General features: G+C 33.3%; 24 protein-coding genes, 4 long non-coding RNA genes and 1 other non-coding gene across 47 annotated transcripts; 16 read left to right on the top strand and 13 right to left on the bottom strand.

Moving 5' to 3' along the window:
* Positions 1-891: 891 nt before the first annotated feature.
* Positions 892-5,040, bottom strand: LOC123704269 (uncharacterized protein K02A2.6-like). Its single transcript, XM_045652579.1, has 3 exons — positions 4,933-5,040; positions 3,058-3,834; positions 892-2,796 (listed from the first exon to the last, which is right to left on the bottom strand). Exons 1-3 carry the CDS (start codon positions 5,038-5,040, stop codon positions 892-894), a joined length of 2,790 nt encoding a protein of 929 aa, XP_045508535.1.
* A 19,333-nt stretch (positions 5,041-24,373) lies between these two features.
* On the top strand, positions 24,374-27,784 carry LOC123704433. The gene is made up of 2 exons (XR_006753127.1): positions 24,374-24,998; positions 27,631-27,784. It is a non-coding gene; the product is annotated as an uncharacterized LOC123704433 (long non-coding RNA).
* Positions 27,785-39,747: 11,963 nt separating this feature from the next.
* Positions 39,748-41,094, bottom strand: LOC123704268 (catalase-like). Its single transcript, XM_045652577.1, has one exon. The coding sequence runs from the start codon at positions 41,092-41,094 to the stop codon at positions 39,748-39,750; it is 1,347 nt and encodes a 448-aa protein (XP_045508533.1).
* An 8,630-nt stretch (positions 41,095-49,724) lies between these two features.
* On the top strand, positions 49,725-52,486 carry LOC123704266 (catalase-A-like). The gene is made up of 2 exons (XM_045652576.1): positions 49,725-49,835; positions 51,023-52,486. Exons 1-2 carry the CDS (start codon positions 49,725-49,727, stop codon positions 52,484-52,486), a joined length of 1,575 nt encoding a protein of 524 aa, XP_045508532.1.
* Positions 52,487-86,530: 34,044 nt separating this feature from the next.
* Positions 86,531-96,851, top strand: LOC123704419 (CUE domain-containing protein 2). Of its 2 annotated transcripts, none has more exons than XM_045652810.1 (8): positions 86,531-86,583; positions 86,899-87,070; positions 89,197-89,328; positions 91,141-91,222; positions 93,133-93,253; positions 93,788-93,951; positions 94,334-94,463; positions 94,884-96,851. In XM_045652810.1, the coding sequence occupies exons 2-8, from the start codon at positions 86,905-86,907 to the stop codon at positions 94,944-94,946; spliced, it is 858 nt and encodes a 285-aa protein (XP_045508766.1). In that variant the 5' UTR covers positions 86,531-86,583; positions 86,899-86,904; the 3' UTR covers positions 94,947-96,851. The 2 variants fall into 2 exon arrangements, with proteins under 2 accessions (XP_045508766.1, XP_045508765.1); XM_045652809.1 differs by lacking the exon at positions 86,531-86,583 and adding an exon at positions 86,611-86,751.
* Positions 96,852-103,793: 6,942 nt separating this feature from the next.
* LOC123704432 lies at positions 103,794-104,431 on the bottom strand. Its single transcript, XR_006753126.1, has 2 exons — positions 104,390-104,431; positions 103,794-103,953 (listed from the first exon to the last, which is right to left on the bottom strand). It is a non-coding gene; the product is annotated as an uncharacterized LOC123704432 (long non-coding RNA).
* A 1,551-nt stretch (positions 104,432-105,982) lies between these two features.
* Positions 105,983-121,322, bottom strand: LOC123704412 (isocitrate dehydrogenase [NAD] subunit gamma, mitochondrial-like). Of its 2 annotated transcripts, none has more exons than XM_045652799.1 (7): positions 120,997-121,322; positions 119,949-120,063; positions 118,859-119,010; positions 118,279-118,423; positions 117,374-117,516; positions 107,743-107,894; positions 105,983-107,381 (listed from the first exon to the last, which is right to left on the bottom strand). In XM_045652799.1, the coding sequence occupies exons 1-7, from the start codon at positions 121,233-121,235 to the stop codon at positions 107,161-107,163; spliced, it is 1,167 nt and encodes a 388-aa protein (XP_045508755.1). In that variant the 5' UTR covers positions 121,236-121,322; the 3' UTR covers positions 105,983-107,160. The 2 variants fall into 2 exon arrangements, with proteins under 2 accessions (XP_045508755.1, XP_045508754.1); XM_045652798.1 differs by lacking the exons at positions 105,983-107,381; positions 107,743-107,894 and adding exons at positions 116,018-116,271; positions 116,807-116,958 and having other exon boundaries at positions 120,997-121,318.
* A 534-nt stretch (positions 121,323-121,856) lies between these two features.
* Positions 121,857-132,023, top strand: LOC123704411 (transcriptional repressor protein YY1-like). 5 transcript variants are annotated; one of them, XM_045652797.1, is made up of 12 exons: positions 121,857-122,120; positions 124,799-124,901; positions 125,277-125,376; positions 126,477-126,585; positions 126,810-126,868; positions 127,293-127,427; positions 128,187-128,273; positions 128,680-128,781; positions 129,144-129,245; positions 129,875-129,995; positions 130,390-130,509; positions 131,100-132,023. In XM_045652797.1, the coding sequence occupies exons 2-12, from the start codon at positions 124,812-124,814 to the stop codon at positions 131,227-131,229; spliced, it is 1,155 nt and encodes a 384-aa protein (XP_045508753.1). In that variant the 5' UTR covers positions 121,857-122,120; positions 124,799-124,811; the 3' UTR covers positions 131,230-132,023. The 5 variants fall into 5 exon arrangements, with proteins under 5 accessions (XP_045508753.1, XP_045508751.1, XP_045508750.1 ...); XM_045652795.1 differs by having other exon boundaries at positions 126,807-126,868; XM_045652794.1 differs by having other exon boundaries at positions 126,462-126,585.
* A 3,553-nt stretch (positions 132,024-135,576) lies between these two features.
* LOC123704406 (coatomer subunit gamma) lies at positions 135,577-139,010 on the top strand. The gene is made up of 2 exons (XM_045652781.1): positions 135,577-136,200; positions 136,904-139,010. The coding sequence occupies exons 1-2, from the start codon at positions 135,655-135,657 to the stop codon at positions 138,947-138,949; spliced, it is 2,592 nt and encodes an 863-aa protein (XP_045508737.1). The 5' UTR covers positions 135,577-135,654; the 3' UTR covers positions 138,950-139,010.
* A 2,361-nt stretch (positions 139,011-141,371) lies between these two features.
* Positions 141,372-177,346, bottom strand: LOC123704408 (lysosome membrane protein 2-like). The gene is made up of 12 exons (XM_045652783.1): positions 177,193-177,346; positions 166,227-166,457; positions 161,474-161,587; positions 160,781-160,925; positions 159,330-159,471; positions 156,114-156,314; positions 155,264-155,383; positions 153,586-153,709; positions 152,374-152,517; positions 143,416-143,531; positions 142,587-142,718; positions 141,372-142,067 (listed from the first exon to the last, which is right to left on the bottom strand). Exons 1-12 carry the CDS (start codon positions 177,194-177,196, stop codon positions 141,837-141,839), a joined length of 1,704 nt encoding a protein of 567 aa, XP_045508739.1. The 5' UTR covers positions 177,197-177,346; the 3' UTR covers positions 141,372-141,836.
* A 12,824-nt stretch (positions 177,347-190,170) lies between these two features.
* On the bottom strand, positions 190,171-190,309 carry LOC123704486. The gene has a single exon (XR_006753140.1). It is a non-coding gene; the product is annotated as a U4 spliceosomal RNA (small nuclear RNA).
* Positions 190,310-204,015: 13,706 nt separating this feature from the next.
* Positions 204,016-210,590, top strand: LOC123704415 (mitochondrial potassium channel-like). Its single transcript, XM_045652801.1, has 6 exons — positions 204,016-204,368; positions 204,885-205,034; positions 207,272-207,434; positions 208,231-208,409; positions 209,198-209,273; positions 209,845-210,590. Exons 1-6 carry the CDS (start codon positions 204,114-204,116, stop codon positions 210,105-210,107), a joined length of 1,086 nt encoding a protein of 361 aa, XP_045508757.1. The 5' UTR covers positions 204,016-204,113; the 3' UTR covers positions 210,108-210,590.
* A 756-nt stretch (positions 210,591-211,346) lies between these two features.
* LOC123704417 (HMG box-containing protein 4) lies at positions 211,347-216,647 on the top strand. Of its 3 annotated transcripts, XM_045652806.1 has the most exons (9): positions 211,347-211,485; positions 211,563-211,815; positions 212,186-212,334; positions 213,158-213,279; positions 213,756-213,858; positions 214,320-214,411; positions 215,158-215,295; positions 215,688-215,810; positions 215,879-216,647. In XM_045652806.1, the coding sequence occupies exons 1-9, from the start codon at positions 211,476-211,478 to the stop codon at positions 215,918-215,920; spliced, it is 1,032 nt and encodes a 343-aa protein (XP_045508762.1). In that variant the 5' UTR covers positions 211,347-211,475; the 3' UTR covers positions 215,921-216,647. The 3 variants fall into 3 exon arrangements, with proteins under 3 accessions (XP_045508762.1, XP_045508763.1, XP_045508760.1); XM_045652807.1 differs by having other exon boundaries at positions 211,572-211,815; positions 215,688-216,647; XM_045652804.1 differs by having other exon boundaries at positions 215,688-216,647.
* Positions 216,648-219,479: 2,832 nt separating this feature from the next.
* Positions 219,480-253,732, bottom strand: LOC123704426 (histone-lysine N-methyltransferase eggless). Its single transcript, XM_045652818.1, has 35 exons — positions 251,343-253,732; positions 250,529-250,680; positions 249,990-250,052; positions 249,433-249,520; positions 248,735-248,812; positions 247,903-248,069; positions 247,445-247,480; positions 246,974-247,046; positions 245,881-246,080; positions 244,468-244,622; positions 243,514-243,629; positions 243,184-243,323; positions 242,397-242,432; positions 241,554-241,664; positions 240,587-240,619; positions 239,721-239,891; positions 239,192-239,324; positions 236,834-236,951; positions 236,050-236,249; positions 235,236-235,426; positions 234,722-234,808; positions 233,713-233,817; positions 232,585-232,733; positions 230,891-231,086; positions 228,347-228,514; positions 227,435-227,571; positions 226,870-226,933; positions 226,317-226,430; positions 225,189-225,305; positions 224,351-224,481; positions 223,823-223,944; positions 223,034-223,100; positions 222,192-222,276; positions 221,135-221,341; positions 219,480-220,199 (listed from the first exon to the last, which is right to left on the bottom strand). The coding sequence occupies exons 1-34, from the start codon at positions 253,549-253,551 to the stop codon at positions 221,135-221,137; spliced, it is 6,219 nt and encodes a 2,072-aa protein (XP_045508774.1). The 5' UTR covers positions 253,552-253,732; the 3' UTR covers positions 219,480-220,199.
* Positions 253,733-254,177: 445 nt separating this feature from the next.
* On the top strand, positions 254,178-264,485 carry LOC123704424. 3 transcript variants are annotated; one of them, XM_045652815.1, is made up of 6 exons: positions 254,178-254,574; positions 257,355-257,436; positions 258,986-259,015; positions 260,629-260,732; positions 262,761-262,876; positions 264,354-264,485. In XM_045652815.1, exons 1-6 carry the CDS (start codon positions 254,457-254,459, stop codon positions 264,402-264,404), a joined length of 501 nt encoding a protein of 166 aa, XP_045508771.1. In that variant the 5' UTR covers positions 254,178-254,456; the 3' UTR covers positions 264,405-264,485. The 3 variants fall into 3 exon arrangements, with proteins under 3 accessions (XP_045508771.1, XP_045508770.1, XP_045508772.1); XM_045652814.1 differs by having other exon boundaries at positions 258,983-259,015; positions 264,354-264,483; XM_045652816.1 differs by lacking the exon at positions 258,986-259,015 and having other exon boundaries at positions 264,354-264,483.
* A 13,186-nt stretch (positions 264,486-277,671) lies between these two features.
* LOC123704265 lies at positions 277,672-289,469 on the bottom strand. The gene is made up of 18 exons (XM_045652575.1): positions 289,374-289,469; positions 288,492-288,641; positions 287,994-288,130; positions 287,373-287,691; positions 284,644-284,829; positions 284,441-284,525; positions 283,926-284,147; positions 283,233-283,405; positions 282,683-282,814; positions 282,484-282,571; positions 282,182-282,255; positions 281,842-281,916; positions 281,414-281,505; positions 280,699-281,183; positions 280,179-280,326; positions 279,802-279,806; positions 278,258-278,701; positions 277,672-277,885 (listed from the first exon to the last, which is right to left on the bottom strand). The coding sequence occupies exons 1-18, from the start codon at positions 289,467-289,469 to the stop codon at positions 277,737-277,739; spliced, it is 3,060 nt and encodes a 1,019-aa protein (XP_045508531.1). The 3' UTR covers positions 277,672-277,736.
* Positions 289,470-293,054: 3,585 nt separating this feature from the next.
* LOC123704387 (sorting nexin-32) lies at positions 293,055-307,005 on the bottom strand. Of its 2 annotated transcripts, XM_045652746.1 has the most exons (12): positions 306,814-307,005; positions 306,258-306,383; positions 305,463-305,633; positions 304,928-305,049; positions 303,937-304,105; positions 299,357-299,516; positions 298,332-298,447; positions 296,871-296,980; positions 296,527-296,599; positions 295,831-295,848; positions 295,369-295,478; positions 293,055-293,244 (listed from the first exon to the last, which is right to left on the bottom strand). In XM_045652746.1, exons 1-12 carry the CDS (start codon positions 306,817-306,819, stop codon positions 293,151-293,153), a joined length of 1,275 nt encoding a protein of 424 aa, XP_045508702.1. In that variant the 5' UTR covers positions 306,820-307,005; the 3' UTR covers positions 293,055-293,150. The 2 variants fall into 2 exon arrangements, with proteins under 2 accessions (XP_045508702.1, XP_045508704.1); XM_045652748.1 differs by lacking the exon at positions 295,831-295,848.
* A 519-nt stretch (positions 307,006-307,524) lies between these two features.
* On the top strand, positions 307,525-371,916 carry LOC123704291 (neurofibromin). Its single transcript, XM_045652605.1, has 67 exons — positions 307,525-307,653; positions 308,688-308,831; positions 310,485-310,671; positions 311,106-311,227; positions 311,604-311,703; positions 313,588-313,688; positions 314,252-314,401; positions 314,793-314,892; positions 315,621-315,763; positions 316,281-316,474; positions 316,821-316,929; positions 317,901-318,044; positions 318,355-318,548; positions 319,007-319,190; positions 319,755-319,941; positions 320,166-320,207; positions 320,810-320,909; positions 321,657-321,783; positions 322,837-322,936; positions 323,235-323,298; positions 323,693-323,864; positions 324,648-324,799; positions 325,285-325,393; positions 326,494-326,600; positions 327,799-327,933; positions 328,456-328,610; positions 328,954-329,111; positions 329,454-329,597; positions 331,873-332,039; positions 333,324-333,459; positions 334,245-334,335; positions 335,052-335,226; positions 335,668-335,851; positions 336,325-336,377; positions 336,686-336,886; positions 337,525-337,647; positions 338,293-338,431; positions 338,826-338,990; positions 339,495-339,596; positions 340,330-340,467; positions 340,822-341,005; positions 341,347-341,453; positions 342,231-342,307; positions 342,590-342,783; positions 346,227-346,330; positions 348,325-348,411; positions 349,015-349,186; positions 349,805-349,943; positions 350,400-350,582; positions 351,323-351,402; positions 352,409-352,542; positions 353,286-353,426; positions 354,065-354,144; positions 354,412-354,587; positions 355,153-355,265; positions 356,136-356,232; positions 356,600-356,670; positions 357,536-357,610; positions 358,830-358,910; positions 359,477-359,572; positions 360,624-360,747; positions 361,270-361,345; positions 361,445-361,532; positions 367,771-367,869; positions 368,774-368,903; positions 370,100-370,158; positions 370,971-371,916. Exons 1-66 carry the CDS (start codon positions 307,594-307,596, stop codon positions 370,144-370,146), a joined length of 8,313 nt encoding a protein of 2,770 aa, XP_045508561.1. The 5' UTR covers positions 307,525-307,593; the 3' UTR covers positions 370,147-370,158; positions 370,971-371,916.
* A 3,997-nt stretch (positions 371,917-375,913) lies between these two features.
* Positions 375,914-381,921, bottom strand: LOC123704377 (protein SGT1 homolog). Its single transcript, XM_045652735.1, has 6 exons — positions 381,719-381,921; positions 380,668-380,784; positions 380,058-380,259; positions 379,487-379,572; positions 378,263-378,367; positions 375,914-376,823 (listed from the first exon to the last, which is right to left on the bottom strand). Exons 1-6 carry the CDS (start codon positions 381,749-381,751, stop codon positions 376,716-376,718), a joined length of 651 nt encoding a protein of 216 aa, XP_045508691.1. The 5' UTR covers positions 381,752-381,921; the 3' UTR covers positions 375,914-376,715.
* A 1,191-nt stretch (positions 381,922-383,112) lies between these two features.
* On the top strand, positions 383,113-390,520 carry LOC123704376 (nitrilase and fragile histidine triad fusion protein NitFhit). Its single transcript, XM_045652734.1, has 11 exons — positions 383,113-383,260; positions 383,632-383,799; positions 384,628-384,786; positions 385,196-385,391; positions 385,709-385,841; positions 386,080-386,292; positions 388,154-388,351; positions 389,041-389,155; positions 389,474-389,551; positions 389,900-389,985; positions 390,374-390,520. Exons 1-11 carry the CDS (start codon positions 383,255-383,257, stop codon positions 390,480-390,482), a joined length of 1,461 nt encoding a protein of 486 aa, XP_045508690.1. The 5' UTR covers positions 383,113-383,254; the 3' UTR covers positions 390,483-390,520.
* A 1,266-nt stretch (positions 390,521-391,786) lies between these two features.
* On the bottom strand, positions 391,787-392,544 carry LOC123704386. Its single transcript, XR_006753121.1, has 2 exons — positions 392,344-392,544; positions 391,787-392,056 (listed from the first exon to the last, which is right to left on the bottom strand). It is a non-coding gene; the product is annotated as an uncharacterized LOC123704386 (long non-coding RNA).
* Positions 392,545-395,465: 2,921 nt separating this feature from the next.
* Positions 395,466-409,038, top strand: LOC123704441 (carcinine transporter-like). Its single transcript, XM_045652830.1, has 13 exons — positions 395,466-395,587; positions 400,121-400,277; positions 400,945-401,149; positions 402,476-402,659; positions 403,301-403,430; positions 403,908-404,036; positions 405,379-405,571; positions 405,955-406,060; positions 406,492-406,739; positions 407,165-407,244; positions 407,602-407,777; positions 408,567-408,739; positions 408,965-409,038. The coding sequence occupies exons 2-13, from the start codon at positions 400,202-400,204 to the stop codon at positions 408,999-409,001; spliced, it is 1,737 nt and encodes a 578-aa protein (XP_045508786.1). The 5' UTR covers positions 395,466-395,587; positions 400,121-400,201; the 3' UTR covers positions 409,002-409,038.
* Positions 398,041-399,483, bottom strand: LOC123704442. The gene is made up of 2 exons (XR_006753131.1): positions 399,209-399,483; positions 398,041-398,453 (listed from the first exon to the last, which is right to left on the bottom strand). It is a non-coding gene; the product is annotated as an uncharacterized LOC123704442 (long non-coding RNA).
* Positions 409,039-410,463: 1,425 nt separating the features above from the next.
* Positions 410,464-414,873, top strand: LOC123704463 (GRIP and coiled-coil domain-containing protein-like). 2 transcript variants are annotated; one of them, XM_045652858.1, is made up of 8 exons: positions 410,464-410,800; positions 411,164-412,834; positions 412,962-413,042; positions 413,266-413,361; positions 413,486-413,521; positions 413,792-413,872; positions 414,376-414,487; positions 414,647-414,873. In XM_045652858.1, exons 1-8 carry the CDS (start codon positions 410,509-410,511, stop codon positions 414,687-414,689), a joined length of 2,412 nt encoding a protein of 803 aa, XP_045508814.1. In that variant the 5' UTR covers positions 410,464-410,508; the 3' UTR covers positions 414,690-414,873. The 2 variants fall into 2 exon arrangements, with proteins under 2 accessions (XP_045508814.1, XP_045508813.1); XM_045652857.1 differs by having other exon boundaries at positions 412,926-413,042.
* Positions 414,874-415,475: 602 nt separating this feature from the next.
* Positions 415,476-417,949, top strand: LOC123704404 (vacuolar protein sorting-associated protein 37A-like). 3 transcript variants are annotated; one of them, XM_045652769.1, is made up of 5 exons: positions 415,639-415,756; positions 415,911-416,021; positions 416,148-416,395; positions 416,697-417,003; positions 417,382-417,949. In XM_045652769.1, exons 2-5 carry the CDS (start codon positions 415,922-415,924, stop codon positions 417,504-417,506), a joined length of 780 nt encoding a protein of 259 aa, XP_045508725.1. In that variant the 5' UTR covers positions 415,639-415,756; positions 415,911-415,921; the 3' UTR covers positions 417,507-417,949. The 3 variants fall into 3 exon arrangements, with proteins under 3 accessions (XP_045508723.1, XP_045508725.1, XP_045508724.1); XM_045652767.1 differs by lacking the exon at positions 415,639-415,756 and adding an exon at positions 415,476-415,575 and having other exon boundaries at positions 415,911-416,395; XM_045652768.1 differs by having other exon boundaries at positions 415,640-415,756; positions 415,911-416,395.
* A 13,565-nt stretch (positions 417,950-431,514) lies between these two features.
* LOC123704283 (fatty acyl-CoA reductase wat-like) lies at positions 431,515-474,745 on the top strand. 3 transcript variants are annotated; one of them, XR_006753108.1, is made up of 15 exons: positions 431,515-431,825; positions 451,366-451,616; positions 452,239-452,369; positions 460,163-460,285; positions 462,116-462,241; positions 462,843-462,988; positions 463,683-463,792; positions 464,600-464,677; positions 465,304-465,427; positions 466,441-466,566; positions 467,284-467,403; positions 468,603-468,732; positions 469,498-469,625; positions 470,260-470,439; positions 474,728-474,745. XR_006753108.1 is itself a non-coding variant. In XM_045652592.1 (14 exons), the coding sequence occupies exons 2-14, from the start codon at positions 451,400-451,402 to the stop codon at positions 470,345-470,347; spliced, it is 1,647 nt and encodes a 548-aa protein (XP_045508548.1). In that variant the 5' UTR covers positions 431,516-431,825; positions 451,366-451,399; the 3' UTR covers positions 470,348-470,691. The 3 variants fall into 3 exon arrangements, 2 of the variants coding, with proteins under 2 accessions (XP_045508548.1, XP_045508549.1); XM_045652592.1 differs by lacking the exon at positions 474,728-474,745 and having other exon boundaries at positions 431,516-431,825; positions 470,260-470,691; XM_045652593.1 differs by lacking the exons at positions 431,515-431,825; positions 474,728-474,745 and adding an exon at positions 447,103-447,209 and having other exon boundaries at positions 470,260-470,691.
* Positions 474,746-474,832: 87 nt separating this feature from the next.
* On the bottom strand, positions 474,833-506,602 carry LOC123704323 (juvenile hormone esterase-like). Of its 3 annotated transcripts, XM_045652652.1 has the most exons (5): positions 506,485-506,602; positions 490,612-490,666; positions 484,245-484,392; positions 477,322-478,571; positions 474,833-476,897 (listed from the first exon to the last, which is right to left on the bottom strand). In XM_045652652.1, exons 2-5 carry the CDS (start codon positions 490,653-490,655, stop codon positions 476,117-476,119), a joined length of 2,223 nt encoding a protein of 740 aa, XP_045508608.1. In that variant the 5' UTR covers positions 490,656-490,666; positions 506,485-506,602; the 3' UTR covers positions 474,833-476,116. The 3 variants fall into 3 exon arrangements, with proteins under 3 accessions (XP_045508608.1, XP_045508609.1, XP_045508610.1); XM_045652653.1 differs by lacking the exon at positions 490,612-490,666 and having other exon boundaries at positions 506,485-506,586; XM_045652654.1 differs by lacking the exons at positions 490,612-490,666; positions 506,485-506,602 and adding an exon at positions 486,802-486,823.
* Positions 506,603-507,740: 1,138 nt separating this feature from the next.
* On the top strand, positions 507,741-516,922 carry LOC123704440. Its single transcript, XM_045652829.1, has 7 exons — positions 507,741-507,836; positions 508,519-508,600; positions 512,874-514,130; positions 514,517-514,687; positions 515,345-515,502; positions 516,527-516,706; positions 516,887-516,922. The coding sequence occupies exons 2-6, from the start codon at positions 508,529-508,531 to the stop codon at positions 516,696-516,698; spliced, it is 1,830 nt and encodes a 609-aa protein (XP_045508785.1). The 5' UTR covers positions 507,741-507,836; positions 508,519-508,528; the 3' UTR covers positions 516,699-516,706; positions 516,887-516,922.
* A 3,712-nt stretch (positions 516,923-520,634) lies between these two features.
* On the top strand, positions 520,635-573,947 carry LOC123704367 (probable multidrug resistance-associated protein lethal(2)03659). The gene is made up of 33 exons (XM_045652720.1): positions 520,635-520,788; positions 534,430-534,649; positions 542,238-542,300; positions 542,551-542,627; positions 543,601-543,703; positions 544,690-544,794; positions 549,946-550,048; positions 550,791-551,022; positions 551,782-551,938; positions 552,886-553,242; positions 553,829-553,979; positions 554,822-554,983; positions 555,766-555,895; positions 556,644-556,753; positions 557,086-557,211; positions 557,804-557,938; positions 559,086-559,182; positions 559,584-559,734; positions 559,996-560,066; positions 560,419-560,587; positions 561,381-561,507; positions 562,066-562,216; positions 566,158-566,394; positions 566,778-566,887; positions 567,114-567,228; positions 567,951-568,146; positions 568,684-568,870; positions 571,194-571,366; positions 571,743-571,859; positions 572,373-572,472; positions 572,641-572,759; positions 573,302-573,398; positions 573,904-573,947. Exons 2-33 carry the CDS (start codon positions 534,570-534,572, stop codon positions 573,940-573,942), a joined length of 4,347 nt encoding a protein of 1,448 aa, XP_045508676.1. The 5' UTR covers positions 520,635-520,788; positions 534,430-534,569; the 3' UTR covers positions 573,943-573,947.
* Positions 573,948-576,716: the final 2,769 nt, after the last annotated feature.

Here is a 576,716-nt window from a genome sequence, read left to right as displayed (position 1 = left end):
AATCACGCCTAAACTACTGAACCAATTTGCATGAAATTTGTTATGGAGATATTTTGATACCCGAGAAAGGACATAGGCTACCTTTTATTGCGAAATATGTACTTACCACGGGCGAAGCTCGGGCGGACCTCTAGTTTTCTATAAAACCTGTGTTGTTTCGCGCAGTTTCAAATATTTATATTGATCATTTGTTGCTTTGACATCTATATTACATGCTGTAAAGTTTCATACAAATCCGTACAGCAGGTTTTTACGTGAAAGAGTGAAAGAGTACAGTGAGTGTTATCAGTAATACCTACCGTGAAATAATTCGTTCGTAGTTGTTAGTCTGTCTCTTTTTTCTCTCTCGAGATCAAGCTCGTAATACATTTTAAAATTAAATATTTCACTTCAAGAAATTCCTACAGAGACGACAGAAGAGAAAGATTTTGTTTAACATGCCCTCGCAAATACCTTCAATAAAATAAAATTGTAATATGTTCGCTATTTTGATAGCATTCTTGCTACGGTTTTGTGGGAAACAGGAATATTTTTCTAGCTTTTTTTTATTAAAGAAAGATTATCCTTATTTTAATACTAGCTGTGCCCTGCGGTTTTACCTCCACCCTGTTGGACTTATCGTGATGATATTATAGCCTTCCTCGACGGGCTATCTAACTGTTATGTATGTCGGGTTGTATAATAGAAAGCAATTAATCTCAATGTATATTTTATTTCATGTAACAATTGTAAATAGTAATAAACAGAAAAGGATTGTATAGAATGCCGTGTATATGACCAATGTAAAATCAAAGATGTCTTCCCGAAATATAGTGTTGCCAGATGACGCTGTGTGTACCACAGATTATCAATATCCAATTTATGGTGCCAACACTCTCCCTCGTTATAAATTCAAAGGTTCAATCTGTTTGGAGGTCTTCTCATCCTAGTACTACGACGGATTTCAATTCTGGACGGTGTAGGTTCATGTGTATCTGGAATTGTTTCTGGTACAAGGTTTTCTGGTTGGTACTTTCCTGGACTTTCTACTGGCTGTGTAGATGATCTTCTTCGAGTAGGACTTGTATGTAATATTACTGTAGGGCTAGGTTGTATGCATTCTTTTTCAGGTGAAGCTGGTGTAGGTGAATTCTCTTGCAGGTACGTTGGTCGGTAAGTATCTGGTGTATTGAAGTTCTCACTCAAACAAGATGTCTTTATTATCTGATCAATATGTCTGTGATGTATCTTTCCATCTACTTCCACCTCGTAATGTAATTTTCCTTTCCTCTCTAATATTCTTCCAAATTTCCATTTGTTACTATCATACATCCTTATTTGTACTCTATCCCCTGGTTTAAACTCTTTGTTTACCTTTAATTCTTCATTGTTGCAATCTCTAACTTCTTGTTTTCTTTTCACTAAATCTATTCTTGTTCTATATATTCTTTTAAACATCATTTCTCCTGGACTCTGCCCTGTAGAGCTATTAGGTGTTTTTCTATACATCATTAAAAATCTTTGTAACTTATCTTGTACAGATCCTTCTTCGTTCATCATTGCTTTAAGTTTATTTTTAACCGTTTGTACATATCTTTCTGCTTGACCATTTGTAGATGGGTGAAATGGTGCTGTAAACTTTGCTTGAATTCCATTTTCCTTTAAAAATCTTAACATTTCCTCTGATCTAAATTGTCTTCCATTATCAGATACTTGGGTAACTGGTAAGCCAAACGTAGTATAGATTTTCTTTAAAATATTAATAGTAGCTGTAGCTGTGATAGAAGTAGTAGGTATTACCTCTAACCATTTTGTGTAGGCATCTACCACAATAAGAAAATATTGATTCATGAATGGTCCTGCGTAATCAATATGAATTCTACTCCATGGTTCTTTCGGATATTCCCAGATGTGTATAGGTACTTTAGTAGGGTTGTTCTTCATTAAACAGCATGTTTTACATTGCTTTACCATGTTCTCTATATCCATGTCTATATTCTTCCACCAGACGTAGCTTCTGGCTAACGCCTTCATCTTCACAATACCGGTGTGAGCTGTATGTAGTTCTTTTAATATTTGAGGTTGTAATTTTTTAGGTATTACAATTCTTATGCCATAAAATATGCAATTGTTTTGTAACGAATATTCGTATAGTCTTCCTGTATCTTCTCTTCCTGACTGTATCTCTATGTATAATTTTTGTAACTCAGGGTCAGTGGCTGTAGCTTCTCTTATTTCCTTTAATGAAACTGGCATTTCTGCAATTTGATTTAGGTAAAACGCTTCATCGTCTGTCATTGTCTCATTCCTATCAGTTGTATCTGTATATTGTATTCTTGAAAAATAGTCGGCATTCGCATGTTCTGTAGTCTTCCTTAATCGTATCTCATAGTCAAATCCTGCTAAAAAGTTTGCATAGTGTACTAGTCGTATGGCTGTTGTAGCTGGTGTAACTTTCTCTGGGTGTAAAATTCTAGCTAATGGTTGATTATCTACAATGAGTAATATCTTCCTGCCGTAACAATATTGAAAAAATTTCTTTAATCCCCATACTAGAGCTGCTGCTTCTTTATCCAACTGACTGTAACCTTTTTCTGCTTTAGTTAAAGATCTTGATGCAAATGCTATAGGTCGTTCAGTTTTATCCGGCATAATGTGTGATAAAACAGCTCCATATCCTGTAGGAGATGCGTCTGTAGCTAATGTGACAGGTAAGTTCTCATGGAATGGTATAAGTACTCTTTCTCCACATAGTTCATTTTTCAACTCTTGAAATGCTTGTTCACATTCTTTATTCCATATAAATTTTGTATCTTTCTGTAATAGCTTGTATAAAGGATTTAGTTTAGATGCCAAATTAGATATAAATTGTTGATAATAATTTATCATTCCTAAGAAAGTACGTAGAGATGTAACATCTGTGGGACGTGGGCTATTCTTTATATCATTTATCTTTTCTTCTGTAGGGTGTAATCCTTTTTCATTTATTTTATGTCCCAAATATGTAACTGATTTTTGAAAAAATTGACACTTCTTCCTGTTTAGATGTAATCCACATTCTTTAAGTTTATTAAATACCTTTCGGATTCTTTGTAGTAATTGTATGTATGAATGTCCTTGTAAAGCGATATCATCGAAAAAACAAGCTGTACCGTCTAATCCTTGTAGTGTCTGATCCATGTATCTTTGCCAAACATTTGGTGCTATTTTCACACCGAACATCAGTCTTCTTACTTTGTATGTGCCCTTACATGTACTTATGGCTTGCATCTCTGCTGTATCATCACTTGTCTTCATATGTAAATACGCTTGGTTAATGTCCAATGTACAAAAATATTTACCACCGCTGAGCTTTGAAAATATCTCTTCAACTCGGGGAATTGGATAATTGTCATTCTCTAGGTTTTTATTTAATGTAGCTCTGTAGTCGGCACATAGTCGTACCTTTCCATTATGTTTCAACACGGGGACAATTGGTGTACCCCACTGTGAGTATGTAACCTTTTCTAATATGCCTTCTTTTTCTAATCTGTCAATTTCTGCCTCTACTTGATTTTTCAATGCAAATGGTACTGGGCGTGGCTTTAAGTAAACTGGAACTGAACCTTCTTTCAATTTAAATGCTGCTTGATAATCTTTAATTTCACCTATTTCTTCTGTAAATAACTCTTTATATTCTTCTAATAATGTTTGTAATTTATATTTGAATTCTTTCTCTGTTATGTCTTGTTCTTCTTTGTATATTGTATTTAATTCAAAATTTAAGTTCAATTTCCTAAGCCATTCTCTTCCAACTACGGTGTCTACTTCGCGGTCAATTACAAAGATTCTTCCTTCAATAACTGTGTTCTTATACTGAATATTTAAATTACAAGTTCCTAATGGGTGTATTATTTCTCCTGTGTAAGTTCTTAACTTTACTGATGTATTTTTAAGTTTCAGATTACTAAAATATTTCTCATAAAAATTTGTTGAGCATGTAGTAACTGCAGCGCCTGTATCCAGTTCCAAAGTATGTATTTTTCCATTTAATAATAAGGTTATGTTAAATTTATCACTGTGTATGTTATTGTTAAATATCTTATGTATTTCATATATTTCATCTTCCTCGGTGAATTGATCCTGTACTAAGTCAAGTTGTTTTTGATCTTTGAAACATACCGATTGTATATGTCCCTTTATCTTACATTTCTTGCAAAATAGTTTATCTTTCAAACGGCATTGTCTTGCTGTATGGTTTTCTTTGCCACAGCGAAAACATTTTATTTCTCTCTTCTTCTTGTGATATGAATTGTATGATTTATTTATATTTTTTCTTTTGTATGTATTTATTTTTGTAGGTTGCTGTATGTTTGTTTTAATTTTGAAATGATTTGATTTTGTTGAAATTTTGTTAATGTTTACTTGGCCAGAACACATTTCTTTTGTTTCAGCTTTTGATGTCTCAATCGCCATTGCAATCTTAATTAAATCATCAACCTTTGTAGATGAGCTTTCTTGTAGTAATCTTTCTTTTATTTCTGTACTCCGGAGACCTCGTATGAATTGTACTCGCAGATGAGTTTCAAATGTGCTGTGTTGACAGCTCGCACATTTAAAGTTACATTTTCCCCCTAGTTCTTTTAAACCAGCAACATAATTCGAAATACTTTCACATTCGTATTGTTGTCTTAAACAAAATTTGTGCTGTTGGGCTACTTCACCGGGTTCAGGTGCGATATGGTTTTTCAATAATTGTATCAGGTCATAATATGATTTAGTTTTCGGAGAATCAGGTGCTGTAATATTTTGTAAAACTTGGTAGTATTTAGGACCAATGCAGTTCAGAAAAATCTGTGATTTTGTTTTATCATTTGTGACTCCTTTTAAATTAATGTAATTTTCTAACCTTTGTAAATACGATGCGAAACTTTCATTGTTTTCGTCGTATGGTTGTAATGTAATTCCACTCACCGATTTATCCGTATTTTGTAATTGTTGTTGTAATTGCGCTTGTTGTACTTGAATTCCTCGAATAGTTTCTAACATTTGAGATAATACTTGCCCCAATTGCTGTTCCATTTTGCGTACTTGTAATGTATTGTATATTATTGTAAAGGAAAAAGGAGGTTGTGAAGCGGGTTATCATCACGGGATGTGGAACCCTTGGAACAAAGGAAAAGGTGTTAGGAGCACATGGGTCGACGTACGCACGATGTTCTTCACTTGATTATTAGTATTGAATTTCCACTTCCTCCGTCCTCGTCGCCAATCTGTTATGTATGTCGGGTTGTATAATAGAAAGCAATTAATCTCAATGTATATTTTATTTCATGTAACAATTGTAAATAGTAATTAACAGAAAAGGATTGTATAGAATGCCGTGTATATGACCAATGTAAAATCAAAGATGTCTTCCCGAAATATAGTGTTGCCAGATGACGCTGTGTGTACCACAGATTATCAATATCCAATTTATGGTGCCAACACTAACAATGAAAGAATTTTTCAAATCGGATCAGTAGTTCCTGAGATTAGCGCGTTTAAACAAACAAACTCTTCAGCTTTATAATATTAGTATAGATGACACAGATAGATGAAATTAGTATTGTTATTCACTTGATATTATTGATTATAAATTATTATGCTTTTTAGTCATTGTGATAATTTTTTAGTTTCCATTCAGTTGATTGTTAAGGTGTAGCTTGTTTTAATACTTATGGATAACGTATACTTAATAATTTGTAAATAACTCAATTAATTGAGTTAAGTATTGAAATAAAAACAGATAGCATTGTATTTTAGTTCATTTTATTTATGTACCTATTTCCCAAATTCCCAGAAGGCCATTCGTAATGGAAATCCCAGAAGGCCATTCTCTTGTAGAAAGGTCTTGATTCAACGAATACATAGTACATCTATATTCATGAAATTCAATGAATCTTGACGTAGCTTCCGGCCGTGTGAAAGGAAGGAGTTCTGTCACTTCCGGTGTCGGATTTCTAAAATAAAGATTATTATTTTAAAAATTATTTATATTTTTGTAGCTGACTGTACCGATGATACAGTCAGCGAAGTTATAGTAGAGCCATTTTAATAGGCAACATTTGACAGTTCAACAAAATTCAACAACGTAACCTAGTAACGACGACATAGAATAACATGATATTTCGTTTTGTTAGAACTGCACATTTGCTTAACTTTTTTCAATTATGATTACATATTTATAATAATAAAGACCGATACAAGTAATTTTAAGATTTCATTTTACTGATAAACCATACTAAACATAATAAACAATTTCTGAATTGAAGAACTGACGTCGCTACAATTTTGTGCCAATAAACCTTTTTTCTTTTTAAATACCAGAGACGTTACTCTAAAAATCGAAATCTGACATCTAGAATCGAATGCATTGATTACTTGTGAATAAAAATCATCATAAATTAATAAATTCGATTGACAAATATTTCAAATCCGTATCGATTAATTCAGTTTAATCGATGTTTTTAAGCAGGTTAATACCTCTCTTTGAAGATAAAATTGATAGACGTCAAATGTTGCCTATTAAATTGGCTCGACTATAGTTTTTTTTTTTTTTTTTTTTAACTAAAATAATGAACCTAAGGTATCATTATTGAAAATTACGATCTAGCCTTTTACTATAGGCTAATGAGTAATATAAATCTAACTTAATTTGCTAGGTATAGTATGTCTAAGAATGTGTCCATTAACACTTTTCTTAATGTCTCTATTTAAGGCGAAGACACTTTGTTCATGTGTTCTTTATGAATAGCACTCACTATATTACACTGACACTTCACTAAACTAACTCAAAAGGTTTTGTCCTTTTCAGTCTTCTCACTATGTCCGTGTTGTCAAGGAGCTGGATAGCCTCGACGTTCACATGATGGTGAAGTCTGCGTTCGTGAGCTTCGGCGTTCTTTTTAATTATGTCCGTGACGAGATCTACTTTAAGGTCCCGATGTAGGTCGTCATTTCTAATGTACCAAGGAGCATTCACGATCTCTCTCAGTACTTTATTTTGGAATCGTTGTATGATAGTGATATTGCTTTGTTTGGTACAGCCCCAAAGCTGACTACCATAAGTCCACAAAGGCATAAGGACTTGTTTATACAAGAGTAACTTGTTTTGCTTTGAGAGTGAAGAATGCTTGCCAATTAGCCAGTACATAGCTTTATAGCGAAGCTCTAGCTCCTCGCGTTTCTTTTTGACATGAGCCTTCCAGCGAAGCTTTGCGTCTAGAGTCATACCCAGATATTTAGCTGTATTTTGATAAGGTATTACATGATTATTTATGTATACCGGATGATAATTTGGCTTTTTGTTTGTGAAGTCTATGTGAATAGATTTAGACTCATTGAGTTTTACTCTCCATTTTTTCGTCCATTCAAAGATCGTATTAACAGCTGTCTGAACTTTTTCTACTGCTTCTTCTTGAGTGTCACCTGTAGCCATTATAGCTGTGTCATCCGCAAATGTTGCAATGGTGTTGTTTTCTAACTCAGGAATATCGCAAGTGTACAACAAGTACAAAATAGGACCCAGGACACTTCCTTGCGGTACTCCAGCTTTTATAGGCTTAAGCTCTGAATATGCATCATCTTGCCTTACTCTAAACATACGTTGTGATAAGTAAGACTCTAAGATGTCAGCAAACTGTTTTGGGAGCATATTTCTTAGTTTGTATATAAGCCCTTCGTGCCATACTTTATCAAATGCTTGCGCCACATCCAAAAATACCGTGGAGCAAACTTTTCTTTCTTCTAGAGCCTTTTCAATTATATTGGTTATCCTATGTACTTGGTCTATTGTAGAATGGCGTTCTCTGAATCCAAATTGGTACTCAGGAATTAAGTTTCTTTCCTCGATTATGGGTTTTAACCGTTTCAAGAATAGTTTTTCAAATAATTTTGACATGATCGGCAGCAGAGAGATCGGCCGGTATGAAGTAGTCTCATGTGGCGGTTTACCAGGTTTTGGTATCATTATTACTTCGGCTATTTTCCACACATCAGGCACACACTTAAGCCTAAAGGTAGCATTAATGATTGTAGTTAGTTTTACAATAGCCTTCCGCGGAAGGTTTCTAAGGATTTCTCCAGTAATGAGATCATAGCCAGGTGTTTTCTTTCGGCTAAGTCGTTTAATTTCACTGGATACTTCTCTTGGAGTGACTAGTCTTATTTCTAGCTCATCATTTACTGTTTCTTCTACTAAAGCGAAGTGTTCATTCTCTTCATTGGGTTTGAAAATTTGCTCCAAATGTTGTGCAAATCTTGCTGCTTTTTGTTCGTTGCTGATTGCCCACTTCCCATTCACATCTTTGATTGGTGGGATATGCGTCATTGGTTTTTTTGAACTTTTTGTGGTTTTCCAAAGGGAGTAATCTGTTGTACGATCACTAGTTAGATGACTAAGGAAGATATCCATTGATTCATCTTGAAACTTTTGAATTGTTCTTTTCAGTCTTTTAGTAAGATTATTAAGGACTGTTTTATCATGTGGAAATCTCGTATGATGCCATATCTGTCTTTGTTGTCTTTTTTTGGCTATAAGATTTGTTATTTCTGGCGGATAATTATTGGATCTTTTGCTTTTTCTAACAGTAGGTGTATTATTCCAAGCGCTTTTCTGTATATCAACAATAAATTTTCTGATTTCATGCTCCAGATCTTCATGGCATTTTAAAGGAATTTGTAATTCTATCACAGATTCCAAGTCCTTTTTGAAGCTTTCCCAATTAGTATATTTATTTACTAAAGTAGGATGGCTTTCCCTCATTATTATGCTCTCACTTATAGTTAGTATGATAGGCGAGTGGTCTGAGCTCATGTCATAACCTTCCTCAATGTGAAGAAAATTTTGTGATATATTTTTATAAATAAAAAAGTCAATTAAGTCTGGTTTTTTCTGTCGGTCGGTTGGCCAATAGGTTGGTTTACCCGTCGATAAAGTTTTACACTGTGTATCTCTAATAGCACATAGTAACTCTCTTCCTTTGGTTGTGGTCAGTCTTGAACCCCAGTATACATTTTTAGCATTAAAATCACCTCCTAATATAAATCTGTTTCCAAGATCGTGTAGAAGGCTTTTGTAATGATCTGCTTTCAAGGAATACCTTGGTGGACAGTATATGGATGAAATGGTTATAGGACAATGCTTAGTTTTTACACTGACCGCCACTGCTTGTATTTCTTCTTTTTCGTATTTATTTACTTGATAATGGCAGATGTTCTCCTTTATAATGACAGCACTTCCTCCTCTTGATGTATTATGGGGATGTAGCGCGTGATAAACTTTGTAGCCTTTGATTTCTACGTGGGATTCTTTGTTGAAGTGTGTCTCTGAGATGAGACATACATCAATGTTTTCTATGTCTAGGACTGCTGTTAGTTCGTTCTGATGTTTTAGCAGTCCATTTGCATTCCATGCCATAATTTTTAATGTGTTCGACATTTTTATTGTTTATATTTGGAAGCTCCCTTATTGCTTTCCTCAAGTTTTTTAAGCCTCTCATCAAACGAGGTTAAAAGCTTTAAGATGGTATTCATTTTTTCATCCATAAGTTGGTTTAGTGGCTTATTGTGTGACTGTGAGGATGTTTGTGGCTGCGCTCCTCGTGTCACGGATGCATACGAAAGTTCTTTTGTTGTTGTAAGTTTACTGACTTTAGTTACTTTTTCTTTGTTTGGAATTTGAAGATTTGGCTGCGCATTCCTTTTTATGCTTTTGTTTTTAATAATTTGAAGTTCTTTAGCCACTGTGCATCCCCTATAGTTAGCCGGATGAGGCTCTCCACAGTGAACACATTTTGGCTTCATTGTAGTTGGTTTATTGCAATCCTTTGTTAAATGCTTGCCTGTACACTTAACACATCTGGGTTCTTTTGAACAGTATTTTTGTGTGTGGCCATACGCTTGACACCTTTTGCATTGTGGTATCAGCTTAGATGTTTTCAGGGGCTGTATGTCCACCTTACAGCCTAATATAGAGTTAATTCCATATATTTTTTTTATGTCCTCATCCTTATCGAAAGAGAGCATAAACATGTTTAAGGGTTCCTTGTTCTTCCAGCTCAGTTTGTTGACCGCGTCCTGGATTTTGTATCCCTTAGATGTCAGGTCTTCAAGTATTCTAGCTGGCACATATGAGGAGTGCAGGTTTTTTGCCATTACCCTAATCGGCCTTTCTTGTTTATTTTCATAAGAATACCAAAGGCAGTTGTTCTGTAACAAATGCTTGGTAATAGCGCGATATGAGTCACCGTCGTTAGAATTTATTTTAACTTTTTCTCCATTCATCATTTTCATGATGAACGAATCTTTCATTAGATTTTCCGAAAGAAGATCATAAAACTGTTGATAGTTTTTTACGTTTTCGACAATTATGGGTGGTGGTGAAGGTTGTTTCTTAGGTTTCACATTTTCTTTGTTTGCAGTAGTTTCGTCTGCTTGATGAGATGGTGGGGACAGTGATGTGTTCAATTTCCTTTTTTTTCTACTCTTCTGTCGTACCCATTCTGTTTCCTTTGCAAGCTCTTCTTCATCCGTCTCGTACTGGACCTGCATTGGCTTCCCATTATTATCTTTTTTGTCTGGGTCTGTAACTAAATAACTCTTATACGGACAAAGGTCTGTGGTCTGCGGTCTGTTTGTCTGTCTGTAAATCCCCTTGTGTGTATTATATCCAAAGTTATAGAATAGGTCGTATTGCTATGTTGTGACGTCATAGCTGTTAATACCAATTTAATTACTAACAAATTAATAAGTTAAGTAAAAATATTTGTAAAATTCCAATCACTACATAGTATAAAACAAAGTCGCTTTCTCTGTCCCTATGTCCCTTTGTATGCTTAAATCTTTAAAACAACGCAACGGATTTTGATGCGTTTTTTTAATAGATAGAGTGATTCAAGAGGAAGGTTTTAGTATAATTATAATTTATTAGGTTTTAGACAAAGCGGGCGAAGCCGCGGGTGGAAACCTAGTTTTAAGTAAAAGTCAGCCAAAACAAAATAAACCGTTTTTGATATGCGAAAAGTATTTCTATTTTAACACACTTTTATTATTACATTTATCATGGACGAATAAGATATTTATTGGGTCCATGCATTTATGTACTTTTGTATATAAACTATTCATAGGCTCGAATTTGACCTACTTTAAACGGAGAGATTTAATTCAAACTTAGTACACTTATCAAGCAATAAAATAATTTCGAGAGTTGAAGCGTGTTTTATAAGCTTTTTGGCGGTATAAGTATTAAGTATTATTTCTATAGTAGTCCACATTAAACTACATATTTCCCACAAACACATTTATATATTATGATACCCAATTAAAAAATTGATTACTAAATATTTCGCTTTTTTGCCGCTTGGTTGCCTGTAGTACGGGAGCTAGCAACGTTTAAAAAAAAGTCATTTTAGTATAGTTGGGTTTTTGATATACTGTTTCTCTTGCTATTTCGGTTAGAGTCCGGGCTGTCTGGCTGGCCGCAGTGGTTGCGTTTATTATTGCGCATCTTATCTGCACAGGAAAATATTATACTTAATTTAAAGTCATTTTTTAACGCGTAATTTTTAATCTTTTGCCTTTAGATAGATCCATCAGATATAATTTTTTTATTGCAAGACGTTTTTTTCGTTGTAAAATAGGTGCCATACGCAATTTTTCTTTCAAAATAACTAAAATGTCATCGAAATAAGTGAAATTACATCAACATGAGTCTGCTTAAAAGGTAAGTAATAACTTTATTATTTATATTATATTATCCTTTTTTAATACTTATATTGAATAATTAGTAAACTAATATTTTTAATAGATGGTTTCATATTTATTACACTTTTGGGTATAAATATGAATTTGATGATATTTGTATTTTCTAGTGTTTGATTTTACGCGAGTATTATACATTTTGAAATTAAAGACTTGGGAAAATAATACAATGAATAAATCGCGTTTAAAATCCGTTAAAAAGTCTTTAATTTCTTGATGATATTTGGTTTTTATCAAGTTTACATTAACGTCCTATTTGAGGTTCGTTGGGAAAAGGAGGCGATATGGTAGATTGTTGCAAAAAAACTGTAAATAGTAAAATGAATATTATATATAGTATAAGTAACACAGTGATTACTTATCCTTCACTGGGACTCATGTTGATGGAATTTCACTTACTTCGATGACATTTGAATTATTTTGAAATAAAAATTGCGTCTGGCACCTATTTAACAACGAAAAAAACGTCTTGCAATAAAAAATGTATGTCTAATGGATCTAGCTAAAGGCAAAAAATTAAAAATTACGCGTTAAAAAATGACTTTAAATTAAGGATATTTTCCTGTGCAGATAAGATGCGCACTAATAAACGCAACCACTGCGACCAGCCAGACAGCCCGGACTCTAACCGAAATAGCAAGAGGAACAGCATATCAAAGAACCAACTATACTAAAATGCTCACTTGTCAACGTTGCTACCTCCTATACGACTGCCAGAGATCACTGCTTAGTGATAAGGCCGCCAATTGCACTACATCTTTCTAGTACCATATAATTTCTTTTTATTGTTTCTTGTTATTTAATTAATGGTTGTATTACAATAAAGTGTAATAAATAATAAATAAATATGATCAAGAAAAACCCAATACATTACTGAAGCAATATCTATTAAGTAAGAATACGAATTGTAATAAGACTTGCTAATAACAACCTACTTATAAAGCTATACGCGTTTTGTATCGACACTATTTACATAATAAGGAGATATTTCAATATAGGACTCATAAATATCGTTATTAAAATGTATTATTTACTATGTTCTGCCCCGCGGACTTAGCCACAAATACTTTCATCCGTTATTAAGCCTTTGAACCCCTATTTTTTGAAAAAAATACTTTGTTTTAATCTGGTTCTTAACTATTAATTTATTATCATTTTAATAGAAATCGATGCAAACAGAAGGATATAGACCTATTTGTAATAGTATGAATAAGCTCTGGCAAATTTAATAGTTTATTCTATTAAGTTGAGCTTATGAAAATACACTTTAAAATTGTCCTGCAAATGTTGTAAATGTAAAAAAATTGTCTAGATTAGCTTTTAGTAAGTTCATTGTACGATATTCCCTTTCAAAAGGTTTGTGGGTTTCACAATGGGCAGCGTTGGGCGAGTAGTGGCAATCACGATAGTGTAGAAGGCCTAAATGTATATGATCGGATCGTAGATGTGTATTCATAATCGCCGTCGGCGGCAAACATCAACGATCATTTGTTGGGCCAACACTGCCTATTTGTGAAAAGGGAACATTATGAAATATGACACAGGTCTTTCATAAAGGTATAGACTTCAGGCTTTTACATTGTTACTAACAATTTATATACCTTTTGTTACTATTAATAATGGACGAGAAATACTTTCCATAAATTGTATACAATAATTTATGACATTTTCATTCAATAAAGAATAAAGAAAAATTATTTTATAGCATGCTTTATATACTCGATTGAAATTCATGTAATTTTTTATGAATTGACAGCGCTCCCTTGAAGTATATTAAAGGAACGACAAAGCAGACTGAAGGAAAAGCAAAAAGATATAGGAATTTTATTGTTAACTTAATAATGAATGAGCGATTTTTAGAATAATAAAAGTATTCCATAATAGATTTTATTTATAAATAAATTTTAATAGATGTGTTTAAAGATATTATAATATTTATAATGTTAATAAATATAGTTATGCATGTCGCCTTATGTAATAAATATTTATTATCAGTACAGTGAGCACATATTTTATAATCGCACTACATAGTATAAAACAAAGTCGTTTTTTTCTGTCCCTATATGTCCCTTTGTATGCTTAAGGGCCGATTTTTCAATGCTTGGATAAAACTTATCCGTCTAATAAAGTATTACACGATAATATTAAAATGTCACGTAAACTGTCAAATACGGGCAATTAGAATACGTTTTTAATATGGTAGTTTTATACATTATTCGACGAATAAGTTTTATCCAAGCATTGAAAAATCCGCCCTTAATCTTTAAAAGGACCCAACGGATTTTGATGCGGTTTTTTTAAATAGATAGATTAATTCAGGAGAATTAGTACAATAATTTGTATTACACAATAATGCGGAAAGGCACCAAGCAAATTAAAAAGTATCAGACAATAGAACACATTTTTGTAATAGGTACGTTATTGAAAGCATTTTAACTGAGGTTTTAGAGCATTGAAAAATGGCTCTTAAATAGAATTTTTTTCCTCTTTAAGTGAATATTCAGAGCAAACTTATGACTATTAATTCCAATCACGAAGCAAGTCTATTTATACCGTCTTTGACTTCAAATTCAAATTGCTAACTTCATTTGCAACTGTCTTTCCTTTCTCATCTTAATATATTTTACAGACTCGTTTGGATAAGAAATAATTGTTAATAAGATTTTACTAACCTTTACCGATTTTCCGACCGTGGCTTCGCCCACTTTGTCTAAAACTTAATAAATTATACACTAAAACATTCCTATTGAATCACTCTATGTATTAAAAAAAACCGCATCAAAATCCGTTACGTAGTTATAAAGATTTAAGCATACATATGGACGCACAGACAGCGATAGCAACTTTATTTTATTCTATGTAGTTATAATATACTGTATCTAAACTGCCGAAGATTGGTCGTACCAACTCAGAAAACTTTGTTGGTACACATCAATAGCTGAAGATCATCACATGATCTAAGTAGTGTACGAATGTATAGAAAACATACAAACTAACATTTAGGTATTTTTATTCAAAAGATAGTAATCGTATTTTTCTTGTATTACGCTTCAGACTGTCCTTTGCTTTATCACAAACGAGCTAAATAATAGATTATTAATCATTATTTTGATAAAAAAAGAGTGTGTGTACTTATGTACACGCGTTAGAAGTTATACTTCTTTGGCGTATGGAAAAAAAATACTAGAATATACAACTTGAACATAGGTATCAATTTTCATACCACCTAGAACTAACTTCAAGGTGTTAAATTTAGGTGTCGGTGTGCGCGCGCAACGTAAAAATTCACTCTCATCATTTTTCTCCATCGCGCCAAAAGAAGTATAACTTCAAAAATAATTTCAATATCCAAACAATATTACAAACCAAGAGAGGAATTAAACAAGTAATTCTAATGAATTCTGCAAAGCTAGACTGTTGAAGAAATTGTTTTGAAACAAGAAATGACAAATATTAACGAGAACAATTTAGCAAGGAAAATAGCTTTTTCAATTGAAGTCAGGTCACAATAATATCGTAATATTTTAGAGTAATTAGAATATTTTAATTATCAAAATCAAACTCAAATATTTATTTATTCAATTAGACTTCATCTCGAAGCACTTTTGAATCGTCATAACATATTTGAACATTTACCATCGATTCGGAAAGCAGTATCTGTGGAGAAGAACCGGCAAGAAACTCCATAGTTGTTTTTTTTTTATTTCATTTTAGAAAATATCGTTTCTACATGGCAGTTAGACATTTTTTTTAATCTGATATAAATCCATACTAATATTATAAATGCGAAAGTAACTCTGTCTGTCTGTCTGTTACTCAATCACGCCTCAACTACTGAATGGACCAATTTTCATGAAATTTGGTATGGAGATATTTTGATACCCGAGAAAGGCTACTTTTTATCCCGGGAAAATGACGCAATCTACGGGAACGGGAACTATGCGGGTTTTTCTTTGACTGCGCGGGCGAAGCCGCGGGTGGAAACCTAGTCTGATATAAATAAAAAATAACAACTGAAACTTAAATTTAAGCTCTTGCTAGAGCATGATTATCAACAATTCCAATTTATTATTATACTAGCTAAGTAAAAAGTAACCTACAAGTCAAGTTTCATACAAATTCGATAAACTGTTCTTGCATGAAAGAATAACAAACATAAAAAAATTTACAAACTTTCGTGTTTAAATTATTAAATAAGATTTATCAATATTCGATCAATAGCAATACTATATTACTGTGAAGTAGTTACCCATATTATTAATAATTGACGTAGCTTAGTATAAATGAGATAATAACGAACAAAAGCAGTTTACTCAAAAAAAACACAAATAATACTAAACTTGTGAAAACCCAAAAAATACAAATATTAATGATATTAATAAAACCCAAAACTGAATACTAATTACTCACAGAGTGTTACGTTAATTTATTAAAATAATTTGACTAATTAATTTTAAAAACTACGTAACAGTAGGAAAAATATAATGCAATAGAAAATTCTTAATCGAGCTTTTCCACTATTACATTGTATAATTTATTTTATACTTCTTACCTACCTCCTCCTTCATACTACTCCACACAATAGGTTGCCTAGAAGAGATTACTCTTAAGTGATAAGCCCGCCTTCTGTGCTGGACTAGTTTTTTATTTGTATGCCAGCACAAAAAAGTGTAAATAAATTATATTTATTTTATTTAAAAATTTTAGGAACCCTCTCACAAAAATTACCCTCTTTAATGCCCTAGTCAGAAGCAAATTAGAATATTGCAGCGTAATATGGAATCCAAAATACAAGATTCATATTAACAATATTGAACGCATTCAAAAAAGATTTTTGTGGCATCTAGCGTATAGTTGCAACGTAGCCAAAAAAATTCGTAGTTACTCAGAACGTCTTGATTATTTTAAAATACGAACACTTTATCAGAGGAGGAAGGTTTTGGATCAGGTCTTTTTACATAAATTGGTGAATGGGTCAATCGATTGTGCGTCATTGGTATCTCAGCTTAACTTTAAAGTTCCAGTCAGATTGCCTAGAAATTCTAATAATATGCCGTTCCATACAAAATTCCACAATAGTAATCTAGGCCATTATTCAGGCATTTCTCGCCTTACCAAAGAATATAATAATATAGTTTCTGGCAATAATAAGACTATTGACATTTTCTCAAATACTGTACATAAATTTAAAAAGGAATTGCTCTCGATTGAACCTTTGCCAAAACCCAGTTGATCAAATGTAGTTTTCTTTTAACATTAATTTGATTATTTTGCCGTCAAAATTGGATTTATGTTTTATGTATTATGTATATGTGTATTTTTTACCTAATCTGCAGTTAGCTGCAGACTGTGTGTCTTAGATTTGGATTTAATGTTGTATTTGTTAGTGGTGGTTGCCTATAATTGTGACAGCACTATGTCTACGATTGTAATTACTTTAATGCTTTTATCTCTGTATCAGTGTATGTCATGTTGGTGATCCTTAATGAAATAAATAAATAAATAAATAAATAATCTATATCTGTGATATTAAGTGTAATACAATCTGTTTTTATACCTTACTAGCGGTCCGCCCCGGCTTCGCCCGTGGTACATATTCACGTTTTCTCTACATAAGAACCATCCTCGTACTTCAAGGAATATAATAAAAAAAGAATTATCGAAATCGGTTCAGCCGTTCTCGAGTTATGGAATTACAACGAAAAGTGGCATTGATTTTTATATATTAGATTTATTTATTATTTTTAACTGTTAAAAGCAAGGAAATATCTTAACGCAGGTTTTTGTTTCTGCTCTACCAGAGTATTTGCTATTTCGTCACTAAGTTTCATTTCTTTTGAGACAGCTTTTTGTTTAAAATTTTAAAAAAATCTGTCTAATTCGGTTAATATTCTATACCTATATAACCGGTCTACATCATGTAAACTCAAACTCAAACATTCATTTATTCAATTAGACTACTTTTTTAGTAGCACTTTCGAATCGTCATTACATAAGTATTTTTAAGATTTACCTACCACCGATTCGGAAAGCAGTATCTATGGAGAAGAACTGGCAAGAAACTCCATAGTTCCTCTTTTAAAATCATGTCAATATTACATAATCAGTAACTTATAATATCTATTAACTACCTACATATTATTATATCATAATATGCCAAAGAACTTTCCTAAATAAATAAACTAAAATAGTACCTAATACTAGATATAAAAAAAACCAAGTATCCACAATCCGGAATAAATTCTGACTGAGAAAGAATAAAACTAGACAATGGAATTTTGCATAATGTAGAATAAAGGTAGAATAGTAAGTATTTTCATGTGCACATTTTCACGCGTCAGTTTTTCGTGTGAACATTTCTAGCTTAAAAACGTAAGAGAATTCTTCATACAAATTAGAGAAAAAATTAAATTACTGTCCCGTCTGAATTTACGTAAAAAATAGCTGACCCGGCAAACGTTCTGCCAGGACATCATTATTTTCTCGTGAAAAACAGTTTACGACCTATTCACAGACCTACGAATATACACAAAAAAACAATGATAGTTTAAGTAAAAAGGTAGATAGGCTACCAACACAACATACGATCATCAAAAACGGCACACTAACGCAAACACGATTAGTCGTCAAAGTGAGATGGCATTATTCAATTATCGTGAGTGAGAAAGACACAAATTCTAGCTCACTTACAATATCTACATATCCACAGTACATATCATTGCTAAGGCCGGTTGCAGAGCTTCAACGACATAAAACCGTTCATAGCAGACAAGAGCTAGACCGACCATACGCACGCGTATTTCCATACATATATGACAATTGACAAGCGCGACTGACGTACGCGCTGATGGTCGGTGAAGCTCTGCAACCGGCCTTAGAGTTATTAAAAATAGCTGACGACCTACCAAATATACACAAAAAATACATTTAAAAAACGGTCAAGTAGTTCCGTGGAAATTTCGATCATGACAAGAGAATTTTATATTTATTTTAGAAGATGCGGGCTGAAAATATATTTGCAAGATCACAATGTTAATAAAGTCCCGTCTACTAGATAACTTATCTTGAGAGAATAAAGGCGGTTATTTTTTATCTTTTTTGTTTATATTAGCTTTCTAACCGGCCAGCAACTTTCGATACAGTATTTTTATTCGATCTTTTTGGTCGAACATTTAATAATTTTTAAATCTCGTTTGGAAAAATGTTAGGTTTTGGTTTCATAATAATCTGTGGTAGGTATTTGATGTAGAAAAATAAATAATATCTATTTTGACATGATACCGTGTTAATTATGTATTTTTTTTTTTATTTATTTAACAAAATACAATATAATATGAGATAATATTAAGATTATAATAAGCGAGATTAAAAAGTGGCTTTTCCTTTTGATAACTCAAATGTCAAATATGTATAAGTACTTTTAAAGGGCATATAGAGCTAATTAACTCCATATTGTTTATTTTATTAATTAATTAGGTATATATTCTCTTCAATACCACTATACTTTAGGTGAAAATAATATAATCTGCAACAAATTACAAAATAAATAATAACTTCAACAAGTTATAACGATCACCATATTATCACATATTATATTAAGATAATACATTTAAATAATCCAATGCAATAAACCAGATAAAGTATTATACGAGGTTAAGACGTTCGGTCACACAAATAAAGGAAATATCACACAATAATTAATAAAGTAAATACTCTGAAGATAATTCTCTCTAGATATGATATTTTGTTAATCGCCTTTTCTCTCCGATGTTTGGCTTTGCGCGCGGAAATTACCGCGAATAGAAATTACTATTGGAATAAGTTGTCGCGGCAAAAAAAATTGCCTATAAAGTGGGCGAAAAGTACTACCCTACATATTATCTCTATGATATCATTACGATTCTTACTCGCTACAGATACAAAAATTACAACATAAAATCACTGTGTTAAATCTATTCCTTTGAAACAAATATATTTTCGCATTTATAGAATACTAACTTTCCGCCCGCGGCTTCGCCCACTTTGACTAAAACCTAATAAATTATATACCTACTAAAACCTTCCTCTTGAATCACTCTATCTATTAAAAAAAACCGCATCAAAATCCGTTGCGTAGTTTGAAAGAATTTAGCATACAAATGGATATAGGGACAGAGAAAGTGACCTTTATTTTATTTATTTTTTATTTTTTATTAACTTTATTTTAATTGACTTTGTTTTATACTATGTATAAGCTTTCCGCCCGGGCTTCGTCCGCGTGGACAAAGAAAAACCCGTATAGTTTCCCGTAGTATTTTCGAGATAAAATACTATCCTTTCTTTTCTCAGATCACAAACTACCTACGTATTTAATTTCATGCAAATCGGTTCAGTGGTTTAAGCGTGAAGAAGAGACAGATAGAGTTACTTTCGCGTTTATAATGTTAGCAGTAAAGAGCAACTATGGAGTTTTTGCCGGTTCTTCTCCATACTGCTACGAATCAGTGGTAAATGGATTAACATATAGGATAGTTTTTATCCCGGAAATCGCATCGGAGCAGAATCTATGCGGGTTTCTCTTTGAAAACTCGGGCGAAGCCGCGGGAAGCTATAGTCCATTATAAATACATTTCTTAAAGGATAGAAAACATTAATACAACATAATGTAACTGTTGTGTTTTAACTCTTTATTATAATGATCAAAATGACATTACATTTTTATAAAGTATCTCTAATTCTCTAAGTACCCACATTATAATTAATAATCAATATTACCTACATACAACAGTAACAATTGTGAAATAATTGCTCCACAAGGGACATGAAACTTATAAAATTTTACGGTCTACTAAAATATTCAAACCATGGCACACATGAAAATATTATCCAAGGTTACATACATAATTCAACAGTGAACCATTCATTATATTATACAAAAATCGATGAAACGTTATCATTTCGTCGCATTTCTAATTTCCACTTAACAAATTGCGGCACGTTACCCTCTGGTAAATAATTTATTATTTTCACGTAAAATAAATGTTAAAATGAAACTTAATGGTAAATGTAAAGCACGGTAATGTTATAAAAATAAGCAGAAAAAGGAGCGTGTGTGCCGAGCACAAGTGTCAGAAGTGAAACTTCTTTGGCAAGGTAAGATTCCAGATACAGAGAAAAAATCGATGTTCATCAGACAAATATTTGCCCTGGGTGGGAATCGAACCCACGACCTATGGCTTGGAAAAATTAAGTGCTCTAAATATGTATGAAATTATAAAAGAACAATGTAGACGCCATTTTGAATTTAGTGTGACGTTATTGATAAAAGTTGAACTGAAAGCGGCGTCGAATTTTCAAGAGGAAGTAGGATTTTAAAAGTTTTTAAGTAAAAGGGGATTTGTCCGTTGAAAAGCAGAAATACTAAACGTGTTTAAGTTAGTATCTAGTTTAAGTATTTTTTTAATAAATGAATTTCAGTTTAGATTTAGATGATGTTAAAGTAAATAATATTAACTAATTGTGTTATCTATACTAATATTATAAAGAGGAAAGGTTTGTAATTATGTAAGTATGTATGTTTGTATGTATGGTTTCCACGCATAAACTACCAACCGATTTCAAAAATTCTTTCACCATTAGAAAGCTGCATCTTCACTGAGCAGCTAGGTTTTATCCCGGATTTTTCTTTGAAAACGCGGGCGAGGCCGCTGGCAGAAAGCTAGTATTTAATATACTTACTTCCCGGGTTGTCTGGCAGAAATTGCTTATAGCGATAAGACCGTCCTCTGCACATGTAATATGTATTGTATTTAATGTTAAATAAAGAATTTTTCATTCGTCAGCTTTGTAATATTAGTATAATCATGAACGAATACCATGGTATAATCCCATATTATAAGCCAAGGTTTAAACTTACATAGCTAGAAACATATTCAACACGACTTGTAAGTAATTTACATATTACCTTCTTACATTTGTATGCGTATCACGATTTATATTAAACATACGTATGTGTGTGTACTGAAATATGCAAGTTTTTGAAAAATTGCAAAACGTGTTGTTTAAGAAAATTACCTATGTTGTATTGGTGTTTATTGTTTGGATTAATTGTATATTTTGAAACACTGATTCTAATCACTACATAGTATAAAACAAAGTCGCTTTCTCTGTCCCTATGTCCCTTTGTATGCTTAAATCTTACGCAACGGATTTTGATGCGGTTTTTTTAGGAAGGTTTTAGTATATAATTTAATAGGTTTTAGACCAAGCGGGCGAAGCCGCGGGCGGTAAGCTTATAGTAGATAATATTACCAGTCTGTTTTCGTTTTTGTAGTTGATTTAATAAATTGATCGGAAATTTAAATGTTTATGTATTACGAAGTTTATTATTTTTTAGGAAGACCGATAGGTAATGGTTATTTTAAGTTCAGAAGAAAAAAATTAATATTGATTTCGTAATTGTATGATGAATGAATGTTTTGTCTTTATTATTTTAGAGAAAAAACAATCATACATGCTTCTAAAGTTGTAGCAGTTTGTGTGGCAAAAAAGCTGACACATCATTTTGTTTAGAATATCCAGTAAGCTGCCGCCTGCCGCTTCAGTCTTTTTCATAATACTGAAATATAAAGTCGCATAGAAATTAGAAACCGTACTATTAAAAATGGAATAACTGTTTGTATGTCTGTCTTTCACTGAAAATCGCAGCAATGATTTCGATGAAATTTTCAATGAAAATGCTTACATGGTCCAACAATAATTTTTTTCAATCAACCGCTTTAAACGGGGATTTGAATTTTTTCCATAGTTTCCTTCACTACAGCTAGTAGTAAATAACAACCGGTAGGTACTGAAGTAAATAATGGAACCCTAATCCGTCTTCCATCGTTTCCCCTCTCACAAACGTTCATTAAAATGAACGAAGTATCAAATTCAGTTAAAGCATATAATATTCACTCATTATTTTATTATGGCAAAGATTTGCTTACATAATTATTAAAAAAATAACCGAAAATTAATTATTTTTGACAAAAAACTAAATTTAACCACAACCATTAGGACCACGGCTATATAAAAAAAAGAAATGTCATATTCGGTTAAACCAGTCGAAAGTTCTGAGGTTAATAAAAAATAGAGTCCATTTGTGAACCTTGTTTTTTGAAGCCTTTTTGGTGTTCAATATATATCTAATAGGAAAGCATTCTAAGTAAAGCTCTGAAGTGAACAAGCAGGTAGAATCATGTATAAAAGGAATCTAAAGGGGTTTGGGTACTTCTGTATGGGCTAATGGCGTCGTGATGATATTTCGCGGCCAATTTATTGCGTATAATATAAGCGTTCGTATACATCGTTTTGATTAGAATTATTTAATAAATAAAAGAGAAACCTAAAAACCTCAAAAATCTTATAATAAATCATGTAGATTCTATAAATAATCTAGGTAAATGAATGATACAAAACCAAATATCTCTGTTCCTAATACGTTTCGAGATTTATGTCCTTAATAACTTTTTCTCAAAATATATTGCTCTTTTAAAATATACATCTTTACTTCTTTCATCACTGGCCGCGAAAGTTTATCACGACGCCAACTTTACCCAAAACCCTTTATTTTGTAACAATATCAATAAAACATAACCACATCATAACACTGTAGTCACAATCGATAGCCATAAAACATTACGTTTTCAATCGACATAACAGATAATACATACACATATGTATGACATTATTACAATAGATTGAACACGTGGAAATAATGGGCTTTTGTACTAGTTCTTTTGTTTCTAGAAGTTTCTAACATTCGCTTGTCATCTGTTTATAGTTTTGTGATGGGCCTTCACAATGGGCAACGAAGGGCGAGTAGAGGCAATCACGATAGTGTAGAGCCAATGTATGTTAATTTTGTACGACTCATTATGTGACTTGTATAAGTTAGTGCTTTACGATCGAAAAATTAGTTTTGTCTTGTTTTTTATTTCAAAGTCTGATTTTTTTATGAAAATTGGAAAATGTAAGAAATCGATCATTTAATGGATTTATTTACAGGATAAGAGCGGATGATGATAAAATATTTTATTTATAAGGCGTTTATTTTTTAAAAGTTAAAACTGATATTGAATTGCAATGGATTTTTCATTTTTATCACTCACTCTCACTCTAGCTAATCTAACATATTTTGTAGATTAGCTTTCCGCGCGCGACTTCGCCCGCGTTTTCAAAGAAAAACCCATAGGTATATCCCGTTCCCCTGGGATTTCCGGCATAAACCTATCCTATGTGTTAATCCAAGTTACCCTCTATATGTGTGATAATTTTCATTTTTATCGTAGTATTTGCGTGAAAGAGTTTCAAACATACATACCTACATACACCTACACACTTATACATCCATATTCATAAACTTTCTCATTCTAGGATTAGCTTTCAAACAGATATCACTAATCAGTTACAGCCTTACTTATAAACGTCTCTCAAATTTAAGAGCCCCTCTTAGCTGTTGATCAACGTTTTTTTCACTTATAAACCCAATTCAGTGTTGAGAGGTGTTTATGTAACAGTTAAATAATGTCAAAATTTAAGAAACGTCCGACCCTGTTTTAAATCTATTTGAGAGACATCATGGCGGATATACAGCCTTACTTATAAACGTCTCTCAAATTTAAGAGCCCCTCTTAGCTGTTGATCAACGTTTTTTTCACTTATAAACCCAATTCAGTGTTGAGAGGTGTTTAAGTAACAGTTAAATAATGTCAAAATTTAAGAAACGTCCGACCCTGTTTTAAATCTATTTGAGAGACATCATGGCGGATATATTGTCAAACATTTGACGTTTTGTAGTTGCCAAGAGTATATTATTTGTGTTTTTATTCACTTCGCAGTAAAATAACTGTGGTAAAATGGATATTGATAGTTTGAGCAAGGATTTTACGAATGATGTGCAGGTGCTTCGTGATTTTAGAATTCGTAAGCGTCAAAAAAAAGTTTATAAGTAAACAGAGCGTGAATCCTCTGGACCTGAAAGAAGAAGAATTCCTGTCGTAGTTTTGGGAAGCATATACGATCTGAGTCACATGCGAACGAGGAATAATAACTATAAGTTACTACTGTCGAGCGTTGCTTCGGGGTGTGGAAACAAAGATTCCGCATTCTTAATGATACGATGTGAGGATTCCTCCACGTGATCAAGATCACGATTATAACTGGTGCAGTTTTGCACAATTTAACAATACTAATTAATGAGCCTATTTTAAATCAAGGTAATTACGCAAACTACTTTCTTATGCAAACAAAGTACTTATATTTAATAATGCCAATACATAAATGCTAGGTATCCATGTTTTAATTCTTTTTTTTTAAAGTGAAACTTTTATTACATCGCCTCAAACTTTTTGGTCTGTGTAGCGCATGTCGCGTGTATCGCGGCAACCGAGTAGGTATTACCTACTCGGCACGCGACATGCGCTACACAAAGCAGTGTTCCGAACCGTTCGAACAATTTCATTTTACCGGGGTTTCATAAAACCACACCCTTGGATATGTCGCCATGACCTCACCTTCACCGAGTAGGCCAAGTAGGTAGACCACACCAATTTCCGAGTAGACTACATCAATTTCCGAGTAGACCAAGTAGACCGCACATTCGAGTAGACCAAACCTATTACCGAGTAGGCCAAGTAGACCGCACATTCGAGTAGACCAAACCTATTACTGAGTAGACCAATAAGACCGCTCCTTCGAGTAGACCAAACCTATTACCGAGTAGACCAAGTAGACCGCACTTTCGAGTAGACCAAACCTATTACCGAGTAGACCAATTAGACCGCTCCTTCGAGTAGACCATACCTATTACCGAGTAGACCAAGTAGACCGCACCTTCGAGTAGACCAAACCTATTACCGAGTAGACCAAGTAGACCGCACCTTCACCGATTAGTCCAAGTAGACCATACCTATTACCGAGTCGACCAAGTAGACCACACCTTCGAGTAGACCAAACCTATTACCGAGTAGACCAAGTAGACCGCACCGATTAGTCCAAGTAGACCAATCCTATTATCGAATAGACCAAGTAGACCACATCAATTTCCGAGTAGACCAAGTAGACCGCACCTTCGAGTAGACCAAACTTATTACCGAGTAGACCAAGTAGACCGCACCGATTAGTCCAAGTAGACCAATCCTATTATCGAACAGACCAAGTAGACCACATCAATTTCCGAGTAGACCAAGTAGACCGCACCTTCACCGAGTAGACCAAGTATACCACACCAAATTCCGAGTAGACCAAGTATACCACACCAAATTCCGAGTAGAACAAGTAGACCGCACTTTCATAGAGAAGACCAAGTAGACCGCACCTTCACCGAGTAGACCAAGTAGACCACACCAATTTCCGAGTAGACTACATCAATTTCCGAGTAGAACAAGTAAACCGCACTTTCACAGAGAAGACCAAGTAGACCGCACCTTCACCGAGTAGACCAAGTAGACCATACCTTCACCGAGTAGACCAAGTAGACCGAACCAATTTCCGAGTAGACTACATCAATTTCCGAGTAGACCAAGTAGACCACACATTCGAGTAGACCAAACCTATTACCGACACCGAGTAGACCAAGTAGACCGTACATTCGAGGAGACCATACCTATTACCGAGTAGACCAAGTAGACCGTACATTCGAGGTGACCAAACCTATTACCGAGTAGACCAATTAGACCGCTCCTTCGAGTAGACCATACCTATTACCGAGTAGACCAAGTAGACCGCACCGATTAGTCCAAGTAGACCAATCCTATTATCGAATAGACCAAGTAGACCACATCAATTTCCGAGTAGACCAAGTAGACCGCACCTTCGAGTAGACCAAACCTATTACCGAGTAGACCAAGTAGACCGCACCGATTAGTCCAAGTAGACCAATCCTATTATCGAATAGACCAAGTAGACCACATCAATTTCCGAGTAGACCAAGTAGACCGCACCTTCACCGAGTAGACCAAGTATACCACACCAAATTCCGAGTAGACCAAGTATACCACACCAAATTCCGAGTAGAACAAGTAGACCGCACTTTCATAGAGAAGACCAAGTAGACCGCACCTTCACCGAGTAGACCAAGAAGACCGTACCTTCACCGAGTAGACCAAGTAGACCACACCAATTTCCGAGTAGACTACATCAATTTCCGAGTAGAACAAGTAGACCGCACTTTCACAAAGAAGACCAAGTAGACCGCACCTTCACCGAGTAGACCAAGTAGACCATACCTTCACCGAGTAGACCAAGTAGACCACACCAATTTCCGAGTAGACTACATCAATTTCCGAGTAGACCAAGTAGACCGCACATTCGAGTAGACCAAACCTATTACCGAGTAGACCAAATAGACCGTACATTCGAGGTGACCAAACCTATTACCGAGTAGACCAATTAGACCAATCCTTCGAGTAGACCATACCTATTACCGAGTAGACCAAGTAGACCGCACCTAGATTACCAAGTAGACCAAGTAGACCGCACCTTCGAGTAGACCAAACCTATTACCGAGTAGAACAAGTAGATCGCACATTCGAGTAGACCAAACCTATTACCGAGTAGACCAAGTAGACAGCACCTTCGAGTAGACCAAACCTATTACCGAGTAGAACAAGTAGATCGCACATTCGAGTAGACCAAACCTATTACCGAGTAGACCAATTAGACCGCTCCTTCGAGTAGACCATACCTATTACCGAGTAGACCAAGTAGACCGCTCCTTCGAGTAGACCAAAATGCATCGGTCGAACCGTACGATAATAATTATCGTACAAATACGATAATTTTGTGCCTAAGTTTCACTTTTACCGTGGTTTCATAAAACCACACAACATTTTTTTTGTTTCTTTCTAGATCCTACAGGCATTGAAAATCAATTAACAAATCCAACTGTCCCTAATAATGTAGAAGAATAAGAAGATGAATGCGAAAATTAAGGGAAAATATAAACACAGTCATATTGAAACTTATTTTTATAATTAAATGAATATATTCAGATTTTTGTAAATTTATTATTGTTTTCTTATAATATTCCTCTTCCAAGGTAAGTATTTAGAGCCTTTTTTCATGAGTCTCCCTTTCCTGTTGGATTCTAATTTCATGCAACTCTTGTTGTTGCTTCATAAGTTCTTCCCTGCTTTTTTGCAAGGAGGAATAATAAATAATTGATGCTCATTTTCACAGTTATTTGATTTTTCTCTGTACAAATATGACATAATCTAATATATAAAAATCAATGCCACTTTTCGTTGTAATTCCATAACTCGAGAACGGCTGAACCGATTTCGATAATTCTTTTTTTATTATATTCCTTGAAGTACGAGGATGGTTCTTATGTAGAGAAAACGTTAATATGTACCACGGGCGAAGCCGGGGCGGACCGCTAGTCTTACATAAATCACAGCTGTACAATAATTGATATTCCTATATTAAATAACAAAGAAGTAACATATATATTTGAAAGTTTATTGGCAGTTTAATGTCATACAAATTAAAGTCTACCATTCATATTTGCCAAAAAGTACATTTTTAGTCAAGTTTTACGTGAATAGCGGGTTTTATTTCGATAATGTTACTAGAAAAAAATATATTGACGTTACTTAGTTGAGAGACTGCTGAGAGAGGTTTATAAGTATGATTATTTTAATCATTGTTTAAGTAGTTGAGAGTTATTTAACTGAGAGGTGTTTAAGCAACAGATCAGTCAGTTTTTATAAGTAAGGCTGTTAGTCACTACATAGTATAAAACAAAGTCGCTTTGTCTGTCCCTATTTCCCTATGTCCCTTTGTATGCTCAAATCTTGAAAACTACGCAACGGATTTTGATGCGGTTTTTTTAATACATAGAGTGATTCAAGAGGAAGGTTTTAGTATATAATTTGTTAGTTTTTAGACAAAGCGGGCGAAGCCGCGGGCGGTAAGCTAGTAAACTAATAAACAACAACAAATGTACAGATTATCGACCTTGTAGCTTAACCAGGCAACCTTGGGAAAAATCTCTCAAACATATTATTTAGTTTTAACGTCGGAATATTATGGAATAAAATTGTTTTTAATTAGTGTTTTTACCCTAAATTTTATCAATTATTAATTCAAGGTATGCAATTATCTGGTAAGTATAGTTAAAAGCTTTTAAATTGTATATTTTCTGAATTAAATTATAATAATCTTTAAAATACATAATTAAAATACAGGGTTTGTATACTTTTTCTTATTTTTAAACAACAAAATTTTCACATCCTTTGCCTGTGTAAGATTGAACTTTTTTGTTTTAAGTAGGTACTTCCTCTTCCTCCTTACAGATTGCTTAGAAAATACTTATAAAGGGAAAAAATATTTATTTTTATTTATTATTTATTCACACAATGTGTGAATATCAAATACCATTCCTAATGCGGTACTGACTTAAATATATAGATGTTATACATACATATTTTCTTTCTTATATTAAACTAATACTAGGTACTAATACTTATATAAAACGATGTTTAAAATCTATTATAAGTTTTTTTTTTGCGTGATATCAAATACATGAAATAACACAAGCTACTTCTAAATAGGGTTTTCTAAACTACGATATTATGGCCTTAATATTTCACTTAGGTACTAGTTTTAATTTATTTGATCATATATAAATATAAAAATGAATCGTCAAATGTATTGCTATGCGCAAAACTCAAGAACAGCTGAACATATTAACTTAAATGTTTTTGTAATAATATATTATTCCTGGATGGTCCTTATGGAGAGAAAACGTAAACATGAAACATGGTTCGGGTAAATACGAACAGGGCAGACCGCAAATCTATATAATATAAAAATGAATCCCGTTTCGCGTTGTCACGGCATCACGTGGGGCTGAACCGATTTCGATAATTCATTTTTTATTATATTCCTTGAAGTACGAGATTGGTTCTTATGTAGAGAAAACGTAAATATGTACCACAGGCGAAGCGGGGGCGGACCGCTAATTTTAAATAATCATGAACTACGTAGGAATTATGGAAAAGAACTAAAGTACTAACATTAAAAATTTCCAAAATACTACTTAACATTATTAACAAAAATATATTTCATAACACCCTGTATACACATTAACTCCTCAAGCACTCTATATAAGCGATGCTAAAATAAATATAATCTTTATTTAACTGAAAATCATAACACAATGTTTATAATGTTAAAATTTCAACTTTTGCATATATTGATAAAACTGTTAGTAACAGTAGGGGGTGAGGCTCTTGATCCAATAACGGACCAAATTGTTTTATATAAGAAGAGAAATAATGTAAGTTACCTTTTAATATATTTCTCATCAAAAAAAATCGAAACACATGTATTTTATATATATTTATTATGTATTCAAACTTAATATGAATTTAGAACATTGACATTAGAATTTAAAAACATAATATTCGCAATTAAATGGCATTTAACATTTATTCCTAAACTAACGGTCCACCCCAGCTTCACCCGTCGTACATATTTATTGTTTACGTTTTCTCTACATAAGAACCATCCTCGTACTTCAAAAAATATAATAAAAAAATAATTATCGAAATCGGTCCACCCGCCACGCGTGATCCGTGACCAAGGAAAATTCATTTTTTATATGTTACCGGAAATGTATGACTGGTTTGGGGTGTAATGGCCGTATACCACCTAACGGCCAAAGCCAACCTCACCTGCTCGTGGTGCACCCTGCCGATCAACGGACGAGGCTCTGGCGAAATTTTTTCTAGAGTGGTAGGACTACAGCTACATATAATAGTCCTCTTTTGTATGTAGCACGAATGGGCTGTAGTCCGTCCGGCGCGATACCACTATCTCACAGAAAACCGGCGTAAAGCGTCTAGCGTTTCGCATTGGTGAGTGAGACATACCGGAAGCCCACTTCCCCCCATCCCCTTTCCTAATATGGCAGCGGAATTACAAATATTATTACCCCAGGAGGGTACCAACACTTTTAGTGCTGGAGAATCCCTCCCTGAGCACTCACGTTCAGGCTGCCCTGCGTATTCTGGGGAGGGCAAAATCCCGCTCGTTACTCATACCCGGGGCAACAAGAGAAAAAAGACCGCTGCACCCCTTTCCACGCACTGCGTGAATTTCTGTAATATAAGGGGCTTACACTCTAACATCAACGCCGTCCATTACCATCTTGAGACGGCGAAGCCGGCCTTGCTCTTTTTAACCGAAACGCAGATATCTTCCCCTTCTAATACATCATATCTCAATTACCCAGGATACAATCTGGAGCACAACTTTATACCCCGCGCTGGTGTATGCGCATTCATCCGGAACGATATCTGCTTTCGACGCCTCGGTTATCTTGAAGGTAGGGATCTATCCATCCTTTGGTTACGCGTAGATTGCGATGACCACCCCCGCGTCTATGCGTGCCTCTACAGATCCCACAGCGGTAATGATGAAACCGACCGACTCTTTGAACATATACAATCCGCTGCTGATACCATGCTCCTACAGATTCCTTCCGCCGAAATTGTGGTCCTTGGTGATTTCAACGCTCATCATGTTGAATGGCTCCAGTCTCGTACCACTGATCATGCGGGTAAATCTGTCCATGACTTTGCTCTTGCATATGGTCTCACTCAACTGGTAGCATCGCCCACGCGAATTCCAGATGTAGAGGATCATACGCCTTCACTGTTGGACCTTCTGCTGACTTCTCATCCGGATGGCTATCAGGTCAATGTTGATGCACCTTTAGGTTCATCCGACCACTGCCTAATACGGAGTGTGGTGCCAATCCTGCGATATCCACGACCTCATTGTAATGGCCGCCGTCGCGTTTGGCACTACAAGTCAGCAGACTGGGATGGGATGCGTACATTCTTTTCATCCTATCCCTGGGGCCGTGTTTGCTTCTCGGCAGACGATCCTAGCACTTGTGCCGACTCTGTTGCTGATGTGCTACTTCAGGGGATGGAGCTTTTTATTCCAAACTCTGTTGTGCCCGTCGGTGGCAAGTCCCAGCCTTGGTTTGGTAGCTCTTGTAAATCGGCGTCGCGCCGAAAACAAGACTGTTACCAAGCCTGGGCCAATGCGCTCGTGTCTAGTGATCCAAACGCCTGTACACTCAAGAGAGAACTAAACTCGGCCTCCAGGTCTTTCAAAAGAGCAATAGCGAAAGCAAAGTCAGAGCATATTGCTAAGCTTGGTGAGAAACTTGCCCGACTTCCTTCGGGAACACGAGCCTTTTGGGCACTCGCCAAAGCTGTGCAAGGGAACTTCTGTCAGCCGTCCCTACCATCTCTGCGCATGGAGAATGACCAGTTGGCCCACACGGCAAAAGAGAAAGCTGATCTCCTTAGCTCCCTCTTTGCCGCAAACTCGACTTTAGATGACATGGGGAACTCACCACCTATCATCCCACGGCTTGAGGGCTCTATGCCGGACATCCGATTTACCCAGAGTGCTGTGCGTAAGGCACTGTTCGCTCTAGATGTCCACAAGTCGAGTGGCCCCGACGGTATTCCTCCAATTGTGCTGAAGATGTGTGCACCAGAGTTGGCACCGGTCCTCGTGCGCCTTTTCCGGCACTCCTACTCCACATGCGTTTTCCCGAATTCATGGAAGAAAGCATTAGTGCACCCCATCCCGAAAAAGGGCGATCGCTCGGATCCGTCCAATTATCGACCCATAGCCATCACCTCCTTGCTCTCCAAGATAATGGAAACCGTTATCAATCGCCAGCTGTTGAATTATCTGGAGGAACACCAGCTGATCAGTGACCGACAGTACGGTTTCCGTCGTGGTCGCTCAGCTGGTGATCTTCTTGTATATTTAACTCATCGATGGGCAACGGCGATCGAGAGCAAGGGTGAAGGCTTAGCAGTCAGCTTGGACATAGCGAAAGCCTTTGACCGGGTTTGGCACAAAGCGCTTCTTGCAAAACTTCCTTCCTATGGGCTTCCTGAGAAACTTTGCCAGTGGGTCACCAGTTTCCTCACAGAGCGTAGCATGAGTGTCGTAGTCGACGGTTCCTGCTCTGATCCTAAGCTTGTGAATGCTGGTGTCCCACAAGGCTGTGTCTTGTCTCCCACTCTGTTCCTTCTGCATATCAATGATATGCTGCTCAACGGCAGCATTCATTGCTATGCAGATGACAGTACTGGTGATGCAGTATATACCGGCCGCAGCAATATTTCTCAGGAGCGCGTCATTGAGTGCCGGAACAACCTTGTGTCTGAGATTGAAACTTCTTTACAAGAGGTTTCAGAATGGGGCCGACTAAACCTAGTCCAATTTAACCCCAAAAAGACACAGGTATGCGCCTTTACCGCTAAAAAGCTCCCCTTCGTCATAGCTCCTACTTTTCAGGGTACTCCTCTCTCAGCCGCAGCCAGTATCGGAATCCTTGGTCTCGAAATCTCGAGTAACGTACAGTTTTCTTGTCACTTGGAAGGAAAAGCCAAGTTGGCTTCACAAAAACTTGGTGTGCTCTGTAGAGCGGGGCAGTATTTCACGTCGCACCATCGCCTCAAGCTATATAAGGCGCAAGTTAGGCCGCACATGGAATACTGCTCCCACATCTGGGCCGGGGCACCCCAACAATACCTCCTTCCATTTGACCGCATTCAAAGGAGAGCTGTACGACTTGTTAACGAGCCAAGTCTCACCGATCGGCTCGATACTTTGGCGTTGCGAAGAGATGTCGCTTCTTTATGCGTTCTCTATCGCATTTACTATGGCGAGTGCTCTGAAGAGTTGTTTGGAACATTACCCGCCGCCGAGTTCCACCACCGTACAGCACGACATCGTCAACAATACCACCCTCACCACCTTGACTGTTGGCAATCTACAACTGTGCGCTTTAAAAGGTCTTTCTTCCCGCGCACTACAGACATCTGGAACAAACTCCCTCATGCGGCTTTTCCAAACGGCTATGAACTGGGGACCTTCAAGAAAAGAGCATATTCCTACCTGAAAGGCCGGCAACATACTCACAGTGTCTCTGGCACTGTGGGTGCATATGGGCGACGTGGAGCACTTACCACCAGGTGACGCGTCTGCTCTGTTGCCTCCTATTGCATAAAAAAAAAAAAAAAAAAAAAAAAATGACATCAAGGAATTTATACAAATTCTAGGAAATGTGTACAATTCCAATACCGTTTAGGCCGAAATGTATAAAATAATGTTAAAATATAAAAATATTGTGTCCTTAGTATATTTTATGTCTTTATATACACCAGTTTTCTATATCATATTTAAAATTGTTGTTTCAGGTATCACGAACGTATATGACAACCAGTAATGGGGCAAGAGTAGAATATAATGATCTCGTTACATTAAACAGTAGAATAATTTACAACAACTATTTCATGGATTCTATAACTCATGTTGATCGACAAATAATTCCAGAGCGAGTAGTACATGGGAAAGGTTCTGGAGCATTCGGATATTTTGAAGTAACGGATGACGTCAGCAAATATACCAAGGCAGATTTCCTTAACGAAGTTGGTAAGAAAACTCCGGTTGCTGTTAGATTTTCGCTAGCTGGTGGAGAGCGAGGTAGCAGTGATGGCACCCCAGGTGGTCTACGAGGATTCGCTGTAAAATTCTACACGAAAGAAGGGAATTTCGATATACTTGCCTTAAACACGCCCATGTTTGCTCTTAAAGATCCTGTACTATTTCCCAATTTAATTCATGCTCTAGGAAGAAATCCAGCAACTAATGTTCCTGATCCAAATATGATTTGGGACTTTTTCACACGCTATCCCACGACTTTGAACATGTTTTTACGGTTGTTCAGTAATGCTGGTACGCCAAGAGGCTATCGCTATATGCCGGGGCATGCTATACATACGTATCAAGTGCAAAATAAAAATGGTGATATATATTTTGTTAGATTTCACTTCATGCCTGAAGATGGTAAAGAAAGTATAACTAATGAAGAGGCTTCGCAATTAGATCCTGACTCATTTACCAGAGATTTGTATGAAGCGATTGCTTGTGGAAAACGTGTTGCTTGGAACTTCGGTATTCAAGTCTTAACAAAAGAACAAGCATTTAATGCAAAGATTGACGTCTTCGACACAACTTTAGAGCTCCCATTTAAAGAATACCCCATAACGCCTGTAGGCAAATTAGTTCTCAATAGGAATCCACTAAATTTCTTCGCTGAAGTAGAACAACTAGCTTTCTGTCCATGTAACTTAGTACCTGGAATAGATGGAGCACCAGATAAATTATTCGAAGGTCGTATGTTTTCTTACAGAGACACTCAGAACTATCGTTTAGGAATAAACTATAATAATATTAAAGTGAATTGTCCGTTCGAAACTGTAGCACGTACTTACAATAGAGATGGTGTGGCCCCAGTTGATTATAATGGAAAAGATTCACCTAATTATTATGAAAACTCTTTCAATGGTCCAGTTGCGTACAACGATGTTAAGAGATCAAAATTAGTAAAAATAAAGCAAGAAAAAGCTAATAACTTTGAACAAATAGCTAAATCATATTTAGATATGGATGAAGATGAAAAAGATGTTGTAGTCACCAATATAGTTAATAGTTTAGGTCCTGCTATAGATTTCTTGCGTGATAAAGCTGTCAAAATATTTACAGAAATTGAGAAAGATCTTGGAAACAGAATTATGAAAGGTTTAGAAGGATTCAGTAGAGAAGCAGTTTGTAATATGACCTTGGATAGTTGTTCATGATAATTCCAATCTGTGTTTTAAATATCATTTAATAATTAACTTATGCATGTGGACAATAATTGTATTAATTATTTGATAAGATTAAATAATTCGTGTTTTCTCGCGAGAGCATTTTAAAATGTTTTTATATGTTTTAGAAGATATTGTACACATATTAAATGTAATTTTTTAAATATTATTTAATAAAATTACAACCCTACTCATCCCAATAATACCTAAAATGCATAAATTTGTAAGAAAATATAAATGTATGGGTGTTTGTCACTTTCGAAAACGAAACGAAGTAAAGTAAAATGTATATTTCATTTAAACATTTCAAAGTTTTAAATTTTTGATTATGTTATTCTTTTAGAATACTTTTAATTTTAATTGTAAAACAACACGTGCAGTAAGGTTATTCACTTCAAAGAACCTTTTAGTATTACATAATATTATGGATATAGTTCGAAAAACGGGTTATTTTTTATTGTCTTTAATTTATAGGTATACAATTATCATTAACATAATATTAATTTGACTCTGGAATTTTCCCGCTATATGCAATTATCCTAAAGCACCTTACCCTGGTAATAAAACTATCTTATCACAAATTATTAAAAAGGGAAAAGCCATTTAGCATGGCATTCTTAAGAATCTTGCATTTTATCTAACTCATAATTTGATTGCCTCGGGCATGTAAAAAGTTGATTTTATATAGGTAGCCTAACCTTACTTAACAAATTCAATTTGAAACAGTACTTCCTGAGATAAAAACGTTTTTTAAACAAACAGACTCTACAGCTTTGCGATATTAATTGTATAAATGGAATCTGGGGTGCCATGTAGAATAAAGATAGGTATCTATAATACAATCAGCTCATGAAAAGCGCCCCACGCTTTTTTCACAAAAATACTATGTAAGTATTGGTTATTGCTTGATTCCTAGATTAAGAATTATTTTCTACTTTTTAGTTGTAAGTATCTATCTTGAAAGCGTGTTTTTTAGTTTTTCAAACTATATTTATTTTATATTAGACGAACGTAAAATATTGAAATTTTTGATGTTAATTTCAAATACAGTTTCTATACTTATAATAAATCTGTAGAAGGGTCAATTCTGTACATTGAAAATATTGAAAAAATAAATAGCAGGGGGTGTTACTGGATCGATACCAAGCCCAAATATGTGATTAAAAAATTTTTTGTCTGTCTGTCTGTCTGTCTGTCTGTCTGTCTGTATGTTCAGGCATCACGTGAAAACTAACGGTTCGATTTCGATGAAACTTGGTATAATTATACCTTATTATCCTGGGCGTAAAATAGGATACTTTTTATCCCGGAAAAATACGTAGAACAAAAATAAATCTTAATTTTTCTTAATTTTTCCGCGCGGACGGAGTCGCAGGCGGAAGCTAGTATTTAATAAGAATGTAGCACTGCTAGCTGTAGTTAATAATATAGGTAAGTTATATCTTTCATATTTATACAATTATTAATATCACGAAGTTGTAGAGTCTCATTAACTACTGTTTCAAATTTATTTATTGAGTAAGGTTAGGCTACCTATATAAAATACCTATTTAAGACATTATATAAAATCACATATATTTTACCGCCTCCTGGGTACAGTGGTTGACGCGTGAGCGTAGCACAGAGGGGTCCTGGGTTCGATTCCCGGTGGAGACGAAGAAAAAAAAAGTCTTGGTCTGGCAGGACACAGAAGGCTGATCACCTACTTGTCCCTAAAGAAAATCGATCAGTGAAACAGATGTATAATGCATCTGCCCCTTACAGGCCGATTAAGAAGAGCTGGAACGTCAACACATTTACACATTGCACATGTGTAGTATCTGTGAAGACGCGCGCGCCGTGACGTCATACTGCATACGCATCGTGAAAAGTCTGCCCGTCTCTCTCGCGCGCAGACTAGCTTATGAGAGTGAAGGGGACAATCATTGTTTTTATTTTGCAATTGTTTATAAAAACAGGGTGATGTAATTTTAATAAAGACGTTAGGTATACTACTAACTATATTTGACGACATACTTCGCGGCATGTAGATTTGAACATTTTTTTTCTTTACCTAGGTTAAGCTATGTAATAATTTAAATAAGTTTTGTAAACAAAATACAACGCCGTAAGTTAAAATTTTCATACATAGCTGAACAATACAGCTTTTATAGTAATGTAGCCTTATGTCTTACGTGCTAGGGTTTCGCTCGTATTGTTTCTTAGGAGTGAACGCACGTGTTACTTGTATTGTTTTTATCGTTATTTTATATTTTGAATATGACATAAAATTTAATTATTATATTTTGATAATTGAATGATTATCAATACTATATTACAATTGATTATAAGAATAAGTAATTAAGTTCATCGATTGAGTTACTTTTAAATTGTTATTTTACATATTAATTATGAGAGCTTTCATATTATCTACAACGCACACATTTTACAATTCAAGTCTACACTTAAACTAGAGTCGCATTTATTTTTGAACATACTGTATAGTAAAATTGCATAATTAGTGTGAGTACTGTGAAGATGCCAGCTTTCCTTGATCGGCCTGTACCCCACCTGGGGACAGCCCGAGGCATTCAAATTATGAGTTAGATAAAATGCAGGATTCTTATGAATGTCATGATATATAAATGGCTTTTCCTTTTTTATAATAATTTGTGATAAGGTAGTGTTATTACCAGGATAAGGTACTTTAGGATGATTGCATATAGCGGGAAAATTCCATTAGAGTCAAATTTATATCTATAAATTAATGACTATAAAAACAAACCGTTTTTTATACTATATCCATACTAGCTTACCGCCCGCGGCTTCGCCCGCTTTCTCTAAAACGATTTGAGATTTAAACTATCCTATCTCTCAAGTTGGATCGAACTGCACATGGTGTGCGAATTTTATTATAATCGGTTAAGTGGTTTAGGAGTCCATTGAGGACAAACATTGTGACACGAGATTTATATATATTAATAATAAGATAAGATAAGATAAGATAAGATAAGATGTAATAATAAAAGTTTATTTGAAGTGAATAACCTTACTGCACGTGTTCTGAACTTTTATCAATTAAAATTAAACGTATTGTAAAATAATAATATAATCAACAATTTAAAAATTTGAAAATTTTAAATTAAATATACATTTTAAAGTTATTTCGATTTACTCGTTTCATTTCTAAAAGTAACAAATACCCATTCATATTTACTTACTTTTTGTTTTTGTAATATTAGTACGAACGGATTGTAGTTTTATTAAGGCGTTAATAGGGGCTAGCGACCTTGGCGACGATTTACAAGGCGGGATTGGGGGACCGGCGCGATCTACCGTAGTAAAAGTACGTATAAAAATTATTTAAAAAGATATTTGGATATTGATTCAAAATTTAAAACAACCATGCCCTGTGTTTCAATTTCATAAACACACTGTAAAAACACTACAATAATTGACGTTATATTGACTTAGCGTTTTGGTTTAAAGTCCAAAAATCGACCTCAGTTCATGATTTTTTTCCAAAAAACCTGATTGTAAAATAAACAAATTAAAACAACCATGCCCTTTATCATATTCGAAACTTTAATATACATTTTTTTTAGGTATGTACATTAAGAATCTAAGAAGAAAAACTGTTATAACTAGAGTTAATTTTCGGTATTAAAAGGGAACCCTACCCGATTCAGGCCTTAAATAATATTTCAAAAATTACATTTAATATATTATTGTGTACAATATCTTCTTAGGGCCGATTTTTCAATCCTTGGTTAAAATTTATCCGTCCAATAAAGTATTACACGAACATTTTAAAATGTCACCCGTAAACAGTCATATACGGACAATTAGAATACATTTTTAACCGACTTCAAAAAAAGGAGGAGGTTATCAATTCGGCCGGTATGTTTTTTTTTATGTATGTGCACCGATTACTCCGAGGTTTCTGAACCGATTTACGTGATTCTTTTTTGTCCCATAAAAATTTTATTCGGATAGGCCCAGTAGTTTTTATTTTATGAGCATTTTTGTCTGTATTTGTAAATGTTGCAAGTGCAAATTTGAAGTCGGTTGTTTTTAACGCAATTATATAGACTTGTTGAAATAATAGTTTTTTCGTTATTCGATGAATAAGTTTTAACCAAGGATTGAAAAATCAACCCTAAACATATAAAAACATTTTAAAACGAACTCTCGAAAAAACATAATTATTTAATCTTATCAAATAATTAATACAGGTGTCCACATGCATAAGTTAATTATTAAATGATATTTAAAACTCAGACTGGAATTATCATGACGAACTATCCAATGTCATATTACAAACTGCTTCTCTACTGAATCCTTCTAAACCTTTCTTAATTCTGTTTCCAAGGTCTTTCTCAATTTCTGTAAATATTTTGACAGCTTTATCGCGCAAGGAATCTATAGCAGGGCCTAAACTATTAACTATATTGGTGATTACAACATCTTTTTCATCTTCATCCATATCTAAATATGATTTAGCTATTTGTTCAAAATTATTAGCTTTTCCTTGTTTTATTTTTACTAATTTTGATCTCTTAACATCGTTGTACGCAACTGGACCATTGAAAGAGTTTTCATAGTAATTAGGCGAATCTTTTCCATTATAATCAACTGGTGGGACACCATCTCTATTGTAGGTACGTGCTACAGTTTCAAACGGACAATTCACTTTAATATTATTATAGTTTATTCCTAAACGATAGTTCTGAGTGTCTCTGTAAGAAAACATACGTCCTTCGAATAATTTATCTGGTGCTCCTTCTATTCCAGGTACTAAGTTACATGGACAGAAAGCTAGTTGTTCTACTTCAGCGAAGAAATTTAGAGGATTCCTATTGAGAACTAATTTGCCTACAGGCGTTATGGGGTATTCTTTAAATGGGAGCTCTAAAGTTGTGTCAAAGACGTCGATCTTCGCATTTAAAGCTCGTTCTTTTGTTAAGACTTGTATACCAAAGTTCCAAGCAACACGTTTTCCACAAGCAATCGCTTCATATAAATCTCTGGTAAATGAGTCAGGATCTAATTGCGAAGCCTCCTCAGGAGTTATACTTTCTTTACCATCTTCTGGCATGAAGTGAAATCTAACAAAGTATATATCGCCATTCTTATTTTGCACTTGATACGTATGTATAGCATATCCAGGCATATAGCGATAGCCTCTTGGCGTACCAGCATTACCAAACAACCGTAAAAACATGTTCAAAGTCGTGGGATAGCGTGTTAAAAAGTCCCAAAGCATATTTGGATCAGGAACATTAGTTGCTGGATTTCTTCCAAGAGCATGAATAAAATTGGGAAATAGTATAGGATCTTTAAGAGCAAACATTGGCGTGTTTAAGCCAAGTATATCGAAATTTCCTTCTTTCGTGTAGAATTTTACAGCGAATCCTCGTAGACCACCTGGGGTGCCATCACTGCTACCTCGCTCACCACCAGCAAGCGAAAATCTAACAGCAACCGGAGTTTTCTTACCAACTTCGTTAAGGAAATCTGCTTTGGTATATTTGCTGACGTCATTCGTTACTTCAAAATATCCGAATGCTCCAGAACCTTTCCCATGTACTACTCGCTCTGGAATTATTTGTCTATCGAAGTGAGTTATGGAATCCATGAAATAATTGTTGTAAATAATTCTGCTGTTTAATGTAACGAGATCATTATATTCTATTCTTGCCCCATTGCTGGTTGTCATATAAGTTCGTGATCCCTGAAACAACAATTTTAAATCTAATATATAAAAATCAATGCCACTTTTCGTTGTAATTCCATAACTCGAGAACGGCTGAACCGATTTCGATAATTCTTTTTTTATTATATTCCTTGAAGTACGAGGATGGTTCTTATGTAGAGAAAACGTTAATATGTACCACGGGCGAAGCCGGGGCGGACCGCTAGTATGATATAGAAAACTGGTGTAAAGAATAGTAGAGTAATGTAATTTTACAATAGAACATGAAACCTTAATAGAATAAATTATAGATTAACATAAATGAATACAATATGATAAGTGACTTCTACTGGGTTTTGAATAAACACCCTTATTATTCTTTTACCAAAGCGTATCAAACCAATTTGTTTAAAATTTAGTTTATTTTATATCTTTATTTTATTAAAACGTGTACATTGTAACTATGCCAAAAATATGATTCTAATAAATACATATGTATAACATAATTATTCATATGTGTGTTTGTTTGTTCTTTGGATCCACCGTCGAAAAACAGATAAAGTAAAGACAGACTAATTTCGAAAAGACGATCGATTTTAGCGATCAATAAATAGTTTGTACGATACATTTTACTTGTTAGGTACTTATTAATATGTTTTTAATTTCTTTGGTACAGTCATTAACACTTGTTTTACAAATGAATATACACTTCATATCAAAAAAATCGAAGCACCTCAAAGTTACCTAGACTTGACTTTATTGGATTAGCAGAATAATGTGTATATTTAGGAATAAATGTTAAATGTCATTTAATTGCGAATATGATGTTTTTAAATCCGAATGTTAATGTTCTGAATTCATATTGTTTGAAAACATAATAAATATAAAAGGTAACTTACATTATTTCTCTGCTTATATAAAACAATTTGGTCCGTTATTGGATCAAGAGCCTCACCCCGTACAGTTACTAACAGTTTTATCAATATATGCAAAAGTTGAAATTTTAACATTATAAACATTGTGTTCTCATTTTCAGTGAAATAAAGATTATATTAATTTATTTTAGCATCGTTTATATAGAATGTTGATGTGTATACAGGGTGTCTTAAATAATATTTTTATGAATCTCTATGTTAAGTAATATCTTAGAAATTTTTAAGGTAAGGGGCAGATGCATTATGCATACATCTGTTTCACTGATCGATTTTCTTTAGGGACAAGTAGGTGATCAGCCTTCTGTATCCTACCAGACCGAGACATTTTTTTTCTTTGTCTCCACCGGGAATCGAACCCAGGACCCTCGGTTCTACGCTACGCGTCAACCACTGTACCAAGGAGGCGGTCAGAATTTTTAATGTTAGTAACTATGTACTAATGTTATTAAAATTAGCGGTCTGCCCCGTTTTCGTATATACCCGTACTTCATGTCTACGTTTTATGTCCAGAAGAGCCATCCTCGTACTTCAAGGAATAATATAATATTACAAAAACATTTAACGAAATATGTTCAGCTGTTCTTGAGTTTTGCGCATCAATACATTTGACGATTCATTCTTATATTTATACTTATAGATTATAATAAATTAAAACTAGAGTGAAATATTATAGCCGGTTGCAGAGCTTCACCGACCATCAGTGCGTACGTCAGTCGCGCTTGTCATATGTATGGAAATTCATAAAACCGTTCATAGCTAGATCGACCATTCGCACGCGCATTTCTGTACATAATATCGCACCTTCGGTAGAACAAGGGCATAATTGTCATAAATTGCCAAAATGACTTAAATATGCAGAAATGCTTTAAAAAGGCCCTTTCAACTGGAGGGACAAAGACATTCGTTTAATTCCTACAAAAAACAGCCAGATTGAAATAGTGGCGTTGTCATTTTGGCGCTATTTTGTTTCTCTCTTGGCGAGACAAAGTCTCATTGGTTAGTTGTGCCATCGGCGGGGACTGAGCTAGCTGTCACTTGGAGCGCTAACGTCGTTTATGTAAATATGCCCTATAATGTTTTTGATTTCTGGAACGACAAGGCCATATCTGTCACACTTATGCCTAGTTTACGATTTAAAAATTGGGAGGACAAAGTCGTTCAGACAATTGTGCCCTTGTCTGTCCAAGATTTGTTATACTCCATGGTCTTAAAAGTAACATTTTATTCCGATAATTGCTGTAGAGAGCAAAAAAACAAGTTAGTTTTTTAGAAATTTAAACGATAGGACTGCCAATCAAAATACAACAAACATACCCTCACACCCACAAATCTATCCTCAAAAACTTTCGAGTTTACATAATAAATAATAATATTAGTAAGATATTTATTCGTAAATAATTATTTTTCTTTTTCAAATTTGTTTTTGGAATGTATTATTTTGCTGTGAACACATTGCCTATAAAATCGATCATACATAAATTAGGGGACCCAGCATAAAGCCGATGCCGTCCATTCTGGAATGTAAAACGTGCAAAAAAAACTGGCCCAATATCAATATGCACTCCGGCAGAATACATAAGCCTTATAAAAAATGCCACGAAAAAGGAGGAATTATTTAATGTCAAGGAATTGAATTATGATTCTTTCTTGTTCTGTTATCTTAATATAATATTATTCCAATTTTTATAGCGATTCCAAAGAATTTTGCTAGGAAACATAATAGTTTCAGATTGTTGAAGATGTGTAATGGCTGATTAGTAAGTTTTGATCTCTATTTTTGTGATAAACTACTGCGGCTTTCTAAAGTGTTTAAGAAAATAAAATATTTATACAAAAAAACACGTTATTATCATTCCAAAATTATTAACTTAAAGCTTTAGATATGGCCATATTTACAAATTAATTTTCTTGTTGGTGGAACAAGGGCACAAATGTACACCTACTTAAGAAAAAAATATTATTAAAAAAAACTAGCAGTTTTTAATATTTGTAAACGATACACCTAAAAGAATATAGTATATAATTTATGTCATACAAAGCAGAACAACCATAAAAAAATTATTATCATAGCTAGACTACATTAAGTACTACAAATATCTTAATATGGCTCTCCTGTAAAATTGCAAAAACTGTAATTGTGCCCTTGTTCTACCGAAGGTGCGATATGACAAGGCCATAATATCGTAGTTTAGAAAACCCAATTTAGAAGTAGCTACTTATGTTTTTTTTTAATGTACTATAGGGGAGCGCTTGGCCACAATCTCGCCTGATGGTAAGCTGAGATGTGGCCTAAGATGGAGCGCGCTTCCCTAGAGTGCACCTGTTCACTCTCCTCTTGAAGACCTCCAAATTGTAGTCATCGGGGATTCAGGAAGCATGTTCCAGTCCCTAGCGGTTCGAATAAAGAATGACGATCCGAACCGCTTTGTCCGGGTACTTACATGGAACGTCAACCATGTGGCGATGCCTAGAATCTGTGCGCCTCGACGAACGATGGTAAAAAGGGGATGGCGGAATTAGGTCTTGCAATTCTGCAGCGCACATTATGTTATTTCATGTTATTGATATCACGCAAAATAAATATTTACAACTCATTTTAAACAATGCATTAATATTTTAACCCTTTATAAGTATTTTCTAAGCAATCTGTAAGGAGGAAGAGGAAGTACCTACTTAAAACAAAAAAGTTCAATCTTACATAGGCAAAGGATGTAAAAATTTTATTTTTTAAAAATAAGAAAAAGTATACAAACCCTGTATTTTAATTATGCATTTTAAATATACATAATTTATTGCAGAAAATATACAATTTAAAAGCTTTTAACTTTACTTACCAGATAATTGCATTCCTTGAATTAATAATTGATAAATTTTAGGGTAAAAAAACTAATTAAAAACAATTCTATTCCATATTATTCCGTCTGTCGTCTGTTACATAAATGATAAAATACAAATAATAATGTTCGAGAGGTTTTTCCCAAGGTTGCTTGGAAGAAATTGCTTCTGAGCTACGAGGTCGATAATCTGTATATTTTTTGTATATGTTTATTAGTTTACACCTGTTAATTCATTTCACAACTATAGTATAGAAAGCTGTCATTGTCTGTCTTTATTTATGCTTAAATCTTAAATTTTTAAAACTGCGCAACAAATTTTGATGAGTTTTTTTGTAATAGATATATTAGTATAGATATATTTATAGTAGTGTGGTTGAGGAAATTGAAAGAAAGTACCTATATAATTTGATAAGGTTTCTACAAAGCGGGCGAATCCGCGCGCGGTAAGCTAATCTAAAAACGTCAATAAAAAGAAAATTCCGTTACAATCCAATATCCATCAGTTTTAATTTAAAAATACAAGGCTTATAAATAAAATATTTTATCATCGCCCGCTCTTATCCTGTAGCGTGTTTTATTTATTAATTACTTTTTTTAATTGCTAACTGTAACCTGCACTTATCTAATTATTATTAGTCTGTGATGTGCCAAATTTAAATTGTTTTTGTAAACAATTTAAATGTTGGCCTTAACATCTTAATATTTTGTTTTTACTTTCTCTTTTATCTACACACTAGCTTTCCACCCGCAGCTTTGCCCGCGCAGTCAAAGGAAAACCCGCATAGTTCACGTTCCCGTGGGATTTCCGGGATAAAACCTATCCTATTTCCCGGGATAAAAAGAAGCCTATGTCCTTTCTTGGGTATCAAAATATCTCTATACTAAATTTCATGCAAATTGGTTCAGTAGTTAAGGCGTGATTGAGTAACAGACAGACAGACAGAGTTACTTTCGCATTTATAATATTATAAATAATAAGTTTAAGTATAATAAGTAAATAAGTATGGATAGATTCATTATTTATTTTTAATCTGTTTTCCGTTTTGACAGCTGTCAATGTCAATTGCAAAAGCGCGGCAATTTTGTTGATATAGCTTTTAAGTACCACGCTTTTACCTACAAATATTATAAATGCGAAAGTAATGTACATCTGTCAGTATCTTCTTTACGCCAAAGCCACTGAACCGATTTGAATGAAATTTGGTACAAAGATAGATACAGACTTGAGAAAGTATAAATAGGTTTTTCTCTCGTATGATATTTTAATTATTTTGAAATAAAAAATTGCGTCTGGCACCTATTTAACAACGAAAAAAACGTCTTGCAATAAAAAATGTATGTCTGATGGATCAATCTAAAGCCAAAGGATTAAAAATTACGCGTTAAAAATAAACAATAACAATAAACAAAAAACTTTATTTCCAAAATACGACTTGAAATTGAGGATATTATCCTGTGCAGATAAGATGCGCACTAATTAACGCATCCACTGCGGCCAGCCAGACTGCCCGGACTCTAACCGAAATAGCAAGAGGAACAGCATATCAAAGAACCAACTAAACTAAAATTCTCTCTTGTCAACGTTGCTACCTCCTATACGATTATCAAATTTTAGCACCTATTGTCTACCTACCAATTACCATGCACATAAAATTTAATAAAAACGGTCCATCTGTTGTGAAGGAAATTATTGTGCACACGACTCGGTAATAATTTTGACACGTTTGTAAATGACTACTAGTACCTGATAAAATATAAATGCGAAACTTTGTGGGGATGGATGGATATTTGATACTCTTTCATGCCAATACTATTGTAGGAGAGCCCGTGGGAGATCGTCTTTCACCGATCTGATAACCATATGAGACGTATTTTTTATTAAATTTTTTTATTAACAAATATGCCTGTAATTGCTTGCCTATCGAAAAGTGGTCATGGCTATTTTTAATCAAATTACCTTTTATCGATTTTATTTTAATCACCTTCATACTTTCGATAACCCAATTAAATTTATTTTACTGATAGTTTTTGATACACAGTATATGCCTAGGTACGCTTGCCTAATAACTACCTGGCAAACAGGTGTAAACAGGTAAGTCAAAATAGGTGACTCCATCGATTGAGTGATGAGATAACTTATCGAAAGTTATCTCAAATTTTAGAGTATTTTATTTCAAAATCAGTCATATGTGTACGAAAAATCGTACTTAAAGTACTGTAAAAAATAGCCATGACCACTTTTCGATAGGCAAGCAATTATAGGCATATTTGTTTATAAAAAATATTAAATAAAAAATACGTCTCACCTGGTTATCAGATCGGTGAAGGACGATCTCCCACGGGCTCTTAGACCACTACTGAACCGATTACAATTAAATTTTATTTGTAGGTAGCTGAAGACCCAGAATACGAAATAAGCTACTTTTTATCCCGGAAATCCCACAGGAACGGGAACTATGCGGGTTTTTCTTTGAAAACGCGAAGCCGCGGGCAGCAATCTAGTTGTAATATATTCTAGTTCCTAAAGAAAAAATTAGATTCAAATCCTACTAGGTATTCTTGGTCTGAAGTAACTAACATCAAATCGTCTATTCCAAATCTAACGGTGCATTTACATCAAACGAACATAGAGCTAGAGCATTCTGTCGTGATCTTTTAGGCTGGTTGCCTGGTTGCAGAGCTTGACCGACCATCAGTGCGTACCGTCGGTCCTGACGATATGCATCAACAATTGTATAACTATGACACTAATGCGCATGACAATACGCGTGCGTATGGTCGGTCTAGCTATGAACGGTTTTATGAATTTCCATACATAGGACAAGCGCGACTGACGTACGCACTGATGGTCGGTCAAGCTCTGCAACCAGCCTTAGTGTCAACGAAAACTCGTATTCAGTGTTGTTCAGTATTAGAACATTGCATAGAATCTTTTCGAATGCACTAAGAACAACGAAATAATGCTCTACGTCTGTTTACACCAAGTTTACACTAAAAGAATTTGACATAGTGGAGTTTTGAGCATTCGCTCGTTTCATCTTAATGCATCGTCACACAAAAACAACACAACATAATATATTTTGAAGTGAATTAAATCACAATCCATACTTACTTATATTATAAATGCGAAAGTAACTCTGTCTGTGTGCCTGTTACTCAATCACGCCTAAACTACTGAACCAATTTTCATGAAATTTGGTATGGAAATATTTTGATACCCGAGAAAGGACATAGGCTACTTTTTATCCCGGGAAAATGACAAAATCCCGGAAATCCCACGGGAACGGGAACTATGCGGATTTTTCTTAGACTTCGCGGGCGAAGCCGCGGGCGGAAACCTAGTTAAACATAAAAAGTAATGAATTGTGACGTTAAAAAACGGAATATCAATTGACTAAATACGAACTACGATTTTTTATGTTTTAATCTATTCATTTACATGCTAATCATTTTTCATTGGTAAAAGTATTAGTTCAGGATACATCGCCCATTTTTGTAAGTGACTACTATCAAGCTAATTTTCCGTTTGTAGCTTTATTTTGATGAGACGCCCAATAATTTCGTGTACGAAAGTCTCGATTGTGGTAGCTAACAGAGATAACGAGGATAAAAAATTTTGATTTGATGGTTCTCAAATATTTATTACTAACTGAATTTTTTTTTGTTCAATCTCAAGATAATTACCTAAATTATTCGAAAAAATATTTGTCCTACAAAATCTATGGTTGGTTCAAAGAGTCCCCCTTTCCAAAGTGTATCGATAACGAGGTCAACATAAATGATATTTTTGTTTTCACTTAGTTAATGTTTATATAATTCAACAAACATATTGTCCTACAAATTGCGTAATAAATATTTGAGAACCATCAAATCAAAAATTGTTATCCTTGTTATCTCTGTTAGCTACCACAATCGAGAGTTTCGTACACGAAATTATTCGGTGTCTCATCAAAATAAAGCTACAAACGGAAAATCAGCTTGATAGTAGTCACTTGCTAAAATGGGCGATGTATCCTGAACTATATGTATCCTATTAAACGTTGTACCTATAGTTATTTAAATCTATAGATGGATTTAAATTTTAAAATTAAATTCATATTTGACTAGCTAAAGTCCGTACGATAGTACGGTAGTAGAGAAGATATTCTCTAAGATGCTTTTTTCATGCGAGTTCAACTATCCTTATAAAATTTTCGTTGTATCAATATTAAAAGTCTACATTTCCGCCCCCGTTTTTAAAGAATAACCCGCATAGTGCCCGTTCCTGTGGACTTTCCGGGATAAAAAGCCTATGTCTTACTCTGGGTCTTCAGCTAAGTTTAATTATAATCAGTTCAGTAGTATTTTCGTGTAAAAATAACAAACATCCATACATTTATAATATACTAGCGGTTCGCCCCGGCTTCGCCCGTGGTACATTATCTACATAAGATCCATCCTCGTACTTCAAGAAATATAATAAAAAAAGAATTATCGAAATCGGTTCAGCCGTTCTCGAGTTATGCGCTTACCAACACATTTTGCGATTCATTTTTATATATAAGATTAGTACATTATCGTAAGCCTAAGAATATATATACTAAAAAGTAATAAAGCATTTGTTTGTTCATTTGTTTGAACGCGCTTATCTCAAAAAACACTGATTTGAAATTAAATACTATACGATTAATAGAAGGTAACTACAAATGAGATCATCAAAAAAATTATTAAGAAATTACTGATATAGTTACCACCCTGTATAGATAATAGATCGTTTCCGATGTTATTTAAGAAACTGATAAGAATTATAAATTAAATAACTATGGCAGTTACAATACGAGTAGTAGTGCTTTTAACGATAGCTATACAAGTATGGGCAGAGGAATTAGACCCTGTAAGGGACCAAATCGCTTGGTTTTTGAAGAAAACTCAGGTTAGTTATGTTGTCCTAGTATCTAGTTAGTAGTCCTAATCTCAAATTCTATCTTAAACTCAAATATTTATTTATTCAATTAGATTTTTGAATAGTCATAACATTGTTTTTTTAGTGAAACTTCTTTATCGGGGTTGGAAAAAAATTTAGTTTAACATTGTTTCGTTACGCGTCACATTTTTCCCGTTACGCGCCATATTTTTCTTATCCCTACCACGCGTGATTCGACGTATTTCTGTAAAGTTGCATATAGTAAATTATTTTTGAAAAATAAGGTCATAAAGAAGTTTCACTTCTTACGTGTGTACACTAGTACACGCACACATATTTTTTCTTCTTCTTCTTCAGTTGCTGCAGAGAAGAGCTGAAATAAACTCTGAAGCCGTGTCTTTTAAAATCGTATTATTCAACAAAATAATATAATTAAAATAATAATGATGCCAGAGAACTTCCTATGTAGTTCTTACTTCTTAAGCTTGGATAATATTCCAATGATTTTGTTCTTCCATATATTAAAAGACTAGCTTTCCGCCTGCGGCTTCGCCCGCGTTTTCAAAGAAAAACCCGCATAGTCCCCGTTCCCGTGGGATTTCCGGGATAAAACCTAGCCTATGTTACTCGTGGATAATGTAGCTTTCGAATGGTGAAAGAATTTTTAAAATCGGTCCAGTAGTTTATGAGCCTATTCGAGGAATTTCATTGTCAAAGTGTAGCTTGATCCATGAATGACTTTTTCCTTAGAAAACTGGAAAATAGGTAATTTATTTTATGTGACGTAGAACGGGTAAAAAGTAGCCTATGTTTTAAACCAGACAATAATAATAAATCTCCGTTGCATCTGACATATACCTAGCTAGCTTATTCACGTAAATGTTTTGCAGAAATATCAAATAAAATCTTTATTGAAGACAAAAAAAAAACAGTAGTAAATAGCAGGAAATTAAACTTAATAATAATAATCTATTAGGATATATTATTATTATCATAATGGCTTAAATGCTTAATTTGCATATAGATTACTACAATATTTCAGTTTTTTAATTAGTTACGTCTTTCCTTCAAAAAAATAATTAACCATCGTTAAATACTCTCGGATACATAACATTCTTTTAAACAATGAAACGAAATGACTTTAAAAAAATAATATCGGTAGGTACAAATTGTAACCATGTTTTTTAATGTTACAGGGTGTAAAAACAACACTAACTACAGCCAATGGGGAACCAGTTGAACGTCGAAAAACTAGAACATTAAATCAAAAATTGTTGTACAATAATTTCTTCACCGAATCCATCGCTCACGCAAACCGGGAACGAATTCCTGAACGCATAGTTCACGGCAAAGGTGTTGGTGCATTTGGTTACTTCGAAGTGACGCACAATGTAACAGAATATATAAAAGCAGATTTTCTAAGCGAAATCGGTAAAAAGACACCAGTAGCGGCTAGATTTTCACCAGCCATTGGAGAGCGAGGACTCAGCGATACTTCTAGAAGCATGAAAGGCTTCGCAGTAAAGTTTTACACGAATGAAGGTAACTTCGACATAGTTGGGCTAAGCACTCCCATGTTCGCATTCAAGGATCCCACATTATTCTTCACGTTTCTGCATGTTGAAAGCAGAAACCCCACAACTAACATAGTCGATGAAAATATGCACTGGGACTTCTTAACGCGAAATCCGGAATCGCTAAATATGTTCACAACAGTATATACAGATGGCGGTATACCAAGAGGCTATCGAAAGATGCCTGGACACAGTATCCACACATATCAGGTACAAAATAAAAACGGCGACATTTACTTCGTTAGATTTCATTTTATCCCAGAAGACGGTGAAGATAGTTTAACAGCAGAAGAAGCGAACGAATTAGATGGGAATGATCCTGACTCCTTTACAAGAGATATGTATGAAGCGATTGCATGTGGAAAACGAGTCGCTTGGGATTTTGGTATACAACTCCTAACACCAGAACAGGCTTTAAATGCAAATATCGACGTCTTTGATCCAACGTTAGAGCTCCCCTATGAGGATTATCCTCTAACACCCGTTGGTAAATTAGTTCTGAATAGGAACCCAGTCAATTACTTCGCTGAAATCGAACAACTAGCTTACTGTCCATGTAATTTAGTACCTGGAATAGATGGAGCACCAGACAAGCTATTCGAATCACGCCTCTGGGCCTATAAAGATGCTCAATTCTATCGTTTAGGAATAAACTTTCATAATATTAAAGTAAACTGTCCACTTGCATCTGTAACACGTCATTATTATTATAAAGACGGCGCCGCACCAGTGAATGACAACGGAGAAGATACACCTAATTATTATGATAACTCTTTCAATGGGCCGATGCCGTATGATGATTATGATCGAAGTAAAATAATAGAAATAGAAGAAGGAGAATCAGATAATCTTTGGCAGATCGCAGAAATGTATTCAAAATTGTCAAAGGGAGAGAGGAGTAGATTGATAAGCAATATAGTGAACAGCTTGGGTAATACTGTTAAATTTATACGTGAAAGAGCTGTAAAAATATATACAGAAATTGAACCAGATCTGGGCAATAGAATTAAAAATGGTTTAAAAGAATTTGAAAAAGAACCAGCTTGCAGAATACCATTTGATGAAATGCCTAAGAACCGTGATTGATATTTTTATAAAAATTTCTATGCAGATAGAATGTCTTAAATTAAGATTGTTTACAATACCTGTGATGTGATGAATATATGGTTTTTAATATTGGACTTGCTTTGTGTTGTGTTTATCATTTATACCTTTTATCATTACAGAACATCACCATAAATATAAAACTTCTATATCTCACTCCGTTTAAATGCAATTTCCCAGGTCGTACGTTTTTACATTTCTTCAGTTACTTATATACATTATATATCAAAGCGTAGTTCTCTTGAATATATTGCATGTACTCTGCCGAATTCTATGAAACTCCAACGAATTGCGGGCACAAAGTTTCCTCTCTCGGGAGTTTTAATAAATAATGTTTCGCGATTTCGTCTCGGCTCGACAAAAGATATTATTTGAGTCGCAGCCGTATTACGATCTAAACTTTCTTAAATATGCCTTGGGAATGTTGCTTTTGCTAAAATCTTTGTGAAATGAGACTGCTAATTGCTCTTATCATCATTATTTCTAAACAAAGGGTGTTGAAGTCGAACTCAAATTATTATTCAACTAGACTTTCAGAAGCACTGTGGAAAGGTCAAAATACCTACATAATCTATACTAATATTATAAAGCTGAAGAGTTTGTTTGTTTGTTTGTTTGAACGCGCTAATCTCGGGAAGTACTGGTCCGATTTGAAAAATTTTTTCAGTGTTAGATAGCTAATTTATCGAGGAAGGCTATAGGCTATATATCATCACGCTATGACCAACAGGAGTGGAGCCACGGGGGTAAAACCGCGCGGAGCAGCTAATTAAATATATGCCACCGGTTCGGAAAGCAGTTTCTAGAGAAGGCAAGGAAGTCTGTACTCTGTAGTAGTTGTTTTTTAAGGCTTTAATTCCGTAATAAATAACGATAAAAACAAGGTTATTCTACTTTGTGAAAGAAAAAAAAGAGAAAAATGATAAATATTTTATGTATCTTGATGGTATAAACCCTTTGTGTCTGCAAACTCTAAACTAAAATATATCCTTTTATCAAAAAATCTTTAATTACTTCGACTTCTTTAACATCAAACATTTCAATTTGTTACGTTCGTGTAATATAAAATAAGAGAGATCTTTTATTCAATGTCTACTTTCAAAGGCAATATACGAAATCTCACAAACCCTCACTTTTTTCGTACTCATGTAAAGTCTAATGAATCAATTCCTTTACATTTGCTATTGAGATGAATCACGCCTTTCCAAATTCAACTGTTATAAAAACATACATCCATAAATTCTTATGTATCTTTATTTGTATTAAACTTAGTACCTACAGAGAGAGATTATAGTCTGGATGAGCACATTGTTTTATCTGGGAACCACGCGAATTAAGCTGCGCAATCAAGCTAGCATTTATACTAATTTTATAAAGTTTGATAGCGCTAATCTCAGGAACTGCGAGTTCGATTTGAAAAATTATTTCAGTGTTAGATAGCCCTTTTATACAGGAAACCTATAGGCTATAATATTATCATCACGCAAAAACCAATAGGTAAGGAGCAATACGGATAATAATATATAGAGTATGATATTGTATATAAAAGTATAACTTCTTTGTATCTAGGCAACTACACCCTGCAACAAACCTGTCTTCCAAGCCAGAAGTCGTGGGTTCGATTCCCACCCAGGGCAAATATTTGTGTGATGAACGAAATGATTATGTTTGCTCTGAGTCTGGGTGTTAATTATCTATATAATATTTATTTATATAAAATTATATATGTATGTTTATCAGCCATCTGGTTGCCATAACACAAGCGAAAGCTTAGTATAGGATCAGATCGTGCTGTGTGTGAAAATTGTTCTGAAATATTGAATGAATGAAATGAATGAATGAATGAAAAATACTTTATTGTACACTTGATTGTACACCTTATAGAATACATTTTATAAACTTAAAAATATAATATAACAATGTACAGTAGGCGGCCTTATCGCTGGCAGCGATCTCTACCAGGCAACCCAGAAAAGACGAGGAAAATAAATGAGTCAATAACATGGTGGTGCAAAATAAATAAAAGTGCCAGAATAATAAGTTTATTATGTAATAAAAATGAAATATTTATTTATTTAAAAGTATAACGGGAGTCCTTGATAGAAAATATTAAAAATGGTTGCCTAAATATACTGTAGGAATAATATAATAAAGTACTACAACTTACATCCCTTACAGCATGTAGTATTGTAATTCTGTCGCTACATTCTCAAATATTTAGCTTTCCACTAAATTATGTGCTCACAAGGTTCAAAGTTTATACACTCGGGAGCTATAAAGTCTTGAAACTACAGGCTAGGTTGACAAAAGATTTCCTTACATAGAATATGTAATGAAATTCTTATTGTTTAATTCCTGTTCGTGGAACTTGTAGTTATTTTGGGCAATGAATGACTATATTGTACTTACACTAGATTTTCGCCCACGGATTCCCCCGCGTAAAGTAAAACTCAAATAGTTACAGTTCCCGTAGAATTCTGGGATATAAACTATCCTATGTCATTTCTCTCGTCTGAAACTATCTCTATACAAAATTTCATCCGAATCCGTTCAGTGGTTTAGGTTTGAAGACGAGATAGACAAACAGACAAATAGAGTTGCTTTCACATCTTTACTAATATTATATAGCTGAAGAGTTTATTTGTTTGGTTGAATTCGTTATTCTCAGGAACGATGGGTCCGATTTGAACAATAATTTCCATATTAGATAGCCCATTTGTCGAGGAAGGCTATAATTACCTATGGAAGGTTTACCTGGCGTTATAATATACCTATTATCATCACGCTAAAACAATAAGAGCACAGCAATATGAGTAAAACTGTGGATTGCTAGTAATAAATAATTCGACATCTGTCCAGACGTTACTAGGAACTCAAAATTAAACTCTCTTATATTTAATACAAACCCACTGCTTCGTTCTGTAATTCCATTCGTAGAATGCAATTTTCTCGGACGGCATGTCGATACATGTCATATTAAAATCTATTTAATATCTTCTAATAATACCGCTGCAATGTGGCCGCCATCTTGTCTAGCTATACATAGGTATTTAGGTCAAGCTAATAATTAGAAAGAAAAGAAAGAAGGTAGAAATGTTTATTGTATTAATATAGTAACACTGAAAAGTTATAAAAACCTTTATACAACAGAAGACAAATTTTAATATTAAAAAATCTATTAAATAGTATTTCTACTATATAAGTTAATAGTAGGTAGTAAGGAGTATATAAGTTAGTTTCTATACAATATACATAATATAGTTTTAAGGGTGTTTATAGTATCTAATAAAAATAATCACTTTGAAAGTGTATTGGTTTTTATTTATTTCATCTCACAGCCTGCAGATTGATACAAATAATAGTTTGTGTAGGTAGGAGTCTAAAAAGTGATAAGTTAAAACCTCTCTACTCGCTCTTTAGTCGTTCCCTCATTACTGAGGATAGAGACTCCTACCACCAGGGTTGTTAATTAACTGACGCCATCGATTCCGGTCTGTGGCCAGATGTAGCGCCGTATTCATCGGTAGGTTCGTGTGTTCCAAAATCTGGTCAGACCACCGCTTGGAACTCCTTCCTCGTAACCTCTTGCCTTGAACCATGCCAAAAAAAGCCTTACCTACCTACCTTTAAAATAGTAGAAATTAAGTTACTTAATAAAGTTGGCATAAACCCCTCTACCACTGCTCTCTGATACTGGCACTTTAATACAAATCTCTAAATATTCTTTAAAATTGAATTATCTTAATCAACTCCTCTACCAGTAAGACAAATATTTGTGAAGAGCAATTAAGATATCTATACAGACTCACAGCTTTTGTTTCTAGAAGATAAGGCTCGAAATAACAAAGTTTATGCAAATTACCCTGACGGAAAAATTAAGAAAGTTTTCATGAGACGGTGCTGAGATTTCTTTCCAGGTTTCAAACATATTTAGTGTAAGAAGAACCATTTTGCGGTTCGCTTTTGTTTTTGTATTTATAAACATAGGATAGGATTTATTTCTTCGGGCTGATTTTTCAATCCTTGGTTAAAACTTATTCGTCGAATAATGTATATAACTACCATTTTATAAACGTATTCTAATTGCCCGTATTTAACAGTTTACGTGACATTTTAATATTATCGTGTAATACTTTATTGGACGGATAAGTTTTATACAAGCATTGAAAAATCGGCCCTTAGAAAAATTATGTTTATACTCATTATTTCATAAATAATAATCTACCTATCTGATAATGAAGCAAGATTTTAATACAGTATATAATTTACTCGTAAACTTCGTAAATCTAAGTGTGCTTATCCACCAATAATGTGCGAGGATGTGAAGCGAGGAATATGTTTGTAAATAACCAATCATATCCCTTTATTTACTTTGAAGTTTGAAGCGTTTAGCGTTTGAAAATATACTAATTATTATTTATAAACACATTCCTTGCTACACATTGGTGGAAAAGCAGCCTAGATCTGCATTTTGTTGGATCCACTACATAGAATACAGAAGATCAGGTATACTTAAACAAGATAATTAATAATGACGTAGATTCTTCCTTTCTTTTGAGCAATTTACTTTTACGATGTCCCCGTTTATGCTCTCGTGACAAAGCCCTATTTGCATTAGGTACCTAAATTTAAATCTAAATTTGCTAGAAATACATATTTATACCGTGTTTGTCATAATTAAATAATAATTTTAGTGACCTTGATTTATTTTACGAAAAATTCAAATCGTACAAAACCAAAGTTCGAAATAAATGCAATAGTTATAACTGTGATATTTAAATTGTATTCATGCTTGTTATTTCTATATTTATTTGTATCTTCAAGTAGACTGTTTGTGACTGAATGTGTATTTTTTTAAAGAACTTAAATTTTTAGTAGAAACTTTGCTGATATGTGTATAGTTTGTTATCTCTCATGTATAAGATATATTGTATTGTTTGTTTCCCAAAGATAAATAAATAAATAAATAAATAAATAGAAAATCTATTAAAATCATACAGTCAAATAACTGTAGGTACGACGTAAAAATATAAATTTTGTTAGTTAGTTAGTTAATATAATATCAATTTATAAGGTTCACATTCGTCATTCTAAAATAGTAAATATCAAGCCAAACAAATAAACAGCTAAAGCTTGAGCGAAACTGATATCAATAATTAATTCTGCCGTATCACTACATAGTATAAAACAAAGTCGCTTTCTCTGTCCCTATGTCCCTTAGTATGCTTAAATCTTTAAAACTACGCAACGGATTATGATGCGGTTTTTGATAGATAGAGTGATTCAAGAGGAAGGTCTTAGTATATCATTTATTAGGTTTTAGACAAAGAGCGAAGCCGCGGGCGGTAAGCTAGTAGAAATATATAATTTTCGCGACTGAAGGCCATCAGTCGACCTTATATTTGACATTACAATATACACAGTGTGTCTACCAACCCCACCCTAGTAATACGTACAAAGTACACATAACTGAGTATAAACAAAATATCAAACGCGTTGTTATTTTGATGATTTATTAAACCACTAGCTTTCCGCCTGCGGCTTTGCCCGCTTTGTCTAAAACCTAATAAATTATATACTACAATCTTCCTCTTGAATTACTCTATCTAATAAAAAACCGCATCATAATCGGTTGCGTAGTTTTAAAGATTTAAGCCAACATTGGGATTTTAATAATAATAACGTAAGTAAGTAAAGCGACTTTGTTTTATACTATGCAGTGATTTAGTCTGTAATCCATTATGATACTGTATTTGCAAATTAATGTAAAATAATATACATTTCAATAAGCTTTCAGAAGGGCTATTACAAGTTTATTAAGTGTGCATTTTGTTTCACAACTTATGGATATATCCTTAAGCACTTACAAGCAGCAGTTAAAACAACAAAGGAAGTAATATCTAAGGCTGCCAGTATCAGAAAGTAAGATTCTTAAACGAAAGAACTTTGTAACGTTGTTTTTTTTACGAAGTTCAATATTTTACACTCAGTTAGATAATAATTTTTCCGCTTGTTCGGTGAAGGTCAAAGGAATTTATTTATAAAAAGGTACCTTACAGCTTATAATACAATAAATAGTAGATTAATAATTAAGTACCTACGCCAATAAACAAGGTAGGTACACCATTATTAGTTCAACATAAGTGACAAATCTTGGTTTTGAGAGTAAATTTTGGAAATTTAAATATATTATATCTGTTACAGTCAAAACCCTGAACCAGTCAATATCCTTATTGACCGGTTATTAAGGTTATTGACTAAGGGCGTCAGTTAATATCCTTATTGACTGGTTTTATCTGATAAAATCAGTTAGTTATCAAACATTCAGTCAATATAGGTTTGAATAGATTTTAACACTTAAATCTTCCTGTAAGGTTTCTGTAAAAAACTAAGCTAACTATAGAACAACCTAATTATAATATGACCATACAACATTTGTCGGATAAGCACTTACACTTATATGTATTTAAATATGTATGGATCAGCTAGTAGCATAAGTATTTATATAAATTCATTTGTTTACATCTTTACAGTATATAACTTAGATACTTACTATAAATATAAAAACGGCCATCTCTTGAGATCAACAGCTGTATAGGTAATCCTCATTCAATTGAATTCAGAGTATCAATCCATCTGAACATAAAGTGTAATTGAGAAAGAAAAACATTCGACTAGGTATATAAGCATATTTTATGTATGCCTTGGTGCAGGTTAATATCTTGCTGAAAGGTTCCATCAAAAGGTTATACACAATGGTCATAAGAAATTCTTTTGATGTTGAATTGAAGATAATTTACTTTAATATTTATAAAGGAGCTGTGTTTAACAAACCAGAGTAAAGGATGACAATAGAACGGTATTTATGATTCAAAGAAAGCTAAAAGAAAAACTGACCATTTGGTTAACACTATTTGTCTTAGAGAATAAAGCTTGTGTTGGAGGCCCCTTGTGGGGGATTTTTAAACATTTGAGAATATGGGTCGTTTTATATGTTACTAGGTATCCTTACTAACATGGTAAATGCAAAAGTGTTTATTTGTTTGTATTTCCTTCAAGTCGGAACACAGCGATTTTATGATATGCATTTAAGCTATTGCATAGCTTTTCTCAGACTTTGAGCGCGGCGACCGAATGTTAAGATACCGTAACGAAAAAACCTAACACCCCCCACTCCAACCGGCACAGCGATGTTAGGCTATGGAATAGCTTTACCGCGGCAGTCCTCGAGTGCCACACGTATTTATCTATCTGGGGTTAGTTAGGCTAGAGCTACATAGGCTACTTTTTACAGCAGAAATCATGTCATATCTATGGAAAGATGGATGTTCATTTGATTTTCTATGAAATTAATAAATTCCGATAAAATATAACATGTATGATAATGATAGCACAGACTAATAATAATATACTACGTATACAAATGATAGTATCCTCTTGTGTTTGATTTTACGCGAGTATCCATTGAGAAATTAAAGACTTTAAAATACCGATTTATTCATTATATTATTAACCCTTGTTAATTCTTTAATTTCGAAATGTATGAAAACTACTGCTAATTTTTTTTGACGCCTTTGACGTCACGGGCGGGAAGCTTATTCTCTACACGAGAACTGAAGGCTAGCAAGTCGATTCAGCAAAAACAGCTGAACCAAATAATCAATACAGTGTGTTATCAGAGATAAGATAATGTTTCATTAGTTAAGTGGTTCGTTCGCGTGTTCTGAACGCATTTTTATACTGATGTTTGGCAAATTCCATATGAAAGAGGGTTGAGGAAATAAAATTTGTATATAAATTAGTTTAACCGAATTCAAAACGAGTTTTGCTTTAATTTATTTCAATTGCAACAAATTTTCTATACTCTGATTCCAATTATTGAATATTTGTGATCATACAATAATTATTTTTTAAATAAAAAAGACGTGTGGCACTCGGGGACTGCCGCGGTAAAGCTATTGCATGCTATGCCTTCAAGCCACACCTCCGCCCGTCGGAGTGGGGAGCGTGAGGTTTTTTCGTTACGGAATTTCTAGATTCGGTCCCCGCGCTCAAGACTCGCGTAAGAAGCTATGCAATAGCTTTAAAACTAAATTATTCAAAACTAGTCAAAATTAAAGTGAGACTAAATAAATGATAATCAAAGTTCTAAGGTAGGTACCCAAACAAATACAGTTGAATTGATTATCTCTATTTACCATTTTTTAAGTCGGTTGAAATCTGAAGTACCTACATAAATACATATATCCATACCTACAACAATTATAATGTTGTATATGTAAGATAAATGAAAAACATTACCCTCCGCTTTCCGCCGCCATTACGCTTCAGAAAGCATTGGAGTTCACATTCGCTAAGATATTTTTAACCTATAATAACCTCAGAGAAACCGTAAAAATCGATATTTATTACTCAAAAGAATATACGGGTCACTTGTGTATTTTTAACACTAAAATACAATACTTGAAAAGTTATTTGTATTCTCTTTTAAATCCTACTAATATTACCTACTTATAAACGCTAAGTTTGTGAGGATGTGTATGTATTTGTTACTCTTTCACGCAAATACTACAGAACCGATTACAATGAAATTTAGCACACATGTAGAGGGTAACTTGGATTAACACATAGGATAGGTTTTATCCCGGAAATCCCATGGAAACGGGAATGCGGGTTTTTCTTTGAAAACGCGGGCGAAGCCGCGGGCGAAAAGCTAGTATTCTATAGATACGTATAAGAAAATCGCTTATAACTCAAGTTTAAGCGGATTTTTATGATTTTTGGTTCGTTGTATTTATCTCCACTTGAAATTGTAAAAAAAATCGAACAAATAAATATTTACCCAGGCGGATTCGGGACATGCACCTAGTATTTACTAATAATAATATTATTATAGAGATGAAGATTTCAATTTTTTTTCATCGTTGTACCACGGACGAAGCCGGGGCGTACGCTAGAGTAGGTATAATAATATATCAATACTAGTTTTAAACTAAACTGAAACTTAACTTTATATTAAGCCTTCCTCGAAAACTCTTCTATATCTATTAAAAAACAAAATACCTATCTTGCGTAGTATTAAAGAGTTAAGCATACATAGAGACGGACAGACAGCGACAGCGACTTCGTTTTATACCTTTTTATACTATGTATAAGTACTATGTATTGGTGATAATCATAGAAATCTAAATATGTGTCTTGTTATTTAGATTTCTATGATAAACTAACTTAATTAATCCTTTACCAATTATGCAAATACTTTGGGCCCCGACTTTGTTTAGAATTTAGATATCCGTATTAAAAGTAAACTATATATGTTATTCCATTAAGGGCTGATTTTTCAATCCTTGGTTAAAACTTATTCATCGAATAACGTATTAAACTACCATTTCAAAAATGTATTATAATTGTCCGTATTTGACAGTTTACAGGTGACATTTTGAGCTAGTAAAGAAAGTGCGCGCACGTAGCGACGCAACTCCTCGCTAGCTCTTATACTTTATTGGGCGGATAAATTTTAACCAAGGATTGAAAAATCGGCTCTAAGCCAGAATTATTAATCTGCGTACAAAATTGTATTAGTAATTTTTGTCCGAAAGACCGAAATCACAATTATTTAGAAATTATACATATTTTATTTACAAGAAGTGGGTTTCTTATTATTATTTATGCATTTATTTTTATACTTTTGGTTTATAATATTCTTGTAAATAGTTAAATAAACTTTACTGATTTTCTTTAAAATAATTTAACACGTACTGTGTTTTAACAAAGTTGCTATTTACAAAATTAAATAATAAATTAAAATAGTTTCACTACATACCTATTCACTTCAATTCTAGTGAAATAAAAACCTTGTTATTTAACTTATTCTCAAACCGTAAAACCACTCATTAAAAAGCGTATTTTCAGCCCGTTTGATATTCTATGCAAAGTTATTCCTAACTATCGTGTTACCCTACTTAAAAATTCCACTTTAACCCTGTTAACTTGTAGCTACAATTTTCTAGAAAAGCTGTTATTTTTCAGGGTTCCGTACCCATAGGGTAAAACGGGACCTTAATAAGCCTCCGCTGTCTGTCTGTCTGTATCTGTAGGCAGGCTGTATCTGATAAACCGTGATAGCTAGAAAGCTAGAAACCGTGAAATTTTCACAAATGATGTATTTCTGTTGCCGCTATAACAAAAAATATTAAAGGGACACAATAAATGATTTTCTATTATAGATGATAGTACGGAACCATTCGTACGCGATTCCGGCTCGCACTTGGCTGGTTTTCCCATATTTATGCAGAAGGCGCGCGATGATTTGTAAACATTCTCTCGACAAAATACTCAGTGTTGCCTGTAATAAAATCGTAAGAAATATACGAACCCTTTGTTCGGTTTTTGTTTTTATAGATAAAGTAAAGGGAGTTTCGTGTGATTTTATTATATCAAGTGCTGTGTACATATTATTCAGGCGTTCAATAAGGTTAAAGATTTTATGATATATTCTTGGGAGGTTCTATTTGACGTGAAACGTATACTGTATAGTTTAAACAAAAGTGAAGTCCCATGTTCCCTAATGGGGTAAGGTGCAGATGCATTATGCATACATCTGTTTCACTAATCGATTTTCTTAAGGGAAAATTAGGTGATCAGCCTTCTGTCTCCTGCCAGACCGAGGAGTTTTTTTCTTCGTCTCTACCGGGAATTGAACAAGATCCCCGGTTCTACGGTCACTCGTTAACTGTGAGAAGGCAGATAGTTTAATAAGTACATAACATGCTTATTTTTACCAGCCTTGTACTTACCTTAAAATATAAATACCAGCCTACTTTAAAATGATGAAGAGACATCCTAAAATTTTCATAACTAAAAAAACGAAGTGTGGCTCTCGGGGACTGCCGCGGTAAATCTATTGCATGCTATGCCTTCAAGCCACACCTCCGCCCGTCGGAGTGGGAAGCGTGAGGTTTTTTCGTTACGGAATTTCTCGATTCGGTCCCCGCGCTCAAGGCCCGCGATAGAAGCTATGCAATAGCTTAAAACTCTAGTATTAAAAGTACTTGATAGTTGGGTACCTATATACTTAGCTATAAGTAGGTATACATATTATAATACGTATGGAATAATACAAAAACAAGAACGAACCTTGAAATGAATATATTAAAATGTTTCTTTTCAGAGATTAATGGAGTAGAAAAATTAATGAACTAGGTAAATGACTTCTTTTGACGTAAAAGAACATCTATTTAATGCTAAACACGATAATGACTCACTGTTTTGATAAAAAGTCGATTATTTTTTTAATCCTTGGTATTATAAATGCGAAAGTTTGTGAGCATGGATGTATGTGTTTGTTAATCTTTCACGCAAATACTACAGAACCGATTACAATGAAATTTAGCACATATATAGAGGGAAACTTGAATTAACACATAGGATAGGTTTTATCCCGGAAATCTCACGGGAACGGGAACTATGCGGGTTTATAATACCTATAGATAGTATTATATTATTTGTGGTATTGTACTTTTAGTCTGTAAGATACATATTCTATGGGTCTGTAATTTACTGTCTGGTTTTTATTGTGAATTGTCACTTGATCCGATTGGAAAAAAATTCAACATAAAAACAAATATATTTTATATTCTCTAAAGATTTTTAATTATAACTTACTAGCTTTCCGCCCGCGGCTTCGCCCGCGTTTTCAAAGCAAACCCGTTCCCGTAGGATTTCCGGGATAAAACCTATCCTATGTCCTTTCTCGGGTATCAAAATATCTCTATACCAAATTTCATGCAAATTGGTTCAGTAGTTTAGGCGTGATTGAGTAACAGACAGACAGACAGACAGAGTTACTTTCGCATTTATAATATTAGTATGGATGTAAGTTGTAACTCATTTGATATATGAAAACTAGCTGACTCGACAAACGTTATTTTGCCTTTACACCCTAGTCCCTAACCCTAGCAGTATGAAATATGTTTTACGACGTAGGTATTCCCAGAAACACAGAGTATGTATAAATCTACAAAAAAACATAAAAATTCGTCAAGCCAATTCGCAGAAGTTTGATTGCAAATACCTTAGGCAAATACATGAGAATTTGTACTTAACTAGCCTCTTGCACCGGCTTTTCCTCGAATAAAAAAGCCTCTTTGCAAAAAGCTTGCAAAAGTTTAAAAAGCGGTTAAATCGTTAATATTTAATCGTAATAAATAATCAAACAAAAATCTTAGTAGAGACTTACTAGACTATTTTAGACTACCCCTATTACACTACCTACTACTGGTACTTATTTAGACTACCCCTACTACACTACTACTACATACTACTACTGGTATAGTAATATCATAAAGCTGAAGAATTTGTTTGTTTGTTTGAAAGCGCTAATCCCAGGAACTACTGGCCCGATTTCAATTATTTCGGTCTTACATAGCCCATTTATCGAGGAAGGCAATAGGCTATATATTATCATCACGCTAACATCAACGGGTAAACCGCGGGGCACAGCTAGTTTAATTTAAGTAATAACATCAAAACAAGAAAAAATGTTTCACAATCAAAATCGTTTTCTTTGCTAATGATTGAAAATGGCGGCAAATGCTTAGCGGGAAAAATGAAAAAAAAACAAGATGGCGTCGGTAATTACGGCATTGTTACGAAACACAGATTAATAAGGAATATTCAGTCTTTTTACGGAATTCGGAGAAATACAATTGGTAGGTATTATGAGGGATTATTTCTTGTTTACTGAAAAAATATACGGTATTACATGGTATTACGATGTTATGGCTATTCTAATTTATATAATCTGTAAATTGAGTATCCATGATGAAGATACTTTTATATGAAAGAGAATATAATTTTTTATAATAAGCAACCACTGCTCAGTGGTCGGACCTCGGACTTCAAATCGATAAGTCGGGGTTCGAGACCAGGCGAGCGTGCAAAAAATAAATTGATTTTTCAATTTATCTGTACATGTTTATACCTAACATCGAACGGTGAAGGAAAACATCGTGAGGAAACCGACATGTCGAAGGATTTGCGAAGGATCAAAAGTTCGACGACATGTGACATCTGTCAAGTTGTCAACCCGCACTTGGCCAGCGTGGTGGCCTGATAAGGGAGGCCTGTGTCCCAGCAGTGGGAACATAATAGGCTGAAGATGATGATGATGATGATGATGTTGATGATGATGATGATGATGATCCATCCACACATGATCCACACTTTTCTAATTTCAAATCATTTTCAATTTTCTCTAAATTAGCAGCAGATGTAACACGAAAATTTTAATAGAAATTATGTTTTTATTTTTATTTATTCTCTTTTTATTCGGATTATGATACACCCTTGAATGTTTGTAATATTTAAAATGGAACCGTTATTTACAGTTAAAGCTGTGTTTGTGTGTGTTCTGAAAAACCTTTTTATTCGCGAATGTAAAAACAGATTTTCATTCTAATTTCTATAGAGATTAAAATTTTTATACCTTTTTTAAAGGTTTAGAAATATTTCATTAGAATAACAAGCTATTGACAACGATACTTTTTATACATTTCTATTTTTTGAAGTATTATCTATAGTGCAGAGATCTTCATTGCATTTTATTTTATTTAAATAACTAAATTGGTTACAAAAACAAAATGTACAGTATGGATAAATATTTTTTACATTTTGTATATTTCAACGCGAAATCTCAAATGGCATTGGTTTTCTGATGAATCTTTTCAATTTATCTTCATAATAAACTTTTGAAACTCTGTCAATATTTATAGAAAGTGAACATTTTTTTTCGATACATTTACTTTAAAAATTAAATAATGTTTACCTACTTACCTATATTATTGAGACATAAATATTAAATATGCTCGTCTGTTTGTTGTTTTTTCGCACCAACTATGTAATTTTGAAAAAAAGTCATTTATTAAATTTCAATTTTATATACAAGCAAAGCGAAGCTGGAGAGTTTGTTTGAACGCGCTAATCTCAGGAACCTGGTCCGATTTGAAAAATTCTTTCCGTGGTAGATAGCCCATTTATCGAGCAAGGCTATAGGATATATATTATCATCACGCTTAGTCCAACAGAAGCGGAGTCACGCGGGTGAAACCGCGGAGCACAGCTAGTCAGTTTATATAAGTAAAAACGTAATTCGATTATTTTAGAAACTTAAATTTATAACAACAGATAATATTTACGAGCCACTTTACAAGTGCGTCCGTTTATTCTGTTTATCGAATCCTGTCGGACAATACATAATGTAAATAAACCTCAATCATTTTTGGTCAACATAGTTACGTGAATTGATAAAATGGAATGTTTTTACTGAATAACAACTTATCTATGAGCACAGATAATATAATAATACTATACTTTATCTATAGTAATATTGTAAATAATAAAAAATGTATATGTAACGATACTGGGGCCGTATTATGACCTCTTATTTCCAGTCAGTTCACGCCGTGAATATAACTGACTGGAAAATTCATATAAGAGCTAGCGCGCAAGAGCAACTTTTATCTCCGCAACTATTTTGTCTCTCCCATCAACTCTATGTGCTAGTAAGAAAGTGCGCGCACTTAATGACGCAACTCCCCATAGAGTTAGCTAGCTCTTATATGTACCATAATTTAACAATGGCTGGTTATTAAGATCATAATATGAATTTGTCAGTCAGTTCAATACACGGAGTAAACTGTCTGGTAATAAGAGATCATAATACGACCCCTGAACCGATTTCAAAAATTCATTTAATAGTAGACAACTGTCAACTACATTATTTCTGAGTTGTTTCTGAGTGTAGAGGCCATTTTTACACGCTTTTTATTAGCTTCACCTGTATGTTTGTATGTTTGTAACCGACTTCTTTGGGCGCGATTTTGACCCACTTTAAACGGCCAGATTTCGTTCAAACTTTGTAGATTTATTGAGGACCGATGACAATACACTAATTTGATAAAATTTTCTATTTTTTAGTTCGGTTTTCTATAAAAAGCGTGTTTTTTAGTTTTTTTAAACTATTATTATTTTATCCCGGATCACAGGCGGAGCCAGAACGAACGGCTAGTATTAACATAAATATTAAATTACTCTTACGGTTGAAAAGTTTCGTATCGATTGTGCCCCAATTTTAACTCGTTTTAGTTTATATCTATTTTTTACACGCTTTTGTTTCACTTGTATTTTTTCATATAACCGACTCCTAGAGTCGATTTTGACCTACTGTAAACGGACAGATTTAACTCAAACTTTGTACACTTATCAAAAATCGATGACAATACAATATATTCATGATTTTATCAATAAGAGCACGCTATAATAAAAATAAAAAAAAAATCATTTATTGAACAGAAAAAACATTACCTACACAAAACTGGACTGACTCCTAATATACATAGCTTTCGTTGTGTTTCAGGAGCCTCATAATAACTTAAAGTTTACGATTTTTGTTCATATTCATAGTATTAGGTCTTATTTCTGTTCCATGCAAGCGTAACACATTTGTCAAATTATCTGTACCAAAACATCACACCGCAGCTTTTAGAGGCAGTTTTCGTTACAGCGCAACGTAATGTTGGAACAATTTGCCACCTCCTCTGCGGGAAACAAAAACAGTCACTACTTTCCGTTTAAAATATAAGCAATTTGTTTTGAAACAACAAGTTCCACAGCTTTCGATGCGTCTGTAACGAATTAACTAGTAGTAGTATCCATTTTAATTATAAATTAATTCATATTATATATTCATATCTATATGTATATTAATTCATATCTTTTATTACATATTATATTTTCTTCATGTTAGTTTATTTATTAAAATATTAGCGTATTCATTCAAGTATAATGTATCTTATTTGTGTACTCCACGAATTATATTTTATTTATTACTTTGTCCTTATTTATTATTATTATCCAGTAAAGCAGCTGACAATCTGAATGTCGTAAGGACTGAAAATCAGTGCTGAGGTAAGTATTATGCCTCAGGTATCCTGAGTGGCTTCCTTTTTTAGCGCACGCAACCACACATATATTTATGTTTTCTATTACCTATCATTTATAATTTACAATACTATTTTATATGTGTGTTGTGTGTGTTGGAATAAATGGTTTCTTTCTTTCTTTCTTTCTTTCTTCTTTCTAAATTGCAATAGTAAAACCACAGTGTAGTAGTATACTATCTATACTATGTAAAACGTAGCAGGGTTATGTATATTTAAAGAAATAAGAATACAAAGCAAAGATACCTACTTTAATAGTCATGTTGCAAACAATAAATAACAACAAAGGCTTTCATTAAACATCGTTCAAAACTATTCTGTCACCTATTAGGTAATAATAGGTATAACTATATTTTTCTTAGCATTTTTATGTTTAAATTATTTGCTGATAGAGCTCCGATAGGCGATTCGATTCCGTATCGGATCTTAAATATCTTTATACAAAATATTCTAAAATTAATATGAAAATCCTGCATTTTCTTTTCGGTAGAATACAGACAGAAGAAATAATAGGTAAAAAATCGCGTTTTGAATTAGTGAAAAAGTTTTTTTCCAAATATCAATACTTCCGTAGATTCAAACAATACCTCCTACATAGATAATACTCAAAGTTATTGAGCCACAAGATATTAGAACCAACGCAAACAAACAACACAAATATTGACGTAACCTGAAAGTTACAGTGATAAAGTGGACTTTCATTATAAAAATTAATCCCAAAGCAATTACAATATTAGGGCCATTTCATTTTAATTTTAGTATAACGTAGTTTTAATGATAACTTTGTACATTAACCTATATTCTTGAACTTGATTTCCGCCCGCGGCTTCGCCCGCGTTTTCAAAGGAAAACCCGCATAGTTCCCGTACCCGTGGGATTTCCGGGATAAAACCTATCCTATGTGTTAATCCAAGTTACTCTCTATATATCTGCTAAATTTCATTGTAATCGGTTCAGTATAATTTGCGTCAAAGAGTAACAAACACACGCACACATCCTCACAAACTTTCGCATTTATATATTAGTAAGATGGTTTTAGGGTGTGTGTGTGACAATTTTTACAAGAGTGTTACTAAAATGAAGTGTAACAAAATATTATTTATCTTAAGTTTTACAGTGATCAAGGTCAGGTTAAATAATATCATAAAAAAGTGTTAGGTAATTCCTCAAAACACTCGTTATTATATCACCAAAAGAAATAACAATAAATGCATGTAATAGATGCGATTAAAACGTAATAACAACTACATTATCTTGTAATCCATTTACTAGTCGAATAACATGAATAAATAAACAATTCAAATATGAGGTCTGAAGCGAATAGACAGAACAATTAAATAAAAAGCAGTCCCTAGACAGTAATGCAAGCATGACATGCGTACCCGAATTGTCATGCTGCATGAGTGACCAAAAATATCAAATCATGCATTATTATGTACAGTTCGCATCCTGCCTGCCTGCGAGCCTGAGTATGGTATTATGCAACACTAAGCTTTTATCGCACTTTTGCATGACAGCAACCGATCTTAACTGTGCTATGTAAATGCTATAATATGTCAAACTTGCAGGATAGAAAATAAAAAGCTGCCAACACGCAGTTTTCATGTCATTACAATCATGTAAACGATCATCCATGCATGATACCACGTAACGCATGTCATGCCGTTACGTGGTATCATGCATGGATCGTTACCGTCTAGGGACTACATTATTTAATTAATACTTTATTACACTCGCATAAGAAATAGAGATACAGAAAGACGGCCTTATCACGAGGTAGCGATCTCTTCCAGGCTACCGTATGTTTAGCGTACATTTACAAATTTAAACATGATTCTTACCCCGGAAACCGACTGAAAATTTATTTTTATCTATCAGAAAACTGAGAAATCTAAACAGAGTCTATGTAAAACTGTGTTAATTGTGTGTTAATACTGTGGTGTCAAATAAATCTTTCTTTCTTTCTAAAACCAAAAGAGAAGTATCATTAACTGACTCAAATGCGAAGTCCTCTCAATTGATCATAACTTTGTCTTACAATAGGCAGAGCTTCCGTTCTTCAAAGGGACAGTATTATCCGTAAAGTATTATCTTTCGGATATTCTTTATGAAGATGGCTTGATAAGCAATTATCGATGGTATCATACTCAATCTATGCAAAAAATGATAAGTTTATTTATTTATTTATTTATAACACTTCATTGTACAAAACAATGTAGGAAATGTGGTACAAATTCATGAGGTACAAAAATTTTGCACAATAGGCGGCCTTATTGCTACACAGCAACCTGGTAGGAAAGGAAATGTGAGAAAAATAAGGATAGCGCAAAAAAGTTCATTTGTACGCTAAAAAGCTCAATCTATATTGTATCTATTTATTTATTAGTCAAACCAATAGTAAATACCTACATAAAAAAATCAGGCAAACTTAAATCTGTATACATTTAAATTTTAAGGATGAATCTATGAATCGCAGGTAAGGAAAATTCTTATTATATCTTCAATTAATGCTAGAAGTGTTAAACTATTAAAACGTTTTCTATTCCCTTTTCCCATAAACGCAACCTTAAATATGCCATATGGAAACATGACAGAACCTTAACCAATCCTATATTTATAGAACAGTGTACCTACCTACGGTACATTTTGGTAGTATATCTCGATCATTCTTGAATATTTTATTAAGTCATTTGTGACTCATAAAACAATTATTTAAACCACGAATGTAGAGCACTACGGCACCCCTGAAAATCATCATTAAAGGTACAGTATTTTAGGCATAGCAGTATTGACTTGCTGTAACTACGCACATCTTCAACCGCATCCGTATATTACATACATAATATTATAATACATAATGAATATTAAACCATTTAGTTATTAATAAACCAAGTAAAATTAAGTCGTTTATACCGTTAAAAATACTACTTCCATCGAATTACAATATAAAACCCGGTAAAGGACCATTTTATAGACCCTAAAACTTTACCATTTATAAACCACATCGCAACCGAGAATAAAAAGGAAATTCATAAACCATAATATCTATTTACGATATAAAAATAACAACAAACCAAAAAAAAAATTCACCAACCCTTAAAAATATTCCTACCTTTTAATGAATTCCCATTTCAAAGGACAACACTAATACACTGCACTGAAACTTTACGTAATTCGACCGTTATCGAGCAAGAAATACGTGCTATCCTGACGAAGGCTTCCGCGGTACTAAATGGAGCTTTCAGGACAATTAAGCTGCGTACACACTAAATCAATTTCTGACGCGTTGCCCGCATGGCTTTTGTTCGTGTGGCTTATGCTTTATTCTTCTTATTTTTAATAGTTTACGAAATATTTATTTAAATTAGTCGCTCTCCCGACTCTGATTAGGTAGAGATTTTGTAGCTTTTTAAATTAATAAAAGTTGTTATGTACCTATCCTAATCTAAGTGGACACACATACAGTATACTCACACACACAGCAAACATCGTTAAAATCCAAATATAATAAACCAAAAAATGAAGAATATCTAAAGAATTTGTCATGTTGACTTTCTTTGTACAAAATATCTCTAATACTAAAACTAATTTCAGAAGGTAAAGTTTCAAACTTTGCGTGTTTGTAGGTGTTTATCTACAAAAGTACTGATACGATTATGAAAATTCTTTCACGAACAGAAAATTGCACAACAGCATATCCTACTAATATTATAAATGCGAAAGTTTGTATGGATGTATGGATGTTTGTTACTCTTTCACGTAAAAACTACTGAACCGATTACAATGAAATTTAGCACACATATAGAGGGTAACTTGTATTAACACATAGGATAGTTTTTATCCCGGAAATCCCACGGGAACGGGAACTATGCGGGTTTTCCTTTGCAAACGCGGGCGAAGCCGCGGGCGGAAATCTAGTACAAACTAAAAAGCTATGAAGAAGTCACAAGCTATTTATTACTGGATCAACACGGGTAAAGCCGGGGCAAGCTAGTATAATAAACAATTAAAGCTTTATTTCAGAATGTTGTCAAAAGAATTAATTTGTAACAACGTTCGGTAAAGGTATTATTATCATATGACTTCCGTCCGCCTTCACTTGGCTTTATAAAATATAAATTAAAGACCGAATTAACTATAATGAAGGTATGAAGAACCTACAGTAGTAGGTATTGTAGTTTTACAATAATTACAGGCAACATTTAGTATACAGGTATTTCTTTTTGTAATGTTATGTTTAAGTAACTGCAGTTTAGACTACCAGATTTCAAAAAGACGTACGAACTTCACATTTATTATTGAAGTTATACTTCTTTTAGCGCGATGGAGAAAAATGATGAGAGTGAATTATTACGATGCGTGCGCACACCGTCACCTAAATTTAACAGCATGAAGTTAGTTCTAGGTGGCATGAAAATTGATAACTATGTTCAAGTTGTATATTCTAGTATTTTTTCCATACGCCAAAGAAGTATAACTTCTAACGCGTGTACATAAGTACACACACTCTTTTTTTTTTTAATTAACACTTTAAAATAACGTTTGGTTTCGTATCATCATCAGCTAATATCATTAGGCAAGATAAGGTTCAGAAACTATAGATTACATCTAATACTATTATAATGTGTTAGGATCTCCGATTTGTACACCATTATATTATGCTGATATGTTCCTGATAGCCTAATTAGCACTGCGACGTATATTTCCATACATTATTTGTTATTTTAACTGATGGATATGCTAAACAGAAGTTGTGAAACCGGCCATTAATCTATTATCCCAAAAGTTTGAGGATGAACTCATGCATATTTGTTAGAAAATCTACTGAGTGGAATTGTGATATTATCTGGGTCAGAACTCAGAGTTTAAATTCCAGTTATAACACGAAAAATAAGCTTTTAAAAGCTAAGTATATGATATCTAATTATTATTATTCTTGAAAATTTAGTTATAAATAAGTTTATTCTATCCTTTTCTCATATTTAACACATACATAAATCACGTATAATATTTAGTTTTCTTTAAAGCGTGATTTATTCATAAAAATAAAATTAATCGCGTCTTTTATTCCTAAATCTGTCTGATGATTGAACTAATGTAGGTATGAAAGATGACGTAGTTTTGTCCACTAGGCAATAAATTGCGTAAAACACAAGATAACGCTATACAGGTGACAAATACATTTAAAACTTTATTATATTTATTTATTAAACATACATTACATATATTTTAAATATTCCATTACATTACAACACATTTTATTCATCGTTTTCCCGAAGAATTTGGCCAATTAAAAAAAAAGTTAAAATGTAATCATCGAGGTATTATTACTGTAGGTACGTACCTACTACATAGTAACTCAATGAATGTAATTTATTTCATTAATCGTAAACATTTCTGAAACTAATAAGTTTCGGCTCCGTAATGCTTGTTTTTTGACGTGACAACGTCTTATAATTCGATAGAGCCGATTGCACGCACGAAAAAACATGATTCATGCGGCGTTACCTCGCTCTGAGGCGTTCCGTGTAGGCTTGAAGTGGAAGCGAGAGCGCAGAACGAGCGACATAGAAGCACAATCGGCCTTAAGACGTTGTCACGTTCAACTATCGTCAGTAAACCGACTTTACAGACAACCATTTTTTTACTCGAAATGAGCTATGCCTTTGAAACTATTAAACCTATAACAAGTCATCCTGTATATAGGTAATGTTTTATACTCGACAATCGTAAGTCATGGCCGTAAGGCGTAAACACGTTAAACAAACCGTACCACGGAGTACCCATTTCACATAACTGATCTAGTTCAAAGCAATTCACAAAATCTCATTAGGCCGCGTAATTGAATGACGGACAAACAGATTTATCCCTTTACTGCGAAATACGCGGCAAATTGAGTTACGGTTCATACTGAATGTGTAATTCTTTATCTGTATTCTTATATATGTTTATTATTTTCATATTTATAGCGTGTATTGTTCTATTTATTAATAACTTCTATCAATTATTACACACACAAAGTGATAGCGCGCAAGAGCAACTTTTGTTTCTGCAACTATTTTGTCTCTCCCATCAACTCTATCGGAAGTTGCGTCGCTACGTGCGCGCACTTTCTTACTAGCCAATAGAGTTGGTGGGAGAGACACAATAGTTGCGGAGACAAAAGTTGCTCTTGCGCGCTAGCTCTTGGTGTAGATAGGTTACCAACATAACATTCGATCTTCAAAAACACAAACGCACTCACGATTGGACGTCAAAGTAAGATGGCATGATTCAACTATCGCGAGCGAAAAAAGTAAAGTGTGGCCAGTTAGCTACATTTCATGTCAAACCTGAGCGCTAATAACCTATCTACAACTTTTTCCTTAAAATATCATTGACTCCAATCAATATATTATGATTTTGAACTTGTCTTTAGACGTTAAATCATTTCAAGTTAAATTCTTATTTCTTCTTTTTTGTCGAAGGCATCCTCTGAAGCGATTATTTGTTATGTCAGGAATATATCGTCAAAGTTTCTTTGTTTGTTTATTCAAAATATACGAGTCACAAAATATCATTTTCAGTTATAAACATTTGAATTTATTTTAATAATGCTAAGTTACGTTTAAAACTTTGGAATACACACAGAAAAATATTCAAAACCATCAAGAAGGAAATACAAAGGCAATTGAACGCTACAAGGTACCTACATACCCAAGAACATACCGTAATATATTACATATGTCAAATTGACATATGGGCTGTAATAGAAACACGATGAAAGGGAAAAAATTAACTTTCCCTACGAGCCCAGTAAATATAAGTACAGTGCTCCAAAATTAATAATGCGCATGCAAAACTTCGCTATTTGTCGTATTTCCAAAATGTATTTCATTTGACTAAACAAATTTTACTAAAATATGCATGAAGAAAATGCATAATTAACCACTCTAGGTATATACATATCGTCTTCGGACGCTCCGGGAATATAACAGTTGCCGAACTGTGACGAAGATTTCTATGCGCATTATCACTTTTGGAGTACTGTCACAGTTGACAGATATATACTACGTACTGTACAGCTACTATTACTCATTTACTATAGTTCCAGTTATCATATTTATTTTGAAAACAATGCAATATTTCCTACTAATATTATAAATGCGAAAGTTTGTACGTTTGTTATTTCTTCACGCAATAAGTGTTGTTGTGTTCAGCCGATTTTCATGAATTTGGCTTACACATAGAGGGTAGGTCACGAACTTTTAACAAAATATAAACCTGTGACATTGTACCTATTACTGTATTTTATCATTTTTTTTTTCCACATGACCAGAGTCTAAAAGGGACCAAATACACAACTATAAACAAAAAAGAGCGTGTGCTGAGCATACGCGTCAGAAGTGAAACTTCTTTGGCGACATTCAAAGATACCAAAATCATCGCCTTACTCCATGATGTGTCGGTATTGCCATGAAGCGGCATTTAAATTTTACTCTCTCGCGCCAAGTTCCACTTCAAAAATAGTCACGTCAATCGTTTGAAAATCCACGGAAAAGTGCAGTCGAATTGAGAATCTCCTGCGTTTTTAAGTCGAACGAACTTCGTCAGTTGAAAAATTGTCTTCAAACAAAATTTAGTCTCGTTTATTCTTCCACTGACCGCCTCCTTGGTACAGTGGTTGACGCGTGAGCGTAGAACCGAGGGGTCCTGGGTTCGATTCCCGGTGGAGACGAAGAATAAAAAATGTCTCGGTCTGGTAGGACACAGAAGGCTGATCACCTACTTGTCCCTAAAGAAAATCGATCAGTGAAACAGATGTATATATAATGCATCTGCCCCTTACCCCACTACGGGGACACGGGGCTTCACTTATTCTTCCACCAACATCGTCAATGTTTAATGTTTATATATTTCACGTAAAATTTCATTTCATTAATAGAACATAATTATTCCTAAGACGGAATGTTATTACGCTCTTGGCGTTATTAAAATAGATGTTCAGTCATGTTTATACAGGGAATGAGAGATAACACGAAATTCAGGTAGGTATCAATAGATAATACAGGCATAAATTAATAATTTATTCACGGAGAGTACTTTTGTACATTTTTCTTTGGCTGGATCAATCCGACCCTTATCATACTTATTTATAGTTAATTGAAATCATAACTGAAGATATTTTATTGACGTGTAACTTCTTGAGAGTAAATTTTCAAGGTCCCGTCATGGCAATACCGTCACGTCATGGAGTAAGGCGACGATTTTGGTATCTTTGAAGCTTGCCAAAGAAGTTTCACTCTTGACTCGTGGGCTCGAGAAATAAATAATAAATTATTTCGATTATATTTCTAACTAACTAAGTAACTACATAGTTAGGTACTTCTTAAGTAGAGCTTTTGAAACATCATAATAGCAACGAGCCACTGGTTCTAAAAATGTTACACTAATTAAAATAAATACACTAATTATCATTTATATATTTTAACTAGCCCGCGGCTTCGCCCGCGTTTTCAAAGAAAAACCCGTTCCCCTAGGATTTCCGGGATAAAACCTATCCTATGTCCTTTCTCGGGTATCAAAATATCTCCATACCAAATTTCATGAAAATTGGTTCAGTAGTTTAGGCGTGATTGAGTAACAGACAGACAGACAGAGTTACTTTCGCATTTATAATATTAAGTATGGATTTCCTATCTAAAATAAACCGTAGACGATAATGCGAGCATGACATGTGTTTACATGAACTGTCATGAGTGCAAACTGACTGCAAAAGCTTAAAATCACATTTTTATACAGTTCGCGTAAAGCCGATTTTGGATACTATTATTGCATGAAACAGTTTATTAGGCTTAATTACAAAATAATTCGTCATTTGACTTGCACTCCGATAACTATAATACATTTCCCAATCACTGTAAAAGTCACGATCAAACGAGCGAATGCTCATTATGACCCCACTACATCAAATTATTTTAGTGTTAACAAGCGTAGAGCATTCTTTTGTTGTTCTTAGTGCGTTCGAAAAGATTATATGCAATGTTATAATACTGAACAACACTGAATACGACGAAAGAATGCTCTAGCTCTAGCTCTTTCGTTTAGTCTAAATGCACCTTAACGTGACTGCTGACATTCTACACGTTAAGGGACGTCTACATAACAGTGCCACAAACTTACTGACCCGGTGACGGTGTCACTGATGTCGATTTTAGTGCCGCTAAATAGCATTTCCCCGGACGCAAGGGTAAAAATAATGTCATTGCCAATGGTGTAAATTAACATTAATAAGTAACTTTTATTTCTACAAAATATTCCGTATGAAAAGTCTGTGAAAATGTGACATTTCAAAAAGGCGGCGGCGGCGGGTCAGTTAAGTTTGTGGCACTGTAGAAATATTATATTATTGTGTCATGTGACACTTCAAAAATTACACCGAATGTCTCCCAGTAGAATATGGTACCCTAATAGCCTAATTAAGTATATATTTTAGAATACTTTTAATATCGAATTCAACTCCTTATATACATGATCATTAAGAAACTTCTATAGTGCCTTTTAAAAACGCATTTTCCTATAGTAACGCTATCTGGGGATACCACAACTAAGTTTGAAACATCTGAAGTTAATTAAATTATATTTTCTTGTAGGGATTCGATTTCGGAAACAACACAAAGCACACAAAGCTTATTTATTCTCAATCCGACCGCCAGATGTCTCTATAACAAGTAAATAATATTATGTAGTTTAAAAAAAAGACTTAAAAAAACGTTTAAACTAATGAAATGATTGTATTTTCAATGATCATAAATAAGTGACCAAAGTTAGAATTAAAATGGTTCAAAATCGAGTCCAAGGGAGTCGGTTACATACAAACATACAGGTGAAGCTTAGCATAGGGCGGGAATTACTTGTGATACTTTTTCTAGTACAAAAAAATGTGTGCGTGTACACACGTCTTCTTTATGACCTTATTTTTCAAAAAATAATTTACTATATGAAACTTTACAGAAATTCGTCGAATCACGCGTGGTAGTGATAAGAAAAATATGGCGCGTAACGGAAAAATGTCACGCGAAACGAAAAAATGTTACACTAAATTTTTTTTCAACCCCGATAAAGAAGTTTCACTTCAATGGTACATTGAGTTACAAATTCATACCAATTTTGTAATATTATGATGCAAGTACTCATATAGTACAAGATCCCAGTGCCGCCAGACTTCAGCTATTTTCTGACGGATGAAATGTGGACGATTGGGCACATACTAATGCTACCATCGACTATGCCTACCCGCTAGCTTGGTCAATGGGACAGTTTCCAGATATCAGGTGATGAAGGTTCATAAAAACAGTGTGCCTAGTGCGAGTTTTCATCGAGTACGAAACGTTACTATCGCGTTTGCGTCATAGCCGAATTAGTATGGGAAATCGAACAGCGCCCCTAGCGGACGTATGGGGAAGCTTTGATTCCCCATACAAATTTCGCTGTGACGCAGACGCGATAGTAACGTTTCGTACTCGATGAAAACTCGCACTAGGCACACAGTACTTACGTGGCTGATTTTCACTTAGTTATTATGTTTTTAGAATATACAATTAAAAATAAGATGTATTCCCAGACAAAATAAACTTTCGCAGGATTTTAAACGAAAGTTACATACGTATTATTTTACGCCCATTTTTTCGCAAATTTATCAATTTTCTACATCTATTTCTAAATTTATATAATAACGTGCCAAGTCTAAATTTATATGAGCAGTGGTGGCTCAGTGGTGAGACCTCGGACTTCGAATCGATAAGTCCGTGGTTCGAGACCAGGCGAGCGCGCAGGAAATAAATTGATTTTTCAATTTATCTGCGCATGTTGTAACATCACCACTGCTCGAACGGTGAAGGAAAACATCGTGAGGAAACCGACATGTCGAAGAATTAAAAAGTTCGACGACATGTGTCATCCGCCAACCCGCACTTGGCCAGCGTGGTGGATTATGGCCTGTACCCTCATAGGAGGCCCGTGTCCCAGCAGTGGGAACGTATATGGGCTGATGATGATGATGTGTGAAAATTGTCCTGAAATATTTATTAGCTTCAGTTTGTATGTAACTGACTCCTTTAGTCACGATTGTCACCCACTACAGACAGATTTAATTCAATTTGTACACTTTTCAAGAATCGGTGATACAATAATTTCATGAGTTTTTAGAGTTCCGTACCGAAACGGTAAAACGGGACCCTATTACTGAGAATTCGTTGTCCGTCTGTCTGTTTCCAGGCTGTATCTCATAAACCGTGATAGCTGGAAAGCTGAAATTTTCACAAATGATGTATCCGTTGCCGCTATAACAACAAATACAAAAAAATATATATTACGGGGGGTCCCCATAGTATGGAACCCTTTGTACGCGAATCCGACTCGAACTTAATTAATTTTTTAATTTAGTTATAGGAGTGTGTCATGACGCCATGTGACACTCTTCAAAAATAATATCTAAAAACAAGATACATAAAGATTTAAGCATTTATTTTGAATGTGTATGAAATATAGATTAAGGACTTAATAGGTACATATTTGATAAAAAACTTCAATAGTGCCTTTTAGAAACGCATTTTCGATACTAACACTCTCCTGTGGATTCAACAACAAAATAAACTTCTGAAATTCATCAGTCTCTCATAACTTGTATGTGCGATATGAATTTCAGTAGACTGTAGGTACGCGTTTCTGAAAGCTTACAAGTTCTCAAAACGACCACCAGGTGTCTCTCTTACAAAATTAAGTAAAATTGAGTGCAAATAAAGTTAAAATTATTTTGAAAATGAAGTTAGAAATAAATATTAGTACAATTTCCAATTAAAAGAGCCTGTGTGCCGAGCACTCGTGTCAGAAGTGAAACTTCTTTGGCAAGATTCAAAGATACTAAAATCGTCGCCTCTGCATGACATGAATTTAATCTCGACGCTCCTAAAGTGTCACTTCAAAGACCAAGATCAGCAGCAATATATAAGCTTCTTGGCAGCAATTAAAACATTTGAAGTGTTTGAAAAAAAAACAAATGAATGGTTAAAATTTAAAGCATCACACAATAAATAAACATATAAACATTTTATATGTTAAAATAACCAATTGGGATGGTTTCCAATTGGTTATTATATTAAATACCTTGTTAAATACCTTGTTGTTAATTTAAAATGCATAATATATTATCTTAATTTAGATTTTAGACCAAATTTAAGATATAATATCTGTGGCCCTAGTGAAAAGGGGTACAAGTCCGATTTTGTCGAAAATTAGTTAAATATACCAAATTGATCAGAAGGAAATGCTCTATTATTTGGTGTAAACGGATCTAAGCTATGTCTAAAAACAAAGAAGTTATTTTGGTGCATATGGGTTTAACTTATACCATCAAAAGTACATAATTCGGATTCAAGTACTTTCGTATCGTTTTAAACTGAAAAATAAAAAATAAAATTGTGTTTTTTAATCTAAATTAACATAAACTACCTACGTTTTTATCAAATTGGTGTTAACTAATACAACAACAGATGGTCCTTATTAAATGGCTTAGTGAGTAATGATATTACTAGATATCAATTTGTTTTCACCAAAATAAATGTCAAAAATCAAGTATAACTCTTTTGAGATCAGTATTCACATTACGCTATTGTGAAATTAATAAATGTAATATAATACAATTTTAGTTGTATCCTACGAACAGCTTTAATTTTACGTGATAAACGATATAACTCGTCGTTCGGGGGAGTGGTGCGGGTGAGTAGGGAGCGCATAGCGCCCGCGTCCCGTCAGTCGCTCGCGCATGCTACTGAGCAGAACCTGTATCGATGTGTTGCAGTAACGTGAGTAAATTAGATCGTTTTTCACATATTTTTTGTAATTTATGTCGCAGTGAATGTATACTTTAACAGGTTTAAGTCTTACTGTACCTTTTTACACCTAAAAATTACGTTACAAGAACCTATTATGGAACGTAACTATTTGGAAATCTCTACATAGTAGGTATAAATCTTTAAAAATACGCAACGGATTTTGATGTATTTTTAATAGATAGAGTGATTCATTAAGTAGGTTAAATACATAGTTTTTGTACATTTAAATTTTATTTAAGTTAGTTATTTTCTTTTTTAGGATGGCTGGTAGAGGTAGAATTAACCGAATGATAGATCTTGTTCATCGAGAACTGGAAATGGTTAATGACGTGGATTGCTTAATTGAAGAACCTGTACCTTCTTGTTTACTGTTTACCGAGAATCAATCTCCAAAGCCAGGATTTTCGAAGAATAACTCTCCAAAGCCAGGATGTTCTACTGATTATGCCCCAATATTTGAATGTTTAAAAAACGTTTCACCAATCAGCTCAAAAGTATGTTCTCCTATGCCTGGATGTTCCCAAAATTTTACCCCAAGGCCAAACCCCGACAAAGATGACAATATATTTACTGATTCCGACGAAACATATCTCATATGTCTTGATATTGTTTCTCTATTAGTTGACAAGCTGCCATGCCCTGATATCGATTATTCTGGTGAAAGTAGTGATGACTACATACCAAATACACCCGATACAAGTGATTCGGATTGTTCAATACGGAATAGGCGTGCAAAAGGAAGACGCAATGTTATTATTCCTCAGTCAGACTCAGATGAGAGCAATAATACGTCATTTTGGGATAGAGAAGGTGTTATACAGGGTCGAAAACGTAAACCTAGGAAAAGTACAAAAGAAAGACGAGAAGATAGAGAAAATAGAAAAAAGAAAAGAAATCTTGGAAAAAGTTACCAGACAAAAAACGGAAAACCAGTTAAAGAAAGGATCATGAAAAGTTTGGAAACTTGTAGGATGAAATGTGCTGAGAGAATTCCTGAAGCGTTAAGAAAAAAAATTTTTGATCGTTATTGGAGTTTAGGTGACTATGATAGGCGTGTACTGTTCATTAGTAACCTTATAACGTTAAAAGAAAAAGCAACACAAAAAATGGCGCCTACAATCAAAAATAGGAATTATTCCAACGAGTTTTTCCTGAAGTTGGATTTAGAGTGTCATCGCATTTGTAAGGGTTGTTTTTTAAACACATTCGATGAAACGCCCAAGTTTGTCCAAACTGTGACAGATAAATTAAAATTAAGCGGTGGTTTGATTATAAATAAATCATCAAGAGGGAAAAAACCCAGTGTCTTTAAAATTGATGACGAAAGGCTAGAAGATGTTAAAGCTCAAATTTTGTCATTCCCTCTTTACGAAAGTCATTATGGGCGATCGAAGACAAACAAAAAGTTTTTGCCACCTCATTTAACTATTAAGGACATGTACAAGGCTTACTGTGAGATGCAGGAAAATCCAGTATCAATCACCATCTACTCATGGGTTTTCAGAGCCCAAAATCTATCTTTTAAGGCGCCTTATGTTGATACGTGTGTGAAATGCGATACTTTAGGTACGAAAATAAAATATAGTGAAGGTGCGGAGAGAGAAGAAAATGAAAAGCTTTTGATAGAGCACCAACGTAGAGCAGAAACTATTTATGATCAAAAATCTAAAGATCGGGCGCTTTCAATTACAAAAAATGATACAGTAGTCTTGTCATTTGACTTACAGCAATGCTTGCCAACACCGTACCTCAAATCTGGTGCTGCATTTTACAAACGTCCATTATGGACTTATAATTTGACTTTGAGGGACTGTACCTCTAATAAGGTATATTGTTTTATGTGGCATGAAGGAATTGGTGGTAGAGGGGCAAATCAAGTAGCTTCTTGTTTGTTTTATTACATAATGAACTGCATACCTGAAAACATAAAGCATCTTGTATTTTATTCTGACTCCTGTTCTGGCCAAAATAAAAATATTCACGTTGTTTGCATGTTCCTGTTAGCTATGCGTAATAATACAAATTTGGAAACCATAACGCATAATTTTTTAGTACCAGGCCATACTCATATGGATTGTGACGTGGATCATGCGTTAATTGAAAAAGCCAAGAAAAAAACTCAAATGGACATTCATCATCCGCGGGATTGGTATCAACTTGTCCGAACATGTAGTAAAAAGAAACCATTTACTGTTGTAGAAATGCATTCTGAATTATTTCTAGATTTTGCGAGTTATCTTAAAGGGCCACTGCAACAAAAGAAAATTGATGAAAATAAAAAGAAGTTCAACTTGTCTGAGTGTGCAGCTTTTAGGTATAAAAAAGGAGAATTTCCTCAATTTAATTACAAAATGCATGGCGAAGATGAATGGAACGTAGTGAATTTGCAAAGAAAACGAGGAAAGTCACCGCTCCCAAGTGTTTTTGAAACCGAATGTATACCAAAATTATACGATGGGCCGATTGCAATTTCTAATGAGAAAAAACAAGACTTGCTCAGCCTTCTCCCACTTATAAACCCCAGTGTCAGATCTTTTTATACTAATTTAATATCTAATGATATCAAAGATCAGCATCCTTTTCTAAATGATGACAGCGAAGATGAGATTTTCTAATTCTTTCTGTTTCTTAGGTTGTTTTTTAACTGTTCCTATAATTTCAAACATTGTAAAATATCCTTTGATTAGCGCAAGAAATTAAAAAAAATATATATATAATTATGAATTCCGCTTGTTTTATTTCTATTAAAATAATAATTAAGGGTTTAAGTAGCACAAAATACTTCATATAAGTCTACATGTACCACACGCCACGTATAAAATCTTTGTGAAAAAGACGCCAAGATATTTTTTTTTCATATTTTCTTTTTTTTTTAAGTTGACTTCAAGTACACATCTAAACACTATTTTCTTATAAAATAAGCTATTAAATATTTTATTTAATTACTTGGTTATCATAAAATTCATTCAAATGCGTATTCCTTTTCACATAAGCGAATTCTCAATTTACTTATGTGTAAAGGGGTATAAGTTATTTTATATCCTCGAGTAATTTATTTTGTGGAAGGTATAAGTCAGTATCTTAAAAACTATTAATTTTACATAAAAAATAACTGAATAATAATAAAAAACATACTCTGTTTACCTATAAAAAACATCACATCTATTACTTTTGCTGGCGGTTTGAATGTCACACGAGGACAAACGCAATTTTTGAGCGCTCCGTGTGTTTTTTGCCTCTCCTGTAAAGTTGTAGTTTTAGACTTAAATCCCTTTTCACTAGGGCCACAGATATTATGTAGGTATAACTTCCTCTTAAGATAGGTACCTATTCATAAATAAACCGATTCTAGTAATGTGAAATGTTGGGTTTTTAACTTTAAGTTTAAATATTGTTATATTGCTACATATTATGTATTTAAAAAAATATTAGCAACATAAATAGTTGAAAACGAAATACATTCCCCACAGCCGGAAGCCCCAAAAGAATACCAGATTTACTTTATAAATACATTTAATTAGTGATCCCGCCAATTAGTGATCTTTTTGCTTGTTTACCTTTTAGCGTGGTTGCCTGGAAGAGATCACTATTAAGTGATAAGGCCGCCAAAATAGTTGTACTCTGTTCTATGTGTAAGTAGTTCTAAGGCTTCTGTACAACTGTTCTGTACAACTATTAAAGAGTTAAATAAATAAATAAATAAATAAATAATAACTTATGTGAGACTTTTACACCCATGTCTGCACGATGCAGACTGGAGTTAAAGAATGAATATTATATACATTTTAATAATTATATAAAGACGTAAGCTTGGATGCTAACTCAGGGAAATCGCATCCACATTCTATTCCCGTGCGAACGGCGTATTCAGCAGTTTTGTATGAAGGCAGGGCCGTAATTAACGCAACAGAACATCTATTTGTCGATTAACAATGCCAGGAACAATATTATTATTTAGAATTTTTTACTTTAAAGAAAGTTATAGTGTGGAATGTGGAGCCATCTCCTGCAAAACCTTCAATTCTCTATAAAAATAGACTATGCAGGTATGCATGCATCTGTTTGTACTTATAGTAATTATCACAGATAAGGAAAGGGATAGGTGGAATTGAGTATCATGATTCTACTACATTATTTTATAATTTCATGAATTTGCTGCATTATTTGATATTTAGAAGCATCACTACTCATAATTTGACTGTATTATTCATATTTTTTAAGCTGCCTTTTCTTGATTCTGAATATTTATATTAACTATCATTTTTAGTTTCTTGAGTACTTAACTGTTGAGATAACTTGCCTGCTAGAGGGCTGGTTCGTATATCTGACTCCTCTGCCAAAGGATCGGGAGGTTCATTCATATATTTCCCGCCCCAAAACTTCTACGAGATTTCTTGAATAATAATAATATATAAGAAAACTTACCAATACACATAGCCATATTAATTTACAAGTATAATATATATAATTACTAGCTTTCCACCCGCAGCTTCGCCCGCGCAGTCAGAGAAAATCCCGCATAGTTCCCGTTCCCGTGGGATTTCCCGGATAAAACCTATCCTATTTTCCGGGGTAAAAGTAGCCTATGTCCTATCTCGGGTATCAAACTATCTCTATACCAAATTTCATGCAAATTGGTTAAATAGTTAAGGCGTGATTGAGTAACAAACAGACAGACATAGCTTTATTTTCGCATTTAAAATATTAGTATGGCTTAGCTTTCTTGCCCGCGGCATTGCCCGCGCAGTCAAAGAAAAACCCGCATAGTTCACGTTCCCGTGGGATTTCCGGGATAAAACCTATCCTATGTCCTTTCTCGGGTATCAAAATATCTCCATACCAAATTCATGCAAATTGGTTCAGTACCTAGTTAAGGCGTGATTAACTAACAGACAGACAGACAGAGTTACTTTCGCATTTATAATATTAGTATGGATTTGCAGTCAACTTCTCTAGTTTCGAACAGAGAGCAAGAAGTACCTACCTAATGTAAGTTTCGAAGTTTTCACTTTTCCGCGCTTTTTGAATATTCAGTGTTAAATGTCATGATGACAGTTGCTGTTTGACATATCCTTAGTACAGAATTTATTACAGATAACAATCATTATTTAATAACGTCCAAACAAAAGTTTATTGTTATTAAATAGACAGGAAAAAACAAGTATTTTTTAATAAATCCAATTATTTATTTACCTTTTCAAGTGTTTTTGTAAGTGTCATTTTGTTCCAGATATCAATACCATGTCCCAGACGTCATTGTTTATTAAAAACATAATCGCTTGTATTGATTTTTCGCTTTTCGAAGTAATTCGCACAGTTCACAGCTTCTCTCGTCTAAAATTAACTAGTTTCGTTTTAAAACACTACAATTGCAATTGTAAGTGCTTGTATTGTGTCTTAGGCAGATTTTCCTTTTCATTTAAACGTAAATAAGTTAATATTCTCTTTGTGTATCGACCCGTAACGCATTCTATAGTCCCTTGGTTTATTTCTAACATTTACAATAGAAATTACATTGTTTTAGATAAAAATGAGTGCGATAGCGCAGCAGGAAAGTTTCATTAAGGCGAGTTTATTTCATTTTATTGAGAAAAACGTACCATCAGCCAATCTAACTGTTATTGACGAGATAGTCTTGTCCTATGTTACTTCGATTTTAGAACTAGCGTCGCAGGACTCCTGTTTTGATGTGGAAGGTAAGATGCTTCGCATTTATGTATTACTGAATAATTTCTCCAATTTTTACCTTTTTTAATGTACAAATTTTATTTTTATACACCACTCAGTGCACCGGCAGATGTTGTTTCGCCCTATTGCCCCATTTTCGTGTTTTCTCCCAATAAGAATCTTCCTTAACTATGCTTTATCAAAAACGTTTTAAAATAAATTATCATAATTGGTTGAGCCATTTTTGAGTTTTACGCTTGGCAACACATTTGGCGATTCATTTTTTATTTTATAGACTAGCTGTCCCAGCAAACATTGTTCTGCCTGACTCTTATCACCACTTAGGAGTATGAAAAATATATGTCTGATTCTCACACCTACCCAATATGCAAAATTTCATGAGAATCGGTCAAGCCATTCCGGATATAAACTTCAAACACCGCAGCAAACAATTTTATATATTCAATATTTGTTATATTATATTTATTATTTATTTGCATACAGTTTAAAACCAGTCTTCATACAGCAGCAGATAGATTCTTAATCTGTTTCACTCATGCATTTTCTACAAAGACTATAAGTAATTATACTTAACTAGCTGTGCCCTGCGGTTTTACCTGCATTGCTTCTTTCTTATTGGTCTTAGCGTAATATACAGCCTAGTATCTGCCGCAATAAATGGGGCTTGATAACACTGAAAGAATTTTTCAAATAGGATAGCCTTCCTAATTCCGATAAATAGGCTATCAAACAACAAAAGAATTTTTCAAATCGGACCAGTAGTTCCTCAGATGAGCACATTCAAACAAACAAACTCTTCAGCTTTATAATATTATATAGATTTAAAATTTTAATATTGTATAGGTAGTTCAGAAGCAAAGCGATTTGTTTTTCAAACAGAATTTAGTCAGATTTATATAAGATTTAAATAACATCTGTTACGCAAGAAGATTCTGGTCTATAGAACTATATTGGCTTCTTTTGCCAAAGCTAATATGGATCTATTTAATGAAATTTGTCTAGACTTAATAATAATTATTATTTGAAACAAAAATATATTAATCTCAAACCACAAATGTGCACTGAAACAAAAAATTATATAAGAAACTTATAAAAAAAAGTTGAGCTATGTCAAGAGACATCCGGATGGAACGAAGTGTTAAGTTAGAGAGAGACAGAGAGAGCCACGCGCACTTTGCACGGCTTACAACTCTAGCAAAAAGTGTCGTGACACCTTTTCGTAAGAATTTTTTTCTTCTAGCCCCCTTTCACAACGCGTGATAAGCAACTTCGTTCCAATAATAACAACCCATCAATTTACCAATAAACAAGAACCAACTTTTTAAATTAGTTCACAATTACCAATGGACCTGTTTCTTTTTACATTTTTATCAGCTTCACTTGTCTGTTTGTATCTAACCAATTCCTTAAGATTTGTTTACAAACATAACAAAAAACTAGAAGGCACGATACTGCCAACATCCAGAAAATACTCCACACTACTACCAACTACGGAGAAATAGGTGAATAATAGCAAAATTTGAATTATTATTTTTTCACAAAGCAAACAACTAATGACCTTATGATCGTCAAGACGTATAACATTAAGTCTGCCTGTGACCACGCTCGCTGGATAATAATATAATGAATAAATCACGTTTTAAATCCGCTATAAGCTTTAATTTATAAATGTATATAGATAATACTCGCGTAAAATTAAACACAAGAAAGTACTAATTAGCCTCATTGTTTCTACCTACCCACATTTTCATCTTCACCTACTTATACTATCATTCTATGATATATAAAAGAGCTAGATACGTTACCCGCTCTCTATTTTGGCAAGAAAAAACTCAGGTAAGTGCCCGAGTTTCACTTAGTCACGCACCATTCAGCGTCGTGGCTGGACGTTCTTTTTGTATTTTAATCGGCAGTTGTTATTACGAAGTACATGAGTGAGACATGTATTATGTCTCGTGCGTGAGAGTGAAAGAGAGAACAACTGTATTGGTGATAATGCGTTAGTAAGTAGGTATGTATTAATTACGCTGTTTTTTAGTGCAATGATGTTGGCGTATGCCGCGTCTACTAGTATAATAGGTCATTGCTATCATTAGCTTACGTAAACAAATCTTAACATAAAAAAAATTGTCAGGTTTCATGGAGTTCATGGCGGGCTACATTCCCGGCTTCGAGAACATCAACACGGAGATGGTGTACGAGTGGTTGGTCCAGGTGGAGGCGGACATATCTAGACGCGATGAGAGTGATTCCAACTCTAATCAAGGTATGTCTGAATCGCGCTATCGAAGTATTTATATCGAGCTATATTTATTTTATAATATTATTTCACTAGCTTTCCGCCGGCGGCTTCGCCCGCGTTTTCAAAGAAAAACCCGCATAGTTCCCGTTCCCGTGGGATTTTCGGGATAACACCTATCCTATGTTTTAATCCAAGTTACCCTCTATATGTGTGCTAAATTTCATTGTAATCGGTTCAGTAGTATTTGCGTGAAAGAGTAACAAACACACACACACACACACACACAACCTCACAAACTTTCGAATTTTCATATTAGTAGGATGCTTTTCCTATAACTATGCTCAGGATTCACTGAAAATCGGTGCTGCGACGTTTTCACGTTTTAGGTGTTTTTCAAGTGATATCCCCTTTTAAAAGCACTTTGCTTCATAGACCACTTACTACATACTACATGGGTATAATTGTATATAATTTATACAAGTATTTTTTATTAAGCTATTGCGTAGCTTCTATCGCGGGCCTTGAGCGCGGGGACCGAATCGAGAAATTCCGTAACGAAAAATCCTCACGCTCCCCACTCCGACGGGCGGAGGTGTGGCTTGAAGGCATAGCATGATGCAATAGCTTTACCGCGGCAGTCCCCGAGTGACACACGTCTTTTATTTTTTTAATTATTTATTCATTTATTTCAGGCAACAAATGTAGTCCTAGTCTGTCTGTATGTCTTTTTTCTTTTCTTGATATATGTTGTGAAGTATATTTAATATATTTTATGCTGATTACTTAAAAAATGCATAAGCAACTGTTATAATAATATTATTATACTTATTTTAACAAACACTGATGTGACTAGTATTTATGATTCTTGAATAAACTACCTAACTGAAGTTACACAAGTGATAACTGCGTTAAAAACAACCGACTTCAAACTTGCACTTGCAAAAATGCCCATAAAATAAAAACTACTGGGCCTATCCGAATAAAATTTTTATGGGACCAATTACCAATTCGACACCATCCCGCATCGAACAAAAAAAGAATCACGTAAATCGGTTCAGAAACCTCGGAGTAATCGGTGTACATACATAAAAAAAAAACATACCGGCCGAATTGATAACCTCTTCCTTTTTTTGAAGTCGGTTAAAAATATTAGTCACTTACAACTCTATTATTTTTATTAGCATTTTTGTACAAAAAAGCATTATTAACAAAGAAATCTTAGACATGAGAATGCGCGGGTTGATAAGGTGGGCGCGTTGCTAGCGTGTAGGTAGCTCTCAGTTTAGAAATCGAAAATCGATATACCTTGGGCGCCTCTTTCAACAATAAAATGGCTAAATTATTTTATTTGTTAGTACAAACATAAACTCGAAAAACAACCCTTATGCAGTCTGGTAAAAATGGTTATTAATTTTTGTGCTTTCCGTTCGCAACTCCGCCCGCTTTGTCTTTAACCTTATGAATTAGGTATATACTATAAACCTTCTTCGAGATTTCGAGAATCTATACTAATATTATAAAGCTGAAGAGTTTGTTTGTTTGAACGCGCTAATCTCAAGAATTACTGGTCCGATTTCAAAAATTCTTTCGGTGTTAGATAGCCCATTTAAATAGAAATTTGTGTGATGAATGTAGATGTTTGCTCTGTGTCATAATTATCTATATAAGTATTTATTTAAAATTATAATATATGTGTGTTTATCAGCCATCTGGTTTCCATAACACAAGCGAAAGCATAGTATGAGATCAGATCGTGCCGTGTGTGAAAGTCCTATCCTGAAATATTTATTATTATTACCATTATGATGTTTTGATGTATTTTAATATAATTTACAGACGATTCAGCCGGCAGTGGCAAGATCAGCCTGAATCTACTGAATCTGAACGGTATGCTACCAACAAGCACTAAGAACAATCGGTAAGTCATAAGTTATCTTTTGAACAAAAGTTTTTTTTTATATATTTATGAACAATATGAGCTTTTGTATATTTATTCTTAACTAGCTTTCCGTCCGCTGCTTCGCCCGCTTTGTCTAAAACCTAATAAAATATATTATACCTACTAACACTTTATGAAGGTTTTTCCTCGAGAATCACCATAAGCATCAAAATCCGTTACGTAGTTAATACTATATATATATATTAGTACATGTTACTTAGTATAAGTGCTGATTTACACAGGGTCAGTAACTGACTACAAATTCGAGGCAAATCAGTGGTAACCCGAAAAAAAACCCTGTGTAAACAGATTTGAAGTCAGTCAGTCAGGCCGAAATTCGGCGCCGCGACTGACTCGTCTACTGACCCTGTGTAAATCAGCACTTAGTCCATTGAAATGTTACATTTTTTAGACCTAACTTGCGTTTTTTAGAGGACGCAATTTTATTTTTTTGGTGGGTAGGGGGGGTCAGTGTGAAGCTAAAACCAAGTTTGTGGGGTCGCCACCCTTGTCCCACGGCCGCCATCTTGAAAAAAGCGGTTGAAATGGTTTTTACGATATACACACACCGGCACAATTAGCGGAATAGAAACCTATACGCGAGAACATCGTCTGGGATTTGAACGAATGGCAGCAGGTTCTCTTTACTGATGAGTGCAGAGTTCTTTTAAAACAGATCGATTGGAGACAGCGAATATGGAGACACAGAATAGAACGCCAAATATAGTCTAATTTTGAACACACAGTGGCTTATGGTGGCGGCTCGATTATGGTTTGGGGAGGGATATGTTTGAGAGCTCGCACGGAGTTAGTGATAGTCACAGGAGGGACCATGACAGCAGATAAATACATCAGAGACATTTAAGAAGAACATGTTGTACCATTTGCCCCATTTATTGGTGACGACTTTATTCTAATGCAAGATAATGCTCGTGCTCATAGTGCACAATCGGTATAGGCATATCTGAGCCACGTAAGTATACCGGTGATGCAGTGGCCAGCAAATTCCCCCGATATGAATCCGATAAAACATGTCTGGGACTTGCTAAAAAGAAGGGTTAAATCCAGAATGCCACCCCCCAACAATCTGAATGAACTTGGAAACGCATTACTTGAGGAGTGAGAGCGGTTGCCTCAAGAAATCATCGATAACATAATCTGTAGCAAGCCCAGACGAATGGAAACCGTAATCAGAGCAAGAGGGCGAAACACTCGTTATTAATTTTAATTTAATTTTATTGTCAAATCATTTAATGCTTACTTTTTTATTTTTTTTGTGATGGTTCATAATCATGTAAAAATTTCACTTATTTCAAATTTCTTTATTTTTCAATAAAAATAAGTCGTTGTTAAAAGACGTTAATCAATTTGTTATTTTGTGTCTAATTACATTTTCGTCAAATATATGCGTTATTATCTCATAGTCTCACTTTTTTTTCTGTTCCGCTAATTTTCTTTTAAACTATTTATCTGATAAAAAAAATGCAATGCATTCAATAATGCAATCCCAAATGTAACTTTTCAATGGACTATATTATAGAATAAAGATTTAAGAATAGACAGTGACAGCAGCTTTGTTTTATACTATGTAGAGATAAAGTGTTATTTATATTGAGGGTGATTTTATTAGTCTTTATAGAATTAAAATACATATTATTTGATTCTAGTTTTTGCTCTATTTGGTATTACAACATTATTCTCAAAACTAAACTGGCCATTAGTTTTACGTGCTTAAAAATTCGCAAAAAAAAAGGAAGCGCCATTTTAAGCCATTGACCACCGAGCGGCTCAATGAGACCGCGACACAATAGATTTTCTATTATGTCTGTTATTCCGGGGGCTGATTTAATAAATGCTGGCTGGGTTAATAAATATTTTTCTTTCATCAGCTCTCATTCCAACTCCGAAAGCTCTGAATGCGCGGAGCGTCGTCCTATCATAGACACTGAAGAATATGCGGAGCAGTGCAGGGCCTTAACTGAGATGTTCCCGAACACTTGCGCTATGGAGGTAATGAATGAACGAACAATGTGAATGAAATACATGATTGAACGAATGACATGAATGATTGAACGAAATGATTGGTTAGAATCGAATTACATAAATAAATGAATGAATCAATAAAATTATAATATGGTAGAGAAAAGTGGTGAAGGTAGTTTGGATTTAAAGATATGATAGCATACACATAAAATATTATTTGAAATTTTTAACAGATTAAAGTATTCTCTATCCATACTATCCATATCTACTAATATTATAAATGCGAAAGTAACTCTGTCTGTCTGTCTGTTACTCAATCACGCCTTAACTACTGAACCAATTTGCATGAAATTTGGTATAGAGATATTTTGATACCCGAGAAAGGACATAGGCTACTTTCATCCGGATGTCTTTATGTCCCTTTATGTCCCGGACATAGGATAGATTTTATCCCGGAAACCCCACGGGAACGGGAACTATGTGGGTTTTTCCTTGACTGCGCAGGCGATGCCGCGGGTGGAAAGCTAGTTTTTCTATATATCTTTTTTTTACCATTAACAGATAAAACACTGCGTGTCCATCGCTTGCGGTGACCCCGAGCGTGCTGCAGCGACTCTATTACACCGTCGCGAGCAAGGACAATCACTATCCGCGGCCGCAATACACACCGTGGCGAAGCAACCGCTGTGTGACGATCACGAGATCAAGAACAGGATCATTGCTCGGTGAGGCTGCTTTTACACCGTTGCGTAACATGGGGCTTTTGATATTAGGTTTGGCAATTTTGTCTGTTGTGTGGGGCCGCATTTACACCGTTTTGTGAACAGCTGGAATCAGTTATGGAATAATTATTGTTGGTAAGATTTACACATTTGCGAGCAAGGATAGTCACTATCGTAATTAATCATTAGCTTATCATAATAATTATTTTATTACATTTCATTAAATTTTAATAGATAATTTAAATTTTACATAAATTTTGAGTTCGTTTAACTGTGTTTATATAACTTTGTATGTACGACATTTTTAACTTTTTTACGTCAAATGCTTTAAAAAAACAACAAATTATTATTATTTATTCCTAAAATATCTTTAATAAAATTTCAGTTACTCCTATGTGGACAAGGACGCAGAGACAAAAGAGCATAAGCCGTTAGCTCCTAAAATCGAGCCGAAGAAAATGGTCCGCTACAGGGACAATAAGATTGTCTCGCTTAAGGGGGAGCGGTACACTGAGGTATGTGATATTTTTGTAGAAATAATGCGAATTAAAAAAATCGAATATATTATGTTAGTATTTTTTTTTACCTAAAAAATATTCGTCGAATTTAAGATGTTATTTTTATAGCATTAAATGCAATTTTTGTTAGTTTTTTCAAATGGTAACATTTAAATTATGCACTGCAATTTTAAATACATAATATTATGAAACATCTATTTTTTTTATTTTGATAGTTGAAATAATTGAATACTTATAGTTATGCCGCGCGGTTTTATTCTGTAGTAATATGTTATTACCACAAGAACACAACCTAACATTTTCCCGGGTTTTCGTCAGGTGAAACTGCGCGGTATAGCTACTTATTTTTATACCTTTCTAAATTTTTATATATAAAGCAAAAATACTTAAGCGGCCGTTTATCGCTCCCTCCCATAGGTGCCAAAGTCCGGTATCGACGAGGAGCATTTAAAGAAACCCAAAAAACAGCATTGCCCTTAACCTTTAAAACCACGTCAGTACGGTGAAAAAGCGGATGCTTGCCGCATTACCGCGATACCCCTGTCCTATTGTCTATTATACCCCTCTCCCCGCCCCAAACGCGTAAATGTGACGCAAACGCATAACGCGCGTAATACGCAACGTTTAACGCACGAAAACGCGAAAAGACCGCTCGCGAAACGCACAAATGTGACAAAATTACGTACAAAAGTTTACTTCTGCGTCATTTTGACGCAGCTGTGCGTTTTTGCGCTCAAATGGCATGATAAAACTTGCGTATCGCGTTTTAACAGTTTTGGTATTGATTCAGCAAGTGATGAAAAAGTTTTGGTTGTTAACAGTTTGGTGCGTTTGTTGCGCGTCACGCGTCGCGTCACGTTTACGCGTATTCCGTACCTTTACGCGGGGCGTATATGTCGTGTTAGTGTTGTAGTTACCGCGCGTGAGTCGCACTTTTTTTACGCGGCGTTTATTTTATCCGCTTTTTCATGTACTGATTACTTTTCGTCACGTTACGTTCGACGTCGGTATACGCGACGCAGCTCGTGCGTTGCGTTATTTTGTTTAATTCGCGTGTTTAATTTTAAGCTCTCTATAAGGCAGCGTGTATTCAGTATTATTTACACTAGCAATACTATGGCATCCGCTTTTGATATGCGTACATGTGTTCAAGTCGATAGGGGGAATGTGGTTAACGAATTTTTGGGATGTCTGTGTAAGAGTGATGCCATAGATAATGAAAAATATTACTTATCTGCGGTCGGGGGTGCGCTAAAATGCCGCAAGAGTACATGCGCATATTACGCATCGTCTCAGCGGCATTTTAGCGCCGCTCCCGCCAAATTTGTATTCCTCTTAGTTTTAAGCATAGAGATCTGTCTCAAACCTGTGATTTTTAAATATTATTATTTAATTATAAATGTGATTTTTATGATAGTTTTATCGTTTTTACACTCATCTGTGATTCTGATGCCATTGTATATTATAGTCGACCCTTTAAGTGGTTATGTTTTAATTCGTACACGTTATGTCGAATTTGGCAATTTTAGTGCGCCGATTTGGCGCAATTTATGATTGAAATACTATTTAGCTTTAAAATATGTGTTAGTGATTTTTAAATTTCGAATCAATAACCGTTCCATATTCAAATGCGTCGACTGTTTGTTGCCATCGTTAAAAATGAGATGCGTTTCGCTTGATGGTTATAAAAAGATAGTAAAATTTATGATTTCGTATTTATAAACAAAAATCTTAAGAATATTTGGTGTGAAATGAATTTTTGTAGTATTTAAGGGCAGTTAGCATCAAGGGGAACGCAGACAAAATTTTAAATAGACTTTTAACACAGGGTTGTAATAATGCGGTCCAAATTAATCCTGTACGACATAGATAGATAAATAATTCTGGTTTTAGATAGGTTTCAATTGATTTCTATATTAAATGTATAGAAAAATACTTTTTTTCCACTAAATCACTAACACATATCGTAACAAATTTGACGATGGATAGACTGACGTCGCTTACTCATCCAATGAGTAAAATTTGTTTGTTTTTATTCTTCAATTGTATTTTTAATTGTTTTTTGTTTGTTAACACAAGATATTTAAGAAAAAAGACAAAAAAAATATACCGGCCGAATTGAGAATTCCTCGGCGGGCTCCTTTTTTTTTTGAAGTCGCTAAATAATTGGATTTTTCGTATAAAAATTTCTCCAGTTTTTAGAGTTCATCCTATTTTTTAAACTGGTAACAAAAATAGATGACAGTTGTTATTATTAAAAAAAATTGACAATTAAAAATGACGTTAAAATTAAGTAGTATTTCCTTACAAAAGTATATTATTTGCTTGATAACATACTTAGAGCTAGCGCGCAAGAGCAACTTTTGTCTCCTTCACTATTTAGTCTCTCCCATCAACTCCATGGGGAGTTGCGTCGCTACGTGCTTGCACTTTCTTACTAGCCCATAGAGTTGATGGGAGAGACTAAATAGTTGCGGAGACAAAAGTTGCTTTTGCGCGCTAGCTCTTGTATTATTTGTTTTAATTATAAGTAAAAGCAAATTAAAAATACGATTGAAGCTATTTATCGCTCAGCCTAGCTGAGTGCCTTTTTATTGTTTATTTTGAACTCTTTTAAAATACCTCTGTCTATCTATTTTTAATTTTTATATCAATTTTAATACAATAAATCTTTATTTTTATTGTCAATTTTTATATTTACCAGTGTATCTCTGCAGTAAAACAGGAGACAAAATACTTTTTTTATGTTGTTTATTTTTTTTTATTTGATGATACAATAGCATAGATACGAATGGAAATGTTATAGTTAATTAATAAATGAACTTTTATTTGTTTCAAAAAGAAAAAATTGAATATGTTTTTTTTCCAATTTGCCGCCCTTTTTGTGCAAAGATATAATGGTCAAACTCTATGACTATAGATTTTCATAGCGAATAGACAGAGGTCCGTATGATTTGAACTCGAATTATTATTATTAATTTATTGGAATGTAATTTAGCCAAAATTGGTGCTAAATAAATGTTTGGAAATTGCCAAAATGTCGTATTATAGGTAAAATTAAAAAAAATCGATTGTTCTAATCGATAAGATGCATTTATTTCTTGCCAAGTATTTTGTGTTTTATTTATTGATAATTATTTATTTAGAGATTTTATTTTTCATTTATGTTATTGGTATTTTTGTGAAGGAGTTTAAGGAATATAACGTACGTTATATCATGCCCTCGATGATTGAAAAACGATGGTAATTAAAACCATAAAGACATTTTAAATTGTTTTAATTTTGATCTGGTTTTGTGCCTCGTCTGTCATCGAATATTCATTTTACAATTTGTCAAGAATGCATTAAATTATAATATACAAAATAAACCCAAAATATTTTGGGGAAGTTAGCAAACATGCAATCAATCATTTTTGTATTTTATTGGCAAATTGTAATGCTGGCAACACTGATTTACTATCTCATTTAAAAGAGCATTTATTTAAAAAAGAAACATTATTTAAACGATTACATATTATTTATAAGAGAAGAATTCCATCACAATTCTTTTTTTATTTATTGACACAAGTTTTTAGCCTCTATCTAGTTATAAGTTCTAAAAACTTTTATATATTTATGTTTTAAACGGAGTATGAGTCTACATGGCAAATAGTTGAGACGAACGATTCTTGAATCTGATAAAACAATCAAATGCTAGTCATTATCAATTTAACAGTTATTTATAAGTATAAATATGAATTCGCATCTATTTTTTAAGTCATAAAAAGTGACAGCAGATTTTTTTTATTCTTATCTGTCAATGTCATTTAAACGTCAGTGTTGCCAGCAATGGCGTCAAAATCACAGATGAAATTGAAAACGTTGTAATCGCCGCATTTAATTTGTATCGTTTTGTATTAAATTATTATTATTATTTGTATTTAATTGTATGTAAGTAGTGTAGTTTGCGATGAGCGCGCACTTGATGTCATATCTCCCTTGAGGAAATACAATGTATGAATATATCTTAAACCCTTTGGTGTGTTTTATTTATTTCCTCGTTCCGATTCCTTTGATCCTTTATTAAATAAAAGAATTATCGATGAATCTTATTTCGTTTAATGATAATAGATGTAGGGTTATTTGGTATGTGCTTTACTATTATGTAATAAGAAGTTCAGAAAATATATGCAATGTCCACTTAAGAAAGGGATTCTAGAAAAAATACCAGCGATTCGCATAATCGCTCTAGCCGTAAGTATCTGTACTGTTAAAAGATTGAGCAGGTTTTCTTTTCTTTCTTTCCTCAAAAAGCGACTTACTTTATATAAACAATGTTTTTAACCAAAATTATTTGAAGTGTGACAAAACCAATTCTTACGTTGTTATAACACAAAATATGATTGAATATTTATTGCACTACACATTAAAAGACTCTCCGTCGACAACAGAATTTTAATTAAAAATAATCGATTTCCAAAAGAAAAAACATCAAAAAAAAACTATATTTTTCCAATGAAGGGTACTATGTGATGCGGGAAGGGGTCCACCCTCGTAAGGTAAATCCGGTCACTCACATTCGCACGAACTCAATACTTCAAGCATCGTCCTCACATTTGTAATGTTTTCCATACACGAGCATACACGGAGCATAAATATTCGTACATTTAACGAACGTTTGCAAGTGAGTGCTAGGTTCACACGAACTCTAATCATAGAGACTAGTATAGGAAATTTGCAAATTTATTTCCATACACAAACATTCGTATTATATTCGCAAGTGAGTGACCCGAAACTAAAACCCCGCATCCATACATAGTACCTGGAGGGAACGGGGGTGAGGCCATGGAGCCGCCAAAGACCCAGAGCTGCGTATTGCCTCAACACGACCCGACCCAGCGTGCTGAGGGATGTCTAACCGTGCTCCGAACGGATGACTTAGAGCAAGGAGAACATGATACTCATGTTGGTCAAACAAATACTCGAATTAAAAAAATAATAGCTGATGACGATGGTTTAACCGAACAAATAAATACTTCACAAGCCGACAATGTTGGTCAAAAGAATACTTTAGAAGCTGCGAAAATAATGGCAGATGACGACACTAAACAAGAGCATGACGCTTGTCAAGCCAAGAAGCCTCTAGTAGCAAATTACAACAATGCAACTGAAACAAATAAAAATCGTCACGCCAAGAAAACACCTATTCTAGTAGATAACGAATTGGCTTCAACTGAAGACACTAATAACAAATCTCGACCCAAGAAAACTATAATTGATGACGACGCTTCAACGGAACAAGCACATGATACACGTCGAGCCAAGAAAACAATAACAGTTAACGACACTTCAACTGAACAAAGAAATACCTTTCTAGCTAAGAAAACTTTACCAGCAACTAACGATGCTCCAAGCGAAGAAAGAAATACTTCGCAAGCTGTGAAAACAATAGCACGTAACGAAGTATCAACAGAACAAGAACATAAGGCTTGTCAAGCCAAGAAAAATTTACTAGGACATAAAGAATTCGATTCAACTGAAAAAATAGATAGCACTTCTCAAGCTAAGAAAACTTTATTAGCAAATAAAAATAATTCAATTGAACAAACAAATAAAACCTGCAAAGCTAAGAAAACAAGAAATATTTCTCGTGACAAGAAAACACATTTAATAACAGAAAACGAATTAGCTTCAATCGAACAGACCAATAGTAATCAAACTAAAAAAAAATCATTAACAAATGACCAATCGGGTACAACCAAACAAAGAAACATTTCTCAAGGTAAGAAAACTTTAGTAACAGAAATCGAATTGGATAAAGCTTTACCAGTAGATAACGATACTACAATCGAACATAGAAATACTGAAGACAAAAGCACTTTACAAGTAGATAAAGACGCTTCAAGCGTTGAAACAAATACTTCACCAGCTAATCAAACCTTACTAACAAACGAATTGGCTTCAACCGAACAAATAAACATTTGTCAAGTTAAGAAAACAAGAAATACTTCTCAAGTCAAGAAAGCTTTACATGATGAAAAAGGATTGGCTTCAAATACTCATCAAGCTAATTTACTAGTTGAAAATGAAAAGGCATCAAATGAACAGACAAATACCACTTCTAAAGTTAAGAAAACTACAAATGCCGATTCTTCAAATGCGTTAACCAGACTAGATGCTTTTAACCTTTTGGTAGCGGAAAGCAAGAAAATCAACGGACGATCGGCAAAACCGTCGGATCTCAATAACGAGGAAAGACTTTCGGTGATTAAGTCAGCACTTGGTGATACATTACAACCACAATTTACTGAAAATCAACAAAAAGAAATGGATAATGCTATTGGTAATTTTATTTCTAAAATTGAGAAGAAATATAAAGATTGTCGCAGTTTCATGCCAAACTTCACAAGGAAGAATAGAAATTGGCTGAACAAAATGTTTATTTCTGATGTGCCACAAGATTTAATAAAGTGTGATGTTGAGAACGTAGATATCGCAACAGAATTAAAAGATCTACAACCTACCTGTAGTAATGAATCTCATCACGAAGATTTCAGTAGTTGTCAGCAATCTCTCTCTAATAATCTAAAATAATTGAAAGAAACTTACGTTTTTTCAGAGACTTATCATCATTTACTAAAAGGACAATGACCTTATGGATTCTTAACTTAAATGAAAATAAAATAGTAATTCATAAATATAATTTATGCTTTTATTATATACTGTACATTATCTGTATGACAATATTAATAAATAACATTTTGTAATAGTGATTATACCTGTATATTGTAAGTATTGAATATAATTGTAATTAAGAAAATAAATAACTTATAACTACAAAATAATTTATTTTACACAACCTCTAATTTAATGAACTTTCTCTACAAAACATTTTACACAAGACTAAAGTTTTGAACATAGTCAATTTATAATTTTTAAATATTGATTTATCTTCAGACGACAACAACAGGTTCTGTCAAGGCCATTTTTCCTACATTGTCTGTAAAAAAAACACAAGAAAACTTATTACTTAATACAAAATAAAAAAACCATTGCAAATATTTCAACATGTCCAATGTGACCATTTAAAAAGAATGCTAGTTTTTATAAAAACTCTTTTATTTAAGTTCTCTATTCTGATTCTTACTGAATTTATTCAAAATGTTTAACTTTTAAGACGTATTTTTAATATAAATTGAAGATAAGGCTATTATAAGTCAAGGAGATTGTTATTTTAATAACTCAGGCCCCGGAACCACAGACAATAGAAAATCTATTGTGTCTGGGACCGATTGGAAATGGTTTAAAATTTTCATAATAATCATGTTAAGTATTAATTTCGTAAGAACATAACCACATTTTTCTATTTATATACTCTTTATTGCACACACAAAGTTTGACAAAATCAGGATATTATACTAAGCAATTGGCGGCTTTATTGCTTAACAGCAATTTCTTCCAAGCAACCAAAAAATAAAAGCAGAAAGTTAATACAATTACAAAATTGGGAAGATAGTGTACACAGAAACAAAAAAAAGAAGACAACATATCAGCGTAATAGGTTAAAAGGAAAAAAGATAACAATAATTACAAAAAAAAAACACACATAAATTGAGGCAAAGATAATAAAAACAAAACACACACACACACACACAATTATAAAGGTGAGTGCATTTAAAAGAAAAATAAAAGCAGATAAAAACAAAAACAAAACAAAGAAAAAAAAATAATAATAATAACAGTGAAGATTAGCAGCTTTGCAAATAATGATCCTTTACCAATTTTTTAAAAGACTCCAGCGTTTGTGCTTTCCGAATACTAGTGGGTAAAGCATTCCAAAGTTTAAAAATTTTTCTAAACTAGTACATATAAACAATGTAGGAAATAAGAGCTTAACCTCCTACCTTCCTTAACTTTTATAGAATATTTATTTTATCTAATAAATTTATGCTAAGTTCTATAAAATAACCATAAGGTGAACAACATTACTTTATAAGCAATATCTACAATAACTATACCCGCAGGATGACAAATACAAATTATACAATGGATAGATATTTTTTCAAGCAAATCAGTGTTCGATGCAAAATAGCACAGGTACTTACCATCTATACTGAAATAGGACAGATTCAGACTCATTTTTGTTTACTTAACTACGCTTTAAGAAGCGCTTTTCATCATCATACAAATATGTTTATAACAAACAGATCTGAAAGCAGATTTTACAGAGAAAATCTGGCAAGCTCATATCAGCACAATTTTCATGTACATATTATTATAATTATTATTTCAGACAAGTGTACTACTATAGTAGAGCCATTTTAATAGGCAACATTTGACAGTTCAACAAAATTCAACAACGTAACCTAGTAACGACGACATAGAATAACATGATATTTCGTTTTGTTAGAACTGCACATTTGCTTAACTTTTTTCAATTACGATTACATATTTATAATAATAAGGACCGATACAAGTAATTTTAAGATTTCATTTTACTTATAAACCATCCTAATCATAATAAACAATTTCTGAATTGAAGAACTGACGTCGCTACAATTTTGTGTCAATAAACCTTTTTTCTTTTTAAATACTAGAGACGTTACTCTAAAAATCGAAATCTGACATCTAGAATCGAATGCATTGATTACTTGTGAATAAAAATCATCATAAATTAATAAATTCGATTGACAAATGTTTCAAATCCGTATCGATTAATACACTTTAATCGATGTTTTTAAGCAGGTTACTTCTCTACGAAGATAAAATTGATAGACGTCAAATGTTGCCTATTAAACAATGAATAAGGAATCACATGGAAGTGACATACCTACAAAAAAAGTGTGGCCGGCGCCATATTGCTTGTAACAAAACATGGCGGTGTTTAGTGCCGAGACTATATCGATAAACATTATTATGTTTATCGATATAAAAATAATATTAATATATTTTTTTTGAAGTTATACTTCTTTTGGCGCGTAACTTGTAACGCGTGTACATAAACACACACTCTTTTTTATTTATTTTAACTTTATTGTACAAAACATAGAAGTAAAATTACAAATGGAAAAAATGACAATGCCAATTAATAAAATTAAGTATGACGATGGCTGCTCGTGACGGTAACACCTATACAGGGTTACTTGTAAAACACCAGCAACCTCGCCGGACAAGATAGCTAACCCTGTATAATTTGATAAATCCAGTTCAATTTTGACTTCGATATAAGGATTACGGTAGACTTACAATTTGGTAATTTCAGTTTTGAGGAATGTAATATAATGAAACAACATAATATATACTAATATAGGTATATAATAGTATTTTATTACGATGAACAACACAATATACAGTAATTGTATTTATTTATTTATAAATAATAGACAAAAAAAACAATAATATATAATAATAGAGAAAATTATAGAGCTAAACTATTTTGTGTAGCCTGGAATGCACTCAGATACACTCTGTTCATTTTTGAGTTCGGGATTTGAGGCTCAACTGGTACCTGGAAATGAAATGTCACAGTTTACATTAACTAGCATTGTTCACTTTACATTTAAACTAAAATGCAATACATTTTAATTAAAAGGGCAATGCTGATGGTTTGAAATTAATATCAACATTAGGGCTTACAATAGCGGAACTTGAATTTATATTTTTGGTTTTATGGCATTGAAATGCTTTATAAATATAAATTTATAAAGAATAGAAAAATAACTTAAAACACCCCATGTATTTAAAGTAAATTGCACTTTCCCTCAGTCAATAATATTTCAACAACCAAATATCACCCAAGTTTGTACTCAAAAAATCATATAAAATCATCTCAGGCCTCCTTCAAAATAGGAGAAACGTTAGATTATAAATGACAGCCCTAAATCTAAATAAAAAGACCAAAAGTAAATTGGAAGACATCACGTGTCTACAGATAAAAACCTCACCCTGTGTGAATGCAGCGGCAGACATACTGGTATAACTTCTTGGTAACCTTCAAAAAATGAATTTTTAGGTTATTATAATTTTAGTCCTGACCTGACTTATTTATAAATACATTTTTAAAGTACCTACTATAAAAGCGATTAATCTTACTTAAGTTAAAATTCATATTAGGTAAATTTAAGTGTTTTATTTTTCCTTCTGCTGCTCTTGGCAAAATTAATTTGTTATTTTGGAAGTGTATTCACCAAAGCAACTATTCTTAAGATTAATGACACAGCCTTGGGAGACGCACGTCTTCATCGAACATTTTGCTGATGTCGATATTATAAGTCATCACTAGCACCCAAATTCATTATTTTACTAGAACGAAAATATACAAAATAAAGCTATATTTGGTAACAATTTTACACTGAACATAGTCTGTGAATACTCCTCAATTCAATATACATGAAAATAAGTAAATCAGCAAAGTAATAACTAATATTTCAGTCAAAACGTATACATACCGGTGCAAAGACAAACTTTTCTAGTTTTCATTCTTTCCGGAGCCACATCCCACAATACTGCGCTTTGGTATTATGCCACTATTTGTCCTTGACCACTCTATATGTTTTAGACACAAATGTTTGTCACAATCACAAAAATATTCAATATTTTTCAATGTTTACTACGGAGCAATGACAGAGCATGTACATCATAATAACGAGAACATAAAATGGCGCCCGGCCACAGTAGGTATTTGAGCTAACTTCAAATGTCAAACGGTATAGAATTAGCACTGACTGACGTATAGTCATATTTTTTCACTTAGCAGAATATTCATTAGTTAGAAAGAGACAGTATTCGTTTTATTATTTCGGTATCGAAATGCATGATATTTGTATAATCAGTTGTTTGTATAGAACATTATGCCCTGTCCATAGGATTCCTTAGTCATTGCTATTAAATTGGCTCGACTATACTATAAAGTACTCTGTGATGCCAGAGTACTGTCAAAGTTTTTTTAACAATGGCTATAAATTTATTGTAAGGGTTTTGATAACTTTATATTAAAAAAATCTACTAAGGCCCATTAGTTCTTAATCTATACTAATATTATAAAGCTGAAGAGTTTGTTTGTTTGTTTGAACGCGCTAATCTCGGGAACTACTGGTCCGATTTGTGTAATTCTTTCCGTGTTAGATAGCCCATTTATCGAGGTAGGCTATAGGCTATATTATATCATCACGCTTAGACCAACAGGAACGGAGCAATGCGGGTGAAACCGCGGGGAACAGCTATAATAAATATTTTGTAGAGTAAAACCTTGTTTGTTTGGATTGGAATGTTTTATAATTTTTGTAAGTTTTATTCCTGGGCATGGTAAGTGAATTTTCAAAAATCTTGAAATGCATTTCTCTTTCTTTTTATTAATAAAGAAATATTTCCTTTCAGCATTCAAAAGAGCTATTTCATATTTCAAGTTCTTCCCCTCCAGGGCAAATTAAAATTTTCCACTCTTTGTATAAAATACTCGTGTCTTAAAATATTCTCCTTAATCTAGAGACAACAATACAGGTAACAATTAAAAACAGATAAAATAAAACTACATTATCTACGCATTAGCTATTTATTCACATTTTTTACAAACTAAAATAAATACATTACACAGGTAGGTAATACTTACGGGGTAACTTTATTACAGCCTAATTTATTACAGATTATCTAAACATGAATGCAAGTAAAATTCAAATTTACATAGCTTATCTATGCAAATGTCAATGTCAAATTCTGGCGGGAAATTCTACAAATATGGCGCGAAAAAAAAACGATACATATAAATTCAACAAATACTTTTGAAGACCCAGTCGTCGTCATAGTAAATATTAATTCATATTTGTTGAAAATATAAAAGTAAATGAAAATGGCAAGCGGACTTTAAAATTGCTAAAATAATAACATAAAATTCATAGCTATTCGATTTATGGGTTTATAAAAAAAATGATTTGGGTACACAGACATACATAAAGGTTGTTACACACGCTAAATTATATTTTAATTTGCATTTAATGTGATTTTATTTACATTTTAAATAGAACATTAATAAATATACCGTATATAGCAATTATTCTATGTTTAGATAAATTTTCAAGACTATTTATTACTATAAAAATTGGAAAAACGAGAAGTTTTAAAATCTGTTTCAAAAAATGTATCATTTGACATTTATAAAGTATCAAGTGTCAGAATGACAAAAAAACCGCCATTTTATTGTCAAATTTTGATCCATTGAATAATGAGATTACAAAGAAAATATTTTGAAACTACCCTTTTTTGGGTATTTACTTTTTTCTAATATATCGAAAATACACTCGAAAATAACTAAGCCACGTCTTAGAAGTATTGACCTATAGATGTTTTATTTATTTATTTATAGATAAGATACACGCTCTAGAATGAAAATAGAAAATACAAATCAGGTAATTGCCCGACTCGTGAGCGAGTGAGATAGTTAGATAAGATTTATTAAAATTTAAAATACAATATCATTGATGAATCTAAAGAACAATTTTAATACAATATTGGTTACCTGACTCCTTTCAATACGTTATTTATTTGAACTATTATTAATTATTTTTAAATTTCAATTTATTATTAACCTTTACATTTGTAAGACCTTTTTTAATACATAATGTATATCTATCGCTTTTAATCGTCATTATTTTGAATTATTATTAAGTATTTTTATTTATTTTTTTACTTCAATATTAACGTGTGCAACCCCCCCATACACTTAGCACCTGCCGATGTTACCTATAATCGAATCCACGACCTCCGACGATGAGTTGTTCCCACCTACGTCGGGTGTGAGAATTCTATCGACGTTTATCGTCTTGTTCACAGCCCTACGCAACAGATCGCCGTGGAAGTGATGTCCCAAGTGTTCCAGCATATCGATAGATGCGTTTATCATGGCTATGGGGTTGGCGACGTTCTTACCGGCGATTGCCGTTCCTGGAATAATAAAATACACATTTATAGAACAATATAATTTATCTGTGTACAATGTACATTGTTCATGCTTAAAAATTAAAAAAACGCCGTGTGTCACTCGGGGACTGGGGCGGTTGCGCTATTGCATGCTATGCCTTCAAGCCACACCTCCGCCCGTCGGAGTGGGGAGCGTGAGGTTTTTTCGTTACGGAATTATAATTGCGAAAGTTTGTATTTCCGTTATTCTAATGTGAAAATCACTGAACGGATTTATGTGAAACTTTACAGTAATATTGATTATAACATAAGAGTTATAAGAACAACACCTCTTAAATTGCTAAACAATTTTCAATAAAACTTAAAAACAAAAACAAAAACCCACCAGTATTCCTGGTACCAGGCTCGAACACAGCATAGTGATCTCCGTAATTCCTTCCAAAGAGTAGACCAGCTCCACCGAGTAGACCACACACAACGTTAGAGACAATAGACCCGTAGAGATTGGTCATTAACATCACGTCAAATTGGTGCGGTCTGGAAGGTAAAAATAAATTGTGTAGATTTAAGAAGTGTTTTACTGATTTGAAAAGTGAATTTAAACTAATACTGTATGCAGTTTAGTTTTTTTTTAAGAAACACAATTCACTTGTTCCCCATTTACTTCTATTTTACATTTTTAACATAAAAACTATGTCCAAAACGTTCCAAATAAAATCTAAACTATGAATAAATCTACTATGCAGTTCCATCCAGAGGTAACAATACTTAGTATAAATAATTATAATACTAGTTTAGTTGTTTAGTTTGTACCCTCTTTTGATCATTTTGCTGTTACTTTTTTGTCATTTTTTTAAAAGAGCAGTTTCTTGCATAGTGTACACATATAAATTTATACATGCTATTGATAACTTTAAATACAACCACTTAAAGTCATAGTTACATAATCAACCAAAATATCCTACTATATAATATTATAAATGCGAAAGTTTGTGAGGATGTGTGTGTGTGTGTATTTGTTACTCTTTCACGCAAAAACTACTGAATCGATTACATTTAAATTTAGCACACATATATATAGCAGGTAACTTGGATTAACACATAGGAGAGTTTTATCCCGTAAATCCCACGGGAACGGGAACTGTGCGGGTTTTTCTTTGAAATCGCGGGCGAAGCCGCGGGCGGAAAGCTAGTAATATTATAAATGCGAATGTTTGTGAGGATGTGTGTGTGTGTGTGTGTATTTGTTACTCTTTCACGCAAATACTTCTAAACTGATACAATGAAATTTAGCACATGATATATAGAAGGTAACTTGGATTAACACATAGGAGAGTTTTTATCCCGGAAATCCCACGGGAACGGGAACTGTGCGGGTTTTTCTTTGAAATCGCAGGCGAAGCCGCGGACGTTAAGCTAGTATAAATATTTTACCTGGCAACCAGTTGCATACAGCAGTTATCAATGATCATATCGTTATGCTCAATATCTGGGTACTCTTTGGCCATACGTCTCGACGTTTCGAGGAATAACCCGTCGGATATCTTCATTATGTTCGCTTTGTGGACTGTTGTCACCTGGAATTGAAATAAAATATGTCTTACTAAATTAATCTACACTAATATTATAAAGCTGAAGAGTTTGTGTGTTTGAACGCGCTTATCTCGGGAACTACTGGTCCGATTTGAAAAATTCTTTCGGTGTTAGATAGCCCATTTATCGAGGAAGGCTATAGGCTATATATCATCACGGTTAGACCGACAGGAGCGGAGCCACGCAGGTGAATACGCGCGGCACAGCTAGTTTAATATATTTGGAAACTTGTTATGTTAGAATTTATTTATTTATAAACACACACTAACATTACAGTTTCCCAATACGATAGTGGTTTTACATTTAATTGGTTACATCGAAATTAGAAATATTTAACATACAAACTAAATACATACATTACTTTTTATAACATAATACAAATAAAGCTACTCGCGTGAATTCATCCCAAGTGCAACAAAATATATCCGTTTTGATTGCTATTTCATTGAGTGAACGAAGTGCACGCGTCATAGGTGCCTGACCTAGCAAGTTGGTGCGAGCGGACGGCACCAGCAGCAGCGGAGGCCGACGCCGGCGCTCCGCGTATCCATCTGGTACATACAAATACATCTTACCCAAAATATCCGCAATATGTATCCTACCTCTAAAAATCCTGAACAGGTACGAGATTAACGCCAGGTCCCTTCTAACCCTCAGCTCGTTATATCCCACCATGCCCAAAACCAATAAAGTCGGATACATAAGCGGATAGAAAGGATAAACCCCGTATAATCTCATGTAAAGGTAACGAGTGAATTTATTTTGTATGCGCTCCAGCATGACATGAATGGCATGAATGGCAGATGACGATATCTACTAAACAAGAGCATGACGCTTGTGAAGCCAAGAAGCATTTAATAGCAAATCACAATGCAACTGAAGAGACAAATAAAAATCGTCACACAAAGAAAACACCTATACTAGAAAAGGAATTGGATTCAACTAAAGGCACTAATAACACATCTCGACCTGAGAAAGCAATAATCGATGACGACGCTTCAACGGAACAAGCACATGATACACGTCTAGCCAAGAAAACGATAACAGCTAACGACACTTCAACTGAACAAAGAAATACTTTTATAGCTAAAAAATCTTTACCAGCAACTAACAATGCTCCTAGCGAAGAAAGAAATATTTCGCAAGCTGTAAAAACAATAGCACGTAACGAAGTATCAACAGAACAAGAACATAAGGCTTGTCAAGCCAAGAAAAACTTACTAACACGTAAAGAATTCGATTCAACTGAAAAAATAGATACAACTTCACAAGCTAAGAAAACTTTATTAGCAAATAAAAATAATTCAATTGAACAAACAAATAAAACCCGCAAAGCTAAGAAAGTAAGAAATATTTCTCATGACAAGAAAACACATTTAATAACAGAAAACGAATTAGCTTCAATCGAACAGACCAATAGTAATCAAACTAAAAAAAAATCATTAACAAATGACCAATCGGGTACAACCAAACAAAGAAACATTTCTCAAGGTAAGAAAACTTTAGTAACAGAAATCGAATTGGATAAAGCTTTACCAGTAGATAACGATACTACAATCGAACATAGAAATACTGAAGACAAAAGCACTTTACAAGTAGATAAAGACGCTTCAAGCGTTGAAACAAATACTTCACCAGCTAATCAAACCTTACTAACAAACGAATTGGCTTCAACCGAACAAATAAACATTTGTCAAGTTAAGAAAACAAGAAATACTTCTCAAGTCAAGAAAGTTTTACAAGAAGAAAAAGGATTGGCTTCAAATACTCATCAAGCTAATTTACTAGTTGAAAATGAAAAGGCATCAAATGAACAGACAAATACCACTTCTAAAGTTAAGAAAACTACAAATGCCGATTCTTCAAATGCGTTAACCAGACTAGGTGCTTTTAACCTTTTGGTAGCAGAAAGCAGGAAAATCAACGGACGATCAGCAAAACCGTCGGATCTCAATAACGAGGAAAGACTTTCGGTGATTAAGTCAGCACTTGGTGATACATTACAACCACAATTTACTGAAAATCAACAAAAAGAAATGGATAATGCTATTGGTAATTTTATTTCTAAAATTGAGAAGAAATATAAAGATTGTCGCAGTTTCATGCCAAACTTCACGAGGAAGAATAGAAATTGGCTGAACAAAATGTTTATTTCTGATGTGCCACAAGATTTAATAAAGTGTGATGTTGAGAACGTAGATATCGCAACAGAATTAAAAGATCTACAACCTACCTGTAGTAATGAATCTCATCACGAAGATTTCAGTAGTTGTCAGCAATCTCTCTCTAATAATATCTAAAATAATAATTGAAAGAAACTTACGTTTTTTCAGAGACTTATGACGAAGGACAATGACCTTATGGATTCTTAACTTAAATGAAAATAAAATAGTAATTCATAAATATAATTTATGCTTTTATTATATACTGTACATTCTCCGTATGACAATATTAATAAATAACATTTAGTAATAGTGATTATAGATGTATATTGTATTGATTATAATTGTAATTAAGAAAATAAATAACTATAATATAACTACAAAATAATTTATTTTACACAACCTCTAATTTAATGAACTTTCTCTACAAAACATTTTACACAAGACTAAAGTTTTAAACATAGTCAATTTATAATTTTTAAATATTGATTTATCTTCAGACGACAACAACAGGTTCTGTCAAGGCCATTTTTCCTACATTATCTGTAAAAAAAAACACAAGAAAACTTATTACATAATACAAAATAAAAAAACCATTGCAAATATTTCAACATGTCCAATGTGACCATTTAAAAAGAATGCTAGTTTTTATAAAAACTCTTTTATTTAAGTTCTCTATTCTGATTCTTACTGAATTTATTCAAAAGGTTTAACTTTTAAGACTTATTTTTTATAATAAATGAAGAATAGGCTATTATAAGTCAAGGAGATTCTTATTTTAATAACTCAGGCCCCGGAACCACAGACAATAGAAAATCTATTGTGTCTGGGACCGATTGGGAATGGTTTAAAATTTTCATAATAATCATGTTAAGTATTAATTTCGTAAGAACATAACCACATTTTTCTATTTATATACTCTTTATTGCACACACAAAGTTTGACAAAATCAGGATATTATACTAAGCAATTGGCGGCTTTATTGCTTAACAGCAATTTCTTCCAAGCAACCAAAAAATAAAAGCAGAAAGTTAATACAATTACAAAATTGGGAAGATAGTGTACACAGAAACAAAAAAAAAGAAGACAACATATCAGCGTAATAGGTTAAAAGGAAAAAAGATAACAATAATTACAAAAAAAAACACACATAAATTGAGGCAAAGATAATAAAAACAAAACACACACACACACAATTATAAAGGTGAGTGCATTTAAAAGAAAAATAAAAGCAGATAAAAACAAAAACAAAACAAAGAAAAAAAAATAATAATAATAACAGTGAAGACACAGTTGACAGATATATACTACGTACATACAGTTAGGAAACTAAGCCCCTGCGATGAAATTATGACGTATAGCTATAGGGCTGTTACCTTTTTGATATTTAACCGACTTCAAAAATGGAGGAGGTTATCAATTCGGCCTGTATATTTCTGTTTGATTTTTTTCACAGTTGACTTTGTGGTAATTTTGAGATTAAAACCCGTTAAAATTAAAAATTGGTGTAGCCTAAATATGAATTTACAAGAAGAAACAATCTCAATAAAATATATACCTTGTAAAAGTAAATAGGTACGTTTTTTTCAGTGCTATATTTCGAAATCTTGTCTTTTTTGGACGCCGAAGGCTATTTTAATGTAGGTACCTACCTAAATTATTTATAATGCTTGATATTTGTATGATACATATAAGTATTCAATAATTATTTTAAACCAGAATTAAGAATACTTGTATGTAGGTATACCTACTAAATTATTTTTAAAACGATAAATTAAATTAAATTAAAAAAACACAAAATATGCAAAAATAAATTAAAATTATTATTATACGAACATAGAATCTCCTTTTATATAACCTTTTTGTTTTAGGATGAAAAAGAAAATAGTTTGACAGGCTTAGTGCTTGACAAAGTGGTAAAGTCACGTATCGATAAAAATACAATAATTATTATAATATCTATCTTTTTCTTCCCTAATATTTACGTAATTATGCACATAAATTTAAACAAGATTTTTTAAGGTTTCCATTTTTTAGATTTTCGTGCTCTTCTAGATTGCGTAAAAAATAGATGCGGTCTTTAAACAGACTGGACTCCTAATAGGTACTATTTGTAGCTATCATTTTGGTAGAAAATATGTCAACATAATTTAAAACTCATACTGCCATATCTATAGAAATTAAAAAATAGTCTCTTTTTAACTTGTAGTCAGATACGATACAGATATATATTTATTGAAAGGGCTACAAACTGAAACAATCGTTATTTATTTAATGTGAAATGACATCACTTTAAACTTTTTTCCATACTATATTCAAAATCTGTGGATGTGTCACCCGCTACTATCGATCCCCCTCAATACCCTCGAAAACACGCTTTATGGGGGGGGGGAGCCATTTCGAACATTTTGTATGAAGTTTTCTTACTGTATGTATCTGTATATTGTGGTGAAGATTAGCAGCTTTGCAAATAATGATCCTTTACCAATTTTTTAAAAGACTCCAGCGTTTGTGCTTTCCGAATACTAGTGGGTAAAGCATTCCAAAGTTTAAAAATTTTTCTAAACTAGTACATATAAACAATGTAGGAAATAAGAGCTTTACCTCCTACCTGCCTTAACTTTTATAGAATATTTATTTTATCTAATTAATTTATGCTAAGTTCTATAAAATAACCATAAGGTGAACAACATTACTTTATAAGCAATATCTACAATAACTATACCCGCAGGATGACAAATACAAATTATACAATGGATAGATATTTTTTCAAGCAAACCATAGTGTTTTATATAGATACAAAATAGCATAGGTACTTACCATCTATACTGAAATAGGACCGACTCAAACTCATTTTTGTTTACTTAACTACGCTATAAGAAGCGCTTTTCATCATACCAATATATTTTACCAACAGCTCTGAAAGCAGATTTTACAGAGAAAATCTGGCAAGCTCATATCAGTACAATTTTCATGTACATAATATAATAATTATTATTTCAGACAAGTGTACTACTATAGTAGAGCCATTTTAATAGGCAACATTTGACAGTTCAACAAAATTCAACAACGTAACCTAGTAACGACGACATAGAATAACATGATATTTCGTTTTGTTAGAAGATAAAATTGATAGACGTCAAATGTTGCCTATTAAATTGGCTCGACTACTCTGTGATGCCAGAGGACTGTCAAAGTTTTTTGAACAATGGCTACAAATTTATTGCAAGGGTTTTTATAACTTTATATTAAAAAAATCTACTAAGGCCCATTAGTTCTTAATCTATACTAATATTATAAAGCTGAAGAGTTTGTTTGTTTGAACGCGCTAATCCCGGGAACTACTGGTCCGATTTGTGTAATTATTTCCGTGTTAGATAGCCCATTTATCGAGGTAGGCTATAGGCTATATATCATCACGCTTAGACCAACAGGAGCGAAGCAATGCGGGTGAAACCGCGGGGAACAGCTATAATAAATATTTTGTAGAGTAAAACCTATTTTGAACATTGTTTGTATGGATTGGAATGTTTTAAAATTTTTGTAAGTTTTATTCCTGGGCATGGTAAATGAATTTTCAAAAATCTTGAAATGCATTTCTCTTTCTTTTTATTAATAAAGAAATGTTTCCTTTCAGCATTCAAAATGGCTATTTCCAATATTTCAAGTTCTTCCCCTCCAGGGCAAATTAAAATTTTCCACTCTTATAAAATACTCGTGTCTTAAAATATTCTCCTTAATCTAGAGACAACAATACAGGTAACAATTAAAAACAGATAAAATAAAACTACATTATCTACGCATTAGCTATTTATTCACATTTTTTACAAACTAAAATAAATACATTACACAGGTAGGTAATACTTACGGGGTAACTTTATTACAGCCTAATTTATTACAGATTATCTAAACCTGAATGCAAGTAAAATTCAAATTTACATAGCTTTTCTATGCAAATGTCAATGTCAAATTCTGGCGGGAAATTCTACAAATATGGCGCGAAAAAAAAACGATACATATAAATTCAACAAATACTTTTTCAAAGTAAATATTAATTCATATTTGTTGAAAATATAAAAGTAAATGAAAATGGCAAGCAGACTTTAAAATTGCTAAAATAATAACATAAAATTCATAGCTATTCGATTTATGGGTTTATAAAAAAAATGATTTGGGTACACAGACATACATAAAGGTTGTTACACACGCTAAATTATATTTTAATTTGCATTTAATGTGATTTTATTTACATTTTATATCGAAAATATTTATGAATATACATAGCTATTATTATATGTTTAGATAAATTTTCAATACTATTTATTACTATAAAAATTGGAAAAACGAGAAGTTTTAAAATCTGTTTTAAAAAATGTATCATTTGACATTTAAAAAGTATCAAGTGTCAGAATGACAAAAAAACCGCCATTTTATTGTCAAATTTTGATCCATTGAATAATGAGATTACAAAGAAAATATTTTGAAACTACCCTTTTTTGGGTATTTACTTTTTTCTAATATATCGCAAATCACTAAGCCACGTCTTAGAAGTATTGACCTATAGATGTTTTATTTATCTATTTATAGATAAGATACACGCTCTAGAATGAAAATAGAAAATACAAATCAGGTAATTGCCCGACTCGTGAGCGAGTGAGATAGTTAGATAAGATTTATTAAAATTTAAAATACAATATCATTGATGAATCTAAAGAACAATTTTAATACAATATTGGTTACATGACTCCTTTCAATACGTTATTTATTTGAACTGTTATTATTTATTTTTAAATTTCAATTTATTATTAACCTTTGCATTTGTAAGACCTTTTTAAATATTGTTTATCTGTCGCCTTTAATCGTCATTATTTTAAATTATTGTTTAATATTTTATTTATAATTTAATTCAAAATTAACGTGTGCAACCCCCCCATACACTTAGCACCTGCCGATGTTACCTATAATCGAATCCACGACCTCCGACGAAGAGCTGTTCCCACCTACGTCGGGTGTGAGAATTCTATCGACGTTTATTGTCTTGTTCACAGCCCTACGCAATAGATCGCCGTGGAAGTGATGTCCCAAGTGTTCTAGCATATCGATAGATGCGTTTATCATGGCTATGGGGTTGGCGACGTTCTTACCGGCTATGGCTGTACCTGGAATATTGAAAAACACACTTATAGAACAATACTAGCAAACCGGGCGAACTCCGTTTCGCCACCAGACACCTTTTCTTTGCTATAAACCTCACGGAGCCCGAGACCTTTCCAACGAATGCAAAACCGTGGAAATCGGTTCGTGCATTCTGGAGTTATAGATAGCGTCAGGAAGGAAACCCCGACTTATTTTTATATAGTAGATAATTTAACTGTGCATGTTTAAAAATTAAATACTTAATATAAAAAAGGCGAAAGACGCGGTTCCGAATCCCGGCTGGTGATCGAATTTTTAACATTCTTTAAAATTTCTCATTTACAAAGCATTTGCATGCTATAAATGTAAATATAAAATACTATAAGGAATACTACAAATATTATAATTGCGAAAGTTTGTATTTTCGTTATTCTAATGTGAGAATCACTGAACGGATTTGTGTGAAACTTTATATTGATTATAACATAAGAGTTATAGGAACCTCTTAAATGGCTAAACAATTTTCAATAAAACTTAAAAACAAAAACAAAAACCCACCAGTATTCCTGGTACCAGGCTCGAACACAGCATAGTGATCTCCATAGTTCCTTCCAGAGAGTAGACCAGCTCCACCGAGTAGACCACAGACAACGTTAGAGACGATAGACCCGTAGAGATTGGTCATTAACATCACATCAAATTGGTGCGGTCTGGAAGGTAAAAATAAATTGTGTAAAGAAGCGTTTTGCTGATTTGAAAAGTGAATATAAACTAATCTATACTAATATTATAAAGCTGAAGAGTTTGATGGTTGTTTGTTTGAACGCTCTAATCTCGGGAACTACTGGTCCGATTTGAAAAATTCTTTCTGTGTTAGATAGCCCATTTATCGAGGAAGGTTATAGGCTATATTTCATCACGCTACGACCTACAGGAGTGGAGCCACGGGGATGAAACCGCGCGGAGCAGCTAGTACTGTATACGTGATGTATCCCGTATCCCACGGGAACGGGAACTATGCGGGTTTTTCTTTGAAATCGCGGGCGAAGCCGCGGGCAAAAAGCAAGTAAATATATGTAAGCGAAGATACAACCAATCAAAGCCACTTTACTTAAATAAACTTACCTAGCAACAAGTTGCATACAGCAGTTATCTATGATCATATCGTTATGCTCAATATCTGGGTATTCTTTGGCCATACGTCTCGACGTTTCAAGGAATAACCCGTCGGATATCTTCATTATGTTCGCTTTGTGGACTGTTGTCACCTGGAATTGAAATTAAATATGTCTTATTAAATTAATCTACACTAATATTATAAAGCTGAAGAGTTTGTTTGTTTGTTTGAACGAGCTAATCTCGGAAACTACTGGTCCGATTTGAAAAATTATTTCGGTGTTAGATAGCCCATTTATCGAGGAAGGCTTATAGGCATCATCACGCTTTTTTTCATCATCATTCATCCACAAAAATAACATCAAACAATATTATGTACAAAGACATTAGACAATGTGATTCTTGAAACACGTTTGTGAATATTATTTAAGAGACAGGCATTTATAATTTAAAACTGCTTACATGTAAATTGGTACCTAATAAAAAGCACATAAGCTTTTTATTTTAATAACCTAAATCAAAATGCAATTCCATCAGGTAACAATACAAAGTTTTAATAATAACTAGCGGTCCGCCCCGGCTTCGCCCGTGGTACATATTTACGTTTTCTCTACATAAGAACCATCCTCGTACTTCAAGGAATATAATAAAAAAAGAATTACCGAAATCGGTTCAGCCGTTCACACGTGATGCCGTGACAACGCGATACGGGTTCCATTTTTATATATATAGACTAGCTTACCGCCCGCGGCTTCGCCCGCTTTCTCTAAAACGATTTGAGATTTAAACTATCCTATCTCTCAAGTTGGATCGAACTGCACATGGTGTGCGAATTTTATTATAATCGGTTAAGTGGTTTAGGAGTCCATTGAAGACAAACATTGTGACACGAGATTTATATATATTAAGATTACCTTCTTCCTGCCATTCCTCTTGGCGAATTCAAACGCGAACCTGGCAACCCTTTCCGAGTTGCTAGCGGTCACAACTTTCATTGATTCGATCACACCGCGCACGGATTCGTGCTCCAACATCGCATATTCGCCTTCTGTGTTTTGTCTGAAAATAATTATTTCAATTAATTTAATTTTTTGCAGGCATTTAATTTATGCCTGCAAAATTTATGGCTTTTACAGGCATAAATTATGCACTCAAATCTGAATATATTTCTCGTAATTTTAATACTCTTTCAACTTTAATATTGTTTCTTAAAAGATACTTTCGTTAACTATGTTTACATTTAGTACAAACAACCATCCTTTAAACAACACAATATTTATTGTATTGCACAAAATATTCATTCAAATTTACACTTAATTCCATGGTAGTAATGTTCAAAGTCTATTGTATCGCTCATTAGAAAACTCTGCCCATACACACATGAGCAGAGTTTTACTTCAGACAAATTAGGAGTGAGATTATGATTCTATTTCCTAATTCAATGTCAATTATTATGTATATTGTATGTATATTTACTTTAAACTAAAATCTCACCTAATAATAACAATATCGATGTCCTTATGTCTCGTGGGCACTCCGGCGAATGATTTGCAGTTCAACACATAAGCATACATGTCCAATTCGTTGCGCAACGCTACGTTGCGTGATGTTACGTACGCCGCTTCGCTCTTCGTTTCTATGTTACCCTGTTAGTGAGATATTAATGGGAAAAAAAAACATTGATTGACTATGAAAACTATGATGAATATGAGATTCTTCTCCATATCTAATTGAATAAATAAATGTTTTAGTTCGTTTGGGTTTGAATGTTAATAAGTGAAATAAATCTGTATACATGAAGCAATGTTTTTTATTGTAATCACAAGTCACAACTAATATTATTAAGGAGAAAGATTAAAGATTTACTATGTTTATTTGTTTCGCCTCCTCGGGGTCCTGGGTTCGATTCCCAGGGAGACGAAGAAAAAAAATGTCTTGGTCTGGTAGGACACAGAAGGCTGATCACCTACTTGTCCCTAAAGAAAATCGATCAGTGAATCAGATGTATAATGCATCTGCCCCTTACCCATGCGACATGGGACTTCACTTTATGTTTATTTGTTAGGTATTCTTTAGAATTCTATTACATTGGCTCAATCAAGTAAGTAACATCACACGGTATATTTCATATTTTTTAACATCATTTTCACTTAGTGATCTTCCTAAGTATCACTTTTACATAATATTTTAAAAGTCAAAGCAGTACTATAAGAATACATAAGGAACTGTGGGAATCCTAACGCTCCAGTTCTGTATAAAAAATAACATTGAAAGAAAACTAATTTTTAATGTCCATATTTCAAACTCAAACTAAAACATTTATGTATTCAATTAGACTTCTATTAGAAGCACTTTCGAATCGTCATTACATATTTTTAACATTTACCAATTACACTTACACTTTTTATAAAGCTATTGCATAGCTTCTATCGCGGGCCTTGAGCGCGGGGACCAAATCGAGAAATTTCGTAACGAAAAAACCTCACGGTCTCCACTCCAATGGGCACGGAGGTGTGGCCTGAACGCATGCTATGCAATAGCTTTGCCACACGTCTTTTTTTAACATTTAATTGTATTAACATACCTTCAATCCAACACCGTTCCTCTTAATCGTAGTAATAGCGTATTGCACATCATCATCATTGTCTACTGTAGGATCAATATCAACGACTTCAAAGTCTACCGGTGCACCAATGTACCTGTAGACAGAAATAATTACATAAAATTTGGTTATTTTCCAATAAAGAAGTCAAACTGAAAAATAATAATAGAGATGCCTACACATTGAGACTCAAAACAAACAAACAAAAGTGTTGTCGGATATCACAATTTTCCCAAACAGAAATTATTAGAGTTGAAAGTTTTAGAATTCATTTCGGTCAGTATAACCGGACAATTCATTAAAAATTGATCACAATAAACAATATGTCTAATATAAACAAAGTCATTTTATCGGAATTTTATCTGAATTTTATTCAGAATTTTATATGAAACTTTGCTGTGTAATAAGTCATAATAAGCGGTTGGTCAATATAACCAAAGTCATAATAAAAGGATTCTACTGTGTATTAAATTACACATTACAGTCCACACTATAAAATGTCTCGGCTTATGGCAAAAGCAAATTTTTTGTTGAAGGAAAGCTAAAAATTATGTGTTAATTATCAAATTATTGCAAGTCAATTTAATTGTGATTGACAGAAAAATGTGCGTTTAAACACAAAAGTGGACCAAATAAGTTATTTTCACATCTTAAGTGCTACTTGATGTTAACCCACATGGAAACTATTTTATTTAAAAGGTCTAAACACTTCAACCTATATATAATGTTAAGTTTGTTGGTATTCCAGCTTTATGTTATACTTATAACATAGTTTTTAAGTTTGTTTTCATATTACATTTAAATCTTTGCAGGTAACACTAACCAGCTGTTATATTATGCATGTATACATTTATGTATATAGTTATAACTATTATACCCATCTAATCGGTCTATACAAGTAAAATATAAGTACAGCTATGTCGCTATCAACAATTGTGTGTTATAAAATTGTAATTCGATATCATTATTCTTATATTTCTCACGTGATGCGAAATTGCGACGGACACGAATTTACGCGCCGTAAACTTACTTGAAAATATCTCTGACGTAACCCATACACTCGGGGCCGATTCCTCCTCCTGGAAGCATGGTAACGGCATGACGACCTCCGTATTGAGCCTTGGGGATCAGTTTCTGTTTTCTGATCACTGGAGTCTTATGCTGCATATCAAAATCCGAGAGTTCAGCTGGCGCAGCTGCGGAGCTGGCGAAGGCAGCATTTCGCAGCTCTGGGATCACTTTAACTTTAGACAGTAAACGTAGCGCCATTCTGTTTTAAATAAATAAAATATTCAGCGAAATCCCAGACTAGGTACTTAGGTAGGTACTTGTTAAATAATCGCAGGAAGAGGAAGGCGAAATGTCATTTTTGTAGGGCTAAGGGCATGTACACATGATATTTCTGACATTTATTATAAATTCTAAATCTGGATCTAGTTAGTAACAAAAAGAAGAAAAAGTACGATTTAACAAGTAATTTAAATAAAATTGACAATATAATGTGTACAACCATTTTTTCAAAATATATATGCAATTATTACGTACTGTTTTTAATAAAATTAATATTTTATGAAATAAGATGGAGTATAGTGTGCATTACGTTTTATGAAGAAAACAATAATTTTACTTCAGGCAATGTTATTATATCTTATGTCATGTTGACAAGTTAGGTAAGTATAAATTTTATAAAAACTCTTGTAATTTTCATCAATTTATTTTCACTTTAGCTTACCTAACGTGTTTCAGTAAGAAAGCTTTAAACCAAAATAATTGTATAAACCTAAGTTTTCCTGAAAAAAATCCTCCCAAAAATTTGAATATTTTATGGCAACACTGTCAATTAATTATTTTTTTCTTTGATTTCCCAGTGTGGCTGTTTTTCTTCTCATTGGCAGCGGTACGAGCGGGCGTCCATTTTGTTTCGCCATATTGAATTTGGTCGGACATCTTTGGACGCCATGTTTAGTCGGACATATTTTATAAACATTTTCGCGTAAATTTCAAATATTTTTAAGGGCTAAATATTGAACTTTTTTTCACTGAAGTGTATAACGTAGATTGCAGTGAAAATTACCCGAAAAAATTCCGTGCCTACGCAGCAGTCCATATTGGTGTCCAGGGGGCCGTTCAGCTTTTGTTATATGCTAAATAAAGGTAAACTACTTCTACCGAAAACAATCTTACTTTTTGACATATCATAACAAGTGTTTCATATTTTCTATGTAATTACGTGTTGAGATGGGATGTAGAGGTGACAAAATGAAGGTCATAGAACGGGAGCTATGTCTCACGAAGTATTGGCGTGGTCGTTTTATATAATTAATCAGGAAAATCATTCATTGACCCGGCCGGTCGCGAGCGGAGGCACACCTGCCCGGAACAATTGCTGTTTTTACGAATAAATGTTGTGTTTTATACAATATAATGTGCTTATAATTATGTAGAAACAATCAATGAATATACGGCATCAATAAATTACGCATGAATGTGAATTTGTAATGCGATATCTACAAGTTAAAATCGTAAAGTGCGACGCCCATAGTTCTTATCTACAAAAACAAACTGTAGGTATAAGCTAAGCTCTATAAATAAAAATAAGGTATGCTTATAGCAGTTAACAACAATAATAATTAATATATCGTAAGAACGAATTTCCTGATGTATTTATTATAAGGTAATTTGAAAAATATTTACTTACGAAAGTTTGAAACTTTGCCGTCCTTTTTCTTACTTACGATAAATAAACATTTTTACTATAATAAAACAACAAAATATCGCGACACTAAATTTAACGGTAGTCAATTTACAATCGTAAAATACAAAAAATTGAAACAAATGTATATTAAAGAAACAGGAAAACTACTTTAACAAATGTAACAATAATTAATTAACTATGTACGAGGCAATTAAAATAACATTTCTAAGTGTTTTCCATTACAAATAACTAACTAAAATTATAATAAAAACAAACTTTTTTTCATTTGTGTAAAAAAAAACTAAGAAAAATATTTTTAAAATTATGTACTTTGTCTAGGTATATATCCAGTTACAGTTTATCCTTCATGATTTTACAATGTGTAGTTTAATATTATTGTGTAAGGTATACCTAAAATTTATTTCCTACATAGAAAATACAACATAGTTTCATAATATAGGTACCTACATCAAGCAAAGTTATTAATTTTACTTTATCACAACTTCACAATTGTAATATTTTATGAACTTAAATCTTCAAGAAGGATAATAACTTCAACTTGAAAATGTATGCAAATAAATTAACAGTTCAAAATTAAAATTTATGATATGTTTCTGTATGATGAGAATTTTAAAAAATTAGTTAAAAAATGATTTCAATTTAATTGCATATTCAAGTAAAAGATAAAATATAAATTTATCTAATAATTTCAGTTTGCGTCTTCCACATAGAACAGATTGACATACATATGTGTGAACTTAGTTTGTTGACCATACCATTAGGCACAGACTATACATACAAAAAAATATGACTTCTCATTGAATTACTTTGAGTGTTGAATTTTGCAAATAGTGAAATGTAAAAGAAAGTGTAATTTATTGTAGAAGAGCCTTTATCAATGATGCAACACATTTAATACCTTCTTTCATGCATCTTTTGAATTTTTTATTACAGATATATCCAAAAATTTCCTAAAATACATAATCATCATAACTAACTGTATTATTTTAAACAGTTTTATATATAAATTATTTCATTTATTATAGCTACATTCTAAACCTGTTTATGTTATTCAAGCAATAATATATTAACAGATATCATTCTTAACATGATTTTATTAGCTCGCATGTATGTTTGCATGTGTGTAATTGTAACACATAAATGGACAAATAAATTTATTCTATAATAAACTAGCTGTTCCCCGCGGTATCAAATGTATTGCTCTGCTCCTGTTGGTCTTAGCGTGATGATATATAGCCGTCCTCGATAAATGGGCTATCTAACACCAAAAGAATTTTTCAAAACGGACCTGTTCCTGTTCCTGAGATTAGCATGTTCAAACAAACAAACTATTCAGCTTTATAATATTAGTATAGATAAAACAGACTCCATAAGACTCAATTTTGAACCATTTTAAATGGACAGATTTAATTCAAACTTTTATACTTAACAATACAATAATAACCCAAGCTTATCTTATTTTGGCATATTTTATAGTTGATTTAAACCAAATTTAAACTATATATTATTTAAATGTAATAGCAAACCAATTCATACAATTAAAAAGGCAATTGCCACAATTTACTCCATCTAGATTCTAGAAGTATCTTCTGTTCATATTTTTATTTAACTTTAATATTTTTCATGTTTTTTTTTGTATTCCAAATTATCATAATTAAAATTGAGTGTAGTCGTAAACGAAAATAATTTTCCGACCTTGATATTTATTTAAATGTAGAATAAAAACAAACAATTCGTGTAATATTATCATCATCAACACACAATTCAAGCAATGTTTTCATTCCTATTTGGTAATTAACAGTTTCTTTTACCTTTACTAAATTTTACAGTTTTGTTGACAAACAGAAAATGAACCCTTCACATTTTTCCAAGATATTAATCTTGGTAATATCAATCTAAGATCCTATTGTTGGATATTACATAGTTTTCTGATTCAGAACCTAGTTCATTCTTTTTGAAGTCTTATGATGCATTTACATCAAACAAACTTAAAGATAGAGATAGAGCATTCTTTCGTGATATTTTAGTGTAAACGAAAACTTATATTGAGTGTTGTTTAGTATTAGAACATTGCATAGAATCTTTTCGAATGCACTAATATAGATTTTCATTCCAGATAGCCAGCCAAGATGATGAACCAAGAGATAATGTGCGAGGTTGAAATCAACACGCACGGCTCAATGGTGGAGATAGATAATGATGATCAGGTTGGCGTTAAGGTAAGTTGAAACATATGCTAGAAATTGAGTACCTCCCAGCTTCAATTATAATAAAGATATATAGGTTTCCAGAGTTTTTGAGAATGTCAGTGAATTATTAAAATGGATAGAAATTAGAAAAGTTGTTTAAGAGATTTTTTTGAATTAAGTCATTTGCGTGGTAGCTTTCTTTCGTGTACAGACTTATGTAAGGATAGTTGGTATTTTATATTCCTAAATAGCAAAATAATCTTAAACAACTTATTACCTACCATAACTGGTTTAGGCCACGGTTTATTTTATCATCTATTATTTGTCTTATTTAAAATGTATTCAATCTAATTTTAATAAAAAAAGAACGAGAACTTACACTTAAAACCATTGTATTTTTTTCAGTATGAAGAAATAGAAACTGGACAATATGAGGAATACATAACAGATGATCAATATGAAGAGGTGGAGGAACAGGTTATTGGCATGCAGCATTTGGAAGAGGGTTAGTATAATATTTTATCTTCATCAGCTCATCATATATTTTGTGAGCGCTGGCGCTGTAGAGATACAATAATATAGTAACATACATTTCATATTTATAAAATTAAATAATCATACATTTACTTTGTAATTACATATTATGTTATCTACTTAGATTACCGCCCGCGGCTTCGCTTTGTCTAAAATATAATAAATTATATACTAAAACCTTCCTATTGAATCACTCTATCTATTAAAAAAAAACCGCATCAAAATCCGTTGCGTAGTTTTAAAGATTTAAGCATACAAAGGGACATAGGGACAGAGAAAGCGACTTTGTTTTATACTATGTGGTGATTTTTCGTTTCATTTTATCATCCATGCAGTTATTGTCAATGTTGATACACATCATAATCATGCATAAAACTCGTCCATACATTTGTCGGCATCGCTGACAGACTATAAAATATGCCTAGTAGAATATAAGTACGCATTTGACCATCAATGTTCTATAATAATGTATTTTACTTATTGTGTCTTTTTCATATAAGTCTCATATTTTCATCCATCAAAAAACAAACATACATTTGTCGGCGTCGCTGACAGACTACAAAACGTCACTTATTAGTATATAAGTAAGATTTTTCTCAATCATTATTTTATAATCATGTATTTTGCTTTCTCATGTGTCTGTTACATAAATAAGTCATTATTATCAAACTCATCCATTCATTTGTCAGCATCGCTGACAGACCATAAAATTTCTATCTATTAATATATTCCTAACATACCATCATAACTAGTAAAATCATCCAAATTAAGTGTAATCTTTAGTTAATTTTTCTGTAGAAATATGTTTAAATCATAAACATGTCATGTTAACACCATCACCATCACCATCAAAACTCATACATTTGTCGGCATCGCTGACAGTCGATAAAATTTCTGTTGATATGTTCTTAACATACCATTATAACTTTTAAAATCTTCCATGATATAGTGTAATTTTTAGTTAATTTTTCTGTATGTGTAACATAAGTGTCTTTTACATACACATAACTCATCATCATCAATCAAAACTCATACATTTGTCGGCATCGCTGACAGACTATAAAATTTCAGTGGGCAGCGAGGAGGTGATACTACCAGGCATGCCCGGGGAGGAGGTATTGCATAATACGAGCGAAGTTAGCTACGATTCTGTGTATACGCCAGCGTCCACTAGCAATAGGTGAGATTTTTTAAAGTATGGTGTTAGGTTTCTGTGTAAATGCTGGATTTTTTTTTTTGTAAACTTGTAAAAAAATTGTAGGTGAGCTTAATGTTATTATTGTGCGTTAGGTTTTAATTTAAATGCTATTTTTTTTTTTTTTTTGTAAACATAAATTTTTTTGAGATTCTGTGAGACCATTATTCAAATGTATTTTTTTTAATTGAAATGTTTTTTCACAGCAGAGGTCGCGGCAGACCTAGAGTTAATACAAATAGCAATATTCAACATTTGATGCCGATTGGTAAGTTTATAATATATTTTATTTCATCTTTAATATAAAAATGAATCCCAAAATGTGTTGGTAAGCGCATAACTTGAGAACGGCTGAACCGATTTCGTTAATTCTTTTTTTATTATATTCCTTGAAGTATGAGGATGGTTCTTATGTAGAGAAAACGTAAACATGTACCACGGGCGAAGCCGGGGCGGACCGCTAGTTTACTATATAAATATTAAAATTAAAAACATAAAATGTTACTTCAATCGGTGAAACAAGAAATTTACAAAATATATGTATTTAAAAAAAAACCCGCATCAAAATCCGTTGCGTAGTTTTAAAGATTTAAGCATACAAAGGGACAGAGAAAGCAACTTTGTTTTATACTATGTAGTGATAATATAATATATATTTTTCTTACTTTTTAACCTTTTTATTTAATTTGCAGGCGAAGTGTCAATGGGTTTGATGGAAAACAACACGAATCGCGGTACGGCGAGACGGTGGGAACAAAAGCAGGTGCAAATAAAGACTATGGAAGGGGAGTTTTCTGTCACTATGTGGGCTACGGGAGAGGATGATGGTAAGAAAGATGTAATATACACATTTTAATATAATATATAAATCTCGTGTCACAATGTTTGTCCTCAATGGACTCCTAAACCACTTAATCGATTATAATAAAATTCGCATACCATGTGCAGTTCGATCCAACTTGAGAGATAGGATTAAGTTTAAATTTCAAATCGTTTTAGAGAAAGCAGGCGAAGCCGCGGGCGGTAAGCTAGTAGTATATATAAATCTCGTGTCACAATGTTTGTCCTCAATGGACTCCTAAACCACTTAACCGATTATAATAAAATTCGCACACCATGTGCAGTTCGATCCAACTTGAGTTGATATTGAAGAAAAAAAAATTAGTATAAGTATTTAGAATTTTTGTCTGTTTGTAACTTTGTACGGGCTAAACTCAAAAACTCAATATCAAAAGTGCATGGATTTACTTCAAATTTCGCATGAATATTACTAACAGTTTGGGTCAACATTTAGGTTATATTAAAGATCAATAGAAGTGGAGCAATACGGGTAAATCCGCGGGTCATAGCTAGTAGATATAAAAAAGGAATGATTAAAAAAAATAAAAGTTATAACGCGCGATAAAAAATAGTTTGAACGCACATAACTTCGGAACGACTGCACCAAATTCGATTCAGTTTCTTGTGTTGTGAATGTGTTATGTGTTGGCGTGAAATATAATATAAAGTTTTTATTGTTAGGTAAATAAATTGTTAATTTGTATATTTTCTACATTTTAATTAAGGGTCTTATTATTTATTTTCAGATGACGGATCGAACCCTGAACCAGACCCCGATTATACGGAATACATGACAGGCAAAAAGACGGTACTCGGCAATGACACAATGCCAGGTAAGTAGGGTATCTGTTGCCATGCTTGCCCATACAACTTTGTAATACGTTATTAACTTGCCCATACAACTTTGATAACAAAATGATTTATTTTTTCTAGTCTTTCCATTCTTTTCCTTGGCGCTCCTATGTGTTGTAGCGTGATGTTATACCCTATAGTCTTTATAAATGGACTATGCAACAAAAAAAAAAATAGAGCGTGTATGCCGAGCACACGTTTCAGAAGTGAAACTTGTTTGGCAGATTTAACGATGCCAAAATCGTCGTCTTACTTCATGAATCGACTATGAAATTTCACTCTCAACGCGCCTTAAGAAGTTTCACTTCAAAAATTTACATATTATATGACATAATATGCGAATCAGGTCATACAAAAATATCTTTACAATGCTATTATTTATTTCAGGCTTAGATCTATCGGACCCAAAGCAACTGGCGGAGTTCGCGAGGCCAGGACACAAGATTAGATTGAAGAAACCGTCGCCGGAATCTTCTGATCGGACTATAGGTGAAAAATATTGATTACTAGCTTTCCGCCCGCGGCTTCGGCCGCGTTTTCAAAGGAAAACCCGCATAGTTCCCGTTCCTGTGGGATTTCCCGGATGAAACCTATACTATGTGTTAATCCAAGTTACCCTCTATATGTGTGCTTAATTTCATTGTAATCAATTGAATAGTATTCGCGTCATACAACACATACACAATACACATCCATCACACTCTTTTTTAATATAGTTTGCACTTTTTCCTAGCAATTAATTTGATTAAAAATATTGTATCTTTTTTGTCATAGTATAATTTTGTTTAAATGTAAAAAAATAGAATTATAATTAAAATTATTTATTATTAATAATACATTTATATTTGCAGCCTGTCCGCACAAGGGATGTGCTAAAATGTTCAGAGACAACTCGGCGATGAGGAAACACTTACACACACATGGCCCGAGAGTGCATGTGTGCGCGGAGTGTGGTATGTTTATAATTTATATTTAATATCTATACTAATATTATAAAGCTGAAGAGTTTGTTTGTTTGAACACACTAATCTCAAGAACTACTGGTCGGATTTGAAAAATTCTTTCGGTGTTAGAATAGCCCATTTATCGAGGAAGGCTATAGGCTATATTATATAAACATGCTAAGACCAACAGGAGCGGAGCACTGCGGGTAAAACCGTTGGGCACAGCTGGTTTATCATATAATTATTATTATGCTAAAGCTTAAAGTTGAATCCAAATTGTTGTTGAAGAATTGACAATGCATGTTGAAATGTTAGGAGGAGCGATAACATTTTAACAAGTCATTAATATTTGTTCTTCAATTATGATTTGTGAATAACATGACTTTATATAAATTTATAAAGAATAGAAAAAATTCTATCACTCAGCGGGACTCGAACCCGCATCCTTTCGCGCCATTCCGGGGCGGATGCCTGACCAACTCGGCCACTAATGAACATGTCTTTGTTACTACATTATAATTAGTTTAAAAAATAGATCGCACTTTTAGCAAGTAGTGTTAAAAGTTATATATGTAGTTATATATGTATTATCTACACTTCTAATATCTAAGTATTTCATTGTTTTATTCAATTTTCAGGGAAAGCGTTTGTAGAAAGTTCAAAGTTAAAACGGCATCAACTAGTGCACACGGGCGAGAAACCTTTTCAGTGCACGTTTGAAGGCTGCGGGAAGAGGTTTTCGTTAGATTTTAATTTAAGGTATGTACTTATTATAATTACATGTAGTAGTAATGTTAAATTTGTGCAATATATTTTCAGTGTTTTTGATGAAAAAAATCGAGCTGAAATACAGAGGTAAAAATAAAGATTTAAAATGGACAAGCCTTTTGAAAGTCTAAAAAAAACAGACATATGTGCAGAATCCGAAATAGATTTTATTGCTTGTGTGTTTCATATTTTTTTAGTTCATACAGAATATTATAATTATTATTCTAGTCTCTATTTCCATTTCTGTTAATTACTAAGAATTTATAGTTTTTTTCTTCTGTTTTCTTCTATTTCCAATCTGTTACAAAATCTACATTTTTATTGTCATTTTTACAGCTATTTTTTTTATAATATTTATATTAATCAAGTAAAATACCCCTTTCAGAACTCACGTACGCATACACACGGGCGACCGGCCGTACGTCTGTCCGTTCGACGGTTGCAACAAGAAATTTGCACAGAGCACCAATTTGAAATCGCACATACTAACACATGCGAAGGCGAAGTAAGTTTATTTTTTTTGTTAAATGTTTATTTAATACTAGTGGTCCGCCCTGGCTTCACCCGTGGTACATATTTCGTAATAAAAAGTAACCTATGTCCTTTCTCGGTTATCAAAATATCTCCATACCAAATTTCATGCAAATTGGTTCAGTAGTTTAGGCGTGATTGAGTAACAGACAGACAGACAGACAGAGTTACTACTTTCGCATATATAGTACTAGTATGGGTGGCTTTGTATATATCTTTAAATTAGTCTTATAGACTTAGTGGTATTTGTTTCGTTTTAATAAAAAGTTTTTTTTTTGTATTTTATACTACAATTACCTTTATTTTACACACGCAAAACAAAGAAGAAAGAAGAGAGAAACATTAATCATGTTAAATAAGTGCACTATGGCCATATTACATAAAAGCAATCTTTGCCAGGCAACTTTTGTATACCTTTGTCTTATAATTAAGTATATTTTTTTAACTAGTAGAACATACACATTGTTTCAATTTTACTGAACCCTGAAAAATAACTCTGTAAAGCAGCAAGCTTGAAGAATATACTTTAAAAATAAAAATAACTATAAACATAACTTTTCCCAGATCAAGAAACTCGCTATCACGCAACGGCGGCGCAAATTACGAGTCAGCGCGAACAACACCTCAATATGTTCAACTAGAGATGTCCCCGGACGATTCTAACCCGCAGCTGATCTTCTACACGCACGAATGAGCCACGGCCTCGTGTGTGTATGTGTAGTGACACACGGACTGTGTGAAGTGTTAAGTGAAGTGACAATAAAGTGGAAAGTGAAGTGACTAAAAATAGTGTAAAGTGACTGCAAAGTAAATTAAAGTAGTAGGAAAGTTGGGTTGAAGTGACCAGAAGTTGCTGTAAAGTGACTAGAAGTCAGCAAAGTTGGAAAGTCACTTTAAAGTGATGGTCAAGTGAAAGTAAAGTTGTTGTAAGGAGTTTACAAAGTTGGTACACCAACTTAGTAACGGTAAAGTGACTGCAAGTGGTGTAACATTACAGCAAACTTGAAAATGACAAAAGGAAAGTGTAAAGTGATGGAAAAGTTGGTGTAAAGTGATGGTAAAGTTGGTAATAACTGTAAAGTACAGCCAAAAGTGGTGTAAAGTAACAGAACTTAGTGTAAACTAAATATGGAAGGACTGATACAGTAGTGTGTGTACAAAATGTGGACTTTAAACTATTAGTAATTGAAAACATTTTGCAATAACTATCATAGTTTGTGATGCAGGATTTTAACTTTTTACCTGGGTGCGTAGGGGCCAGAATTGATTGTATGGCGTTTTTACTGAATTGTGTTTAGCATTATTTAATTTGCATGTGACTTTTTGTAAACAAGGTTTAGTAACTTTGTTCAATCCTTGGTATTAGATATTCTATAACAGGGAAAAGAACTAAATTGTTAGAAAATTCCTTATGATCACACAGCTAATACACATTTTTAATTGAATAAGTTTGAAATGAAGTGTCTGACTTTTCAAATATAATAAGTTTGTATCTGTTTATAAGTGACACTCTTACAAGCAAATACTAATTGGATAATTTGTTTTCATACACTTCTAAGTTTTATTTCAGTTCTTGAAGTCATATAGTTAACGATTTAATTCAATATTTTCCTTTATTTTTTACAAGTTTTATTGTATGTTCTAACGAGTCCCAAAAATTTAAACCTGAAACATTATGGACATTAGTACAGGGATGTAACATGCAAATTGAATAATAGATTTTTAATATAACTGTGGTATCAAATGATATGTGTCAATAAAGAATAAAATTAAAAATACTACAATTTATAATTACATACATTATTGACACACATTATCATGTGATAGTTATGAATACAGGATGTACTTGTAAAAAGTAATTTGTACATAACAATGGTAAATTGAAAATATTATATTGTAATGTATGATTTGTTTTATTATAAAAGACCACAGTTTCATAGATCATTAAAGATTTTATCATTTGACTCTTTCGTGGTTCATATTTATTATATTTGCAAACTTTTTGGCTGTTAAAAATAGCAAATTTATAGAAAAATTAAAAAACACTATCTTGGCCTAGTACAGAATAGCAAAATTATCAAATGCCTTGGTTTTAGCACAGGTTACAAAATTAACTAAAGGTTTACAGCATTTTTTACAATTTTAACAACCAAATTTATTATAACTAAAGTTATTATTTTCACTCAAAAATCATAATTTAAATTTCTCTAAAAAATAATGTCATTTTGGTTGTGTATTTTATGTAGTCTGTGGCTAATGTCTTGGTAATAAAATACATTTTATAGATAAAAGATCCTACAAGAAAATATTTTATTTCTAAAGAGATCTTATTATAAGTTATGATAATGATGCAACATCACAATTTTGTCACATATTCTCTTAAAAAACTGTTTTATTATGTACATTGTGTATAATACCATGATAATACATAAATATGCCAAAAATAAGTTTGTTTAATATTATATTATGTACCTATTAGTAATATATTTTAAGCACAGAAATTTATCAACTCAGTCATTGAATATGCGGCCAAAAGTAAATAAATAGATATTGTGTGTAAAAATCAAGGTTTTAAGCATTTAATTATTTTGATAATATAATGTAATACCTACGTTTTATTTTTCATTATTTTAAAGTAAATAGAAATATCTTTTTGTTAGTAAGGAACTGCTATGAATGGAAATGTATTAAAAAATGAACTTGTCAATTTTGTACCATTTATATTATAATATATTTTATATGGAGAGTTAAAAATATGAGGAGGCCAAATTTCAATGTTTGAACTATAATTATTAAGTTACCCATTTTGTCTGAGTTTTTGTACTAAGTTACTTACCCAAAACCGTTAAAAATTATGTTTTATTTCTAAATGTATTAAGAAATAGGATTCTTAATAACAGCAAAAGGTCTGTACTTTTTACAAAATTAAGTATGCATACATTAACTTTAAGAGATAACATGGAAAATAATGAAACATTTTCATATTATTTTATTGTTTGATTTTACGCGAGTTTACATTTAGAAATTAAAGATTTTAACGGATTTTGAACGCGATTTATCCATTATATTATTATCCCGACTTTGGAGAGTCTACAATGTTATATGTCTTGACGGTCATGATTACCACCACCTATTTCTCTGTAGTTTCATGTGCTGTTATTAATAATTCTTTTTTTAATCATGTATATTTCATCCAAGTGCATTGATTTTAACATTTTGATTGAAATCAAAAAAATAAACTTAAGGTTTGATTTTTCAATGTCTCAACTTATTTCTAAGATCAAAATGTGTAAAGAGAAATAGATTATTTGTTAGACATAATTTATATAATTAAGAGCTTATGAATTAATGATTAAGTTTTATACCAAACAATCCTAAATTATCAAAACGTAAATTACCAGTTTTTTTTTTTCATGCTTCTGTCCTAATTTGTAATGCTTAACTTTCATTAACTTACTGAATACAATATGCATAATGATGTAATAATAATATTAACAAATATTTATGTATTTTGTCCCTAGATTTTTATAACAAATCAATGCACTAGTGTGAACTATGCACAAAATAACAATTTTCTAATTAAATCTTATTATGTAAAATATGCAACACAAGGTAACTGTAAAATTTTGAAATAGTCATTATATACGTGAATACTTATGTATTGAAAAGTTATTTTTAAGTCTTAATTTTTAAAGCCATGTCTTTCACGAATATTATTTTTATCGACTGATGTAAATATCCTTATATTTGGCAGTGTTGCAATGTTTAAAAATTGTTTTGGTAAAGATTATGGTTTTGTTTTGTTTCGTTTTTACATGTTGCAGCACTAGCCGAGTGATTGTGAAAACAATCGGAAAATATAAATAAAGTGTAAATATTTATATATATTTGTGGTTTTATTTTCCTTTTTGCATTCACTCGAATAATAACAGAATTCGTTACCTACCAAATATAGGTTTATAATGGAATATTTGCTCCATAGCATAGATAGTCAGGTAGGCCATAGATAGCCTGACTCAATATATTTTGCACAAAATAATGATAAAAATGGTACATGTGCAATAAAATGCAAATGATGGTAAGTACCTATAATAATTAATTCATGGTCAAGGTACATGTCTTATTTACACGATGGATTTAGAGAAATAGTAATAAAAAAAGGTAGCGAAACCACATTGAAAATTAGTTTTGTTACCTTATATTTTACTATTGAACCATCAAACAGATGTATGGTTACTCTTTTACACGAAAAACACGGAATGAATTTTGTTGATACATGGCAGTGATGTAGTTCAATGTATCACAATTGGAAATACATAAAAATAAGCTTTTCGCTTATGACCATGTAGTAACTACCGTATAGTACATATTATATTGGCTTATGACCAACTCGAGTGTTGAAATACTCGCTTTTGCCCACCGCTTCGTTCACGGATGAAACTGCACGGCATAGCTAGTACATTAAAAATACAAACTATTTCATTTGTATATTTCCATAAATTTCAGTTAGGCCGCGTTTCCACCTGCAAGAAAACTTCCGCGAGAAGTGTCCGACAGTCTGTCTGACAGCAACTTGCAAGTCTACTTGCAGGTGGAAACGCTGAGTTTACACATGCAAGCTGCTGTCAGACAGACTGTCGGACAGTTCTTGCAGAAGTTTACTTGCAGGTGGAAACGGGGCCTTATAATGCAAGTAATGTTTAGTTTGTCTGTGTTTGTCTGATTATGTTATCTGTAATTCTTTGACACTGCAATTTACAACATAGCAATACAGAATTGCCAATTTTTTAGGATTTTACCATATTTAGGGAGAAATTATTACAATTAATACTATTTCGTATCAATACAATACTTTAACTCATATTACTTATATTCTGATATGGTCTATAAAGAATTTTTGTGAATACAGATTAGATTTATTTATATTATTCAAAGAAATAAAAAATTATACATACACAAAATGACATATTCCTCGAATGAATTATGGCGAAATAAATAGCTATTTTGTGGAAATTACAAATATAAACTAGCAGCACTTATTCTGACAGAAGTGACGTGTATTAAGCTGTATTCGTCGGCACCAAATAATTTCGTGTTAAAATCAAAGAAAAAGCTCAAAATGAGCTCTTTTAAGCGTGACAAAAAGGAGGAGGAGGATACAGGTGGAAATCCTTACCAGAACCTCGATAAAACAATCGTTTTACAGGAAGCTAGATACTTCAACGAGACGCCCGTGAACCCGAGAAAATGTTCTCATATTTTGTCGAAGATCTTGTATTTACTGAATCAAGGGGAGAAGTTAACAACCCAAGAGGCTACAGATGCGTTCTTCGCGACTACAAAGCTGTTTCAGTCCAAAGATGTGATGTTACGTAGGATGGTGTATTTGTGTATCAAGGAATTGAGTAAGTTGGCTCAAGATGTCATCATTGTGACTTCATCATTGACGAAGGACATGACTGGGAAGGAGGACCTATACCGCGCTGCAGCGATTAGAGCGTTATGTAGTATTACAGACAGTACAATGTTGCAAGCGATTGAAAGATACATGAAGCAGGCTATAGTTGACAAGAACCCAGCTGTCAGCTCTGCAGCGCTGGTTTCCGCGTTGCATTTGTCGTCTACAGCACCGGACCTGGTTAAACGATGGGCTAATGAAGCTCAGGTAAATAGTTTTATAGCTTTATACAAGATTTGTAATCATTAACAAAATGATTCTGAGTGTAAAATGTTTTGTATGATCATGGAGGTAGATGTTATAAAAAAACACATACCTTTTTTCTTAATATATACTCTTTGTTAAAAGTTATTTTTTAATCTATAGGAAATAGATGTTATAACTAAAAATATCTAATTGGAACATAACTAGTAAAAGTTATGAGAATAAGCTATTTACTATCTAATGTTAACTTCGCGGCATATGATACCAATCTGACAAATATTTTTTTATTTTTATGAATGTAGGTATGGATGTATGTTTTTATAGGTTTTGATGATACTAAGAAGTAATGTCGCTTATGGAATAACACATACAATGTAGAATTTACTTTCTTATGCCTGTGGTTATCTGCAGGATAATATGTGCAGTACTGCTAGAGCGATGAAAGTTACAAATTATTTCAAAATGTTGATTGCATGTGTTTCTATTCGCAGTCATAACTCATAAACCCTAATCAAACCTTTGTGGATTTTATTAAAAACAATCAACTATCTAAAACAAAACAGCAGTAGTGGCAAAAATGAAATGTTTGTTAAAATAATTTTAATAATACAAACTTGTCAGTTATTTAATTTGTATAGTATAAATAATATAAATAATATAATAAAATATCCCAACAAGTAATTTATTTATTTTATTTTCATTACAGGAAGGAATCAACTCTGACAATGCGATGGTCTCCTACCACGCGCTCGGCCTCGTCGCGGCCACACGAAAGAACGACAAGCTATCTACCGTCAAACTTGTGACACGTCTAGCAAAGTCACCCATAAAATCCCCATATGCGTTATGCCTACTTATCCGTTTGGCTGCACAATTAGTGGAAGAAGACGATTCAGAGGCTTCCCAACCTTACATCGAGTTTATCGAATGCTGCTTACGTCACAAATCAGAAATGGTCATATATGAAGCGGCCCACGCTATTGTTAATCTACGAAAAACGGCCAGAGATCTTGCACCAGCAGTTTCTGTATTGCAATTGTTCTGTGGATCATCAAAAGCGTCTCTCCGATTGGCTGGAGCTCGGACTTTAGCAAGATTGACAGCAAAACATCCTACTGCAGTCGCCGCGTGTGCTGTTGACTTGGAAAATCTAATTTCTGACCCCAATCGCTCTGTTGCTACATTGGCTGTGACTACACTCTTAGCCACCGGCGCAGAGAGCTCCATAGACAGACTGATGAAACAAATATCATCGTTTGTGTCGGAAATTTCGGATGAATTCAAAATTGTCGTTGTTAAAGCTATACGTCGCCTCTGTACTAAGTTCCCGCGTAAACATCAGTCGTTGGCCTTGTTTTTGGCTGGTATGTTGAGGGATGAAGGTGGTCTGGAGTATAAAGCGGCGATCGCTGATGCAATTATTGCTTTGGTAGAAGAGAATCCAGATGCAAAGGAAACTGGATTGGCTCATCTGTGCGAATTTATCGAAGATTGTGAGCACACGACTCTAGCTGTTCGAATCTTGCATTTGCTAGGACGTGAAGGACCAAAATCGCGTCAACCGTCTCGCTATATTCGATTCATTTATAATAGAGTCATTCTGGAATCTGGGCCAGTTAGAGCTGCAGCTGTATCTGCTGTGGCTCAATTCGGAGCGCAAAGACCAGAACTTTTGCCAAATATAAAGGTCTTGCTGTCCAGATGCGAATTGGATGACGAAGACGAAGTTCGCGATAGAGCTATCTTCTACAATGCAATATTGGAAACTGGAGATGCCCAATTGATAAACGATTATATTGTGAACGTTCAAAAACCTAACCCAGTGATGCTAGAGCGCGCTCTACGTGATCACATCGAAGCGCGTCCTGAAGAAGAATTCGATATAATGGCAATACCGACGGAAGACGAGAAAGTTGCAAAGGAAGATATCGTGGAAGTCGAAGTTCGTAAGCCGGTACAAGTCTCTATTGAAGAGATTTATTCTGAGCAACTCGCGAAGATACCTGGTATTGAGAGGCTTGGACCACTATTTAAAACGGTGCCGCATATTGAGTTAACAGAAGCCGAAACTGAATACAGAGTGCGTTTATTGAAGCATATTTACGCTCGCCACGTGGTTTTGCAATTCGAGTGCATTAACACTCTGAGTGATCAGATTCTGGAGCAAGTGCATGTCCGTTTGGAACCACCGCAGGATTACGACTTGAAAACCGTCATACCTTGTCAGAGGCTCGTTTATGACAAACCAGACAGTGTTTTCATAGTATTGGAGTATCCTTCCGCGTATTTTGACAGTCTGGGAACATTTGGTGCAACTTTAGAATTCGTCGTTCGCGATTGCGATCCAAATACCGGTGTTCCGGACCCTGGAGAGGGTTATGCTGATTCTTACCCATTGGAAGAGTTCGATATGGGTTGTTCAGACCAACTCCGTGCGAAAGCCGGTACAGATGACTGGGAACAAGCCTGGGAACGCGCAGAAAGAGCTCCCGAAGCAACAGATACCTTTGTTTTACCACAAAACGATATTAATGATGCTGCTAAAGCAGTGTGTGAACATTTGGGATTGCCCAAGAATGCAATAAGCGGAGATGCTGTGAAGGAAATTCGTGGGGGTGGTATTTTCAGAGGTGGTGCTCCAGTTTTGGTTAGAGCCAGGATAGCGTCTAGCAGCTCTGGAGTCACTATGAAATTAGTGGCCAGGTCACCTAGAGAAGATTTGGCGCAGTTATTATTGGCCGCTGTTGGTTAAATTATATTTTTATGTAACATTATATCTTTATTTTATCGTAATAAGAATAATAATATAGTTACATTCCTGTATTTGGACATTTTGTTATTTGTATCATGCCATAATTTCAATAAAAATTCTATTAAGTATATTTTTGTTCGAAAATTTGATACTGGAAAAATATTATTGCCTGTAATATCTAAATAATATTGTATTAGTTGTATTTAACAATAAACGTAATAGACAAATTTGTGTTTTATTTTCTATCCATTTAAAATCCCGTATAACTTCTTTACCTTCTTTATAAATAAAAAATACGTGACACTTCGTCGGCGATGGAGTCCAAAACTATTGTACCGATTTTAAATTTGGTTTGCACCCCGTGTGCATTTTGATCTAACTTGAAAGATAGGATAGATTACATATAAGTTTATCGCAAAATTATTTTATTACATATATTGGACAGTCACAATTTTCTGTTAGCTCTAGAGTAAGATCCCAAGGCCGCCAGACCTCGCATAATATTTTCTGACGGATGATGTGTAAAAACTATGTGCTACCATCATCGTACGCCTACCCGCTACCTTGATCTGAGTTTTTAGTTATTATTTTTGAAGTAGCTTACTTATACTAAGTACTTGCTCTGTGGAGGAGCTGTCTTAAATTTACTTCACCTAATTTTTAATAGGAGAACGCGCACAGATCTACTACCACAGATCTGTGAGAACGCGACTAAGAGACTGACAGACTATGATACAATTTTGGGTATTTTTGTGTATGAAATTAAAAAGATCTCAAAAAGATAGATTTAAGTCGTATTTTGTCTTTGGTTTTGTCCGTTAGCTTCATAGGAAATTAATAAATTTATTATTTTCAAACTATGTACCTACCTCTCGGAGCAATTAACTAGACCTACCTACTCATATCTTGATAACCACCAGTCGCGGGCAACCGCTAGTTATAATATGTAGATAATAATATAGATTATAGGCTATTTAGCCAATAATCTATCGTTAGCAAGGATTTAAAGAATTATTAGGTAGGTAGGTACATTTTTTTAATTAAACACACATTCAATATAAAATATCATTTATTTTAATAATAAAATTGTTTTACAAGTAAAAAATGAGCAATTTCGTTATAATAATATCAGGAACAATCACAGCTAAAATTAATCTTAAAACTAGTTTCATTTCGCGCCATTTAAAATCCATAAACTAAAAGCCGCTGTAGGCATTATAAAAAAAATAAGTTTAAAACGACATGATCGTATCAGATATACTTATTTATGTATTTTAATTGCGTACATATTTTAAATGGCGCGAATTTCATAATAAACCCTTATAATAATTATTGTACAAAAAATATTTTATTAACTTTAATATAATGTAATATTTAAACTATTTCCTTCAGCCCACTAGTCATAAATTTGTACACGTAGGTCATGTCTAATTCTTAAATTAATATAAAACATAACAATCTAAATTAAAAAAATCTTTACTAACTTTATTTATATTTAACTTGACGTAAAAGGGGTTTGGGTACAGTTTAGTTGGTGTCGTGATGAACTTTCGCGGCCAGTGATGATACTTGGATATTTTAAAAGAGAAATATTATATTGTGAGCAATTATAGTTATTATAGACAAAAATCTCGAAACGTATGAGGAAGAGAGATATTTGGTTTTGTATTGTTCATTTACCTAGAATCTTGATGATTTATTAGAAGATTTTTCTGAGTTTTTTAGGTTTCTCCTTTATTTCTTTAAGGATTCTAATCAAAACGATGTTTATGAACGCTTATGTATATATGCAATAAATTGCTCTTTTAGAATATCCAAGTTTCATATCTGGCCGCGAAATGTCTTCACGACGCCACTAGCTCATAGCCCAAACCCCTTTTACAAAAGATAATATGGGCATTGGGCATCATACCTTTATACTATAATATGATTAATATCACATACACCTTACAATAAGGCTATTGAGGTATAAAATCTAAGAAGTTTCATTCGTTCAATAATAAATCATAAAACTAGGGCAAGACTGTTTTTTAAATTATTACGGTTATAGTGCATCTCACATAACAAAGTAAAAAATTATGTTCCACTAATAAAAAATGTTTAAAACGTACATTTTGTTTGTGAACTAAGTAGGTAACTACTTACTTATAATCATGGACCCAATAAATATCTTATAATATAATTATATGAATTAAAAAAGTCTTTAAAACTACAACGGTAGAATAGGTTATATTTTCAAGTGAGATAACGTTTTTAATTATTATTTATTAGCGGAAGCGCAAGCACGAAAACTATCATCAAAGAGAAAATTTGAAAAGCGCCCCTGCCGGGCGCAAAAGGAACTAAATTAAAAATTAATTCCTATAGAATTCTGTTCAATTTATTGAACCTAATCATTAAACTTTATTTTATATATTATGTAACGTATACATAGCATAGCATAAAAATTAAAAATTATTTAGCTAAATACGAAACAATATACAAAATGAACCCAAAAACTTAAAAAAATGCACATAACATTGTACCCTTATGATCAACATTCTTCAGTCTTATTTAAATAAATCCCCATTATTATCCATTAACAAAGCAGTTCTCTACGAACAAAAATTGAGTCATTTTTTGACAGTTATTAATTATTACTTTTTGGTAGCTGTCAAATAATTCGATTCTGGGGTCGTAGACTTCTTATTTCCAGACAGTTTACGCCGTGAATTGAACTGACTGGCAAATTCACAGAATAATATGGAATAATATAGAATTTGCCAGTCAGTTCAATTCACGGCGTAAACTGTCTGGAAATGAGAGGTAATACGGCCACAGAGCGCTAATATTATCCGACCAAATTAAGTTCGTACAAAATATTTATTTACGGTTATTTTCAAAAATGTTAACTAGGCACTTTAATAAATGTTTCTGTTTCAAATGAAAGCACTTTATTATTTGTCAATCTGTCGATTTTACGGTTAAATAAATCTCTTTTAGCACGATAAATTTGTTTTATTATTAAACAAAATCCTACTAATAGTGTAGTACAAATAAAAGCAGTTGATAATGGTGGTAGAATTACCACCATGAAGTAAATCGTGTTCTTTATGATTGGTGGCAGACCTTCTTGACTCTGAAAAAAATTATTTGATTATTTTTTATTTAATTAATTTATTTTTGTAATAAATATATTAACTATTTTACTGCTATTTGTTAAAATGATAATGTTTTTCAAATATTGTATCCTTCTGAGTATATTTTTTAGTAAAATAAGACCACAAGCATTTTCAAAAGCAACAATGAAAATTTGATATTACAGTCGAGTTTCAGTTTTTATTAACAATTTTTTTAGAAAAGGAGGTTCTGTACTTCTGTGTTCGTCTGTATGTATGATTGTTAGACTTTATTTTCGGCAATTATGAAATGATTTAATTGAAAAAACACTTTTTCTTAGATTTCATTTTTAGCTTACCGCCCGCGGCTTCGCCCGCTTCCTCTAAAACGATTTGAGATTTAAACTATCCTATCTCTCAAGTTGGATCGAACTGCACATGGTGTGCGAATTTTATTATAATCGGTTAAGTGGTTTAGGAGTCCATTGAGGACAAACATTGTGACACGAGATTTATATATATTAAGATTTTCTACTTACATATTCAATCCATCCAACGGGTATTACAAGGTTTGAGAAGCGATCATACGGTTTTATATTGAAGTCGGATAAATTTGACACTTTCATGTTACACTGCATTCGAGCGACAGCCCTGAACGGTGTACCACTTAACTGAAAGGGTTAGTATAATAAAATTATTAAAGAATTTTTAATTTTAATTTCTTGACCTCTATTCTAATTTCTAAAATCTAATAATGGTATTCATAAACCTTTTATAAACCTTTCTTAAAGAACATAAAGTAAGCCTGTCCTAAAAGGATAAAGTAGGTAAGTAGTCTATATCTTTTCAAATTTAATCAAAATCGGTTTACTTGTTCAGGTGTGAAAGATGGACATACAAATCAAATTTTATTTGTATCTTTAGTATTACTAGATGTTTGCGCAATATTTTTAGTGAGTTCCCCAATTCATATAACCGTAATCTAAGTGGTCTAGTATAACAAACGGGTTTTACAATAGGGTGTAACTAACACTATTTTCCTTTTAAATATAACAATAGATTTATTCTTAAACTAGCTTCCGCCCGCGACTCCGTCCGCGCGGAAAAATTTAGAATTTTTTCTACGTATTTTTTTGGGATAAAAAGTATCCTAATTTATGCCCAGGATTATAAGGAATAATTATACCAAGTGTTCATCGAAATCGAACGTTAGTTTTCACGTGATCACATAAACACAAACAAATTTTTTTTAATCACATATTTGGGTTTGGTATCGATCCAGTAATGCTATTTATTTTTTCAATATTTTCAATGTACAGAATTGACCCTTCTACAGATTTATTATATGTATAGACTATAGATACATACCGGTTCAACAACAACAAATGAATTGTGTTTCTCTCTACTTGGCTCCAAGCCGGTCACATACTCTTCTGGTTTAGTGCTCGTGTAGAAATGTGGATATGACGCTACTAACGGTAAACCTGAAAACATTATTATTTTCTATTGTTTGATTTTACGCGAGTATTATACATTTAAACGCGATTTATTCATTACTGAATTTTATTTTATGTAATTTTATGTGATGTAGTTATTTATTTATTGATTTAACTGTATTTTATGTAATTTTATGTATTTAAAAAAATATTTTACTTGATCTGTGAATTGTGCTAAATAATGTAATTTTTAATAAAAAATTTTAACCTCAATTATTGTGCTGTGTACATACAATTAGGCTGGCATTTTACCGCAACATGATTGTCTAATTATGTTACAATATGTCAAGTTACGACAATTAGTTTCATAAGTTACCAATAGATGGCGACACTTTACTTTTGCATCGCACTAGCGAATTGTTTTGTTGAATACGTATAAGAAAGGAGAATGGCAAACTCCCATAGGACTCTGGGCCTGATCGTTACACTGATGATTTATGGGTGATTAAATAGATAAAAATATACAGACTCTATGAATATAATAATTATAGATCTTTTCTATGGGATAGCAGAGATATTGGGATATTGATTAAGATCAATTTTGAATATAACGTTACTAAGGCCCTTCTGCCATTAGGTACGATACTTCTAGAATACGATACTCGCGTAGAATACTACTTAGATATTTGCTGGCTACCCGATGCTCGCATATTATGCGACTAAATTCATCATTATTGTGCCTCGTTTTTGTGGACCGACGTTATAATAATAATAATTCATTTATTTATTGCAACAACAGTTACGTCGTTATGTCGAGCAATCAGCAATTCCAGTGACGAAGAATCTCTTGCAGTTTTTCTTTTTTATAGAAATAGAAGACGCCAACGTAAGAGTAAGAAGTACTGGATTCATCCATATATTGAAAGAAACATAAATTGTAGAGTTTTTGTAGCCGAACGAGAACTACAACATGATGATTAGATATTTTTATCTTTCTAACGAAAAGATACGCGCGAGAGTCGAGCCGCGATGCAAAAGCGACCGACACGGTGAGTAGTGCTATACTAGTCGCGGACGTGTAGGATACCAGTAGCGTAGTGTGCGAGCCTACATAAAAATGTATGTGAGATACTCCGCGGCGACTAGTCTCCGAGACTTGCAGGATACTTGAATCGCCTATGCGTATCGTAATGGGAGAAGGGCCTAAAACTTCACTCAAATGTCAAACAACAAACATAAACAAATCACTCATACCTGACACAATTATGATTAATAATTTGACATTTTATTAATGGCCAGCTACCTAAATAAAAATGTTATAATTATTATTGATTAAGTAAAACATGTTTATATTTTATAGAATGATCTAAATAAATTAAGATATGTGTTAAAAATAAGTTAAGTTTTGCTTCTGATTTATAAAGCATTTGAATTCAATAAAATTAAAAATAAAATATAGACATTCATTCGTATTAATCGATATATTCGACTTTTTTCACAGACTTTTTTACTCCTGACAACACTGACAATCTCTGCTTGATAAGACCGGTAGTCATAGAAATCTAAATAACAATGCCGGTAGTGAACACATTATCTTTTTTTTCAAAGATTTGTTTTCCCATAGAATCAGGAGTAAATATTTTACCAAGAATTACTAAAAATAATATAATGAATTTTAAATATTTTATGATTTCTGTAACAGTTAGGCCCAGTTTCGCCATTCTCCTTTCATGTCAATTATCTGCCTTGTGTATCTTGTGTAACTTGTGTAACTTGTGTAACTTGTGTAATATTGTGTAATATTGTGTAATATTGTGTAATATTGTGTAATATTGTGTTAAAGTAAAAATAAAGTAATTTAAAGTGTTGAGTGTTTAAGTGAATCCCGCGAAAACGTCAAATTATACATGGTGCCGAAACCTAAGATGGACTTTGGACTTTGAAAGACTTAGAAAAATTTCCGATAAGTAGAACTTGTAAAAATTTCATATTTTATTATATGGACTTAGAAAATATTTGAAGATATTTTATTCTAAGGACTAGTAAAAATTTCATAATTTATTATATGGACTTAGAAAATATTGGAGATTTTATTCTAAGGACTTGGAAAAATCTGATAGTTTATTATATGGACTTAGAAAATATTGGAGATTTTATTCTAAGGACTTGGAAAAATCTGATAGTTTATTATATGGACTTAGAAAATATTTGAGATTTTATTGTAAGGACTTGGAAAAATCTGAGAATTTTTTATATGGACTTTGAAGAAATTTCTGGATTATTCTATAGACTTGGAAGATTATTGAAACTTTGAAAATTTTAGAAGAAAAATTTAATATTTAATTAAAAATGGCTTCAAAAGTAATTAAAAATCAAGCGGATTTGTTGTCAAGATTAGAAAAGGCACAAATAAACTTTAAGAAGAGTCCGAAAGGTAGAATCACTAAGCAGTATTTGGAAACTAGAATAAAAAATTTGGAAGATTTTTATTTAGAATTCAAACGAAACCATACAGAGCTAATACAAATAGTAACATCGGAACAACTAGAATCTTTACCATATTTTATAGAAGACGACTATAATAAGTTTGAGGAGATATACATAGACCATGTGACGGAACTAAAAGAGAAGCTTGAAGAAGTGTTCAATAACCCGATACCAACATCGAATACGATGACTAGTGACGACGTAAAGCTACCGAGAATTCATTTACCAACATTTTCAGGAAAATATGAGGAGTGGCAAACATTCTACGATATGTTTTTGTCGCTTATACACAATAATGAAAAATTATCACCCGTGCAAAAAATGCATTATTTAAAGAGTAGTATCTCGGGAGAACCAGAGAATTTGTTACGAAATTTTCCTACTGTTGATAAAAACTACCAAGAGGCTTGGAACCAATTAACAAAACGATACAATAATAAAAGATATAATTTAAATGCTGTTCTAAAAAAGTTATTTGGACAAAAACAAATTAATAGTGAATCTGCACAAGCGATTAAGCAACTTCTGGATACAACTACATCAGTATTACAAGCGCTAAATAATATGGGAATACCAACAGCAACTTGCATATCGCATAAACTATGGGAGAATCAGATAAGCACGTCATGTGCCGATGAATTGCCAACTTGGTCTCAGTTGGTGGATTTTTTGGAAGCGAGATTTCGTAGTTTGGAGATGATAGATTCGGGAAAACAACCTATAAGACATGAGACGTCACAAAAGAAGCAATTGGTTAAAAGTACTTTTCACGGAGCTATCCTACAGAATAAGAAGACCGATAATATATGTTCAGTTTGTGGTGAAAATCATTATATAAATGCATGCACACAGTTTAAGAAGCAATCAGTAGAAGAACGAAGGAATCACGTACAGAATAAGGGGTTATGCTTTAATTGTTTGCAACCTACACATATTGTAAGTAAATGTCGACAATCAATTTGTTGCAAGAAATGCGGACGTAGACATAATACTATGTTGCATTTAGAGAAGAGAGGATTCATTGAAAACACTCAAAGGACACAAGAAGAAAATGATGGGATTGAGAATAAAACTTCGTCTACGCTAGTAGAATCAGAGATTGTGGCAAATTTTGCCAAAAGAGAGCATAAAAGCTATCATGTTCTGCTACCTACGACACTACTTAAGGCTCAGTCAAATAATGGTAACTTATTTATGGTACGAGCATTGTTAGATCAAGGCTCGCAAGCGTCATTTGTAACTGAAGCAACTGTTCAGTTACTCGGTCTTAAACGTACATATGTTAATGGTTTGGTATCAGGTCTGGGAGATGGTCAAATGCATATTAAACATGTAGTAACATTATGTTTAAAATCGCGTCATAACTCAGAATTTTCTATTAATGTTAAGGCTTATGTATTAACTTCACTTACGTCTATGCTTCCATGTGTGAAATTAGATGCTCCGAATTGTCTCGAACTCGAGAATGTAGAATTAGCGGACCCAGGTTATGCAACACCAGGTAAGATTGATGTTTTATTAGGGGCAGAAGTTTATGCTGAGATTTTATTAACAGGTATGATGAAACAACCCAAGGGAAATTTAATAGCGCAGAATACGGCCTTTGGTTGGGTTTTATCGGGTAAGGTATCTGATTCACTTTCAGATAAATACAAGGCTAAAAGTTTTCATTTACAGGTTAGAACTGACGATGATTTTTTGAAGCGTTTTTGGGAACTAGAAGCTGAGCCAGATATGATTGTTAAGAAATTTACAAGAGAGGAACAATTGTGTGAAGAGCTGTATGAAAAATCAACTGTACGAAATCGAGATGGAAGGTATGTTGTTACATTGCCATTTAAAAATAAGGATCCTGAGTGCCAGTATGGAGAATCTATAGATATAGCTAAGAATAGATTAGTCGCTTTAGAAAGAAGGCTTAAGAATAATCCTAAATTATATGAGGAATATAGACGAGTAGTAGAAGAGTACTTAGTTCTTAATCATATGTCTTTAGTCGAAGAAGACGATTTAGATAATCCAACGGCTGTCTATCTTCCGCATCATGCTGTTGTACGGGAGGATAAAGATACGACAAAGGTTCGTGTAGTTTTTAATGCTTCTAGTAAGGGAACAAAATATAATGTGTCATTAAATGATGATCTTATGATTGGACCAAAAATCCAACAAGATCTCAGACATATATTAATGAGGTGGAGAACCCATCCCATTTGTATAGTGGCTGATCTTGTCAAAATGTACCGTCAAGTACTTATTAATCCAAGACAGACAAATTTTCAGAGAATTTTATGGAGAACTTTACCGGATCAACCAATTAAACATTTTAAATTGCTCACTCTAACATTTGGAACCGCGTGTGCACCATATCTTGCTGTTAAAACTTTACAACGTTTGGCAGAAGATAAGAAACTTAAATTTCCAGTAGCATCAGAAATTACTAAAAATGATTATTATATTGATGATCTAATGACAGGTTGTGATACATTACAAGAAGCTAAAATTATTTACAATGAAATGAATAAATTAATGAAATCTGGAGGATTTACACTTCAAAAATGGAGCTCTAATTGTAAGGAATTATTAAAGTATATTGGAGAAGATAATAAAGAAAAAGAAGAATCTATGCTAATTAAGGTTGATAATATGGTAAAAGTTTTAGGAATTTCATGGAATCGTAGTTCAGATAGATTTGTTTATTCAATCAATTTACCGGAGATAAAATTTCCTATCACGAAAAGACAAGTTTTATCTAATATTGCTCAAATGTTTGATCCAATGGGTTGGATTGCACCAGTAATCATTGTTGCTAAATTATTTATTCAAAAAATATGGAAGGCGCATTTAGATTGGGATGATGCATTACCTGAAGATTTGAACGAAATGTGGCTTAACATACGACAGCAATGCAAGGAAATTCAACGAGTAGAAATACCAAGGTGGATTTGTTGCACTAGTCAAAGTCATGTTGAACTACATGTCTTCTCAGACGCATCAAGATCTGCTTATGCTGCTGCAGTTTTTATGAGAGTCATCAATCACGATGAATCTATACATGTCAGGTTAGTATCAGCTAAAACAAAGGTAGCACCTATAGAGAAGGAAGTTTCTATACCTCGTTTAGAGTTATGTGGGGCTGAGCTTGCTGCGAAACTTGTGAACGAAGTATCTCAAGTGATGAAGGTATGCAAAGATAACATTTACGGATGGACTGATTCTACAATCGTTTTAGCATGGCTGAAGGGCGGTGCAAGCAAATGGACAACATTCGTAAGCAATCGGGTATCAGAGATTTTAACTATTATGGATTATGATCAATGGGGTCATGTTTCAACCGAAGCCAATCCTTCTGATTGTGCATCTAGAGGTTTGACTCCAACAGAATTACTTTCACATTCACTATGGTGGTACGGACCGGAATGGTTGAAGAACAGAAATATTGAAATGAAAAATCCAGAGATAGTAGATACAGATGAAGAAAGAAGACAAGTATCATTAATAGTAAAACAAGATAAATGTGAAGATTTTGAATGGTTAAAATTTTCTAATTTGACTAAAATGCTAAAGGTTATTTCTTATTGTCGAAGAATATTACTGAAGAAGGAAGAAAGGAAAATTTTGCCGAAGTTTGTAACAGTAAATGAAATGAATGAAACATTAGAAAAATGTATTAAACAGGTTCAAGGGATTACGTTTGAAGAAGAGATCAAGGTTTTAGAGAATAAAAAGGATATACCGAAGAGAAGTCCCCTTCGTACTCTTTGTCCCATTTTAGATCGAAATGGAATATTAAGAGTCGGTGGTCGGATTGATAAGGCTCACGCAAACCATAACACGAAGCACCCGATAATTATGCCAGCTAAGTCTCATCTTACCCAGTTGTTAATATCGGATGCTCACGAAAAAAACTTTGCACGGTGGACCGCAAATCATGATAAATTACATTCGGACAAAATATTGGATAGTACGCTGTAGGGATCTAGTAAAACAACATTATAGGAAGTGCCTCACGTGCTTACGATATTCGAAAGCATCGAGAGTGCAGTTAATGGGACAGCTTCCAGATACTAGACTGAAGCCTTGCAAGCCATTTACGGCAACCGGTGTTGATTATGCAGGCCCAGTCAATATTAAGTTTTCTCCAGGTCAAGGGGCAAAGTCTTATAAAGGCTACATTTGTCTTTTCGTCTGTATGGTCACAAGGGCTATACACATTGAGGCTGTAACAGATTTAACCGCTAAGGGATTTATCGCCGCTTTTAGACGCTTCACGTCTAGACGTGGAAGTTGCCAGGATTTGTTCAGTGATAATGGCACAAACTTTGTTGGTGCGGACAAACATTTACGAGAAATGTTTGACTCTGCTAAATCCAGTTTACCTGATGAAATTGCGGAACTTCTTACATTGGAATTTACGACGTGGCATTTTATACCGCCGCAATCACCTAATTTTGGAGGGATATGGGAGGCCGGAGTGCGTTGTGCTAAGAACCATTTGAAACGGGTCATAGGTGACAGTATTTTAACGTATGAGGAATTAGCTACAGTACTATCACAGATCGAAGCATGTCTTAATTCTAGGCCAATTTCTGTTATTAGTAGTGAAGCAGATGACCCTCTCCCACTGACCCCAGGTCATTTTTTAATAGGTTATAAATATAAGTGATCGTAATTATGATGATTGTAATGTAAATAAATTAGAAAGATGGAATGTTATTCAAAAAATGGTTAATAATTTTTGGCGTAGATGGTCTAAAGAATATTTGGTTACTTTAAATCAGAGGTATAAATGGAATTCGAAATTAGACGAACCTAATATTAATGATATTTGTATAATTAGAGATGATAACGTTCCACCTTCTAAATGGATTTTAGGAAAAATTGTAAACAAACATATTGGATCAGATAATATAACTCGTGTTGTAACAATTAAGTGTAAGAATGGATATTTAAAACGACCGTTAAGTAAAATTAGTATTTTGCCTAAATAAAAGGATTAGTTAATAGAAGATTATCTTATAAAGTTGTTTAATTTAAGGAAGGTCAGTTGATTGAAGTGTGCTAATATGTATTTGTTTGTGTATGAGTTTAACGCCACTACGTTGATGTATCACGGTGGGCGGTAACGTTTTGTTTAGTTATTTTTTGTTTTGTTTAGAGGTATATTTTAGTTGTTTTTTGTTCCGGACTAGTCCTTGGTGGGCGGAATGTCTAATTATGTTACAATATGTCAAGTTACGACAATTAGTTTCATAAGTTACCAATAGATGGCGACACTTTACTTTTGCATCGCACTAGCGAATTGTTTTGTTGAATACGTATAAGAAATTTCATGTCAATTATCTGCCTTGTGTATCTTGTGTATCTTGTGTAACTTGTGTAACTTGTGTAACTTGTGTAATATTGTGTAATATTGTGTAATATTGTGTTAAAGTAAAAATAAAGTAATTTAAAGTGTTGAGTGTTTAAGTGAATCCCGCGAAAACGTCAAATTATACAATGATTGTGATTAAATTTGTGTATGATAAGTCAAAATTGTCAGCTGTGGTGTGTATATACATATTTAAATAAATAAATAAATAAATAAATTACTAGTTTACCGCCCGCGGTATTATTATTTTATACTATGTAGCTTAGCTATGTATAGTGATATTTTATGAATAAATCGCGTTTAAAATCCGTTAAAAAGTCTTTAATTTTTAAATCATCATTATTATTATACTTATTACTATCATTAACATTAAGAGTAGCATAAATATTATTAAATATAAAGCACTATTTTTTATTAATTATTATTTATCATCATCATCATCATCATTCATCGTCATCAACAACATTTTTAAACGTCGATAACTCTATTTTTTGATATTTAGTGTTTTGTGGCATTCAATTAAAATATCTATACATAATATTATAAAGCTGTAGAGTTTTTTTGTTTGAACGCACTAATCTCAGGAACTACTGGTCCGATTTGAAAAATTATTTCGGTGTTAGATTTATCGAGGAAGGCTTATAATATATCATTCATTCATTATAAAAAAAATAAAGCGCCTTCAAATTATCAGAAACTAGTTACGCTTCGCGATTTCACCCGCATTGCTCCACTCCTGTTGGTCTTAGCGTGATGATATACATATTATAACCTTTATAACCTTCCTCGATGGCTATCTAACACTGAAAGAATTTTTCAAATCGGACCAGTAGTTCCAAAGATTAGCGTCTTCAAACAAACAAACAAAGTATAGATTAAACAAATCTATATGAGAGACGTGAGTGCCTCACGTCAGTTTTCGAATATAAAAAAACATCAAGATCGGTTCATCCTATCGAAAGTTCTGAGGAAACAAATCTAGAAAAAGAAATCGAATTAAGAAACCGGTTGAAGAATTAAATAAAATATATTTACCATCATAACATTTAGAAGTGTCACTCAGTCCGTCTGGTAGCGAAGGCTCCATATCATAACAGTCCGTATCGTTTTTGATGCGATCGAATGCTTTTTCAGATAAATTATATCGATATGCTGGTACATCGTCTATTGTTATTTCCTCTGTAAGTAAAAATAATACTTGTTAAAATAATTTTGAAAATCTATATAGCAACCAAGCAGCTTATAACTAATACACTGGAGATTGCACTATGAACATTAACTTGTCACAAGAAAATATGACCTTGAATGACGCCTGTGTTTTTTATCCCTTTCACACCAACTTGCCAAGTTAGGTGTGAAAGGGATAAAAAATATACAGGCGTCATTCAAGGTCATATTTTCTTGTGACAAGTTAATGTTCATAGTGCAATCTCCAGTGTATTAGATATAAGCTTCTTGGTAGCAACACATAATAGAAAGAAAAACTTTTAATTAAAAACTAATTGACCGATGTCCAAAAATTATTATTTCAACAAAAGAAAGTTTTCTGTAAAAAAATTCGTTTGATTTTATGGGTAGGTATGTTGTTATATTTTTACTGCTTATTCGTGGTTTTAATATAATGTATAAGGTAAGTTAATATTAAAATTATATCAGGATAAAATCTCTATAGTGAATATAAATTAATTTTAATTTGAAAATTTTGTCCATTTGTTATTTTTCTGATGAACTAAAATAAACTTTTCTTACAAATTTTAAACACAAAAATTTTAATTTTAATCACAAAACAATTTAAAATTTTAAACACAGTCTAACTTAAAATCAGGGATCTGTCACTTTAATAGTTGTCTATGTGAAATACGACAAAACCAGATTAAAGAGAACCCGCGCATAACAACGGGACTAAAAGTAAAACTGCGCAACCCCCCATTTTATTTTTTTATTAGAGTTAAACCCTGTCTAAAGTTTTATTTAGTAAGACAGATATTCTTTTAGTATTATTTACTTTATATCCCTTATTATGTGAACTCCATGATGAAAATAAAATGTCCCGTATTCTCGACTAAAAACTACGCTATTCGCATTCATATATTTGAAAAATAAAAAATAATTTAATTATTATAGTTAATATTGAAACTTTTTTTTATGTGATTTATTTAATTAAAAATTGAATATAATTATTTTGTCCATATAATATAACTTTAGTAGGCAGGTACTTTATATAATCCCATATTTAACAATACTTACGATCAAAATACAAAGGCATAGTTCGACAAATGGTTTTTCTCAAATAATATAGAACATCATCTTTTTTCAAATGTTGGTGATAAAGGACGCCCTCTGTTGATCCGGTCAGGCGTTCATTACAAGTCTACAAAATATATAAAATACTAATATTATAAAGCTGAAGAGTTTGTTTGTTTGTTTGAACGCGCTAATCTCGGGAACTACTGGCCCGATTTGAAAAAATATATTTCGGTGTTCGATAGCCTATTCATCGAGGAAGGCTATTTCATCTCGCTAAGACCAACAGGAGCGGAGCACTGCGGGTAAAACCGCGGAGCACAGCTAGTAAATAAATAAAAAATTGGCAGTAAACAAACGTGTCCAAAGTGAAATTTCTTCAAGATTCAAAGATACCAAAATCATCGCCTTACTCCATGACGTGACGGTATTGCCATGATACCTTGAAATTTTCACAATGAACGCGCCTAAAGTTTCGCATCAACAGTAGAAAATTGACGTAAGTAGTACCTATAAAAACTACTCACAATCGTCTCTTAAAATACCAAAAAAGAACACAAAAAAATAAAACCTTTCATATTAAATGTACATGGTATTTTAATATCTATACATATAATAAATCTGTAGAAGGGTCAATTCTGTACATCGAATAAATAGCAAAAAAATAAATAGCAGGGGGTGTTACTGGATCGATACCAAGCCCAAAATAAAATTATTAATTAATGATTAAAAAAATGTTTGTCTGTCTGTCTGTCTGTCTGTATGTTCAGGCATCACGTGAAAACTAACGGTTCGATTTCGATGAAACTTGGTATAATTATATACCTTATTATCCTGGGCATAAAATAGGATACTTTTTATCCCGGAAAAATACGTAGAAAAAAAATAAATCTTAATTTTTCTTAATTTTTCCGCGCGGACGGAGTCGCGGGCGGAAGCTAGTTTCATACTAAATGTATCGGAGTGTTTCAAGTGCCTGTGCACACTACGATTACACCCTGTATACACGGACAGATTTCATCTTAACATTGCACACTTATCAAGGACTATAGATTTCCGCCCGCGGCTTCGCCCGCGTTTGCAAAGGAAAACCCGCATAGTTCCCGTTCCCGTGGGATCCGGGATAAAAACTATCCTATGTGTTAATCCAAGTTGCCCTCTATATGTGTGCTAAATTTCATTGTAATCGGTTCAGTAGTTTTTACGTGAAAGAGTAACAAACATCCATACATCCATACAAACTTTCGCCTTTATAATATATATTAGACTAGTGGTCCGCCCCGGCTTCGCCCGTGGTACATATTTCGCAATAAAAGGTAACCTATGTCCTTTCTCGGGTATCAAAATATCTCCATACCAAATTTCATGCAAATTGGTTCAGTAGTTTAGGCGTGATTGAGTAACAGACAGACAGACAGAGTTACTTTCGCATTTATAATATTAGTATGGATTAGATATTAGATTAAGGATGGCGATATATTTAAAATGTGACATGTGTTATTCATGATTGTTCACAATTATTATACACAATTACTGAACATGGTCCGAAAGAATTTATATTTTTGGTTCTATGGCATTCAAATGCTTTATAAATATAAATTTATAAATAATAGAAAAAAAATCGATTCTTTATAAAATTATATGGTCCGAAAGAGTTTATTATAATTCAAGAACAACATACCTCTAAATCGTAGCCTTTCAACTGTTCCCTTCCTCCATATTTATCTATTTTAAAGAAGTTTTCGTGTCCCCATTCAGGGCCTATTTTAACTGTCACGTTATCCACGAAGTCTTTGTATATCTGTTGAAATAAAATAATTATTAATAACGTAAATTGGTAAACTTATAATAATTAAAAAAAAAATACCAGCATAATTGAGAACATTCTCCTTTTTTGAAGTTGGTTGATAAAATTATATCTGATAAAATGAGGCAGGAAAACAATAACCACATTCTGATTCCAATTTCAATACCAATTAATGTTTATTATTTGACTTCCATTCAATAAAAATTAATGAATATATTGTTATATAATATATAACTTCTCAATTAATCGATTCCAAAATTAGATTGCAATCGAATATTAGATAGTTAAGAAAAGATTTTAAGGAACAATTATTTTGATACATTTTTAACCGACTTCAAAAAAAGGAGGAGGTTATCAATTCGGCCGGTATGTTTTTTTTATGTATGTACACCGATTACTCCGAGGTTTCTGAACCGATTTACGTGATTCTTTTTTTGTTCGATGCGGGATGGTGTCGAATTGGTCCCATAAAAATTTTATTGGGATAGGCCCAGTAGTTTTTATTTTATGAGCATTTTTGTCTGTAGGTATTTGTAAATTTTGCAAGTGCAAGTTTGAAGTCGGTTGTTTTTAACGCAGTTATCACTTGTTTGCACATAATTTTTTTATTGGAATCAAGTTAATATCAACAAACAATAAATAGTTATTCGGTTTGTGTTTGAGTTAAAGCTTTTACAAAAACAAAAAATGCGAATTTGAATAAAAAAATCTACAAAAAACTCACACTATGCAACATGCCCATATTAGTAGTAGGCACCATTTGAGGCGCTATATTCTTCGTAGTCTCCAAAATACCTTCTCTATAGTCCCATAAGTACTGATATACACTTCTTTTGACGAACCACTGTGAATTATGTGAATTTACTAATATGTTGAAACCCGTACGCACGAAATAGTTTGCGTCGTGGAGGCGGGATGCTATACCCTGAAAATAAATAAATAATTAAATAAAAAAAAGCATTTGTGCCGATCAAACGCGTCAGAAGTGAAACTTCTTTGGCAAGATTCAGAGATACCAAAATCGTCACCTTACTCCATGTCGTGACGGTATTGCCCTAACCTTGAAATTTTACTCTCAACGCGCCTAAAGAAGTTTCACTTCAAAAACATTACATATTACATTCTACTCTATACATAGTAAAACAAAAGTAGAGTTCAAGTCAGAATTTAAAATTTCGAAAGAGAAAGATATATTTTCTCTTTTTGTGTTGATTCCATGTTTTTTACTCTTTTACGAAGAAAAAACTACTGGACGGATTTGGATGAAACTTTGCAGTTACAACATATGGGTTATAACCTCTTTTAATTCTTGGACATGCCTTAGATCCGATATTGTAAAACCCATCTACTCAGAGATATGAGAATTTAGGCACATTGAAAAAACTACGATACAATACACAAGAATACGTTATAACTAATAGATACTATTGCATTTTATTGATATTATGATTATGATAACACGGCTAGACGTAATAAACACAGATAAGTATTTTTGTTTACAAAATAAACATATATAATATAGGAAACTTTACAACTAGATTAATAATAGTCATCATTAAAAACAAAGACACAATCAGTCATGTTACCATAAAGAAAAAAATAAAATACGTAATAATCTATTAGGTAAATTAATAGGTATAAAAATTATAATGTTGAATTTCAGACAACCGCATAAGATTAATTTTTAAGACAATATTTATATTGAAGTAGACCCATAAGTTCTATTAACTATTCTGTGCCCTAATTCAGACAAACACACAACAACTACTTATTTAGGTAGTTAATTGCTGAACAACATTATAATTTATAATAAATACATACATACATATACATCTACAGGCCCTAGACTATTCATGAAATGTCTGATTTAGCTAGTTGAATATGTTCAAGTTTATAGTAGGTATTAATTATTATAAAATTACTGTTTAATCTATGACAAGTGAATGGTCAAAGCACTGCGGTCTATAAATTTACTAGCTGCTCCGCGCGGTTTCACCCCCGTGGCTCCACCCCAGTTGGTCGTAGCGTTATGACACATAGCCTATAACCTTCCTCGATAAATGGGCTATATAACAGCGAAAAAATTTTTCAAATCGTACCCATAGTTCCCGAGATTACCGCGTTCAAACAAACAAATAAACAAACAAACAAACAAACAAACAAACAAACAAACAAACTCTTCAGCTTTATAATAATAAGTAATAATAAATAAATAATAATAAACACATTTAATACTCGTAAGCAATTACCAAATCACAACACATTAGGAAGGTTAAGGTTTCCGTTAAATAAATAAGGATCCACAAATTATTATAATTCTTATTTCTTACTGCAGTAATTTAGCTAAGTAACAATAATATAAAAATATGCCAAGTGCGAGTCGGACGCATGTTACTCAGGGTTCCGTAGATATAAGCTAAAGCGTAACTGCAACAAATCGGTCACCCATCCAATTTATGACCGTACTAACCGTTGCTTAACCGTTTTTTTATAACAAAAATACAATATATCATTTCTAAAAATTTCAATTTATTATCTAAGCTTGATGTGATACAGACGTACAGACAGACAGACAAACAGATAGTAAAAGGTCACTAAAGGGTCCCGTTTTGCCCTTGTATACGGAACCCTAAAAATGTTTAAAAATTACGTAAAAACACAATCTTTCACCTTGACATCGTAATTTTGACAGATTATTAAAATAATTCTTGCATAGAATTCAATATTCATGAGGTTGTGTTGTGAAAGGACGTGAACTTGAAAGTTGTAACTAGTATTATTTTTATGGGAAAGTGATAAAATATTTTAATTTATTATAAGTATATACCTAATAATTGTTAAACTTCAAGTTCCGTAAATGTTTGAATGAGATATAAATATCCTACTAATATACATATTTATTTATTTATTTTTATTTATAACACTTTATTGCACAAACAAAAATTAGGACAAAAATAACATTACAATACAAAAGAAAGGCATAGTTTGTACAAGAGGCGGCCTTATTGCTAAGCAGCAATCTCTACCAGGCAACCTGATGGGAAAGGAAATGTGTGAAATGTGTGTAATATATGAGGATGGATGGATGGATGTTTATTATTCTGTCACGCAAATACTACTGAACCGATAACGATAGCAAGTAGCTGAAGACCAATAATAAGACATAGGAACTTTTTATCCCGAAAATCCCACAGCAGCGGTAACTACGCGGGTTTTTCTTTGAAAACGCGGGCGAAAAGTCTTAGGGCGAAAAGTCTTAGGGCGAAAAGCCTTAGGGCGAAGCCGAGGGCGGAAATTTAGAAGGTAATTAATACCCACTATTATTCTTTTTACAAAAACAGACTTGACGTACTTATTAAGTTTATGAAAACACGTAACGTGACGTAACCATTTACAAACAAATTTACTTCTTTCATATAGGTAGTGGTAATTTTTTCATGTACAATTTTTGCGTATAACGTGCTTCATTAAAGAAACGAATCTTCAATGGCGGCGCTTATCATTCCCTCTCGCTTACACACGGCCGTACGGCATGCAAAAAAATAGGGAAAAGTAAAATCACTAAAATGTAGGTATTTTCCCTATAATAGTTTTTATCATAAATTTATGTATGTCTGTTTGTGTATTTCTGCACATACCTATACCTAACATCACTCAACGTTTTCACTGATTAATAGAGGTTTAAATTATAAGAATTAAGATTAAGAAGAATAAAATAAATTTATATTAGGTATGTCGCAGAGAAATGAGGATATCAGAGATTTCAAGAAATGCCTAGAAATCACGGAAGATGTCGAATAGTCATGTTTATTACATATATTTTTATTAAAAATATTAATTTTATTATCATACATAATATTATGATAATATTACTTATTATCTATGTACCTATATTTTAACCTATTACGCATTATCAATAATAATAGAAATAAATACATACCAACAAAGCCAAATTAGGAACAATAATTGTTGTGTTCATATTGATGGTGTTTTCGTCTGGAAGATAGATCAAAAACCTCCTCGCTTCGTATGTCATGGTTCCGTTTTCGTTAAAACGTATTTTGGAATGTAATAATTTTTCTCTGAAATAACAAAAAAAATTACTTAAGCACAGATAATATAATATTTTTATGTACTAGTAACATTTAGGTAATACAGGCGCAGTAATCCTACCTACACACGAATCAAAAAACATTAATATATAGCAATAAATTTATTTTTTTATTTATATTTTATGATACAATAATAATTAATAACACACACATATACGAGAAGGCGGCCTTATATGTAGCTCAAAAGCAATATCTTTCAGGCAACTCTACATTATAGCTAGCTGCACCCCGCGGTTTTACACGCATTGCTCCGGTCTTATTGGTCTTAAATGTGATGTTAATTTACCTATAGCCTTCCTCGAATTCGGACCAGTAGTAAGATGGATTACTTAATTATTGAAACGAGAAAATTTTTGGAAATTGTTTCGAAAACTCACAATTTAAATAACGTATAATAAAACCATTAATTAAATCAGAACACTGATAAGAAAGTTTTAAATAAAGATATTTGGAAATGCAGTAACATGGTCATAAAATGTATCGTTAAGTACCTATGTCGCAATTAAAAATGATTACGCAATATTCAAATACGCATTAAAATTGGGACACCATTAGATTTATATTAGACATATAGATATGTAAATATATCTTTTAAAATAAGTTAGAGGAAAACAATGTATTTTACATTATAATAAATTACAATAAAGAAAACAACAACAAACTGCATGCACTCATATTGTATAACACAACCTTGAAAAGATGAATATGCAATAAAATATCGGTCGTAAATCAGCTATACAGGGTGTCCCACCGTTGGTATACTAAGCTCAAAGGAGGTTATAGTTTTGCATAATTACGCTCAGTACGTAAAAAATACTTATAAAATTCCAGACGCATTTTTTTTCAAATAGATGAATTCTTAAAACTTTATGTAACCATATTATGCAACCCGCCCAACTTTGCCACCCGCACGTGAGCTTTCGTTTAAGATTATGATTTCATAGACAAAATCCTCACATTAGCGAATTATGCCTGCTGCGCGAAGCTAGAGAAGAAAATATGTATAAATTAGCAAAACATTTTTGAAGTGATTTTGTTATTTCAGTATTTTTTACGTGATCAGTGTACCTATGCAAATCTAAGAGTCCCTTCTTAGCACCGACGACCTCCGCGCTTAACATACCGACAATTGGTCATTCTGTATAATTAAATAGTGTGTAGCTTTTTTTTCTTAATTTCGAAAAACCTTATAAAAAATGAAATATTTTCTTTCAGTAAACATAAAAATGTAAACAGAACAAATAATTTTAACAGAACAGTTTTATAATATAATACTCACAAATACGTAATTGGTCCTATTTCTTTTACGTTGATTTTTTCATCCAGACCCGCCAGAAATCGATCATGGTTCGTTATATTGAAAACGTACACCCTCATACGCACTTGGTCTGGTGGATCAGACCACCACTCGTACGGCGGGAGACCTGTCAGAATATAAACAGATTAAAAAGTGTGTATAAGAAAATACAGATTATCATGTTAAATTTTTAAGAAAACATAACCGGTCAGGAAAGAGAAAAGAGTCAAATAATTTTTTAACATTATTTTTATTAAAATAAGATCTCAAAAGACTCAAGACCACAGTATTACAATATTATTATTGTAATACTGTGCTCAAGACAAAAATGATCAAGTCGATTTTACAACTGCTAAAATCTGGATAATTTTTAATTTGAAACACATGAGAAGCTCGTTTTTTAAGAACAGCTATGAAGTAGGTAGACATACATATTGTATACTAAGAGCTAAGACCACAGCTATGATGCTTAAAAAATACGTACAGTCGAATTGAAAATTCAAACTCAAACTCAAAACTCAAAATCTCCTACAATTTTGAAGTGGGTAGAAATACGTGTGAATTTAATAAAAAAAAACAGGACACATATCACAGTGTGAATCGAATATTAATAATTAAAATTTCCATTGACCACAAATTATATAGAATAAAAAAATATAAAAAAAAGATAGTTACCAGGTCGCATATTCAGTTTTTCCCATAACATGATGTCGGTGGGATTAAAATAAATAAAACCACTAATTGACATTATCATTAGAATTACGCCCCATACTGATTGGCCCATGGAACCTGGAAATAAAAGAAAATTATATTAATATGCTAAAAATACATTTATTAGTACATGATAAAGAATAGCATAAAGAATAGACTTGATTTCTAAACTATCAACTGTGCCCCGCGGTTTTACCCGCATGGCTCCAGTTCTGTTGGTCTTAGCGTGATGATATAATAGCCTTCCTTTCTTTTAGCCTTCCTCGATAAATGGTCACCGAAAGAATTCTTTAAATGGGCTATCAAACACCGAAATAAATTTTCAAATCGAACTAGTAGTTCCTGAGATTAGCGCGTTCAAACAATCAAACAAACTAACAAACCCAACGGTATCTAAATTATGAACATTGTATGTAATTTCATCCAACTTGAAAGATAGGGGAAGAGATTTGCCAGTCAGTTCAATTCACGGCCTAAACCGTCTCGAAATAAGAGGTCATAATACGGCCCAAGTACATTGAGATATACATATGGAGACGACACCGCCTACATCACATATGTTCCGCTCAACATAAGCCATATGACTTAACTGCACTCTCATTTTTTATTTGTTTTAAAGTGAAACGTATCAAATACGCCTTAGTGTGTAGTTACGATATTGCACAAATAATACAAATAATACGGAAAAGTGCAAAGGAATAACTTTCATCGGTAAGTACCTAGGTACCTAACTTACTTACTGCTTACTGGAGTGGCGCAGGGACCCAAAGTGAGTCTTGGCCTCCGACAATAAGAGCCTCCATTTTACTCTATCCTGCGCCATCTCTTGCCAGTTAAGTTAATGTGGGAGGTACCTAACTAGATAATAATTTTTAAATCTTATTCTATTTATTATTCTCAAAAAAATGGCGCATAGATTTTGTTCGTGGTGTCTTCTCCATACGTAGTAATATTATCTAATATAATTAATATATCTCAATGCCCAAGTAACGTTATTTTAACTTATAATTTAAAAGATAATGTTATCTATACGTCACATTTCCCATGAAAATAAAGTCACAGATAAAAAGATTATTATTATAATAGTGAGAAAAACATTCTTGTTATTATAATAAGAGTTATCTTGTTTTCAAATATTAATTATAGTTTCCGTTTCACAAAGAAACTTAATGAAAAATATATTAGGTATATAAGAAACCTTTTATTAAAAATATACAAATACTTAGAAGATATAAATTAGTTTAATTGTTGACAGGTATTTATGAATATTTATACATAAGTGTATGATAATTATAATTTAATGCGAAAATCTTTTTTATCGAAAACTCTAACATAAATATAATATATATTAACCTTTTAGGCTTGTAAGTTGTATGTAAGTTATAAACAACTTTTTTTCAGTTTTTCTCTGTAGATATAAAAGTAGATAATATATTTTTTATCCCACGATTCCCAAAGAATTACAATTACAGAGTCTTATTATAGGATCGTCTCTAAAAATTGAAGATGAACAAAACCGATAGTAAATCGGGGTAAATCAACAAAAAGTTTGAATATCAATCACTAAATTTAAATACCTATACCAGTATACCTACCTACTAATATTATAAATGCGAAAGTTTGTGAGGATGGATGTATGTGTATGTATGTAAGTTTGTTACTCTTTTACACAAATACTACTGAACCGATTACATTGAAATGAACACATAGGATAAGTTTTATCCCGAAAATCCCACAGGAACGGAAACTATGCGGGGTTTCTTTGAAAACGCGGGCGAAGCCGCGGGAGGATAGCTTGTATTTAAATATTTCTTTTCTCACGATCGATGTATAAATATGGTCAGTCATTATTACAATACAATTGGTTTTATTACTGATATTATGACAACAGTCACACGTTCATAGGCATCGTGATGTTAGGTAATTAGGTCGAATAAAGAGATAGTTTTTAGAGGTAATAGATCAAACTAATAATATTATCAAAGCAAAAAAGTATGGATGGATGAACGTATGGATGTTTGACGCTTTAAAAAAAACCTACCAAACCGATCTGGATGAAATTTGGTACAGAGATAGTCTAGTTATACATAGAGATAGCTTGAGACCTGAACGCAGGATAGGTTTTACCCCGTAAATCCCACAGGAACGGGAACTATGCGGGTTTATTCTTGGAAAACGCGGGCGGAAAGCAAGCACATTTTATAAATGCAAAAAAAAATTGTAAGTATGGATGGAAGTTTATTACTCTTTCATGTAAAAACTACTGGACGTCTTTTAATGAAACTTTACAGGTATATAGATTATATAATAGAATATCTAACACATGAGCTATCGAAATACTCGACTTTACACTCAGTTCGTCCGTGGGTAAAACCTCGCGGCACAACTAGTAAGTAATAACAGTAAACAAACTTAAAAAATAATGTAGTATTTTACTGTTAAAAAGGATTAAAAATAGTTGAAGTAGTTATGTAAGAAGTAGTATGCCTCTATAATATATGTATATCTGTCAATCGTCAAGTTTAGTAGTTAGTAGTAGGCTAGTAGGTATTCACAGAACATAATATAATTATTTGTTCTGTGATAGTATGAATTGAACTAACTAGAAAATACCCTACATAATTATAATACCATAATTAACTATGGCTTAACGATGGCTGGATATTGCGTTCAAAATAAGAATTTGCCAGTCAGTTCAATTCACGGCGTAATCTGACTGGAAATAAGAGGTCATAATACGGCCCCTGGGGTAGTAGTTCTAAATTCTAATTCTAGTACTTTGGTAGGTATGTTGATAAATTAGTTAGTCACTAAGTCCATTAGTATATTTAGATGACATGTCCCATCAGGTGTTTACCATACCTAATTAAAAACTAGGTTAGTGCATACAATCGATAGCCTTACTATCATGACGTCATAAATACGTCATTTTGTTATATTTGGTTCGACTCTGATGTTAATCTAAGCGCATGTATTAATAACAACTTTCATGCTAATATACCTAAAATGAATCACTATGTCTGTTAGTGCGTGAATACTTTAATTTATACTATAATATTATAAAGCTGAAGAGTTTGTTTGTTTGTTTGAACGCGCTAATCTCGGGAACTACTGGTCCGATTTGAAATATTCTTTCGGTGTTAGAAAGTTCATTTATCGAGGAAGGCTATAGAGAGAAAGAAAACATTTTTAATAATGATATAAGTAATTACTTAATTTGGCCAAAATGAATGTCTGTCCGTGAGTTATCATTTTATCAAAATGCATCAAAGTCGGTTCAACTAACATGAATGAGTCAAATTTCGTCTATCCTTATTAGGAACTGCCCCAGAAGAGGTCGTTCTGTACTTTTGCCCCTTTTTCATGTGTTCTCTCCTTAGGAACCATCCTTGCGCTTTAAGCATTAGCAATTATACACCTAAGTATTCTGTGACGTAAACGTATAAAAACTATCTGAATTGGTCGAGCCGTTCTCGGGTTTTACGTTTAGCAACACATTTGGCGATTCATTTTTATTTTATAAAAATCATTGTGTGCTATAGAGAGAAAAAAAGTCATGTATAATATTTTGATCATCGGATAAATCATATAATTTATACATATTTACATATTTATGCTATAATTAGGAAATTGGCTAATATTTCACACATTTGAAATTTTAACATTTGACGTCCTTCAGAAAACAAAGCCTTGTCTCTTATTTGAATAACAAATTAATTAATAAGAAAATAACGGTGAAGTGTGAGTCGGAAGCACGCGTGAAGAGTTCCGTAGAGTTATGTTATTATTTTAATTAGTCTATGTAAAGGAAACTAAAAAATTCTAAAATGGGCTATCTAACAGTGAAAAAATTTTTCATATCGGACCAGTACTTCCTGATATTAGCGCGTTCAAACAAACAAACTCTTCTACTTTTGCAAAAAGGTATCCTTTAATAATGTAATGTCTTAATAAGCCATGCTGTACAATAAAATACGAATTTGAATTTACAACCACACAAGTCTTGCAAACACAAACAAACGTTATTTTCAATGGAGTTACGAAAGCTAGTGCAATAAAATTTAAATGTTTTACTGTTTCTTTATGAACAGTGATGCCATTGAAATTATGAATTAATTGCTTACAAGATTTGAATAATAATTATATCTAATATTAACACGTGCTTAAATAGTGTCATTGAACGATAAAAAATAATGTATAAAAAAATTTGCTGAAGAGTTTGTTTGTTTGAACGCGCTAATCTCAGGAATTACTGGTCCGATTTGAAAAATTCTTTCGATGTTAGATAGATCATTTATCGAGGAAGGCTATAAAATTATAAATCATCCCGCTAAGACTAACAGGAGCGGAGCACTGTGGGTGAAACCGCGGGGCATATTTAGTCCGAAAGTTAAAAAGCTGTGGAAATGTTAAATTTAAACCAGACAATTACAGATAAACATACTCAGTTATTTTGTTGCGTGCAGACAATATTTTAAATATTATTTATTGATGTTGCTTATCAAAGGCTCTTATCTCATATTCATACAAATAATAGCAACTTTAGCACATCCGTTGGCTGATTGGCTCCTAATATTGTATCAGGATAAAAATAAATTTTTAATTTTATTTCATAAATCCATCAGATCCCCAAATTTCAGCAAAATCGCCATTTAAGCAATATTTTTTTTAAGAAGTTAATATTCAACTTATAACAAAATTAAGAAAAAAAACTTACTGCAACAAAACGCATTCCGCGCCTTCGAATCATTTGAATTATCCGTACATATCATAGAGCACTGCTTCCCTAGATCGCAGTCGTCTATGCAGTTCTCATTCTTGTCTTTGGTCTTATGTAACAGACTATTTAGCGAGTCTCTATTGCTGTCTGGTGGCGAGTCTGTCTTGGCTGATGATGTGTCATCCAAGTTGACAGTTGGTATGTCATCTGCCATGTTGGATTTGTTTTCTGAAAGAGAAGAAAATTGTTAAAAATTTCCACTTTCTACTGGAACGGAACCCTTAATCACTTTATTGTCCGTCCGTAAAGACATTTTTTTCAGGAACGCGTGGTGGTATCAATCTGAAATTTATACTAAATACTCAAGTCTACGGTCCCTTGAAACTATAAAAAAATCAAACTTATAAGCCAACGCAATCAAAGGATACTGTTTTTGCAGCAAATTTTCGCAAATTTAACATTTACAAGGGAATCAAAATCCTACAGGGTACTTCCCGTGAACATAGAGCTTTAGGAATTTGGTAAAAACAACATCTTATAACACAGATAAAAGAAACATTGTGATAAGTATTACCTAATTTACAGTTGCACCATATAAAAAAGAGGTATAAGAACCCTCGGCGCGCGGCTCTAACTCGCACTTGGCCGGTTTTTATTCGTCATAATTTTCATGTCAGAAAGAACAACTTTTATAAAACCAATAACGCTAAAATCTATAGTTTCATTCTCTATGCCTATTAGAACTAAGTTATTTCCACTTCGCTATAATTAGGTATATTTAATATTTATTATTATACAGTTATAGTTGTATACGTAGTATATTATTATTAGTCTGTGGTTATAGATAAAAAAAATTGATAAACATGCGGCGTAATTTTATTTCATTGACACACAAACATAACCGCAACCTTGTGTATTTAAAGAAAAACATTACTTTGCAGTGATAATAAACTCATATTAACGTAATATACAGCTTTTTCAAGGATTTCTATTTCCTAAACTTGGATTGTATTGATGAATTCACAAATCAATTTTTGATAAAACTGTAGGTATTTAAAAGTTGGTCTTGATTGATAAAAATTATTACAATATTTCACGAATTTAGAGCAATTATAAGGCTTTGTTATTGAGTTAATCACATAATTATCCGTTAATAATAATTTGATTACTTTAATAAAGTTTTTAGTGAAAACTTTTTTCCTTTATCAACAACTAGTGGTCCGCCCCGGCTTCGCCCGTGGTACGTATTTATTATCCTATATCCTTCTCCTGGCTCTAAACTACCTCCCTGCCAATTTTCAGCTAAATCGGTTCAGCCGTTCTTGAGTTATAAGTGGAGTAACTAACACGACTTTCTTTTATATATATAGACTAGTGGTCCGCCCCGGCTTCGCCCGTGGTACGTATTTAGTATCCTATATCCTTCTCCTGGCTCTAAACTACCTCCCTGCCAATTTTCAGCTAAATCGGTTCAGCCGTTCTTGAGTTATAAGTGGAGTAACTAACACGACTTTCTTTTATATATATAGATTTACGAAAGAAGAAAGTAGTTAAGTACTACCAAGAAGCTTATGACTACTGAAAAACGTACTACTGAAAAAAAAATTATTCAGTAGTACTCTTGAGTACTACTGAAAAAAAAATTATTCAGTAGTACTCTTGAGTACTACTGAATAATTTTTTTTTCAGTAGGTAGTACGTAGGTAAGCGATGAAGCTATGATCTTGTAATTCCGTAATTTTTATTTATATACTTAGGTTGTTAAAGTTATTGGAATGGCTTGTTTCATATTAATGTAGAGGTAAATACTGGAACAAAAAGGAATTGTAGCGAGGAATGTGTTTGTAAATAACCAATAAAGAACCAATCATATCGCTTCATTTAGTTTGAAGTTTGAAACGTTTGAAGCGATGCTATTGGTTATTTACAAACACATTCCTCGCTACATATCCTGGCACATTATTGGTGGAAACCTTGGTGGAAACATCAAACAAGTCAAACAACGCCCTCGATATGTCATCAAATGACGTTTTACAAGATGACATTAGTTTCGAATTTCACCACGTGCCCAAGATATCCTTGTAAGTTGTAGCGCTATTCCCAAACCAATTAGTCATAATAGATGTGATAATAGCTTCCTTTTTTGGAGGTTACTTCAATATTTATACAGCCATAAGTCTCGGATTAAGCGTGACATCGTCAATGTCACGGCAACAATTATGTAGCCTTGATAGACTCATCTTAACCGTGTGAATACTTAATAATAATTGTCCCTTTGTAGGAGACAGAAGTGGGTCATATTTTTTAGCTACGCTCGAAAGGACGTCGGAAGTTGTCGAGTTTTTTAGGGTTCCGCGCCTTAAAAGGTGATACGGGACTTATCTATGCTACTAGTAGAGTATTTTTTTTATCAGTGCTAATAAGTACTATGTCTTCGATATCCGTAGGTCTGTCTGTCTCTTCATGCGCCTTTTAACGTTGAATCTCATGAAACGTAATATAGATTTTTTTTTTTAATTTTTATGAAGCTAAAACAACAAATATTTAAAAAAATAAGATAGGCAACACGAATTAATTTATTCACGAATTAGATGGATAACCAAGTTTTTACAGATGCTTTTAGATTATTTGTACGGAACCCGGAGTTTCGATTTTAAAGTAAATAATTAATTCTATGAGCAATAAAGTGTAAAGTAAATAAAAAATTGTATTTTAAAATTGTATTGAAGGTCAAATAAATCTTTGAGGAACAATCGAAATAAGAGCGGCCGTACACGGGCGGCTCGAGCAGCAGTTAACGGCTGAGCGACGTACACGGACTGTCACTGCTCGAGCTGTCGCTACAAACCGCGCAGTTGACGGCTTGCAAGTGCAACGGTCGCGACGCGTCGCGACGGCTCGAGCAGTCCATGTACGGCAGTGAATGAATGTCTATAGTTCACCGCGCGGTCGCGGCTTCGAGCCGTCGGTCTCAACTGCTTGAAGCGGTCCGTGTACCGCCGCCCTAATGTTAACTTTGACTTTAAATGAAGATTTAGCAATTTGTGTGGCATAATGCTTCAGAAATAATTTATAATGAGATATGAAAAATAATTGCATCATTAATTCATTAGTATACTGTAATTTTCAAAATGTCTATTTATTGCAATGTATTGCACATAATCTATACAAATGAGTTAGTTTATGTATTACCAGTAATACAATTTATTTATGCTTGAAAGTTCAATATGTATATGGCTCTTAGATTGTATATGTATATTGTGCTCTTTTGCTCAAACAGATCTGATATTTACTGATATTTAAGATCTAAGCTGAGATAATAAATTAGGTATGTATTTTAATACCTACAAAAAACATATGCACATAGTCCTAGTAGCACAGATTACCAATACCTAGTTTATTTTTTATACCTAGATTTATATTTTTCATAACTACTGTCTTATTTATAACTATGCTATTTTTATTTTTTTATTTCAGGATAATGAGATGAACTCATGAGTCCTTGATAAGTGTGTAGTTTGAATTAAATCTGTCCGTTTATAGTAGGTCACAATCGAGTGTAAAGTCGGTTACATACTTACAAGAGGAGAGGACGAAGCAACGTCATAGCACAGATAAAAAAAAAAATATATTGCAGCACAGTATTGCAGTTACAACATATAAAAAACAAGTTTATACGGAACTCGATGAGCGAGTCAGACTCGCACTTGGCCGGTTTTTTTTGAAATAATAAAGTTCAATAACAGTTCAATAGTTCTTTAATTTTATCTACTTTAAAAATAACCTTCAATAAAGATAATAATCTATATAATTAGCGTGTCTCTTCTTTAATGTAAAGAATGAAGTCACGACTAGTGCATTATGAATGTGATGAAATTTATAATACCTACAAGTTGTGTACATCATCACTACATAGTAGGTATAAAAGAAAGTCACATTCTCTGTCCCTATGTCCCTTTGTATGCTTCAATCTTTAAAACTATGCAACGGATTTTGATGAGGTTTTTTTAATAGATAGAGTGATTCAAGAGGAAGGTTTTAGCATATAATTTATTAGGTTTTACAAAAAGTGGGCGAAGACGCAGGCGGTAAGCTAGTTACTTCTTAAATTACATAAGAATCTTGAAAGATTGTATACAAAACTTAATGCTTTAATTAAATTAATATTATAAGACTGAAAATAAGCTATATCTATGACTAGCTGTTGCCCGCAGCTTCGCCTGCGTGGAAACGATAAGCTTTCATCCTCTATTTTACCCCTTTAGGGGATGAATTTTCTAAAATCCTTTCTTAGGGGGACGCCTACGTTACGACATCTACCTGCATGCCAAATTTCAGCCCGATACGTCCAGTGGTTTGGGCTGTGCGTTGATACTTTGATAGATCACTATATCAGTCACCTTTGAGTTTTATATATACTAGCGGTTCGCCCCGGCTTCGCCCGTGGGACCTACATGTTTACGTTTTTTTTTTCATAAAAACTATCCTATCTCTCAAGTTGGATCGAACTGAACATGGTGTGCGAATTTTATTATAATCGGTTAAGTGGTTTAGGAGTCCATTGAGGACAAACATTGTGACACGAGATTTATATATATTAAGATATATATAGATGTAAGTAAGCAATTTCGTTTGCTATCAAAAAGGGTACACAAGGCAAGAGTATTTTTCCTGCTTTTGCAAATTGCAACATCTTTCATTGCTGCTCCCAGCTCTCGCTCCTATTGGTCGTAGCGTGATTTTATACAATATAGTTTTAAAAGCCTTTTAACTTTTTCATAAAAATAGCGAAAATTTCATTTCACTAATATAAAATAATTGAAGACGGAAGTCACCAACATCATTTTAGTCTGTTAAGCCGAATTTAAAAACAATGTTTTTTTAACAAAATAGATTGCCATACTGTTCTATCAAAGTCACATCTGGCAATATTTATGACAGTGAATAAATCGAAAGATGTTTCGGATTTGCGCAATTTTACACTTGGCCTCTGATTGACCTTGTGATCGCATTATGCATTAGTGCTTTTCGACATTGTTGCATGTGTGTAAAATCGTAAAATATGAAAAATGGTCAATGATTTTCTTCCCTCATTTAGTACCTACTTTTGGTATAAAAAGTGTGTACACGCGTTAGAAGTTATACCTACTTTTTTGGCGTATGGTACAAATACTAGAATATACAACTTGAATATAGTTATCAATTTTCATACCAACAAGAGGCTAGAACTAACTTCATGCTGTTAAATTTAGCTCCGCTCGTATTGGTCTTACGTGACGATATAATTTATAGCCTATACCTATAGCCTTCCTCGATAAACGGGCTATCTAACACCGAAAGAATTTTTCAAATCGGACCAGTTGTTCCTGAGATTAGCGCATTCAAACAAACAAACTCTTCAGCTTTATAATATCAAGTAGGTATAGATCTAAGGTATAGATTTTTTGTTTATTTGTTACGATTTCACTCAAGAACTACGATCGATGGTATTATAATAGATATTTTTTATATAACGAGTTGCAAAAGCTTTTTGATATCGCATAGGTACCCATAATAACATACGACTTACTTTTTGGAATCGGTTAAAAATAAATTGTTATCAATACATATTTTGTAAATATAACTACACAGAACATGTAAACAATGTATGTATGTTGTGCAAATAGCCGACACTTGCTTTGCAAACAATGATAAATTTATTATTATTTAATATTTATTGGTAGTTATCGTAAGTAAATTTTACTAATTAATGACTTGAACTTAGAATGCAAATTTTGTCTGTTTGTTTGTTATGATTTTACGTCTTACGACTATCACGAATTAGGATGAAATTATCACTAAAATAAGTTGAAAATCTAGTCTCTAAAAATTTACTTTTATGATTTATCCATGACTAGCTTACTGCCCGCGGCTTGGCCCGCGCTTTCAAATAAAAACCCGCGAAGTGTCTGCTCCCGTGGGATTTCCGGGATAGTTTGTGTTAATTCAAGTTACCCTCTATATGTGTGCTAACTTAATTTCATTGTTATCGGTTCAGTAGTACCTATTTGCGTTAAAGAGTTAAAACAAACATACACACACATCCATCCTCACAAACTTTCGCATTTATAATATTAGTAGGATACTGGATAGGACAGGTAGGATAGGATTTGGTTTGTCATTTTTTTAATACATAGAGATTATTTAAGTTATTTACCACCGGAAAGCTGTTTCTACAAGGAAGAGCCGGCAAAACACTTTGGAGCCCTTATTAATTAATAATGTCTATCATAAATATACTTATAGTCCGTTCGCGTTAAGAAAATAGTGAGTCATCAGTGCAACTACAGGATGAGGGTGTATTCACAGTGGAGAAAAAGTACAAACATTTTTTTAAACATTAAATTATTATTAATGGAAAAAAAATGTCTTAAAATTACTTAAATCACTATTCAGTATCGCTAGATTCTTCAGTTTTCAGCCGGCGGACTACTATGACTCACTATTTTCTTAACGCGAACGGACTATAGAAAATATACGCAAAAGCATAACCCCCTTTCTAGCACAGTTGGTTAAGTAAATATTTTTGTAATTAATTTAAATTTAGGCCAACAATGTTCATTGCTTGACTTACGTTGGGGTCAATGATCTCTGATCTCTCAAAATATAATTATTAGATATATATTAGATGTAGGTATTATATTCATGTAGGCGGTCGTGAGAAAAAAATTAAACAAAACTTACTTTGTTTATTTTAAGTACTTAACACTTAATTACATAGAGGTGTAGTATGTACCTACCACGATAGACAGATATACAACCAGGAGTATCCTTACGATTCACGTAAACACGCTTGCTTGTGTGCGTGAGCCATTTCGATGTTGTATGAAGTTGTGTCCACGTGTTCGTGTTGTATGAAGTTTCCCTACTGTTTGTATCTGTATATTGTGTAGTTGTGTACCTAGTTATGTAATTATTTGTTTAAAATAGTTTTAAATGCCTTTTATTTACTGAAAATGTCATGAAAAGCGAAACAAAAAATTTTACTCACAAGTTTAACAGAAATCTGTGTATTTTAAAATGTATGTGTGAGTTATTTTTTACAATTTACTTATTAATGTTATGTAGACAATTATCGCAACTTTGAACTTCATGAATTCATTTAATATAATTACTAGCTTTTCGCCGGCGGCTCCGCCCGCGGTTTCATAGAAAAACTCGCATAGTTCCCGATCCCGTTGAATTTCCGGGATAAAACCTATCTTATATTACTCGTGGATAATGTATCTTTCGAATGTTGAAAGAATTTTTTAAAATCGGTCCATTAGTTTAAGAGCCTATTCATTACAATCAAACAAACAATCAAAGTTTTCCTCTTTATAATATTAGTGTAGATTTATGATTGTTTATTGTTTTTTTGTTTTTATTTTATGCAAATATACTATCTACCTACTACTAAAATATATAATGATTAAACCTATCTAGCTACCTTTTTACTTATATCTGTGGTGTAAATATATAACCTACATTTGTTCGGCTTGCATTCTGTTGCAGTAGTGTGGAAATATAAGTTTTAATAAAAAGTAAATATCATCTAGGCACGTGCGTATTTCTCAGTACAATTAGGAAATCTTATAATTATGTCTAAATGCTGCATTCAACGAACACTCCCTTTTGGTATAAATTGAGTAACCCGGCCCTTACTTAGTTCTTTATCGTTTTATGTTTTCGAGTATAAATTAATGTGATATACATTGCTGGCTTTGAAAGGAATGTTGATTTAAAGCCTCCTATATGGTGAGCAATGTACTACGTTTTATGAGTTTTCATGGCTTGAAATATAAACATAGTGTGGAGGAGTAGGGTTACCTACTATATTATTTAATTACACTTTAGTTAATAAATGTTTTTTTTTTATTAAAAAATGGCGCGATATGTTAAAATATAAAAAAGATCGATCATTTTGTCATTGGATAGCAATTTAAAATGACTGAAATGTATTTTTAATTCATACTTTTTAATTATTAGCATAATTAAACAATTCCATTTCATTAAAATATTGAACACCTTTATGCCTACTAATACGCAATACCTACTGCATAAACAAACAATAATATTGCACAATAGAACAAAATAGAATACTCATATAATATAATTATAATCATATTACCTATCTGTTTGAACGCGCTAATCTCGGGAACTACAGCTGGCCCGATTTGAAAAATTATTTCGGTGTTAGATAGCCCATTTATCGAGGAAAGCTAGGCTGTATATCATCACGCTAAGACCAACCGGAGCGGAGCAATGCGGGTGAAACTGCGGGGCACAGCTAGTAATTACCTAATAAAATAAAGATGCAATAAACATACATAATACATGTGAAAATAGTCGTTAGCAATTTATATAAACGATTATTTATTTAGTCAGTATTTTCCCCCCGTCTGCCCAAATAACTTCAAGGTCCCAAAAAAAAATTTTTCTTTTTTAATTTCACTGCGTTCGAAAATGCGCGGGAAATCCGTAAACATGGCAACCCTCTATAGGTCTCGCGCGCAGTGAATGTATCACTAAGTTCAGGGGAACGTTTGCACAGACTGACGAAACTTGTTTTGATTAATATTTATAATGGTATATAACTTGATGGATTAAGATACTAGTTTTTGGACGTATGGCGGGAACCGGTTAACCTAACCTAACAAAATTGTCAACAAAATATATTTGACTTTACCACTTTTTAACACGCTTTTATTAGCTTCACCCAAGGCTTCACCTGTAGGTACTTTTGTATGTGCAGGGTCCTTTAGACTCGATTTTGACCCACTTTAAATGGACAGATTTAATTCAAACTTTGTGAACTTACCAAGAATCTTACAATAATTTCATTAGTTTACCTAATCATGTTTCTTAGTTTTTTTTAACTATGTTATTTATATAAAAGGCGGATACAAAATATTTTACAATTTACTTTCAGGTGCTTTTGTGTCAATAACGCATGGCGGGTAATTCTAATAATTTAAAATACTATCGTTCCTGTGAGATTTCCGGGATAAAAAGTAGCCTGTGTCTTATTCTGGGATTTCATATACAAAATTTTATTGTGATCGGTTCAGTAGTATTTACGTGAAAGAATAACAAACGGGAACTACCTATGCGGCCCGTATTTCTATGAAACTGCAAGCGAAGCAGGGGGCGGAAATCTAGTATTACTTTTATTTCTAAAACTTTTAAATGCCTTAAACTTAAGTAATAAAGTTTTTATGAGCGGAAAAATTATTACGCACGAGTAGAACCACGAGATAAATACTAGTTATTTAAATTCAACTTAAGTACCTATAATAATTGGAGATACAAACATACATTGCAAAGGTCAATAAATATAATCAATATTTACATTGTCACTTATCGTAAGGTCACTAAATAAAAATTTAGCTGTTGCTTTTAAGGAAAAATAATGTATGTATGTAGTTAGTTACCCCTTGTTTAATTATATTAAATACATGCTAATTTACTCCGGTTCCATCTGGATTGAGGGTTTTGCTTAATTTTTACATATTCAATTATATAAATACGTAATTAACTTTGACTGTCTGTCTCTTCTTCTCGCCTAAATCACAGAAACGATTTAGATGAAATTTTTGATTTAGATGAAGTATGATTTACCTTTGACAACGCGGACGGTGCCGCGGTTAAAAAGCTAGTAAGTATGGCTCTTAGTAGGCTAATATGCAGTATACTAGAAAAATAGGCAAAGTATTACATTATCTACAAGCTTACAGTCTATATCTTTCCGCCCGCGGCTTCGCCCACGTTGGCTAAAATTTAACAAATTATAATCACTATTCACTACCTATTCTAAAAACCGCATAAAGGTCCGTTACGTAGTTTTCAAGATATACGTAGGGACATAGAGACGGAGAAAGCGACTTTGTTTTATACTATGTAGTGATACTAAAAATACCACAAACTAGGTAAGTATGTAGGTAGTAAGTACATGTAGTAATATATAATATTATATATATATTTGGCTACTTAAATAATACGCTATAAGTACTTACACGTTACATGTGGTTAATTTCTTGAAATAAACAGCGATTATAATGTACACACCTGACACCACACAGACTTGAGTAAGGAAAATTACTTTCATGAAAAATATGTTAAAAACGTATCCGACATTTTGTTTATAAAACAAAAACTTTAATTCTTAATTTAAAGTGCCCTGTGCGAGTTCGAAATTCGAAAGTTCTAATTACTAAACAAATCCAGCAGTATTTGCAAACAGACAGGTACAACAAAGTATATTACTTATGTTATTATATTATTAATAATTAAAAAAAATTAAATACTATAAAACAATCACAGATAATACAATATGTAAAGGTATAGTATTATATAAATATATTTAGGTACCTATAAATATATTTATATTGCATGAAGTCATACAATATTTATCCAATACATATCTGTCAAACATTTTTTTTTCGAAATACTTTGTCAAATGCTCAATACAAAACGCATATCTACCTATAAAAATTTCAACAATGTTTAGAGCCTAACCGCAAGACTGTGGACTAAATATTATGCAGGAACATTGAACCTAGTCACTGCATTTTGTTGCTGTCCCTGTAATAACTTTAACTAAGCGTAGTTTTTAGTAAGACTTGTTTTGTAAAATAATTTAAAATTGCGTTAAAAATTATGAAAATGTACGAAAATTTTTATCTTTAAAAATAATAATTAAATTTTCTCTATTTTATTTTTTGTTAATATTATGCAAGAGATTTCAAGAATAATATTTCACAGCTGTTATTTTAAATACGAATAGGTGTATAAAACCGTTATGTTTTTAAATAAAATTTCTTAAATTATTTTTAAACCTGCCTCGATAAAAATATAGTACTTAAGTACTATAAATAATGTTAAATCGAAAATAAATCTCAATACTAATTTTAACTCGTGTAAATATTTTTAAAAAGTAACTTACCCATTTATTAAAACTGCCAGCACTTAAAAAAAAAACAAAACACTCACAAACAAACACTACGTTTTTCCAGAATCATGGCACGCGCAATTAAAAAAAAAGTATTTAAAAAATATAAACGTCAATTTGCGCGCCTTTTCACGCGCGCGCTCGTCGCCGCTTGCGAAACGTTATAAAATAACCTTTAGCTCGAAGAACCATTCATCTATCTTCCAGGGCCAAAACCGCCGGTTTTAATTGAAGTATCGTCTTTCATCTCACAATCAATATTAAAATGTATAGGAAGTGGGTGCACAGATAACGCAAAAAACAGTGCTTTGACAATTTTGTCATACATATTTCCAGTAAGTTCTATAATATTTGTTTTGTTACTTTATATTATATTTCCTTTTCTGTTTAAAGGGAACCGGTATTATAAAACGACCATTTAAATGATAAGGACTTCTATTTTTCAATATTTTTTTAAGTTGTAAGTAGCTAAGAATAAATAATTTTATCTTGCGCAAGAATTTGTAAGAATCTCAAAGCAGTAAGCACACTAGGTGTAAATTGCTTCGTCGCGTCGACAAAATGTTTTTCCGTAGACTCGCCGGGACTAAAATTCACCGCTGCGATGTAGTAAATATAGGAGCTATGGGCCTCAAATTTGAAAAATTATTTTAATTTAATTATTTAATTACGTCATTAATTATGATAAAAGCTTTTTTATCTAGATATACAACGCGAACGTTACGTTCAAAAACCGAAAACGGTCTTTGAGCTAGATTTTCTTAGATTTCCTTTTTTACATGGGGCCTACTATATAGATAGGTATATATTATAACTATACTAATACTATAAAGCTGAAGAGATTGTTTGTTTGAACGCGCTAATCTCGGGAACTACTGGTCCGATTTGAAAAATTATTTCGGTGTTAGATAGCCCATTTATCGAGGAAGGCAGCTATAGGTAGCTAGCTAATAGTTATAGTTACTATTCTGTGCTATATATTATCATCTCGCTAAGACCAACAGGAGTGGAACAATGTGGGTAAAACCGCGGGGTACAACTAGTAGAGAATAAAAGTATATTTTTACCCTTGAGCTCCAAATTGGGACTGACCACAAAGAATAGACACTGGATTCTGTTTTGTTAGACCAAGGTTTTGAGTTTTGACCCCTACTGAAGTGAATGAAGGATTATTAGAGAGAGGCAAACGAACATCTGATTGCGAAATATTTAGGTTCAGATATAGTGCATTAGATCATGTCTAGATGGTCTGAAAAGTGAATGTACTAACATGTCCTACATGTTCTATGTCCCAAAGATATAAAGCTGAAAACTATGTTTTTGAAGTGAAACTTCTTTATCGGGGTTGGAAAAAAATTTAGTGCAATATTTTTTCGTTACGCGTGAAATTTTCCGTTACGCGCCCTCTTTTTCTTATCCCTACCACGCGTGATTCGACGTATTTCTGTAAAGTTGCATACAATATAGTAAATTATTTTTTTGAAAAATAACGTCATAAAGAAGTTTCACTTCTTACGTGTGTACAGTAGTACACGCACACATTTTTTTATTTTAATGCGCTTTAGGGTGCTTTTACATCACCGGTGTGCGAGGATACGTAGCGAGGGATGTGTTTAATAAGTATATAGCTTCAAACAGTAAATGAAGAAGAATTTAAAATTAAATTAATAAATTATTATATTTCTCAAAATGTAATAAACTCGCATCGATCCTCATTTTTTGGTACTTTTGACCACGAGGTGAGATTTTATTTCTCGAAATGTAGCAAAATTTTGTATTCCTAAACTTGTGTATAAGCCTGCAGTCGAATACGAAGGAAAATCTGTGAAACCACAGATGTGAAACAAACTACGCAGATTAAACTATTGAACATCATGCAGATACATTGTTTTTTCACCAAAGAGGTTATCAAAAGTCACGAACCTGACCGTCAAAGATAGAATTATCTACACAAGACTCTAGGTCACCACGAGGTCATTTAGTGTTTTTTTTCTCAATCCAGATCAAAATCTAGAATAAATCGCGTTTAAAATCCGTTGAAGCCTTCAATTTCTAAATTAATACTGGCGTAAAACCAAACAAAGGAAAATAGATAGATAGATAGATAATTCTTTATTGCACACACAATATTTACATAAAACACAGAAAAAGACAAACGGAGACAAGTATGTACAAATGGCGGCCTTATCGCTAGGCTGCGATCTCTTCCAGACTACCAGTAATTTGAACAGGGAAACACATTTAAAAGAGGTGGGTGAGCAAAAATCATTGCGTAGGGAAAAATAAATTTTTAACCGACTTCAAAAAAAAGGAGGAGGTTATCAATTCGGCCGGTATATTTTTTTTTTTTTTTTTTTTTTTTTATGTATGTACACCGATTACTCCGAGGTTTCTGAACCGATTTACGTGATTCTTTTTTTGTTCGATGCGGGATGGTGTCGAATTGGTCCCATAAAAATTTTATTCGGCTAGGCCTAGTAGTTTTTATTTTATGAGCATTTTTGTCTGTACTCGATGACTTAATTTCAATGTAGCAAGTAACTTTGATTCACTTCCCGGTAACCGATTGAGCTGAAATTTTGTATACGAATGTAAATTGGATAGCGATGAAACATTATCATGACATGGAGCTGATCTGATGATGGAATCGGAAGGTGGCCATAGGAACTCAGTAATATATTGACTCAACTTTATCGAGTTTGGGCTCGTTTGATTCGTGTTGAAAAATACACTAAAAAGTATTAAATAAAAATAACTGCGTTAAAAACAACCGACTTCAAAAACGGAAAAGTAAGAAATAAAAAAGATTTGATATTATTAATTACTACATATTATTTTTATGTGCTATTTATTAAATAGGTTTGAAGTCGGTGCCAAACACTAAGCACTTAGTATTAAGCCCATGCACCGACATCAAACCTTTTTAGTAAATAGCACATAAAAATAATATGTAGTAATTAATAATATCAAATCTTTTTTATTTCTTACTTTTCCGTTTTTGAAGTCGGTTGTTTTTAACGCAGTTATTTTTATATTACGTATAGCATAAAAAATACTAGATTTAAATCTAGAAAAATATTTTTATAAAAGTTTATATGAGTATCATTATTAGGGTCATTGCGCTGGTTTTCGTCCAATTATAGGAGTTGCCAACTTTGTGATACGAAATAAATATTTTGGAGCACCCTTCCTTAAACATATAATTTTTTTTTTAAGTCCTTATATAGTCTTCTTTAAGATAATATTAAGGGAAAATAAATCATTTTGATGTATCTTTTTATTTAAATTATTTTCTGCAAAAGTAGGGTAAATGCTAGTTTTCGTCCAAAAAAACTGGTTTTCGTCCTAGTGTAAGCTAGTTTTCGACCACCGTGTAGAAAAAGGAGGGTAGGTCAACTATTAAGTTTAAAATCAATTACAGGTAAATATATACGTTTATTTAATTAACATTACAATTTCTCACTACCCAGGTTTAGTTTTACTTGTGGTTTTACTAATAATAATCAATATAACTAGTCAACACTGAGATCTATGTAGCACTTGGCAGTCCTTATAGGCGTTAGTGATGACTGAATAATCATTCGTAATAAAGAAAGGAATGCGTTCCTTACAATGTAAATGAAACAAGTAATAATTACAGGACTAAGAAATAACATCAAAAAACAGAAATATTCATTCTAACAACAAAAATTTTCATTCTAATACTTTGTTTATCAAATGAAACGTACTATAAACACACAGCCATAATAATAAGTTTTAGCTACAGAATCTTCAGTGTACGCAGCGTCTTTTTTTTCTAGATTTCTTAGACTCCTTCGAGGCCATCTAAAAACAATAAGATCTTTCTGAGGATACGTTGAGTAAATATAATAAAAAAATACTGCATTGGCAAAACAGACCTAGAATAAAAGATGATACTCAAGTGAATGATAATCAAGAAAAATACAGTGTATTATGTCTGACCTACCCCCATTTATGCTACGAATAATTGACTCTACTTCACATAAGGAGAATGATACATGACTGAATGAATGACAATATTAGGTACCTACAACACTCTGGCCCTCACCAATTATTTATAAGGAAGATACTGAATAGAAAACTTTTCAATACGTAAAAATAGACGAAAAGTAATGCAAAAGAATGGCTATATTTAATTTTTGGATACTCCAATACTCATTCATGGACGAAAACTAAAACATTTAAAGCTAAATTTAGTTTTCGTCCACTTCTTTAAATATTTTTTTATTTTGGCAGCACTGACATAGCAGTGGACGGAAACCAAAAAAACTAAACTAATAGCAATAAAGATCACTTCGGGAGAAACTATTCAGTATTTTAAAGGTCCGATAAAGTAAAATGACCCTAACAAATATTCACGTAGCTGTTTGAGTTTCCGTCCACTTGGACGAAAACCAAATATTTTGAGAATTTGGTAACCTAGTATCCGTCCACTTAATATTTCGAAGAGTATTATAAAAATGTATGATAAACACTTATAATTGCGTTTATTATGCTTATAAATAAACATACGTACCAAAAACATTACGTAAACTAGCTAAAACAGTGATTTACCTTACCATGAACTTTTCTCGCCGGCAAATTTTTCTCTCGCGCGATGACATCTGCAAGGCACGTATGCGAAGCGGCCACATTTACGTTAATTTTTTGAACTCTCTTCTCGTCAAATCAAATTTTAATGTTGATAGTACTGTTGCTTAAACATTATGGACCGTAAAAAGTGCAAACTTGCGCGGGAAGGTAGGTTTGTATTCAAGTTTTACGCACGTGATTGTAGCAGGTCAGTCAAATGGACGAAAACAGAAGCTGGACGGCAAACCAGCGCAATTACCCTATGTAACGGAAGTAACTACCTATATTCTAAATACACATTGTAACTTGGAAGTATATTCTAAACACACATTGTACCTAACTTAAATAGATCATAACATATAATATTGAATTGATATTATCTTATTATAATAGTATTATTACTAGCTGTACTCCGCGGTTTCGCCCGCGTGGCACCGCTCCGTCTGGTTGGTCGTAGCGTAATGATATAAATAACTTTCCTCCATTAATGGGCTATCTAACACCGAAAGAATTTTTCAAATCGGACCAGTAATTCCTGAGATTAGCGCGTTCAAACAAACAAACAAACTCTTCAGCTTTATAATATTAGTATAGATTACAAATAGATATTTTAAATCTTTCGTACCTCAACATTTAGGCACAGACTAATATAATAATATACTGCATATACAAATTTAGGTAGGTAAGTATGTATATTAATTCTGCATTTTCACACACTATAATAATATGAAGATGTACTAGGTAGGTAGGATATTTTGATTGTATTTGCTTGAAAACGGCTATTATTTAAACGTTACGCTTTTATACATCTTTTATATTTAAATTTTAAAGTCAAGTTGCTTCAGCAGACGTTGTTCTGCCCTATTGCCCTTTTTCGTGTTTTCCTTTTTAACAAAAACGTTAAAAAATTGCTGGATTGGTCGAGCCGTTCTCGAGTAACTTAGCAACGTCTGGCGATTCATTTTTATAAATATTAGTTTTGTATACCCTACCTATAAAACATTTTTACCTTGAAAGCGAAGACCGCTCACACGTATTTAGCTTTATGTAGTGCATGACGGTAAATACGAAATGACAATCATGACAGAAACAATTTACGCATAATATATTGAAATAATAATAAATACTAGCTTTGTACACGCGGCTTCGTCTGCGGTCAAGAGAAATTGCCATGAGATGAGATGTTTAAAAAGTATCCTAGGTTCTTCTTTAGCCTCAAAATTCATACGATTAAATCGTTGTGACGTGAAAGGAAGACAAACAAACAAAAAAGCAAGCTTTCGCATTTATTATGAATATTATTTAGTAAATAAGGATTAACATATATTTTTTCAGTAACGTAATTCGTAAACTACGTTTGTAAAACAAATAGCTTTGGGAATTTTAATTATAAAACATTTGACTTAATTGTTATATCCAAATCGTTTGTTACTAGGTACATAGTACTGAGTACATACCTAGTAGGTTAAAGAAACAGTTAAAATTTAATATTATGTAAATGTTTAGATAAAAATATAACAACGTTTCCCCATCAAATTTTAACTAAATTAAAACGAAAAACTTGAAATTTCAAGACCCTACGACAACGATTATAAATATTCCTTTTAGCAGCTGTGATTTATTTATATATTAATTAATTATTCATACTCATTTCTTCACTCTTCAGAATATATTATCACCTTTTTTCATTAGCATATTATTTCTTTATAATATTCTTGGTTGAAAACGAGACCATAATTTGCTTTTTTCTTTATTTAGTGCCTTGGATGAAAGAGTAGGGTTGCCAGACGGCCGGGATTTCCGAGATTGTCCTGGAATTTTGCGTGCTGTACCGTGTCCAGTAATTTTACGTTGCTGTCCCGTAATGAAAAAATATTCGTTTCTTACAAAGTTACTACGACTGCAAACGTCAAACCAAACATAACGTTTTGGCGCTAGCAAGGGTGAGCGGCTCGCTTAGCGTTGGTTGACGAGTCGCCACCCGCACTCCTTTACTTTTTTTTAATATTAGATAATAAGTGACGTTTACCAAAGTTTTAGTAATCGTTATAAAGTGCTCAATATTTGTTCTATATTTTTTTTATTTAAGTATGTTACAAAATACCTGATGTTGATTTTCTATCAAAGTTTAATAATTGAAATTGATGAAATAAGTCAAGTAGAAATGTCCCGGACCTAGAATTTCGCTTGCGCTAACATCCTAAATCGTAATTGGATATGACCCCGTATTTATCTTCTATACTAATATTATAAAGAGGAAAGGTTTGTATGTATGTATGTGTGGTTTTCACGCATAAGCTACTGGACCGATTATGATGAAATTTGGCACAGACAATCTTTAGACCCTGAAAAAGAACATAGGCTACCTTTTATTGCGAAATATGTACCACGGGCGAAGCCGGGGTGGACCGCTAGTCGTATAAATAAATAGGTATACATTCTTGAACTCGCTGCCTTAAATAATATTTTAAAGTGAAACTTTTATTACATCGTCTCAAACTTTTTGCTCTGTGTAACGCATGTCGCGTGCGGCGTGACGGTCGAACCGTACGATAATTATCGTACAAATACGATAATTTTGTGCCTAAGTTTCACTTTTACCGTGGTTTCATAAAACCACACAACATTTTTTTTTATTTAATGATTTTATTTTATTTAATTTTATTTTTTACTTTTTCAAGCTGTACTATGTTTAAGCATGCTCTCATCACATCGCACATCCGGAGAAATAACGTCATAAATGTCATAAACCACTTTTTACAGGGCAGAGATTTAAAAGTTTGCTTTGTTATTCATGGGCCCAGTTTATACATAAGAAAAATTATTTAATTGATTATGTTGGTGAATATATTCAACTTCGAATATATAGCATTTTCAAGGAGGCTGAAATAACTAGATAAGACTTATTTTACTTTTTTTAAGGATGGTACTACATTTATGACATTATGGCCCTGGGATTCAAAGTATACTAAATCTATTATGTCAAATTTAGTAGGTAGGTATGAAAAAAATATCACTTCTACAGAGAAAAACATCTTTATTGTAACATTTTAATTAATTTGGAATAACGGCGTTGGTGTAAGTCTATCAAACCTGATATTTTTGTGTTGGTGACGGTTTACGCGAAGTTTGTTTTAATTTCTAGTAGATATTATTTAAATAGTGGAGGTATCACCTCCTGATCCACCTGATCCCCCTCCCCCTCCTGAGACTATGATTGATGATGTGCCCCGTCCAAGGCCAAACCGTCATCTTGACCAGGATGTTGGTGATGATATTAGAAGCAAGACAAAGAAATCTTCTCTAAGCGACTGTCCTAACTCTATTTACATAGATACCGTTTATAAGCATCCCCTTCTAGAAGGCCCTTTTCGACAGTATTCTGTAACTGACTGGACCTTACATTGTACATTGCAGTAAGATAGAAAATAACCCCACATCAGGCACCTCGATCCGGGCCATCTAAATCGGTCAACTACTTGTAAGAAATGGCATCAAAAATATTTGCAGATTGCATTAAGAATAGGCCGCAATAGGGTTGCTATCGAATTTTAAGTGGTGAAGATGCCAATGTGTTTATTGGTCATCCAATATTGGCCCAGCACAACCTGAGCACAATTATCCCCTTATACAATTATTCACGTAAGAGGAGTGCCCACTGACATCATACCATTCTACGCAGGAATTTGTTGCCAATTTGGAAATCCCTGCGGGCTTTGGGTATATCTTAAAAGCACGTAGGTTAAATAGAAAACATCGTACGACGGTGAGCACTGAATGGATTCCCACAAACTCCCTGGTCCTCACATTCCTAGGGCAGAAGCCGCCTGAAAAGGTCTTCCTTTACAAATCATCCTTAACAGTGCTTGCCTGAAATGCTGTAGGTTTGGCCACATAAAAACCAGTGTAGGTCAAACCCCCGATGTTTTAAATGAACACGAGAGCCTACAAGAAGCTGTACATACCGAACCTATTATTTTAGCTCTCATAATTTTGCCACTTTTTACTGAAACATATTCTTTGCCCGAGACTCTAAGTTGTTTCGCTATCTTTTTTACCTTTTTTCTGTGTCGAAGTAGTTTCTTTTCGAAGATTGTTTGGGGTTTCCTTCTCACTTGTACTATTTACAGTTTCAGAAATTGCAACTTATTCTACAAAAGGTCTATTGACAGGGTTTGCAGTAGATTCTACTTCTGAATCTTCGCTAGATGAAGAAGAATCAGAACTTGAACTTCTAGAGGAACTAGAGCTTGAAGATTCAGTAGGTAGTTCATCACTGTCACTATCAGGCGAAAAATCCCCGCTGCGAGTACTCTCACCTTTAAAAGTATTGTAAATAAAAATTAAAACGAAATTATGTAATTATATAACACGTATTGAAAAGTAGTATGTATAACTGTCATAACTCAAATCGTTATAATATAGCTGAACATCCAATTTTGGGACGGTTTTGTCACAACTGTACATAAAATAACAATATTACATTAAGCCACATAGCTGAATATCCAATAGTTTGGTGCGTTATTGTCATAATTGTTTTATACCGTACAGTTATGACATATATAGCCACTAGAATCAAATAACTAATCAATAAATCGAGAGCGCTTTTGTCACAATTGTTTAGAAAAATACAGTTGTGACAATTATCTACCAAAAGCTTATTTAGTAAATGTCATAATTACCTTATGTGACAACGCAGCTCCAAACACATTTACTCCGCTCGGATGGCCGGACGCAACTGACTAATAAGACATCGTGCCGCCAGAATGGGCCAATAACATGTCAAAACCGCGACGTCATAATCGACCTCTCGTGGAGGATATTAAAATTAAAATTATGACATTAATTCCCTGAATACTAAACCATAAAAGGAAACGTTTTTGACATAAAACTCATTTTTGAAAAAAATGCAGTTGTGACGTTATTTCTCCGGATGTGCGACATATTTAAATGTACATATTATTCGCTATTTATACGCACACGCGTCAGAAGTGAAACTTTTTTTGACAAGATTCAAAGATACAAATATACAAAATAAGATACAAAATCGCCGCCTTGCTCCATGACGTGACGGTATTGCCATGACGCAAACTTGAAATTTTACTCTCAACGCGCCTAAAACATTTCACTATGGTTTCACTTCAATAAACGATTGAGTAGGTACCTTAAATGTCAACATTAAAAGACGAGGGCCCATAATAAAAAAATGTTGTAATAATTACTATTCAATAGCAATATATATTGGATCCGGTTTAAATCCAGTTAATTTAATTCAATGTAGTTAAATATTTAGATTTTCCCCAAAAAGCAATTAAAGGAAACCATTACCACAGATAAATATAATATTATACTAGTACTTACCATTACCTTCTCACGTGATTACGAAAGTGTTTTTTAAAGTGAAACTTTTATTACATCGTCTCAAGCTTTTTGGTCTGTGTAGCGCATGTCGCGTGACGCACGATACGCACGATAATTATCGTACAAATACCGTGGTTTCATAAAACCACACAACATTTTTTTTAATGTTTTAACGGGTTTAAAACAAGCTTTATTTTATCATTATTATTTTCGTACCTTATTATCGAATAAGATTTAACCACTTTCTGTCAACCTTCTGTTTTCGACAGTAATTAATATCCGTTGTAATGTATACTAATATTATAAAGCTGAAGAGTTTGTTTTCTTGTTTGCTTGAACGTGCAAATCTCTGGAACCACGGGCCCGATTTGAAAAATCATTTCGCTGTTAGATAGTCCATTTATCGAGGAAGGCTATAAGTATAGACTATAAATCATCACGCTGAGACCAATAAGAGCGGAACAATGCGGGTAAAACTGCGGTGCACAGCTAGTATACTTATAAAATGGATACATGAACATTTGAATATCTCTACATGGTATAAAACAAAGTCGCTTACCGCCGTCTGTCCCAATGTAGATATGCTTAGATCTTTGAAACTACGGAACGGATTTGGAAGCGTTTTTTAATAGATAGAGTGATTCAAGAAGCAGATTTTAGATACTTAAGTTATAAACAACGCGGGCGAAGCTGCGGTAAAGCTAGTAACATAAAATTTAATTAAATGCCTAGCCGATTCATAAACGCAACTTTGCAATTATTAATCTACTATTTATCGACATTATCTCTATCTATCAAGATAATTTTATGCGAGCTCCATTCTCAAACCCTTGACCTCGAGTTTGTAGGTCAGTTTTAACCGCTAAACCTCTGTGGTTATATTATGAATTATGAATCATATTATATACTAGCTGTTGCCCGCAGCTTTGCCCGCAAATACAAAGGTAATTTCCGTGGAAATTAAATGTATCACCGCGGTAAAAAGTAGCCTATATCTCTAGTAGAGATGTCCCGACTAGTCGGCGACTAGTCGGTAAAGCCGACTATCCGGCCACTATTGTAGTCGTCGATTAGTCGGCGACTAATTGGCAAAGAGCGCCGACTATCCGGCTTTTTACGTAGTATGTATTTCTCAATGAAAAATAACTACATGAAATAAAAACCTTAATTATATATTATTTTATTTTTATTTTATAATCAGTCTTAAACATTATAAAATGTAAAGCAATCTTTCCTTTGGTAATCAGTTTTTAAAATTACTTGCTTGTAAAAAAAAACATAATTATGACATTTATTGAACAAAATTAGTTCCTATCCTAATTAACATAAAAAACAACATAATATCTTCTTATCTTCAATGAACATTTATAAGTTTTTCTTATTATTTAAATAAAAAGTAGATTTAATAAATTAACAAACTCAGTTATATGTATTAAAGCAAGAAAATATTTTTTTACCCTAAAACACCGCTCTCGACCATTACACAAGCAAAAATGAAGGAAAAATGCGAAGTAAACAAAACATGTTCCGACACGCTCGCAGGCGGTGTATGCGATTGTGCGCGAATCAGCCGTAAACGAAGCGTTACGGAAATCCCCGAAACCGTAATCGGCTTAGCCGACTAGTCGGTATTATTACAACCGACTAATCGGCTAGTCGGCTAGTCGGCAAAAGTCATAATCGGCACATCACTAATCTCTAGCCTTCTAGCTATCTCCAGACGCAATTATCATATCATGAAACTGCTCTTTTTTGACGTAAAGAAAGGCAAACAAACAAACAAACACACTTTTGCATTTCAAACGAAGGAAGGTTCTATTCACTTTTTAGTTTGTATAATGTTTGTGACGACATAGGTAGATCATTATTATTTTTCAATAGAAGAATTCAAAAGATTCAAACTAAAACTATGGTCTTATCCTTGGTCTTATCACAAAACAATTTAATCACAGTCTAACTTTAAACCCGGGATCTGTCACTTTAATAGTTGTCTATGTGAAATACTACAAAACGAAAATTACGATTAAGATTACGATTATAATAATTAAAGAGAACCCGCGCTTAAAGTTAAACCCTGTCTAAAGTTTTTTTGTGGTAAGACAGTACCTCTTTCAACTAGACTTCTTGAAGCACTTTTGAATCGTCAAAATACATAATTTAATTTTACCACAGGTTCGGAAAGCAGTTTTAAAATCATGTCATGATTTGCTTTTGTAGTCCAGTTGCTTTTAAGTTATTATACCAAAATTTAAATAAATATAATAAAATGGTTTTATTTACTATACTTACAATGTCATTCTAAAAATAAAACATTAGATAACCATATTTTTTTCAGATCACGTAGGAAACAATGATAAACATTAAAAATTGGTATATTATCGTTTGAGGAAATATTATTCTAATTTCAATTCCTGAAGGCGCAATGGTTGGTCATTTAATGTGTAAGAAAGCTTCAAAGTCTGGTATAGTGGAAATATAAGGAAAATGGAAAATTAAGATATTATATTTATAAGAACTTATATTCGAAATGTATTACATTTATAATGATTATCTAATAATGTTTAATTAGGCCGGCTGCTTACGTACCTGCCGCTGGGGCAATATTGGAAAAAATTCAGTTGTTCTCTAAATTGCCCCTGCTTGCACATCACAATTATTAAGGAGCCAAGTAAGGGTCCAATTTCAAAATTGCTCCTGCTGCAGGTACGTGAGTAGCCTGTTTTTAGTACATACTTATTATGTATTCATCTAAATCCTATCCTAGATGTCATCCATAGGGGTTGTATGTGCTTGTTACTCTTTCACGCAAATTCTACTGAACCGATTACAATGAAATTTAGCACACATATAGAAGGTAACGTGGATTAACACATAGGATAGGTTTTATCCCGGAAATCCCACGGGAACGGGAACTATGCGGGTTTTCCCTGGAAAACGCGGGTGAAGCCGCGGGCGGAAAAAATCTTATTCTAACACAATATGCTAAACGCTTGAAGATGATTAGTTATTAATTATCAGGCCTTTACGGCCGTTCAAAAATTGCCATAGCGGACGGTATTTCACGTCCACACGGCGGGGTATTGGTAAAGTTTTCAACTAGCAATAATCGCACCTCGGATTAACCTCATTGGTTACGATATTGCCTCTGCGCAAAGTTAAAATTTGGTACATATCAGTAAACTTATTAGGGTTCAAGAAAAAAAGATTATAGCGCGAGTTATAAGACATGCGGTGCCATCTGTTGTTAGGTTTTGATAACCCTAAAATGAATCAAGACGGCAGTTACAATACAATTTTTCGGCATTCAAAAGAATTCATGTTATTTTTTTTCTCCCGGTTTTTTAAAAAGGGTTGCCACCCTAATCAGTATTCTGAATGCATACTATGATGTTACGCTCACCTAATGAATTAGTACTTTATTTTTTATTCCATTTCCATTTTCCAGATAGTCTATTTTTTATATCAATGACTAGCATTACCAATACAAAAATAATATTCTCTTGTAACAAACTAGCTTCCGCCCGCGACTCCGTCCGCGTGGAAAAATTAAGATTTTTTTTTCTACTTATTTTTCCGGGATAAAAACTATTATATTTTATGCCCAGGATAATAAGGTATAATTATACCAAGTTTCATCGAAATCGAACCGTTACTTTTCACGTGATGCTTTCACATACCATACTGTATACAGACAGACAAACAATTTTTTAATCAAATATTTGGGTTTGGTATCGATCCATTATTCAATTTATAAATTTATAGAATTGTGCACAGCTCTATCTGTTTAAACTAGTTGATCATCATCCATACTAATATTATAAATGCGAAAGTAACTCTGTCTGTCTGTCTGTTACTCAATCACGCCTTAACTACTGAACCAATTTGCATGAAATTTTGTACAGAGATATTTTGATACCCGAGAAAGGACATAGGATAGGTTTTATCCCGGAAATCCCACGGGAACGGGAACTATGCGGGTTTTTCTTTGACTGCGCGGGCGATGCCGCGGGTGGAAAGCTAGTAATTAATAATTTTAATTTATAATTATTTATCTATATGATTCTCTATCGTTAAAGTTGTAATAACATTATACGTCCATTCCTTGTTTTACAAAGTGGTTTAGATAAAATTAATTGATAAGTATTTAAATACTAGATTTCCGCCCGCGGCTTCGCCCGCGTTTGCAAAGGAAAACCCGCATAGTTCCCGATCCCGTGGGATTTCCGGGATGAAACCTATCCTATGTGTTAATCCAAGTTACCCTCTATATGTGTGCTAAATTTCATTGTAATCGGTTCAGTAGTTTTTACGTGAAAGAGTAACAAACATCCATACATCCATACATCCATACAAACTTTCGCATTTATAATATTAGTAGAATAAAATAGACAAATAGTAATTGTGCATTGTATTTGTCTGTTGTAAGCATACGGTTGTTAGTATAATTGTGGTATTATATTATTATCTTCTCTCTTTATTTAATTTTTTCAAGAACAATCATAAAAAAAATTGTGTCTGATCTAGTTACCATGCTTTTTAATAAAGTTTAGTTTTAGTTAAAAAAAATATCCTACTAATATTATAAATGCGAAAGTTTTTGAGGATGAGTGTGTGTGTGTGTTTGTTACTCTTTCAAGCAAATACTACTGAACCGATTACAATGAAATTTAGCAAACATATAGAGGGTAACTTGGATTAACACATAGGATAGGTTTCATCCCGGAAATCCCACGGGATCGGGAACTATGCGGGTTTTTCTTTTAAAGCCCGGGCGAAGCTGCGGGCGAAAAGCTAGTCTCATATAATTTTGCGATGCTAGCGCCAATGTGGTTCATTCTTATAACTACTAATTTTTACGGCAAACTTTCAAGAAATCTCTTAAATATTTTTAAGTTGTTTTACATTCTCCTTGATCAAGTTAAATAGCGAAAATTTAAACCATGACTATTTGAACCATAGTTATTAGGCAGTCAATCAGACCCTATTTTAAGTACATAATATGTTAATCTTATCTGGAAATACGACTTTAAAAATGTGTGCGACGTTAGTTTAACCGTACTTGGTCTTTGTCCTAAAATTCGCATGTCAAATAAAGAATAGAACCATTTTTAGCTTATACACAGATAAAATAACTACTACGTTCTTTAATTTAATTAAATAATTTATAAATAAGTATGTATGTAGTTATCTTCTTTTTATTAATTTTATTTTGACTTACCATTTTTATTTTAATTCTTTGTGTTGATTACCTTCTGCTCCATTTGTCTGGAAGAGACGACGACTAAGTGATAAGGTCGCCAAATACAATAAACCGTTTTTATTTTAATTTTGTAAACACATTCAAACATTCAAACGCTATGCCAGACACTCAGACCGAAAACGAATTATTTAAATTATTATTTAAATCTTTTTCTACTTTCAAAAATTCATATTTTATTGATTCTCGTAAGTACCTCTTTTTGCTAAAATATTGAATCAAATTATATTTTTGTTCACGATATTTTTTGAAAAATGTAGTGTAGGTATGTAAACAAATAGTTACAGTAATCCAAAAGTAATAATGCGCATAGAAATCTTAGTCATTGTTCGGCAACTGTCATATTCTCGGAGAGTCCGAAGATGATATCTATATAGAGCGGTTAAATGCATTTTCTTCATGCATAATTTAGTCAAATTATATGTTTTGTGCTAAAAGAGATTAATATGTATTTGTAGGTAAGTAACGATTTTGTTTCGATAATTCCTTGTAAGTAAATAGCGAGTATAACCCCACGATTGCGAATATATTATCTTTGTTGGAGTGTTTTACTTGGAAAATTTATAGCACTTTTAAAGTGTCTTACTGAAGCTGGTGTAATGATGGAAGAAAAGAAGGTTAAAATAATACAAAATTTATATTGTACTAGCTTTCCGCCTGCGGCTTCGCCCGCGTTTTCAAAGAAAAACCTGCATAGTTCCCGTTCCCGTGGGATTTCCGGGATAAAACCTAGAATATGTTACTCGTGGATAATGTAGCTTTCGAATGGTGAAAGAATTTTTAAAATCAGTCCAGTAGTTTATGAGCCTATAAAAATTTAATTAATTTTAATTAATAATTAATTTAATTTAATTTCATCACAATCAAACAAACAAACAAAGTTTTCCTCTTTATAATATTAGTGTAGATAAAGTATGGTTTTCAAACACAGGTTTATATTTAAACCATATTATATACAGTAAATCTTATCATTAAAATCTCAGTTCAAAAGTATTTACAGTACCTACTGATCATTCTTCAATATTATGACAATTACAAAAAAAATAAAAACAATCAAAATCAGGGATTATCTTTATTTCTGACATTTTAGATACATCGGAACTCTTCTTCATTTTCACTTTCCCTACTGCCATCACCTGTGTAAATCATTTCATCGATTAATTCAATTCACTTTTAAAAACAAAACCAAGAAGAGTACGTAATAGCAGCTCTTTATAATTCCACACAGAGAGAACACGTGCAGTCACCACCAATATTTAAAGACAACTGACGGATTTTTGAGTTTTTTGACTGACAGGCTACCGTCACCTACCGCCCGATTTGTTTTTGATTGTGTATGACCGTGAATTGACTTCTATTTCTTTTGAACAAGGTGTAAAATGCAAGTTCGTTGTTTAGGGCTCTTACGATTCAATGATTCGAGTGTCTTCGGAAATACGACAATTAGCGAAGATTTGCATGTGCATTATTAATTTTGGATTACTGTACGTAGGTAATTAGTTTAATTATAAATATAAATTAACCGCGACGACGCGGTTGGCGCAGTGGTAAACTCAGTAAAGTAACTGCCTACTGAGCCGACGGTCCCGGGTTCGATCCCCGGTCAGGGCAAATATTTGTGTGATGAACTCAATTATTTGTTCTTGGGTCTGGGTGTTATTATCTATACAGGGTTACTTGTAAAACACCGGCAACCTCGCAGGACAAGATAGCTAACATCATAAGCAACAACATTTGTTCTACGACTTTTGATAATTTGTTAGATTTTATTTTCATAAAAAAATAAATATTCATTTAATTTTCCGTTTGAATATTATAAACTCTACGCCTCCCAAAAATTACGAAAACAGGAAGCGAACGAGAGGAGGATGGGGGCGTCGCGTCGTCCATCCGTGATCCGATAATGAATAGAACATTAAAAATAATTTATTGCGTTATGCCAAAAGTCGTAGAACAAATGTTGTTACTTATGATGTTAGCTATCTTGTCCTGCGAGGTTGATGGTGTTTTACAAGTAACCCTGTATAATGTAAAAAAATAAATAACACTTGTTCAAAAACTACAAACGATGCCAATAAATGTAGTATAGGTCAATTTTTTGTAGTCTTATTAGTTACTTAGAAAACATCATTGATATCGTTCGAAGTAAAAAATATAAATAATAGCGTGTTGATTAGTTTTGGAATGGGTTCCAAATTGATTGTAGTTTATTGTAGTGGCAAGAAAATTCTTGCCACTACAATAAACGTTATTAGTTTTTGTATTAAGACTACAAAAAATTGACCTATACTACATTTATTGGCATCGTTTGTAGTTTTTGAACAAGTGTTATTTATTTTTTAAAATCTTGTTATTGTGACCTTCTTGCAATAATTTGAGATAAAACAACGCAAATAAAGAATTTTCTTGCCACTACAATAAACTACAATCAATTTGGAACCCATTCCAAAACTAATCAACACGCTATTATTTATATTTTTTACTTCGAACGATATCAATGATGTTTTCTAAGTAACTAATAAGACTACAAAAAATTGACCTATACTACATTTATTGGCATCGTTTGTAGTTTTTGAACAAGTGTTATTTATTTTTTTAAATCTTGTTATTGTGACCTTCTTGCAATAATTTGAGATAAAACAACGCAAATAAAGAATTTTCTTGCCACTACAATAAACTACAATCAATTTGGAACCCATTCCAAAACTAATCAACACGCTATTATTTATATTTTTTACTTCGAACGATATCAATGATGTTTTCTAAGTAACTAATAAGACTACAAAAAATTGACCTATACTACATTTATTGGCATCGTTTGTAGTTTTTGAACAAGTGTTATTTATTTTTTAAAATCTTGTTATTGTGACCTTCTTGCAATAATTTGAGATAAAACAACGCAAATAAAGAATTTTCTTGCCACTACAATTAAACGACAATCAATTTGGAAGCCATTCCAAAACTAATCAACACGCTATTATTTATATTTTTTACTTCGAACGATATCAATGATGTTTTCTAAGTAACTAATAAGACTACAAAAAATTGACCTATACTTACTACATTTATTGGCATCGTTTGTAGTTTTTGAACAAGTGTTATTTATTTTTTAAAATCTTGTTATTGTGGCCTTCTTGCAATAATTTGAGATAAAACAACGCAATTAAAGAATTTTCTTGCCACTACAATAAACTACAATCAATTTGGAACCCATTCCAAAACTAATCAACACGCTATTATTTATATTTTTTACTTCGAACGATATCAATGATGTTTTCTAAGTAACTAATAAGACTACAAAAAATTGACCTATACTACATTTATTAGCATCGTTTGTAGGTAAAATAGGCTGAAAAAAGTAAGGTTTTTTTTAAAGCGGGAGCTAGACTAAAGCTGATATTGGTAAGTAAAACGAATAATAGTTTTATGCAAGAACTCTGGTTGAAATTGCTTTATAATTTATACGTATTATTACTACATACAAAAAAATACAATGAATCTATTTTAAACCTATGTATTAAAGGGAACTATACACTTTAACATTACCTAGTCAATAATATAAGGCTATACTAATAATATAAAGCTGAAGAGTTTGATGTTTGTTTATTTGAACGCGCTAATCTCGAGAACTAGGTCCGATTAAAAAAAATATTTTGATGTTAGATAGCCTATATTTATCGGGGAAGGCTATAGGCTAGATAATATCATCTCGCTAACCAACAGGAGCGGAGCAGTACGGGTAAAACCGCGGAGCACAGCTAGTAGTGAATATAGCTAATAATTGGTTATATGATCGTGGTAATCTCACGAATATTTCAAAATCCGAATCATTTTCGATTTACGAACAAGCACCCGGCTTTAAATGTTGCAATAGCATACTGGTAGCATACTATAGACAGTTAAATAATATAATCTGTGGTGTAGATAATAAATTTCCAAGCAGAAACAAATTGCCAATAAAATGATAAAGTCGCTGTTAACAAACCCGTGATTAATATAATAAACAGTTAAGCTTGGGGTTATCGAATATCAAGAAATAGCAGAATGTTCATATTACTGAATAGTGGTTGCGTTCATTCAAAGATCAATAGTGTATCTATATATCTATATTAATAACTTCACGCTTTACGTAGGCCCTTATCTGCAGTGGCATTGAATGTAATCCATACTAATATTATAAATGCGAAAGTAACTCTGTCTGTCTGTCTGTCTGTTACTCAATCACGCCATAACTACTGAACCAATTTGCATGAAATTTGGTATAGAGATATTTTGAAACCCGAGAAAGGACATAGGATAGTTTTTATCCCGGAAATCCTACGGGAACGGGCTTTTCTTTGAAAACGCGGGCGAAGCCGCGGGCGGAAAGCTAGTAAGAAAGAAAGAAAGAAAGAAAGAAAATACATTTAATCCAACACACAAAAATACAAAGCAAAAACAACAAAGTAACTTGCAATGAACAAAAACAATTAAATAAAATTACAATTTATAAAAGAAGTAGTTAGGTGTATGGTCTCGTTTGTACAAGTAAAAAAATAAAAATAAAAAAAAAACATAGGTATTATATTATGTGGTTGACTATAGTATGTGTGCTGGACAGGGATACCACTCAGGAAATCTGTGGCTTAATAGCCGCAGCACTGATTTTCAGTGGTTCCCATATCGCAACTGACGTTTGCAGTGATATTTACAAATTATAAAATAATAAAGTTCCAAATAATACATATCTTACATATATTTTAATATATTACACATCCATTACATAAATATGGAATAGCAGATACTATATCCATGCAAAAATGCTACATATATGCGTACTATATCTACTATAATACAAGATACTCATATTAATATTATACTATTTACATATATATATATATATATATATATAGGATGTATATATATATATATATACAACGGCAACGGCGCAAAGTTTTGGGCGATGTTGCCAATCGTATTCATGGAGAAATTGATATACTCAACATTTTTATTGCTAAGATCTTGAACTGAATCGACTCCGTAACGGCCGAAATTCAGAAACCCATAAACACTTGTTGGCTCCGTTTTATATACCAAATCCAAAGTCGTATGTTGATCAGATCCATATATATTATCAAAATTAAAGCTTTATTTGATCCGACAAAACGAAACTGTATATTAAGTAACGTAGATTAATTTTTCGTAAACACTGCAGTATTTTTTGGCTCCGTACACAAACATAGGTAATGTTCCATACATTGCTAAATCCGCCTAGACTAGACGAACTCGACTTCGTAACGGTTCAAATTTTGAAATGCTCAAATACTTCTTGACTCCGTTTTATATACCAAATCATAAGTCGTATGTTGATCTGTTCCATTTATATGCACTTACATAACATTGACATGCGGATATGAAATTAGGGCTAACAAAAAATCTCCTGAGTTTTATGGAAGTTGAAGAAGTCGACCGTAATTCAATTGAAACTTATAGAAAACGTTGTGAAACTAAAAATACGGAACCTTTCGTCATACAGTGACGGTGATAATTCTCAAGTAGTATGCAGCCTACAAATAACAACCTACCTCTTGAATCAGGGCAACTCTTTGGCGAACTCTACACGTAAGATCCATATTGTGATCCGTCAATATTTACTATCGGATTACGATATTTACTGACGTGTAGGGTAGTGTATTGACGGATCACAATACAGGGTTAGTTTTCAATGACCAGCCAAAATTTAAAATTAAGATCTAGATATTAAACCAAAGGTACATTTGAAACATTATTGTCGAATAAAATAAAATAAAAATAAAAGCATTCATTTGAAAATGTCTTAAAAATTGCCTAAATCGTAAACACCGCCAGAATCAATGCACTTGGGTGCGTGCGCGCATCGCCAAATTTATGTGTGTGCTAACTTCTACCTATCTAGGTTGTTGAACTGAATTGTGCTTTTGTAATGTCCACACGTTCGCTTTTTAGTGGTGGACAGGAATGAAATCTAATTTAAAAAAAAACGTTATTTTTTTCATTAGATCTAAAATGTTATCGATTCTGAACCATTTCTGAAAATTTGGCTGGTCATTGAAAACTAACCCTGTATATCGCTGGATTTCTGGAACTCCTTGTGATCTGATCCCAGGACCTACATCGCAATATTTATCTTGCCGTCATCACTTCTGGCTCGTACAAAGAACGTTTCAGTACTGACGCGATATGTATTTATGGTGTAGGGTGTGCTGTGATCCCTCCCAAAATACATCAGTAAATATCAAGATAATTATCATTATATTTATTGACGTGTAGCGTTCGCCTTTGCCCTGATTCTGATATCAATCTGATAAAATAATTAAAATGTTAGATTTAGGTCAAAAACAAATGACGACTCATATTCCTGCACAAATTATCCATTGCGGAGTAAATATGAGTGTACGCAGATCGCCAACACGTTTAACCAGCAGTGGTGCAGTGGGTACTGCCGGTGGATCGCATCCCGATCTATCGAAGCTAAGTTCGTTTTCTACGAGTTCTACGCCAACTGATACTCAAATTACTTATAGACAACGGAAACAACCGCTAGAACAAGATTGCAGATGTAGTGATGATATGAAGGATATTCGGTCGGAGTTGTGCCGTATTAGTACATTATTTGAAAAATATGTATGCTCAAATGAACAAATAGTAAACAAAATTCATTCAATTAAACATTCATTTCAACATTTCATTCAATTAAACAAAATCATTTCGGCGGTATGGCAACCATTTAGAATCGTCTGAAAAGTATGGCATGGCGATTTTCGTAAATGGCTGCACGACGATGGTTGCCTGTGCAAAAGATAGCCTGGTACCAATGGTTGAATTGTTTTTTAAAATCAACGCATTCGCGTCGGTATGGCGGGATTTATGTCACACCGGAAAAGTATGGCATGACACTACCGTCTACATCTTTTTTTATGGGCTATCGGTAAATTCTAAAATGTTTGTGTTACAAATCGTTTGACTTTCGCTATTTTTCCGACGAGTTCGACTAACGCCCACGCGACTAAGCCGCCGGTACCAGCGTTCACACCATCATTTTTCTTTTTGTCATTGCGTACTAAGACCCCTGTAGAATCGCCATCCTGTTACAAATGACTCGAAATTTTGTGTCAATATCTCCCGATCTACTAGGTTTGCGAATCGACAGCTCTCTAAAATGGAATCATCACATCGACCACCTAAAAAATAAATTATCAGCACTTCTTAGATCTCTGCGTAATATTACTTCTTGCATTCCTCATAAATTACGCCACACCATCTACAACACGTTAGTAAAGCCGCACCTAATGTATTTAATAGAAGTATGGGGGAGTGCTTACAAACATAAATTAGCGCCACTCCAAATTTTACAAAATAAAATCATTAAAACTATCGTTAACTATCCTTTTTTAACTTCTACAAATAAAATCTACGACGACACTAAAATAATGAATTTAAAACAATTATACTTTTATAATACGTGTATGTTCATCCGCAAAGCGCTACATAAAAACATAAATACAAATATTATAATCTCAACATCAAATCGCCACTATCCTAATAGACGAGCTAGCTATCTTGCCCTCCCGAAGATCCGAACAAATTATGGAAGGCGAACGGCAACATACGTTTCTATAACGGGAATAAATGTCTTTAAGACTTCAAATGGCTAAGGCCGCAAGCGACCAATGGCTGAGCTCGGTGGGCTCTGATTGGCTCATTTGAATCGGATCAACAAGAGCTAAAATGCAAAAAAGGTGGATTTGTTTTAAAAGCACGTAATTATTATTATTACTGATGGTGACACTTGTGGCTCCGTTCGGATCCACATACGGACGGTGGTGTGGCAATGGATCCACAAATACCAACCGGATCAACAAGTGAAAACGGATCAAATAATTACTAACTATATGGCACGTTTGATCAACATAGTGCCCATGGAGATATCTATATATATATATATATATATATAAATATAAATATATATAAATATTATTATAAATACGATAAAACATTGAATAAACTGGCAAAAATAAAAAAAAAAAAACTGATTAGATAAAATAGACTAAAATTTTTTAAAAGACCAACTAAGGTTGGCTGATTTGTCGTTGAATTATTAGTTTTTTTAATTCATTACGAAAGCTCGGCACGCTGCTTTTATTGCGTAATGGTGGGGGCAAATTGTTCCAACACTTAGTTGATCGGTATTTAAAAGCACCTCTGAATGCCATGGTGTGGTGTCGAGGCATAGCCAGACTAAACAAAGACGCCCTTGTTCTGTATACCGTGTCCGAATTTCCCAACCAAGATAGTTTTTCGGAGAGGTATGAAGGTACATTGGACCGTATAACTGCAAACAGTAGAACAGCAAAATGCAGCCTTCGCCGATTTTCCATATTTAAAATCCTGGCATTGTTTAGGTATGGCGATATATGGGATCGGGGGGGCACATCCCAGCAAAAGCGAGCACACGCATTTTGTACTCGTTGTATAGCTTTCTTTGAGCGCGCGAGTATTCGATCACCATATAACGCGTCACCGTAGTTGAATTTGGACAATACTAATGCATCACACAATCTAATTCTGAGCTTGGTTGACAGATGGCTTCTGATACGGTAGAGTACTTTTAACCGGTAGTAACAATTGGAAATTGTTTGGATAATGTGCTTTTCAAACCGCAGCGACTCGTCGAAGACGATACCGAGATTACGAGCCTCCTTCACCCGCTCTATTGCCTCTCCATTTATGTATATTGGTGGAATCGATTGCTCAAAAGTTTTGATGTGGTGATGGGAACCCAGGATCATGAATTTAGTTTTAGAGGGATTTAAAACTAAGGCATTTTGTTCAGACCATGTAGCTATGCGGGCGAGATCATCATTTAGTTTTTCGATGGCTGCTAGCTTTTCCTGAGGCGTAAATGAGATATACAGCTGAATATCATCTGCGTAGAGGTGGTATTTACAATGGTGTATATTTTTAATTATATCAGCGGTGTAAATGATAAAAAGTAAAGGGCCCAATATCGTACCTTGAGGAATTCCTCTCATGAGATCTACGGGTTGCGTATCAAATCGATAATATTATATTATGATAGTAATATTATATGTTCGTATCAAATCGATAATATCACAAAGCCTAGTGTTTAATAAACTTACAGACTTATTAATTATCATGAAATTTTAATTGATGTCGAATGTCGATACATGCCGAATGTGTTTGACAGGTTTTGACAGTGTTTGCTCATGTATAGCTATATGATAATATCTTGCCCCGGCTAGGGGTAGTCACTTACCTACCTATGTTGTTTTTTTTTTTTAATTTTAACAGCTGATATCTTTACCCACATAATATATAGGAGACGACGACGAACCAAAAATCATTAGATTCTGCATTTCCCGACATACTTAATCACGAACGTATAATTTATTATGAATTACAGTATACAGTAGCAGCCGCAGTACATAGTATTAACTGTTTGGTATGCAGGTAGTAATAAATTAATATGCTATCCACTTGCTATCCATCACAGAATTCCTGTGCATGAATGGATAAAATGCAAAGTAAAGTAGTTAACAGGTGTTGTGTTAAAATTTATTTTTAATTTCGAAGACTTTTTATTGGCCATTAATATTATAAAATTTATTAGGATATAGATATTGTAATAAAGTCATGTACTTGCAAGTTTCTACTTACATAATAATAATTTATATGTAACCCTCTTTTCCTTAAAAATTTTTCAAAGTATCGAAAATGAGCTGTTTGATGTTTCCTACATTTACAACTGTGTTTACAACTAAGGCTAAGCTATGAGGCGTGAGGGAAAATGTTTTAAATTCCTTATAATTAGTTATAGGTCTACCAGAATCTGATGGCATATTTATATTTAAGAAATAAAAGATTTTCATGTGGCAACTTATTTGACAACTATCAAATTGGTTGTCAAATTATTTGTCTTTTTTGCATTACATAAATAATTTTTAGGATTTTGTCTAAAAAATCTTCGAAAATGACGAAAAAGCCGCTGTGATCACAAGCAAGAGGTGTTGTATAATGTGTATAGAAAAATTTTTGATGAAGAAGGGTCAAACACATCACAATTTTCAATTTAGAAGATTTTATTGGTCAATTGGACTTACCCGCTTTGGTACTTTCAATTAAAAAATATTATATGTAGGTAACTATAATATTGTTTGTTGATTGGAATATAATTTTATGAAAACTTATTACAGGAGTTTCCAATACGGCTATTCAGCAAGTCCAAGCTGTCCAAGTCAATTTTATGATGTGTGTATAGGTAAACCAGAATCTGATGGCAATTAGGGAAATCAAAATTTTGAGTGTGCAACCCTAGGGAAAATGGACTGAACGATCTTGATACTGTTTATTTTTTATTTTGTCCTCAACATCATTAGTCATATTATATAAGTGAAAAATACTCTACTTAATAATGAGATATCCACTTAATATTATGTAGGTACATACTTACATGTATAATATAATATAACTTTTATCTATGTAATACAATATATTATTATTTACACGTACCTATATATTATTTTGTATATTCATTATCAATAAAAATATGGATGTAATGATAATGCAGATCAAAACTAGATTGCTAATAATTTTTTATTAAATAATATAAAAATAAAATAAAACTATGTTTATTTTCGTAAGTATTAACAGATACACACATTATAAAATTGACTTGGACAGCTTGGACTTGACGAATAACCGTATTGCAAACTCTTATAATAAGTTTTCATAAAATTATATTGTAATCAACAAACATTATTATTAGTTACCTACTTATAATATTTTTAATTTTAAGTATCAATACGGGTAAGTCCAATTAACAAATAAAATATTCAAAATTGAAAATTGTGATGTGTTTGACCCTTCTTCATCGAATGTTTTTCTATACACATTATAAACAACACCTCTTGCTTGTGATCGCAGCGGCTTTATCGACATTTTCGAAGATTTTTTAGACAAAATCCTAAAAATTATTCATCAATTGCAAAGAAGACAATTAATTTGACAACCAATTTGATAGTTGTCAAATAAAATTGCCATATGAAAATCTTTTATTTCTTAATTATAAATATGCCATCAGATTCTGGTAGACCTATATCTGTTAATACTTACGAAAATAAACATAGTTTTATTTAATTTTTATTTTATTTTATAAAAAATTATAAGCAGTCTAGTTTTCTATCGATATAACATCGATATTTTCACATGGCATAATGATAATGAACATTCAAATATGTATATATTACCTGTATAAAAGTAATATGTAAGTATATCATACATGTAAGTATGTACCTACATAATATTAAGTGGATATCTAATTATTAAGTACAGTATTGTCTTACTTATGTTATGTGACTAATGATATTGAGAACAAACTAAAAAATAAGCAGTATCAAGATCGTTCAGTCCATTTTCCCTAGGGTTGCACACTCAAAATTTTGATTTCCCTAATTGCCATCAGATTCTGGTTTACCTATAACAAGTAATTAACGTTAATCCATGGGAAAAAAATTCATTGAATGCACCTAAAAAATGTCATGTCACAATGACAGATTCCTTTTTTGACATTGACAAAACCTAATCTAAATGATCAATGATGAAATCAAGTCCGTAAAAATAGAAGTTTCCATATTTTATAAGTTAAAATAAGTACAAGAATGAAATCATGGCTGATCGGCTGCGGAAGATCGCACAACAAGTCAAAGACAAGGTTCAGTTTGCACAAGTAAACGTTAGTAGCCGTGAAAAAGTCGATCAATTAATAACAAAGTATGCCCCGGCGGAACGCGTAGCAGCTATTGCCGAAAAATTCAAACAACAAACTTTAATGTCCAAAGCGAGAGAGATTGTGTCCAAGTATGAGAAATTTACGGGTATTGAAGAGATTATGGCTATCCAGAACACAGTGGTCGAAGCGCAGGTTAGTTCTCTAATTAATCTATATGTATGATCTCATCGTAGTACATATAGCTGTTATAATGCCGAGTAGAAAATACTAAAGCAAATCTATGATACAACCCATCAATAATACACTTACTTTTACTTAAAATATTAGTTTAATACATAAATACCTTATCCATAAAAATATATTTTCGAAAAGTTTCTTATGAACATGAGTAAACTGTTCTAAATTTATTGGCTAAATTTGTTCTATTACCAAAGTATAACATGTATTTCTGTTGTTATAGTAAGTATTACAATGTTAGTACCCTATTTTTAGTCGATTATGTGATTAATTAATTAGGTACCTACTTAGGCAAAATATTTGCAGTAATACAAGCAAAAATTGTTATAATAGTAGTTGTTATTTTCATATCTTTATAAGCTGTACAAGAAATTCATGAATATTGCTTTTGATATTTGAGGAATAAGGCAACAAACACTCAATAATTGTATACAATACATCTTTAACATAACCCCAAAAATTTTCTTCCAGGAGCGATTCATAGGTGCCCAAGACAGACGCAGGGAGCTCGGCCGAGAGCTAGCCACGATAGAAGCCAGGTTGAAAGAGCTACATGCCGAAATGCAAAACACTATGAAGGGAGACGAGAAATACTTACAGCTGTGTACAGAAGAACATAAGGTGAATTAAGAATACTTATTTACTAATTTCAGGACACTTTTCACACACGGCACGATCTGATCCCATACTAAGCTATCGCTTGTGTTACAGAAACCAGATGGCTGATAAACATACATACATATATAATTTTAAATAAATACTTATATAGATAATTAACACCCAGACACAGAGCAAATATCTATGTTCATCACAAAAATATTTGCCCCGGGTGGGAATCGAACCCACGACCTCTGGCTTGAAAAGCAGGGTCATTACCAACTAAGCCAACCGGTCAGTCAATGTGAATTGTATTAATTACAAGCTCTACAGCCGGAAGCCCCAAAAAAGCAAATTAACTTTAAACTAATTTAATTAAAGATAAACTTGTACCCCTATTGTCCTTGTGACCGTTATGGAATAATTATATATTGGAGAACATTATAATGACGTAAAATTGGATGTTGATGATGAACTTAGGGAAGCCCCTCCCACATTCTATTCCCTTGCGAATGGCGTCCTCAGCATTTTAGTATGAAGGCAGGGCCATAATTAGTGTAATGTTATGGTTATCAACATCAGTAATGTAATATCTATATTTATTTATTTACATGCTTTATTGCACACAAACAGAAAATACAAATTTTTCTTAATAGGAGGACATATTTAGTCAAAAGGCGGCTTTATTGCTACAAGCAATTTTTTCTTCCAAGCAACCCATTCAATCAGTGACATAGTTGAAGGTACTAGGGATGATTATGTACACAATAAAATAAAACAAAAAAACCTTTGTGCGCTATGTCGAGGTTATGATCACGCCAGTTTAAATTATTGGAAAAAAGTTCTTTACAATTATTTATGTTCATGGGTAGCAATTTTTCTAAAACATTAGTATAGTCTGTGAAACTTTAAATCTTAATTTATGTAATTTGTTTTCCATACAATCTTCTTATTGCACAAAAACAAACCCCGTCCGATTAGGGCCCTTCTGGCCTCCTCCACTCAAGCGACAGTCCAAGCCGAGGTTCGAGATCCCCGTCAAGGGGGGACGCCCTTGCGCATGTCGCTACCAGGGTGAACCTTCAGTTCACCCCCGCGTCCGCGTTAAAATGTAGAAGCCCTTCTGGCTAACATTGAGAGACACCACACAAAAAAAAAAAAAAAAAAAACAAAAACAAATAATATTCTTTATTCAACTCATATCTTCCATATCACTGAATATACATACATAAATAAATATTGTAAGATTCGTCTTGATAACACAAAATATTATATCCTCAGTTAGGTGACAAACAAATACATTTTGACAAATGTGTGATGCATTAATATTTTTTAGTAATGCATTATGCAGTATGGTTTTATCATAATGATTCTAACATGGTATAGCATGTTCATAATTACATAGTTGATACCATTGAGATATGCATATGGAGACGACACCGCCTACATCACTCATGTTCCGCTCACCATAAGCCATATGGCTTAACTGCACGCTCATTTTTTATTTGTTTTAAAGTGAAACGCATCAAAATATGCCTTCGTGTGTGTTACGATATTGCACAAATAATACAAATAATACGGAAAAGTGCAAAGGAATAACTTTTCAACGGTAAGTACCTAACTAGATAACAATTTTTAAAACTTAGAGCAAAAAAATGTGCCCCGCGCTTGGTGCACAGATGTTGTTCGTGATGTCTCCTCCATACGTAGTAATATTATCTCAATGGTTGATACAACATTCAAGCTTTTATATATCGTGTAAAGTTGTATTAGTCACACCACCAATAGTTAGCCCAAGAACGGCAGAACAGATTTAAATGATATGGATATAAATTCGCCTCCTCTAGGATTAGTACAGTCTTAATATATGTATAAAAAGTAAGTATGTATGCTTCTGCATTAAGTATGAATCAATAATAACGAGAAATTTTTACGCGATTGACCGTTCATATTCGCAATTAAGACAGGACAACGTCTGTCGAGTCAGCTAGTATGGTATATTTTAAAACAATTTGCATGAAATTTGGAATAGAGATATTTTGATACCCGAGAAAGGACATAGGATAGGTTTTATCCCGAAAATCCTACGGGAACGGGTTTTTCTTTGAAAATCCGGGCGAAGCCACGGGCGGAAAGCTAGTTAAGGCGTGATTTTGTAACAGACAGACAGACAGAGTTACTTTCGCATTTATAATATTAGTATGGATTGATTCGTGCAAAACAAAGAACATATTTTTTATCATTCAATTTCTCCATTACAGCTGATAATCCAAGAGCGTGCAGCGCGAACTCTCTTCTCAGAAGCGGAGAGAGAGGAGAGAGAGTTGTTCGCGACGATGTCAGCGGCTGTGAAACTGGGACATGAGAGAGAGAGAGCTCACGCTGAGAGAAATAAGTATTGGTACATTGTGGCGTCGATTTTCGGTGAGTTTCAGAGTACTGTACTTTATAGGGCTTCGAGTTGAGAGTGGTAAATTGTTTTATTCTATGGAACCTAAATGTGAAATTGAATTTGCGAGCGGAGCGTCTCGAAATGTTTTACGTGAAATGAATCGCCAAATTTGACACTGTCAAAACAATAAATATGCGTAACAAAATAAAAATGGCGTAACTTTTTATAGTAATTTTCCGATTTGTAAAAATTCGTAAGTCAAAAACTAAAAGTTTCCGTCAAATGATATTTAAGATTTAGGTTCCATAGGATAATTATAGCTAACCACAAAATTTAAGACTCTCAACTCGACGCCCTATAAAGCACAGTTTTACCTTTAATTTTTTTAAGTATAAATAGCCGTATGTCCTTTTATTGTGTGATAGATAAAATTGAATCGATGAATATCGATGAATATTTAATATTTACCTGAGATGAATTATTAACTTAGGTAAGCATTATTATGTTGTGATTTAGCAGTGCTGTGTGATTAAACAAATCGTTTCTATTGTTAATTGATTTTATCGAGATTTTCGGTGATTTAAGTCACCAAGACTTAATGATTATGTACAAAATATGTTGATTTCAATGAATAATATATTTTAATCTAGCTTAAAAAATCATACAATACAGAATATACCTTCTTCATGTTGTGTATTGACAAATAGGTGTTGAAAGTAAGGATGCTAAATAAAACAATCAACCATTTTTTAAATTTTTATTTCTAAAATAGATCTTTCATGTATCTACATGTGGATTTTTGACATTTACTTTTTTCTTTTTCCACAGGCACAGTGCTCGGCATAGCCGGTTCGACCATAAACAACAGACTCAAAATGGCGGAATTCCGCGACATGATGGAACAGCAAATGGCGCGCAGTGCTAGCGTGCTCTACACTATAGCGGGCGGTGGCTCAGCTAGTAGAGCTGATATAAGCGAGGCTATGAAGACCGAGTTCGCTTATCAGGTGCGGATCTACGAAGATTTTTGTGAAATAGTGCGGTTTAGTGTGAAAAAGTGGTTAAGACGGGTTTTCGCGTAATAAATGTGGTCCTTCGAGCCGGATTTGTATGATATAGTGTCGTTAAGATGGTTTATCATGGCATTTTGGCATAAAAGTGTAAAAGTGGTTGTTTAAGCCATTTTTGTGTGATATAGTATGGTAAAGAGTTTTGCGAATAAGGTGGTCCTTCAAGCCAGATTTGTTTGAATTAGTGTTGTTATGTTAGTGACATGATGGAACAGCAAATGGCGCGCAGTGCTAGCGTGCTATACACTATAGCCGACGGTGGGTCAGCTAGTAGAGCTGATATATGCGAGGCTATGAAAACCGAGTTTACTTATCAGGTGCGGATCTACGAAGATTTTTGTGAAATAGTGCGGTTTAGTGTGAAAAAGTGGTTAAGACGTGTTTTCGCGTAATAAATGTGGTCCTTCGAGCCGGATTTGTATGATATAGTGTCGTTAAGACGATTTTGCGTATTAATTGTGTATTTTTAATACCATATAAGTATTTTTAATATTGTTTTTGTAATTTTGTCATGTCCATGTGAGGCTATATGCCATTGAATAAACTTTTTTTTTTTCTTTCTTGTGGTCCTCGGAAAATGATTTGTGTGAAATAGTGTAAGGTGGGCTTTCCAGTATAAAGTGTGGTCCTTCGAGTCGATCTATTGAGAAATAGTGTGCTTAAAGTTGTTAGGTGTGAAATAATGCGGTTAATATACAATTCTAACATTCTTGTATTTGTTCCAGGAACAACTCGCACACAATCTAACTTTGATGCAGGATAATATAAATAATCTAGTCAGCAAGCAATCTTCTTTAATAGGTAAGATAATATCTAAGTTATTTTTTATTATTTAAGGAATTGTAAAATGCTTTCTTAATTTTGATACCTCAATTAATAAAAACTTTCTCTTTAATTTAATCCTTTACCTATAAAACCTCACGATTGGTTTTATTAATGCACAAGAGCATACAAACTAGTTTATTATCGCTTAGTTTTTGACGTGACAACGTCTTATAATTCGATTAGCCGGCTGCACGCCCGAAAAAACATGACTCATGCGGCGTTACCTCGTTCTGAGGCGTTCCATGTACTAAGGCTTGAAGTGCAAGCGAGAGCGCGGAACGAGCGACAAAGAAGCACAATCGTTGTCACGTTCAACTATCGTCAGTAAACCGACTTTACAGACAACCAATTTTTTCTAAACTTTTAAGTTTTCTGATAAGCTATAAATAAAACGTAACAAATATAAATGTAATTACGTATGATAGGGGTAAAAATCTTAATTATTTGCTATTTTATTTATGAATATAATAATACGATTAAATAAAACATTTCACCCATATCATGTTTGCCTATTAATTTTTTAATAATTTATTATCTTACTTCACAGATCACCTAAACCACCAAGAGCACGTGTTCGAAACGCAAATACGCGATCTAAAAAGGTTGATAGTGGCCTCCGCGCAAACTAGCGCGAAATCTGACGCCGAAATTGCGAAAGCATTGTCTGTGGTACATCAGGACTTGGACGATGCGGACAAAGAGCGGGAAAAACCACCGGTCGTTCTAGAATCGAATCAAATTCTAACGGCCATTGGTGTCATAATGTGCGTAGTTGTCATTTTCGGTAACATTTTCGGGCGCGTAAGTTGATTTTTTAATCGTGAAAAATCAAGGCGATCGTTTATTTTTATTGACAATTGGCGATTCGGAATAATATTGTATTACTTTGTGATATTGTTATTGGGCGTATTTTTAACGTAACTTAATAATTTATACCGACATTGCAGTCTATACGTGGGATTATTAAAAAAAAAAACAAGACAATACATACATAAAAATGAAAATAAGTCTTAAGCCATGGGGATTTCTTGTACTTATATCATAATAATTATACCACCTTCAAATATTTTTTATGTATTAAAAATTTACCGTTTCCTTTTCTATAACTCTTACAGACTGACTACAGTAACAACTGTCCGCTTTTTATGTTATCTGTACTCCACTAATATGTAAATAGGTAAAATATTAATTATACTTGCAACTTTATAAAATGGGTTATTTTTATATTTATGTGTAAGGATACGGCTTCTGTTTTGTTACTGATTTAGCACAATAAATTATTATTAATCGTTTTATGTGTGTTTCCATTTATGATTAGCAACCTAACATAAAAATAATGAAGAATGTATCTATACTAATATTATAAAGAGGAAAGGTTTGTATGTATGTATGTATGGTTTTCACGCATAAACTACTGGACCGATTTTGATGAAATTTGGCACAGACAATATTTAGATCCTGAGAAATAACATAGGCTACCTTTTATTGCGAAATATGTACCGCGGGCGAAGCCGGGGCGGACCGCTATTTTTAAATAATTTGATGAATTTTAAGAACATGTAGCTAGGACGTGTATTTTCATACTAATTATGATATAGCAGTTCTATTTGTTTAATTACTGTTCTGTGTTTGGACTTGATTATCTTCAAGTGATCAAGTCTACCAACATTAAAAATATAATCTTCGTGCAATTATTTTAAAAACTAATTTAAGGGTAGCTAAAGTTATTTTTCATGGAAGTTAAATGTTTCACGGTGTTATATAAAGCACATAACACAAGCATAATATATTACTCGCCTCTTAAATACCTACAGACATAAAAACCATATTGTCATTTAATCACATGTTGATAAAATTTCATATTTTGTCTTTAAAATAATATCTTTTTTGACGATAGTCTAGATATTATAATATGTTATTTATAAATACTTTCTAGTTTCTACTTTCTACTCATTTCTACTTTATATTTTTATTGCCATATTTAAAAATACATTTTTTTGACAGACAGAAGTGACAGAAAAAAAATGACGCTGCCAAAAATGACATTTGCCGCGCAGCTTGATTAAAAAACTGAATAAAATCAAAACCAAATATCCAAATCATATTAAAACCTAGTGTTTGTAGTGTAATAAAAGTATTATTATAATCCTAGACCTTCACTGATCTTATATTACCACCATGCAAGACGGTATGTATATACATTCAGTTAATAACAACGCTAAAAACCAATGTTTATCTAATTAATAACAACTACGCATTTTAAAGATCTCGAAGTAACTGGTGTATCGCGAAGCGGGCGAGTAAGGAAGAAGAGTTCTAAATTGATGGACTTTGAGTCCCCGGATGACATCGAAACGCGGTTCCGTCGCCAGACACCAGTCAAATCGTACGCTGGTTTTCGACAAGAGGTCGAGCAGCCAGAATATCAGGAACCGCCTCCAAAGCCGATGGAAGAAGCTGGTACCGCGTCAGGCAGCGAGTCTGATTACTATGAGAACACCGGCGAAAATGCGGACAGGTATTTTAACCTAGTTTGATGTTTTTCGACGTATGTTCAGCTTCTTATTTTCGTTGCGTCTTTGCCATTCATTATGAACTGTACTGTATTATCTATTTCTATGTATATTAATATGTATAATTCATAATTGAATTACTTCATGTTGATCACAATATGGAATTGAACATTGTCTGTGGTTGAAAATTTTTACAGTTAAAAATTGTGATTTCATTTTCGCATTTTCTTCAACTACTTGTTTATTATCTATAAACACCAACTCCCAACACAATTATACATTGTCACACAATTATATCTGCTATTTTATTTATTTAAATTTCTTCTATACTACTAAATTCATTATTTGATCAAATAATTTTTTTTTTCAATTCAGTATGGAAACAGACAGTTCAGGGTCTGAGGAAGGATCCACTCGCACACCAGCCAACTCGCTATACATGATGGAGAAAAGCAATAAGAAGAAGCTTATTGTTAAAGATGGCAAGGTGGTAGGTCGAGCTAAAGCACAAAGAAAAGATAAGGGTAAGACATTACTTTATTTTATAAACTAGCTATGCCCCGCGGTTTCACCCGTATTGCTCCGCTTCTATTGGTCTTAGGGTGATGATATATACCCTATAACCTTCCTCTATAAATAGCTTTTCATATCGGCCCAGTATTTCCTGAGATTAGCGCGTTCAAACAAACAAACTAACTTTTCAGCTTTATATGTCACATGTTGGTTATTTAATATGAGTGGTTTTTTTGTGTATAAAAGTTTATAAAATACAAAATCCTTTTTGTATTAAATAAACTTTTATACAGATTAAGCTTCTAATGAGCATAACAAGATGATAAGATGATTTTTTATGCTCGTTTACAATTCAGATTTTTTTTCATGTTTATTGGATTCAATAAAGGTTATAGAATACTCATTCTATGTTGCTTATTGAAAAATTGTATTCCTTGCATTGATAAATTCTAAACTTGCTTCTTTTAAACATTTGTAACAACAAACAAAAGTTTTTCTACTTAAACATAACTACTAAATACAAAACTTGTTCTTTTGCACATCATATTATGTGATTACTAGATTTCCGCCCGCGGCTTCCGCCGCGTTTGCAAAGCAAAACCCGCATAGTTCCCGTACCCGTGGGATTTCCGGGATAAAAACTATCCTATGTGTTAATCCAAGTTACCCTCTATATGTGTGCTAAATTTCATTGTAATCGGTTCAGTAGTTTTTACGTGAAAGAGTAACAAACATCCATACATCCATACTTACAAACTTTCGCCTTTATAATATAATATTAGATATTAGATTAATATATGTGATTATAAAATTCTTAAACATAATTATTTTCAGGCAAAACCCGTATCACTGCATACATGATGTGGGCAAAGGAAGCTAGAAATGAATTACTAAGAAAACACCCTGATATGGACTTTTCGGCTATATCAAAACGCTTGGGAGAAATGTGGGCTAATGTAAGTAACAAAAATAATGTTGTTCTGTTTTGTTTGTGTCACAGTTGCATTTGTTAGATACTACATTCATGTTGATTTATATGTAACTAGCTTTCCGCCCGAAGCTTCGCCCGCGCAGTCAAAGTAAAATCCGCATAGTTCCCTTTCCCGAAGGATTTCCGTGATATAACCTATACTATGTCCCGGGGTAAAAAGTAGCCCATGTCCTTTCTCAGGTATCAAAATATCTCTATACCTAATTTCATGCAAATTGGTTCAGAAGTTAAGGTGTGATTGAGTAACAGACAGACAGACAGAGTTACTTTGGCATTTATAATATTAGTATGGATGAATAATGATGCAACCCTATTACGCATTATAGATTGATATTTAATTGTTTCTCTTTATTATTGTACATGAAATTATTATTTTCAATACTTTTAAAATCGATGAGAAGAATTTTTTATTCAAGGATTATTGGAAAAAATCCATTTCAGGTAAATTACAATGAAAGATATTTATGGAAGCGCAAAGCCAAGAGATTTGCAATGCTAAAGGTACAAGAAACTCAAGGAACAAACAAGATTATTTCTAACCCTGGTATGTAATCCTAAGATTTTATTTTAAACTAAATAATATGTTAAAAACTAAACATAATATTATTAAAATAATATTTTATAACTTACAAATTTAATATTTTCATCTCCCTTTAGTTTTGATTTTATTAAAAATAATTTGTTCTAAATATTCAATACTAGAGGTCCGCCCCAGCTTCGCCCGTGTTACATATTTCGCAATAAGAGGTAGCCTATGTTCTTTTCTCAGGGTCAAAGATTGTTTGTGCCAAATTTCATCAAAATCGGTCCAGTAGTTTATGCGTGAAAACCATACATACATACATATGTACATACAAACCTTTCCTCTTTATAATATTAGTATAGATATTAATTAATTTGAGTTTGACATTCACACCTTGACTCACCTCCACTAACTTACACTTTGACTTCACTTATACTTACACTTTGACTTCACTTATACTTACACTAACTTACGTTTCCCAGTGGTTCGTCCGTCCCCAAGTGCGGGCCCCGGTCGTCCTGCGGGAAGGCAGAAGCAAATAGTTGCTGTAACACCACCGCAACAAGCTCTTGTGGTAAGTTGAATTGCATTATTTTTTAACATTTTTTGTGTTGCCAACATAAAATACAAACAAAAAATAAAAGATATGCTAAAGTAGGTTTCCGCCCGCGGCTTCGCCCGCGCATTCAAAGAAAAACCCGCATAGTTCCCGTTCCCGTGGGATTTCCGGGATCGCGTCATTTTCCCGAGATAAAAAGTAGCCTATGTCCTTTCTCGGGTATCAAAATATCTCCATACCAAATTTCATGAAAATTGGTTCAGTAGTTTAGGCGTGATTGTGTAACAGACAGACAGTTACTTTCGCATTTATAATATTAGTATGGATTAAGATATTATGTGTATTGGTAACTAGAGTCATTTAAAATAGTAAGAAATTTAATTGCATGCCCACCGGGATAGCACTCTAGTTTGAATCCATACTAATATTATAAATACGAAAGTAACTCTGTCTGTCTGTCTGTTACTCAATCACGCCTAAGCTACTGAACTAATTTTCATGAAATTTAGTATGGAGATATTTTGACACCTGAAAAAGGGCTAATTTCTATCCCGGGAAAATGACGCAATCCCGGAAATCCCACGGGAACGGGAACTATGCGGGTTTATCTTTGACTGCGCGGGCGAAGCCGCGGGCGGAAACCTAGTAGGCCATAAATGAATTAACCCATTGAGCCCCGAGCGGCCCGATCGGTCCACGTGTCTGTGATTCCGAGGGCTGAGTTATTAATGCGTGTTTTTTAGTTATTTTTGTTATTTTAGCCAGTAAGCGCAAACACGAATGTAACGAGCAGCGGCATGTACCGAGTGACTGGCTCTGGAGCGCTAGACGTAGCCGCGCATCTACGGCTGCTGGGGGAGAGCCTTGCTATCATCGGTGAACGACTGAAAGAGCATGAGGTAGGAAAATAGGGGAAAAATTGAGGAAATTGGAGAAAATACAGTGTAAAAAGTGTAAAAAATTAACCTAGTCCAAGTGTATTACAATTTTTTTTTATTTGATTTGCCAACAGATGTACATCTTTTATATAATATACTTTGAGTATGTGATATAATTAGTATGCATGCATATCAATTACAGTTAAATACAACATGCATACATTTGAGTTATTTCAAATTATAGTTCATCAATAAATAAATGTGATGACAGTTGACCGGTAGTCAGTGGATCAATTATGAATTGATGATTTTATGTCCAATAAATATCATAAATTTTTCATACCCCTCCCTACATGAGTAAGGCAGGACAAGACTTGCCGGGACAGTGAATGTATAAATGTGTTCTTCCACAGGGTCAGATAGCCGTCTCCGGGTCTGTATCCGTACTATTGGATACGTTACTATGTTCGCTAGCTCCATTGTTGGCGGTCACCCGCGCGGTGCCCGCCATAGCGCCCCCGGCCCGCCTGCTGCAGGACACGCTGCACAACATCGCGTACATCATGCCGGGCCTGTAAGCGGCCCGCCGGCCCGCCTGCTGCAGGACACGCTGCACAACATCGCGTACATCATGCCGGGCCTGTAAGCGGCCCGCCGGCCCGCCTGCTGCAGGACACGCTGCACAACATCGCGTACATCATGCCGGGCCTGTGAGCGGCCCGCCGGCCCGCCTGCTGCAGGACACGCTGCACAACATTGCGTACATCATGCCGGGCCTGTGAGCGGCCCGCCGGCCCGCCTGCTGCAGGACACGCTGCACAACATTGCGTACATCATGCCGGGCCTGTGAGCGGCCCGCCGGCCCGCCTGCTGCAGGACACGCTGCACAACATCGCGTACATCATGCCGGGCCTGTGAGCGGCCCGCCGGCCCGCCTGATGCAGGACACGCTGCACAACATTGCGTACATCATGCCGGGCCTGTGAGCGGCCCGCCGGCCCGCCTGCTGCAGGACACGCTGCACAACATCGCGTACATCATGCCGGGCCTGTGAGCGGCCCGCCGGCCCGCCTGATGCAGGACACGCTGCACAACATCGCGTACATCATGCCGGGCCTGTGAGCGGCCCGCCGGCCCGTCAAGTGACCCTACGCCAAGTGATATGTATTACGTGACCCCGCGACAAATGACCACCCGTGAAATAATCCCGCTCCAAGTGATACGCGTCGTGTGACCCCTTTCCCGTGCGTTTAATCCAATGCAATGACATTTTCTCGAGAAAGATTTTGTTCTGGTGCGTTGACAATGTGACAACTAGTGTTTGTTTAAGCAAGGAATCGTCTGATAATGTTGAAATGAATTTGTCAAAATTGTTGTTTACTTTTATTTTGATTCATCCCTAAATCATTAGATTAATATTATATTTAACAAAATGTTGTGAAAATATGTTGATAAATGACTTAAAAATATATTATTGAAGTCTACATATTACAATATCTAGTGCCTGTGACATCATTTGACCTATTTGAGTACTTAAGTCACATTTCTTTAGTTTGTTTTATATAACTACAATTTTTATAACTTAGCCATAAAAAAGTGGACACTATACTTCATTGTCAAGCAGCATTTTCTGAAACTACTTTACTTAATTCTTCAAATTGGACCAGTAGTTCCTGAGATTAGCGCGTTCAAACAAACAAACTCCTTAGCCTTATAATTTTAGTATAGATAGGTACATGCTAAACTATTTTGTATAAATAACTTAGGATTAATTAATAACCTATACTTGTAAACTGTATATGTATCATTAAAATGTGTATTTTAGTTTTTAACCGACTTCAAAAAAAAGGAGGAGGTTATCAATTCGGCCGGTATATTTTTTTTTTTTTTATTAAAGAAATATGACAAAAAAAAACAGTTTTTATTTCACTAACAGTCCTATATTCTTACATTTTTCCTTGAGTATTAACACATCCATTCTAAATCTAATTTGTTTAAAATTCAATGATAATTATCTTTAAAAGCAATCCGCAATCAAAAACTTGTTTAATCGCTATAAGAAGCATTTGTAGTCTTATTTTTTATTTTTATTTGTTTATAGAAATTGGATATAATACATACCTATGCATTCATAATATAATTACTCATTGATCGAGATATATGTAGGTAAATAAATAAGAGGTAAGGCAAGGAATAAAACACAATACTGTATTTACAATTTCATTTATTCATTCATATTCCTTAACTTAAAAATCAAACTGAAATAAAAGACAAGAATCATGATAGTGAACGAATTACCTATTAAATATTATAATAATAGCCAAAGATCCCACTGCTAGATTCTTCTAATCACTATACATCTACATTATATTTGATGATATTACAGCCACTACAAATAACGATTTCCAATCTGTTCATGTTCACAATGCATCTGTTAACAAAAAAGTTATATTAAATTCTCATTACAAAAACATTTTTGACTGATTAATAAAAATAACATAAGAAAATACCTTTCAAGTCAGTATATTTAAGTATAGTTGCATCATGAGCGCCGAGCGGCCAGAACAACAAGCTTCAGCATTTTGAAACATCAAAGAAACATTGCAAACAATTTGCATATTCAAATTCCTCTCCTCTGTTGGAATCTGTAAAATAACATAAATTTTACTCAAATAAATTAAGTTGTGTATGAGAAGAATAATTTAGAATATAAGCACACAACACTCTTGCTTATTCTATAATAATTGGTAGTACCTAGTAAGTAGACACAACACAACTTTTCATTACCGTTTTGCTACATAAACTCGTTAAATATCATAATATTAATTCATAATAATCATCACAAATCACAGAGCAAGTAAACAAATTTTAATTATGGCCCACGCTGTGTGCCCACATTGGTGCCCACGACCCACGTTTGACATCTCACATGATTCAGATTTGTCTCTGAATTAGTGATGTAACCATACGATACGATACCCATGATAAATCGATTCAAGTTTACGTTTGAGTTTGGTTTGAGTATTTAATCGATTTAAATATGTATTGTTTTAAAGTAATATATTCTATTGTTTCTATGCATTGGATTAAAGTTTTCATTGAAAATTAAACTTAAGCCTTGTAGGTATTTTGGGATGATACAATGTAGCAAAGGCAAATTTTCTGTTACAATTTCACTCAACCACAATAAAATCGAAAAAGTGAATCTTCAGTCAATCATTTTCTTCACATGTGATGAGCCAAAATTTTCAGCCTCCGTAAAAAGTATTTTGATCCAACCAAATATGTAATATCAAACCATTCATAATCGGTTAGGCCTTAGGATTATAAATGGGTTGAGGACAATTTAAAAAAATCAATAGCAATAAAGGCGGATGAGCGATACCCATAAATGAAAAATGTAATAAACTTCAGATTAAGCTTATAATATTCTTCTAACATTTTATGAGTTCAAAGCTGTGCTGCAAAATTGATAGAAATGAATTTATTACTGGCTATGCTTTAGCGTGCGTTCTTAAAGACCGGCTCGGAGAGCATCGGCGCGTTTTTCTTGACACATACCGGATTGTATACGCTTGGAGTCGGTCGAAGGTAGAGATTTTAATTTTTAACACTAACTATAACCGCTTGTGTTAAAGCTATTGTTAACGTTAAAACATATATTGTTAGACGCGTCAAATACCTTGCAAATACCAAATGAGATGTCATTTGACTTGCGAGTTTGATAACTTTAACAGGTTTAACTATGGTAAAAATTACGCTAGTGCACCAAATTTTGTAGTCATTGTAAAAGTCATTGCTGTTAATGTTAAATTTGACATTAATCTTAACTTTAACTAGAATATAGGGTATGTTTATGATCTGATCAAGATATAAGCTTCTTGGATCTGATATGAAAGCTAATGATTTAAAATAATAGGAAATAGCAAGGAATAAAACACATACAATACTTTTAATTCGATTTATTCAAAAATTCGTTAACTTAAAACTAAATGCTATTATCAGACAAGTAAATATACAAATTGTCTTATTAAATATTAAACTAATTCATATACAGATTGACATCAAACTACTTATGAAAATAATAAAGTAGCAAATTACTTATGAAAATAATAATTTCATTTTATATACGAATGTGATATTGGCTAAGAATTTAAATATTTTCACAAATATTTTACTAGATTCGAACATAACGTACTGAGAAAGTTACACATTGACATGATATAATGTAGCGGCCTTACTAATAAAAAGTTAAACAATGGATAAATTTCTACCATTTTCTACCATAGCTGTGTCCTGCGCTTGCTCACATGAAACGTAAATCATAAAAACAAGACAGGTTATTGCAATAACTAATCCATTGAATAGCGAATGGGTAACATTTTATTGGTAAGACAGAACAGAATCATAAACACAATACAATAATTAACTAAACGAGTTTTAAAAACGATAATGTTTAGAATTTAATAGTTTTCTATATAATTGTATAGAAAGGAAATCTATTGCCGTAATCCATTCTGTTTGTCAAAATACATGAGTTTTACATTCGAAACGACTATTCGTAGCAACTAAGGTGTAGGGCAACACTGCTAAAAATGCATATACAATTTTTAAATTAAAATTACACTGTTACTGAACTTTTTGACAAAAAAACTGACAAAATTTAACAACAAATAAAATGTATTAGAATTCTCGAATTAGAACAGTTATTAAGGCTTTACTCATTATAGGTGATAATATAATTATACCGTTAGTTTTTCACTTAGTATTCAAATGTAATTCACAACTGAAAACTTTTATCAATTTATATAATGCGAGAGTAAAGAAAGAAAATTCGAGATTTATCTGCATTCTATTTTAAGGTTTTAAGGTCTTATATTTTCTAAACGAAGTAATAGTTCATGATGATTGACAGCTTCGAGATTCTGAAAAAAGAAAGATTTTAAATAAGTATACGAACAACAAATGAGTATATTATTGCATATTTTCAATAAATTTGGAATGTAAACTATTAAATAGTAATCACTGCACAGAATAAAACAAAGTCGCTTTCCACCATCTGTGAGTATGCTTATGCATAGATCTTTAAAATTATTTAACAGATTTGGATGTACATATTTTTAATAGATAGAGTGATTCAAGAGGCAGGTTTTAGTATATAATTTATTAGGTTTTACACAAAGCGGGCGAAGCCGCGTGAGGAAAGCTAGGTCATAATGAATTCCTTATTATTATAGTATGTACAAACTTTTACAAATCGAGTTAAAAACTTACACTATTTATAAAATAATGAGAAATAATTTATTATTATAAATATTATATATTTCAATATTTTGAACATATTGAATTTTGTGTGATAATGGTGATGTCATGTGTTTTTTGAAGTGAAATTTCTTTAACGGGGTTGGAAAAAAATTTAGTGTAACATTTTTTCGTTACGCGTTACATTTTTCCGTTACGAGCCATCTTTTTCTTATCCCTACCACGCGTGATTCGACGTATTTCTGTAAAGTTGCATATAGTAAATTATTTTTTGAAAAATGAGGTCATAAAGAAGTTTCACTCCTTACGTGTGTACACGCACACATTTTTTTTAATGTGTTGTTTCTGACTTATGTTGTTTCTAATGATAACATGTGTTATGTCTATTGACCATTTATGTTGTTTTAAGTGATGACTGCTGCTGTTTCTGTCGATGACTTATGTTGTTTCTAGTTTGGCTTGTGTTGTTTCTGATGGTGGCATGCGTTGTGTCTAGTGACCATTTATGTTGTTTTAGTGATGACTGTTGTTGTTGTTTCTATGTGTTGATTCTGTTTCTGACTTATATTGTTTTGTGTTGTATCTCTTGATAACTTACCTACAACAACCGTCCCCTACAGTTCGGCTCTCCACAATGACAGTACAACACCTTCCCGGGAACCGAACCCACGTCATAATTGTAGTTCCAGGTCAGCTCCTTGCCGGCGCGTATGTGTGTCAGTGCAAAGAACGCGACCCACGGAAAGCGCGGATCGTGCGTGTCCACGAACACGTTTTGAACGAACACGTTGGGACAGCAGGAGTGCTGTTATAAGAGAAAATATGAAAATAATCGTGACTTTTTCTGTGGAGTTAGTTAGGTAGAATATTAAACGAATTTTTACTTAAAAATCGTACATATTTAAAAAAATACTAGTGAAATATGGTCAAATTTGTGAGTTCAGACGGAAGGAAAAAACAAATATGTTTAAAAAATTAAGGCTCTAATAATAGTGATAACAATCATATAAATTTATTTAAAACAAAGATATTTTGTCCCTACTTAGATAAGTATTAAAATACTTTAAGGGTGCATTTCCACCAACAATGTGCGAGGAATCTGTCTGTAAATAACCAATGGTAAGATAGATGTAAGATTATGTTTATGAATTAATTTATAAAAATACCAAAAATCCTATCCTATTATTATAAATGCGAAAGTTTGTGAGGATGTATATGGTTGATTGTAATCGGTTCAGTAGTACTTGCGTGAAAGAGCAACAAACATACATACATCCATCCTCACAAACTTTCGCATTTATAATATTAGTAGTTAATTGTTAATGCTTCATTTAGTTTGAAGCGATACTATTGGTTATTTACAAACACATTCCTCGCACATTATTGGTGGAAATGCACCCTAAAAATGAATATTGTTTACCGGGGAGTTCCAGGGCTAGAAGATAGTATTCAAATAATCTAATAAGTATACTAATATTATAAAGCTGAAGAGTTTGTTTGTTTGTTTGCGGTAATCTCAGGAACTACTGGTCCGATTTGAAAAATTATTTCGGTGTTAGATAGCCTATTTATCGAGGAAGGCTATATATCATCACCCTAAGACCAAGCAATGCGGGTGAAACCGCGCGGCACAGCTAGTAAATTATAATACTTACATTAAGATACCGTCCAATATTGCCCTGCACCTTAGCGTCCATGATATAGCACGCTTCGTCTTCGCCGTATAAAGTGCGAACCGATCTGCGACATTATTACATACATTATTATAATATCATATTCAATTATCTACTCTAATATTATAAAGAGAAAAACTTTGTTTGATTGTAATGAATAGGCTCATAAACTACTGGACCGATTTTAAAAATTCTTTCACCATTCGAAAGCTACATTATCCACGAGGAATATAAACTCAAACTCAAACTCAAACATTCATTTATTCAATTAGACTACTATTTAGTAGCACTTTCGAATCGTCATTACATAAGTATTTTTAACATTTACCACCGATTCGGAAAGCAGTATCTATGGAGAAGAATCGGCAAGAAACTCCATAGTTGCTCTTTTAAAATCATGTCAATATTACATAATATGTAACTTATATCTAACTTATACATAATATATCATAATATGCCAAAGAACTGTCTTGTGGTTTTTACGCGACAACCCTCCATGGGTCTTTATCGTCCATATATTCCTGAATACTGTAGTACGCTCTCTGAATTAGTCATAGTCTATAGTAATAGGCTATATATTATCACGCTAAGACCAACAGGAGCGGAGCCACGCGGGTGAAACCGCGCGGCACACCTAGTATAAAATATATAAAAGTAAAAAACGGCGTGTGTCACTCGGGGACTGGGGCGGTTGCGCTATTGCATGCTATGCCTTCAAGCCACACCTCCGCCCGTCCCCGTGGGGAGCGTGAGGTTTTTTCGTTACGGAATTTCTGTCGGGCCCGCGATAGAAGCTATGCAATAGCTTAAAATAATATACTTACTTATGTTTAGATAGAAACTCATTCCCTCCCATACCGGCAGTGGCCGTGAACTGCGAAGGTTCGCGAACTGAAAATTTAATAATTATATTTTAGAAAATAAATGTATAGTTTTGCTTATTATTATGAGAATAAGGTTTTAATACAAAATTAATTGTAATAGCCCTACTAATATTATAAATGCGAATGTTTGTGAGGATGGATATATGTGTATATGTATGTTTGTTTGTTAGGACACAGAAGGCTGATCACCTACTTGTCCCTAAAGAAAATCGATCAGTGAAACAGATGTATCTGCCCCTTACCCCACTTGGGGACACGGGACTTCACTTTTTATGTATGTTTGTTACTCTTTCACGCAAATACTACTGAACCGATTACAATATAATTAAGCACACATATAGAGAATAACTTGGATTAACACATAAGATTTTATCGCAGAAATCCCACGGGAACGGGAACTATGCGGGTTTTTCTTTGAAAACGCGGGCGAAGCCGCGGGTGGAATGCTAGTAAGATATAATTTACAGTTGTTTAGTGTAATCAGTTTTATTATATACCATAGTACACGAGCTAAGTGACTTACTTCCCCTTAACAGACACTAAGCAAGTGACAATAGACACTATGTAACAATAAGTTATTTAGAAATTTTGGTTTACATAAAATTACCTATTGGTCTTGTAGGCTAGATTGTAAAGTATAATATAAGGTGCTTTTTTAAATTAGCAACCTTATAAAAAGAAAAAAAAAATTTTGTACGAATTAAATCTTAAATAAAAAAATAACCTCACCATCCTCATCATCACTAATCGTGATACAATCATCACCGCTCTTCTTTTCCCTCTCTTTCTCGGCTTCAGCCTCTTGTTTCTCTTTCTCTTCTTTATTCTTTGTCCTTTTCCTTAAGCGCTTGCTGTAAAATTATATTTTATTAAAAAAATATATTATGCATATCTAAAGTTAAAATAGCAACACAAAAAAAAGCCAATTTGAACCAGTAATTTCTGAAATTAGAGCGTACCACTGAAAAAAATCTTCTCTTTTATGGCAGAGCAACATGTCTCAACGAAAAAATAAAATAAAAATCTTATTCAGCATTATTCATAGTTAGAATAGAAAAAAAATACAGATGAATTAGGAGCCGCCTCTTTTTCAGGTCAATTTAAAAGTATCGCAAAAAACACTGTTAAATATTACAATACAATATTAGCACAGATAAAAAAAAAAAACTTGAACAATTCTTCTTTCTTTCTTGAAATCAAATTCAAATTACATTTATTTGTCAGTTTTATAACGAAAATAAATAATATTATACTCACTTAAACTTCATAACCCCACTCCCAATATAACTCGGCACGAATTCATCGTCGTCCTTTTCAGCGCCCTTCTCTTCTTCCGTCGTAGACGACTCTTCTGACTCACTCTCATCTGATGTCTTTTCGCTCTCTTTCTGTTTAATTTTTTAATTTATTAAAAAGAGTTAGCTCTCTTTCTATTTTCACATTTATAAATCATAAATAATATTTCGTATTAAAAATGTTTTTTTTTTACAATATAACACACAATAAACAAGTAGACTCAACAAAAATTGTCTGTAGCAAAACTCTGCCTACGCAAGTTAGGCAGAGTTTTCTAATGAGCGATACAATGAACTTTGAACATTACTGCCACGAAATAAGGTGTCAATTTCAATTAATATTTTATACAACTGTAACGACATTCTGGCTTTTAACCATTATTCTAATGACTTTAGTGGTGATTTATTTTAAAGAATTTATGATATACAATTTTAAAGTGAAACTTTTATTACATCGTCTCAAACTTTTTGGTCTGTGTAGCGCATGTCGCGTGACGTACGATAATTATCGTACAAATACGATAATTATCGTAAGTTTCACTTTTACCGTGGTTTCATAAAACCACACAACGTTTTTCTTTTTTTGGTTTGAAAATTGTAATTGATTTATGATCCTGTATTTAAAAACACATCCCTTTACATATTTCTCTTTTCGCCAAACTCAAACTCAAAAAGAAAAGCGAAAAGATAATATTTACGCTCGATTAATCTTAAAAAAAATTAACATCAGTTTTTTTATAATGGCTAAAACGAGCGAAGCCACGGGCTAAAAGCTAGTTATTTAAAAGTTATTATATTACCTTATCCAATTGTTTAATAGATTCCGGTATATCTTCTTCATATCCCTCCTTCATTTGTTCCACCACTTCTATATAGTCGAGTTCTGCCAAATATTCGTCACCTTCGTTGAGACCGTCCTGTTTAAAAAAAAATGTGTTAAAACGATATTAATATAAAATTTAATACAGCGAAATAAATGACAAAATTATTAAAGCAATAATTTTTGTAAATAAAATGAAGATATATTTTTTGGTTTTTATGGCATTCAAATGCTTTATAAATATAAATTTATAAAGGATAGAAAAAATTCGATCACGAGGCGGGACTTGAACCCGCATCCTTCGCGCCATTCCGGGGCGGATGCCTAACCAACTCAGCCACTCGTGACCCGCCTGAGCAATCGAATTTATTCTATCCTTTCAGTTTTATGTGTCTTAAGGGACACACCGCGCGCCATCTATTGAGATGATTTAACAACCATTTCAACCAATATGAAGCACTTTTCAGTGAATACAATATTGTAACGATGGAACACGACCTTTTCTTGAATTTATATTTTCATGAAAATGATATATGAACCATTTGAAATGGTTGTTAAATCATCTCAATAGATGGCGCGCGGTGTGTCCCTTAAGACACATAAAACTGAAAGGATAGAATAAATTCGATTGCTCAGGCGGGTCACGAGTGGCTGAGTTGGTTAGGCATCCGCCCCGGAATGGCGCGAAGGATGCGGGTTCAAGTCCCGCCTCGTGATCGAATTTTTTCTATCCTTTATAAATTTATAAAATGAAGATAAGAAAATTCTTTGGAATGTTCAAATAAGATTCGATAAAACACAACTCATTTTGAAAATTATTTTTTCAGCAGATAGTTATAGTGATCTTGAGTTACTTATCTACACTTATATTATAAAGAGGAAAACTTTGTTTGTTTGTTTGATTGTAATGAATAGGCTCATAAACTACTGGACCGATTTTAAATAAAAATTACATTGTTTAAAAAAAACAATGTTTAAAAAAATCAATACCGAATGTATAAAATTCCCCACTAAATACATATTATAAATCTCATTATAATTGACCAAAATCTTACATTTACATTAATAATAAGGTTAGAATTAACTTCAGAATTATTTTTTTACTTACCAAATTAGCCGTAGCATCAGTGAGCAGATTGCCCGCGTAGATACACAAAAATGCCCCTTTGGGCACATCGTTTAGGGCACGAATGCCCCAACCTCTATTCATCGTCTTAAATACCTGGAAAATTATTAATTTAGTAGTAAAAGTAATCTATACTAATATTATAAAACCGAAGAGTTTGTTTGTTTGAACGCGCTAATCTCAGGAACTACTGGTCCGATTTGCAAAATTCTTTCGGTGTTAGATAGCCCATTTATCGAGGAAGGCTGTGAGCTATATATATCATCACGGTAAGACCAACAGGAGCGGAGCAATGCGGGTGAAACCGCGGAGCATAATAATATTCTTAAATACCTGTCAAAATATTGAAGTGAAACTTCTTTAGGCGCGTTGAGATTAAAATATAACGCGTCATGTCAATACCGTCACGTCATGTAGTAAGGCGACGACTTTGTTATCTTTGAATCTTGCCAACTAAGTTTCACTTCTGACACGTGTGCTCGGCACACACGCTCTTTTGTAATATGTTTTTTTTTAATAAAAATATTATACTCACTTGTAATTTCAGTTGTAAAGGATGTTGTGCGACTCTGTTCAAACATGTAGACTTGCATTTACATCTGAAATGAAAAAAAAACGTTATTTAAAAATTATTTATTTTAATTATTATTTTCCTAGATAATATTTTGGGCTAAGTTCATTGAGATAATATTACTACGGAGGAGACACCACGAACAAAATCTGTGCGCCATTTTTTTGATCTAAGTTTTAAAAATTATTATCTAGTTAGGTACTGACCGATGAAAGTTATTCCTTTGCACTTTTCCGTATTATTTGTATTATTTGTGCAATATCGTAACACACACGAAGGCATATTTGATGCGTTTCACTTTAAAACAAATGAAAAATAAGCGTGCAGTTACGCCATATGGCGTATGTTGAGCGGAACATAAGTGATATAGGCGGTGTCGTCTCCATATGTATATCTCAATGGCTAAGTTCGACAATTTCCTATTGTCACTTGCCTTATAGTTCAGAAAGCTTGAGAGAGTGATCTATAACATGGCACATAAACATGGAGGAAGATTTTTTTTTAACATAAACGAACAAACAACCCTCACCTCGAGTTACACTCGTATATACCGGACGGCAATTGTTCCGGCAATCTCTTGTACACGTAACCGACTTTTCTCACGTCGAGTCCAATTGTTCTAGCACCTTCTAGAGTCATCTTCCAACACGCGCATTTCATTTTATCCTGCAAATTATTAAATCTTATATATTATACTAGCGGTTCGCCCCGGCATCGCCCGTGGTACCTACATGTTTATGTTTTTTTCATAAAAACTATCCTATCTTTCAAGTTGGATCGAACTGCACATGGTGTGCGAATTTTATTATAATCGGTTAAGTGGTTTAGGAGTACATTGAGGACAAACATTGTGACACGAGATTTATATATTATATATTAAGAAGAAGATAAAACAATAATCGGTAAAAAAAATAGTAGTCCTTCTAATCACTACATAGTATAAAACAAAGTCGCTTTCTCTGTCCCTATGAATGCTTATGCTTTAAAACTACGCAATGGATTTTGATACGGTTTTTTTAATAGATAGAGTGATTTAAGAGGAAGGGTTTAGTATATAACTTACTAGCTTACCGCCCGCGGCTGGCGCTTTGTCTATTGCCTAATAAATTATATACTAAAACCTTCCTCTTGAATCACTATCTATTAAAAAAACCGCATCAAAATCCGTTGCGTAGTTTTAAAGATTTAAGCATACAAAGGGACAGAGAAAGCGATTTTGTTTTATACTATGTAGTGATAATGTTTTAGACAAAAAGCGAAAATCTAGTTAATACCGAAAACTCACCCGTCAAAATATCAGCTTTTTTCAAAAACTTGGGAAGCCTTTCGTTCATTGAAATCTCTACTCATATGGCGTTAAAAAAATAAACATTACCATAGTAAATGTTCTCAGGAAATGCATACAAACATACAAACAGTGTGATAATTATAATTGTCTCACCGCACAATCATCCTCACAATCACATCCGCACAAGAACTCCGGGTCCAAATTGAGTGGGACCCCAGCGGTGGGGGTCCGTTCTGTGTTGTACGAGCAGAACTCCGGCAGTGACTCGTCGTAGTAGTTCACACACGGCACGGGCACGTTCTCCTTGCCGTGGGAAAGATCCTGGAATTACAAGTGTTTTCCACTGTTTTACATTGGGAAATTAAAGATTTTAACAGATTTATTCATTATGCATATATGAAAATAACATCCGCCCCAAAAAAACTGGCAAGAGAAGGCGCAGGATAGAGTCAAATGGAGGCTCTTATTGTCCGAGGCCAAGACTCCTTTGGGTCCCTGCGCCACTCTAGTAAGTGAGTAAGTAAGTACGTCCGCACAATTTGCCAACGAATTGGCATACAAAATATTTATTTACCACTTTTATAATTATGTTATTATTTATATCTAAGTACAACCCGCTGGGGTCCAAGTTTAGTGGGACCCCAGCTGTGGGCGTACGCTCTGTGTTTTATTTATTTCTGTATTGTACGAGCAGAACTCCGGCAGTGATTCGTCGTAGTAGTTCACCCACGGCACGGGCACGTTCTCCTTGCCGTGGGATAGATCCTGGAATACGAAGTATTTTCCCCTGTTTTACATTTACAGTCTTACTAATAAAAAGAGTGTGTGTACTTATGTACACGCGTTGGAAGTTATACTTCTTTGGCGTATGGAAAAAATACTAGAATATACAACTTGAACATAGTTATCAATTCTTCATGCTGTTAAATTTATGTGTCGGTGTGCGCGCGCATCGTAACAATTCACTCTCATCATTTTTCTCCATCGCGCCATAAGAAGTATAACTTCAATAAAATGTTACCCATTCGCTATGCAATGGATTAGTTATTGCAATAACCTGTCTTGTTTTTATGATTGACATTTCATGTGAGCAAGAGCAGGACACAGCTATGGTAGAAAATGGTTGAAATTTATCAATTGTTTAACTTTTAATTAGTAAGGCTTTTAAACGCGGTTTATTCAATACTAGCTGCGCTCCACGGTTTCACCCGCATTGCTCCGCTCCTGTTGGTCTGAGCGTGACGATATATAGCCTATAGCCTTCCTCGATAAATGATCTATCTAACATCGAAATAATTTTTCAAATCGGACCAGTAGATCCTGAGATTAGCGCGTTCAAATAAACAAACTCTTCAGCTTTATAATATTCACAATTTTCAAACTACCCACAATTATTTATAATTAGTCATGTATCCCAAACTACCCATCTTCGATTTAAGACACTTATCTATATCCAAAATTCATAATTTCTCACACTAACCACTTTTTTCGTAATTAGATGCTTATAAATTTCGCAATTTTCCCAAACTACCCACCTTCTTCGATATGGGACATTTATCTATCTCCAAAATTCACCATTTCTCAAACTACCCACGATTTTTTCGAAAACTTATCCCCAGCATTACATAATATAGTAAAATGGTTACAAAATAATAATCTGAAAATAAACTTAGTAAAAACAAAAATAATTCAATATTATACAAAGAATTGCACCAAAATTAATCTAGACATAAAATGTAATGATCAAGTAATCGAACAGGTAAAACACCATAAATTCTTAGGTGTTCTGGTAGACGAAGGTCTAAAATGGGACAGTCATATTGAATATGTTTGTGATAGGTTAAATCGTTTCCTTTACGTATTACGTCGCCTAAGAGATACTGTATCTATGAATGCTGCAATAAATGCCTACCATGCATATATATCGTCGATACTCTCTTACGGAATAATTCTTTGGGGACAGTCTTGCGAGGTGCGGAAAGTGTTTGTGGCACAAAAGAAATGTATCCGGGCCCTGTGCGGATTACATCAAAGGGACAGTTGCAAACCAATGTTCGGTAAATTACGTATCCTTACACTAACCTGCATATATATATAAGAGAAGTATGTTTATTTGTTAAATACCACCCAGAATATTTTAAAAAGAAAGGAGAAGTAAATTCGCATAATATGTTAACGAGGTATCAAAATAAACTGCACTTTCCAACATGTAGAATAAATCAAGCAAAAAATAGTGTGATATTTATGACTATTACAATATATAATAAAATACCGGATAACTTTAAGGATCTCCCAGTAAATATATTTAAGAAGAAACTGACGAAATGGTTAATGGAGAAACAATTTTATGATATTCAAGAACTTATTACATTGCGGAATCTGTGAAGGAATTAGTGACGTTTAACAATAGTGACGCGAAGAATTTGTGTAGTGTTGGTGTAGTGTAATTTAATAAACTTATTTCCATTTAAATATTTGCACACCCAAATAGTGGGTAGAATGTATTAGCGCCTTAATATTGTAACAACACCTTTTTTGTAACTACATTCTTGTAAATAAATGAAATTTGAATTTGAATTTGAATTTGAAACTACCCGCGATTTTTTCGAAAGCTTTTCCCAAACTACCCACGATATTTTTGACATCTTTTCCCAAACTACCCACATTTTTTTCGAAAACCTATCCCCATCTACCCACCTTCTTCGATATGAGACACTTGTTGATCACGAACTCGGCTAGGCAGTGCGTGTTGGGGTTGAAGTCGAACAGATCGACGCCCATGTCGGAGCCCACCGCGCGCAGGTACTTGTGCAGCTCGCGCACGTTGCGTATGCGCCGCCCGCACGGGGCTCGGTACATTACACCCTTGTTGCCCTTCCAGCGGACTATTTGCCTGTGGATTTAGAGACAATTCATTAAAAATAGGGTTGCGGATGAAAAACGGCAAACTTGGTTTTTTAGAATCTTTATAAAATTTGCCGTGATGTAGACTATAAATAATATGTGAACGGATTTTTTTTCCAAAAAAACGATTAGAATAAAATTTAATTTAACATGCTTGGCCAGCTCCATCCTAAACCACGCTTGTCGCTTTCCATCAGACGACGATGGTCAAATTGCTTGCCTAACCCCCTATTTATATAACAAGAATTTACACGCGAGGCCGGGTTAAATATTAGTTTGAATGTAATAAGAATGTACTGCGATTCTACACAGCTACCTAATTGATGTAGGTAGTTGATAACAAATCGCAGCAAGTCACCGACTATTAGCAAAGTGAGGGTAGTTGGATTGAACGTCGTATAAGGCTGGTTACAGAGCTTGACCGACCATCAGTGCGTACGTCAGTCGCGCTTGTCATAGGAAATTCATAAAACCGTTCATAGCTAGACCGACCATACGCACGCGTATTGTCATGCGCATTAGTGTCATAGTCATACAATTGTTGATGCGTATCGTCAGGACCGACGGTACGCACTGACGGTCGGTCAAGCTCTGCAACCAGCCTAAGCAACGTCCGAACCCCTAGACACAATTCAAAGGAAAGCGGCATTTTATAGTATTCGACAGCTAAACATGTTTTGACAGGAAATAGTAACAACAACAGGCATGACGACAGTATCCATAAATGATCGTATTAGTGTTTTTAAGGGAAAATGTATAATAAATTAATTGAGTATAGTGACTTAAAAATCTTAAAAACATTAAGATTAATGAGATTATCAATAAAATAAAACATTGAAATTCTGCAGTTGGCCATTTTGACTAAAACACGCGTGATGTCACGCTTAAGTAAACAACTCACGTCAGATGTGTTTTGTTGTTATGAATATGTTGAGAATACGCATTTTTATTTATTTTCTATTGTTTCACGTATGCTTTATCGACTCAGAACAGAAATATAATTGCGAATTCACGAATACGTGGTTTCGGGGTTCTTCGCGCCAACTTTTACAATCATTTCTTATTATTTTCTCGCTTGAAATAATTACTTACACATTTTTGAGAATTATTTTTATGTGGATTCACACTGCAATACACCACATATAAACTTTGAAATTCGTTTCTATAACACATATTAAATAAATATTTTTTTAATTTTCTTCGCAATGCGTACAAATAATTACGTATTTACTAAATCGTGACGTCACGTCTACGCCATGACACCTGCGAGCTGTTTTGGCACAGTTAATAAATATTTTTTGAAAAATGGCTTTTATCTCCGTTAAATTTAAGTATATTACCGAAATATAGGGTTTTTCTTGAATAGTAAACGTATACACACATTATGGAAGAGGATTTCAAAATCTTTCGTCATGCCTATTCATCCACAAAATTATTAAATCAAAAGTTACGTCTAACAATATATGTATTATATATTGTCAACAAACCTCTCCCAGCCGCTCAGCAGAGGCTTTGCCAGCGGGTTGTATGTGCGCAGATCTCGCAGCGCTAACACGTCGCGGCGTTTGCACGAAACACTGCATGTATGAGAACCCGTTATACGGTACGGACGGACCGCGTTCTTCGGCGTGTAGTACTGTAATAAATAAATAATCCATATTAATATTATAAATGCGAAAGTAACTCCGTCTGTCTGTCTGTTACTCAATCACGCTTTAACTACTGAACCAATTTGCATGAAATTTGGTATAGAGATATTTTGATACCCGACAAAGGATATAGGATAGGTTTTATCCCGGAAATCCCACGGGAACGGGAACTGTGCGGGTTCTTCTATGACTGCACGGGCTATGCCGCGGGTGGAAAGCTAGTTTTAAATAAATAATCACTACATAGTATAAAACAAAGTCGCTTTCTCTGTCCCTAATCCCTATGTCCCTTTGTATGCTTAAATCTTTAAAACTACGCAACGGAATTTGATGCGGTTTTTTTTAATAGATAGAGTGATTCAAGAGAAAGGTTTTATTATATAATTTGTTAGGTTTAAGACAAAGCGGGCGAAGCCGCAGCAGTAAGCTAGTGATATTATAAAAAGAAAGTTGGAGGATAAGATATGTCGGGAAGAATATGAAATACCCTTTATGAGTATCACAGAAGATACAAAATAACAATGGAAACTTCATGTTATTTTTACGGTATACAGAATGTCTCGAATTTAGTGTACATACATACATAGTTAATGGAGTACATTCTGTTTTACCACAAAATTTTAGACAGGGTTTCACACAGTATTTCACTTAGTTTGGGACCCACTGTCGTACATTAATTGTAAAACATAAAATGGACAAATAAATTTATTTCATTTCATTTCGTTTAACTTTAAGCGCGGGTTCTCTATAATCTGGTTTTGTCGTATTTCACATAGACAACTATTAAAGTGACAAATCCCTGGTTTAAAGTTCGACTGTGTTTAAATTGTTTTGTGGTAAGACAAATTGTTTTTATACTACTAATTGTAAAAGCTTATTTCGATAACTTACATTTTTTTTTATGTGCATACATATCTAGCCTTTAATTTGTTTAGTTTTAGATAGAGCGAAGAAATAATAACTCACCACAACTCGACTTGTGAAATTCTCCAATTTTGAAGAAACAGGCGGTGCTGCTTGCGAAGGCTGTGTTGTTGACTTCTTCGCTACGGCACGTTGGCGACGAATCTCCTATTTAAAAAAATGGTCAAGCGTGAGACAGTATCTTTTTTAAGCAATTGCATAGCTTCTATCGCGAGCCTTGAGCGCGGGGACCGAATCGAGAAATTCCGTAACGAAAAACCTCACGCTCCCCACGGGGACGGGCGGAGGTGTGGCTTGAAGGCATAGCATGCAATAGCGCAACCGCCCCAGTCCCCGAGTGACACACGCCGTTTTTTTTTGTTTATCTCAATTCTAAACGATGTATAATTTCAATTATCTATTGACATTATGCAGCAGCTACTTTTTGAATTTGATATTTTGATTTAATGGCATTCCAATATACATTTTTAAAGAAAATAATTAATGCCAAAGATAATACCATCGTTACAATATTGTAATCATTGAAATGTTTTATATTCGTTGAGATAGTTATGAATTATATCAATAGATAGCGCGCGGTGTGTCCCTTAGGGCTGATTTTTCAAACCTCGGTTAAAACTTATTCATCGAATAACGTATTAAACTACCATTTCAAAAATGTATTCTAATTGTCCGTATATGACAGTTTACAGGTGACATTTTAAAATGCTCGTGTAATACTTTATTGGACGGATAAATTTAAACCAAAGATTGAAAAATCGGAAAAATCGGACACATAAAACTGAAAGAATAGAATAAATTCGATCGCTTTGGCGGGATGAGACGTCGCCCCGGAATGGCGTAATACGCGGGTTCGAATCCCGGCTAGAGATCGAAATTTTTTCTATTTTTTTTTATTTATATGCTACTTTTTTATTGAAATTGACATTCAAACGTTGAAATCTGAATAATATATAGCTATTTAATTGTGAAAAGCTTTTAAATAATTAAACATCGTTCTTTTTTAAATAGGAATACATAAACCCACAAATAAACAAACTCATACACATACCTCGTTAATAACTTCTTTGGGTTGCGCCAAATCATTCGATTTCATCTGTTCGTCGGATCTCGTGTACTCTACGTATGGTATGTTGGTCTGGAACAAAAAAATATATATTCTTTAATTTTACATACATAATATATGACGTCTATAATTTCAGTGATATACATAATATCACCGTCAAATTGTAAATATCGTCGGAATACAATCCGTCGAATTTTGCTTACAACACTTATTTTTGGTATGGAAGTGAAAGTAGAAAAAAGCGGCCATTTTTAAACGCCATTTTTGTGTCTGGGCCCTGGGGCCTAAAGAATGATGTAGGCCGTAGGCAACTTTTCGCTGCTGTAAAACGACGCAAAATATACATATAACAACTCTATAGGCATTTCGACAACTTTGTCATAGAAACTGATAGCAAACTGCTAATAAAAATATGATCAAATTTTCCAAGAAAACTGCTTCTACAGCTAGAAATAAGCAAACTTTTGCCACTTTTCCCGACCACTAGGTACATTCTTACCCTAGAATGCGCCTGCGCTCGGGGCAAAGCCCTAGTCCTGTGCCTTTCAGCCGCTTGCTGCTCCAAGAACAGCGGCTCCAAACGATTCGACCCTCGATATATCCACTCCAACCTGTCCTGGAGGTCTTTACCGAATTGTACTAGGACAAGAGAAGCGTCCACTTTTAGCACTTTCGCTGGACACCATTTACCTGAAATATTGATAAAATTTATGAATATTTCGTTTCGTTTTTTGTGTACATTGTTTGTGAGTTTTTTTTCTTATTTTTAACAGTTCAGACATTTGAGCGCATTTACGCCTGATAAGAAACAAGTGTTTTTCCAATACTTCTAAGACATTAAATTTGTAAAAAAAATATCGATTTCCCCAAGGAAATTGCCCAAGCAAAACACATGTAACAATGACTGTAAATAATGATTTCGTCGAGCTAGAGAACACTTTTGTCAAAAAGTATTGAAAAACACATATCTTTTAAATAGATAATCATTTATTACGTAATCTACACTTAACAACTTATAATTGGGTTATTTTAGTGATTATTTAAATTTTACGGAAAGCCTAATATTATTCTAGGAAATTTGCTATGACTATATGCTATAACTCCGGGTACAGTGGTTGACGCGTGAGTCGGGTCCTGGGTTCGATTCCCAGAAAATCGACAAAGAAAAAAAAATGTCTCGGTCTAGCAGGACACAGAAGGCTGATCACCTACATGTCCCTAAAGAAAATCGACCAGTGAAACAGATATCTGCCCCTTACCCCACTTGGGGATATGGGACTACACTTATATGCTAAAAAAATAGAAATAAATACCTCTCCACTCAGTCTTAATAGACTGTCCAGCGTGTAGCCTGACCATCGGCCTTTCCGGATATTCCTTCAGATATTTCCGAATGAATTCCTTAGACGCGGTATACACTTCCTCCCAAACTAAAGACGAACATTCGCACACGAGCCGCGTGTTCGCGTGTTTAGCGTATTGTGCGTAACCGTGGTCGAAGAATATTAGATATCTGTGGAATTAAGGGATAAAAACAATCCAATTTTAATAATAACGTCCGGTTGTCTGATAGAAATAGCCATTTAGCGATAAGACCGCCATTTTTTATTTATTTATCATTAGATTATTTCAATTAACTTTATTAATAGAATAAATCATGTGAAAAAGATCGTGAGTGCCGAGCACACGCGTCAGAAGTGAAACTTCTTTGGCAAGATACCATGATACCAAAATCGTCGCCTTACTCCATGACGTGACGGTATTGCCATGACGCGACTTTGAAATTTTACTCACAACGCGCCTTAAGAAGTTTTACTGCAAAAAAGTATCACTCAGTGAACACGCTTTACAATTTTTAAAATCGATATTGTCTTTTGTTCTGTGTACAACTACTAACATAAAATTTTATTATACATATAAAAATAGTTAATAGGCCGTGTAAGAAGTTTAGTAGGTATTTTAATTTGAGTCTAAGTACATAAATAAAATTTTCATACACAATTCCAATAATTATTTAAAAAAAATTTCAACCTAAAACTTCCAACTTCAGAAAACCTCCAAGAAACTTACCGTTTTAATTTATATTTTTTTACTCACCTATAATTATTAACAGGATTGGGTATTTCAGCGATCACGCCAGCGTAGTAACAGTCGTTTTTCTTTTGGCCTTTCTGCTTTTGATTCGTGTCTTGGAACAGAGCTATCACTCGAGTACCTATAGATATAAAAATATTGTCTACAAAATCTAGAAAATACGCTTAAGTTCTTGACAAGAAGCTTATATCTAATACACTGGAGATTGCACTATGAACGTTGACTTGTCACGGGAAGGTATGACCTTGAATGACGCCTGGTTGTTCCTTCATCCCTTTCACACCAACTTGCCAAGTTAGGTGTGAAAGGGACAAAGGTTTGACCTTGAATGACGCCTGGTTGTTCCTTCATCCCTTTCACACCAACTTGCCAAGTTAGGTGTGAAAGGGACAAAGGTATGACCTTGAATGACGCCTGGTTGTTCCTTCATCCCTTTCACACCAACTTGCCAAGTTAGGTAGATGAAGGAACAACCAGGCGTCATTCAAGGTCATACCTTCCCGTGACAAGTCAACGTTCATAGTGCAATCTCCAGTGTATTAGATATAAGCTTCTTGGTTCTTGATATTATTGTATTGTCAGTTGTCACCGATACTTGATTAATATAAGTTCGAATTATTTAAAAAAGGCCATTTTAATAATTGCGCCAAAAATCAAACTTAATAACTTGACTCAAGATCACGGGCATATATTGTTCGAATCAAAGCTTTTCTCATGAGTTACACAATAGCCTTTGAACTTTACCGCGCTCGGATATTTTTGACGACCTTTTAATAGGCGATTTTGAGTATAGTTGTTTATTTTTAACCGACTTCAAAAAAAGGAGGAGGTTATCAATTCGGCCGGTATGTTTTTTTATGTATGTACACCGATTACTCCGAGGTTTCTGAACCGATTTACGTGATTCTTTTTTTGTTCGAAACGGGATGGTGTCGAATTGGTCCCATAAAAATTTTATTCGGATAGGCCCAGTAGTTTTTATTTTATGAGCATTTTTGTCTGTATTTGTAAATGTTGCAAGTGCAAGTTTGAAGTCGGTTGTTTTTAACGCAGTTATATAGACTTGTGTTTTGTGTTTTAATGATATATAGTTTGACTTTACACTTCTCACGAATTGGTATGTTTAGTTATCATTCGGTTACTGTAGAGTCTGTAGAATAGCATTTAATCCATACTAATATTATAAATGCGAAAGTAACTCTGTCTGTCTGTCTGTTACTCAATCACGCCTTAACTACTGAACCAATTTGCATGAAATTTGGTATAGAGATATTTTGATACCCGAGAAAGGACATAGGCTACTTTTTACCCCGGGACATAGGATAGGTTTTATCCCGAAAATCCCACGGGAACGGGAACTATGCGGGTCTTTCTTTGACTGCTGCGAAGCCGCGGGCGGAAAGCTAGTAAATAATAATTGATTAACAATTAATCTATACTAATATTATAAAGCTGAAGAGATTGTTTGTTTGTTTGTATGTTAGTTTGTTTGTTTGTTTGAACGCGCTAATCTCGGGAACTACTGGTCCGATTTGAAAAATTCTTTCGCTGTTATATAGCCCATTTATCGAGGAAGGTTATAGGCTATGTGTCATCACGCTACGACCAACAGGGGTGGAGCCACAGGGGTGAAACCGCGCGGAGCAGCTAGTATTTAATAATTCGAAGTTTTTTTTAGTTTCTCTCACAAATTTCGAACCATTTGATATTTCAAACTCTTGATAATTCGTAATATTTTGAGAGTCCCTCGAGTTTCGAATTAGCGAGAGTCGACTGTATATGACGGCGCCACTATCGAAGTTTTAAAAAAATAACGAACGGCGAACTGATATAAAATAGCGCGCGCGCACGACTCGGGTCCCGTCCGACTAGGGCCCTTCTGGCCTCCTCCACTCAAGCGACAGCTCAAGCCGAGGTTCGTGGTCCCCGTGGCGGGGGGACGCCCTTGTGCATGTCGCTACCAGGGTGAACCTTCAGTTCACCCCCGCGTCCGCGTTACATAATTTTTTAAGAATAGAAAAAAATTCGATCACATTATAATCCTACTAATATTATAAATGCGAAAGTTTGTATGGATGTATGGATGTTTGTTACTCTTTCACGTAAAAACTACTGAACCGATTACAATGAAATACACACATATAGGGGGTAACTTGGATTAACACATAGGATAGTTTTTTCCCGGAAATCCCACGGGAACTGGAACTATGCGGGTTTTCCTTTGCAAACGCGGGCGAAGCTGCGGGCGGAAATCTAGTTATTTATATTTTAAAGATATTGTTGAATGTTATAAAACTAAATAAACTCATACTCGATATCAGAGATATCGAGTATGAGTTAGATAATAATAACATAACTTACCAATAGTCATTCTTGCATTAGCCGGTTCGTAATATGCTAAGCACTGAGCGGTGAGATTTTTGTATAAATTCCGCGGCGCTGCGAATTTCAATTCATTGGCGAATTTCACACGACAGTTCGTGTATTCTGAAGACTGTAAGGAGTAAAATTATAAAGATAAATTAAGAATAGAAATTGAAAATAATTAGAAATTTGAAATTCAATATTATCTATAATATAAAAATGAATCCCAAAATGTGTTGGTAAGCGCATAACTTTAGAACAGCTGAACCGATTTCTTTAATTCTTTTTTTATTATATTCCTTGAAGTACGAGGATGGTTCTTATATAGAGAAAACGTGAACATGTACCACGGGCGAAGCCGGGGCGGACCACTAGTTATCTATATAAGTATTTATTCAAAATTATATATACGTATGTTTACCATCTGGTTTCCATAACACAAGCGAAAGCTCAGTATGGGATCAGATCGTGCCGTGTGTGAAAATTGTCCCGAAATATTTATTATTGTATATTATTATCTACTTACCGAAGCGCCCCCCACTTCAATAATGACCGCTTTGCCCCAAGAGCGCAATTCCTTCCTCTTCGCGTATACATCCATCCCGGGACGCAATATAGCTCGGACAATATTCCCGGGCGGGGGCAAGTCCGCCGGGGCAACCTCCGCTGATAGTTTTACCACGGATATGTCCGTGTTCTGGAATTTGAGAGAAAGCTATGATATATATATAAAAAAAAATATATATATAGATATCGATAACGACACTGAATTAATTAATCATTCGCATTCAGTGACCTACAATCGTCGATTAGAATATTAAAAAAAAAATTTAACTCAAATGATGGATTTTTTCACAAGTTATAGTGTTTTCAGGTTTCACACATGACGGACAGGAAAATTTTTTGACCTATTTCGGTGTTTTTTTCCAATTCTATTGAAGTAAATCAATTTTTAAAAAGTATGGGATTAATCTCCATTAAATTATCTCGACAATAGTATGCAAAATATCTTGATTCCGTGAACTAACAAGGCTATAATAATAAGAATAGCTGCAAAAATGAGGCGAAAAAAATTTTTCGATCGTAAAGCACTCTCTGATGCTTCGCATCGTCGTGCAATAAATAAATCTTAGATCTTGAGAAGATGTACTTAGATGTTGTTAGTTTTGTGAATGAATGTATGTAATAAATAATTTGTATTATTTATTGTCTATATCGAATCTTAATTGTTTTCTTATGTCGACGACGCTGGCGCGCGGTAAATCTCTTAAAGAGATTATGTTTGCGCCAGTTTAATTTAATTTATAATGAATTGTATTATTGTAGTATATAAATAAATAAAATAAAAATTAAGACAAACAAAAACAAAGGATAAATAAAATTTGAACTTACATCATCTTCAGATTTATCTGCTGAAGCGTCGTCCTGAAATGTTTAAATAAATTAATAAGTTATTAATAACATCTCAGTCAGAATTATTTTCTTCATAACAATACTAATTAGTGATCATACAAAAAAAGGGGATACTTGTAAACTATAATCGATTTCAACTAGATTCACAATCGCCTATTTAATGGTCGACAATGTCCAAGCGGCGTAATATACAACATGCATTCAAATTAAAACCTTATTTCGTGGCAGTAATGTTCAAAGTCTATTGTATCACAAATCACTCATAACCAAACTCTGCGTTGGCAAAGTTTAGCTTCGGACAATTTTCTTGCATGATTGTGAGTCTAGTTTAATATTTAGCTCTTCAAATGAGAAAATTTTAAAGAATATAAAAATTTATAACGCCTAGACGTTGCCCCGGTTCGGCAAAACGCGCGGGGTCGAATCCCGCCTCTTAATCAAATTTTTTAGATCCTAAAATAAAATTATTTGTTCGTCTAGTCACTTATTGTACTAGTACGTCAATTGATAAAAAACTAACTTTTTCGTTAAAAAAAAAATAATTTGTATAGTATTGGACAACAATGGATACACCAAGCATTTAAATACTTACAAGTGATAACTGCGTTAAAAACAACCGACTTCAAACTTGCACTTGCAACATTTACAAATACAGACAAAAATGCTCATAAAATAAAAACTACTGGGCCTATCCGAAAAAAATTTCTATGGGACCAATTCGACACCATCCCGCATTGAACAAAAAAAGAATCACGTAAATCGGTTCAGAAACCTCGGAGTAATCGGTGTACATACATAAAAAAAAACATACCGGCCGAATTGATAAGGCTGATAACCTCCTCCTTTTTTTTGAAGTCGGTTAAAAAGGATGTCTCATTACTGGTAAAACTGTAAACATATTATATGTTACGGAATAAATATTTATGATTTTGATTTTTGAACTAACTTTTTGTCCTTGTGTTTCTCCAGTAATCGAAGTGTATCGAAGCGGTATGGCCGCGCGTTTCGATGACGACTCGCTGCTCGAAGACATACGCCGTTTTAAATTACGTGATATCTGATACAAAAAGGAAAAAAAATAATGTATGTATATTGGGGGTATATTGAAATATCATTTTTTCTAATGTTGAGGAAAAAGTAGCAGATAAAACAACGAATACAAATATTCCCTATTCCTCTCCTTTAACAACTTCCTTCCGTACGTGTGGTTGTGGTTGTCTGGGAGAAATCGCTATTAAGCAATAGGACCGCCATTTGTTTTAATTTATAATTAGATTAAGTTCCTAGTTGGGTTATTTCAGAGCAATAAAGTATGAATAAATAAATATAAGGAGCAACTATGGAGTTTCTTGCCGGTTCTTCTCCATAGATACTGCTTTACGAATCGGTGGTAAATGTTATGACGATTCAAAAGTGCTTTTATAAGAAGCCTAATTGAATAAATAAATGATTGAGTGTGAAAATATTATAGTCAAAAACTGTTGTTGTGGAATAAGAATTTAGATTTTTGTCAAAAAATATTTTTTCAGCTTTTAACATTATGTATACTTATATAAATATAATTAATTGGCACGTCATATATTTAACTTAATAATAAACTAGCTGTTCTCCGCGGTTTCACTCGCTTAGCGTGATGATATATGTATAGCCTATAGCCTTCCTCGATAAATGGGCTATCTAACACCGAAAGAATTTTTCAAATCGGACCAGTAGTTTCCGAGATTAGCGCGTTCAAACAAACAAACTCTTCAGTTTTATAATATTATAGTATAGATAAAGGATAATATACCTCTGTTTGATTAGGCAAAGTCTCCAAGGTAGCATACTGAAAGGAAAATAATATATAAAATAAATTATAAATGCTTTGGCTTTTTTTAAAGACATTTTTAAGTAATAGATATTATCTAGCTATCCTCAAAGTAGTAAAATAGGCTGGTGGGAGAGTAGAAAGTAGTTAGTAGGAGAAAGTAGTTAATAGTAGTATTTTCCCTGAAACTGCGAAGCGTCTACATTAAACTGGGCAGGCAATTCCTGTATTTCCGGTTGGAATGTGGCGTATAATTCATTTCTTAATTTACGTCACGAAGTAGTAAGTCTTTTTGAAAAAAAAAATAAATGTCTCTAAACCTAAGTTATGTAGGTAGTTAGTAGCTAAGTAGTATAAAAAACAGTAGGACAGTAGGGTAGTAGGAAAATATTATGTAGAAAGTAGTTAGGAATAAATAGTTAGTAGGAAGTAATAAGAAGAAATAGTAAAATATAATATAACTAGCGGTCTGCCCCGGCTTCGCCCGTGGTACATGTTTACGTTTTCTCTACATAAGAACCATCCTCGTACTTCAAGGAATATAATAAAAAAAGAATTATCGAAATCGGTTCAGCCGTTCTCGAGTTATGGAATTACAACGAAAAGTGGCATTGATTTTTATATATATGATTTAGTATATTATATTTTACTATTTCTTCTATATTTCTATAATATAATTTAGGTTTCTTAGAGATTTTAGATAAGTTATAAATTTAGATTAAGTAGGAAGTAGTAAAGTAGTACTTTGGTAGTAAAGTAGTATACTCACAGTACTCTGTGGAGTGTCGACAATACATAACGCTGGCAATTCCTGTATTTCCGGTTGGAATGTGGAGTATAATTCATTTCGTAATTTATCCGTAGACGCTTGACATTCTTTTAGCATGGCGTCTACTTGCATGCCTTCGCCTGTGAAATAATTTTTAAAATTAAGTTAGGTTACTTATAAAACGATCCCCCTGGATCGTATTGTTCATCTAAATCTACAAAGTGTAAAATTTTCATCGAAATTAGACCAGTCATTTATGACCAACATATATATACATACAGAAGAACCTAAAAATATTTCAATGATATTAATAATGTAGTATTTTCTTACTCTCCAAATCAGCCATTTGCTTCTTCAACTCATCGACGGTATCCAGCAAACGGGAATCCATTTTGAATTTATCCCACGTTGCGTTGATCATATCCGCTAATTGTTCTTCTAATAATCTGTAAAAAAAGGCAAATGCCATCTCTATACATAAAATATGTGTGCGTGTACTAGTGTACACACGTAAGAAGTGAAACTTCTTTATGACCTTATTTTTCAAAAAATAATTTACTATATGCAACTTTACAGAAATACGTCGAATCACGCGTGGTGATTCGTGGTTGATAAGAAAAAGATGGCGCGTAACAGAAAAATGTCACGCGTAACGAAAAATGTCACGCGTAACGAAAAAATGTTACACTAAATTTTTTTCCAACCCCGATAATGAAGTTTCACTTCAAAAATGAATCCCTATTTCCCTTGGTCACGGCATCACGCGTGAACGGCTGAACCAATTCCGATATTTCTTAGTGTGAAGTGTTCGTTATTGTCAGGGGAAGGACTTGAAAGAAAATCTCAAGAAATTTGTTATATAAAATTAAGAAAATGCTTAATGCACCACTGAACCGATTTCGGTGAAACTTAGTAGAGATCTAGTTTAAAGAATGAAAAAGCACATACGATAGGTTTTATCCCGGAAATGCCACAGGAACGGGAACTATGCGGGATTATCTTTGAAAACACGGGCGGAAACTTAAACTTAATTATATACATATTTAATATTTATATTAGACTAGCTGTTCCCCGGCGTTTCACCCGCATTGCTCCGCTCCCATTGGTCTTAGCGTGATGATATATAGCCTATAACCTTCTTCGATAAATGGGCTATCTAACACCGAAAGAATTTTTCAAATCGGACCAGTAGTTCCCGAGATTAGCGCGTTCAAACAAACAAACAAACAAACTCTTCAGCTTTATAATATTAGTATAGATAACTTAAACATAATTCATACTAACTTGGCCCCCTTTTCCCCCACCAGCTCGGTTTCCACACCCTCAGGGTCCACTTCATCATCAGAATCCGAGTCCAACACTTCAATGGGATCCTTGCAGTCTTTGCCCAAATCCAGGGATAGGAGGTCTTCGAAATTGCGTATGCCTTCGATTAGTTTCTAAAAACAAAAGTATGAATCAAGATACATAACTGCGTTAAAAACAACCGACTTCAAACTTGCACTTGCAACATCTACAAATACAGACAAAAATGCTCATAAAATAAAAACTACTGGGCTTATCCGAATAAAATTTTTATGGGACCAATTCGAGAACATCCCGCATCGAACAAAAAAAGAATCACGTAAATCGGTTCAGAAACCTCGGAGTAATCGGTGTACATACATAAAAAAAACATACCGGCCGAATTGATAAGCTCCTCCTTTTTTTGAAGTCGGTTAAAAAGGAATAAAGATAATTCCTTTCACTGTTATTTTAAATCGTTTCATTTTATAACTTAGAAATGGTTTAGGTACATCTTTTATTTACCATTTAGTACTCAGAGATCAGAGACTGAGAGATCATTAACATATCCAATGGTGAGTATTTGAAATCGGTCCAGCAGTTCCTGAGATAAGTATATTCAAACCAACAAAGAAGTCTTTAGCCTTTTTATCTAATAAAAATAAAACCCGTTTCGCGTTATCACGGCATCACGTGTGATCGGCTGAACGGATTTCGATAATTCTTTTTTTATTATATTCCTTGAAGTACGAGGATGGTTCTTATGCAGAGAAAACGTAAATATGTACCACGAGCGAAGCCGGGGCAGACCGCTAGTTATTATTAAAAATGTTAATTCTTACAGCATTTCGCCCATGATTCTTCTTTCCCTCATAGAAACTTATAGTGCTGTTATCAGCCACATAGTACACATTTGTTTCAAACATGACACAAGTGAATAAAAGTTACAGATATTAATCATTTACCTAGCCGTTTCATTAAGTGGCTGGATGTCATTCAGTCAGTTAATTAAGCAATGTTTAATAAATAACCAAGGTTATCAATGCTGATAAAACCACATATAATATACGAGAGATGTCTCGCCCCGGTTTCACTCGTGGTTTATACATAGCCTATAGTACTCAAAGATCATGTATCACTACATAGTATAAAACAAAGTCGCTTTCTCTGTCCCTATGTCCCTTTGTATACTTAAATCTTTAAAACTACGAAACGGATTTTGATGCGGGTTTTTCTAATAGATAGAGTGATTCAAGAGGAAGGTTTTAGTATATAATTTATTAGGTTTTAGACAAAGCGGGCGAAGCCGCGGGCGATAAGCTAGTATATGTATATATTTGAAATCGGTCCAGTAGTTCCTGAACTTTGCATGTTCAAACAAATTATTATTATTACATACTTTTATATACTTACAGCATTTCTTAATACAACAACATCAGCGCAAGTAGCACACACATAAAATCGATTCTTCTTTCCCTCATAGAAACTCATAGTGCTATTATCAGCCACATAGTACACATTCGTGTTGTTGGGACACGATTCGTTGACGCACTTCTTTTTGCGTGCGCAGTCGGTTAATTCGCCCGTGACTACTTCCGTTTCTGGAGCTATGTCTGTGAAATTAATTGTTTTTGATTTAATATTAAATAAATTGTACACTTTGCTACTGAAAAAAAGGGCCATTAGCAAGGGAGATTACTAATTTTTTCATGCGTATAGATCTAATAAAATGGGTTATTACATTGTTTAAATTTTCAAGTATAAGTAACTTTGACTGTAGAAATGTAGTATAATAAATTATTTATCACTACATAGTATAAAACAAAGTCGCTTTCTCTGTCCCTATGTCCCTTTGTATGTTTAAATCTTTAAAACTACGCAACGGATTTTGATGCGGTTTTTTTTAATAGATAGAGTGATTCAAGAAGGTTTTAGTATATAATTTATTATGTTTTAACAGAAAAAAATAAGGCCATCACGCTATTTACTTTTACAAGAATAGTTTATTTATTTTAGTTACACATAGTTTTACAAGTTAAAAAAGTTATCTGCTTTAAAAGGTTTCTTTTAAATAAATAAGATGTATTTCACATTTTCTGTTTATTCAAAAAATATTACAATACTTCTGTAAATTATAAAAATAATAGATTATTCTACTATCAATAATCTAACTTTCAATTTAAAAATAATATTCTACGCCTACTTATACACGCACGCACACATACGTCTTCCTACAAACACACGCACGCACACATACGTCTTCCTACAAACACACGCACGCACACATACGTCTTCCTACAAACACACGCACGCACGATATTGTTCATTCATTCATTATTTATAGTTTAAACAATATAGATCGCTACCTAGCGATAAGGCCACCGTTTGTAGGTACGTGTGTTTCTGTTATTTTATATTCTTTACGTATCTCTATTTCTTTGGTGTGCAATAAAGAATTAAATAAAGAAATATAAACTACTTTTCAGTAATTTATTTTCCTCCTTACCTTGATCTTGCAAACCGATAGATTCTTCATCATCGGAATCCAAGTTGAACACTTCGAGGCTTGGCATTTTTGTCTGAAAATAAACAAAACACTTATAAGGTAAAATACACAAACAAAACACACATACACACACGGGCACATACATAATATGTTTGTTATCATAGTGAAGACACGTAACTAGAGAAACAAGTGATAACTGCGTTAAAAACAACCGACTTCAAACTTGCACTTGCAAAATTTACAAATACCTACAGACAAAAATGCTCATAAAATAAAAACTACTGGGCCTATCCGAATAAAATTTTTATGGGAACCAATTCGACACCATCCCGCATCGAACAAAAAAAGAATCACAAGAAACCTCGGAGTAATCGGTGTACATACATAAAAAAAAAAATAATAATATACCGGCCGAATTGATAACCTCCTCCTTTTTTTTGAAGTCGGTTAATAAAGTATTTAAATACTTACTGTTTTTATGGAAACTTCACTGGTATTCAGTCTAGCCTGTAAAGGAAAATTAAAATCACTACATAGTATAAAACAAAGTCGATTTCTCTGTCCCTATGTCCCTTTGTATGCTTAAATCTTTAAAACTACGCAACGGATTTTGATGCGGTTTTTTTTATTAGATAGTGATTCAAGAGGAAGGTTTTAGTATATAATTTATTAGGTTTTAGACAAAGCGGGCGAAGCCGCGGGCGGTAAGCTAGTAATGGTTAATTAATAAAATACTATTATAAAACGATTTGAGATTTAAACTATCCTATCTCTCAAGTTGGATCGAACTGCAATTTTATTATAATCGGTTAAGTGGTTTAGGAGTCCATTGAGGACAAACATTGTGACACGAGATTTATATATATTAAGAAGAAGAAGATAATTCTGTAAATAAGTTTAATCACAATTGAAAATATTAGATTACTTACAGGTTTTGCAGGTGGCATCTTCGGTATCCCACTTATAACGACTTCCCCCTCTTTAATAGTAATGGCAGCACTAGTATCCGAACTGGTCATGGAGATCACGTCAATGTTACCAGGTATGTTCACGGATGTCACGTTCTGTGAGTCCGTCTGTTTGGTTTCGGTGGTATCTGAAAATAATAAAAAAGACGTGTGTCACTCGGGGACTGGGGCGGTTGCGCTATTACATGCTATGCCTTCAAGCCACACCTCCGCCCGTCCCCGTGGGGAGCGTGAGGCTTTTCGTTACGGAATTTCTCGATTCGGTCCCCGCGCTCAAGGCCCGCGATAGAAGCTATGCAATAGCTTAAAAATATTTATCTCTCTCACAAGTTTAAATGGTGACAACTGACAATCAATGTTGAAAAAAACATGTTTTTTTATATTATGTATGTAAAATTGGAATAGTGTGTGGAAAACATAATTAATGAAATTTTTCTTATTATAAAGAAAAGTTACTTAGTGGCTATTTCAGAAAATGCTACTTATACAATGTGGTTTAAGAATAAAAACTTCTAAAAATCCTAATTAATAATAATTATTGTTTAATATTTGAATTTGTATACAGTATACAGGCATTTTTTGTCAACATTTACAATTTATAAATAAATTTATAAGCATTGTGTTTGTTTATCTCAGGCCCCGGAACCACAGACACAATAGAAAATCTATTGTGTCTGGGACCAATCGGGCCGCTTGGGGCTCAATGGGTTAATTCAATAAATATTTCCGAGTTAATATTTATCCAATTCAAACCTTAACATCTAAGCTGCATGTAAATGACAAAATTACGTACCATCCTCTGACGAACTACCCTCTAAATCCACGAGGGTCACTGATTTTACATTTTCTGTATTTTCATCAGTTTTAGACTCTGAAAAAATAAATCCAATTAATTAATATGTATACGTAACTTATAAAAGAAATAGAGCGTGTGAGCCGAGCGCACGTGTCAGAAGTGAATCTTCTTTGGTAAGATTCAAAATTCATTCTTCCTCCATGACATAACGGTATTGACATTTATTTATTTACTAGGTTTCCGCCCGCGGCTTCGCCCGCGCATTCAAAGAAAAACCCGCATAGTTACCGTTCCCGTGGGATTTCCGGGATTGCGTCATTTTCCCGGGATAAAAAGTAGTCTACGTCCTTTCTCGGGTATCAAAATATCTCCATACCAAATTTCATGAAAATTGGTTCAGTAGTTTAGGCGTGATTGAGTAACAGACAGACAGACAGAGTTACATTCGCATTTATAATATTAAGTTTATTTATAACACTTTATTGCACAAACTAAATTATGACAAAAATAAAATTAATACAAAACGAAAGGCATCGTTTGTACAAGAGGCGACCTTATTGCTAAGCAGCAATCTCTACCAGGCAACCTGATGGGAAAGGAAACAAAAAATACTTTTTCGTGCGTTTTGGAGGAGTATGGTAACTAACATTGTGACACGGGAATTTTACACATTAATTTTCCAAAAAAAGCCATACCTTTATTAGTTTTACTGTCACTATCATCTGTATCAGTGTCTGATATTTTGAATATTTCTATATCGGCATTATCTTGGACTGTGACATCCTGAAAAAAATTATTTAACTCAAAATGAATGTGTTTATTAGAATCTAGCACAGATTTTAACATGACCAAGTGAATAAAACTGAAAAAAAATTGGTATTCATGTTACTGGCTTCACTCCTGTTGGTCTTAGCGTAATGATATAGCCTATAGCCTTCCTCGATAAATGGGCTATCTAACACCGAAAGAATTTTGCAAATCGGACCAGTAGTTCCTGAGATTAGCGCGTTCAAACAAACTCTTCAGCTTTATAATATTAGTATTTAAATATGTTTTAAAAATACTGTAGCCTGCTTGTGAATAATAAACAATTGTTAAATTCACCCATTACAAACAATAATTGAACATAAGAACATATTTCTATGTTTTAAATATTAGTGAATAATAGTCAAATAATTCATAGTCAAGAAGAATGAAGAAATCACAAATTAGCACTATTTCAAGAAAAAATATGCTAAGTCGACTTTCTTACCATTTTAGTATTGTCATCAGGTTGATTCTTATCAGTTTCATCATTTTGTTCAATTTCTTGGGTCTGAAAGAAAAAAATGAGTTCAATATAATATAAGTTATAATTATAACTAATCTTCAAACTGGAGCTATACACTTACACACATATATTTTTGAAGTGAAACTACTTTAGGCGCGTCATGGCAATAACGTCACATCATGGATTTAGGCGACGATTTTGGTATCAAAACTCAAACATATATTTATTCAATTAGACTTCTTCGAGAAGCACTTTTGAAACGGCAATACATATTTGTAACATTTACCACCGATTCGGAAAGCAGTATCTATGGAGAAGAATCGGCAAGAAACTCCATAGTTGCTCTTTTAAATCATTTCAGTATTACAATTTAATTTTACAAAATAAGTAACTGTACGTATATATTATCATAGTATGCCAAAGAATATCTTTGAATCTTGCCAAAGAAGTTTCACTTGAAACATGTACTCGGCATACACGCTCCTTTTTTAACAAATAAATATCATCATAGAAAATCTAACCTGTTCCGTACATTCTCCTGTTTCCTTGTTCAATTCAAATGTATTTTCTTCCTCATCATTCTTTTCTTCCGTTATTGTATCTTTTTGTCCGTCACTTTCAAATTTGGTATTGGAATCTTCAGACTGATCCACTGTCATTTGATTACTACTTTCTGAAAGGCAAATTATTAAGTTTATAATCTAAACGAAAAAGTATGCCCTGCAGTTCCTTAGCTTACTGCTTATGAACTTTTTGAGAAAAAAAATAACAATTAGAACTATTTTAGCAGAACCACTAGAGAATGTATGTTATCAAAAAAGGAATATTTGCATGCTGCTGGCAAAAATAGTCAAAATATATGGCAAAAATATAGAGTAGTTTTATAGTGTTCTATGATAAATAGAGTATAGAACTCAAAAATATTTTTGAAGAAAAAAACTTCTTTATCGGGGTTGGAAAAAAATTTAGTGTAACATTTTTTCGTTACGCGTGACATTTTTTTCGTTACGCGCCATCTTTTTCTTATCCCTACCACGCGTGATTCGACGTATTTCTGTAAAGTTGCATATAGTAAATTATTTTTTGAAAAACAAGGTCATAAAGAAGTTACACTTCTTATGTGTGTACACTAGTACACGCACACATTTTTTTTGTTACTTATTTTAATTCAAATCTTGTATCTGTTGGATCAAACAAACAAATAAACTATAAAGTGTATTTCTGAATGTTCTAAAATATTAGCAGATATAGAAATAGCTAAAAATGCACTAAGTTCACACATTCACATACTATATGCAGGTTAAGTTTTTAAACAAAAAATTACAAAGAACATACCATCATCAGGATCAAACTCGTCTTCATCATCACCATCATCATCATCTTCAGCGTCTTCATCGTCATCCATCATTCTAGAAGATTCCGCAAGTAGCCCAAGGCTATCAGACGTGTCCTGTACATTATTCTGCCCATCATCTAATTGCATAGGATCTTGTTTAGATGTTGACGGTTGACATTCTTCTACTAGAGATTTAGACTCCGGAACTGTATTTTCATTATTTGTTTCATGTTCTTTTGTTGGTTCTTCTACAAAAGGTTTAGAAGGTTCCGGAACTGTATTTTCATTATTTGTTTCATGTTCTTTTGTTGGTTCTTCTACTAAAGGTTTAGAAGGTTCCGGAACTGTATTTTCATTATTTGTTTCATGTTCTTTTGTTGGTTCTTCTACTAAAGATTTAGAAGGTTCCGGAACTGTATTTTCACTATTTGTTTTATGTTCTTTTGATGGTACTTCTAAAGATTTAGAAGGTTCCGTAACTGTATTTTCACTATTTGTTTTATGTTCTTTTGTTGGAGGTTCTTCTACTAAAGGTTTAGAATGTTCCGGAGCATCTACATTTTCAACATTTATTACATGTTCTTTTGATGTTGATGGCAAACATTCTTCTATGTGTAAAGCAGTTTTAGATATTGGTTCAGTGTTGTCTAGTTTCTCTGTATCAGGTATGGAATTTTCTGGATCTTGTAGGTGTATATCACTATTTGAATTGGATTCTACATTTTCGTCTTTTTTAGTATCTTGCTGTGGAGATGAATCTTTGGAGTCCTCCGATGGTACAATTTCAAGTTCTTTTGGTTCCTCTTCATCTATAGTTGTAGGTTCATTAATATCATCTTCCTCAGTTTCTGGTACACATTCATTTCTTAGTAATTCTTTATTTACAGGAGAATTAGCTACTAATTCACTATCTGTTGGTTCAACAATCATTTCCTTGTCTTCAATAACATTATCTTTTTGATTCATTTCGTTTTCTGCTTCTATGGCTTTTGTATCTTCTGCTTTTTCCTGTAAATTATCTAGTTCTTTTACTATACTATCCTCATTTAAATCTTCTTCCATGCAAACTACTTCTTTTTCATCAATTTTTTCATCTACATTTAGCTGTTCCATTTCTGTTTCTTCAATAAGTTCAGTTTCCATTATAGTAGGTATATTATCATCATCTTTAACTGTAGCATCTTGTTGCAGACCTTTATCATCTTGAGCAGGTTCTATTTCTTCAATAATTTTATCAATATCAGTTGTTTCACCCTCAAAATCTTTTAAAGTCTGCTCTATACAACTTATGGCATTTTGCAATTCTTCCTCTTCAGTAAGTTTAGCTTCCTCAAGAGCTGTTGGAGTGGGAACATCTTCCAGTTCACTGCCATCATCTAAATCAATAACATCATCAGCTTCTGTTTCCGAGTCCACATTAAAAGGAATCATACTGTCTAGTTCTTTATCTAACTGCTTTTCCTCATCATCCAGTGATTCTAATAGCAAATCACCGAGATTATCATCTTTATTTGGAATAGATTCACTTTCCGTATTAGGATCAGTGTCTGGAACTTTAGGCTCAATATCAACTTTATTTTTATCTGTTGTTGTTTTAATGTCTTTTATTTCCTCAGTTTGTTCATCACTTGTTAAAATAGTATCTTTTTCTAGTATTTCATCATCCAGATCATCATCGGGCATCATTTTCCAGCTTTCCGTAAATTCCTCATCATCGCTGAATTCAATTATTTCTTGTGTAGGTATTTCTAACATAGCATTTGGATCTTTCAAACTCTGTTTATCTGTTGGCGATGAATTTAAACTTTTTTCCAATAGTTCCTCCTCCTTATTACTTAATTCTGTGATTTCATCGTCAATATCTTTTAATAGTTCATTCTCATCTACTTCACCAGCTACCAGTGTTTTATCTTTTTCTTCATCTTCATCATCCCATTTTAACACAATGTCATCATCAACCTCACTACTTACAGATGATTTACTTTTCTCATCACATAATTGATCTTTTAACACTTCTGATTGGTCGGTTTGTTTAGCTTCATCACCCGGATTATTGGCTCCATCACTAGTGGCTGCTATTGCCGGCGTAACATTTGTGACTGGCTGGTTTGAAACTTTTTCTGCTTTATTCTCTTCACCAGCGTCTCCAGATGGTGATAGACCTGCTTTACCACAAGAATGAGACTCTATTTTATCTGTAGAACTCATTATTGTAGTACTATACGATTTGTTATTAATAAATGTTGTTCTATTATCGAAGTACAACGGTTTATATAGCTTCAGTTAATAAAAACGTTACGGTTGTTACGCATTATGAAGAATCCAGCCACACATCGTGGATTTATAGATATGTATTTGCCTTTAAAAAATTCACAATAATTTGAAGTTATAATATAATATTTTGGAATAAATCAAAGAGGAATAAATGCTGAAGCAAGCTGAACCACTCGTTTTTGCAAATGACAATTGACAGTAAACAGATTACAGAAACGCCAATCAAATCTGACATATTTTGTTAATTTTTTTTTTTTAATAATTTATTCATAACCATGGACACTAAGAGCAATACATGGACATATTTTGATAAATGTAGTAGGTATTGTCATTTTAGTTGAAATTTTGTAAAGACGAGATTTTGTTTTTGCTTAAATAATCCTATATTGTTATTTTCATAATCTTAAGTGGAGTTTTAACTAAATATAAATAAGAAATTAAAAATAAGGGATCACTTTGTAATGTGAAGCTATTGTGGCTATTCTAGATTTTATAGACTTTGATTTCGTTGTCAGTTTGACTTTTGTCTTTTGAACTTTTGAGTTTTGACACATGTAATATTTTGTTTGAAGAAACGAGACCGATTTCACTTTGAAAAAGTTCAAAATTAATAGAAAATTCATATCCACGATATTGTAGTGAACGTAGCTTGCAACCAAGCCCGACCGAATTGTTCTCCCTAATTATTTAACGCCATAATATTTTTTTTGTTTCGATGTGAATTGTCGAACGTACAACGTTTTATGGTTTTGCTGTAAAATTTGCTTACCAAGTGTAATAACATACGTTGCATAATAACTATTAGAGAATATACACTAGTGTGCTTAGTAACTCGTAAAATGAACAGCTATTTGTCGCCCCGGTGGATGGTAGGCGCCGCAGTTGTCGGTCTGGTCGGAGCAGCAGGCATGTTTTTATATGAACAGGTCTACGCAGAGAAAAGGAGAGCTATGTTAGGTAAGTGTCAGACTTAGAAAAACATTAATTTATTAGAATACAATTTGTGTTGTTAATCTCCAGGGTATATAACTTATTGTGTTTGTATTTAAAATATTGTTTATGTGAATGTTTTTGCCAGATTGTAGGAAACAGTGTTAAGGTTTAATTATTATAAAGAGAATGATACCAGTATTTGTGATAACTATTTCATTAACAAATATATTTTTTTTGTGCTTGTTCTTTAATTGTTTTTATGTGAAGATATTAGACTACAAGCCCGCATAGGAAAAAAATATGGGTCAAATGAACCACCAGGGGACATATCTAGAACGATAGCAGAGCAAAAAATAATAAGATTCATCACTATGCCGTCACTTGTAAGCTGTCCAACTGAGTGCAGATGAGAATTGAAAAGTACAGGTAGACTCGGTAAATTTTGGTCATTTGACCATGTACGGCATTCTTAACCATCGATAGATCCATTAAAAATAATAAGAAACCGCTCAGTGCCGTACAAAAATGGTGGTCCACAAAGTCGGAATTTTTATTTAATTTCCGAGAGTTACCGGGGGTAAATTTGGTCATTTGACCATGTACGGCATCTGTGTCATACTATGCCTATACTGCTTTTAATCCATTATTCCGCAACGCTGTACAAAAATCATGGGGACAAGGGGAAAAAATCGAGAGTTGTAATCCCCTCTCTTTCCCCACTCCAGGGGGTCATTTGACACAACACGAAATAAATTTATTTTTAAAGTATTTTATGCATAGATAATATTTTTTCATGTGCCGTACATTTTCGTTGGTTCAAAGGGGAAAAATCTGAAAAAGAAAAAAATCCATATAACGAAATGTTTGCTTTATATTTTGATAATAAAATATAAATATACATTAATATTAAGAAGCTCGAGGTGGTTAATTATCACCTTGGAAAGTCGGAGTCAGGTGGAATGGACTCCGTTAAATTGATGAACTAATAAAGAAGCTATGAACGAAAAGATGTGAATTATATGCAATCAGCCCATGAATACAGGTAAAGTCACAAGCAAATGCTAGTAATATATACATATTCAAAATGTACAAGTAAAGCGCTTTCAAATGATACCAAACACGGCATATTTATCTTAACTTTATTTTTTTAATCCGTATGTTTTGTCCGCTAGAGGGCGCCACATTAGATTTTGTGAAACCCCATATAGCCTTTAGCTAGCTGGTCGCTGGTTATCCAGTGAACAATTCAGACGCTTCTAATGATATGTCATTTGTCGAATTCTGATAAGTAGTTTAGAAGTTACGAGGGAATAGATGAACATACATACATGACCTGTCAAAATCATAACCCTCCTTTTGCTTTGCCGTAGTTGGGTAAAAATATGTTAATGCCGTACTGTATCAAATGGCCATAAAGCACCCTTAAAATTGTAGCTTTCGTCGCTTTCATCAGCCTAAAATATGTGGTCTGCACAAAAATGTACGGCATCGTTTTTTCCTAATTTATCTATGTTAATACTATTTAAAACAACGAATAAAGTGTAGAAAACTATTATATTTCATTAATCTACGATGTTTAAACTTTTACAAAATTTCTGTTTTTGCATTTCTCTATAACTTTTTTTAGAACGGTTTCTTTTGAACGGCAATACTATACAACAATTGAATTTTACAATATCATGTTAAAAAAAAAGTTCCCGTACAGGGTCAAATGACCTTACAGCTCTTTATATCAAGAATTCGATGAAATTAAGATGATTATTGGTATACATTTAAAAGAACAATTATTTTTTGACGGCATTGCTTTTAATAGTACTTTTGAGTGCTAGATAATGTTTTGGAACCGAAGCCGTACTTAGTCCCCCCTGGAGTGGGGAAAGAGAGTGGATTGCAACTCTCGATTTTTTCCCCTTGTCCCCATGATTTTTGTACGGCGTTGCGGAATAATGGATTAAAAGCAGTATAGGCATAGTATGACACAGATGCCGTACATGGTCAAATGACCAAATTTACCCCCGGTAACTCTCGGAAATTAAATAAAAATTCCGACTTTGTGGACCACCATTTTTGTACGGCACTGAGCGGTTTCTTATTATTTTTAATGGATCTATCGATGGTTAAGAATGCCGTACATGGTCAAATGACCAAAATTTACCGAGTCTACCTGTACTTTTCAATTCTCATCTGCACTCAGTTGGACAACTTACAAGTGACGGCATAGTGATGAATCTTATTATTTTTTGCTCTGCTATCGTTCTAGATATGTCCCCTGGTGGTTCATTTGACCCATATTTTTTTCCTATGCGGGCTTGTAGTCTATATCATCTTGTATTTAGATACATAGAATTGTAGAATTACATTTTGATGTTAGTAATTTTTAATGACTAAGGATGAGACAGCATTTAACACAAAGGATATATGTAATCTCTTTCTGTAAATACTGCTTTGTCTGTTAGTAACGGATTATACACACCTTTTTTTTTAATTTTGGGAAATGCATTTACGTATCCTCCTCTACACTTTTACTGCATGAGGGGGTATGTGGGACTCGCAGGATTATACACACCTAATCTATATGTGTTTGTTTTGATTTTATAAGTTTATAGTGTGTGTTTATAGTGTACAAAACTAATTTTACAATAATTTGAACCATTAGTTCCTAAGATTAGCATGTTCAAACAAAACCAAAAAAATCCTCAGCTTAATAAAGAATAGATTGTAACATTACCGTAACCACCAAGTAACCTGATATATCCTCTAGATTTTTCTGTAATAAATTTATTGTATTTGCATTTCTTTTTCAGTTAGTGAAGTAGCAAGATTGGATAAACAAGTATCAAGCATGAGGGCTGAATTGGAAGCACTCAGGGAACTACAGAAAGAGACGTAAGTAACTACTTGAATGAAATAATCTATTTTATTTGTGCAAGTGTACCCATGAACGAACATGCATGCAGATTGACTATGTCTATGGCTCATTTGTTATTCTGATCACTGATGATGATCACTGACCTATATTACTGTAAAGTTTCATCCAAATCTGTCCAGTAGTTATTATTTGTGAATTAACTGTTAACAAACATACATTTATGTGCATCCATTCTCACAAACTTTCGCATTCATAATATTAGTAGGAATAGGATATATTTCTCAATAACTATATGATTTATTACGATAATTGTTTTATTTATTAGATTAGATGTCCTCGGTATGATCAACGCTTATAATAATACGTACAAAAGCATTTTAAGTGATAATATGCTTTTGTACGTATTATTATAAGCGTTGATCATACCGAGGACATCTAATTTTGTTTTTTTTTTTTTTTGGTAAAATCGTCTCAGTGCCCACGATACAGGCTTGCCTAGTGTGGGTACTATAGGGAATCCTTTTTAATAAACATAGATTAAGCCAATATGTGTAAAGCGAGCAACGTCAAACTAAGTGTATCTGTGTAAAAACATTTGGTTTATAAATAAATATTTTTTAAATATATAAAATATATTTATCTACCTCTACATGTTTAAAGATGAGTTTTCAGATTCAAGGAATAATTATTACAGATGCTATTTAATAAAAACATCGTAAAAATATAATTAATCAATAATTGGAAAAAAATACTCAGAGTCCTTAAAGATAATATGATTACCTGTATCGTTGGTAAATGTTAAAAATGTGTAATGACGATTCAAAAGTGCTTCTAAAAGAACAAGAAGTCATAAATAAATGTTCGATTTTGTTGTTAATGAAGTAAATAATATAATATGTTTGACCTTCAGTATCACTTTTTATTATTGTACTTCTAAGTAACTTGTATATTTTTATCACCATTTTGAATTTGTTACACTATAACGTGTGTATGTTTGAAATAAAAATTATAAAGAGTAAAAAAATGTTAATGTGGCCAGATTCAAACCCATTTTTTTTTAATATTTAAATTTTAATGCATCATATTTTGTTAAAGTCTTTAAAACTGTGTAAGTAGCTTTAAAAGTAGATGAAAAATATTCCTTGCTAGTAATAATTGACCTGTACCACATAGTATCCTCATTCCAGACTATATTAGGTACTTCACTTTACAAATTTCTCGACATTTTTGTTGCTAGTAATTAAGTATATGGTATAAATCAAAGCAATATTTTTTTCTATATGGTAATTTTCTTAAACCCTTAATTTCTTTTTGTAGTTTACACCAGGATTTGCCAAAGTAACAATAGTATAAATTTTTTATCGAAAACATATATAATGTGTATAGGTTTTATTATCTTTTATTTGATTTATATATATTATGTAAAAGCTCACATAAGTTTCATCAAAATCATGTACATGCATGCTTACACAGAATAATTATACAATTTTATTTACTTTATTGTAAGTACCATTGCCTGTGAAAAAAATAATTAATGAATAAAAAAAACTCCTGTTGTTAAAGAAGGAACAAAAATTTAGAAGCTATGCCAGCTAGGTAATTTTACTTTTATTTAGATATACATATCCCAGCAAAAACATTTTCATGTAAAATGTTGCCAAGACGATCCCATATGACTCGCACTGTCAAAAAGTTATTAGATCTCATGTAGAGCCAAGCTTCTAACACTACACGCCCTAACTCTACAAGGCCTAACTTCACAAACTCTACACCTTAGTCAAAATATGTGGCTTGGCCATTTCGCTACATTCACATCGGCGTAAGGTGAAAAATTAATTCACTGTTCATTACTTTTGTGTTATACAATTGTTCTTGTAGTAACGAACGGCCAAGTCACATATTTTGACTAAGGTGTAGAGTTTGTGAAGTTAGGCCTTGTAGAGTTAGGGCGTGTAGTGTTAGAAGCTTGGCTCTACATGAGATCTAATAACTTTTTGACAGTGCGAGTCATATGGGATCGTCTTGGCAACATTTTACATGAAAATGTTTTTGCTGGGATTTCATTTCTTTTTGTAAGTTGTTTGTAACAAAATTTGGGGTGTATTTCTTGCACATCAGAGACGCCTTTTTTTATAGCCCACTCTCTTGACAAGGACAATTTTTTTTTTATTTTTAGCTACTGTGTGGACGTAAGAGGCATGAGATGTTCGCAACACTTCTATTCATTCATATTTATATTAGTTATGATCTGATCTGAAGTATATGTCTCAATATATGTCGATTATTTTTTTTTTTTTTTTAACAAGGAGTACCTATACATATACATATATATATCTAGGGGAACCAAGTTTTAGATTATTAGATTAGACCTCTAGCGTCATCAAAATTTAATTTAAAATTACAGGTCTCATAAAAACTCCCATCCCCTAGTTTAAGGGGTCGGGGGATGAAAGTTACAAGTTTTATAATTTTTTTGTTGTTTGTGTGCTAATACTAGCTTACATACAAAATTTCAGCTTTCTAGGACATTAGGAAATACCTTAAGAATTTTGATGATCATCAGTGAGTCAGTGACGAAATTAGCGTTTTTTATATATAAATAAAATCTGAAGTATAAAAGCTAATGTAATTAAAACTTAATATGTTCAATAAGTCCGCTATTGACAATATATCCCGAAAATTTTGTTGATCTAGCATAATCAAAACCCAAGTTATGAGGGTTCAAAAAAACGTCGAAGCGCTTCGAGAAAAGGTAGGTAGTGCCCGTGCGCTTCGTTTTCGCTTGGCTCGTCTTGGCGGGGGCACTACCGTGCCCCCAGATTAATAGAAAAATTGTAATGATTGTGATACTCCAAAAATTGTCTTATAAGATCTCTGGTTAAGAAAAATATTTATAGATTATCGTAAATTATATTAAAATAATGAATTTTACAAATGTATTGTACTGCTAGAAGTAGACATATTTAAGTTTCTTTACTTTTATAATTGGAACATAATTTGAAAATAGAAATCAATAAACAATTATGTACATTCCAACATAAAAAAATTAAATTATAACATGTCACTACATATCTCCTAGAGTGAAATATATTTTACAATATACACAAAATAGTAGATTGAAATTTTTATATCAAAGAATTTATATAAAAATACACAAAAACTAGCGATTTTTGTCCTTCTTGTACGGCGGGAGTTTTAAACTATTCCAGGCAAGCGCGCCGCGCGAAACTAAAAGCGCGCGTACGGCGCGAAGTGACGCCGGCCGGTGACGTCACCGATTCGGAATATTTCACCGATTGTCACTCTTTGGCAGGTTTGTTTTATCTTTTCTAACAATGAAATCAAAAGACTAAAAGTGGTAGGTACAGTGCCACAAACTTAACTGACCCGGTGACGGTGTCACTGATGTCAATTTTAGTGCCGCTATTACTTTTTATATATCTATTACTAAATATTCCGTATGAAAAATCTGTGAAAATGTGATATTTCAAAAAGGCGGCACGTAGTTCCAGTTTTTGCCACCGGGTCAGTTAAGTTTGTGGCACTCGCCACTCTGTGGTGGCACTGTAAGGCGTGCCGCACACCAGGCATACATTTGTATCTCGATAATTGTGGCGCCACATTTGAAACGCGACACATTTATCGCCCCCATATATTTGTACGCGAGCACGCACACCGAGGAAACATTTGTAGCGGGCGCACTTTGTGGCGAGACGTTGTCCGCGCTACACGAATTGCTTCCGATGTGCGCATATACAATACATTTGTAGCAAGCTAAGGCGCGCCGCACACCAGCGCCACATGCTACATGCATCGAACATTTACGTCGCCACAATCAATGCACTACAATTCAGCTTGCTACAAATGTATTGTATCTGCGCACATCGAAAGCACAGTTGTAGCGTGGCACCGCTTTGAGAATGTCGACATCATCGTCTGATGACGACGATTTCTTGGTGTGGCGCCACAAATAACGAACGTGTTCCATCTTGAATTCGTGTAGCGCGGACACCGTCTCGCCACAAAGTGCGCCCGCTACAAATGTTTCCTCGGTGTGCGTGCTCGCGTACAAATATATGGGGGCGATAAATGTGTCGCGTTTCAAATGTGGCGCCACAATTATCGAGATACAAATGTATGTCTGGTGTGCGGCGCGCCTAAATTGTAGCGCATTGATTGTGTCGACGTAAATGTTCGATGCATGTAGCATGTGGCGCTGGTATGCGGCGCGCCTAAGTATTTTACTTCAATAGTTCAGTTATTTATTTTTTTTTACTAACGTTACTTGAATCATGTTACCTTGCACTTGGACGTCTAATCGTGTGTGCCGTTTTTTAATGTCGAATGTTGTGATGGTAACGAATCTACTTATAATACTTTTTAATTTTTCTTAGTGCTTATAATATCCTTGGTTTTATACAAATTTAAAAGGTACCTAGTTGAATTGTGTGTTGAATGTTGATGATGTATGTGCATTGTGCATACTAGGTTCGCATACGGCCAAAAAAAATATCTCACTATCTGAATTCCGATCAACTGTTTTTGCTTGAATGAGTGAAAATACATACATCAATCTATACATATAATAAATCTGTAGAAGGGTCAATTCTGTACATTGAAAATATTGAAAAAATAAATAGCAGGGGGTGTTACTGGATCGATACCAAACCCAAATATGTGATTAAAAAAATTTTTGTCTGTCTGTCTGTCTGTCTGTATGTGAAGGCATCACGTGAAAACTAGCGGTTCGATTTCGATGAAACTTGGTATAATTATACCTTATTATCCTGGGCGTAAAATAGGATACTTTTTATCCTGGAAAAATACGTAGAAAAAAATTAATCTTAATATTTCAGTTTTATCCATAGACGTTGTTCCGTAGAACCGCGAACACACGTTGCGTATTATTATAGGCCTAGCCGTATTTGGGAATTGGGTCCAATAGATATTTATAAGATGTTATTGACAGAGGTACTCAAAATGGAGAAATAACCATCCACGCGAAGACCGACATCCGCGCGGACGGAGTCGCGGGCGGAAGCTAGTACATTCTAAACTTTCGTGTTTATTATACTACTAGCTGTGCCGCGCGGTTTCACCCGCGTGGCTCCGCTCCTGTTGGTCTTAGCGTGATAATAGCCTATAGCCTTCCTCAATGAATGGGCTATCTAACACCGAAAGAATTTTTAAAATCGGACCAGTAGTTCCTGAGATTAACGCGTTCAAACAAACAAACATACATACATACAAACAAACAAACTCTTCAGCTTTATAATATTAGTATAGATAGAATATAGATAGTAGGAAATAAATTAAGATATGCTTTTAATTGATATTCCAGGAACAGATATCGAATTCGACAGTGAAGAATTCTACGACGTGCCTTCAGATGAAGAAGACACATTGAAAGAGTCGCTTAAGAACGGTCACCTTACTTCATCCGAAAGCTTAGAACAGGTATTATATAAATAAATATATAAATAAATATCTATATATATATTATATAGATATTTATTTATATCATTATAAATAGCCAGTTTCATATAAGTTAAATTAAAAATAATATATGGAAATAATAACAGCTAAACAAAGATTCTGGATATGTTCCGTTTACGTTTTCTGTCAGTTAAAGTGACAAAAAGCTTGTAAAAATTATAAAAATTTCGAATGAATTTTGCCCCACTGTTTTTTTTTTCATTTTAAAATACTGGTTTGAGTAGCTCATATCCATACTTAATACTATAAATGCGAAAGTAACTCTGTCTGCCTGTCTGTTACTCAATCACGCCTTAACTACTGAAAAAATTTGCATGAAATTTGGTATAGAGATATTTTTATACCCGAGAAAGGACATAGGCTACTTTTTACCCCGGGAAATAGGATAGGTTTTATCCCGGAAATCCCACGGGAAGGGAAACTATGCGGGTTTTTCTTTGACTGCGCGGGTGAAGCTGCGGGTGGAAAGCTAGTGGATATATATGTATATTCAGTTATATGATATTGACATACCATCACGGTCAAAAATTATCCCAAGCAAAACTCTGCCTACGCGTGTATTAAGTAGAGTTTTCTAATAAGCGATACAATAGACTTTGAACATTACCGCTACGAAATAAGGTGTTTATTTGAATGAATGTTTTTTACAACGCCGATCTAACATTTTTTGCGATCAACACGATTATAAGGGTGCGTCATCACCAATAATGTACGAAGATGTGTAGCGAGGAATGTGTTTGTAAATAACCAATAATATCGCTACAAATGCTTCTAAATGAAGCGACATGATTGGTTCTTTAGAAACACATTCCTCGATACACAGCCTTGCACATTATTGGTGGATAACCCTAAGGGCTGGAGTAGATATGGCGAAGCGTAGCGCGGTGCATTTTTCATTGACAAACTATTATTGACATTGTGCTCATTAAAATAACAAACATTTTCGCGTGTGACGCTAACATGCTCCCCGAAATAAATTGTTGTTATTTTATTTTGAATTTTATTTTGATGATAACAATGTCGATAATAGTTTGACAATACAGCTCCCACGACACAAGTTCGCCTAGTGTGGGAGCTATAGTTAATTATAATTATAATAATGTAAAAAATGTGTGCGTGTACTAGTGTACACACGTAAGAAGTGAAACTTCTTTATTTTGACCTTTATTACATTTATGACCTTTATTTTTTTTTCATAAAATAATTTACTATTTGCATTATGCAACTTTACAAGAAATACCTACGTCGAATCACGCGTGGTAGGAATAAGATGGCGCGTAACGGAAAAAGGTCACGCGTAACGAAAAAATGTTACACTCAATTTTTTTCCAACCCCGATAAAGAAGTTTCACTTCAATAAAAAAGCGCTTCGCCATATCTGCAGCAGGCCTAAGTCTAGTTGTATATAGATCGTCAATGTTATGATATTTTTTTCCAGGATCCAACGCTGACCGCACCAGTGAAACCACCGAGAAATGAGAGTACATAGCTGATATAGGGGTTTATTTTAATGGTGAGATTATTGTATTTACCTAGCAGTAATCTATATCTATACTAATACATATTACAAAGCTGAAGATTCCTTGAAGAATGGGCTATCTACACCGAAATAATTTTTCAAATCGGACCAGTAGTTCCTAAGATTAGCGCGTTCAAACAAGCAAACTCTTCAGCTTTATGATATTAGTATAGATTTGTGTCCAAATAATAATTTGAATGTAATGATGAAATAAGAAAAAAATTAGGAAGGTTAAACTAAATTATGAATAGCCATTTTCCCACAGGTCACTTTTATAAAAAATAATCAGTTTGAATCTCTTGTTTAAAGGTCATTTTATAAATAATAAGTATAATTTAATCAAATTTAATATTTACTTGTACAAACTGGAGAAAATCTAATGCAAATTTTGATGAAGTTTTTGCAGCAAGTAACGCTACTTACATTGATAAAATGTTGACATTTATCTCTTCTCTTTCTATGTCTTTTTGAAGTGAAACTTCTTTAGGCGCGCTGAGAGTAAACATTTCAAATACCGTCACGTCATGAAGAAAGGCGACGATTTTGATATCTTTCAATGTTATAAAATTTTTAAATCTAGTTTTTTTCTTTCAATCTCGCCATAGCAGTTTCACTTCTGACACGTGTGCTTGGTACATACGCTCTTTTAAGCTATTGCATAGCTTCTATCGCGGGCCTTGAGCGCGGGGACCGAATCGAGAAATTCCGTAACGAAAAACCTCACGCTCCCCACGGGGACGGGCGGAGGTGTGGCTTGAAGGCATAGCATGCAATAGCGCAACCGCCCCAGTCCCCGAGTGACACACGGCGTTTTTCTATATCTAAATCTCTCTGTTTCAGATATTATGTTAGTCATCTGTAGTATTGGGAAGGTGTAGACTAGGTATTCGAATGGAATCTTGAAAACTTTAAGGGCTTTAAACATGTACTTGTATATTATGTTACTACCTTACTTTATATGGAAGAAAAAACTGGACCAGACCTGATGATGATGATGATGATGAGATTTCCGTTTCCGATTTCAAAGAAAAACCCGCATATTTCCCGTTCCTGTGGGATTGACGGGATTAAAAGTAGCCTATGTCTTATTCTGGGTTTTCAGCTACGTACATACAAAATTTCATTGTAATCAGTTCAATAGTATTTGCGTGAAAGAGTATCAAACATCCATCCTCACAAACTTACGCATTTGTAACATTTAGTAGGATTAGCGATCCGCCCAGGCTCTACCTGTGGTACATACATAGCCTATAGCATTCAGGGATCACTTAGATATCCAAGGGTTAAATATTTATTTAAACGGATGCAGTAGTTTTTCAGATTGGCGCGTTCAAACAAACAAACTTCAGTTTTATGTTATTAGTAATAACTTTAGAGGAAATGTTCTAATATTGACGATTTGTACTAGCTTTTCGTATAAAAAATAATATAATATGCTAGAAGTAATTCTTCGATTTATTTTTATTATATATTTCTATAAATTAATTTTTCTCATTTGAAATTTAGAAATAAATTTTCGATAAATTTATTTCTAAATTTCAAATGAGAAAAATTAACTTATGTAAGTTCAACCTTGGATAAACAGAATGACGGACAAGACGGGAATTAAAAAAAAAAGTTTAATAAATCTTGGTATTAAATAAAAAAAAGCATTTGAAAAAAAAATACAGTTCTTTTGTATTCTTTATTTATAGGTTGTCTTTGTAAAGTTTGTTGTATGAATTGGAATATTAAAATTGGTGCCATGTGGAAAATATTTATTTCAAGACGATTTATTTGTGTCTTTTATTTTAGTATACAATTTTTAATGAACTTAATTGTAATTCTATGAATTACCGATGCGTGAAATGTCAGTTTGACAGTTTAGAAACATTTATAGATATCTTCCTTTTATTTATATATTTTCACAATAAATAGTCAAGTATATTTCATTGTTATATACAAGTTCTCTTTGTTGTCTTTAGTTGTCTTTATTCTTGTGATTACAGTTGGATTACTATAAATGGTCTGAATATATCAGACAGAAACATACATTTCTCTCGCATTCCAAACTAGCATTTTTAAGGTATCTTCAATTAAATAATGGTAAATTTAATCACAAAGCCTGATTTGCTAATAAATCCATTTTACGTTAGAAGCATTGATTAATTATTATCAATATTTTTTAAATAATACCCAAAGTGTACCTTTATGGTTTTCATTTTATTGTGCAATGGCATTTAAAAATACCTCTAAATAGGCGAATTTCTTCTTTTATTTCTTAAAAATATATGCATAATTCTATATTCTATACTTATTGGATATACCAAACTAATTTTATAATAACTATCCAAAGATGTAGTGTTTTTATCTAATACAATTTTTATGTATGTTTATCGACATGATAAAATTGTGAGGCTCAAAAACATTTAATTTCACTTTTTTAGAAATTACTGAAGATTAGTAATATATGAGCTTGGTAATGTCCGACGAGTTTGAATAGTCTATTAGTTTAAACCTATGATATATAAAAGAAGTAGATACGTTACCCGCTCTCTATTTTGGCAAGAAAAAACTCAGCTAAGTGCCCGAGTTTCACTTAGTCACGCACCATTCAGCGTCGTGGCTGGACGTTCTTTTTATATTTTAATCGGCAGTTGTTATTACGAAGTACATGAGTGAGACATGTATTATGTCTCGTGCGTGAGAGTGAAAGAGAGAACAACTGTATTGGTGATAATGCGTTAGTAAGTAGGTATGTATTAATTACGCTGTTTTTTAGTGCACTTATGTTGGCGTATGCCGCGTCTACAAGTATAATAGGTCATTGGTTTAAACTAATTGTTTATTTTAGTAGTAGCTCTCTAGATAAACTATAAATCCTTATCCTTTTAATAACACAATACAGGTATAATGTTCTAAATGCTCAAAATTAATCAAAAAGCTCAAATTGCAAGGTTGAAGCTTCGATCATTAATAACAACTTTAAAGCGCGTCACACACGGTGCAGATACTATAAAATTTTATGTTAAGATTCTCTAATATAAAACGTTATAGTATCTTAAGGTATCCGGTATCAGCGTTCTGACCATCATTTTTCTTTTTGTCATTGCGTACTAAGACCCCTGTAGAACCGCCATCCTGTTACAAATGACCCACAGAATTTCGGGTATTATAGTAAATATTATAGTATCTTCACCGTGTGTGACGCGCTTAATAGATACACAATCCTATTCAAAAACTTAAAACTGTCAAGTTTGTTTGTTAAATTCTTGACGAAAAAACGTTACAGCAAAATCAACCTTATTTAGTATTACTTAAAGGTGCATTCTCAAAATTTATATTCACCTAAACTGGTCAATGCAATCCAAAATAAATTCAACCTTATTCCGGGGAATTAAAGTTGGATTTACAATTTTTTGTTGCTTATAGTGTATCTTATGTTATTATTAATGATGGAAGACGAAAAGAAACAAAAATATTCCATGTATAATTGTATAGTTATGTCTATTTGCTCGAATGTTATTAGTGTGTAGCTATGGTTAAAAATCATGTAATTATTTCATCCTGTATTATGACTCGTCCAGAAAAAATTGTCTATTCCCATACTTAAAGTACAATGTACAATATGATTCCATTAAATTATTTTTTTCTTTAGTTTACTTGCGATTGTATATCTCCGAAATTGTAAGACAATCTAATAATAATTACAAACATTGATAATTTATTGTAGATAATTAAATGTGTATGGAATTCAATCGTGATCCAATATTTTTATTTATTATAAAACACACTAGCTTTCTGCCCGCGGCTGCGCCCGCTTTTTTTAAATATATTAAACAAACCGCATCAAAATCCGTTGCATAGTTTTAAGGATCTAAGCATACAGACACAGATGGCAGAAAGAGATTGTTTTATACTATGTAGTGATTTATTAACTCCTTTGGTGCGATATTGTCTTACGATCTGCGATTAAAGACTGACTTGGACGCAGGACCATTCGGCATACGTAGTATTAACGAATAATACATAATAATATTTCATATGGAATCGACACTCTGAATTGTCTATGAAACATAAAATTTGACTGTTGTTTGTATGAAAATAAAGTCTGGGGGTAATTTTAAAATATTCCATACAATCTCTAAAAATATAACCTATATGAATTACAAGCTTGACGTAATTATATAAAGCCTAAGAGCAATAAACCTATAGAGTTCTTATATTGAGACAGAACAAAATACATATTTTCTAATCTACTTACTCTTAGTCAATAACAGCATAAGCCAGATTGAGATAGCGATAGAGTATCTGCACTGTCTTCAAACGTAGCGCGCCGGCAGTCAGTTTGTTTTCCAACCAGCTGGTGGGCTCAGTGTGTCAAGTGTTTTTAACGAAATATTTAGAAAATATAAAGTGTACAGTGTTTCTTTTTATTTGTCAGTGTGCTAAAATAACTATTGTATGTTTATCAACCGGCTATCACTAGTCGAATGGGAGTTTTGGATAAAAACAATGTGCAAATATCTTTCCATCGGTAAGTGATTTTCAGCAAATTGATAAATATTTATGTTTTAAACCTATTTGAAGGTTTTATCAAGCGCTTTTTTGTAATTTTATGTTGTAACTGTAACATTTACCCACTTTATGGGGTTGTGGAATATAGAATAATGAAATAATTTTTAAAAAATGTCACAATAATATCACGTTTGGCATTTTGTTTACCACCGTAGTGTTGTAACACATCTAGCGTATATTATCGATTTATGACAAAAAATCTATTTCATATTAACGTTGATTTATTTATTTTGTTTCTTATATCAGATTTATATTATGTAGTTGTTGTTGCAAATAATAGATGTAAATTTTTTACCGCAGGAAAATAAAACGGCCACGTGGTTGTTTTATTTGCCTTATGTGTTTTAGTTTTCGTTTGTTGTTTATTAATTTCTCTTTCAGATTATTAATGAATTCATTTTGTTTTAGATTTCCAGAGCTAAATAAAAAATGGGTATAAAACATGAGACATGAGTTGATTGGACGCCGCCACAATTTGTTATATTGTGTTCACTGCATTTCGAGCCTGCGTGTTATCAAGATGGATACTCTAGAAGAATTGTGCAATCATACGCTTACGTTTTTTTTGTTCCTGTAGTTAGATAATAAATACATTTGATTAAAGAGAGTGAATTTTTATTTTGAAATTTTTTACACATAAGTTACTTTAAATGTGTAACTATGTGAACATTAAACGGTTGATTAAATGACAGTTCTCATAGATGAGAAACTACTATTGAAATACATACTTAATATACATGCGTTTTCAAAGAAAAACCCGCATAGTTCCCATTCCTGTTGGATTTACGGGATCAAAAGTAATTTTTCCAAATTTCATTGTAATCGGTTTAGTAGTATTCGCGTGAAAGAGTAACAAACATTCATCCTCACAAACTTTCGCTTTATTAGTAGGATGTTAGGAAAATGTTTTCATTAAGACTGTCCTTTTATTAACTTGTTAAAATGCTGCATGATTCCTTCATGCTGACTGTGCCTTTCTCCTCACTCCTTTAACTTTATCATCATTTCCTTCTTTATTTTAAATTACATTTCAAGTTTTAAAATTTCTTTTATAATATACTAGCTTTCCGCCCGCGTTTTTAAAGAAAATCCTGCACAGTTCCCGTTCACGTGGGATTTTCGGGATAAAACCTAACCTATGTGTGTATGTACAAAATTTCATTGTAATCGGTTCCGCAGTGAAAGAATAACATCCATTCTCGCATAATTTCGCATTTATTATATACAAATAATGTATTCAACTGAAATTAATTATAAGTTTTGTTTTTTTTATTTATTATTTCACGAATCCGTAAATGCAAAATACATTCACGATTTTATCGATTAAAGCACATCCCATCACTATCACCTTCTATCTATCTAAATACGTACCTATAGTAAAAATGGTGCCATGACTATGTTGAAACGTATCTTGTTGTCTATAGCTGTCTCATTCTTTCATACGACGTTTTCTTTAGATAGAGAGACACAAATATATGTAAATTGTATACGCTCGATACAAGTACTCTATAGGTTTATTGCTCTTAGTATAAAGCTGGCTAGCAGATTATAATACAACCTAAAATTTAAATTAATGAACATGTATGCGTCTCTTTCTAACACGTATTTAATGACGTAAGTAAATTTGTTTACTACTGTGTCAAAACTTATATTTCGTTTAAAGACTTTGATGAAGGACTTTGACATTTGGCGTGATTTCTGTCACACGTGTTTGGGTTTTTAAATTAGTGTTTTGGCTATTTTAACAATAATTTATTCACTTTGAGCTGTATTGTGTTCGTATTTAAGTGTTTAGTTTGTGGTTATAGTGGTAAGTGTACTAACAATCAACTAATATGGGCCCTGACCCACCCGATCCCCCTAAGCCCCCGGACGTCCAGGAAAGAAGCATGGAATTGGACATCTCTCAGAATAAGAGGCAAAGGTGTCCGTCACCTGAGTCTACAGATGAATCCCCAATTAAACGCTTTGTTCCATCAGATCCCATTTTACCTTCTGTTAATCCGTCTTTATTTGTTGATCCTATTTTAAATAATCCTATAAGATATAGTGGTGATGAAGTTGGACCATACATTGTCCACGTATCTCGCGTAGAAAACGATCCTTCTGCTGGCCTGTCCATCCGTCCTATCAAATTTGGATCTTTCTTGTACAGTCAAAAAGTACCTAATATTTTAAGAGACGGAGTAAAATCTGTTGGCCGCAATAGAATATCGGTTGAGTTCGCATCGGCTGAGGATGCTAATAATTTTTTATCTTTACCTGCTTTGGCCGAAGCTAAATTTAAGGCACTCATTCCTACCTATCACATCACCCGCATGGGTATTGTGAAAGGAATACCTGTAGAATGGACCATGGATGATTTGGTGGAGTGTGCAGAATTCCCTAACAGGCATGGTCGCATACTTAAAGCACGTAGACTTAACAAAAAATCTAGCCTTGATGGGATTACAACTTGGGTCCCGTCCCAAACAGTGGTACTAACTTTCTTGGGCCAAGTAATGCCATCAAAAATCTACTGTAGGTACACTTCTCTCCCCGTAGAAATTTATCATTACCCAACCATCCAGTGCCACAAGTGCTGTCGCTTTGGGCACATCCGCGACCAGTGCCGCTCAAAAGAGAGGTGCTACAAATGTACACAAAACCACTCGGGTGACTCCTGTCCCATTCAAGAATCTCAAGCACTATGTGTCCACTGCAATGGCACTCACTTCGCCATTGACAAAAATTGCCCGGAACACAGCCGGCAAAAGTCAATTAAACTTTTGATGGCCACAGAAGGTATCTCATTCGAGGAAGCCTCTAAGCTTACCCCTTCAGTGTACAGACCCTTTTCGGAAACAGCCAGTTTCGTTTTTGCGCCCAGATCACAACAATCACCTGTTTTTCCCATCCCTTCTATGAAACAATCCAATAGTGTTCGTCAAACTCATCCTCTTAATAAAACTTCATACAAAAAGACCTATTCTATACCCCCTCGCACTCATGCACCACTAGGTAAAACATATGATGTAGCTGCACACCGCCAAATAACTCAGGAATTACCTTCTACTCAACCGAATGGTTGTGCCTTATCCCAAAACCCTGACCCCCCGGTTGTACTCAACTCTAATGTTGAGCTTTATGTTTCAGCATTAGAAACTTTTCTTAAAAAAACAAATTCAATACCGACCAACGTTGCCCATAGACTAATAAATCTCATATCTCTATTTAACAGTAATGGCCCTCACAATCCTCCAGTGGAATGCTCAAAGCATTCGTCCGAAATGTCATGAAGTACTTGACCTTATTTCAACCCACAACCCTATAGCTTTTGCCATCTCGGAGACATGGCTAGTTCCCGGAAGTCATTTTCGGATTCCTGGCTTTTTCTGTCTGCGAGATGACAGAGCCGATGGATATGCTGGGACAGCACTTTTACTTAAACATTGTTTAAATTTCTCTCGAATTCCATTACCTTTGCATGATCAGCGTATTAACGCTGTGGCTGCAAGATGCAATAATGTCTCTATTATTTCTGTCTACATTTCTCATCCTCATCCTTCTATTATACCTGATCTTTCACTTATTTTTTCCTCCGTACCGTCTCCTCTTTTAGTATTGGGTGATTTTAATGCTCAGCATACTTCTTGGGGATCTTCTGTCTGCAATACATTTGGGCACCTGTTAATGGATCTGCTTGATGACCTTGACCTTTGTGTAATTAACGATGGTTCTCCCACTAGGAGAGTCCTTCCTAATCAGAGTCTCTCCTCTGTAGTTGATCTATGTATTTGTTCTTCCTCCTTGGCTCCGTCCCTTACTAATTTAACCCTTTCTAGTACTCACGGTAGCGACCATTTTCCTCTTCTTTCTTCTCTTTCCCAGTCTGTTATCCCATTGACTTCCCCTTTTCCACCCTTACTCATGTACAGACTTTGTAAAGCAAACTGGCAGGATTATGCTACTGGTCTTGACAATTTGGTTGAGTCCCTTCCTTCCGTTTCTCTTGATAATAATCTATGTACTTATTCGGACTTTGTGGATTGTATTAAAAACGCAGCAGCGAATAACATCCCCCTTAAGTCCGTTTCTAACTCTGGTTCTCGCAAAGTCTCTCCGCCATGGTGGGACGATGAATGCTCAACTTCTGTCAACTCAAGGAGAGAGGCCGAAATCCAGTATAATGCTTCCATGTCCGTTGAAAATTTTATATACTATAAAAGAATAGCAGCGCGTACCAAGCTTTTTCTTAAAAATAAAAAGAAAGCAGGCTGGCAAACATTTTGTGAGAGTCTGTCACCTAGAACACCTGCAACAGTTATTTGGAAGAACATACGCAAATTTCGTGGCTCTCTTTCTTATAACGACATAGATTCCAATAACTCCTCAGGGTGGCTTGAAGAATTTGCTGATAAGTTCTCCCCTCCCTTTGTTCCTTCGTTAGATTCTTTCCCTATGGCCACTGGTCCGCTCGTCTCGTCTCATGATAACAATATGGAAGCCATATTCTCCCTGGAAGAGCTAAATGTAGCCCTCAGTGGCCTCTCAGACTCTTCTCCCGGATTAGATGGCATTCCTTATTCTTTCATACGCCAATCCGGTCCCATAGCCAAACAGTACTTTTTAAATTTAGTAAATTTATTTTATGAATTCGGTCACATCCCTGATTCTTGGAAATCACATCTCATAATTCCTTTACTAAAACCAGGCAAACAAGCCTCTTGTGCCGACTCCTATCGACCAATCGCTCTTTCTTCGTGTCTGTCTAAGATAGCTGAACACATGGTTAAAAATAGACTTGAGTGGCTTGTAGAAAATAGGGGACTGTTATCCAGGTCTCAATTTGGATTTAGAAAGGGTATGAGTGTACTGGATTGTTTAGGCATTTTATCCACTGACATTCGATCAGCCTTTGAAAGAAAGCAGTATTTGGTAGGCGTTTTTTTAGATATAGCGTCAGCCTACGACAGTGTACTTCTTCCGGTACTCAGAAGCAAATTGTTACAGCTGAGTATCCCAGTGAGGATGATACGATTTATCTGCAATCTTTTAATGTCAAGATCCATTCAAGTGCGTCATAACTCTCATATTTCTTCCACTAGGCTTACCTGGAAGGGGCTCCCTCAAGGATCGGTATTAAGTCCTCTTCTATATGCTATCTACACTTTCAACTTGGACACGACGGTCACATCATTCTGTGACATACTTCAATATGCAGACGACATAACCTTATTTGCTCAGTCCCATGACATGGATGAAATCACCTCGCGCCTTAATTCAGCTTTGTCGTATCTGCGTGATTGGCTGTCGGATCATGGTATGACTGTATCTGTACCAAAATGCTGTGTTGTAGTTTTCACTAAAAAGCGCCACATCCCCGCACCAACCTTATTACTGGACGATGAACCAATTCCAGTCACTAATAAAGTTAAGTATCTAGGCGTTATATTGGATTCAAGGTTATCTGGTTCCCCTCATGTTAACTACATCAGTCAAAAATGCGAAAAGGGGATTAATATATTACGATCCCTGGCAGGAGTATGGTGGGGGGCCCACCCATACTGTCAGAAACTTATTTATAATGCTGTGGTGCGTAGTCACTTAGACTATGCTTCTTTCATACTCGATCCATGCAATAAGACGGCACTGAATAAACTAGACAAAGTGCAATCTCGTTGTCTACGCTTGATTACCGGAGCAATGAAATCTACCCCGGTTAACGCCCTGCAGGTTGAGTGTGTTGACCCTCCCCTAGCTCTTCGCAGACAGTATCTGTGTGATAAATATTTTTTTAAATCCATCTATAACTCTTCCCATATCCTTTGGCCCAAACTCCATAATCTCCTTCAAATCTCCACTAGTCAAAATCTCCGACCCTCTGCTAATTTTTCTTGTTTACTAAAAAGCTTTATAAGATTCACCCGTCTGCCTGATCCTACTGTTCAGTTTGAACTTTATCCTCTCTTCTCCGTTAACTTCCAGTCCCTTACGTACAATCCACCCATACTTTTAAATTGTGGCATAACTAAAGATACAATTAATGCAAATGCTACATTTAATGAAATTGTATCCAATAAATGGCCCAATTGGCACCTCTTTTTTACCGATGCCTCAAAAATGTCCGATATGTCATGTGTGGGAGTCGCTGTTTGGTACCCTCAATCCAGCATTATTCTTCAGTTTAAGTGCCCCCCTTTATCTACTGTCTACACTGGTGAAGCTACAGGCATTCTCGAAGCCCTCAATTTCATTAACTCTCACAACCTTGATAAAGCGGTTATATTTTCCGACTCATTAAGCTGCCTCCAAGCCCTTCTATCTTATCCTTTTCGATCTAAATCCTGTCACCCCTTGATTTTAAGAATACGTGTGATTCTCCTAAATTGCCTCAACAAGGGTCTCCACATTCAAATCACTTACATACCAGGTCATACTGGTATAGGGGGTAATGAGATGGCTGACTCTTTGGCTAAGTCTGCTACGCAAGTGGGTTGCAATACTCACTTCAGTAATTATAGTCAAGACCTTGTTCCACTATCAAAATTGCGCTTGGATGGGAAGTGGTTGAATCTTTGGCAAGAGTCCAGCCGCACAAAAGGTAAATTCTATTGGGATATTCAGCCTACTATTCCACACAAACCGTGGTTTTTCCGTTTTCGCAAATTTGACAAACTAGTAACATCCACTATCTGTCGACTCCGCTTCGGCCATGCTTGTACTCCTGTCCACCTGGCGAAAATTAGAGTACGTGATCACTCTATTTGTGAGTGTGGATTGGATGAAGGTACTACTGACCACCTATTCTTTGAATGTACCAAGCTTCGTTCTTCATTACTGGATGTCCTCCCTCCTGAAATCCCTCGTCCCACAAATTTTAAATGTTTGTTGACATTAGTGCCTTCCAAATTTGTTGAAATTTTATCTAAATTTATTTCCTTTAACAAACTAAAGTATTAACCCCTTATTATATTTATAAACTATATTAGTGTATCCTGTAGTCTGTAATATATATAACCTGTATTGTCTTATGTGTTTGTTCTAGCCGCTCCAAGTTGATCAAAATTTCTGCATTTTCCCACTCAGTTCCAAATGTTAAATGTCACAACCGAACAAGTCTAACTGGCTGAAATTTGAGTCCTGTCTCTCCCATATATACTGGACATTGGCGAAGTCCCTTTTTATTGGGTGGAGCCATTAATTAAGAGAAGAAGAAGAAGAAGACTTTGATGAAATACACTATAGAAACCAAGGTAAAATATATGTAACTGTTATCGCTTTCTATCGCTTGGAAATAATATTCATAAGAGCGAGAAAGCATGCTTGCGTACTTCCATACTTTATAGATATACTAGCAAATTGTCTTACAACACGTGTATTGACATGTTATCTTGTTCTAATAAATAATTTTTCAAAGCGTTAGAAAGAGACAGATACACGAAATGGTATCCAGCCTACTCGAAGCTATAATAAAATATCGACATTCCTAAATTGAACTTAATATATGGGCTTAAAGCCATCATGTAATCTGTATAATAATAATACATAATATATGAATATATTTTTGTTTGAATAGATTTGTACAATGTATAACCTTTTTAATTTACTCTTTTTTTAAATAAACTCCAAATTACAATTACTTTTTACAACCAAAAGTTCTTTGATAAAAAAGATTAGAAAAATAAATTAAATACTGGCAATACTAAAGTGGTCAAATGTTGCCATATTGAGGAATGGATAAACAACTTTTGGGGAAATAATTGAAATTTGAAGTTTATTTAAAACATTAATATTATGTAAAATATGACAATGTAGTGGGGATATAATGTGTTTTTTGATTGTAAATTATTTGGGACATCATGGTTTTATTTTTGTTGAAATAGAAAACAAATAAGAAATAAATGTTTTGCGAAAATTTATGTTGTTTCTTTTTAATAGAATGTGCAAATACACCATTTACAATTTTTTATCCTTATAGTTAGGATCATTAACTTACGTTATTTAAATACTTACTACTTATTACTTACTACCCGCTCCGTGCGGTTTCACCCCCGTGTCTCCACCCCTGTTGGTCGTAGCGTGATGACACATAGCCTATAACCTTCCTTGATATATGGGCTATTTAACAGCGAAAGAATTTTTCAAATCGGACCAGTAGTTCCTGAGATTAGCACGTTCAAACAAACAAACTCTTCAGCTTTATATTATTAGTATAGATACTTACTAGCATCGATCATATTTTCGCTGGCAACCCTATTGATATATTATTATGTTCAGACACATTTTCATTGATAAAATATCGATTTAATGGGGTTGGTTTGCGAGTGAAGGTACATAGGTAAGAAAATTAAATAAAACAAACATCTCATCAAATTATTATTTATTGCCATGACTAGAATATCACACGTGTTAAACTTATATTAACATTAAAAACAATTAGCATAATTTACAAAATTATACTAACTACAACACTTGTAGTTATAATTTGAAATCATTCAATAAAATTATGCATTGACTTTTACTTAACAAAATACATATTTCATTTGAGATTCCATTTATTATTCCATTAATTATTTACTTTACTCAAAAGAAAACCGTCTTATAAAATGTGAAAATTAATATTCGATCACTGTTTTAACACAATAACTATGAAAATTAATACTAACTACTAACTACATAAGATAAAAGAATTCTGAGGTACAGTCTTTTATTTGTGACTTAAATTATTACAATTAAATTCCCTAAAAACCAAACATGGCTACACTATCCCTTGGACACAGTGAACAAATCTTCAGGCCTATTGTATGTTTGTTCGCGGCCTTCATGTATCGTACCGATGAGACCAGCAGTTGATTGCATTGTCCGTACTGATTTCTTACCGTTTGGTAGGGAAATTGGTGGTAAGTGCTGTTCTGAAATAATTAAACAAATATTGTTACTTATTCATTTTTAATCATATTTTTTTTTCCGATAAAACAGAAAATAATAATTAAACAGCAGAAATTTACTTCAATAAGAACAATGATGAAGATAGTATATTTGTGTTTGATTTTACGTGAGTAAGTACAATGAAAATTATTTTAATCGTGATGCATTCAATATGTAGGCATTTATTTTCTAATTTATCTATTTAGACCACGCTCGTTGTAAAGTATAAAACATCGGAATATTTCTTTTAATAACTAAGCAGGCAAACGAGCTGACCGGTCACCTGATGGGGAGTGAAAATTCTTTTTTCAATAATGATTATTATGTTTGTTTTAGAAGGTGTAAAGCAAAACTACCTTCATTATTTTTCAATTGCATAGCAACAACACTCGGTCCCTTTGCTAGCGACCAAGACGGCACATCCCGTTTTATTGGCTCCAAAATATTTCTTTTCGACCTCATAACATTGGGTAAATCTCCCAAACCATTTACCCCATTACTGGGCAAATCGCTATCTGGCAACACCGAGCTGTTATTATCTGACAGCTCGTTTTCCCGCGCTTGTAAGCTGTCATCTCTTACGTTGCCATTCTGTCGACCATTTTGTATCTTTGACATTTGATTTTCGACCGTAAATATTTCTTTTTCGTCCCTTATTTGTGGATTAATATCGTCCGAATTATTTGTTTCTGTGCTTCCCTGTTGAATAATTCCATTGCGGGATTTAATTGAATTTATTCTTTTGGGAACACCGTTAAGTTTTGGTGTTCCAGTTTCATTAACGTTATGCCTTTCTATCGCTTGGAAATAATATTCATAAGAGCGAGAAAGCATGCTTGCGTACTTCCATACTTTATAGATATACTAGCAAATTGTCTTACAACACGTGTATTGACATGTTATCTTGTTCTAATAAATAATTTTTCAAAGCGTTAGAAAGAGACAGATACACGAAATGGTATCCAGCCTACTCGAAGCTATAATAAAATATCGACATTCCTAAATTGAACTTAATATATGGGCTTAAAGCCATCATGTAATCTGTATAATAATAATACATAATATATGAATATATTTTTGTTTGAATAGATTTGTACAATGTATAACCTTTTTAATTTACTCTTTTTTTAAATAAACTCCAAATTACAATTACTTTTTACAACCAAAAGTTCTTTGATAAAAAAGATTAGAAAAATAAATTAAATACTGGCAATACTAAAGTGGTCAAATGTTGCCATATTGAGGAATGGATAAACAACTTTTGGGGAAATAATTGAAATTTGAAGTTTATTTAAAACATTAATATTATGTAAAATATGACAATGTAGTGGGGATATAATGTGTTTTTTGATTGTAAATTATTTGGGACATCATGGTTTTATTTTTGTTGAAATAGAAAACAAATAAGAAATAAATGTTTTGCGAAAATTTATGTTGTTTCTTTTTAATAGAATGTGCAAATACACCATTTACAATTTTTTATCCTTATAGTTAGGATCATTAACTTACGTTATTTAAATACTTACTACTTATTACTTACTACCCGCTCCGTGCGGTTTCACCCCCGTGTCTCCACCCCTGTTGGTCGTAGCGTGATGACACATAGCCTATAACCTTCCTTGATATATGGGCTATTTAACAGCGAAAGAATTTTTCAAATCGGACCAGTAGTTCCTGAGATTAGCACGTTCAAACAAACAAACTCTTCAGCTTTATATTATTAGTATAGATACTTACTAGCATCGATCATATTTTCGCTGGCAACCCTATTGATATATTATTATGTTCAGACACATTTTCATTGATAAAATATCGATTTAATGGGGTTGGTTTGCGAGTGAAGGTACATAGGTAAGAAAATTAAATAAAACAAACATCTCATCAAATTATTATTTATTGCCATGACTAGAATATCACACGTGTTAAACTTATATTAACATTAAAAACAATTAGCATAATTTACAAAATTATACTAACTACAACACTTGTAGTTATAATTTGAAATCATTCAATAAAATTATGCATTGACTTTTACTTAACAAAATACATATTTCATTTGAGATTCCATTTATTATTCCATTAATTATTTACTTTACTCAAAAGAAAACCGTCTTATAAAATGTGAAAATTAATATTCGATCACTGTTTTAACACAATAACTATGAAAATTAATACTAACTACTAACTACATAAGATAAAAGAATTCTGAGGTACAGTCTTTTATTTGTGACTTAAATTATTACAATTAAATTCCCTAAAAACCAAACATGGCTACACTATCCCTTGGACACAGTGAACAAATCTTCAGGCCTATTGTATGTTTGTTCGCGGCCTTCATGTATCGTACCGATGAGACCAGCAGTTGATTGCATTGTCCGTACTGATTTCTTACCGTTTGGTAGGGAAATTGGTGGTAAGTGCTGTTCTGAAATAATTAAACAAATATTGTTACTTATTCATTTTTAATCATATTTTTTTTTCCGATAAAACAGAAAATAATAATTAAACAGCAGAAATTTACTTCAATAAGAACAATGATGAAGATAGTATATTTGTGTTTGATTTTACGTGAGTAAGTACAATGAAAATTATTTTAATCGTGATGCATTCAATATGTAGGCATTTATTTTCTAATTTATCTATTTAGACCACGCTCGTTGTAAAGTATAAAACATCGGAATATTTCTTTTAATAACTAAGCAGGCAAACGAGCTGACCGGTCACCTGATGGGGAGTGAAAATTCTTTTTTCAATAATGATTATTATGTTTGTTTTAGAAGGTGTAAAGCAAAACTACCTTCATTATTTTTCAATTGCATAGCAACAACACTCGGTCCCTTTGCTAGCGACCAAGACGGCACATCCCGTTTTATTGGCTCCAAAATATTTCTTTTCGACCTCATAACATTGGGTAAATCTCCCAAACCATTTACCCCATTACTGGGCAAATCGCTATCTGGCAACACCGAGCTGTTATTATCTGACAGCTCGTTTTCCCGCGCTTGTAAGCTGTCATCTCTTACGTTGCCATTCTGTCGACCATTTTGTATCTTTGACATTTGATTTTCGACCGTAAATATTTCTTTTTCGTCCCTTATTTGTGGATTAATATCGTCCGAATTATTTGTTTCTGTGCTTCCCTGTTGAATAATTCCATTGCGGGATTTAATTGAATTTATTCTTTTGGGAACACCGTTAAGTTTTGGTGTTCCATTTTCTGACAGAGAAGGAGCGGTTGCCATATACTGGTTGTACATATTGCCTATTAACTCTTCTGTTCTTCTGAAAAATATTTATAGTGAATTAATTGCTTCAATTTGTTTAGAATTCAATGTAGCAAGCTTTTAATAAAGACTTATACCTAGCAGTAGTTGTAAGAAATATTATTAAATTTATCAATTGTTAAGTACAAAAATAATATAGTAAAATTCTATGTTGTAACTGTTTTGTGCACAAAACTTGTCGATTAAATACACACAGGTAAATCTTTACATTGTTTTTCGTAATATTACCTTGTAAGCGGAATGATCACTGTTTGAGCAGCCCCTGTACTAGGGTGGTACGCATTTGGGCCAAACCCATCCAATGCTGGGTTGCTAGTAACCTGTCAAAAAATAAGGTCAAAAGTGCTTATTTTTACTGATTTTTAGGTCAGTGAAATTTCAGTTTCAGTTAGATATTGATTTGTTAGTATTCTTAAAGTAAGTAGACACTAAGGTCAAATGCTAAAACTGCGCTCCGCGGTTGCTCTCGTGTGGCTCCGCTCCTGTTGGTCTTAGCATGATGAGATATTATAGCCTTACTCAATTAATGGGCTATCTAACACCGAAACAATTTTACAAATCGGACCAGTAGTTCCTGAAATTAGCGCGTTCAAACAAACAAACTCTTCAGCTTTATGATATAAGTATAGATAATTCATATTTATACACTAATGTACCTCCATAACTCCTATTTGTGTCGTCCGCACGTGGTACGGAAAGTTCTTATTCGCAAATACAGGTAAGGTGAGCAGCTGAAAACGAAAAAAAAAATTGAGAACATTTTTTTTTTAATATAAATATAATAGTTACATGGATAATAAAATAAAAAATATAAACGAAGTACAAAAATATATTGAGACACCGCCATCTAGTTTATATTTTAGGAAATATTTATTGTAAGTAGACGAATAATTTAAAGTTTAATCGTTAGACTAACGAACACAAAGCAAAAGAAAGTTGAAAAGTTTAGAGATAAGATATAGCTAAGTATAAATTTAAGCTATTCTTTATACTTACCAAAAACATCACATGACCACAAAACGTAATAAATAAAAGCACAGCAGTCACTACACTCTCGCGAACCCATTTGTCTGAAAATTAGATTGACAGAAAATTCAAGAAATATAAAAAATGGATTACCTAAGTATATTCCTAAGCGAAAATAATGATAGTTCTTCTAACTCATCATTAGCCATTTTCTATAGAAATTTGACTTGATAAGTTACTTAATCTAAGTTTAAATTTCCTTGTCAGTATAATATATATCCTATATTACTTGCTCTGTGATAATATATTAATGGAGTATATGTTGTACATACCTATATAAGAATTAGCTGTAAGAATGAATAGCGGTCCTGCATAAAACCACAACGTGCCACAGATGAAAAATGGACAGTAGAACATATTCTGAAATAATTAATATTTTATACTTATAAATAGTCAATTTAAACATAATATTATTTGGCACTTTTTAAACGAGTAGTTAAATAATAAGTAGTTAACTGTTAAATATATTACCTTCTCTGGGTATTTCCGAACAGTAAAATACGTGGAGTAGGCGAAAGCACACCAGCCTGATATACGAAGAACTATTAATCCATAGCCTGCTGGACTTTCGTAAAGATATAAAACCTCACCCGGGTCAAACGCCTGAAAATAAATATTATAATATAAAGTGTATTTTATAACACCATAAGAACGTTAACAATGGGCACATAAAAAATTAAAGGCTACGCGATTTTTAACCGACTTCAAAAAAAAGGAGGAGGTTATCAATTCGGTCGGTATGTTTTTTTTTATGTATGTACACTGATTACTCCGAGGTTTCTGAGCCGATTTACGTGATTCTTTTTTTGTTCGATGCAGGATGGTGTCGAATTGGTCCCATAAAAATTTTTTTCGGATAGGCCCAATAGTTTTTATTTTATGTGCAAGTTTGAAGTCGGTTGTTTTTAACGCAGTTATCACTTGTTACCAAGTTACGAGTCTCTCTACAACTCTATAATCTTGATAAAACGAATGACAAAAATAAATGGTAAACCTCCATAGTCTAAGAACCAACACTTACCTTAGCCTGATATATAAACAACACAACATATGTGAGTACATAACAACACATAAACACAGTGAGTTTCACAGTGAAACCGACTTTGAGTCGACCACGAGTTATTGTATATCCTTTTGCTAATAATATCAGAAGTAGGAGGTATGTCATCTCTGATATTCCACATAGGAATTGACCTGAAATATAAGAGATAATATTTTAGCAGCATAGTTGTACGATAAATAATTGAACTCATAATTATTGCGCTCAAAAATGGTTCCAAGCGAAAACTCTGCCTATGTTAGGTAGAGTTTTGTAATGTGGGATACGAAAGACTTTGAACATTATTGCCACGAAATAAGGTGTTAAATTGAACACAAATTACGACATTTTATTGTGAGTTTAGTTGTTTATAGTATGTCAATGCTTCTAAATACTAAGGTACCTAATTCAAAAGAAGTACATAAATTGGTGGATTTTACAACCGATTCCATGTCAGACAAAAACTTATAGTAACTGGTTTTTTATGAGACTCATAGAACAAAGTTGTTATACAAAATTTTAGTTGGTAGAACTATGATTATAATATACATAGTTATATGGAGCATATGGCGGATAAGTTTAGTGCAGGTGCCACATAATTTAAAAGGAATGAATAGAAGCGAACTTAATAGTACTTAATATCTAAAAAATACTCATCTACTCAATTCAACTCACCAAAAATCTTAGCGTTAGGCGCACCCACACCATTACTAGCGTATCGTATATTAGCCAATGCTTGCATCAACACACCACAGTGTTGTGCTACTATCGATATCAAGAACAGCTTGTACGTCGAGTGCAGTAAGTGTCGAGATCGCAGCTCGACACTGCACATCACTACTGCGATCATCACTATTATGTACGCGAAGGTGTACGATAACAAGATGGGGAGGACGTCTGTTGTGGAAATGATCGTAAATATAATTTTAAATGTAACGGACATTTTTTTATGCTAATATTGAAGCAAACAAAAAATTGTTCGGTCAAAACACTAATTGCTCAAATTAAATAAATATTTTAGTATATGTATCAATAATTAGTATTATTTAAGAATCAATTTGTATCAAATGAAGAGATTCTTGGGATTTAAACCACGCAACAACAGAAATAATGTTAATTTTACTGTAGTAATATTATATTATTACTTAAATACAAGAGGTAAGTCTGTATTGAATAGATGTAATACTCACAAAACTCATCAGCTGAAAAATGTTTGTGCCAGAAATCACCGTCCGGTCCGTTGGTCATTAGAAATTTGTATCTTACATCCAAACCCTGGAAGGTACATTTTTTTACATTAATTGTTTGTTTGTCTTTATTTCACGACGCAAGTGAATTATTTTATATTATGTTAATAATATTATGATTTTTATGTTGTGATCGTTAAGTTTACCTTCGGACTATCACAATTACTTATAGCGATGAACCACCATCTTTCTCTAGCAGAACGAAATCGTCTCGAGTTGTGACACGAAACTATCATCCTCTCCGTCTCACTGAACCCATTTTGATAGGACTCTGAGTTTAAACGGCGACGCCGGTAGCGCTCGTATAACGCTATGGATCGTTTTATTTTGTGCTGCAATTAAATAAATATATAGCATTTTAGAATTATAGCTTACCGCCCGCGACTTCACCCGCTTTTTCTAAAACCTAATAAATTATAAACTAAAACCTTCCTCTTGAATTACTATATCTATTAAAAAAAACCGCATCAAAATCCGTTGCGTAGTCTTAAAGATTTAAGCATACAAAGGGACATAGGGACAGAGAAAGCGACTTTTTTTATACTTAGATGACTACATCTAATGATCTAAATATAAAAAAATCACTAGATTGGCAAGAGTGATTCAAAGTATTTCAACAAATTGTTAGTAGGTATAACTATGTAAAAGTAAATTACAAAAAAAAATCTCTGTTCGCTGAGTAATCTGTCTTCTAATCTTAATATATACAGTGGTGGTCACATAATTAAAGACACTAAGAGCATTTTATACTACCCAAGACACTTCTCTCAACATTTTTTTTTACACTACCATTGGAACTTGTTAAATAATTTTAAAATATTCAGGTATGTGTTGTCTAATGCTAAACTAAATTGTATCTACAAAACTTGTCGGTTTGTTAGATTTTATTCGGTTCATCCTTACTACTAGCAGTTTTAACCTAGCAAAGGTCTGGCCACATAATTAAAGACATTAGACTCGCTTATAAGAAATATAAAAAAAAAAATTATTTTAATGAGATTATTTTTACAACACAAAATACCTGACGTATTAACAAAACATTTGTACACTTTTCAATATTTGGTTGCATGTCCTTTGGCAGTAATGACGGATTACATCTCTTGGGCATGGAAGCAACTAATTTTGTTCAAGTTGCATCACTAAATTGGTTCCATTCTTCGAAAATGTTTTGCAAAGTTAGTCGATGTTTGATGATCGCTTTGCCGCGACTTCTTTCTTTCTTGATTTCATAAGTTTTCGATCGGATTTGAATCCGGACTGTGAGGGGGCCAATCCAAAACAGTTACAGATTGGTTCCTTAACAAGCACTTCACTACTTTTGCTGTGTGCTTGGGATCATTATCGTGTTGAAAAGTCCAAACAACAGGTAAATTTTCATCTGCATAGGGCAGCATGGATTGCTCTAAAATATACTTGTACTGGAATTTATCCATGTTGCCTTCAGTCTGTCTTTTTGACAGGTCCAACACCAAGTCCAGAAAAACAGCGCCACACTTTGATATTTCCACCCCCATGTATGACTACTTTTTAGAGTATCTTGGATCCATTTCCTTATTGAGATGGCGTCTTACATATTGTTTTCTGACAGAATTAATCATATTAATCTTAGTTTCATGCAGAAACAGCACATGTTTCCATTCTCGTTCAGTCCAGTGTTCGTATTTTGTAGCAAAGTGAAATCTTGCCTTCACATTTTGTTTTTTCAAAAGTGGTACTTTCCGAGATACTCTTCAGTGCAAGTTTTCCTCACACAGTCTCCGTCTAATTGTGCTTGCAGACCCCCCTTCAAGCCTGCTGCACAATACAACTCTGAACTGTATCAGTTCCGACCCTTTAAATGGATCTTTTTAGCCAACAACACCATTTTTGAATCTTTCGGCCGAGTAGTTTCACTTGGTTTTGCTTTTCTGAGTACGTTTTCGGTCGTGTGGAACATCTTGACATATTTTATAGCATTCATAACCATATCCTTGAAACAGTTTAATGGAACAACATGGAAGTTAGAAATATTTTTTCTTGCGGAGGAGTCGCAACCCTTGTTTTTAACCATAGTAATTGATATTAAAACTATTAAACGTATGAATTTAAATTTTAAAAGTTAAAAATAACCAAAAAAAATTATAGTGTCAACGATTTATGAAATTACGAGCCAAAAGGAAGTAAAGCACAAAGCTGTTTCTTTTTATTTATAAAAAATTGTAACTCATTTCTTGTTGTCTTTAATTAAGTGGCCAGCTATACGTACGTTAACAAAGTTTGTGTTACATTCCCACAGAGAGCAAGTGTCGAAACTAACAAGGAATATAACTATTTTTTGTCCCTCATTTTAAAGAACATATTGTCTTGTATGGTTTAATAAAAATAATACTAGATTAAATACCTTTTTCAGATAATTGTACTACCTAATGTAAATCTTTTATGGTCAATTCGGGGGTGTCTTTAATTATGTGACCACCACTGTATATAAATCTCGTGTCACAATGTTTGTCCTCAATGGACTCCTAAACCACTTAACCGATTATAATAAAATGCGCAGACCATGTGCAGTTCGATCCAACTTGAGAAATAGGATAGTTTAAATCTCAAATCGTTTTAGAGAAAGCGGGCGAAGCCGCGGGCGGTAAGCTAGTTAATTATAACTTCTTAATTTTAATAACCAAGATTAATGGTATTTTCTATATATATTTAAATGAAAATAATATTTTCTGCCTTTACAAAAAGTTTGCAGAAATCGTTCCAGACAAAATATTTTATATTCGAAAAATATTTAAGAAAAAGACAATAAAAATGATGTGCGTATAATTTTTTTAATTAATTTCATACAGAAAATTGCAACACTGCAACACAATGTTGGCCTATGAATTTAAATACTTACACCGCTATGATTAAAATTATTATCAAACAGAATCTCAACATCTTTCAAGTTCTCTGACAGGCTACTATTTTTTTCAGGACCTATATTCTCCCATAATTCATTTTCTGGTATTTCTGTAGTAGCATTAAAGTCATCTGGTATCAATTCGTACCATGTGGTAGAATTTGTAGATTTAGTAGTAACATCCATGGTAGATTTTGTTGGTGATGTGGTAGTTTTTAAAAACTGGTCGTAGTACGCTGGATCGGATGGTAGATCGTTTTTATTTGGATTCGTTTTTGGTTTCGCTGTAGTTTTAGCTTTAGGTTTAGGAGATGTACTGAAAATAAATGGATTTTCACATTATTTTAAATAGCTAACTATGTAGTTATATATTTTTAAAATGGGAAGAAAAAATATTTCATTTCGTACAGGCATGAAATCTATATTTTCCATATAGTGCTTCACAGTGACTACATTTTATATCATTTTTTAATTGGCTTAACACAATAACTTAACATAACACACATCTAATAATTATCCCAAACCAACTTAACCACAAACTAAAGTGATAAAGACTTAAGTTATAACACTAGCGCCAGTCTTTAGGCCAGCTAGTTAGCTTAGTTAGTAGATACTTACCTCTTAGCAGCAGGCAGTTCTTTATTCGCTCTGGTGACTATACATCCAGAATATTCAGTATCTGGATACCAGTGGGATAACTTGACCATCTGGTTTTGTCCCCCCTTGTTGAGTATTGCTTCACGGTCTTTGCAAGTCTGTGAATTTTATTATAATAACAAAATATTTTTTTAAATATTTCGATTTGAAATAAAACAATGAATATAAATAAATACACAATTAAACATTTTCAACTAAATAATAGCAAAGAGTGCACCTAAAGCATGCAAAAAAAGCAGAATATACCATTAATGAGAAGAAATTTTTGTCACTACTAATGCAGATACTACGTAACTACCATAAATATAATTAATTTCAGACACTTGATAAGTTTTTGTGCGATTAAGAACCAAACAGATACTTTTTGTAATATTTTACAAAATTAAAAACACAATAAGTATCTAACAATTACATTTATTTCTTCTATCCTAATAATATAATGCATATTTCAATACACACCATGCTACTATGATACACAGCGGGCCACTGCGATTCGTCATCATAATATAACAGCAAGTTTGGAGTCCCCATGTCCCTCTCAAATTCTATGAGGTATTCGAACTGGCCCTCTAGTGAGAGAAAACAGAAACGGGCTAGGAACGCCCAGTTCTGGAAATAAATTTTTTGTCTATGTTTACATTTAATTTTTCAAGAATTGAAAAAGTCGAGGCGAGTTTCGAACCCGCGCCTTTCGCCAAACCAAGGCGACGATAATATTATATGTAGGTAATAGGGCGGTTGCTTTAGTCGCCCTAAACGCAAAATTTTCAGCAAAATACCTACAAATTGTAAGTGTTGTAAACTACGAGTTTTATTTTGGTATTTTCTAGGGTTTGATTTTACGCGAGTATTATACATTTAGAAATTAAAGACTTTAGTTTTATTTTACTGACTCATTTAATAAATTACTTTTATTTTGTAATTATCATAACGCCGAAGGGAAAATTGGGAATGGGAAACATGGGAAATTTAAGTACCTAGAGCGCTGACTGGCGCTCGAAATCTCACCCTACAAAGATCAAGAGTTAGTACTGAGTACATACTACGATTTTCTAAAGTACATTAAATTCCTAGCTTTCCTCGCGTCCTTGCTAGCTTTGTGGAAAACTTTACAAAAAAACGTGGGTAGGTAAAACCTATGTTACTCTATAGTTTCATCCAAATCGGTGGTAAATGTCAAAATATTATGTTATTACGATTCAAAAGTGCTTTTAGAAGAAGTCTAATTGAATAAATAAATATTTGAGTTTGAGTTTGAATGCATCTTTCGTGAAAGAGTCACACACATCCTCATAAACTATCGTAGGTATTTATAATATTAGTAGGACAGAATATGTTTACCTCTTTTGTGTTGATTCTTCCCTCCACCCACTTCCCGACAACGCTCCCTAGCGACGCAATCAGGATATTTACAAATAGGCATTTCTTTAGCGTCATATTGATTTAATAATTCCCTGGTTTCTGTAATGGGTGCTATTATAATGACGGAGAAAAATTAGGGACACTTAAAATATCATCACATTTCATCGATTTATAAATCGAGAAGTTTATTCATAATGAATATATCGTGTAAAATTTCTGTAAAATGTTAATCAAATATTCAAATTCTTTTTTAGATGGTAGTTACAAAAAAGATCTTCAGTTAAAAATGATATTATTTAATGGTTTTTCTACCAAGTGTTGTCTGGAAGAAACGATATTAACTACTTACGCTTTAAATATGTTATTTCATCTACATAATATTAAATTAAATTGTAAAACTATTAAAGCTTGATAAGCAGTTTCAATTTGAAATCTTCTTCTATTATGTAGCCTCTACTGTCGCATACATACTCACATGATGTAGGTTTATTTTACCTTTTGACTAGCCACTTAATAAATCTAAACTTATGAAATTATAACTTATCCTAAACTCATTTTAACTATAAAATCGAACAAAGGAGATTTCTTTCACAAATAATATTAATTTCCCGTTCGGCTTATTTTGATTCGTATTTGTTTGGACCCACCATTGCCTAGGTTACGGGTAGCGTGCTGCGTGCATGCTATCTTTTAATTTAGTTGCGTTCAATGCTCTTTTTCTTTATTATAATGTAAAATGTATGTATATAATGAAAATTAAGCAAAAAATCAGCCGTTAGCGGAAATAATTCCTGTAGTTTTGAAAATCGCTACAGTTATTCCTTGACATGTCCATGTCGTGGCCATATCGTAGATTTTCTCATTTCATGAAATGATTGATCATTGACATGAAAAAACCGCGCGTTTAGTTGGCCATATCGAGAAACGAAAACACATCATGATGTGGCCAATATACATTCAACCATTTCATGAAATGCGAGCATTTCACGAAATGATCGATCATTTCATGAAATGAGCAAATCCACGATATGGCCACGACATCCATATGATCATATCGAAAGTCCTCAAGGGTGAGGGGTGAGCTAAGGGTGTAGAGGGAATTCAAAGGGCCCTTTTTTAGATTTTTCCTTTTAAGTCTAAAACCTACAAACCATAAACACACCACAAATAGCATCACGGTTTCTTCTAGGAAAATATTCTACATAAAATTTCCTAAGTAATCTCTACTTTATTAATATTATAAATGCGAAAGTAACTCTACTCTGTCTGTCTGTCTTTTACGCTTTCCCGCTTAAACCTCTCAACCGATTTTGATGAAATTTGGCACATACATTCTTTAAGACCCTGAGAAAGAACATAGGCTACCTTTTATTGCGAAATATGTACCACGGGCGAAGCCGGAGCGGACCGATAGTTGTTCTATATTTTTTTTGTACGATATTATATACGTAATGACAACTTCAAAAGTTTTTTTTTTATACCCAATGTCTGTGCAACTTATTAACATTTAGAATAGTGTCTAAAGCAGAACTTGCATCATTTTTGTTTAGTTTTTAGAGGATCCGAAATCCGATCCGATCCGATCTTATCGAATTATCCACTAGCGACTAGACACTAAAGCTTATTTACAGTTAGAACAAAATCTAAACAAGAAATTTCTTCAAAATCTGCTCAATACTTTAGAAGGTCTTCAATACAAACACATAAAAATATAAGCATAAGTAGAAATAAAACAAGGCATATACAAGTATAATTCGTATATTTTATACATTTAGGGCCGATTTTTCAATGCCCAGATAAACAGCTAGATAGACTTTATTCTTCAGTTAACAAAATATTCAATTTTTCAATAGACGAATAGGACTTAACTATCGAATAACTACGTTATTTGAGGAATAAATCTATCTGCTGCTCCAACGGCCAGATAGTGTGCTATTCGACGATTAGACGTTTGATTTGACAACTGACGCGTCAAATTTGGGATATTTTCGTATGTAATAACATAGAGCGTAGAATTTGTACAATAAAGCCTCTTTCTATAAAATAATTATCAATTAAAATCATATTGAAATTGATGTTTTTGATAGTACCTACTGATGATCATGCCATTGAAAATTTGCCGGACGCTGCCTTTATGTCGTTTCCATCGTAAAATATATACATTTTAACACAAATTTAATCAAAACTCTTTACTCGAATCAAAACAATAATCAACAATCATAGAACACAAGATAAACTTAAAATGCACTCCTGACGTGAGTCATAATGACGGTTGTTGACATATTGCAAGTTGACTCTATCCCGCTCTAACCTGACTAATTTAATATGTTTGTTTCGCCACTCCAAGAGCAGAGCTGCCAATATGGAAATATTTGGTCAGATAGTTATTCATCAAATAAATCACGATTGAAAAATAGGCGAGCTGTTATGAGTTAGATAAACAATTGAATAAATCTATTCGAGGGGTAGTTATTAGACTGTTTATCTGGGCATTGAAAAATCGGCCCTTAAAATAATAACTATTAACAATACTTTTGATTTGGCCAAAACAAGTGGAATATAATTTATATAATTAAAAAAAAACGTCCATCGACATACTTATTAACTTATTAACATTAATAATAATTATATTATATTCTTAAGCTATGATCATGCTATACAAAAAATTAAAAATCGACTTATTTGCCTCAGTATAATATGTGCCAATTTATGATAAAATTACTTTGGAAGATAGTTCGTGCTAATTAAGAAACGAATTAAATTTACACTGGTATGAAAAAATATAAAAATCATAATTTTATAACGTAAAATAAACAATTATTGGATATGTTTTTTAATCCGACATAATATTATGCATAATTCGCGAAAAAAAAAATAAACATATTAAAATGTGTGTACTTTAAACGCCAAACCAACATTTGACATTGACATAAAAGAAAAAAAGAACAGACAAAATAGAGCTTAATAATAATTAATTTATCTATGTGTGGAAATAGAAATTGGTTTTATTTATACAAAATTATATCTACTATATGAAGAACAATACATAATTATATCTAAAAAATCGGAATGTAAATATTTTACAACTCGCCTCATTCAAATTCAATTTATCCAATTATCCAATTAATTAATAAAATAATTTAATTCAACAATTTAAAAAAAACTCAGAGGCTACTCCATAGCTTTTTACATTTCTATTCCAAATGAACATGCATTTTTTTTAATAACGACCCTACATATTTATTTCTAAATAAGCCAAAATAACAGTCATTTAAGCTGTAATGATCAGCTAAAAAAATTGAAACCAATAAACATTTATAAAAAAAAGCGTCTCCATAGTTTTTAATAATTACAATTTATTTTGTAAGACATTTTTCGTGTCTGTTTTCCAATATTATTTGTTATTGTTCATTAAAACCTAAATAAAAATAAAATAATGAGAAATGTTTAAAAAAGTAGCCTTATTGACCAATAAAATTTTATTTTCACTGGTTTATTACAAATTATATTATTTGTATCATATTTAAAAAAATCGTTGCTTTACATTGAACAATAATTACTTAATAAAAAAATTATCGAAGTGAAACTTCTTTAGGCGCGTTGAGAGTAAAATTTCAAGGTCGCGTCATGGTAATACCGTCACGTCATCGAGTACGGCGACGATTTTGGTATCTTTGAATCATGCCAAAGAAGTTTCACTTCTGACACGTGTGCTCGGCACACACGCTCTTTTTTATATAAATAATAAATTAATATCTATTGACACTCCTTCAACATTTGCAGAGATTTCCTGAACAACTCTTGTTGCGCGCGCGCATGTTTAATCTCAAGTTCGGCCAATTCTATCAAACTGAAAAAAAAATATATTAGTTATTTACAGAAATAAAATAAAAATCTATAGTTTTACTAGCTTACCGCCCGCGGCTTCGCCCGCTTTCTCTAAAACGATTTGAGATTTAAACTATCCTATCTCTCAAGTTGGATCGAACTGCACATGGTGTGCGAATTTTATTATAATCGGTTAAGTGGTTTAGGAGTCCATTGAGGACAAACATTGTGACACGAGATTTATATATATTAAGATGATAATGCTCGAAGGTTTGTTTGCTTGAACGCACTAACGCCGTTCGTACACCGACGCATTCGCGAGCGGCAGCGAAACAACGAAAAATCTGTCAGTAGTATGGAGGAAATACTGGTCCAGCTTGAAAAATAATTTCAGTTTTAGATAGCACATAATTTATTGAAGCAGGCTATAGGCAATATGATTTTAGGAGTCGAGCAATACGGGTAAAACCGCAGGGTGCAGCTAGTGATAAAAATATTTTCGAGACATGATTTCGATCTAGTCCTTTTTTATCGTAACAAACAAACAAAAAATAATTCCTCATCATAAAATCTGTATAGAAACACATATTAGACATCTCAAGTATATAATTAGTATTATAAACAATTAAGACACACAAACACGCTCAAAAGTAAAAAATTGTCTGAAACAAAACTCTGCCTACGTGTGTAATAGGCAGAGTTTTCTAATGAGCAATACAATGGACTTTGAACATTACTGCCACGAAATAAGGTGCTAATTTCAATGAATGTTTTATACAACGCCGCTTGGACATTTTAGACGACCTTTTAACACGCGATTGTTAGTCTAGTTACTTATAGGAAGTTACGGTCCTGCCTTCATACGAAACTGCTGAATACGCCGTTCGCACGGGAATAGAGTGTGGGTGCGATTTCTCTGAATTAGCATCCAAGCTTACGTTTTTATAATTATTAAAATGTATAAATTCATTCTTTGACTCCGGTCTGCATCGTGCGGACATGGGTGTAAAGTCTCATTTTAGTTAATAAATGTATTAACTAAAATGAGACTTACACCCATGTCCGCATAAATGTATTATTTAAAGTACCTAGACTTCTACTAATTCTTTTTTAATATTAAGACGAACCGCAATCGCCGGTACAGCCTGAAAATCAGCGCTGCTTTTGTGCAGCATTTTGCTGAGGCTGTATCCGTTGCCTAATTTTAAGACAAATTTTATAATGTATTTGGCTGTTTACTTTTTTGGCAATAAATTTCTTTTCTTTCTTTCTTTTAATTAAATTTTTTCTAATTGATTTTGGGGAAAAAATTTCGTTCTATTATTTTTTATACAAAATGTAGTCTACATCACGGCAAATTACATAAAGATTCTAAAATGTCACGGTTGCCGTGTTCCACCTGGCCGCAACATCTTCGCAGCCTGGTGCAAACAGGTGTGTTTTGGATACATTTTTACGCTCATAACGCACATTTATGAATCATATATCAAATTAAAGCTAATTTTTTTCTATTAATTATTATCATATATGGTTGCTTAATTAAATCCGGCCGCAAATGAGGGTTGCCAGCTGTTAAAGATGATAAATATTTTAGGTAGAGTGACAGAGAAAAACATTATGCGTAACATCATTATAATCACTCGCGCGTATAATCACTCACGCGCGTATAATCACTCACGCGCGTAATCACTCACCCGCGTATAATCACTCACCCGCGTACAATCACTCAACCGCGTATTATCACTCACCCGCTTATATTCAGTCATGCACATATAATCACTCACTCGCGTATAATCACTCACCCGCGTATAATCACTCACCCGCGTATAATCACTCAAGCGCGTATAATCACTCACGCGCGTATAATCAGTAATCACTCACGCGCGTATATTCAGTCACGCACATATAATCACTCACTCGCGTATAATCACTCACCCGCGCATAATCACTCACCCGCGTATAATCACTCACCCGAGTATAATCACTCACGCGCGTATAATCACTCACGCGCGTATAATCACTCACCAGCGTATAATCACTCAAACGCGTATAATCACTCAACCGCGTATAATCACTCAACCGCGTATAATCACTCAAGCGCGTATTACGCAATGTATAATGTATTTATTTGTTTTTATTTTCTCACCTCTTTCTAAACGCAGCAACCCGTCTCGTTCTGAAATCTATGAGTTCTTCTCTCGCACGAGCGGACAGTTGTTCGAATCGTGCGCAAGCTTCCGATTGCGCTTGTTCCGCCTGTATTAATTAATAATAATGAATGAATTAATGAATAAATGAATGAATAAATATATATGTGTAAGTGTGTGCTTGGTGTGAATTGTAAAAGTAAACATTAGATTGATGTTTTATGAGTGTGAAAGTAGTAAAGTTGCTTTTTAAAAGACTGCTGTCAGTTTTAGAATATCTAGATATGTTCTTATTAGTATTTCCCTTATTCTCTTACATTCGACATTCTATTTGATTTTTAGTTTTTTATGATAACCCAAAAGTTTTTTTATGGCCCTCATGTACGATTTTTTCCCCTTTTATCTTATATTTTTGACCTAGTGTAGAATTCATGACAAAAAAGTGTTAAGCGTGCATTTACCTCTTGTACTTCCATTGGCTTGCAAGAAAATAATGTGCTTGTGAATAATTGACATTTGACATAAAATTTTTAATTGAAAAAGGATTATACAGCGTGTTTTTTATAAATATAATTACTAAATTCATTTCTTATTACTTATCATTAAAAGAGCAACTATGGAGTTTCTTGCCGGTTCTTCTCCATAGATACTGCTTTCCGAATCGGTGGTAAATGTTAAAAATATGTAATGACGATTCAAAAGTGCTTCTAGAAGAAGTCTAATTGGATAAATAAATGTTTGAGTTTGAAATTTAATTATTGTTCAAAATTAATACTTATTTAAAGAAAGCTATTCATAATATAAATTGTGGGTAAAATAGACGGATAATTGTGTTTTTATATTTATAAAGAACATGCTGTATAAAACGTTGATGCAGTATTTTAAAAGGTGAATTACAAACAATAGTACATACAGTCAAAAACATAGAAGTAGTATAAATTTAACGATAAATATAAAAATTTGTGAACCAATTTTGATCAATTTAAATCAGTAGTAGATTCAAAATATCAAATATGTATGTTAATGTAATTTTAAAATACTACTTCTACTAGATTGTAATAGTTGATATTGTAATTAATAATTGCTTCAGTAGTAAAATTAAATTTTGTTTAATCTTATAATAATTATAATTATTTATACATTTTTTTTTAACTTACGGCATGCACATCCTTGTTCTTAGCCCTCGCGCGTTCTAAATTTCTATTAGCAGCTTCGTAGGCAGCTAAGCATCTGTAATAAATATATTTTATATACTGACACAACATTAATAAAATGGAAAATTTTTATAGCAGTTTTTTGTGACGAAATATTTCTGGGGGGAAGGGGGGGTTTGTGTGATGCGTGACAATCGGGAGGAGGGGGTGAAAAAAAAACTGATTTCGCTGGACGTATTTTATGAACAATCAATCCTAATGGACCTGGGCGTGGACACCCATAGGAGGTTCGTGTCCCAGCAGTGGGAAAATCTATGAAAAGTTGTATATTGTCGAATAATAATTACCTGAGTCGTCTAACAAGGACGGCTTTAGCTGCGTGCGTGTCGCGCATGTAGTACCGGAGTGTGTCCGCCAGTTTTAGATCTTGATCTGACGCCATGCGACCTTCGATTTTCTGTTGAAAAACAAATAATTGAAGTTATACTTCTTTTGGCGCGATGGAGAAAAATGATGAGAGTGAATTGTTACGATGCGCGCGCACACCGACACATAAATTTAACAGCATGAAGTTAGTTCTAGGTGGTATGGAAATTGATAACTATGTTCAAGTTGTATATTCTAGTATTTTTTCCATACGCCAAAGAAGTATAACTTCTAACGCGTGTACATAAGTATACACACTCTTTTTTTGTCTAGTTTTCCTAAAGTTGATTATTACGTACTAAAGTGACTTTTTTCGTGTAAATTTGTCTTATTCTGCGTGCTATAGTGATGTTTACATGTATAATTATTATTTTAATACGTAATATAATATTATGTAGTAGGTAATTATAATAATAGAATTCAAAGATAAGTTTTATAAAAACATGCAAGCCGCATAGGTACATATTTTTATCAAAATTGTGCATACATCACTACATAGTATAAAACAAAGTCGCTTTCTCTGTCCCTATGTCCCTTTGTATGCTTAAATCTTTTAAAACTACGCAACGGATTTTAATGCAGTTTTTTTTTTATAGATAGAGTGATTCAAGAGGCAGGTTTTAGTATATAATTTATTAGGTTTTAGACAAAGCGGGCGAAGCCGCGGGCGGTAAGCTAGTATATAAAAAACTTCAATTAGGACAAGGGGATAAATTAGTATAATTTCATCATTTTTATAATGTGTTTGAAGTAAATTAACAACACCAAGTAAATTAATTACGCAAACATTTTCATAAACATGATTCGCACACACGCCTCTAAAACTTTTCTCAATAAATAAATTAATTTAAAATATAATTTTAAAAATACTCACTCTTAAAAATAAATAACAAAGTAAATTAATAACCCTACAATTGTGATTAACATGATATGCTTGCACAAATTGTGTGAAACAGATGTATCATACATAATGCATCTGTCCCTTACCCCACTAGAGGACACGGGACTTCATCCATACTAATATTATAAATGCGAAAGTGACTGTCTGTTTGTCTGTTACTCAATTACGCCTTAACTACTGAACCAACTGCATGAAATTTGGTATAGAGATATTTTGATACCCGAGAAAGGACATAGGCTACTTTTTACCCTGGGAAATAGAATAGGTTTTATCCCGGAAATCCCACGGGAACGGGAACTATGCGGGTTTTTCTTTGTAAACGCGGGCGAAGCCGCAGGCGGAAAGCTAGTAAGTATTTTATACACAACTAACTTTGCCAAGTTCAAGCATTTCATATGTTATTCTGAATCACATATTATGCTTATGCTTTTAAAAATTCTCTAAATAAATAAATCAACTTTAAATATAACCAAATACTCACTCTACACTTATCAAAGGTATCAGCGGCTCTAGTCAGGAACCGTTCAGTGGGCGGCTGTTCCCGAGACCCCAGTTGTGTGATACACGACGACAGCTTTATGTGTGCGTCGGCTACTTCTGCAAATTTACATTAATAATGTTTATTAAACTGTAAATTTCATTCAAACTCAAACTCAAACTCAAAAATTCATTTATTCAATTAGACTACTATTTAGTAGCACTTTCGAATCGTCATTACATAAGTATTTTTAACATTTACCACCGATTCGGAAAGCAGTATCTATGGAGAAGAATCGGCAAGAAACTCCATAGTTGCTCTTTTAAAATCATGTCAATATTACATAATCTGTAACTTATATCTTACTACATAATAAATCATATATTTAACAATCTATACTTAATATTATAAAGCTGAAGTGTTTGTTTGTTTGAACGCCATAATCTCAGGAACTATTGGTCTGATTTGAAAAATTCTTTCGGTGTTAGATAGCCCGTTCATCGAGGAAGCTGAAGTTTGTTTATTAGAACGCGCTAATCTCAGGAACTACTACGGGAACGGATGAATGGGATACCTAACATTGAAACAATTTTTCAAATCGAACCAGTAGTTCCTGAGATTAGCGCGATCAAACAAAAAAACTCTTCAGCTTTATAATATTAGTATAGATTATGTAAAATCATATATTATTGATTTTTAATTTTTTAATAACACTTATTACGAACAACTTCTTATTAATATTACATTAATATTTAGCTCACTAATTTAGGAATTACACCGCAAATGTTTTTAGAAAATAGTTTTTAAGCCTGTTTGTGTCAATTCCAACTTGTGAACCAAACAAATAAGAGCTAGCGCACACGAGCAACTTTTGTCTCGTTCACTATTTAGTCTCTCCCATCAACTGTATGGGGAGTTGCGTCGCTACGTGCGCGCACTTTCTTACTAGCCCATAGAGTTGATGGGAGAGACTAAATAGTGAACGAGACAAAAGTTGCTCTTGCACGCTAGCTCTAATAATTATTTACCTTTATGTTTAGACGTCATCCGGTCCACTTTAGTGACAGCTTCCTTCAGATGCGAATAATACTCTTGTAAGAACGCAGTCTCTTGTTCAAAGAAGTCGTTCACATCTCGCACCGTAGCGCCTAAGTATATTTCGTCAGTTGTTGTTGTCATCGAACGGACCTGGGAAATAAAATAAATACTTATGTATGTGAATGTGTCTTTTTTTATTGCAATTTTGTTGTTACGGATTCGGTATCAAAAGAATGCGGAGGAACATCGTCTACCTTACTAAGTTCAGAGCTAAATTCAAACACCGCAGAAATGCCTGGTCCAGATTCTGAAATGCTTACCTCTGAAAAGCAGCCACCGGCTTGGCAACGCGTCCCTTGGAGCAAAAAACGAAAAGTTTCTGAGCTATCACCACCCGGACCTTCAACTCAAGTTGGAAATAGGTTTGCTAACCTACCCATCGATCTCACTGAAGATGAGAATAATGCGCCAATACCAGTGAGCAAGCCTCCCCCGATAATTCTCTATGGCATTGAGGATCTTAATGAGCTCACAAAACTTATAAGTACAGCTGTAAGTCGATCTGAGTTTAACTACAGAATAGTAAACAAAAACATCATTAGAGTAATGATGAATACTATAGAAAGCTACAAGAAAGTTATTTCGGTTATACGAGAAAACGGTTTAATCGGCCATACATTTACACCTAAAGATTCCAAATGTTACCGTTTTATCATTAAAAATCTTCACCACAGCACACCGCACGAAGCTATTCGAGAAGCAGTTGAAGGTTCCAACAACAAAATTGTAGGTGAAATTATTAATGCTCGCTATGGTCCAGAGAAATTACCAACGTCTACTTTCTTTGTGTGTGTTGAACAAAGTATAAATAATCGCGAAATCAAGAATATTCAATATATCTACAACCAAAAAGTTAAGATAGAAGATCCACGTAAATCTAATTCCATTGTGCAATGCCAGAGATGCCAACAATATGGACACTCCAAAAACAATTGTATGCGTCCGTACAGATGCGTCAAATGTGGTGAAGGACACAAAACCTCAGAATGTATGAAGAAAGACAGATCAACACCGGCTAAGTGCGCTTTATGTTCTTGTAATCACCCGGCCAACTACAAAGGATGTGAAGTATATAAAGAGATTTTAGCACGCCGTAATAAACCTCGCACTACAAGGACAAACCATAACAATATTACAGCTCCGCCCACTGCTAGCCCCAATATTGTGCCAACCCCAAACGAAATGCATCAGAGAACTTATGCCTCAGTTGTTTCTGGAGAAAGATATAATAGTAATCAAGAGCTAAGGCAGGACACCCAGGAACAAAACAACAAGTTAGAACATATCCTAATAAAACAAAGTGAAAAGCTAGATATTCTCATTCAACAAATAGGCTCCTTGGTGAGTCTTATCTCTACCCTCATTTCAAAAATTACAAAATGACTTCTCTTGCTATAGCTGCCTGGAACATCAACGGCATTACTCCCAACACAAATGAACTAGAAATATTTCTTAAAGAAAACAGGATTGACGTCTGTCTTATCTCTGAGTCACATACAACAGAAAGAAGTCAAATATGCATACCTGGTTTTTGTGTTTATTTTACTTCTCATCCCGATGGCGTTGCACATGGTGGTTCTGCAGTTGTCGTAAAAAATAGTGTAAAACATTGTCTATTGGAACCTTTTCCTGCAAAACACCTGCAAGCTACAACTGTAAGAGTAGAAGACCGTCTCGGTGCTATTAATATCTCTGCTGTTTACTGTCCGCCTAAACATAGAATTAGTGATGATATGTTCACCTCGTATTTTCGCACTCTTGGTAAAAGGTTTATATCAGGAGGAGACTGGAACGCGAAACACACACATTGGGGCTCTCGGCTTACGTTAACCAGGGGACGCGAACTTAAGAAATCTGTGGACATTAATCATCTAACAACATTGTCAACAGGAGAACCCACGTACTGGCCCACGGACAATAACAAAATTCCGGATCTTCTCGACTTCTTCATCATAAAAAATATCTGTCCAAAATACACTCAAATCGAATCCAGTCTTGACGGATCTTCAGACCACACTCCAATTATATTAAGACTTAGTATAGGTATTATAAATCGCATTCCAAATAACGACACGCTCTACAATCATAAAACAAATTGGGTGAACTTCAGACAATACCTTGAAGAAAATATCACACTAAAACTTCAAATGAAGTCGGCAGATGAAGTAGATAATGCTTGTCTTTATATTACAAACCTCATTCAAGTGGCTGCATGGATAAGTACTCCTGAATTAAAACACAAAGCATATAATACTCCTACTCCTATTGAAATTCGTGAAAAAATTGCTGAGAAGAGACGACTTCGGAGAGTCTGGCAGATATCTAGAAACAGAACAGATAAAAGTCGCTTAAATCGTGCTATTAAGGACCTTAAAAATCTTCTCAAAGAAGCCAGAGATAATTCTCTAAAAAGTAATCTCGAAAGGATGTCTCCTGAAGCTTATGGAGTCCACTCGCTCTGGAAAGCAACTAAAAATATTCCACAACCACAGAATTGTTCTCCACCCATTAGATCAAACGACTCATGGGCGCGCACTGATCAAGAGAAAGCTGATGTCTTCGCAAGCCACCTAGCTAACATCTTTAAACCAAATGAACCTAATACACCCGAGGATTCCGAAATAGACACCATCCTTAAGCAAGATGTTCAACTTTGTCCACCCCTGCGCCTAACAACGCAACGTGAGCTATCCAGACTTATCTCTATAATGGACTCCAAAAAAGCTCCAGGCTTCGACTTGATTAACGCTAAGATCCTAAAAGAACTCCCACGAAAAGCAATCGTCTTCCTCACTATTCTCATAAATAGCTCTCTTAAAATATCGTACGTTCCTGCTCTTTGGAAAATATCGCAAATTGTAATGGTTCCCAAACCTGGGAAACCAGCTAATGAAGCACAATCTTATCGTCCTATCAGCCTTACTCCGATCTTATCCAAGCTATGGGAAAGAGTAGTTCTGCATAGATTGAAAACAGATCTACAGCAAGTTCAGTTGATTCCAGACCATCAATACGGATTCCGAGACCAGCACTCCACGGTAGAACAGGTTCATCGCGTTTACCAAATTATTAGGGAATGTCTTGAAAATAAGGAATACTGTTCGGCCGCCTTCCTCGATGTCCAGCAAGCTTTTGATCGAGTGTGGCACAGGGGTCTACTTTGCAAGATCAAACTGTTTTTACCTCACTCCTATTACTTACTTCTTGAATCTTACCTCAGCGAAAGGATGTTCCAGGTTAAGGTTCATGATGCCAGATCATCTCTCTTCGCTTGCTTAGCTGGTGTCCCTCAAGGATCTGTACTAGGCCCGGTCTTATATAATATTTTCACTAGCGACCTTCCCCAACACCCAGGGGTATCTATAGCAACATTTGCCGATGACGCCGCATTTCTAGTATGCAATCCAGATCGAGAGAAAGCTAGCTATATTCTTCAAAATCAGCTAAATAAAACCCAAGATTGGCTAGATAAGTGGCGCATAAGAGCAAGTGCGCCTAAATCACATCACATCACATTTGCACTTAGACATGGTCTCTGCCCGCCTGTCCATTTGGGCCAAGAAACTCTACCACAGTCTAATTGCGTGAAGTACCTCGGCTTCTACTTAGATCGTAGGCTCACCTGGAAAGATCATATAAAGAAGAAGAAGACAGAAGTTAACTTCCGCTTCAAAAACTTACTTTGGCTCTTAGGTAGACAATCCACACTTTCTCTAAGCAATAAACTTAGAGTGTACTGCGCAGTAATAAAACCTATTTGGACATATGGTATTCAACTCTGGGCCTCCGCTAGCGAATCCAACCTAATGTGCATGCAAAGGGTGCAAAACAAAATCTTAAGAGTGCTCACAGCAGCTCCATGGTTCACTCGCAACTCTGAAATTCATGAGTACTTAGAAATGCCTACAATTAAGGAAGAAGCTACTAAATACCTCAAGAAGCATAAGCAAAGACTTGTAATGCATCCAAATCCACTCTCCCAGCAATTGCTTAAACTAAAACCCAGGAAACGTCTGAAAAGAGCTAATGTTGATGTTGAGCTACATTAGAAAGGGGAATTAGGGCACTGGTTCTAGTTCTCAAATCGCCAAATTATTCTGTCCAAATATCTGCTCATAGTCCGTTGACTGATCGCAGATGTCAATTAATAAAAAAAAAAAAAAAAAAAAAATTTTGTTGTTGGCTTTTTTTAAAATTACATCCTTCACACAGTGGGTTGCCTAGAAGAGATCATTCTTTAGTGATAAGGGCACCCTCTGTGCTCTTAGAGCATTAAACCAACCGGAGACGACACGCGCAATTCTTTCATAGGCACAAACAATAGGCAATAGCCAAACAAAATAAACACTTACGTATATACAAATAAGATTCAATATTCCACCCACCTAACTTCACAAACAACAGGCATTAGCCAAACAAAATCACGCTTTACTTACATAACAATAAGATTCAATTTTCCATTCACCTAACTTTACAGATAACACATTTGGCAAACAAAATTAAACCTTACCAATCCACCAATAAGGTCCATTTTTCCTCTCGGCTTCGCACACAGATCTTGCTCATATTCCAAGAACACACGTAAATGTGCGTCCTTCCTAAATACAGGGTGCGCTGCCAAACGTTGTAAGAAAACTTCGTGCATGGCTACCGTTTTCTTGAATGTCGCTAGGTATTCACTGAAATAGGCAATTTAGATGTAGACTTTTAATTTGCAAATTTTTAAAGAATAGAAAAATACATCTAATTTAATTAATAATTGTTTTGAGTTGCACATTAAAATGTGCAAGATTATGGTGAAAAGTTGATAAATTTTCCTATTTTATATGGAAGTGGTCGATAAATTATATTCACTAGGAAATTGTTAAAATTGGACATTATAACAATTCTTATTTGAGTCGCACAATGCACATATCGCGATTATACAAAATTGATGAATATGGGAAATCCATTATATAGGTAGGTATGAAAAGAACATATTTTAAGCTATTGCATAGCTTCTATCACGGGCCTTGAGCGCGGGGTCCGAAACGAGAAATTCCGTAACGAAAAACCTCACGCTCCCCACTCCTACGGGCGGAGGTGTGGCTTGAAGGCATAGCATGCAATAGCTTTACCGTGGCAGTCCCCGAGTGACACACATCTTTTTTTTAAGGCATTTTAATACAAAACTAGCTTACCACCCGCGGCTTCGCCCGCTTTGTCTAAAACCTAATAAAATATATACTAAAACCTTCCTCTTGAATCGCTCTATATATTAAAAAACCCGCATCAAAATCCATTGCGTAGTTTTAAAGATTTAAGCATACAAAGGGACATAGGGACAGAGAAAGCGACTTTGTTTTATACTATGTAGTGATAATTAAATCCGAGCTCTACATTATTTCAAAAGGTTAAAAGTTTCATACGTAACAACGCTATCTTAACTAAAGTCTCGAAAATCGAAACAAAAACACCCCTATTTCATAGCAAATAAAAAAAAAATTGAAAATTAAACTTACTCTTCCAACTCTTCCTTCATCTTAAGGAACTCCTCTCTAGTTAAAGCTCCTTCTCCTTCGCCGAGACGTTGTAATTTCTCGCGGGACGCGTCGAAATCCGGCCGTGGGGGGGCGGGCGGTATCTGGGAGTTAATAAAAGATTATATTTGAAAGTAAGAAAGAACATAAAAGTAGTATGCTAGTAATCACATATAAAACAACAAATATTTGAAAGTGTTTAAAATGTAGAAAAATTTCGATGAAAAAGCGGGCTGAGAGGTCAGGCGTAGCCACGGTACGGGGAAACGCTATTTATATGAAAAATTTTAACTGAAGTAATTGTGTTAACACTTTAAAGGTTGAGAAAGCAAATAAACTACAAGTTATAATAATAAAAATTTACTATTTATCGTTTTTTAACATAACCCGCCATTTGGCAGCAGTAAACAATAGTATTATTTACTTCATTACCTACTTGTTAAAAAAAAAAACCGGAAATATTCTTTCAGTAAAGAGCTTACTGCATGTTTAACTTTAAAACCATCTGAATACTTACAATATACCCAGCGTATTCTTCATTCTCTTCATACCTATCATGCAACCACACAAACTCCTCATGTTGCCGCACAACTAGGAATTCTGACTTTTGAAACTCTGGTAGTGTTGTTTTTGTGTGCACTGTAAACTTGACTTTTTCTTTCTCGCTTAACGCATCTGATATGTCCACCTGTGAAAGATACATCACTATAGGCAACAATGCTGTCGCTGTCTGTCTTCATAACATGTATGCTTTAATCTTTAAAACTACACAAAGGATTTGATTTGGATATTAAATAGATAGTGTTTTTGACAAAGGATAGTATATATAATTATTTTGTTATTCAAGAGGAATTCAAGAGGGGAAAACTTATAATAAATTAATTTGTACTGATATTTTGAAAACAGCTGTATAAAGATAAATAAAATTGTGTAAAGAGCCCTTGGAAATTTTAAGAATGTTGGTTGAAAATAAATGAATTTTGCAATATGTATTTAATTTCATTTTGCCTTGTTTAAAATAGAGGAAAAAACCATTGCAAATTGTAGTTATGTAAAATTAACATTTTGAATGATTCATTCCTTGGTTGGGACTTTTGAACCTAAAATTATTTTATTGAAATTTTCAATATTATTATTGCATTATTTTTTCCTAGACATGATGCTACTGCTGTGCTCCTATTTGTCTTAGCTTGATGTATCTTACTCAAAAATAATTGGAACTAATAATTCTTGGGTTAACACTTTGAAACAAAAAAGTCTTATCTAATAATAGTATAGCTTAATAATTATGCTCTCAATTATTGAGACATACCAATAAACTGTTATCAGCTAAAGACACATTTTCACTTGGCTTCTTCTTCTCTACAGTGGAGTCTCCAGACGATGGGCTGGATACAGGCACTGTGAGGGGATCGTTGTTGCTTTCTTCCACACAGTCCTGTATTAACAAGTCCAATTAAATTTTAAAAAAATAAAAAATAAATATTTTTTATGTAAAATCCTTTTTTTATAGAGAGATTGACAATTTTAATGTTACTGTGTTGAGTGGTGTATATTTGATGATAATTTTATGAAATAATATTAATCCTAACTTAATAGAAAGCCACAATAATTATGATTCAACGTATCATTAATCATAATAAATGATATTGTTTTTTTTTCGATAGCGGTACACTCACCTCTAAAAAGTGCTATCCACGTCATTATTTTTAATCACGCAAAGAACAAAGTTTTAATAAGCATATTGTACTAGCAAGAACATGATAATTCTCTATTGAAGATTGTAAAAAGATTTATAATTCCAATTGGTATTATTTGGAAACGCCCCCCGGTTTTTGTGTACCGCAACAAAAAAATATTTGACTTACCATCATAGTTAGAAATTAGATTTGTGGTGGCCTGTAAGTTGTAACCAAAGATTTTAATATGAGCTGTGGCGTGCAAAGAAGTGGTTTTCTTACTATAATTACAAGTTATTTACACTTTACGATCGTACAAAGATTTCCTAAAAGACTGTGCTAAAAGACAAAATCAGAGGAAGCTAAAATCTGTCAAATAGCAACAAACGAAAATTAATTTTAATGCTGTCATTGTCATCACAGATTGTCATTGTCACCACCACAGAGCACCACATCTGTGGTAACCACAGGTGGTAACTAGTATTGCTATTCACAATGCGTCTCGCTTTGGAATTAATTTGGGAATACCTATGGTAATTGTTATGGTAATTGGTAATCTAATATGTATAAAATTTACACTATAATTTTAACATGTAATACTATTACACTATAACTCACGATAAAGTTATCCGAGTTTACGTTTTAATGAACAGAAACACTTGCGTAGCCGCTTTTCACCAAAATTCTGTGATTTAAGATTATTTCTATATGCGTTTCCCCCATACATTCAATGATATTTTAAGGAATTCTATAAAATCTATATAATAAAAATCTCACTGTAATATAAACTTACTACTCTGGTCGCGAATAATTTTGGGGCGCCTTAATGTACAATACTTGCAACCCTAAAGTCTTGTCCTACATCAATATTGAAAATAATAAAAAAATCGGTAGGTAATGGAATTGATCGGGTTTGACGAGTTTGTTTATATTTTATATTAATGAAGAAATACGTTGTAATTTGTGAAAATGGGTACACAAAAGCCGGGAGAATGGGCCAACACCCTAATATCAAGATTTGAAGAACAAGTAAGTACTGAAAATACGCATAAATTTAATGTAGGTGGACCCACCCTTCTATTACATATTTTTATAAATAGAGCCTAAATTACTTTATTATGAATAAAAACTATTGTTTTTCCTGTACACGATGGTTAAAATATGCAGTCATAACACCAAACAAATATAATAAAACATAACTGAAGAATAAAAAAAATATAAATTATAATAATAACAAATTTTATTGAATATCACATAATATAATTGAGGTAGGTATGTGCGATCACTCTCATATTTTTCTGCTGCTCAGGTAAAATCAAAGCTACAAAATATGACAGCTTCTTTAATGCAACACTTTTTTTTTCATTTGGCTCAAAGGAAATTATCTTCATCATTCTTTCTTTAAGAACTAACAATCCATTCACATCAAGGAATATATTTTTTCCTATGTCATCAAGATCTGTCTTTTTGTTCCTACTTGCTTCACAATGTTAATATATATAAATCTCGTGTCACAATGTTCGTCCTCAATGAGATCAATCGATCCAACTTGAGAGATAGGATAGTTTAAATCTAAAATCGTTTTAGTGAAAGCAGGTGAAGCTGCGGGCGGTAAGCTAGTGTTGTGTAGTCCAGTCTTCAACCAATTTCAATTTACTTCTTCCAACTGTCCATCAGCTTAAGTTTGTCAGTTGACTATTTCTGTATAGTTTTTTAGATAAATCCCTTGAACCATCAGCATGCAAGGTGCATTCTTTGAGTGCCATTTCACAATTCAATGGCTTTAGTTTGACATAGTATAATCTGGCGAGAAATAAGAATGCTTTAAATTGTAACTTTGTAAGCAATTTATGTTAAGGATCAAAATTTTTCGACAGATTGCAGTCTTGCAAGATAAATTATAATCTAATGTTGTTTACAATGTAATGGTGTCACAGATAATATAATAATTTTCAAACCATTTTCACAACTACCTTACAATATAAAAAACACATTTAAAAATAATAATTTTCACAGCTACCCTCCAAATTAAATCACAAATATTAAAACAATAATTTTCACAGCTACCCTACAAGACCGGCGCCCAAAATCTACACTCCCGCATAAATGAAGAGCAGTGCAAGGCATGCCTTGTACAAATCAGCAGGCACAGGTTTTCCCTTGTTATTTCTGGCCTTACTAAGATCCTGCAGAGAGTTAATGAATTGGTAAGTTATTTTATAATTAAAATTTCTTCATTAATATTCTTAAGTTAATAAATCTGTAATATAACATTTTTTATAACAAAACATATATGTTTTATAACATTTGCTCAGAAGTAATTTACTGGAGTGATTTTAGCGATTGTTGACCCAACCAATGTTGTTTTGGTAGAAACTAAGTCTTGGCCAAAGAAAAGAAATCAAAACAGAAATTATGGTGCATTTTCAAGCTGGCAGCATAGAAAAATATGAAATAATAAAGTTTATGTTAAATTAGCAGAAAAATGTAACATATAGGATTTTATATGTTACCGACTATCTGTACAGCTGCCTTCACTCAGGAAGACTATTAATTCAGAAGATTTTTAAATTTTTAATAGTTTTTTTTGTTCATACAAGCCTCTTGACAATGACGAACACATCAAAGTAAGATTAATTTGTCCCTGGTCCAGTGATAGAGAAAAATGTATCCAATTTTGTGCTCTTAATTTGAAGTTATGCACATACAAACATGTTGATTCATTCTTCTTTATAATATAGCTGTATATTATATACTAGCTGCTCTCCGCGGTTTTACCCGCGTTGCTTTGCTCCTGTTGGCCTTAGCGTGATCGATAAATGGGCTATCTTACACGGAAAGAATTTTTCAAATCGGATCAGTAGTTCCTGAGATTAGCGCATTTAAACAAACTCTTCAGCTTTATTAGTATAGATGAAAAAAAGATCTATAACTACTTAGTGCAGTAATAGAGAAAGATTTATCCAGTTTGATTCCACATATTTCGAAGGGGTATCATTTAAGCTATCACCAATTTAATTAGTTTTGTGTTTCTTAAATAATAGGGTTTGTCCTCAAAATAGTAGATCTGTCACCAAAATGTAGTCACCAAACAATGCAAAATCAGTTCCACAATAAATCACCTAAAATCCTGAGATATAAGGTCTAGTACCAAATAAATGTTTTTGTATGTATTATAATAGGTGTGTCCTAATAAGTATTTAAGCAAACTAATTTAAAGAGATCACCAATAAATCATTTTATGTTACTAGAAAACAATTAAAGTTAAAATAATCAATATTTATTCTTAAAAATAATAACCACTGAATAATCAGCTCTGGTTTAATAGCTGGCTAATGGCTAGCATAATAATTTGTAGATAAAACACTTACCTAATTAAAGTTAAAATAATCAATATTTATTGTTAAAAAACAATAATCACTGAATAATCAGCCAGCTTTAAGCGTATGGCTAATCCAATAATATGTTTTCACATAAAAAGGAGCCGCAGTCAGGGATCGATAATCGATTTATTTGGTGACAGATCTACCATTCTGAGCACAGAGCTATTATTTAAGTAACAAAACTGTTATTATAAGAACGAAGTTTATATTCATGTAATGCAATATAATTTTATTGGTTATCGATCTCTTATTTTACACACATATTAACATTTATTTGATAATTCATACCTGGGAACAATTTTTGTTTATCTGAGAACGAAAATATTTCGTGGTGATAGATCTATTTATTAGGTGATACAACTTGATGACAAATATAAATTTTGGTGATAGAAAATATAGTTCCCATTTCGAAGTTACGCACATACAAACATTTTGATTCATTCTACTATAGTATATTATATCTTTCTCTTCTTCCAGTACCAACCAACCCTCACAACATGCGTGACTCGACCGCTCACAGAAATAGAGAAAGGCTACCACGACAGTCTGGTCATAGTGCTTGATACATTGGAGATATGTTTAAGCTCACAGCCGAAGGACACGGCGAAATATGAAGAGGCTATGAACGTTAAGATACTGTTGAGGGAGGTTTGCCAGTTTATTGGTGAGTTTGTGTGTTTGTTTGTGGGTAGGTACGAAAATGTGGGAATTTGTGGTGAAAGTTTGATTTTTTTTAAATTAGGCCCTATGTTAGAATCCATACTAATATTATAAATGCGAAAGTAACTCTGTCTGTCTGTCTGTTACTCAATCTCGCCTAAACTACTGAACTAATTTGCATGAAATTTGGTATGGAGATATTTTGATACCCGAGAAAGGACATAGGCTACCTTTTATTGCGAAATATGTACCACGGGCGAAGCCGGGGTGTACCTCTAGTTAATTATATTCTTTAGGTTTAAATATTAAAACATTCAATTAAATGCTCCACAACTTAAAATTATAATGGTCATGTGTTTTGGTTGAAGAAATTTGAAACAATCACAATTCATCTTCACGCAAATTGAATACCTATGAATTAAAAAATTGTGTTTCCAGATATACGATGTGAAGCGAACATACATAATACGTTACTACGACAGTTGGCTAGTAAGGTTTTATTTGCGCTAAGTTTGAACTTTTTTAATGCAGTCTTTAATAGGATAAGCGCTAGGTTACAGGTATGTAATAAAACAACTAACTAAAAAATATGGAATTAAAACGTGAATTTTTTATTTGATATTTAGTGAGTTTTCTTGTCTGTATAAATCAGTATTTCATAATTGCGACTTACTCTAAATCATGTCAATCATGCTTTAAGCATAAATTGAAATCAATTTAAAATTCGTAATTCTTTCTTTTACAAAAATTTCATCGTTATCGGTTCATCAGTTTTCCAGATCATTTTCTTAATTGCGACTATTGGTGTGAAAATTAGCACTAACAAAATAGACTCGATTAAAATAAATAATATGTCGATTTTTAAATTTAAAAGTTTTATCGAAATCGATTCAGAAATTTTCCAGATTATCGCGATAAACAAACATATAATTTCAGGAACTTGCATCTAGCTCAGACGAAAACCCCGACTACATAGATATAGAGTTGATACAACACATCAATATCGATGTGTTGAGGCTTATACGGCTTTTTACAGGTAAATTATATAAAACTAGCTTCCGCCCACGACTTTGTACGTGCATCCCCGTTTTTCCCCGTTCCCGTAAGAATATCGGAAAATCCTTTCTTAGGGGACGCCTACGTTATGACATCTACCTGCATGCCAAATTTCAGCCCGATACGTCCATTGGTTTGGGCTGTGTGTGTGGCACCTTTGAGTTTTATATATATAGATTTTATACTTTAGAAGGTAATATTGTATTTATTTTTACGGTATGGCGATTAGAGTGTACAAAAAAATTTTTTTAAGTTATAAGATATTACAATAATATTCACTGCTTTTTCCCAGAACATATTCGTACTAGAAAATAAAGATAGTATTATGATAGTGAAAAAGTTTCTTTACTCTTAATGTGATAATATACACACCGGCACAATTAGCGGAACAAAAAAAAAAGTGAGACTATGAGATAATAACGCATATATTTGACGAAAATGTAATTAGATACAAAATAACAAGTTGATTAACATCTTTTAACCACGACTTTGAAAAGTCTTCGTTATTTTTTATTGAAAAATTAAGAAATTTGAAATAAGTGAAATTTTTAGATGATTATGAACCATCACAAAAAAATAAAAAAAGTAAGCATTAAATGATTTGACAATAAAATTAAAGCAAAATTAATAACGAGTGTTTCCCCCTCTTGCTCTGATTACGGTTTCCATTCGTCTGGGCTTGCTACAGATTATGTTATCGATGATTTCTTGAGGCAACCGCTCCCACTTCTCAAGTAATTCGTTTCCAAGTTCATTCAGATTGTTGGGGGGTGGCATTCTGGATTTAACCCTTCTTTTTAGCAAGTCCCAGACATGCTTTATCGGATTCATATCGGGGGAATTTGCTGGCCACTGCATCACCGGTATACCTACGTGGTTCAGATATGCCTGTACCGATTGTGCACTATGAGCACGAGCATTATCTTGCATTAGAATAAAGTAGTCACCAATAAATGGGGCAAATGGTACAACATGTTCTTCTTAAATGTCTCTGATGTACATCTATCTGCTGTCATGGTCCCTCCTGTGACTATCAATAACTCCGTGCGAGCTCTCAAACATATCCCTCCCCAAACCATTATCGAGCCGCCACCATAAGCCACTGTGTGTTCAAAATTAGACTATATTTGGCGTTCTCCTCTGTGTCTCCATATTCGCTGTCTCCCATTGATCTGTTTTAAAAGAACTCTGCACTCATCAGTAAAGAGAACCTGCTGCCATTCGTTCAAATCCCAGACGATGTTCTCGCGTATCGGTTTCTGTTCTGCTAATTGTGCCGGTGTGTGTAGTTATTACAATAATATTCTCGAAAAAACGACTCGGCGAAATAATGACGAACGCCTATTATCATTTTATTCTCGTAAAAATATGTTTTGGCGCCATTCGTATGACCATGTACATTATGATCACGATGATGATCAGGAAGACTGATTTATATTACTTTTTATTGTCTTCATTTTTTAATGTAATGATAGTTGATTACTCTAATATTGTCTTATTAAAACCCTCAGAATAAAAGTTCATTGGATATTTATTATCCATTAATGCATATGTCCAATATGAACGAGAATAAAATGATAAGTGTGTATTAGTAAATTTACATGTCATTCAAATGCTACTTACTTTTTAAATTTTAATTATCTTCAGTTATCTTAAAGTTATTTAATATATTTTGATACAAAATAAAAGGTTAAAAAATTAGCTACCACTGAGCCTTTTTTTATACGTCTATAGCTTGGCAAGCTATAGTCAATTATCGGTTTTTTTATTTCTCCTGAACAGTTGTGTTTTTGCAGTTATCATTTTATTCTCCGGGGACGGCGATATGAATTTAAAAAAAAAACAAAATTTCTTTTTTTTTCAGAATGTATTCAAAAGTTTAAGTTATTACGGAAATATACGCCCATAGTTTTAGTTATGTCCCTCGAGAAAGCTGTTTGGAATTGGATGGATACTTATCCACAGGTAAGAAAGATTTATTTTCATAGATCTTATTTTATTCTTCAAATTTTTTAAAAGTTCAAATGCTTGAAAATATTTAAGCCAACAATCACGCAAAAAAATGTCCAATGCAAAACTCTGCCTACGCGTGCATTAAGCAGGGTTTTTCTAATGATTGTTGCAATAGATTTTGAACATTACAGCCAATAAATAAGGTGTTAATTACAATGATTGTTTTATACAATTCTCCTCGGATATTTTTGACGACCTTTTAATAGGCGATTATGAGTCTAGTGTTGCATGTTTGTTCCTTCACGAGAAAAACGACTACACAGATTTTGATGAAACTTCACAGTATAGTAATACATCAGAATGTAGTTGTTTATATAAAAGTGAAGTCCCGTGTAGTGGGGTAAGGGGCAGATGCATTATGTGTATATCTGTTTCACTGATCGATTTTCTTTAGGGACAAGTAGGTGATCAGCCTTCTGTGTCCTGCCAGACCGAGACATTTTTTCCTTTGTCTCGACAAGGAATCGAACCCAGGACCCCGTTGTTAATAACTTATATACAATGCTTGTTTCCAGGAATTCCTCGAAGTCCAGTCTCGGCCTAACGACGAACTAAGCAAATGTTGTGACACATTGTTCGACATTTTACAAGACAGCTATTCTGAAAACAAGAAAACAAGAGTCGCTATGTGGCCGTTGCAAATTATGCTGCTCATATTGAACCCTGTTAGTATTGTTTTATAATTGATTGTTGATGAAGGTGTTTTTGTATGGGGATGATGTTTTTTATAAGTGTGTGTGTGTGTGTCTGACTCTATACAAATATGAATTTTAAAACTAGTCAAGATTGTGTGTATTATTGTTGTTGAAAAAAACAAACATTTGGGAAATTCAACCTTATTAACATTAGTAAAAGATGGATTCACAAAATACACCAAAAGAAATTATGTTTCCTTTTATGCGTGTATGTGGGCGTGTATGCGTGTATGTGTGCGTGCGTATGTGCTTAAGTGCGTGACTGTACAAAGTTTTTTTTTTTACATAATTGTTGTTATTTGATTATTTTATATTATTCAACTTACATAATATTATATTATACTTTTGTATATTATAACAGAAGGTACTAGAAGAAATAGTGAACGCGGATAGCGGTGCGCCGTGCAGTCCAAGACATTCGAAGAAAAAACATTTTATAGATGCTGTTAAACGAGGTTTAAGTGAGTATTTAGTGGAGAATTATAAAATAATATCATAATAATGTTTGGACAAAAGTCATACACGTTGTAGAATAATCTATACTAATATTATAAAGCTGAAGAATTTGTTTGTTTGTTTGTTTGAACGCGCTAATCTCGGGAACTACTGGTCCGATTTGAAAAATTCTTTCGGTGTTAGATAGCCCATTTATCGAGGAAGGTTATAGGCTATATTTCATCACGCTACGACCAACAGGGGTGGAGCCACGGGGGTGAAACCGCGCGGAGCAGCTAGTATACTTATAAAATGTACATAGTTTTGTTTATAAAACAATTTGTTATTATGATAACATCCTAAAACCGTGAATAATTAAACTGATACACATCATAATATCGAATTATATGCTATTGCATTCAAATGCTTTTTACATAAGAAATTTTACCACGGTACGGTAAAATACGCGAGTTCGAATCCCACAGAGTTATCGGCTTTTTTCTATCCTTTAAAAATTTCACACCATAATTTTACTAATAATTTTCACTTAAAGGCTAAAATATCTATAACTATTTCGCCCCGGCTTCGCCCGTTTCGTACGCTACTTGTTTACGTTTTGTTTCTAAAATTAAGGACCTCGTACTTCAAGGAGTATTATATAAAAAAAAAACTAAATCGGTTCAGCCCTTCTCGAGTTATGCGCTTACCAACACATTTTGTATTTTTTATATTTAAAATTTATATTATATTATAGGTCCACAAAACAACTCGAAGCAAATGACAGAAGCCGCTGTCATAACTTGTGTGAAATTATGTAAGGCATCTACTTATATAAATATATCCGACTCTGGGAACGTCACTTTCGTACTGGTCAAGTCGGTTATTAATGATTTGAAGGTAAGGTTGATTTAATAAAAAAAAAAATAATTAATTTTTATAATTTGGAATATTTGAATTAAACATATTGTATCATGGTTTAAACAGTTTAATCCCTCAGCCCCCGGAATCACAGACAAAATAGAAAATCTATTGTGTCGTTGTTGCCGTCGGCGCTCGGTGGTCAATGGGTTAAATTAGTTGCCGCAGTAATTAAGTTTATTATAGTTATAATAATTATTTTTTTTTCCAAAATACCTATATAAAAATAATTTGTTACATCATAAAATCGCTAGGATACGGAGTGGTGGTTATTTTAATCCTTATTTATTACAGTCATTTGAACTGTCAAAGTCTCTTATTTTTATATACTAATAAAGACAAAAGATTGGTATGTATGTTTGCAACGAATTGGCTCAAAAAGTACTGGTCGGATTTGGATGAAACTTTACGGTAATAAAGGTTATCAGATTAACACATGAGCTAATAAATTATTGATATTTTCCCTGTTAATTTATTTATATATTAATTTTTTCAGACATTACTCTTCAACCCGTCGAAAGCCTTCTTCCGCAGTAACTACAACCTTGGCTATTCAGATCTCGATCTAATGACGGACTGTTTCGTATCGCTGTTCAGGATTATGCCACATACTAATGATGCCATGAAGGTTTGCTTGAATCTCAACAGCAATACGTTCTATCATTCCGTGATTGTTAATTCGTTGTTGAGGTTTGTATGTTTGTATGTTATTTGGTATTTAGGTTTTTGGGGGTAGTTTGAGGAAATAGATAGGTACTAGGATAGCATAAAACTGAATAGTTTTTGGGATCATATGTTTTTTGAAGTGTAACTTTAGGCGCGTTGAGGGTAAAATGTCAAGGTCGCGTCATGGCAATACCGTTTCGTCATGGATTAAAACGATTTTGGTATCTTTGAATCTTGCCAAAGAAGTTTCATCTCTGACATGTGTGCTCGGCACATACGCTCTTTTTTACTGTAATTAATTTTTTTTACAAAATATTTTTACTTAATAATTTCTGATATGTATTTCAATATAAATATTACATTTTTGTAGGATAATAAACCAACCTCGTTTACCGTGGTGGCCACAAATAGAGTTGCTATACCCTCGCGCCGCGGAGTTGCGCGCTATGTTCACGGATACTTTGAATAAGGCAACACAGGTGAGAATTTTGTTTAATTATATATATAGAAATCTGATTCTTTTTTATTGATTTTTCGAGTAAGCATAAACTTGGTAATGTGTCTTCAAAATACCTAAAATTAAGATGTATTTTATTACACTTTTAATTACTTTAATTATAATCCTTTTTATCGAAATCTAGGAATATATAATAGAATTAAAACATGGTTGTTTGATCATGTTATTATAGTAGAGCCATTTTTATAGGCAACATTTGACAGTTCAACAAAATTCAACAACGTAACCTAGTAACGACGACATAGAATAACATGATATTTCGTTTTGTTAGAACTGCACATTTGCTTAACTTTTTTCAATTATGATTACATAATTATAATAATAATGACCGATACAAGTAATTTTAAGATTTCATTTTACTGATAAACCATACTAAACATAATAAACAATTTCTGAATTGAAGAACTGACGTCGCTACAATTTTGTGTCAATAAACCTTTTTTCTTTTTAAATACCAGAGACGTTACTCTAAAAATCGAAATCTGACATCTAGAATCGAATGCAATGATTACTTGTGAATAAAAATCATCATAAATTAATAAATTCGATTGACAAATGTTTAAAATCCGTATCGATTAATTCATTTTAATCGATGTTTTTAAGCAGGTTACCTCTCTTCGAAGATAAAATTGATAGACGTCAAATGTTGCCTATTAAATTGGCTCGTCTATAATGTTAAAACTTAGTATTTTTTAGACCATATTGATGTGGTCTTTAGAACAAAATATAACATATCTAGCTGTGCACCGCGGTTTTACTCGCATTGCTCCGCTCCTGTCGGTCTTAGCATGATTGTATAGCCTATAACCTTCCTCGATAAATGGGCTATCTAACACGGAAATAATTTTTCAAATCGGACCAGTAGTTCCTGAGATTAGCGCGTTCAAACAAACAAACTTCAGCTTTATAATATTAAGTTAAAATATCTTACAGGGCTACATAGCACACACACCACTACGAATGATATCTCTATCTCTAAAACCGAAAGAGAGTAAAGTTGAGGAAATGCCAGTTTATAAGACACTACTTTTGTATCTGGTGAAGCTTATACACGCGGACCCGATGCTGATGTTAAGCGTAAGTGTAGTGTAAAGTGAAGTGTAAGTGTAAAGTTAGTCTGTGTTATGTAGTGTGCAGTGTGAAGTATGTTGTGTGTTGTTGAAGTTTGTGTAAAATGCTCTATGATACATTTTTCAGGCTTAGCGTTTATTAGAAGGACTTATAAATGTATGGTTTCGTTTCTAAATAGTTGAATGCTAACATGCTGACAGGTTCGAAATGCTCGATGCAAGCTATTTGGAACAGTCATCAAATAAAATAACTGTATTTTTTATAAATTCAATTTTAAACAAGATTATTTTTACATACTTTTTTTCATTTTACACAGAACCCAGGACGTTCAGGTGTCGAAATACAGTCAGCAACCACTGAACTAATAAACGGTCTAGTATCTCTAGTACATCATACAGATATGGGAGAAGTGTCGCAGGAAGCGATGGATGCGTTACTCGCGTTACACAAACCAGATATGGTCCAAATGTGGAACCCTGAAGCACCCCTGAACACTTTTTGGGATATAAGGTGAGATTTTGTGTGAAATTTGTCCTATTTTTGATGTAAAAGTATGCTTCTTTTATACAGGTTTGTAGATTTAATAAATTGCATGTATTTACCTTATGAAAGTTTTTATTTAAATCTATAAATACTTATTGTCTAACTGTATCAAAAGACTTGTTGAAATCATTATTTATTTATTTATTTATTTATTTATTTATTATGTGATTATGTATTTTTTATAGTTTTTCTTTGTAAGCATTATTTGTAGGTTAATACAATACAAATAATTTATCCAACACACACATACAGAAGAAGAATAAAAAATGCTATAGCTGAACTATACCTCACTTTTAAACTACATAAAATATAAATCTACGTCCATAGTTTTATCAGCCTATTTATCTTTATCTGTTCTATGAATAAATGTACAAAAACACAACATATTATATTTATATTTTAAGTGCCATTTAATTTATTTCCAGTTCACAAGTAGTATACAGTATAAGCCAAAAGCTTATACAACGACAGATAAGCAACTACAGAGAGGTATTGCGTTGGTTGCGCGACGTTTTAATTTGTAGAAACGAATTCTTGGCAAAACATAAGGAATACGCTAATGTGGGATCGCAAATACCTATTTGTAAACAGGCGCATATTAAATTGGAGGTAAGTTATGTTAGGATATGTGATTTTTCGATTTTATGTGTATTTGATGGTTTCATAACTTGCTGATATGTTATTATTAGATTATCTAACAAATGGTTATCTAACAGTTAAAATGATGAATAATTTAAGAAATTTAATTTTGATTTAACATTTATTTGAAATGATTTCTTTCATATTTTTGTGATATTTTATCTACACAACGCTAGTCAGATGATTTTTGACGATTTTTCAATAGGCGATTGTGAGTCTGCTTGTTTATTTTTTATACAAATGAAGCCATTTTGGTAATTGGAATGAAAACTATATAGGAAAAAAAAAAGATTCAATCGGTTTTTTATTTGATAATGACAATGACATGACTAATGTAACGCTGATTCTCTGCGCATCACGCGCTAGCTTGCAGCTGTTATATGCATCTGTAATATCATCTGATGTTATTTTAGTTTAACTGCTAATTGCTATGTAATGTTTTGGGTACATCCCTGTAAATTGTCTTGGAAAACAAAAAATAAAAAATCTGAAAAGGTGATTTCGGTGTTTATCGTCTTTTTTGTCCTCCTCAAGGTGGTATTCCTAATGTGCCTCTGGTCGATCGACACGGAAGCAGTACTAGTTGCTATGTCATGTTTCGCGCTTTTATGTCGCGAGGCGGATATCCGGTGCGGTGCAGATGAACCGTCAACCCACTGCCTGCTGCCAAACTACGCGGTGTTCCAGGACATCGCACACACGTCCACCGCGCTGGCCACCGGTGAGTGACACGTGTGACATGTCTGACACGTATGACATGTGTGACATGTGCGACATGTGTGGCACGTGGGATACGTTTGACACGTGTGATACGTGTGACACGTGTGAATAGAGAAAATGTAATTTAAGTAAAAAAGATAAAACTACCATTTTCACAGGTTATATTCATGAATGTTACACGTTCGTGAACGTGTAAGTAATAATAATTGTTTTCTTTTTTAACAGCATCTAAGGATACGGGCACACGATATCCGAATAATATACAAAGTAAGTACAATTCTTAATAACATATTTTGCAAGCTTTAAAATTCACTGAATTTAAAGACAAAATCACTGAAATTATTTTGAAAACTTAAAGAAATAAGTACTGTAACTTTGTGTATTTTAGTATCTAGCGTAGACGCTATATATAATAGGCAATAGATTGCCTGTGACGTCATTTGGCCTATTGGTGTAATTTAAAGTCCCATAATTTTAAATTACTTGAGGTATTTTACTGATTCTTTCACATATTTGTTTTATTTTACTTGTAAAAGTTGGATTTCTCATTAAAATCAAGCTATTAACGGAAAATTAATGATGATTTATTGAAATGAAACTTCTTTAGGCGCGTTGAGAGTAAAACTTCAAGGTCAATACCGTCACGTCATGGAGTAAGGTGACGATTTTGGTAGTACGGCAAGTTTGAATCGTGCCAAAGAAGTTTTACTGACACGAGTGCTCGGCATACACGCTCCTTTTTAAAAAAGATTTTTATTTCCAACTTGATGTCTAGTACACTACGGTCGATTTTTATTAATAAAAATCGACCCAAGTGTCCTAGACATAGAGTATAAATTAAGTTGTCTCACAAAAAACATAATTTGTAGACACCGCGGCTCTACAAAAACGGATAATGGCATTACTAAGGAAGATAGAACATTGTGTTAATGGTATACAACCTGTTTGGGAAGAGACCTTCCGATGCTGGTAAGTAATAAGTATAGCTTTTTAGATTTTATGTTATTTTTCAGATATTCGTCAATTCTAGTACTAATAGATTGGATAGACTATATTGAATGTGTTTATTTTTTTTATATTTGACTATTCAAATTTTGCTTTGACCTGACTTATTTTGTGTTTTAATCGATTTTCTATTCTAATACGAAAGCCCGAAAGGTCGAATTTTGATCTTAATTCTATGACATCACTAGTACATGTTTTGTTTAAATTGTCGTTCGTCCTTCTGTCGATATGTATTTCAGGGGCCTTGGGATTGACTTTAGATAGACCACGTGATCTAACGCGGCGTATGTCAATCCCATACATTTTTAAGATTTCTAACTTCGTTATCGTTTTGTAATTGTTACTTTGTCTAAGGCCCCTGCTTATTGTTCAGAAGAAGAATATTCATTAATTTATTCATAATCATTGCAAACTATAAACAACTATACTCGCAAGCGCCCATTAAAAGGTCGTCAAAAAATGTCCGAGGACGTTGTATAAAACATTCATTGAAATTACCATCTTATTACATCGCAGTAATGTTCAAAGTCCATTGTATTGCTCATTATAAAACTCTGCCTAATATCTAGTAGGCAGAGTTTTGATTCGGACAATTTTTGAGCACGAATGTGAATGTAGTTATTAATTGTACTATATATCACACTCATCAGTTTATTATCTTCGTGATCATCTTTATGCAATAAATGAAATTATTATCAATCAATTTTTCAGGGATTCTCTATGCAAATTGCTGCAAAAGTATCCAAAAGGTTTCGGTATGATTGAAGATGGTACAGAACCGTTACATCGAGCGAAGCGACGCGTGTCACATCATACAAGTGCGGAACATGATTTTGAGGTTAGTTTTTTTTATGTTGGTTGGTTTTTAACCGATTTCAAAAAAAGGAGGAGGTTATCAATTCGGCCGGTATGTTTTTTTTATGTATGTACACCGATTACTTTGAGGTTTCTGAACCGATTTACGTGATTCTTTGTTCGATGCGGGATGGTGTCGAATTGGTCCCATAAAAATTTTATTCGGATAGGCCCAGTAGTTTTTATTTTATGAGCATTTTTGTCTGTATTTGTAAATGTTGCAAGTGCAAGTTTGAAGTCGGTTGTTTTTAACGCAGTTATCACTTGTGAAGGTGTGACTTCACTACAACATAGTATAAAACAAAGTCGCTTCCTCTGTCCCTATGCCCCTTTGTATCTTTAAAACTACGCAACGGATTTTGACGCGGTTTTTTTTAATAGATAGAGTGATTCAAGAGGAAGGTTTTAGTACCTATATAATTTATTAGGTTTTAGACAAAGTGAGCGAAGCCGCGGGCGAAAAGCTAGTTTTTTTCCTAAATACTTGATTTTTGGTAAAAAAAAGTTTTGAATGATTTCCGGTTTTGCATAATTGTCTAAAAATTGAACGATCCAGCTAATTTATCAAGATCTATTATAACGGTATACAAATCTAGCATGATTTCTAGCAATATGGACACATAAAAGTACAACTCACATAACTATCTCGAAATTTATTATTCTGCTTGTAATTAATTTCGGCTACTTCATAAATTTCTGTTTAAATTATTTTTTTAAGCTATTGCATAGCTTCTATCGTAGCCTTGAGCGCGGGGACCGAATCGAGAAATTCCGTAACGAAAAACCTCACGCTCCCCACGGGGACGGGCGGAGGTGTGGCTTGAAGGCATAGCATGCAATAGCGCAACCGCCCCAGTCCCCGAGTGACACACGGCGTTTTTTTTGAAAGTATACGAAATGTAATGTTTTTAACCGACTTCAAAAAAAGGAGGAGGGTAACATTTTTGTCTGTATTTGTAAATGTTGCAAGTGCAAGTTTGAAGTCGGTTGTTTTTAACGCAGTTATCACTTGTTCTTATCAGATTTATTATTTCAGATGCAAATCCAAGAATGGGCTAATATAACATCGTTTCTGTGTGCGTTGGGAGGCGTGTGTTTACAACGAAAACCGACCACTGTATGGGCTTTGGGACACGGTAAATAGCTGTTTTAATATTATTAATCTATACTAATATTATAAAGCTGAAGAGTTTGTTTGAACGCGCTAATCTTGGGAACTACGTGTCCGATTTGAAAAATACTTTCGATGTTAGATAGTTCATTCATCGAGGAAGGCTTTAGGCTATATATCATCACGCTAAAACCAACAGGAGCGGAGCAATGCGGGTGAAACCGCGGAGCGCAGCTAGTATGATATACCGATAGTTATTGTTGGATTGTTAACATTTTGGAAATTACTGTTTTTTTTTAATGTAAAATTATTTAATATTACAGATTCAAGAAAATATCACGTTTTAGCAAACAGTACACAAGAAGTACAATATTGTCCTGTGACTCAGTAAGTTGTTATAACTTTTATATGTATCGTATGAAAATTTAATTTAAACTTGATAATGAAATAACTAAAATAATATGGCATATTATGTATAAATTATTTAAATTTTTAGAAAAAATAATGCAATATTTTAAATAAGTGACACGGACAAAATTTTAATATTGTAGGGAATAAAGAGGATATATACCATAAAAAATACTGTGCATTGAAGTTAAATCATCGATTTCTTTGTGCATTCATAGAATCATAGTAACAAGAATAGATTTACCTGAATTTTCATAAATAATGTGATTTTAACATAATATCGTATGAAAATAATTGCTATTTTTATACGACTTTTTTTCAAGATGCTTTCCCAGCTTTTCCTACATTTCGTAATTTTTTTTGAATAAAACAGGTTCATAGGCCAATTGCTACGGCTCCTACTATGTAACAACGAACGTTTCGCGGCGCACATACAGTGTCATGTGAAAGAATTAGTCGGAAAGGAAATGTCCCCAGCGCTATATCCTATACTGTTCGATCAGATCAAAGCGATCGTGGATAAGTTCTTCGATCAGCAGCAGCAGGTAATCTATACTAATATTATAAAGCTGAAGAGTTTGTTTGTTTGAAAGCCCTAATCTCAGGAACTACTGGTCCGATTTGAAAAATTCTTTCGGTGTTAGATAGCCTTTATCGAGGAAGGTTATAAGCTATATATCATTACGCTAAGACCAACAGGAGCGGGGCCACGCAGGTGAAACGTACGTAGTTTTAAATAAGAAAGAAGAAAAAAAGATCATTTATTTGACTCCAAAAACAATACACAACACTATACAAGTGAAACAAAACAATGAAACTTGTAAAGTAAAATATGGAAGATTAAAAATAAGCCAATAGTGTCTACAAAAAGGTGTTTTGAAAAAAAAATCCTGTTGAGAAATAAATATTGATGTTGAGTTTTGAAAATGCATGAGATAAAAATCTGGATACGAACCGTATTAAATAGATTTTTATCATGCACCAGAGATTATTTTTTCAAGATAATTACTACAAAATTAATTGGATTTTTTTTTTGTTAAAGAGAGAACTATTTTTTTCCTACCATCGCATTGTTGTATTTTATAGTTTTGGTTAGTACTAAGCAATAATAATTTGTAATCCTTCTTTTTGTAAATTCCTGTGAACAGTATATTTATTAATGTTTTGGTATTTATTAAAAAAAAGCAATACGAATTTTTTGGTTTTCCTGTAATAACTCAGCCCCCGAAATCACAGACACAATAGAAAATCTATTGTGTCGTGGCCCGATCGGGCCGCTTGGGGCTCAATAGGTTAAAATTTCACTAAACTATGTAATTATCTTCCAGGTGATGTTAACAGAAATGAACACACAATTCGTAGAACATACTATATTTATTATGAAAAGTATTTTGGATAATAATAACACGAACAAAGGCGTAGGCCAGCCGGAGCATCTTAGCAGCACATCTATAGAGGGACTCATGTTGGCTATAGTTAGGTAAATATATAACATGTATAGAAAAAACATTGCCGTATTATAATCAACTATTCTCACAGAAATTAACACCTTATTTCGTCGCAGTAATGTTCAAAGTCTATTGTAATGCCGATGAGAAAACTCTGCCAAATACACGCGTAGGCAGAGTTGTGTTTCGGACAAACTGAACGAGATTCTTAGTAGTTGTTTACTGTATGTCAAACTTTGCAGTTTTTTTATTAAAATTAATTCTCTTATATACAGGGTTACAGGTTAAGTCGACCTATTTATTCCTGTTAAGAGCGTGTATTAGGGGTCAAAACAAACTGATTTGATCTTATATCCAAAAGTTAGCCGTTGAAGAGTTATTGCAATTTTAATTTTTTTTTGAAAATGCCATTTTATCTTCGCATTTAGCGTTTAATTTTTTATTTTACTTTATTTTGTATATATGTTACTTTAAAAACATACATACATAATACTCTTCATGTATTATTTCCTTACAGATACGTACGTCACTTGGACATGACAGTACTATCGGTGCACATAAAGACGAAATTGTGCCAAGTTGTCGAAGCGATGATGCGCCGGAGGGATGACTTGTCGTTTAGACAGGTGAGTGAGTGTTCTAGAATGTTCTAGAATGTTCTTTAGTGTTCTGGAGTGTTCTAGAATGTTGTGTAGTACAGTCACAGAATATATAATAGTAACTAAACGCTACAGAACGGACACTCCGCCTCCCGCCAAAATTAAACACTTACCTCACCCCGCACGATCAGCCTAAAAATGGTCCGTATTTTTCTGCAAGGACGATACGCAACGAAGATTGACAACATTAATTAAATTGACTTAAAAGTAATTTTATTTTTTTTGGGTTTGTGATTATCATTTTTCGTAGAAAATGGTTAGATATTGTGCTGTTTACGGATGTATTTCATCAGAAAAACGCGAATTTTTTTTTACGCTAGTCACAAATGTGCCAACCATAAAGCGTTAACACACACATTTGCAATGTCTACAGTGTGACTGTCAAAACGATAATTTTGTATGGAGTGTCCGGGGTGTGGTACAGTCGAATGTTCTAGAATAATCACGCAAAATTTTGAGAGGTGAAAGTTTATGTGGATGTTTGTTAGGGCGTATGGTCATCATACGAATGAATCGTTATCTTCAATCTAGTATGTAGGTAGGCTTGAAATTAAGGGTTTAATATATTTTAAAGTTATAACCGTGATATCCAGCTACTCTAATTAAGAAAATGAATTTTTTTAAGATTCTTTAAAAATTTATCATTTATAAAGCATTTGCTGGCTTTATTTATGCAATGAATGATTTATTTATAAAACTAAATATCAAACATAAACAAGTTTTTATAATTATAAAGATATTCTTTTGTCTTTGGTAATAATTTTTTTTTTAAAAACCATTTATTGAACAGAAAAACAAAACATGAAAATATACAGTAAAGCATCACATAAATCAGTACGATTTGATCGTGATGCATATTCATTCAAACGTCAATTATATAATATGTATAAACACTGTTTCATTACTTTTATAATTAAATTAGTTACAAAATACATAATATCGGATATCACAATTTCGGATATCACATAATTTCGGATATCACAATTTTTGAATCAACGAAATTAAGTTTAATAATAAGAAATTACAAATGAATACTATTAAAGTGCTCATGTAAAATGTTTTCCCAGGAAATGAAATTCCGCAACAAAATGGTGGAATACGTTACTGACTGGGTTTTGGGAACGAGTCACCAAATTGCACCACCATTGAGAGCTGATGCTTCTTCTATAACCAGGTAAATATAAACTAGCTTTCCGCCAGCGGCTTCGCCCCCGTTTTCAAAGAAAAACCCGCATAGTTCCCGTTCCCGAGGGATTTCCGGGATAAAACTTATCCTATGTCCTTCCTCAGGTCTCAAGTTATCTCTGTACCAAATTTTAAGTAAATCCATGCAGTACTTTTTGAAATTATCCCGGACATACATACAGACAAACAGACAAAAATTCTAAAAAGTATGTATTTGGCTTCCATTGTAGATCACGCCCCAAGTATTCTTTAAAAAAAAATATTCAATGTACAGTTTTGACTCTCCTACGATTTTATTATATGTATGATCATCATCATCATCCTATTTCCTACTAATATTATAAATGCAAAAGTTTTTGAGGATGGATGGATGTTTGTTACTCTTTTATGCGAATATTACTGAACCGATTACAATGAAATTTGGCATGTAGGTAGCTGAAGACCCAGAATAACACATAGGCGGAAATCTAGTCAGCCCGTGTCCCAGCAGTGGGAACGGACTGACTAGATTTCCGCCTATGAGGGTTCGGCCATCATCCACCACGCTGGCCAAGTGCGGGTTGGCGGATGACACATGTCGTCGAACTTTTGATTCTTCGACATGTTTATTAGGTATTTTCACAAATTGAAATAGGAATGTAAATAGGTGGAAAAAGAATCCTTTTTAAGCACATATTCGTTAACAGCTAGATGACTGGCTATGTCGGTTAGTTTTATTACAATAAAATAATGGTTAGACCTGAACGCGTTTACGATAGTTATTAAAGAAAAGTCGATTATAAACACGCAACGTGCCGTGAGACGCCTGCCCGTTGACAGGCATGTGATGTGTCCCAGAGAGCTGGACCAGGCGTGTATGTAGCGCCATAATCATAAGATTACTTCATCCTGAACGCGTTTATAACAGTTTGTGGCTGCATTAGAGCCATTTGCACAAGCAAAAGTCGATTATAAACGCGTTCGGGTACACGCAACGTGCCGTGAGACGCCTGCCCGTTGACAGGCATGTGATGTGTCCCAGAGAGCTGGACCAGGCGTGTATGTAGCGCCATAATCATAAGATTACTTCATCCTGAACGCGTTTATAACAGTTTGTGGCTGCATTAGAGCCATTTGCACAAGCAAAAGTCGATTATAAACGCGTTCGGGTACACGCAACGTGCCGTGAGACGCCTGCCCGTTGACAGGCATGTGATGTGTCCCAGAGAGCTGGACCAGGCGTGCATGGAGGCTGTGGCTGCTCTGCTCAAGGGTCTGCCGCTGCAGCCCGAGGAGTCCGACCGGGGGGATCTCATGGAGGCCAAGAGCCAGCTGTTCCTCAAGTTAGTGATACACACACACACACACACATGCACACGCGTACGCACACGCAAACACACACCCGCACGCAGGTGCGGAAAATTAGAAGGAAAATAAATTTTTACTGGAAATAAAAAAAATAGTAGTGTATCCTAATTCCTATTTTTATTGTAAACATAATATTTTCATTCTTACTTTCTGTAATATTGTAAATACGTGAATGTTAAATACATTCAATTCCTAAAATAGTTGTTTGTTCGTCACGCGAAAGCTACTAAAAAGATTTTCATTGAGGATGGCAGTGATGTAGCTATAGAGATACTTACCATTTATACCAATTAATATAGAAATCTCTACCTAAACAATTAGCGATTTATTTATACAATTTATTAATGATTACAACACGATTTCTTCCCTTGTGCTCAAATAAATAAATTTATTTGTTTTCTCACCACAAATGAACAATCAACACACAAATATTGATGACATGCCCAAATTGTTTTAATTTTTATTATTTAAATTAAAAAAAAAATAAAAACTTCCAGGTATTTCACATTATTCATGAACCTCCTAAACGATTGTAACGAAGTGGAAATAACAGAGGGTCCCGGGCGTTTGGAAACGTTACGAAAAGCGACCATACAAGCCATGTCGAATTTGCTCAGCGCTAACATTGATTCTGGACTGATGCATAGTATTGGTGAGTTGGTATTTTGTTTAGACGTACAAACATACAATATTTCTTATGTCTTGGTAGCTTTTTGAAGTGAAACTTCTTTAAAAAGTTAAGAAAACAGTCAATAATTCATTTGTTATATTAGCCTTTAGTTTGTTCATCAAAAATACACATTACCTACTATTTTGATGAAAAAAAGCGTGCGTGTCAGAAGTGAAACTTCTTTGTCAAGATAAAAAGATACCAAAATCGTTGCCGTTGCATGACGTGGCGGTATTGCCATGACGCTACCTTGAAATTTTAATCTCAACGCGTCTTAAAGAAGTTTCACTTCAAAATGTATGCATCATAATTATAATTTTTACAGACCTAGGCTACCACCGTGACTTACAAACGCGTGCAGCATTCATGGAAGTATTGACCAAAATACTCCAACAAGGTACCGAGTTCGATACCCTGGCTGAAACTGTATTGGCCGATAGATTCGAGCAGTTGGTACAATTGGTTACTATGATATCTGATAAGGTTGGTATTTGTATTTTCTAGTGTTTGATTTTATAACGGATTTTAAATGCGATTTATTCGTTATATTATTTTCCCGACGTTTCGAACACTTTAGAGCGAGCGTGGTCACATTAATTAATGACGTGATATTAAACTAAAAATTATTTAGCTACATTTTTTTTAGACAAATTTTATTTAAATGCGATTTACGAAAGCTTTTCTACAATAACTTCTTATTATATTTCTCTCAACGTATAACAAATTTTATTACACACGCTATTGTTTAAATTGGATTATTATTTATTATAAATAGCTAAGATATTCATACCTAGCTGGCTTGATTAAAAGCAACAACCTTTACAGGGTGAGCTACCAATAGCCATGGCGCTCGCGAGTGTTGTAAGCACATCACAAATGGACGAGCTAGCGAGGGTGTTCGTCACACTGTTCGACGCTAAACATTTGTTAGCACCCTTGTTGTGGAATATATTCTATAGGGAAGTTGAGGTGGGTGAAATGAATTAAAATAATTTGTTAAGGGCTGATTTTTCTATCGTTGGTTAAAATTTATTCATCGAATAACGTATTAAATTATCATTTCAAAAATGTATTCTAATTGTCCGTATCGGTCAATTAAGGAAAGCTGGCATGTTCACAGTACTCACACTTATGCAATTTCACTTACAGTATGTTCAAAAATAAATGCGACTCTAGTTTCATTTTAGACTTGAATTGTAAAATGGGTGCGTTGTAGATAAATATATATGCAAATATAATTATGAAAGCTCTCATAATTTACCTGTAAAATTATAATTTAAAAGTAAAACAATTGATGAACTTAATAATTTATTCTAAAAATAATCAATTGGATAAAAGTATTAATAATCATTCAATTATCAAATAATAATTAAATTTCAGGTCATAAAAACAATACAAATAACACGTGCGCTCACTCCCAAGTTTTCGCGTCTTTCTCCAAACGTCACTAAACATATCCAGACTAATAGCATTTGCTTCCTTTCTAAATAATTCTTCCACAGTTTTCAAGTTAAAGTTCACATTTTGTGATGCTACTTTCCCTTTAATTATGCCCCATAGTAACTCTATTGGGTTGACTTCTGGATGGTATGGTGGAAGGCGCAATACACTATGTCCATGATCTTTGAGGATTGCATCAAGTAAAAATTGTGTATAGTTTGGCGTATTTTTTTAAAATAATGTCATAAAGAATAGGTATTGTGTTTTATTCTGGATATTCGCTCGTCTTTTAATTCTATTAAATATGCTTAGGATATGTCACAACTAAGCGCTCTAAAAGATTTTCCGCAAAATTTAATTACGGATCAACAACTTTACGAACACTTCCAAAGAACACATACCGCAATAAGACATTGGTATTCAATTTTAAGTAATACAACCGATATCGTTTGTAAATTAATGTAAATGGTGATAACTCTGATTATTAATTAGTAATTTCATTTTTAAAAAAAAAAATGCCGAGTTTAGTCAAAATTTATATTTTTCTAACAAGATCCTTATCATCCAAATTTCCACCTTGGTGAGAAAAATTGACATTTCTAATGAAAATGAACAAAAAATTAAATGATTTTATTAAATACTGTAAAATAGTCTATAATTCTTCCATTTACTGTATCACAAAATTCTTCATAGATTTTTAGATATTCGTACTACACCAATAACATCACCCTGTATTTATAAACAATTGCAAAATATGACACATACGTAGGCCGGGAGATACTGACACAAAATTTCGGGTCATTTGTAACAGAATGGCGGTTCTACAGAGATCGTATTACGCAATGACAAAAAGAAAAATGATGGTCAGAACGCTGGTACCGGCGGACTAGTCGCGTGGGCGTAAGTCACACTCGTCGGATAAGTAAGACCCCTCTAGACCGCCATCTTGTTACAAATGACCCGAAATTTTGTGTCAGTCATAGGAGGCCCGTGTCCCAGCAGTGGGAACGTATATGGGCTGATGATGATGATCTCCCGGCCTAACATGTGCAATGTGTAAATGTGTTGACGTTCCAGCTCTTCTTAATATACTTATATATGACAGTTTACAGGTGACATTTTAAAATGTTCGTGTAATACTTTATTGGACGGATAAATTTTAACCAAGGATTGAAAAATCGGCTCTAAGAGGAGGATTTAGATATACACATTTACATAGTTACATCATAATACATACATATATACATAGTTCTACAATTACACATACACATTATTAAACAGTTACTTACACAATTGAAAAGGTTACAAAATACAGAATTAGAATAATATACATATATGTAGTTCTAAAATGTCATATTATTATAGAGTTCCAGATAATAATATAACATAATATTGTCTAGTTTTACAATAACATATTACAAGTGATAACTGCGTTAAAAACAATCGACTTCAAACTTGCACTTGCAAAAATGCCCATAAAATAAAAACTACTGGGCCTATCCGAATAAAATTTTTATGGGACCAATTCGACACCATCCCGCATCGAACAAAAAAAGAATCACGTAAATAGGTTCAGAAACCTCGGAGAAATCGGTGTACATACATAAAAAAAACATACCGGCCTAATTGATAACCTCCTCCTTTTTTGAAGTCGGTTAAAAACCGTTACACAGTTCTACAATTACACTTATACACAATTATACACTTAGATAATAATTACACACTACTAAATACATACAAACAATACATTGCAATTTAAATTTCTACTTTTTAATCTTCTATTAAACTATTCTTAAATTCTCAGGTATCAGATTGTATGCAAACTCTCTTCCGCGGTAACTCCCTAGGCAGTAAGATAATGGCGTACTGCTTTAAGATATACGGACATACATACTTACAAAGTCTTCTGGAACCAATAATAAATTCTCTGTTGGAACAACCGGAGTTGAGCTTTGAAGTCGATCCAGCTAGGTAAGTAAAGCTAAGCTTAAAGCAAGACGCCAACTACATCTGGCCTGTCTCATGTTTGAAATTGCCAAGACCCGTATGCCCATATTCTGTACGAAAGGCTCAGCTGGACAACGAGTAGTCGAGATGTTGCATGCAGAAACTGTGCTCAGCCACTTATCATTCCTCAACATAGTACTTCCACTTTTAGAGGCAGCTTCCGCTATGCAGCATCGAAAATATGGAATGACTTGCCGCCACCGATTAGGTTATTGTTAAACATTAATACATTCAAAAAACATCTTAAGAACTACTTAATCGATGAACAGCGAAGGTTAGATTAATGTCCAATGCTTATTTTTTCGTTTTTGTTTTTTCTTACTATTTATTTTATCTTTTAGTATGGGTCAATCCTATCTATATTTATTTTATAGAACTTTTTATTTTTATATTTATGTGGGTACGTTTTTCACGATATAATATATGTGTATGTAATATTATGTTTATCACATTATTTTTAATTTATTATTATTATTGCGTCGTTTCATATCCGTGAGTCGAAACTAGGTTCTAGTTGAAAACCAGCGCTAGGCTCATGCCTGGCACAAGCTGAACTAGGTCCTTTTTGGCGGTACTGCGGGCACAATTTGTTTTAATATATTTTTTTTTTCTCTTTTCCTGTTAAATTTTTTGTGTTATTTGTATGTATTCTTTTCTTTATTGTCTACTTTTTGATGTGTCACGCTGTGTTGTCAAATAAATGTTTTTATTTCTTATTTCTTATTATTTCTAAATTATTTGTTTGTTAAAATGAAAAATAATTAAAATTAAAATTACGAGAAATAATGAGAATACTTGTCAGAACTAAACCAAATTTAAATTGGTAATGTAAAGTGCTTTCAAACAAAAAAGAACGTGTTAACGAGCACACCAATCAGAAGTGAAACTTCTTAGGCAAGATTCAAAAATACCAAAATCGTCGCTTTACTCTATGACGTGACGGTATTGACATAACGCGACCTTGAAATTTTACTCTAAACGTGCCTAAATAAGTTTCAGTTCAAAAAATCATTATAATTGAGCTTATTTTTACATTTATTTAATAAAATAAAAGTTTATTATCTAATTAATAATCACGATGTACTACAATACTAATGTTTAGTTTCGCTGCTTCTGGATATGTTCTCTTTAGCTTATCTGCAAGTTAAAATAATGAAAGACAAATGAAAACATATTCCAAATTATAAAATAGCTAATCTATGAGTTGCTTTAATAAGTTTTTAACGAATCTAAACAAATTAATTTCAGGTTAGACCCAAGCGAAGACATCGAAGTGAATCGCGCGAATCTCATTGAACTTACCAAAGAAGTGTTTGAACGTATAGTGACGTGTGCTGATATGTTCCCGCCGCAGTTGAGAAGCATGTGCCATTGTTTGTATCAGGTATGTCGTCATCATCATCACCGTCATCATCGTCATCATCATCATCATCACCAACAGGATAATTATCGATATTTAAGCCATCACTATAGCACAGCCGATATCGTCGTCAACATAATTTATACCCTTTTTAACCCATTGACCCCCGAGCGGCCCAATGAGACCACGACAGGGGTGGTATAGGGTAGAAATAAGTGAATATATTGTAGTATAGGGTACTTTGAACTAGTGACTATTATTCAAAGTCAAGTGTACTTGGCCAGCGTGGTGGATGATGGCCTGTACCCTCACAGGAGGCCCGTATCCCAGCAGTGGGAACGTATATGGGCTGATGATGATGATGATGATGATTCGAAGTTCTGTGTCTTGTGCTCTTTCCCATAATCGAGTACGTAATAGTTCAACGGAGTTTTCTTTATATATCATCTACTAGGTTTTCGCCCGCGCAGTCAAAGAAAAACCCGCATAGTTCCCGTTCCCGTGAGATTTCCGGGATTGCGTCATTTTCCTGGGATAAAAAGTAGCCTATGTCCTTTCTCGGGTATCAATATCTCAATACCAAATTTCAAGAAAATTGGTTTAGTAGTTTAGGCGTGATTAAGTAACAGACAGACAGACAGAGTTACTTTCGAATTTATAATATTAAAGTATGGATTCACACATTATATTTTCCATCATAACTTCGTCATTACCATTTAGATTTTCTTCAATTTCGCCTAAAATCATCATCATCATTACCGTCACTGTAGTAAATGAATTGTTACAATAAATATTGTTTTTATTGACAGGTTTTAAACAAGAGATTCGCACAGTTTCCTCACACAAGCGTAGGAGCCGTGGGCACGGTGTTATTCCTGCGTTTTATCAACCCAGCTATCGGTAAGTATTTATTCATTCATTATTCATTCAAAATTTTAGGATATCTCTGAAAGTGAACAGTTTCTCTTTTAGGCCGGTTGCAGAGCTTGACCGACCATCAGTGCGTACGTCAGTCGCGCTTGTCATATGTATGGAAATTCATAAAATCGTTCATAGCTAGACCGACCATACGCACGCGTATTTCCATACATATGACAAGCGTGACTGACGTACGCACTGATGGTCGGTGAAGCTCTGCAACCGGCCTTAATATTTTTTCTATAATTCTATGAATGAAAATTGTATTCCTCTTTCAATTAAAAACAGCTCATATCTGAGTAAAGTGGGTACTAAAATAAGTGAAATAACAAAATACCGAAATGCTCATTTAATTCGCTTAATGTTCAAACGAGTAGTTATTAAATAAATCTTTTTAAAATTATCTTTTGAAAGAAGAAAATACTTTAACAACCTATTGTTTTCCCCTTTTTATAATTAAAAATCCTACCCATAGGTTGCCTGGAAGAAATCGCTCAGTAGCGATAAGGCCGCCTTTTTGGCCTTGCATTATATTGACTGTTTCTTTTTGTTTGTTATATTGTCTGTTTTTAATTGGTGCTGAATGAAGTAATTTCGCACTAAAATTGATATGTCAGTATTTACAGTTCATTATTCAAATCAATTCTAGAAGACGATATACCTAGCAAATAATAACTTCGCGCTTAAATGTATTTCAGTTTCTCCACAAGAGATGGGCATAGTGAATCGACCAATACCATCTCAAATAAAACGCGGTCTAATGTTAATGTCGAAAATACTACAAAACATAGCGAATCACGTAGAATTCTCGAAGGAACAACACATGTTGCCTTTTAACGACTTCCTGAGGGCACACTTTGAGACTGGGAGGAAGTAAGTAATAATTCTTTTCATTTCATTTCATTTCATTTCATTTCATTCATTTCATTTCATTCAAAGTACAAATATTTAATAAATAGCTGTGCTCCGCGGTTTCACCCGCGTGGCTCCGCTCCTGTTGGTTTTAGTGGGATGACATATCGCCTATAACCTTCCTCGATAAATGTGAAAAATTCTTACACCGAAATAATTTTTCAAATCGGACCAGTAATTCCTGAGATTAGCGCGTTCAAATAGACAAACTCTTCAGGGGGTGTTACTGGATCGATACCAAACCCAAATATGTGATTAATTTTTTTTATAAGATGTTATTGTCAGAGTTACTCAAAATGGAGAAATAAACCATCCATGCGAAGACCGACATACGCGTGGACGGAGTCGCGGGCGGAATCTAGTATTAATTATTTTTAAAACTTATAGTAAATTTTTTTTCAGGTTTTTCATACAAATAGCATCAGACTGTGAGAGCGTAGAGCAAGCGGCCCACAGTCTATCGTTTATAAGCGATGCCAATGTATTGGCTTTGCATAGATTGTTGTGGACACACCAAGAGCGGATTGGTGATTATTTGTCCAGCAGTAGAGATCATAAGGCGGTTGGGAGACGGCCTTTTGATAAAGTAAGTACTTGATTTATTTATTTAATTAATATTTAGGTTAGGTAGATGTTTTTTTGAAAGATAATTATTTTTAATGGATCAATTTTACTAAAAAAAAATGCAAGACTATTACTCGAAAAGTTATACACAAACACGAACGATGTCGTGGACAGAAAGATAGTATTCTGTTTGTATGCAATTTTCTTAATTTCCGATCCGGTTAGAACATATAAAAATAACACTTTCTAGATTTAAAACAACGAAAAATATATGAATGAATGAATTAAATCAAAAAAAGTTGTTCCCCCTATTTGTATTACAGTACTAGCGGTTCGCCCCGGTTTCACCCGTGGTACATGTTTACATTTTTCTCTCCATATGAACCATCCTCGTGCTTCAAGGAACATTATAAAAAAATAATTAACGAAATCGGTTCAGCCGTTTTACACACATTTTGCGATTCATTTTTATAGTATAGATTTATTTATTTATAGATGGCAACGCTACTCGCTTATTTGGGACCTCCGGAACATAAACCTGTGGAATCGTAAGTATTTTATAAATTAAAAGTTGTAAGTAATAGTAGAAGTTATGTCATTCAAACTTATGTATACTACTACTACGTGCAAAACTATTTAAAATGTTAAAATACTTTGAAATGTTGTTTTGTTTTTCAAAAATACCGTCATTTTAAAATGCTTGGCGTATGTATGATAAAAACGTATTTTGTAAGATATCTTATTTTTGTTTGTTTTGATATCGTATTTATTTCTTCAGATAATTTGATCTCCTTTTTGCATATTTATTCTATCTGCATTTAATCATATTATAGAATAAAAACTCTATCTCTTCCAGCACATCAAGTCTTCTCTTCTCTTCCTACGCCCGCTGGTCGTCAATAGACATGAGTTCGACAAATTTCGAGGAGTTTATAGTGAAACATAACATGCACCAAAAGGAAGAGTTTAAGAGTATAAAGAGTTTGAACATCTTCTACCAGGCGGGGACCAGTAAACTGGCGAACCCGGTGTTTTATTTCATATCCAGGAGATATAAGTAAGTAGAAGTATATTTTGGTGTGATTGCTCAATAGATTGTGATTTTTTATGGCATTTATAAATAGTAGAAATTTAGCCTTTGTAAATAACTAGCTGCGCTCCGCGGTTTCACCAGCAGTACTCTGCTCCTGTTGGTTTCAACGAGATGATATATAGCCTATAGCCTTCCTCGATAAATGGGCTATCTAACACCGAAAGAATTTTTCAAATCGAACCAATAGTTCCTGAGATTAGCGCGTTCAAACGAACAAACCAATTTTTCAGCTTTATAATTTTCGTATAGATATCAAATATACTATTAAATTTAATATAAGGTATGTTAATACGATACGATATTTTTTTATTTACAATTTCGTATGAAAAAAATCTTTATGATAATTCGATTAGAAAAATAAAACTGTCTTTAATAGAATCATACCTTATTTTATAAAAATACCGCTAATAATTTAATTTCTTATAAAAAATACCTTTAGAACCTTGAAAAATATATAAGATTATTTTTTCGAAGGTCCATAATCATTTTCATAACTGACCTATTACTAACCAGATTACTGCACTAATGAAGATTTATGATATTTTTCCATATCTTAGGAAAATAACTACCAATTAAGCTTTTACAATAATTTTCTTTTCCAGAATCGGCGAAGTAAACGCAGACCTCCTAATATACCACGTGATTTTAACTCTCAAGCCATTCTGCCAACAACCCTTCGAGCTGATCATTGACTTCACGCACACCAACTCAGATAATAGGTTTAGGTATATGCATTTATTGGTTAGGAAACGGACGGTTTGTCTGTCCGTTTGTGGGGTACTCTGGAACATTTTTTAAGGGGTTTTTATAGCAATCTAACTATAAAATCTATGCTATAAAGTTTTTTTCTTAGGTTTAGGTATGGAAATTTATTGTCTAGGAGACTGATAGTTAGTGTGTCCGTTTGTCGGGTGCTCTGGAACATTTTTTAAATGGGAATTAGAGGCGATTTTATGAACGATCTTGTGGTACAAACATTATCACGCAAATAATTTATCAGTAATTGAAAATATATTATTAAGGGCATATAAAATACTTTTTGAGGGTATTTCATTATTATTTCTTTTTCCATAAAAATTAAAAATTACGCTTTGGACCCACGAAGATTTTGCTATGTCGTTGCTTAAGTTTTAAAACAGGCGAGCGGAAAGATAGTAAGGTACATGCTTAGAAAACTAGACAACATTATATTCGAGTCTGGGCGTTAATTATCTATATAAGTTTGTATTTAAAACTATATATGTATGTTTATCAGCCATCTGGTTTCCATAACACAAGCGAAAGCTTAGTATGGGATCAGATCGTGCCGTGTGTGAAAATTGTCCTGAAATATTTATTTATTATGTCTGACAATATAATTCATATTGCAGAACGGATTTCCTACAAAAGTGGTTTACAGTGCTCCCCGAAGTTGCGTACACAAACATACAGGCGTGCTATATATATAATTGTAATAGCTGGGTGCGCGAGTATACAAAGTTCCATGAGACGATACTGGCGCCATTACGAGTAAGTTTATTTGTTTGTATGTTGATTAGGTGGGAAAGGATGGATTGAATTTGATGTGATTTGTGATATATGGGAGTTTGACCAAATAATTTAAAATCTTTAAAAGTTGGTTTATTTGTGCTATTTTTTTTTCAAATCAAAGTCTTATTAGGTATTTAGGCCACAAAGATTAGTATTTTAATAAATTAATCGATTCATCTTATTATTGTACAAGTACAATCGACTACCGAAATGTATTATTTTGTAGTTTTTATTCCGATATAAAATTATGGATTAAATATGAAATCATGCTTTTTTCTATTCTTTATAAATTTATATTTATAAATATCAAATTCAACAAAACCTCACAAAAAGAGCCAAAAAATAATATCAAATTATCTATAATATATTACAGGGCAATAGAAAACTAATATTCATAGACAACCACGCTCGTCTATGCGATTACATAGAACCAGAACAACAGAAGCTGCCTGGAGCGACTCTGGCTTTAGAGGAAGATCTCAAAGTGTTCAATAACGCACTTAAACTGTCACATAAGGACACTAAAGTGGCTATTAAGGTAAGTGTTAGTGTTAGACTAGCTGTGCCCCGCGGTTTTGCCCGCATTGCTCCGCTCTTGTTGGTCGTAGCGTGATGATATATAGCCTATAGCCTTCCTTGATAAATGGGCTATCTAACACCGAAATAATTTTTCAAATTGGACCAGTAGTTCCTGCAATTAGCGCGTACAAATAAATAAACAAACAAACTCTTCAGCTTTATAATATTACTATAGATTATCCTAATCCAAGTGGAGACGAAGTAACCAAAAATCATTAAAATTCTTTCAGCCGATCTTGAGTTATAAGTAGCGTAACTAACACGACTTTCTTTTTACTATTGAACTATTCTGTTACTATTGAACTATTCTGTTGTAATTTATCGGGAAGGCACAGACTCCTGAAACACAGCGAAAGCTATATTGGGAGTCTGGGGTCTATATTCTGATGTAAGGAAGCTTGTTCAATAAATGATTTTTTATTTTTTATTTTTCTTTTATAATAATAAATTATGCCCGTTTTAGGTGGGACCTACAGCATTGCAAATAACGTCAGTGGAAAAAACTAAAGTACTAGGTTTCCCAGTGCTTCTAAATGATGTTTATTATGCGTCTGAAATAGATGAGGTATGTAATTGTATTTTATTTATTTAATTGTAATTGTGTTTAATATATTCATAATGTTAAACTGTCCATAAAAATGTCCGAGCAGAGTAAGTTAAACATTCATTGAAATTAACACTGTCTTATCTTTTGGCAGAAATGTTCAAAGTCTATTGTATCGCTCATTAGAAAACTCTGCCTTATACAAGCATTGGCAGAGTTTTGCTTTGGACAAATTTTGATTTTGTTATTGTGAATTTATTTGCTATTGTACGTCAATGCCAAAGTTACTTTTATTAGACATTGTTCTATCTCGTTTTATTTTATTTATAACCGAAGTTCTTTTTGACAAGGGGTAACGATTTTGATATTTTTTTTTTATTTGAAAGCCGGTACCTGGCATGTGTCCCATTTAAATTCGGTTCAGTTCTGATAATTTTAAGCTTTTTAGTTGTTTCGTTAGAAATGAATTATGTAAAATAATCTTACTCAACTCTAAAATTATACTTTTAATATGAATTTCAGAACTTTTGACTGGGTGAATTAATTTTGATTCATCTTTTTTTATTTGAAAGCTAGTGCCAGCAGGCAATGTGATCCCATTTAAATTTGTTACTGCTGACAATTTGAACAAGATAGCGGTTTTTAGTTTATCTTACTCAACTCTAAAATTATATTTAAAATGTGAATTTTGTATTATTTCGTGTCCTATCCAAGAAAACCTAGATAATGCTATATATAGGTGTTCCTTCCGCAGGTATGTCTTGTTGACGACAATCAATTCTCTCTATCGATAGTGAACGAAGCGACGCCATTGAGTTTTATACACAACGACTGCGATAATATCGTACAGAGTATTATACATATACGGAATAGATGGGAATTGAGTCAGCCGGTAAGTGAATTATTGAATAATAAGTTAAATGAATGAATAAATTTTAAAGCGAAGTTAATGTTAGAAACATAAATATTTGTGCTTTTTGTTAGTACTAGCTTACCACCCGCGGCTTCGCCCCCTTTGTCTAAAACCTAATAAATTATATACTAAAACTTTCCTCTTGAATCACTCTATCTATTAAAAAAAACCGCATCAAAATCCGTTGCGTAGTTTTAAAGATTTAAGCACACAAAGGGGCATAGGGACAGAGAAAGCGACTTTTTTATACTATGTAGTGAATCAATATATAAACTGCGTGAGAATTAATTCTCTTGTCATTTAACTTATCTTTCTTAAAATATAAATTTCCAGCAAGACTCAGTGACAGTTCATCAAAAAATCCGACCAAAAGATGTACCAGGAACGCTATTGAACATGGCATTGCTCAACCTGGGTTCGTGCGACCCGAACCTACGTACCGCGGCGTACAACCAGCTGTGCGCTCTGACGGCCACCTTCCATTTGAAGATTGAGGGACAATTGCTAGAAACTTCAGGTATAATTGCGAAAAATGACAAAAAATTGACAAAAACTGACATAATATTGGCAAAAAAACAACAAAAAAAATAGGATCCGTCATTATTACTTTAAATATATACTATAAATATACTTCACGTACTACACTACTAAATATATACTATAATTATACTATAAAATATACTTCAAAAATCACAAAAAACATATAGGGTCAGTCGCTAGCCGTGTTGTTTAAAATATCATCCTACAAATATTATAAATGCAAAAGTTTGTGAGGATGTGTGTGTGTGTGTGTGTGTGTGTTATTTAAACCCACTCACAATTTTTATAAAATTTATTAATTAAAGCATTTATTTACAGGTCTATGCATACCCTCGAATAATACGATATTCATCAAATCTGTAAGCGAAAAGCTGGCGCACAACGAGCCACATTTAACTTTAGAATTTTTAGAAGAATGTATACAGGTAATAAAAACTAATATACTATTTTATAAAAGTTTATTTCAATAAAAAAACGTGTCAAAAACTTCTTTGGCAAGATTCAAAGATACCAATATCGTCGCCTTTCTCCATGACGTGACGGTATTGCCATGAATTTTTTTTCGTGACGGCATTGCCTTAAAAAGTTTCACTTCAAAAGTACTATCTATCCTACCTACTATAATCTCGCACTCATATTCCAAATTCGTCTGAACGAAACTCTGCCCAAGCATATATTAGGCAGACTTTTATAATGAGCTATTCTAGAACATAATTGTCATATAAAGCTATTAAATTCATATTTTCTTTACAATACTCTCGATTTATAGTGATTATTTTTCCGACCTAAATATCGACCAATAGAATTGCACCATTCGACGTCACGTGGTACAACCTACATGGTATTATACTGATAATTTTTTGAAAATTTTCTCTGGTCGTTGACGTCAAACTGACAGGTTTAATTCAATTGTGAAATTATTGGCCGACATTTGGGACGGAAAAATAATCTCCCGAATACCACACGAGCTTCAAAATTATCTGGCATTTCCCTCAAGGTTCCCTGCAAACAAATAAAGTCGTCAAGTTTTTCAGGCAAAATCACTCGCACTTCGCGCTCGTGATTTTTTAGCCTTGACTAAAAACTTGACTCCTTCATTTGTTTGCAACGAACCTATCGGAAAATACCCGATAATTTTGAAGCTCTTGTGGTATTATAAGTGAAAATATTGTTGTAAATAAATTATTGAATATTTTTTCTAGGGGTTCCGTGGATCCACAATAGAGTTGAAGCATTTATGCCTCGAATACATGACTCCATGGCTCGCTAACTTGGTCAAGTAAGTATTGAAAATTGAGTAAGATTATTTTTATAAAAAATAATACTAGGAAATATTCTTATGATGTATATAGAGAAATTGATAAACTTTTATATAATTTTTTAGTATTTATAAAACTGCGAATAGAAGACCTTTTTCTGTTACAATTCATTACGTGTTAGATAATGTAAGATTTTTTTAAGCGTATAAGTTTTGTAAGAATAATTAGTACAATAAATAATAATTAGCCATATAAGGTGAAAATTAAAATTCGTTTATTCTTTACACATCAACAAATTACAGATTCGTTAAACCGACAGAAGAATCTCGACGTCAAAAACAAGTTGCACAAATTCTAGAAAAATTAATAGAATTAACTATAGAAGAGACAGAAATGTATCCATCCGTACAAGCCAAGATCTGGGGTTCGATTGGTCATGTGCCAGAACTTATAGATATGGTGTTGGACAGCTTTATACAGCGGAGCGTGGACTCAGGTCAGTTTGTAACGTCTGTAGTGTGGGAAATTGGGACGAGGTGCTTGGGTCATTCGTGCGCGTCTGTAGTGGACTGTCATAGTAATATATTTGCAAATAGGGCATGGAGAAATTACCTAATAACGTCTATAGTAACGTGGCAGCCTTGAGTTATTTGTGTGCATCTGTAATAGAATTTTGTAGGATTATATTCGTCACTAGCTTCCGCCCACGACTTTGTACGTACATCCTCGTTTTTCCCCGTTCCCGCAAGAATTTCGGGAAATCCTTTCTTAGGGGACGCCTACGTTATGACATCTACCTGCATGCCAAATTTCAGTCCGATCCGTCCAGTGGTTTGGGCTGTGCGTTGATAGATCACTATATCAGTCACCTTTGAGTTTTATATATATAGATTAGGGCATAGAGAATTTACCAGGCGACAAAAGCCAAGATTTGGGATTCATAAATATTTATAACACCTGATATAACTTGCCTACTTACTATAACATAATGCATGAGAAAGTCGCAATACATAATATATACGCATGGACGTATAAAAAAAGACGGACGGTATATCGCCTAAACATTGAGTGAAGCCTAGTAATGGCGGCATGTGTGTGTGCCAGATTGATTGCCAGATGCATTAAAATTACCCCACGCTTTGGTATTTTTATTTCTCAATTTGTTGTACATTTTTTAAAACAATTTTTAAATTTTTGAAAACATGATCCCCGAATTTAATTATTTTGAGGTGATTGATGGATAGCGGGTAGTGACTTTTCATAACAAACTGGTTTTCTTTTTCGCCGGAAATGCGTAGTTTTTGTGCAAATCGAAAGTGAAAATAATTTTTTTAGGTTATTTTTGTACTGAAAATAAACTTTAAATAAATCTCGAACCTGTGTCTCGCACACATGCAATATTGCACGCCTCATAAGCGAAGCGTTGAGGTGGGTACTACTGTCACTTCGCGCAAAACATCTGATTTTTCAATCTTAAAATGTCTTTATGTATCATACATTGCACTTGTAAGATAATACATACACACACATATTAAGAAAAAACACTATTTTTAACATTCATGATATTTTTTATGTCATTTTTGTTATTTAAACTAGTTAAAAAACAGTTTAAAAAAGTTCTGTCTTGGACGTCCGTGTGTCTGTATGTGCGGAGGATTTTCTTGTTAACACGATAGCGACCGAAATACTTTACTAATCGAGTCTTTTTTTTCTCTTACGCTTGAGTATGCTCAGGAATAGAACCCTTTCATTTTTCAGGGTCTGATTCGATGTGGATTAATTGTTATTAAATAAACAAAAAAAAATATCGACTGTTCTCCATAATTTTAGTCTTTAATATATATAAATCTCGTGTCACAATGTTTGTCCTCAATGGACTCCTAAACCACTTAACCGATTATAATAAAATTCGCACACCATGTGCAGTTCGTTTCAACTTGAGAGATAGGATAGGTTTTATCCCGGAAATCCATCGGGAACGGGAACTATGCGGGTTTTTCTTTGAAAACGCGGGTGAAGCCGCGGGCGGAAAGCTAGTATATCTATATATATTCTTTATTTTTTTTATATTTATAGTGTACTCACAATTCACCATTATAAACTCGATTCTTTTTACTATAAGCCAAGATTTAAAAAAATAAGTTGGTAGTCAGTCCCTTAAACCTGCGCAGTTTCACATCTAGGTGGGGCCACAAGAAAAATAGCTCAATTATTTCAGTTTCTTTACTTTTCCATCTGTTTTATTTTATTTCTTTTTTATATTTATAGTGTACTCTTTATAAATAATCAATTTTATTGTAAAGGATGAGATTATGAGGCGTGCACTTTTGGATTTTCCAAACTATTTTTAAATATATTGCCGGATTGTTAATTTATTTACAACAATTTCATTACATTATTTAAATTTGACCAAAAATTTATGTTTGCATTTACGACATGCTACAGATAATAAATGTAAAATGACGTGATTCACGATTGTAGATTATAGATAATTTAAAGTGGTTTTTAAAATGAATGTTTCAAAAACAAAAATCACTTTAACCTAAAAGTATTTGACGATATTAACAAAAATTTAACGATACACAAATAAAATAAAAACAAGTTATTTAAACCTAAGTATATATAGCTTTTTTTTCGCTCCTCGCTACCTATTTTAATAATAGAAATAGTTTGATAGTTTTTAAAAACTGAAGCATTTTGTGTATTAAAGTGACATACTCTATCATATGTTATTTTTGTGTTGCTAATCTGTGAACTGCGTCATACTATCCAATCTGATGTGAATGAACAAACTTTGATGACATACCTATTATTATGAACGATTTTTGGCTTCAATAAATTCTAGTTAAAAATATAATAAAATAAATTATTGTAACATTATGTTAATAATTTCATAGGTGCGAAATTTTATTTTTAAAAATATTGCGTGTGAGCGGAATTAGACATTTTGATACGACAATGGCTTCAGATATTAGTTGAAGTTGCGTTTTTAGTGCAAAAATAACCTTAAAAAAATTTTCATTTTCGATTTTCACAAAAACTACGCATTTCCGGCGAAAATGAAAAGCAATTTTTTATGAAAAGTCACTACCCGCTATCAATTAAACAGCACAAAATAACGAAATTCGGGGATCACGATATAAAAACGCAGCCTATTAACCTATGCATATAAAAATATTTAAAAGCAGCAAAATTATCATTAGTATATTGAGCATATTCTTTACAAAAAATAACAATGGGTGTGTTTACTCTCTGAGTAGATGTGGAGGTAAAATTAAATTAAAGAAATATGGATTAATAAAATATTATTTTAGCGTATTTTAAAATTAATTAACTTTACATGAACTCCCCGAATTTTGGGAGAATGAAATTTTCGAATAATGGCAACACAATGGCAACAGCTGTCCTGACAACAATGGCGGTTGTTTTTTTTCTATAAATTTTGACGTAATAATTTTGTCATTAAAACATAAAAGAAATAACTTGCTTAACTGTGGAATGTAATCCTCTGAGACTTCTTATTTAAAATTGTACTGTTGCGACACCATTTAACAACTCAAGACGGCATTTCAAATATTTATTTTGGAACAGTGACGCAGTTAATCATTCGGAAGCTCGCAACGTAATGGCGGCCGACTAGCTTACTATGGTGAGAGTGTGTGCGTGTTTATTGTATTTACACGATCGCTAGCTTACTACGGTGGCTTCACGTTATTTGTTCGTAAAACGGCGTCCGTCTTTTTTTATACGTCCATGTATATACGATTATATTTATAACTTTATAAGATTATTAAGCTATTGCATAGCTTCTATCACGGGGACGGGCGGAGGTGTGGCTTGAAGGCATAGCATGCAATAGCGCAACCGCCCCAGTCCCCGAGTGACACACGCCGTTTTATTATTATTTCACAGTAATCATATGATTAATATTTTATTCAGGTCTCGGCTCGCCTATGATAGAAATAATGGCGGACACGGCTGTTGCATTAGCATCTGCCAACGTACAGCTAGTTTCTAAAAAAGTTATCGGCAGGATGTGTAGAGTAAGTATCCTATCCTACTTATATTATAAATGCGAAAGTTTGTGATGATGGATGTGTGTGCGGTGCGTATGTTTGTTACTCTTTCACGCAAATACTACTCAATCAAATAAATTTAGCACACATATAGAGGGTAACTTGGATTAACACATGGGATAGGTTTTATCCCGGAAATCTCACGGGAACGGGAACTATGCGGGTTTTGCGTTGAAAACGCGGACGGAAAGCTAGTATTACAATAAATAAAAAAAATATAAACAATATATTTTATCCTTCTTCTTTCTTTTTTAAGTGAAACTTCTTTAGTCGCGTTGTGAGTAAAATTTCAAGGTCGCGTCATGGCAATACCGTCACGTCATGGAGTAAGGCGACGATTTTAGTATCTTTCAATCTCGCTAAAGAAGTTTCACTTATCACACGTGTGCTCCGCACACACGCTCTTCTTTTTCCCTCTTTCTTTATCAGCACAATACACAAGACACACACAATTTAAACGATACAACTAGACTCACAATTTCAAAAATTGTCCGATTGAAAACTCTGCCTACGCGTGTTAGGCAGAGTTTTCTAATGACCGATACAATAGACTTTGAACATTACTGCCACGAAATAAGGTGTTAATTTCGATGAGTGTTTTATACAACGCCGCTCGGACATTTTTGACGACCTTTTAATAGGCGATTGTGAGTTCAGTTATTATAGTCGAGCCAATTTAATAGGCAACATTTGACGTCTATCAATTTTATCTTCAAAGAGAGGTAACCTGCTTAAAAACATCGATTAAAGTGAATTAATCGATACGGATTTGAAACATTTGTCAATCGAATTTATTAATTTATGATGATTTTTATTCATAAGTAATCAATGCATTCGATTCTAGATGTCAGATTTCGATTTTTAGAGTAACGTCTCTAGTATTTAAAAAGAAAAAAGGTTTATTGACACAAAATTGTAGCGACGTCAGTTCTTCAATTCAGAAATTGTTTATTATGTTTAGTATGGTTTATCAGTAAAATGAAATCTTAAAATTACTTGTATCGGTCATTATTATTATAAATATGTAATCATAATTGAAAAAAGTTAAGCAAATGTGCAGTTCTAACAAAACGAAATATCATATTATTCTATGTCGTCGTTACTAGGTTACGTTGTTGAATTTTGTTGAACTGTCAAATGTTGCCTATTAAAATGGCTCTACTATAAATGATGTATTTTTTTCTTTTATTGTATTTGTTTTTTGTTTATTTTTGTTGTAATAATTTTCTTATGTTTTGCTTTTGTTTATTTTTTGTACAGGCGTTATCGAAATTGCCGAATAATATATTGGGGCCAGTTACCCCTGCTACTGTAAGTTGGCTTTTTCTGTTTTGTTTTTTTATTTATTTTTTTACGTTTTCCTAGAAAATTATGCTATTTATTGTGTATCAAAGTTGCGTACGGTAACTAAATCTAGCCAATGATTAATTTTCATTATCAGCGTTTCCGTCATTTTGTTTTTACACTGTCCAAACTGCCTCACTGATTTTTAATGATAAACATATATTAAGTTTAAGGGAGAGACTATAGTAGAAAATTTTTACTTTAAAAAAAAGTAGAAATTAGTTGAACTGAAAGAATAAAACTATAGACTGGGTCTGCATGCTTAAATCGTTTGTGTAAATAAACTTAATTTTATATAATATAAAGAAAATCAATATATTTGACGACGCGGTTGGCGCAGTGGTAAAGCCTACTGTGCCGACTGTCCCGGGTTCGATCTCCGGTCAGGGCAAATATTTGTGTGATGAACTCGATTATTTGTTCTTGGGTCTGGGTGTTATCTATATATATGTATTTATAAAATATTATATTATATATCGTCGTCTAGTACCCACAACACAAGCCTTAATTGAGCTTACTGTGGGACTAGGTCGATTTGTGTAATATTGTCCTTTAATATTTATTTATTTATTATTTATTTATATTTATATTTTTAATGATATTTATGTATTCATCAGGTGGTAGACAAAACTTGTCATTCACCGACTGCTATGTTGGAACAGCACATGATGTGGGACGACATTGCGATACTTGCCCGATATTTGGTAAGGAAATATTGTGATATGTATGGAAATTTGTAGTTTTTATATTATAGGTGCCTTTGAGGTTATAAAACTAAATTATTATAATATGTACAATATTCTTATTAAAGTGTCATAAGTATGGAAAGTTAATCTAATTTAAAAATTGTGTTATTTGATTGAATTCTAATATTATCTAGTTTAGTAGTCTATGACTTTATTATAAACGTGGAAGTGTGGTTGTCTTTCACGTGACAACGGAGCGATTTTATGGTACCATGATCACGTAAGTGAAGCCGTAGACAACAGCTAGTTGTATGTAGTATATTGTAAGAATGATCCAACATTGTCAAAATTACCTTATACATATTTCGATATAAATTAATATCTTTATATATAATATATATAAATCTCATGTCACAATGTTCGTCCTCATTAGACTCCTAAACCACTTAACCGATTATAATAAAATTCGCACACCATGTGAAGTTCGATCCAACATGAGAGATAGGATAGGTTTTATCCCGGATATCCCACGGGAACGGGAACTATGCGGGTTTTTCTTTGACTGCGCGGGCGATGCCGCGGGTGGAAAGCTAGTTACATTATAATTATATTTTTTTACAGTTGATGCTTTCGTTCAACAACTGCCTAGACGTGGCCCGTCATCTCCCGTACCTATTCCACACGGTCACGTTCCTAGTATGCTCCGGTACGGTCTCCATGCGGGCAGCTACACATGGACTAGTGATTAATATTATACACTCGCTGTGTACCTGCAACTCGCCTTCTTTCTCTGGTAAGTATGGAGATAGTGGGGAAAATACGGAAAAAGTTTTTCCGAAGTCTGGTTTTTAGGGGGAAAATGGTGAGATTAGGGAGATATATCTTTAGGTGTACTACAAGTTTGCTAGTTTTTTTTTTTTAAGAGTGTCTTTTATGTTTGTCTTTGTGTTTTTATGTTAAAAAAAATATAAAGCATCACAATTTTAATATTTTCATCATTTTTTCTATTGCTGGTAGTATAAATCTATATATATATAAATCTCAAAGGTGACTGATATAGTGATCTATCAACGCACAGCCCAAACAACTGGACGTATCGGGCTGAAATTTGGCATACAGTTAGATGTTAGAACGTAGGCATCCGCTAAGAAAGGATTTCCCGAAATTCTTGCGGGAACGGGGAAAAACGGGGATGCACGTACAAAGTCGTGGGCGGAAGCTAGTAAAACATAAACAGTTATGAGTACGAGTTTCTAGTAATTTTTAAACAAACAATAAAAAAGTGTAAAATAAAAATATAATACTATGTTTGCAATGATTTCGAATTAATTTGACATTGCTTAATTTTACACTAAATATTATTTTAATATACATATACATAATAATTAATAATGGCAAAACACATTTTCAGAGGAAACTCAGCGCGTACTAATGCTGTCTTTGGACGAATTCGCACTACCAAAGTTCTACCAAATGTTTGGTATATCTAAAGTGAAGTCGGCTGCAGTTACGGCGTTTAGAAGTCCATACCATAGACATACGGGCGATTGGTAAGTTGAATATAGGTTTGTAGGGTTGTTTGATAAATTATTAAAACATGTTTCAATGAATTTAAAATGCTTGTTTTTTAAAGAAAGAAAGAAGGAAGAATATTATTTTTCTTTCTTTCTTTTGCATTTTTTACCATTTATGTCGACTCATATGTTAAAATGTCGCGATCAAAAAAAAGATTAACAAAAATAAGTCATAAATCAAGTTAAATCCTTTTCTGATTGTATCGTGTGTTCCACACGTTGTTTGAATGTATTTTTTTAATGCCAATAAATCACACTAAATCTCTTATATATTTTCTAGTTATTAAAATAATGTTGGTACCTATAAAATCTGTTACCTAGCTACTCAGATCATTCATGCGTATATGGCAATCCTCATAAGTCATCCTCTGTTGTTTTTGAGAAATAAAAAAAAAATAATTTTGAATAATTAATATTAAATCTAATTTCCAGGTACTCTGAACACTCGTACGGCTGCAGCCAGTCCTCTTGTATCATGGGCCCAGTGGTTACAACCTCCGTCACGGATCGAGAAAGATTACCGCTTCAATCCTTAGAGACTATAACTGATGCACTATTGGAGATCATGGAAGCCTGTATGCGGGATATACCGGACTGTGATTGGCTGAAAACTTGGTATGGGGATATCTATATTAATATTATAAAGCTGAAGAGTTTGTTTGTTTGTTTGAACGCGCTAATCTCGGGAACTACTGGTCCGATTTGAAAAATTCTTTCGGTGTTAGATAGCCCATTTATAGAGGAAGGTTATAGGTTATATATCATCACGCTAAGACCAACAGGAGTGGAGCCACGCGGGTGAAACCGCGCGGAGCAGCTAGTAATATAGATATGTATGGTTGATTAATCCATACTAATATTATAAATGCGAAAGTAACTCTGTCTGTCTGTTACTCAATCACGCCTAAACTACTAAACCAATTTGCATGAAATTTTGTATGGAGATATTTTGATACCCGAGAAAGGACATAGGCTACTTTTTATCCCGGGAAAATGACGCAATCCCGGAAATCTCACGGGAACGGGAACTATGCGGGTTTTTCTTTGACTGCGCGGGCGAAGCCGCGGGCGGAAACCTAGTCATACATAGAATTGATTTAAAATTTGCAATTTAATTATTTATGGGAATGCAATGTGATAAAAATTTTGTTGGAATTACAAAAAAACTTTGAAATTATTGAATTAAAATTAGTAATTGAATTGTTTTGTTTTTTTACAAGTCACAGGTACAAATAACAAATGTTTTATATGTTCGTCTTAAAAACAGTTTTGCTTATAAAATAGATTAATAATATTGAAAATTTTAAAGTAACCGATAACTTAACTGATAATTAAAATGATTTTTGACTTTACAGGACATCACTAGCAAGAAGTTTTGCGATTTGCTTCAATCCCGCGTTACAACCGCGTGCGCTTATCGTCTTTGGTTGTATAAGTGAGTATTCATTCATTTTAAAAGACTATTTCTTGATCTGATTATATTGAAAAATATTTTCGAATAAAAAAATAGATTTAAAGTATATTAATACTACATAGCTAAATATCAAATGCTTAAAATTATAAAGAACTAGCGGTCCGCCCAGGCTTCGCCCGTGGTACATGCTTACGTTTTCTCACCATAAGAATCATCCTCGTACTTCAAGGAATATAATAAAAAAAGAATTATCGAAATCGGTTCAGCCGTTCTCAAGTTATGCGCTTACCAACACATTTTGGGATTCATTTTTATATTATAAGATAGTCGTTAACATTGGTGCATTAATAGTGATCAGTCGATCAATATGATTAATTTTTGAAGTGAAACTCCTTTATCGGGGTTGGAAAAAAATTTAGTGTAATATTTTTTCGTTACGCGTGACATTTTTCCGTTACGCGCCATCTTTTTCTTATCCCTACGACGCGTGATTCGACGTATTTCTGTAAAGTTGCATATAGTAAATTATTTTTCGAAAAATAGGGTCATAAAGAAGTTTCACTTCTTACGTGTGTACACTAGTACACGCACACATTTTTTTTATTTTATAAACATCTAGAAATGACATAAAAATAGTGTCTGTTCTTTGTATTTAAGGGCCGATTTTTCAATGCTTGGATAAAACTTATTCGTCGAATAATGTATAAAACTACCATTTTAAAAACGTATTTTAATTGCCCGTATTTGACAGTTTACTTGACATTTTAATATTATCGTGTAATACTTTATTGGACGGATAAGTTTTATCCAAGCATTGAAAAATCGGCCCTAAATGGTATGAATATTACTCAAATTAGTATTGTGAACAACTTATTTTATACCGTACAAAATTTGTATTCACAATACTATAATTTTAACACTATAATAAAATGTGTATTCACAATACTATAATTTTAACACTATATGTATCAAATGTTTAAAAATATCATGCAAAACTATGAAAAATTCAACTAATATTATCTTACAGGTAAACACGTAACAGACGACGACATGAAACAACTCTTACGTATTTTAGTGAAGGCGTTAGAGTCTTTCAATGATATGGCTCTTCTAGAAGCTATAATTATGTGTTTGACGAGGTTACAACCTCTTTTGGATGCGGTAAGTTTTATTTTCTTGTTAAAATTTAATTAAATAAATGTTAATCACTACATAGTATAAAACAAAGTCACTTTCCCTTTGTATGCTTAAATATTTCAAAGTACGCAACTGATTTTGAAGCGTTTTTTTTATAGATAGAGTGATTCAAGAGGAAGGTTTTAGTGTATAATTTATTAGGTTTTAGACAAAGCGGGCGAAGCCGCAAGCGGTAAGCTAGTATAAAATATAATGACATTAAATAGGGTTATTGTTTTTTTTTTTTATCGCAGAATATGATAATATTAAAAGAAACAGAAACAATAATACGCAAGGCGTTAAATATATGTCACAAAATCCGTGATAAAAATGCATTTTATAAGTTAAATAAGTTGCAAAAATAAGTTTTATCATATAGAATAATGTTTGAATTTGAGTGATAAGTTGTATTGGGCGCAAAAATCAGGTATTTAAAAGATTCATTGAAATATAAACCTTATGTCTTGGCAATAATGTTCAAAGTCTATTGTACCGCTCATTAGAAAACTCTGCCTACCCGTGTGTTAGGCAGAGTTTTCTTCGGACTTTCTTCTTTTTGCTTCGGACACTTTATGAGTGTTATATATATATATATATGAATTATATAGAAATCTAGGTCTAGTTGTAGTACGTATATTACATTTATGTATTTGTTAATTATTTAGAAATAGAATTTATGTAAATTATAAAAATTTAATTATACGTTATTTTATTCTATTTGTTTATAGGAATCACCAATCCACAAAGCACTATTTTGGGTGTCTGTGTCCGTATTACAATTGGATGAGCCGACTTTATACGCGGCGGGTTTGGCTTTGCTAGAACAGAATCTACATACGTTGGACTCGCAGGGGCATTTTGAGACTAAGGTATGGTGTTAAATAGGGGTTTTATTAGATAAACTAAGGAAATAACGGTATGAAAATGTCCTAGTAAAATCTAAAGTGACCTGCAAATCCTGGATTCGTGAAGGCATTTTGAGAAAAAGCTGTGTTATAGACATTGTGACTAAGCGTAAAAACTGAAGTTAGTAAAGGAAATTCCGAAACAAGAAAGTATGACATATTTATAAAAAAAACTAGGTTTCCGCCCGCGCAGTCAAAGAAAAACCCGCATACTTCCCGTTCCCGTGGGATTTCCGGGATTGCGTCATTTTCCCGGGATATAAAGTAGCCTATGTCCTTTCTCGGGTATCAAAAATATCACATACCAAATTTCATGAAAATTGGTTCAGTAGTTTAGGCGTGATTGAGTAAAAGGCAGACAGAGAGAGTTACTTTCGCATTTATAATATTAGTATGGGTATTCGGCATTCGCTTATTACTGCGAATAATGTATTTTTTATCCAGTAGGTTTATGAGCCTATTCATTACAATCAAACAAACAAACAAAGTTTTCCTCTTTATAATATTAGTGTAGAAGTGTAGATAAATAATATGCGATGTATGTATTGAGCTTATTTATATGTAAGACAAATAAATAATAATTTATTTATTTATGATATCAGACTTTGGAACAAGTAATGATGGAGACGAGAGAACCTTTAGAGTGGCACTTCAAACAGTTGGACCACGCGGTTGGATTGAGGTAAGTGTAATAAAAAGTATATAAGTGTACATATTATATTTGTACGTTTTACGCCTTTACATTTATTTCCTTTAACCAATTTCCTAACGAAAATTAAAGAATTATCGAAATTGGTTCAGCCGTTCACATGTGATGCCGTGACAATGCGAAACGGATTTCATTTTTATATATATAGATAAAACGTTCCAAATGAATCACTTACACAAACATACGACTTGACTACTGTTCGTATTTTGTATACCGTACTATAACTTTTTCTTATTCCAGTTTCCGTTCAAACTTCCACTTCGCGCTAGTAGGGCATCTAGTGAAGGGCTATCGCCATCCACTGGCCGGTACTGGCTCGCGTACCGCACGAGTACTCACCGCTTTACTAGCGCTAGCCGCTAAACCGGACCGCGATAAGTTTAGAGTCACCAAACATACTGTCGCGTATTTGACGGGTGAGTAAATTATACGAATGGTATTTTGTGTTTTGGGTCACCAAGAATGCCGCTGAGTTAGGGCTGGTAAGTTTTTCTTTTTTCAAATACTGGATTGTGAATTAATTTGGGTCTCTCTGAATGCTGTGGAAAGACAGGCTGATATAGGAAAAAAGGATCATTTTTAATTTTGGGTCTCTCTGAATGATGTGGAAATACTGGCTGGTAGGAAAGAAGGATCATTTTTATTTTTATTTTGGGTTACCCAGAAAACTGCTAAATTACTGGCTGGTAAGAGAGCGGTGGTAATTTTATTTTGGGTCTCTCAGAATACCATTGAATTGCTGGCTGATAAACATTTTTTTTTTCATTTAATGGCAATTTAAAAAAAAATCAGATCGAATTTATCGATACTTATCGTTCACTTTTAAATTTTTTCATAAGAATATAACGGTATTTGTGTTACACGAATACCGGTATCAATCAGAAATATTAGTATGTATGTAAATAATATGAATTATTAAAATTTAAAAAAGTGCATTTCAATTATTATATTTATTCAAAAATAATAAAATATTTTTTCCAGCTCTAGTATGTGTGAGCGAGGAAGTAAGATCAAGGTGTCCAGTGAAACATTCGCTGCCAAAATGGCTGCCGGATAATTGTGATCACTATTGTCCTGCTGCTGATCATTTGCAGGTATGTTTATGCTTAAGTTTAAGTATTTATTTTTTAGGGAAAAAAGAAAAAAATATGAAGTACAGCAAACATTAATTGATATTTTTACTGTGAAAGGAAAAATGTGAATTATGTTTTCGCTTTTTACCAGTGACTTCAAATGTGATAATTTATCTAAAAAGCAAATTCTTCTAGAGATTATTTTACTAAACTCACTACTACTTTCTCAATCTGATACTTTTTTATAACTTTCCAGGAAATCTTATATTTTGAGTTGTTTGTGCGTATAAAAATTAGATAAATTTATATTTATGTGTATATCTAAGATCGAGATGAGATATGCAAAACTATATTCAGATATTAAAGACTTCTGACCAGACTTTAAACACGAATTATTCCCTGTGTACTTAGACAATTTTAAACATTTTATTATTATTCACCACTTTACCTAAGGAACGTTTCATATATTTTATTTTCTATAAATAACTAGCAAACCCGGCGAACTCCGTTTCGACACCTTTTCTTTGCTATAAACCTCACGGAGACCTTTCCAACGAATGCAAAACCGTGAAAATCGGTTCGTTCGTTCTGGAGTTATAGCGTCAGGAAGGAAAACCCGACTTCAATACTAATATTATAAATGCGAAAGTAACTCTGTCTGTCTGTCTGTAACTCAATCACGCCTAAACTACTGAACCAATTTTCATGAATCATCAATATCAATTATTTTGATACCCGAGAAAGGACATAGGCTACTTTTTATCCCGGGAAAATGACGCAATCCCGGAAATCCCACGGGAACGGGAACTATGAGGGTTTTTCTTTGACTGCGCGGGCGAAGCCGCGTGCGGAAACCTAGTATTTTTATATAGTAGATAATTATTGTTACAGTCAACAATGTTAATACAAGGTCGAGTTACATCAAACACATGTCAGAATAGGAGACAGAAATCGTGGGACATGCTGGACCAATCTGTTACGCATGGTGGTAAGATATTAACTAGCTGATACACGCGACATCGTCTACTATAAAAAGAATTATTAAAAAAGTATTATTTTTGCAACTTTTCTACCGACTTTAAATAAAAGGTTCTCAAGTCGACTGTTTTTTTTGTCTCCTCCTATTGATCGTAGCGTGATGTTACTGAAACTAAGCTTACTGAGCCGATTTGGATATAATTTGTTGTTAAGATAGATTTAAAAAACTTGCTTTTAAATTAAGTACATACATGTATTTCAGAATATAGTGAATATATGTATTTTAACAACGCACAATAGAGGTAACAATGAGAAAATTTACCATACGTATGTCTTAAACAATTTTTTATGTTTGTCTGTCTTAATCTATCCAACAGGTAAGTCGCCAACAATAACACAGTCAAGTGGCGGCGGTCAAAGCCCGCACCCATCGAACATATCGCACCAGGTATCGTTATTTATCGTTATTAATACCGTTATTCGATAACGATTCGTTACGTCATGAAGTGATTTCGTTGCCCGTATATTTGAATAATTGTGCTTGATAATATCTTCTATCTATTTTTATTTTTAATTTTTAACTATTAAATATATTTGTATGTCATGACATAATATATTCTTGTTATGAACAGACAGACAGACAAATAAATTGACTATATTAATTATTAAGTGATATATTGTTTGAAATCATTATAATATTTTATTGTATTGTTGAGGCGCTGTTTAAAAGTAGAAAGTATTTGCATTGTGATGGTCTTTCTTTTACTTATGGCACATGGAATAAAAAAAAATAGATTTCTAATCTAAACAACTAAAATTTAATATCTTTATTGTAAATGTTGTATTTATTATCTTTACATTATTAAGTAAAAACTTCATTTGCCATAAAACGACTTCTAAAACTCTATATTTAATCATTCTTCAATACATTATCTTTTCATGCAACTTGGATTTACTGTATCGTTTGTATCGTTTACGTTGCTATTCGTAAATAACTATCATTTTAACGGTATACGTTATAACGTTATTTTATCTAATGTATATCGGTATTCGACAACGATATCGATATTTATATGATATCGGTATTCGACAACTACTATAACTACACCGATAAAAATGGTATCGGTATTCATCTTTACAAATACCGTTATACATAACGGTTATTTATGCCGGTATTTGTTTTCAATAATTATACCGATACTTACTGATATCGAAATTTGGGATTATATACAAATACCGATATTTTTAAATGGTTTTCGGTACCGGTATCCGTTATAACGATAACCGTTAAATGTCACTGCATGCTATTATAGGCGGCTAGAATGCGCTTCAAAACGCAAAGATCTTTCTCTGTGCCCACAGCTAAAGAAACCATAAAACCACCCCGTGTATGTACCCGCTTTTTCCTATTATTAGATATTTTTTTTTATTTTTTAGGAATATACCTAAAGCTTATGAAAACGTTATTTTTATTCTATCGTGGGAATTCGGTGATTTGGTTGACTGAAATGTGTTATAATTTTAAATGAGATTGAAAATGATTGGTATTTTTTCTCTGGAGTCGGTTTGATCTGAAAGTGATGCGAAATATACTGGGGTAAAATGGTCTGTTACGGAATTATATATTTAAAATAATCTATTTGGCCAGTTAAACGGTGTATTGCTTTTGACCATATAAAAAAAATCTACAGGGATTTGAATTCACCAGAATCATCTTCCTCAATTAATAAATCACCTTTATGGACTTGATAATATGTACATACTTCTTTTATTTGAAAGATCTTAGTGGTCTGTCTCCATCTCATAGGACAACTACAAAATTGTGTCATCTATTATTTGCCTCGACAAAAAATACCCTACCTTAGAATATTGTAGTATAAAATAATTTTCAATTTAGCACTTAGGTCCCACCCCAACACCTGATATTAAACACTAGCTTATTACCCTCAAAAAATAAAAATCACATAAATGCAAAGTCCCGCTTCAACCTTTTATTATCTGTATTCTGAAATATAAATATATCCTTTTGAGACCTATAGTCCCTTATAAAAAAAAACCTAAGCTTTTAAAAACCTTTGCCCTGTACATTTTTCTTAATAGATAATATAAAGGAACATTTTTAAAGGTCGGAATTCAACAAGCATTGTAAGTAATTTATACAGATTCTTTAGTAAGTTACATAAAACACGTTCTTTTAAACTCAATATTTTATTAAATCTTTTCAAAGAAAACAATTATGCTTAGGATAAAATACTATCTCATATTTTTCAAAACGAGAGACTGAATGTTTACTAAGATTTATTCACGATCGCGATGTAGATATCAGTACTTATCAATTCAATTTATAAATGTATCAATATAAAAAAAAACTCAATATTTGCATTTCCTTTTACTTATTTATAACTCTATACGGATATTCATTTTTACAAAAAATTACACTTGATATACGTTGTCACCAAAAAACCGCATAATTGAACACTCAAACACTACCCAAAAACAAATTATTTACCAACATTAAAAGCCATTTTAAAACGCATTATTGAACAAAAAACACTAACCAAAAACATATTATTTACCCACATTAAAAGCCATTTTCACACAATATAGGACAGTGAAGGCAGAGCGCACAGCGTTCAACACGGTTCTACGGGTGACGCGGCCAGAGAACACACAGACGATACCACTGATGTGAGTATTGTGTGTGTTTGTGTGCGTTTATTCAAACATTTATTCATTTACCTAGACTTTTGAATTACATACAGACAAAATAGTCTTCCGTTTATTTAAAAAATCAACTGCTGTTAATCTTGCTAAATGTAAAACTCGAAAACGGCTGGTTTAAACAGTGAAAGACATAAAAAATAAGTAGCGGGTGAAACGAAGTTCTCCGAGCCATCTAGTTATGTAATGATAAACACCGGTTTGAAAAGCAGTTTCTACAGAGAATCGCTACCAAGAAATTGTGTAGTTTCTTTTTTTAAATAAACGCCTAGACTCACGAACATTTATAAAAAGTTCGTCACAAATGTCCTAGCTGCCTTGTATCAAATTAACATCTCATTTCTTAATGTTCAAAGTTAATTGTATCGCTCATTAGAAAAGTCTGCCTTATACACGAAGGCAGAGTTTTTATTGTAAATCTTATTGTTTAAATTTAGAAAAATATTCATATATATCATCATTCTATTCATTATTTCGTCAACTTTAATTGAAATTATTAGACCGATAATGATGAAGTTTCTTCTATAAAATAGGTGGATGAAGATGGCCGTGATTCTCAAGGCAGTATCGACGAGACTGAACGACCAGCGTCTACAAAATCTGGTGACAGCTTTCCAGCTGATGATAAAGTATGTAAAAAAATGTGTGCGTGTACTAGTGTACACACGTAGAAGTGAAACTTCTTTATGACCTTATTTAAAAAAAAATAACTTACTATATGCAACTTTACAGAAATAATCACGCGTGGTAGGGATAAGAAAAAGATGGCGCGTAACGGAAAAATGTCACGCGAAACGAAAAAATGTTACACTAAATTTTTTTCCAACCCCGATAAAGAAATTTCACTTCAAAAAGTATTTATTCACTAAGACTTATACATACTAATCTTATAAATGTGAAAATAATTACGTCTGTTTGACTCTTCTTCACGTCTAAACTACTGAACCGATTTAAATTTTGACATACATAAAGTTTGATATCTGAGATAGGAGATAGAATAGGTTTTATCCCGGAAATCCCACAGGAATGGGAGTGATGAAAATTTTCCTTTTATTACGCGAGCGAGAAAGCTAGTACATGTAAAAAAAACGAAGTTTGTTCCTTCGTTTGTTAAGCTATTGCATAGCTTCTATCGCGGGCCTTGAGCGCGGGGACCGAATCGAGAAATTCCGTAACGAAAAAACCTCACGCTCCCCACTCCGACGGGCGGAGGTGTGGCTTGAAGGCATAGCATGCAATAGCGCAACCGCCCCAGTCCCCGAGTGACACACGGAGTTTTTTTATTTATCTTTCATTCACATCGCAATGAAGTGATTATGTATTATTATTTTTGTGTCTGGCGATAGTTAAACAATTAAATATATTTTCAACTGGTCACTGTGAAGTCGACTTTCTAATTTGGGGCGTGGCCAGGCCGGCGGACAACGATGACTCACTATTTTCTTAACGCGAACGGACTTATAGGCTACTTCATACCTCTGTGGAACTTTTAATTTCTACTTGAATATGTTACGAATACGTATTCCAAGCAAAAAAAGGCGAAGCCTAAGCGAACACGAACACTTTCGCATTTATAACATTACTAAGCATTTATAATAGGACAAAATATACTTTTCAGCACCTCTCAATTCTTCATTTATTTACCCAAAAATGTTACAATTAAAATTTCTTATTTCCTAGCAATCTTCATCAGAGAAGAACGGTACAGATTGCAACAGTCTATTGGACCCGGCCGTGCTCTCTGATTTCACGACACAAGCGTTAGTGCTCACTGTTTTAGCGACTTTGGTTAAATATACTTCGGGTAAGTGACAATTATTAAAATTATGTAATGGATATATAATATTTATTTATTTATTTATTACTCTTTAATAAAACTATACATATACTATACATGGGAAACTTATTACTAATTTATACAAAACAAAAAAAAACAGTTTAGTTTATTAGGCGGCCTTATCACTTAGAACTTATTATTACTTTTGATTACATAATATATTTTTTTTATATAAAAAAGGCAATATTGAGTGGATTTAGTGAAGTAAAATTAAAAAAGAGCATGTGTGCCAAGCACACGTGTCAGAAGTGAAACTTCTTTGCAAGATACAAAGATACCAAAATCGTCGCATTACTTCATGACGTGACGGTATTGCCGTGACGTAATCTTGAAATTACTCTCAATGGGCATAAAGAAGTTTCACTTCAAAATCAAAGAAAAAACAAAATCTTACAAGAAACAAGAACAACGAAAATTGTGTCAAAAATGTATTTTTTTTCTAACATCAAGGAATTTATCTAAAATAATTTCAAGATTGTATTATTTCAGATGAAGATGAAATTAGAGTGCTCTACCAGTATCTAGCTGAAGGGTCGGTTGTGTTTCCAAAAGTTTTCCCTGTTATGTAAGTTTTATCTTAATAATAAGTTAAATTAAATTTAAAAATGATATTTTTTTAGGCTAAATACATACGTGAAATATAAATATTTCTCTCTTTTTACAGTCACAGCCTCCTAGACATGAAGATAAATCACATCTTGATGCATTGCAGCGATCAAATAATATTAAGTGCTGTACAATGTATTATACAGGTATAAACTATTTTATTGATTTACCTTATTGAAGCTCTTAGAAAACAAACACAGATAATATTACTAGCTTCCCACCCGCGGCATCGCCCGCGCAGTCAAAGAGAAACCCGCATAGTTCCCGATCCCGTGGGATTTCCGGGATTGCGTCATTTTCCCGGGATAAAAAGTAGCCTATGTCCTTTCTCGGGTATCAAAATATCTCCATACCAAATTTCATGAAAATTGGTTTAGTAGTTTAGTCGTGATTGAGTAACAGACAGACAGACAGAGTTACTTTCGCATTTATAATACATATTAAGTATGGATTTTTTGCATTCTATAAAAATAAAATATAGAGAAAGAGCATAAAATAGAACATTGGACAATTAACAAAGATTAAAATAGACAAAGCGGTATTGACCACTAGCTGTGCCCCGCAGTTTTACCCACGCCTATAGACTTTTAAATAAATAGACAATCGGACAGTGAAATAATTTTGCAAATCGGACCCGTGGTTCCTGATATTAGTGCCTTCAAGCAAACAAACTCTTCTTTAAAAAAGCTTTGAAATATTAGTAAAGATTTTGTCAAATACCTGTTAAATCACGTGTGCGCATTTGAACCACGTGTGAAAATTTCACTAATGTCAAAATCACTGTATCACAGCAAAATTAGTAGCCCTTAAAAATTTAATTTCATTATTGTATGTTTTTGAAGTGAAACTTCTTTATCGGAGTAGAAAAAAAATACTCGTTTACTCGTTTATTTCGTTTATTTCTTATTCTTTCATAGACATAAACATGGACATATTCAATATAGTTTTGTTCACAATTAAAAAGTATAAGTGGCACCCGTTTTAGGCTTAGTTCGAAGAACTAGCCTGTATATACAGGCACCAGCTTCTCCCTAAGTCATTTGAACTTTTATAAAACAAAAAACTTGAAAAGTGAGCTAGTTAGATATATAAATGGTATGTGCAAGCATATTATACAAATATGATTATTAAATAAATATAAAAAAAAATTTAAATTTATGAGTAATGTGTGTGTGTATGTGTGTGTGTGTGTAGGTGTGTGTGGGTGTGTGTATATGTGTGTCAAAATATTAAATAAAGTAAATATATCAAATAAATTACAAATAAAAAAGAGAATAAATAAAAATACAAAAAATAGGTACATAAAATAAACAAATATTGAGTTATAATTTTAATAAATTAATATGTAATTGATTAGATACTAAACAAATTATATATATTTTATAATATTTATATGTGAAACAAGATTAATTATAGTTTTATCTTTAGTAAGTTTTCGGTGGATTCATAAGACAACTTCTGTAACCATTCTGTGACTGTTTTTTTACATTTATAGTTATTCATAGAATATATGTTTAAGATTTTATTTGCTTTATTGTAAATATAATCTCCTAATATTGCATAAAATTTCATAGGAAAATAGTGTTGAGAACGTTTAACCTCACATACCATGTAGGATCTACGTTTATCAGTGCTGTTTAATTCAAATTCAAGTTCCTGGTGTTTTCTTAAAATAAGTTGCAGCAAAAACAATTGTCGCACTGTCAGGACTTGGCATTTTTTATATAAATCTTTGGTTGGATAATCAATTGGCCTAAAGGTCATGACTTTTAAAACTGATCTTTGTGCTCTCTCAATGGTAAGCATGTTACTCTTAGCCATGCCACCCCAAGCAGATATTCCATAATTTATTAAGGACTGGCATAATGTAAAGTATATCCGTTTAATGAGGTTGAAGTTCATGATGTGACGGAGATTTTTAAAAATAATTATCAATTTACGAATGCGGGCAGCCAGAAGTGTTGCATGTTTATTAAAATTTAGATAGCAATCAACCATAACACCTAGATACTTAATGGAATCAACATTTTGAAGAGTACATGTACAAGATAGTTTATCATGGCAGAAATGAGCTTTAAGTGTTAAGTAACTTGAATGTCTTATAGAATTTTTGTTCATGCCAAAAGTTATGTATTTGGTTTTATCAGAATTAAGAGTCAACGAATTAGATAGCAGCCAATTACTTACGATATTTAAACCAGACTGTGAATGTGAAAAAGCTTCCTCCCACGTTCGACCATCAAATATTAAAACCGTGTCGTCTGCATAAGCTATTATTTTGCCGTTTTCAAGAGATAGATTTGTCAAGTCATTCATGTACAGTAAGAATAGCGTTGGACCTAAAATACTTCCCTGCGGAATACCAAAAGAAAGCGTTTGTTCGGTACTAATTAAGCCGTTTAGTTTAACAATTTGTGTTCTATCGGTTAAGTAACTCTTGAACAATTCAAATGGTTTACCTCTTATACCGACATAATTTAGTTTGTTTAATAGTAGGGGCATCGACACCGTATCAAAAGCTTTCGCGAGATCGAGGAAGACGGCCACACATCTTCTATTTATATCAAGATTAGCCACAACGTGATCGATAAGAAAGTGTAGTGCGTCCGTCGTTGATCTCGATCTGCGAAAGCCAAATTGATTGGGTGATAAAATACAGTGCTTCTCAAGGTAATTAACTAAACGTGTATTCATTATTTTTTCAAATATCTTTGAGAGGCATGGGAGTATCGATATAGGGCGATAATTATTTACAGAACCTCTATCTCCCGCTTTATATATTGGATGGATAATTGCTTTTTTAAAAGTGTTGGGGAAAGTCCCAGAAGACAAGCACAAATTAAAAATGTACACAAGGGGCTTAACAAATATAGGTCTATATTGTTTAACTATATTGGCTGGGATGTTGTCCCATCCAACTGCACAATCACTTCGAAGAGAGACTATCAAATTGTTTATTTCTATCTCGTCGGTTTCATAGAAACAAAAAGAATTAGAAAAATTGGACGAGGAAGGAAGAGTCGCATCAGATGTATTATGTGAAATCTTTTCTGCAAGTTCCTAACCAATATTAGCAAAATAATAGTTGATACTATTCAATGTTTCAACCGCATTTTCAGAATTATTAAGTAAGTCACAGCCATTTTGATTTCGAGTATTCATGTGAGTAAATTTTTTTATGCAATTCCAAAGTGATTTATTGTTATTACTTGAGTTTATTATAAGTGTTCGTTCATAATTTCTTTTTACTTTTTTTAACAATGCGTTACAAAAATTACGGTAACGTTTATAAGTGATAGATAAGTTAAGATTATTAGGCGCTTTTTTAAATTTTTTTTGTAGTTTATCCCTAAATCTAATGCAGCGAAGTAAACCAGGAGTAATCCATGGTTTGATAATTTTTTTGCGGCAAGAAATTTGTTTCGTAGTTGTAGACTGTTGTATACCCTGAGAAATAAGATTAGTGAAATAAGACGCGGCTAAATTAGGATCCGTTATTGTGTATAATTGAGAAAAATCTAATTTATCAAAATAATTACTCAAGGCATCATAGTTGGTTGTCGTTATATATTTAAGTTCGTTTTTTGGCCTATTTTTAGAAAAAAAGTGCAAACAAAAAACTACTGGGTTATGATCGGTGACTAAAGAATCAATAATAAAAGTATGATATAACTCTTTACTTTTAACCATAACATGGTCTAAACAGTTGTTTGATCGGGTTGGCAATAAATGTGCTGGTAAAAGTCCTGTCATAGCTATACAATTGAGATACTCACTTGATAAATGATCTGTGTTTGATGATTTTATGTCTATATTTATATCGCCTGTAATTATAATATTTGGATACATGGATAATTTATTTACGATCGAATGCAAAGAATTAATAAAATTTTGAATATTTTTAAAACTTGGGGAACGATAAATGGCTATAAGAGCTGTATCACTCCCAATCTTTAGTACTAAACAATTTGCCTCAGAAAAATCCGGTTCTTCAAGAACTACAGACATAACATTTTCACGTACATAAATAGTTAAACCATCATTCTGATTTAAATACTTTGTATTTGCAAACGATTTAAAGCCAGTCAAGGTAGGAATTATATTATTACAAGACAACCAACACTCTGTTAAAACTATAATATCAAATACAAAATTAAATCTCGACAACAATAGAAGCAAATTATCCCAGTTAGCACTCAAACTACGAATGTTTTGCGTTAATATTTTTAAATATGAATTCTTACGTATTTTGCTGCAACAAGATTCCGGGTCACTGTATACTGCACTTGGATTCATGTTATTATCTAAATCATCAAGCACACATGTTTGTATAAAATCACACATTGTTATTTTTTTTTGCGAAATTGAGCAGGAGATTTAACTTAGTTTTAAATATAAAAAGAGTAAGTATAGCTTTCTTAAGCTTTGTATGCATGAAATATAAAGAACGGACAAGGGTTATTTGTTTAACATTATAAAGATTAAAATACGAACCAAAGAACAATAAGTTTTTGAGGTACCCTCTCATTAGCTGTAGAATATTAAAATTAACCAGAAAGAATACGGTAGGCCATCTAGTATCGTATGATGTTGTGTGGTACAAGTGATTAACGATAATATTTAATATAAATTTTTTACTTAATAATTTTGTTAACAATTTTGTAAAAAGTATGTGAAAATTGGGATATATAATGTGCATATTTATAACTTTTGTTTGATTACTTATTATGTATAATAATATATTATAAAAATATAATTTGTATATATGCGTGAGAAAAATAAGAAAATACTTAGATATAAAATATGATAATATTGGTAACTTAATTACTTTATGTGAAGAGATTTCCAATATTGATATTGTCTTGTTTAGGTGAACAAAGTTTTGTTTAATGTGTGTGTTTTGTAAGATTTGTTTACATAAAATTAAAAATAAGCTAATTATGAGACCCTTAATACGAACTAAAGAACAAAACGGGAGCCACTGCACAAAATTTCTTATACACATAGAAAATAGTCACTTTTGTTTCAGATTTTTCAGGGTACACTCGTTATCAACACGTATGGCTGGCGAACCTTCTTCCTTTTTGATGTAGATAATACCTCGAACTGTCCAATAAAATGAATAATTATTTTTCTTAGCAAATTCACGGGTGAGAAAGAAGAGTTTCTTGGCTCTGGTTGATAATGATTCTGATATAAAGATTTGCTTCTGTGGGCCGGTAATATTTATGTGGGTGGTATTTAGTTTTGAGCTTCTACTCTCTTTGTTAAATCTCTTATAGTTATGTAATATCTCCTCCTTGGTGAGAATGGATACAAGACTAAGCAATATGGGTCTCTCAGATGCGGAACTTTTTCCAGTTCGGTGCACATTATTTATCTGTGATTTTACTAACGGACATTTAAGGGTTTCCGCAATGGCCAAAACCGAGTTCACCAAGTCCTGTTTTGTTTCTTTTTCTTTGACAGGAATGTTCCGAATTTCTAGGCTGGTTAATTTAAGCGAGGATTCCATGTTCTCAATTGTTTGGCACATATCATTTATTTGTTTTTGTTTTGATTTTAATTCTTCCTCAACCGTTGTTAGTTTAATTAGAACGTCGTCGTACTTGTCAGACATATATTGAATCGATTTTTTTATATCACTGCATTCGTCTTTTAATAAATTAACTGTGGTAAATATTGACGTAATCTTGTCTTCTTGCTCTGATTTCCAAGAAGAAAGCATATTCATAATATCTTCTTTTAGGTTTTTTATTTCATCATATTGGTCTATGCGTTTTCTTTTCGGTTTCCGCAGTGGAATGTTTCTGTCAGTATCCGAGTCTAGTACGCTCATATTTGAACCAGAGTCAAGTTGGCTTTTGCTCTTGGACCACAACGACGTGAGCGTTGGTGTCGTAGTAGTAGACGGCGGAGGAGAGCGCTGTAGTGGCATCTCGTTCATGCGAAGTTTGCGCGTAATTAAATGAAACAAAAAACACGTCTGCACGACAGCACGACCGCGGCGAGAAGGGGGAGTTTAGAGTAACATTTTTTCATTACGCGTGGCATTTTTCCGTTACGCGCCATCTTTTTCTAATCCCTACCACGCGTGATTCGACGTATTTCTGCAAAGTTGCATATAGTAAATTATTTTTTGAAAAATAAGGTCATAAAGAAGTTTCACTTCTTACGTATGTACACTAGTACACGCACGCATTTCGAACGAGAAAAATGATGAGAGTGAATTGTTACGATGCGCGCGCACACCGACACCTAAATTTAACAGCATGAAGTTAGTTATCTATGTTCAAGTTGTATGTTCTAGTATTTTTTCCATACGCCAAAGAAGTATAACTTCTAACGCGTGAACACACACTTTTTTTTTCTCTATAATTCTAGAATATGATAGCGTCAGAGGATGCGAGTCAACAACAGTTGCATTATATGCAAAGTTGTGGTTTCGGAGGACTGTGGCGGTTCGCTGGACCGTTTACTAAGGTAAATTTGTTTTTTTTTTTTTTTCATTGAGATAATATTACTACGTATGGAGGAGACACTACGAACAAAATCTATGCGCCATTTTTTGCTCTAACTAAATTTTAAAAATTATTGTCTAGTTAGGTACTTACCGATGAAAAGTTATTGTTTTGCACTTTTCCTTATTATTTGTATTATTTGTGCAATATCGTAACACACACCAAGGTATTTGATGCGTTTCACTTTAAAACAAATAAAAAATGAGCGTGCAGTTAAGCCATATGGCTTATGGTGAGCGCAACATAAGTGATGTAGGCGGTGTCGTCTCCATATGTATTCTTTTACAAATTTTATTAAAATAGGAAATAAATATTTTTCGGATGTGTATACTGGATCATGTCGCACCCTTAATGTATGGGTAGCGTAGTAAAGCAGGAGTCGCCTTAGATAATTTTGAGATCGTTAAAAAAAAGAATAGATTGAGCAACTTCGTGTTTTTGTGATATAAATAATTAAAATTTTTATTGGAAAATTACGAAATATGTATGTATATTTATTTAATCACTTACCGTGATATCCATTAATACGTTTATAAAAAAACTAAAAACAAAATTATTTCTTTTAGCATAAACTAGCTGCTCCGCGCGGTTTCAACCCCGTGGCTCCACTCCTGTTGTTCGTAGCGTGATAGCCTTCCTCGATAAATGAGCAATCTAACAGCGAAATAATTTTTCAAATCGGACTAGTGGTTCCCGAGATTAGCGCGTTCAAACAAACAAACAAACTCTTCAGCTTTATAATATTAGTATAGATTAGCAAATTAATGATTAATAGCGTTCGATTGCGTCAAAGAAGTTTCATTTCTGACACGTGAGCGCCCAGTTTTTTTATTCGTCGCAGTTTGACATTTGCGTGTTTGTCACAGAACCAATACACGGCGGAAAGCAGTGAACTATTCGTGAACTGCCTAGAGGCGATGGTTGAAACGTGTCTGCCGGGCTGCGGCCCGCCGCCGCGCCGCCCGCCGCCCGACCCCGACCGGGATGATGCCGCTTGTGAGATACATACATACATACATACATACATACATACATACATACATACATAAATACATGCATACATACATACATACATGCATACATACATACATACATACATACATGCATACATACAATCATTGACGTGTACATACAGACAATACATACAAACCATAAAAATACACACACATACATACATACATAAAAAATGTACAAACACACACACACACGTTGACGTATACTCACACAAATGGGAAAAGATCCCGACCTAAATGATGCCACTTGTGAGATATACATACATACAATCCAACATGTACACATAGACATTCATACAAACATTGACGTGTACATGCAGACAATACATACTTAAAATATATACAAATTAACATGTACAAACACACACACTCGTTGACGTATACTCACAAAAATGGGAAATATCCCGACCTAAATGATGCCACCTGTGAGATATACATACATACAAATATACATTCATAAAAACATTGACGTGTACAGACAATATATACATACTAAAAGTATATACAAATTAACATATACAAACACATTCACATTGACGTATACTCACACAAATGGGAAGCCCCCGACCTAGATGATGCCACCTGTGAGAGACACTACTCACATACTGACGTGTACACACGTACTGACGTGTTACACACATTAACGTGCACACAAACTAGCGTATAATAAACATGTATTTATTCATACATTGACGTTTATACACGCATTTTGACGTGTAAACATTATGACGAGCACACACATACACTGACAACTCATATTTTACTGTAGCAATACATTTTGGAAAGCATAACACAATGAATATGATCCCGTTTTACCTTTTGGGTACGGAACCCTAAAAACGACATCTATATTTTAAGGCAGTCATGTCACTTTTATTGAATACTTATTTTTTCATTGTTTCACATTTAACAATTAGATTCACAAACACGCTCAAAAATTGTCCGAAGCAAAACTATGCCTATCTATTTAATATTTATAAGGCAGAGTTTTCTAATGAGCGATACAATAGACTTTGAACATTACTACCACGAAATAAGGTGTCAATTTCAATGAATGTTTTATGCCGCTCGGACATTTTTGACGATCTTTTTAATAGACGATTGTTATACTAATTTGTTTATATTATATTTAGGTATTATTATAGTATATATCTCAATGTGTTTATATATAATTTTTAGGTGGCCATCGCCCATCGACGATTTATTGCCCTGGTCAGGAACCATAGCATTCAAAGATAGTGAGTATTTAAAATATTTTTTGTCTCGTACAAATGGTAATAAAATATATGAAAGAATTTAACATTTATTTAACTTAAACTGGTTATGTTTTAAATAACATTTGTAAAAGTTAGGGCGGCCGTACACGGACCGCTCGAGCAGTTAACGGCTGAGCGACGTACACGGACGGCTCGAGCGGTCGGCGTCAACTGCTCGAGCCGTCGGTTGTTGACCGCTCGAGCCGTCGCTACCAACCGCTTTTTTTGACTAGTCAAGTCATTGATTTTCAGGGGTATAGGGAGCCGTCGACGGCTCTAGCGCAGTCAACGGCTCGAGCAGTCAGTGTATGCCTCACGACCGCTCGCAAGCCGTCAACGGCACGGTGGAATTTCGTCATGCAGTTGACGGCTTGAAGCGGTCGCGACGGCTCGAGCCGTCACGTGTACGGCGGTGAATGAATGCCTATAGTTCACCGCGCGGTCGCGGCTTCAAGCGGTCGGTCTGAACTGCTTGAAGCGGTCCGTGTACGGCCGCCCTTATGTATTGTTGTTGTTGTAAAAATAGTTTATGTTGAAAAATGTTTTTTTTTTATTGCCCTTATGTTATAAACGTGAAGGCTTTTGTGGGTGAATTTATGATTGTTGCCCTTTCACAAGAAAATTGCTGAACGGATTTTGATAATACTTGATATTAATGAAGCGTATGTACCAGAATACCACAAAATAGAAATACTTTCCTTTTCCCGTGAGTGAAATTTAAAAAAGTCAACTCTTTTTTCGAATTTTTAATATTTTTTTTTTTATTGTTATTAATAAAATATTATTTATTTCAGAGAGACCAATTACAAAATTGTAATTGGATAGCGGAGAAACGTCGCAAGGCTCCGTACAAAATAATATCGAATAGACTTTATTATTTTCTGCCGAAATTCAAATTTCGACGGCAACACAGTCACAAATATTGTAATTGTTGAAAATTATTCGATCTCATTTCAAAGGCGTTAAAGTTCAAAATTGTTTATCAAATGTAAAGGATTAAAAAAAGATCAAATTCGATCCTATTTCATTCAGTTCAAAATCGGTTAACAAAATTAACGGAATGAAACATTGGTTTTGCACATTGTTAATGTATTTTCCTACTTATTTTGATGGTTGTAAAGTTCATTATTATTTAGCAAATTCTTAGTAATTTATTTATGTGTAATGAAAAGTGAAATGAAAATATCTTCAGTTACTGGATTTTCGACTTTATTACGTATGCTCTGAAGTTCATTTTTGTATGATTTGACAAAGGTTTTTAAAGGCTTCGACCTTTCTACTATAGTAATAAGGTTTATTTTCTACCAATTTGTGTTATAGTTTACTTTTATACAGAATTAATCATGATCTTTGTTCTAAATTTTAAACATTCATTGTCTAAGTCAAAAAGGTTTTTGCGATTATTTTAATAACTCAGCCTCAGACACAATAGAAAATCTATTGTGTCGTGGACCGATCGGGCCGCTTGGGGCTCAATGGGTTAATAAAAAATAAGAGTCGTATAAAAATACTATGTTCTATGTGTATAAATACACATGTTAAAGTTATGTATTAGAAAGAAACAAGAATAAGAAGCTATATATAAAATGCCGATACGCGCACAAAATGCATTTTTATATTATTGGGACGCACAAATTTTGATGCTACTCGTAGAAAAAAGAGTAGATAAATTATTATAATAAATAATAACTCTTCCTGTTTTTATCAAGTGGAGTAATTCAATTTTTAGAGAATTATAGATAACCCATTTTTTTGCTCTTATGAAGTGAAACTTCTTTTGGCGTGTTGAGAGTAAAATTTCAAAGTCGAGTCATGGCAATACCGTCACGTCATTGAGTAAGGCGACGATTTTTGTATTTTTGAATTTTGCCAAAGAAGTTTCACTTCTGACACGTGTGCTCGGCACACATTTTGTTTTTGTTATTTTTTAAGTCGATAGTAAATTGCTTTTATTTATTGAAAATCGTGCATTTATTTGAAATTTGGCATTATAGGTCATTTTAAGTTTACAACTAAGTTTTGACCGTTTTAAATCGTTTTTTTTTGTAGATGGTTAGTAGATAGGGTCTATAGATCTCGCTATTTAATAATAATGCTATTGGTGTTTTATGTCGTGTTTATTCAATGTTTTAAAAGGTTTTTTAATGCTCAGAATAAATTACTTTATGTGTAGCCATTAAAAAAAAACTTTTCTCTCAATGGTTTGAATTAATGTTGTAGAGAAAAAAGTTTTTTAGAATTATAGATTTGATTACAGAAGATGTAAAAATTGATAACATCTCTATTTTATTAAGAGTAACGTTTTTAATATACTTGTATTTTTAACTAGCTGCTCTAAATATAGCCTATGTTCATCAGGGATAATATAGAATTTTAATGGTATTATAATCGGTGCAGTAGTTTCGGAGCCTATTCAATTCATACAAACAAAAAATCAAATTTTTCTTGTAGATTTTCATATTTTTTCACAATTCAAAATTATTTTCATCATATTTACATATACATATTAATTTATACTGAGCATTAAAAAACTAATGTCAATGTCTAAAAATATTAGTGTTAAAGGCCTATAGTTGTAATGAATAAATGTTTTATTGTAATGTTATGTGAATGAATGAATAATTGTGAAATATTTACCGTACAAATAGTTTGTGGTACAAAATATATTTATAGTGAAATTTATGTTTTTAGAATGAATAAAAATAATTTAGATCTGCTGTAAGAAATTATTGAAGTTATACTTCTTTTGGCGCGATGGAGAAAAATGATGAGAGTGAATTGTTACGATGCGCGCGCACACCGACACATAAATTTAACAGCATGAAGTTAGTTCTAGGTGGTATGAAAATTGATAACTATGTTCAAGTTGTATATTCTAGTATTTTTTTCCATACGCCAAAGCAGTATAACTTCTAACGCGTGTACATAAGTACACACACTCTTTTTTTTATTCATTTACAGTGCATTTACATCAAACGGACATCAAACAAGTGTAAACGAAAACTCGTATTCAAAGTTGTTCAGTATTAGAACATTGCATATAATCTTTTCGAACGCACTAAGAACAACGAAAGAATGCTTTACGGCTGTTTAAACTAAAATAATTTTACATAGTGGGGTTAGAATGAGCATTCGCTCGTTTGATGTAAATGCACCGTTAATCTTCTAATGAAATTTTTGTATTTTTGTTAAATAGGTTTGTATAGAATCAATTTTTGCTGAGTAAAGGTTCTGTTAACGTTGAACTATTGGAAAAATTGTTATCATGAGATATTACTTTATATTTGTTCTAAAAAAAGGTCAAGTTAAATCCAAAAAATACACCTAACATGAGATTTTTGAAGTGAAACTTTTTTAGGCGCGTTGAGAGTAAAATTTCAAGGTCGCGTCATGGCAAAACCATCACGTCATGCGGTCATGGTGGTACGATTTTGGTATCTTTGAATCTTGCCAAAGAAGTTTCACTTCTGACACGTATGCTCGACACACACGCTCTTTTTTATTTTATCTATGTTTAATTGTAAAATGTATTTTTCAATAGTTCTGCGTCAATTTAATGTGTACTATAATTTTATAAATAAAAAGGTGTATTTAAATACCTATCTGAATAAAATACAGTCAAATATAAATTATATATTTAATTCTATTTTTGTTGAAAATACACAGAAACAGCCTATTCATTTATCTATCCAATACTATTTATCAAAAAAAAAATTTTTCTGTTTACTTTTACTACAGAAAAAATAAGTATCGTACTTAAATTTTAACTCGATCCAAAATAATGTGTATTTACAGCTTCGTATTTACAATTAAATATGTATATATATGTGTAATGTCCTTAATCGTGAAAAATATACATAATATTATATACTTTCCAAACGGCGAAAATACAAAATTATTTACATGAGATTTATATTTATTATACCGTATTATTTAACTGTAAGATTTTATTTAAATGTTATAAATGTGAATGTGTAATTTATTGTGAAATAAAAATTTAGATATTTATACCGTTTTTTATTTTTCCTTCCACCTCTTATACAGTATGAAAAAATAGGGCACTAACACTATCACTACATAGTATAAAACAAAGTCGCTTTCTATGTCCCTTTGTATGCTTAAATCTGTAAAACTACGCAACGGATTGATGCGGTTTTTTTTAATAGATAGTGTTTCAAGAGGAAGGTTGTAGTAAATAAATTATTAGGTTTTAGACAAAGCGGGCGAAGCCGGGGGCGGTAAGCTAGTATCTAATATAAGAAAGTCGATTTATATATGATTTGTAACAACTGATCCGATTAAAATCAATCTGAGCTGAATATACACTTAAAAAGTACATATTTTACCTATTGATAACAGTATTAGAGACAATTATATACCTTCTGAAAACTCGGCTTGGTTACAGCATATTTTAGCTAAAATTAAGATAAAATATTAATGTCAAGTAACAGCGACTTTATTTTCCATTGTCATTGTTATTGCTAGAGTAATATGGTGCAACTCATATGAGTGGCAGCGCAGCGCATTTTTCACTACCTATCAAACTATTTTCAACTTTGTCCTAATTAAAATAATATTCAAAACCAAATAACAAAAATATATTCCCGAGGACCATCTGCATCGAAGCGTCACATGCGCGCGTGACAAATATTGTCTTTTTTTTCTCTACTGTTTCCTCTTAAGCCTGTCCCAGACAGACGCGGCCTGCGGTGGCGATCTGCTGTTGCCTTCTTGCTTGACCGTGATAACAATATACTGCCGCGGCCGCGGTGGCGGTCATTCTAACCTACAGCGGCACATTAGCTCTCGAGTCTCACCTGCAAGTGGACGTTAGTAATGGCCAATCGTACGAAGTTTTCTTGCTTTTATTGCCCATATTTTGTCTTTAATTCTTTTGTTTTTTTAGTCTTTATGTGATGTATCATACAAAACTGGGTAATTTTGCACTATTTGAATAAACAACTCAGTGTTTATAGGCATAATTTCACGCGGTACACGCGGCCTGTTGCAAAAATTTACAACTGATCGCGTAATGACCGCCTCATGTCCGCGCGCTCATTCACACAGAAGCGGTGGCGGAGAGGGCGGGGCTTGCGGCCGCGGTAAGCCGCGCTGTGACCGCGTCCAGGCCGCGTCTGTCTATGTCGTTCCTAGAACTTTCAAGTCATCCAACTGACCGCCACCGCCACCGCCACCGCAGGCCGCGTCTGTCTGGGACACGCTTTATTATTTTACGAGTAATGTAATCACTAACATGTCAATTCATCATTTTGTTCTCGAATATCACGTGCATCTCGAAAAATTGCAAAACTAATGACAATGAGTGTGTTGAGTAGTCTAACGCGTGCACGCGCATCAGCTAGACGTAGCTAGGCCTTTAGCTCTTAGCTCTCTCGAACTGTGACTAGAAAATCGGTTTCGCATTAGTTTTAACATTTTTTTTATATCTATGCATACTATTATTTTATAGCTGAAGAGTTTGTTTGAACGCACTAATCTCAGGAACTACTTGTCTGATATGAAAAATTATTTCGGTGTTAGATAGCCCATTTATCGAGGAAGGCTATGGGCAATATATAATCACGCTAAGACCAACAGGAGCTGAGCAATGCGGGTAAACCCACGGGGCACAGCTAGTAGAAAATATTCCCCAAACATATTATCTTATTTATTTCCTCTTATTCTATCATATATTATCAAAATGTATTATGGAAGGTTGTAAAATAAAACACACATATGACTTAAAAGTATTATATTAAGTATTAAATACATTAAAATTAACTTTGCGCAGTCAAAATACACAACTACATTCAAAGACGTTTCAGGCATAGGTAGATTACAGATTTCACAAATTCGCTTCAAATAAAACAAATGACATTATTTTCAATTAATATGTTGATAGAAGATTTTGCAATATATAAAGTCTTGTACAAAAACAAATTTTCTTCATTTTTCATATAAAATAAATTAAAATTAGATACATAAGAATAGTTTATATGAATAATAGAAAGATATTACAATAGAAGTAACATTAAGGACATAATAACGCGTCCAGCACCAAAGATAAAAATATATAGTTCTGTCTCTTTCTTTCTATTTTTCATTCAAAACACGAAATGTTGAAAAACAAATTATATTGTTCATAATACTTGAAGAAACTTTTTTATCACTTAAAAGAACGGAAAACTATTGAGTATAAAAAAATTATATTTAATAATCTACTTCTGGATAAGTTCTATTTACCTTATTTGACTGTTATATTACAAATAATCTTTGTAAAAATATACGCCACAAAGTGTTAAACAGGCTATCAGTGACTTAATTATTTTATACATTTCTGAAAAAACAAATGTAATTATTACAATTAACAAAAAGCGTTTGAGACCAGCTAGTCGTATAACTGACTAAAAACATGATGCCGTGACCAAGGGAAATAGGGATTCGTTTTTATTTAAAGAGATTACAATCTTCTAAAAAAAAAATTTTTTTTTTTTTCAATCTTCTATCAACATATTAATCTTCCATAGACAATTATATATTTATTCATCCCACTTCTTGAACTCAAGTCCATCTGGTGGTTTAACTTCAACCTTCTCTTTGGCCACTTGATTCCAGTTTGTGCTTAGAACAGTTCCACCTGATTCCACCTGGAACATAGAAAAATATGGAAATTAATATATTTATTTATTTATTTACTTAATTAATTAATTAATTAATCATACTTGTATTATAAATGCGATAGTAACCTACTAATGTAACTAAAATTATAAATGCGAAAGTTTGTGAGGATGGATGTATGTGTGTGTGTATGTTTGTTACTCTTTCTCGCATTTACCTGAACCGATTACAATGAAATTTGGTATGTAGGTAGCTGAAGACCCAGAATAAGACATGGCTACTTTTTATCCCTGAAATCTCACAGGAACGGGAACTATGGTTTTTCTTTGAAAACGCGGACGAGACCGCGGGTAAAAGAGTAGAGGTACTAACGGTAGAGACTGTAGAGGGTCTAAATGTCTATCATCGGCCGTCATTGTAGATGTTTATTCATAATCGCCGTAATGGCGGCAAACATCGACCATCATTTGTTGGGCCAACGCTGCCCATTGTGAAGAGAGACAGATTGGCTTGGTTAGTAGTGGCCCTGCCTTTTAAGCCAGATCGTGGGTTCGATTCCCACCCGGGGCAAATATTTGTGTGATGAACATAGATGTTTGCTTGGTGTCTGGGTGTTAATTATCTATATAAGTATTTATTTAAAATTATATATGTATGTTTATCAGCCATCTGGTTTCCATAACACAAGCGAAAGCTTAGTATGGGATCAGATCGTGCCGTGTGTGAAAATTGTCCTGAAAATAGTTCTCTTAAGAGCCAATGATACAGTTTCCCAAACTAGATGTCGCTACGTGTCTCCTACATCGCGCTATTGTTTTGTATGGACTGACTAATAAAGAATATTTCGCAAAGACCGTCAATTCAGAGTGTTAACAAAATTAAACAATTTTTGATGGGCCCACCACATTATAACAAATGTTGGATAAGGCCTATATATCTTACTAACTTTCCGCCAGCGGCTTCGCCCGCGTTTCCAAGGAAAAACCCACATAGTTTCCGTTCCCGTGGGATTTCCGGGATAAAACTGTGTTAATCCAAGTACAAATACATCCATCCTCACAAACTTTCGCATTTATAATATTTGTAGGATTCTTCTTCTCCTTTAAATTTATTTTATATATTTACTAGCTTTCCGCCCGCAGCTTCGCCCGCTTTGACTAAAACTTAATAAATTATATATTAAAACCTTCCCATTAAATCACTCTATCTATTAAAAAAACCGCATCAAAATCCGTTGAGTAGTTTTTAAGATTTAAGCATACAAAGGGACATAGGGACAGAAAAAGCGACTTTGTTTTATACTATGTAGGGATATACTAGCTTTCCGCCCGCAGCTTCGCCCGCTTTGTCCGAAACTTAATAAATTATATACCAAAACCTTTCTAGAGAACCACCCTATCTATAAACATTACTTTTTTAAAACAGGATATTTTTTAAACTATATTTATTTGTAAATAAATATACTCACATAACTCTTATTCATGGCTCGTCTAACTTCATCGGAGCCTTCTCCGTATATTTTCTGAAATAAAGCGTTGAGGGCCGCTTCTCCTTCTGGCTTTTCTTCTTCCTCCTGTAATAAATATAAAATTATATTGATTTTTATGATGTTGTAGCGGTAAAAAATTAAAACTTTATTAAAAATTGTTCAGTGGTTTTTAGGCATCATGCAAACAATCAAACAAAAGTTGTACTTTATTACTATTTTTACTCTAAAATATGTTTTTTTTTTTTTATTTATATTAAGTATATAAAAATGCTTGCATGTTTCAAAATCAAAACATGTTTTGATAAAAATGTGAATTAAGAGGGCTTATTCAATTTAACGCAAGTCAAAATCTCCGCGATCTATTACGATAGATCGCGGCTTGCGCTATCCTTTTACTATGAACAGCATAAGTCCACAGGAGAGCGCCGAGCAACATGTCCTCTCTCTGGAAAGGCTCGCTGCCGACTGATTTTAATCGGGTCGCGCGCAGTGTTTTATAGTACTTTAAAAAAAATTGTAGAAAAATAATAGAGGTACCTTAGTTGATTTTTTAAATTTTATCTTATAAGTAAGACGTTCTTTTATTGCAATATGTAAAAATAATATTAAACTAAGTCAAATATCTTGGTGAAAATAATCATTTTGTCGACTATAATTTCTAAAAAAATTCACATTGTTCGGATTTTAATTTCGTAAGTTAGGAGTCCAAAATAAAAAAATCTTTTAACTAACTATTTTAATAAGGATTTTTGCAGTTAGTTAAAAAAAATTGTGTGTTAGATCTGTCAGCGATTTCAGATATTTTTAGCTTCGAAATTGACACTAAAAGCGAAATCAAGTAATCATCGGCTCAGTTATCTTGATGGTATTCACAAATACTGTATTAATTGAAAAAAACTCTTAATTAACTATATAGACAATAAAATTTCCTAAAATTATTAGTAATTCATATGTTTGTAAGATAAGTGGTTGATGGACAATCTGGTTTGAAAAATCACATATTTGAGCCAAACAGCGCACGGACCGCGTACACGGCCTTAAGTTAGGTTTTAATCAAGTTTTTAACAACGACAACATAAACATTGCACTTTCAATTGTTCTCTGTTTTGTTTATGAATTCAATCATACTATAACTATAGTTCTTTATATAGCCTTATAACTTAATTGTATTCTCTTCCAGACAACAAAAGCACAAAAACTAACCATTTTCTTAATATCCTTTTCTATTTTGTCCCAGTCTTTTCTGAATATTTTCGGCGGCTGCTGCGGCCCGGACGCGTCGATAACAGCTTTAAAGTAATAATTATAAATAAATGAGTTTGTACTGACTTTGAAATAAAATAAACATTTGTTACAATAGAACATGCTGTATTAAAAACAAACAATAGTATAACTCGGGCGAGTTAACTAGACACCTGAAAAATAGTCCTGTCCCTTTCACTCCATTCTATAATCACGTGAGAGTGAAAGAGACGGGTATAGGTAGCAGGTGTTAAGTTATCGCGCCCGACTAGTAATGACTGTCTGTGAGGAATGTGTTTGTAAGTGACCAATAGTATTGCTCCACACTAAACTCAAACTCAAACATATATTTATTCAATTAGACTTCTTATAAAAGCACTTTTGAATCGTCATTACATATTTTTAACATTTACCACCGATTCGGAAAGTAGTATCTATGGAGAAGAACCTGCAAGAAACTCCATAGTTGCTCTTTTCAAATCATGTCAATTTAATTTTACATAATATTTTTTCACACAATAATAATACATACCTTGAGGTATGGCCTTAACCTTCTCCTCATTTCCCTCCCCCTCCAGCACGGTCCACCGAATCCCCTCCTTTTTCCTCAATTTGACCTCCACTTTTGACGGACTAACTACATATGTGCACATAGATGGTATAATTTCATGCGCTAGCTCTAGTTCGAGGCTGTATTCTGAATCTGTGTTTGGCAGTGGACTTGATATTGAGAGCTGTGGAGATAATATTAAATAAGATATAAATTTATTGCCAATAACAATTAAGTGATAAGGCAGCCAAATAAGTTGTACTGACTTTTTCTATGAGTAATTTGTAACAGAGATTGTGTTTTGGCATTTATTTATTGCCACAACGCAATGTGCAGGTTCAATGAGCAACAGCACGATTTTGGCGTGACAACAAACAATTGTTATAATGGAAACAATGTCTGTTTCCAACAATCAATAATTAATCGATACAACATTGTTGGAACGCACCCTTACTTACTTATTACTTACTAGATTGCTTGATTAAATTGTTAATATAAAGATAAGGCTGCATTGCATTATATCATAATTACCTAAAATCCATTAATTATTACCTAAATGTAGAAAGTTAGATTTATAATTTATATTACTTACACTCCGTTCCCCATAATAAACTTTAATTTTATCGCTTGGTGCATTCTTAATGAGTATTGTTACAACTACAAATGCATCTGTTTGGTACCAGTCATGTTTGATTTTTGGTTTCGCTGCCTGAAATTTAAACATTTATAAGTTAGTGTACAATAATTAATCTACACTAATATTATAAAGAGGAAAACTTTGTTTGTTTGTTTGATTGTAATGAATAAATAACCTACTGGACCGATTTTAAAAATTCTTTCACCATTCGAAAGCTACATTATCCACAAGTAATATTATAGGCTATATATTATCACGCTAAGACCAACAGGAGTGGAGCGGCACAGCTAGTATTGTTATAAAAACATACTTTAATAAGTGAGTCAAAAATAATGTCTTATGAAATTGTTGTAGTCACTGATCATAGAGCTCTTAGATACAAAGTTCTAATTAAAATTATTACCTATGTTAAACGGGTAAAAATCGTGTCTAAATGAAGCATTAACATACAGGTATAGATAAAAAGATTGTATAAAAAATTATTATCAAATTATTCTCAGCAATCCATAAAATTTGAGAGCAAGTTTTTTTTTAGGAGGCCATGGCCAACACAGCCATTAAGGAATTGCAACATTAGAGTCATTGCGATACTCATACTGAAAAGATAAATTACTATGCTATGTACATACTGCAAAGGACTTTTTTTTTGCAAAGGACTTATGATCAAATTTTTATTTAAAAAATAATTAGATGTATTGCTACAAAATATTTACTTTCTTTATCCTTTCACTTGCAATTCTTATATTTATCATCTAAATGCTTAACCGTGTGTGACTGAATTCCTCTATTTTATTTAAAGAACCCAAAAGCTTATATGTTTTGCCTTTAATTTTTATAAATAAAAGTTGAAATACAATCAACAGGTGAAGGTAAGTAAAATAATTAAAATTAAGAGGATGATCGTAGTGGTTATAGTTTAACTTTTTATACAAGTTAGATTTTTATAAGTTTAATATTGATAAACCAAATTTTAGACAAGATAAATAAAAAAAATTAAATTGTTTACCTCAACAACGGGATTTTCTTTCGAATCTCCCATTCTTCAAGCGTTTGTTTTCTTAATTCGTTAACTCTTAATAGCAGTCAGCAAGCAAAAGCTTTCTCTGAGACAAAAATAGAATCAACGAGAGGCTCTTTTTCACAACAAAATGACAATAAATATTTTTTTCAGTTTTCACCCGGCTACCTACGACTTTTCTAGATATGTCAAATGTCAAGTGTCAAAATCTTCTCGACTGTTCCACAGATTATTCAAAACGTTAATACAGATAATAAATTTATGTATATTTTATACAGTTTGTTTAAATAGACGTACTGAAAATAATAGATATTACATGTTACAATGCTTTCCGTACGTACCTACACATTTTAGAATAAATCAATGCTTATTCTAAATCAATATTTACAATAAATATGAGTACAGTGGCGTATTTCCAAACTAAACATAGCCAGAACGCAACCATAGGAAACTGCTCGTGTATACTTTGTAATTTGTAATGTTGTTTTTAAGTTTGTTATTACAATATATACACCAATTTTGCGTACTGATCGTGTATACTGTGTAACGCGTGTATGTTGTGTAACGATCAGTACGCAAAACTATATATACCTACTACACCCATTGAGATATACATATGGAGAGACACCGCCTACATCACTTACGTTCCGCTCACCATAAGCTATATGGCTTAACTGCACGCTCATTTTTTATTTGTTTTAAGGTGAAACTTAAGTAAACTTAGGTAAGCTTAGGAAAACAAATAGGTAACAGATAAGGTTACCTATGGGTTAGGTTAGGTTCGTGTATTTTTAACTACACAAAAATAGTCGTCTTGCAACCGTCTTCTTCTGGTCTTATTAGATTCTTACCTTACATTTTAGCACTATTGTCAATTATTGTAAGTCGTGCTGTATAGTCGGGAACGAAAGCATCCTCGATACAAAAAATATACGATCAGTACGCACACAAGTACGCAACATTACATACTCATGCATTGTTATAATAGATTTAAAAACAGCAATACAATAATATAAATGCGAGCAATGGAAAGACGACGCGCTTACTCCGAAACATACACGATTAGTCCGCATGCGTACTGGCGCTGTATGTTTTGGAGCGCTATTCTTACTTACTTCACTACAAAGTATACGCGAGTATTTGCGTAATATTGTTGTATAGATTGGAAGAACTTTGTAAAAAAGTTATTTCCAAACTATACGTGATTAGTTTCACACCGTTGCGTGCTGGCCTTGTATAGTTTGGAAAGACGCAGTACAGTGTGGTATAGCTGTGAATCTTACTGTGAATAGCAACTCTATATTTTGACACAAAATAAGAAGACAATAATTGACAGCTGTGGGCTGTGATTGACATTGACGTTATCAGCTGTTATTGAAAGGTGTCAAGGGTGTTTGCTGTCCGGTGTCGTATTTTGCTTTGGGCATACATATCGAATTATTAAAAATAAATAAATAACAGTGAGTTTATAGCTATTTACATTATATCATACATTTAATTGCATTAAGTTATCAGGGTCGCATCATGCGGGTAAGTACCTAGGAAAAAAATGCAAAGTAGAACGATTTTATCTTTTATTTTGAAGATTTTGAAGATATCTCCATTTATTTACATTGTTTATTTGATGATTACACAAAGGAACTCAATTGTATCTATTTATGTTGAGATAAAGATATTTTGTACTTGTCTTGTCAGTATGGTTATCAGACATTGTTTGAATTACATTAAAGATGGTTGAATCTATTCAATACCTATTTAAAATTACGTGTTTATTTTTTCATGTCTATTATGTACTAACATATATTATTTAATGTATCAGATAGTACATATTTTATTAATAGGTATAAAATATGTAACTATGCCTTGAAAAATAAACTAAATATTGATGCCATTTTTTTCAGCTTTGGGCTCCACTCTTAAAAAAAATAATTAATATAGAGCAAAGATTCTACAGTAAAATGACTGCTAAAAGAATCGCCGTCTGCCAAATGACATCTGTTGCTGATAAATCAAAGAATTTAGAAGTTGTTACCCAACTAGTCAGTGATGCTGCAAAAGATAATGCACAGGTATATATTTAGATGTACGTAATTATGTGTAACTAGCTTTCCACCCGCGGCTCCGCCCGCGCAGTCAAAGAAAAACCCGCATAGTTCCTGTTCCCGTGGGATTCCCGGAATAAAACCTATCCTATGTCCTGGGCTAAAAAGTAGCCTATGTCTCGGGTAACAAAATATCTCTATACCAAATTTCATGCAAATTGGTTCAGTAGTTAAAGCGTGATTGAGTAACAGACAGACAGTCAGAGTTACTTTTGCATTTATAATATAAGTATGGATTAATCATTTTTCTGGTAAAAGGACAATAAAAAATGTTGTGTGGTTTTATGAAACCACTGTAAAAGTGAAACTTTTTTTCACACTATAGACATTTAACTAAAAATTATCTTATTTGTACGATAATTATCGTACGTATCGTGCGTCACGCGACATGCGCTACACAGACCAAAAAGTTTGAGACGATGTAATAAAAGTTTCACTTTAAAAACTTAACCAAAATATAGCCTATGATAATAGTAAGAACTTTCAAAATCTTGAAATTTATGCGATATGGTTATGTACATGGTTTTTTATAATAAATACTAGTAGCGTAATATTACTTTTAAACATTAATAATATGAAATCAATTTTTTCTAATCACTAGCATGTATACAATCACATTTTTAATTATAATTTTGAAAATAAGCTTAAAAATAAATAATTTAAATTTATCATACCGTTAACTCTTGCATTATTTCATATCCAACAAGATTTAAATCTTTTTTTAAATACTCAGCTCATGAGCTACAAATACTTTTTAGTTGCTGAAAAAAGTTGATTTTTATTATGTTTTTGCAGATGATATTCTTCCCAGAAGCATGTGATTTTATTTGTGACAATAAAAAGGATACCCTAGCTTCTGCAGAACCAATTCTAACTGGCAATACTGTCAAGCAGTATAGAGATTTGGCAGCAAAACATAATGTCTGGTTGTCTATGGGTGGTGTACATGAAAAGGTAATTTTTGAGTAACATAGATTTCATAGTCTATGGCTTATTTGAGATTTTAGTTTTGAATTCTCTATCGAATATTAATTAATACAAGACAACTCAATAGTTTACTAAGGATTTGGAATTATTTAGTAAACTCTCAATGACAATTATTTTTTGAAGTGAAACTTCTTGAGGTGCGTTGAGAGTAAAATTTTTGAGACGTTGAGACAAAAAATCGCGAAAAGATAAAAAATCGTCGCCTTAGTAGTAGGTGTAAGGCGACGATTTTTTATCTTTTAATTGATATTGTTTTGTAACTTTGAATCTTGCCAAAGAAGTTTCACTTCTGACACCTGTGCTTGGAACCAAAATAAAACAAAGAGTGTGTGCTTTTTTATGTAAAAACTAGCAATAAAAATAACATTCTTTTCAGGATGAATCAAACCCAAATAAAATGTTCAACACGCACATAATAATAAATAACAATGGTGAAATAGTTCAAACATATAGGAAATTGCATTTATTTGACGTAGAGATACCGGAGAAGAATATACGCCTTAAAGAGAGTGATTTTTGCACGCCAGGCAAACATATTGTGACCCCTGTTGACAGCCCTGTAGGAAAAATAGGTAAAAATTTACAAAAGTAGCTTTTTCCTTTTTATGATTCTTAAATTTTAGCGCTTTTAAGTTATTCTCCATAAGAAATGCCTTCGATTCAACCCTTTCACGTTTTATTTTGGCAACAAAATCTAGTGTATCAACATTGTGTATGCAAAAATTAACGAAATTTATCCAAATTAAGCCTACAATTTTAAACACGTTTGACTTAAGCATGTGCTCTTTGTGTTTGTATGATGGTGTGCACTTGTGTGAGCATTTATGTGTATCTGCGATTATTTTCGTATCTGTGTGTGTGCTACAAAATATTCTTTATTCTTTTTCAGGTCTAGCAATATGTTACGACATGCGATTTCCGGAACTAAGCACAACATTGGGTACATTCAATGCGGATATATTAACTTACCCATCTGCATTTACTTATGCTACGGGAGAAGCGCATTGGCATGTGCTTTTGAGGTTAGATTTTTTTAATTTTTTGAAGTGAAACTTCTTTATCGGGGTTGGAAAAAAATTTAGTGTAACATTTTTTCGTTACGCGTGACATTTTTCCGTTACGCGCCATCTTTTTCTTATCCCTACCACGCGTGATTCGACGTATTTCCGTAAAGTTGCATATATGTAGTAATTTTTTTTTAAATAAGGTCATAAAGAAGTTTCACTTCTTACGTCGCACACATTTTTCATTTTATTTCAGAGCGCGCGCAATAGAAAATCAGTGTTATGTAATAGCCGCCGCGCAGACCGGGCAACACAACACAAAGCGTCGTTCCTACGGGCATGCACTATGTATCAGCCCCTGGGGCGAAGTCCTAGCGGATTGTGGGGAATCCGCCCCGCGGTATGCGCTAGCGGAGTTGGGCGCAGGGCTCTCAGTGCGGAGGGACATGCCCGTGTGGAGGCATCGACGGTGATTTTTTTAGTGATTAAATGTTTTTAACTTTTTATGGCGTTTTTGCAAGTATTTTGAGAAATATGTGACTTTTTTTTTTAAAACAGTAATTTTTTTATAAAAAATAATGATTTCTTTTGGGATTTTTGTGAGTAGCAGTAAAGTTTTTGATTTGATCAAGAGTTATGCAGAATAAGATTTTTGAAGAATTTGTACAAGTCAACAAGTGATTATCAAATGGTGACAGTGTATGAAAATGGAACAGTGATATTTTATAAATTACTAGCTTACCGCCCGCGGCTTCGCCCGCTTTCTCTAAAACGGTTTGAGATTTAAACTATCCTATCTCTCAAGTTGGATCGAACTGCACATGGTGTGCGAATTTTATTATAATCGGTTAAGTGGTTTAGGAGTCCATTGAGGTCAAACATTGTGACACGAGATTTATATTACCTAGTCTGGTCATAAGTTCTGTCACATATGTTCTATTAAATAAACAAAAAGTTACTTTTATATATTTATTGTTTTATATGTGGCAATAAAGCTTACATATTACTTAATAATTTCGTATAAAAATTATTCAAAATGGCATCCAAGTTTTGCGATATAAGCTTTCAACCTCCGCGGCCAGTTGTCTATCGCAGCACGCACCATGTCCATGTTCATTTCAGCAGCTTCTTTAATAATGGATGCTTTGGGTGACTCCAAATTTGGGTGAGATTTAGCGCAGGTTCTCTCCTCTAAATATTACCAGATTTTATAATCCGGAGGATTCAGGTCCGGGCTAGAAGATGACAAATCTTCATGACGAATGATGTCAATCTGACGGGCGGCTAGCCAGTTTTGGATACTCTTGGCTTTGTGGGCAGTTGCTGAGTCCTGCTGGAATACCCAGTGTTGATTTTTTAACATGTTCAGAAAAGGAGGCTTAACGAGGTTTGTCAGAACCGTATTTTGGTAAACATTGGAACTTATTTTCACACCCTTTTCACTGAAAAACACCTCTGTTAGACTAAAATAAGACACTTCCCGGAAAACCATTACTGATAAGGGGTGATGGCCACGTTGGACTCGAGATTCACATTGTCAAGCTTCTTCATTACTGTGGGTATACACTTTGATATTCTGTTTGTTGCAGCACTCCTCCACAGTAAAAAATTTTTCATCTGAAAACAGGATTTCACGATACATTTTTCTCGCGTATCGTTAATGTAAGCGCGACATTTATCCAGCCTTAATTTCTTCAAGCGTGTGTTAAGACGATGCGATGTTGTTCTACAATAAGCCCATAGACCTAGGTCCTCGTTCAACACCTTTTTAACTGTGGTACTGCTAAGGCCCATCTCCAGTGCTAACTGTTTTCGATTTCGGACCGGACTTTTCCTTATTAGCACCTTTATTGCATTTATTACTGCCGTCATCCAAATCGTACGACAAAGACCACTTCTATTCCTATCTTCTACTCTTGAATCTTACTTAAATCGTTTTATAGTGCAATAAAAAAATATCTGTGTTATTTGTAAATTTTAAAGCAAACTGAAAATTTCTCTTGGTGCGTAACCGCTACGATGCAGAGCGAGAACAGCGACTCTGTCTTCTTTTTGCGTCCACTACATTGTAACAAATACGTTATTCTAATAAAACGTGTCGTTTTTTAACGCGTCAAATAATCTAAAATCATACGTGAAAAATAAATTTGCGGTAAACATTAAAAATTAGAAAATATAACATGATGACAGAACTTATGACCAGACTAGTTATATTAAGAAAATAACAGTAACAAAATTGTTTGTGTTAAACGTGTTTAATTGAAAAATTATCTTATTAATATTTATAAGCACTCATAATATTTTTTTATTATAACCAAACTTTTTTTCAGCCCAGACGTATATTCACTCTACGCGTTAAGCCTCCGTAAGGACCTCTTAGCAGAACACACAGACAAAATTACACCCACAGAGAATCGAACCCCCGAACCCAATAACGAAGAACCAATGAATGTATTTGGTCATGTCAAAGTACCAGAGAGCTGTGTGTTTTATAAATCTAAGTTGACGTATGCTTTTGTAAACTTGAGGTAAGTGTTATTACTGGTATGTCTTAATTAATTTTGACGTGACAAAGTCTTATAAATTGGTTTGCCGGGTGACACTTCAAGAAACTGCGTTACGCTCCGCTCACGTTATGCGCTCACAATGAGAGCGAGTGAGAGGCACGCGTCCCTTCCACTCGGGCATGGTTAGCCCGCCTAAGAGCGAGAGAGACAGACATAAAAAGTCGTAGTCACGTAAAACCTTCGCCCGTATACCGACTTTACAGGCAACCAATTTTTTTCATCTTAAAATATATTTTGAAGAAAAACCTGAAGTTATTTATTCGTCTCCTAACTTATTCCAAATTCGAGTCTATCAAGACCAAAATTTCATCCAAATTTGTCCAGTAATTGAGTTTGCTACTAGTGAGGCAATTTTCTTCATCGATTACAAACCTTCAAGTACATATATATTTAATATACAAGTAGCGAAATATTAAAAAAAGCGTATGTGCCAGATACCAAAATCGTCGCCTTACTCCATCATTCACTTCAAATATACAAAAACTACATAATTTTTCTAGAAGCACTTCTTCGAGCGCGTTGAGAGTAAAATTTCAAGCTCGCATCATGGGGAAAGGCGACGATTTTGACATCTTTGAATCTTGCCAAAAATGTTTCACTTCTGACACGTGCGCTCGGCATGCGTCTTTTTTATTTTTCTTTACATAAAGGTGTGTAATTCCGGGTCACGTGCTTATAGCACCGATACGACTGGCCGAGAGAAATAAAGATTTGACAGATGAAGAGGCAGAAGATTTCTTTAAAACCATTCGGTTTATACAAAAGGTATTTTAAAGAGTTTTCTAATAAGCGTATACAGTAGAATTTAAACATTACTGCCACGAAATAAGGTGTTAATTTCAATGAATGTTTTATACGATCCCGTACATTTTTTGTCGACCATTTAATATTATTTTACCAAAATTACAACAATCCATAAGTCTACAATTTATCAAGCCAGTAATTAATCATTTCAGCCAACAAAACTGTTTCCACTAATCAACAATCAATCAGTCACCAAACAAACAAACAATCAATCCATCAATCACCAATCAACCAATCAATCACCAATCATACAACAATCAATCGATTTTTCGTTTTCAGTTAATGGAAAAAGTACACAAAACAGAATCATGTACAGTCACAATACAAGACGGGCCAGATGCAGGACAGACTGTTAGAGTAAGTTTATTTTTTTTATTAGCTAGCATTCCGCCCCGTCTTTGCCCATGGTACATAAATATAGGGTGGAATCAAATGACCCTGGTACTTGAAATACTGGAGATTGTAAATTTTGTTGAAAGGAAACATGCCTTTATTTTTAAGAAGATATATAACAGTATTAAAGTTTTCGAAAATTCATTTGCCACGACCGGAAAAATCTTTAAATGAATTTCCATAAATATTATATTACAAAAAATATAACGAACAAAAAAAAAGGTTGTAAATTTTGTTTAATCGGTTTATGATTTATATGGTGTTGTGATACAAATTGTGTTATATTAATATTTATTTTTACACAACTTGCAGCATTTACATTGTCACATTTTACCAAGAAGAAAAGGGGATTTCATAGAGAACGATCACATTTATTTGGAACTTGCAAAACATGATCAGTAAGTGTATTTTATTTTGTTGTAAGAACTTAATTCATTATTTAACTAATTAATAACAAACCCGCATAGTTCCCGTTCCCGTGGGATTTCCGGGATTGCGTCATTTTCCCGGGATAAAAAGTAGCCTATGTCGTTTCTCGTACGTATCAAAATATCTTCATACCAAATTTCATAAAAATTGGTTCAGTAGTTTAGGCGTGATTGAGTAACAGACGGACAGACAGACAGAGTTGCTTTCGCATTTATAATATTAGTATGGATTCAAAACTGAAGCCGTCGATTTTTTTGAGTCTCAACGGCTTAAACAATATTTTCACTGACATCTTATAGCTTATATTATAAGGAAAACATAAAAGAGGAAAGTCAAAATCAATAAATTTATTTTTAGTTTCACACCCAAATATCCAGGAAAGCCAGCTAGAAGTTTAGAAGAAATGCGAACAGAAGCAAACATGTTGAGAGAAGAGATAAAGAAGATGGCGGATGAAGAGAGATAGAAAGAGATAGATAGATGTTTATGTAAAAATTGTATAATAAGAGAATTAATAAATTATAAGTTTCATGCGTTGTTTTATTTTCTAATTTTCACCATTTGCTAATGTCCCTGATAGACTTTAATAGTTTTGAGTTGAAACTTCTTTAGGCGCGTTGAGAGTAAAATTTCAAGGTCGCGTCATGGCAATACCCTCACGTCATGGAATAAGGCGACGATTTTGATCTTTGAATGTTGCCAAAGAAGTTTAATTTCTGACACGTGTGCTCAGCACACACGCTCTTTTTTATGTAAATTTTCATTTTATTTATAAATAGATTTCCGTCCGCGCAAAGGAAATTCGGTAAAAAGTATTTATATATTTGTACAATTATAACTGACAGATAAGTTAAATAGAACATAACAGAGTGATATAAATAATAAACGACATAGTATAAAACAAAGGCGTTCCTGCTGTCTGTCTGTTTGTATCTTAAAAAGTACGCAACGGATTTTAATATTTCTTAATACATAGTGGTTTCAGAGGTTTATATACACAATATCAAATAGGTATAGCATACTATATTGAGTACTAGCTTTCCGCCCGCGGCTTCGCCTACTTTATTAATAAAATTATATGTATACTAAAACCTTCCTCTTGAATCACTCTACTCAAAAAGCCGTTGCTTAGTTTTTAAGATTTAAGCATACGTTTACATAGGGATATAGGAACAGAGAAAGCGACTTTGTAGGGGAAGTGGGCCCAAAGGGGGCACCTTACCGGAAAATTAAAAAAAATAAGGTTTGAAAAGAAGTTAAACCATTTATTTTTTTGCAAAAAGTTCCATTACTAAATACTTTTGAATGCTAAGTGGTTAAATTTGTCAAAAGTTAAAGTATATAATAATTATAAACAGTTTAGTAAAAGCCTACGATTGCCTGCTTTGCCCGAAGGGGAGGCCTAAAGCGGGCTTTCGTTTAGGGCAAAACGGGCAGTAGTTGGGTAAAGCGGGCAGACCTGGATTTAAACAGCAGATTCCAAAATATACAGCCACAAATAATATATATAATAAATGTAAAAGACAAAAATATTTTATAAGTTACGTATTTCAAACAGTCACACAATTATTTATAAATTTATATATGAAACAAAGGAACGTAAAAAATAAAAGTCTCATATAGTCTCATTACAAAATTAAAAATAATTTTATAATTGGCATTAATGATGAAACAAATTATTAAGGTCGGCATAACATGTGAACGACAAGTATTTAAACAAAATAATTCCTAAAATAATGTGCCTAATAGGTAGGTAAGTATACAAGTTCCATAAATTCTTGTTTAGACAGCCCGTAAAATAAAGAGTCCACGTATTCCAAAAGCTCCATATCTTTTTCCGTAGAAAAGACAGTAGTAAACCTACCAAGCTCATAACACGAACGATTTAAGATGTCTTTGTGATGTCGTTCTTGGAATCCCATATTTAGTTGCTACTTTTTTGACAGGTTTTCCTAACTCTTGCACTTCTCGCATTGCTTGCTGCATAGTTGAGCGTTACCATGAGGCTTGTGAAGTTTTACGCTTATATTTACTAACCATCTGAAAGGAAAAAGCAATTTAACAAAAGAATGTATGTGTGTGTAATGAATGAAAGAAAGAATGTAAGTGAATTTTAGCGGACGGGGCAAAGCGGGCGCGTGCCCGCTTTACCCTGCCCGCTTTGCCTTTTTCGACATACGAAAGGTTCAGACGAAATTATAACATCAAAATTTTTAGACACGTGTCTTTTTATGGAACTAAAATACGGCCAGATAGCCACTTAATAACTTACAAATTTTGGATAAAGGATTGTAAGCACCAAAATAAAAAGAACACATATTACATACCTTGCAATATTTTTCAAAAATCATCGAAAAACATTTATTTGTTGTAGCTTGTAAATGCGTGCTCGCAAGCGAATCGAATGACTGCCGCGAGGTGGGAGGGGTGAAGGGATCGTGCTCACGCGTCGCGCGCGCGCCATTATTTAAAATTACGATACTATACTGAGTGCCCGCTTTAGGCTATGTGCCCACTTTAGGCCTCCTTCCCCTACTATCACAGATATTATAAAACTATATAAATTTATTGAATCATTCATCAAATCAATCGAATGCCATAAAAGCAAAAATATAAATCATTATAATACTATACTAATTACTAGTAGTATAAACATTGCACCCATTCGAAGCCGGGGCGCATCGCTAGTGTTATATAATCTCAGATATAATCCATAGAGAACAATTTATTAAAACAAGGTCTTCCATTAAAACAGACGCTGAATATCTGTCGGCACTTTTGTATCGTGATAGATACAATTAAAAAATGACGTTACTTAAGTGGTTCATACAAGTGCGGTTTTATTATGTAATCTATTGATTTTATTGCAACTATGGTGTGGTATAGACTGTACTTTAGATTTAGAGCTAGCGCGCATGAGCAACTTTTGTCTCCGCAACTATTTTGTCTCTCCCGTTTTTTATAAAATCCGCCCTTTTTATCACGCTTTTAGTACATTCATTATGTTTGTATGTTACCGATACCGACTCCTTTAGACGCGAATCTGCCCCCCTAGCCAAGTGGCTTTCTTTTAGCGTAGCGTTCAATAGAATAGACTACGAATGTATGAGCCACTTGGCTAGGGGGGCTGACCCACTTTAAACGGTCAGATATAATTCAAACTTTGTACACTTCTAAAGAATCGATTACAATAAAATAACTTCATGAGGTGGCATCGCTTCAAACGCTAAATGAAGAGATGATTGGTTCTTTACAAACACATCCCACGCTACGCATCCTCGCACATCTCTTGTGGAAAAGCACCCTTATACGGAACCCTACTAACCTATATAATGGAAGTCATAAATGCAATCTAGTAAATAGTGTACCATATACTACTTATTTAATTAGTAACAAACACCGCATCAAACTAGTATCTCTATAATCCTGTATAAACAAAGAGAAGCTGATATTAAAATAAAAGCGTAATAAAATACATGTTCAAATATAATTTAATTACAATTGAGCTATTTTAATCTTATTTTATACCTAAAAGACGTCATGTTTTTGATAAATAAGAGGCGGCGTAAATAGTGTAAATTTTTGTATAATTTATTAGTTTAGTTTGTATTTCGTAAAAAAAAATTAACAAAGATATTCGTTACGCATATTGAAGAACTAGCTTCCGCCCGCGACTCCGTCCGCGCGGAAAAATTAAGAAAAGTTAAGATTTATTTTTTTCTACGTATTTTTCCGGGATAAAAAGTATCCTATTTTATGCCCGGGATAATAAAGTATAATTATACCAAGTTTCATCGAAATCGAACCGTTAGTTTTCACGTGATGCCTGAACATACAGACAGACAGACAAAAAATTTTTTAATCACATATTTGGGTTTGGTATCGATCCAGTAACACCCCCTGCTATTTATTTTTTCAATATTTTCAATGTACAGAATTGACCCTTCTACAGATTTATTATAATATGTATGCTTAGATATGTATGCATAATAAACGTCGCTCATAAATCCTATCCTATCTTATCCTCTCTTATCCTACTAATATTATAAATGCGAAAGTTTGTGAGGATAGATGTATGTGTATTTGTAGGTGTGTCTGTTTGTTAATCTTTCACGAAAATAATACTGAACCGATTATAATTAAATTTAACACACATATAGAGGGTTGTTGTACTTGGATTAACACGTAGGATAAGATTTATCCCGGAAATCCCACGGGAACGGGAACTATGCGGGTTTTTCTTCGAAAACGCGGGCGAAGCCGCAGGCGGAAAGCTAGTAGGTAATATATATAGGTACATGTATATAAATTGGTAACTTGAAATTGAAAATTTAATTAGAATAGAATATGAATGGTCTATTTTTCTTGTGTTTGGTTTTCGCGAGATTAACAATATATTATGTTTACAAACGGAAGATGTTAACTAACTAATATAATGGTAAATTATCTTCTAGGTATACCTAAACTTCGTACTTACTACAAAAACCAGACAATTGCTTCTTTACATAATACTAATCTATATAAGAAAAATGAATCGCAAAATGTGTTGGTAAGCGCATAACTCGAGAGCGGCTGAACCGATTTCGTTAATTCTTTTTTTTATAATATTCCTTGAAGTACGAGGATGGTTCCTAAGGAGAGAAAACGTAAACATGTACCACGGGCGAAGCAGGGATGGACCGCTAGTTGTGAATAAATACTATTGTACCTAATATGTCCCTTTCACTATATTATTGCAAGATTCATAACATCTATGCAAAGTCTCTATGTCTTTTACACTATAAAAGAGCACTATCTAACTACCTAACCAAACGCTCATCAACGTCTGTAAAGCTAGAATGATCAAGTGGGCAGAATCACTCGTTCTTTAGGTCAAAATTTTGTGCTAATTTACTAAAGCACTAAATTTGGACCTAAACAACGAGTGATTCTGCTCCCTTGACCATTCTAGCTTTACAGACGTTCATCATCATGTTGCTAATTTATTTTCATTAATATCTTCTATAACAAATCAACAGTAACTGGCTCTTCTCTGTGTAAACTGCTTTCCGAAACAGTGGTAACTAATTGCGATGTAATAAGATCAAGAATAAGATGATTCAAATCAATAAAATAAGTTTTGCTAAATAATGTTTGAGATTGATTTAGTTACCACAATCCTATAGGTACCTAAAATTATTTATTTATTCATTGATTTACTAAAGTTTGTTCACTTAGCAATGAAAAATAGTTACCGAGTTACCTATGTAAAACCCAGGAAATCTAAAACTGAAAAGCTACTGTTTGTATGTACTTATATTATTTACAAATTGTGGAACTATAAAGCCTCCTAGGAAGCTAAAATCAAATCTAAAAACAAACAAGCCTTATCTGCCATCGATATCATCTCAAATCGTTCTATTTATAGCGATGGTAACATTAATTTCAAACTATTTAGTTTTTACAGTGCATCAGACTCGTATTCATTAAATTCATTCTCCCGCCAGCGCTCTTACAAATTGCGCGCGTTTTTTGTTTTTTTATTTTATTTTATTTTTCTGTCGTCTTTGGTGGCTAACCAGTGACTGTGTGGTAAGATAATTTTAAATTTAAACTTAAACTTTTTTAAATAAACTTTTAAAATTTATCAATAACTACCTAGGTAGTTAACTAGTCATGCAATGAAAACTTTTTTATTTATGAAAGTTGTATGTATTTCTAAGGTATTTCTGAATGTTTTTTGAAACTAGCATTTAATCGGAATGTCCCTCGTCGATCGATTATTAGTTAAAACTTAAAATAAATTATTTATAGCGAATTAATTTGAAAAAATATAATGTGTAACTTTAGTTAGGGAGTACCTATGTCAAGCATATCATGTTTTTCTTTTTTATGTTAAAAAGTATAATATGTACCTACATACTTAAAAGAAAACACAACATTTAACAATTATGACACTAGGTACCTATTTCTCGGAATTTTAATTAATAGACTGAAATTGATTATCTATTAAAAATGAAAACAGTAACCTTACTACTTAAATAATATTATCTAACTAACAAGTTTAATTTTTTTCACTCTGAAGAAATATATTTTCACCGATCCTTGATACGTGTACAAAGTTTGAATTATTTGCCCGAGTCGTAAAGGAGGTGGTTACATTGAAACATTAAAACATACAGGGACCGTATTATGACCTCTTTATTCCAGACAGTTTACACCGTGAATTGAACTGACTGGCAAATTCATATTATGATCGCAATAACCAGCCATGATTAATAATTATTATGGTATATGAAATTGCCAGTCAGTTCAATTCACGGCGTGAACTGTCTGGATCTTCATAAGAGGTCATAAAACGGCCCCAAAGAGATGCTAATAAAAAGCAGCATTAAACTTTATATGTAGCCTAGGTACTTTTGTTTGACAAAATATTGCAATCCCAAAACATTATCCTACGATTTTTACCGCCAAAAACTCCGTAGACTTTATTTTTTTTCCTCTCAACTACAACTCCATCCTGCCTTTACATTTTAATCAGATAATTCATATTTACATCAGAATTAAAAACATTATATTACATATTATATCTCTTATCAACAAAATCCCTTCATTACATAATATAATGGAATTTTACATCCATATTTGCGTCACTAACGTATATAGTCTTGTTAGCACAGTTAAAATCAATGTGGCTTGTAGATTGATCATTAAACATGTGATACATAATATAAATATATTAACAATACATTGATGCTCAGTTACTATCTATATCACTATCCTACTTAATATTATAAATGCGAAAGTTTTTGAAGATATGTGTGTTTGTTACTCTTTCACGCAAATACTACCGGAACCGATTACAATGAAATTTAGCACACATATAGAGGCAAATACTACCGGAACCGATTACAATGAAATTTAGCACACATATAGGGTAACTTGACACATAGGATAGGTTCTATCCCGGAAATCCCACGGGAACGGGAACTATACGGGTGTTTCTTTGAAAGCGCGGGCGGAAAGCTATAGTATAAAACAAAGTCGCTTTCTGCTGTCTGTGTGTTTGTATGCTTAAATCTTTTAAACTACGCAATGGATTTTGATGCGTTTTTTATTGATAAAGTTGATTTCGAGAGGACGATTTTAGTATGTAGGTATATAATTTATAGGGTTTAGACAAAGCGGGCGAAGCCGCGGGGGGTAAGCTAGTAAAATAATAATATTACAAACAATGTAATATTCAAGAACACGCCTTTCGCTAACAAATTGAAAAGGATTTGTCGAGATATGTAATTTGTATTTCTATAGCTCATGTGTTACTCTGATACCTGTAAAGTTTCATCTAAATCGGTCCAGTTTTTTTGTTACGTACTAGTTATCTACTAATAATAGGTAAGTAATAATACCTATTAATAGGTTAGTAGGACATTATGCCTTATTTCAATACAATAATCAAATATATATCTACCTATACATATACCTACAATCTAGGTAGGTACTAAGTGTCGCCTGTATAGTCATCTTATTAAGATAATGCCATATTATATTACTAGCTTTCCGCCCGCGGCTTCGCTCGCGTTTTCACAGAAAAACCCGCATAGTTTCCGTTCCCGAGGGATTTCCGGGATAAAATCTCTCAAGTTGGATCGAACTACACATGGTGTGCGAATTTTATTATAATCGGTTAAGTGGTTTAGGAGTCCATTGAGGACAAACATTGTGACACGAGATTTAGGTAGGGTCATTGCGCTGGTTTTCGTCCAATTATAGGAGTTGCCAACTTTGTGATACGAAATAAATATTTTGGAGCACCCTTCCTTAAACATATAATTTTTTTTTTAAGTCCTTATATAGTCTTCTTTATGATAATATTAAGGGAAAATAAATCATTTTGATGTATCTTTTTATTTAAATTATTTTCTGCAAAAGTAGGGTAAATGCTAGTTTTCGTCCAAAAAAACTGGTTTTCGTCCTAGTGTAAGCTAGTTTTCGACCACCGTGTAGAAAAAGGAGGGTAGGTCAACTATTAAGTTAAAAATCAATTACAGGTAAATATATACGTTTATTTAATTAACATTACAATTTCTCACTACCTTACAGGTTTAGTTTTACTTGTGGTTTTACTAATAATAATCAATATAACTAGTCAACACTGAGATCTATGTAGCACTTGGCAGTCCTTATAGGCGTTAGTGATGACTGTATAATCATTCGTAATAAAGAAAGGAATGCGTTCCTTACAATTTAAATGAAACAAGTAATAATTACAGGACTAAGAAATAACATCAAAAAACAGAAATATTCATTCTAACAACAAAAATTTTCATTCTAATACTTTCTTTATCAAATGAAACGTACTATACACACACAGCCATAATAATAAGTTTTATCTACAGAATCTTCAGTGTACGCAGCGTCTTTTTTTTCTAGATTTCTTAGACTCCTTCGAGGCCATCTAAAAACAATAAGATCTTTCTGAGGATACGTTGAGTAAGTATAATAAAAAAATACTGCATTGGCAAAACAGACCTAGAATAAAAGATGATACTCAAGTGAATGATAATCAAGAAAAATACAGTGTATTATGTCTGACCTACCCTCATTTATGCTACGAATAATTGACTCTACTTCACATAAGGAGAATGATACATGACTGAATGAATGACAATATTAGGTACCTACAACACTCTGGCCCTCACCAATTATTTATAAGGAAGATACTGAATAGAAAACTTTTCAATACGTAAAAATAGACGAAAAGTAATGCAAAAGAATAGCTATATTTAATTTTTGTCTACTCCAATACTCATTCATGGACGAAAACTAAAACATTTAAAGCTTAATTTAGTTTTCGTCCACTTCTTTAAATATTTTTTTATTTTGGCAGCACTGACATAGCAGTGGAAGGAAACCAAAAAAACTAAACTAATAGCAATAAAGATCACTTCCGGAGAAACTATTCAGTATTTTAAAGGTCCGATAAAGTAAAATGACCCTAACAAATATTCACGTAGCTGTTTGAGTTTCCGTCCACTTGGACGAAAACCAAATATTTTGAGAATTTGGTAACCTAGTATCCGTCCACTTAATATTTCGAAGAGTATTATAAAAAAGTATGATAAACACTTATAATTGCGTTTATTATGCTTATAAATAAACATACGTACCAAAAACATTACGTAAACTAGCTAAAACAGTGATTTAGCTTACCATGAACTTTTCTCGCCGGCAAATTTTTCTCTCGCGCGATGACATCTGCAAGGCACGGATGCGAAGCGGCCACTTTTACGTTAATTTTTTGAACTCTCTTCTAGTCAAATCAAATTTTCATGTTGATAGTACTGTTGCTTAAACATTATGGACCGTAAAAAGTGCAAACTTGCGCGGGAAGGTAGGTTTGTATTCAAGTTTTACGCACGTGATTGTAGCAGGTCAGTCAAATGGACGAAAACAGAAGCTGGACGGCAAACCAGCGCAATTACCCTATATATATTAAGAGAAGATAGTAAATATATTATATATACTATATAGTAAATAAAATGCCGTATAGTAAATAGAAATAGATGAGCCTTATCAAACATTGCACAATAATTAATAAGTAACAGCTGAGCGAATGAAATAGACAAATATTATAAAGAGACGTAGGTATTTATTGTGCGATCAAACTAAGAATAGGATTGAGTTAACGCCATCTTGTGACGTCATAGCTGTTCAAACTATTTATTATTGTATGTAAGCAATAACGTCTTTATTTAAATTTGATGCAAGAGTCAGGCAAATTTATTGATTTGCAAAAATTATTTCTGGGTAAAGGATGAGATAGGTAGGTACGTATTCTTCAAATCGGGTACTAGGTAATCCTAGGTACCTACAGCCTACAGGTACCGAATAATATATTTTTTTAGATTTATTTTTGCTTTTTACGAGGTTTAATTAAAACAATAATTATTACAGTCTAAATAGGTAGATAATACGTGGTAATACTATGTATAAACGAGTTAGGTAATTGATGTTTCTTGTATGGAAAGAAGACTAATAATTTCAAATAGGTAGGTACTTATTTTTTATTCTCCAATCTTCATTAACTTTTTTTAATTTTCTATAAAATTTCTATTTTTACAGCCATTCCTTCCCCAATTCGTCTTCAAGTAACAAGAAAGACGTCCGAAAAAGTGTCTTTTAAGGCAAAAACCGACTTCGAAAATGGAATCACATGAAAAGATGGCGGCCGTCGCGGGCACGCCCCGTGAGCGAGAGAATATTGAAATGCAAGCTAATGGTAAGATTGTTTTCCAACTACATACTTAAATGTGTATTTAAACACTTTTTATGTAAAGCCACATAGGTACTTAAATTATTTTTTTATTCACATGAAAAGACAAAAATATTGATCTTAATATTTTGAATTGGCGATGTGGACCTTATGCGCTTGTAACAAGGTTCACAGTCGTCTTTGGTACCTACGTTTGTTAGGTTTTTTTTTTATTTCAATACAGGCAATTGACGAAAATTTAATTTAATCATTAATTAAATAATAGATATAACTCGTCATAATAAGCTGTACAAGTTGTATCAATGTAACTTATTATAAAACTAGCCATTTTCCCCTGTTCTGCTCGGTTTCTCCAGCTTTCAAATCAAGCTTTAATCACAGACTAATAATAATATACTACGTATACAACTTTAATCAAACTTCTTAATCGCAACTATGAATTAATTTTTTGAATAGAGTCAGCTATGCTAGTCTAGCTATTCGCCGTGGCTTTGCTTTCTTTTTATTTATTTATTTTTTCTTCCACGTCCAAACTGAGGCAATGCAACAATAACTATTAGGTGGTGCAACTACCACTTTAGTCCGTTAAAATATATAATATCCTTAAGGAATAATATAGCCTTATACTGTTATGTACCACATTCAAATTACAACTACCCCATAATTTCACCAGGAACGTCAAAGCAACTCAAAGACCTGGACGATCTGTTCCCCTACATCGGCGACTTCGGCTGGTACCAACGTATGCTGTTCATGCTGATGATACCGTATTCATTCTTCTTCGCGTTCGTGTACTTCTCGCAGATTTTCATGACGGTCGTACCGGAACAACATTGGTGTGATGTACCGGAGTTGGCGAATCTTAGTGTGGAAGCGCGGTAAATATATTTTTTTAGGTATTTTTTTTTAAGCTTAGCTTCTATCGCGGGCCTTGAGCGCGGGGACCGAATCGAGAAATTCCGTAACAAAAAAACCTCACGCTCCCCACTCCGACGGGCGGAGGTGTGGCTTGAAGGCATAGCATGCAATAGCGCAACCGCCCCAGTCCCCGAGTGACACACGTCGTTTTTTTGGTATAGGCAACTTTCTTTACTTTACAAGAGCGATATTTCAAATATCGCTCTTGTAAATAATTTTTTTTTTTAATTTTATATCATGATTCGTAACATATTTTTGTTTGAAGATGTAGCTAAAGTAAAGATTAAAAATAATATTATTCCTTGTTATTCGATTACAATGATGTTTATGAATATAGGTCTACCAGAATCTGATGGCATATTTATATTTAAGAAATAAAAGATTTTCATGTGGCAACTTATTTGACAACTATCAAATTGGTTGACAAATTTTTGTCTTTTTTGCAGTTGATGAATAATTTTTAGGATTTTGTCTAAAAAATCTTCGAAAATGTCGAAAAAGCCGCTGTGATCACAAGCAAGATGTGTTGTTTATAATGTGTATAGAAAAACATTCGATGAAGAAGGGTCAAACACATCACAATTTTCAATTTTGAAGATTTTATTGGTAAATTGGACTTACCCGTTTTGATTCTTTAAATTAAAAAATATTATATGTAGGTAACTTTAATATTGTTTGTTGATTAGAATATAATTTTATGAAAACTTATTACAGGAGTTTCCAATACGGCTATTCTTCAAGTCCAAGCTGTCCAAGCCAATTTTATAATGAGTGTATCTGAAAATACTTACGAAAATAAACATAGTTTTATTTTATAAAAAATTATAAGCAGTTTTGATCTACATTATCATTATATCGATATTTTCACATGGCATACTGGTAATGAATATACAAATATAGGTATGTGTAAATAATAATATGTATTACCTGTATAAAAGTAATATGTATAATTGTACCTATATTATACATGTAAGTATGTATAATGTACCTACATAATATTAAGTGGATATCTCATTATTAAGTACAGTATTGTCCACATATGTAATGTGACTAATGATATTGAGTACAAAATAAAAAATAAGCAGTATCAAGATCGTTCAGTCCATTTTCCCTAGGGTTGCACACTCAAAATTTTGATTTCCCTAATTGCCATCAGATTCTGGTTTACCTATAATAGTGAATCTTCTGCGTGAATCCTTATCATACAAAAATATAAAAAATATTCATTCTTGATCAATAATGTTTGCGTATAAATATATTATTGTATAAATGTTCCGACATTTCAGTCGTCATCTGGCAATACCAAAGCTAGGGGAGAAATACGAAAAGTGCCTAATGTATGATGTTGATTGGAATACAGTTTTATCAAGTGGCAACCTTGAACCAAATCCAACATGGCCGACGAAGAAGTGTGGAAATAAGTGGGAATTTAATTTTACTGATGTGCCGTATGAAACTATTGCTACACAGGTAATTACAAAACAAACTGATATTAAAACAAAACAAATTCTTAATTTATAGAAAAACTAGCGGTCCGCCCCAGCTTCGCTCGTGGTACATATTTCGTAATAAATTTCGTAATAAAAGGTAGCCTATGTTTTTTCTCAGGGTCTAAAGATTGTCTGTGCCAAATTTCATCAAAATCGGTTGAGAGGTTTATGCGTGAAAACCATACATAAATCATTACAAACTTTTCTTCTTTATAATAATTAAGTATAGAAGATGTGATGTTGTTTAATATATCGGAATTTTCTCAATTATTCTACTTAATACCGTCTAACAACCATGTCTATGTACTGTACTAAAAAAACGACTAGACTCATAATCGTCATATTTTTCGTAAATACATAATTGATATTGCACCTTATTTCATCGCAATAATGTTCAAAGTCGCTCATTTCAAAACTCTGCCTAATACAAGCATGTGCAGAGTTTTGCTTAGGACAATTCTGAAGTGTGGTGAAAATTCCTGCAAAATAATTGAAAAATTTCTTGGTAATTAATTATTTGATACATTTTAGTTTTCAAGGGTGAAGGAACACTACATTAATGTTTTTTAAAGAACTCTATACACTATAATATTATATAATTTTCCCTCTTCTTCCATCTAGTTGGGTTGGGTGTGCGAGCGAGACAACTATCCAGCGACAGCTCAGTCTATCTTCTTTTGTGGTTCTATAGTTGGTGGTTTAATTTTTGGATGGATGGCTGATAAATATGGACGAGTACCAGCTATACTTGGTAACTATTATTATTTACGAAATATTAAAACTAACAATATTATTGTCAATTATTAAAAAAAAGCGTGAGTCAGAAGCGAAACTTCTTTGGCAAGATTTGAAGATACTAAAACCGTCGCCTTACTCCATGACGTGACGGTGTTGCTATGACGCGACCTTAAAATTTTACTCTATAACGCACCTAAATAAGTTTCGATTAAAAAATTTTCGATTGCTTGAAATAAAACGATTTTTTGGTGTTGGCAAAAATGGCAAATAGTATGGTAATAAATAGCGTTAATCATAAACCAATGATAATAATTTTTTTCTTTAACAGCTCTTCTATTAATAAAATTAATCGATATAGACTAAACTAAACACCTGAATCTTGCCTGTGTTTTTTATCAACACAAACACTTTCAAAACTACCCTCAAATGACGATAACGTATTTCAGCAATATTTTTACTTATTTTACAATATTTTTTATATTATTTTCAGGTACGAACATGACAGGATTTCTAGCGGGTGTAGGAACTGCATTTTCCAATAGTTTCTGGTCATTCTGTCTCTGCAGATTCCTTGTTGGTCTCGCGTATGATAACTGCTTTATGATTATGTATATTGTTGGTAAGTTTGTATACGTATTTATGTTTATTTTGTGCTAGCTGTGCACTGGTTTCACCCGCATTTCTCCGCTCCTGTTGGTCTTAGCGTGATGATATATAGCATATAGCCTTCCTCGATAATTGGGCTATCTAACACCGATAGAATTTTTCAAATCGGACCAATGGTTCCTGAGATTAGCGCGTTCAAACAAACAAACTCTTCAGCTTTAAAATATTAGTAAGTATAGATTAAAATAATGATACTATACTTTCGAATATTTTTGGCTGCACTGAAGTTAGGCGCTAGTATATGCGTAGAATATAAAATAGCAACCTGTACCTGTAAATAATAGTCATTTAAACAATACATGAGTAATTGTGCCAAATTCAGCTACGGCATTAAGTTTGGAAATTACTCTTAGATATTTAACCGACTTCAAAAAAAAGGAGGAGGTTATCAATTCGGCCGGTATATTTTTTTTTTTTTTTTTTTTTTTTTGTTTGTACACCGATTACTCCGAGGTTTCTGAACCGATTTACGTGATTCTTTTTTTGTTCGATGCAGGATGGTGTCGAATTGGTCCCATAAAAATTTTATTCGGCTAGGCCCAGTAGTTTTTATTTTATGAGCATTTTTGTCTGTACTCGATGACTTAATTGGAATGTAGCAAGTAACTTTGATTCACTTCCCGGTAACCGATTGAGCTGAAATTTTGTATAAGTGTGTAAATTGGATAGCGATGAAACATTATCATGACATAGAGCTGATTTGATGATGGAATCGGAAGGTGGCCATAGGAACTCAGTAATATATTGACTCAACTTTATCGAGTTTGGGCTCGTTTGATTCGTGTTGAAAATTACACTAAAAAGTATTAAATAAAATTAACTGCGTTAAAAACAACCGACTTCAAAAACGGAAAAGTAAAAAATAAAAAAGATTTGATATTATTAATTGCTACATATTATTTAGATGTGCTATTTATTAAATAGGTTTGAAGTCGGTGCCAAACACTAAGCACTTAGTATTAAGCCCGTGCACCGACATCAAACCTATTTAATAAATAGCACATCTAAATAATATGTAGCAATTAATAATATCAAATCTTTTTTATTTTTTACTTTTCCGTTTTTGAAGTCGGTTGTTTTTAACGCAGTTAATTTTATTTAAAAGTTATAGATACATTGAACTCGCTATAGAGTAACAATACGGGTCGGGCAATTGCCCGACTCGTGGCGGAGAGTGCAAGATGTAATGTGTTTTGTATGAGATTGAAAGAGCGCGAATTATAATCAGTCTGTTCTTTCCTTATCATGGATGGTAAATACAAATATTCATACCATTTACTATTTCTTCTTTTTAGTGGTCGAGTACGTTGGGCCAAAATGGCGGACGTTCGTCGCCAACATGTCAATAGCTGTATATTTCACATTTGCGGCTTGTCTCTTACCCTGGATTGCGTTGGCTGTGGCCGATTGGAAAATATATACATTGATAACTAGTATACCTTTGGTTCTGTCTATATTCACACCTTGTGTAGTTCCGGAGAGTGCTAGGTAAGATATCATATTTTCTATTTACTTATTAATATAATATTTTTCAACCCACTAAGTCAAAGAAAATTGGAATGAATGTTTTACCGAGTTAAAAAATAGCCTATATCACTCTCTAGCTCTCTTACTATTCCAGAACCAAAAATCAAATCATAAAATCGCTAAGTGGTATTGAAAATCACACACACACATTTATTAAAAAATAAATAACATATATTTTTTATTATTATATTACGTTCAAAATATAGGTAAAGATCGCTGTGCGATCGCACTTGCGTTTGTCCAAAAAATCAATTATCTGGCTTGTTCCATTATCTCTTCCATTTTATGCCCTCTAACTATGAAGAATTTCCATAAATAACCAAGCATTTACATAAATTTTTCAGATGGTTAATATCGCAAGGTCGTATTGAAGAAGCATTAAAGATAATACAGAAATGTGAGCGAGTAAACAATAAAAAGATACCGGATGAGGTTTTAAAGGAATTTAGGGTAAGTTGTTAGTATAGTTAGTAGAAACAATACTAATTTATATGGCCTAAAACAAGTATTCAAAGTCGGTTTATAAACAACTAGACTCACAATCGCCAGTTGTCTGTCACCTAAATTAAATATAAAAAATAAATAAAAGGTCGTCAAAGATGTCCGAGCGGCGTTGTACACGACATTCATTCAAATTAACATCTTATTTCGTTGCAGTAATGTTCAAAATCTATTGTAGCACTCATTAAAAAACTCTGCCTAATAGATGCGTAGGCAGAGTTTGCTTCAGACAATTTTTGAACGTGATTATAAGTCTAGATGTTTATTACAATCTATCTTATAAAAAATAAATATTTTTTTGTAAATAACAGAATATTCATAGCCCAATTTATGTTGTTTATATAATATATTATGTGTTTATACTTAAATTATATTTACAGGAGACAGCAACAGAAATTGCAATAGCAGAACAAGATCTTAAAAACTACTCTTTCATGGACTTATTTAAAACGCCTCGGCTCCGACGTCACAGTATATTATTATTAATAATATGGATGTCAATAGCCATGGTGTTCGACGGCCATGTCAGAAATGTGGGCTCTTTGGGTTTGGACATGTTCGTCACTTTCACTATAGCAACCGCTACGGAGTTCCCGGCTGATATTCTGCTGATTTTGACGTTGGATATGTAAGTTTACGACTAGGGAATAAGGTTGTTTTTTGCTTACGAGGTTGTGTATGTTTTCTTTGGCAAAAAGTAAATAAAATAGGTACGTATCATGTGTTTCTGTCATCATTATGTACACTTGTGTTGTCACTAAAAATATTTTTTTTTTATTATAATTGCTGAATTAAGTTTAAAATATTTATTTATTTATTTATTTATACTCTTTATTGTGCTGCCAAAATACATACAATACAAACAAAACTTATTCTAAAAGAAAAACAGCACAGAAGGCGGCCTTATCACTCAAGAGTGATCTCTTCCAGGCAACCAACTGATAGAAGGATAAATAATAAATTAGAAATATGTATATATTTCATGTGATTTTTGGCTTGAATACATAAAATTTAGATTTTAAGTGCATCTATATAAATCATTTTTGTTTTCAGTGTGGGTCGTCGCTGGCTTGCTTTCGGTTCAATGGTGATAAGTGGTTTATTCAGTTTTGCAGCAACTACAGTTCCTTTTGGTGAGTATTCAATAATTGACACATAGCACATAACTTGTTTAGAATCCTACAAAAGTTCATAAATTTCCTAGGATATTAATAAACTTGCGGATCTTGTTATCTTCCGGTGACATATACATTGTCCAATTTTTTTAATTGATAGGCGAAATCTGAAACTATTACTTTAATGAAAACTAAAACTTTTTCATGAGGTTTATGAAAATATACTTAGATACGAAAATAGGAATCGAAGCCGTTGACTTTGAGTAAAAGCACACCCAATATTAATTCACCAATAACTACTACGGAAGAACAACTTTGCTATTGATATGAAATAAATTTATTATAATAATAATTCACATAAATAATTATTACTAGGTCTACCATCAGCATCACTAGCGATAGTTGGCCGATTCGCGGTCAACATATCGTTCAACATCGGTATGCAATACGCTGCAGAATTGTTGCCTACTGTAGTAAGGGCGCAAGGGCTGGCCCTTATTCATATTACGGGGTATATTGCTACTATATTGGTGCCTTATATTGTGTATATGGTAAGTTTTATAATATATTTATATAACAATTGCATGTTAGTTGCGCTACTCAAGAAAGCTTGGGCTAATTTTGAACAGATTTTGATAGTCAGGGGAAGGTTTAAATGGTTAGAAACTTATTAAAGTAACGGGTGAAGGCAATGACCTATTATACTAGTAGACGCGGCATACGCCAACATCATTGCACTAAAAAACAGCGTAATTAATACATACCTACTTACTAACGCATTATCACCAATACAGTTGTTCTCTCTTTCACTCTCACGCATCTCTAATACATGTCTCACTCATGTACTTCGTAATAACAACTGCCGATTAAAATACAAAAAGAACGTCCAGCCACGACGCTGAATGGTGCGTGACTAAGTGAAACGCGGGCACTTACCTGAGTTTTTTCTTGCCAAAATAGAGAGCGGGTAACGTATCTAGCTCTTTTATATATCATAGGGTGAAGGTCATTTAGTTTATGTGAAACAATCTTTATTTCATCACAAAAAGCAACTAAGACTTATGATCACGCTCGAAAATTGTCCGAAGCAAAACTCTGTTTATGCATCTATTGGCAGAGTTTTCTAATGAGCGATAAATACAATAGACATTGAACATTACTGCCACGAAATAAGGTGCTAATTTGAGTGAGTGTTTAAAAGGGCGTTAGGATCTTTTTATTAGTCATTATTGTTTATGCTTAAATATAAAAACAATATGCATAGCTTTCCTTGATGTGAATTTATAAAACTGTACCAATTTTACTTATAATACATATACATAATATTTTTATGTTTTTAGGCAACTATAGCCAAAGAGATCCCGCTCTTAATCTTAGGCACTATAGGCGTAGCGGGCGGTTGTCTATGCTTGTGCCTACCAGAGTCTATGGGCAAGGATATGCCACAAACAATACAAGATGGCGAACAGTACGGAAAAGAGCAGACGTTTTGGGACTTCCCGTGTTTGAATAAGTATGTTTTTTTAGTATTTTTGTTTCTTTGAAATGACGTTAATAGTAAAAGTACCTACTATTGTGTGTAAATGTGTGTCTGTGTTTGTGTAATATGAGAATGTGTGAGTTTAAATGTTATTGTTATATTATTTTTTGAGTACCAAATAACATACCAAAACCCACCCAAAACCATGCTTTGTGGAATTTATGACTAAGAAAAATAATAAATGTTTTGTTGTTACAGAAAACTACGTAATTCATCAGCCGTTGAGAAGGTTTAAGTGTGCATTACAATTAATAAAGTACTTATATTAGCAATGATAGTTTTATTTTTACCAATTCAATCTCAATACTACCAATATTATATCTAATACGACTACGACTAATACCATGCTAATACCTGTAACTATCTAACTAGGTAGTGATTATTGACTTCTAAATTCTAATTTTATTAGGTGTTTTCGAACAATTTTTACAAAAGCCTGCTAAAACAAAAACGTAAATTTTAGCGTCTGTCAGCCGGTGCCGGGATAAACTCAGAATCAGATCTTGTTTCCGGAATAATGGCCTATGTCTAATTTTGGGTCTTCAGCTACCTACATACCAAATTTCATTGTAATCGGTCAGGCTATTGCGTATCTCATTTGACATTTCATAGTGATGATAACTTTGCACGGTGCTCAACGATTTCTTGTCAAACCATGTTTTTCGTATTGGCTAATATAGGTTATCAACTGAAATGACGTCATGAGCACCAAATCAACTTGAAAGCCACCGTAACACATTTGACAGGTGTTTTTGTATCGATAGTTTTTAAAGTGGTATTGCGTCAAGCCAAGTGACCATCAAAAGGTTGATCACTATATTATTTTTAACTGCTGTGAAAGGAACTAGTATTGAGCAGTGTTTGCGTGAAAGAGTAACAAACATCCATCCTCACAAATTTTCGCATTTACAATATTAGTTGGATTGAATAGCAGAATTTTTTCTTATCATACTAAAAAGATCAAATAAAGATATAACATCGATACATTTAGCTGTTATTGTAAAAAACAATCAAAATCAAACGTGACGCTCAAAACAGTATGAATGAAATGCAATTAAACATTGTAAACAATGTAGTGATGTTATGTGTTATCGATAATAATTTACGACTTTGAAGCAATCGGAGAATTTTGAAGTGAAACTTCTTAGGGTGCGTTGAGAGTAAAATTTCAAGGTCGCGTCATGATAATACCGTCACGTCATAGAGTAATGCAACGATCTTGGTATCTTTGAATCTTGCCAAAAAAGGTTTTATTTCTGAAACGTGTGCTCGGCTCACACGCTCTTCTTTTATTTAAATTAGGTATGTTTTTTTATTGGTGATTTAATTATGAAATATAAAATTATCATTGTAACTTATTTTTATATTAAGTAAATAAAAATAATCCCAACTTAAATAGAATGTAATTCTTTATTTAATGATATCAGGCTTTTCTTTACCTACTTGCCTACCAGACAGTTCACAGTTATCTAAATCGTACGAACTATTTTATGAATATAAGATATTATAATTTAGTAATTTACAATAGAATAGGTAAATGTCAGAAACGCTTTCTATACGATAAATGGAAACATGTCAGATCTATTAACAGAAAATTTCATCGATATCGACATTACGAACACACCTCTAAACTTTTTATTTACAAATATACTTACAACTCTGATTACTATCAAAATTGCAACAAAATTCCACGCATTATTAACAGCACATTCGCTGCACGAGGTTTAAACAAATAACTAGTGATGTTTTATTCATCGATAATTTTAAATTTATGCGGTTTAATATCGACTTCGTTTTTGGAAGTTGAGTCGAATTTTATGAAGCCGAAATTGGAACGAAATAATATTCTCAATAAAGGTTTATGGGTCAGGAATAAAATTCCGAAAACTAGTTCCAATTCTTTTATATTTAGAGCAAATTCATTAGATGCTGATAACATGCTTCAGAGTAATTTTGATTTATTCAGTGATAATTTTATGCAAAACGGGCCTGTTCTATCAAGCTATGTTGAGAGAAATAAACGATCTGCATACAGTAAGTATTTCTTTTTATCAATTCTATTAGGTAGGTGTGTTGTTTGATACGTTAAAAGTCTTAAGATCGATACATTTTTTAAGCTATTGCATAGCTTCTATCGCGGGCCTTGAGCGCGGGGACCAAATCGAGAAATTCTGTAACGAAAAAATCCTCACGCTCCCCACTCCGACGGGCACGGAGGTGTAGCTTGAAGGCATGCTATTGCTATCAGCTATGCAATAGCTTTACCGCGGCAGTCCTCGAGTGCCACACGTCTTTTTTTTTGCAACCTTTTTGTGTTCTTTCATTTCAAAGATAAATATCGTATGGTACTATTAACTAATCTTTTTTTTTTAATACTTATTTCCCACGCAATTGTAGATAAGAAACAAAAAAGACGTAGAGACAATGTTAAAAAATGCAACGACGCAAAATGTGCGAAAGATCATACCGAAGAAGGTCATAAACCTGATGTTATAATAGATAAACTAAAACCTTCCGTTTTTAATGACTATCCATATGACGTATCTGATATATTGAATAGCGAACATAAATACGATGATAATAATGAAATAAATCAAGATTTAAATAAAATGGATATAAACGAAGTGTTGAAAACAAGGCCTGATGGTCTAAAACAAAAGAAACTAGATAACCAGGAACTTACAACTATATCGTCAAATACAACGAACTATACTTCGATAAATGCTAAGAGAAGTATGTCAGAAACAAAAGACTACGAAACGAGGCTAATTAAAAAACTTGAATTCGTCGAACCGATCAATAAAACTGACAATGATATTAATAAATTAGATCGTAGTGTATTTGATAGAGAAAAGGACGTTGTTTGGCATCAAACAGCGCCTATTGATGTTAATGTCTATAAAGTATTGCCTAAAACGGACGATTCGATACGATATAAGCCCATTTCAGAGAGAGGCTTGATTAAAGTTCTATCCATGCTAACAAAAACTTTCAAGAAAATAATGAAACAACATAATGATATTAAGGACATACACAAACAACTCCGCTCTATGAACGAAGACTTTGTGAAAAATGTGAATGCTCTGAATAAACAATTCACTGATTTCGATGCAAAATACTCCGAAATTTTAAAAGTCAATACTGAGTTAAAGAAAATGGAGGAGAAGCTTAAAACAAAAGAACAATATTTCAATCAGAAAGAAAAAGAGTTTTCAAAGAATTTAATTGATTTCGAAAATCAACAAAGGAAGTTCTTAGCGCAACAGAAACAATTTTACAGTGTACAGAAGTTGATGCTTGAGCAAAATGAAAAAATAAACCTAAAACAAAACATTATCGCTAAAACACAGAGTGAAATTTCGCATAGGCAGAACAATTTTGCACGCATTTTGAAGAAAGCTAAGCAGATATATACTAATATGAAAATCCCACAGGGAGTATTGAATTCAGGTATAAAACCTAAAACGTTCAAACCGAAACAAGAATCAAATGAATCACCTACTTCAACTGTAAGACCTACCGCAAGACCAATAAAAATTAATTTATTAAATATACCCGAAGACACACCAATACAAAACTATGATAGACTAATATTAGACGAAAAAGATTATCAAAATATCGATGAGTTAATATACAAATATTACTTTAACAATACATTCATAGATGATATTATGCGAACCAAAATATTAGCAAGCTTTGGAAATTCCGAAAAGCGAAACGCATTGATTAAAAAGAATAAACGAAATGAAGCCACAGATAAGAAAACAACAATTCTTTTGCCTGTTAACAAAAATGAAATGAACAAAGATTTAAAAAATCTGCAAAGAGAAAGACGATGGATTAAACATTCTAAGAAAAATTCTAAACGAAAGTTACTAAAGACTATACCGACTACTACTACTAAACCTGATCTAAAAAACATAGAAATGAAAGGAAAAATGGACGCTGTAAAGCCAAATCCTTTTATTGTAATGGCAACTAGCTTTTGCAATGAATTAGGACACAATTCAAATACGCAAATTTTAAGTTGGTGCATCGAAAAAGCTTTACGTAGACTTCAAATTATGGGTAAATAATTTTCTGAATTTACTTAGTTAACTACTTGAAAATATTATGATAATGTACCTACCAATAGTAAAAATATGTCTTTTTTTTTCAGATATACAATTTTTAAATCAAATGAAAACATCTACAGTTGCAGATAAATCTAAAGACGACATTAAAAAACGAATAAAAAATGAAGTTGTACAACCAACGACTCCGTCAATAAAAATTGGTAAGACTAATAATATTTTGTGTAGAAAATTTTGCTTTGAGAATAATAATTGCAGTTAAAAGTAAATAACTATAGTACTTACCTACAGCTTTAGAACTTCTTTGCGGGCTTCTTCTATTCAAATATTATTTCTTTTTGTAACTATATCATTTCCAAAGAGATATACGCATAATTACTTAATCAGTATACAACTTTTATAGCAGAAAGTTTAATAAAATTACAGATTTGCAAACACATACTCCTACAGAAGAGACATCAAAACCACAACCTCCGAAAACCGTTGTAACTGAAAATTCAAACATCGTCATGTTCTTTCCCGGTAAGAAAAAATATGTTAACAACATAAATAATTATTATGAGCTAATCATTTTGGTTTTTCTTAATGTTTTTATTAACAGTGTAACATATTATATACTTACGACCATACGACTATATTTTTACAGATAACGACGAATTGGAGTCTAATTTGAAACAATACGGTAATAATAACTAATATATTTTTTTAAAGTTTTCATGAGTTATTCTAAGACCGTGTGTTTTAAAATGAAACACGCCATCGTCGACAGTAGTCTTATTTTAATTTTTAAAATGCCTCTTTATTTACTCTATATTATCTCTATCTTCTTAATATATATTATATATATTAAGTTGAATTGTGTTCTGAATAGATTATTATCTATCTATAAAATATCTAGTGAATTTCGTGCTATAAAAATAACAAAAATATAATTTATATCGTGATAATACAGAATTGATACCCGACAACGAAGGAACTGTGTACTTTGATCGGAGTCTGCATTCAAGTGACATCGCAAAACTTACAAATTTTGGTACGTTTATTAGTTAGTTATTAATTATTACCCATTGTAATTAAATGTATAATAAGTATTACTCCACGTAGATTTAATTATAAATTTCTAAAGAATAGAAAAAATTCGATCACGAGGCGTTAATCATCTCAATAGATGGCGCGCGGTGTGTCCCTTATACAAATAAAACTGAAACAATAGAATAAATTCGATTGCTCTGGCGGGTCACGAGTAGTTGAATTGGTCAGGCATTCGCCCCGGATAGCGTGAAAGGACGCGGGTTCGAGTACGGCCTCATGATCGAATTTTTTCTATTCTTTAAAAATTTATATTTACAAAATATTAACCAAAAATATTAAATCCATAGGGAATATAATTATTTTGTGTATTCCGTGATCACGCTCGCTGTGAAGTATTCGAAACGTCGCGTCAGCATAATTATAATAAAAAACATCGCTTTTAAAATCTCAAAAATAATTTAAATGTTTCCACTCTGTAACTATACATTTTTATTTTTTTAAAAGGCGACAGCGAAGGCTTTTCAGACATAATGCCAGGTCTAGACAGCAACTCCAGGGTAGAAGTGGACCCAAGGGCCTTTGATTTCCAAGCAAGAAGACGAGCTAATGTACAGAGGTATAACTAGGATATTGTTTTTCTTTTTTATAGCAATAAGAAAAGCGTTTACAGTCGTAACTCGTAATCGATTTGCCTGTTTCTTCTGTCTATAAAATATTCACATTTTAACAATTATTTAGGAGCAAAATCAAGTTAAAGGTCTATTTTATTTTTCAGGATCAACGAAAGAATTATGAAAATGAAAATGGTTAGAAGATAATTTAAGAATATGAGTTCGAATAAATAACATCGTTTTGATATAAGTTTTGTAACTGTACAAATTACAATAATATAATTTTATTCCAATATAACATTAAAGGATAAAAAATTTACTTAGTTCTGTGAAAAAAATGTTATATTGGAATGTTAGTAATAAATTCTTATAGTTACTTAATAGTATGTAATGAAAGGAGAACAATGTGATTAATTAATAAATTAAATGTGTTAAGATTTTTGTTTTATTTGATCCTATTCATGTGTGAAATTGTGGTGTTATAGAAGACTTGTTTGCTCTAATTGCTAACCGATTTAAGATGAAAACAAGAGACAACAACATCTATGTCTACTTAATTTAAATCTATCGGTATGCAAAGTATTTTTTTTTTTTAATAAAATTAAGTTTAAATTGAGCTTAAATTGTTTCGTGGTACAAATTCAAATTACATTTATTTACAAGAATGTAGTTTCAAAAAAGGGAGTTGTGGGTTATTACAATGGGCGCTAAAACATTCTACTCACTATCTGGGTGTGCAAATATTTAAATGGAAATACGTTAAATTATGTACTTTATTAATTTACTTTATTTTATTAATTTTATTATTCCTTGTCACAGATTCCGCAATGTGTGTACATCACGGAACTATAGTCATACTGGAACCCAAACTCCTAAGAATAATTAAAAAACTGATAGAATGCCCGTACATGGTAAAAGTCGCGCCTTGCGTGGTATTTTTTTATATTATTAGCGCTGCGCGCTGGCAGCCCAATTTCTTGTGTCTATGACCATCTGTCACTCACATGTCAACTGTCATTTTCGGGAAAATAAGTCAAATTTGCACAAAATATCTATTGATTTGTTGTGGTGTTTCAAAACAAGAAAATTATTGGTATGTAATTTGATGGTTTCGTATTTATTTGATTGCGATTTAATGCTTAGTATTATGGAGAGTTACGTTTGATTTGTAAATTCCAGTATTTAGATACCTAGTCAACCAAACCTTCGTGCTAATTATTTATGAAATTTTTACATTGAATTGTGAATTGTAATCGAAAAATAAAAGAAAGAAGATATACCTTTATTAGCATTACATAAAGCCTGAAAATATTATCAATATGTATTGATGAGCATTCATTATTATTAAAGACGAACGAACGTATTGTTCCTCGTGAATATACATTTTTTACTAAGAAAAGTTTATGTAATCGTTTATTATTCTTCCAGTCATTCCAACCATGTTACCACGAACGTATTATACCGACCACGACATCAGAAAGCGACAAATCGACACGTTAAAAATATTCAATGCCAACGTCACAGAAATCAAGGAATTTAGTGAGTACCAAGTTGAATTTACAGCAAACAACAGGAGCATGGTGTTAAATATCATTCTACCACCTGAATTTCCTAATGAGAAGCCAGCTATATTCATAAACCCTGTTTTTCCCCATCCATGGTTAGCCGATAATTCTAACCAGGTTATAGGCGCTCCAGGGCTGCTAAATTACACGTTGCACTCTGATTTGGGGCGTGTAGTACAAGCTATTATAAGGGAATTCCAAAGATCGGCGCCAAGTATAGCTAGCGAGGATAAATCGACGGACACAAGCCCGCAGTCTCATATAAGTGTGAATTCAATGATGTTTCCGGAGCTTAGTGAACTAACGATAGAAGAGTTGCAGGAGATATTGGAAAATCCAGACTTGCAGGTAAATTATTTATAGATAAAGATATTTATACTCAAAGAGAAAAATAATGCAATTTATGATCATGCACAAAAAGCATTTTAAATGAAAGTAGGTATAAGTAAGATATTAACTTTAGTGTCATAATTTTGCCTATTGTATTCAAACAATATAGTAATTAGTCTTTCACCCAATTTTGTAAAATATTTTGATTGAAAATTGTTTTAATTTTAATTATTGCATTCTAACTAACTCATTGAATGACATGCTGAGTATTTTAAATGCATTGGGCTAGTTTTAAATTAATTACCTTATCACATTCCAGGACAAGCTACTAGAAAACAATCCGCAGTTAACAGAAATTGACTTAGAAACGGAAGAACTGATGAACAGCATAGAGGAGATAGCGCAAGACAACCTCGCGAAACAGCAAATGTTAGACGAAATGAAGTCCAAAGTGCTAGATCGGATATCCACCATCGTCCAACTGAAGATGAACTACGAGGAACTAAATAGAAAGTATCAAAAGATGTCGGAGATGTATGATCCTCATAAAATAAGGGATTGCTTGAAGAACGCAGCGATGCAAGCCGATGAAGACGCGGAGGCGATCGCTGAACAGTTTTTGTTAGGTAAGATAGTTAATGTAATGGAATAAGCATTTGTTTATTAAGAATTTTATTTAAATCACATAAATTTAATACTAAATAGTTAAATACGTAAACTATAGCACATATTATACAAATTTTGAATATATCAATTTATACTAATATTATGTATAAAGAATTCTGAAGAGCTGTTCGAACGCTCTAATCTCAGGAACTACTGGTCTGATTGGAACAATTCCTTTGGTGTTAGATAGCCCATTTATCGAGGAAGGCCATTTATATTAGGCTATATTATATTATCACCCTAAGACCAATACTACTACTAAAGACAGCATTATTAAACCCTGGATAACACAAAATATTTTTAATTCATTATGTATTTCATCAAAAATATTTTTTCAGGTACAATATCAGTAGAGACGTTTATCCTAAAGTTTGCGGAAAAACGTGCTCTCGGTCAAGCAAGACGCGCCCGTGAAGAGAGATTGGCGCATCAACTAGCGCAATTGGATAAAGCTACGACATAAACGAGCGTGTCATGTCAATTTTACATGACGTGTAATGTCAATAAGAGATAAAAGTGCGTGTCATGTCGTGCCATGTCAAACTTGACATGACATGTAATGTCAAATACGAAAAATGGTCAAACATGTCATGTGATAATATAATGCTTATGGCTGGTTTCCTGTCAATGTTTGTGACGTTGTAACTGAGAACTAAACTAGACCCGGATATATTTAGAAGCTGTGAAACCGACCTTTAGTATGTTTATCCATTATTATAATATCATCCTATGCTATTGTTATATTTATATGATATCTATTTTCAAGTTTACTGAAAAACGTGTCGGTTTTTTTTGTGTCATGCTTTGTCAATATAATAAATGGCATTGCATATTTAATAATAACTATTTACTTGCGTTTAATTACTATTTATTAGTTTTAAATTGTTACTATGTTGTTATAATTTTTAGTTAAAATTGAATTTTGAAGCAGGTATCGAACGTCTATGAACATCTATTCATGTTTTTATTATATATTGTTTTTTCTTATCGTCTCGAGAAGCTAGAATAAGAATTGTTTCATACATTTTAACCTGCTTTTCTGGTTGATACTTAATATGATGTTAAACTAGCAAGCTAGATAATTAATGAACTGATTGAATCTACTAAATTTTAAGATTGAATGATGAAAAGATTACCACTACACAATGTAAAACCGTATCCAAATCGGTTACCTAAGCAGTTTCTCAGATTTGGGTGAATAAACAACAGTATCAATGTGTTTGTTAATGTACCGGATTATACTGTTGTTAGCTATGATGTTAGCTATCTTGTCCTGCGAGGTTGCTGGTGTTTTACAAGTAACCCTGTATATAACACATACAATACTAATATTATAATTTATAAAAGTCAAGACTCCTAAAAATTATAATATAGATCATTCTGTAACTTAAGTATTGCCACATTTTTATAAAATGATGTCCTAAGTAAGTACTTATAATAAATTCGAAAAGTATAAATAAGGGCCTTTTATACAGTTAGAAATAAATAACATTCCAATACCTCTTTTTATATAAACATAGATTTTAGATGTTTCATTGTGTTTTGTGTGTTATCGCCTGGTGCTAAAACTATGTAAGTTTTATATCCTACTACCTAATATAGACTACCTTTTCGTCCGCGTAGTCAAAGGAAAACTGTTAATTCAAGTTACCTTCTGTGTGTGCTAAATTTCATTGTAATCGGTTCAGTAGTTTTTGCGTGAAGGAGTAACAAACAAACATACTTAAACATTCGCATTTATTATATTATATTAAAAATGCAAAAGTTTGTAAAAATCTATGGATGTTTGTTATTCTATAGATATAGTAAATAATATTGGAATTTAGCACCAGGCCCTTAACAGGCCACTTAATTGTGTAAAAAATATTTATTCTAGATATAAGTCCCGTATTAATAGGGAAATGTTGCAATAATTACCTTTGTAAATTGATATTGTATGGTTTCATTAATAAAATGATGTTCCCTAAAATGGTGTTGTTTTTTCATGACAAAACCTTTGAACTAACCTGGGCCCCAAATAGTAGGGTAATTGCGCTGGTTTGCCGTCCAGCTTCTGTTTTCGTCCATTTGACTGACCTGCTACAATCATGTGCGTAAAACTTGAATACAAACCTACCTCCCCGCGCAAGTTTGCACTTTTTACGGTCCATAATGTTTAAGCAACAGTACTATCAACATTAAAATTTGATTTGACAAGAAGAGAGTTCAAAAAATTAACGTAAAAGTGGCCGCTTCGCATACGTGCCTTGCAGATGTCATCGCGCGAGAGAAAAATTTGCCGGCGAGAAAAGTTCATGGTAAGGTAAATCACTGTTTTAGCTAGTTTACGTAATGTTTTTGGTACGTATGTTTATTTATAAGCATAATAAACGCAATTATAAGTGTTTATCATACATTTTTATAATACTCTTCGAAATATTAAGTAGACGGATACTAGGTTACCAAATTCTCAAAATATTTGGTTTTCGTCCAAGTGGACGGAAACTCAAACAGCTACGTGAATATTTGTTAGGGTCATTTTACTTTATCGGACCTTTAAAATACTGAATAGTTTCTCCCGAAGTGATCTTTATTGCTATTAGTTTAGTTTTTTTGGTTTCCGTCCACTGCTATGTCAGTGCTGCCAAAATAAAAAAATATTTAAAGAAGTGGACGAAAACTAAATTTAGCTTTAAATGTTTTAGTTTTCGTCCATGAATGAGTATTGGAGTATCCAAAAATTAAATATAGCCATTCTTTTGCATTACTTTTCGTCTATTTTTACGTATTGAAAAGTTTTCTATTCAGTATCTTCCTTATAAATAATTGGTGAGGGCCAGAGTGTTGTAGGTACCTAATATTGTCATTCATTCAGTCATGTATCATTCTCCTTATGTGAAGTAGAGTCAATTATTCGTAGCATAAATGGGGGTAGGTCTGACATAATACACTGTATTTTTCTTGATTATCATTCACTTGAATATCATCTTTTATTCCAGGTCTGTTTTGCCAATGCAGTATTTTTTTATTATACTTACTCAACGTATCCTCAGAAAGATCTTATTGTTTTTAGATGGCCTCGAAGGAGTCTAAGAAATCTAGAAAAAAAAGACGCTGCGTACACTGAAGATTCTGTAGCTAAAACTTATTATTATGGCTGTGTGTTTATAGTACGTTTCATTTGATAAACAAAGTATTAGAATGAACATTTTTGTTGTTAGAATGAATATTTCTGTTTTTTGATGTTATTTCTTAGTCCTTTAATTATTACTTGTTTCATTTACATTGTAAGGAACGCATTCCTTTCTTTATTACGAATGATTATACAGTCATCACTAACGCCTATAAGGACTGCCAAGTGCTACATAGATCTCAGTGTTGACTAGTTATATTGATTATTATTAGTAAAACCACAAGTAAAACTAAAACTATAAGGTACCTAGTGAGAAATTGTAATGTTAATTAAATAAACGTATATATTTACCTGTAATTGATTTTTAACTTAATAGTTGACCTACCCTCCTTTTTCTACACGGTGGTCGAAAACTAGCTTACACTAGGACGAAAACCAGTTTTTTTGGACGAAAACTAGCATTTACCCTACTTTTGCAGAAAATAATTTAAATAAAAAGATACATCAAAATGATTTATTTTCCCTTAATATTATCTTAAAGAAGACTATATAAGGACTTAAAAAAAGAATTATATGTTTAAGGAAGGGTGCTCCAAAATATTTATTTCGTATCACAAAGTTGGCAACTCCTATAATTGGACGAAAACCAGCGCAATGACCCTACTTACTACAAAATATGTAAATATAATGCAAATTAGCTGTACCGCGCGTTTTACCCGCATTGCTCCGCTCCTATTGGTATTATTGAGCTATTATTATAGTATCTCAATGATCTTATTCTTATACAGAATTTTTTAAAACGGACTCGTAAAAATTCACCTTTATAATATTACAAGTACCTAGGTATATTATCTGTGATATTAGTATACTTATTGCTTATTTGTAAGGAACCCAATGTCGCGAGTACGACTCTCTCTTATCCAATTTTTGTTATATTTTACCACAATTTTACTTAGGTATAAATAAATGGTTTAACAAACACAATAATAAATTGAGCAATAAAAACTCACCGGGCTCATTTCCACCTACTGCCTACATTCTTTTGTTATTCTGGATGGAACTGCATTTAAGATTATTAAATTTCAAAATAAAAATGCACGCACTTCACTCGTTCCACTGCATATAATATTAAATTTTTAAAATTAAACACAAAAATTATGAACATTTGGAAATATCGGGTCCGGTGTAAATAGTTGAATTTGAATTAAGAATGATATAAACTTTTTAAGAATGATTACCTAACATTTTCTTTCGTTTTTTTTTCGTTTTACCACAGAATAAAAATAATGTCCCATTTAATGTAAAGTTATATTGTACCTACTTAACTGAGGTAACAAGAAACATAGCTTTGTTTTTTTTTTTTAATTTTAAGGCGCGTAAAATGTTATGACACCAATCACAATGTTATACCTAGGCACAATAGGCATACCATGGGCATGAAAGGTATTAAAACAAAGATTTAAATATTATCTACGTTTTGAATACGAACTACGGTACACGGTATGTATCCAATTTCATTCATGTGAATTTCACAAATAGGTAATCATAAAGATTTGTACGCAGATTTTCTGTTAATTAGATTTATATTTCAGAATCATTAAATTGGTTTATAAATTGGTTGAACACCTTTTTGAATAGATTTGTTTATAACACTATTTCTAACCAAACTTTATTGTACTGTTAATTCTTAAGTTTTCCAATAGATGTCGTTAACATGATACGGAACTTGTATCTTTTAATAATTTATTCATGTTTATCATAAACTAGAGGTCCGCCCCGGCTTCGCCCGTGGTACATATTTCGCAATAAAAGGTAGTCTATGTCCTTTCTCGGGTATCAAAATATCTCCATACCAAATTTCATGCAAATTGGTTCAGTAGTTTAGGCGTGATTGAGTAACAGACAGACAGACAGAGCTACTTTCGCATTTATAATATTAGTATGGATTATTATACTAGAATACTATATGTAGTTGGTTATTTTTTATTTAATAAAACTCATAAATATTTGAAAAAATGTTAAAAATAGAATAATAATCGAACAAGCAACTTTTGCTCTATCGTGGCAAAGGCTCAAAACCAACAGGTTACTTCCCGCGAACACAGACTCTTGGAATTTGGTATTATTTATCCTGGAAACGAGAACTATGTGAGCACACGGGCGAAGCTCTCTTTGTGTAAAACCTTATCAATACATATAATAAAATTCTAGAAAAGTGGTGTCTGTACAATGAAAATATGTAAAAAAAAATTAGCAGGGGTTATTATTAAATCGATCCCAAACCTAAAACTGTAGTTAAAAAAATTTTTGTCTGTTTGTCTGTTTGTCTGTATGTTTGAACACGCTAATCTCAGAAACGGCTTATCCGATTTAGATGCGGTTTTCACTAATATATTGTGGTAATCTTCATTTAACATTTAGTGTTTATTTCATGTCAATCGGTTTATAAATAAAAAAGTTATGACCATTTAAGTACTCACGGCGAACATTTGCTAAGGCATTCTATGGTACACTATACAGTGTACGATAAAACGTAAGTTATCTGTTATACGCTACAGTTATGTCCAAGTGATCATATCAAAAGTCCCCAAGGGTGGGGGGTAAGCTGAGGTAGTAGGGGGGAGGGGTCAAATTAAAATTATACTTATTTCTAGGTAAATTTTATACATAAAATATCCTTTAAGTTATGTCGTATTATATTTATAAACCCCCGATGCAAAAATATGGGTGATAAGTGTTTGACCGCTATGTGTGTATCTGTTTGTGCCACCGTAGCTCGCTAGCAGGTAATCCGAATTAGATGATGTTTTTTTGTTAGGCAGCATATTTTCCGACGCTGGTTCTTAAATAAACTGTATCAAAATCGGTTCATCCATTTATTGTACCTAGGTATATAGGGGTAAAAGTGGGAATGAGAATAACTAAAGTTGTCGAATATACTTTAGTGATATATTAAATGAAAGTGAACGACCTATCAGTAAAAATAAGTCAAATTTTATCAAAATCGGTTCATCCATTTATTTGATATAGGTATAAAAGTGGTAGGTAATAAAAAAAGTGAATTTTGACTCAAGTGACATATGAAATGAAAGGGCATGACGTGTAAAGTATAATTAGACATATTTAATCAAAATCGGTTCATCCATTTACTATACCTATAAATAGGTATAAGTGGGAATGAAAGAAACGAATGTTGTCAAATATACCTTAGTGATATATCAAATGAATGTGCATAACGGGTGAATTACAATTAGTAATGTTTTATCGAAATCGGTTCATCCGTTTATTACATATAGGGCACTTTAGGGGTGACAGTGGTTAGATAAATAAACCAAATGGAGCATCAAACGATAGGATATGACGTGTACAGTCAGAAGCATAAATATATTACCATTTGCAGATTAGCAAAAATATCTGTCATAAGAACGGGTTCAATAATATCTGTCTGCCCGTATACAGCAAAAATATCTGACATTAGTAGGCAACATAATAAAGTGGCATCAAAATTATGTGACGAAAATGTTAGAGCAAATAATTGTGATAACCTCTCGAAGCATAAATATGTGACGTCACCTAGGAGGCAATAATATCTGACACAATTTTATATTTCTGTATTGTAAAATATTATTGATTCCTCACAAAAAGCATAAATATGTGACACTAGCTTTCCGCCCGCGGCTTCGCCTGCGTTTTCACAGAAATACCGCATAGTATCCGTTCCCGTGGGATTTTTGGGATAAAACCTATCCTATTTGTTAACCCAAGTTACTCTTTATATGTCTGCTAAATTTCATTGTAATCGGTTCAGTAGTATTTGCGTGAAAGAGTAACAAACACACACATACACATCCTCACAAACTTTCGCATTTATAATAATAGATTAGTAGGATAGGAAGTAGGATTATAGTAGGACTAGTAGGATAAGATATGATAGGATTTTAAAAAGGTCAAACGTTTTTTATTGAATTAGTGTTTTGTATTTTGCTGGGGCAAGAATATGAACAAAAGACACATTATATTTTGTAAATATTTTTTATTTAAATGAAATTACGATAATTTATTTAAATGAAATATGTTAACTTGCCATAATTTTCGATACTCAATAAAATAATAGCAATATTATAGGTAAAAGAAAATGAATAACGGAGCAATCGTGTCAAAGGTGTCAAACGCCGCTAACGTCAAATATAACAAAACAATTTCTAAATAATACACGAAGGTTACACTGAACCTTCAAATAAAATAGATTATTTATTATTATTTATTTATTTATAGAAGGTAACTTGGATTAACGCTTATGAGAGCTTTTATCCTGGAAATCCTACAGGAACGGAAACTATGCGGGTTTTTCTTTGAAAACGCGGGCGAAGCCGCGGGTGTTAAGCTAGTAGGATATAATATCTAGACATACAATATGTAGTATACAACGACGGCACATATTAATTAATATGGTAATAATGTTTTAAAACAACGTAGTTAAAATAAAATTTATATTTTGTATTAATTCAATATTAAATTGAAAATAAAATTGTGTCAGATATTATTGCTTCCTAGTTGATGTCACATATTTATGCTTTTTGTGTGAAATCAACGCAAAATACAGAAATATAAAATTGTGTCAGATATTATTGCTTCCTAGTTGATGTCACATATTTATGCTTTTTGTGTGAAATCATCGCAAAATACAGAAATATAAAATTGTGTCAGATATTATTGCCACCTAGTTGGTGTCACATATTTATGCTTTGTGTGAGGAATCGATGCAAAATACAGAAATATGAAATTGTGTCAGATATTATTGCCACCTAGTTTGTGTCACATATTTATGCTTTGTGTCAGGAATCGATGCAAAATACAGAAATATGAAATTGTGTCAGATATTATTGCTTCCTAGTTGATGTCACATATTTATGCTTTTCGTGAGGAATCGATGCAAAATACAGAAATATGAAATTGTGTCAGATATTATTGCCACCTAGTTTGTGTCACATATTTATCCTTTGTGTGAGGAATCGATGCAAAATACAGAAATATGAAATTGTGTCAGATATTATTGCTTCCTAGTTGATGTCACATATTTATGCTTTTCGTGAGGAATCGATGCAAAATACAGAAATATGAAATTGTGTCAGATATTATTGCCACCTAGTTGATGTCACATATTTATGCCGTGAGAGGTTGTCACAATTATTTGCTGTACATTTTCGTCACATTATTTTGATGCCACTTTATTATGTTGCCTACTAATGTCAGATATTTTTGCTGTATACGGGCAGACAGATATTATTGAATTTATTCTAGTGACAGATATTTTTGCACATCGCCCCCTAGGCATATATTATTGCTCGTGACTGTACATATAGCCAGGTACAATTAGATAATATTATTTACATCAAAATCGGTTCTGCCATTTACTAGGGATGGAAAGGGAAGGGTTGAAAGTCTGTGAAAGAAGAGGGGGATAGGGGAGCGAGAGGACAGCCACACCCTGGAAATTTTGAACTCTTCTCAAAGCCACATAGGCCTGGCCCTTGGCAATTTTTTTTCTTAAATATACCACTTCTTTTGCCACTGTGGTCCAAATTTATGCTCGGTTACGGCCCAACTTAAAAGATGTCAAGGAGCAACAAACTTATAGATATCAATATGATGTAGGAATGTATTATGGAGGTAGAAGTAGGTCTCGCTCACTTGAAAATATTACATGAAAATAAGAAGCCGAAGTTTAAAATTAAAATAAAACCCAACGCAACGAAGGAAAAGGAATAAATAATTTTACAAACTTCCCGACGATCTTTAAAATTAAGTACCATAATAAAAAATATAATATATATATAAGATATATTATGATAATGATGGTATGACAGCCCCGACGACTTTGTTTTTTTTATTATATTTATTTTTAAAGATCTTCGGGAAGTTTGTGAAATTATTTATTCCTCTTTCTATGCACTTTTCTTCGTTGCGTTGAGTTTTTTTAATTTAATTTTTATTGAACGGTCTATACGGTTTAGTTACTGCAGGCGTGAGACAGGAAAGATAAGAGCGCTAAGACAAAAGTCAAAACGCAAAGGAATAGAATCCGCTATCGATAATAATTGTCATAAGCGTTGTTTTGCTAAGGATTTGTTCACCCTACCAACGACGACGACCACGAACAAAATTTTCATCCAGTCGCAATTTAACAAAATTGTGCAAAACACAATTAAAAATCATTTTTTAAAATTTCCAGTCGTTCTGGTGATTGGAATTTTTATTTTTGAGATCAACGATGAATGGAAAAATAGATTTTTCGTAGAAACAGTGGCTCCTAGAAAAAATGTATGTGAAGTTTTTTAAAGATAATTTTATAATCTACAATTTTGGTAAAAGTTAAGGAGGAAACGATTAACTTGCCGTCTCGGCGAAAATCGCAAGAAACCTATTTTTCTATTAATAGTCCTCGATTTTTTTTTCTTTCTGAGTACCCGTATGACGGGAAATTTTAACATATTATTTTGAACCAATTTTGTCAGGATGAAAATTTTGGTCTTGGTCTTCGTCGTCGTTGGTAGTGTGACCGAACCATTACTAAAATATCATGAGCTTATGTCAAAAATTATCGGTAGCAGTTTCTATTCCTTAGCGTTATTCTATTCTCTGACATTAGTCTCGGCCTGCTACTAATTTTTGACATAAACTCATGATATTTTAGTAATGACGGCGATGACTACGACCAAAATTGTCCTCCACACAAAATTAATTCAAAATAAAATATTAAAATTTACCGTCATACTGGCATTCGGAAAGAAAAACAATTCGAGGACAATTAATATAAAAATTGGTACCTTTTACCAAAATTGTAGATCATAATATTATCTACAAAAAACTTCAAATACATTTTTTTTCTAGGAGCCACCGTTTCTACGAAAAATCTATTTTTTCCTTCATTGATCTCAATAAAAAATTTCCAAGCACCAGAACGACAGGTAATTTTAATTTTTTATTCTAATTGTGTTTTGCACAATTTTATTAAATTGCGACTGGATGAAAATTTTGTTCGTGGTCGTCGTCGTCGTTGGTAGGGTGAACAAATCCTTAGCAAAACATCATACGCTTATGTCAATTAGTATCTATCGATAGCGGATTCTATTCCTTTACGTTAAGACGTTTGTCTCGGCACTCAGTTGCTGCACAATATATTGTCAAAAGCATCCATACAAGGAAGGAAGGCAAATAAATTTGCTCCTCTCCCTCCTGGTGCCTAAAAAATAATATGACATAATTTAAAATAAATTTTACGTAGAAAATTAATTAGGCATTTATTTTTTTATTTTTTAGATCAGGTTAGTATTTAAATTTTACTAACAGTTCTTTTAATTATTTATGTTAGGACGTGTTTATTCAATAAAAGTTAAGTAGTAGGTAACTACTATGCAGTCACTATTCCACGCGGACGAAGTCGCGGGCACAGCTAGTGCATAATAATTATAAATTATATCCGAGAAATCTCTTCGAGAATCACTCTATATCTATTAAAAAAAAACATATCAAAATCTGTTGCATAGTTTTAAAGTTCTAAGTATACATACGGAGGGATAGCGACTTTGTTTTATATAATGTGTGATACTATTATCATTAATCTAAAACGTGACTACATTATAACCCTAGGTTAAGGTAAACGAAGAACCATTAATTACCTTTACGAAGCTGATGATTAATTTTCTTATTTGAATAATTAGTTAATTACAATGAAATCACATGGACTTCAAGTGGTTCTCAAACTTATTTTACAAGTGAATAAGAAAGAAAGAAGGAAACACATAGCATTAAGTTTCACAAAATATCTTAAATTCAAAGAACGAAGTCGTTGGTGTGAGGTAGTAAGTACTAGGTAGTATCTGTATATGTCTCTTATCTCTTCAATATAAAAAATTTAATCCCTTTTTCCCTTGGTCACGGCATCACGCATAAATGGCTAGACATTTTATGTCATATAACGATAGTTCTTATTTTGATGTATTGAGAGAAAACTCAAGAAATTTGCGCGTTTTTAACTTTAAAATCCAAACAGAAACAACCGGAGATCGATAAAAAGGAGGAACAACTCTTTGAGAAACTGTGGATTGACTATAATTAAGTGCGATGCAGATGAACAGATATCAACTTGCGTCGTAGCCAATTAAAAAAATTATTATAATGTTGAGAACACGGAATAAGTAATTAGTAAAATATCTATACCAATAAAATTGGAGTGTCTGTTTGTAATATTAAAATTACCGTTTTTAACTAAATGCGTACGGAAATGTTACACAGGGTACCTGCAAATACCAAAATAGTATTTTCTTTTGTCTCTCTGTCTGTTTTTTTCAATTACCATGGCTATGTAAGTATATTACATTTGTTTTGTATCTAAACTTATTTTTATTAATATTATAAAGCCGAAGTGTTTGTTTTTTTGATTGAACGCGCTAATCTCGGGAACTACTGGTCCGATTTAAAAAATTATTTAGATAGCCCATTTATCGAGGATGGCTAGAAGCTATAAGTATATCATCACGCTAAGACCAACTGGAGTAGAGCACAGAACAAGTTGGAGCAGAGAACAGCTAGTTATGGACTTATGGATATAATACTTTATGGATACGTTTTCTTTGATTTAAATCCTCTTTCTCGCTAAAGAAAATCGATCAGTGAAACAGATGTATAATGCATCTGCCCCTTAGGGCCTTACCCCACTAGGGGACATGGGACTTCACTTTTACGTTAAGAAGCTTAATATTGCTTCTAGTCAATCTGTACCTAACCTATGACAGATAATAAATGGTTATAAAGTAACTGTTGTTAATTATTATTATGTAGGTATGAACAATGAAGTATTTATATTTTATGTCTAATATTAACACGAATAAATTATTGTTAATTATCTTGTAAACTATTCACGTGATATAGAAATAACTCACTTCAAATTTTATGTTTATTTTTGTCTAAAACACGGAAAATATAATTAATAAAAAATGTTGTATTGTTCCAAGTAAGTAGTTATTTGATAAAATAATAATTTTATAATATGATTTAAAACCAATATAATATGTGCTATTAAAAATCCTATGTACATAAAAATTGTAATGTCTCCTTATAGCAGAATATTTGCCGGTTCAGCTACTAGAAGTATAGTATGTAAGCCCTACTATACCCGTAAGCTCTAACATAATCTATACTAATATTAAAAAGCTGAAGAGTTTGTTTGTTTGTTTGTTTGAACGCACTAATCTCGGGAACTACTGGTCCGATTTGAAAAATTCTTTCGGTATTAGATAGCCCATTTATCGACGAAGCTATATTTCATCACGCTACGGGCAACAGGAGTGGAGCCACGGGGGTGAAACCGCGCGGAGCAGCTAGTCAATCTATAAGATAAACAAAGATGAAAAGCTTCTTGAGGCGGCCTAATTTGAGAGTTGAATCTGCAATATGTCTACGCATGCGCGGCTTGTTCTACACTAAAGCAAGATTCTTTCGCAGATTGTTGTTTATTACGTATTTTTAGGACATGTGTTATGAATGTAACAAGATGGTGAATCCTACTAATATTATAAATGCGAAAGTTTGTGAGGATGTATGTTTGTTACTCTTTCATGCAAATACTACAGAACCGATTACAATGAAATTTGGTATGTACGTAGGTGAAGACCCAGAATAAGACATAGGCTATCTTATCCCGGAAATCGCACAGGAAGGGGAACTATGTGGGTTTTTCTTTGAAAACACGGGCGGAAATCTAGTGTGTTATAAATGTGACAAGTTTTGGTAATATAGGTAATGCTAGCTTCCGCCCGCGACTCCGTCCACGCGGAAAAATTAAGATCTTTTTTCTACGTATTTTTCCGGGATAAAAAGTACCCTATTTTATGCCCAGGATAATAAGGTATAATTATACCAAGTTTCATCGAAATCGAACCGTTAGTTTTCATGTGATGCCTTCACATACAGACAGACAGACGGACAGACAGACAGACAGACAAAAATTTTTTTAATCACATATTTGGGTTTGGTATTGATCCAGTAACAACCCCTGCTATTTATTTTTTCAATATTTTCAATGTACAGAATTGACCCTTCTACAGATTTATTATATGTATAGATAGATTATGCTTGTTGTTGTTTTTCGCAAGAACTGTAACTTTTATTTTTATACACTCGGTATCTAATTTCGTAACATAGGTAGGTACAGTTTACTTATTTAGGAATAAGTCATTTTTATTTATTTGCACTTTTTAAAGTTTTTGCATCTATCTCTATTCTCTATAGGTACCTACATCAACATTTAATCAAATCTCAATCAATTTAGGTGTTGGAGACGGAAAAATTTACAAATAATATATTATACAGTTTTATCATTTACAATACAAATTAAAAATGTATCTTCTTTCTTATATATAAAAATGAATCGCAAAATGTGTTGGTAAGCGCATAACTCGAGAACGGCTGAACCGAATTCGATAATTCTTTTTTTATTATATTCCTTGAAGTACGAGGATGGTTCTTATGTAGAGAAATCGCAAATATGTACCACGGGTGAAGCCGGGGCGGACCGCTAGTATTTCAATAAAAAAGTATAAGAGTCACTTACAATTTCTATTTCATCAGTGCATAAATTATTATTTATTACGTTATTCCTAAAATAGGTTATATAACATTAAAAAAAAAAACTTGTTTACAAACACTAGACTATAAATGGATAGGTATATTAATGGACGACCGTTTGTCTATCAAGCAAAAACTACTGACCCATATTTGAACCGGTTTTGATGAAGTTGAAAGTCAAGGGACTGAGAATAGTACGGTCTAAATACGTTAATTGGGAAATCAATATTGTGTAGTTGTGTACTAGGTTTATTTGTTTTAGTTTAAGATAAAATGACAACATTCAAAGAAAGGGTAAGGAATTTAAATTATTAAAATATATTTTTTTATTACAATAATTAACTCTATCTACATAGAGTATTTGTATGTTTAAAAAAATAGGTCAAAAAAATAAATGTTCAGCAAAGGCTACCCGTCCAGACTTAGTCAGCAGTCAGCACTGATTTTCAGTCTCTCTCTTCAATTTAATATCAATTTACAGTATTGTGAAAAATTGCTACAAGGAAAAATATGGTGCAAAAATATTTTATATGTAACTACCAAACTTCAAAAAAGTTAGTGACATATCGACACATCGACGACTAAAGTAAGTACCTAATATTCGTCAGTATTTCATTCACTTGCGCGCTCAATGATTCGAGAAGAAATGACCTAGCCGCTAGAAAGTGGGGACAGTAACGTTTCATTACGCTTACAAACAATAGCCACAGAATATAACTAACTTTCAAGTAGCAATGACTGCTGTACCAAATGTGTGATTGAAAAAAAATTCGCGCCGAAGGACGCTATCGTAACCTAGAAAACGAGAAATTCGAGCGTTCTTTGCATAATATACGACTCTGAGAGCCCAGCGGCGATTTTTATGTAATATGCTGTAATAAACTGTTATGCAACTCATTTTGGCCTCATATTTTGGCGGGTTGCGATAGTCTGCAGTCCGCCATGGCACTGCGCGCGCTTTCGTTTTGACAGTTAGTGATTTTTTTTTCTGTGAGTGCCAGTGTTAGAAGTGACAGTGGTAAATTTTGCGGAGGATTTAGTCAGGTGAGTTTAAATAATATTTTTTATCGTCGTCCCATGGCGTGAATGTCGTGTTCTAATGTTTTTTTTTCTATGCTTCGCAAACATATTGTGAAAGTGATTCGTGTCTTCCTTAGCGGAAATAATGCGTTTCACCTTTCTTGAGAAATCTATAGATTACTTTTCCGGATTAAAAAAAATGTTTGAAGTTGCGAAATATCTGTGCCGTGACCCAGTTTCGGCATCGTATGGTTTACGTATAGATTTTTGATGTCATAATCTCTTCTTAATTATTGTTTACTGTTTTGTATAAGATTTTAAATTTGAAATTAACTGTTTTTATATATCTACCTGCTAAATTGTTATTAAGAGTGTCAATTAGCATCTAATAATCGAGTTTAATAAAAATATTTTTGTTGAAACTATACATGCCATAAAACGTGTTAATTATTTATAATACAAGTAGATATGTAGGTATTTACATAATATACGGTAGGGCACTGCAGATAAACTAGATATTAGGTCTCTACATCCCAGAACTAGATAGCATTTTAAATTGAATGAAAATCTTAATAAGTAATATTATGTACATTATACATTGATTTCACATTAAATTTTGCTCTTTCGTAAACGGCTAACGTACCAAGTTATTTAAATAAATTTATGTATTAAAAGTTCGTTATAAGAACGCTGTGTTACGATCCAATGTTGAATTAGAACACTTTTAACTTTACCATGAAGAAAATTCTTAAAAATCGTTATTAAGTATATAATTTAACACAATGCGTAAATATACCTACTCCAAAAGTCCAAAAGAATCCTCAAATTTGCTAAATTTCGTATTTGTTTAAAAAAACAATTGAACTAAATTAAAACATGACTTCACAGATAATATCTATATATGTATATGTATCTAAAACAGATTATAATCTGTGTATTTTTTTAATAATTACTGCTGCGTTCAATAAAAAAATACAATTCGAAATTTAAAATCGTCGAGCTAGAAAATTGTGTTTACAATTTTTGAATCATAAATCAATTAATGTTTAAGTAACTAGGTATATTAAAATAATTTAATCGATATTTTCTATACAATACAGACGCAAAAAGAGTAAGATAACGGTTCCGCTATTCATAAGGTCTGACCCACATTCCCAAAGTGTGTCATTGGCTAAATATTGCATATTATATACGTCATAGATACGTGTTTTTGTATTACATAAATTTTTTAATCTAACGTGTTTTCTGTTCGATTAAATTGTAGAGATGCGAAAACTTTATGTAGATTATAAGTACATAGTATAAAACAAAGTCGCCTTTTCTGTCCCTATGTATGCTTAAATCTTTAAAACTACGCAACGGATTTCGATGCGGTGTTTATATAGATAGAGTGATTCAAGAGGAAGGTTTTAGTAAATAATTTATTAGGTTTTAGACAAAGTGGGCGAAGCCACGGGCAGTAAGCTAGTTATAAATAATGTATAGAGATGCGATAGAGTCGTAATTTTATCTGTATACTTGAATGTATTGTATATAATGTATGTGTCACCCGAAATACTAAAGTTTAGGAAATATATAAAATATTCGTTTAAAATTGATTAAATACATAATATTATGTCGTCGTTCAATGAAGGCGTCATTCAATCAAATATCAATTTCAATAAGATGACTGCGACATATCTATTAGGAATTGTATGTAATTCTCATATCGTATTAGATAATGTAAAGCTTTTTTAATTAATTCCACATGTTGTTAAATTAAGAATCATAATAAGTTTATTTTGTAGGAGTATCAGAGCATAAATCGATGACAGTTTTTGAAATGGTACGAACGACCTTCGACAGTGTACAAGCGAAGCCGGGGTGCACAGCTAGTCTTCTATAAAATACCCATTTGTAACGCAATAGCCTTTAAAACACGAAGACAAATTTTAACGACGCACCCTTATTCTGTCACTCCCTTATTTTCATTAATAATTATGGTTTAGTCATTGTTAGTTATTCTATCATTAATTATATCTTACCGCCCATGGCTTCGCCCGCTTTGTCTAAAGCCTAATAAATTATAAACTAAAACCTTCCTCTTGAATCCCTCTATCTATTTAAAAAACCGCATCAAAATCCGTTGGGAAGTTTTAAATATTTAAGCATACTAAGGGGATATAGGGAAAGAGAAAGCGACTTTGTTTTATACTATGTAGTAATTATACTACTATCTTACTTATAATACAAAGGTGTTAAACTACTTTATATTATAGTATTTACTACATAATATGTTATCATAATAATCCTAAATAATATTATAAACTAGCAGCTGTGTCCCGCGGTTTAACCGCATTGCTCCGCTACTGTTAGTCTTATCGTGATGATATAATATAGTCTATAGACTTCCTTGATAAATGGGCTATCTAACACTGAAAGAATTATTCAAATCAGACCAGAAGTTACTGAGATAAGCGCGTTCAAGCTTCTGTATTGTATTGTATAGAAATATGCGTCTGTATTGTATAGAAAATTGTTTAAGAACCTAGTTACTTAAACATTAGAAATTGATATAGGATTCAAAAATTGTAAACACAATTTTCTGGCTTGACGATTTTAAATTTCGAATTGTATGTTGTTTTTTTTTTATTGAACGCGGCAGTAACTAATTATGAAAAATATGCACAGATTACACACTCTTCTTTATATAGAATAGATTTATCTTTGAAGTTGGATATAAGCTACTTTGTGAGACCCATGTCCTAGCAGTGGGAACGTATATGGGCTGATGATGATGATAATATTGATAACTCACTGCTACTTATCAAATGTTACCAATACTTACAGCCATATTCAAGAGTAATATAATATACAAACACACAAAATTTTGCCTTTGTTTTATATATTGTTTCATGTTCGATATAAAGAACAACAGATTAAGAGGAAATTATACAGATTATCAGAATTTTTGGGAAAAGTTTTAATTCCATATTAAATTTCGGACAAAAGATTTTATGTGTTTAACATACTTACTTGCTTTCCGTTTGCGACTTCGTCTGTGTTGTCATTATTTTATAAAATATAAGAACCACTAATAGCAGCTTTAACGTAACTTTTAAGATCTAAGTACTAAATAATTAATTAATTTTAATCAAATTCTAAACCGTTTTCAAATTACAGAAGTCACCAGCTTACAAATAAAAAAAACATCAAAATCGGTTCACCAAATCGGAAGTTCTGAGGTAACAAACATAAAAAAAATACAGTCGAATTGACAACTAACTACCTACTTACAGCTGTTTTTAAAGTCGTTTGAAAAGGAAGTAACATTTCTTCCATTTTATTACTTACCGTTATTAGCTGTCAAAATGATGACCTAATTGTCACTTGAATTTTTAATTTAAATCTATTGAAATGCTAAACCTATTTCGATGTGATGGAGTATCAATGAACGGTTTTTATTCCTTTACGCAAAAACAACTTAAAATTACTAAAGAAATTGCTATTTCGAACGTGTTGTATGAAGTTTCCCTACTGTTTGTATCTGTATACTGTGTACATAGTTAAACATAAATCGATGAACCAGGCCGCATCCTGATTCCTTCTAATCAAGTTTATTAAGTACTACATCCTTTACTTAAGAGGTCATTGACCGAGGATATGTCATTGAACTTAGGGCATAGTTAAATCGGTGAATATTTTATTTACTCGTCGTATATAATAATTATATGTATACATACATCAACAATAATTATTTACAGACATAGACTTAACTAGCTGCGCCCTCTGGTTTCTCCCACGTGATGATAAACAGTCGATAATTAATGGGTTACCTATCTTAAATATTTATTTTCAAATCGGTCCAGTAGTTCCTGAGATTAGCGCGTTCAAACAAACAAACTATTCTATTAAGTATTAGTATAGAAGTCATAATGCATATGAATGAAATAAATTGAGAGAGATTTAAAATGAATTTGTTTTAATTACTAATAACGGGATAATAATATTTCATTTATTAATTATACTGTTTTTACCTGAAAAGCCTATTAATATGTTGCTATCACAGACCAATAAAATTTATTGTTTACCAAGATATTAATCTCATATATATTATAAAGGCGAAAGTTTGTATGGATGTATGGATGTTTGTTACTCTTTCACGTAAAAACTACTGAACCGATTACAATGAAATTTAGCACACATATAGAGGGTAACTTGGATTAACACATAGGATAGTTTTTATCCCGGAAATCCCACGGGAACAGGAACTATGCGGGTTTTCCTATGCAAACGCGGGCGAAGCCGCGGGCGGAAATCTAGTTATTATCATAAAGCAATATTATTTCTAGTATGAGAAAGTGATGGCGCCATACGACCTATATATCGCTGTCATTATTCCACGGAAGTAATACTGCTATAAGACTGGATCTGTGTCTGGGTGTTAATTATCTATTTATGTATGTATTTAAAAATTATATGTATATGTTTGTTTATCAGCCATCTGGTTTCCATAACACAAGCGAAAGCTTAGTTTTGGATCAGATCGCGCCGTGTGTGAAAACTGTCCTGAAATATTAAATAAAAATAATTAAATTAAATAAATAAATAGACATGATACAGGAGCTTTTTAACAAATATTCGCAGAATAAACTACATTCTAGTAAACAATCCAATCGTTATGACACTTTCTCTTAAGTACCATCTTGCGTGACACTCATGATGTCATTATAGTTATGAATTGTGACGTCATTGTGATACTGATATTTTATCCTGATACGAAATTATAAAGGCAAATAAGTTAAGTTATTCATAATGCTTATACTTAGGTAATTAGGCGAAATTTAGTTGCTTCTTGTTTTCCACGATATAATAAGTAATAAATATGAATATACACAACATTTATTTAATTATAATTGAATAAACAAATTAAAAAACGTTAAATAAATCATTCGATGTATAAATTATATAAAAGTATTAATTCTTGCCATAAATACTTCTTTGTAACATAGACAATTCCTTTAACTCTGGTCTCTGGCACTTAAGAAAAAAAAAATGAAACATAAAAACAAAGCCATCATACGCGGGAGAAAATTCTAAATTTAAATCGTGTTCGACCGCGAAGGCGTTGCGTGTGAATAGTTAATTGTAACGAGGTGCAATGTACGGTTTTCAAGAAATTTAAATGTTATACAAGGTCAGTGATCGATTTTTCCTACAACACTAGTAAGTATTTTACACTTGTATGCTTGATTTTCAATTAAATCTTTAAGTATGATGTTGTTATTATGTTGTTTCTCAGCTAAATCAAAGTCAAGTTACTTCTGTGGTCATTAAATGAAACATACAGACAGATCGAGTTACTTTGGTATACTTAATTATATTACTTAATCATTATTTTTATAAGTTGATTTTATAGATTCACAAAAATAAGCCTTAAGAGGCCTACACCACCGAAACTAGCGCCACCGAACATTTTATTTTTTTACTCCTTAACTAGATCAAATTTAAAAAATCTAGCTCGGTACTTTGCTAGTATATTACTTGTAGTATTTTTGGTATTACTTTTCACTATTCTAACTGTTCATTATTCTAGAGAACTTTTGATTACCGCCAAAAGTGGCCACTTTTGGCGGTAATCAAAAGTTCTCCTAATTTACCGAATGCAAAATAATGAAAAGTAATACCAAAAATACTACAAGTAATATACTAGCAAAGTACCGAGCTAGATTTTTTAAATTTGATCTGGTTTAGGAGTAAAAAAATAAAATGTTGGGGGGGCGCTAGTTTCGGTGGTGTAGTCGCCTTAAATATTAATTTAATTTTAAATGTATTGATGTAATTATTGTTTGTTACACCTCTTTACTACTAACACAATGTACCTACCTACAAAAAACATGACACATTTATATTAATTAAAGTATCCTACTAATATTATAAATGCGAAAGTTTGTAAGGATGTGTGTGTGTGTTTGTTACTCTTTCATGCAAATACCACTGATAGTACGGGAGCTAGCAACGTTTAAAAAAAAGTCATTTTAGTATAGTTGGGTTTTTGATATACTGTTTCTCTTGCTATTTCGGTTAGAGTCCGGGCTGTCTGGCTGGCCGCAGTGGTTGCGTTTATTAGTGCGCATCTTATCTGCACAGGAAAATATCCTTAATTTAAAGTCATTTTTTAACGCGTAATTTTTAATCTTTGGCCTTTAGATAGATCCATCAGACATAATTTTTTTATTGCAAGACGTTTTTTTTCGTTGTAAAATAGGTGCCATACGCAATTTTTATTTCAAAATAACTAAAATGTCATCGAAATAAGTGAAATTACATCAACATGAGTCCGCTTAAAAGGTAAGTAATAACTTTATTATTTATATTATATTATCCTTTTTTAATACTTATATTGAATAATTAGTAAACTAATATTTTTAATAGATGGTTTCATATTTATTACACTTTTGGGTATAAATATGAATTTGATGATATTTGTATTTTCTAGTGTTTGATTTTACGCGAGTATTATACATTTTGAAATTAAAGACTTGGGAAAATAATACAATGAATAAATCGCGTTTAAAATCCGTTAAAAAGTATTTAATTTCTTGATGATATTTGGTTTTTATCAAGTTTACATTAACGTCCTATTTGAGGTTCGTTGGGAAAAAGGAGGCGATATGGTAGATTGTTGCAAAAAAACTGTAAATAGTAAAATGAATATTTTATATAGTATAAGTAACACAGTGATTACTTATCCTTCACTGGGACTCATGTTGATGGAATTTCACTTATTTCGATGATATTTTAATTATTTTGAAATAAACATTGCGTCTGGCACCTATTTAACAACGAAAAAAACGTCTTGCAATAAAAAATGTATGTCTAATGGATCTATCTAAAGGCAAACGATTAAAAATTACGCGTTAAAAAATGACTTTAAATTAAGGATATTTTCCTGTGCAGATAAGATGCGCACTAATAAACGCAACCACTGCGGCCAGCCAGACAGCCCGGACTGTAACCGAAATAGCAAGAGGAACAGCATATCAAAGAACCAACTATACTAAAATGCTCACTTGTCAACGTTGCTACCTCCTATACTCTGTCCATTATATTATTTGCTTTTTGACAGCTCACAACTATGAAATTTTGTATTTATTATGTAAAAATGTCATACAATAAAATACTGTTCTTTATGGACAGGTACCGCCCACTTAGAGATGTGCTTCACAGAACGATTCAATATTATTGTGCCACAGATTATAAATAATCGAAATGTGAATATATCCGATAAAAAATTCTTCTACTAAGTTAATGTTATTTAAACATAAAAACAACCAAATTGTAAGATAGAAACCAAATAAAATATTAATATAATATAAAGTTTTACTTTTTTTTTAGTTTGAAAAACAAATAAAACAACGAGAGTAGTTTAATCTATTTTATTAGCCTAAGTCGTCAGAATTACAATCTTCACTGGATTCGTCCGATGAGGAGTCTTCAGTAATATGTAGGATAAGGTCTTGTGTGCATATATTGTCGAATGCAATATCACGGTCCCAATCAGATAATATGATACGTTTAGTTCTCTCCACCACTCTTGCCCAGTTCTCGGCCGTCACGTGGGTGCAAGCGTCTTTTAGTAATGCCAACATTTTATTCGCTGTGAATGGCGGGCTCGTATTGCTTCTCGCAGCATGCCCTTTTACTTGAGCCCAGATGAGCTCTATAGCGTTGTATTGGCAGTGATAAGGAGGAATTCTAAGGACGATATGGCCATATTCTGCTGCCATTTCATCTATTACATAGCGTTTAGGTTTTTTTTTTGTTTTTAATATTTGTAATAATTCTATTTTTAACATAGAATCGTCCACATTTTCTCCATTATCGCGAAGCCAATTAATAATTTCATGTTTTTTATTAGCTTGTGTTGGCATTTTATCAATTTGGCGAGAGTGGTAAGGTGCGTTATCAATTAAAATTGTAGATGGTTCTTCCAATGATAGGAGCATGTTTTTGAACCACTCTTCATAGACCTCTGCATTCATTTCTTCGTGGTAATCGCCTGATTTCTTAGATTTGAATGCCAGCAGTGCATTTCGTACAAAACCTTTTGCCGTACCAGCGTGACATATGATGAGGCGTTCACCTTTTCCCATTGGTACTGCGGAGGTTGATGCAGCAGTACCGTCAGTCCAGGAACGGGATATTGTGTGGTTAGCGTTGAGCCATGTTTCATCTGTAAAAACAATATTTGTCCAATCTTGTATTCTTTTTGCCTTTCTTAAAAAGTCACATCGTGACAAAGCAACATCAGTTCGTTCCATTAACACTTTTCTTTTATCAGATTTTTTAAATGAAAAGCCAATTGTTTTTAAAACTTTGGCCAATGAAGATTTTTGACCATGAAATAAACCACTTCTTTGCAAGGAAACAATAAGTTTTCTTAAAGTTGGAATTTCTTTTTTTAAATAGTAGTCATATACATGACGACGAATGGCATCAGCGTCAAAATCATCAACACCTGTCACCTTACGAGGCCGACGCTTTCTTTTTGGTGTAGAAGGTTTGTTTCTTTCCAAGCCGCTCCTACCGTAGGCATCATTCGTAATTTTAGTCACAGTTGGTAGACTGATACCCAATGCAACCGAAACACGGTTTCGCACTTGCGAGAAAGGTATGAGAGGACCGCCATTTTGATTTTCTTTCTCAAAGAAATCACAAAGTTTTAGCACTAACTGTCTGGATTGTCCTTTCAAAACTTGTCCTTTCGGCATTTTCAAGATCAATGGATCTAAACACTCACAAAAGATGCACCGAGGAATAAAACTACTCAACTCAAGGCGACTAACAAATGCGAGAGAACACTCAGCGAACATAAATGCGTGTGACTGGCACGGGCGTTTTGCTGCGAGTGACGGATGACGTCAAAATTGTGGCCGGTGGATGGTCGGTTGATGTTACCAGTATACATATAGGTAATATAATGTCAAACCGTTTGGAGATTTTAGCAATTAAAATATATGTATTTATATTAATAAATGATATATAAAATAACATATAAACAAAACAAAAATGCAACATAAAATGTATCTTTATAATATGTACTTATTATTACATTTACGTAATAATTTAATTAATTTAATTTATTTATTCGATTAATGATTATGTTAAAAATTCATAATCGGAATGATATCACAATCGAGAATCTTTTGAACATCACTAAAGCTATAAACCGTCGAGCTGTCAAAAAGCAATTCTTATAGTGGACAGAGTATAGAATATGAATCGATTACAATGACATTTAGCACACATATACAGGGTAACTCGGATTAACACATAGGCTAGGTTTTATCCCGGAAATCCCACGAGAACGGGAACTATGCGGGTTTTCCTTTGAAAACGCGGGCGAAGCCGCGGGTGGAAATCTAGTATTTATATAAATATTGCATATGCTAAACAGTGAATCACTTTCCTAAAATAAAAAATCAGATAATATTTTATAACTTCGATTATTCAATTACTTACACTTGATATTAAAAATTAACTTATACTTGATATTTTTCTGCAATGCAATTTTCTTCGGACGAAAAGTGAATTCATTTTTGCAATGAGATGTATTGTTATTATAATTATCTAACTGCGAAACACTTATAATTTAAGGCTCTCTACACACTTGCAAAAATTGCGACCGAGACGCAAATAATTGTCAGACTAAGCTATAATAATATTATATTATGTGCATTAATATTCATACATACTATCTTCGTCGTCCTTATCTGATAATTTATCATTCAGTTAAAAGTAACCACATAACAAGGAATTATTTTAAAAATCACAATTTTAACAGTTAACGAATGATCTAGTTATGTTCTTAAATATTTATCTACATTTTAGATTATTCCAAATTTCATTGAGTCCCAGCAGTGGGAAATATTATACAGGGTTACTTGTAAAACACCAGCAACCTCGCAGGACAAGATAGCTAACATCATAAGCAACAACATTTGTTCTACGACTTTTGATAATTTGTTAGATTTTATTTTCATACAAAAATAAATATTCATTTAATTTTCTGTTTGAATATTATATACCTACTCTACGCGCATCCCAAAAATTTCGTAAACTAGAAGCGAAAGAGAGGGGGAAGGGGGCGTCGCGTCGTCCTTTCGATAATGAATAGAACATAGACTTACAAATGTTAGGAGAGTACCAATAAAAGTTTAAAAAAACATTTCAAAATAATTTATTGCGTTATGCCAAAAGTCGTAGAACAAATGTTGTTACTTATGATGTTAGCTATCTTGTCCTGCGAGGTTGCTGGTGTTTTACAAGTAACCGGCCTGTATAGGCTGATGATGATAATAGAGTTCATACAATATTTATCTAACCAGTTACGATTTTACGACTAAATAGTTGTTCAGCCGCAAGCCGGTAAGCGCCTAAAGACGTTGTCGAAAGTAACATTACTAACAGTTTGAATGGTCGCCGCGTATGTATGTCAGTCTATCCGTCCCTACGCGATGGATGTTCAAATGGCCTATTAAAGTTGCATAATAATCCTGTGCTACCGTGCTAAGCTTTTACTAGCTGTGCCGCGCGGTTTCAAACGCATTGCTCCACTCCTGTTGGTCTTAGCGTGATGATATTATATAGCCTTCCTCGATAAATGAGCTGTCTAACACCGAAATAGTTTTTCAAATCGGACCAGTAGTTCCCGAGATTAGCGCGTTCAAACAAACAAACAAACTCTTTAGCTTTATAATATTATCATTAGACTAGTAATCCGCCCTGGCTTCGCACTCGGTACATAGCTTATAGCACTCAGGGATCTATGTATAATGTATATATATAGGTACCTATCCAACGGGGAATTCATTTTCGAAATAAGTTCAAAAGTTCTTGAGATTAGCGTATTCAAACAAACAAATTTCTTCAGTTTTGTAGTTATTAGTTGTAACGGCTTTTTAGATTAAAAAAATATAATACCTAAGACCTGAAAAACAGAGCAAAAAGGTTTGTTGTAATTGTGAACATTCTGAAATTAATTTAACTGTGATTTAACTATAATATTTTGTTTAATAATTTATTATAGTTACATACTTATGAAAGCCCAGGTTCAGTATAAGTACCTTTATAGTTTAAACAATATTTTTCCTAAATTTTGTTCGCTGGAGATACCCATAACCAGTAATAACTTACTTAGTTATTAATTATATTATGTTAGTAAAAAATATTTATGAATGTCCAATTAATCTAAAATAAATAAATATCAGTCAAATTCGAGTTGTACTCGCAACACTAAGGGTTCCGCACAAATAAGCTTAAGAGCAACTGCTTCAAAATCACCATTTCCCAAAACATAAAGCCGGCTACTCACGTAGGTACTTACCAGTTACCAGCCGCAGGGGCAATATAGGTCATAGGAACAATCTATGGCATGGCCCGACGGTTGGATCAATTTCAGGTGTTCTCTAAATTGCTTACCTATTACTTCATAATTATGGAGCCTATTAAGGCTACAATTCTGGTGGCTGATTGACGGACAGAGAGACAGACGGCAAAATCTCAATAATAGGGTAAAATAATAATAATTGGTCCTGTTTTACCCTTTCAAACTCAAACATTCATTTATTAAATTAGACTTCTTTGAGAAGCACTTTTGAAACGTCATATTTTTACATATTTTTAACATCTAGCACCGATTCGGACAGCTGTGTCTATGGAGAAGAACCCGCATGAAACTCCATAGTTGCTCTTTTTAATCATGTCAGTATTACAATTTAATTTTACAAAATATGTAACTGTTTTTCGGTACGGAACCCTAAAGAGGCGTTGTATCTTATTAATAATAATATATCAAGATGTTTCCTCTTCTATGGAAATTTTGTATACAATATATGAAATTGTATACAAATTTTCCATATGCATATTAATGGGTTTTTTTGTTTTTTTACCTCTGTAGGTACTTGATACCTACGTAAGTTTGTTGAACTGAATATTTGTCCACAAACCCGTCGATAAGTCGTTCATTTGTAAGCATATTTTATCTTGTTCTTTTTGTTCCTTGACTTTTTTTTTTCTTCCTACCATCGAAATTTCAGTAGCTTGTTACCTTTTGCCCAGGTTGCCTGGAAGAGATCACGTCTAAGTGATAAGGCCGCCTAATAAACTGTACTGTTCTTTGTTTTGTATAAATTAGTAATAAGTTTCCCATGTTTGATGTATAGTTTTATTAAAGAGTAATAAATAAATAAATATTTTAGCTTACAAACTGTATTATGAGTACTTTCCAGGGTGTCATTACAAATTCCACTTTGTATAATGTGATTGTTATATAGCTTAGTATATTTATAATAACAGTATGTTAAAATAGAAACAGACAATCGTGCCTATGTATCGATAAGCATTATAATATTTATATATAAGTTTTTTTGATATTTTTGCACGACGATGCGAAGCATCAGAGAGTGCTTTACGATCGAAAAATTTTTTTCGCCTTATTTTTGCAGCTATTCTTATTATTATAGCCTTGTTAGTTCACGGAATCAAGATATTTTGCATACTATTGTCGAGATAATTTAATGGAGATTAATCCCATACTTTTTAAAAATTGATTTACTTCAATAGAATTGGAAAAAAACACCGAAATAGGTCAAAAAAAATTTCCTGTCCGTCATGTGTGAAACCTGAAAACACTATAACTTGTGAAAAAATCCATCATTTGAGTTAATTTTTTTTTTAATATTCTAATCGACGATTGTAGGTCACTGAATGCGAATGATTAATTAATTCAGTGTCGTTTAATTGCAATTAATAAAAAACGAAAACTACAAGACTGTATATCTATATATATATTTTTTTTATATTTCATAATTAAATGAGCATTATGAGTCGTGCACTTTTGGATTTTCCAAATAATTTTATTTGTCTTCTGGTATTGCATTGCTGTAGTAGGTACATATTATAATAAATGCTATAGCATATAAGCACTCAGGGATCACGATTCACGTACTTACAATGTACATATTAAAATGGAGAAAGAATATTTGAAATCGTTTCAATGGTTCCAGAGAAAAGCGCGACAAACAAACAAACTCCGCAGTTTTATATTATTATAGCTGATATTAGTAGAGATAACTGATATCTACGTATTTCTTTAGATCATTATAATGTAACATAACGACTTGTTTGTTTTTACCTCGTATTTATTTAAGTAGTTATGTATTATACCACAGTTATACTACGACACTTCACCTCAGATATTTAATTACTAGTTGTGCCCTGCGGTTTTACCCGTAGTGCTGTTGGAATATAATATATATTATAGAATTTGTATGAAAGTTATTTAGTATTACATTTTAAAAATATAATAATTCGTGCCTCATTGCGCGCATCAAAATAATAAAAAATGGGCTTAATTGGGAAATAAATACACTACTCAGAATTATAGAAATAATTTTAATCAAGGAAAGAGAGAAAACGGTATCTTGTTTTTAAACTTACGGGACAACTCAAATTATCTATGTGTTCTGCATTTCACCCATATAGCCTACAACCTTCCTCGATAAATGGGCTATCTAACACCGAAATAATTTTTCAAATCGGTCCAGTACCTAGTTCCGGAGATTAGTGCGTTCAAACAAATAAACAAACAAACTCTTCAGCTTTATAATATTAGCACAGACTAATAATAATATACTACGTATACAAATATTAGTATAGAATTATAGATGTACACGGTCTGTTTAAATTCTTTCACATCATCGCCAGCAATTAATCATCTTCATCACTAAATAATTACATAGAATAAAAAGTAGCTTCTGCGTTAATCTGAGATCTTTAAAAATACGCAACGCATTTTGATGCAGTTTTTTTTAAATTTATATATATTTTTTTAAATTTATATATATTTTTACGTAAAAACCTTCCTTTTGAATCACTATGATTCAAGAGGAAGGTTTTTAAAAATATATATAAATGAAGCCACGCGAAGCCAGTTGCTAGTTTATATTTCAGGACAATTTTTACACACGGCACGATCTGATTCCATACTAAGCTTTCGCTTGTGTTATAGAAACCAGATGACTGATAAACATATGAACATATATAATTTTTAAATAAATATAGATAATTAACACTAGTATAACAGACATGACATCTTAAAAAAGTATTTCCTGCCAATAATAAAGTTTTTTAGAGGAAATTGAAAAATGCTTCGAAAAAGCAGATGAGCCGAGGCCTATGCGCCCTAAAAGGGAAGGTAAATTATTTCTGATCGTATAAATTTATTGAGTTCCTTTAACAAGGTGAAAAGTCATGGTCAATAACATGTTATATACATACTATAATATAATATAGTAGGGCTGGCAATGAGTTATTACAATGCTGCTACAGCCTTGGAATATTCATACAAAATGCGGAATCTTGGAGAAATCGTATCGTATTATGTATTATGGGTGCGAAAATGTGTATGTATATTTTGTTTTAATAATTAAAAAATCTATATTGAGATTGTACAATTAAAATACGCTATATTTTGTAGTCAATACATAACTGCGTTAAAAACAACCGACTTCAAACTTGAAACATTTACACACAAAAATGCTCATAAAATAAAAACTACTGGGCCTATCCGAATAAAATTTTTATGGGACCAATTCGACACCATCCCGCATCGAACAAAAAAAGAATCATGTAAATCGGTTCAGAAACCTCGGAGTAATCGGTGTACATACATTTAAAAAAAATAACATACCGGCCGAATTGATAACCTCCTCCTTTTTTTGAAGTCGGTTAAAAATTTAACATTTTTTATAAAATTTGTTGCTTGAAAATTTTTTTGTAGTATATGTTTTCATTTCACATGTTTTCAGAACAAGCCTACTAGTTCAGGATACATCGCCCATTTTTGCAAGTGACTACTATCAAGCTGATTTTCCGTTTGTAGCTTTATTTTGATGAGACACCGAATAATTTCGTGTACGAAACTCTCGATTGTGGTAGCTAACAGAGATAACAAGGATAAAATATTTTGATTTTACTTTAGAAAAGATAAAACCGATTCTATGTGCTAATCCAAGTTACCCTCAATAAGTTTGGTAAATTTCATTGTAATCGGTTCAGTAGTATTTGCGTGAAAACAATGATAAAATTCTATATCCAAGAATCAAATCTTAAATAAATAAGTCTTAAATAAGTCTAACATATTTGTGTACCACCCCTAAGTGACACAGTATACGCAAACACAGCAGTACCAGAACTAAATAAAAAATAAGTATCGTCAATCGATTATTATATACAGGGGCAACCTTACATGCCATATTGATGGTTTATGCACATAACATTTTAAAAACTCGACTGGTTTCGCAAAACCTTGTCATTTAAGTTTACGGTTTGTGAGTGAAAACACGTACGGAAATATTATCTCATGTAAGTATGTTTTATTTTAATAAACATTCAATTCCGATGTCTGATTAAAATTTATTAATTAACTATACGTTAGTAATAATGTAAAAAAAAATAATCGTAAATATCAACAAAAAGTATTTTTTAATAGTTTTTAATCTATTATAATTGACATAGGATATTGGCGGTAAAATCAATAAATAAAAAACAAAATTAAATTTGAAAATTGAAGGCATTCTTACAAAATTACAATGCGGTCAAAATTATTTAAATTTACAATTTGAATATTTTGATTTTTTAAAAGATTTTTTTTTCTTTTTTGATTGAATAATTGACATTTGTTTTTTTGATGTGATTGTGATGGTTGACATTTTTCTTGACATTCTTGTCAAAAAAGTCCTTGCACTGACCTACTTTCACGCGAAAAAAAATTATAAACAATAACTTAAAATCACTTGTTTTTAAAAGACAGTTTATGAAAGTAAAATAGTGTTAATTATTTGATGGCAATTACGTTTCTTATCTTATACGTACATTGTACGTGATGAAATCGTGATTTATTTTGCGATTAAATTAAACTTAGTCGACGGAATGTCGATTGCTATAGTAATAGGTATAAATTATTATAATGTGCTCTTTAATTTAATCAATTTAAATCTTCACCTTTTTAGGGTTCCGTACCCAAAGGGTAAAACGGGACCCTATTACTCAGACTTCGTCGCCTGTCTGTCTGACGTCTGACGAGTTGAGAGTTTCTAAATACTAGATTCTAATAAATTAGTTGTTTAATATTATACCTATTTCTGAAAATAGTTATATGAACTTAACAAGCGCTTTCTTTCGGCTTTGTTTGTGTAGCTTTACAATGGTAAAAATAAATGTATTATCGCTTGAGGTGCGTATTGAATTAATTTAAAAATAACGAACAAAAATTTGAAGTGTATTATTATTTAATATCCATTTATTTACATAAAATAACATGATACACGTGGTTCAGTCACATAAAAAGAGTCACAACTCACACGATAATATATATGCGAGAAAATAAGTTCATTCAATTTTTCATATAACTCCGTCGTAATATTTAATTAGAATACATTTTTTTTTGTTATATTCTTAGGTTATATTATGACAATCTCCAAAACGAGTAATTTTTTCAATTGAATACAAATATATTATGATTAATATAAATAAATAAATCATTTATTTCACATATTTTTTTTTACAAAATTTAAGTGACCCAGGCTCATAAGATGGTAAGAACTGTTTTTCAGGAGCCTGTGTCTTCTATTAACAGTTACACCTATACTTGATATAATTATTTAGTTTAATATTCAACACGTTTTAAGAATGTATAGAAATAGAAACATAAAAAGTGATACGACGAAAACAATATTATAATAAAACTAGCTTACCGCCCGCGGCTTCGCCCGCTTTGTCTAAAACCTAATAAATTATATACTAAAACCTTCCTTTTGAATTACTCTATCTATTAAAAAAACCGCAACAAAATCCGTAGCGTAGTTTTAAATATTTAAGCATATAAAGGGACATAGGGACAGAGAAAGCGACTTTGTTTTATACTATGTAGTGATTATAATCACCTTTGTAGAGTTGTTAAATCATGATTGATACAATCTGGAAGTTCAGGGTTCATCTATACTTCTATAACTAGTGACTTTTAATATTAAGAGCTGAAGAGTTTGTTTGTTTGAACGAGCTTATCACAGGAAATATTGGACCGATTTGAAAAATTATTTCGGTGCTAGATAGCCCATTTATCGAGGAAGGCTATAGGTGGCTAAGTATAGGCATATCATCACGCTAAGACCAACAGAAGCGGAGCAATGCGGGTAAAAACGCAGGCCGCAGCTAGTGTATTATAATTAAATAATAATCACCTTGGTACACTGGTTAAATCATGATTGATATAATCTTGAAGTTCAGTGCATTAATTTGTCTGTCAGAAGGCTGTTTAACTGCACCTCTTTATACTATGACTTGTGGTCTTTGTCACAGTAAACAGATTACAACAGTACGTAAACTATTTAAACTTCACTAAACAGTATAAAACAGTCGCTGTCACTGTATATATATGCTTATACGCTGTGTATGCTTAAATCTTTAAAACTACGCAACCGATTTTGATGCGGTTTATTTTAATAGATAAGTAGTAGAAGGTTTCGAGGAAGGTTTAATATACTTATTCAATGCTTTACTCACTCACTTATAGTTAAATTTCACAATAAATATAAAATATAGTTACTCAGATCATAAACTAAGTACAGTTTTTTTATAAAAGACCGAATTCAACGTAAGTAAAATTATTGTATATTATACGTTGTACATTATCTTAATAATATCTTTTTAATATTTCAATATAATTTGAAGATACATACAATTTTATATGCCACATAGATAAAATAACATAAACATTTTCCTGGAATAGACAATAAGTTATTAACCAGAACTTAAATTTTTTTGTTTGTCTTTTCGTGTCGAAGTCGAAGTCACGTGTTTAAAATGATTAAAATATTGTAACTGTGAATGAATATAACTCCGTTAATAAAAAAATAATAATTAATTTATTCTATTGTTTATCTAATTACCAAAAAAACTTGGGAAAAATATATAATTATGCGATTATTCGTGTAGGCCTATTTACTATAAAAAAATATTGTTCGTATCAAAAGGGAAATCTATACTGTAGTTATACTATAACAAAAAGTCGTCATAAATTCTATATTCTGTTATTTCTGTTCATTATATTCTGTTCATGGAATATTACGAATTTTGGGCGACATTTGAAATAAGTACCAATATAGTAAACCATACTTAATTACCTTGCGTATTTGTTAATTTAAAGGCTGATTTTTCAATCGTTGGTTAAAATTTATTCATTGAACTAGCATTCCGCCCGCGGCTTCGCCCGCGTTTAAAAAAACCCGCATAGTTCCCGTTCCTGTGGGATTTCCGGGATATACATATATGTTTATCCAAGTTACCCTCTATATATGTATACTAAATTTCAATGTAATCTTCAGTAGTATTTGCGTGAAAGAGTGAGTAGGTACATCCATCCTCACAAACTTTCGCATTTATTATAAGTATTACATTTCCCAACGTGTAGAATCAACAAAGCTAAAAACAGTGTAATATTTATGGCTATTAAAATATTATATAATATTAAATAATACATCATTTATTTTGATAAGGGTTAATACCAAGGTACAAATAAAGAGCTTTTTGTAGCGGTGGTATTTTAATTTCTTTTTTTCAATAAAAAAACGCTTATTGTGACATGACTGTAATAGTTAGAGATATGCTGCCGCTGATTTTTTGTAGACAATGGTGTGTTCTAAAAAAATGTAGTATATCATTTTGTTCTATCATCAACAGTTTTCGCAGCGCACGCGATGTAAGGTAGTTTTTTGATATTTTTTTCACACCTTGGATTACGTTATCGTAATTTTAGTAAGGATGCCTATTTTTTTTGAAAATGAAATATAGCCTATGTCACTCAGAAATGATGTAGCTTTCCAACAGTGAAAGAATTTTTCAAATCTGCCAAGTAGTTTCGGAGCCTATTCAATTCATACAAACAAACAAACAAAAAATCAAACCTTTCCTCTTTATAATATTTGTATAGATAACGTATTAAACTACCATTTCAAAAATATATTCTAATTGTCCGTATTTGACAGTTTACAGGTGACATTTTAAAATGTTCGTGTAAAACTTTATTGGACGAATAAATTTTAACCAAAGATTGAAAAATCGGCCCTTAAAGTAAAATAGGTGGAGGTTTCTAAATAAGTTTTATTGCTTAAATTTATAGTCAAAGGAACCTGAAGTCGAAAAAAATGCCATACTTCTTCGTAAATACACGATATACAAAACGAGTATATAAATAAAATACCTAGTAGACCTTGTCATACATTTCCTTTTTTAATGATGATCTGAATGATCCTTACCACCTACATATATTTTTATGTATATTTTTCTGCTTTGTCCATTCATGTTTGTACTTACAATGAAGTACTTCTAATAAATAAAAAAATAAATAAATACATATTTAGGGATTAATTCCCAGTGTGAAAAAATAATCAATAACCAATTAAATGCACGAAAATTAATTTAACAAACATCCTATTAATAATTATCTTTATTTTGTCGACAGAAATGACATCACTACAGTAGAACGAAAAACCAAAATGGCGTCGACAATGGTGAACGGGATTGCGCGGAAAAATTTCAAAAACCAAAATGGAACGTGCAACGCGCTGCCCTCTGTCGATAGAAAAGTTATCGATAGTTTCTGCGTCGAATGTTCGAGAGAAATTGTCGATCAGAATATGAATGAAACGAGGCAATTGTCTGAAATCCAGAAATTTTATAATGGCGGCAATGTGCTCATCACTGGCGCGACAGGTTGGTGTTATTTTGATGTTTTTCTTACTAACTGGGAATGTCACTACGTCCTCATCTAGCCTAAAACCGGCTACTCACGTACCTGCAACAGGGGCAATATTGGAATTGGACCCTAAATAATTGGCTCCCTAATTGTGATGTGTATAGGCAAGGAGGGGCAATTTAGAGAACAACTGAAATTGCTCCGACCGCCGTGCAACCGAGATTGTTCCAATATTGCCCCTGCGGCAGGTACGTGAGTAGCCGGCTTAAACGACGGCTCGACCAAATACAACACAAAATAATGAATTCACTCGACTATTGCTTTTCATAGAAAAAACGATATTGATCGAAATAAATTCCAACATATCAGATAACAAAATTATAATACTAAATACTCTCAAATAGGTAGTAGGTAATACTTACTACCTATTTGATCAGAAAATCGAACAATGAAATAGATTTACAATGTATCTATGTCTTTCTCAGGTTTCAAACTATCCTTGTATATAATTTCATCCAAATCAGTTCAGTGATTTAGACAAAGAAGAAACAGACATACCGACGGACAGGCAGAATTACATTCGCAATTTATATTAGGATAGAGATTTCTTTCTTTACGAAATTTAGTTTTATTTTTTAGGTTTCCTGGGCAAGATCCTGGTAGAAAAGTTACTCCGCAGTTGTCCCGGGGTGGAAAATTTGTACCTTCTAGTGCGACAGAAGAGGGGAAAAGACATTTACACGAGGATCGAAGAAATATTTGATGATCCGGTAAGTAAATACTAAAAATATAATCAGTTATTTACTAAAAATCTTATTTTTTGTATGGTGGTAAGTTTAAAAGCAAAATACGAAGTAGTGTGGCGTGATGTCTTCAAAAAATCATTGTTATCATAAAAATAATTTAATAAAATGTTAAGTTAAATAGCCTATCTTGCTCAATCCTACAAAAATCGATTTCGATAAAATTTGAAAAGAATAGTTATATCTGCAGTTTATAACACCGCTTGCCATGCCCTCAAAAGTAAAATTTTTATCACTTTTACAATATTTTTCAGTTATGCCCCGATAACATCAATAAATAGAAACTCCAACACAAAACGCTCCTGATAGCATAAAAAAGTAAAAAACTGTTCAACAACAAAATAATGTATTTAATCGAACCAGTAGTTCCTAAGTTAAGACCATTCACACATACAATAAAAAAAAAAACAAACATTTTTTTCAGTAGACGTAAAAAGTAAAATGTTTTTTTAGTTTTTACGTCTACATTTTCCTCAATCAAGCGGCCATCTTGTTTAATTTTTCCCCATATCTTGGAAATGCATTATTTACAAAAGTATTGTCATTGTTTACATAAACAAACTGAATAAACCTTCATCCTTCATATATTTACTTAAGTTATTTGTTAAGGACTGACTTGAGGTCGGCGTCCATTGATTTTGGCTTCTTATTTATTTATTTATTTCTTGAAAGGTCGAATGCCTGTAAATTTCCTACGTTATTTATAACAAGTGACACCTGCACATATCTGAATAGTCTATTAATATATTTTGTTAAAAACAAAAAAACACGCAAAACACGCTTTATTAAAATAAATTCATGAAATTATTATATCCTACTAACTTATATTATAAATGCGAAAGTTTGTGAGGATGTGTGTGTGTGATTGTTACTCTTTCACGCAAATACTACTGAACTTACAATGTAATTTAGCACACATATAGAGGGTAACTTGGATTAACACATAGGATAGCGGGTTTTTCTTTCAAAACGCGGGCGAAGCTGCGGGCGGAAAGCTAGTTTGTCATAAGTGTACAAAGATTGAAATAAAACTGTCCATTTAAAATCAAAATCGAGTCTAAAGGAATCGGTTAAACGAAGGTGAAGCTAAAACGTATTAAAAAGTTTACATTGTGAAGGAAAGTTTTGTGATAAAAGTTACATTTCGTTGAGCCAAATATGTAGGTGTAAAAGTGAAGTCCCATGTCCCCAAGTGGGGTAAGGGGCATTATACATCTGTTTCACTGATCGATTTTCTTTAGGGACAAGTAGGTGATCAGCCTTCTGTGTCCTGCCAGACCGAGATATTTTTTTTCTTCGTCTCCACCGGGAATCGAACCCGGGACCCCTCGGCTCTACTGTACCAAGGAGGCAAGGAGGCGATCAAAATGTAGGTACTCGTGTGATATTTGAAAAATCAGAAATGCCTGTAATAGCTTTTACATTTATAATAAAAAATATATCATAGCATACCCAATAAAAAAATATTAATAAAAAAACCGACCTAAAAAAATAATATACTTAAATACACTTAATAAACCATCCTCCTTTTTCACGCAGTCGGTTAAAAATGCGAACACAATTATATTATATGTATTAGGCGGTTTTTCGTTATACTTAGTATAAAAACTGCTTATTACGTAATTTTGCGTGTTAAAACCTAATCTAGTACGTTACTTGGGACTAATTTTTAATTCATAATATAGTAATTATGCCTATTTCATATTAGATGGCTGTTATAGATTATTATTACATTACTTAAATATATGAAATAATAATATGTATGTAGGTACTTATACGTTTGTGTCTACACGACAAAACAATTAAACCAATTATGGTGAATTTTACCTGAAAGATTACAGAGTTTTTTGCCGGTTCTTCTTTATAGAAACTTCCCTCCGAACCGGTGGTAAATGCTAAAATTATTTTCACGATAATTACATAAAGTGCTTGTAGGAGATTAAGTCTAAGAAAGTAAGTGAATACAAATTTGAGTTAGAGTGTGTTTTTTTAAAGATAGTTCAAATGTTCCATACTGTATTTCCGCTCTTAAGACGATACACAAAAAAAAATCCACTGCTTGGTGGGCGGAGTCAATAGCTCGCTATCGCGAACGCGGGCGTGCGCGAAGTCATTCTTGCAAACTCGCCGCGCTGCCGCTGGCCGACTCGGGACAAACATGTATGGAGTCGTCATACAGCTATAATATTGTTATACATATATTTAATTGGACTGAACACTCCTGTGGGATAAAACAGGATTCACGGTATAACCTAATTCTACGCGGGCAAAGCCGCGGTCGGAATTATATTTTTTTAAATAAAATAATTATTTAAAAAAAACACACAAAATATATTCACGCAAGTATTTATTTTTTGCACTCTATTATAATGGTAATTATTCAACAAATAATCAAAATAAAATAGCCAGAACAAAAATAGGCCCTGGTAGGGTAGGTAGGCAGGTACAGCAATGTGAGACGAATACTGGCTTATTTAGGTATACCAATAATAATGTATTATAAACATTAAATTAAGTTTACTTTCTAACAACAAAAATACATAATTTTAGCTAATGTGAAAACGAATCAACCAATCATCCCACAACATTGAAATGTGCAAACAAATATTCATCCAAATCGGTTCATGTGATTAGGAGGAGTGACTGCAGCGCCACCTTCCGGGCCCAATTGTGTTTCCAGATCACCCAGGAACTCAATTTAATGTACACAAAATTTTTCGAAAAACTTTCACATTAAATATGAATATAAACCTGTTTTAGTACTAAGCAATTTCCCGCACATGTGTAGTAAGTATAAATGAAATAAATATCAACATCAAATTCTTTATACAACATACGTATCTACCACCTACTAAGAAATGTAATTCTTGAATTTTTTCGTATTTTTTTTAAATATAATACTACTCCAATGAGCTCCTGTTCCATATTACGTCCACCATACTTCCACTAAGTTCACCATGATTTTTTATTTCTTTGCACTTTGTTGCTTTTTGCTAAAAATGGAATCATGCGATATGAAGGTGCTTACGAAGGAGTGGGTTCACATTGTGAACAATTAGTGGGTTTATTTTCCTTCTGGATTCCGGATTTCTGAAAAGATTATCTATGCTATAAATTAAAAAATCTTACACATTCGTTATGTACTTAAAACAGGGTACATATCAAACATCGTCTTTAATACAAATATCATCAAATTTAAAATAAAACCAACTTACTTCATTAATTTGTTCCAATTGAAAGCATTCTTTTTCCTCCAACCTTTATGTTTCTTCTTCTTATTTTCTTTATTGTCCCCATTTGTCTTATCGTGTTGTCACCTTTTGTTACGATTGCGCGACTCGAAGACAAGCGACACAAGTTCCCCGTGTGACGGCCGTAGCGGGAATGACTCGTGCAGCGATCGGGGTAGGAAGGTACAGGACGGCTCTCGCTAGATTGGCTGGTCGCGCGCTAATTTCAAGTATTTCTTGTTTATTTCAAAACCATCGCATATTTCAAAATTCTAACTCGGTAGACGTATAGGTTGTATATTTTATAGTTAATATCCAAAAAGTCGTAACTTTACGTTTGTTATTTTGAAGATGCCAGAGATTTAAAAAAAATAACAATGAGAACTTTGTATTTTTTTTCTATCGAGAAAATATCATGGAATCATGTTTCTAAAACGGTACACGTATTGTGTTACTATTGAACTTTCTTGTCAAGAATTTTCATCACGACAACTTTAATAATATAAAAATTACGAAGGTTTAAAAAGGGCCGTAAATGTTAGAAAAATTAATTCATCACCTTAATGAAAACTTTTTATTGTGACATCAACAATTGAAAATTTACTTGTAGTATAGATGTAGACTATAAATAACTAATGCACATAGTAATTACAAATCATGCGTTATTTTAGATTATAACTACATTATTTCATCTTTGCATAACTTATCTACATATTTTTCACTCCAGACACTAAATACAGCAAATGAAATTTACTGATTTAATTTATTTTTCTTTGGAAAACACACATAGAGACATAAACAAAAAATAACCTATCTACTTATACCAAAAACGAATTTACTATGAACTATGTAAATAAATTAATAGTAAACTAAAACTTTCTCATAACAACTGTAGAATTTGCAAATCGTATATTTCCACGTTAAAACATACATTTTGCAATTATGTATTTAAAACCATTCAAGTAATATTGTATTTTTATTTTTATTGCAAATATACAATGGCTCGTCAGATATTTTATATTTCACACTTGAATATAGAAATATATTAGCTAATTAAGTCTAAATATCTTAATATATATATAAATCTCGTGTCACAATGTTTGTCCTCAATGGACTCCTAAACCACAACCGATTATAATAAAATTCGCACACCATGTGCAGTTCGATCCAACTTGAGAGATAGGATAGTTTAAATCGTTTTAGAGAAAGCGGGCGAAGCCGCGGGCGGTAAGCTAGTTTCTTTATATGTAATAAAATCGTAGGAAAGTCAAAACAGTAATAACTCTAGTAAATATCTCTAGACACAAAAATCATGACATAAAAGCGCTCTGTTGCGACGTAAAACACAAACGAGTAAACACATTTTCACATTTATAATAATATACTAGTTACCGCGCGCGGCTTCGCCCGTTTTATAGAAAACTTTACAAATTATACACTAAAACCTTCCTCAAGATCCATCTCTATTCAAAAACGCATCAACATCCGTTTCGTAGTTTTAATGATTACATAATCGTGTTTCGGTTCCCAAAGGTCACTAAACATTCTCTTTAATTAAATAAATCGTTAAATAAAAAAATCGAAATCGGTAGTTTTTGAAGAAAAAAATTGATTCTCCGTGCGCTCGAAACGTCTGTTTTGTATCCCATTTCACCTTAAGCATACATAGGACGGATAGACAGCGACAGCGACTTTGTACTATATAGTGAAGTAATTAGGTACTGAATATAGAAATATAATAAAACACACTTTACATTAAACAAATAATGTTAACATTGAACCAAAAATATGTCAATACGATGTTAGATTTATGCCTACACTGCAGTCACGATGCAATCCATACATAGAGAATAATATTTATAATAACAACATACATAAGTCGGCCAAGGTTTATTATTTGCCCTTAACACTTTGTTTGTAAATATTGATTTTCAAGAGGACATTTTATGTAATTCATGTAAAGGTAAATAAATTAATGTTTATTTAGCTTATTATGTATCCTTATGTAGATTTATCACGCTTGTGTTATATATTAAATACACTTATAAATTAAATATTTATAACCACATATACGAACGTATTTTTTTCAAATAAACATCGGTATGATAGTAAAGTGAAACTAAAACTTTTTTTTTTTTTTTTTTTTTTTTAACGTTGGGAAATGCTTTTACGCATCCCCCTCGGCAGTTTTACTGTCCAAGGGGGTATGTGGGACTCGCTGCGAAGCCATACCCACTAAAACCCAACGGTGGCCGTCTATCACCCTGAACGACGGGGGTTAACAGCCAGGCCTTATACCCCCGCCGTCTATGTGGCGACTGCCGCGTCTTGGCGACCCTCCGAGGCCTGGGAGCGTATAATGGCCGCCGATATTAGACAATATCGCCGTTCCATTCCGGACCTATCCACCTTACGTCACGGGGGGATCCGGTTTCCTTGCCGTGAGCATAGCTGTAGTATGCGCGTATCTACGGAAACCTCCCCCCGGCCTTTTCTCTAGGGTGTTTTACGGCTGGCGCTGGTCATATAGACGCCTGCGCCTGCCGGCTCTGCGTCGTCGCAGAGGATCCGCTCCTGGGTCGTTTTCCCGGGCCCTCTCTGCGTCCTCCTTTCTCTTCATTACCGTCGCACAGAAAGTGGCGACGATCTTCCATGCGCGGTCACCGTCGGAGGAGACCATGGTCTCTACAAGAGTCTGCAGAGTCAGCTGGGAGTTTGCTCCCAGTAGGCTCCGGAGGGATCCACGTTCGTCTGTCCAAGCTGGACAGTCTGCAAGGGTGTGTAAAGCCGAATCTTGTAGGCTGCTACAATGATGGCAGGCGGGAGCCGGCTCACGGCCTATCCTGTGCAGGTAGTTGCCGAAGCATCCGTGGCCAGACAACACCTGCACCAATCGGTAGCTGAGCGGACCCCACCGCCTGTCCACCCATTCCCTGAGTACCGGGCTGATAGCGTTCAACGTCCAAGCTCCCACGCAAGACGAGTCTAATTCCCGACGCCATCGGCGAAACACCGCGTCGCGGGCTTCTCGTTTCCATTCTAGGAGCGTTTCGGAGGAGAGGCCCTCGTCGTTCGCTCTTGCCTCCGATCTGCGCCAGTAAACTTGTGAGAGGGCAGCGGCTTCAATGTGCCAAGGTGCAGTTCCGGCAATGACGCAGACCGCATCATAGGAGACGGTGCGATACGCCCTAGCCACTCTTATGGCCACCACTCGTTGCGACCGCCGTAGTACGACTGTATTGCGTGTCAGTAGCTTATCTGCCCATATCGGACACCCGTACAGTGCCTGTGATCGCACTACACCCGCGAAAAGTCGGCGACAGCCCCAGCTCGGCCCACCAATATTCGGCATAATGCGGCAGAGAGCCGCTGCCGTCGTGCTGAGCTTGGTGGTCAGTGCCGAAAAATGACTCTGGAATGTCCACCGCGGATCGAGCACCAGACCGAGGTATTTCAGTCTGGGCCCAATTCGGATGGGCACCCCGCTCACGACGATCTCTTCCCCCGGTGGTGGGGCCCTCCGGTGCCCGTGAAAGCATATAGCCTCAGATTTTTCGAGAGCTACTTTGAGCCCGAGGGTTTTGATTCGAGCGACCACCTGTGCCACTCCAGCCGTGGCTCGAACTCGCGCCTCCCTGAAATCCCGGCCCGTGGACACCACTAGGGTGTCATCGGCGTAGCAGATAGTGCTGACTCCCTGCGGGAGCCCTCCTCGTAGCACGTGATTGTATCCGATGTTCCACAGAAGAGGCCCCAATACAGAACCTTGTGGAACACCGCATGCAACACTGTGACTACCCCAGCCGTCTTGCCTTTGGAAGGCAATTTGGCGCCCGCAGAGGTATGAGCAGACAATACGGCGGAGATAAGGTGGTAGTTCGTGTCCGACAAGGCCGTCTAAGATTTTATCCCAGGGGAGGGTGTTAAATGCATTGGAAATATCCAACGATATTGCCAGTGCTACCCCCCCTTGGGAGACGGATCCTTCACAGATATCACGCAGCAGAGCTATCGCATCCACAGTAGAGCGCCCCCGCCTAAAACCAAATTGCGCCTCGTGCAGGTCTGGTCCTATCCGCGTCAGGTGGGTCTGAATGCGACTGGAGATAATTCGCTCGAAGAGCTTGCCAGCTTCATCCAGCAGGACGATCGGCCTATAGTAGTAGTATGATAGTAAAGTGAAACTAAAACTGAAGGTAATTGAAGCTTAAAATTTTTACTTACGTACTTGGAATAACGTGTGGAATTTGTGGGTAGAATAAGAATGAGTAAACGAACAATGTTATCTCAGTTACAGAGGTTTATGCATATAAAATTTACTTGCTGTCTCAGTTATAGAGGTAACTATGATGATAAATCGAAAGAACAAATCCCAGATATAGAGGTTTACCTCATCCCACTAACAAAGGTAATTCAGTGCCAAAGTGTTGGGACCTCAGCATGAGTTCCAGTTATGGAGGTTTCTCACTTATCCAGGTCCCACTTAACCAAGTTTCACTGTATAATGTTTATTTTGTATTTTTTTTTCAGATGTTCGATCGGCTAAAGAAGGAGGTACCAAAGTTTAGGCACAAGATTGTTGTCATTCCTGCTGACTGCGAGTGTCCTGGATTAGGTCTTAATATAAAGGACAGACAGACATTAATTGAAAAGGTAAGTTATATATAGAGATATGCATATACTTACTATTATAATAAACTAGCTTTCCGCCCCCAGCAGCGCAGTTAATGGAAAATTCTAATAATTTTCAATTCTTAGCAGTTCCGGGATACATTTTATCGTATGTTTTTTCTGAGATATCAAACTATGTAAATACCAATATTTATCCAAATCGGTTCTGTGGTTAAGGCGTGAAGATGAGACGGACGGACGGCCTAGTAGTATATAGTATTAAGTATTAATAGTAGTGACTAGTGAGTCGTTTTTACGTATTAACTATTAGTAGTATTATATAAGATTCATAAATTATGTCCAAAATTAATTTTTTTATTTAAAACTTCGAAAAACAACGGAATAAAATTGAGGAAATTGGAACAAAAGCACATAATTCTTATGTCATGTAATTTTTTATCCAATTCATAATAACAAAAGAATTGCTAATATAATTACAAGTTTTTATTGCTCAGAGATAAAAGAAAATTTTTTCAATCTAAGTACCTAATTGTCTAGTAGGTAAGTATGTAGTATGAGCATTAAAAAAAATCTTTACATCATCACTGTTATATTAATTAAACAAAGTACTGTGATTACACCATTATAATCACTACATAGTAATATAATTAGTTAGGTAATAAAACAAACAATAAAATTATGTAACCGCCGTTTGTGTGTCTGTATGCTTAGATCGATGGATTTTATTCGAAGAACACTAATTATGATACTATAGATGATTAGATGGTGATAATAATAGTCTCACAAAACATAAAAAATCTCTAAAAGGCCTTTTCCTACGCAAGCCAAGACCGGGCTTATTGCTTATGTTGATAGCCGTGTATTATGGAGAGAGACATAAATAATAATGATGATTTAATGTGATGATAATAATAATATTATGATATATTTTTAATATTGAAAAGGCAGATGTCCTTAGTCCCCATAGACCCAACCTACCGATCAACCGAACACCTCCTTTCCATAGCACAGATTTTTAATTCCCACTTTTTGCAATATGTACATAGTCCTGTATTGGCCGCGGACTGCCCAGGGCGGTATCTCTATAGTGCAGTCATGGGCAGGCTGCGGCTGGTGTCCGACAAGTCACAACACATTAAAATTATCTAAAGGGCCTCTGCGTGTTGGACCTGTGTCCCCACGTAAGCTTCCCTAAGGACCGGGTATCTTCCTTCCGGTGGTACGATACTAGCTTCCGCCCGCGACTCCGTCCGCGCTGAAAAATTAAGAAAAATTAAGATTTATTTTTTTGCTACGTATTTTTTCGGGATAAAAAGTATTCTATTTTATGCCCAGTATAATAAGGTATACCAAGTTTCATCGAAATCGAACCGTTAGTTTTCACGTGATGCCTTCACATAAAGACAGACAGACAGACAGACAAAAAATTTTTAATCACATATTTGGGTTTGGTATCGATCCAGTAACACCCCCCTGCTAATTATTTTTTCAATATTTTTAATGTACAGAATTGACCCTTCTACAGATTTATTATATTATACATAGATAGATTACTAGCTCCGCGCGGTTTCACCCCCGTGGCTCCACTCCTGGTCGTTGTAGCGTGATGATATATAGTCTATAACCTTCCTCGATAGATGGGCTATCTAACACGGAAAGAATTTTTCAAATCGGTCCAGTAGTTCCCGAGATTAGCGCGTTCAAACAAACAAACAAACAAACTCTTCAGCTTTATAATATTAGTATAGATGGAAATATGTCGACGATGATAATTATGATGGTTATATAGTCATTACCTACAAATAATGACAATAAAGATGATTTCTAATACAAAAAGTAATGTTATTCCAGGTAAACATAATATTTCATTCAGCTGCGACAGTTAAATTCGACGAGCATTTGCGAGCGGCGTTAGCTACGAATGTACAGGCGTCGTTATATCTCTTGCAATTGGCGAGGGAAATGAGGGATTTAAAGGTAAGGGATGTATAGAAATAAATTTATTACCATATTGTAGACCGTAATAGCCTATAATATAGCCTTTTATTCCTAGGGTAGGTCTTCATAGGGTTAGAAGAGGTCCCTAAGTTCGGTGTGCCTTTTGGCATAGGCCTCCTCCAATTCTTTCTAATGTATCCTGTCCCTTGCTACTCTCATCCAAAATGGTCCCGCAGTCTGTTTTAAGTCATCTTCCCATCTTCTGACTTGGCGACCCCTGCTTCTTTTGCCGTCTCTTGGTAGCCGGAGGGTGACTTGCTTGATCCATTTGTTAATAGGATGGCGTAATATATAATTAAGTTTAAAAAAAGAACGTGTGTGCCGAACACACGTGGCAGAAGTGAAACTTGTTTGGCAAGATTCAATGATATCAAAATCGTCGCCTTACTCCATGACGTAATGGTATTGCCACGACGCGACCTTGAAATTTTATTCTCAACGCATCTAAGAATTCCTGTTTTGTTGCACAATTTTATAGCTTTGCTCAACTTATCCCTAAATATTTTATTAGATTTACTTCTATAATAAAACTATAAAACTATTAAACTACTAAAAATATAAGTATATTATATATTTCCAGGTTTTCATGCACATATCGACAGCGTACTCAAATTCGCATTTATCGAGCATAGAGGAGAAGTTCTATCCTTTAGACGCGGACTGTAGCAGGATACAACAGACCATAGACAAACTTACCGATGCTCAGATTAATGAGATTCTACCTGAGTAAGTTATTTTTGATTATTGTTATATCTTTAGTATTAATAATAAGACTTATCCATTTAAGTATTAAAATAATAATATTTATTATTAATACACACCATAGTAAGTAATTTTCTATTATTATATTTCTGGATAAATTAGACCATAGACAAACTTACTGATGCACAGATAAATGAGATTCTACCTTAGTTGGTTATTTTTTATCTTACTCTGGCTGTGCTACGCGGTTTTACCCGCAGTACTCCGCTCCTGTTGGTCTTAGCGTGATGATATATAGCATATAGCCTTCTTCGATAAATGGGCTATCTAACACCGAAATAATTTTTCAAATCGGACCAGTAGTTCCGGAGATTAGCGCGTTCATACAAACAAAATCTTGAGCTTTATAATATTAGTATAGAATATAGATAATAGTGTTGATTTTATAATTTGCAATTTTGCGTAATAATATGATGGTGTGTAATATGATAAGTTCTTAAGTTACGTGTAATAAGTGTAATATGATCAGTTAATTATTTAAGCGGAGAAATATGAAGATGATGATGATAATAATAATTTGTATGATATTTTATGATGATCATAATAATTTGTATGATGATGATAATAATAATTTTATTATTATTATCATGATATTTTCAGGAGTCTGTATGATGATATTTTATGATGATAATAATAATTTGTATGATGATATTTTCAGGATATTAGGCGAATGGCCAAACACATACACATTTACTAAAGCGCTAACTGAAAAGGAACTGCGGAATTCCTGTAATGGAGTGCCTTTGGGTATTTTTAGACCTGCTATTGGTAAGATGTTATAAACATGTTTGTATATTTGTATGGATGGATAGCAGGAATGGATGATCCGTTTTGGATGAAATTATGTGGTCTAGAATATTTATTTTGTAGTCTTCTGAATTATCTTATACCCGAATTGAAAAAAAAAAACAAAAGAGACACCCAATTTTATTTTTCATTATTGTAATAATATAACATTCTTCTAGTGTCTCGGCTATCAAGTTGTATGATGATTTTTTTTCCTTTTTTATACACAATTAAATTTCCTTTACAGTAATCCTGTAAGTATAAGTATTTTTATGATATTTTTTTAGGTTATTTCTGCTTACAGATGTGTTCTTATGATATTGTAGTTTTTTAAAATACCTTTTTATCAGTTTATTTTCCTCCTTTATTATGTTTGAACCGTCATACTGCTTATCATGGCGTATGGCCTCTTTAAATTATGAAATCTATCATTCTATCTTTTATAACTCAAAATCAGTCCAGCCATTTTCGAGCTATAATATGATGCTTTTACCATAGTAGTTCTAGTTACCTACTACTTTCTGAAGTGAAACTTCTTTATCAGGGTTGGAAAAAAATTTAGTGTAACATTTTTTCGTTACGCGTGACATTTTTCCGTTACGCGCCATCTCTTTCTTATCCCTACCACGCGTGATTCGACGTATTTCTGTAAAGTTGCATATAGTAAATTATTTTTTGAAAAATAAGGTCATAAAGAAGTTTCACTTCTTCCGTGTGTACACTAGAACACGCACTCTTTTTTTACTTAGTTTTTATTACTTCTGCTCAATGTTTTATATATTTTTACAGTAATATCAACAGCAAATGAGCCATTAAAATGTTGGTTGGACAACATGTATGGACCGACTGGAGTCGCGGTTGGAAGTAGTAAGTATTGCTTCTGTTAAACTAGCTGTGCCCCGCGGTTTCGCCCGCATTGCTCCCCTCCTGTTGGTCTAAGCGTGATGATATATAGCCTATAGTCTTCCTCGATAAATGGGCTATCCAACTCCAAAAGAATTTTTCAATTCGTATCAGTAGTTCCTGAGATTAGAGCAAACAAACAAACTCTTCAGCTTATATTAGAGCTACGAATATAAATGCGAAAGTTTGTGAGGATGGATGTATGTGTATGTTTGTTACTCTTTCACGCAAATACTTCTGAACCAATTACAATGAGATTTAGCACACATATAGAGGGTAACTTAGATTAACACATAGGATAGGTTTTATCCCGAAAATCTCACGGGAACGGGAACTATGCGGGTTCTTCTTTGAAAAAATTATTTTATTCTCTATAGATTACTTAATTCTTTTAAGGGCCGATTTTTCAATCCTTGGTTAAAATTTATCCGTCTAATAAAGTATTACACGAACATTTTAAAATGTCACCTGTAAACTGTCAAATACGAACAATTAGAATACATTTTTGAAATGGTATTAACGTTATTCGATAAATAATTTTTAACCAAGGATTGAAAAATCAGCCCTAACAAAATATGAATTTATTCCAGTGACAGGCATGCTCCGTACAATCCAATGCGATAAGGACGTAACCGCCGATCTAGTTCCCGTCGACTCAGTGGTTAATTGCTTGATAGCAGCTTCGGTGAACGTTTGTAAGGAGTATCGGAGTCGGTAAGTATAATAAAAATAAGGAATTTTTAAGCTATTGCATAGCTTCTATCGCGGGCCTTGAGCGCGGGGACCGAATCAAGAAATTCCGTAACGAAAAAACCTCACGCTCCCCACGGGGACGGGCGGAGGTGTGGCTTGAAGGCATAGCATGCAATAGCGCAACCGCCCCAGTCCCCGAGTGACACACGTCGTTTTTGTATTTTTTTATGGCTGAACAAAATTTGATTAGAATTGAGGATGGTTTTAACTTAAATAGTTAAAAAACAACTGAAAGAAAAAAAGAGCGTGTGTGCCGAGCACACGTGTGAAGCTTCTTTGGCAAGATTCAAAGATACCAAAATCTTCAGCCCCATCCACACGTTTGACAATCAATGGCAAACAGCCAACAGTAAACAGCAAACACGGACGTGTGGATTGGTGTTTGTGTTGGGTGATTGTGGTTGGTGTTTGGGACTTCGTTTGCTGTTTGCGGTGTTTGTGACAAATAGCCAGCGTGTGGATGGGTGTTTGTCGTTGTTTGCCTGTTTGTGTTTGTGTTGGGCAGTGTTCGGCATCGGTGTCGGTTTTCTTGCCAGATCAAAAGATGCATGTTTGCCGATTCGGAATGATGAACGTTCGCCAAGCATGTGGATGGCTGTTTAGTGTTTGTGTTGGGTGATTGTTGTTGGTGTTTGGGATTGTGGTTGGTGTTTGCGGTGTTTGTGACAAACAGCCAGCGTGTGCCTGGGGCTTTCGCCTTACTCCATGACGTGACGGTATTGCCATAACGCAACCTTCAAATCATACTCTCAACACGCCTAAAGAAGTTTCACATCAAAAACCCATAAATTTATTGTTTTAGGCAGATTTTTTGCAGGCAATTTTAGAACACGATTGTGTGTCTAGGCTTCTTTTTTAGCCAATTTTACTAACTGCTATAAAAACATATATCATACAATTTAACATTCTTCATAATTTTTATTTATTTATATACACAATAATAATAAATCAATACATAAAACTATTTTATTTAGATCACCACCGTCAGAACCGCCAATTTTCAACTACGTCAGTTCTGTTGAAAATAAAATCACTTGGGGAGAATTCATGAGACAAAATATGGCGAGAATCGATAGACATCCCTTGTCTAATGCTGTGTGGTAAGTTTTTATCATCATCATCATCTTCATCATCAATGTCATCATCTTCATAATCTTCATCGACGTTACCATCATCGTCATCATTACTATCGTTGTAATCATCATAATCGTTATCATCGTCACCATCATAACCATCATATTCGTCGTCGTCATCATCGCTATCATCATTAACATCTTCATCTTTTTATCAATAATTATATTCATCGTCACCATCGTTTCTACCATTGCCATCGTCAGAAACGTCATCATCGTCGTATTATTTATATTTATCATCATCTTCATAATCGTCATCACCATCATAGTTAACATAATCATCTTCATCATCAACAACATTATTTATTTATTACTAGACAGACGTTTCCATTTATAATATTAGTATTTATTCAAGTAATTAAATATTTCTCATTTTATTCATATGAAATAATCAATAATAATCCATACTTTCCATACTTAATATTATAAATGCGAAAGTAACTCTGTCTGTCTGTCTGTTACTCAATCACGCCTAAACTACTGAACCAATTTTCATGAATTTGGTATGGAGATATTTTGATACCCGAGAAAGGATATAGTCTACTTTTTATCCCGGGAAAATGACGCAATCCCAGAAATCCCACGGGAACGGGAACTATGCGGGTTTTTCTTTGACTGCGCGGGCGATGCCGCGGGTGGAAAGTTAGTTACCTATATTTATATACAAATATTTAACATTAACAGGTACATATCACTAACTTTGAACAAGTCAGCTCTTATGAACCAAATATACATATTTTTCCTGCATTTGATTCCTGCGGTTTTGGTTGATGGCCTCGCGTCTTGTGTTGGAAGGAAACCTCAGTAAGTATATTAATTTTATTAATTAAATATATAAATAAAAAATTCAAACTCAAAATTATTATTCTCGGACTTGCAAAGTCATACTCAAAATCAAACTCCTAACTAAAAAATAAAAAATAAAATAAATCATATTAAAAATTTATACAGGGTTACTTGTAAAACACCAGCAACCTCGCAGGACAAGATAGCTAACGTCATAAGTAACAACATATTTTGTTCTACGACTTTTGGCATAACGCAATAAATTATTTTTAAATGATTTTTTAAGCCTTTATTTATACTCTCCTAACATTTGTAAGTCTATGTTCTATTCATTATCGAAAGGACGACGCGACGCCCCCTTCCCCCTCTCTTTCGCTTCTAGTTTACGTAATTTTTGGGAGGCGTAGAGTTTATAATATTCAAACAGAAAATTAAATTAATATTTATTTTTGTATGAAAATAAAATCTAACAAATTATCAAAAGTCGTAGAACAAATGTTGTTACTTATGATGTTAGCTATCTTGTCCTGCGAGGTTGCTGGTGTTTTACAAGTATTAACCCTGTATAATAACCGATTAGTATATATTATATGTATAAAACTTTAATGGCAGTTATCTAACATCAACTGAAATGGCCATATAAAAAACCATTGAAAAATTTTCTACCCGGTTAAAAAAAACATTTAACAAGTTTAATATTTAAGTACATTTTCTATTATTTACTCCTATAAAACCAGGCTAAAATTTACCTGTTTACTCCTTATACAGGGTGTCCCACTATTGGTATACTAAGCGCGAAGAGACTTGTAGTTTTGCATACACTGATCACGTAAAAAATACTTAAACAACAAAATTACGTCAAAAAATTTTTGCTAATTCTTTCCTGAAAATTCATGTTTTCTTCTCTAGCTTCGCGCAACCGGCATATACCGCTTCGCTAATGTGAGCATTTTGTCTATGAAAACATAATATTAAACGATAGCTCACGTGCGGGTGGCAAAATAGGGGTTGCTTGTTAAGGGTGTACACATAGAGTTTTAAGAATTCATCTATTTGAAAAAAATGCGTCTGGAATTTTATAAGTATTTTTAACGAACTCAGCGTATGCAACTATAACCTCCTTTGAGCTTAGTATACCAACAGTGGGACACCCTGTATTTACATAGATTTAATACTTATTCCAAAAATATTATTAAATTTTACTTTAATAATTACAGAATGCTAAAAGTATACCGCAAGATACACAAATTCTCATCCGTAATCTGCTATTTCTCTACAAAAGAAATTACATTTTGCAACCAACGGACAAGACGATTGTGGGAAAATACATCTGATTTAGATAAACAGGTAATATTTTATCTTATCTGTAAATGTATTAGTGTCATTAGTTTTACCTGTAAAAGTATTATTGTTTAGTTTTATTAGTAAACATTAGTTTTATCTGTAAACTCGCTGTGCCACGCGGTTTCACCCGCACTGCTCCACTCCTGTTGGTCATAGTGAGATGATATAGCCTATAGCCTTCTACGATAAATGGGCTATCCAACACCCAAAGAATTTTTCAAATTGGACTAGTAGTATTTGAAATTAGCGCGTTCAAACAAACAAACTCTTCAGCTTTATAATATTAGTATAGATTAGTTTTATCTGTAAATGCATTACCTAGTGTCATTAGTTTTACCTGTAAGTTTAGTGATCTGAAATATTAGGTATCTATGTTATTGAATAAGTTAAAATTAAATACTGTTTTCACTTTTTCACATAATGAAGTGAAACTTCTTTAGGCGCGTTGAGAGTAAAAGTTCAAGGTCGCGTTCTGAGTTTCTGACACGTGTGCCCGGCATACACGCTCTTTTTTAATAATTGATCATTTATTTAATATTAAAAGCGTTCTTTCATGAATTTATATAATATTATTTTATGATTTTTTATATAAAAAAATTATGAATGATATTTTTTTATATTGCACACAAAATAGGTACAAGATTAGAAACTAAGAGCTACAAGTAATAACATGAATAGAGGGCGGTCTTATCGCTGTAAACGATTTCTGCCAGACAAATTATTTTTTTTATATATTTTAAATGTAATTATTTATTTATCTATTTCTAGATATTTCCATTCAGCATGAAACACATGGACTGGGAGTTATATTTTGACAATTACCTCGCCGGCATTAGACGGTATTTGTTCAAGGAATCTGATGATACTCTGCCACAGGCTAGGATTAAGTGGAAAAGGTGAGGAAACAGATTTTTTGGATAAAAAGGGTTTAAAATATGATTTTTGACAATGATTTTGTATAGGCAGAGTTTATAACGGATTTAAAGCGGGATTTAATTGTAACAATGATTTAGGGAACGTGATTTTTTTGACTTTCAAAACACGATTACCTAATATATGTATATGGTAAAAGTCATTTAAAAAAACTGTTATGAAAATTTTGCAGTAAGCATAACATTAAAGAAATTAAATGGTTGACGCATGAGCTTAGAACCGAGGGAGCCTGGGTTCGATTCCCGGTGGAGACGAAGAAAAAAACTCGGTCTGGCAGGACACAGAAGGCTGGTCACCTACTTGTCCCTAAAGAAAATCGATTAGTGAAACAGATGTATAATGCATCTGCCCCTTACCGCATTAGAGGACATAGGACTTTTAAATTTTAATACATTAAAGAATCCGTCAAATTATGTTTGATATCGTTCTAAAGTATCGTCTAAAAGTCTGTACAGTCTGACAAACAAGTAATAAGACCGTTTATTTGAACTCCAGACTGTCAGAAAAAATTATGATACGTTTTTCCAATTTTTATTCGCTTTTATTTATTTCTTATCTTAGTTTATAGGTAAAATAATTGTTTTCTCTTTGTTTCAGACTGTACTATCTCCACCAGATAGTTAGGCTCTTTTTCTACGTGTTCATTATATATTGTCTATGGTCGATGTTATCAAGGTTATTTTAGTTTTAAAATAACGTGATAAATATTAAATATATACTAAAAGACAGCGCCGGTTTAAACCCTAGGAAACTTTATTTTCGATATGTATAAAAATGATTTTTTTCTAAATGTATTGAAATTATTCAGAACTGTCAACATATGAAGGCAGAATTTTTTTAGTATGGTTAAAAGTTGGTAATTATTATCTATAACATTGTATTCAAATATGAAATAAAGATAACCTATTTTACGCACAATACGCACAAAAATCGAGCCGTTACCACTTTGAAAAAAAAAACAACAATATAAATAAAATAAATTGTTAAATTTTGTTTTCGTTATAGCAATGGCGGTTAATATAATGCCGGTGCTGTCAGTAGAAGCGTGAATTTACCCAAAGGAAATAATAATATAATTTCCTAGAGACTAGAGTATGTAATAATAAATATATAGAAATATGTCAATTGGTCTGAGTATTTAGTGACGTCCTAATATTCTTTATAGTTTATTTTATTTTTCGATATTATAAGCGAAAAAACGACAAAAAATATTTTTTTTCCTTACGAAAACTTTAGTTGTACCCATGGTTGTACCTACTAAAAAAATGGTTACCATTGACATTCCTTTTTTAATTATGACGTCACAATACTCCTAAGCAATGCTCATAAAAATAATTAGATAAACCACAGCTAAAAAAATTAGATTCTTGCACATTTTTTTTAAATATAGTCTATGCTAAATTCATTCATCGGTGCTATACAGTTATTGGCCAAAGGTCTTTAATATGAAGGATCATTTAAATTAGAAAAAAAAAATATTGTTAAAGTATTTTTAAGATGAGATTTTAATCAAGAGATTTTGTTGAAATATGGATAATATACCTACTGGCAACATTCCCTTTATGAGTAATAATTTCCGTTTTCGCGCTTTTTTTGTATTTATTTTTTATTTCCCGCCAAATCTAAAAAAATATATTAAAATATTTTCATTTCATTTACAACTAGTCGTAGCTTGAGCAATTCAACATGACATAAGCTTTAAGACAATAGAAATTAGATTTAAAACCATAGTTATTAAAAGTTAAAAATATAAAAAAGACATTGATTTTTTGCTGTGGTATTTTTAGTGGACCCATCGCTGGTTTTAATCATTAATTTATATTCACATAAAGTTTTTAGACGAACAAAACCAAAATAATTAAACATGTATGTGTATATAATGTACCGTAGTTATTAAATTTAGTTTTATCGTATTTTAGTCTAATGTTGAATGATCATTCAGCCTCATTAAAAAGTTAAAAACTATGAAATTTTATGTTAAAGCAACCTTTTAAAAAAGGTTGTTTTTAGAAACCAATTTTTTGTATTATCTGTTTCTACGAATTTCGTTTTTTGAATGATCTGTACCTGGTGTTTTATTGGGTGTATTAATTAATTTATATTTTATTTTCCTTTTATTTTCTTTGTAAAAACGCGTGAATAATGTAAAAGTTAAAATTTTTTTTTTGAACTTGATTTTTTTTAAATCAAAATACTATTTTATGAAAAAAAAAAAGAACTGAAGATTTTTTTAATTTTTACGTTATTCGCGCCATTTACCATTTTTTCATTCGGTTTCACGGGTTGGTTTCAAATTAAAAGCAATCCATGGATATACGAATTTGACATATCTGTACATTATAGTTGTAAAAATAGTGTTTAGATGTACGTAATAAATGAATAATCACACAACGTCTGCGTTTTATTTACCTACTTTTGAATTTATTTACATACTTAAATAAAATTTTTACAATAGCAATTCATGAAATCTGTAGCACTCTAAAATAGCCATACCTGCACTTAAAATCTCTTTTAGTTACTTAATGTTTATTTGCCATTTAACATCACATCTCATTTTTTGGTTATACACGCACTAATTAATCGATACTTTAAGTATAATAATAATTAGTAAAAACTAAAAAGTGTAGATGGGTTACCATTTACACTTACCTATATCACATTTATATCAATTAAACGACCGTCAGCGAAAAGAGACAACTTAAGTAAAATTTTTACACCTTTATACTTAAAACAATATCATTGCTTGCAACCAAGCTTGCAACCTATATATTTTAGAAACTATATACATATGTATAACTTTTACACTAGACATTGGCGCCCTCTATCGGGTGGAACCATTTACACACAGAAAAAAGATGAGAAACAGTGCATCAAGTCTCTTTTTAGTGTACCTTCTAGCTTTCCACCTGCTTTGTCTAAAAACTATTAAATAATAAATTATAATTATTATACTCAAACCTTTCTATTGAATCACACTATCTATAAAAAAACGCATTAAAAGCATAAATAGGGACATAAGAATATAGGGACAGAGAATACTATGTAGAAAACAAGCACTAATAACATAATTCTCAAAATGTGGAACAATGGTCAATATGTGAAACTACACGAAGCTTACTAATAAAAGGTGACCATGCACGAAGTCACGGCCACACGTCTAATCGATTAAAAGAAATTTACAAATATAATTTACTATCTACAGATAAGATTTGATCAAATTTGATTTGATAGCTACATGGATCGTAAAAAATGATAACGGTGTATATTTTTCCATGAATGAAGATTAATCCAATTAAATTGATTATGTAAATAACAATTAGATAAAATTAATTAATTGTCAATTAGCTATCACTTGTGTACATAGAGATAATATGTACTACTTGTATATTTGTTTTTTTTTTCTCTAAATAATTATATAATTTATTTAGGTAAAAACTAGACAATGTGAAAGTAATTATTTTTATATATATTAGTTATATTTCTAGCTCATTATTTTGAAGGCAAACAATGAACAATCCCACACTACATTCGTGTAATCCCTACGGCATAAACAGCGCACGCAATTATTGGTCCCAGAACTCCCAGAGGACAGGAATTATTCATAGTTATTTGTTAGATACACAGTGTCCTGCGTGTGGTTAGTTATTATTCTGTAGTGTAGTGTAATATGGCTCAAAGGAATATTAAGTTTTTGCATACGATGTTTATATGAAAAATACGCTTACGGATGGTAAAAATCGGCGCGTGGGTATTCAAATCCTTTCTTAGAAATCAATGTATCCCAAATATTTTATATTTTTAAGTTATCAGTGTAATGCGTAAAACTTACCCGAATATTTATTATGCAATTAGGTATGTAGAGTATTTTTACGTAAAGTGCTTATGCAAAAACTATATGTTCATGTGATCTAAGTATGTAGGTAGGTACCATAGAACAAGTAATCTAAGTTACCTAGACTAATAAATTTCAATAGGTATCTTCTAATGTTTATGCTCTATTGTTCTGACATTTATAATATCAGTTCAGTTGCTTATTTTTTAAAATTAACATCCATCCATATATCCCTTTCTCGTCTACAATGTTAATAGGATTTTAAGAATGTTATAATTATACTAGGTATGTCTATTTTAAGAGACAAAGTACTAAATTAAGCTTCTTTTTAGGGGAGATAAATAAAAACCACACATTGCATTTTACATTTATTCATAATAATTATATAAAAATACACATCTTATTCAACTTAAATTAAAAATAAAACTGAAACATAATATCTATGTCGTTATATTATTGGCACAGTTTATATCTATCTACAAGACTTTATTATAAGCGACAGATAATACCGAAGTCTATACAACTTTTTATAGTTTAAAAATATTTTAAGGTCGACAAGGCTTTTTGACATGTGTCAAAAATGATAATTTGATAATATTTGACGCTATAAAGTGCTTGTTTGTTTACGCTAATCTCGGGAACTAATGGACCAATAAAAAAAATCACCGTGGCATATGTACGTGATCCCTGAGTGCTATAGGCTATACGGACCACGGGTGAAGCCGGAGCGGAATGATAGTGTAGTACATTCGAGACATTGTCAAAACTAGTTACTAAGGAATGTTGTAAACACATTACATACATTTCAAATAAATATTTCGATATGTCAAAAAACCTTGTCGTATTATATATTATTTTTTACCATAGACACATTAGAAAGAGACAACAACAAGAACAAATTCATTACATAATAGTGTCTCTCTCGCACAATCCATTTCTTGATAAATAAGTACATAACAGTCTGATTTTTTTGTTTACAAAAAATAATTTTACAATGAATACTGACCAAAAAGTCGATTTTAATTTTGACAATCAATAAATAATACATAGAATCAACAAAAATTTAATTTATCAAAGAATCAACATACATACGTCTGACGTAATTGTTACATTTGTACCAATAACCAAAATAATTTATAATAGAAATCATACACACGTTAGCAACTATTTACTAACAAATTAAGAACAAAATGAAAAAAATAATAATTTCATCTCAATTTTATAACAAAAATTATTTTTGACGTGACAACGTCTTATAAATTGGTTTGCCGGGTGACACTTCAAGAAACTGCGAGAGAGACAGACATAAAAAGTCGTTGTCACGTAAAATTTTCGCCCGTATACCGACTTTACAGGCAACCAATTTTTTTATCTTAAACTCATACCAAAAACATTTTAATATATAACAATGTACAGGATTTCAAGTTAAATCAATAAAAAGTTGCTAACGCATGTAAGACTAGAAGGAAAAATTTATATTTTACATTAGAAAGGCACTAGACATCACTCATACTAACATTTTAAAATAATACATAAGAAATTTTCTGTTCATATGCAGGTGTTTTTACACACTATTTTTTTGACAAATTATTACTATTATTCGAAAATTAATTCATTTTTCACATTTTAAGAGTTATTTTGATAGACTTTAGAAACAAAATTGATTATTTAAATCATAATTAAAAAAAAACATACTAAACTCAAATAATACGAAAAATTAATAAAAACGTGTGTAAATCCACAGATTAACAATCGAAACAGATAATTAAATGCAAAAAATAAAATAAATGCAACTATGGAATGTTCATTGCATATAACTTACTGATTAAATTTTTTAATTTATTTTAAAATTAAATGAATTTATATATGAAAATATAATTAAATAAGTATAATGTATAATGTCGTGTATAAATAAAATATGGAATGTAAATCTATATTTTAAAATAAAACCATTTGCACCTGAAAATGTTGATGATTAAAAATCAAATTTTCGTATGTTTGTATTTGGAAATCTCGAAAATTCGATAGACTTGAAAAATTTTGGACAACATATTTTTATAGTTTTTTTTTACAATTGTGTTTAAAATAACCACAAATCGATAAATATAGGGATTTTTGCAGTTTATTTACGTACTTTATATAGTCTAAAGTTAATAAAAGTGAGCATATAAGTTTTTACGTTAAATTTGACAAGATATACACATAAACGGTTTTATTCAAATATAGTTTATTCTACACGAGCGGTGTGATCAGTTTAAAGGCCTATTCAAACGGCTGTTCGCTACCGTACTTTAATCGGTACGCGATTAGAGTCTCTATAATATACTACGTAAGAGATTTAATCGCGTGCCATCGGGATGCCGCTCTAGTTTGAATGGGCCTTAAGAAAATTCCTAATATTAAACATCGCAACAACTACATACAATTCTACATAACTTTTTTTAATATTTAAATTTTTATACGAAACACATTTAACACCGATTCACAATGATTTTTTGACATTTTTTTTTTACTTACACCAATATATTTTGAAAAAATTTGACCAAATTTTGACACCAAAAATTTACTCCAATATATGACTAAACAACTGTTTCAAACCGCTCGCGTCCTAAATTAGGAACTTTACTTCTTTCCGAGTGATTCGAAGAAATTGACGAATTTATTGACACCAATATTTTTGGGCAAATCGTCTTCTGGCGGATCGTTGGCTCGGACGACATCTTTAGGATTAATATTGCTATTTTGGACCATTTTTATTTCATTCGACGGCCTTGGTTTCCTTTCGACGTTACCGTTTAGTTTATGGTCATCGAAGCCATTTTCTGTATGCGTCTCCTTATAAATGCTCATAATTTCTCGAACCGTTCGTGTTTCTTCTTTCACCGTGTTATTTTCGATTACAACAGGCTCTGTTATTTTCTCTTCTATTATTATGACGTTTTCACCGTCTCCATTATCTATAATTGCATGGATTTCTTCGACTTTTTGCTCTAAGTCCGCTATATCTTGCAAGTTAGATTTCTCTTCTACGACAATCAATGTCTCTGGTTCTTTGTCATTTTCCACAGTGGTGACCGTTTGAATGATTTCCTGAACTATAATTGGCTTCGTATCAATCTCTTCTTTAAATTCTGTTTCTTTTATTTCCTGATTGAATTGAATTTCTTCTTTGAAATCTATTTCTTCTTTTTGTGTTTCAATCACTTCTGTTTCTTCTTCGTTGTTCGCTTGGTTCCAGATTTTGAAGTATTTTGCGTACATTTCATCCCAGAACTCCATTTTTTCCTTATCCGGGTTAGTTCCCATAGACAATTCGTTGCTAATTTTCAAGTAATGGAGATTGTCTTTAGTGACTGGCAGCCATGTCACGGGAATGTAGTGGTTTTGCTCTGGTGTTGGATTCCTGGAAAAATATGAAATTATTTTCATTAAAATCTTATTGAAATTTCTTTTTAATATGTTTTTGATGAAAATACAACACATGATGACAATAATGGTAAGCGTTTTTTGAACATGAAATTAATAGACCCTATTTTTAATTTCAACATATTCACTGCAGTTATTATCATTACATTATCGGTGGTAAATTTTAAAAATACTTATGTAATGACGATTCGAAATTGCTACTAAAAGTATTCTAATTGAATAAATAAATGTTTGAGTTCGAGTTACCTAGTTGACTCACTTGTTAAATTCTAATTTATGTCATATTTTCACTTACCTATCTAATTTCAATTTAATTCAACAGTAATTCATAAATTTTAATTCATTCATATATTAACTGACACAACCTACTAAAGAAAATATATCTAAATAAAAAAACTCACCCAGTTTTCGCGAAATTGGTCCACAATCTCAGCATCCGTTCTCTCATCTCGATATCTTGGGCTGTAGGTTGTATATCTGCATGCATGTCACTCTTGAACAGATATCCCAACTCATCCATATGCCCCGATCGCTTGACCCCATAGCTATCCACCAATTTAATAGACCAGTTCAACTCGCCTATATAATCGAATTTGTAATAATATATTGGCTTCGTTGACACTTTTACCAAGTACTGGATGAACCTATGCGTGTCTATGTTGAACAAGCAGTCAGATAGCAAATGGCCATTCTCAAAGTCACTTTCACCTTTATAGTACAACTCTTTAATTTTGTTCGCGAGTTCTATTGCCTCTTCTGAATTTCTCTCTATGTTGAATTCCTCTGGAATACACGCTTGTAAGTCTTTTCTTTCTATGTTATATTCGAGTGTCGTCGATCCAATCATTATGGGGATATTCGCTAGTCTACCAGACGTTAGTATATTGAGGTACGGTTCTGTAAAAACTGCCTCGACACCTGGAAACTCCTTTTCCACAACTGCGCTAAAGAGGAAAGTTCCTTCTTGGTAGAACAGATCCAGTCCGTTCATTTTGACGTTCGCTTCCACGATATCTCTCACAGGCGTGGTGGTGAGGAACTCTAAAATGTCATTAAGGTCCGTGGATTCACAGCCTAGTTCGTTCGCAAGCGCTCTAGCGTTTTTGATTGGATGTTTCTGGAACGCCCATTTGTTCAACGCTACTCCCGATTGAATGATCGCTTTGCTGAACATGTCTTTGGTTAGAGGGCTTGCTGCTAACATGGATACCGCTGCTCCTCCCGTGCTTTCACCGAAAACGGTTATATTTCCCGAATTACCCCCGAAATGTTTTATATTCTCCTTCACCCATCGGAACGCTTGGACAATATCTTTAAGACCAGCATTTCCGGGAACTTCTGGCGTGTTTAAGCTGAGAAAACCAAGAGCACCACATCTGTAATTGACTGTGACGACGACTACATCTTTTTCGACGAGGTAATCACCCCCGTAGTAGGCAGAACTGCCTGAACCATAGAGGAACCCGCCTCCATGAATGTAAAACATGACTGGGAGGAATTCCCCGTCTAAATTTGGAGTATATACGTTGAGGAAGAGGCAGTTTTCGTCTCCTACATATGTCTTTTCGAATACTAAATCTATTTGGGGGCAAAGGTTGCCTTCTGCTGTTGCGTCTCGCACACCTTCCCATGGCTCTGGTGGTTGAGGGGCCTGAAATAGATAGCACGAAGTTAAATTAAAACAAAGATAAGGTAATATTAAGGGTATTTTGTTCAGTTTTCCACGTCTTGCGATTTGCTAGTCTAAACAAACATAGCAAAGTTTGAAGTGGATGCTTATAAAAAAGATATTTAAGGTATTCGAGATTTTGGTTCAGTTTTCTGTCTTTCGATTTGATTGTCTAAATATAAACTTTCAGATGGATACTACATAAAAATATAACCTTAATAACATAATAAAGTACATAATTATGATGTAAATAACTTCTTAGACTATAAACATTATATAATTTATAATCTCTTCATCATCGATGTTTATTATATTTACGACAGGGTTTTTACGACGATCTCAGCTATCACACAACAAAACTCGAGCAAAACTTATCACACGTCTTATTTGATCACGTTATCTTTTGATAAATTTCGCTATCTAACATTTCTCACACTCTCTCGATCAGTTTGTATGCAGAACAGGTGATTTCGATTTAAGCAATCGTAAGAGGAAGAACCAAAATTGAATAAAACAGCATATGTGCCGAGCACACGTGTTAGATGTGAAACTTCATCGGCAAGAATCAAAGAGATCATCGTCGTTTTGACCAAAATGAAAGAAGATTAAAGAAAGTTCACTTAATAAATTATTTGTTTTAAATAATTGAAGTAGTAATTGAAGAAGGAGAAAATAACAATTTTAAAGCTATTAAACTAAAAATAATAAATTTCATCGTAATCGGTTCAGTAGTACATATTTGCGTGAAAGAGTAACAAACATACAATATACACATACACATACATCCATCCTCACAAACTTTCGCATTTATAATATTAGTAGGAAGTAGGATGTGTTTCTTCTCAATCTTATACCTATAGGTAACGTTTTTTTAACCAAATACGTGTTCCAATTAAAAAAAAAATAATCAATGAATAATCTGTTACAAATTCCGAGTATTGTTCCTTAGACACGGTCGGAGTCATAAATAATACACATGTGAAAAATATGTTTAATTCATTGGTACCAATCTATGACTGTGTTTGTCGTGAGTCATACAAAACAGATAAAGAATGACCATTTGAAATTTTTAGGTGGACCGAGAATTAGAAGAAACATTTGTTTATCACTGCATTCTTCATGTTTAAGGCGTTTTTATGAGTATTATTCCTTATAATAGATTTGTTCAATTAAAATATTGCTGGTCTATACCATCAACCGACTTCAAAAAGAATCGGACCAGTGGTTCCCGAGATTAGCGTGTACAAACAAACAAACTCTTCAGCTTAATATTTGTACAGATAAAATATTTAATGAAAACCATTGTTTGATATATTAAAAGAATGTGTAGATAAAGAGTACAATACTATATTTATCTTTAATCCACAGATAATTATACTATACTAGTAATTTTATCTATTAGGAATTTTAATTGCATTATTTTTATGCTTACATCTTTACGATGACGATATTCTGTATCGATTTATTAATTATCTAAATCTAATACAAAAAAAAAAAACATTTTCTTTACCTCATGAAGATTTAGGAATAAACATCATCACTACATAGTATAAAACAAAGTCGCTTTTTCTGTCCCTTTGTATATTCTTAAATCTTTAAAACTACGCAACGGATTTTGATGCGGTTTTTTTTAATAGATAGAGTGATTCAAGAGGAAGGTTTTAGTATATAATTTAAAGCGGGCGAAGCCGCGGGCGGTAAGCTAGTTACCTATATTATCAGATTTACTGTAAAAATATTTAGTAGGAAAGACACAACTCTATTTTATATTTATCGAACTAACTAGGATGCTTTAAAAGCTCTTTTAAATCATCAAATCTTCCATTTTATTTCCTTTTAGCGTAAGGAAAAATACAATTAACAATTGGACAGTTTTCCAAACAAATACCCTTCAAATACCAACGGTGTCATCTACAAGGATATCCTTGTGAAACAACAGGAACAACAGGAAAGACAGCCAATTTTACTATATTTGATTTTATTCGAGTATTTTTGTCTCTAAATACTTTTTACTACACTTCGATTTTATATCCTACTAATATTATAAATGCGAAAGTTTGTGAGGATAAATGGATGTTCTTTACTCTTTCACGCAAATACTAGAGAACCGATTACAATGAAATTTTGTATGTAGGTAGCTGAAGACCCAGAATAAGACATAGGCTACCTACTTTTTATCCTGGAAATCTCGCAGGAACGGGAACTATGCGAGTTTTTCGAAACGCGAGCAATGCCGGGGGCGGAAATCTAGTTTTAAAATATATTTAATCAGTCTGAGACCACGCTTTCTGTATGTACAGAAGTAGGATAACTAATACATTGAATAAAACCATTTATAATGTGTTAAAATCTTTAAATCTAAACCTTATTACGCAGTAATAGAATTCCATAGTCCAAGGTAACATGAAAAATTCATTTTCAACAGAGTACGAAGCCAACATAATATAGAAAAATCTATACTTCACGTTGGTAAGTAGGTTGAGGTTTTGGCAATTCGACATACAAGTTATAATATTTGGGTTTGTTCCAAAGACAATGTGTGTCGGAAGCTGGAACATGCAATGGTATCAATTTATATGATAAAGGGGGTTTTTAAAATTTCACGTGTGTTATGCCAAAATGTTAAGTTATTTCCTAGGAAGAAATAAAGACGAATAAATTTTCGATGATACTAAAAAGTAGAAAAACGCATTAAGAGTTAAAATCAAATGGAAAAGAAAAATAGAGTAAGTTATTTCTGTAATTATAAATTGGAAAGAGTCAGTGCTGTTTGTCTTTTGTCATCCGTAAATATTTCCTGAACGAAAATTGAATCTATATTACTAATTACTAATATGTATTATAAAGCTGAAGAGTGTTTGTTTGTTTTAACGCGCTAATCTTGGGAACTACTGGTCCGATTTGAAAAATTGTTATATTTAGCCAGATAGCCCATTTATCGAGGAAGGTTATAGGCTATAAATCATCACGCTAAGACCAACAGGAGCGGAGCACTGCGGGTAAAACCGCGGGGCACAGCTAGTCTCTTAATAAATTATATTTTATATATCCTCTAACTCAACCCTTTTATGTTTATCTAAACCCTTTTAACGGCAAGCTCTCACCCCCTCCCTTGAGCACAAGGTTATGAGTCCCAGGTTGAAAATCGATAGATTAGAACTTTCCTTTTTACATATTTCTCGTTTTGTTCAAAAAAAAGTGTGTGCCGAGCACACGTGTCAGAAGAAAACTTCTTTGGCAAGATTCAATGATACCAAAATCGTCTCCTTACTCCATGACGTGACGGTATTGCCATGACGCGACCTTGAAATTTTACTCTCAACGCGCCTAAAGAAATAACTTCAAAGGTGATTACTGTCTTTTTACTTCTTAAGTAAGGTTCTTTATCAGTTTAAAGTTACAGAATAAGTGCCCGTGTACACTTAACGATTACAGGGTAATATTTATCATGGTCACTGTTGACATTGACGTCCCCATTCTTTTTTGGACCACAGACTAAAAAATCGTCAGTATCTCAAGAAGATTCTGTCGAAATTTCTCTTAGCCACGTTACCGTCTAGACTTTACTGAACTAAGTCTATTAAAACTGCAGTGAAATGGCCTCCGTGGTATTGACATGGATTTATACGTTTTCACTACGACAAAAAAAAAACATATTTTCGCCCGTTACTTCGGCCGAAAATAACAGACATATGTGAATAAATTGTAACTATTATAGTAGGTAGTTAATACGTTCTAAATGAACGATAAACGGCATTAGTAACACAATTAGATATGACAGTTCGTATCGGAGGATTAAATCCATATAAATGTTACTTTTGTTTCCATAAAAGTTATACAGATTGAACGGTTTGTAAGTACAATTTAGAAAACCTGTTTTGTCAAATAGATTGCCAATTTATAAGCAAAACAAGCTGTTCCATCCTGGCTTCGCTTGTGGTACATATACAGGGTGTCCCACTATCGGTATACTAAGCGCGAAGGGACTTGTAGTTTTGCATACACTGATCAAGTAAAAACTACTTAAACAACAAAATTACGTTAAAAATTTTTTGCAAAATTTTTCCTTAAAATCCATGTTTTCTTCTCTAACTTCGCGCAGCCAGCTTAAACCGCTTCGCTAATGTGAGCATTTTGTCTATGAAAACATAATTTTAAAAGATAGCTTACGTGCGATGGCAAAGTTAGGCGCGGGTTGCTTATTATGGGTGTACACATAGGTAGAGTTTTAAGAATTCATCTATTTGAAAAAAAAATGCGTCTGGAATTTTTAAAGTATTTTTTACGTTCTCAGCAAAACTATAACCTCCTTTGAGCTTAGTATACCAACGGTGGGACACCCCGTATAGTCTAAACTCTATAGTATTCAGGGATCCCGTAGGTACATATCCAACAGTGAAAGAATTTTTTAAATCGGACCAGTAGTTCCCGAGATTAGTGCGTTCAAACAAACATACTCTTCAACTTTATATACTAGCTGTGTCCGGCGGTTTTACCCACATTCCTTCGTTCCTATTAGTCTTAGCATGATGATATATATCCTTCCTTGATTTAAAGGCTATCGAACACTGAAATAATTTTCAAATCGTACCCATAATCGTAGTAAGAACTAATCCTGAGATTAGCACTTTCAAACAAACAAACTCTTCATCTTTATATTAGTATAGACATAATATACGTAAATATTAACAGACTACATAAAAATCGATCTCTAGCTCGGGTAAGTTTATTATTATTTATGGAATTTTACATTAGCTACTTGTACCTTTATGGTCTGGTTATGTTGGGATATGCCTTTGAAGTACCATATTAGATGAAGATTATACAAAGCAACAAAATGTGGTTTAAATATTAACACATCTGTTTTATCGAAAAATATTAATAAGAATTCTGGATATTTCGCAGAAACAAGGCTTGGAGTACATATTAAAATTTACTTAAGCCTTAAGTTAAGTTTTATAAGATATTATTTCCTTGATGGTTGTTGGTAAGATACTGTAAGTACTTTAAGGGCCGATTTTTCAATGCTTGGTTAAAACTGATCCGTCCAATGACGTATTACACGATAATATTAAAATGTCACGTAAACTGTCAAATACGGGCAATTAGAATACGTTTTTAAAATGGTAGTTTAATACATTATTCGACGAATAAGTTATATCCAAGCATTGAAAAATCGGCCCTAAAATAAATTTAATTAAAAATAGTTCCTCTAGTAAAGCACACTATACAAGGTTTTGTATAAGGCTGCGTTTCCACCAGAGATGTGCAAGGATGTAATAGCGACGAATGTATTTTTAAAGAACCAATAGTGTCGTGCGAGGATGCGATGCTGTGAAATATCTTCCATACATTTCCTCGCACAGCTTTGGTGGAAAAGCACCCTTAGTCTTTAAACCTCAAAGAGCCCAGCGGTGGCTTAGCATACGGTATGCCCTGGAAGTTGTAGTAGCTCCTCCCACTCACATTGTTTATCCATCACCATGGCAACCCACAAAACCATCCACTAAGCTAAATACTCACTTTAAACCTCAAAGAGCCCAGCGGTGGCTTAGCATACGGTATGCCCTGGAAGTTGTAGTAGCTCCTCCCACTCACATTGTTTATCCATCACCATGGCAACCCACAAAACCATCCACTAAGCTAAATACTCACTTTAAACCTCAAAGAGCCCAGCGGTGGCTTAGCATACGGTATGCCCTGGAAGCTATAGTAGCTCCTGCCGCTTGGCGTACTGGCCAGCCTGCCCAGCAGCTCTCCCTCAGCCACTCGCACTATTGGCGTTTCGACCATTCTGCCGCCGCTGGAAAGAAATAAACCTTTAAGTATTAGCAGGGAATGTTATGGTAAAGGGGCTGAAATAGGCTTTAAAAGATTGAGTGTACATATATAATCGTTAACGCTGCAGAGGATATCATCATTCTGACAATTAAAAATCGAAGCTGTAGGCTGTCTAGGCTATTAATTAATCGACTGATTTATCGTAAGAGTTGGATGCATTTTGCATACGCTTAACACAGATATGCAAAAATATAGATGTATTTCTATCGCTGTGTCAATATCGCTTGTTATTTATAATGTATATTGTATAATTGGACAAATATTTAATCCACCGAAGCCCCGAGACCTTAAATTCACCGTCGACAAATCCCACAAATGAAAGATCATAACAGTTTTGCAAACAAATACAACCGCTTCACAAAATAAGTTTACGGACGCAATTAGTTAAGCATCAGATTAGACATTCATGTACAAAGAAAGCGTTGGAATTTCTACGTATCTACATACGTAATAAATACTACGTCTACTATGTATTTCGAGGTGCATTTACACATTTGTTACTATTCGCCTTGTGACTTGACGAAACATTCGTGTACGAATGTGGATGCGAACCACTGTTCACTCGTCTTCGAGTGCATTTCCACAAATAATGTGTGAGGATGTGTAGCGATTAGTGGAAAAGCGCCCAAAAGCGAGTGGATTGATTACCTACACGTGCGTGTTCTTTATTCGGTTCGCTCATAACTTCGCTATTCGCGCGATTGTGTATATGCACCATTAATGTTCTCGTCTTAATTCCAAAAACATAATATTAAAAAGATGGGATTCTTATACTTCTGCATATCTAGATTGAGCGGTCTATACATAAAATTAATAACAAGTAATTATATGTCATCTGTAATAATAAATCTGTGGTTTAGGAGACAAAGACAAATCATATCTAATTTGTTACAGACAGGTCATTAAATTCCAATTATAGCCCTACTGATAACTAATCATTTTAATTTTGAATAATTTGTATTTTTTTTTTCTAGAAAACATCGTACTTTTAATTTATTTAATCTTTGGTTATTTTTTTAAGTGAAAAATAAAGATTCTTCTTCTCTAGGGCCATTCAATGTAAAATTTCAAGGTCACGTCATGGCAATACCCTCACGTCATAAAGTAAGGCGACGATTTTGGTAGCTTTGAATCTTGCCAAAGAAGTTTCACTTCTGAACCGTGTGCTCGGTACACACGCTCTTTTTTATTAAAACAACATTGCTATCAAAAGAATCTTGATTCAACTCTAATTTAGCAAGGAAAAAAATCAAATTCTGTTCACCAAGATCGTAGTTATACTGAGTTACATACATACAAACACAATCGAATTGACAACACATCTGTTTCTATTGAAGATCTATATCTTAATCTCATGTTATCGATACACAATTGATAAAATATTTGTGATATGACTTTAACTGTGAGTTTTTGACAAACTAGATATAACAAAAAATACCACATATAACCACTACATAGTATAAAACCGATTTAGATGCGGTTCTTTCGATGGATAAAGTTATTTTTGAGGAAGGTTTTGGTATATAATTTGTTTAGTTTAAGACAACACAGGCAAAGCCGCTAGCGGAAAACTGGTGCACTATAAATTTGAATCTGACCATGTTATGTTATCACTTATCACGCCAAATCTGCTGAATCAATTTCTATCAAATTCAGCAACATAAAAAGACATCTATTCCAAATGAATTGGGAATGTCGCAGATGAAATTGAATTCGGAAAATTGCAGACTTTTAACATTTTATTTATAAAACATAATAGCTAGATAAACATCTACCGGCTCGGAAAGATCATTTATGTATGAAATAAACCCTAATAAGATGTAACTTAGAAATCACTACATAGTATAAAACAAAGTCGCTTTCTCTGTCCCTATGTCCCTTTGTATGTTTATATCTACGGATTTTGACGCGGTTTTTTTTTAATAGATAGAGTGATTCAAGAGGAAGGTTTTAGTATATAATTTATTAGGTTTTAGACAAAGCGGGCGAAGCTGCGGGCGAAAAGCTAGTATATAATACATTCGTTTTATATATTTGAATATACATACTCAAACTAAACAATAAATTATTATGTAAATTATAATCAAAATCCCTTACTGCGACAAAACTACCTATTTCAACGACACAAATTCACACAAAAATGTACGTTTACATAACAAGTTTTTATATTATTCAACAATCAATTAATTACATTTTTTTAAATACCTCGATATTAACTACTTTCGTATTAAAACACATACCACTAATAATGCAAAATCCACAAATAGCCAACAAAATTTAGCACTCCATTATCCCTAATGCGCCCGTATTTAGCCAGGAAATTTTAGCAGTCCATTCCGGGATTTTAGCAGTGAAATTTTAAATAACTCACCTGTGTATTAACTTACACCTGAGGCACAACTAAGTCACGAGTCAAATTGATAAGAATGTCGTAACATAGTGGAACAAAAATAACATCTTTAGGGCTTATCGTGTTCGGTTGCGTCATGAGTGTTTAAGTAATTTGTTAAAAATGTTTATACGTTAGGAATAGATAAATTTTGGATTACTAAGATCAGTAGGTACCTATGTCTGTGTCTAATTGATTACCATGTATTGTATTGAGATTTTTAAAATAATAAAAAAAAAATTATTCAAAAGCGCCACTTTTATTCAATGGTTATTTTTTATCAGTAGACACTTCGTATGATCTCTTGAACTGTATTTTAAAGTTTATGTTTTATGTTTCACTAGTTTAATTTTTATAACTTTTACACTAATAGAAGAATCTACTTAACCTTAAAAAGTTAACAAAGGTAAATGTATTATATTATTGTATGTATCTGCTTTACCTATAAATAAGAAGCAACGAGGGAGACTGGTACGAATATTTTTTATTTTATTTTTATGCGGATATCGTTTGCTATATTATTAGGTACTAGCTGCTCCGCGTGGTTTCACCCCCGTGGCTCTACTCCTGTTGGTCGTAGCGTGATTATTTATAGCCTATAGCCTTCCTTGATAAATGGGCTATCTAACACCGAAATAATTTTTCAAATCGGACTAGTAGTTCCCGAGATTAGCGCGTTCAAACAAATAAACTCTTCAGCTTTATAATATTAGTATAGATTTAACAAATTAAACAGTTTGAAATAAATCAAATATTCTTCATAATAAATAATATCATTAATACCATATCAATCGTTAATTACTTACCAATATACCATTTTAGGATAAACCATTGCACAACCTGACGAAAATATATACGTCTTACTTATATGAGTATGTCCACACTCCTCTTTTATATACGGTATAACGTTAATATTTTTAGTCAAATCCTCGCTTAAAGTATCCAAATTCGTTGTCCAAATATTATCGGAATTCTTTACGCAATCGGAAATCTTCTTATTTACCGGTTTCTTGCCTAGTGATATGAGCCTCGACTCTCTGGCTAGTAAGAAGCGAAATACCGTTCTTTTTAAAATTAGCAATTCTTCTAGGCTTCTAGCCATAAACAATTAACTCAAAAAGAAACAAACACAGACAAATAATTCACCAATTTATATAAATTCACACTTTTTCCTTTTCTATTTAAATTTCGAATTTAGAACATTTTCACTGAGCACTACGTCTTTCAAATTCTGGAAACGTCCAACATTCAAACTGAATTTAAATTTCGAATTACCCGATTTTAAAATTAATTGTTTTCACAAAATTCTAGACTTAGATTCTAACGAATACCGATATACGGTCCCGTAAACTGAATTATATTGTCTTACGCAAAATTTACGCAAGAGTGGAATTTTCAAGAACAATAAAACTGAAAAAAATCGGTCAAGTGCGAGTCGGACTCTCCACCACGGGTTCCGTACAAAAAATCTATAGAGCAACTACAAAAAAATTCGACATTCATTCAATTATTATGCATCTATATTCTATAGGCATCCTTTGCGAAACTCGTTTTTACACGCTTTATATTAGCTTCACCTGTATGTTTGTAACCGACTTCTTTGGGCGCGATTTTGACCCACTTTAAACGGCCAGATTTCGTTCAAACTTTGTAGATTTATTGAGGACCGATGACAATACACTAATTTGATAAAATTTTCTATTTTTTAGTTCAGTTTTCTATAAAAAGCGTGTTTTTTAGTTTTTTTAAACTATTATTATTTTATTATTTCATTATAATATGTTGCTCTGTACACATCATTTCTGAAATTTTAAATAACTATCGGCTCATGTGATACAGCCTGATGACAGACGGATACACAGAAGAACAGACAGACGTACAACAAAGTCTTAGTCCCCGTTTTATCGTCTAGATACGGAACCCTAAAAAACGTGACATGATGGATTGTTTACTTCTCAGAGGCAACAGCCGCTAAATGTGTATACATACGCTCTTATTTCAATATAAATAGAGTCTATTATTGAAATACAAATATAGGTAGTAACTTTATAACCGATATATATTTCCGGAATTACATTACAACAGTACAAAATGATGTCGTGAAGGAATCATTACAATATATATGTGAATTATTACTTCTACAAAATACATAATACGTAATATCGAATATGGTACGTGTTCTTTTGCTAGACCATTCAGGGGCCTTAGACAAACGTACGTAACGCCATGGAATAGAAACTGCTAACGCTAATTATTGACATAAGCTCATGACATTTTGGTAATGGTTCGATCACACTACCAACGACGCAGACGACCACGACCAAAGTTCCAATCTTGCCGAAATTTGTTCAAAATCAATATTAAAATCTCCCGTCATTCTGGTACTCAGGAATAAAAAAATTCGAGGTCAATTAATAAAAAGAAATAGGGTTTTTTGCGATTTTCGCCGAGACGGTAAGTTTATCATACAATCACCTGAACCAAAATTGTATATAATCTAATTATCTATAAAAAAGGTTAAATACATTTTTTTCTAGGAGCCACCGTTTCTATGAAAAACCTGTTTGTTTATCCATTGATCTCAAAATTTTTTTTTCCAAACACCAATACGACAGGAAATTCTTAAATTTCATTTTTAATTGTGTTTTGCACAATTTTATTTAATTGCGACTGGATGAAAATTTTGTTCGTGGTCGTCGTTGTCGTTGGTAGGGTGACCGAATCCTTATGCAAAACATCATACGCTTATGTCAATTTCTATCGATAGCGTATTCTATTCCTTGGCGTTTTGCCGTTTGGCTAAGGCCCCAGGTTTCAATCTTTATACGAATGGATTCATCTTAATATCAATTTCGATTAGCCATCTTCAGAAAATGGTCCAGACTTATAATTGCAGATTATTCGATTCCTAGACATAGTAAAGGGTTCAAGAGTAATCATAGGGCGATTCGTAATTTTTTTTTTGTGTGGTGTCTCTCAATGTTAGCCAGAAGGGCTTCTAGTTTCTACATGTTAACGCAGACGCGTGGGTGAACTGAAGGTTCACCCTGGTAGCGACATGCGCAAGGGCATCCCCTTGACGGGGATCTCGAACCTCGGCTTCGGCTGTCGCTTGAGTGGAGGAGGCTGGAAGGGCCCTAGTCGGACGGGATTCGTCAATGTGTATGACGTGTGTATGAATATCGCTAGGAAAGTAGTAGGTACAAAAATCACACATGCTATTAAGTAATAAATATCAATAATTTATCTATATGACTTTGTAATTAGGTGTAGGTATCTATTATTTATCATCGATCCAGACAAATTACATAATTAAGATATCCATCTACATAGATAAACAGACAAACGAACTTATCATTGTGCTAATTTTAAAGGATCTATCTATGTTCGATCGTATCTTTTTTATCTTTTACCAACAATCTAAAATCTTTAAATCCTTAAAACTTTTACTTTTTTTATTGTTTAGAATTCTTTTATTTTAATTGGAAAAAATAATTGCCACTTATTTTCTATATACTTACACGTATTAAGTATTATTACAATATTATTTATTTCCCAAATGTTAATTAATATCTAAATGTAAATATGAATAACTTAGCTTATTTTTATTTAAGTAAATGGTTAGTGGTTAATCTGTTAGAGGGTTAGTCGTAGCATTAATGCTAGTAGCTAACAACTATTATACGGTTAGTAACATTCATTTTACGGTTAGTGGCATTCATATTAGTAGCTAACAAACATTATACGGTTAGTAGCATTAATGTTAGTAGCTAACAACCAGTGTTGACTCACCGTAAGTCATCTAAAAACTCGTTCACTACATCTATGGTCGTCATTTTTTATGTTGCTGTAAAAGAACAAAAAAATATTAAATAAAATATGAAAACAACACAATAAATAATGTAACTAATCCGGTATAAAACTAGTCTATATAGATAGGGAGGCGAGGTAGCTAAATGGCGTAATTCAACGGCGTCGTCGAGACTTATCAAATTCGAAAGAGAAAATAATTTCGAAAAGAAAAGCTTCTATGGTAAAAACCATTTTAGCGGTGGGTTTGGCGTGTACGGATTTTCAAAAATGTAAAAAAAAACAGTTACTTGGGCATTCCTGAGCGCGTCAGATATTCATACTACGTATGCCCCAAGTGCCTCTGATAACAACGGTATACTAATCTGCCGGTTTGCGTGGTGGGGCTAGGCCCACAAAAAAAAATTTACTCGAGCGCGTTAGATTTTCGGAAGGGGTGTTAATTAGGCCCCAAGAAAGCTCCCCTTAAAAAAACTGACGATTACGGCATGACGATAAGTTACGATGAATTTTTGAAAATGCAGAAAAAAAAAGTCCTTTTGAAATACTCGAGCGCGTCAGATTTTCATAGGGGAGGTTTATCTAGGTATCCTGAAAGCATATTTTCTTAATCTGATAAAAATGTTGGTGGGTTCTCTTAATCTGACCGAAAAAGGTTTGTGGGTTTCTTTTTTTTAATCATCGTTATTTCATATCAATTTTTCTTACCACCCTCAGTTTTCGAGATATACTCAAAAAACCGGGAGTTTGAGTTTTTGTGATGCTTTAAGTAAAAAAAAAATTAAACTTTGGACAAAAATGAAAAGAGACCTTTTTTTTTTGTAAAATAAAATTACCTTTTTTGTTTATTTAAACTTTTTTTTTTGAAAAAGTAAAGTTCGCGACTTATATGCTGCAACGCGTTTTTCGGAAGACGAAATGGCTCCTCCAGACTTCCGGTCATGCGGAAACCGGCAGATTTTGTGTTTTTAATAAGTTTTAGATTATATTCTTCAAAATAAAAATAAAAAAAATCGCGCTCGAGAATGCCGGGTTAACGTTTTTTTTTTACAAGTCCGCAACCCTATAACTCGGCGGCGTCAAGGACTTATGGTCAGATTAATTAAATTTAGTCTTAAAACACTAAAATCAACCCCCAATATCTTAATCTGACGCGCTCGAGTATTTCAGACTATCGATTTTTTTTTACTAATCTGATCGTCTATCCTAGGCGCGCGTCACTACATATAGAGCTAAATAGTGAAAAAGTTTGTTCTATTAGGTCTAAGGTATCTCTCATATCTTAAACTGCCACGCTCGAGTATTGCAGAAAATTCCCCTCTTCGCCTCCCTATCTAATCTATTCTATACATACTTATAATAAATCTGTAGAAGGGTCAATTCTGTACATTGAAAATATTGAAAAAATAACTAGCAGGGGGTGTTACTGGATCGATACCAAACCCAAATATGTGATTAAAAAAATTTTTGTCTGTCTGTCTGTCTGTCTGTCTGTCTGTATGTGAAGACATCACGTGAAAACTACCGGTTCGATTTCGATGAAACTTGGTATAATTATACCTTATTATCCTGGGCGTAAAATAGGATACTTTTTATCCTGGAAAAATACGTAGAAAAAAAATTAATCTCAATTTTTCAGTTATCCATAGACGTTGTTCTGTAGTAGGTACCGCGAACACACGTTGCGTATTATTATAGACCTAGCTGTATTTGGGTCCAATAGATATTTATAAGATGTCATTGTCCGAGTTACTCAAAATGGAGAAATAAACCATCCACGCAAAGACCGACATCCGCGCGGACGGAGTCGCGGGCGGAAGCTAGTACATATAATAAATCTGTAGGAGGGTCAATTCTGTACATTGAAAATATTGAAAAAATAAATAGCAGGGGGTGTTACTGGATCGATACCAAACCCAAATATGTGATTAAAAAAATTTTTGTCTGTCTGTCTGTCTGTATGTGAAGGCATCACGTGAAAACTAACGGTTCGATTTCGATGAAACTTGGTATAATTATACTTTATTATCCTGGGCATAAAATAGGATACTTTTTATCCCGGAAAAATACGTAGAAAAAATAAATCTTAATTTTTCCGCACGGACGGAGTCGCGGGCTAAAGCTAGTACTCAATAAAGCAGGATTGTATTTTGTAGGATTTCTGCAAATTTCCTATGTACCTACATACGTATATGAAACGTCAAAATCCTACCAGATTTAAGTTAAATAACTCGAATATTCATATAATAGTAGTAAACTTCTCCATACACTGTATAGTGTATAGCTACTATTGTTACTTATCCTTTAGTTAAAAAACACGCATAAACTTTAAATAATTGTATTGTCAGCGATCCTTGATAAGCGTACAAAGAATGAATTAAATCTGTCCGTTTAAAGTGGGTCAAAATTGAGTATAAAGGAGTCGATTACATACAAACATACAGGTGAAGCTAATAAAAGCGTGAACCTCGTTCGTTTTTGGGAATGTTAGTTAAAATGTCGAATCAATGCAGATGATGTTAAATAAAAATGCTATTGCATAGCTTCTATCGCGGGCCTCTAGCGCGGGGACCGAATCCAGAAATTCCGTAACGAAAACAAACCTCACGCTCCCCACGGGGACGGGAACGGAGGTTGTGGCTTGAAGGCATTCTATGCAATAGCTTTACCGCGGCAGTCCCCGAATGCCACACGTATTTTTTTTTTTTAATATAAAGAGGTCACTGGTTAAGGACAGCTATGAAATCAGTTTGGCCCATGACGTGTGACTAGCAGACAATAGCATACCCATATTCAAAACAATGGACACTATTTAAATTGTCTGTTAATAAATAATAAATATTGTTTAATAATATCGCGTGTTGAATGAGAAATAACGTGTGAATGTTGCTATAATATATTTGTGTATGAGTCATTTTTTAAGGTTTTCCTTTAAGGTGACAAGGCCAGGACCGGCATTGAGGCATAATCTTCAAATAGGAAAGCAAATATCTCTGTCATCTCGATGTTAAAGGAGATTCAGCAGAAAAATTATATTTAGAAAGTATAAGCATCCTGGTACGAAACGAATATTAATATGTCTTTCCACAGTACAAAACTACACTTAATTTGGTTCTAAATAGCGTCTCTAAAACTACTCTCCGTTAACATGATTCAGTTCAAAACTTATCTCGATGACCCAGCAAAAGTTATTCCTAGATATCTTCCTAGATCATTTGTATCCCTATCATGTTTTTTTTGGCATCAACGGCAAAGAAGCTGTTGGGGCGCCTGATAGTACTCCACCACGCCCAATAAACATTTGCTTAAGATCGATACAGAAATTATCGACGAAAGAAATACAGGAAAGAACGAGAAGAATTAAAAATATCAATAAAAACGTGTGTGCCGAGCAGACGTGTCAGAAGTAAAACTTATTTCGCAAGATTTAAAGATAACCAAAATCATCGCTTTACTCCATGACGGTATTGCCATGACGCGACCTTGAAATTTTACTCTCAACGCACCTAAAGAAGTTTCACTTCAAAAGACGACCTATCTTCAGACCTACCACACCAAAGCCCAAGCCCGTTTCGGAAGAGTATGGTCACAAAACGCACACGAGAATTTTACTTTGATTTTATATAGTTATATATAATAGTTTTTAGTGTCGACCTTCACACACAAGACTAACGAACGCAGGTATTACACGTAATCCTGTTTGCTATCTAACATGAAGTATCAAAGTATTGAACGACAGTGCATTTCTTTTAAAGTAACATTTTATAATCCCATTCGCTTCGATGAACAAAAATGTTCTGCATAGAGACAGTAAGTACTAGTAAATTGTTTTCTTGTTTCCTGAACCAAATCAATTTTTATGATTTGGTCTTTTGGTAAAGTACCTATATATAAAAGTTAGGTAAAGGTGGAATTCCATAGTAATAAAAAGTTTCGTATCACCCTCACAAATCATGCTAATCCATACTAATATTATAAATGCGAAAGTAACTCTGTCTGTCTGTTACTCAATCACGCCTTAACCAATTTGCATGAAATTTGGTATAGAGATATTTTGATACCCGAGAAAGGACATAGTCTACTTTTAACCCCGGGCCATAGGATAGATTTTATCCCGGAAATTCCACGGGAACAAACAATAGGTATATATTATAAAAGATGTTTTCTCTTTCTATCTATCTATTATACTATCTATCGATTTAATTCTGCAAATAAATTCATAGGTAATCATACATTAATTTTTCAACTAAAAATAGAATCGTCATAATGCATAGATTAACATTTGTCAGCGTTTCGGAAAGCAGTTAAAACTTAGCATAAGGTTCTATAACTCCTATTTATTTATATATTTTAACATACATTAAAAAACATAAGAAGCCACACATTTCCACATTTAACATCACTGTGTCACCAACAATACCTCAAGGGATATCCGTTAAATTCAAAATGACTAAACATATGGCATGCGCACACGCATGACTCACGACGTCTTGCAGTTTCACTGCGAAATCCATAATCATTCAGAATCTATTACATAGTAAACACTTGAACGCGTATGTACTATAAGAGCTAGCGCGCAAGAGCAACTTTTGTCTCCGCAACTATTTTGTCTCTCCCATCAACTCTATGGGCTAGTAAGAAAAGACTCAACTCCATACAGAGTTGATGGGAGAGACAAAATAGTTGCCGAGACAAAAGTTGCTCTTGCGCCCTAGCTCTTTAATTACATCTGATGGTATCATCATTCTAACCCCACTATGTCAAATTATTTTAGTGTAAACAGGCGTAGAGCATTATTTCGTTGTTCCTAGTGCGTTCGAAAAGATTCCATGCAATATTCAAATACTGAACAACACTAAATACGTGTAAACGATAACTATCGTTTAGGTTTACACTAAAAGATCACGAAGGAATGCTCTTGCTCTATGTTCATTTGATGTAAATGCACCGTATCTCGAAGAAACTACGGAACAAATTTGGATGCAACTCTACTAGTTATAATATAGGTACCTATTATGTTATACATCAGAATAACAGAAGAATCTATATATAGAAATATTAATATTGTTTTTTTGCAGGTGCAACCACGCGGCATAGCTATAGGTAAGGATGATGCAAAACTATAGAGTCCCATTCGACGAAATTTTTGGTTCAAAGTGTGCATGAGCAGACTTTAAATGTATAGAATTTACTAAGCAGCAATGGCCAAGGTCATGAATTAAATTAAACGGACAGAGGACGGTTGAAATTTGAAAACGATCCTTTTGCACTACTTTGACTTTAATGCAGTATTATTCATGGTCAATTTTAATACAATAAACAGTAATATTTCTGTTTATCTCCTTGAATCTAAGCAAATTATACGAGCTACATTTTTAATTGCTATAAACAGCGCCTTATGTAATCGAGGCGAATAACCAATAAAATATGTTCGCCAATCTGGTGACACAAACAACCTAAAACTATGATTCATAAAACATTCAGAAGAGCTACGTGAGTGCGAGTTCAATAAATACGAACTATCAGTAAATAGTGACAACACAAGCCAAACAGATAAAACGAGATCTTATCACAGACTCGAAATCATAGATAACATAAATAGGGTCCACTAACACTTCTGCGTTATACTAAAACTGTTCATCATCATCATCAGCCCATATATCCCATTGCTGGGACACGGGCCACCTATGAGGGTACAGGCCATAATCCAGCACGCTGCAGCTGGCCAAGTGCGGGCAGATGTCACATGTCGTCGAACTTTTGATTCTTCGACATGCGACTAAACATTACTAAAACAGTTATATTTGCGTAATCCTAGAAGGTAAATGGTCCTTATTTGATTTACCTCCACTTCTGACCTCTATGCAATGGTATTTACTTTTTTCCCTGTAGATAATGTTTCATTTATTGACCGGAATAAAGGAACTTATAATGTAATAACTATTATTAGTAATAAATGAGCTGAAGAGCTGTTTGATTGCTTGCTTGAACGAGCTAATATCAGGAAATATTGATCCGATTTGATAAATTATTTCAGTAATAGATAGCCCTTTTATCGAGCAATGCTATAAGCTATATATCATCACGCTAAGACCGATAGGAGCGGAGCAATGCGGGTAAAACCGTGGACACAGTAGCAAAATTTAATTATTATAATTATAACATTAAGTACTGCTTCATTGTCTTTTTTGTTCACATTTCATTTTTATTCACTGGCACAATTGATTTCAGAAAAACGTGTGCTATCTGCGGCCGAAATAGTTAATGTAAAAGATTTCGTATCGTTTGTATTGTTTAATGGTAGGAAATCTTGTTGCGATGCATAAATAAGTAAGAGTTAAATTAAATTGATTTTCTCGTATAATAGGAATTTTGGCATTAAATAACAATAAAAAACGCTTAATGGTAGCCTGCTACTACTATAATATAAACAAAATGTTCAGAAAGAATTTGCGAGGCCCTGAAATTTTACACCTGTTCTCTGAAAAAATCAATTCTATAGTACAATATAAATAAAGTACTTTATAGTACGATATTATATTCGGTAAGGTCAGTTTGTTGTCATTCAAGGCATGCTACACCTGTATTTAATTGTTGCAGATTCTTGTAGGTTGTAAGGAAACCATTCTGACGAATTATTCTTCCCTTCTATAATTATCTGACAGAAATTTTGAATCTAACACCAAAGTGTTAAATTGGAAATGTCTTAATCCGGCTCGAAGGACTTGTATCGTTTTGGTAACGTTTTAAAGCAATACTTATTCCAGTGCGGGGAAAGACAGGGCTTTAAGATTTCACAGTAACCCTTCGAGTCGGTTTAAAAAATATTTAAAAAGACGTGTGGCACTCGGGGACTGCCGCGGTAAAGCTATTGCATAGCATGCCTTCAAGCCACACATATTTTCGTTACGGAATTTCTGGATTCGGTCCCCGCGCTCAAGGCCCGCGATAGAAGCTATGAAATAGCTTAATTAATAAAGTAAGTGCAAAATTTCTTAAATATTATTTAAAGTATTTATGATACAATAGTAGTTAGTGTATAACCAAAAGTCCTTCAAAGCAAAGATCTGCAAAAACGTCCTTATACTTTCGAAGGTGTAAAACTGTATGAAGAAAGTGATGACGTCACAAATTGTAATTACCGTGTCGCGTGATAAGAGCTGAAAGTTATACATTAGCAAATAGTTTCAAGGCTGAGTAGCGGAGATAATTCGATGGAGCACATTGTAATTGTAACAATTGTGATTTTGTATGATGATTTTATTCTGTAACGATTCTTTGGTTGTCAATTCTACTAATCCTTCTATTATTATGAACGCGAAAGTTTGTAAGTATGGTTGGATGTTTGTTACTCTTTCACGTAAAATCAGCTGATCGGATCTATATAAAGTTTGGTTGACAGATTGCTTATAGTCTGGATCGCATTTAGGCTACCTTTTACGCAGGTTACCTTTTTACCAACCTAACATGCTAGTGAATGTCATTTTAAACCAAAATTCGCAAAACTATCCATATTAACGACTAGCTTTCCGCCTGCGGCTTCGCCCGCGTTTTCAAAGAAAAACACGCATAGTTCCCGTTCCCGTGGGATTTCCTGGATAAAACCTAGCCTATATTACTCGTGGATAGATAGCTTTCGAATGGTGAAAGAAATTTTAAAATCGGTCCAGTAGTTTATGAGCCTATTCATTACAATCAAACAAACAAAGTTTTCCTCTTTATAATATTAGTGTAGAAGTGTAGATGTAGATTTTAAATACAAATCATACTATTAATTTAATGACGTTCGTGTAGTTTCATTGACAGATGACCACAGCAGATGACTTACAAAATTTACTTCCACCTTTAAGAAGTCGAAGTTTAATCCTGCCATAAAATTGAAAACTCTCACTAACAAGATAACTTGCAATAGAAAATTGGTTCATGAAATGTGTAAAGCACATCTCTCGAGTATTTAAAATTTACATTGCTCATTGAATAATGATCAGTTATAACCTGAATTGTAGAACTGCTGGCGTCACGCGATTTACGATTTGTGATTCTCTAGACTTTTTACCGTCGATTGATTGGCTTTGTTATTAGAGTTTCTTGACGGTTCTTCTCCATAGATACTGCTTTCCGAATGGATGGTAAATGTTAAAACTATGTTATGACGATTCAAAAGTGCTTCTAGAAGTCTAATTGAATAAATAAATGTTTGAGATTGAGTTTTGAGTCGCAGAAAATCTTTAGACCCTGAGAAAGAACATAGGCTACCTTTTATTGTGAAATATGTACCACGAGCGAAGCCGGGGCGGACCGCTAGTAAGTTTATAATCCATCCTATATTTTGTTGAGTGGATATCAAGGGTTTCCTTTGCCATTTGACTTCTTTTGTCTTTAAAAGAATTACATTTCCTAATTTCGACTTATAAAAGCTGTTCTTAAATCGTCTTCTGTGTCTGTGAAAATTCTTATCGTTTCAAAAAATCAAAACTTCCAGGTACAATAAATCTGCAAAGCGAAACATGATCCCGATCTATGTTCCAAGTTAAGAATCCTAGATTATCCAAAAAGTAACTAGTAAAAGAAAAAACTAATGACGTAAACCATAAGTGCCCTTACGCACTAGCGGTTAACCGCGGGGGCGGTTAACCGCGCGGTTAGCCGCTTTCCCATTTTAATATGCAACCGCTTATGATTGTACGCACTACGCACTAATCATAAAAGCGGTTGCATATTAAAATGGAAAAGCGGGTAACCGCGCGGTTAGCCGCCCCCGCGGTTAACCGCTAGTGCGTAAGGGCACTAATATAATAGAAAACAAACGTTTATAAAAAAAGTGTTTTATGAGTTTAGCAAATCGATTCACCTCATTCATGTTCTATACTGGGTCTTAGAAGTTATCGACTAGACAGACTACAGAAACCTTTTAGGGTTGTAATTCTAGACTTGGGCTAATAGCTCGTAAGATAATAGCTTAATCAATTAGGGGACATTGATATGGCCACGTCAAAACGAACAAACTACACGTTGTTTACTTTTATTTACTATGTGTTACATTGTGTACGACGTTGTTATTTTGGTGGAATGTTGAAGGGGTACTTAGGAAGAAAAATTGATAAGAGCAACAATTGCCTAAATACTAGTTTCACTACATAGTATAAAACAAAGTCGCTTTCTCTGCCCCTATGTCCCTTTGTATGCTTAAATCTTTAAAACTACCTACGCAACGGATTTTGATGCGGTTTTTTTAATAGATAGAGTGATTCAAGAGGAAGGTTTTAGTATATAATTTATTAGGTTTTAGACAAAGCGGGCGAAGCCGCGGGCGGTAAGCTAGTAATATTATAAATGCAAAAGTAAATTTGTATGTCTGTCTCTTCTTCACAACTAAACCAGTGAACCGATTAATTTTTGGAACTAATATAATTGGATATCTTAGAAAGGACATAGGGTAGGTTTTATCCTGGAAATCCTTACCTATATCTTGTATATTATTTATGAAATAGACTTATATCTAGTGCAAAAACTACTGGGTCGTTTTTAAATATTCTTTGCGAATATAGAATGCTGTGTTACGTATCATTATGATCCTTACGAAAACTTCAATAATGTAACAAAAAATATACTTAATAAAATTCCTAACATTACATGCGCAACTATTAATGATAAAACAAAAACCAGAATATTAAAGAACACGATGTATTATGTATTAGTGTTGTAGTTACTAGTTATGTGACTGTAAATACTGTTTATATTTATGCTTGCTAAAGTTTAACTTGTCTAATTATCACAGTTACGCCATAAGTACCGTAATGTGTATAATTTAGGTTAACAAATAGGATATTTTCATCTCAGTTCTAACCGGATAAACTTAAATGGCCCCGTAGCATGATGTCTTAAAGCAGTATTATTTCCAATAAGGAAAAATGACAGAGCTATATGGGTCGTCTGGCGCCATCACTTTCCCATACTGGTGATAATATTGCTATACGGCATCATGGCAGGTAGTACGTAAATCTATACTAATATTATAAAGCTGAAGAGTTTGTTTGTTTGTTTGTTTGTTTGTTAGTTTGAACGCGCTAATCTCAGGAACGATTTTGGTCCGATTTGAAAATTCTTTCGGTGTTAGATAGCCCATTCATCGAGGAAGGCTATAGGCTATATATCATCACGCTAAGACCAACAGGAGCGGAGCCAAGCGGGTGAAACCGCGGAGCGCAGCTAGTAGTTGATATAGTTAAAAGACAATGAAATTATTGTATTGGCATTTGTCACCGATCCTCGAGTGTACAACGTTTTAATTCAATCTGTCCGTTTAAAGTGGGTCAAAATCGAGTCCCTACAGGTGAACTGTGAAGCTAATAAAAAACCGTGTTACAATGACACAAATTCATGTAACACATAGATACTTCTGAAGAGCTAAATCGTGATTGTATTTCGTCATTTTCACATATTTTTATTACATAGTAACTTGCTATTTCTTATCTTGTCTGAGTAAGTAATTATAATGTTTTAATTTTATGTTTATTCAAGATTCTTCCACGTCATTTACTGCAAGGTGTTACCTTGAATTACATGCAGTGTTTTTACTAGGTTTTACAATATCAACTTTAGCAGTGTCGAATCGATATTATGAGAACTGCCCCCCTAGCCAAGTGGCTTTCTGTTAGCGTAGCGTTCAATAGAATAGACTACGAATGTATGAGATTGACGTTAGCTGTAGATACAGATTACAGAAAGCCACTTGGCTAGGGGGGCTGAGAATATGTCTCGACTTTAGATACAATTTCATTTGATATCTACTTACTTACCTATATAAATTATAAAACAGATGAGTTTGTTTGTTTGTTTGAACGTGCAACCGGACCGATTTAAAAAACAGAACAGCTTGTAACAAATGTTTTGCCACTGAAACTGTCCTGAAACGATATTTTATTTAATATTATCTGTTCTATAGCTACATTCTCTACATAAACATAAACCAATAATATTTATTTTCAATAGGAATGAATATTGCAAGATGGAATTACAAAAATGTATCCAATAGAAATTCGCACCCACGCGTCGAGAAGGAATCTAAATCTATATCCGGTTGCTAGGGGCAACCATTACGCCTTAGCACAACTGATCACCTACTTGCCCGTATTTATTGATTAGTGAAGGTGTGAAAGCAAATTACGTAACACAAAACGCCCAAGGTCATTGCTTTTCTTAATGAGATGGATATCTTCAATAGAGATAGTATCTTTAGCTTTCGGGATAGTACTTATGTTCTGGTATAAGGTGGGCAAGTCAGTATTAGGTGTTATATAGTCCGACGTCTATGTTACGTCATAGTACACTAACTATACGATTTATGTAGTATGTAATGCTTAGTTACACCATTTAAACAGAAATCAGATAATATCACTAAGGTGTAGGTTATGGCATCTTAAAATGCTCCAAAATTGTTTCCATCGTTATCATCAGAGGCTCGTTAGCTCAGCGTTTAGTGCATCCACAGATCACAGAAACTAAAAGTGCATCAATTTATTTACTTGACTATAAATTATATTATCCCTTCTCATATTTTATGTGCGATGTGTGTTTGTCTGTCTTTCACGTCAGAACGTAGCGTAGGGATTATGATTTATGATATGATATTTGTTTGGAGATACCTAGATAGTTAGCAGGCTAGGAGAGCAGAAATATAGACTACTTTTCTTTGATGAAATATTTCATTCCCATTGGAATTTCTCTTTACTACAGATACTATAAGCTACTTTCAAGATAAAACCATAACTGCTCGACTAATTAAGAAGGTTGTGCCACACTCAAAACTGTACTACACTTAACGGTTATTTAAAACAGCCGAGTTTTATTCACATAATTTAGAAAGCTCGTAATAAGCATTTTATTTTCTATATTATAAAGTCGGGCGAAAAGTGAAGGCGAGTAAATATCTCATGAGGAGAAAGTAAAACGAATATGAAATGATATTGACTTATTGGTGTTTAATGTTAATTTGTTGGGTTCACAAAAAATGTGGTGTATAAGTATTCATATGACAGCTCATATGTGACCATTTGAATACCTGAATGATGATAATAAAAATAATTGTGTTTTTTGTTAATCTGTGTATGTCAAGTGTTTGTGAAAAAAGGGGAAAATCGGTCAAAGTTAAGCGCATCACACACGGTGAACATACTATAATATTTTATGTTAAGATTCTCTAATATAAAATTGTCATTGCGTACTAAGACTCCTGTAGAACCGCCATCCTGTTACAAATGACCCGAAATTTTGTGTCAGTATCTCCCGGCATATAGATGGCTTATCGCTTGGTACTTAAATATATAGAAGGTAAAATATATATTATCTTCGTCGTGTGTTATGGATCATAGGATTTGTATGACGAGCGATAATTAATCGGAAATATGTTCTAAGATAATATATATTTTACATTATCTTCACCGTGTGTGATGCGCTTTACTAACCAAAAATGTAGCACTAATAATTATTGTTATCAGCAAAATGAAAATGGGAAAAATGATTCGACTCCTAATAAGCAACCTACTTGATTTTGAATATTCCTATCAAACCTAACATACTAAATTTCTTCACGAGGAGCGTCCACCCCGGTTTACTTGTTAATTTCCGCTTCATATGTCGCATGTAATATCCGGCCTAATATAATTTTATCACTGAATCGATTTTGTAAACATTAACACCATGGCTGGTCATTGCGATTATAATATGAATTTGCCAGTCAATTCAATTCACAGCGTAAACTGTCTGGAAATAAGAGGCAATAAGAGGAAATAAAAGGTCATAATACGGCCCCAGTTCGGAATGTCACTTCTGCCGAGAAGAATTGGCAAGAAACTCGATAGCACCCCTTTTTAATATAAGGTCAGGTGCAGGGCCTAGTGAACATAACGTGTCCTAGAACCTAGGTCATTCGCTCAGCCTTACACGTACGAGAGATAAATAATGGAAATTTGAACAATATAGCGACGACCTTCGATTTTATTTAAAGCGGAACCCGTTTGTAATAATTACTCTTGCAGGCATCCATTGCGTCGTATTTTATGTGTGTATCGATTAAGTTAAGAAATGAACTTATTTTGGACGTATGATCGAAAGAATGACCAGTCAAAATCTCATGTAAGGATTAAACTTATCTTCTCTTCACTACATACCTAGTATAAAACAAAGTCGCTTTCTCTGTCCCAATGTCCCTTTGTATGCTTAAATCTTTAAAACTACGCAACGGATTTCGATGCGGTTATTTTTAATAGATAGAGTGATTCAAGAGGAAGGTTTAAGTATATAATTTATTAGGTTTTAGCGGGCGAAGCCTGGGGCGGTAAGCTAGTCTAATATATATGGATGTATGGATGTTTGTTACTCTTTCACGTAAAAACTACTGAACCGATTACAATGAAATTTAGCACACACATAGAGGGTAACTTGAATTAAAACAAAGGATAGTTTTTATCCCGGAAATCCCACGGGAACGGGAACTATGCGGGTTTTCCTTTGCAAACGCGGGCGAAGCCGCGGGCGGAAATCTAGTTTATCTATATAATTAAAAATCTCCAAATGTGTTGCTAAGCATAAAATGTAAATATCAATAAGCGCTCGACCAATTCGGCATTTTTCTTAGTTTTCGTTAAGATAAACCGCGAACAAATCCGCGGCAAAATTAAGTAAGAATTTACAATTTTCTATAGCACATAAATTATGTGATAAGTTATATTACTGTAAAGTTTCATCCTAATCCGTCTAGCGTGAAATACCTACCTAGGTAGAACAAAAATAGGTTCATAGATCCATCCATCCTCACAAACTTTCGCATTTATAATATTAGTAGGATAGGACATTATAATACGTATACCACAATGTATACGTACCTATGATAAGTTTCGTAGTAATGCGATTTGATTCCAGAAAAGGATACGCTAAAGGAAAGAGACCAATGTCGTTGACGACTCATTGTTTAATGTTTATTTGAATAAATGAGTCATGATTTGTATAAATAATATCCTACTAATAATATAAACCTGAGGGTCAATGTGAGGATGCTTTAGGATTTACGAAATAACCACAGAATTATTTTGAAATAGAAAACAAAACTGCGCTCATAAATTTGTCCTACTAATATTATATAGGTCCTACTAATATCTATGCGAAAGTTTGTGAGGATGTATGTGTGTGTGTGTTTGTTACTCTTTCACGCAAATACTACTGAACCGATTACAATGAAATTTTGCAGAAACATAGAGGGTAACTTGGATTAACACATAGAATAGTTTTATCCCGAAAATCCCACGGGAATGGGAACTATGCGGGTTTTCCTTTGAAAACGCGAGCGAAGCCGCGGGCGGAAATCTTGTCTATAATAATAAATATACACAAAGCGTCTACATGAACGATATGCCTAGGTACCTTGGTAGGTATTATATATTCGTAATCCTATAAAGATTATAATCTATCATATATAAAAATGAATCGCAAAATGTGTTGGTAAGCGCATAGGTAACTAGAGAACGGCTGAACCGATTTCGTAAATTTTTTTTAAATATTCCTTGAAGTATGAGGGTGGTTCTTATGGAGAGAAAACGTAAACATGTACCACGGGCGAAGCCGGGGCGGACCGCTAGTTTATTATAATTCGTTCCATGTTAAAAAAATATCTAATAGGCGCGTCACATTAAAGTTATTAATGTTATCATCAGTCTATTTAATTATTATCGTTCTACAGAACATAATAATTTACTATGTAGGTAACTAGGTAGACAGTATAAAGATAGGGATGCTAAAGAGTATCCGATGTTATATTATTAATCTTACTAGGTACCTAGGTAGATCAATATCTTACTTATTCTGAGGATGGATCTTACCTATGTCTGTTCTTCTTTTATGCGACTAGACTACTAAACGGAATTTGATGATACTTGGCAGTGATGTAGCATATGTACCATGTTATGTACCTATGCAATAGAAATAGGTACTATAGTTTATACCCGGGCCGCGGGTGAAACCGCGCGACACAGCTTAGTTATCTGTTAGACATGCACTTAGTTGTAATTCAAACTCAACTAAGTGCATAGACACAGTCCAAATTTACGATAGGTACATGGAAATTGGTAGGTACATAAAATTTTTTTCTTTTTATCCCACTGGCCACTACCAGCCACTACCTTATTGCAACGATTTTAGCCGAAAACTCTTTCTTATAAGAAATGTCTAGTATTTTTATCGCGTTATCTAAACATTATACATATTAGGAGGCAAATGGAGCTTACATATTCGAACATATGAGTTAATAATAATTAATTCTAGAGCCATATTAATTCTGACTCATAACTGATATTCCTTAAATAGAAATAAAAGATATATAGGTAGTGATTTATGTTTCCCCAAGGTCCGATAAACCTTAAGAAGTCAATATTTATTTAACTTATTAAATAGGTTTATTGACATATGGTGATAATAATTGTGAACAATTCATTAATATTATACGAATCTCTATATACCTACCTACTTTCTTTCTTTACTTTCAAAAGTAAATCAATAATCGTATAAGAAAATAAAAAGCATTAATTAATATCAAGTATTCGCAATGATCATTGTACCACAAAACTCGTTATAAGCTAAGGTTTTATAAACTATTCAGTAGCATAAGCGCATGCACTACAAAACCTAAAAGTTGATAAAACAAAAGCATTATATAGCAAACCTGTTTTGCAAAAATCTCGCGATTTTGCGCGGCCGGCTTTTCGTAATCTATCTTTTTTTCTACGACCACACTCATTTATAACACGACAAAAATCGAACTTACATGAAGTACTTATGTGTAATTACATTTATTATTAAACTCACCTGTTTATCAATGACACAAATAAATTCGTAATTTAATTCACAAACGATTGAAACTGCAACTTCAGCACTCGTGACCTAGCGGGCATTAGCACCAGCAATGCAACCAACATGACATTTCAAATTTCAATGTCACAAATATTTTTGTTATGTTGGCATTCCGCATAAAGTATTGCCAGAAGCAACCTTTTGTCGATGGTCCGTACAGAATATATATTTGCAGATTATTTGCAGGCATTGTTCTTAAAACCTAAAGGACGTTTGATTATTTGTAACTTTAATGTTAAGTTTATTTTATGTAGATAATTCTTGAGGAAATTTTTCCTATAATTCGTGTATAATTCTCATTTACTTCTTGTAATTATTTCATGTGAACTTTACTCTAGATTCCATTTCATGCAATAAAATTTATGAAATATTATGTAGTTTCCTCAGAACTGTTTAGAATAGAATAATTCATTTTTATTTTACATCTAATAAAAAACGATAAAATAAGGTCTTCTTAGAGCTTTTAATCTCAAAAACATTGAATCGTATATTTGGATTTTGAATATGTTTAAATATAAAATGAGGTTCAGACTGTTACCTTATTTTCAATACACATTATATAAACAAATTTAATACTATGTAAGGTTTACGTATTACTTCGAAAGTGGACTGTATAGGTCGCGCTAAATGCTGCTAATGATGATTCATGATATTATGATAAATAAAGGACAACTGGGAACACTGCTGAAAAAAATGCTGCTATAAACAGTGCCACAAACATAATAAAACTGACCCGGTGAAAAAAACTGGAACTACGTGCTGCCAGTAGTAAAATCGACATCAGTGACACCGTCACCGGGTCAGTTAAAAGTTTGTGGCACTAGTGGTTTACGCGGATTCAAGCGGATAGATAGATATATCATTCGGGCGCTGCTATGAATGAACTGCGCTTTCCGGCCGGCTCGGCCGTCGCATTGGCCGTCGCACGATAATACTGCTGATGCAGCTTTCCTCATTTACGTTATTGCTCAATAATTATTGTAATATGTAATGTAACTATAGATAATAAGTAATAAATGTTTAAAATAAAAAATATTTGTTCGCTGCTCGAACACTATTATAGCCAAAATTATTAAAACATTATCAATTTTATTTATTTTTTGATTTGAGTGACCATAGAGCACAAACAAAGTTTGAATTTTGAAAGTTTGAAAACAAACTTGAAGTTTGTCGGTTAACCGTCAAATTTAAATACAAATTATTTTCATGGCGTCATGGGCTTGTATTGTTGTGCGGTTCTAATTGTTTAATTTTTGTGTGTTTAAACCATATTCTTGTGTTTTTGTAGTGACCAGCACGTTATAAAAGTAAGAATTAAATTACAAATATATAAGTAATAAATTACTTTTTTCCCCGTACTAGACATTAGTCTGATTTCGGCTGATTTTCGACATAAATATTTTACTGCATTTAGGCATTTACTTCTACACTTTACTAATGGCTGGTTCACACTTTGATTAGTGTGAGTGCAGGTGATTAGTGCGAGTGCAGGTGTGTAGTGCGAGTAGTGTCCAATTCAACTGCGAGTGCAGGTGATTAGTGGGAGTGCAGGTCAATGGTGCAATTCGCGACGCTACACACTACGCTAAACACTAAACACTAAACACTCGTGTCCAGACGTGTTTAGGCAGGCACACTGCGAGTGAGGGGGAAGGGAGGGCGCGCGGGACGTGGCTACTCGCAGTCCACTCGCAAAAAAATAGAACACGCTTCTATTCACTTTACTACACAGCCTACTAAACACTTGCACTAAACAGTCGCTGTCCACACGTAGTTACTAAACACCTGCACTAATCACCTGCACTCGCACTAATCAAAGTGTGAACCAGCCTTAAGTTTCATTTAACGGAATGAAAATTTAACGTATTCCTATTAAAATAGGTCTCTATTATAAGTTCACAGGATGTTCAAAGAAACCAAAATACAGTTTGAAATTAAATATCTATTTATCTTCAAATTAGACTTCATAAATGTATAAATTTGTTTCAGTTTTGAAATCATGGCGTCTCAAGAATTTGTACAAAAGCTAAGGGAAGAACGGCTTGCTAAAGAAAAGGCTAGAATTCAAAAGGTATGAAATAGAATTCAAAAAGATTGTAATATGAGTATAGATATAAAAAGTTTGAACATGTATAAACAAGTATATGAAACTTTTTCTGGCCTTTCAACTGGCCTGGATTATTATCGCAAATATAAACAAAGACATTCAGATACACGTTAATCTAATAAGACCCACATTGATGCATTTTTCCCACCAAATATCAACCTTTTCTATATTGAATACACAAGCGTATCTGCTATTCTGTTTATCAGTCTTAATAGTAACTATTCTCTTTGTTAAGAAAAATGTTGGGATAAATAATGTGAAAGTTGCATTTAGATTTTTAATTACTTATATTAATTTAAAGGAGAATGCCCATTTTTGGTACTGGTTTTTCTCATGCATCAAGACAACAATACTATTAAAAAAAATCTCGGCAATTTAGAGGCCTTCTTACCATCGGAAAATATATTTTGAACAGGGAATGTTTTGTAAAATCTAATAAGACATGTAATTGTTTAGATCCGTTATTATAGATTTAGTGTCCATTACCGTTTACATTTTTAATACAGGTTTTTCTCATGTATCAAGATAAAAATACTATTAAAAAAAATCTCGGCAATTTAGAGGCCTTCTTACTATCGGAAAATATATTTTGATCAGGGAATGTTTTGTAAAATCTAATAAGACATGTAATTGTTTAGATCCGTTACCATAGATTTAGTATCTATTAATACTATAATATCCGATAAAAATCAAGCTAGAACTGTCGCGGCTTTCACCTCATTACTCTCCAACTTCTTACTTGATAACCCGAATGATAACATATTATTACTTGGGGATTTTAACTTTCCGCATGTAAAATGGTCTGAACACGGCTGTACTCAATTGAAAAGGGGTTCAGTGGACTTGCAAATGGCTTGTAGCGATTTTTTAGACTTATGTAACCTATCTGGACTGGAACAGTTTAATTTTTTTACCAATATCGCGCACAATACTCTTGATCTAATATTTTGCAATTTTCAAGTCGAGGTCCTTAGAGCTTCACAACCACTCGTACCTGAGGACTCATATCATCCGTGCTTAGAAATCGACACTAGAGATTTAACATTAAAATGCATGAAAAAAGCCTGCAAGCCGCGGTACAACTTCCATCGGTCTAATTATACTGTGATAAACGATAATTTGTCTAAAACTGACTGGTCTACAATTTTGGTTGGTAATAATATAAACGAAATAGTAGATGTATTTTATCAGAGACTTTATGCTCAAATCACCCTTTTTACACCTAAGACCAAGGGAAAAACAGCACTTAAATTCCCTAACTGGTACAGTAAGCCACTTATTCATGTTGTGCGGGATAAACTAAAGGCTCACAAAAAATGGAAACAGTACGGGAACCCTTTAGATTTTGATGAATTTTGTTTGCTTCGTTCTAGGCAAAAAATGTTGCAAAAGAAATGCTACAAACATTATGTAGATCGCATTCAAGAGTATATACGTAAAGACCCAAAAAGCTTCTGGACGCACATAAAATCACTTAGACAGAATAATAAAGGTTACCCCAATACTATGACCTATATGAATAGCAGCTACAACGACGCGACTGAAGTATGTTCTGCTTTTAGCCAGCATTTCGAAAGCGTTTTTAAAAGCCCTGCTAACTCATATGAAAATTACCTCCTTCCATCGTCTTGCTTGAACAATGAATTGATTTCTCAAATTGAAATAGATGCAATTGAAATTAAACATATTTTAAAAAGTCTCAAAACAAATAAAGGCGCTGGTAGTGATGGAATACCCCCAGTGTTCTTAAAAAAATGTGCTGATTCTTTAAGCTTTCCCTTGTCTATTATTTTTAATTTGTCAGTCAACCGTTATGGAGAGTTTCCTGCCAAGTGGAAAGAGGCACTTATAGTTCCAATACATAAGAGTGGACCAAGAAACCAGATTGTAAACTATAGGCCAATATCTATCCTGAATTCGTTTAGTAAAATTTTCGAGATCGTTATTCATAAACGCATCTCACCACTTGTCTATAAATTTATACCACCTCAACAGCATGGCTTTATGAAAAAACGTTCCACTGTCACTAACCTATCCGTTTTAATCAATTATACTTTTGATGAAATGAACAATGGACGGCAAGTAGACGTAATCTACACGGACTTTGAAAAAGCTTTCGATCGTGTCGATCACATTATTCTTCAAAATAAACTTTACGCACTTGGTATAAGAGGTGACCTACACAGATGGATTTGTTCTTACATAGTAAACAGAACACAGGCGGTAGTTTTGGGTTCTGCTAAGAGTGACTTTGTGGGCATAGTATCTGGGGTACCCCAAGGATCTATTCTCGGGCCATTGCTGTACAATGCCTACTTATTTGATATATTTACCTGCATACAACACGTACGCTACTTAATGTACGCTGATGATAAAAAAATTTACTACGGAATTGAATCCGTCGAACATTGCCGCCTAATTCAAAGTGACTTAGATAGACTAGCAGCATATTATATTAAGAATCGTATAAGTGTAAATGTTAATAAATGCCAAAAAATCACTTTTAGTAGAAAAAAATATCCAATACACTTTGAATATAAAATAAACGATGTTTTGATAAAAGAAGTGAACTGTGTACGTGATCTAGGCGTAACGCTGGATTCAAAATTGATTATGTCGGAACATATTGATATCATTGTAAATAAAGCATATAAACAACTTGGTTTCATAAAGCGATCATGTAAAGATTTTAATAGCATAAATTGTATAAAATCACTATATTCGGCCTATATTCGAAGCATACTCGACTACGCGTCGAGTATTAATTGGTCTCCCAGCTACGCCGTATACATAGATAGAATAGAATCAATACAAAAAAGGTTTCTCAGGTTTTTAAGTTTTAAAAACTTTACTTATTTTGACAACTATGATGAAGCTTGTGTCCGCTACGAAATAGAGCCGCTAGAAATACGACGTAAACGAAGTGATCTAATGATGCTTCATGCATTATGGAATAACCACATTGACTGCTCAGACTTGCTTGAATCGATGCAATTGAATGTACCCGATTTTCGTACGCGTCAGACTAACTTATTTTCCATCCCTAAAGTTAACACTAATTATGCACGAAACGGTGTGTTAAACCGCATTATGCGTGTATACAACGCAGAGTACGCAAGTGCTGACATTTTCCTACTCTCTAAACAACGCTTTGCTAATGAAATATCTAAAATAAATGGTTATTTAAACAAGCACTAGCACACACGCAACACCTACACGCACACACACACACACACACACACACACATACATGCGCTCACACACATTAAGTAACTAAGTTTGTATTGTAGTTATTTTTGTGTTTTTTATTAATATTATTGTATACCTTTCTAGTTTATGGTCTATTCTTAAGAATAATATGTTGTAATCCTTATTGGCAATTTGTTCAATTAATCAACAAAATAGTAAAATCTTATAAAATGTAAAGCTGTTGGATTACCTACCAAAATAAATAAAATAAAAATAAAATTACCGGTTAGCACGGTAACCAAGCGCTAACTATTATGACATTTACTATGGTCAATAGCTATCGATTATTGTTTTCATTGAATTACAAAAAAAAAGCAATTAACATAAAATCACTCTGTAAGGTATTGTTTATACATTGTAGGTTGTTTTAACATAGATAGTGAAGTAAAATAATATAAATATATACAAAAAAATATTATTATGACATAGCTTGGTAGGTAACCAGTTATTTCTTATTTGTTTCTTTCTTCGAATATGTAGTGAAAAAACAACAACAACAATATGTAAACCGAATAAAAACTCTATTGGCATTTTTAAAATATATATTTAGGTTTTCTTGAAATCCGTCCCGGAAGATTTCTGGTGCCTACCTACACTAGCCGATGAACAGATAGACTTTGTCTGAAAGCATAAGCTCTACGCATAGATTAAATATGTTAAACGAAAAATAACCTTCAGACGATAAAATACTACCTAAATCACACATAAACCTAACTAAATCGGGTTTATTTAAGTTTTGAGGTTAATTCACATTTTTCTCAATATCTTGAAAACCCCTGTTTTTATCACAAAAAAATCAATTGGTAAAAATCTTTTGAATATCGAAGAACCCTCCAAAACCACTCTGGCATTGATGCAACACTATACTGTGGTCCATACTTTCATGGGCATTCTCCTTTAACTACTTAAAAATTAATATGAATCTACTTAAAAACCCACAACACAGTAGCAACAGCAATATTCTATATTGTTTAAATTATCTTTTCAGCTTCGAGAACTGAACCTCAAAAAATATGGACACACCGAGCCAACAACGTCAACTGCAACTAATCATTCCACCACACTCCCTCTTAAATCTAAATCTACCACTTCCACTCTTGTAAGGAATAATTCCAGCTGTAATCCTATAAAAAATCAAAATAAAACACAAACAAACCCAATATCTTCCAATCATACAGTAAAAAAGGCATTAACAGTTCAAGACTTTAAAGTTGTTAAAAATAATTTACCACAACAGAATACTGTTCCAACACAATATAATGGCATGATTAAAAAACCAAATAATATACACACTAAAGATTCAGCAAATAAGCCAAATAATAACTTGGCTAAGCCAAAACCATCGTGGAACAGCCGTTTAGGTGAAATGAAGAACAATAGAACTACCAAAAACCTTGCAAATACTTCTAAACTACAGAAAAGTATGTCTGTACCAGCAAGATCTGCTAAAACTAACGAGTCTAGACAAAGTTTGATTCCTAGAACTACAACTGTTCAGAATAATCGTGAATCTGTGTTTGAACGATTGTATAAGCCAAAGATAGTTCAGAAACCAACATTTGACGATGTTCAGAAACTCCGACACGATCCGAACTTCTTAAAGAAAGTTATAAGCGCGTCGAATTTAATCACAAATAGACGACATACCACATTTGAACCGAGATCAACTAAAGAGCCAATCAGGCGGTCAATTTCTGCAGTTCACTTGAAAAAGATAAGCAAATCCGAAATAAAGAATTGTATTCACAAATGGGCGTCCATCGGAGAGAAAATAGACAAAGCAAGCTTGAAAGATATCAATGAAGATGAGCACACCAATGAAGAAAAAGTTGTATCGGCTGTTAAAAGTGAACGTAAAAAGGTCAAATTTCAAACACCGCTAAACAATCCAGAGGAGATGCTATCGAAACTGAACAAATGGTTACGTCTCCGCGGCAAAACTATCGACTCCTACCCCCATTTGAAATGTTTCGGCATCGCTCACAATGAAATAGAAATACCCAAATTCGATTACGACGATGAGAACAAAGAAAACATAGCACTAGAACACGATAGTGATAATGAATCTTTCACCGAACTGAATTGTAAGGAAGTAAGCGATATGGATAAGTGGAGGAGCCCCAGTTGTGTGGATAGTGTGGACTTCAACGAGAGCTATCAAACAACTATGACGTCGGAGATATCGCCGCGTGAAGACGAATTGTTGCTAGGTGCTTTGAATCATTTGACGGAACTGTTGAAGCTTGTAAGTATGATTTGAACATTGTATAGAAATAATTGTAATATTGTAGATTTTTTGATTATCAAGTTTGTTGTTATTTTAATTGTTAAACATGTAAAATGTTTAGTCGTTGTAGTCTTTAATTTTATGCAATGATTCCTTCGATCCATTGTGAAAATTAAAATAAAGGAAATAGAAAATTTCCATGACATTCTTGCCTCTTACAAATTTGTTATTTATTTATTTATGATCATGCTAATAACATATTCTAACTTCTCGATATTATGCTCTAATGTTTGAAAATAAAAATATACATCAAGAACTGTCAGATTGGCGTAGAAAATCATTAAGTACATTTTTCGCCAATTTGCTTCGTTTTTCATAAATTTCAATTATTTCCTATATTAAAGGGCTACAACTGGGAGGACTGCGCACGTTGGCTACGCATAATCCGCGATAGAGATCACAGGGCACAAGAAACAGCCGCGTACTGGGAGTGCCGAGCCCTACTCGAGGAGAGACGAGGAGATTTGCCAGCGTCCATGCAGTGTTGGGAGCAGGCTGTTTGTAAGGGAGCGGAGGTGTGTATATTGTTTATCTTCTTTATTATTTACTAACTGACTCGATAGATGTGGTCCTGCAAAATTTAAATAGCCGTTAAGATTTCTTATTTTTTGAATTGAAACTTCTTTATCGGGGTAGGAAAAAAATTTAGTGTAACGAAACGAACGAAAAACGTTACGCGTGACATTTTTCCGTTACGCGCCATCTTTTTCTTATCCCTATCACGCGTGATTCGACGTATTTCTGTAAAGTTACATATAGTAAATTATTTTTTAAAAAATAAGGTCATAAAGAAGTTTCACTTCTTTCGTGTGTACACTAGTACACGCACACTTTTTTTTTATTTTAGCGCAAATTTCTTTAAACAAGATACTTCTCTTGACTTGAACAGACACAACAAAAGAAGAATTATTGAAATTGGTTCAATTGAATCGGTCATAAAGTGTATCATAGGCACTTGCAAATTTTTTTTCTTTGTCTGTCTATCAGCTTCTATAGTTTGTTTTGAATGGCTCATTTAGAGATGATATTTTTAATTATAAGCAGCTTAGCTCAACTATATTATAATCGTTAAGTTAACTACAAACAAAACTTTTACTAAATCTTAACTGTTACAATATTTCCGAGTAACAAACAAACGAACATACAAACTAAACTATCTTACCTAATTTCAGAGTTCTGTAGCCGAAGCTAATTTGGACCAACTGCTAGACAAGTTCATGCAACTGAAGATAAATCCCAGTTCAGGCAAGAAAAATGTGGATGCGAAATTGGTGGATGCCAAAAATGTATTCAAGAGCACGCTGATACGGTTCGCGATACAGGAGGCGAAGTGAGTTTATTTGTTTATATTATGTGTGATGCAGTTGAAATTACTTTTTTATAATACAGCATGATTCACGCTACACCGTGCCGGAGCCGGGAAAAAATCTGCCGCTTCTGTTATTTTTCTCGTGTTCTACTGTTTTCTACATATTTCTAGTACTAAATACTAATACTAAACAGTAACTTATACTAAACAACAGTAAATATTCAAAATTTTATAATCATCATTTTCATAAATATAAATTTATAAAGAATAGAAAAAATTTGATCACGAGGCGGGACTCAATCACGCCTAAACTACTGAACCAATTTGCATGAAATTTGGTATGGAGATATTTTGATACCCGAGAAAGGACAAAGGCTACTTTTTATTGCGAAATATGTACCACGGGCGAAGCCGGGGCGGACCGCTAGTTCTTTATAAAATTATATTTAAAAAACATTAGAATGCCGTAAAATCAAAAATATCAAAATCATCATTTTCTTCAACTGCATGAAGGTCTGCTATAAGTAAGCAGGCATAAAAGTTATATTTATCATACTACTGACATAATATTTAAGTTTTATATAATTTACTAGCTGCGCTTCGCGGTTTCACTCGGGTAGCTTCGTTCCTGTTGGTCTTAGTGTAATGATATAATATAGCCTATAGCCTCCCTCGAGAAATGGGCTATGTAACACCGATATATTTTTTGAAGTGAAAACTTCTTTAGCGGCGTTGGGTATAAAATCTTAAACTCGCGTCAGGACACGTGGCCTGATCGAAAAAGCGTAAGACGGATTTTTTTTTAGCCCTTATATTCCATGCGTAAGACGGATACCATTCCAAAATATCATACATGCTGAACGTTAATAATCAAGTTTTCACTTCTGCCGGCACTCCCGGAGTGCAACCCGTCTTTTTTTTAATTCAGACCAGTAGTTCCTGAGATTAGCGCGTTCAAACAAACAAACAAGCTCTTCAGATTTATAGTATTAGTGTAGAATATAGATTATAATTACGTATTTTGATATGAAGTCTTTGTTTCCAGGAACAATATGCCCAACTTACCAAAAGTGACGGTTACTCCAGTCCGCAGAAGCACACGACTGAGTTGTTATCAAAAACATACGCCACTAAAACTATTCAATACTATACAACAAGCTATAGAATCAGAACATGCGGAATTTAGACCGAATAGGGCTATGGCTGGAACACCTTAAAACAATAAGTATATAATAACGGCCTTACTAATAAAAAGTTAAACAATGGATAAATTTCAACCATTTTCTACCATAGCTGTGTCCTGCTCTTGCTTACATGAAACATCAATCATAAAAACAAGACAGGTTATTGCAATAACGAATCCATTGCATAGCGAATGGGTAACATTTTATTAGTAAGACCGTAAATATATATGTCGCAGTCATCTGACTAAATATGCTATTTGGTTGAATGACCATTTAATGAACGCGCTAGTCGTTCAACAATATGCCGAGCGTTATATCCGCTCTTTTCAATGGGCTATTTACAATCCGCTAACTAGATGGACGTTGAGTGACGCTCGTTAAATCAACGTTCGGCCTAGTCATTCAATTGAATGTTGTCATTCAATGAACGCGCTAGTCATTCAATAAAATAGTAGATTCAACCAGATGACAGTGAATGCAAATATACGTAAATTCTAGCCAAAACTCAATTTTAGGGCATTAAAATACAATAAACAAGACTCACAATCACTAAAAAATTGTCCGAATCAAAACTCTGCACACGTGTTATATGAGGCAGAGTTTTGGAGTGATACTTTATAAATAAGATAATAGACTTTGAACATTACAGCCACGAAATAAGGTGCTTTTGACGACCATTTAATAGGTGATTGTGAGGGTAGTTGTTTATAGTATTGGTTGGTTTGTATTATTGTACCAAGCGAAAGCCACCAAGTTTTTGGAGATTAAAAGGATTATTCGGACACAAGTGTGGTAGTATGTGTTCTTATTATTTGAAAGACTTTCAGTAACATAATAATTATTTAAGTTTTATAAAATGTTTTGTTTCAGAGCTAGCGCGCAAGAGCAACTTTTGTCTCCTTCACTATTTAGTCTCTCCCATCAACTCTATGGGCTAGTAAGAAAGTGCGCGCACGTAGCGACGCAACTCCCCATACAGTTGATGGGAGAGACTAAATAGTTGCCGAGACAAAAGTTGCTCTTGTGCGCTAGCTCTTATTGTGGATTATAACTTATAAGTTTAAAATAATAATTGATATATTTTTTACCGTCTAAATTCTACAGGTTAGAATATGAAATTGAAATGGAATATTTATTTTAAAATTTAATTCTTTGTCTACTTAATATAATATTATGTATATCTTCTATAATATAAAAATGAATCCCAAAATGTGTTGGTAAGCGCATAACTTGAGAACGGCTTAACCGATTCCGTTAATTCTTTTTTTATAATATTCCTTGAAGTTCGAGGATGGTTCTTATGAAGAGAAAACGTGAATATGTACCACGGGCGAAGCCGGGGCGGACCGCTAGTTCAATATAAAATGATTTCCCTGTAAAGTAGGTAATTATGTATCTCTGAAACTTGCTATAGACTTGATAAATACACCAACGCTTTATTTCTTATTTTATCACAAATACATATTATTATTAATTTATTATATTTTTTTCGTAATTAGAAGTCCAATTATCTTGTTTTGCTGCAAATAATGCTCTAAAAGAATGCTAATAATGCTTACAACAATCTTTGGCATTTTTTTCTTTCTGCCGCCAAATCTCTTAACCATCTATCAACAAGTGTGTTGTCATTGTACAGAAACAAAGTGATTTGCTGTGTGAATAAAAAAAGACGTGTGTCACTCGGGGACTGGGGCGGTTGCGCTATTACATGCTATGCCTTCAAGCCACACCTCCGTGCCCGGCGGAGTGGGAAGCGTGAGGTTTTTTTCGTTACGGAATTTCTGGATTTGGTCCCCGCGGTAGAAGCTATGCAATAGCTTAAAAAAATCTTTATTTTCGAATTTTGTTTTATGTTCATAATGATATAACAAAAACCTGTTTTTGTGCATTGTTTCAGTACATTGACTTCACGCTTGATAATGTTTTTTTCTTTTTAAATTACCATTCATAATATTGTTACAACGAATAATCAACTAATTTTTTCTGACGACTTATTTTGTCTAAAAAAATTCTTAGACTGACTTTTCTTAATGTTTTTCAAACTGCTATTAATAATGTATCTCTATATATACTATTCAAATTTTATGTGTACAATTTCAATCTTTGCTATATTTTTAACCGATTTTCAAAAAAGAAGGATGTTCTATGTTTCACTGTAGCTAAATTTTCATCCCTAAAACATCGTAAATACGATTTTTAGCTCAAAATGCTTGTAAATATGTTTATGCCTAATATATTTTTAATTAGTGACGTGTCTTTAGTGATAATACACATTTAGTAATAAGGCTCTAAATTTTTGGCATTTATATGTTTTTATGCGGTGGCCTTGGCTGGTCAACTAAGAGCCTATTGATAAAATATATTTCGAATTTTTCTTTGATGTCTGTTCACCAGTTTTTGTGGTATAGAGCGATGGACGAACATATAAAATAGAGTAATATATGGAAGTATGAATTATGTTATTATGCATGATGTATTGTAAATAGTTTAAGTGTTTTAATGTTTTTTAATCATGTAGAACTAATTGTATTTAACCAATTATGTAATTTAAAGGCTATAAACATAGTATAAATAGAACAAGTAAGTTATCTTCGAACAAAGGTACATCGCGCCGTTTGTCGTACGCACACAACACCGCTCGGTTCCTTCTCATGGACCGTTCTCGTTAGGGGCGCGCCATTGCTGTGAGCAGTCGGTGTTTGTTTATACAATTATTTAAAATATCAACGTGACAAGTGACAACCCTGCGTCTCGCGAGTTTAGGTATCGTGCGCTCCTAAATGCCGGGAGGCAGCCTACTTGTTCTCTTTATACTATGTTATAAATTTAATAATTCAAAGATAAGATCCTATCATGATATTATGATAATACAAATAAAACAGTTTTCATATAAATATCGATTATTTCGTATCAAATAACTAGAATCGAACGAAAAGTGACCGTTTATTTAACAAAGCGGTAAATAGCCAATAGGCTATCATCGATTGCCGCGTTGCTATGACAACCATTCTGTCAAACGTTACAATAGCCAATAGGCGATCAGGGATTGCGTCGTTGCTATGACAACCATTCTGTCAAACATTACCCGCACTTAAACATTATTAATTAAAACCGATCAAGTTTCTAGTTATTTGGCGCCATAATTGTTCCTAATACGAATTCATGTAGTGTTCAAATGTGTTTTAATTCACGCGACATTTTAAAATTAAATAATACTTTGGATTTAAATCGTGGTTTATTCGTTATTTTGTTACTCAAAAACTCTTTGTAAAGGTACATAATATATTATATTACATTACCACAGTATTACCATATGGAAATATTACCGTTATGTACTCGAGATAAAAAAATCACGATGTAAAGCCATTGTATTGTGTTTTTTAAGTTATTATTCTGTAAATATGCGTAACAAAGTGATTTTTGAAATCATAAGCTTATTTAGCGTAAGTAGTTATAATTAGTTTTTCTTGTATTTTGTTTGATGTGCAATAAAAATAATCATGAGTAAATAGTGTTTCATTTGTACCTATAAATAGTTTTTCAATTCATTCTATGCAATTTAAAATTATTAATTGAATTGAAACGAATATTGAAGATAAGATGGTCCCTTTAATAAAATAGAGTTAAGTGATAATAAAATAATAATATTATGAATACGCTTTGAGTACGTAAAACGTAAAAGTAATGTGTAAGTGTAACATCTAATTAACGTATCGTATAGAATATTCAAAGCATACATAATCTTTTTAATTAAACCTTGTAAATTATTAAATTAAATTTCCTAGAGGTGTTGAAACCTTGTTGAAACCTAATCAAAGAGTAAAGTAATAGGTAGGTAGGTACATACGGAAACCTAATTTACAGTCTTGGCATGGCATTGGCAGTCTTTACATTCTGTTGTCTATGAATGTTCCTTTTGAAGTTTTGAGTTTTCTCTGTAGTCTATGATTCTTTATAAGTTGAAAGGTGTCAGTGTGAGTGGACGTGTGTTTTTTACAACTTGCGTCATAAATTTTACCTGAAAAATCGTGTTATTTTTTAGGTATTTTATTAAAATATTGTATATAATAATAATAGTTATCGGCTGAATTTGAAAATAGTGTTCCACAGGATTTTGTACTAGGTAAGCGCTTCGTTCTATTGCATTGTTAGTTTTTAAAATTTGGAAAACTACGAATATTCCACTACAGATTTTATCACAATAATAGGTACTAAATTAATAGGGAATATATAATTAGGTTACATACAAATAGTAACGAGTAATTATAGTTTAATTTATAATGTGTAATGTGAACAAAGCCAATGCACAAAAAATTGCTAAGTACTTTGTTGGTATGAATAAAAATATTATTCTAAAATTGTAGGTAGGTAGGTAGGTTATTACTAAAAATGAAATGCAGACAAAGAACATTATAATATTATTCTAAACGCAGCTGAACAAACATAATGTATTAAATCTATTGTTGCAGAAATGTTTACATTGTTGATTTTACATATTATGCCAATTTACTGCGAAAATACTTGCGTTTTACTTTTAAAGAGATATAACTTAGTTATATTTTTTATATATTCACTTTGTTCTCAATGTAGTTATAGTAGTCGTACCTACATACTTAATTAAATATATTTAAATTATTTACAATAATGCAACTAACTTAAAAACTCGTTAGGTTAATTAGGTAGGTACCTACCTAACCATTACGATTTTCGATATTTACGAGGTTTATAGGTAGGTATGTGATTTATTTATAACCTGACACCTGAGTAAGTATCTTTCAATAAATGATTCAACTACTTTTAGATTATCGTAAATTTCAATATTGGGGTGAAGCCAAGACAAACTGAAGAAGGTTGAGGTTAGGAGAACCAAGAACGTTATGGTGTTTTGCTACAAATTTGTTTGTGCCAAGAAAAAAACGAGTCTCATTTTACCTAGAGGAACCTATCATAGGTCTTGTCAAAATATGGTCTTCAACCGGTAACTAGGTAGGTACCTATACTTGCGCACACGCACTAATAACATGACAGAGTAGACGTGTGATTGAAATAAAATAACATGTGTTGCTAAGAGTAAAACTCGAGAACGGATCTACCAATTCGGCAATTTTTTTATAAGTTTATACAATTGAAAAAATTGTAGCCAGTCATTCGTTTGTAAAGTTTAGTGTTTAAGTACATTTATGATATACCTACCTACTTAGGAAGAGTTATTACTAAATCGGTAACTCTAAAAAATACCTAGGTAGGTAGTAGGTAGGTACCTACCTATATTCTAGACATTGTAACTTTTTAGTAATCTGTGGTAACTAAAAGGTACCTAGATAACTGTCTGAATATTTATTCTTGGACCTACCTATGCCGGTTTCCTCACGATATTTTCCTTAACCTATTTGAGAAGTAAATTTAAAATCATTTACATGCTTATTTGAATACTAGGTACCTAGCTATCCATCCGCGGCTGCGTAGACAAGGGAAACGTCTCATAATTTTGTAGGATTTTATCAAAATCGATCGCTATTCGCGTAATTTACGAAAAAGTTACGCAATCGCGTACCTACCTACCTACAAGAGATGAATGATAACAAAATATAGAAATGTTATTATGCTTTGGCCATAATAGCGCTAGAAAAAACTACTTTTGACTTTTGAACAATATAGCCAGTCATTCTTGTGTGAAAAAATAATACCTACCGTAATATTATTTGCGATTTTCCGCCCACGATTTCGTCGTATGTCGTAGGTATGTCGTCCTGATAAGCCATTAGGTACATTATTATTATTTTGTCGTAAATACATATATATAATAATTGTAGAATAAAGGTATCCTATATTATGTACATGCCAATTTTCATAGCGATCAGTCAGAATTTGCAAGAAATAACAACAAAAATAACCATATTAATATGAATCATTCTATCTAGTAAAAAAAAACTACATTAAAATCAGTAGCTTAAAAGGTTTAAAGGTCCGTAGTTTTAAAGGTTTAAGAATACATAGCATAGCGACAGAGAAAGCGACTTTGTTTGATACTAGGTATGTATAATGTAGTGAAGATTTACCATGAAATAATGATAACAGATATAGATAACAGCGAAAACTAAGAATGAAAATTACGAAAAAATTACGCAATAGCGTAAAAAGTTACGCAATTCACGTACGGGAGATGAATGATAACATAACTAATATACCTAGTAATGTTATTATGCTTGGGCCTTAATAGGGGTGAAAAAAACCTGACGGACGTAACTAGGTTTTTAATTTTTTAATATAATAGCTTTTTTCCCTGCTCTGTCGAAAACTGAACAAAATTATATATTAGATTAGATAACTACTCTATTTATTAAACCGCATCAAAATCTGTTCCATAGTTTTAAAGATCTAAGCATACATAGGGATAGATAGGTGGTCATACACACGACCTTTGACCTTTCGACCTTTTCTTTGGCAGAGTCTTTATCGTAAATAATGATACTTCATTCATAGTTTTAGCATATACAATACTAGCTTACCGCCCGCAGCTTCGCCGGTCGCCCGCTTTGTCTAAAACCCTTAGATCATTCTAAAACCTAATAAATTATATACCAAAAACCTTCCTCTTGAATCACTCTATATCAAAATCTGTTGTGTAGTTTTAAAGGTTTAAGCATACAAAGGGACATAAAGACAGAGAAAGCGACTTTGTTTTATACTATGTAGTTGTATACGTAGTATATTATTATTAGTCTGTGTATGTAGTGATACATACTACTAAATAGTTACTTGCTTTTAGTTTGAAAGGTGTCGTTAATTTCATCTTACTTGTGCAATATCTATTTGTTTTAAGTAAGTAGGATGACGTCATAAAGGCACTATTTACGAGTACAAGCAAATTATGTACTATATCATAGGGATTCGCACATTCGTATAATATAGTTAATTGACCTAAATTAAAAATAATTAGAGATGTCGTATTGAATGATAACGGACCGGCCACATTCCAAATCAATGGAGAAATAGTAGTTGTATCCCGCGACGCTGTTTGTCTGAACAAGAAATTAATGAGTTTATTCATGACCCTGAACTATTTATTAAAATTGTAAATTGCAAAAAGAAATTGATTGATTGAGTTATTTCTGATAGTTTTAATTTCAATAGTTTTTGATGGTTTTATTACGCTTTAATGATTATTTTTTTATTTAAAAAAATGAGTAAAAATTACTTATACATTTTAATACCTATTACATTTTTAATTATATTGCATACATATACATACCTTCAATTATATCCTAAGATTCTGTAACTTTTTTATCATGTAAGATACTTATTTAGTCTAAAAAAATTTACGGAAATGTGGCACTAGCATAATATTATCAGCTGTTTTTATCGTATTTTTAGCATTGAACAACTTCTAGCGAAGGTCAATGGGAAACTGTAGTAAACATGTATTTGACATGGTTTGGGGACTTCGTAAATTAATTATTTACACCTTATTGTGGTTTACCGACTTTTCTAAAGGATGATTCGATATGGGATGGGGAATTATAGGTGAAGGATGAGGTAGCTAGCTAGTTACGGACATTGTGATAAGTTTTGAAATAAAAAGAGCGTGTGTGCCGAGCACACGTGTCAGAAGTGAAACGCTCGCGGCTTCGCCCGCTTTGTCTAAAACCTAATAAATTATATACTAAAACCTTCCTTTTGAATCACTCTACCTATTCAAAAAAAAAAACCGCATCAAAATCCGTTGCGTACCTAGGTAGTTTTAAAGATTTAAGCATACAAAGGGACATAGGGACAAAGAAAGCGACTTGGTTTTATACTATGTAGTGAAGTGTACATACCTATAACTAACGACTAGTAGTCTATTTTATATTATGAATGAGTCAAAAGTAAATGTACCGCTGCATACAATGGAAAAATCTGTTCGATAAAAACGAATCGCTAAATGTGTTGCTAAGCGAACGAGAACGGCTCTACCAATTCGGCTAATTTTTTAACGAATTTAATAGCAAAAGGAAAATTCTTATAGGCAAAAATACGAGCAAAACATACTCTGCTGTGACAGTGAGTTATAATAATAGTTAAAAAAAACTAAAAAACACGCTTTTTATAGAAAACCGAACTAAAAAATAGAAAATTTTATCAAATTAGTGTATTGTCATCGGTCCTCAATAAATCTACAAAGTTTGAACGAAATCTGGCCGTTTAAAGTGGGTCAAAATCGCGCCCAAAGAAGTCGGTTACAAACATACAGGTGAAGCTAATATAAAGCGTGTAATAAAAAGATGTATAGTATTATAGTAGACTAGCTGCGCTCCGCGGTTTCACCCGCGTGACTCCGCTTCTGTTGGTCTTAGCGTGATGATATACATATACCTACCTATCCAAGCTAAATAAACTATCTAACAGTGAAATAATTTTTCAAATCGGACCCGTGGTTCTTGAGATTAGCGCGTTCAAGCAAACACACTCTTCAACTTTATATTATTAGTGTATATTTGTGTCTCATTTATAATGATTTAAAATTCGTTTCAGAACCACAGACTAATTATTATGTAACTAGGCACTTCAATTATAAAAATTTCCACAAATGGTCAATTACGTGTTTACAATTATTATCATCACTTAAATGGACAATTGTTCTTTGTTAACTTTAAAACAACTTGAAATCTAGTAGGTATGTACGCTAGATTTTTTTCAATTTACGTTTTAAAGTTTACTAAGTAGTTGGTAGCCGCGGTTCTGCGTGGCATTGGAATAAAGAGCCTGTATGGATTATCAGTTGATTATTTCTATATTATATGAAACTAGCGGTCTGCCCCGGCTTCGCCCGTGGTACATATGAAAAATAGATGTTGGCCGATTCTCAGACTTACCCGATATGCACAGAAAATTTCATGAGAATCGGTCTAGCCGTTTCGGAGGAGTATGCAGACTAACATTGTGACACGAGAATTTTATATATAAGATGAAATGAAATTATTTGTCCATTTTATGTTTTACAATTATTAATGTACGACAGTGTATAAAACTAGCTTGAATATAAAACTAGCTTTCCGCCTTCGCCTTTGAGCGCTTTGTCTGAAACCACATCTGAAACCTTTAATACATAAATTATATAGTATATATACTAAAACCATCCTCTTGAATCACTATAATATATTAAAACGTCACAAAATCTGTTGCGTAGTTTTAAAGATTTAAGCATAAATAGGGATTAGGGACAGAGAATTAGACTGTTTTATACTATGTAGTGATTTTCGTGTCAGTAGGTAGAAGTATGTTAGTAACTAGTAACTGCACTCCTAGTTCCTACACGGCTGGACCGATTGTGATGAAATTTTGTGTGTCTATTGCGTAGATCTAATCATCGGCCTATATCTATTTTCATACCCCAGTGATATACATACATATACAGAGATGTATCGCGATATGTCTAAAGAGTTCTCTGAAATTCATACGAGAATATGACTATCTTTTTCGACATTTCCCAGTAAAATCAAATATTATCGCCACGATTTCCGAGAATGATAATATATTTACAAATATGTACTCCGTGTTATAAAACTCTTTGGTTTGCGTTGTACTCGGAAATTGAGCATGTTTTGAGTTTTGACATCTTCATTCCTAAGGGCGTATTCAGAAAGAAAGCTTGAAACTTATAAGCGCTTATCGGCGCTTGTCAGCGCTGGTAACCCGCGCAGGAAAATATATGAACATGACAAGCACCGATAAGCGCTTATAAGTTTCAAGCTTTCTTTCTGAATACGCCCTAAGGCTTCAACAACGATGGTGAAAAACTTTGTACCTATCAAAATCTCTTTGTATGTTTTTCCTGTTTTGGCGATGGTTGACTTAACCGTAAATTTAATATTGTAAAGAGAAACAATTTGTTTTGAAATGTGGTAAAGAAACTTTTTAATAGCTAATTTAATTCAAAAGACGTACTCACAGTCACATAAACGGACATAGTGTAAAAAGTTTGAATTAAATCTGTCCATTTTAAAGTACACAGGTCAAAATAGAGTATAAACTCTAAAACATACTTTACAAAAATATCGGTAATACCTATAGTTACACATGTATCCATACTAATATTATAAATGCGAAAGTAACTCTGTCTGTCTGTCTGTTCTCAATTTTGTCTCTCAATGTCTTTCACTCAATCACGCCTTAACTACTGAACCAATTTGCATGAAATTTGGTATAGAGATATTTTGATACCCGAGAAAGAACATAGGATAGGTTTTATCCCGGATATACCACGGGAACGGAAACTATGCGGGTTTTCCTTTGACTGCGTGGGCGATGCCGCGGGTGGAAAGCTACTAGTATAAACATACGCAAGCATATTATAATACAGTAAGTAGGCTTTAAAATTATACTCTTGCTACTATGTATTTAATAATTTACTTAATACCCTATATTATTCCTTATCTATTATCAGTCTTTAACAACCAATTAAACAATAAACGACAATAGATCACAAACAATAAAATTAAACAAACCTTTATTTTAACCTGTTTATAAAGATCTGCAAATATATAGACAATTGCCACCTTATTTATTTAGTACCTAACAATGATAACGTATTCTCGGTAACAGACAATTAATGTAAATATAACAGTCTATTTCTATTTACTCTGTATTTATTTTATTATCTAAGCTGGCTGTTTGGAAAAAAACCGTTGCGTAATTTTTTTTTTCTTCCGGTTCAAATGAAAAGGCGAAGTGTGAAAGGTTTTATTATATCCGTTTTCAGATTATTTTCATAAAACTTTATTTTATTAATTTATCATTTCATTATTTATACGAATATTTAAAACATTTATTACTTAATCTATTATTGGGAGAAAAGAAGGACACATATGCAGCCTCAAAATAATTATAATGTACTAGCTGAAACTCGCGGCATTACTCGCTTGGTAGCCTAATAAAAAAATTGCCAAATTTCATACCAATACGATCAGTTGTTTTTGCGTGAAAAAGTAACAAATATCTATTACATTCTTACGAAATTACGCGTTTATAATGTTAACTAGCTTACCGCCCGCGGCTTGGCCCGCTTTGTCTAAAACCTAATAAATTAGGTATATGTATACTAAAACCTTCCTATTGAATCACTCTATCTATTAAAAAAACCGACTGCGACTTTGTTTTATACTATGTAGTGATAAGATATATGAAATACTGCCCTTATCCTAATTTCTAAATATTTCGCGATTTAAAATGTTAGTATGACTAAAAATATACTGCCCCTAGCCCATTAGGGCAATAGGGCAAGTTTTGTGCTCCAAATAAAATGATATTGACCTCGTTCAGATGTATATTGGTTCAATGAAACAGAGTTATCGGGATGGTTATTGCTTTTGATAAGGTATCTATTACTCGACGCAAGTGTAATATTAATATTGTTTTAGGGTTCCTTTAGTAAAATATTATTTGTGAAAATTTCAATCGAAATGTTGTTGCAATTTTATTCATAGAAATGATGGATATATACACACATACCAAATATACATAGTTATATTGAAATATAATTTTAGTTAGGTAAGTGTAGTAGTAAAGTAGTTTGGTTATTTAGTTAGTTCGTTATGGATATACATTAAAATTTTTTATATAAATAGGTAGCAGATTTATAATATTAGTCCCACATCGTGTACCTGAACACATTACATACATTCTAGTCAAGTAGGTATATAATCATTTTATCATCAAAACATTGTGACAAAAGGCGTAACAGAATGAATTAACTGTGCAGTGCTAATTAATGATACGGAACCTTTATAAATTAGTTCAACTCGCACTTGACCATTTATTGCACAAAGATCAGTGATAATTGTTGCCATGCACAATTTTTTTTCTCGTATGATACTGGTATTACTAGATATCTTGATTTATGAATTATGGAAATAACCTGTCTAGTGTATTTTTTATGTATTTAATTTTTATTAGAAGGTAAAAGTTGTTTGTATTGTAAGTAGGTAGGTATGTTACATTGACGATTTTTGTAGCAATAGAATTTTGGTATTTTGTTCTGAGTAGGTACCTATATTATAATATTATTTTTAGCGTTTATAAATAGGATATAATTAGAGTAGATTTAATTAAAAATAGTGTAATTAAATTTTGAAAGTTTGCGGAAAAATGTAAAGTGAATGCAAGTTGGTCTTGGCGTGATGATAGGTATATAACTATATAGTCTATAGCCTTCCTCGATAAATGGGCTCTCTAACACCGAAATAATTTTTCAAATTGTACAGTAGTTCCTGGGATTAGCGTGTTCAAACAAACAAACTCTTCAGCTCTATAATATTAAGTATAGATAATATCTCCCACATGGATATAAGTAAACCAATTTGTTACGTTCTCTTTTAATCAAAACGTGCGTCATATTGTATAGGGATGTCTTCCTAATTTATCTTTTGTCGAAAAGCAATTATTTTTTCCTACGTAATAGTTCAGGATACATCGCCCATTTTTGCAAGTGACTACTATCAAGCTAATTTTCCGTTTGTAGCTTTATTTTGATGAGACGCCCAATAATTTCGTGTACGAAAGTCTCGATTGTGATAGCTAACAGAGATAACAAGGATAAAATTTTTTGATTTGATGGTTCTCAAATATTTATTACTAACTGAATTTTTTTTGTTCAATCTCAAGATAATTACCTAAATTATTCGAAAAAATATTTGTCCTACAAAATCTATGGTTGGTTCATAGAGTCCCCCTTTCCAAAGTGTATCGATAACGAGGTCATCATAAATGATTAGTAACAACCTGATTTTTTTGTTTTCACTTAGTTAATGTTTATATAATTCAACAGACATATTGTCCTACAAATTGCGTAATAAATATTTGAGAACCATCAAATCAAAAATTTTTATCCTTGTTATCTCTGTTAGCTACCGCAATCGAGAGTTTCGTACACGAAATTATTCGGTGTCTCATCAAAATAAAGCTACAAACGGAAAATCAGCTTGATAGTAGTCACTTGCAAAAATGGGCGATGTATCCTGAACTATAACTATGTGTTTTTTATTAATAAATGCTTGCTTTAAATTAAATGAATTATAAACACTAGTTATGTAGTTATAGAAAACTAGCTTTCAACCCACAGCTTCGCCCGCGCAGTCAAAGAAAAACCCGCGTAGTTCCCGTTCCCGTGGGATTTCCGGAATAAAATCTATCCTATTTCCCGGGGTAAAAAGTAGCCTATGTTCTTTCTCGGGTATCAAAATATCTCTTTACCAAATTTCATGCAAATTGGTTCAGTAGTTAAGGCGTGATTGAGTAACAGACAGACAGAGTTACTTTCGCTATGGATTTACAAAATATATGCTATGGAAAATTTCTGATTGATACAGTGCACCTATAAGTGATAGGCATTTAGCAGAAACATTCGAGAATTTATTACACCCGACCTTGCGTTGACTTCCCTTCTCTTGAGACAAGAGTTGGGTAAGTTTTTTCGAATTTGACCTGTGTGTACTTCCGTAAGCTATAAATCATAAAGCGATATAAAATTGAAAAAAGAGCGTGTGTGCCGAGCACACGTGTCAGAAGTGAAACTTCTTCGGCAAGATTCAAAGATAACAAAATCCTCGCCTTACTCCATCACGTGACGGTATTGCCATGACGTGATCTTGATATTTTACTCTCAACGCGCGTAAAGAAGTTAAATTTCAAAAAGTCTCTTTGTATGACTGTCTCTTGACACTTTTACGTTTAGAACACATTGCCGATTTTAATGATATTTTGCACTGAGATCGACTTTATATCTTGGCAAAGGGAAATACAAAACTTCTTTTTACAAAAAAACCTTTTTACCGTTCCTCGATAAATGGATAATCGAACAGTGACAGAATTTTTCAAATCGGACCAGTAGTTCCTGAGATTAGCGCGTTCAAACAAACAAACTCTTCAGCTAGATAAATAACTAAATACGTAGTTATTACTTATTAGTTATTAGTAAGTTAGGCACCCGCTCGTCACTTCTTATATTAGGTTTATTTGAACGAGTACCAAATGAGGAAACATTTAAAACAAACTTTGTTGCAGGTTGTATGATGTATCTCTAACTATAGGTACCTATTTATGTTTAGTTTTGCGCAAGTAATAAGGAAAATGAAGACTGTAAGAGAAAAAAATCCCGTAAAATGAGTTAATTTGGTTTCAGACTCGACTAAAGTAGACTTTAATCTTTATCACCTTGTTTTCTAATTGATTGATGTTTTGTTTGTTATATTTTTACACCCAATCAGCTGAATCATTATTGATGATTTTTAGTTTTTACAAGTTGTGATTGACCTTCGAATTATCATGGCGCAATAAGTTGCAACCAAAAGTTTATAATAATAATAAGATTAGTGCATAGTTAGTTTGATAAAGTTTGAATTAAATCTGTCCGCTTTAGTCAAAATCGAGTTCAAAGGAATCGCGAATTTGAATTCGCCGAACCGAACATGATCTAAAAACTAGTATTTTCAATATATTAGCACTTAACCTAAATCTAAATAACTCTCACCAATATTGCACCTTATTTCCCTAGGAATAAGGTCTCATCTCACAAGTGCGTGCTTTTTAATGATCGAGTGATGACCGCAAGGTTATTGCTTGCCCTTATGTATGTAAAATCGATATCTATATTTGGATGTGATATTTTTGGTGAAAACAGACGGGGAGTTCTTTCGATAGGGAGTTTTTCGACCGATAAAAAAAAAGTTTCGAAATTATTAGAAACACTAGCTGCGCCGCGCGGTTTCACCCGCATTGCTCCGCTCCTGTTGGTCTTAGCGTGATGATATATAGCCTATAGCCTTCCTTGATAAATGGGCTATCTAACACCGAAAGAACTTTTCAAATTGGACCAGTAGTTCCTGAGATTAGCGCGTTCAAACAAACAAACAAACTCTTCAGCTTTATAATATTATATTAATCCAGGATTTCCTTGAAATTTTTTTTTCAATTGTAATTTTACGGTGATCTTAATATTTGCGTTTTAATTGATTTCCTTCTAATACTCTGTTCTAATCATCCAAATAATTGTAATGCATGTCTGCCGACCTTGTCTTTTGTCGCATAAACTACTGTATCGAATTTGAAAAAAATTTTGATGCTGTACGCAAGCGGCGCTATTGTGATTTCTTATGCTAAAGCCTTTTGTGTTCATTCGTGTGTATTATTTAATTTTTAAGCACGTCAAGAATTGTACATAGTACAAATTTGTTTAGTTAGTAGATTAGTTCAAAATCCGTTGCGTAGTTTTAAAGATTTAAGCATACAAAGGGACATAGGGACAGAGGAAGCGACATTGTTTTATACTATGTAGTGATATACTATTTGCACAGCTGTGGGTCGGTAGAATTTATTGTCTGTTACTTATAAATGTAATAAATTAACTAAAATTATGAATTGAAAACATTTGTGTCTTTGTACGTGTGTTTGTAATGATAGTAGGGGAGCCCAAGATGGGATTTTGGGATTTACTCGAGCGCGTCAGATTACTATAAGGGACGGTACCTTAGCTATTCATTAGTATCTCTAGTCAATATGAACAGTTATGGTTGGTGGGTGCGCTCAGGGGCCCCGCTGGAAAATTTGAATAATCCATAATTCCCTAAGGTTGAGCTCGAATCGTCAGATTAGCGAAATGGGGACTTCTTATATTGTAATTAACCCCCCCATATATTAATCTGACGCGCTCGAATAATATTACTTTAATTTTTTACCCTTTTTTCAAAGCGATTAAATCGCCACTTAAATCGTCAGATTAACGTATACTTTTTTACAGTGACGTCCTAGAGCATGCAAAATATCAATATCTAACGCGCTTGAGTATTTCCAAGCCAATTTTTTTCTTTTTTAAATTAAAAAAAATCAAAAAACCCTTCCCCACCGCTAAAAGTGAAAACATTATAGGACCTTTTTTTCTCGCTATGGTCTAATCTACCAATTCTAATAGGTTCCCGTGACGCTCGAGTAAATCCACATTTAGCATCCTGGGCTCCCCTACTATGAGGATCGATTTCAATAATTCTTTCACTAGCAGTCAGCAGAAAGTTATATTTTTCCTATGTCACATGGGCTATATTTTATTTCGCTTTCATCCTGGATAAGCCCGGGTGTACGAGCGGCTAATATATAATAATATTGTAATGATGATTGGAACACATATGGGTGCTGTATTTTCCTCTCTCCGGTTACTCCCCGAGACATCAATTTTTTGCTTTATGGTACTACGCGTGTTTGAATTTTTTTAATACCTATGTGGTATTTATCTACTAGTTTTATATTTAACACCTATTTATGTAGGTATTTACTATTTATATAATAAAATTGTAGGAAAGTCAAAGCATTGAATATATTTTTTAAATAACACTTGGGGCGTAATCTACAATCAATATCGAAGCATATAGTTTATAGTATTGTTGTCTGTTTGTATGTCCGGGCTAAACTCAAAATATACTGCATGGATTTACTTCAAATTTGGCACAGATATAGCTTGAGACCTGAGCAGGGACATGGGATAGGTTTTATTCCGGAAATCCCACGGGAACGGGAACTATGCGGGTTTTTCTTTAACTACGCGGACGAAGCCGCTGGCGGAAAGCTAGTACATTATAAAACCGTTTTCTTAATCAGACACGTGTCAGAAGTGAAACTTCTTTGACAAGATTCAAAGATATCAAAATCGTCGCCTTCTCCATGACGCGACTTTAAAATTTGACTCTCAACGCGCCTAAAGAAGTTAAACTTCAAAAACTATATTAAAGTACGTTGCGTAGTTTTAAAGATTTCAGCTTACATAGGTATATAGGGACAGAGAAAGCAAATTTGTTATATACTATGTAGTGATTTAATTTTTAAAGTTTAATTTAAAAGTGAAAAAATGCATTCATCATCATCATCACATTTTGATTGCAACGATTTAAATTAAATGCAAACCTACATATCTACATGTGTAATTTATATTCCATTAAGATTCAAGGTATAATGAGAATTAAATTATTATGTGAAATGTGAATCTAAGGACCGATCTCATAAGCCGGCTACTCACGTACCTTTTTTTTTAAAGTGGGGAAATCTTCTAAAGATACCCACGGCCCCCGGGGAAGGAGCTGTGGGTTATGTCGGATTCTTACCGACTAAAACCCCACTGTGTTCCGTCAAGCCGCGCAGTTAACCGGGGCCGCGGGTACTCCTTTGAAATCGTCCACGACCACGGCAGCGGGCACGGTAGTGGGCCCACCTCCGTTAACACTCTCACCTCCTCATTCCAAAAAACAAGAAAACCAATACAAATAACACGCGCGCTCACTCCCAAGAAACAAGCGAAACCCTAGCACGCAAGAGGCTATGTCATTACAATAAAAACTGCATTGTTCGGCTATGTATGAAAATTTAAATTGTTTTCTGCAGATAAATTAGGAATCAATATATTTCCTGCATCTTACTAAACAGAACCTTATATTGAATCATCCACTACCTTATCTTCTATCTTAGATATCTATCTATCTCTATACCTATAAAATATGTTACATATAAAATTCTCGTGTCACAATGTTAGTTACCATACTCCTCCGAAACGGCTAGACCGATTCTCATTAAATTTTGTGTGCCTATTGGGTAGATCTTAGAAGCTCAAGTGATAGGAGAAACGCAGAACAACGTTTGCCGGGACAGCTTATAGCTAGTAATTTGTAAAATTGCCTTTTTAAGAAACATACTGTATACATTTAAATTTTCTTGAAAATTAAATAATAAAAATAATAATTTGTTTCAGTATGGCGTCAAAGTGAAGATGAGAATTTGAAGATTTTCGGTGCGAAAGTGTCGTCGTGCATTTACATGTGATATAAAGTGCAATTATTTATTTATTATTATATTATAGTGTTAGTGTTATAGTGTAGTTGTAAGTGCGCGATGGATCCCGGATACTTTAACATTGATAGGGAACAGAATCCGCGGGAAAGGGCTAATTTTTTCTCGAAAATATGCTTTTGGTAAGTAATATGTACCCATTTGAATACAAGTAATGTGCAGTTTTTATACTTGTTTACAGTTAAAGCTTATAGTAGAACATCATAATATTATTTGTATCCTAAATTTTTTATTATCGCGATACTGCAAAATAATTAAAAAAAGATTTTTTAATAATCAATTAAAAATATCCTGTCCAGGATGTTTCCAGAAAATCCATTTTAAATACATTTTTTAATAGACTAATTATAAAATTGGTCTTATTCTATTATCACGATGGTCGATTTAGGTTCGGATCTTAGACTATTATATTTCTTTCGTAATAGCACAGAATAATAACTAGTAGCTAGCCAGTAAGGGTTTTGTATCATAGAAAATTGAGGTTGCAAAGAAAATCCAAACTGATAAATAACAACTAATCAATGAATAATTATGCTTTTTTAAGGTGGATGTTCCGACCGTCCCTCCATACATTTTTGATTACCTCTAAACACTTAACACAGACACTATTTCTTTAAAACTAATCATTTTATCACTTCTCTATAATGAAATGTGTGCGCGTTCGACCTTTTTAATCAATAATTTACAATATTTACTTAGAAAAACAACAGTAAAATACCGGAAAAATTTGACACTTCTACAGTAGTGTGCGTGACTTTTGCCAAGCGAAACACGACATAAAGCACGACATCTAGCGCATAGACTATATACTTATTACAGATCTAGCGCGTCAATGTCTAAACGAAAGGCGATGTTTAGACATTGACGCGCTAGATGTCGTGCATTCGCGTTCGTTATCTTATACATAATGAGCATAATTCTAATAAATCAAAGTTCTGTGTAAAAATTGAGTAATTTCATTTCCAATCGTTCAAAGAAAATAACAATAAAATAAAATAAAACTAATGACCTTAGAAACTATGTTTTTTTTTGTAAACAATTTATTACTCATTATTGTTCGTCCGTCGTAGGTCTGTAAACTGTATTGTACACTGAAGGTAAATGGTACTGTAGGTACTTTAGTTCGGCGTCGTCGTCGGCTTGATATAAAATTACATTCTTGATTTCATTGACACGCGCTATGATTTGCGCGCGGAATTTCTTGTGTTGTGAATTTATTTTTGTATGCTATGCATTTTAATTGATTCAAATTGCAATGTTTCTCTAGTATGCATTTGAGACTATATTGTAAATTGTAATAATTGATCGTGGGTATAGTAACTAATTAATTATTCTAATAACGCAATTAGTAATATATGTATTTTCGGTGGGATTCAAAACAAAAAATTGGCCCGTGATTTTTATGAAATTTCACCACATTGCAAATCACATCAATCATAGTTCATACACATGTATGACGAAAGTGATTAGTATTGTGGCTAACATTGACTCATCAGTTCATCACTGAAACCAGTGATAAATCGGTACCTATATCATATTGTGTTTGAATATTTTTAAACAATGATATAAGTATACAATTATTATAAATCGGTAAACTATCAAAGTAATCACAAACTTGCAAACATTGGTAAAATGTCCAATAGTTTATGAGCCTATTCATTACAATCAAACAAACAAACAAAGTTTTCCTCTTTATAATATTAGTGTAGACAAACACTATGAATACGATCACGAATGCAAATTCGGGGATTTTCTAATTATTGCTAAATAATAATTGAATTCGTTTTGAAATACTCTATAATTTTTAGTGTATAAATAGACATTTATAATGTGGTGCTCATTTTTTTTGTACTGCTAACGCTATTGTAGGTACCTATTTTCGTTGTTTTATTTCAAGTGAACACGGCCGTCGGCCATACAATTTTGTCACGAGCCGCCTATGATTGTAGGTACTTTTGTTAGGCTCCTTCGTCGTCCGCGTCGCGTCGGCTCGAAAGTTCTTGATTTCATTGTCACGCGCTATGATTTGCGCGCGGATTTTCTTGTGTTGTGAATTTATTTTTGTATTATTTTTTTTTTTTTTTATTTTTATTTTATTGATTCAAATAAAATATTTCACTAGTATGCATTTGAGACTATATTGTATTATGTATAATTTATCGTAGGTATAGTTATTCTTATAACGCAGTTATATTTTCGGTGGGACAATTTGACCCGTGATTTTTCTGAAATATCACCACGTTGCAAATCACATCAATCATACACACGTATGACGAAAGTATAGTGGCTAACATTGACTCATCAGTTCATCACTGAAACCAGTGATAAATCAGTATATCATATTTTATTGTGTTTGAACTTTGAATATTTTTTAAACAACGATATATACAATATTATTATAAATCGGTAAACTACCAAAGTACTTCCGAATTTTCAGACAGACAAACAAATAGTTTGTTTTATCAAAGTAGGTATCAGTAATTAGTATACTCTACTCCGTTACTCCTATATTATGTTTACCTACTATATTTTACTAAAAGTCGAGTGCGTCGAAATCGTAAATATATGTTTTTCACCTTCCTGGTTATTTTCCCATAGTAAATAGTGTTTTAGGTTTGTTGTTATAGGTAGGAATAATAATAATTATTCTTACTTGTTGGTTATGAAATGTATATTGAAATAATTTACTTTTACAAATCATTAGTGATATTAGTTTTGAGTGAAAATGCTTGGATCAGCATAATATTATATGGTACTTCAAATGCATGTTTTGATAAAAAAAAACAATAGTGTAATAAAATAAAACTGCGTTTTATTGTAATCAATGTTGACAATTATTTTCCAATATTATTGATCAATAAAATAGTTTACACCAACAAATATAACTTTTATTTTTATAACAATCGTTACAAACGGTAGCAGGTGGCGTTTTGAAGTTCTGTCTACTCATACAGAAAAATGGAAAACTTGTTTTTTTTTGTAAACAATTTATTACTCATTATTGTTGTAACTTGGCAACTCGAAGCGTGGTCGTCCGTCGTAGGTACTTTTGTTCGGCGTCGCGTCGTCGTCGGCTTGATGAGTGTTATTGACACGCGCTATGATTTGCGCGCGGAATTTCTTGTGTTGTGAATTTATTTTTGTATGCTATGCATTGAATCAAATTGCATTATTTCTCTAGTAAGCATTTGAGACTATATTGTAATAATTGATCGTGGGTAGGTATAGTAATTAATTAATTAATTAATAATTATTCTAATAACGCAATTATATTTTCGGTGGGATTCAAAACAAAAAATTGGCTCGTGATTTTTATGAAATTTCACCACATTGCAAATGATATAATAAACAATTACAATTACAATTACATATTATAAATCGGTAAACTATCAAAGTAATCACAAACTTGCAAAATATGCTTTTTCCGAATTTTCAGACAGACACACAATTTTATTACTTAGTTTGTTTTAGCAAAGTAGGTTCCTATACCTATACGCTTACGTCGCGCGTCGCGTCGTCGAAAACGGTGCGCCCAGAAACAAACATACCTAATTATCTAATTCGATTTTTTTTATTCGTCGGCCAGTTCTACTAGGTATAAAAAGAGGGCGGACCGCTAGTAAATAATAAAATAATAAATAGTGTATTAGATTTGTTATTGTATCTTGTATACGAATAATTATTCTTACGTCTTGTTGGGAAATGTTCAAATACCTACCTATTGAAATAATTTACTGTTACAAATCATTAGTATTAGTTTTGAGTGAATAGGCATGGATCAGAAATTCAGAATATAATATGCTACCTACTAACTACTCAAATGCATACATGTTTTGATAAAAAAAACAATAGTGTAATGTAATAAAATAAAACTGCGTTTTATTGTAATCAATTTAGACATTATTTATTTTCCAAAATTAATGATGAATAAAATAGTTTACGCCAACAAATATGTATGTATATTGTATAACTTTATTTTTATAACAATCGTTCATAATAAGCCGTAGCATAACTTTGATTCTCATGCAACGTTGCCGCATCGCATGACAGCAGCAATTGCGCGCGCGGCGCGACGTTGCCAGTTGCCAGTTGCCACTCCTATCTTATAAACAAACACCACTGACTAACTTATAGTTATAGAGGTCAGTGACGAACACTATGGATACCTACGCTCGCGAATGCAAATTCGGTGATTTACTAATTATTGATAATCATTGAATTCGTTTTTAAATAGCCTGTACTTTGTAATTTTTAGTGTTATAGACATTTATAAAATGTGGTGCTCAGAGGCCGGCCGGCCAATCGAGTACCTAGGTATGTCGAGAAACTTCACTTATTCGATGGAGGTATTCCACCTTCCTTCCTCCACAGTTGTGTGATCCCGACGTGCATTGAACACGCAGTTTTCTGATACTAGTAGCTAAAATCAAAACCACAGACATATGTCTGTGATCAAAACCATAATAATATTTTTACCTAAGTACCTACTATATTTTACTAAAAGTCGAGTGCGTCGAAATCGTAAATAATAATAATATGTTTTTCACCTTCCTGGTTATTTTCCCATAGTAAATAGTGTTTTAGGTTTGTTGTTGTAGGTAGGAATAATAATAATTATTTTTACTTGTTGGATATGAAATGTATATTGAAATAATTTACTTTTACTAATCATTAGTGATATTAGTTTTGAGTGAAAATGCTTGGATCAGCATAATATTATATGGTACTTCAAATACATGTTTTGATAAAAAAACAATAGTGTAATAAAATAAAACTGCGTTTTATTGTAATCAATGTTGACAATTTTAAATTCCAAAATTATTGATCAATAAAAAAAATCAATAAATTATTGATCAAAATATAAACCGTAGCAGGTGGCGTTTTGAAGTTCTGTCTACTCATACAGAAAAATGGAAAATTGTTTTTTTTGTGAACAATTTATTACTCATTATTGTTGTTTGGCAACTCGAAGCGTGGTCGTCCGTCGTAGGTACTTTTGTTCGGCGTCGCGTCGTCTTCGGCTTGATATAAAACATTCTTGATTTCATTGACACGCGCTATGATTTGCGCGCGGAATTTCTTGTGTTGTGAATTTATTTTTGTATGCTATGCATTTTAATTGAATCAAATTGCAATATTTCTCTAGTATGCATTTGAGACTATTTCTACTATTATGTATTCTGTGACTATATTGTTAAATGTAATAATTGATCGTGGGTAGGTATAGTAATTAATTATTCTAATAACGCAATTATATTTTCGGTGGGATTCAAAACAAAAAATTGGCCCGTGATTTTTATGAAATTTCACCACATTGCAAATGATATATTATACAATTACAATTACAATTATTATAAATCGGTAAACTATCAAAGTAATCACAAACTTGCAAAATATGCTTTTCCGAATTTTCAGACAGACACACAATTTTATTAGTTTGTTAATTGTTTTAGCAAAGTAGGTACCTATACCTATACGCTTACGTCGCGCGTCGCGACGTCGAAAACGGTGCGCCAAGAAACAAACATACCTGATTCAGTTAGTTACAATCCTTTTTTTGTTCCGTAATTTATTGTTTAAATTTATTCTAATACGATTTTTTTTATTCGTCGGCCAGTTCTACTAGGTATAAAAAGATAAAATTGAAATATAATTATTGTAGCGATTTTTTAGCGTTTATTGTAGCGTTTTTTATTATATTCCTTGAAGTACGAGGATGGTTCTTATTTCTTATGGAGAGAAAACGTAAACACGGGCGAAGCCGGGGCGGACCGCTAGTAAATAATAAATTATAAAATAATAAATAGTGTATTAGATTTGTTATTGTATCTTGTATACCTACGAATAATTATTCTTACGTCTTGTTGGGAAATGTTCAAATACCTACAACTATTGAAATAATTTACTGTTACAAATCATTAGTGTTATTAGTTTTGAGTGAATAGGCATGGATCAGAAATTCAGAATATAATATGCTACTAACTACTCAAATACATACATGTTTTGATAAAAAAAAACAATAGTGTAATGTAATAAAATAAAACTGCGTTTTATTGTAATCAATTTAGACATTATTTATTTTCCAAAATTAATGATGAATAAAATAGTTTACGCCAACAAATATGTATATATTGTATAACTTTTATTTTTATAACAATCGTTCATAATAAACCGTAGCAAGTAGCGTTTTGATTCTCACGTATAAGTAACTATAAGTTATAGAGGTCAGTGACCGTCAGTGACAAACACTATGGATACCTACGCTCGCGAATGCAAATTCGGTGTTTTGCTAATTATTGATAATCATTGAATTCGTTTTGAAATAGCCTGTACTTTGTAATTTTTAGTGTTATAGACATTTATAAAATGTGGTGCTCATTTTTTTGTAATGAATCATCCCGCTAACGCTATTGTATTTTCGTTGTTTTATTTCAAGTGAACACCTATACAATTTTGTCACGAGCTGCCTCTGGCCTCTGGGTGAAATAAACAAGTCAAATGATTTTTGTTCTAATTGTATTTTGGTAGTAGTTTGTTTAGAATTTACATTACCATTGTTTAATTTTTACCTACTATATTTTACTAAAAGTCGAGTGCGTCGAAATCGTAAATATCTTTTTCACCTTCCTGGTTTTTTTCCATAGTAAATAGTGTTTTAGATTTGTTGTTGTATGAATAATTATTCTTACTTGTTGGTCATGAAATGTATATATTGAAATAATTTACTTTTACAAATCATTAGTGATATTAGTTTTGAGTGAAAATGCTTGGATCAGCATAATATTATATCATAGGTATATGCTACTTCAAATACATGTTTTGATAAAAAAAACAATAGTGTAATGTAATAAAATAAAACTGCGTTTTATTGTAATCAATTTTGACATTATTTATTTCCCAAAATTACAACAAAATAGTTTACGTCAACAAATATAACTTTTATTTTTATAACAATCCTACTTCCTACTAATGCGAAAGTTTGTGAGGATGTGTATCATGTGTGTGTTTCACGCAAATACTACTGAACCGATAACAATGAAATTTAGCACACATATAGAACGTAACTTGGACACATTGAATGGGTTTTATCCCGGAAATCCCACGGGAACGGGAACTATGCGGGTTTTTTTTTTAAATGCGGGCGGAAAGCTAATCGTTCCTAATATAGACCGTAGCAGGTGGCGTTTTGAAGTTTTGTCTACCCATACAGAAAAATGGAAAACTTGTTTTAGATTCACGCCATCTAGAGTTAAATCTTTATAATTTTTGTATACGTCTGTGTTTCACGATTCACGCCATCTAGACTTAAATCTTTATCATTTTTGTATACGTCTGTGTGTGTAAACGACCCTGTATGCAATGACAGATGTTATAATGCATTTTTTTACCGAATCGGGTGGATTTTAAGGCAATGATATGACATATTTCAATAAAATATAATATTCAGTAACCGCCATGACTATTCCTACGACTTTAAGGTTTTCCAATTACGCAAAAACTCAAATAAACTAGAAATGTAGAATTCAGCGCCATCTAGCGGAACATTGGCTGGGAACAGATCGTAGCAATCACCTTAACAATTATTTTATTACTTTTTCTATAAAGTTTGGCTTTTTGAACATTTTTTATTTGTATTCAGTCATTTTTCCGTTTATGTTAGTGAAAAAAATATTGAGCTATTCTCTAACAAGATGAATATAATCATTCTAGGTACACACGTCCAATCTTCGAGAAGGGCAGAAAAGGGCAGCTCAGTATATCAGATGTTTACAGGTGAGACATACATATTTTTGTTCTTTAGGCACTTTGAGAGTAAAATTTCAAGATCGCATCATGGCAATACCGTCACGTCATGGACGAAGGCGAGGCTTTGAATATTGCAAAAGAAGTTTCACTTCTGACACGTGTGTTCGGCACACGTTCTTTTTTATGTGGTACAATGTTTGTATACCTAATAGGTAATTATTTACATTATTTTGTTTTTGTTATGTTTTTTTTTAAATTATTTTATTATATATTGTAGATGTTCACCAGGCCACAGGGCGGCCCCGCGCGGTGACGTCATGAGCGAAAAGTGGAGAGAGGAAATTAATAAGCAAGGTGACTTAAATTAAATGTATAACTTTTCTAGCTTTTATGCCTATTAATATGGAGTACTAGATTTCCACCCTTGGCTTCGCCCGCGTTTTCAAAGAAAAACCCGCATTACTCCCGTTCCGGTGGGATTTCCGGGATAAAAACTAGCCTATGTCTTAATCTGGGTTTTCAGCTACCTACATGACAAATTTCATTGTAATCGGTTCAGTAGTATTTGCGTGAAAGAATAACAAACATCCATACATCTATCCTCAACGCGCTTGAAGAAGTTTCACTTCAAAAATAATCCTTAAAATCGGTTCACCTTGTCCAATGTTCTGAGGTAAAAAAACACAAAAAAATACAGTCAAATTGAGAACTCCGCTATTTTGTAGTCGGTTGAAAACAAATAATAAATCCATACTAATATTATAAATGCGAAAGTAACTCTGTCTGTCTGTCTGTCTGTCTGTTACTCAATCACGCCTTAACTACTGAACCAATTTGCATGAAATTTGGTATGGAGATATTTTGATACCCGAGAAAGGACATAGGCTACCTTTTATTGCGAAATATGTACCACGGGCGAAGCCGGGGCGGACTTCTAGTTAGTAATAAAATAAAGATATACATAAACAACCTAAATAAAAAAGGCTTAATTTACATTTAAAGATTACATGAAAAACTTAATTACTGTTTATTGTCACTTAATTTATAAGTGTTTTAAGTGTGTTAAGGTAAACGATAATAATTTAATTAACATACTTTAAGTACATTTAATATTATCTAGTTAATAACTATCTGTGCCCCGCGGTTTTACCCGCAGTGCTTCGCTACTGTTGGTTTTGACGTGACGATATTAGCCTATAGCCTTCTTCGATAAATGGGCTAATTAGCGAAAGACTTTTTCAAATCGGAACAGTAGTTCCTGAGATTAGCGCGTTCAAACAAACAAATTCTTCAACATTTAGTATAGATTAATATGTTTTTTTTTCAGATAAGACGAGGAAGCCGTCTCTATTGCGATGTATTATAAGAATATATGGTCTCAAATTTATAATAGCTAATGTTTTATTTGCCATCATTGATACCTCGCTTAGGTAAGATTTTTTTTAAGGCCTTTTCAAACTAGAGCGGTATCCTCGTGGTCTAAGTATCCGAGATCTGCTGTACTCGGTCCGAGATCGGTACCCGATTAGAGTCTCTACAATATACTACGTAAGAGATTTAATCGCGTGCCATTGGGATACCGCTACTCATGGCGGTAGCGGATACCGCTCTAGTTTGAATAGGCCTTTAGTAAGGCTTTAATTAAATCGAGCAAATGCTGTATTATAAACAACTAGACTCACAATCGTCTGAAAATTCGATAAAAATTCGTCAAAAATGTCCGAGCGCTGTTGTATAAAACATTCATTGAAATTAACACCTTGTTTCGTTGCAGTAATGTTCAAAGTCGATTGTTTCGCTCATAAGAAAACTCTGCCTAATACACGCGTAAGCAGAGTTTTGCTTCAGACAATTTTTGAACATGATTTTCAGTCAAGTTGTTTATTATACGCCAGTCGCCAATAGATATAGACAACTTATCACTACATAGTATAAAACAAAGTCACTTTCTCTGTCCCTATGTCCCTTTGTATGCTTAAATCTTTAAAACTACGCAACGGATTTTGATGCGGTTTTTTTAATAATAGTGATTCAAGATGAAGGTTTTAGTATATAATTTATTATGTTTTAGACAAAGCGGGCGAAGCCGCAGGCGGTAAGCTAGTAGTTTATATTGTAGAACTTTGTAGTAGTCCCCCACCCTGCCTTTCTAATTCAATCATACAAATTTGAATTTAATAACACCCTTAAATAACATTGAACTATTGATCGATTTTTCTTGCTGATTCTTTTCAGCATTAGCGATATTCCGAATATGTTTTAGTTTTAATAAACACTTCGTTTATTGATAAGTTGAATGAAGAAAACGATCAAAACAGTTTTGAGTTTCGAGTTTAAATTGTAATTACAATAATTTAGAATTTAATTAATTTAGAAATAAAACTTGTTTTATACGTATTTATTGTTTATTTTTCAGAATATTAACACCAATGTGCCTCGAAGGGTTGATCCACTACTTTTCACCGTCACACGCGGGCGTGACAGTCACCGAAGCATATTTATACGCTATGGGGGTAGTTGGGTAAGTAGAAATGAAAAATAATAATTTTAAATTATTTCTTTCTTTCATTTACAAATGTAAATGACTACATAGTCTTAAAATAATTTGTGATTGGAACACTCTTAGTAAGCAAATATAATGCTTGTGTCAGGAGATTCCGCTCTTCCTCTCTCTTAAAAACTATTATACTACCTTCTCTACTTCATTATATACTACCTTCTCTCTTTAAACTATTATAGAAAAAAAATAATACGATTGAATACAATGCATATAAGAAAAACAGAAGAAAAACATATAAGAAAAACAGAATCTAGACACGCGGCAGCGTGTCAAGCCGAGTTCAAGCGAAGAGAACTGGCGAGCAGCAGCCGTGTGTATATTTACACGAACCATTTCGAGCCACTTTTCACCCCCTTATAACTCGAAAACTATTTAAGTTATATAAACCAAATTTGGTACATATCAAGAGGACCTCAAGATAAACAAGAACCTTAAATTTCATAAATACAGATTAAACAGTTGCGTAGATATTAATATCCAAAAATCGCAATTTTTAAGACTGACTGACTTATAGACATATACAAAACCTAACCCACTTCCAGATGACCTAGAAAGTTCAAATTTTGTAATCAACTAGGTAATAGTGAGTGTACAAAGGAAAAAATCAGAAAATACTGAATTTATTTGTATTTAATTTTTTTTTCAATGACATAAATTTTGTTTGTATGGAAAAATGGAAAAGTTTAAAAAAATAGAAAATACTTAGTATATTCACCTTACTAGTCTTAAAAAATAGATCAAAACTAATCAGTGGCCGAAAAAAATTTTGAAATCCATCAATAAATGACTGAGATATAGATTATTGAAGTTTACATATTTTAGGACGAAACATCTGTAGATTCGAAGCGCCTCTGACATCACACTCACTCGCGCTAGTATCGCTAGGGCGGATTACTTCGATTGCATGATTTCTTTATTCAAAACTGTTATTAAACGTAAAATAAAAGAAAATTGTAATAAAAATATTGCCTTTATTGCTCATACAGTTAAAAATAATATATAATTTTACATATTCACATTTATTTATTCTTTATTTATGAGTGTTTAGTTTAGTTTTAATTTCAGTGTAAATAAATAAATAAATAAAATCTTTATTTTGCTTTAAACATGGTATTCAATGGTGATACAATTATATTAATAAAGCACAAACATGTTTAGCTAATACAAGCATGCAAAAATAATTACCATAAATGGTGTAATGGAAGAAGGCTTCGTCGAAGGTCGAAATGATTTAATTTGCGTAACTAATATTAATATGAGTGAAACATCTTCAGGCGCATATAGAAAATAATACTAAACAAACCATACAGAGAAACCGCAAGAAAAAAAAATCGTATATAAAAAGTATTATATTTATAAAGTAAATCAAATTTCTTTTTTTGGCAAATTAAGTCAACGATTGAACTCGGCTCCAATTTTTACATTTATGTTTTTGGTGGGATATCATTACTTTTTGTACAGAAAATTACTCTGCAAATTTGATTTACTTTATAAATATTTATATACGATTTTTTTTCTTGCGGTTTCTCTGTATGGTTTGTTTAGTATTATTTTCTATATTTTCTTGTATGTTATGAATGTCAGCGCACATTGCCCCGTCATTATCTGCAATTTTTTAAACTCGTTTTCTGTTTAAAAGATTACATGATTTTCTAAACATCCAGCGTGAATTTGTACACACACTATTACCAAGATGCAAAGATCGTTGTAGAAGAATCGTCGCCTTACTCCATGACGTTACGGTATTGCCTTGACGCGATCTTGAAATTTTACTCTAAACGCGCCTAAAGATGTTTCACTCATATTAATATTACGCAAATTAAATCATTTCGACCTTCGACGAAGCCTTCTTCCATTACACCATTTATGGTAATTATTTTTGCATGCTTGTATTGGCTAAACATGTTTGTGCTTTATTAATATAATTGTATCACCATTGAATACCATGTTTAAAGCAAAATAAAGATTTTATTTATTTATTTATTTATTTACACTGAAATTAAAACTAAACTAAACACTCATAAATAAATGTGAATATGTAAAATTATATATTATTTTTAACTGTATGAGCAATAAAGGCAATACCTATTTTTATTACAATTTTTTTTTATTTTACGTTTAATAACAGTTTTGAATAAAGAAATCATGCAATCGAAGTAATCCGCCCTAGCGATACTAGCGCGAGTGAGTGTGATGTCAGAGGCGCTTCGAATCTACAGATATTTCGTCCTAAAATATGTAAACTTCAATAATCTATATCTCAGTCATTTATTGATGGATTTCAAAATTTTTTTCGGCCACTGATTAGTTTTGATCTATTTTTTAAGACTAGTAAGGTGAATATACTATTTTCTTTTTTTTTAAACTTTTCCATTTTTCCATACAAACAAAATTTATGTCATTGAAAAAAAAAATTAAATACAAATAAATTCAGTATTTTCTGATTTTTTCCTTTGTACACTCACTATTACCTAGTTGATTACAAAATTTGAACTTTCTAGGTCATCTGGAAGTGGGTTAGGTTTTGTATATGTCTATAAGTCAGTCAGTCTTAAAAATTGCGATTTTTGGATATTAATATCCCACCAAAAACATAAATGTAAAAATTGGAGCCGAGTTCAATCGTTGACTTAATTTGCCAAAAAAAGAAATGAGATCTAAATGTGTGCCAAGTTCTGCAGACAGTCCAGAAATTTATTTACAAAGATGTATTAAGTTCTTAGGTTGACTGAAAACTCAATTGTTTTATTTTCCCTTAGAGAACAATGTTTATTCCAAAATATAACTTTTTTAATTTGAATAATATAATTATTTTCACAAAGCAAACAACTAATGACCTATTGAACCCCATAATTTGATGAGGCTAGTTTTACATACCTACTGTTTATATTTTGTGAGGTTCTAAAAACTAGCCTCATCAAATTATGGGGTTCAATAGGTCATTAGTTGTTTGCTTTGTGAAAATAATTATATTATTCAAATTAAAAAAGTTATATTTTGGGATAAACATTGTTCTCTAAGGGAAAATAAAACAATTGAGTTTTCAGTCAACCTAAGAACTTAATACATCTTTGTAAATAAATTTCTGGACTGTCTGCAGAACTTGGCACACATTTAGATCTCATTTCTTTTTTTGGCAAATTAAGTCAACGATTGAACTCGGCTCCAATTTTTACATTTATGTTTTTGGTGGGATATTAATATCCAAAAATCGCAATTTTTAAGACTGACTGACTTATAGACATATACAAAACCTAACCCACTTCCAGATGACCTAGAAAGTTCAAATTTTGTAATCAACTAGGTAATAGTGAGTGTACAAAGGAAAAAATCAGAAAATACTGAATTTATTTGTATTTAATTTTTTTTTTCAATGACATAAATTTTGTTTGTATGGAAAAATGGAAAAGTTTAAAAAAAAAGAAAATAGTATATTCACCTTACTAGTCTTAAAAAATAGATCAAAACTAATCAGTGGCCGAAAAAAATTTTGAAATCCATCAATAAATGACTGAGATATAGATTATTGAAGTTTACATATTTTAGGACGAAATATCTGTAGATTCGAAGCGCCTCTGACATCACACTCACTCGCGCTAGTATCGCTAGGGCGGATTACTTCGATTGCATGATTTCTTTATTCAAAACTGTTATTAAACGTAAAATAAAAAAAAATTGTAATAAAAATAGGTATTGCCTTTATTGCTCATACAGTTAAAAATAATATATAATTTTACATATTCACATTTATTTATGAGTGTTTAGTTTAGTTTTAATTTCAGTGTAAATAAATAAATAAATAAATAAAATCTTTATTTTGCTTTAAACATGGTATTCAATGGTGATACAATTATATTAATAAAGCACAAACATGTTTAGCCAATACAAGCATGCAAAAATAATTACCATAAATGGTGTAATGGAAGAAGGCTTCGTCGAAGGTCGAAATGATTTAATTTGCGTAATATTAATATGAGTGAAACATCTTTAGGCGCGTTTAGAGTAAAATTTCAAGATCGCGTCAAGGCAATACCGTAACGTCATGGAGTAAGGCGACGATTCTTCTACAACGATCTTTGCATCTTGGTAATAGTGTGTGTACAAATTCACGCTGGATGTTTAGAAAATCATGTAATCTTTTAAACAGAAAACGAGTTTAAAAAATTGCAGATAATGACGGGGCAATGTGCGCTGACATTCATAACATACAAGAAAATATAGAAAATAATACTAAACAAACCATACAGAGAAACCGCAAGAAAAAAAATCGTATATAAATATTTATAAAGTAAATCAAATTTGCAGAGTAATTTTCTGTACAAAAAGTAATGATATCCCACCAAAAACATAAATGTAAAAATTGGAGCCGAGTTCAATCGTTGACTTAATTTGCCAAAAAAAGAAATGAGATCTAAATGTGTGCCAAGTTCTGCAGACAGTCCAGAAATTTATTTACAAAGATGTATTAAGTTCTTAGGTTGACTGAAAACTCAATTGTTTTATTTTCCCTTAGAGAACAATGTTTATTCCAAAATATAACTTTTTTAATTTGAATAATATAATTATTTTCACAAAGCAAACAACTAATGACCTATTGAACCCCATAATTTGATGAGGCTAGTTTTACATACTGTTTATATTTTGTGAGGTTCTAAAAACTAGCCTCATCAAATTATGGGGTTCAATAGGTAATTAGTTGTTTGCTTTGTGAAAATAATTATATTATTCAAATTAAAAAAGTTATATTTTGGAATAAACATTGTTCTCTAAGGGAAAATAAAACAATTGAGTTTTCAGTCAACCTAAGAACTTAATACATCTTTGTAAATAAATTTCTGGACTGTCTGCAGAACTTGGCACACATTTAGATCTCATTTCTTTTTTTGGCAAATTAAGTCAACGATTGAACTCGGCTCCAATTTTTACATTTATGTTTTTGGTGGGATTTAAGAAAATCTCTGTGTGTCTATTTATGTGTGTGTTATTTATATGTTTATAGACATAAAATCAAATATCAACTGACTACCAAACTAGATAAATCACAAAATTTTAGGTGATGATGGCTTCTTCGATAATGAAATAAAGAGATTATGTATTAATTTTTTTTTTCAGTTTTATGGCCATAAACGCAACTTTAATGCATCCAATGTTGTTATTGTTGTTGGATTTGAGTATGAAGATCAGAGTCGCTTGTTGTTCGTTGATATATAGAAAAGTAAGTTGTTTTTATTTACTAGAACTCTATTTTTTCAAGTCGGTTAAAGGTAACGTAGAATTTTTATTATGGAATAATATTTTTCATAGATATATTGTTTTGGACTAGTATACAAAATTTTATCACAACAAATTACGAATTGAAAGTTTATATATATTACTAGCTTACCACCCGCGGCTTCGCTCGCTTTCTCTAAAACGATTTGAGATTTAAATTACCCTATCTCTCAAGTTGGATTGAACTGCACATGGTGTGCGAATTTTATTATAATCGGTTAAGTAGTTTAGGAGTCCATTGAGAACAAACATTGTGACACGAGATTTATAATTATATATTAAGATTATGTACTTATACTTATACTTTATTATTTTTCACATTTATGAGCTGCTATAAAACTAAAAATTATCATTACAAGTTTATATCATACTAGCTTCCGCCCACGACTTTGTACGTGCATCCCCGTTTTTCCCCGTTCCCGCAAGAATTTCGGGAAATCCTTTCTTAGCGGATGCCTACGTCCTAACATCTACCTGCATGCCAAATTTCAGCCCGATACGTCCAGTGGTTTGGGCTGTGCGTTCATAGATCACTATATCAGTCACCTTTGAGTTTTATATATATAGATGCAGAAAATACATAGTTACAGTTACAATTTAAAACACTGTAAGTGTTATTTGTTTTTTTAGCCTGTTTTTTTCCCAATAAAAAAAAACAACCAATCCATCATTAAATTATTTTTCAGTTGCTCCGTCTAGATCTAACCGCCGGGGGCAAAGCCTCCGAAGGCCTAGCGGGCCACGTGGTTAATCTATTAACAACAGACGCCCAAAGATTCGACATGGCTAGTATCTTCATGATGGACCTTGTAAGAACACCTATCGAGAGCATAATCATCGTCTATCTGATGTATAGGCAAATAGGCGTATCTTCGATTATTGGAGTCGCCTTTCTGCTCATGTTTATACCGCTACAAGGTGAGTTTGAAGCACGTAGAATAGATAATTGGACTCACAATCACGTAAATAGTGAAAAAGTGTTAAATATTGTCCGAAGCAAAACTCTACTTACACATGTATTAGGCAGAGTTTTATAGGCCCTTTAATAGAATTTGAACGTTACTGCCACGAAATAGAATGCTCATTGCAATGAATGTTTTATGAAATTTCTCGGATATTAATTGACAAGCTTTTAAAAGGCGATTGTGAGTCTGGTTGTTTATAAAATGTCAATGTTTTTATTGTTTTTATTTGTTGTGTATAATTTACCTAGTATAGCATTTAGTAGATTACTCCTTTCAAGAATTTATATTACATTCTATGCTTAAATTGATAAAATACATCAGAAATTAGTTTTTTAAGTGACAATACTATCAACAAGTAGTAAATAAGGATTTAAATTTCAAGTATTCTAGTAGGTTTTTTTTATGTAATTAATTATTTTCCTGTCCCTTCATCGAAAAATTCAAGTTGAAATGTTTTTGTCAAATAGATAATTTTATCGGCTATTGGACCGTTTGGGCTGAATGCTTTGACATACCACTGTGATATAAGCATCCGCTTAGGGAACAAACGATTCTCGTTTTATTTTTAAAAAATTATGACGGCCATTTTACTCATTAGGTTAAGTAATTTCGGTATCAGTTTAAAGTTTTTTGACACACACGTGCACACTTAACGATTACACCCTGTATATACATGCATATTGCATATTATAATTGCTTGATACTTTTTCAGGTTACCTCGGCAAGATATCGAGTCGTCTCCGTCGTCAGACCGCCGTACGGACGGACAATCGTATTCGGCTAATGAACGAAGTTATACAGAGTATAGAGGCTATTAAAATGTTCGCTTGGGAAAACGCGTTCGCTGGTATCATTGGGCAGGCGAGAAAGTGAGTATAGTTTAAAATAAATACATAAATAATTGGCAAATCGCGTAGATCGTTATCTGATTGTATTTGGGATATAAAATTAGCATGTTATATATATCGGTATTATTAAATTTGGCAAAAATGTTGATATACCTAGTGTGTTAAGTGTTAATTTAGTGTCTGTTAAGTGTACCTTAGTGTTTAAGTGTAGTACTTCACTATCATTACATAGTATAAAACAAAGTCGCTTTTTCTGTCCTTATGTCCCTTTGTATGCTTAAATCTTTAAAACTATGCAACGGATGTTGATGTGGTTTTTTTTAATAGATAAAGTGATTTAAGAGGAAGGTTTTTTTATATAATTTATAAGGTTTTAGACAAAGCGGGTGAAGCCGCGGGTGATAAGCTAGTTGGATAATATAAAATAAACAACAAAAAACTTGACAATTTTTCAACCATTTAGGTAGGTATTAGTTAACTTTGGGTAATAAATATTAAATATAATAATATAAAGGTATTAAATTAGTATAGAAGCTATAATCACCAAAGAAAAACATACATACACACATACAATACTCAAAAAACATAATCCTCCGTCTGACGCTGCAGTCGGTAAATAAATGATAATGCAAATAACACATGTGTTGTAACATAAGTTAAATAACAGAATAAATATAGATCGTTATCTGATTGCATTTGTTTGTCTCAAATGTTTCAGTAGTTTATCAGTTTACATGATGTCACAAATCTTATTTAATAATTAAATAAATATTTAACATGATTTAAAAATGGCTATAACTAACTGTTCCAAATATTTTCAATATAATAAAGCTGGACTAAAAATTTTAAGGTCGCGTCATGGAATAAGGCGACCATTCTGGTATCTTGCCAAACAAGTTTCACTTCTGATACGTGTGCTCGGCACTATTTTTGGTTTATTTACTACATTGACGATTATTTCTTTACAGGAAAGAAATGAATGTAATCAAGAAAATGTCCTGGCTGCGGGCCGTTATGATTTCATGCGTCAAACTCAACACCAAAGTCGCCATTTTCCTCAGTATTATTGCCTTTATCTCATTCGATAATGATTTGACAGCCGCGAAAGTATTTGTAATATTCTCCTACTATGAAATGTTGAAATATACACTAGTCGATTTTTTGCCACTGGCAATAACGTTCACGCTAGAAGCGTATGTCAGTGTGAAAAGGATGGAAGAGTTTTTAGTGTTGCCAGAGGTTGAGAATCAAGATGGCGTCGATTTGGTTAATATAGATAAGGAGGAGGTTAAGAGTAATGGCGTGTTTGAGAAAATTGGGAATGGGTAAGTTTCTTCCAGGTTATTCTGTAAGTAATAGTTATGTTATAAAATATTTTGTTTTATCTTTGCTGGACGTTTAAAAGGCATAATCTCTTTTGATAAGACTTTTATTTATTGGAAGTTAAAGAAAATCTGTATAATGATGGGTATCTAAAATAGCCCATGTTTTAACAAGTTAATCTAGGGAAATTTTATTTTCAAATAGCAAGAATTATTTTTTTGTTAAATATTCCATTTTATTTTCTAGGGTTTGATTTTACGCGAGTATTATACATTTAGAAATTAAAGACTTTTTAACGGATTTTAAACGCGATTTAATCATTATATTATTTTCGCGTGGTCACGGGGAGACAGTCTCCCCGTGACCACGCTCGCTGTAAAGTGTTCGAAGCGTCGGGAAAATAATATAATGATTAAATCGCGTTTAAAATCCGTTAAAAAGTCTTTAATTTCTAAATATTCCATTTATCCAGAAAAACTAATAAAACATGACGCTTAGAGCAATATCATCGGAACATCGATGGAAAATGTAGCAAAATGACAGAATTACTAATTTCTCAATTTTTATACATTCTTATTATATTTTCAGCCAACAAGCATACATAAAATCTGATTCAAACTTGGATCAGCTCAAACCGGACTACTTGGTCAGTCTAAAAGACTTTACAGTACATTGGAAGAATGCTGAAGATGAACAACTTGATAGAAAAATACCCGCATTGGCGGATATTAACATAACAGTAAGTTGGCTAAGTTACGCCCTTAGTACACCGACGCATGTGCGGCAGCGAAACAACGAAAAATCTGTCAGTAGTATGGCAGGTTTTCGCATATGATATGTCTCACTCTAGCACATAGATATATGAAATAGTTGCGTCCTTGTCAGTATTGTTTCGCAAGGAACTGCGAAATGGCCATTACACAGACGTTTAAGTTTCGCTAGTTTCGTATTATACGCAATTGGACACGCAGATTATAAAAATACGTACAAAAAAGAGGTAGCATGGAGAAAACTTCAAACATGGGGAAAATTTGGTATATCATTGCGAAAAAGTTGCGAAAACATTGCTGTGTACTAATGTTCCGCAGATATTTCGCTACGCAGTAGTTCCGCAGAGATTCGCTGCCGCATAGGAATGCGTAGGTGTACTAACGCCCTTAGAGGATATGTTGGCTAAGTTAGGGTTAAGTTATGGGTCAGGTTTTATAGGTTCTTATTATGTTCTGTGTAACTAATCTATTAGTTAAATGCTACATAATTACATAATATTATACATATTTGGGCATTGCACATCTTATTTCACTGGTTGATTTTTTAACTGGCAAGTAAGAATTTATTATTTCAATGCTCTTGGGGCGTATATGTATAATTATGTTTTTAATACGAAACAATGTTTGTTACAGTAAGTGAAAAATAAATAAAGAAACAGGAAATGTATGTGGAGTGGCTTAGCTACATTTATTTCAAAGAGAAAACATTTTAAAGACTACCTACAAATTTCCAATTTAAAATGTCCACTTGTAGAAGTTAGTTACAACTTTTAAAACTAGTATTAACCAGTTTATTCTAATTTTATTCCAGATAAAACCAGAAACGCTAACAGTGATCGTCGGTACGGTGGGCGCTGGCAAATCCACATTAATTCAAGCCATTCTAAAAGAATTAACACCCAGCAGTGGTGTGATGTCCGTTAGAGGGAATGTCGCGTACGCGGCTCAAGATCCTTGGTTATTTGATGCTTCGGTAAGTTAATATTAATATTCGTAAAGAAAAAACTTAAAAAATTGCCGAAGAAAAATGTGCAAAATTCTAATATATACACACCCGTACGCACAAACGCACACACACACGCAGGTAAACGCACACATTAAAAAAGCAATACCTTTTTGGTGTGATGTTGAATAGAGACAATATTGCGTACGCGGCTCATCGATGCTTCGGTAAGTTATCCCAAAATGTTGGTAAGCGCATAACTTGAGAACGGCTTAACCGATTTCGTTAATTCTTTTTTTATAATATTCCTTGAAGTTCGAGGATGGTTCTTATGTAGAGAAAACGTGAATATATACCACGGGCGAAGCCGGGGCGGACAGCTAGTTATAAATACATATAACTATTAACTAGCTGTTCTCCGCGGTTTCACCCGCAGTGCTCCGCTCCTGTTGGTCTCAGCGAGATGATACATAGCCTTCCTCGATAAATGGGCTATCTAACGCCGAAAGAATTTTTCAAATCGGACCAGTAGTTCCTGAGATTAGCGCGGTCAAACAAACTCTTCAGCTTTATAATATTAGTATAGAGTATAGATCAATTTGGTCCTTCGAGTCATAATAACTATTCATTAATTGAAACTGATATTTTTTGTTTTATGGCATTCAAATGCTTTATAAATATAAATTCATAAAGAATAGAAAAAATTCGATCACGAGAATGACGAAATGGCGCGAAAGGATGCGGGTTCGAGTCTCGCCTCGTGATCGAATTTTTTCTATTCTTTATAAATTTATATTCATTAATTGTTACAGGTTCGTCAAAATATCCTGTTTGGTCAAGACATGGATCTACGTAGATACAAGCAAGTCCTCAAGTGTTGCCAGCTTAAAACTGATCTGGAAATATTGCCACATGGCGATAAAAGTGTTGTTGGTGAAAGAGGTATAGTGGAGCCAATTTAATAGGCAACATTTGACGTCTATCAATTTTATCTTCGCAGGGAAGTAACCTGCCTAAAAACATCGATTAAAGTGAATTTATCGACTATGCATTAATATAGGTTAAAAATCAGGGTAACACATGATTTATAGAATAAGGGCTGATTTTTCAATCGTTGGTTAAAACTTACTTGTCGAATAACGTATTAAACTACCATTTCAAAAATATTTTCTTCTTGCCTTTATTTGACAGTTTACAGGTGACATTTTAATATTATCGTGTAATACTTTATTGGACGGGTAAGTTTTAACTAAAAATTGAAAAATCGCGCCTTAATAAAATAAAAAGTGGAATTAGAAATGACAGTGATCAACTCTTGAATATCTTTTACTAGCTGTGCCCTGCGGTTTTACCCGCAGTGCTCCGCTCCTGTTGGTCTTAGCAAGATGATATATAGCCTACTAGGTTTCCGCCCGCGGTTTCGCCCGCGCAGTCAAAGAAAAACCCGGATAGTTCCCGTTCCCGTGGGATTTCCGGGATTGCGTCATTTTCCCGGGATAAAAAGTAGCCTATGTCCTTTCTCGGGTATAAGAATATCTCCATACCAAATTTCATGAAAATTGGTTCAGTAGTTTAGGCGTGATTGAGTAAAAGACGGACAGACAGAGTTATTTTCGCATTTATAATATTAGTATGGATACTCGACATAATTATAATAAAAATAGATAAAGGCATGAATATAATATTTTAGGTACATCTCTATCTGGTGGCCAACGTGCACGCATTTCGCTCGCGCGTTGCGTGTATCAGCACGCAGATGTCTATCTTTTAGACGATCCGTTGGCAGCTGTTGATGCTAAAGTACGTATTGTTTATTTTTTTTACCGATTTCAATAAAGGAGGAGCTGTAAAAATAAATAAATAAATGTTTCAGGACAATTTTCACACATGGCACGATCTGATTCCATACTAAGCTTTCGCTTGTGTTATGGAAACCAGATGGCTAATAAACATACATATATAATTTTAAATAAATACTTATATAGATAATTAACACACAGAGACAGAGCAAATATCTATGTTGATCAAATATTTGCCCTAAATGGGAATCGAACCTATGGCTTGGAAGGCAGGGTCACTACCAACCAAGCCAACCGGTAAATTTAAAAAAAAAAATAACTCCCACTGTACAGGTAGCACAAGCGATATACGAAGAATGCGTGCGTGGATTATTACGCGATCGTGCCGTAGTACTCGTGACGCATCGCGCGAACTACGCGAGACACGCGGCTAACGTGTGCGTGATGCGGGCAGGACGGGTGAGTGACGTCATCTTCATCATCATCATCACTGACACAATATCACTGAATTCGGAATAATACCAATATTATTTTCCCCGCCACCGTCACAAAAACCAAATATAATCACTATAATTATCAACGAAAGAAAACGAACGATCACCACGCGAACTTAGCGAGGCGATCACAAGTCACATAGTCACAAGTCACGCTTGTATTTTTATCCGGCTCGAAGGACTTTCAATCTGTATGGTCCTTCGAGCCGGATTCTAACAAAAAAAATGACTTGACATGTTATTTCTTTACATAAAAAAACATTCGTTTATATGAACTAGCTTTCCACCCGCGGCTTTGCCCGCTTTGTCTAAAACTAAACTAACTAAATTATATACGTAAACTTTCCTCTTGAACCACTCTATCTGTAAAAAAAGCCGCATCAAAATGCGTTGCATAGTTTTAAGAGTTAGGATTTAAGCATACATAGGGATTAGGGACATGGGGACAGAGAAAGCGACTTTGTTTTATTTTATTTTATTTTATTTATTTTATTTTATTTTATATAATATGTACTGATTATATGTTTTATTGACAAATAAATTGAATTCCCTTACAGATAGTGGGACAAGGCACTTACCAGGAACTCAAAAATAAAGTCCCGGAGTTTGATCAACTGATTGAAATGGGTGAAAAAACGGAAGAAGTCAAACAGAAACAAAAAATGGCGTCTTATGAGAATAAAGAGAGCATGGTAAGTTATATCAAATTAAATATTGATCGTTATTAAGATCAAATTATTAGATTTGAAGATCTAGAAATAACATTTTCAGCGAATTTAAAAATTCCATTTAAAGAATTTAAAACTTGATTAAATTCCAAAAAAAAAAAAAATTACACGACATTACATTATTTTTTTCAACTAAAACTTGCCTCCCTATTTTTACACTTTATGATTTCTAATAGGCCTTGATTTGAAATATTTTCATATTTTTAATTATAATTCCATACAAATAGTTGGCTTTCCGCTAATGTAATTTTCATTTTTAATATTACCTTGGATATTAGATACATACATATAAATTTGTCCAGGTGTACAACGCAATGATAAAAACGGACCCGATTAAAGTGGATAACATGAGGAGTGTCAGTATTTTAAAACTCAAAATATTTAGTTTGTTTTCAATTTTTTTTCAATGTTTTAATTTTAAGATTAATATAAGTAGGAGATTATCTTTTAGATTCCATGATTATTATTAATTTATATAAAACTAACTTTCCGTTCGCGGCTTCGTCCGCGCAGTCAAAGAAAAACCCGCATAGTTCCCGTTCCCGTGGGATTTCCGGGATGAAACCTATCCTATGTCCCGGGGTAAAAAGTAGCCTATGTCCTTTCTCGGGTATCAAAATATCTCTATACCAAATTTCATGCAAATTGGTTCTGTAGTTTAGGCGTGATTAAGTAACAGACAGACAGACAGAGTTACTTTCGCATTTATAATATTAAGTATGGATGTATTTTGACGTATTCGTTGATAGTTGTATTTTGTATTGTATCACATAGTAATAGAATGTTGTATCATACAATAAGGTAGAATATTACTTGGAAAATTTGTTGAAGTGAAACTTCTTTAGGCGCGTTGAGAGTAAAATTTCAAGATCATATTGATATTCATAGAAGATGGCAATACCGTTATGTCATGGAGTAAGGCGACGATTTTGGTCGTTTGATCTTTGAATCTTGCCAAAGAAGTTTCACTTCTGACACGTGTGCTCGATAAACACTCTTTTTTTAATGTTGATTCAACTTAGTTGCTAACAAACATTTACCATGAATATCGGGGTCTTAATAATAACTAAAAATTGCATTATTAATTGTGTATTATTTCTTTGTCTTCCAGGAACATAGCCACATATTGCGTTCTCAAAGGTCGATGTCAGAGGTGTCTCAGTTGTCATTTAATGTCGACGCAGAAACCACTGGCCCGAAATATGAAGGTAAGGTTTTAAACAAGTAAAAGTTTAAAAAATATGTGTAATGTTGTTTTGTTTTTATTATAAATAAATAATAAGTAAATAAATATTTCGGGACTATTTTCATTTTTCACACACGGCACGATCTGATCCCATACTAAGCTTTCGCTTGCATACATTTACATTGTGTTTATTATACTAGGCTCACAATCGCCTAGAAAAAGGTAAAAAATGCCTACGAAAAGGTAAATTAGCAACTTATTTCATGGTATTAATTTTCAAAGTATATTGTATCGTTCATTCAACTCTGCCTAATATACGCATAAGCAGAGTTTTGCTACGGACAATTTTAATCGTGATTGTTAATCTAGTTGTAAACTATATGATTTTTATTTTGTATGTATGATAATATAATTATTTTCTAGCCGAGGGCCAGAACAAAGGCTCCGTGTCGAACAGCGTCTATGTGTCTTACATATCGAGTGGTGGGGGAAAATTCACTTTGCTACTGCTACTTTCGCTGTTCATAGTAGCACAGATATTCTACTCGTCTACTGATATATGGCTGAAGGATTGGTGAGTTTGTGTGTGTGTTCTAACAAATTAAAATAATACATTATTTTATGCCGCCGTCACAAGGTTACGTTGTTGAATTTTGTTGAAATGTTGCCAATTAAAATGACTACTATAGTTGTTATTATTTTAATAAGTGAAGTATCACTGTTTCAAATCAAAACAATTATGAATTTGAATTTCATGATTCTGCATAAAATGTTATAAAATTATCAAAGTTTGACTTTTGGTACACTTATATTAATAAATTGTTTTTCTTTTTAGGGTAAATCTAGAAGAATCGAATAGCGCACAAAATATAGCGATACGGAACTCTACTTTAGCGGAGCCTCCAGGTATGATTTTAAACTAAATTAGTTTTTAAGTTTCTATAGTATCGATTTCTGTTTTTTAAGAATATTTTACGGTCACCGTATGTACAATTGTCATCTTTTCTCTATAATAGATAAATTTGTTATTATAAACTTCGAAGTTCGAACTATTACCATTATGGCATGTATTGAAATGGCATGGCATTCATTTATTTATACAGACCAAAATTATGTGTTTCTTAGTGTGTGTACAGTTTTGTTAATATCAAGTCCGTCGCTCTAATTGGATTTTCTGTTATTATTACGCATTTTTTTACTACAAATTCAAAATTTCACAGCTTAAGTATGTCGTTAATTTGTGTGTATGTATCCCCAGTCGACTACGAGAGCCTACCCCTCAACAGGTGGCATTTATCCCGGGAACAGTGCGTATACGTGTATGGCTCGTTGATCGCCATTTGCATGTTCTTCACTTGGAACAAACTGCTAGTGTTCTATAATACTTGTATACGCGCCTCTGTGAATCTACATGATACTATGTTCAGGTAAGTTATAGTCAAAAGTCACGATACAACACTAGTCACAATATTACACGTGTCACAATATTATACGTGTCACAATATTACACGTGTTACGATTTTACACGTCGCAATATTACACGTGTTATATTACACGTCACAATATTACACGTGTAACAAAATTACACGTTTTATATTACACGTCACAATATTACACGTGTCAAAATATAACACGTGTTACGATATCGCACGTGTCATGATGTCACACGTCTCAAAATATAACACGTGTAACAAGATTACAGTGTGTGATTTAAACGATATTTTAAACGCAATTTACGAGCAATCCTCTACATCGATTACATTACTTAGATTAAACTCAAAAAATTATTTATTCAATTAGACTTCTTCTAGAAGCACTATTAAATCGTCATTACATATTTTTAATATTTACCACCGATTCGGAAAGCAATATCTATGGAGAAGAACCGGCAAGATACTCCAGTTGTTCTTTCAAAATCTTGTCAATCATTTCAACTAATATTAAAACTCAGTACATTACTTAGAAGATACATCCTATTAATATTATAAATGCGAAAGTTTGTGGGGATGTGTGTGTGTGTGTTGGTTACTCTTTCACGCAAATACTACTGAACCGATTACAGTGAAATTTAGCACACATATACATAACTTGGATTAACCAATAGGATAGTTATCAACTCGTAAATCCCACGGGAACGGGAACTATGCGGGTTTTTCTTTCGAAACACGGGCGAAACCGCGGGCGGAAAGCTAGTAACTTATAATAAAACTTAATTTTCAGAGGTGTCACAAACGCGCCGATGTGGTTCTTCCATCACAATCCATCGGGACGGATCCTCAACAGATTCTCCAAGGATATGGGGCAGGTGGACACTTTGCTGCCCGTCGCTTTGGTCGACTGTTTAGGGGTGAGATTATCCCTACTAATATTATAAATGCGAAAGTAATTCTGTCTGTCTGTTACTCAATCACGCCCAAACTACTGAACCAATTTTCATGAAATTTGGTATGGAGATATTTTAATACCCGAGAAAGGACTTTTTATCCCGGGAAAATAACGCAATCCCGAAAATCTCTCGGGAACGGGAACTATGCGGGTTTTTCTTTGACTGCGCGGGCGAAGCCGAGGGCGGAGTTAACACAGAGACAGAGTAAATCGCGTTTAAAATCCATTTAATTTTTGAAGTGAAACTTCTTTATCGGGGTCGGAAAAATATTTAGTGTAACAATTTTTCGTTACGCGTGACGTTTTTCCGTTACGCGCCATCTTTTTCTTATCCCTACCACGCGTGATTCGACGTATTTCTGTAAAGTTATATAGTAAATTATTTTATTGAAAAATAACGTCGCAAAGAAGTTTCACTTCTTACGTGTGTACACTAGTACACACACACATTTTTGTGTTATAATATTGTTTTAATATTAAAAAAATATTAATAATTTTTTTTTCTCCTTATCACCCCCAGTTCTTCCTGGAAGTGATCGGTATCCTGGTTGTGGTGTGTTTGGTGAACTGGTGGCTGCTGCTGCCCACCGCTTGTGTAGCGGCTGCTCTGATGCTGCTCCGCGCGCTGTTCCTGAGCACCAGCCGTGAGCTGAAGCGGATCGAGGCTATTGGTGAGTGTGGGATAGTGGGATAGAGGGAGTTGTGGGATGGTAGGGAGTGGTGGGATGTACAATAGAGTATAGACGGGATAATAATGAAGTTATCATATATATATAAAGCTACACTACCACTCACTCACTGACTGACTGACATCGGGTTTCTCGGAAACTACGGGGAAAGTTGGGGGAATTTTGACGTGATCGTGTAGAGGTGCTCCCAGTGACCACCGGAAAAATATAGCGAACTCCAACACCCTGGACAAGAGGGTGGACCCCTGGAGGTGCGCAAAAACGGTGATACCTGGAGGGGGGGTGTCTGAACAAAAAATGCTCGGAACTGGTGGCGATTACCAGGGGAGGTGGAAAAATGGGGATTTTCGCGAAAACAAGATGGCCGCCGTACTTTGCCAAAATCGCCGTTTATGAATCCTTACGTCTCAAATTTGGCACACGTGCTCTGTTTGAGCCGGCGAATCGATCGGTGCCCCGTTCGAGTGGCTCCGGGCCCCCGTTTCCAACTTCCATACAACGTAAAATCCAACGGCCCGCGGAAACGGTGCGAGTTGGGTTGGGGGTCCCGGAACTAAAAATGATCACCACCTTGGGACGCTACCAGGGAGCCATAGTGGGATGCTAGATTTTGGAATTTTTCCATTTTTGGCGCAAACATAAAAACGTAAATTTAGACGAGGTGGTGCAATAGAGAAATAAACCAATGACGCATTCATACTCGCCCAGCTCCCAGGATATCCAGAAAAATCCGAAATCTTGAACTTTCTCACAGCCCGCGGAGACGGTCAACGGCCCGCGCAAACGGTAGCAGCTACATCTGGGGTGCTCAAACTAAACTTGTAGTAGACCTCGAGCAATTACCACAGATAGTGAAAAAAATTCAAAATGGCGGAAAAAATGGCCGCCGCCATACAAATTCTAAAACGGCCATCGCTGGGCCGATCACGCTGAAACTTGGCGCAGGGGCTTTAATCGAGCCTCACATTGAGTTGGTATACTCATAATCGAGTTTCCATCGCTGGTTTCCGAGTTTCATACAACGCAAAATTCGACGGCTCTCTGAAACGGCGCAAGATAGGTGGGGGGTGTAGAACTAAAAAATGATCAGGAAGATGGGGTGCTACCAGGGCAATCGAGAAATTTTAAATTGGACGTAATTTTTTTTAAAAAAATGGCCAATTTTTCAAAGCAAGATGGTGGCGCCGGTTCCGTCACGATAGGTCTGAAAATTGACATCTGTGCTTTGATTGGTCAGATTTACAAAACTGCATACTCAGAATTTCTCTCAGACCCCCGGTTTCCATTTTCCATACATCACGAAATTCAACGGCTCTCTGATCTGGTGGCACTTAGGTTGGGGTCACCAAGGTAAAAAATGTTTAAAAACTTGGTCCGCTTCCAGGCACATAAAAATTTTTGCTAAAAAGCGAAATTTTTTTTTTCGAAAATTTTGTATGGAAATTTCCATAGTAGGAAGGGTAATTGAATAGCATCGGTAAAAGACGGCACCGCGGGCTGCTTGCTGCCCGCGCACCGCGCAACTTCGGGGGTTGACAGCCTCCCGGAGTAGAAAATATTTATTAACTTTTGAACTACCGCACGAGCCAAGCGAGCGAAGCGAGCGAGTCACGGCAGCGGCCAGCGTAAATATTCAAATAGGTAGCGAGGAGCGAAGCGACGAGCGTGTTAGGTTAACTTTTGAACTACTTACCGCACGAGCCAAGCGAGCGAAGCGAGCGAGTCGCGTCAACGGCCGGCCTAAATATTCAAATAGGTAGCGAGGAGCGAAGCGACGAGCGTGTTAGGTTAACTTATGAACTACCTACCGCACGAGCCAAGCGAGCGAAGCGAGCGAGTTGCGGCAGCGGCCGGCCTAAATATTCAAATAGGTAGCGAGGAGCGAAGCGACGAGCGTGTTAGGTTAACTCTTGAACAGTTTATTATGAAAAGTCACTGCCCGCTATCGATAAGACGTTTCAAAAATTTTACCAATATTTGAATAAGTAATTTATAAGCAGTTTAGGTAGCGAGGAGCGAAGCGACGAGCGTGTTAGTTTAACTTTTGAACTACCACACGAGCCATGCGAGCGAAGCGAGCGAGTCACGGCAGCGGCCGGCCTAAATATTCAAATAGGTAGCGAGGAGCGAAGCGACGAGCGTGTTAGGTTAACCTTTGAACTACCTATCGCACGAGCCAAGCGAGCGAAGCGAGCGATTCGCGGAAGCGGCCGGCCTAAATATTCAAATAGGTAGCGAGGAGCGAAGCGACGAGCGTGTTAGGTTAACTCTTGAACAGTTTATTATGAAAAGTCACTGCTCGCTATCGATAAGACGTTTCAAAAATGTAACAATATTTGAATAAGTAATTTATAAGCAGTTTCGACTGACTGTAGAATCGCTGTTAGCAGATGTTACAAATGGAAAGGAAATTCGAATGCATTTTCAAATGACTGAAGATTTCTGCCCTAGGATGAGCCGCGAGCTGCGCAGCTCGCGCACCACGCACCCTCGAAGGTGGACAGCCCCCCGGAATAGAAAATTTTGAATGGGGAATTTATAAGCATTACCGACTGACTGTAGAATCGCTGTTAGGAGATGTAACAAATGGATAGGAAATTTGAATGCATTTTCAAATGACTGAAGATTTCTGCCCTGGGATGAGCCGCGAGCTGCTTGCAGCTCGCGCACCATGCACCCTCGAAGGTGAACCGCCCCCCGGAATAGAAAATATTTGAATTTGAAATTTATAAGCACTTCCGATTGACTGTGGAATCGCTGTTTGCAGATAATAGCAAATTGACGGGGAATTTTAATGCATTTTCAAATGACTGAAGATTTCTGTCCTGGGATGCTTCGCGGGCTGCTTGCAGCCCGCGCACTACGCTCCCTCGAAGGTTGACAGCCTCCCGGAGCGGAAAATACTTGAATTGGGAATTTATAAGCACTTCCGATTGACTGTGGAATCGCTGTTAGCAGAAAATTACAAATGGACTGGGAAATCTAACACATTTTCTAATGACTGCCCTATTGCTTCAACCCAGGGGCAAAAGGGGCTCGCGGGCTGCTTGCAGCCCGCGCACAACGCACCAGCTAGTAATATAATATAATAGTTGATGTTACTTGTTTACTAGAAGTCACATTTTATTTTTCATGTACTTACGTTTTATGTTTCATCAAGAACAATTATTGTACTTTTGCTAAAGAAAAAGAAAACAATTATTGTTCCCTTTTAGTTCACCTCTTGTTGTCACACAATTAGACTATTACTAGCTTCCGCCCGCGACTCCGTCCGCGCGGAAAAATTAAGATTTATTTTTTTCTACGTATTTTTCCGGGATAAAAAGTAACCTATTTTATGCCCAGGATAATAAGGTATAATTATACCAAGTTTCATCGAAATCGAACCGTTACTTTTAACGTGATGCCTGAACATACAGACAGACAGACAGACAAAATTTTTTTTAATCACATATTTGGGTTTGGTATCGATTTAGTAACACAGCTATTTATTTTTTCAATATTTTCAATGTACAGAATTGACCCTTCTACAGATTTATTATATGTATAGATTGGTGTGCCTTGTTATTGGCGTTTTTATATGTAATTTGTATAGTTTATCTTAATAACAGCTGTAAGGTGCCTTTTATGAATAAAAAAAAATATTCTAGTGGGGGGTATAATAACGTGGTCTTATAAACTTTGTCAAACCAGATCGAGATTTTTCTAGTCTCGTAGGATTTCTGCCATGTTTTTGTGTGTAAATATTCTTTACCCACATCATTAACGTAGCAAGTTTAATATTTTATTTAAAAGGAACAACACCATTTTCTTCACGCAACAGAACTGAATAATTTTGAAATTCTATCTCATCCCATATATTCTAAAATAACCGTTTTATTATTATTACGTAATTTAACGTTTCTCCTTCTTTCCCACTTCAGCTCGAAGCCAAAGCCTGAACCACGCGTCTGCCACAGTATCCGGTCTCACAACGATCCGGTCTACTGGCTCCCAACAACGTACCCTGGCCCAGGAGTTCGATCAGCTCCAGGACCTGCACAGTTCCGCCTGGACCCTGGTGCTGTGCAGCAATAGGGCCTTCGGCTTCTGGATGGACATGCTCTGCTGCGTCTACTTGGCCATGGTCACCTTCAGCTTCTTCATATTCTTCGGGGACGGTGAGTAGACTAAAATACTTGGTATAAGTAGTTTGACAGGCTCCAGGACCTGCACAGTTCTGTCTGGACGCTGGTGCTGTGCAGCAATAGGGCCTTCGGCTTCTGGATGGACATGCTCTGCTGTGTATACCTGGCTATGGTCACTTTCAGCTTCTTCCTGTTCTTCGGGGATGGTGAGTAGACCATGTTTGTGTCAATAAAGATTCTAATTGCGCAGAAGTGTTCTAAGATTGTCTAGCTCTGCTACAAAATAAATGTAATAATTTCCATATTATCGCTAAAGAACTGATTAACGACTCCATTTTTGCAATAATTTATTAACACTATAGGCTAAAACCACTTGGCCATGTATAACATAATTAAGTTTGAATGGATATTTCCAGGAAACCTTGGCGGTAGCGTGGGTCTGGCTATAACGCAAGTGATAGGACTCGTCGGTATGTGTCAATACGGCATGAGGCAAACTGCTGAAGTAGAGAATCAGATGACATCGGTACGTAAGAAAAACTTTTTTTTATCTTAATTTTTATTTACAAAAGCCAGCCACTGAGGAGTCATTTAGTTTTCTACTTCAAAAATAATTTTCAAAATCGGCTCAGCGTTTTTTTTAATTCGTCCATTACAAACAAATTTACAGAATCAAATCTTAATAATATTAGTGTAGATTTGTAGATGATTTGTTGAAATTGTGATGATTTACATTTAAATTTGTTTTCTAGGTGGAAAGAATATTAGAATACACGAACCTACCGGCAGAGAGTCCGGTGGAACCGGACATCAAGGCTCTTAAAAATGAATGTCCAAGCGTTGATTTTGATACTTGGCCTAATCGAGGTATGTCTATGGAATATTTTTAGGCATTTTTGTAATGTTTTTAGGGATGCTCCTCTTCTATTGGCAGTAGCGTGTTATTATCCTATTGTTAGACGTAACTTTTGATTTAATATTTTTGTGGATGAATAGTTATCAATGTAGTTGTCATTATTTCATGTCTGAACATGTTTAGCTATCGAATACTATAAAAAGCCGCCTTCCTTTGATTCGTGGCGCATTCGTACGAATCGTTCTAATTCGTAACTAATCGAGATTAGTTCGTTCGAACTTATAATGTTAATAAAGTTAATTTAGTAAGAAATACATAGCTTAAGCCCACAAAAACGGCAATGACGTAACACGTGTTTACATTTGAAATTATTGAAGTGAAACTTCTTTATCGGGGATGGATAAAAATTTAGTGTAACATTTTTTCGTTACGCGTGACACTTTTCCGTTACGCGACATCTTATTCTTATCCCTACCACGCGTGATTCGTATTTCTGCAAAGTTGCATATAGTAAACTATTTTTTGAAAAATAAGGTCATAAAGAAGTTTCACTTCTTACGTGTGTACACTTAGTTGCTTCTTCCTCTTCTTGTTTCATCATTTATTCTGAAATACGATCCTTGTTTCTTCATTTTACATTCATTCTTCTATACTCTGCAGTCATGTATTTTCTGGAATTACTAACACGCTCGATTGCAATTTCTTCCATATTAACCGCTTATTAATTTTTCAGGAGAAATAGTCTTCGAAGACGTATCCCTACAATATGAGAGGCCACCAAAAGCGGAGACGAAGGAACCATTACCAAAAGTAGATGATACCAGCTATGCTATCCGGGGGGTGAGCTTCACGATCCGTCCGGGGGAGAAGGTTGCCGTGGTGGGGAGAACGGGAGCGGGGAAAAGTTCCCTGGTTGCTGCACTTTTTAGGTAAGAAAAGTGCTTTTTTTTCAGTTTTCTAGGTATGGAAAGGTTAGGTTGACCGTGGTCGAGAAATTTTTTGTCAAAAGTGAAATTAATGTTGCCCATGGTTAGGTTAGATTTTGTCTATGGTCAAGTTAAGAACCATCATCCAAAGTGGATGATACCAGCTATGCCGTCCGATCACTTTTCATGTGAGCTTATGGTAGTTCTTCTGTTGAGTTTTGTTAAGACAAAATCGTGAATTTAGATTTTAACCTCAATTAAGATTTAGGTTAAAATCTAAATTCATGATCAAATAAAACATCGTTATTTTTATCCAAAAATGCATGTGTAAGATTCTCATAATCAGTCGATTTTGGCATAATCGTGGCATCAATACAAAAACGACATACAATTAGTCTGAAACGATGCGACGTATTTAATCACTCGAACTAAATAAAGATTCCAATAACTAATATTCAACATAGACTCAGGAAGCATGATCAGGTATGTACCTAATGTTTTTGGCGAAAAATTTATTTTCTTTTCAAATTGTTCTTTCAGGCTAAGCAAGATGTCCGGGTCAATCCGCGTGGACGGTGTCCGGGCTGAAGGTGCAGGGCTTCGCGCTTGGCGTTCAAGACTTTGTGCTTTACCGCAGCGGCCTGCACTGTTTGCTGCAAGTCTGCGGGATAATCTAGATCCGGAGGGAAAGCATACTGATGCTGAACTGCATGCTGCATTGCAAGAGGTACAGCATATATTTAATACTAGCTGTTGCCCGCAGCTTCGCTTGCGTGGAAAAGATAAATTTTCATGGTATAAGTTTTCATGCCCTATTTTACCCCTTTAGGGGATGAATTTTCTAAAATCGTTTCTTAAGGGACGCCTGCGTTATGACATCTACCTGCATGCCAAATTTCAGCCCGATACGTCCAGTGGTTTGGGCTGTGCGTTGATAGATCACTATATCGGTCACCTTTGAGTTTTATATATTTAATATAATTTACTAGCACTCCGCCCCGGGTTCGCCCGTGGTACATGTTTACCTTCTTTTTTCATAAGAACCATCCTCGTACTTCAAGGAATAGATTCCGCAGCGCACGCGATGACAGAATTTTTATTAAGAAATTTTTTTACACCCTGGGTTACATTATTGCATTTTTGGTAAGGTTTTCTAATTGTTTTTGAAAATGCAATAAAGCCTATGTTGCTCAGTGAAGATGCAGATTTCTAATGGTGAAATAATTTTTGAAATCGGTCCAGTAGCTTATGCGTGAAAATCATACATACATACAAACCTTTCCTCTTTATAATATTAAGTATAGATATAGATTAGGTTATTTATATTTAACTTTTTTTCACGCTAACTCTCCTTCACTGAGCCTTTAATATTCATCAGCTTTAACAGTCGGTAACCCTTATTTGCGGCCGGATTTAATTAGGCAACCATACGGCTGAGTGACGCTCTTAGTTCTTCTGACTAACATCGAGAAACTTATTTAACTGGCTTTCCGGCTTCCGAATTTACGTCACTTTCCTCGCCAATTGACGTCACACAAAACATCTCCCCGTGTATATATCTCTTGTTTGTGTATCCTGTTGGTGTTCTCAGTAAAATAAAAAATGTGTCCATGTACTAGTGTACACACGTAAGAAGTGAAACTTCTGTATAACCTTATTTTTTCAAAAAATAATTAATTATATGCAACCTTACAGAAATACGTCGAATCACGCGTGGTAGGGATAAGAAAAAGATGGCGTGTAACGGAAAAATGTCACGCGTAACGAAAAAATGTTACACAAAATTTTTTTCGAACGCCGATAAAGAAGTTTCATTTAAATAAATAAAAATAATATCTGTGTGGGTATCTCTACCGCAACTAGCGGGCGGGGTAGCCGGCCGGCGGGCTGTCTGGCAGGCTGGCTGGTCGGTTAAATTCAGTCATAAATTGTGTGATATTTTTCGATTTTAGCTAAGAACAGCTAATATCGAGAAAAATCACACTAAATCTCCCTATTTAGGTATCCCTACCGCAGTTAGCGGGTGGTCTGGCGGGCTGGCTGTTCGGTTAAATTCAGTCATAAATTGTGTGATATTTTTCGATTTTAGCTAAGGACAGCTAATATCGAGAAAAATTACACTAAATCTCCCTATTTAGGTATCCCTACCGCAGTTAGCGGGCGGTCTGGCGGGCTGGCTGGTCGGTTAAATTCAGTCATAAATTGTGTGATATTTTTCGATTTTAGCTAAGGACAGCTATTATCGAGAAAAATCACACTAAATCTCCCTGTGCAGGTGTCCCTACCGCAGTTAGCGGGCGGTCTGGCAGGCGGGCTGGTCGGCTAAATTCAGTCATAATTATATTGTGTGATATTTCTCGATATTAGCTAAGGACAGCTTATATCGAGAAATATCCCACAAAACATCTCTGCGCAGGTGTCCCTACCGCAGTTCGCGGGCGGTCTGGTGGGCGGGCTTGCTGGTTGGCTAAATTCAGCCTTAGCTCCTTTAACTAACATTGAAAAACTTAACTAGTTCTCCGGCTTGTTTACGCTACTTTTCTCGATCATTTCTTGCCCATTGTCGACCACCACTTAGAAACAGCTTAAAAATCAATGTCTGTGTAGGTGTCTCTACCTTCACTGGCGGGCGGGCTGGCTAGCCAGCGGGTTGTTTGGAGGGCTGGCGGGTCGGCTAAATTCAGTCATATATTGTGTGATATTTCTCGATATTAGGTAAGGACAGCTAATATATCACACGAAACATCTGTGCAGGTATCCCTACCGTCACTAGCGGGCGGTCTGGCGGGCGGGCTGGCGAGCTAGCTGGTCGGCTAAAGTCAGCCTTAGCCCTTTTAGCTAACATTGAGAAACTTATCTCTTCGGCTTTTGGGTTTACACTACTTTCCTCGATCGTTTCTTGCTATTTTATGGGTAACATCGAGAAATAGCTCAAAAACAATATCATTCTGTAGAGGTATCATTACCTTCGCTGGCGGGCCGGCGGGCTGTCTGGCGGGCTGGCGGGTCGGCTAAATTCAGTCATATACACACAAAATCTCCCTGTGCAGGTATCCCTACCGTCACTGGCGGGCGGGCTGGCGGGCGGGCTGGCGGGGCGGCTGGGCGACGGCGGCGGCAACCTGTCGGGCGGCCAGCGCCAGCTGCTGTGCCTCGCGCGCGCCGCGCTGGCCCCGCGCGCCGTGCTCGTGCTGGACGAGGCCACCGCCAACGTCGACACCGAGTGAGTGCCATATACACCGTCGACACCGAGTGAGTGCCATGTACACCGTCGACACCGAGTGAGTGCCATGTACACCGTCGACACCGAGTGAGTGCCATATACACCGTCGACACCGAGTGAGTGCCATGTACACCGTCGACACCGAGTGAGTGCCATATACACAACCTGTCAGCATGCCCTTATTTTTCATAAAATAATTTATTATATGCAACTTTACAGAAATACGTCGAATCACGCGTGGTAGGGATAAGAAAAAGATGGCGCGTAACGGAAAATGTCACGCGTAACGAAAAAAATGTTACACTAAATTTTTTTTTCAACCCCGATAAAGAAGTTTCACTTCAATAACTTACTATTTTGTGTACAATTTCCATAGAACGGACCGTCAGATCCAACGCGCGATCCGCAGCCGCTTCGCTAACTCCACCGTGCTCACAATAGCGCACAGACTCGACACCGTCATGGACTACGACCGCGTCATTGTTATGGACAAGTGAGTTTATTTAGGGTAAAAACTTAATCAAATGTAGCCTGTGGGTTGCGGGGATAGTGTAGCTTTGTACTGGTTAAGGAATTTTTGAAATAGGTTCCAGTAGTTTTTGAGTTAAATCGTTACAAATACACAATCAAGTCTTTTTCTTTTGACAATTTTTTTTTGTTATTTACCATTTATGATTTTGTTCTTTACTAGATTTTTGCTCTCGACTCCACCTTGGAAGTATAACATTTTAAAGTAACAGTTATTATCCTAATCCAAGCTAAGAAAAATCCAACAACAAAAAATTTGTTCAGTCGTTCTTGCATTAAAATTATTGCTATTTGTCCAATTCCTCGTGATGATATACCTTTAGGTATAGTCTATGAAATCCTACTAATTTTTTAAATCGAAACAGTAGGTCCTGATATAAACGCGTTCAAGCAAACAAAAATCTTCAGCTTTATAATATTGTTATAAAATATAATTATTGTTAATTTCATGATTCTTGATACTAATAAACATTTTTAGGGGTCGCGTAGTTGAATCGGGACATCCATACGAATTGCTGACCAACGCTCAGCAAAAAGCTGAGTTTCAGCCGAAACGCAGTCTGCTGTCTAAGAGCCAGGTGAGTTCTTGGTTTTTATTTAATTAGATACTTATATTGTCAGTTATTTTTTATTGTTATTGTGTTGCTTACAAAGTAAATTGCACTAGCCAAAGCTAAGTATGGGATCTGATCGTGCCGTGTGTGATAATTGTCCTGAAATATTTATTTATTAAATTAAACTTACAGGCACCTCTAGCGATACCGGAAAACTTCGCTTTCCAATCTTCGGGTGAGTTCGAGAGACCTGAAGAGTCAGAGACTTTGATTATGTCCAAGGATAACAGAGTTAGGACTTATTCCAATAGGTTGGTGTGTTTGTCTGTTATTTATGAAGTATTTTGATTTTGGTGTATTTATTTATTTTATTTTATTATTTTTCAAACAGCTTACACAACAATATAACAAATAGATTATTCAATTACAGATAAAAACGTTCTATGTATAAGCTTATTATATGGATACACAAATGTTATTCATACTAAGTGATGTACGTGACTTTGGCCGTGTTTTGGACAATTTTTACTGGCTTTTTTATATGAAATATCTGTTTTTATGAAATTTCTGTTAAAATTGGTACAATTAAAGATGTTTAAATTATAAAATTAATATTTATTAGCACATAATATTTTAGTTCACAACATTGTTCGGTCTAAAGTATATTCGAAGAAGATAAGACTAAGGCCTTCTTAAAAAATACCTTCAAAATGCAATCACTTTTTTGTTTTTATACTAAGACCTACATCTTGTTTGTCATTAGTATTTTTACAAACTAACAGACGACATTTTTTCACTTATTTCATAGTGTACAGTTTTTAAATTGTAATAATTAATAATAAATAAATTGCAGGTCTGAAGTGAGCGACGCAGATGCGGGAATATTCAAAATGCTCGTGGAACAAACTGGCCCGGAAACGTCGGCCATGTTGTTTAAAATGGCGGAAGAGGTAACTCCTATTTTATATACGAACTAGCTTTCCGCCCGCGTTTTCAAAGAAAAACCCGCATATTTCCCGTTCCCGTGGGATATCCGGCATAAAACCTATCCTATGTGTTAATCCAAGTTATCTACTATGTGTGTGCTAAATTTTATTGTAATCGGTTCAGTAGTTTTTGCGCGAAAGAGTAACAAACATACATACATCCATGCTCACAAACTTTCGCATTCATATTAGTAGGAAGGAAGTAGGACAGCATATTATTTGTTGAAGTTTTGTGTTCAATAAAGATTGTACACTATAGCAACTTTGATTGTAAGCGATCTGTATGCTAATCTGAACTATAATCTATACTGACTTTTATCAAATTTGATTCATCCGTTTTCACGATTTTAAATGATAATCATCAAGCTAAACTTTTGCATGTACAATCTAAGTGGGATTTTAAGATCTCTTTCTCTTTATATTGTATTGTAAATTTAATAATATTTATTTGATTTTTTTATTATTTCAGAGTTACAAAAAACATCAAGAGTTGAAGAAGCATCAATAATAGAAGAAAAATGTATATTCACTGCCTGTTACTTACGAATAAATGAATTTATACTATTATTGTAAAAACTAAACACATAGAATTTATTAAATTGTTAAAATTATCTGTTAATCTTCTATACTAATACTAGCTTACCGCCCGCGGCTTCGCCCGCTTTGTCTAAAACCTAATAAATTATATACTAAAACCTTCCTCTTGAATCACTCTATCTATTAAAAAAACCGCATCAAAATCCGTTGCGTAGTTTTAAAGATTTAAGCATACAAAGGGACATAGGGAAATAGGGACAGAGAAAGCGACTTTGTTTTATACTATGTAGTGATTATAATATATATGTTTGTTTGAACGCGCTAATCTCGGGAACTACTGGTCCGATTTGAAAAATTCTTTCGGTGTTAGATAGCCCATTTATCGAGGAAGGCTATATATATATCATCACGCTGAGACCAACAGGAGCGGAACAATGCGGGTAAAACCGCGGGGCACAGCTAGTAGTGAATATTGTGGCTTTTATAATATTACCTCTATAGACGTTATTTCCCTGGTATTAGAATAATTATAAGTGCCTTGTACAGTGCATTTTGAAATACGTTCTTTATATTGTACTTATTATAACTGTTAAAGAAGTCAATTTTTAAGAAAAAGATAAAATTCCATATGAAAAGTGTTGATTTTTTATTATTATGACTTTCTAAGAAAATTTTACCTACTATGATTTATAATAATACGAAGTGAATTTGGATATAAAATATTGTGTAAAAATTATTGTAAGTTTAGCCTTTTTTGTAGAAATAAAAGAAAAAGGCATAATGTGAAGTTATATTATGTTTTTTTATTCAATAAGCATTTCTATTTTATTTCGTATTTGATACGATATTTGCTACTTTTTTATAATTAAAACTAGAACAAATTACTTAAAAAGTACTTATTATTTAAGATTTTAGGAAGATTATTGTGTTATATTATGGCGAACAACTTAAATTTCGTGTTAATACTGAAACCTGACTTTTTACAAACTTAAACTTTAATAATTCAGATACTTAAGGATTAGTTTCCAAATATGTTGATACAGTAAAATTTTATAAATTGTAAGTAGTCCATTAGCTCGAATATTCAATATATCTGCATTTTTAACTTCAAACTGAACGAAGTTGGCAAGGTTAACTTTTACATTTAATACAAAATATTTAAGAAACTTCAAAACTTTGCTGCTTTAACAGTGAATTTACAATTACACATTTGTCGGATACATTCTCGAATTTAATTAACAAATTACTTAATTTATAGGAAAAATCATTATTGTTGTATACTCGAATTTAAAACATTTTCTGCGATTTATAACAGAATATACAAAAAAACTCAAGAAATATTTCACACAACTCACACTTGGCACCTATTTAATAACACTAAAGTGAACAATTTAGTAATATTTTTCATTATCAGTACAAAAAACTGTCCAATTTTTTATCCAATGACTTATTACGTAGTTTTTATTTGACATCAAAACTTATCTTCGCTTTTACACTAAAAAGTAGAAGTTATTTATGAGCTGATTTTTTATATCCTTCAAAAAATCTTACTAAATTTTCATGACTGATCCTTCACTTCACTGCTCTCACATTAGATAAGATCATAAAATCGTTTATAATATAATATTGCATGCGTTTTCTAGAAAATTTAAAATTGTACGATATGATTTTACAGAATTAACTCTAATTAATAATATGTAACACTAACTGTCGGATTACCTCAATTTCTTTTATTTAGGTGCTAAAGGTAATTGAAATGACCAGTGTCAATTATCTCTGTAATGTAAAATATAAAACTTGTGTAAAGAAATAAAATAATGGTTTTTTGAGCTATAATTGGGAATGAAAATTTTACTGAAGAAGACAAAAAAATGCTGTCACTCGCACAGTTTCATATCGAATATAAGAATTCGCGCTGGTTTCGTGAAATACAATGCTATTGTTTATTAACGTTCCAATATATTATGCAAGATTGTTCGATTAATATCTAGGGATTCCCAAACTGTTTTAGCGTGGAATTTATTAAATTAGTACTTACTATAGTTTGGGAATCCCTGATTTTATCTTCAAACAAGCCAAATGTTTGATTTTATACAAAGTGTTATATAAATATGTACTACTTATTAAAGAAAGTATGAGTGCTTGTAGCGGTGCTGTGAGATGTAGATACTTGAAGCCATTATTATGTACTTTTAGTTGATTAAGAAATGTTGTGATACAAACGTACCAGTATTTTAATTTCTATGTTATGTATTGAATTATTTTTATTTGTATTCATAGCCAATTATTGTGATTTAGTCAATTTGCACTTAACTGTCGTGTCCTAAAGTTTATTTAGTACTTAATTTTGTTGTTAAGTTCATGTAATTGTAGAAAATATAGAAATTATTTTAATCATAAATATGTGTTTTATTTTCCTTTCACACAAACACCAGGCATGAGTTAAATCGGTAGGTACAGTCAGAAATATGAATAGCATAAAATAATGTTTATTAGCTTCTTCAAGTATTATATAATTCACAACATTGTTCAGTCTGAAGTAGGCACATTGATACTTTTGTATTACTTAAACATGACGTTATTATACTTTTATATTACTTAAGCGCGTCACACACGGTGAATTACTATTTTTTTTTACCCACAAAATTTCGGGTCATTTGTCAGGATGGCGGTTCTACAGGAGTTTTAGTACGCAATGACAAAAAGAAAAATGATGGTCAGAACGCTGATACCGGATACCTTAAG

This window comes from Colias croceus, chromosome 29, assembly GCF_905220415.1.
Source record: "Colias croceus chromosome 29, ilColCroc2.1".
NCBI classification, from domain to species: domain Eukaryota; kingdom Metazoa; phylum Arthropoda; class Insecta; order Lepidoptera; family Pieridae; genus Colias; species Colias croceus.
This window is presented reverse-complemented; position numbering and strand designations above follow the sequence as displayed.

Excerpts from the sequence above, each read along its gene's own strand:
- LOC123704269 (XM_045652579.1), bottom strand. The coding sequence starts at position 5,040 with ATGGAACAGCAATTGGGGCAAGTATTATCTCAAATGTTAGAAACTATT. Across the intron at positions 3,835-4,932 it reads TACAAAATACGGATAAATCG|TATAAGAACACAGTTATTGA; the intron begins GTGAGTGGAATT and ends TTAAATATTCAG. Across the intron at positions 2,797-3,057 it reads TACTACAAAGAATCCGAAAG|AAAGATACAAAATTTATATG; the intron begins GTATTTAATAAA and ends AAGCTATTACAG.
- LOC123704268 (XM_045652577.1), bottom strand. The coding sequence starts at position 41,094 with ATGGATTCCATAACTCACTTCGATAGACAAATAATTCCAGAGCGAGTA.
- LOC123704266 (XM_045652576.1), top strand. The coding sequence starts at position 49,725 with ATGGCAGTTACAATACGAGTAGTAGTGCTTTTAACGATAGCTATACAA. Across the intron at positions 49,836-51,022 it reads GGTTTTTGAAGAAAACTCAG|GGTGTAAAAACAACACTAAC; the intron begins GTTAGTTATGTT and ends TTAATGTTACAG.
- LOC123704419 (XM_045652810.1), top strand. The coding sequence starts at position 86,905 with ATGAGTGCGATAGCGCAGCAGGAAAGTTTCATTAAGGCGAGTTTATTT. Across the intron at positions 89,329-91,140 it reads TGATTCCAACTCTAATCAAG|ACGATTCAGCCGGCAGTGGC; the intron begins GTATGTCTGAAT and ends TATAATTTACAG. Across the intron at positions 91,223-93,132 it reads ACAAGCACTAAGAACAATCG|CTCTCATTCCAACTCCGAAA; the intron begins GTAAGTCATAAG and ends TTCTTTCATCAG.
- LOC123704412 (XM_045652799.1), bottom strand. The coding sequence starts at position 121,235 with ATGGCGCTACGTTTACTGTCTAAAGTTAAAGTGATCCCAGAGCTGCGA. Across the intron at positions 119,011-119,948 it reads GGAACGGTGTTGGATTGAAG|GGTAACATAGAAACGAAGAG; the intron begins GTATGTTAATAC and ends TCTCACTAACAG. Across the intron at positions 118,424-118,858 it reads ATCGATATTGTTATTATTAG|ACAAAACACAGAAGGCGAAT; the intron begins GTGAGATTTTAG and ends AATTATTTTCAG.
- LOC123704411 (XM_045652792.1), top strand. The coding sequence starts at position 124,812 with ATGATGAACCAAGAGATAATGTGCGAGGTTGAAATCAACACGCACGGC. Across the intron at positions 128,274-128,679 it reads CGGCAATGACACAATGCCAG|GCTTAGATCTATCGGACCCA; the intron begins GTAAGTAGGGTA and ends TATTTATTTCAG. Across the intron at positions 128,782-129,143 it reads ATCTTCTGATCGGACTATAG|CCTGTCCGCACAAGGGATGT; the intron begins GTGAAAAATATT and ends TTATATTTGCAG.
- LOC123704406 (XM_045652781.1), top strand. The coding sequence starts at position 135,655 with ATGAGCTCTTTTAAGCGTGACAAAAAGGAGGAGGAGGATACAGGTGGA. Across the intron at positions 136,201-136,903 it reads GATGGGCTAATGAAGCTCAG|GAAGGAATCAACTCTGACAA; the intron begins GTAAATAGTTTT and ends TTTTCATTACAG.
- LOC123704408 (XM_045652783.1), bottom strand. Across the intron at positions 152,518-153,585 it reads TATGCCTTTGTATTTTGATC|AGGAAATAACAATAGACGAT; the intron begins GTAAGTATTGTT and ends TTTTACTTACAG. Across the intron at positions 143,532-152,373 it reads CACTTCTAAATGTTATGATG|GTTTACCGTTAGTAGCGTCA; the intron begins GTAAATATATTT and ends TAATGTTTTCAG.
- LOC123704415 (XM_045652801.1), top strand. The coding sequence starts at position 204,114 with ATGGCTGATCGGCTGCGGAAGATCGCACAACAAGTCAAAGACAAGGTT. Across the intron at positions 205,035-207,271 it reads TGTGTACAGAAGAACATAAG|CTGATAATCCAAGAGCGTGC; the intron begins GTGAATTAAGAA and ends TCTCCATTACAG. Across the intron at positions 207,435-208,230 it reads CATTGTGGCGTCGATTTTCG|GCACAGTGCTCGGCATAGCC; the intron begins GTGAGTTTCAGA and ends CTTTTTCCACAG.
- LOC123704417 (XM_045652806.1), top strand. Across the intron at positions 213,859-214,319 it reads CAAGATTATTTCTAACCCTG|TGGTTCGTCCGTCCCCAAGT; the intron begins GTATGTAATCCT and ends TACGTTTCCCAG. Across the intron at positions 214,412-215,157 it reads CACCGCAACAAGCTCTTGTG|CCAGTAAGCGCAAACACGAA; the intron begins GTAAGTTGAATT and ends TTGTTATTTTAG.
- LOC123704426 (XM_045652818.1), bottom strand. The coding sequence starts at position 253,551 with ATGAGTTCTACAGATAAAATAGAGTCTCATTCTTGTGGTAAAGCAGGT. Across the intron at positions 231,087-232,584 it reads CTGCTGAGCGGCTGGGAGAG|GCAAATAGTCCGCTGGAAGG; the intron begins GTTTGTTGACAA and ends CTAAATCCACAG. Across the intron at positions 222,277-223,033 it reads GAGTTTCTATCTAAACATAA|ATCGGTTCGCACTTTATACG; the intron begins GTAAGTATATTA and ends ATAATGTCGCAG.
- LOC123704424 (XM_045652814.1), top strand. The coding sequence starts at position 254,457 with ATGAACAGCTATTTGTCGCCCCGGTGGATGGTAGGCGCCGCAGTTGTC. Across the intron at positions 257,437-258,982 it reads AGGGAACTACAGAAAGAGAC|AAGGAACAAAAATTTAGAAG; the intron begins GTAAGTAACTAC and ends CTGTTGTTAAAG. Across the intron at positions 260,733-262,760 it reads CGATTGTCACTCTTTGGCAG|GAACAGATATCGAATTCGAC; the intron begins GTTTGTTTTATC and ends TTGATATTCCAG.
- LOC123704265 (XM_045652575.1), bottom strand. The coding sequence starts at position 289,469 with ATGACGCTAAAGAAATGCCTATTTGTAAATATCCTGATTGCGTCGCTA. Across the intron at positions 284,830-287,372 it reads ATAATTTTAATCATAGCGGT|CACAAAATAAAACGATCCAT; the intron begins GTAAGTATTTAA and ends ATTTAATTGCAG. Across the intron at positions 282,256-282,483 it reads TACAGCTAATTCTTATATAG|ACAAATGGGTTCGCGAGAGT; the intron begins GTATGTACAACA and ends TCTAATTTTCAG.
- LOC123704387 (XM_045652746.1), bottom strand. Across the intron at positions 305,634-306,257 it reads TAGCTGATAACAGTTTATTG|GTGGACATATCAGATGCGTT; the intron begins GTATGTCTCAAT and ends TATCTTTCACAG. Across the intron at positions 293,245-295,368 it reads GTTGCTGCGTTTAGAAAGAG|TTTGATAGAATTGGCCGAAC; the intron begins GTGAGAAAATAA and ends TTTTTTTTTCAG.
- LOC123704291 (XM_045652605.1), top strand. The coding sequence starts at position 307,594 with ATGGGTACACAAAAGCCGGGAGAATGGGCCAACACCCTAATATCAAGA. Across the intron at positions 334,336-335,051 it reads TTTTATCAACCCAGCTATCG|TTTCTCCACAAGAGATGGGC; the intron begins GTAAGTATTTAT and ends AATGTATTTCAG. Across the intron at positions 368,904-370,099 it reads CGACCGGGATGATGCCGCTT|GTGGCCATCGCCCATCGACG; the intron begins GTGAGATACATA and ends TATAATTTTTAG.
- LOC123704377 (XM_045652735.1), bottom strand. The coding sequence starts at position 381,751 with ATGGGAGATTCGAAAGAAAATCCCGTTGTTGAG. Across the intron at positions 380,785-381,718 it reads AAGAAAATCCCGTTGTTGAG|GCAGCGAAACCAAAAATCAA; the intron begins GTAAACAATTTA and ends TTTAAATTTCAG. Across the intron at positions 376,824-378,262 it reads GAGCCATGAATAAGAGTTAT|GTGGAATCAGGTGGAACTGT; the intron begins GTGAGTATATTT and ends TCTATGTTCCAG.
- LOC123704376 (XM_045652734.1), top strand. Across the intron at positions 385,842-386,079 it reads CATTGGCATGTGCTTTTGAG|AGCGCGCGCAATAGAAAATC; the intron begins GTTAGATTTTTT and ends ATTTTATTTCAG. Across the intron at positions 386,293-388,153 it reads CCCGTGTGGAGGCATCGACG|CCCAGACGTATATTCACTCT; the intron begins GTGATTTTTTTA and ends ACTTTTTTTCAG.
- LOC123704441 (XM_045652830.1), top strand. The coding sequence starts at position 400,202 with ATGGAATCACATGAAAAGATGGCGGCCGTCGCGGGCACGCCCCGTGAG. Across the intron at positions 400,278-400,944 it reads TATTGAAATGCAAGCTAATG|GAACGTCAAAGCAACTCAAA; the intron begins GTAAGATTGTTT and ends TAATTTCACCAG. Across the intron at positions 402,660-403,300 it reads ATGAAACTATTGCTACACAG|TTGGGTTGGGTGTGCGAGCG; the intron begins GTAATTACAAAA and ends TCTTCCATCTAG.
- LOC123704463 (XM_045652857.1), top strand. The coding sequence starts at position 410,509 with ATGTTTTATTCATCGATAATTTTAAATTTATGCGGTTTAATATCGACT. Across the intron at positions 412,835-412,925 it reads ACGTAGACTTCAAATTATGG|ATATACAATTTTTAAATCAA; the intron begins GTAAATAATTTT and ends TTTTTTTTTCAG. Across the intron at positions 414,488-414,646 it reads AGACGAGCTAATGTACAGAG|GATCAACGAAAGAATTATGA; the intron begins GTATAACTAGGA and ends TTTATTTTTCAG.
- LOC123704404 (XM_045652767.1), top strand. The coding sequence starts at position 415,922 with ATGTTACCACGAACGTATTATACCGACCACGACATCAGAAAGCGACAA. Across the intron at positions 416,396-416,696 it reads TGGAAAATCCAGACTTGCAG|GACAAGCTACTAGAAAACAA; the intron begins GTAAATTATTTA and ends ATCACATTCCAG. Across the intron at positions 417,004-417,381 it reads CGCTGAACAGTTTTTGTTAG|GTACAATATCAGTAGAGACG; the intron begins GTAAGATAGTTA and ends ATATTTTTTCAG.
- LOC123704283 (XM_045652592.1), top strand. The coding sequence starts at position 451,400 with ATGGCGTCGACAATGGTGAACGGGATTGCGCGGAAAAATTTCAAAAAC. Across the intron at positions 463,793-464,599 it reads TATTTTTAGACCTGCTATTG|TAATATCAACAGCAAATGAG; the intron begins GTAAGATGTTAT and ends ATATTTTTACAG. Across the intron at positions 466,567-467,283 it reads CCCTTGTCTAATGCTGTGTG|GTACATATCACTAACTTTGA; the intron begins GTAAGTTTTTAT and ends TAACATTAACAG.
- LOC123704323 (XM_045652652.1), bottom strand. The coding sequence starts at position 490,655 with ATGACGACCATAGATGTAGTGAACGAGTTTTTAGATGACTTACG. Across the intron at positions 484,393-490,611 it reads GAGTTTTTAGATGACTTACG|CGGCGGCAGAATGGTCGAAA; the intron begins GTGAGTCAACAC and ends ATTTCTTTCCAG. Across the intron at positions 478,572-484,244 it reads TGGGCTCTTTGAGGTTTAAA|GCCCCTCAACCACCAGAGCC; the intron begins GTGAGTATTTAG and ends TATCTATTTCAG.
- LOC123704440 (XM_045652829.1), top strand. The coding sequence starts at position 508,529 with ATGGCGTCTCAAGAATTTGTACAAAAGCTAAGGGAAGAACGGCTTGCT. Across the intron at positions 514,131-514,516 it reads TGACGGAACTGTTGAAGCTT|GGCTACAACTGGGAGGACTG; the intron begins GTAAGTATGATT and ends CCTATATTAAAG. Across the intron at positions 514,688-515,344 it reads CTGTTTGTAAGGGAGCGGAG|AGTTCTGTAGCCGAAGCTAA; the intron begins GTGTGTATATTG and ends ACCTAATTTCAG.
- LOC123704367 (XM_045652720.1), top strand. The coding sequence starts at position 534,570 with ATGGATCCCGGATACTTTAACATTGATAGGGAACAGAATCCGCGGGAA. Across the intron at positions 556,754-557,085 it reads TGGCAGCTGTTGATGCTAAA|GTAGCACAAGCGATATACGA; the intron begins GTACGTATTGTT and ends CCCACTGTACAG. Across the intron at positions 560,067-560,418 it reads TACTTTAGCGGAGCCTCCAG|TCGACTACGAGAGCCTACCC; the intron begins GTATGATTTTAA and ends ATGTATCCCCAG.